Genomic DNA, 487,587 nt, shown 5'->3' on the forward strand with positions numbered 1-487,587 from the left:
GATGTAGACAGCTATTTGCGAAGGCCCTAGGCCGATATCCGCATAAGGCCGAAGGCCCGAAGCGTCCCGAAGAGGCGTGCCATTCCGACTCACGCTTGAAGCTAACTTCAAGCATGAGTCGGAATGACGACAAAAAATGCGACTATAGTTAGACCGTAAAAAGTCTGCAGCGATTTTGATAGCCCACGCAGTGCAAGTGTCATATTAAACGTCAAACTTCTATGAAATTATGACGTATTAATAACACTTAGGTACACTGCGTGGGCTATCATATCCGCTGCAGACTTTTATTGGTGTGACTATAGGCTGTATCTGGCACACAGCCGCATTGGTACAAGGTGTAGTACTGATTGATTAGGTTACTATTGTTACGTGTTTTAAAAAGCACTAAACAGGGTGGCCAAAAATTAACTAAGTGTATTCCCGTTGCCAACGTGCAACCCCGAAATTGCGAGGAAAAATTTGGCTGTTTCATACATTTTGGCTGGTCCGTTTTCTACGGGAGGATACATTTTTAGTGTTCCGTACAAAACTTTGTTTACGGAACACTTATGGGATCACTTCGGTCTTGCAAATCAGTAAAATACGTTTTTCTCAGAGACCGTTTGACATAGATACCTAAAATTTGGAACAGTTATAGCAATTACCACCACTCATATTGTAAATAAGTCAAAACTGCTTATTTCTTATTAAAGGGGGAAATTTAGGGGGTTGAGAGGGGTAGGCTGAAACTTTTTTCATTTGTAAGAATCGTGTGGGGTACCATTAGAAAGCTTGCAAAAAATTGAGTCGATGGACTGATTTTGACTTCATTTTAGACTGCAATAGTTTCGTCAAAAATGCATTTAAAGTTGCAAGTTTTCATACAAAAATTTTCACCTCTGTCTAGATTTTATTGAGAGTATCTGATTCGTCGAAACAATATACACAATATTCCTTTTCATTAAGTACCATTACATTTCTGTATTAATTGTATAATTATAATATCTATTAATTATATTCAGTACTTATGTATATTTTTGAACGGATCGGTGAGCAACAAGATTCAGGGCTATAACCGCGAAAATAGAAGTTCGCAAATTGCGAGCATTTTTCTCTGTCACTCTAATTACGCCTTCATTGGAGTAAAAGAGAAAGATCCCCGCAAATTGCGAATTTCGGTTTTCGCGGTAGCCCCTCAGTCCTGTTACGAGAAAATAATTTTGGAAGACATTAATAGTACATGACAGTTAAATATCACAGTTTTTAGAAACAAAGGTAAAATTGACGAAATATTTAAAGTAAGCCGATCTTGTTTTTTAGCAGTTCTAAATAATATTAAAGTCTATATATATGGCATAAAAAAATAATGAGTTCTAAATTCAAATTGAAGGAGTATACATTTAAGGTAATGAGTTCTAAATTCAAATTGAAGGAGTATACATGTAAGGTATTATTATATCGCAGAAAATTCACTGCGCGCACTGCGATGAAAAACTCGACGATTTGTTCATTCTCAACATGGATTTCGTACCAGTCGCTTGTCATGAAACGTGTCTTTAATATGCGATTGCTGTATGACTTTGAGCATTTATAACACAAAGGTGATCCCCGTCTATTTCCATAATTAAATGGTCAACATCTAGCGTCTCATTTTGAGACTCCATCGGAGATGCAGGTGCCGAGATGTTGGGGTTTGGAGAGCGAAATGCCGAATGAGGTCCGGCCGGGGTGCGATTTTATTATCATAGTGCGCGCGGGGCCATACAACTCCGCATGCTGCAATTCACTTTGCGACAATCGCGGAAAAATGTGACAAATCACAATTTTAAAATCGCATTGCCGCATATGCGCGCACTAACATATAAACACATACGTTGCATTTCTGCGACAAAATTATCGCAGGACAAAAAATCGTGGTGCGCGCTTGGCCTTACTCTAAATTATTATAATACATCAAGCATTCGCGAGATGCTCGACTTCGGTATTCAAACACAAAGCAATAGTACAAGAATCTAACTAAATGCAAAGGCCGAAGGAGCGATTCGAAGATCCGGAGCGTCCGACAGACGCGCGCCTCCCGTAACTTTTACAAGTATTTTTATGTACAAGTGTCTAAGTCGCAAGATCCAAAGGCTGAAGTCGCATTGGGTCGAAACCCCGAAGCATCCAGGAGGTCAGTTCTAAACACAGGTAATTAATACAAGTGTCTAAATGCGAAGGCCGGAGGCCCGAAGCCTGCAAGATGTCAGTGGTTAAACACAGAACTCACAGCTTGGACGCTTCGGCCTTCGCATTTAGATACTTATACTATTGTTCTGTGTTTAAGTACTAACATCCTGGACGCTTCGGGCCTTCGGCCCTACGCGGAGCTCGGCCTTCGGCTTTCGCATTTAGACACTTGAACTATTGCTCTGTGCTAAAGCGATGACATTTTGCTAAAGCTCGGCCTTCGGCCTTCGCACTTAGACACTTTGTACTATTATTCTTTGTGTGTAGTTGAATACGGTATCCTAAAAACAGGCAAACAACCTCTGTAAAATGTAACGATGCGAGCGGTACGGCTACCATCAGTTTGGCATTGACATAAACGCTACCGTGGGCGTGAACGTAATTTACTTTCTATGCATCTCGCTCGTACTGACATATTAGTGCGAAAGAGATATACCTATAGGAAGTAAATTACGTTCACGATATCGTTTATGTTAATGCCAAACTGATGGTAGCCGTACGGAACACTAAATGCCTCGAGCTATCTCGGGCTTGGCCAAATTATTTTTCGCGATTTCGGGGTTGGGGTCCCATAGTAAAAGTTGTAAAGCTCAGTATAATCCGAAAACCTCCCCGGCTACGGGAATGCACTTATTTTTTGGCCACCCTGTAGGTATTATCTCTCTTCGGCCTTTTAAAACACTTGCGGAAGTTGTAGGAAGCGTGACTCGTCGGACGCTCCGAGCTATCAGCCCTAGGCGGAGCTCGGTCTTCAGTCTTCGCATTTGGACACCTTGTACTACTGTTCGGCATTTAACCTTCCTATCTAAGCTACTTTGCATAGTTGCAGAGATAATATAAGCCACCACGCCAGAAAACTTCATGTTACATCTGGTTTTTGATTGACCCATTCGGGTTTTTCAAGACGTTTCACTCACGTCACGTTTGATGTACAAAAAAAAATTGTTGAAAATTGTGTGATGTACGGAACCCTTGAAACGCGAGTCCGAACTCGCACTTGACCAGTTTTTTTTAAGTAAAGTGTTTAGAAGTCTTGAGAGGAATCGCATTTTTTATTCGATTTGTTTTTGTTTTCTTTTTATTTCTACATAAATAAAAAGCAGTAAATATCTTTTTCACCTCAGCAGCTCGAACAAGGGTACTTTGCTTCTTAAAAACAGTGAGCAAAATGCGATTTTGCTCACTGAGTCATTTTGTCTCACTCAGTGAGCAAAATGCGATGTTGCTCACTGAGTGAGACAAAATGTCATTCAAGTGACCTTTATAGTCAAATGTCATTTCAACATGCGGGGTCTAATACAAGTTCGATATACTTGGGTTCCATTATCTCTGTCCCTCTAGGTATGTTCTCACTGCTTAGGGTGAAAAATTTTGTTTACTACACGAGATCAAAGTTATTTACACCTCGTGCGCTTTTGAATCCCTTACTACGCTCAAGATTCTAAATTATTATAGAATCTTTCGCTTGCACGGGACTCAAAATAAGCACTCGAAGAAATATCAAACTTTGATCTCTTGTTGTACAAATAACTATATTTTCACTCATTGATTTCTGTACCACAATTCAGTTCGCTTACGTATTATAGTAGCTGTACGTAACATAATAATGCAAAACAGACACTAAATAATAACAATCAGTAATATAATTACAGGAATAATATTATCATTCCTCCGTAAATATTTTAATATCATCGGTACAGACAAACTCCGTGATTGTTGAGCTATATAGGGTTATAGCTCCATTGGACAATCCGTTGTGTAAGTGTTGATTAACCAATTTAGCTAGGACCCTCAGCTCAACAATCGCGGAGCCTGATGGTATATTGGATGGTAATGTCCTCGTGTTATAGTGATGTCGTTCTTACAGGCAATTTTGAGTTACACGAACTGCCGTATTCGAACTTCAAGATATTCACAAGAGACGACACGTACTAGATCCATTCTAGATACGTTATAGTTTAGATATCAACTACCACCAATTTGGTATGAGCATTTGTTGCTGCATCACGGCTACCAATTGCGACTGCTGCTCAAGAAGTTTCTTATATTCTTCTGCTTCCATTTTTATTTACCACTTCTACACCATGTTTATAATAAAATATCTTATTTATAAGCAATGAGTTTTTATTGGGCAATGGCGCACAACAGACAATCGACATAAACATAGATAATACAAAATCAAGACGAACAGAGGGACTCGTTCGAATACGCAACATAAATAAATAATCACTTTCGGAAACATCTCCCTTTCTCAAAACAAGATACAACATAGTCTCTTAGATGACGTGGTTGTGTCTTAGCCCGCCCACTGCGACGCACGGCCTCTTCAGGTTCCATCGGTGGATGTTGCTCTCTGATTGGTAGCTGAACCACTAGAGGGTTAGTATTCTGGTTCTCTTCCACTAATTCAAAGCCAGTAAACTCTGGTTCTCTATCGTGCAGTGGTTGGTGATCTGGGACCTGTGTCTGACTAGGGTGACCACCATCTACAGTGTCCCCACTGTAAGGCTTTATGTGAACTCTACTTCTTCTGTATGCTTTATCATTTACCCGTACTATGTACGATCTTTTATTTAGTTTCATTGTGATGATACCAAAACTCCATCTCTTATCAACCTCTGGCTGAAGTTGAGTAAAAACATTCTGTCCTACCTGTAACTCTGGCAGCTCAGCACATCTTTTATCACATTCCCGTTTTATCTTCTCTTTTCTTTCTTTTATTTTAACTGGAATATCAGGAATTATGTTTGGCTTTAAATGTCTTAACAGGCAAGGAAGTCCAGAACGTGTTCTTCTAGAAAATAATTTCTGAGAGGGACTGGTATTGTCCATTTCTATAGGAACATTACGCTGATGAAGTAAACTGTACCATAAATCTTGTTTGGTTTCTAGGCTGTTAAGTACTAGCTTCTTTGCAATTTTCACAGTAGCTTCGGCTTTTCCATTTGACTCTGCATGATGCGGTGATGATGTTACATGCTCGAAATTCCACTTATCTGCAAACTTCTTAAATGACTCATTAGCAAAATTAGTTGCATTGTCTGTGCATACTCTCTGAGGAACACCATGTCGAGCAAAGTTTTTCTTACATATAGATATGATTTCGTTAGCTGATAAATTAGAAATTTTGTCTAATTCGAAAAAATCTGAGTAATGATCTATAGTGACCAAAAACTTTAGATCTCCCACACTAAATACATCCATGGATACATATTGGAAAGGGTAAGCCGGTATGTCATGACACATTAGAGGCAGTTTTTGTTGTGACGGAGCATGTGCCATACAAAATGTACATTTCTCAACATATTTTTTTATTTCACCCGACATTCCAGGCCAGAAAATGTTACCCTTTGCTAACCGAAGGGTACTAGCAACTCCGTTGTGACTGACATGAACTCTTTGCATCATCTCTGCTCTTAATACTTCTGGAATCAAAACCTGGTTATTTCTGAAGATGAGCCCATCTGATGTGGACAGTTCATGTTTAAATTTGTGAAAAATCTTGACCTCTGCTGGTATGTCTGATATGTATCTGGGGAATCCGTTAATAATATATTCACTTAACTGTAGGCAAAGTGTGTCTTTTATGGCCTCTTCTTTGATTTTTTCTAAGAGTTTATCTGTTATCTTTAAATATTTTAAACTTGAAATTTTGCTTATCAGTTTGTAAACTTTTTTTTCCTTAATTTTATTTTCCAGATCATAAGTGTCACATACCTCTGTTACTGGAGCTCTGGATAGGGCATCCGCTACAACATTTTCTTTTCCTTGAATGAATTGTAACTGTACATTATATTTTTGAAGTGTGAGTAGCATCATTTGTAGTCTTTTTGGAGCTTCAATCAGTGGTTTATTTGCAATATTAATTAATGGTCTGTGATCTGTCTTGACAATAATTCTACTATTGCCCGCTACATATTGATTAAATCGGATGCAAGCAAACACCACTGCTAACATTTCTTTCTCTATTTGAGCATATTTCTTTTCTGTCTTTGTCAAACATCTAGATGCAAAAGCTATTACCTGATTGTTCTGATACATTGCAGCACCCAAGCCATATTCACTCGCATCACATTCTAAAACCACTTCTTTATTTACATCAAAATACTGCAATGTAGGTAAATCACTAACTTTCTTTTTTAACATATTGAACTCTTTATCTTCTGCTTCAGACCAGACAAAATCCACATCTTTTCTCGTTAGCCTCCTAAGATGCGTAGCTTGTATACTGAGATTATTTATGAATCTGCTAAGGTATCCAACCATTCCCAGAAAACGTAATACATCCTTACTAGATGTTGGAGTAGGCATGTTGTTTATCGCCTCTACCTTAGATTTGTCTACCTTTAGACCTTCGTTTGTTAACACATGTCCATAAAATTTCACTGATGTTCTTAGCAGATTGACTTTGTCTTTATTCAACTTACAATTTATTTCTCTTAACCTTATTAGTAATTTTTCAAATTTAGTATTATGATCCAACACGGCTTCTTCAACTGTCTCTCCAACTCCATAAATTAAAATATCATCGGCTATAATCTCAATGCCTTTTAGATCCTTAAGGAGACTGGTGAGTTGTTGCTGGAAGATCTCAGGCGATGAACAGAGCCCGAACGGGAGACGGAGCCACCTGTAACGACCAAACGGAGTCCAAAATGTAGTCAGTTTACTACTGTTCTCAGTAAGACGGCACTGCCAGAATCCTTTTTTAGCATCTACAGTGCTGAAAACCTTCGCTTTACTGAGCTCAGGCAACATCTCATCTAGAGTAGTGAATTGGAAGTTTGGTCTCTTTAAAGCTTTGTTTAACGGAATAGGGTCTAAACATAATCTGAATTTTGAATCTCGACTAACAATCAATATGTTATTTACCCAATCTGTGTGCTGCGTCTCCTTTACTATGATGCCATCAGCTTCTAGTTGTTCCAGTTCCATTCTTAATTTTTCTTTTAGTGCAACTGGGACTCGACGTGCAGGCTGAATCCGGGCTGGGACTGATTCATCCAGCTCTAATGACACTTCACCTGGGAGGCTGCCATAACCCTCAAAGACATCTTCATATTGTTTCATTATATGCTCTGCACTAGAACGATCCAGCTCTGTTGATACTTCATCACAGTATTGGATAAAGCCCAGAGCTACACAAGCTTTCTCTGATAAAAGCGGTTCATGTTTTCCATTAACAATGTGAAAGTTTAATTTATAATCCTGATTCTTTCTGGTCACTAAGAAGGATGCGTTTCCATGATTAATGATGGGAGAGCCGTTAAAAGCTTTCAGCTTTTTTACTGGTGGAGTCAAAGCCAATAAATCCTTTTGACCCGTTAACTTTTTATAGTATTCTGCTCCCATCACAGAAACTGCAGCTCCTGTGTCCAAAGCACAGTATATTTTCTGTTTTTTCTCACCAATATGGAACAACAGTGGTGCCTCAACATGACCTGACTCTTCATTGTGCCTCACCTCCGCTATGATTACACTGTCATCAGAGTCTTCTTGTAATTCTTTTACCGTTCCACGCTTCTTACAAACCTTTTTAAAATGGTTTCGGCCACCACATTCCTCACAACGCTGTCCCCAGGCTGGGCATACTTTCTTTTGATATACATGAACGCCTCCACAGAATTTACACTTTTTAGGTGTGTCCTTATCCAGCCTTTTTTTATTAATCTTGTTGACCTCTTCAGATTTTTTTAGATCTGCAACTTGTGCAGCAGCACCCTCCGAAGCACGACAGATATTGATGGCTGTTTCTAAAGTTAGGTCTTGCTTTTTTAGCAACTCTTTTATCACTTCACCATCCTTTATTCCCACCACAATTCTGTCTCTTAAAATCTCTTCCTCAAACTCTTTATAATCGCATCTTTTAGCCAATTTCTTCAGAGCCAGTAAATACTCGTCAAAGCTTTCTTCATTCTGGTTTTTGATATTGAACAAGTACCTGGAGTATATTACATTTGTTTTTTGAAATATGACCTTTTCCATTTTTGCTAATATTTCATTATGACTCTTCTTCTCTATCTCAGACAAGCCAAAATCCATATATTTTTTCATGGCTTTTGTACCGATTGCGCTGAGGAGTAGCCCGGCTTTTGTTGCATCTTTTTCGGTACTCCAACTATTCATTCCGGTAGCAAGGCAATAATCTTCCCAGCGGCTCTTGAAAAAGGTAAGATTTTCGTAAGGATCGCCATCATCTACTTCTAAAGGTTGCGGCCAGGGCACGGATACGCGGCTTTTAACATCCGGCGTTGTGACATTTTTTACTTGCTCTTGTAGCATGAGCATTTGTTGCTGCATCACGGCTACCAATTGCGACTGCTGCTCAAGAAGTTTCTTATATTCTTCTGCTTCCATTTTTATTTACCACTTCTACACCATGTTTATAATAAAATATCTTATTTATAAGCAATGAGTTTTTATTGGGCAATGGCGCACAACAGACAATCGACATAAACATAGATAATACAAAATCAAGACGAACAGAGGGACTCGTTCGAATACGCAACATAAATAAATAATCACTTTCGGAAACATCTCCCTTTCTCAAAACAAGATACAACATAGTCTCTTAGATGACGTGGTTGTGTCTTAGCCCGCCCACTGCGACGCACGGCCTCTTCAGGTTCCATCGGTGGATGTTGCTCTCTGATTGGTAGCTGAACCACTAGAGGGTTAGTATTCTGGTTCTCTTCCACTAATTCAAAGCCAGTAAACTCTGGTTCTCTATCGTGCAGTGGTTGGTGATCTGGGACCTGTGTCTGACTAGGGTGACCACCATCTACAGTGTCCCCACTGTAAGGCTTTATGTGAACTCTACTTCTTCTGTATGCTTTATCATTTACCCGTACTATGTACGATCTTTTATTTAGTTTCATTGTGATGATACCAAAACTCCATCTCTTATCAACCTCTGGCTGAAGTTGAGTAAAAACATTCTGTCCTACCTGTAACTCTGGCAGCTCAGCACATCTTTTATCACATTCCCGTTTTATCTTCTCTTTTCTTTCTTTTATTTTAACTGGAATATCAGGAATTATGTTTGGCTTTAAATGTCTTAACAGGCAAGGAAGTCCAGAACGTGTTCTTCTAGAAAATAATTTCTGAGAGGGACTGGTATTGTCCATTTCTATAGGAACATTACGCTGATGAAGTAAACTGTACCATAAATCTTGTTTGGTTTCTAGGCTGTTAAGTACTAGCTTCTTTGCAATTTTCACAGTAGCTTCGGCTTTTCCATTTGACTCTGCATGATGCGGTGATGATGTTACATGCTCGAAATTCCACTTATCTGCAAACTTCTTAAATGACTCATTAGCAAAATTAGTTGCATTGTCTGTGCATACTCTCTGAGGAACACCATGTCGAGCAAAGTTTTTCTTACATATAGATATGATTTCGTTAGCTGATAAATTAGAAATTTTGTCTAATTCGAAAAAATCTGAGTAATGATCTATAGTGACCAAAAACTTTAGATCTCCCACACTAAATACATCCATGGATACATATTGGAAAGGGTAAGCCGGTATGTCATGACACATTAGAGGCAGTTTTTGTTGTGACGGAGCATGTGCCATACAAAATGTACATTTCTCAACATATTTTTTTATTTCACCCGACATTCCAGGCCAGAAAATGTTACCCTTTGCTAACCGAAGGGTACTAGCAACTCCGTTGTGACTGACATGAACTCTTTGCATCATCTCTGCTCTTAATACTTCTGGAATCAAAACCTGGTTATTTCTGAAGATGAGCCCATCTGATGTGGACAGTTCATGTTTAAATTTGTGAAAAATCTTGACCTCTGCTGGTATGTCTGATATGTATCTGGGGAATCCGTTAATAATATATTCACTTAACTGTAGGCAAAGTGTGTCTTTTATGGCCTCTTCTTTGATTTTTTCTAAGAGTTTATCTGTTATCTTTAAATATTTTAAACTTGAAATTTTGCTTATCAGTTTGTAAACTTTTTTTTCCTTAATTTTATTTTCCAGATCATAAGTGTCACATACCTCTGTTACTGGAGCTCTGGATAGGGCATCCGCTACAACATTTTCTTTTCCTTGAATGAATTGTAACTGTACATTATATTTTTGAAGTGTGAGTAGCATCATTTGTAGTCTTTTTGGAGCTTCAATCAGTGGTTTATTTGCAATATTAATTAATGGTCTGTGATCTGTCTTGACAATAATTCTACTATTGCCCGCTACATATTGATTAAATCGGATGCAAGCAAACACCACTGCTAACATTTCTTTCTCTATTTGAGCATATTTCTTTTCTGTCTTTGTCAAACATCTAGATGCAAAAGCTATTACCTGATTGTTCTGATACATTGCAGCACCCAAGCCATATTCACTCGCATCACATTCTAAAACCACTTCTTTATTTACATCAAAATACTGCAATGTAGGTAAATCACTAACTTTCTTTTTTAACATATTGAACTCTTTATCTTCTGCTTCAGACCAGACAAAATCCACATCTTTTCTCGTTAGCCTCCTAAGATGCGTAGCTTGTATACTGAGATTATTTATGAATCTGCTAAGGTATCCAACCATTCCCAGAAAACGTAATACATCCTTACTAGATGTTGGAGTAGGCATGTTGTTTATCGCCTCTACCTTAGATTTGTCTACCTTTAGACCTTCGTTTGTTAACACATGTCCATAAAATTTCACTGATGTTCTTAGCAGATTGACTTTGTCTTTATTCAACTTACAATTTATTTCTCTTAACCTTATTAGTAATTTTTCAAATTTAGTATTATGATCCAACACGGCTTCTTCAACTGTCTCTCCAACTCCATAAATTAAAATATCATCGGCTATAATCTCAATGCCTTTTAGATCCTTAAGGAGACTGGTGAGTTGTTGCTGGAAGATCTCAGGCGATGAACAGAGCCCGAACGGGAGACGGAGCCACCTGTAACGACCAAACGGAGTCCAAAATGTAGTCAGTTTACTACTGTTCTCAGTAAGACGGCACTGCCAGAATCCTTTTTTAGCATCTACAGTGCTGAAAACCTTCGCTTTACTGAGCTCAGGCAACATCTCATCTAGAGTAGTGAATTGGAAGTTTGGTCTCTTTAAAGCTTTGTTTAACGGAATAGGGTCTAAACATAATCTGAATTTTGAATCTCGACTAACAATCAATATGTTATTTACCCAATCTGTGTGCTGCGTCTCCTTTACTATGATGCCATCAGCTTCTAGTTGTTCCAGTTCCATTCTTAATTTTTCTTTTAGTGCAACTGGGACTCGACGTGCAGGCTGTATCCGGGCTGGGACTGATTCATCCAGCTCTAATGACACTTCACCTGGGAGGCTGCCATAACCCTCAAAGACATCTTCATATTGTTTCATTATATGCTCTGCACTAGAACGATCCAGCTCTGTTGATACTTCATCACAGTATTGGATAAAGCCCAGAGCTACACAAGCTTTCTCTGATAAAAGCGGTTCATGTTTTCCATTAACAATGTGAAAGTTTAATTTATAATCCTGATTCTTTCTGGTCACTAAGAAGGATGCGTTTCCATGATTAATGATGGGAGAGCCGTTAAAAGCTTTCAGCTTTTTTACTGGTGGAGTCAAAGCCAATAAATCCTTTTGACCCGTTAACTTTTTATAGTATTCTGCTCCCATCACAGAAACTGCAGCTCCTGTGTCCAAAGCACAGTATATTTTCTGTTTTTTCTCACCAATATGGAACAACAGTGGTGCCTCAACATGACCTGACTCTTCATTGTGCCTCACCTCCGCTATGATTACACTGTCATCAGAGTCTTCTTGTAATTCTTTTACCGTTCCACGCTTCTTACAAACCTTTTTAAAATGGTTTCGGCCACCACATTCCTCACAACGCTGTCCCCAGGCTGGGCATACTTTCTTTTGATATACATGAACGCCTCCACAGAATTTACACTTTTTAGGTGTGTCCTTATCCAGCCTTTTTTTATTAATCTTGTTGACCTCTTCAGATTTTTTTAGATCTGCAACTTGTGCAGCAGCACCCTCCGAAGCACGACAGATATTGATGGCTGTTTCTAAAGTTAGGTCTTGCTTTTTTAGCAACTCTTTTATCACTTCACCATCCTTTATTCCCACCACAATTCTGTCTCTTAAAATCTCTTCCTCAAACTCTTTATAATCGCATCTTTTAGCCAATTTCTTCAGAGCCAGTAAATACTCGTCAAAGCTTTCTTCATTCTGGTTTTTGATATTGAACAAGTACCTGGAGTATATTACATTTGTTTTTTGAAATATGACCTTTTCCATTTTTGCTAATATTTCATTATGACTCTTCTTCTCTATCTCAGACAAGCCAAAATCCATATATTTTTTCATGGCTTTTGTACCGATTGCGCTGAGGAGTAGCCCGGCTTTTGTTGCATCTTTTTCGGTACTCCAACTATTCATTCCGGTAGCAAGGCAATAATCTTCCCAGCGGCTCTTGAAAAAGGTAAGATTTTCGTAAGGATCGCCATCATCTACTTCTAAAGGTTGCGGCCAGGGCACGGATACGCGGCTTTTAACATCCGGCGTTGTGACATTTTTTACTTGCTCTTGTAGCATGAGCATTTGTTGCTGCATCACGGCTACCAATTGCGACTGCTGCTCAAGAAGTTTCTTATATTCTTCTGCTTCCATTTTTATTTACCACTTCTACACCATGTTTATAATAAAATATCTTATTTATAAGCAATGAGTTTTTATTGGGCAATGGCGCACAACAGACAATCGACATAAACATAGATAATACAAAATCAAGACGAACAGAGGGACTCGTTCGAATACGCAACATAAATAAATAATCACTTTCGGAAACATCTCCCTTTCTCAAAACAAGATACAACATAGTCTCTTAGATGACGTGGTTGTGTCTTAGCCCGCCCACTGCGACGCACGGCCTCTTCAGGTTCCATCGGTGGATGTTGCTCTCTGATTGGTAGCTGAACCACTAGAGGGTTAGTATTCTGGTTCTCTTCCACTAATTCAAAGCCAGTAAACTCTGGTTCTCTATCGTGCAGTGGTTGGTGATCTGGGACCTGTGTCTGACTAGGGTGACCACCATCTACAGTGTCCCCACTGTAAGGCTTTATGTGAACTCTACTTCTTCTGTATGCTTTATCATTTACCCGTACTATGTACGATCTTTTATTTAGTTTCATTGTGATGATACCAAAACTCCATCTCTTATCAACCTCTGGCTGAAGTTGAGTAAAAACATTCTGTCCTACCTGTAACTCTGGCAGCTCAGCACATCTTTTATCACATTCCCGTTTTATCTTCTCTTTTCTTTCTTTTATTTTAACTGGAATATCAGGAATTATGTTTGGCTTTAAATGTCTTAACAGGCAAGGAAGTCCAGAACGTGTTCTTCTAGAAAATAATTTCTGAGAGGGACTGGTATTGTCCATTTCTATAGGAACATTACGCTGATGAAGTAAACTGTACCATAAATCTTGTTTGGTTTCTAGGCTGTTAAGTACTAGCTTCTTTGCAATTTTCACAGTAGCTTCGGCTTTTCCATTTGACTCTGCATGATGCGGTGATGATGTTACATGCTCGAAATTCCACTTATCTGCAAACTTCTTAAATGACTCATTAGCAAAATTAGTTGCATTGTCTGTGCATACTCTCTGAGGAACACCATGTCGAGCAAAGTTTTTCTTACATATAGATATGATTTCGTTAGCTGATAAATTAGAAATTTTGTCTAATTCGAAAAAATCTGAGTAATGATCTATAGTGACCAAAAACTTTAGATCTCCCACACTAAATACATCCATGGATACATATTGGAAAGGGTAAGCCGGTATGTCATGACACATTAGAGGCAGTTTTTGTTGTGACGGAGCATGTGCCATACAAAATGTACATTTCTCAACATATTTTTTTATTTCACCCGACATTCCAGGCCAGAAAATGTTACCCTTTGCTAACCGAAGGGTACTAGCAACTCCGTTGTGACTGACATGAACTCTTTGCATCATCTCTGCTCTTAATACTTCTGGAATCAAAACCTGGTTATTTCTGAAGATGAGCCCATCTGATGTGGACAGTTCATGTTTAAATTTGTGAAAAATCTTGACCTCTGCTGGTATGTCTGATATGTATCTGGGGAATCCGTTAATAATATATTCACTTAACTGTAGGCAAAGTGTGTCTTTTATGGCCTCTTCTTTGATTTTTTCTAAGAGTTTATCTGTTATCTTTAAATATTTTAAACTTGAAATTTTGCTTATCAGTTTGTAAACTTTTTTTTCCTTAATTTTATTTTCCAGATCATAAGTGTCACATACCTCTGTTACTGGAGCTCTGGATAGGGCATCCGCTACAACATTTTCTTTTCCTTGAATGAATTGTAACTGTACATTATATTTTTGAAGTGTGAGTAGCATCATTTGTAGTCTTTTTGGAGCTTCAATCAGTGGTTTATTTGCAATATTAATTAATGGTCTGTGATCTGTCTTGACAATAATTCTACTATTGCCCGCTACATATTGATTAAATCGGATGCAAGCAAACACCACTGCTAACATTTTTTTCTCTATTTGAGCATATTTCTTTTCTGTCTTTGTCAAACATCTAGATGCAAAAGCTATTACCTGATTGTTCTGATACATTGCAGCACCCAAGCCATATTCACTCGCATCACATTCTAAAACCACTTCTTTATTTACATCAAAATACTGCAATGTAGGTAAATCACTAACTTTCTTTTTTAACATATTGAACTCTTTATCTTCTGCTTCAGACCAGACAAAATCCACATCTTTTCTCGTTAGCCTCCTAAGATGCGTAGCTTGTATACTGAGATTATTTATGAATCTGCTAAGGTATCCAACCATTCCCAGAAAACGTAATACATCCTTACTAGATGTTGGAGTAGGCATGTTGTTTATCGCCTCTACCTTAGATTTGTCTACCTTTAGACCTTCGTTTGTTAACACATGTCCATAAAATTTCACTGATGTTCTTAGCAGATTGACTTTGTCTTTATTCAACTTACAATTTATTTCTCTTAACCTTATTAGTAATTTTTCAAATTTAGTATTATGATCCAACACGGCTTCTTCAACTGTCTCTCCAACTCCATAAATTAAAATATCATCGGCTATAATCTCAATGCCTTTTAGATCCTTAAGGAGACTGGTGAGTTGTTGCTGGAAGATCTCAGGCGATGAACAGAGCCCGAACGGGAGACGGAGCCACCTGTAACGACCAAACGGAGTCCAAAATGTAGTCAGTTTACTACTGTTCTCAGTAAGACGGCACTGCCAGAATCCTTTTTTAGCATCTACAGTGCTGAAAACCTTCGCTTTACTGAGCTCAGGCAACATCTCATCTAGAGTAGTGAATTGGAAGTTTGGTCTCTTTAAAGCTTTGTTTAACGGAATAGGGTCTAAACATAATCTGAATTTTGAATCTCGACTAACAATCAATATGTTATTTACCCAATCTGTGTGCTGCGTCTCCTTTACTATGATGCCATCAGCTTCTAGTTGTTCCAGTTCCATTCTTAATTTTTCTTTTAGTGCAACTGGGACTCGACGTGCAGGCTGAATCCGGGCTGGGACTGATTCATCCAGCTCTAATGACACTTCACCTGGGAGGCTGCCATAACCCTCAAAGACATCTTCATATTGTTTCATTATATGCTCTGCACTAGAACGATCCAGCTCTGTTGATACTTCATCACAGTATTGGATAAAGCCCAGAGCTACACAAGCTTTCTCTGATAAAAGCGGTTCATGTTTTCCATTAACAATGTGAAAGTTTAATTTATAATCCTGATTCTTTCTGGTCACTAAGAAGGATGCGTTTCCATGATTAATGATGGGAGAGCCGTTAAAAGCTTTCAGCTTTTTTACTGGTGGAGTCAAAGCCAATAAATCCTTTTGACCCGTTAACTTTTTATAGTATTCTGCTCCCATCACAGAAACTGCAGCTCCTGTGTCCAAAGCACAGTATATTTTCTGTTTTTTCTCACCAATATGGAACAACAGTGGTGCCTCAACATGACCTGACTCTTCATTGTGCCTCACCTCCGCTATGATTACACTGTCATCAGAGTCTTCTTGTAATTCTTTTACCGTTCCACGCTTCTTACAAACCTTTTTAAAATGGTTTCGGCCACCACATTCCTCACAACGCTGTCCCCAGGCTGGGCATACTTTCTTTTGATATACATGAACGCCTCCACAGAATTTACACTTTTTAGGTGTGTCCTTATCCAGCCTTTTTTTATTAATCTTGTTGACCTCTTCAGATTTTTTTAGATCTGCAACTTGTGCAGCAGCACCCTCCGAAGCACGACAGATATTGATGGCTGTTTCTAAAGTTAGGTCTTGCTTTTTTAGCAACTTTTTTATCACTTCACCATCCTTTATTCCCACCACAATTCTGTCTCTTAAAATCTCTTCCTCAAACTCTTTATAATCGCATCTTTTAGCCAATTTCTTCAGAGCCAGTAAATACTCGTCAAAGCTTTCTTCATTCTGGTTTTTGATATTGAACAAGTACCTGGAGTATATTACATTTGTTTTTTGAAATATGACCTTTTCCATTTTTGCTAATATTTCATTATGACTCTTCTTCTCTATCTCAGACAAGCCAAAATCCATATATTTTTTCATGGCTTTTGTACCGATTGCGCTGAGGAGTAGCCCGGCTTTTGTTGCATCTTTTTCGGTACTCCAACTATTCATTCCGGTAGCAAGGCAATAATCTTCCCAGCGGCTCTTGAAAAAGGTAAGATTTTCGTAAGGATCGCCATCATCTACTTCTAAAGGTTGCGGCCAGGGCACGGATACGCGGCTTTTAACATCCGGCGTTGTGACATTTTTTACTTGCTCTTGTAGCATGAGCATTTGTTGCTGCATCACGGCTACCAATTGCGACTGCTGCTCAAGAAGTTTCTTATATTCTTCTGCTTCCATTTTTATTTACCACTTCTACACCATGTTTATAATAAAATATCTTATTTATAAGCAATGAGTTTTTATTGGGCAATGGCGCACAACAGACAATCGACATAAACATAGATAATACAAAATCAAGACGAACAGAGGGACTCGTTCGAATACGCAACATAAATAAATATAAAATAATCACTTTCGGAAACAGTGTGACTTTTTCCGTCCGCGTATAAGAGCTTATTATTTCTTCAACAACTCTTGGTAAAACTCTGAGCTCGACACGACACTTCCAAGCACTCGCCAAGTTCAAACGGACGTGACAGGTCCAACTTCTTATCCGATCAGATTTATCATTCAACAGCAAACTTCACGACACTTCAATACCAAACCCTCAATTATTCACTCGCTCAAAAACACCTCAAACTCCATTAGGATGTTGTTAGCGTCCAACAAATTACTCACTCGATTGACCTGATATTTAAAACATTCCTGCCACGGCAAAACTAACCTTAACACAAAACTTTAAAAATCAATTTTAGTTTGACTTTATCTGGAGCGTAAAACTTCAATCGAATAACAACGCTAACGCAATACAGATTGAATACATTGTTGATTGTACATAAAGTTTCAAAAAGGGAAGCAGAACAATTCTGCTCGCTATAACCAAAAAGAATAGATAGTATAGAGGTGTCCAGTCATTTTAAATTTTGTAGTCACAGTAAATTTACTGCCATCCATCGACACACGAGTAACACTCAAAATGAAAACGTATAAAATTATCCAAAAAATGTATATATATGGATAAATGATTTTATTATTTTTATATTGATTTACCCATGCTCATTCACTGATATCTATATGTTAAAGTTGTGAAATATGAAACGGTGTCGTCACGCCATCTAGCCGAGAATAGGCCAAAGGCGTGTGCGCCATCTATGCGAGAATGACTATTTCTTGATTTCCGAGGCACGTTTTTTCCTTAGACTTTATTCATCTTATACCAAGTTCCATATGTCTTTGCTATAACGAAGTATTTAGCACTAGTGTTGAGAGTAATATTCTGCGGGAACATAACTATTCTCAGAACATAGGTATTCCTGCCAATATTCCATAAACTCGAGAATAGTGAATTTCATAATGTCGTGGATAAAATCTTGATTTTGTGTTATATTTTGTTCTTTACTAGACGTTTAGTGATTTATATAAGTCTAACGTAAGATTTCATTATTTTTGACCTTATCCAAAGTTTCAGCTGGGTTGTACCAGCTCGGATGACTGACGTACTTACCTACTCAGCAAATTTTCAACGAAGATATGGGTAAATAACTCTAAACTACCCGATAATAGTTAAATTACTAAACATGTGTACAAAACGCGAGTTTTTTTAAGTTTTATTGAGTAGATATTTGTTACTAAATATTCCAAGAGGCTCTGTGAGCTGTGGACTTCGCAAACCCCCATGGCTCCGATATTTAAAAATTTTCAAAAATAACACTACTTAATTACCGAAACTACGAGACTATAAGAAATGAGGATTTGTGGAGTATGTGCCGACAACCTCCGATCGCCCAAGAAGTAGCGTTGCGGAAGCGGAGATGGATCGGTCATACCCTGCGAAGAGGAGATACGAACAACGCCAGTATCGCGTTCGAGTGGCGGCCTCAGGGCGGGAAGCGAGCCCGAAAACGCCCTGTGCACACCTAGAGGCGCAACGTAGAGAACGAACTGACAGCCGTAGGACTGAGCTGGAACGAGGCCAAGACGGTTGCTCAAGACAGGAAGGCATGGAAGGATCTTGTGGAGGCCCTATGCACCTCCGGGGTGCCCTAGGACAGACGACAACAACAACAACAACAATTACCGAAACTGGTCACAAAATTTCACGAGAATCGGTTTGTAAAATGTGACCAGGTAGAGAGGATTTTTTCCCAAGTTGAAACGGAGATCGACCGTCGACCGACGACACGGCGTCGTCAGTCAATAAACTTCATGAGTCCGAATGCTATTATTTTAATACTTTCTTTAATTATTATTATATTCTTATAGGTACCTACTTACATTCCTGCACTTATACAAGAACGCGGTCTTAACATTTAATCACTATTACGTGTAAAATTTAAATTCCCAAAATTTTTTTTATTCGAAAATTCCCAATTCGAACATCACTACACTATGCTCAGTATAACGAAGTACAGGCCACACAGCATGCCTACCTACTAATACCTCAACGAGCGACGGTCCAATTATTTACCCAAATTAGATCCGACCATTTCGTTCAAATTGCTCGATTTTAATTAATTGCTAAATTCGGATTTTGAGCACTTGTTTCAATGTAGGTAATCTTGCCGATTGTTACTGTCGCTGTCGGGTTATAGTTTTTCGAACTTTCCACTTATGTTTGAAAGTGTCACGGCAAAGGCCCGTGCACACCGTGCGTGTGACAAACAACTCGATTTTGTAGGAGATGTGTGCTTCTGTAAGTATACGCATGGTGACCTGGAATATGTTTGCGTACTGCGGGACATTCCACGAGACTGTCGCTTACATAACGCTTTTGCCTTGTATGGCAGCTACCTCAATAAAATACGTGAATCTCGAGAATATACTGCCAATTTGTTAGCCAAGTCATGAAATATTACCTGACCCAATATCGCTTACTCAGCATTTACAGAAGTATTAGAAGAATTGCGGTATGTAAGCGACAGTCTCGTGGAATGCCCCCTGCCCAAAATGATATACAGGGTGTGTCTGACCTTGGGGCTTTAAATCCAGGGCTCGATTCTACTCGCTAAACTGAGCTACTTTTATTATGGCACCAACCCCGAAATACCGAAAAAAAAATTTAGTTTTTCATACATTTTAGCTGATCAGATGTCGACGTTTTCTATGGAAAAGCCAAAATTTTTTCCCCGATTTTAGGGTTGGTCCCATAGTAAAAGTAGCTCAGTTTAGCGAGTAAAATCAAGCCCTGGATTTAAAGCCCAATGGTCAGACACGCCATGTATTATCATAATTGCACATCATACGATCAAACCTAGTATAATATCAATATGACACAAAATTTCATCAACAAATAGGTATTTCAAAGCTTAAAAGCGACTACAATGTTTACGAGTAATAACATCGAGGTAAAAGCCAAGATTGAAATATGAAATACCCGTCACGGTAGAAATTGCATTACTGGGAAAGGCGCGGAGAGCTCATAATGAATTAAATCTGGACTGCGTACACGTGTATGTAGAAATTATCCTACCTGACAGTGCCAGGATGATTCGAACGTACACTGATGACAGAATGACACCTAACTGATCTCATTTTCAGTTATAGTGCATTTCGCTCGCACTTGCCCGTCCGAGTATTGGCGCAGGCGAGACGCACGACACGATAGCTAAATAACATAATTCAAATACCGTTCCAATGTCAGTGTAGATACATCGGCCTGAGCGTGTCTAATTAGATATGGGTACTGTACAGCAATTAGGTTCACGTCATTCCCGCCTGACATACCGAAAATTAAGGGAAATTATAGTTAGTAAGCTTAATTTCTGATTGACATCCGTACGAAGGCAATTCCTAATTTTGAATGTCACTTGGAAATGTAACCTATGTGATGTGATCCACTCTACAAAAACGAATAGATTTATACGTGATAAAAATTAGATCAGTAGTTATTAGGCGCTAAAACACATGACACAAACAAACAAATATAACACAATCATATTTACATATATATTTTGGTTTTGCCGCTGTGGGGAAAAAATGACAGTATCGATGTACGATGAGCTCTGTTTTTCTAAATTGCACATTTGTCATTTCACTGAGCCTGGCATCGTAGGCGGCAGGAAATGATACATGGTATCATCTTTAGGTACCTATAGAGAGGCTGTACACGCCACGCTGAAGGCTGTAGCTTGATTGATCATCGTTTTGCGAATATTAGTTCTATATCGAATTATTGAAGAATGTCTACCGACCATTAAGTATAGCGTTGTGTGTGTGTCTATCGTAGGTACTGATATTTTGGGAGTGTTATCTGTTACTGTTTTTAATTACTCGTAGCGCGCTGGCTCGTAATAATCTACATATAAGAACCTACGAGCGAGACGCACAGGGTGCCTAGCCAAGATAGCAATCGCTTGCGCTACAATAAAGAAACGTAATGTAAGTAAGTAAGTAAATATTCTTTATTGCACCAATAATTACAAAATACATCTAGGGTTTCTGCTCGAGAATTCCCGAGGCGAGAAATCTCGAGAAATTTGTCCTAAGTCGAGACGGGAAAAAAATATTCAATGCCTCGAGAACTCGAGATATAAATCTCTTGTGATAAGTAAAAAGATAACACGCGTATGGTTAACACATGATGTGTCTATAATGTATTCTTTAGGTAGTTAAATAAATATGAACAATGTTTTTTTTACGTTTTCAGGTAGGAACCTACTTAAAACATTTATTGCCAACCAAATAAAAACGGTCTCTGAGAAAAACGCATTTAACTGATTTGCAAGACCGAAATGATCCCATAAGTTTTCCGTGAACAAAGTTTTGTACGGAACACTAAATAAAAAACTACCTTGATCCGTCCCCTATCGTTCTAGCTTTAACCGATTTTCATATTTTGAAACTTGTGAACTATCATGATTCATGACATTCATGTAGTGTCTTTTTATTGAAAAACGCTTTAAAATGTTTTGCAACGAATTATAGGACCATGTAATAAGTGTAATAACAAATATTACAGAACTAAATTACTATTGATAAATCAAATCATCCCGATATATTCCTATTAGCAAAATATTACAATTTTAGCAGCTTTATTGTGACGTTGAGTAAGTACGAGTAATTAATATTACGAAGTAAAACTTTTGTAAGTTTTGTCATATCGAGTTAAATTTATTGACTTGAATATTGCTGCCTAATAAAATACCATATTGTAGTTTGTTTACATTTTGTTGAATACCTAAAGAAATACACTATATTAGCACATCGCCGGTGCGTACGCCTGCACCTATAGTTTTTTTGCTGTTGTATTTTTGATTCTTAATTGCAATTTATGGTGACTAAAAATGTACCATATGTTTGATTATTGATCTCACCTACGATTCCCACGAAAAAGCAAAAAAAAATAATAACATGGTGTTTACCGGAGCTTTCAAAATTTCTCGAGATACTCGAGAAATCTTGGTCGAGAATTCCCGTGCCTCGAGAAATTAAAAAGGTCGAGAAACCAGAAACCCTAAATACATCTTACATACATGTAAAATTGCAAAGAAATTTTAGTGGAACAATAGAACCCGGTAACAACAGGCGGTCTTATCGACCATGATGATGTAGTGACAGTCAATTTTCGTATAACATATCACAAAACGTCCTAAAAGAAGAATACCTAATATGTGTTTAAAATACTCGTAGAAGCCACCATTACCTACTTACAATACTTAACAAAAATAAAACGAATTTAAACATCTCTATAGAAGAGTAATTTCAGTAGGTATCTAGGTACCTACTGAGTACTACAACTAAATACCTTCTCCGGCATACTAACACTTGTACTACAAACGACAGAAGTATTGGTACCCGAGATAACTTGAGATTTATACAATTCAATTTCCAGCCTTCCGGCTCTTTGGATTATGAAACTAGGTCGTTCTCGTTTTGCCATTTTTCATTTGCGTATACTTACTCGAGATGTAGATCGGTCGGAGATATAGGTACCTTAATGAAGAGTGGCTCCTCGTGCAATGTCAATGAATACTTCAAATTGCTTTACCCGTAAATTGAAGAAAAAGTGGCATGCAAAAAGGAGACATTAAAATTTATATAAAAGTACCTAATAGGTACCTACTTCATGAGTCTCATTTCATAAAAGAATTGTAATCTGTAATCGCTATAGTCCACTAAAAACTGATAATTCATAATAGGTACATAATCTTTTTTGAAAAATCATAAATTCTACACAGTCAACCACAAAGACATGGAGATATTTCAATCGTACAGTCATCAGCAATAGTATCTTACACAACTAGGGCCGCAAAAATATATGACACGTTCTTATTTGGAGCGCAATAAGAGTGCGTCATATATTTTTGCGGCCCTAGTTGTGTAAGATACTATTGCTGATGACTGTACCTCAAAAACAAATTGTCTTCAAAAAATCTTGCACAGTAATTGTTTTCTTGTCGTGCAATTACTTATAGTTTATTTATTTTTTGCTGATCGTTTAAATACCAGCCAAATAAATGTAATCTAATAAATATTTTGTTCTCCAGGCTGGCCGCACAGCATTGCACGTAGCATGCGAAGGCGGTCACTCGCAAACCTGTGCTCTCCTGGTGACCCGCGGGGCCGACCGGGAGTTCCGGGACCCGGCGGGGCGGACACCCCTGCATCTAGCGGCGGTACACCGACACACAGACTTAGTGAGGACGCTGTTAGATCAAGGGTGTAACGTGGACGCTACTGACCAGGTGATCTAACCTAACATAAGGATAATTCACGCTAGAACGGTCCGGGTCCGGGCCGAAGCGGCCGACATTTTTTCTACGGCGAGTTTTCGGTGATCACGTTATTAAACACAGATTCTGTTAGTTTATAAAGACACTTTCCAACACACGTCACGCTTTTTATAGAAAATTTTGTGTCGGACGTCTCGGCCCGGATCTGGATAGTTCTACTTAGCGTGAGTTACCCTTTAATTAGCAAGCATAGGCAAAAATATAGGTTAGTGTCTGATAAATAATTAAAATGTAAATTATGTATTTTATATATTATGTAGGTAAGTAAATTAAATGATGATGATGATGAAGTAAATTAAAATGTAACCTACTGTAAATATTTGCAAATTTTTAGAAATCAATGCATAAGAACATGGACAAGACGAAACTTATGTCAAATGCCAATGTTGTGCCCATCCCAGTCTCTGTTGGGAACTCGGTACTCGAAGTTGTTGACTCGTACATCTACCTAGGACAAGTAGTCCAATTAGGTAGGTCCAACTTCGAGAAGGAGGTCAACCGCCGAATCCAACTCGGTTGGGCAGCGTTCGGGAAACTACGTAATGTCTTTTCGTCCGACATACCTCAGTGCCTCAAGACGAAAGTCTTTAATCAATGTGTGTTACCAGCGATGACTTACGGCTCCGAAACGTGGTCTTTCACTATCGGCCTCATCTCAAAATTCAAAGTCGCTCAACGAGCTATGGAGAGGGCTATGCTCGGAGTTTCTCTGCGTGATCGAATCAGAAATGAGGAGATCCGTAGACGAACTAAAGTCACCGACATAGCTCACCGGATTAGCAAGCTGAAGTGGCAATGGGCAGGCCACATTGCGCGCAGAGAAGATGGCCGATGGGGTCGAAAAGTGCTCGAGTGGAGACCACGGACTAGCAAACGCAGCGTAGGACGTCCACCCACAAGATGGACGGACGACCTTGTTAAAGCCGCCGGAAGACGCTGGATGCGGGTGGCTTCCAACCGGTACGAATGGAGGTCCAAGGGGGAGGCCTATGTTCAGCAGTGGACGTCTTATAGCTGAGATGAATGCATAAGAAAATCCTGTTCCAGTTAAATAGGGAATGCAAACGATTATTGCACGGCAAAAATAAAATAATTAAATCGTAGAGATCGGCCCATTTATTACTTGTACTATTCATACATATCTTAAACGAAGTTTTAAGGAGCTTACAAACATTTTATTATCACGAATATCTTTCACCCGTCGTCCGACCCTTGAGGCCCGGCCATTCATCCTCGTAGTCTGACATGGCTTTGAATTTATTGTTACACTATCCCAATCAAGTGAAGTGCCGTACTTGTGCAAATTCTTGATGATACTAGACTATAATGCAAACTTGCTTCAGCGAATTCTTGAGGATACTGGAGTAGAAGGAAAATTTAGATTGTTATATCGAGAACGACATTGGCCATTAAGTCACTAGTGAATACTGTGCCGTCGGAAAGTTTCCACGATTGCGAAATTTCCACATCTAATAATTTCGGAAACATCTCTTATATATTTTTTTTTATGATAAACTGATCGGCGATGGGAATTATGTATGGGAATTAAATTTTCTATTGCCAGAGTGAGTGTCCCTTGTGTGATGTGGGACGTTGAATGAAACGACTTGCTTGGAGTATCGATCTATAATGTCTTAAATAACGTAATGTAAAAGCTTATATAGGGCTAACCTAAGGGAGAGTTTCCTGTTATCAAACTTTCCCAACTTTAAGACTTTCCGCGACTTGCACATCAGATCTGCAACGACTGACGACAGTGACGACCGATCTGGTCTAGTGGGTAGTGACAGTAGTGACCTTGCCTATAAAGCCGATGGTCCCGGGTTCGAATCCCGATAAGGGCATTTATTTGTGTGATGAACAGTCATAGGTGTTTTCTATTTACATAAGTATGTATTTATCTATATACGATTGTACCCATTTTAACTTACATTAAAGTGTCATTTTATCACTACACGCAAAACGAAAAAATCATTGTTAGTGATAAGGAGTGCCATCTTAGATAGTCTGTGATCTTACTTAAAATAACCTACCTCTCGCTTCGTTTCCCTTTGCTAATTATTTAAAATTGAACGCGAGTTTATTGGATGGAAGACGTTTGGTTACATTAAAACGATTTTAGTAAAATTGACTTCGTCCCTGCCATTTTAAAATAGACTCTATCATGTTACGTTAAAATAAGTTTTCTTTTGCAAAATGCGGTTATAGCGCTGTATACATATAATTCAAATGGCATATCATGCCATTTCAGAATGGACTTTCATGTAATGTGTTAAAGTATGTTTTATTTTGCAGAACGGAGTGACGGCACTTCAGATGGCTTGTGCGCAGGGCTGTCGCGGCATTGTGGAGCATTTGCTCGCCTTCAACGCCGACGTACATTTGCAAAATAATGTGAGTATTCAGGCATGTCGATTTTATGCTTACCTGCCTTTTCAATTCCACTTCTATGCTTGCTATTTTACATTGAACCCTATTACTACTCAACGGATGCGGTAGCTGCAAAGTAAGTGACATTGCCGATTTAGCTTTTGCATTGAACCCACACATACCATCCACACGTAAGAGCAAAATATAATATAATGTATCGAAATTATTTTGGATTAAACGCACGAATTTGTGGCGGAAATACGTGAGTGACGGAATTCTTGAAATTAATAGTATACATTATACGGTCAGGTCGAGGCCCGACCCGAACCGCTGCTCGTATTCGATATTTACCTTGCTCCTCAGCGTAGGAAAACATAGTGAGGAAACCTGCATAAATCTGCAAAAACCACATGTGTACAGAGCTAGGGAGTCCTTCGCTCAGGGGCTTGAATTGGAACTATAGTCCTAGCCTACTTGTAAAAGGCACTTCCCATGTCTTGGCCTGTGGCCAAATATGTAGGCCTATAATAATAGAAAAAAAAAGAATATTTATCCTATGCCACTATATTTACCCATGCCGCGCAATATTTAGTGTCACTACCTTAAACTGCTTGTAGGTATAACAACTCGCCAAAAGCATAAAATGTGCTTAGTAGGTTGATACGTCTATTCAGATACTACCTATTATGCCACACAGTAAAAAGGCACACGTCCATACGATTTAGCGTTTTATGTAATTCTTCTATACCTACGTTAGCTAACCTTCACTTGTTGGAAAACTAAAATGAAGAGAGAGAGAGGTTAGTTATAACAGTATGTTATCTGTGTCAGGTGGGATCGTCAGCACTCCACGCCGCATGTGCGGCCGACGCCACCGACATCGTTGAGCTCCTGTTGGCTCACGGCGCTGATCCGGCCCTCACTGACCAGGTAGGTATGACAGACTCTATTGGTATCGACTTCGAGGTAATTCCATACCGAGCCCGGTCCGTCTCCGGACCGCGTATTTATTTAAACTTTATTGCACAATATGTATAAACAATACCCAAGCAAGAGGTACACCTAACTTCGAGGTTAGATTAAGTTAAATGGGGCATTTATGCCGAAATTTGCAAGATTAAAAACTCTGTCAAGTTGACAAAAAGTCAAAACTCGATTGAGGCCCATGTATGTACGAGTACTAGGTGTAGGTCGCCAGGAGATTAATGCCTAGAGGCATTCTCTGCTCGTAAACCATCGGGCCAAACAGAAACACTAGTTGCAGTTAAGTATTAAACAATAAAACAGAATAGGTAACTATAACAAACAATAATGCCTAGTAGCGGATAAAACCATGCGCCGAAAGTAATTGCCACCCTGGCATTCCAAATACGTCTTTATGTAGAGATATCTCTACAGTTCGCGTTCAAAAGTATCTTCCAGTCTGATTGTTTTACACGCAGAGGTATACATATCTTTTCTTGTTAAGTTATTAGGGAATTGTAGATACCTTTGACGCGTAGTCTGATATTACATTTTACATTACTGAGAGGTTCTCGTATCAGTTGCAAAGTCTCGCCGCTTTTATGTATCACTTCCTGAGAGAAACTTTCATGATAAAATGTTGCGTCTCAACGGGGATTTGAAACTTGCTCGCTTCTCGAGCTCGAGTGGCGACACACTTCAAGCGAACAAATAATCCAGTGAAATTGTAGAATTTTGTAATGTGCCCCTTCTGCGTCAAATCGGGTAGTTCTGATTTATGATGTTGGTCCAATTAATAATCCAAGTTTGTGCACCGAACGCAACTTTGTTAAAAATCGAAAAACCTGCGAAAATTTCGGTTTTTGTTTAGTTTTGGGCGATTCTAACCCTAAAGGACTAGTATTTGATAGTACATTCCTCAGACGTTTTTAAAGAAGGCTAAATTTTCTACAATACGAGATCAGAACTGTCTATGTAGATTGAATAGTTTCCAAGATAAATGCTTTCAAAATTTAGATTTTTTTGAAATTGAGCTCGTAAGCTAAGTGAGTGCAGTGAGTATGCACTTTTGACTGAGGCGATGCCGCTTGGCACGATTGTTCCTAAGGTCAAACAAAGCTGATTTGGCCCAGTAGCTACGAGATCGTACCGTGCCCACCCCCCAAACAGGGAGGGGAAAAGTCGGATCTCCAGGTCCAATCTTTGCTATATTTCTTCCTACTCTTAGGAGCCAGGGCACGTTATATATCATTTTCATATTCAAATACATTACATTTGCGTCACGCATTACTATTAAGTAGGTATTATTATATTACATAGCCGAGGATGAACGTAATAATTTTGACATAGCTATTGAATATGAGGTACTTATAACATTTTGGGCCCTCGGAAGTTCCCATGTTCCTTACGTCGTGCATTGTGTTTGTTGTTAGTTCCACCAAATTACACTTGTTATTCAGCCAATAGCAAACATTTTGAAACCGATGTGACAAGTTATCAACAGGCCACGTGTTAACTACGTCCCTGAGAGCCGTCACCGATCCATCTCCCGTCGCCTGTCACTACTCGCTGTGATCTATGACACTGGATACACTATCCCGACGTCAGATGAGGTTGGTTATGCGTGAAATCAAGGGATAACATGACATAAATGTCTATTTATCATGAAGCGTCGACATGTGGCTTCCACGCCTATAGTCGTGAGTTCGTACCGAACGTATTAATGAGTTTCTGATATTTTATCACTTGATGCTTGCTTTCTATATGATAATTTGGGTCACCGAAAGTCACATATGTAACATGTAGATTTTGCTTTGTGTTTCCCCATTAGGTACCCACTTTACAAATATTTAGCCAATTAAAACTTAAACTGTTAACATAATCTCTCTAAAGCATAGTTTCTTCATAGCTAATTAGTTTGATAATGATAGGTAATTGTCTCTGCTCTTTGCCCTGTCCTGCCCTGTTGTCTTTGTATCAGCTCTCAAAGATAAGGACGTGTCTACTAATCCGATAATGGAAATTCTTGGCCGCATTCCCTATGTTACGCGAGTGTACGCGAAGCGAGTTTTGTTAACCTCGGTACAGTAAGAGTTAACAAACGGTTATAAATTTAAAAAAATATCAAATTCTACGGCTTCAAAAGGGCTATTTCTCAGTTATGATAAATACTTTTAGGATACATACTGACGCTTCTTATGTGAAGCAATATCATATCGGAAAATGGGTGATGTCACTTTCAATCCATGATAAAATGAGTGATTTCCAGAACGCTAGTTCTGGTAACGACAACAATGCGGTAACGACTGCAACGCAATTTTTAAAGGAAATTGACTGTAATCCCTGCAATGCTTCACCAGTATAAATAACGCTACAACGGCCACATTGTTGCAGTCGCCATTCGAGTGTAACCTTAAGCCTGATGTAACGATTTACACGGTCCTATTTTGCTGATAAAATTGTTTGATAGGAATGATGATTTTGTTTAGCGATATTTAAGATCTTGAGGAAAGTTTGACGGTGTGACACTGGCACTCGGTAAGTGATCTGAACCGCATTTGTTCCGGATCAACGGATATTCCAGTGGCAATCGCGGCTTTGTTCCACTCCAACAATGCTCCGGATCCGATACAATCTGGTTAACTCCGCCTATTAGCGGGCCATTACTTAATCTGTCTCCTAGCTACGGATACGGTACGCAGGTAAGTAAGCGATTGACCATACTATACTGACGTTTAATAACCGGTTTTACTCGCTGTTAGTCATGCAAAATTGTTAATGTGCTCACATTATTCCAATCGAATCAAGTATGCAAAGCTTCTCGCCAAAACGACACTGTAATTCTGGAATCGCCGCGTATGTAAATAGGTAAAAACTTTTTTTTTTTATAAGTTCTTTATTTAACATAATGTATTACAAGGTAATTACTAAATCTAGTGTACATTTGCATCCTAGACAGTAATATCAATAAATTAATATAGTTTAGTGAGCTATAGGCGCTCATTATAAAACTTTAATTAGATTGTAGATACCAAGGTGTTTTGTAGGTTCAAGTTTATTAATTAATTATCCTTGTAATAAATACATACTTGCTTAGGAAGAAAGAGGAAAAATGGGGGCAACGTTTGTATGGAAAAGCGTTAGCGGTCGTGCACTAGCGGGAAAGAACGATACTCTAAGGACTATGCTGACTGAGTCGCGGGCAGAGTACTTACACTCATAAGTACAATTTTAGGATAAAAGGCCACTTACTGCCAGCAGCATCCCTCGGGATACCGGTCCTTGTTCAATATTTACATTGCACGAAGTGCTTTCAAACTCGCTTAAGCCACGTGTAAGACATCCTTTACTTACGTCTCTTTTAAGGCCAGGTGCTAATTTTTTTGTAATTTATTCTATATCGAGAGAAATTAGTGTAACTGTAAATTGGCCAGTCGTAGTAAACTTGCCAAGACAAATGCAAGTAAGATTAAAATTCTACAAAATAAAGATTCAAAATAGAATAAAATGGGAAGCCTTTTAATAAGTCTCTGGGCAGCTAGAGGCAACAAAATCATTACTTCATCCCATCCATTAATATTAGCTTCGAGAAATAATTCCAACGTTGGCGCAATGCGGATTGGGAACGACAGTAAGAAGTTTTAAAAACCTCCATCAGAATTACAGTTATAACCAAAAATAATTCCAGGATAAAGCTCCTTTCCCTTGGGAGTTCTTTGTACAACATTAACACTGCGCTTAGCTAAGCTCTCAACGTCGCCTTACTTACTTCCCGAGTGAGTAAATACTTTCCTAACGGTTCCTTTTCAAAAAATCACTAAGCATAGAACAGACTGTATATTCTCTTTCGCCACACCATCCTAGAAAGGCTATTTATTCTTGAAAAACTATGCATTGTACCCACAGTGCAAATTGTGTGTGTGGGGTAATGCAAAAGTTGAGTTGTTTCCTCGTGTCGTCATGCAAAGCCTATGAAAAACGGTAATGGAATGGAAATTAAATACAAATCTTGGGACATTTTTTCCCATAATAAGATCGAAAGCAATCGTGATTCTGAATAGAATTAAAATAGAGTTCCAAATCTGAAAAAAAAGAGTACCTAGTGCACTATCTATCTATCTATCTATCTATCTATCTATCTATCTATCTATACATATAATAAAGCTGAAGACGGTCGAAAGTCTGTACATGGAAGATATTTGAAAAAAAGTTGTCTGGGGATACTTAGAATCGATAACAGAACACGTTTCCAAAGTTTTTAGAATTTTTGTCTGTTTATCTGTTTGTCTGTTTGTCTGTTTATTTGAACGCGCATCACGTGAAAACGGCTGAACGGATTTTGATGAAAACTTTACTAATCTGTCGAGAAAATCCCCGGCCAGGTTTTAGGCTATAAAAATTCAACCCCTAAAAGGGGGGGTAGCCACAACACTCGATTTACTTAAGTTTGCCCCTGAATCTTATGGCGCTACTTAGGAAGGAGGGGCAAACTTTTTTCAAATATGTGCTACCACTATAGAGTACCCTGGTAAACTAACAGATGGCGCTGAATTTAATACGTGTTGACATGAATAAGCCACCGAGGAAGGATTTTGCCAAATTAACTCTAAGTTTAGAAGAGAGGGTACGGATATCAACAAATTTTATTGAATAATTATGTTGATTTAAAAACACAACAAAATTAAACGACGGTAAATTAATTGCCCCTCATTCCACAGTGCCATCTTTTGGGCAACTGAGTAAACATTAAGTAATCAAGAAAATTAAAAATGAGTTTACATAGTTACGTAGTGGCAAGTAGTGGTAAAATAAACACACATATCAACACGCGTATAATATACCTAATCGTAATTATATCGCATCCATATCAAATCCATATTCATATATATACCTACAGCACTTAATAATGGCCACGAAGGTGGGTACTTTGAAAAAAAAAAACATTGACCTCTGTCATTTGCAGTGCCAATTTTCGTGATAAAATGATGTAACTGATTTCCATACTAAAAGTAAAAATCTACAACTGTCTATCAAATTGCGTTTTTTTATCGAAAAATTTTTCACTTTCTAAAATATGATAAAGGTGACATTCAGGTGGCGACTGCAGCAGCATTATTCTGTTGCAACGTTACTGCTGCACCACTGTCAATTTTCGTGATAGAATGATGTGTTTGATTTCCATACTAAAAGTAATAATGTAAAACTGTCTATCAAATTGCGTTTTTTATATCGATAAATTTTCGCGCTCGCTTCGCTCCTCGGAGTAATTAACAATGGAGCCGCCATTAACAGGCATTCCCCTCTGTCGAAAATAGGCGGCCAATGGTCAACCATATGTATGGACTGACGTTTATCTGACATGACGTACCTATACATTTGATGTGCCCCTCCCCCGCAAAAAACGGCAGACTATTTTGTACCGAAAATTTTAGACATGGCGTCTCCGTTGTTAATTACTCCGAGCTTCGCTCGCGTTTTCAATTACTTCCTGAGATATGACAAAGGTGACATTCGGGTGGCGACTGCAGCAGCATTACTCTGTTGCTACGTTACTGCTGCAGCACTGTCAATTTTAGTGATAAAATTATGTGACTGATTTCCATACTAAAAGTAAAAATGTACAACTGTCTATCAAATTGCGTTTTGATATCGAAAAATGTTCGCGCTCGCTTCGCTCGCGTTTTCAATTACATTCTAAGATATGGCGACTGCAGCAGCATTAGGTACTCTGTTGCAACGTTACTGCTGCGGCACTGTCAATTTTCGTGATAAAATGATGTGACTAATTTCCATTCTCAGCTGTAATGCGGCAATGAACGTCACTCAATTTACCAAAAAAATTCAATGTAATCTTGGTGACCCTAGGGAGAGGGGGCACCATGGTCTAGAAATGCTTAGGGCATCAAAATATCTTAATCCGGTACTACTCATTTGCGGAGTCAAACGATTTGGGACTCGCATTTTATACGCATTTCCGTGCCTTCCCGAAAAAGACCACGGTGAGTGGCGCTCTAGCCAGGCAGGCCGCTACGCTTTCGCTCGCGCGTGTACCTATACCTTACTCTATCGTCCGATATACACTCTGTCGTTAAAATTACGTGTAAAATTTTAATAAGGGCGAAAATAACTATTGATTTTGGAGTGTAGTTTTATTTAGTGGTACCTAACTGTAAAATATTTTATCTGGACTACAGTCCTCTAGCATATCCATCTGTCAACTTTACTTCAAGTTCCGCCTCCAGGGGAGAGGGAGAGAAATTAGGATTAGAAATTAGCCGCTTACTGACACAGACCGAATTCCACGCGGGCGGAGCCGCGGGCACAGCTAGTTTTAAATAAAAGGCCCATGTAATAGATAAGTAAGTAATGGAGACACGTAACCCAAGTCCATAAAACAACAATTTGCCGTCCGCTCTGCAGCAAAACCTACTTTGTAGCGACGAGTAAGTGTAGACTTACAACACCACGGGCTGTAATAAAGATAACCTCAGGGAAATCGTTTATTTTCAAACCGCGCGACTAAAAGCCCTCTCAGCCCGCTTCACCAGACTGACCTGTGTGTATCATTTACTGACTGCACGTTTGACAGTTTAGTAATTTAATAGGTAATCTTAAAGATTTAGGTACCTTTAAAATTACATAAGGTATCCTTTTCAGTGGGTTGCGCGCAGCGACCGGGAGCCCGATTCAGTTTTAACAACTTGTTACAGTTTTGATATAATTTTGATACGACCTTGAAATAAGCTCACGCTGATTGTTGCATGCGACATGAAGTTAGACTTGAGAGTCGTGCGTGACCCTCCGGTCGACTTTGGCCATGATGCACGCCAATCACATAGACATATACTTCGTTTTTTTAGCATTAGAAATTAGGTAAATAATCTTGATGTGTCTTTTAATTAAAAAACACGTTTTCAAAATAAGTTACGGCAAATATGTAACAATTATGAATCTAATACGATCATTTATATTCTTCTGCTTTCATCAGTAATAGTTATTGATTTTTAAAAAGCGTTTTTCAATTAAAAGACCTGCCAAGATCGCTTACCTTCTTTCAAGTTCTTTCTAATGATAAAAAAACGAACTATAGACAATCGTAAAAAACAAAATTATAATAACATGCTTAAATAACCTATACCTAATCAGCTTTATTACCTATTTACCTATCTAAGCGCCACTTGCACTATCCCACCAACCCGGGGTTAACCGGTTAAACTGTTAAATTGTACTGGTAACCAGGTAACTCTAGGTTTAACCGGTTAACCCCAGGTTTAGTGAATGGTGCAAACTGCTCTAAGTACCAGGTTAAAAATATCCAGCAGCATTTGAAAATTCCCTTCATCCTACTCGTTCGCTCGAACTAAAGTCCTCTCTATTTGTTATTATCGTTGGACGCGGTTTGTTTGCCTGCCTCCGGGCGCCGGCGCCGCGCCATGTTTACCCCGAAATGTTATTCTCTCATTACTGTAGTAAAATAGTAACGCGAATTCTTTGTTCTTCGTACAGGCTCTGGGTCTGCCTTCGGGCAGTACCTGCCCGAACAATTATATTGTAATACATAAATATTTTAATTCCAGCAAAGGGCTCAGGCAACGAGCCTCGGATTACAATACAGTATTAATTAAAGCTATGATTAATTTGTTTAAGTTAGAAAGGAAAGGATATATAAAGTTATAATAGATTTGCATGGTTAGGTATCCAACGACATTATAAACAAATCACTTCTAATTTGCCTTAAAACTTTTAAACAAATGTTTGAAGATATATTGCTACTAGAAAAGTCACAAGAGTTATAAGTAGCTCATGTATATAGGACGTAAGTGACATCAATGTATTTAAGTAAATACAAATTTTAGGTAAATACGAAAACAATATCTCCAGATATAAAAAACAAATAAGTATTGTAAAAAGCTTAAACTTTGAAACTACTTCATGTTCTTTATTCGTCCTGGAAAAATGGATGTTTGTTTCTGATATAAGTCACATGCCTAGTCGTCAGGGGACACCCGGGTTTGAACCGGGGACCATTCGATCTGCAGTCGAATGCTCTACCACTGAGCTATATCCCCTCCGCTGTTGCGAGCGAAATTGCAAGTCGTGTCACAAATCCAGTCAGACGACTGCGTGACGTCATCATGATGCACCCACGCACACACCCAAACATAGCCTTATTTTGACGGTTCAGGAAACTAAGTACCTACCTACATTGAATTCAGTCGATCGACCAAATTCTTGAACCATCTAAATGGATTCTTGTATAATTCGAATAAACCTTTCGTTATATTCTTTAATTTTCAAAAGCCACTATAGGCAGGGCACCATCTTAATAACTTAAAAGACTCTCGATATCTGGGGGCACGGCAGTGCCCCCGCCAAGTCGAGCATAACTTTGTCCCGAAAACATTACCAATGGTCATGATCACGATCACTAACTCAAATAAATTGATTGTTTCTGCTTCTTGTAATACCAGAACATTATACACATTAGCATATCGCTCTTTTACGAAGGTTTAGGGATGAATCAATTTTACGATGCCATGTTTACGGTCTCCTGGGTCACTCTTAAACCCTTGGTTTCTGGTAGTTATTTGAAATAAGAAAATAACTAAAAATATTTTTATAGCCGTGGCGCCATCTTAGCAAAATGTAGTGTAAAATCTAACAAACTATGCTACTATTTAATTTGTTGCCCGAGTGATTAAACAAAATAACAATAATAAAAGTTGATCCACTCTTATGCAGTCTTAATACAAACGATTCATAAAAATTCGGGTCATAAATACCTAATATACTCCGTATACTCGCACATATTCATCATTATCTCCATAAGAAAAATAACAAATAATGATCAAAGATTCAGTTGGCAATAAATTATTATACGCGCCATAAATATCTCGAGTGAAATATTCGAAATTAAATCATCCTACACGTGTCCTCCGTCCCATTTATTTGGCCAACAGACATTAATGTTACACGGGTTTCAATGATATCGATATTTTATTCTCGTTATTGTTAAACCAAAACAAATTTGTCTGTTTATATTTGTGACCGTGTACCTACGGGTCAGTGGCGTTTCGATCGAATAACATTATAACAAACAACACACACACACACATATACCGGGTGTGGCCTGTAATAAGTATGAGCAAAAAATTAAACTGTAGGCTGTACTCCTCATACCGACCAACTTTTGTTCAGCCACTTTTCAAAATATTCTTGTGGTTTGATTTATTCTAAGACGCAATGTATTGCGAATTTTGTTATGTTTAAAGGCGTGACAAGCAACATCAATCACAATGATATGGCGTGACGATGGCGTCCATTGAAGATAATATTTATTTTGTATGAAAAATAGGGAGTCTAAATACTTCATAACTTTTAAAAGTTGTTGAACAAAAGTGTCACCGTTTGAGGAGTACAATCTGTTTTAATTATTTGCTCGTGTTACAGGCCACACCCGGTATGTATAACAATAAATTATTATGAGACTTAAATAAGAATGAAAAACTTGATATAAATGTACCAGGGAGATTAACTATCATTCTATTGTCCACTGAAGGTAAATGTTTATGTTTTGAGGTGTGTACCTGTGTCTGGAATGTGTTTGTCACAAATATCCAAAATTAAAAACTGCATCTACGTGTTGGCTTCGGCTCCGCGCATGCCTCCCATTGTTCCGTGATGGGAAAAACGTTTATTTATTTAGAAATCGAGACCCACAGTTAGTATTATTAAATCTAGAAACTATGTCAATATTCGTAACTCACTAAAGACGTATTTTTAATTAAGTGTAAGGTGTTATTGAAATGAGCTACAGAAATGTAAAGTCGAGTTTACACGCCAACGTCGTTTCGCTTGTAAAAAATATGTACGTTGGATCGTAAAAATGTTTGAGAACTCGACTGTATTCCATGTTTACTAGTTCGGAAAGAAACTTTTAGTCCCTGGTGTTCACTTAATTATACGGCAAATGATGATGATGGAATTTCCTTAAAAAGTTCTAAGGGTTCTAAGGACTCACTATGCTAAAGGGTATCTCATCATAATCAAATGCCGTAATTCTCATAGCTGTAGCGAAAATATTTCGATATAAAAAACGCAATTTTACTTTTAGTCCCAACCAGGCGCGAATCCAGGATTTCATACAGAGAAGGGATGGGACAGTTTTCTATATCAGCCAAGCTTCGCATAGGGCTCGATATTTAAGGGTCTCAACGAGGTTGTTTTCATGCAGAAAAGATGCAAGAAAGCAGAGCTTGGAATTGACTAAGTGAATTGAATTGGCGAAGTGTGAGCAAGGCAGAAGGCCCAGCTGCGAAAGAGGAATTTGGATCCACGCCCAAGTGTAATGAAGGCAGAAGATCAACTTTGCCGTAAGGCAGAAGGCCTCGCATAAGACCTAACGCCGAACCGCAAAAGAGTGGCTTGAAATCTAATCTATGAACTTAGAGTTAATTTGACAAAATACTTCCTCAGCGGCTTATTCATATCACGACGTATCAAATTCAGCGCCATCGGTTAGTTTACCACGGTACTCTATAGTGGTAGCACATATTTGAAAAAAGTTTGCCCCTCTTTCCTAAGTAGCGCCATAAGATTCAGGGGCATACTTAAGTCAATCGACTGTTGTGGCTACCCTCCCTTTTAGGGGTTGAAATTTTATAGCCTATAACCTAACCGGGGGTTTCTAGACAGATAAGTAAAGATTTCATCAAAATCTGTTCAGCTGTTTTCACGTGAATAAACAGACAAACAGATAAACAGACAAACAGACAAAAAGTCTAAAAACTGTTGGAACGTGTTCTGTTATCGATTCTAAGTATCCCCAGCCAACATTTTTTCAAATATCTTCCATGTACAGACTTTCGACCCTCTTCAGCTTTATTATATGTACTAGCTGTGCCCGCGGCTCCGCCCGCGTGGAATTCGGTTTGTGTCAGTAAGCTGCTAAATATATAAAAAATAGTAAATTACATTACGCTGTATTCAAAAAATTATAACATTTATAATTTCCTGCATGATAATTTCTTAAAATAATTATATCTTATCGTTCCATACTTTTTAGAGCGCAATTTGTAGTACCTAGTCCGACTACGCCCGACTTTTTTAGTATGAGAAAGTCGAAGTCGCCTAGCTTTGGACCGCGTGCAGTGCGCCACATACGTCGGGCAATTCCCGACTCTTTTAGTATGAAGGCGCCGAAGGAGCCCGGCTTTGGAACGCATTCAGCGCGCCACGTGCGTCGGGCTTAACCCGACTCTTTGAGTATGAGGGTGCCTTCGGCTCCCAACTTAGGCAAGCGTACAGCGTGTCACGTACGTCGGGTTACGCCCGACGCTTTGAGTATGAGGGAGGCGCCCGGCTTTGGAACGCGTACAGCGTATCACGTACGTCGGTCTACGCCCGACACTTTTAGTATGAGGGCGCCGAAGGCGCCCGGCTTTGGAACGCGTCCAGCGTGCCACGTGCGTCGGGCGTAACCCGACGCTTTCAGTATGAGGGTGCCTTCGGCGCCCAATTTGGTAAGCGTACATCGTGTCACGTACGTCGGTCTACGCCCGACTTTTTGAGTATGAGGGCGCCGAAGGCGCCCGGCTTTGGAACGCGTCCAGCGTGCCACGTGCGTCGGGTTAAGTCCGAAGCAGTGCCAGATTAAGATATTTTGATGCCCTAAGCATTTCTAGACCATGGTGGCCCCTCTCCGTAGGGTCATTAATATTCCTTTTTTTTTTGGTAAATTGATTGAAGTTCATTGCCGCATTACAGCTGAGAATGGAAACCAGTCACATCATTTTATCACGAAAATTGAGAGTGCCGCAGCAGTAATGTTGCAACAAAGTACCTAATGCTGCTGCAGTCGCCACCCGAATGTCACCTTTATCATATGTTAGAAAGTGATTGAAAACGCGAGCGAAGCGAGCGCGAAATTTTTTCGATATAAAAACGCAATATGATAGACAGTTGTACATTTTTACTTTTAGTATGGAAATCAGTCACATCATTTTATGACGAAAATTGACAGTACCGCAGCAGTAACGTTGCAACAGAGTAATGCTGCTGCAGTCGCCACCCAAATTTCACCTTTATAATACCTTAGAAAGTTATTAAAAACGCGAGCGAAGCGAGCGCGAAAATTTTTCGATATAAAAAACGCAATTTTACTTTTAGTCCCAACCAGGCGCGAATCCAGGATTTCATACAAAGAAGGGATGGGACAGTTTTCTATCAGCCTAGCTTCGCATAGGGCTCGATATTTAAGGATCTCAGCGAGGTTGTTTTCATGCATAAAAGATGCAAGAAAGCAGAGCTTGGAATTGACCAAGTGAATTGAATTGGCGAAGTGTGAGCAAGGCAGTAGGCCCAGCTGCGAAAGAGGAAAGCTTGGATTTGGACCCACGCCCAAGTGTAATTAAAGCAGAAGATCAACTTTGCCGTAAGGCAGAAGGCCTCGCATAAGACCTAACGCCGAACCGCAAAAGAGTGGGTTGAAAACGAATCTATGCATGTAATCACGACTCTTCTATTGCTACCGATTGTTTCCCAAAGAATTACGTGCCATGATTTTTGCAAATTTCGCATTCAGAAGTTAAGGTGTAATAAAGAAACTCAGATAAATAAATATACACCTACATACAAACACGAACGCTGAAAACGCAATACACTCTCTCTCTCTCTTTTTTCTGGGTAGTCGTGAAAAAGATGGCACTGTGCAATGAGGGGTAATTAATTTACTGTCGTTTAATTTTGTTGTATATTATTAAATGGACATAATTATTCAGTTAAATTTGTTGACGTCCGTACCCCCTCATCTAAACTTAGAGTTAATTTGGCAAAAACCTTCGTCGGTGGCTATTCATATCACTACGTATTAAATTCAGCGCCATCTGTTAGTTTACCAGGGTACTCAATAGTGGTAGCAGATATTTGAAAAAAGTTTGCCCTCCTTCCTAAGTAGCGCCATAAGATTCAGGGGCAAACTTAAATCAAGCGAGTGTTGTGGCTACCCCCCCTTTTAAGGGTTAAATTTTTATAGCCTATAACCTGGCCGGAGGTTTTCTCGACAGATTAGTAAAGTTTGCATCAAAATCCGTTCAGCCGTTTTCACGTGATGCGCGTTCAAATAAACAGACAAACAGATAAACAGATAAACAGACAAACAGACAAAAATTCTAAAAACTGTTGGAACGTGTTCTGTTATCGATTCTAAGTATCCCCAACCAACTTTTTTTCAAATATCTTCCATGTACAGACTTTTGACCTTCTACAGCTTTATTATATGTATAAACGCCGCCAAACTGAAACGGGTCAAATACTCAAATCTGCAGCCAACCTTTGATTTCGTACCAGTAGCCTTAGAAACCAGCGGGCCTTGGTGTTCTGATGCTAAAAAGTTTATTAGAAAGTTAGGTCAACGCCTACGGGAGAAAAGCGGCGACCCCAGGTCCGGCGCATTTTTAATCCAGCGTATTTCGCTAGCCGTGCAGAGGGGAAACGCCAGCAGCGTGCTAGGTACATTTAGCCGGGTACCTATGGCCTAATAGCATATAATACCCTTAATTTTTATATTTACCTAGTTATAAGTTTGTAAATTTCTGTATCTATTTCCATTAATTAGTCGATATAGATATAGATATAGATATATAGATATAATAAATAAATAATAAATAATAAATAAATATTTTAGGACATTCTTACACAGATTGACTAAGTCCCACAGTAAGCTCAAGAAGGCTTGTGTTGTGGGTACTCAGACAACGATATATATAATATACAAATACATACTTAAATACATAGAAAACACCCATGACTCAGGAACAAATATCTGTATCATCATACAAATAAATGCCCTTACTGGGATTCGAACCCAGGACCATCGGCTTCGCAGGCAGGGTCACTACCCACTAGGCCAGACCGGTCGTCAATAGATATAGATATAGATATAGATATAGATAGATAGATAGAGTATAGAAGATAGATTACACACTATAGTCGTAAATATTGTTCTACGACGGCTACAATGCTACGACTGTACTCGTACTGTAGCTCAATAGTAAATAAATTAAGGTAAGGGAGCTGTATTCTGCTTTGATATTAATAAGCTATAAATAAATAAAAAATGTTATTTATTAAGGCATAAACCCATTATATATATTACATTTCATTACAATAATAAACTAAACTAAAAATTAAAGCTATAAACTACAACTAAAAAAACGTAAGTACTAATTATATATATATATATATATATTAGCGGAAATCTTCTTTGCTATAATCGTTCGCACTTATTGTTTTGCGCAAAATGTACTCTGATTTGTGTCATAACGTCATTAGGTATCTCGCCGGCATCAATCAGTGCCAAGATTGGACCGGTGTTTTTAAAAAATAAATGTAGTGCGAGGTGCGAGTTTCGTAAAGAAAAATGTTGTGACTGACAATTTTGATAACAAATCAAGTTAAATTTTTAAACAGAGAATCGGCCTCCTATGTATTACTCCGCCTGCAGAATGTACTTGACAGACTACTATATCAACTATATGTTCTTACTTTAATAATATATACTAGGTACTATGTGGTTTTATATATACCTATACGTTTCAATATGCTTGCGGTAGTTTCCAGGTAAATTATTACTATAATAAGCGGCGTGTGTACAACAATAACATTATTCACTCGTGAATTGCTCATTCCCTGCGGTGTCGCGTATTCGGGCGAGAGGGCGTAAATTATTTACGGTAAATACTCGTACATGATGAGATTGATGAGTCGTAGTTAGGTACCTACAATATGCCAGGAGCCGCGGAATCTACCAAATCGATATGGGATAAACTGTAATTTTGACCCTAGTTTAGTGGACCTATATCTGCATTTTGCACTCTGCTCATACTCGTAGTGACCAAAAGTAGCATTGTCCTAAATAGGGAGACTCACGCAGCTTAGCATGTCATATAGCGGGGACTACTAGTAAAGTTACAGAAAGATTTTAAAGGAAAATCTTTTACTGGACTCAAAATCATATCACCGGCAGCAAAAACAATTTTGCTTACTTAATTGTTTCACAATTGCACATACCTATAAAATTAACACACACTTACGACCTACGCGTCACTCGCGTCATATTCAGCATCGCCTATTGTTATGCAGTCCCGTTTTTGTCCATATGACGTACGTGTCACGGTGGCGCCAACATCCCGTCACAATATCATCCGACACATGGTGATTAAAATTTCACGCCTCGCGGGGCGGATCCACGGTGGATTGGGAGGCCTGCTCGAACTTTAAGAATTCGTCTTGAATTTGTTTTTGATATTTGTGCATAATTGTGAGCGGAGCGATACTGCTGTATTCGAACTTCAAGATATTCACAAGAGACGCGACATGTACTAGATCCATTCTAGATACGTTATAGTTAAGATATCAACTACTTCTCTTCTGCAGCGCAATTCGGGCAACCAATGTCACTTTTACGTTAGATAGAGTAAGATATCTATTAGATGTGAATTGGATCTCTAAGTCATATCCTGTGGAGATCGTTCAAGGGTATCTCCAGAATCGCGCAAATGTCAAATTTGACAGGTTAGATCTTAAACAATTAAACATGAGTCGCTTAACTTCAAACTCGGGTAAATCCATGTGTCAGATTAAGCGATTTTGGTATTAAGAAAACGTAATAGGGTAGATATTTGCTGAGAAGGTCCAATGGATTTACCCGAGTTTGAAGTTAAGCGACACACATATTGTTATCGTATCTTGGTGATGACTAAAAGATATCTAATAGATGTCTATTTCAAAATCCGAATCGGGCCCCTAAGCATTTCTATATTATCGTACCTACGACGAAATAAAACATTGAGTTTACTCTTACTAAGTCGATGTGTGCATGTTTATCCCATAATATTGATTGATTCGTTTATTGATTAGGTACCTTTTATTAGACTTTATAGGAATTAGTAATTGCGAACACAATTCTAATGAAATGAAATGATTTATGATTTAATTTCAACATAGTATGTAATTATTATTTAGTACTAGCTGTTGCCCGCGACTTCGTCCGCGTGGACTCTTATCTTGAACATTTTACATCTTGAGTACAATTACATATCATTTTCATCGATGCAAACTTTATAATACAAACTTTTAATATAATGTTAATACCCTTTTACCAAGTTTGAAGTTCCTAGTTTGAAAGCTTGAAAAAAAAGTTTGATTTTCATACAAACTTTCAATTCCTTTTTCATCACGTTAGGGGATGAATATTCAAAAACGCGGAAATTAGTTTTCTTGTAATTTAATTTAATACCTTTATGCAAAGTTTCAAGATCCTAACTTAAAATAAAATTTGCACCCCAAGACGAACTTTCCTCCCCTTTTTAACCCCCTTAGGGGTTGAATTTTCAAAAACGTTGCAATGACTTTTTTTGTAATCAGCTATTACGACTTTCTAAGAAGTTTCAAAGCATTTATAATGGATTCAAAATTTTAAACCCCTTTTTAACCTTGTTAGGAGATGAATTTAACAAAACGCTGAAATCACTTTTCCTGTTTTTCAATAATATTCCCAAACACAAAGATTCAAGTCCCGCCTTCGGGAAAAATTCTGATATCCATACAAACTTTCAACCCCTTTTTCACCACCTTAGGGGATGAATTTTCAAAAACGCTGAAATTAGTTTTCTTGTATTTTAATAATATATCTTTTTACGAAGTTTCAAATTCCTAGCTTAAAATAAAACTTGAACCCCATACAAACTCGAATTTCTCAGAACCGCTTCTTATCTCTTGTACACTTTATAAATGTATAATCTAGTGTGCAAATTTCAACTTTCTATCTTTTGTAGTTTTCGCTCTGCGTTGATGAATCAGTCAGTCAGTCAGTCAGGACACTTGCATTTATATATATGTATAAATATAGATAGATAAAGCCGATTTAATTCATTCGTGTACAGTCAACTATTTAATGGTACCTAATACATTATATTTTATTTATTTAGGTACTGACATAAATTGTTCTGGCTTAACCAACTACTAATAAAAAAACAAAAAGTGGTAGGAAACTATTCAGTTTAAGTAGGTATACAATATCAATTTAAATGCGATTGGCTATTGTGATATTTTGTAAATTTGAATTGGCCTCCGTTTGCCTCCAATGAGCGTGACATAATAACGAAATGTTTTCGAGCGGAAAATAACTTTGTGAATATCAAACATTATTTATATTAAAATACCTTCATTTATGGATTAATTTCTGTTACTAAATTTAATTATGTTTCACAAAGGGAAAATATATGTAGGCTGGTAATTCCGATACATCTTATCAAAATAATAATCACGTTTTTTAGAATTACTTAAGTAGTCAATTTAGTCATAGGCTCATATAGCCTGCTGTGTGGGTGCTATTAAGTTTTTTTTCTACTCGTCAACTATAATTCTTGAATTAAGATTTCTTATCCCAAACTTCAATTGGGTATTTTTAATGTAATATTATATAAGAGTAAAACAAAATAGTATTTTATACAATAGTGATATAATCAAGCTTTTCAATCTCGTACCTGACTTAGGCAACTCAGCAAGCTTCGTTGCCTAAACACGGTACTCGACTGAAAAGCTCTCTATTATTACTAGAAAAAAAACACCCTGCAGTTTTATCATACGGATCGAAAGGATTCATCATAAGGATTATTTTTTACTAAATAACATAGTGTCAGAAATAAAAGGAAGACCATGAATTTTAACATTTTTAATTCAAAAATAATAAATTTAATTTTAATTTATCAAATCCTCAAAATGAGTCCCATTCTGTTGAATACAAAGTCTCACTCTATTGATTATTTCGCTAAATTTCACATCAAATGTTAAAATTCATGGTCTTCCTTTTATTTCTGACACTATGTTATTTAGCAAAAAATTATCCTTATTCCTTTCGATCGGTATGATAAAACTACAGGTTGATTTTTAGGGTTCCGTACCTCAAAAGGAAAAAACGGAACCCTTATAGGATCACTCGTGCGTCTGTCTGTCCGTCTGTCCGTCTGTCACAGCCAATTTGCTCCGAAACTACCGGACCAATTAAGTTGAAATTTGGTACACATATGTAAGTCTGTGACCCAAAGACGGATATGTAACGTCAACAAATGAATTTTAAACATAGGGGCTACTTTTGGGGGGTAAACGATAAAATTAAAAAACAAAGTTTTGAAAACTATATCGTGTTACATATCAAACGAAAGAGCTCATTTTGGGAATCTCAAATATATTTTTGTAATAAATTTAGGATAAAAATTTTAGAAGTTATTCAAGAAAATAGACAAAAAATGACCATTCCCCCCCCTCTATCTCCGAAACTACTGGGTCTAAAATTCTGAAAAAAATACACAAAATAGTCCTTTACCTAAAGATGACAGGAAAACCTATTAGAAATCTATAGTCAAGCGTGAGTCGGATTTAAGAACATAAATGCGGTTAACGTTTTTTTAGGGACACAGCCGCAATGGTTTAAGTGAAACGTGATGTAGACAGCTATTGCGAAGGCCATAGGCCGATATCCGCATAAGGCCGAAGGCCCGAAGCGTCCCAAAGTGGCGTTCCACAGTGTTTCGTCTAGAACAAGCTAGGTGGACAAAATTATTTTTTTATGTTTTTGGGTAGTATTCTCGTTAATATTGTTCAATTAAATATAATTTATTAAAATTTTTAAAATACCATGAAAAACAGTAAAAAAATTAAAATAAAATGTGTATTTAAATTAATTATATATTTTTTGACAAATAATTTATTAACACATTAATAAACAAAATTTTACAATTCATTAGATACATTATTTTTTAAATTACTTACTTAAAAATATACAAAAAATAAAAAATATATAGAAAATTAATTAAAACTTAACTTATTATTAATAATAAATTAATTATTAATCTTTTAATTATTAATAACCCAATAATCTGTTCTAACTCATGTTTTATATCAGAATAATAATTGTTTTCCTTGTTTTGCGTAAGTTTTTTGAAGTTCTTCTGAAGGATATAACACGCATGTACCTATTGCATTGGGCAAATAGTGATATGATGGATATTTATGATGATCAGCCTTCATTGACCACTTTTTAGTCTGCTTGTAAGTTTGTATTTGTCGATTTTGACTCAATATAATATGATAATGCCTCATTAACACTTAGCTGCCTAGAATTCATTGAAGTTCCTACTGTTGTCGTAAGAACAAGACTACGTTGGCTTATGTGGATTTTCTCTAATATTTTTTAATATTTTTGCCGTGTTCTATTTGCTGCCGATCACGAATCAATCGGGATTTCAGCAGCAGTTAAAACACTACGTAATTGTACCAGATCTATAATTCAGCGTTTTTTCGTTTTGAAAGAGGAACTTTTGAAGTTTAATTTGGGTCTTCCTGCAGGATTAACATTTTCAGACGACGTTGATGCACTTGGTCTAGTTATACACACTCGTAATTCTATATTTTGGTCATCCAGACCACTTTTAAACTTTTCCACAAATTGCTTCTTTAATCTTGACGCACTATTCCACTTGGTATTCAGTTTTGACAAATAACTGCTTAAAATATTTTTCAACCGTCTCTCAGACTCTTCTTTGAAATCTCGTAACTCATATTTTACCAATATAAACTGATAAAGGTGGAAATTTTCGTCGTTGTTCCCCTTATTTGTCCATTCTTCAAAACCCCTTCCTTAAAATAGAGAAAACGTGTTCTGCAAAAAAAAAGAAAAAAAAATGTTCTGCAAATTTCTGCAAAATGAAATACAGCATCATAAACTAGAATTATGCAAGTAAATAATATCAAAAATCTAGACCGGTGTCAAGCGGTGTCAAGTATTTGCTAGTCTATCAAAGTTCTAAAATGAAGAAAAAAACACCACGTTTTTAAGTGCATATTTATTGCTCTATACGAGCATTATTACAATTGATATGAACATGTTTTTATGAAAAATATAAAGTGCTTACCTTCAGTTATAAGATCTATCACCAAAACTTTTCATAAAATAAAGTTTTACTTGTAAGAGATGTTGTTGAACGCATCACAAAATTGCAACTGATTTAATTGTGCAATTGCACTTACCTCATTAGCTGACTTCTGCACCATATGACTCATAAAATTAGAAAGTTAGACATAATCTATTAATGGGTTTGGGGGTTTCAACATGTTGTTTATCATATCTAATGACTCATTAGAGATAATTTGATAACGACTTTTGTCCACCTAGCTTGTTCTAGACGAAACACTGTGCGTTCCTTTAGCTTCAAGCGTGAGTCGGACTGAAGACAAAAAATGCGACTAGGCTGTAACTGGCACATAGCCGCAATGGTACTTGTAGTACAGTCAACAGCAGTTGCTAAGCGGGCGAGGTGTTCAAAATTACCTTGACATGCTCTTATTGTCTTAACTATAAAGTCGCGTCCAGATCATTTTAAACCGCTCACCAGCTTAGCAACTTCTGTTGCTGACTGTACTGATTGATTAGGTTACTGTTGTTACGTGTTTTAAAAAGCACTAGGTATACAGGGTGGCTAAAAAATAAACTAAGTGTATTCCCGTTGCCAACGTGCAACCCTGAAATAGCGAGGAAAAATTTGGCTGTTTCACACATTTAGGCTGGTCCGTTTTCTATGGGAGGATACTTCTTTTCTCGCGATTTCGGGGTTGGTCCCATACTAAAAGTCGCTCAGTATAATCCCAAAACCTCCCTGGCTACGGAAATACACTTTTATTTTTGGCCAACCTGTAGGTATTATCTCTCTTCGGCCTTCGCTTTTAAAACACTTTCGGAAGTTGTAGGAAGCGCGACCCGTCGGACGCTCGAGTTTTCACTGTTTTCAACTCTACGCATTTGGACACTTGTACTATTGTTCGGCATTTAATCTTCAGAGATGTAAAGATATAAGCCACCACGCCAGAAAACTTCATGTTACATCTGGTTTTTGATTGACCCATTCGGGTTTTTCAAGACGTTTCACGTACAAAAAAATGTTGAAAATGATGTGATGTACGGAACCCTTGAAAGGCGAGTCCGACTCGCACTTGACCAGTTTTTACTTTTAGTCCCAACCAGGCGCGAATCCAGGATTTCATACAGAGAAGGGATGTGACAGTTTTCTATCAGCCTAGCTTGGCATAGGGCTCGATATTTAAGGGTCTCAGCGACGTTGTTTTCATACAGAAAAGATGCAAGAAAGCAGAGCTTGGAATTGACCAAGTGAATTGTATTGGCGAAATGTGAGCAAGGCAGAAGGCCCAGCTGCGAAAGAGGAAAGCTTGGATTTGCATCCACGCCCAAGTGTAATTAAGGCAGAAGATCAACTTTGCCGTAAGGGAGAATGCCTTGCATAAGACCTCACGCCGAACTGCAAAAGAGTGGCTTGAAATCGAATCTATGCATGTAATCACGACTCTTCTACTGCTCGCTCTTTGGCTTCACTCGAAAGCGCTACTTGATAGGATGCTTTTAGTTTTCGGCTTTCACGGGGCCCCTGAGACCTAACTGCCAAAGTGTTATCACTTTGACAGGATCGCGGCTAAGTAGCAACTCACCTTGGCCGACAAATCTGCCGTGCAAGAGAGCATAATTCGCTATAAAATCGGTAACCTATGTCGAAAAAATCGGCTGGCCGCAAGCCCGCAAGCAAGATTCTTTCCATGACTTTAAGGGCGTCCGCGTAAGGTCAAATCGAATGCCTACGTTGGAAATTTTCATACGTGCCCTCACTCTCTTACTTTTAGTATGGAAATCAGTCACATCATTTTATGACGAAAATTGACAGTAACGTTGCAACAGAGTAATGCTGCTGCAGTTGCCAACCGAATATCACCTTTATCATATCATAGAATGGTGAAAACGCGAGCGTAGCGAGCGCGAAAATTTGCGATATAAAAAACACCATTTGATAGACAGTTGTACACTTTTAGGGTTTTCCGTACCCAAAAGGTAAAACGGGACCCTATTACTAATACTTCGCTGTCCGTCCGTCCGTCTGTCACCAGGCTGTATCTCACGAACCGTGATAGCTAGACAGTTGAAATTTTCACAGATGATATATGTCTGTTGCCGCTATAACAACAAATACTAAAAACTGAATAAAATAAAGATTTAAGTGGGGCTCCCATACAACAAACGTGATTTTAGACCGTAGTTAAGCAACGTCGGGCGGGGTCAAGTACTTGGATGGGGGACCGTTTTATTTTTGCCTGTTTTTGCATTATGGTACGGAGCCCTTCGTGCGCGAGTCCGACTCGCACTTGCCCGGTTTTTTTTTTCTCGTGTAGCGGGTTCGATTCCCGGTTCAACCGTGTGATTATTTAAAAATCTATGAATGCAGTTTAAATTGTTTTTTAAAATAAAATAATGTCTTCTTTCAGCAAAATATCCTATCTACGATATTTAAGGTACTTTCCCTTGATGTCACATAGTCTTGGGACGACCTGTATATACAGGGTGTCCAGTAATTAATGGACAACCTTCTAACCATCGACAGGGCACCTTAGGCTGGTCCAGAAAATGCACTTATAGGTCTAGTAAAAGTTCCGTGGTTTTCGAGATAATCGCACTTTTATGTCTTTGTTACTAGTTAGCACCATACTTCACTTTAATCACCATCTAGGCCATATCTTTGTTTGTAGAAATGTAAATAGCATGACCGCTCTGCAATAGCATGTGTGATACCATTTTAGAATCAGTATTAGATAAACTATTTTTAAGAAAGTTGGCCACTCTGTTCTCCATACATTTTTTTTTTCACCACAAGCGACCAGACTTCTTGAAAATGTTAGAGTACAAAAAACAATGTTTGCTATAAAAATATTCTCAAATAGACCTACTAACCGATAGGCAATACAGTTTTTCCATAGCCTGAAGGTGTATTTTTAGAAGACCTTAATCCAAAAAATTACATTGTACTCTGTCTATAAGTGCATTTTCTGGACCAGCCTAAGGTGCCCTGTCGATGGTTAGAAGGTTGTCCATTAATTACTGGACAACCTGTATATATATATATTAGTCAGTTTATTTAGGTATATAATATATTTTATCTGTCGGTGTTGGTTCGTGATATTTGTTCCAGCAAGCTGTCGGTTATAGTGTTGGTTATACTGGTTTGCGTTTTTGTTACGGTGGCGTCGGAATAGTTTAGAGTGATTGTTCGTTCTGTGAAGTAGCTATACGTATGAGATTTAATATATTATCAGAGGTCGGCGGGGGTGAGCTATTTGCTTTATAATATGACGTAATACATGTCAAATTATAAGGTAAATAGCTCACCCTGTCCGACCTTTGTATATTATTCACGCAGTTTATGTTACTAAGGCGGTTAACCAAGGCTGGCCACCATGCGTGGTCGAAAGCTTCTTGTATATCTAAGGATATTAAGTATTAACGTATCTGATTTACCTTTTAATGCTGCTTATTAGATTAGGTACCTACCCTATAAGTCTGAAATAGAAATTAACAGAAGTAAATATTAAAAGATTCGTACGACGTGAGAGGACTACCTTCGTCAAAACTTTTATCGATTTTCTTTATTTACCTACTTATATCGTTCCATCAAATAATATTTATAATTATAATAGAATTACATTTTATTACTATAGGCACTCTATCTCGCCATATTATTGTACAACGGCAACCAAATAAAAAAATATATAAAATTCCTGAGTATTGACTACATTTCCTTTAGAATAAAGAAAATCTTCTAATACCTTAACCCGCGTTTGACAAAATCACTCACGTTTTTTCGAGTGCAAATAGAAGTGGGAAACTTAGCCTTAAACACTTTGCATTTTTGTGTGTTTATATCGCATTCTATTTCGAATATTTCGAGACAAATCCTTTAAAATCCCTAGCAGTAACATCCCTCGTATCGCATGTACGAGTATCAAGAATCTCAACGTCTCGCCTGTATCAAGGATAAACCTAACGTGAAAAAGTTCCTTTGTGCCCGGAGCGATGAATGTTTCATCTGGCTGGATATTGAATCTCTAATCGATACTCATACACGCTATAAATAGCTAGCTGTCTGATGCACCTGCAGGGTAAATAACGTTCAAAAATTCAAATTCTCTATATTTAGTTCTTTGTGGATGATGTCCCTAAACACAAAGGGAATGTACCTATTATTCAATTAGATATAAAATCGTGTATTTATTGGGCGAGTTTTACGTAATATCGTGATTAGTTTAAAAATATTTATATTTAAATTAAGGTTGGCCTTATATGCCTACCTTATAATTATATCGATGTGTAGTGTAGGTACTGCATTAAATATTTAAATTAAATTCACGATAGCAACTATTCCTGTTAAATTTTCATGAAAAATATATTATAAGTGTACACTGGACCGGATAGTACTTCACGAGATAGGTACCTTTGAGAAATACGAATGGACTTTCAAAAGCTTTGTTGTTGCCCAAGCTGAATCGGCGGCCTTCGCTCTCGCTCGGTCAACACGTACTCTTATTTCTGCTCGATAATTCCTCGACATGTTTACCCACATAATAATTATGTGAGTAACCCGATGTAAAACCTATTTTTATTTATGTCTGTGTTTGACGGAAGTTCAGTTATTAAAATAAACTATCCAGCCTCATAATTAAGCTACACCATATTTCTCTAGTCAACATTATCTCAAAGGACTCATCGAGCAGTTTCGCGCCAAAGATTAAACTGCAGCCAAGCGAGAGCAATGTTCGCTTGAACTTCCGCGCGAGCAAAGCGCAGCGCAGCTCTAATGCAGGGCCAGCTTTTAATTGCTCGTCTGGTGCTGGGGCCATTTTATACATTTACATTACTACTTTTACATTCTGGCGATTTGTATGTTTTATTTTATTTTATTTGTTAGGAAAACTTATATCTAGAATAACAAGGTAGGTAATTAATAAGTAATAACATAGAAACAGTAAGCCAATTACAAGTTATCACAGGTGGAAACTGCGTAAAGCATATGGCGTGCGAACCTATAAAATCTAATAATGTTATAATATTTTTACTCAGAATCGCAACCTCTAATAGGAGAAAATTGTCGTAAGATTTATTTTCCATTCCGCAACTGTTAAAGTTTAATTTATTTTTAAATATCTACATACTTGTATTTCGTTATAAGTATATCAATAAATAAAAAAAAAACATATAAAAACATAGAATTTGGGACACGTTTTTCTAATTTCAGGATCTAAGAGCTTAAAATTATGATTAGAAGTATCATAAAATTTTAATTTAAAAAAACGGCATTGTTACAATCAAAATTCGAAATCTCTTTAATTACGTCTCCACCCAGCAGCAGATAACCAAATTTCGACTTTCGTGTTTCACGATAGGTTGTACGGCGTTGCAGGCTACTGTCACAGATTATATAATAGTTCTTACGAACAGATACTTATCTCTCAAACAAAACGCAAATACCTACCGTTTTGATACCTACACAAAAATACAATGGAGTGACCTTCAACGCGCCGCTCCCCGCACCGCGCGCACCGGCACAACGCTAGGGTTGCTGACGCTTAGAAATGATAAATAAATACCTACTTAAACAGCGGAGTAAAATAAAAGGAAAGCTAAATGTTAAATTATACCTAATATTCCGATTATGCTTTAGTGTTTGCGAAATAATCATTTTAAAAGGTCATATGTCCCTGCAGTAGCCGCAGTGTTTACGCCGTTTTATAAACCGCGCAATAATCCCAGCAAGAATTAGTTTTAAAACTTCGTGTAATTTAAAACCAGATAGAGATTAATGTTACACAATATAGAAAAATAATAGAAACCCCATGAATACAGGTAATTAATTATAAGTTAACCAGAGCAAAAATGAGTATAGGCACTTTCCGGTGTAAAGTTAACTTACTGTCGTTAAAATAAACATTAACCAAAATAAATTAAAAATTTGCTACCTATTTCAAATAGATAGATATCTAAAACTATACATTTGTCATACATCATAATAAACATTACATGTTTAATTAAAGAAATTCAATAGTAGGTAGGTACCTACTACGTAGCTTGTAACTATCGTAAAAATTGACAGTGCGGCGCGCGGAGACGTGCGTACGTGAGCCCGTGCGTGTGGCAACCAACTGGCTTGCTTTTCTACCGTGAACGGGAGCAGATTCGTAGGTATTAATCCGAGCTCGCGCGGAGAGTTCCATAGGCCTGCTACTGTAACCAGTAACCACTCACTATCAGGCAGGCCGTATGCTTGTTTGCCACCGATGGCAATAAACTCCACCCTAAGTTAACTTTTCAAATGTAAACAAGGCCTTTGGTCGTAAGCAAAGCGAACCACAACTGGGTCAGCAAAACTAACTTATAAAGTTATTCAAATTAAACTCGTCGAGAACTGAGTGCATTTTACTTCCGCCGTACACAAAACAATCATAAATGAGTTTTACTTCAATTGCCTGCGGATGGAGCTTTTAGCGAGGCTACTAGTTTTAAACAACCAAACAGGGAGGTCGATTGTAATTTAACAAGTTGTTATGGTTTTGATAAGACCTTAACGTGCGTGATGAGATGCGAGAACGTTCCACAAAATTAAGGTCAAAACAAGTTGCTAAATCTGAATTAAACTGAAAGCTGAAGGAAATGGTAGATTTTATTGTAGTTATTTAGTTACAGTGACCACACTGATATAAACCATTACTTATACGAGTATGATTAATTCTTCTAAAAATTGCCGGTTAACATCATTTGTAAGCTCAAAATGAATGCCCTGTGTATTTCTAAGTTGTACCTACTTAGATTTTATAAAACCCTTACTTTTTAAATTAGTAATAACTTGGATTGTTCGGATCATTAGCACAGAATAAGTAATAGTAATAATCATTAGCGTTCCATGGCAAGCGATTACATAATTATTAGCCAGCAAATTCCAATCAGACTTTAAGCCGTTTAATGCCAACCTTGTTAAATAATGAGCGTAATCATAACCCTCCTTTCACCTCGCCGTAGTCGGGTAATAAAGACGCACGTGTACGAGTTTCCACCTAATACCTACTTAGATAACTTTTGTACAAGCTTTTAAGTCTCTGAGCTTTATAAAAGTTTCACAAGTCTTAAAAGTTGGTACTTTGGCGGACTGCAGGACTTCGAGATGTTAAGATGCGTCTCTAGATACCCGAACTTTGGCTCCCCACCCGTTAAAATTAATAAATAACTATGTATTTTAAAATAGGTAGTCTTACGAAGACTGAAATAGCCCTAAATTAAGCAAAGCTTGAACTATGGATGGTTACGAGCCAACAAAGTTACAAGATACTTACATTATCAATATGTTTGTTTGTTTGTTAGCCTGTTGTGTCCCACTGCTGGGCAAAGGCCTCCCTCTCTTTCTTCCACGCGTCTCGTTCTATGGCAATATTGGGCCAATCTTTCCGAAAGACGTCAAGATCGTGCCGCCACCTCCTTCTAGGTCTGCCGTGACGCCGCACTATGTTTGGTGTCCACTCGGTAGTTTTCTTGGCCCACAAGTCGTTTGGCATACGGCAGATGTGTCCGGCCCAGTCCCATTTAAGCTTGGCGGCTGTCAGGGCTACGTCGGCTACTTTGGTTTTGGAGCGCAAGATGGAATTTCTAATTCTGTCAGTCAATTTGACACCAAGAATACTGCGCTCCATCGCAATATCAATATAGGTATATTAAATACATAAAGATCATTGAGTCAGGCAGGAAAATATTCTTAATAAACACACAAGTAAACGTTCTTATCGACATTCGGGACCCTCCTGCATCGAAAGCAGGTTTACTACTGACTATTTCAATCACAAAGAGTAACAGTTGCAACTAGAGTACAGGCGAGCATGGCCTTGCGCAAGTCTATTGAAAATTTAATGCACAACGCCGGAGCCTGCGAAAACGTTGAATTATTGAAACGACCTTGCACAGATTCATACAGCAGATATGACTTTTGCGAAAAAAGGCCAGATCGCCATAATGTTAGGATAAACTTTGTACTCCGTAAACTGAATAAAAATCGTGAGAAAACTGGCCTTAAACAGGTTTAGTTTCCTCTGGTCAAAAGGTCAGATTGCGGTCACGATAGCAGTTATTCACCGAAACCAGGCGTGGCTCACTCCGTGATTTCGTCGCTTTGCTACAGGTAGCTAAAAGTACATCCGTTCGGCCCCAATTTTGGGGTTTGCCATAAGCCGCGCGTGGCGCTGTCGCCACCTAGCGGCCATATCTGTGCTGATCGTAACAGACGCGTTTTGTTAGGGCATGAGTCTTCCGTACCTAGTACTATTATTTATTCTGTGCCGAAACTTAAAATTCTGTAGCCTTTAGCAGATTTAGTTGTTTCTGATTCGAGTCGATTTTGAAGCCAGTCAAAAATACCTAAGTAGGTACTGTTTGTTCAGTTTTTCAGTAACAGGTGCATTGAAGTACCGGAGAATGTGGATCGACTAAAAGTTTAATGGCTCCTCTACACGATGGACCAACGCCGGCCAGTCCAAGGGACGCATTTATGCGTTAGAGGGAGCAAGTGATATTGCTATCTCATTCTACCGCATGGCTACGTCCCTTCGAGTGGCCGGCGTTGGCCCATCGTGTAGAGGAGCCATAATACACAACGCGGGAACCGGCGAAAATGAATTCAGCGGCCTGGACTCCTGTTGAATTATTGAAACAACCTTGCATACACTCATACCACGTTCAATGCAGTAGGGGGTCGAAAGACCGTAGTTATACAAAGTATGGTTAATTACGAGTTATACTAATTGCCGCAGCGAAGGTGATACGGCAGATATTACAATTCGAAAAAAACTTACTAATTGAAATTTTAATTTTAGATGACAAATTTTCGAGGAGCACATGCCAACTGTTTGTAGAAAACTCCCAAGCAAACTTAAACGTAAACAGTGGTAAAGAACTCAAAAGACTCGCGAGATTTAATTAAAGTAATAAATTATTCAAGTTGTAAAGTTACTTTACTCAGAGAAAAAAAAATACATAGTGTGCTCACTCCATCCATACATCAGTTTATGTACCTACCAATAATGTTTATGAATAAAAAAAAAGTTAAGTACATTATCTCATCTTAATTTTAAGATTCATAAATTAATTGTTAAGTATTAAATATTATAATTTCTAATTAATGTTGTGCTTGGTAGTTATTGAAATGTAAATTTAGTACTACTTATAAGCAAACGTCGGACTATAGCGGGCAGTTTGAGGGCAAGGTAAGGTTTACAAAAAAATCTTAACTTACGAGTATTATAATGTACCTACACTACATACTAGACTACATCTACACTACATCTATATTATAATGTACCTAGTATTTGTAACATAGTTAATTAAATTAATTACCCGTTATCATTTATTCATCTTTAATGTGTAAATACTCTTTGAAGTGATAACTGATAGCCCACTGAAGTGGCCACTTAAAAAACAAATAAATAGCTGACATGCGTCATTATGACTGTTGTTCATGAATGTAAATTAAATTAAATATAACACAGACTATTCAATCTTATTTTTATTTAAAATTTAAAGGATATAAAAAAAATAAACACCTAACTAACGTACAGCCTTAGAGCCGTGTTCATAGAACTTGACATGCCCAGTTAACTCATTTGTTTTGTTCCTTTCTCACAGCTGCCATTGTCTGAGTGACGGATAAAGCCAAACGAACTTTTTCGCCATTTTGACTTATGTGTAGTCCAAGTACGTTTATAAATAACGCAGTTAGTTGCTATGATATTTGGAATTTCACATTATAAATACTAGGTACCAAATACTAAGTACAAATACTCGAAAGTGAATTGATGGATTTGCGAACCTTACCTATCATTCTGACATGCCACGAAAATGCCCGCTGGAGTCCGACGTATGCTTATAAGTTCAGCATAATATTAAGACACATGTATCCAATTTACATTTTGTTACCTTGCCTTACATCAGTTTTGGTACTAAAACGACTATTATTTTCGTAGTCGCTTGTTATGCTTTAACACTAACTACCTAACTGGCGTTATAGTGTGTTCGAGAAACTGAAAACGGTGAAAAATTGAAATACTAATCCTAAAAATACGTGTGATACCTCATTAGATTCGTCATGATACCTAGAAAAATGTATTCGAAGCGTGTAGCCCACAAAAAATATCAAAAGTTATAAACAAAAAAAGGGGGGAAAAGTAGATACTTTTTATTCAACGCTGAACACAGCCCTCCGCGCCTCATTTTCAGGATGCGCGCGGCGCGAAAAAGCGAGTACGTAACATTAAATATAATTTTAAATGTATTAAATATATACGGTTCTTCAAGTATGAAATGTTTTATTGGAAATATCCTCCTCTTTCATAATATTAATTTTGGTTTCTTAAATATAAATACTTTTTGAGATATTGGGAAAATAAAAAGTATCTACTTTTTGCCCCCTTTTTTGTTTATAACTTTTGATATTTTTTGTGTGCTAATACACGCTTCGAATACATTTTTCTAGGCATCATGACGAATCTAATGAAGTAACACACGTACTTTTAGGATTAGTATCTCTATTTTTCACCGTTTCCAGTTTCTCGAGCACACTATTAAGTGTTGGCTACGCGGCCTGATCTAGCTGTAATTGAATATGTGATCTACGCTTACACGCCCATTTCAATTTGCTCGGGGTACCTAGCGTAATCGTGCATAATATAAGCAGAGGTCAAACGAATAAACTCCGAGCGACACCATGTGGTGAAAGTTTCCGGGCTATATTTGAGATGAGGGTCGGGTTATTTTCTTATTCGCAAGGATGGCCCATTTAGGGATCAAACTCAATAAATAAGTATGGTTATTTTCTGGACGACATAGCGCGGTCGTGTTGTATGGTATCCTTTTTTTATGGGATAAAGGTAACCATTTTACCACAATCTCGCGGCAAGTGCCGTGTGTAAAATAATTTGTACCTATCAAACAAAAAGAAGGGTAATTTTAAGATATTGTTTTGATAGAATCGGATCTTATCTACTCTACCTATTTATGCTAAGGCTGCCTGTCCACTGAAGCGGAGATTAGAGGAGACTAGCGGGAATCAACCAATAATAGCTTTAGTTGTAATCCAGCGAAATGGAGAAGAACCAATGCTATTAGTTGATACCCGCACTTTTCCTCTCATCTCCGTCTCAGTGGAAAGGCAGCCTTAGAGTGACGATCCTTTTACAATAAAGCATCATAAAGCATAATTTACTCGTATTGTATATTTATTTATTTATTTATTTATTTAAACTTTATTGCACGATAACAAAATGTACAAATGGCGGACTTAATGCCTTAAGGCATATATTGATAATACATAAGTGAAACAGTCATAACAGGGACATAAAGGATAAGCTTTGATAGCGAGTATCCCTCAAAGATGAGCGAGCTGTAAACGTGAGGAGATAGTAGTGATGAGATACTTCTCATCATCACAAGCCTGTATTTCATCTGTGAAAATGGACAACAGGTCACAATAGCCAGTGCAATACAAAGTGCACGTGGATGAATAACGCAGCCTTCATTAGGTAGGTATACTATGTGTTGTGTACCTACAGCAGCGTGACTGATGTCGGCAACTATAATTCGGCAGAGCTTAGATCTTGAAAACAAAAAAAAAATACTGGTACTACTTACGACTAGGCTGTGTTTTATTAACTTAGGGTAATGAGAAATAGGGCCGGACTCTTCCGGCCGACTCAAAATTACATGTTATAAAAAAAAATGTGTTTTATTAACAGCATAAAGAATGAAAGAGAAGAAGACTCTGACTTTGGTAACATGGCTTTAATCCAGCATTCAATCGGTCTCATATACACATTGAACCCTCATAACAAACCTGATCGGCTGATACCGTTAACAAAAACTTGTCATCAATCCGATCCTATTTTACTACTCCGAGTTTTCAGAGTGCGGAAAATGCGCTGCGTCTCTTCCAGCAGTTTACTAGATAATCCATGTGAGTTCATCCCTCAGTGAACGGATCAGAACGGGAATCCATTTAGTATCGGTGCGACGTGCGGCAGGTGCCCTAGTACCCACATATAGTTCGTTTTTTTAGCATTAGAAATAAGGTAAACAATCTTGATGTGTCTTTTAATTGAAAAACACATTTTAAAAATATGTTACGGCAAATATGTAACAATTATGAATCTAATACTATGATTTATATTCTTCTGCTTTCATAAATGATAGTTACTGATTTTTAAAAAGCGTTTTTCAATTAAAAGACATGTCAAGATCGCTTACCTTCTTTCAAGTTCTTTCTACTCGTAATGCTAAAAAAAAACGAACTATAGTATCGGTGCGACCCTAGTACCCACATATAGTTCGTTTTTTTTTAGCATTAGAAATAAGGTAAACAATCTTGATGTGTCTTTTAAATGAAAAACACATTTTAAAAATAAGTTACGGCAAATATGTAACAATTATGAATCTAATACTATGATTTATATTCTTCTGCTTTCATAAATGATAGTTACTGATTTTTAAAAAGCGTTTTTCAATTAAAAGACATGTCAAGATCGCTTACCTTCTTTCAAGTTCTTTCTAATGCTAAAAAAACGAACTACAGATCCCCGCGCGCTGCATTATAATCAATTAAGAGCACCCGAACCTACTAGAAATTAGATGGTAGTAAAAAAACCGGCCAAGTGCGATTCGGTCTCGCGTTCCAAGGGTTCCGTACATTACACAATTTTGAACAATGTATTTTTTTATGTAAAACGTGAGTGAAATGTGGGTCGGATCAAGAACTAAGTAATTAAGTCCGACTCACGCTTGACTGCACATTTCTAATAGGTTTTCCTATCATCGATAGGTAAAGACCGGATAGTTTCGGAGATAGGGGTATGGTCATTTTTTACCTATTTTCTTAAATTACTTCTAAACTATTTACCTTAAAATTATAAAAAATATGTAGGTATATTTGAGATTCTCATAATGAGCTCTTTCATTTGAATATAGTTGCACCATATAGTTTGCAAACTTTATATTTGAATAGTCTCATTTCCCCCCCAAAAGTGCCCCCTCTGATTAAAACTCATTTATTGACGTTACATGTCCGTCTTTGGATCAAGACTTACATATATCATGTGTACCAAATTTCAACCTAATTGGTTGAGTAGTTTCGGAGAAAATAGGCTCTGACAGACGGACAGCCAGACACGAATGATCCCATAAGGGTTCCGTTTTTTCCTTTTGAGGTACGGAACCCTAAAAAGTACCTACACTACATAACCACTGTACCACTGTAGTGTGTAATAATGTAGTTCATCATCATCTCAGCCATAAGACGTCCACTGCTGAACATAGGCCTCCCCCTTGGACCTCCATATGTAGTTAGTTGATAAGTGTGTGTGTGTGTACCAACTAACAATAGTTGTAAGATTAAAATGTGTCACTAACGAAATTGATCCTGTATTGGTTTTAAATAAATTTAATTTAAACTTAATTTTATTTTAATATATAACTAAACTAAACTCGTAACGACACCCATAAAACAATGAAGCTAGTCATTTTAAATAACTAACCATCCGTGAGACTCAGACATTAAATAAATTAAAATGGGTCACTCACGTAAAGCAGTAGTGTTAGGCTGCAGCTCTACGCAACATGTCTAACAATCTAAAACTTAAATAATATACGTGAGTGGCCCGTTTAAATATATTTAATAAGCTTTGCCAAGTCAAAACAAAATAAATTAAAATTAAATACAAAAACTTTATGGATCGCTATGAAAATAACAAATAAGACAGGCCAGATGCTTAATAATTTTAGAAAATTACAGCGGACAAGCTTTATAATATAATCCAGTAATGTCGATATTAAAACTTGGAACAAGTTTCTTAAGTAAAAGTTCAGCCCGGGGCGAAGTATATTTTCGTGAGGCCTTTTACAAGACTAACCTAGCTTCTAACTTTAAGTTGCTAAACAAGTTAGTAAGTCTAGTGTAGGTTAAAGGTAGCTCTTTGTGAACTGTTTTGCTCATAGATAACCTTCTTGAGACTAATTAGACTGTTCTAAGTAGGTAACTAATAATAAATACTGACATGGTGACTATGCAGCGATAATTTAATATACCAACTTACTGAACGGTACCTTAGGGTGATTCATAATGTAACGGCAATCAGATACCTTTACCTACTGCCGTATTCGAACTTTATTCATTAACAAGATATTCACAAGAGACGACACGTACTAGATCCATTCTAGATACGTTATAGTTTAGATATCAACTAGTTCTCTTTTGCAGCGTAATTCGGGCAACCAATGTCACTTTTACGTTAGATAGAGTAAGATATCTATTAGATGTGAATCGGATCTCTAAGTCATATCCTGTGGAAATCGTTCAAGAATATCTCCATAATCGCGCAAATGTCAAATTTGACAGGTTAGATCTTAAACATATCGTTATCGTATCTTGGTGATGTCTATTTCAAAATCCGAATCGGTTATTTCAGTCAGGTACGAGTAAATATTCGAAACATTATGACAAATCATGTGATATGGTGGCAATGTCACAAGAACTGCGAAGTCATATAATATTCACATTGCAATTTGCATGGCGAATGTTGTATTAAAACTCGAATTCGCCTGTAGTTCTTACAGTTAGATTACAGTCGATAAGACCGCCTGTTGCTACCTTGATTTACATTGTACACCTGTTATTGTATTTTTCTTTGTGGTGCCATTAAGTGTATTTTGCACAGTCGCTGTAAATTTACAAAGGTTTTTTTACGAGTACCTAGGTAGGGTTTTTTCGAAGGATGTCTCTCAAATCCTTACCATTTAACAAATGTTGTGTTCTGTTGCAGTGGGCACGCTCTCCGGTAAGCGTCGCCGGCGGCGCCTCCGACGGGCCTCCGGAGGGCTTCCGCAGGGCGGCGCGGGGCTCCTTCTCCGCTATCTTAGGCCTGCTGACTGCCACAGCCAACCTGGATCACCAGGTTAGTCTATACCCGACGAGGGCTCCCTATCTTTTTTGGAAACTTAACGTACACGTTTCTACTTATATGCAATTGACACCTCACCTACCTTTCTCCCCTTAAACCTAGATTAAAATTGTACATCCCAAGAACCGTCTTCTGACTGTCTAAATGCCGGCGGGTGCCTAGATGAACTCAGTTAATGGAAGTTGAAAGCAACTGAACAGTTCATATCCGCCGTAATGTCCGCCTTTATCTGCTAGTAGGTCAGTAGTAGGTAGCCGTTTACGTAGTGATACTGGCTATCGACATACGTCAGAGGTGAAATAGTCAATTTGCTAGCAATGTGCTTCGTATACTTCATGCATAGAAATAAACATTTAGGTACTTATATACCTACACTGCTCTTAGAAAGGATGCGCTCGTTTTAATACTTTACAGTAGGCGGTACATATGTGGCTACTTTACCGCACTAGTGCGATAATTAGCACATTACCTACTTTAAACTAACTTCTAACTTTCAATTAATTTTTTTTTCGGACTATATGTACTGTAAAACGTTGTACGATACATGTGTGAATAGGTAATTCGCAACTCGTTACTCGCCCTTCGTTCGTGTTTTAATTTATCGCACTTGTATCGTTGTACAGTCAGTCAAGAAAGTGGTCTACCACTTTACGACTCTATCAATCAGATGATAGAGTCGAAAAGTGGTAGACCACTTTCTTGGCTGACCGTACTATTACAGCACATATGGTACCTTAGGGCCCCCCCACATCTGGCGTCTTTCGAGCGTCGGCGTCTACAATTCTATGGCCGACGTCGACGCAACGTCGACGCAGCGTCGACGCAACTGCGCAGCGACGTCATTTTCCATAGCGCTAGACCGACGCCGACAGACGCCGACGCTCGAAAGACGCCAGATGTGGGGGGGCCCTTAACTTATGTCGAAAATTTTTAGGACTATTATGTACTGTAAAACGTTGTACGATACATGTGCGAATAGGTAATTCGCAACTCGTGTCGTGTGTGTGTTAGGTCGTATTTTAATTTATCGCACCTCGTATCGTAATGTATACACACAATGTATCACTAAAACTAAATGAAATTTGAGGAGAGAGGAGGAGAGAGGAGGAGGAGGAGAGATGAAATCAATAATGACCTACCCTTAAGCCAATGTTCAAATTAAGTATTAATGGAAACACAACATTAAACACGTAAAGGAAAGGAATTACAAATGCTCTCAGAACATTAGCCTTGCCTTTCATGTTCGTTTTCCTTATTAGAGCAGTTGATGGACTTCGCAGTTTTAATCGTAAATACATATAATCGCGCGTCAAAGGTACGCAAGTAGGTAATTGAAAGAAAACCGGGCAAGTGCGAGTCGGACTCGCGCACGAAGGGTTCCGTACCATAAAGCAAAAAAAAGACGAAAAAAATTCAAAAAGAAAACGGTCACCCATCCAAGTACTGACCACGCCCGACGTTGCTTAACTTTGGTCAAAAATCACGTTTGCTGTATGGGAGCCCCACTTAAATCTTTATTTTATTCTGTTTTTAGTATTTGTTGTTATAGCGGCAACAGAAATACATCATCTGTGAGAATTTAAACTGTCCAGCTATCACGGTTCGTGAGATACAGCCTGGTGATAGACAGACGGACGGACAGCGAAGTCTTAGTAATAGGGTCCCGTTTTACCCTTTGGGTACGGAACCCTAAAAAAATAGCCTCGTGATATCTGTTTATGATCATAGTAAACTAGTTGACATGAACGTTCGACTTCGACAGCACATACGTATATTAAGTATCACACATCAGCAATAATTAGCCGGCCGGGTATTATTCAATTTGCCCGAAGCCCTGAGGGGCTACTACACCGCGAAAACCGAAATCCGCAAATTGCGAGGTTCTTTCTCTTTTACTCCAATGAAGGCGTAATAAGACTGACAGAGAAAAATGCCCGCAATTTGCAATCTTCGATTTTCGAGTTATAGCCCTGCATCCGATTTCCGACTTTAATCGTATTTCCGAGTCGCCAATTTTCTCCTCCCATTTAACGCAATTTTCATTCAAGTTCATTTTCGAAACAAGCTTATTTCTGCTATTTTCTTGTGTAGCGATGCTACATAATTTCCTATACTAAACATATACTTCCTCATACAACGTGACCTATACAACATTAGTGTCGCATTTCCAACAGAATAACATACACCACAGTGTGACACTTATGTAAAACTGTAATGTACCTTCTCAGCTGTAGGTTGAGTAACATATCCTGCCTCCTGGCTAACTGGTTTCGAAGAAACAAGTCCAAAGAGCATGCCACTCGAACGGAACTTGTCACCCAGATTGTGCAAAGGTCGTTGAACCAAACCTGGCTTCACGCATATCAAAATGATCGTCGTGTTCCACTCTAACTGCCCAAGTAGGTCACATCCTAATTTAATTTGTATTTTAGAATCATTTATGAAATTATATAAAAACATAAAAAAAGACTTTCGTTGGGTAGTCGTAAGTTTGACAGCCCGGTGACAGCTAAGAATATAGGCGTTTTGTTCAGGCATAAGCAAGGATATATTCCAAAGGAAACAAAGTAGAAACGTACGATAAAAATATAATTATTAGTAATTATTATTAACCACTTAAAATATTACAAGTATTAATGAGTATTGATATTTTTCGACAACCATTTGATTTAGAAAAGATTTAAGTTGGTTTGACGTTTAGTGTGTTGATGTGAATCGAAACGCAACGTGTCCGGTAGGATTTTATTTCGAACTGTCACGGACACTTGGACTTGGAATGGGAATACGCTAGGATGTAGATGGTTTCTAATTAAAGATTAAGAGGAATTGCCTCGTCTCCTTCCGCCGCCTGGTCCGGCTGGTGGGAGACCGATTTGTAATGTGCGTAGATCGCTGTGCGTGAATTGTGCGCGTGATTTATTTAGTGCGTCCCGTGTCGCCGATGGACATGAGCACGGTTGGTGATCGTGTTCCCTGGCGCGCTGTTGCGCGTCCCCGATTTTGCTGAGCGTCATGCTGACGCTGCTTCTACGCCGTAGGACGCGGCCTTGACTTGCAGGCCGTGTGTCGGATGGCTATGCTGCCGTCCGACGACTCCAAGGTGTCTTCGTGCGGGTCCTTCCCGTGAAAGTCCGAGCGCCGCGGGTTGTTCTCGCCTTAGCTTGTCACAGCTGGGGCTCGATGAACGCCCGCCGCTGATCTACGTCGATCTGTCTGCTACGCTAAGTTCCAGGATGAAAGCTACACCCGGTATCCGTGAGTGCACTAGACTTTCGTTTTAGGTTTTGGCCAAAACTCCGCGTTTCGCCCGTCTCGCGATCGTAGGTTAAGAGTTGCCATAGTGTCACCCCACAGCCGCCAACGGCTTATAAAAACAGATTGTATTTTGAGTAGCGCCCGCCTTGAAGCGGAGTGCCTTGTAAGTATTTAGCGGAGTATATTAAATTGCATGTCAGATATTTGGTTTTATCTTTTCAATATCCTACCAAGTTCCCATTAACCAGGTTAGAATAACAAGAGGACCCTTGTACTCCAATAGTCCAATGTTTTACTGCGGATCTTATCCGAGGCATTTTTTCCATTAAGTATTTAAACATTTAAAATATTATTATTTTTTATACACTACAATGTCACGCTACTTTAATTCTTATTATTTTTTATTCACGACAATGGCGCCCGAACAGGGACCAGGGTAAACTTACAAATTAATTAATTTTATATTTTTAATACAAATAATTTCACTAAATTTTTTAAAAATAAAGCCCATTAACTATACAAACATTTTAAAAACCTTATTATTTCTTATACACAACAACATTATTTTTTATACACGACAATGGCGCCCGAAGAAAGCTTAAATTAAATATATAGCCTGGTTACTGTGAGCTTGGGAAGCAATAACATCAATTTATAAAATTTTTGTCATTTAAAAAACTTTATTTTTAAAAAATTTAGTGAAATTATTTGTATTAAAAATATAAAATTAATTAATTTGTAAGTTTACTTGTGACAGGGTAGCAAATTCATCAATTATTACAATTATTATTAGGCTACACTATGAATAATTAGCATAGCGCTCAGCCACATATTATTTTTTCACCATGCTCCATTTGAGAGGTAGGTAATTTATTTTAACACTTCCTGTATAAGGTGAAGTGTTACCAATTTATTATACTTTATTACATACCCTGACACAAGCAAACCATTTTTTTCTACCGACATGCCGGACGGGGAAGGAGAGGAATTTCATGAAGTAGGAGGGGGGGGATACCTTATCTACTTACCCCTACCCATGCCTAATGCCTCATTGTTTAATACGCGACCATGGGGTGCCGCGTTAGACAATCACCCGCCCGACCCACCCATTTCAAAAGTATTAAAATATTTATTCATTTTTATTTCTCAAACCAACTCAAACTTTTCATTCCGGTGACTTAGTATGATAGACGAGACACTCTAAATTTTTTTGTTTTTGACTGATTCGGTTCTAAATAGAACTATTTTATAGAACTTAAATGTTCATATTATTTGTTTTTGTTTTTTTTTTGAAATTTGAGGAAATTGGTCTTAGAATCAACCTCAATTTCGGCTATCTTAGCATAGCATTTTTTAAAGTTCTGCTGAAACATGCACCATTTGTATTCGCTAAAGGTAGGGACATGTTGTTGAACGGCATGCTGCATTCCATTTGGAGTAGTATTCCTGATTCGTCACATAACCTCCGAATTTCCGACTGCTAGAGCAAACCGCTTTGTAGTTAAGGTAATCTGGAAAAAATCAGTTACCATTTAATTTTAAAGCATTGGTTCAGTGACATTATGCTCAATATTATATTTTACAAGGTGTATTTTCAAGTTAGTAACTTGTTTTTTATTTGGGTGAACTCAGGTAACAACCCATTTTTTTTGAGTACGCGTACCTCCTTGACTCATTTGGTCAAGATTTTTTTTCAAGCGTTTCCAGGGAAACCAAATTTTTTTGTGACTACACACCCTAAGGGTCCAGGGTGATGTAATTATATTGGATATAATTCACTGACTTAGACATGAAAAAGAAAACTAAGTTTTTTTTTTCACTTAGTGTAAGCCCACTGGCTACACATTGGGATTTGACTTGAGTGTGAGCTACAAGTTAGCCTCCACTATTATTAATATAATCTGTAGATATAAATTAGCAACTAGTTCCCACATTACACTAAGGTACTAGTAATTTAATTTTGTAGTCATAGGCATGCACATAGTAGGGCATGCCATATTAAAACTTAATAATTAGTATTGCATTATGTATATGACTACTTGTAATATACTAAATAGTAAGAATTTATAAATATAGTTGAAAATACTTAATATTTAAATTGGATTTAAATACTTTAGTGAACCTTAGAATAGGGAGTTAGCTTATTATTATTTATGTTACATAGTGGCTAGACCAGTCAATTTAGGATTACTTGAATTGAAAAAACATTTTTAGTTAGGTTGCAGAAACCACAGTGTAGTAGCCATGCACTGTGATTTCTAATAGAGTTAAAATTTAGAAATAAAATTTACAGTCCCAGAGATGGACATAGGTAAATTAAGTTTTAATGATGGTTAGCATGCTCAGTAAATACGGTTCTGAGCTTAATGTTAAACGAATATGTATAATTAACGTCCTAGTGGACTGGTTGATTAGGTATCTGGTTAATTTATTTTTCTCCGGTTACCCCGGCTGCCTCGGTTAACCGGTGCTTAACCTCTTTGCCGAGAGAGGGGATATTGTAGCGATGCTACATAATTTCCTATACTAAACATATACTTCCTCATACAACGTGACCTATACAACATTAGTGTCGCATTTCCAACAGAATAACATACACCACAGTGTGACACTTATGTAAAACTGTAATGTACCTTCTCAGCTGTAGGTTGAGTAACATATCCTGCCTCCTGGCTAACTGGTTTCGAAGAAACAAGTCCAAAGAGCATGCCACTCGAACGGAACTTGTCACCCAGATTGTGCAAAGGTCGTTGAACCAAACCTGGCTTCACGCATATCAAAATGATCGTCGTGTTCCACTCTAACTGCCCAAGTAGGTCACATCCTAATTTAATTTGTATTTTAGAATCATTTATGAAATTATATAAAAACATAAAAAAAGACTTTCGTTGGGTAGTCGTAAGTTTGACAGCCCGGTGACAGCTAAGAATATAGGCGTTTTGTTCAGGCATAAGCAAGGATATATTCCAAAGGAAACAAAGTAGAAACGTACGATAAAAATATAATTATTAGTAATTATTATTAACCACTTAAAATATTACAAGTATTAATGAGTATTGATATTTTTCGACAACCATTTGATTTAGAAAAGATTTAAGTTGGTTTGACGTTTAGTGTGTTGATGTGAATCGAAACGCAACGTGTCCGGTAGGATTTTATTTCGAACTGTCACGGACACTTGGACTTGGAATGGGAATACGCTAGGATGTAGATGGTTTCTAATTAAAGATTAAGAGGAATTGCCTCGTCTCCTTCCGCCGCCTGGTCCGGCTGGTGGGAGACCGATTTGTAATGTGCGTAGATCGCTGTGCGTGAATTGTGCGCGTGATTTATTTAGTGCGTCCCGTGTCGCCGATGGACATGAGCACGGTTGGTGATCGTGTTCCCTGGCGCGCTGTTGCGCGTCCCCGATTTTGCTGAGCGTCATGCTGACGCTGCTTCTACGCCGTAGGACGCGGCCTTGACTTGCAGGCCGTGTGTCGGATGGCTATGCTGCCGTCCGACGACTCCAAGGTGTCTTCGTGCGGGTCCTTCCCGTGAAAGTCCGAGCGCCGCGGGTTGTTCTCGCCTTAGCTTGTCACAGCTGGGGCTCGATGAACGCCCGCCGCTGATCTACGTCGATCTGTCTGCTACGCTAAGTTCCAGGATGAAAGCTACACCCGGTATCCGTGAGTGCACTAGACTTTCGTTTTAGGTTTTGGCCAAAACTCCGCGTTTCGCCCGTCTCGCGATCGTAGGTTAAGAGTTGCCATAGTGTCACCCCACAGCCGCCAACGGCTTATAAAAACAGATTGTATTTTGAGTAGCGCCCGCCTTGAAGCGGAGTGCCTTGTAAGTATTTAGCGGAGTATATTAAATTGCATGTCAGATATTTGGTTTTATCTTTTCAATATCCTACCAAGTTCCCATTAACCAGGTTAGAATAACAAGAGGACCCTTGTACTCCAATAGTCCAATGTTTTACTGCGGATCTTATCCGAGGCATTTTTTCCATTAAGTATTTAAACATTTAAAATATTATTATTTTTTATACACTACAATGTCACGCTACTTTAATTCTTATTATTTTTTATTCACGACACTTGCCATAATTATTTTCCCTATAATTAATGTGTGACGGGTTTATTTGTTTGTCTATACTCTATAGAATTATTAGTGGTACTAACGAGCTATAATTGATACATTGTAAACAGCAGAGCGTAAAGTTTGAGGCTCAAACTTGCCCCAAATTAATGCGGAAAGCCTGGACAAAATTGGCTTGTTAGAAACAAATAAACCTACCTACCTAAAATATTTTCCTCAATACTACTATACTTACCTGGTTAATGTACCTAAATAACAACATATTATATTATAGGTACCTACAGTGGCGTAACTAGGGGGGGGTTGGAGGGGGCACGTGCCCCGGGCGCCGTCCAAGGGGGGGCGCCAAAATGGGCAAAAGACTGCCTCTCCGCCTTGCCAAAAGGCAGCAGGGAAACTTTTGTCAGTCTTATTAACCACCACGGTGAAGATTCCTAATATATATCAACGATCTCCCTAAAATACTTGACCAAACTAGCATCCTATTTTCAGACGATATCTCCATAGTTTTTCCATACTCTACACATGAAAATAACCTAAATTCTCTTTTAAACGCCACCCTCACTAAAGTAGTTGATTGGCTAAATCTCCATAAACTTGAATTAAACATAGAAAAAACAAAAATCATGCAGTTTAAACCGCATCAGAAAAGTAGCTTATCCATAAATTATAAACACAATAATCAAACCATAGATTGCGTAAATTCCTCTAACTTACTAGGCATTGAAATAGATACAAACGTAAACTGGAAACTCCATATCCAAAAAATCATATCAAAACTCTCTTCATTTATATACGCTCTAGGAGAAGTAAAGAAACATACAGATGTAAAAACCGCCTTATGTACCTACTATGCTTTTGCTCACTCCTGGCTCCGATACGGTATAGTTATGTGGGGCAACAGCACCAACATACACGACCTGTTTATCTTACAAAAGAAATGCATAAGAATCCTAAGCAACATAAACCTAACAGATAGTTGTCGACCTCATTTCCGTAAACTCAACATATTAACACTAACATCTTTATACATACTCGAGATAACTAAATTCAAAAGAAAATACAACGACTTCTTTCCAGTACCAAAAGATCCGACTACCTCAAATTTACGCCCTAGAAATACAATTCCAGTTCCATTTTCAAATTTAAGTATCCATAGCTCTAGTCCATATATAATGTGCATAAAGATTTACAACAAGCTTCCAGTAGATATTAAAAACGAAAAAGTTGACAATATATTTAACAAAAAACTTACAAAATATTTACTAGACAACAGTTTTTATAATATGCAAGAGTTTTTTGAAAGTTAAATTTATGTTAGGTGTAGATACATAATATAAATATAAAGATCTCATTAATGTAATATTTCCATAATTATTTATATTGCGATTAAGTTTATATTACGTACCTAATATTATTGTTAGATTGTAAGCTACATACTTAAATTGTAGTGCCCTTACAGGGTTCATAGCTTGTTCACCATTCTAATGTAAGACCTAATTGTACCTATGAAAGCAATAAATTACTGAACTGAACTGAACTGAGTGAAATGCGGATGGTATTCTGGCCCACAGCGCAAAAGAGAAAGCCGATCTTTTAGGTACTCTTTTTGCCTCGAATTCGACCTTGAAAGATACGACGATAGCGCCCTACTGCCCACCATCCCGCAGTGCGAATACTCTATGCCAGAAACTTCTATCAAGCAGAGGGATATTCGGCGGGAGTTGCTATGCTTTCGTTTTATAAGGCGACCGGCCCGAGTGCTTCAGAGTTGTGTCCCGTGTTACCGCGTCTTTTCCGTTAGGGGTCACCTGTCGAAGTTACCATCTTATGGACTGTCCAAGAGACTACCTATGCAAATGGATCGCTAGCCCTTTGTCCGGCAGGCGCATATGAGCCGTAGTAGACGGAACCTGGCCGCGTAGCCAAGATGCCAATCGCTTACGCTCTGTAGCGGTCGAAACGCAACTGTCACTGTCACACTAATAAGGAAGAGTGATAGAGAGACATTATGCTTTTCGTTGTCGAAGCGATAGCGATTGTAACCTTGGCTAGGCCGGCTGCTCCAATAGCTGCTGCTGCTGCATATCTGTGACATATTGTATATCGACGACATTCATTGATATGCGGACGACAGTACCTACTATACAGGGATGGCTAAAAAATAACTACATTCCCGTTGCCAGGGAGGTTTTGGGATTATACTGAACAACTTTTACTAACGGGACCAACCCCGAAATCGCGAAAAAATAAAGTTTACCCTCCCCCCTCCCATAGAAAATGGACCAGCCAAAATGTAGGAAACAGCCAAATTTTTTTTCGCGACTTAGGGGTTGAACTCATAGTAAAAGTTGCTCAGTATAATCCCAAAACCTCCCCGGCAACGGAAATGTAGTTATTTTTAAGCCACCCTGTATACAGGCTGATGGTCCAAATCTAGACGCGCAAAAATTTTTTTAGAACCCTCGTCGTGGGTTATCAGAATATACCCCATGTAAGAGTATGTTAGCCAATTTTTCGTAGTTTTCGAGACTTTTAAGTTTTGTTAAGAAATTCCGGGGTGAAGCTTTGCTTTGCTTTTATGCCTTCTAATAATTGTTCGTGGTATTTGCACTGATAACATGAAATAACGATGGGGAAGTGACCCCATAAAATAATAGTAGAAATAACAAAAGAGGATTTTATAAAGAATTACTAATTTGGAAGCTTTCCACCTCAGTTCCTTTGACCGGCGTCTCTGACAAATTATGACTATTAAGTATCACTTTATTGACCTTTTAAAAACCTTAGGGTCTAGCAGCTTCAAAAATAACCAAAAGCCTTAAACCGCTTGTATTTTTTATTTATTTAGGTAAGGGCAACATTTAAGCTTGACATGCTTGAACGTAAAACTTTGTCTCTTTTTCCCAGCTCGGCCAAGTGAGGATGCTGATTTTTTTTAGCAACTGCGCCTTTTGTTAGGTTTATGTTACAAAAAGAAATATTTAAAAAATTCAATAGTTCTTTTACTAAATTAATTGCTTCACCCCGGAATTTCTTAACAAAATTTAAAAGTAATAAAAATCATAACTCGAAAACTACGAAAAGTCGGCTAACATACATACCTATTCTAATAGCCCACAGCGTGAGCAATGTAAAAAATTTTTTTTGAACGTCAAGGTTTGGACCACCTTGTTTAACACATGCCGTGCCAACATCACTCGGTCTGTGATACTATATATGTAGAATGTCGTGAAAAACTTGTGTCAGGTATCGAGAGCATTCTATCCAGAGTTTCGGTGAGGGATCGGGACAATTTAGTCCAATTCAATCCCACCAAGACTCAATTTTGCGCGTTTACCGCTAAGAAAACCTCATTTTTCAAGGCACAACCCTTCCTATGTGTTATGTTATTATTGTTAATTAAAACAATCACTGATATTAAAGACATTTGTATTCATTATTAAATGATTTATAAAGTACAATTAGTACAGCCATGATTAGCCGGAAATCATAGAGAGAGAGAGTTGTCAGTCCTGCCACAGATACTAAACTCACAGATAGCATATCTGACATCCCCCTTTCAATAGTAAATCAGGTTGAGTTATTAAGGTACATAATCACTCAGGTATCTAGGTTTCTTAATAGCTCTTCCTGATCGTGACCTTACATCATTATTATTTATACTAAAATTATTATCATTAGGCATATCAGCATTACCTATATTTTCATTATCATTAATCATTACAGGTTCAGTTTCATTATCATTTACTTTGTTCAACACATTCTCATTCTCCTCTGTTTTAAAAGTTACATGTTTACTAGTCAAACTATAATTTTCACTAGGTGACCCTCTGAACACATGATACCTATTTCTTTTGATTATAGAGTCTCCTGTGTCTATCATATAATTTCTATAATTATCTTCATCTGAAACTATCCTTCCCTTTAGTTTTTTATTATAATTTTTATCATGAAAATATACATTTTGTCCTCTACTAAAACTATTAATTTTGCCTCTATTTTTCCTGTCATGATAATATTTATACATTTCTCTCTTTTTCTCAACTTTTTGTTTAACATTATTATAATTAACCTTTTTATATCTGTCTTTGGTAGGTAAGAAAGATGTTACTTGTCTTCCAATCAGCAACTCATTAGCAGATTCTAACTCTTGATCAATAGGTGTATTTCTGTATTCTAGTAAGGCCAAGTAAATATCTTTCTTTTCCTCCATACATTTTTTAAACATCTTTTTTATCGATTGTATTTGTCTTTCAATAAATCCATTCGATCTAGCATAATAGGGAGAGGAAGCTATATGTTTAAATTCCCATTCTCTACAAAATTCTTTAAATTGCCAACTTCTATATTGAGATCCATCATCAGTATACAATATTTTAGGTATGCCCCAACGTGCAAATACACTCTTTAATGCCCTTATATGACACTCTGAACATTGATCCTTCAACTCGACAAGCTCAACATATTTAGTTAAATAATCTGCAATTAACATGTAAATTTTATTATTCATAAAAAACATATCAGCTCCAACTATGTCCCAAGGCTTATTACTCAATTCTCTTAACATTAGTGGTTCATGGGAGTGATTTCTTTGATATTTTAAACACAAGTCACAATTTTGAATTAAATCCTCTAATTCTTTTATCATAAATGGCCAAAATAGCAAACCTCTGATTCTACTTTTACATTTCTCAAGACCTAAGTGACTGTAATGAATCTTTCTAAGCATTTCCTTTCTTAACGACTTAGGTACAACAACTGCAGTATTTTTGAAAATTAATCCGTCTGAAATATATAGTTCATCTTTTATGGAATGATAATATTTTAATTGCAAAGGAATTTCCTTAGATGTTGGCCATGCACTTTGAATGTATTTTATTAGTAAACACAAATCCTGATCTTTTTGAGTTTCCATTTTCAATTTATCCCATGTTTCTTTACTTAAATTTATGCCTTGTTTCACTAAACATACATGCAATTCTACTTTTTCATCAAGTTCTTTGTTACATATGGTGTCACTTACATAAGCTCTAGATAAAGCATCCGCTACTAATAGTTCTTTACCAGGTCTGTATTTAATTTCTAAGTCATATCCTTGTAATTGAAGTCTTAGCCTTTGTAATCTTAATGGAGTCTCATTCATTGGTTTTTTAAAAATATGTTCTAACGGTTTATGGTCTGTCTCTACATGTACATGTCTACCATAAATATATTGGTGGAATTTATGGCATCCATATACTACGGCTAAAAGTTCCTTTTCGATTTGAGCCCATGACTTTTGAGTTTCTGTTAAAGCTTTAGATGCATATGCTATAGGAGCATTATTTTGAAGCAAGACAGCGCCTAATCCTGTGCTACTGCTGTCAACGGATAGAGTTATCGGAGTATTCATATCAAAGTATTTTAAAACTGGTTGGGAAGTTAACATTTGTTTAAGCCTTTCAAAATCATTTTTCTGTTTATCACCCCATACAAATTCAGAATCTTTTTTAAGTAGTTCCCTCAATGAATAAGTTACATCTGACAAATTAGGTACAAACTTCGCTACATATGTTACTATTCCTAATATTGTTTGCAATTGTTTTTTACTCTTGGGCTCTTCCATACTCACAATAGCTCTAACTTTCTCTAGATCAGGTCTAATACCGTCACCACTCAAAATATGTCCTACATATTTCACTTCTGTTACCCCAAACTGACATTTATCTTTATTAAATTTAACACCCATTTTCTCTGCCTTTTCTAATACCATATTTAATCGTTCATTGTGTTGTTCAAGCGTTTCCCCCCAAACTATGAGCTCGTCAACATATTGCTCTACTCCTGTAATTTCTTTGAAAATATCTGCAAAATATTTGCTAAACACTTCGGGAGCTGAATTTAAGCCAAATGGTAATCGTTTATAACAATATCTCCCAAAATTTCCTGCATTAAATGTTGTATATAACTGACTGTCCTCACTTAATTTAATCATGTAAAATCCCTTTGATGCATCTAAGACACTAAAGTATTTAGCAGAAGGCATTTTGGCTACTAATTCCTCAAAAGTGCTCATTTTATACCGTTCTCTAATTATGTATTTATTTAAATTCTGAGGATCTAAGCAAATTCTAATATTACCACAGGGTTTCTTTGTAACTACCATTGAATTTACCCATTCCGTTGGCTCACTAACTTTTCTTATGACACCTGCATGCTCCAGTTTGTCCAGCTCAGTTTTAACTTTTTCTTCTAATTGAAATGGTATTTTCCGGGGTCGCTCAGCAATTGGTACATTATTGTCTTGTAATTTTATTTTATATTCATATGGAAGTTCACCTAGACCTGAAAACAAATTATTATATTTTTGCACTATACTTTTTACATTTTCATTAACTATCTCTACAGGTATTACAATTCCCAATTTCACTCCACTGTAATAGCTTAAGACACCTGTTCTACAACAATTTACTACATAAAAGGTTGTGAAACATTCCTTATCCTTATATTTTATTGTGCCTTTACATGTTCCTTCTGTTTTTATTGGTGAACCATCAAAATTAGTTAGTCCCTCATCAGGCCTACACACCGTCAAATTCAATCTACGAGCAATATCAAAGTTTATTATATCAACTTGTGAGCCTGTATCAATTTTAAAAATAGTTTCTACATTATTTAATTTTAATTTCATATACCAGTCTTTTTTACTTACAGAGCCACACATTTTATTTAGGCACATAGCCGCAAAGTGATTGTATTTGCCGCACTTCACACACTTCTTGTTGAATGCTGGGCACTTCGCATATCCGTGTTGTCTGCCACACTTGCCACAAGATCGTCTGGTGTTTGTTTGATTCTGCTGTCTGCCACACGACTGGTCTCTGGTGTAGGCTTGACCCTGCTGTCTGCTATAGGACTGGTCTCTATTGTACGCTTGACCCTGCTGTCTGCTATACGACTGGTCTCTGGTTCTGCTCCTGGAGGGCTGCCTTTTATCACTGGAGTGCTCCTTTTTCATGGTTCTTCTTTGTCCCGCTCCCACTTCTATTCTTGCTACTTCATTTTTGTTCTTGATGGTTTCCATTTGAGCTTTTGTAGTTTCAGCTGCTCTGCTCATATTTATGCATTTCTCCAAGGTCAAATCCGTTACACTGAGTAGGTCTTCCTTTAGTTCGTTGTCAATTAACCCTATTATAATCTGATCCCTAATTAGTCCATCCTTTAGTTTTTCAAAATTACAATCCAAACTCAGTTTTTTAAGTGATGTTACATAGTCTTCTATGTTTTCCCCAGTTTTTTGCTTCCTATTAAAAAATATGTGTCTATTATAAGTCTCATTGCTTGGTGGACTACAGTGTTCTTCCAATCCCTTAAGTATTTCTTGATAGGTTAATTTCTCTTTATTTTCTAATGTGTTGTATACCCTGAGGCCTTCATCGCCCACGCTGTGCAGCAGGAGTGCACACTGCTGTTTTTCCGATAGTCTTTCTGCCGCACCACTCGCCTCAAAATACAGTTGAAATTTCTGTTTCCAATCATTGAAAGCTTGTTTAATGTTGTTTCCTGAGAGATTCAGGGGTGCTGGTGGTCGTAACATGTCCATTTTTATGATAGAAAATGGCGTCCCATACAAAAGTTTTCTCTAGTCCCAATAGTTTTATTATATTTGTCATACCGTTGTGATTCTTATGTCCGCAGCGCCATGTTATGTTATTATTGTTAATTAAAACAATCACTGATATTAAAGACATTTGTATTCATTATTAAATGATTTATAAAGTACAATTAGTACAGCCATGATTAGCCGGAAATCATAGAGAGAGAGAGTTGTCAGTCCTGCCACAGATACTAAACTCACAGATAGCATATCTGACACTATGTCAGGGAGTATTGGGAGCCTCTATCGATGTTGACATCTCCATCAGTGACGTCCAATAATTTCGTAGCCACCTTGCTGGGTAGGCTGCGCTCGTATCCAAAAAAACTCGGTCTGCTCAATAAAGGGAGGCGATACTTTACTCTGGGGTAGACTGATCCCATATATTGAGTACTGCTGTCACCTTTGGACAGGAGCACCTGGATGCTACCTTGGACCCTTCAAATCAGTCCAAAGGCGCGTTGTGAATGAATAGTCTACCATCCCAAACTCACAAGCGATATTGAACTTTTAAGTCTAAGGAGATCTCCAAAAAAGAAGTTTATAAGTTTTAAAATGGTCGGCAACGCGCATGTAACACCCCTGGAGAGTAGACGTCCATAGGATGCGGTGACCGCTTACCATCAGGTGGGTCGTAAGCCACCGATGTACTAAAAAAACGTAGGTACACTGTATTTGTCTCGTTAGTTCGTTTCGTTAGTTCATTTCGTTTGGTGGTGAGGGGGAGGGGGCGCAAATTTGGTGTCTGCCCCGGGCGCCATATCCTCTAGCTACGCCACTGCCACTGGGTACCTAGTCTAATGTGTCTAACTATAAGCTAGGTACAAATTAAACTACATAAATAGATGTTTTGTTGCTAGAATCAAACATAAACAAAATACAGGGGCGTGACATTAATCCCCTCGGTGCGCATGAAATGCCTATAACGACATCTATAAGATATTCTTATAACAGAATTCAAAATTACACGAAAACTAGGAGGCTGTCCAATTTATTGGGTAGGTAATGAATTTTGAATAGGTATTTTTCCTACCGTGCTGAGCTTGAACGTGAGATTGCTATTGTTACGTTGCAGGATCACTCGGACGGGTCGACCACACCGCGCGACAAGTCCGGCGGACACTCACCCGCTGCCAGCGAAGGTACTTAAACGACGATCTCCGCATTAGAAAGATTGAGCATCCGCACCCCGCTCTGGTGGGAAATCGCTACGTGCAGTAGTACTGCGGCGTTCTGTAACGGTTCGGGGAGCCCTATAGTGGTATAAAATAAAAGTAATAAAGAAATTTGTATTAACAAGTATATTTACCGTTCCGACAAGAAATTTAAGTGGTAATATTATAATAATATAGCTAGCTCAGTCGTAACTTAAATAAATAGGTATTAATTTTAGAGCACAGGGGGTGAGTCTGTGTTTCAATAGGCTGGAAGACCTTGGTAACTAGGGATAAAAATATTTAAATATTGGGCGCCTTTATAAAATTAAAAAAAAAGAACAGTCTGACCTCCAGTTAGATAAAGTATGAGAAACGATCCCTGCGATCTTCGTGGTGGTGAGCTCAACCACCCCGGTGCCGCAGCCGCCGCCTCCGAACGTCCATGCTAGTCAAGCCGCCAAGGAAGCACCAGCTTAGCTTGGCCTGGAGCACATTCTCGCTCCTGCACACCCTCGACTAACTAGGGTACTGAAGGGGTAAACGAAAACCTCATCTTGAAAGACCTCTTCTTAAATTACCTCAGCTTGAAATACCCATTCTTGAAAGCCCTGCCTGAAGGCCCTGCATTACTCCGATCGGATCGCTGAGTCTCAAACCACCCTAAATGCCTCTGGGCGCCGCGGCCGCTGCCGCGCGAAGTCATGGCCGGCCCGATAGTGTGCTAAACCGCGTAAAAGATTGCTACCACCATAAGTTTTGCGGGAGCAGGTCCCAAGAACATTCTATTAATCTGGAGGCACATTAAAGTGCTTAAGGTCTATTTCTGAATCCGCAGGTGTAGAAGGAGAGGGCGAGCGGTGATGGTCAGCAACGTTGCTGTTAGACCGCCTGGCGCAGCGCGGCTTCGCGGCCGACACGCGCCTCGCCCTGCCCCCCACAGGTGGAACACTATAATAGGACAGGCCTTACCTTACCTACAGAGCTGTCATAATAACCTTTACTTTAAAACATAAACACCCGACTTTCGGATCCCTAAGAGCGGTAGGGTTTTAAAAATAATAAACTTTGCGATTAAATTTTTATGCCAATGAGAAACATGACAATAAAAGTAGATATGATAGGCCTTAACCTATAAACTAAAATTTGAAATCTTAACATAATAACTTATTTATATTTTAATTTCGTCTTCATTTAAAATGTATTGTTCAATAAACTCGTCAAGCACTTCCAATATCACTTTTTTGTAATCTTTATCGTTTTTCATCATGTTCTTCATAAAAGTAGTTTTGTCATTCAACATGATCTCATCGAACAGCGCAGAATCCTTGGATATGTTCGTCATCATATCATCATCCAGCCAAAACGTTTGCATTAAGCACGCGTGCGTTACAAGACCCCAAAGATTATGTTCTTTTGCTGAACTCATAAAGTTATACTTAGTTAAAAATTCTTCAATATCTATGCTATGATTCTCAAGTACTAGTTTAAGTTCGTCGTAGTAATAGGACAGAAAGTAGTCGAGGTTTTGTTTTCGATAACGAGGCGTCAAGTTACAGTGAAGAAGTTGCATAACATCGCCCGCTGGCGGCATGCACCGCACAGCAGCAAAATCCACGAACACACAATTGTCAGGCACTACACTGCCGTCTTCTAGCCTCTTATAATGAAACAGCATATTATTATTCCACAAATCTCTATGGCACAACACGTTACGATGCTCCTTAGATGGCTCGGCTAAAATCAAAACGGAGTTAAACACGGTGTTCCACCGGTTTTCAATGATTTTCATGATATCCAAGTTCCTATATTTTGAGAAGGCTTTAACAGCTTCTAAAGCTCCGATTCTGCATTGAATAAACCACGAATCTGTTTCGATGAAGCCTCCTGTCCCCAATTGTTCATTATATTGTTCTTCAAGTGTGTAAGGTCGCTGTAATTCTTTAGTCCTTGTCTCCTCAAAGATGATGGAGCTCGCATGAAATCTAGCCAGAGCTTGGAGTGCTTGTTGGGTGTGCTGCTCGTCGAATTTGGTAAATCTACTCCTCATTTCATATTGTAGAGCTGACAAATCTTCGAACACCAGTGCGTTTTCGAGGCATGACACAAATTGTGCACTCCATGGCTGCATACCTAGAAGTAAATTGGAAAATTATTAAATACATGAATAAAGTACAGTCCATTACATCAAAATGAATTCAATTTATCACCTTTATCCATTGGAATATGGTAAAAATGTATCATATTTATACGCGACTGTTCAAAGTGCATATCTAAATACTCGTAATGTAACATTTAACGCCTAGTGCCAGTACGAGCTCCCTAAATATTTGTGCCATACCTATCTGTCAAAAGCAGCCAAGTGCGAGTCGGACTCGCCCATGAAGGCAGCAGCAGCAAGTCCGTAGCAGCAAGTAACATAATAAAATTGCGGTTTACATACATTACATACCCCACACGTATGGGTTTGATGAAAAAAAATTTTTTGAGTTTCAGTTCTAAGTATGGGGAACCCCCAAAATTTAACAGGTAGAACTATTTTTGTGTGAAAAGATGTATTCACAGAATACATCTACTTACCAAGTTTCAACAGTAGGCATAGTTCTTATAGTTTCGGAAAAAAGTGGCTGTGACATACGGACGGACAGACAGACAAACATGACGAATCCATAAAGGTTCCGTTTTTTGCCATTTGGCTACGGAACCCTAAAAATGGGGGTCTATAAAAATGAACAATCCTAATTAAAACTTTTGTTACCTATTCTTTTTAAATCTACATGCCCGTGAAGATCGGTTTTCCTTCGCCTTGCATCTAGCATTTGTAAGACGCTCTGCCACTGGTATCTAATACGTAGATTAAGAAATTATGGTTATTAAGTATAAGGTCAGTCGGGGCAACTTGCGCCGTTGTCAACTACGCCTATCTTAAAATATGTACACAATCGTAAATAAAGGGCTATAACCCTTTATTCCCTTCCACCATAGCCGTACTTCAGTAAGGACAGAAACAGTCGAAAGTTTGTTAACCCTAGCTGTCCTAGAAGCATTTTCCCGGGTAGGTGTATGTCCCGACCATCAGCGATGACAATGACAGTCCCGACAATATTTCTGCAGGTATTTACCGTATTTTTCAAAAAGCGTTATATGTATGAGTACTTATACAAATATTTAACAAGCTTCCCACAGACCTTAAAAAATTGGCATCATTACCTTTCAAAAAAAGCCTGTTTGACTGGCTAATCAAACAGTGCTTTTATAGCATAAATGACTTTTTACAGAGCTAGTTCACGTTATTCATTATTATTGAGTCTATCTAGCATAGTTTATTGTTAAAAGTGTTATTGAAGTTTAAAAATAGTATTTAGTTCTAAGACAACTTACTAATATTGTACGCTTTTGTAAGGCAGGATATGGAGAACATAAATATTTTGTACCACCTTTGTAAACCTCACCCATAACCATACAATAAATATTTTTTGATTTTGATTTTGATTTTTGATTTTGTAGGTAGGAAGGTAATATCTTACCTGGTACTGCAATATTCCTTTGGATAACATCATGAAATAATCGTTCATTGTCAAATGTCCCCATCTCCTTATCCATGTTCGCTTTAGCGGTATTAGTCAGAGATACTGCTTTGACGAAAAAGTAGTGTTGCTGTCTCTTATTGTTTGATGTTACGGGTACTTGCAACTTCAAGTAGTCTGCTCCAAACCCAACCATTTTGTCCCCGACATAATGCACTGAATAGTTTTCTACTACACAATCCCCAAATCCGTACTCGCTCAGAACAAATTTGATGTCTTTTTCAGTTATATATTGGACATTACGAGAATCCCCTTGAAAATTCATTATTACATTTGATTTCACACAGAACGTTATGGAATGAAATTTCGATGTGAACTGTTTTAGGCAGGAGATAATCTAAGTGCCGTTTGCCAGAAATAGACTGGACAATCAAGATCAACATTTTGTTTACCTCAATGACGTTCCTGTCTGACCTTCGATTCTGACCTTTAAGTGACTTATTTTTTTCCAACGAGGAATTGATATAGGTAGGTTCCTACCTACTTAATTAAAGATGCATTTTCATCGGCGGCAGCGAGACGAGAAGATATTAAGTTTAAATTGCTTATGCATTTTATCAAATAGCTAGCTTTGCAAAATTACATAGGTAAGTACCTACCTAATGCAATATAGAATTAGGTTCTGCCCGGGACTTTTGATCCGGAACTTCTTCGAAATCGTTAAAGCCGTTTCCGTGATCCCCGAAATATATAAATAAATAAATACATATAAATGTTTATACATATATATATATATATATATATATATATATATATTTAACGGCCTCCTAGCGTAGTCGGTAGTGACCCTGCCTATGAAGCAGGAGGTCCCGGGTTCGAATCCTGGTAAGAGTATTTATGTGTCCATCACAAATATTTGTTCCTGAGTTATGGGTGTTTTCTATGTATATAAACATTTATCTATCTATCTATATACATATAATAAAGCTGTAGAGGGTCGAAAGTCTGTACATGGAAGATATTTGAAAAAAAGTTGGCTGGGGATACTTAGAATCGATAACAGAACACGTTCCAACAGTTTTTAGATTTTTTGTCTGTTTGTCTGTTTATCTGTTTATCTGTTTGTCTGTTTATTTGAACGCGCATCACGTGAAAACGGCTGAACGGATTTTGATACAAACTTTACTAATCTGTCGAGAAAATCTCCGGCCAGGTTATAGGCTATAAAAATTTAACCCCTAACAGGGGGGGTAGCCACAACACTCGCTTGATTTAAGTTTGCCCCTGAATCTTATGGCGCTACTTAGGAATGAGGGGCAAACTTTATTCAAATATTTGCTACCACTATTGAGTAAGTACCCTGGTAAACTAACAGATGGCGCTGAATTTAATACGTCGTGACATGCATAGCCACCGAGGAAGGATTTTGCCAAATTAACTCTAAGCAGCTCTAAGTTTAGATGAGGGGGTACGGATATCAACAAATTTAATTGAATAATTATGTTGATTTAATAATACAACAAAATTAAACGACAGTAAATCAATTACCCCTCATTGCACAGTGCCATCTTTTTCACGACTGCCCAAAAAGAGAGAGAGAGAGAGAGTGTATTGTGTTTTCAGCGTTCGTGTTTGTATGTAGGTATATATTTATTCATTTGATATTTACCAGTCGCTTTTCGGTGAAGGAAAACATCGTGAGGAAACCTGCATACATCTGCGAAGAAATTCAAAGTTGTATGTGAAGTCCCCAATCCGCATTGGGCTAGCGTGGGGACTATAGCCCAAGCCCTCTCGCGCTCGAGAGGAGGCCTGTGCCCAGCAGTGGGACGTATATAGGCTGAGATGATGATGATGATGATATATTTATTTATGTGAGTTTCTTTATTCCACCTTAACTTCTGAATGCCTTAACCGATTTAGACGTACGATACATCATTAAAATCCTTACGTCATCCCGGGTGAGATGATGAGAGAACATGTGACGACATTATCAAACCAATATTGCGGACTTAATACGCCATATTACGCAACCTTTAGAAAAAATATCGTGCAAAGCATCGAGTAGGGTATCAAAATGAAGGGTTGTGAAAGCCGATTAATAATATATATCCAACATGTGGGTTCAAATTTGAGTTTAAGAAAGTACGAATTGACAAAAAATGTTAAGAGAAGCTAATCTCATTAAACCAAATATTATTATTGAGTGGGATACTTATTAAAATACAAAGAAGGCCTGATGTAACTACGTGGCGCGCTGCACGCGGTTCAAAGCCAGGCGCCCTCGACTTTCTCATATTAAAGTGTCGGGCGTAGCCCGATGTACGTGACGCACTGTTCGCGTTCCAAAGCCGGGTGAATTCGACTTTCTCATAAGTACTTGAAAGTGTTGGGCGTAGCCCGATGTACGTGACACGCTGTACGCAGGCGCCCTCATAGTCAAACCTTCGGACGTAACCCGACGTACGTGGCGCGCTGTACGCGTTCCAAAGCCGGGCGCCTTCGGCGCCCTCATACTCAAAACGTCGGGAGTAGCCCGACGCACGTGGCGCGCTGTACGCGTTCCAAAGCCGGGCGACTTAGACTTTCTCATACTAAAAGAGACGTACGTGACACGCTGTATGGTTACCAAAGCCACTACACGTTACGAAATTCTTATACTCAAGGAGTTGGGCGTATACCGACGTACGTGACACAATGAACGCGTTCCAAAGCCGGGCGCCTTCGGCGCCCTCATAGTCAAACCTTCGGACGTAACCCGATGTACGTGGCGCGTTTTATGCGTTCCAAAGCCGGGCGCCTTTGGCGCCCTCATACTAAAAGTGTCGGGCGTAGACCGACGTACGTGACATGCTGTACGCGTTCCAAAGCCAGGCGACTTCGACTTTCTCATACTAAAAGGGACGTACGTGACACGCTGTATGGTTACCAAAGCCGGGCGCCTTCGGCGCCCTCATACTCAAGGAGTGGGGCGTAGACCGACGTACGTGACGCACTGAACGCGTTCCAAAGCCGGTCGCTTTCGGCGCCCTCATCCTCAAAACGTCGGGAGTAGCCCGACGCACGTGGCGCGCTGTACGCGTTCCAAAGCCGGGCGCCTTCGGCGCCCTCATACTAAAAGAGTCGGACGTAGACCGATGTACGTGACACGCTGTACGCTTGCCAAAGTTGAGTGCCGAAGGCACCCTCATACTAAAAGAGTCGAGCGTCATAGTAAAAGAGTCGGGCACAGCCCGATGTATGTGGCGCGCTGCACGCGGTCCAAAGCTGGGCGACTTCGACTTTCTCATACTAAAAGAATCTGGCGTAGCCCGACGTACGTGGCGCGCTGCACGCGGTCCAAAGCCAGGCGACTTAGACATTCTCATACTAAAAGAGACGTACGTGACACGCTGTATTGTTACCAAAGCCTTAGGCGCCCTCATACTCAAGGAGTCGGGCGTAGACCAACGTACGTGACACACTGAACGCGTTCCAAAGCCGGGCGCCTTCGGCGCCCTCATACTCAAAACGTCGGGAGTAGCCCGACGCACGTGGCGCGCTGTAAGCGTTCCAAAGCCGGGCGCCTTCGGCGCCCTCATACTAAAAGAGTCGGACGTAGACCGATGTACGTGACACGCTGTACGCTTGCCAAAGTTGGGTGCCGAAGGCACCCTCATACTAAAAGAGTCGAGCGTAGCCCGACCTATGTGGTGCACTGCACGCGGTCCAAAGCTAGGCGACTTCGACTTTCTCATACTAAAAGAATCTGGCGTAGCCCGACTTACGTGGCGCGCTGCACGCGGTCCAAAGCCAGGCGACTTAGACTTTCTCATACTAAAAGAGACGTACGTGACACGCTGTATGGTTACCAAAGCCACTACACGTTACGAAATTCTTATACTCAAGGAGTCGGGCGTATACCGACGTACGTGACACAATGAACGCGTTCCAAAGCCGGGCGCCTTCGGCGCCCTCATAGTCAAACCTTCGGACGTAACCCGATGTACGTGGCGCGTTTTATGCGTTCCAAAGCCGGGCGCCTTCGGCGCCCTCATACTAAAAGTGTCGGGCGTAGACCGACGTACGTGACATGCTGTACGCGTTCCAAAGCCAGGCGACTTCGACTTTCTCATACTAAAAGGGACGTACGTGACACGCTGTATGGTTACCAAAGTCGGGCGCCTTCGGCGCCCTCATACTCAAGGAGTGGGGCGTAGACCGACGTACGTGACGCACTGAACGCGTTCCAAAGCCGGTCGCTTTCGGCGCCCTCATCCTCAAAACGTCGGGAGTAGCCCGACGCACGTGGCGCGCTGTACGCGTTCCAAAGCCGGGCGCCTTCGGCGCCCTCATACTAAAAGAGTCGGACGTAGACCGACGTACGTGACACGCTGTACGCTTGCCAAAGTTGGGCGCCGAAGGCACCCTCATACTAAAAGAGTCGAGCGTAGCCCGACCTATGTGGCGCACTGCACGCGGTCCAAAGCTAGGCGACTTCGACTTTCTCATACTAAAAGAGTCGGGCAATAAGATAGAATTCTTATCAGAAATTAGCATGCAGGAAATTATAATTGTTATAATTTTTTAAATTAATAAATACAGCGTAATGTACTTTACTATTTTTTATATATTTAGCAGCTTACTGACACAAACCGAATTCCAGGCGGACGAAGCCGCGGGCACAGCTAGTAAATATATATAAATATATGTACATACCCACAACACATCAAGCCTTATTGAGCTTACTGTGGGACTGGGTCGATCTGTGTGAAATTGCCCTATAATATTTATTTATCACATTCAACAACAAGAACCCGACTGTCGGGTACACTGTTCGTAGCGACTACGCGCTACATACGGCGAACCCGTGGCTACGCGCTACGAGCGTAACCCGTAGCACTTAGTGGTAATGAATGTGTTATTATTTATATCTCCATCCAAAAGCTTAAAAAATGTCATGCTTTGCGATATTGTTTCCTTCAGTGGGCACCTGCCTTAAGGATGACTTGTTTTTTGCTAACATAATAATATCACACCTCGGACACTGGCGATCAAATGTATTCATGAAACAAACGCGTTCCTACGCACACAGTCTAAGCTCGTGTAGGTGAACGCGTACCATGTTGTGTGAGTGAGATAAGACCTCAATGACTCAAAACTCATTGCGCGAATTAGGAAGAAATAAGAATCATACTTATTAGTTATTATGCTGTAAGGTGGGTAATCTAAGCTCGATTTATACAATAGTTTCCTATTTTGAATCAGTATTAAACGAAGTAACAAAATTTTTGTAAGGAAATTCAGGCCACCAAAATATTACGTAAGTTGAAAACATGTTCACATAGATATTGTGTTGTTTTCAGTGTGATCTGATAGGTTTTGTCAATATTTGTTTAATATTTGAATATTTTACGTGGCCTCCGCTCTGCGCACCGCGTGAACCGCGTCGTCGCGTCCTTGCCAGCCGGTAACTGTGAGGTAACCGAGAGCGGGTGGGCGGCACTTTCAACGGGAGGCAGGGAGTGTCCATACTGTACGATAGTACTCTTTATTATACTGTGATAATATCGTCTGTAGGTCAGCATAATCAAAGAGAATAGATAGTATATTAGAGGGGTCCTGTCATAGTAAATTTTGTAGTCACTTTAAATTTACTGCCATCTATCGACACACGACTAAAATGAATTTAGTTAAGACTATAAACGTGCCTTCGTATTTAACTACTTTCCAAGAATACATGCCCGATTCGAACTTTAAGATACGTCACTTAATAGATCTAGAAACGATACATGCGAGCGCATACCTAGTTATAGGTCAATATATGTATACAGTCCACATCGATATTCAAGTAGTAGTAGTATAGAATAAAATAAGCATTGAGAGAACACGTTTTTGAGTATAAATTTCCCGGCTCCTCAATAATCAACCTTACCGCCTGGACAATACCTTTGGCCTACTAATTTACTGTGGCTACATCATTTTCTTTGTCAATCCGCCTCTATTTAAAAATTCTCTTTGCCGGTACCTATCTCCTTCGAATTACTCGAAGACTTTCTATTGCTTACTATAGAGGTCTTGCTCCCATTTAAAAGCATTTTGAAAGTTTTTATTTCACCAACCGTCTGACTTAAGCGGCATCTATCCTACCAGCGAGCTACCAGCAGTGAACGGAAAACCAGTTATCCCAATAAAATCACCTCTAGATACTACTTTGGCTTAACAATGTTATATTGTGGCAGGTTGTGCGCGCTACCGCGAGCTGTGCTACCGGGCGTCGCACGCGCACCTACCGGACGAAGCCGCGCCGGCGCCGTGCGAGTGCATCAACTGCCGCCGTCGCCCATGAAACTTCAGCCGTGCTGCCCGTGCTGTCTGTCCTGTGGCGCGGATGTATTATGCGAGTGTATCGGAGACTCCACTCCCGAGGTCGGCAACCTCGTGATCTGACAACTCGTTTTTGACTCGAGTCTCTGACCTACACAGTCACGAAGTGACTTGTCCATGCCTGGGGCCCATTTCTCTAACGATATTATTTTATTAGTGTGTTGTCATGGAAACCGATTTGACAGTTCGTGGACTAATATTTTAGTCTAATACCGTTCGAGAAATGGGCCCCCGAACGATATTAGTCTAATATTTTTAGTGTGTTATATCATGACAACCCAATCAACCCTTACGATAAGACGCAGTTCGTGGAGTCTTAGTCTAATATCGTTCGAGAAATGGGCCTCTGATAGGCCTGAAGCATTAAAACCAAAGCAAGTTATACTTACTATAAAGTTTGCCACAACCAAATCATAACAATATATCAAAAACAACCCAGGTAGGTAGCTACGAAATACACTCAAGTTCATTGTTGTCCACTAAGCTTTGGTGATTGACAAGAGCGATTTCAGAGCTACTCTAAAAGTTCCATAAAACCCCATCTCGGTTCGGTCATCTCGATATCTCTCCTCCCTTGTTATAGTCTTGTTACTACAATCATATAGTATTTTTCCTACTTATTTTGTTTGTTACTTACGTGTTTAGTCGGCTAGATTTTCGTAACTAAATTTGCATTCTTACGCATATTTCACTATTTTGAAAGCAGTTTAACCTTAGGGGTCATCCATTAATTACATCACACGTTTAGGGGGGGGGGGGGGGAGGGGGTCAAGAAAATGTGACATATTGTGACATGGGGGAGGGGGGAGACACAAACTTTGTGACTCTGTGAATTTATTTAAATTATTTTATTCGCTGATCATTTAAATAACAAGTTTTTAAAACGATAATCGTTTTTATCCGTTTAATTTTCTTTCCTAAGCAGTTTTGAGTTATAAAATTACTAATATTTATATCGTCAAAAATATTTTGATAAAATATTAATAATACTTAGGTACTTACTTAATTCGATTTGGCGATTTCGTAGAAAAAATGAGGGGGAGGGGCCAAAAAACCTAGAAATTCGTGTGACGTAATTAATGGTTGACCCCTTATACCTCTTTTTTTCCTACTGATTGATGCATTTTTGGCGTCGAAAGGGTTGTACCATTTCGTGGCACTTTCTTCTTCCTTTGTTTTTATGTTTGTGGTTACGCAGTATTATACATACCGTCTTTATAAGGGCACACGGGGCCCGTGCCCAGGGCCTCCATCCTACGGGGGTCCCGAAGGGCAGACAGTAACAGTATACCTATTTGATTACCCATAATAAGTAGAAGATTATAGTATTTTTTATTTTATTTAATTAGCATTCTTTAGGTACTTTCCAAACGGGCCCCAAATTCTTATGTGCCCAAGGGCCACAGCATAGTTTAAGAAGACCCTGGTTACGTATCACCACAGGGCGGACACGCCATACATCGAAAATCATTTGCGTTTATATGTGTGCACGGCACGTCTGTACACGCGTCATTGTGTGAGTAAGTGGCTTAGGGCTGACTCGTGCGGCGCGCAGGGAAGGCGAAGCCGAGGTTTGCCGAGGCCGGCCGAAGGACACGACGAGCGGCTCGCTGCGTTGCATAATTCGACCGAAATACTTAAAAAAACAAAATATAGGTTTATGTTTAACAAAATATAGGTTTATGTTTTATTTCGCTCCAATTGTTGAATTGGTTTTGTCAGTTTATAGTCCTGCACGTACTTGGACTTTCAACACGCCATTATTAAACGTACCTTATTGTTGATGCCTATTGATTTTTTATATAACATTTTAAGAAATAATTATGTAAATTATTTCTTAAATTCTTAAAATTAAATTAAAAATCAAACGCGAATGTCCCGCGACCAACAAGTTCTTTTTTGTGAAAAGAGTGTTAAACTAAAAATAAAACATTTACGAGAAATATCTGTGTAGAAGGTCTAGTTACCTTAGGTACTTTAAAGTATCCGTACTACCCGTACATCGCACAATACACCGGCATTTTGAACGTTGCGTCATCGCGTCGCGGCGTCGCTAGCCGAACTGAGCGTACGTCAGGAGTCCGTCAGAACTCAGTCGCGGGGCGAGGTAATCCGAGTCGGGGCGGGGCGGTGCGTGTCCGTTCTGTATGATAATACTATTACTTATTCTGTGGTATCACCGTATTTTTATTGAATTCCATTAACGTCGGGGTATGGTTAGGTACCTACGTTTAAGAAAACTAAATGGCATAGTAATTTTTTTTCCCTATCGCTCTAATATGCAAGAACGAAAGAGACAGAGGCTCGTAGCTATTTTCGTTTTCTTGTTGTTGTTCCCAAAAAAACGTGACGGACTGGAGCTTTTAGTATGGGGTAATTTAATTTTTAAATTTTTAAAAAAGGTACCTACCTAGTATCTACTTAGGTTACCTATTTTACGAACATATTTTTAATATTAATTATAATTGAAAATAATAGTTTTTGTATAGGTAGTTAAGGTAGACGGACCGTCAAGTAGGTAGATATTATTTAAACTGAACAGATGGCACATTTTATAAATAATCTCACGTTTTGGAAAATTAATACTATCAAATCAAATTAATAAATTGTTATGTAGATTATGTTAAATATCTGCATATTTTGCACGTCCAAAATCGCTTCTATAGTTAAGGAAGTAGCGCGCAATATTGTGTGTGGAATAAATCTAATGCCTTAGCTTAAAACTAAATGTCAAATTCAATCTGTCTGTCCATTATTGTAATACTAATAATTGATATTCCTAGAGTAAGTTTACTGTAAACAAACAATGTGGGAATTCTCTTTACATAATTTATTCAGATTATACATAAGAATTTTCGTATTCTATTACTCTATTGCAACAACATGTTTTTACCATTATTAAATTCTAAGCAAAAATAGAATACTTAGAATTAAGAGTAAAATAGTGTAGGCGGCTAACTACTCCATCATGGTCCACAAGAGCTAATCTAACGTAACGTAATCCTGTGTGCTAACTGTTAAACCTCTTTATTATAATGCGTAATATTAAAATATATCTAGGGTAATTTCTATATTATAAATCTCAGCAATCTCTATGCCTGTTTACCTGTGTCCGAAGTCTATTAAATTAATTAAGAACTTTATGATAATGTACATTAAATCTATTTTATATTACATCGATATAAATATAAACATTAATTTTAATTACATGCTTACCGATGTTTTTAAAATTTATTCATACAGTATTTAAATATATTCACAAGGCCTACCTACGCGCGTTGTATAAAATGTAAGTAGTTTAAAATGATTAAAAAATAAAAGGATTATTATAAAATACCGTTTAGTTATTAATACCCGTCGTCGAGGAGTGCAGGCCCGAGAGCCCGCCAGTCTTCTGCCAGTGATTTTAAATAAAACTTATAATTACTTATTACTTTTATTGTAAATAAAAGAAATACACATGAGAACCCAGTGCTTCGTCAGAGGACACATCTGATTTGACCACAAATAATCGATCTGTGGTACCATTTGATTGTGGTCCGTCATAAGACATCGAAAAACGGAACATAGATATTCATTGAAAACTTGATGATGTGTCTTTTTTTATCAATAAATGCATTCCTAGCTTGACCAGTCTATTGGACATGATTTTTAGGCGATTAACTTACGTTAGAACATACATTTCAGACTGATGCAACAATTACAAATAATTTTTAAACCATGGATATGGTTACTTTTAAATCTACAAGTAATATTGATAGAAAAAATACCGATTCATTCAACATTTCTTGGCAACATTAAACGCCCAAAACATTTAAACGTGATGTCATAAAATTATGAACCCACAAAATCCTTATTGCTTCAAAAACATCGCAAAAATAGTGTCTGCTTACAGGAAATATCTTTATGTAACAATTCTAAATTATGCAAGATTCGGTATGTGCTTATACATTCACTAGTTAGAGTCATCCGATCCACGCTACACAAATGTATGTATGTCCAAAAGAAACTAAACTAACTTAAAAATACGAGACATGAAGTATATAAGATCAGGCTTCAATAGGGCGTATTCTAAACATTTGCACAATTTCTACACAATTTCATGAAATATTTATGGTTCAGCGCAGAATCAACACTGGGTAGGTACATTTTCATCAACAGACAAGACTCGTCAAAATAATTTAGTTTGCATTGAATGTTCTTATATACTCCCGCCCATTTAAACAACATTTACAAACACAATGATTGCCTTCATTGAAAGTAAGGTATAATAATATTATTTTACAAGTTTAGTAAATTGACAACTGCCTTTCATATAGGATACTAAAAGTACATGTGAATGAAACCAGATAAATTTGAAATAACCGTTAACATTTCTATGGACTAAACATGGGCAATATCGAATAAACAGTTAAACATAACGTAGACATCAATTTGTCCCGAAAAGCACAATTGATGCAAACTTTTACTTGATTTGTTCATACTTTAGTCTAAAGTGTAGTGTAGACGATCGTGGACTGTCGCGTCTCCATACAAACGCACCTAGTCCCCATTTTCCTCCCAGGATATTTGATATTGTGGATAATATTTTTACACAATTTATTGTATAGGTTGTATAAACCATAGCTAAAACTCGAAAAAGTCTAAAGGGCTATCGTGATTATGTAATATAAGTATTTTCTATAATTTTAATATCCAATTCATATCCAAAGAGGAAAGAAAATACTACGTTTGTTTGAAGAAGCGGTCAGGTCATGGCTTCGTCCCCTTTCGCCTTAATTATGGAACTAGTGATCTTAAGCTGGAGTCTCCAAACTAGTCTGCGAAAAAAAGTGGAGATCTGGCCAGGGCCTTTGCATAAAAAGTTAGGAGACCCCTAGTCTAAGAGCGTCCGCTAGCTGGCGTTGGTGCACGGAGCTGGCGCACGTGCGCGCGTGTTATTGTAGGTAAGATTTGTAGGTTAAATCCACCGCACGCTCCAGCGCTTATCTTTCGTAAACCCGCCCGCGTCGTGCACCCGCGGTAGATAGCGGACACCCTAATAAGAATGCTAAACGAAGTTTTGCAAGCAGTTGTCAGCTGATTGTATACATATGGGTACCCGCTGATGCTCGACGCCTCGGTGGGAAGGTCACTCATTAACGCCGATAGGGATGGTAAGACGCGGCAGTGGAGCCCGAGCTCGCGCCGTGGTAGCCGCGCTTCGAAGACCGCTGGTAGCCATCCCCGGAGCCCCCAGTATACTCGTAATCGTCACCTACACGTAACACCAGGTCAACGAAAGTCTAGGGCGTGAAAATATCAATTTCATAAAGCGATTGTAATGGGTTTGAAAACTACACTTGCTACAGAGGGCGCCACTGGTATTAGATATTAAAATTATAGTTCGTTTACCCACAGACTGCTTCCAACTGTCATGACCACAAAAAGTCTAGGCATGTTGCTGTTTGTATCAATTTGCTATATCCGCTGACATGTATTTTTCCTTAAACGATTGCTGCTTTTGTACTAACTTTTTCCTAGAATCATTGTTGGCCTGTTGGGCCATTTTTAATGTTGGGTCATTTCTCGAACGATATTAGACTAATATTATTAGTCCACGAACTGTCAAGTCGTATGGGTTACCATGGTAACACACTAATAATATTAGACTAATTCCGTTCGAGAAATTGGCCCGTGGACAATAAAACAATGTTTTAGTGGTTACAAAATCGGCCCGCATGACAAAACGCCAATTAAGATAAATTAGCAATAACGTTCACACAGGAGTTTAAAAAGGTTTTTTTCACATATGTAAAGTACCTTAATTATGTTTAGGTATTATAATCATTTTGTGGCTTCAGTAGCGCCCTCTGTAGCTGCTAGTTATTAACCCGATGAGTTGTAGCGAAATAAAAGAAAAACTTACCGCACCACGCACCAATCCGAGCATTCAGTTTAACCTTTTTTTTACTATTATTCTAAACATAGGTACCTACGGCTACAAACTACATGCCACCATATTTTACATACTTACAATGCTAATATTCAAATGTATTCAGCATTGATTTCACCTTAATCTCGTATTAGATAGATACCACTTTATAATTGTAAAATAGCGCTCAATAGAAGTGTGAGCATAATTATTATTCATAAACGCGCGTTTTTATCTGTATTTTTTTCTTATTATGTATTTGTAAGAAATAGATAAAATATAATTTAACATTTAACTAATCAAGCCCGTAAAGTTTCACGAATAAGGGGGAATAATATGTAGGTAGGTATTATACACATATTTTGACGTAAGTAATATGCTTGTTAGATCTTCAGTAAACATTTTTACATTTCCACCACTTCTGTTAAACGCTATTAGAGTTGTTGCAGTTTGTTTAAACTATCATGTAGGTACAGCCAGCGTCAAATAGATAGTGACGGTCACAGTGGCCAAATATACCGGAACACATCCTTATTTCTATGGTAACAAAGGTGTGTTACGATAAAGGATGTTGCGGATGCAGATTTTTTGACATCCGCGGATGCGGATATTTAAAGCCTGGAGTTTTAGCATTTTTTATTTAAAAAAACGAAACGTTTAGTATTTGAGCAAGAATATAGATGCGTTTTATTTAATACACAGTAGCTTGGCCGACTTTTCGGGATCTAGACGATTTCGTTATACCACGTGTCCCAAAATTCAACGATAAGCTGGCACCAGAACATGGACCTGCTCATGACTACTCGAGGAAAAAAAAATATCTTAATTTATTATAGAATTACAAGAAAAAACAAAAATCGACAGCCCTATAATTCCTTCCAATTCCGTCTACAATTTTTTTTTTATTATGTTTCCTCGAGTAGTCATGAGCAGGTCCATCTTCTGGTGCCAGCTTAGTTATCGTTGAATTTTGGGACACGTTGTATATGTATAATGACGAAATTACCTAGCACTTACGCCGCCGTTATTAGCGTTCCTGTTACCGACTTGGTCGACATCCGCATCATGCGGATGCTCCGCATCGATTTTATGCGGATGCGGATGTTGAAAATAATGCGGATGTTCCGCGGATGCGAATATCCGTAACATCCCTGGTTATATATTCGTCCACTTTGTCCGTCACTATCCATTTGAGGCAAACTGTACAGCCACCGGCAATAATATGTTACGCTTCGAAGGCCGCAAAAATATATGACACGCTCTTATGCCTCTACATCTACAACAAAAGGATATGATGTCACGATCCGCAGTATTGAGGGACCGACTGAAGAAGATGCCTCTACAAATAAGATCGTGTCAGATATCTTTCTGCGGCCTTCGTGTTGTGTAACATATTATTGCAAGTGACTGTACCTACTTAGTATAAATAGATACACTAGCTAATACCTACTACTACTACAGAGTTATCGCTTAACTCACGACCCGATTGTCAGTTATTTCCTAGGCAGATTGCGAGTGAAGGAGGTTACACTTGACGTTGACACGTCCAGCTAGGGATTCTAGGGCATCGACTGAGTTAAACGGTTGACTTGTAAAGTTAGATGGATAGGGGAATAAGGAAAGGGTAGGTAACCTGATGCGGACGCAGAGATGTCGGAGACGTTACAAAACGACTGTTGGGGGGACACCATGGCACCACAGTATATCATGGGCACCTGTTAACAGTAGCACAGTCAGCAGCAGAAGTGGCTATAAGCAGGCGAAGTGTACAAAACGATTTTAAACATAACTGGGTTAATAACCGTCATTTTGAAGACTTCTGCTTCGTTACTTTTGTTGCTGACCGTAGAGGACTTAAGGCAATTAAGTCCTCTACGGTCTTACTTAGAGCAATAGGGGGGGAAATACTAAATTTGTAACACGGGGGACCTAAATACTAGGTACTGAGGTCCAGCCGGCCTAACTCTTCTACAATCTACATAATCTTTCTGACTATCCCATTCCCAACCTATGGCCTATCTATCCCAACTATTCCCAAAGGAGAAGAAAATTAAGAGCTAGATGCAAGTTATATAAAAATCTTTGAATTCTACTTTTTATAATCAACCTAACCTTTGGATGGTGGTCTAAACTGCCCCTGCTAGGTTGTATGCTTGTTTTTTTTAGATATTCCCTAAGCCGGCACTGAGATTACCTACAAGCCCAAAGAATCCTAGACATTTGAGGATGTAATACAGTAAAATTATACATTTTGCGTTTGCGTCAAATCCGGTAGTTCTGATTTTTAACAGGCTTGTTTATGATGTTGGCCCAATGAATAATCCAAGTTTGTGACCTCGAGCGCCGAACGCAACTTTGTCAAAAATCGAATAAACCGCAATTTTTAGGGTTCCGTACCTCAAAAGGAAAAAACGGAACCCTTATAGGATCACTCGTGCGTCTGTCTGTCCGTCTGTCACAGCCAATTTGCTCCGAAACTACCGGACCAATTAAGTTGAAATTTGGTACACATATGTAAGTCTGTGACCCAAAGACGGATATGTAACGTCAACAAATGAATTTTAAACATAGGGGCTACTTTTGGGAGGTAAACGATAAAATTAAAAAACAAAGTTTTGAAAACTATATCGTGTTACATATCAAACGAAAGAGCTAATTTTGGGAATTTCAATTATATTTTTGTTATAAATTTAGGATAAAAATTTTAGAAGTTATTCAAGAAAATAGACAAAAAATTACCATTCCCCCCCCTCTATCTCCGAAACTACTGGGTCTAAAATTCTGAAAAAATACACAAAATAGTCCTTTACCTAAAGATGACAGGAAAACCTATTAGAAATCTAGAGTCAAGCGTGAGTCAGATTTAAGAACATGAATGCGGTTAACGGTTTTTTAGGGACACAGCCGCAATGGTTTAAGTGAAACGTGATGTAGACAGCTATTGCGAAGGCCATAGGCCGATATCCGCATAAGGCCAAAGGTCCGAAGCGTCCCAAAGTGGCGTTCCTTTAGCTTCAAGCGTGAGTCGGACTGAAGACAAAAAATGCGACTAGGCTGTAACTGGCACATAGCCGCAATGGTACTTTTAGTACAGTCAACAGCAGAAGTTGCTAAGCGGGCGAGGTGTTCAAAATTACCTTGACATGCTCTTATTGTCTTAACTATAAAGTCGCGTCCAGATCATTTTAAACCACTCACCAGCTTAGTTTAGCAACTTCTGTTGCTGACTGTACTGATTGATTAGGTTACTATTGTTACGTGTTTTAAAAAGCACTAGGTATACAGAATGGCTAAAAAATAAACTAAGTGTATTCCCGTTGCCAACGTGCAACCCTGAAATCGCGAGGAAAAATTTGGCTGTTTCATACATTTAGGCTGGTCCGTTTTCTATGGGAGGATACTTATTTTTTTGCGATTTCGGGGTTGGTCCCATACTAAAAGTCGCTCAGTATAATCCCAAAACCTCCCTGGCTACGGAAATACACTTTTATTTTTGGCCATCCTATAGGTATTATCTCTCTTCGGCCTTCGCTTTTAAAACACTTTCGCAAGTTGTAGGAAGCGCGACCCGTCGGACGCTCGAGTTTTCACTGTTTTCAGCTCTACGTTTGGACACTTGTACTATTGTTCGGCATTTAATCTTCAGAGATGTAAAGATATAAGCCACCACGCCAGAAAACTTCATGTTACATCTGGTTTTTGATTGACCCATTCGGGTTTTTCAAGACGTTTCACGTACAAAAAAATTTTGAAAATTATGTGATGTACGGAACCCTTGAAAGGCGAGTCCGACTCGCACTTGACCAGTTTTTTTTTAGATTTGGGCGATTATCACCCTAAAGTACTAGTTTTTAATAGTAACTTCCTAGGGCGTTTTTAAAGTGCTCCGGCGCTCGAGGTCACAAACTTGGATTATTCATTGGGCCAACATCATAAACAAGCCTGCAAAAAATCAGAACTACCGGATTTGACGCAAAAGAGCCAGGTTACAAAATTTGACAAAGTTACTGGATTAATGAAGTTATTTTTGAGCCCATGGTCGCATTATCATGAGATAAACACAGAATAAAGCACCCGTAAGTATCATACAATCAAATGTTGACAAGTTTACAAAATCCCAGTCGTTATGCTCTTGCTAGTTGGACGCGGGTCATAATTATTTTGTAATTTTATTTGATCCAAGAATGCTGTGCCCTTGCAGGGTCCATATTATGTACTATATACAGGGTGTCCCAGAATTCGACGTCAAGCCGTAAACGGATGATAGACCAAGTCATAACAGTTATCATAAAAATACAAAAAAAAAATCCAACTCATGTTTTTTAAAAATTATGGTGACTTTAAAAATTCACTAAAAAATCCACACCCTGTAATAGTTCTTTAACTCTTGTTACTACAAATTCCATAATTTATTCTAATGTTTTTATTATTGTGTAATCTTGAATAATTACATAGGCCAAGAAATAAGAAGTTATAGAGGGAAATGCTAGGAACACAATTTTTGACTCCGTAACTTTGTTTGGACTAGTTAGGAGGTGAACATATCAAAAGTCCCCGGCCGTAGCCTCGGTGCTGGGGGGGAGAGGGGGGAAAGAAGGTCTCATTTTTCGGTTTTTCACTAATATCTTGGAAACTATGCGTCTTAGCGACATGACTACTGAGACAAACCAAAAGCTGATAAAAATTGTTACAAGTTTTATTCAGTCAAGTTTTTCGATATCTTGAATAGTTTTTGAGATATCCGCTCTTGAAAGTTTATTTAGGGCTTTAAATTTTATCTTGATATCTACATTAGTGAAGCTGCTAGGCCGTGTTTGGTATCATTTTCGTATAAATCGGGGATGCTGAATTCATTTTTGGTATCACATTGACACCATTCCTAAGAAAAAACATATAAACTTTAAACAAATAACTTTTTTTTTTAATTCCTCTTCACGCTTAAACCGCTCCACCGATTTAATTGTAATTTGGTATACAGATATTTCGAGTCCCAAGACAGGACATAAGATACTTTTTATCTCAATAATCATCCTTTAAAGTTGTGAAATGGAGTATGGGGGAAATTCAACTTCATTGACGAAACTGAATTCCTGAGGTTCATACTGCTTAAGGTAAGGTTTGAAGTCATGTTAGGTATCATTTTCATCTAAATCACAGATGTATACCATCCTAAATTTCACCTAAACCGGTTCAGCGGTTACTGACTCCCCATACAAACTTCCACCCCACTTTTCACATCCTCAAAAGATGCTTTTGGTTATAAAAACTATCCTATGTCCTGTGTCGAGACTGAAACTATTTCTGTACCAAATTTAAACGAAATTGGTTCAGCGGTTTAAGCGTGAAGAGGGATTTTAAAAAAAATATATTTTTTTAATTTTGTTTTTACTTCGGAATAGTGTCAATGTGATACCATAAATGAATTCAGCACCCCCGATTTATACGAAAATGATGCCAAACATGGCCTAACAGCATCACTGATGTAGATATCAAGATAACATTAAAATCCCTAAATAAACTTTCAAGAGCGTCTATCTCAAAAACTATTCAAGATATCGAAAAACTTGACTAGATAAAACTTGTAACTAATTTTATGAGCTTTCGGTTTGTCTTAGTAGTAATGTCGCTAAGATGCAAAGTTTCCAAGATATCAATGAAAAACCGAAAAATTCGACCTTCTTACCCCCCTCTACCCCGCAGCACCGGGGCTACAGCCAGGGACTTTTGATATGTTCACCTCCTAACTAGTCTAAACAAAGTTACGGAGTCAAAAATTGTGTTCCTAGCATTTCCCTCTACAACGTTTTTTGAGCATTCATTTCCTGACCTAACAGGGTTTGGATTTTTTAGTGAATTTTTAAAGTGACCATAATTTTTAAAGAACATGAGTTGGATTTTTTTTTGTATTTTTATGATAACAGTTATGACTTGGTCTATCATCCGTTTACGGCTTGACGTCGAACTCTGGGACACCCTGTATGTACTATCATAGAGTAATGTAAAGAGTGGTAACTCCATTCATCAGTTTTCTTCCCAAAACGCGCGTTATTTCATAGTCGACATCTGTGATACCATAAATATGGTAGACTGTGGAAAAGGACTCATCACGGTTAACATCTTTTATATTTTTACCTGTGGTCTGACTATAAATAATTTCTATTCTATTTCAAAAGAGCTGTCAAAATGTATCCTGTGTTTATCCCTTGACAAACCAGGGGCCCGTCTTATTAATGCAAGTAACTTGTGATTCGAGGGCACAGTCCAAAATCTTTCGTAAAGACAGTAGCGAGACTTACCATTGACTACACCTACATCTTGATTAAGTAACAATTTGTAAAAGTACTGCAAAGCCTAAACGAATAAATCAAGAGCACTGATAATGTATCACGTTCCTTCGAAATTGAATTTCTCACGCTATCTACGCACACGCCGCCGGCGTGATCTGGCCTTTAAGCGAATAACAAAATGGATTAACCCTTTATAAGGCATAAGGGTGTCAGGAATTATGCAAAATTGAACTTTATCACTTTGAAATAAAGTTCAAAATCAGGTGGGAAATATATTCCCTCTGCCTTATAAAGGCTTAAAACAAGACCTACATTAGTGGCGCCATCTGGCAGTAGCCTTCATACTAATTACCTAATTAGGAAGAACGCGATTTTATAGACATGTCACCTCACTTGATTTATTCGTCGATAATGCAAAGACGTATGATCCATCATATTGATAATGAACATATTTATAGTATTTTGCTTGTATTTCAAGCTAAGCTTTATGAATCTACCATCGCTCACACGGTTAACTGACAATTCGCAACCCTTATTACAAGATAAGGAGGCCAATTCGAACTAACATTCTGATTTCAATTGTTCGTACGTATCTAAGGGCCACCCCACATCTAGCGTTCCTCGAGCGTCGGCGTCTGGTCAGCGCTATGGAAAATGACGTCGCTGCACAGTTGCGTCGAGCAGCGGCCATAGAGTTGTAGACGCCGACGCTCGAGGGACGCTAGATGTGGGGTGGCCTTAAGACGTACGGGCGAATGATAACAAAAAGTAGAAAAACTCACTGTATCGGACGAGACTCGAACTCGCGTCTCCGAGATACCAGCCTGCCGCTCTACTGACTGACATGCAACTCCGGTAGCCGTATAAGTGTAATACCTACTCTTACGGCAGATGTCGCTAGGCGCCTACTTAAGGTGAATATGAAGGATACGATGAAAATATTCGTTGTCAACAGGTAAGTCTCGGTAGCTCATTCAGTGGAGCGGCGGGCTGGTATCCCGGTATCGCGAGTTCGAGTCGAATCCGATCAGTTTTCCACTTTTCTATTTCTAAGCATTATGTTGTCTTTTGCGGACGTTTCTGCTTAATACATAATTAATTTAAAATGATATCATTTTGATATAGCAATGTAAGTTGAAATAGGCCTCAAGTTCCGATGGTCAGTCACGTGTGTTCGTGTGTAGTTAGTACTCGTACATTGATATACGAGTACGTGGCTATCCACCTGGGGCGGCGTGCCGTCGCTCATCTGCACGGCCATGAACTTGGGGCTGCCGGCCGCGACGCCCGAGCCCTCGCCCTCTGTGCACACAGCTGACAAGTTAATCATACTAGCTACTTTATTCAATGGTTTCACTCTTTTTTTTTCATAATATAGAATACTAGTAAAAGAAAAGATCGTTTGTGAAAATAGGAGTAGTCTTTCTAAGCTAACTTTGATCGACTTGAACAGAAAAAAGTGAGGGAGTGTTATAAAGTCATATTATCATAGAAATTTGACATTGATGAAATTACCACACTTTGTCCTTGCAAGTGACACGCAGAGTTAACTTGATCTGACTATGCCTGGCTTTTACATGGTGTTCGGAGGGTGGAAAGTGGAGCCTTCTCCAATGTCGCTTACGAACGCTTCTATAATGGCCCTTTTGAAAATGCTTACGAAGCAAAGTTTAGAACTGTTGATGGTGAAACCTAGTGGTTTAAAAAATTATCAATCTCAAACTAAAACTTTGCTTTCTAAGCATCTCAGAAAAATCAAAGTTTAGCGTTACTAAGCGACATTCTGTTAACCTTCTCAGAAGAGTAAGTACTTAAGCCCATAAAATCATCGAAACGTAGAATTATTGACAACACAAACTAGATAAAATACTATTTTCATCGTGGTTTAGTTCTTCACAGGGTGGACGCTTTTTGAAATTCTTAATAGTCTGCGAAAATGCTCTAAAAATTTTTAACGAAATACTCACTATATAATAATTAAATAAGTCTGGAAAAAGGTCCTATTGTCACCAATAGCTTGCTCTCGGTACGTTTTCTTATAAAAAGAAGCGAATTTTAACTCAACAGATCAGGCAGTACTTTTTTTAGCTTACACTTTCCACCCTTAAAGATTTAATCAAGTCTAATAGGAAAATAAGTTTCAACTAAACGATGAGGCTATTTTCTCTGGAAATACTAATTCTTAAGGGTCTCCCCTGATCAATCGACGCGCATTCGGCAAAAGCCGATAGGAAAAACCTTTACGTCTGCGCAATAAGAGCGAAAAAGCCGTCGACGCGTCGGCTGGCGCCGGCCGATGCGAGCCGAGCGACAACATTTTCGCTCTTATTGCGCAGACAAAGCTTTTTCCTATCGTCTTTTGCCGAATGCGCGCCGATATATCTGGGGAGACCCTAAGTGGTTGTTACGAGATTTTACATTTTATACGATTTAAAATTAGATAGCGATATGTATTGTTACACTATGATAAATGATACGACTCTACATATGAAGAAAGGGCGATAGTTGATGAGAATGGAATGTGTTAAGATATGACAAGCGAATTCACAGCAGGAAATGCTAAAAATATGTAAGTAAATAATTATGGAAATAAATATAATACAGTGTTGGAAGTGTTTCTGCTCAGTGGACACCACCTAGCGTTAAGTTATTGGTTTTAGTGGTGTAAGACTATTACGGGATCGCGGAACTCTATGCCCAAATATAAAAACAAAAATTATGATAACCTGCAGTGGCTCGGGGTCAACTAACTACTAAGGGAGGGACTCAAACATTAAAAATGCCAGTTTTATTTTGAATTTTTTGATTTCTTTTAATTATCTACGTTTTATAATGTCCTTAAAGTAGATATATATTTCATCATAAGATATCTCAAATATTTGCAGTGGTAGATAATATTAATATTTTAATTAATCAACCAGTAGTATTATTTAATTCATTAAGATAGAAGAAGCTTAATAATAGGAAACTACGACAAAACTGTTTTTTTTTTCATTACAATTACAAACTACGTACTTATATTTACCAGTTAAATCTAACACTAATATATACCCAAAATACCTAATATGAATAATGCATAATTTCTACTTCAAAAGACCAGTGTTATATTCTGTGATAGCACTTTAATTATTACATCAAATACTTAGTAGCTTACAAGCTTTTCGTCTTAATATTTTAGAGTTTCGGTTAAATTAATAATATTAATAATTAGAACCGTAATTAACTAATTATCATTAGGTAATGTAAAAAGAACAACAAGGGCGTTCTCTCGAGTGAGTCTATCATAATTTTCCTTTTTATATAACGAACATAAAGTAACTTATGTAGGCCGCGGCGCGGCTACTAGGCTGACGCAATGCACTCGTCGCTAGGGCTAGCTATAGTAAGTATGTAGTTACATTAACATTATAACACATCTAGATAATAGTCTTACCATCGTAACATGCTTACATGTGGAGAGGTTGCCGGTCGGCAGGCGACGCTCTCATACATTTTAGGAAATTAATACAAGTCTGTATAAATACAGCCCGCGCAGGGCGGCGTAAATAAACTTATATACTGCCGTAAGTAAATATTACTTTAAATATTGTACATCAGTCGATACTTCACCTAACAATTTTGTAATCTAATCAATCGAGAATTATGTACTTTAATTCACTATTAAGAAATCATAGTTTAAAAATAATCAACATCATTTTTTTAATTAAAACAGAAATAAATAACAACTTGCCCTAAGTTTTTTTATAATAATTAATGTTATAATTAACTGTAAAGCCCGTGCATATTATTTTACGATAAAATGGGTCTCATAATTACATTTATATTTAAATTCTAGTATAAATATGAGGTTGTATATTAATAATACCTGCATTTTAAAATAAGTTTCGAAAAGACTACAGTAAATCGACTTCGCGGGTACATTAAATGCAGAACTAAACAGTCGCGTAGAGGTCAACTTAGTCTCGGCTAACCTAAAGTTAACACTAGGGGTCTCTTGTATAATTAGTCAATTACGATCATAAATATAAGTAGTATAATGAGTCGCGTCGAGCGAGTCGACGGCGAGATATCAAATACCAAAATACACTTTTACACAAACATGTTTCCTTTAGGTATATGTATTATTATACTACAGAATAAACATACACATATAAAAACCGCGTACACTATAATATAAAGTAATACAAACAAGAGTCGAAAGGTTAACTACACAACAGTACTACAGTTAAGCCATGATTAAAATATTATTCCATAAACATTACAAGATACATGTATGTATGTATATGTATAGCAGCCGCTGCGGCGCTCGCGCCGGCGCCGACGCGTGCACGTTTGACAGACGAACCTCGAACGAGTCTTACCGTATTTGTATTTTGCTAACTATTTTTAATTAATAAATTCATCCAATATTTTATGCTCATCTCCTATATAATAATAATAATTAAAAACCCATATAAATAGTCTTCGATTGATTTCCACAATAATTTGCACTAAGTTTAATGTTGAGTAAATCTAAAATTTCTAATACATATTATACTTTATTTTAAATAAATTATACTCTTTATGTTAATTAGAAGATTGCCACGACGGTTCATTACAAACTAAGTTCTTAAATTGTTCCGAAGGTTTGTGAGTGTGGCCGAAGGCCGCTTACGCCTTAGTGCTAATCGTTATCACTGAAATCAACACAATATAAAACTTCTCTATAATCACTTAACTTTTTGTAAGGCATCGTTTCCTAATATTAAACAGATGTGAACAATTTTATCGTATTATATCGGTGGTTGTACATTAGCCTACAGTATCGGTATCGGTACAGAGTACAGTAGGGCGCCACGCCCGCGCGCCGCGCCGAGCGTCAACAAATGCGAGTAAAAGCTGGAGGTACGACCGAAACGAGAGACAGTCACAGGAATGGATAACACAAATTATAATCTAACTAACGTAGGAACAAGAGCAAACGAAACAATACCAAGCCGTACTATATACGTAACCTAGTGGGCAGTTTAGGCACCGACGTTTAGTTAACATTATTTCATTATTGTTATTAAGGTACGAGTCGATTGGCTACATACTGATCGCGTCAGTCGAGTATGTACTATATAGAGCTATAAGAATGTACCAATATGCGAGTTACCTATGAACATCACAATGTAAGGCGTTTTCACTATGTTTTACCGTTAATTTGGGACTACGCACCCCTCGTCGCGCCGCATTACTTATAATTTGCTTATACATCTCACAATACTTCTCATAGATAAATTATAATTTACTTACGGAGCGATCTTACATAACCCTATTCTAAACGATCAAATTATGCATTCATTGTAATCATCAACAATTCGTCTATTTAAAAGTTATAACAAATCCTATCGGGCTCCGCCGCCGAGTGGCGCGAGGACCGCCCGTGGTCGGGACGGCCGAGGCGTGGCTGGTGCGACAGGTGCGGGAGCCGGCGCCCCGCGGTCGCGCTCCGCTCCGTATTACTTAGCTTACCACTAAAATTTTAATCAGTCGATCGGTCAAATGATTGAGCGATATAATACAGTAAAGGACTAACATTAAATTTAATCTAACAATGTTATTTTAAATTATAACTCACTTTGTGTGGAGCGGGGCGACCGCGCGGCCGACCGCGGGTCGCGGAGCCTCGCGTTCTCGGTACGAGCCAGCCCTCGCCCGAGGACGGGACGAGCCGCGTGCAGCGAGCACCGTCGCGTCGGCCGGACGAGCGGCGACGGACCGTACCGCGAACGGGGCCACCGCGAACCACGCGGCCGGCGGGGCCTCTATATACTTTTAAAAATATTTGGCAATCACATAAATTAAAACTTTAAAACTATGTGACGAGAGACTTGATTAAAATTATGCTTTACACACAAGTAAGTATATATATGTATATGTACAGGCGCGGGGACGAGAGGCGGGCCGCTATATCCTAGTGCTTGAGCGTCATCACTTAACAAATACGTCATATTATCATTTACTTTTGCTCATTTTTAACAATTTGGCAGGTAAATTTAATTCATTAAATTATAAAATCCGTATTATCAACTTAAAGTGCGTTAAAAAACTAAAATGCGTACTAGAAAACGAATTAAAATTACGAATATTTATACAGAATTGATCCCTTTACAAAAAAACGGGAAAAATTAAATATTAAAATCACGTTCAGTCATACTATGTTTTGTTAAATATTAACACATAATTATTTCATTACATCCCTACCGTTTCCTAAGTCTAGTGGGTGGTAAATAACCAAAATTCTAATATTAAACATACATACCGATATATATATATACCATATTTATACACAGTTATTAGCTTAAGTTAAGTTGTTTTAGGTCACTTCCCTAAATTGGCCTTGTATAAGAGCGTCTGTCAAACGTCACGCTTGCGGTCGGCGCGGCGCGAGCGCGGCCGCGACCGATAGAGATCCTACCAAATCTACTCACAAATATTAAAAGAAATCATTTAAGAACTACGAAAAAATAAACGACAATCTGAAAAAGTGTAAAGGGGAGGTCCCCTTTACGAAATCCCGTATCCAAAAAAATAAAAGCAAAGTAAAAAAAGTGTATAGTTATACACTGTCGGGTCTGCGAGGGAGGTCGCTTGCGGCCTTCGCGTGTCGCGCGTCGCGCGGATACTTGCAACGTCAATACTCTTACGACATTAGTATACAAGCTTATGTTTAACACATAGTAGCCTGAGGTTTGTTAGACTATGTTAAATTTATTAAAATTAACGTTCTTACTTACGCGTGTGGGTTTGTGTTAATGCAGTCGATAGCGAACTATAACAATAATTAAGTCGCCGCGAGCGGCATTACGAGTTCCGATGCCTCGCATCCAACAGTCAACGAGTTCTGATATCGATTACGTTGCATATGTAAACTTACTCTTTTAAATTTATTGATAATTCGCTCGTAAAATATTATCACTTAATTTAGTATCGAAAAAAATTGACTTTTACAAAAAACTTTTGAGAGCTCGAGTATTGTATAAAAATTAACTCTACATATATCGAACCGTTAAACTACAATATTTCATTTTACATCTAACATGTCGCGGGCGTACTTGGTCGCATAGTTAACTTTAAGAGCAGTATCGGAGGTGTCAGAGGGACCGCGCGTTTTGTAACGTTGCCGAGATGTGGGGTGTGGAGGAGTGAGTGAGTGAGTGTGGTGTGGGGTGTGGTATAGTGAGGGGTGGAGCGGCCTACGCGGCCGGCCACTCCTTGTTAAACTCTTGGTTGAAGTGTTTGGGCGCGTGGTGCGGGTGGTGCACACCTGGCTGCTGCGCGGGCGGCGGCGCGGACGCGTGGTACTCGGAGCTGTAGGCGCGCGCCGAGCCGCCGTACGAGGAGCCCTGCGGGTGCGACCGCAGCGTCACCCCCGGGTGCAGGGGGCGGCTGTCCCCTCCCCCCACACCCGGGCATGGAGGATCGAAATGAGGCCATCGGTTTATCGACTTCCCAAATATTTTATTGTATAAAAATCGAGAGGCCGCATTCTGAGCGCCCCATGATGCTATTATGCTATTTTAATTTAACATGATCTCTTTACATACGATACGGTCGAGTCATCTCTGAACACTTAAAGTACAGCTCTTAAAATTATATTATATAGATTATATTAACTGTTAATGAACCTGTAACAATACGAGAAACATCCAAATTTTACTAATTTGTACTTTAAATGCCAATATACAGGTGTCGAGATGAAACGGAGCGGCGGGTCCGTCTCGCCCGGCTGGGCCGGCCGGTTCGGAACCGGACGCGGGGGTAACAATGTAACATAGTGCGATGCGATGCCTTTTTGATGAGCGTAATCGTCGCAAGAACCGACCCGTCCTCGGGGGAGACCCCTGAGTTTCGCGACTTTCCCTCATCCGAGCCCCGCCCTTATTAATTGTCTTTCGGGATGAGCCAATCTTGGGGGCCCTGATCGACCAACTGGAAAAGAAGAACACTCTGTAAAGTCCCAGTCGCCAATGTGTGAGGCGTTAGCATGTAAGTAGCGCAGCGTGATCATGGCCACAAGCGTGAACCCCGGGGAGGGAAGGGAGGGCGGTGATGAGAGACCTTCAGCGAAACGACTAGTACTCCTGCCGCGCTCCCGGCGGGCGGTGACGCCGCCGGATCAAAAAGACATCGCACGTTAACCTTCTGAAAACATGCAAAGGCGCGTCGTCTGCAAGCACTCACGCACACGGACACGGCACACGGATGCAGGGGTCAAACTAGTGGCTCTATCATGCGCATTCTGCCCGACTCGACTCCATTAACTCCCATGTTCGCTGAATTTCACTCGCTCACCGACATTCTTACACCGTTCATTCACAACACGGAAGTACAACCAAATGGAGCTACTCTCACACTCGCTCGTCATTCACTTTCGGAGGGATGATACGAATGAAAGGAAAATTCGTCACTCATGCACTTCATACATACTAAAAATCACGCCAAATAAATGAGGTAGATGCGGGATAAATCAATGAGTAAGCGAGGGAAAAGTGGATACTATGGGAAAGGATGCAAGCCCCGAGGTACTCGGCAAATAATATCGTAACAAGTAAAGCTGTTCCAACTTGGCTGTACTTTCGTAAGATGCATTTCACCATGGCCTTCGTAAACGCGTTACAATGGAATTTTATCTTGAATATCGAATTGGCTATGCAATTTAATTAATCTTTAATATATTTTTAAATTTAGCTTATAAATTTCACGAAGCGGTATTAAAAATCCATGTTTACATTACTCTAACGTAAGGAAATTTAATTATGTATTTGCCCTTCTGATATTCAAAATAAAAAATATACATAGCATTCCCTCGTATAAATAGGTACTCTAATTAAATGGAAATTCATATTGTAATACAAACGAAATAAAAGCAGAATTTCCAGTCATTTATTTCAAAACCAAAAGTGGAAAATCTTCATTTTACGCAAACAGGGAAAACACTACAGGAAGCAACTCAATCTAAATTCTCATTAAAATCTTCATTCCAAAAACTCAAGTGTTGTCCCTTGATGAATTGGCAAGTAATTTTATACGATGCAATGTCTCTTGAAACTTGAGATTCAGCAGTTTGCCCTATCTATGGAAACCAACACCGGTAACTAGCACTCGCCAAAGCACTGACCTGACTCAAGGAACTTGCTTTCTTTATGACGGTCCAAGCGGTCTTGTCTCTTGCGTTAGATCAGGCCCACACATGCTTGATGGCAAATCCACGCATTATGCCCTCTTTTGGACACATTTGAAAGAGTAGTACCCCAAGACTAGTCGCATGACGTAAAAGAAAAATGTTTGTTATATTGGTTTAATTTTGTTAGATTTACAATCAAATATATCCAAAAGATGAGAGCCGACGACGGCCAAAGCCAGTATTATGTTCTTTGTATACCCCCTAGTACTACGACGTAAAAAGCACAATTCTTGAATCCTTTTCTTATGACCAAGAATATCTGTTAGCCACAGATGTTCTGGGTCATATGGTGTCATGACAACATTAAAGTCTCTACTTCAAACTTTAATGTTGTCATGAATGTTAAAGTTCTTGTCTTGTTTGTTCTGAAAGATAATTATATTAGAAAAAAGCTTTCAAGTCTTTACCAAAAATATAAATTTATGTTTTGACAAAATCCAGGAAATAACGATTTATTGATTGCATCATAATGTACTTATTGTAAGAATTAGTAAAAACTTGAAGGAAGTTCATTAGTTAATATAATCTATTTTAAGTTTATTAGTGCTTCCGAATTTTCGTTTCGTTTGTCGTTGCGGATGAGCCCCAGGCTCCCATGAGTCGTGGCAAAAAACCGGACGAAGCCAGGAAGATACTTAATTTTTTCATTGCATTCAGGGTATAAGCAAACGATAATTCGAAGGTACGAGATATCAATGTTTAAGTGTTATTCGTTAACTTGCTGCGAGAAAATGCCGACAACGTGGTATATGATATTATAAAAATGTGTCATGAGGAGAGGTGACCTAATTTAATTCAAAAGTTTCTATTACTCTCTAGGGTCCTTGGTAGACGAAATGTATTTACTTGTTACTGAACTAGCAAGTTATATAAAGATGGCGGGTAGATATTTTGTGGCTAAAAGTTCTTTTTAAAGTTATAGATTTCTCGACACTTTTTCCCGCGTCTTCGATAATTATACATACAAAATACCCGGCGTATGTACTGTGTATTAGTCGTACCCATTGCTAACCCTGTCACCCACTCGCACGCAGATCACAGTATCAGTTTGTGGTGCCACCATTCCTCTGTTATTGTGTCGTTGTGGGCGTGTTCTCGCACGGTGTGTGTGTGTGTGTCGGGCGGGGTGGTGCGTCATCAACAGCGGTGGTGTACCTGGTCCTGCTGGTAGGCGGGCGGGTACTGCTGGTAGGAGGAGTAGTCGGCCGAGGAGGACTTGGAGAGCGCGGCGGCGGAGGAGAGCGCGCCGGTGAGCGCGGGCGCGCCGCCGCCGCCCGAGCGCCCGTACATCTCGCCGCCCTCCGACAGCGGCACGTACGAACCTGCGCCACACCACACCGTCGTTATCAGACAACATAGAGGGTGTTACATTTACAAAGACACCACCCGAATGCTATACTGATATCACAAAATAATAGAAATAATCCAGCTTAAATCAGTAGTGCCAGTGCCAATTTTCTCACCAAAAATATACTCCTTTACAGACACAGTACAGACGTAAGGTAGAGGTACTAGTGCTCAACATGATAATGGCCATAGATGACACCTTGCTATCACCTCTATTGACAATGAGTTTCAAGATGACATGTACTGAGACCGCGTGGATCACCGATACCACCACTTTACATGAGTATAATTATATATCTTACAGTGTGCAGACATTAGCGGAATTTGCATTCGGAGCACAGGTAAAATACTAGGAAAATTGCTAAACCATTAGGCAAGTAGTTTAAAATTAACATTCGGGTGGATGTACTTAGAAGTAAAAGTATAATTCAGGTAGCTCAAGAGAATGAAGTTGCCTTTTACCAAGGTAAGATAAGGATAAACAAAAGTAATTCATAATCATCACCAAATAAATCAAAACACAACTTAATCCTCCTATACCAAAACGACATTTAACAAAATAATTTCTATAGCTCGGACAGATAATAAAGTTGTGTTGTTTTTTTTTATTGTTTTTTAACACGTCGAACGTCTATCATACAAAAAATTGATGCAAAGCAATTTGACCCATATTGATCTGTAGTAACACATGTCTGATACTAAGTCGCTACGACCCAAATTGAGTTAACATCACACGTGTCTTGCTAGGGCGCTCCACGGGTTAAACTATACTCATTGCCGCAACCCACAATTGTCCAAAACTTTGCGCCTTCTATTAACGTATTTGTTATTGCGATAACCTATCCGAGCTCTGTTAATTTCAAACGTTAATTTACAATTTCTCTTTTATAATATTATCTATGTCATTTAAGCTACTAGGCCAAGTTTGGACTCGTTTTCGTATAAATCGGGGATGCCGAATTCATTTATGATATCATAATGACACCATTCCTAAGTAAAAACACATAACATATGAAAAATAGTACATTTCGATGCTAGTGCGGAAGGTATGTCATTACTTCACGAGTACCGAGATATCTTGCCACGAGCCGCAGGCGAGTGGCAAGACTCGGGACGAGTGAAGAATGACATTTCCGCACGTGTATCGAACGACGTTTTTTAATACAGTTGCGAAAAAATAAGAAAAACATTGTTAATCGTACACTAAACAAAAGTGGTAACAGTGACAGCTCGGTTAGACGTCGTCTTTAAGTATATTATATCTATGGGCGTTTGGCAGCTATTCCGTTCCATTCAGTCAACTTATTAAGAACGGAATTTTCAATATTGAATATTAAAAAATAAACGTGTTATAATGATGAAGAGGTAAGTAATTAAATATGAAATATGTAATATTTTTCGTATTCTTACATTAACGGTAGGTTTTTATGCTGATTACGACGTTTAAAGGAAACTAATATTAACACTCATCAATAAGTAGTCGTGAATTGGAACAAGTATAAATTTAAAAAAATTGGAAAAGTAAAAAGCACTAGTTCGAGATAACCAACTTTCCGCACGCTAAACAGCTATGTAAAGTAGCACTTTTTGAGCAACTGTATTAAAAAATACTTTTTCTTTAATTCCTCTTCACTTCACGCCTAAACCGCTAAACCAATTTAGTTAAAATTTGGTACAGAGATAGTTTGAGTCCCAGGAAATAACATAGCATACTTTTAATCTCAAAAATCATCCCCTAAGGGTGTGAAAAGGGAGGTGGAAATTTTTATGAAGATCCAATAACCGCTGAACTGATTTTGATAAAATTTGGTATAGAGATATTTTGAGTCCTGGGGAAGAACATAGGATAGTTTTTAATTTAAAAAAAAAATCTCTCAAAAGTTAAAAGGAAGGTGTAAGATTGTATAGGGAATCAATAACGGCTGAACCGATTTAGATGAAATCTATGTCTACATCTTTGATTTAGTTGAAAATGATACTTAACTTGACACAGAACCTATACTTAAAAAAATATTAACCTCAGACGTCACCGACCCTTAAAACCCCCCCACCGGGTTTGACCTACAGGTGGGGACCTGCATCAAAAATCTGGGTGGCTCCACTTCTTATAGTACATAATTGTCGAGGCTCGGAAGTAGCTACTTGCAGGCTGAGGATTCGTTTTAAACGGACGACCTTGGGAGTCCGTTTAATTGAATCCGAAGCCAGCAAGTAGCCTTCCAGCCGAGTCATATATAGTGCTTTTCTCAAAAATGGTGCAAGAAACATAAATATCATAGAAACATTTTACAAAAGCAACGTTCTTACGTATATATTTTCACAGAGAAAAGCCCTTGCCGCCTTTTTATTTTTTTAATAAAAAAATAGAAGTGTATTTTTCTGCCGAAAATACGCCAACCTATTTGAGACAACTAAATAGTCGCGGTACTAATCATCTGTTTGGCTGTTTAATGGGCCTGTGCCTTCATTTGATATGGCCATTTGAACTTTTAAAAAGTTTGGAACTCGACAAATAATGGAATTTGTATGCAACATTGCAGTCCCAAAATCGAGACTGCAATGTTTTTAACTTTTTAATTTTTGACTGACCATAAACTCCGCGCTTCGCGACCTATTTTTTAGACGGCAAAGTCGACTTTGCCGTCCATTTTTGAGAAAAATACATTTTAGGAACACAAAGATTTTGCTAAAGGAAATCTCTTGATCAGTGAGCGCCGTAGTTGACCTTTTTATGGCCTGAGCACACTCCACTAACTAGTCTGTTTACTTTACCCTGAAGTATTTGACTAAAGTCTATTTTTTTATTCGGTAGACTAAAATGACATTTCATAGTATGAACTGACATTTTATGTTCATATTATGAAATGTCATTTTAGTCTACCGAATAAAAAAATAGACTAGTAGAATCCTGACAATCCTGACCTGGCCTATGAATAACCTATGATATTAACATCTTCCCAAATATGTTATGGCCCAACACTCTTTAGTAGAGCGCAGAGTGTGATGAGCGTAAATGAGCTAAAGGCTCGTAATGAGGTACGTTTTAAACGCGACCGCTCGCTATCGACACTCACCGGAGGCGGTGGAGTTCGAGTTTTGCACATTCCAGGAGTTCCACGAGCCGCCGGCCGCCGCGCCCGGCCCCGAGTTGTAGCTGGCTGCACAAACACCGCCCGTTAGCCACCTCCACTACGCCTACCATCTTACCTATCTTGGCTAAGTCGCGCGAATTCATACGTCAAACGCGACTTGACATATGGAGTCGCTTCAGTCGCGGCAACACGTGCTACAGATGTAGTGCATAATTTTTTTCCGTCGTGTTTAATTTACTCGGAAAAGTTCGTATTTGTCATGCTAGTTCAGTCAATGTCAGTACTTTTTGTACCGAGACTGGCTGAAATAGCCAGACACGTTCGTAAGTTTCCGTGAAAATACGAAGGAACATAATTATGCACTACATCTGTAACCGTCGTCGTTTTACGCAAGAGCAGACTCACGTTGTAAGAAACGGGGATGCCTTTGTCTAGTTGAGGAGTTTACGTGAGATAACGTGATACAGTCACGGACTCAGGGTTTAATGATTGGACATTCCAGTGTACATATAGAGCCCTAAATGGCTCGACATTTTGACCGTACCAAACTTTGTTTTTATTTTCCATACCTACATTAAAATGACAAGTCGAATGACCCATTCACTACCCAGTCCTGGTCTTGTACTGAAATAACAGATCGGGTAGACATATTGGGGATCAAACTGTCATTTAAGTATTTGGGATATAAAATCAGGCCTTTATAAATTGACATCCCGTTAGATAAGCGTGACCACGGCCGTCCAAGGAACTCAAAATATTCCACAGTCCCACACACATTTTTCTCAAACGTGGGAACAGAAATTATGCACCTCGCGCATGGTTTGATTCCCATTCATTCTCGCTTGGCATTCACACGTGTAATATTCCATTGAAATAGTTCACTCATGAACACGAGGTATACGAGTATAATAGAAATAGCCTGCGGGTTCCACTCTTGCGTAAAACTCTGGCCTTAGCCTTCCAACTACGCGTATATTTACTGTCGCAAACCTTTTAGACTTTCAGTTCAGTGGAACTAAAAGCATATGCGGAGTTGCGTTGCTCTCCCACAAACATCTGAACGTACCGACGGCGAATTAGGCGCGGCACTGCCTGGATGTGGACTAATTATTGTTTAAGTGTCTAACTACGGATTATTGACAGTGACTGTGACTACTTTTAAATTAGAATTTCATGAGATCGAAACGTGCCAATAGCGAGAAAAAAATTAGACGTATTGTTATATAGTAAGCAGCCAGCGGGCGTGCGGTCAGCTCAGTCTAATCCTGGCTCTATCTCCCAATGTCGACCTCGGAGTGCCTTTGTCTAAGATGAATAAAATCCAGTATGGACTAACTACTGCAAACGTACCTTTAAAGTGATCCACTATGTCGTGACCACGAAAAAGCGGTCCGAAAGAATTCGATTGACGCTACGCTTCTATGGCGGCCGCAGGTTGCCGACCGCTGGATTAGAGCATTACGTATTTAAAATGTGTGGTATTCCGGTGTATTTTTTGACCCTCTGATAAGTTCCTAACGTGACTCTTGACTATTTGACGTGCTCTGGTAATCGTGCCCGTGTTAGTGTGAAATTACTACCATGCCGTTGTTTTCCATCGTAATTAGTATCAGCGTTGACGCTTCTGTTCGTGATGCGCTTAACGGATACGTTGGTGTCGCAATCCTGTCGCGGACGTCTAGATCTGTCGAATGCGCCGCTAGCACGCCACTCGTAAAACGCTCTCACTCTCACATCGCTCATAAAATTTACGTCGCGCATTTGAGCAGCAGTATTTTTCTCACCGTATTAATTTTAGAGAGCGCGAGATACCGTCCCGCCACTGCTGTGCTAGGCCTCCGTCATAGACAGACGCGTCCGTCAGATCGATGCGCCAACAACAGTTGTGCTCCGGCGCCGCATGCCTCGTGTAGAGGTTATCCGCGGTGGCGGTGGCGGCGGTGGTGGTGGGGGGTACTGACCGTAGCTGCCGTAGCCCTGCGCGGGCGGCTGCGTGTGCTGCGAGTAGTTGTTGTTGGCGGGCCAGGCGGGCGCGTGCGGCGGCGCCTGCTGCGGCGGCGCGCCCCAGCCCTGGTAGGAGCCCGGGCCCGCCGCGCCGCCCGCCGCGCCGTAGCCCGCGTACGACGTCTGCCCCGGCGACGTGCCCCAGCCTTGGTACCTGCGCCAGGACATGGAACATTACTCACCTCACATATGTACAAGATTGTGTAAACTAAAAGCACGGGGCCGCAACTGCGCGCGACGAATCGTCCGCGTTAAGTACCTACCTACTCGAGTTCTTTAACTCCTGACGACTGTGCTTGCTGAGTTTATGTGTTGCAAACCTTGTAGACTTTTGAGTTCAAAGGAACACAAAGTATATGCTAATTTGCATTAATGTCCCACAAACATCTGAACGTACCGACGGCAATATTGACCTTAGGCACTGCCTGGATGTGGATAAAATTTAAAAAAAATCCAATAACTAGAAGTGACAAAAACAAAAATAGCCGATTAAAAAAACTCAAAAGAATTAATTGAAATTTTGGAAACTTTCCCATTTCAATTTGCGTGAAATATCACATTAAGTTTTCCGTTAAAACTTGCCAATACATACATCCTATAGTCGCCCAAACGTCAAACCTTTTGTCAAAACAAAGATTCAAATTAGAATGGCACAGGAGACCTTTTTATGTGTCTGGGCGGCTAGAGGATATATTTCCCTTGGGCGCATAAGTAAGGTGATCGTTACCCCTGCATGATGTTGGGGCCGGCCATGGGCATGTTGATGGGCGGGCCGCCCATCTGGCCGTTGTGGCCCTGCATCATGTTGATGGGCGCGGCGGCGGGCGGGCCCCACTGGCCGGCGGCGGGCGCGTCGCCGGGCGCGCTCATGCCGCCGCCCATGCCGCCCGACCCCAGCTTGCCCGACCCGTCGCGCGGCTCCGCGCGCTTTATCTCCACCTGACACGATAACAAACCTTTATTTTTGCTCACGGAATGCTTATTCGATTCTCATACTCTGAAAGTATCATCATTCATCATTGTTTATCTACGCAGTGTGTCGAAAGTACGTCTTTTCACTTTTTTTATGATAAGCAATTAAAATTTGGTTTTAAGTCAATTTGTTGTACAGTCGAGGTCTAAGATATATTTAAATTTTTCGGCGTAAACACATCTTAGACGTCGACTGTACAATTCCCATTCTGATATTCAACTCCCCATTCCATAAATAACGATACCTTTACCTAAATTGTTAATTACCTAGTACGGCTTAGCATCCATTAATTACATTACACGTTTAGGGGGAGGGAGGGGGTCAAGAAAATGTGACATATTGTGACATGGGGGAGGGGGGAGACACAAACTTTGTGACGTCACTTTAACTTCATCAGTAACCGAAAATTTATTTAAATTATTTTATCTACACACATATCATAAACTGTCTATGATGCCTTCAAAATTCGTAAATAATGGCCCACATTACGATAAACTGTTTTGTTGCAGCAAATTTTTTATCTGTGAAAATGTGGTAATAGCTTCATTACTATATCAAAATCGATTTGGTAATGCATTTCAAATTTCGAACATCTCTGAAAAAAAAAAAGCAATTTGATTTGACCCCCATTCTAATATCAGTTGAGATGACGTTATAAGTAAAATATAATTTGTTTTGTTGTTTTTAAAGGAACTATAACAAAAGTTTCGTGTAAAATGTGCGATAAAGATATTTCGGAAACGCCATCTCATATCCGCGAGTTCCGCCAGAGAGCAAAGTCGGCTGTAATATGAAGTTAGTGAATATATCATAGAAAGTTTATAATATGTGTGTAGATAAAGCAGTGTATGTAACTGTACATAATTAGGCATTAAAACACTCGTGTGATACTATTATGAAACTCATTTCATTCGTTTCATAAACCCACACTCGTATTTTAATGCCTTTCATTATGTAGCAGTCACATAAACTACTATTATTCGCTGTACATTTAAATAACAAGTTTTTAAAACGATAATCGTTTTTATTCGTTTAATTTTCTTTCCTAAGCAGTTTTGGGTTATAAAATTACTAATATGTATTTATATTGTCAAAAATATTTTGATACGATATTAATAATACTTAGTAACTTACTTAATTCGATTTGGAGATTTCGAAGAAAAAATGTGACATCACACTAGGGAGGGGTTTGCCAAATGTGACCAAGTGTGACAAGGAGGGGGGGGAGGGGTCAAAAAACCTAGAAATTCGTGTGACATAATCATACCCCGGCCGGCGAGAGCAAAAATGCGTCTGCTCCTAGTGCTTAATTAAATATCGACTATTCTATCGACATATGGATGTCGATAGAATAGTCGACTTTTAATTAAGCACAATTTTTTTTTAAACTGAGCCATTAGTATTTGTTATTTATTTCAACTTGATACCTCCACGCGTTTCTAAGAATAACCCTAAAACAATTTTCTATCAACATAAAATTATTATTATTATAAAGTTATTCACAATAAGTATCAGAATGTGTTGAAGAAGAACGTTGGCATTTTAACTTTAAACAATTTAAATAAATTGATATCTGGCAGAGAAGTGGAACTACCTAATACAGAACAAATTCATAATCACTATGAATTATTTCGTTTTGCTCCGATTACTACAGTAGATTTAGAACGGTCCTTTAGTTGGATGAAATGGATTTTATCGGCAAGGCGAAGGAGTTTAAAATCAGAAAATTTAGAAAAAATGCTAATTGTATATTACGAAAATTACATAACCTCTAGCCACCCATACTTCAAACCTTGCCAAGCAAAATTAAATTTTATATTGTCAACACAAAGTTGAAATTAGAATGGAACAGGAGACCTTTTTATAGGTCTCTGGGCGGCTAGAGGTTAAAATACTGAATAAATACAAACACTTGGTTTTAATTTTGTTTACAACAATAATTAATACTTCGGCATATCATAACGGTGGTCCAGTACATCGTGTTGTTTTTATCGACATCGACCAAAGTGTGTGTCCTCGCACTATTAAGCTGTCAACGCATTTTTGCTCTCGCCGGCCGGGGTATGGACATAATTAATGGATGACCCCTTAGAAAAAATATAAGTTTATACTTAGTCAAGTTTTTTTTAATCCACAAATGTAGTTTACCTCCTTCGTATTCGAAATGAGTGTTTAACTCGGGTGAAAGGCACCATTTTAGCCTCGGACTTAATCATTTTTTGTGAACTCAACCGCACAAGAATTGCGGTCTAATTTTATTTAGTAATCGAGCCGTCGAAATGTTTTTAAATCTTTAAGAAATATGTAGCAAACCTTGTAGACTTTCGAGTTCAAAGGAACACAAAGTATATGCTAATTTGCATTAATGTCCCACAAACATCTGAACGTACCAACGGCAATATAGACCTTAGGCACTGCCTGGATGTGGATATGACGTGCCAGATTTCGGAATTAATCATTTCAATGATATGGCAATCATTTTATGAAATTGGTTCATGAAAAATTCAAACCTAACCTATGAGGTTAGGTTTGTGATCAATTTTAAAATGGCATTTCATGAAAAGATCAGATTCTATGATCTAGCCACAACAAATACATTATTATGATATGCAAAAGGGTGAATTTAACTTCTCTTCTGTAAAAAAAAACTTTCTTTGGTATGTACTTTGACAAAATTTGTCGAACACATTTAATGTGTTTTCAGTGAAGCTTGCCATATTTTCACAAATCTAGTATGAAAATTGACAACATTTAAACACTTATTCCTATTCAACAATTGAGATTATTTTTCAAATGATCAACATTTAATTACTACTTGCTTACTGCGCGTTTCTATATAATGATAGTTTCGGTATGTGATGTAAAAGCAATTAATAATAACAGGTACACTGTGATTAATAAGCGATTCCGATTGGGTACACATGTCCGCTTGCTTATTCGACAAAAACATAATAGCTATAGTTAATTCGCTATAGCTAATTAACTTTCAGTATTATATAAGGCACACAGTTAAAGAGGTAGGTATTCAGAGTAGAATGTAAGGAGCCTTATGTTGTGTTGTATGATTCAGAGGCATTTTGTTTTTTAATTATGTATGGGAAGGAGCAAAGCCATGAAAGTAAAAGATACTGAGTCATAAAAGTATTGAATCCTTGCAGTGATCTCATTACTTACACGCGTGCAAATGTCAAATTACTCTTTCTTAATTCTGAAAATCAATAGAAATCAAGCCCATTTTCAACCTAAAATGATTCCTTTTGTCCGAAAATATCACAAAAAACCGGGCAAGTGCGAGTCGGACTCGCGCACGACGGGTTCCGTACCATAATGCAAAAAAAAACAAAGAAAAAACGGTCACCCATCCAAGTACTGACCCCTCCCGACGTTGCTTAACTTTGGTCAAAAATCACGTTTGTTGTATGGGAGCCCCATTTAAATCTTTATTTTATTCTGTTTTTAGTATTTGTTGCTATAGCGGCAACAGAAATACATCATCTGTGAAAATTTCAACTGTCTAGCTATCACGGTTCGTGAGATACAGCCTGGTGACAGACGGACGGACGGACGGACGGACGGACGGACGGACGGACAGCGAAGTCTTAGTAATAGGGTCCCGTTTTACCCTTTGGGTACGGAACCCTAATAATGGTTAAGACGCAAACATACCAAATGGTATTATGTATTTTGACATGAACACGATGATTGTGCAAACACCATTAACAGAAGTAATTAAATTGTAATTTAATGTGAGAGAAAGCTAGCATAATATTAGCGTCTAGACAACAATTTGGAGTCAGGTAACGAATCGCACGATTACTGCAGTCATACAAACATTTCCTTATCACTTGTTTCTACAATGGAAAATAACTATGAATGTTTATATTGTTTATTTCTGGCGTATGCAAATAAACATTTGATACCAATTATTTTACTTGCAAATGAATTTAATGCGTTTTTTCTGTCAGGAAACGTTAAGCCAAAATCTTAGAAGGAGTTATACACAAATTAATATCAATAACAAGTATAATTCAATATTATTTAAGTTTGTACTTGTTACTTGAGGGCAGATAGATCAATCTTTAGTGTCCTTATTTTCTAATGTTTAGTGTTTTTATTTCAAAAACTTTAATAAAAATCATCATACAAAATGACCGGTTTTCATCACTCAATTACTAAGATTTAGTCAGCCTAACTGTAACATATCAATATGTGAAACTATTTTTAACAAGAGGTGCTCTTTTGATTCGCCTTTACCCATTTTAACTCAAACAAGCTCACACGTTTACAGTAATAACCGTTAGAAAGTTCAGGCTTGGAAAATTAAACGCACAGCAAGTCCTAAGCTAATAAAAGTTTTAAGAGCGCCGAGATTATCGTGCGGCTAGTTTTTCTTTGCAAAGTTTAACACAGATTTTTTATCGATATTATTATTTTCAATGCTTTTATTGCAGACTGTGTTCTTCTTATAGAAATCACTAAACTCCTATTCATACAGACCATAACAAGCTCAAATTGACAAGGTTTTCTTGTTTTAGTAGATTTACTTCATTTAGTCTTCATATTGTTTTTTGACTTGTTTTTGTACCATATATATGAATAAAGTTTATTCATGTCTCCATAACACCATAATAACATACCATCATTCGAAAATAAAATTACTAAGATATGTTGGAACTTACTAAAAACTGGTGCGAGAAATATTTCATCTTAATAAAATCTAACATTGTAAGTGAACTAAAAACATTTAGACTATGTACAACTAGGGAACAAATCAAAATATACATGTATATTTTTTTATTTGTGATATTATATTTGCTCGGTAGTCTAGTGGTCAGGTCAGGACTCAGGCAGGATGTTAGCCGTGTAAGCTGAAGACGCCGGTTCGATCCCGGCCTTTACCACCAGTGGACTAGTGGTTACATTTTCTTTACTGTACAACATGTATTTCAGTTTATAAAAACATGTTATTACCTGCTTCCCGTTGAGGTTGATGAAGTGCTCCTGGGTGACCCTCTCAACGGACATCTCCTCCTCGAACGACAGGAATCCGAAGCCTGTAATAATTCGAAATATTAAACTATTGTCTACTCTACTTTAACAACTATAGTTACACTATCAAATATTAAAACACCGTGAAAGCAAGAAAACATTGTGAGGCAACCGTGCTTAATCCCAATGAGACCTAGTTTCCCCTCTGTGTTGGAAAGTCAAGACTACAAATCCCTGAAATTAGGTTGCTAAGCGGACCTTACATTTCTTAAGGGGACCGGGGTAAAAATGTTTTTTTTTTCTGTTTAATGTCGCAAATATTTTAGACTTTAAAGCTCATAGGAACATAAAGCATATGCAACTTGCGTGACGCTGTCCCACAAACATCTGAACGTACCGACGGCGAATGTTACCGAGGGCACTGCCTGGATGTGGATTTTTAATACCTTTATTTATTATGATTTTATGATTTTTCACGAAGAACGATTTGAATTTGAAATACGACGAGAAGTTGGTAACAGGTTATTTCCAGTTTTGTTACCGGTAGCGGCCGAAGCATACGCGCAGGTCGGTCTGCGTGACGTTGAAGGGCAGGCGAGGAACACCTTGTAACCTCACTGGTGCACAAGCACATACCTCTGGACTTCTTCTTCTCCTGGTCGTACATGATGACGACCTCCATGACCTTGCCGTAGCGGCCGAAGAACACGCGCAAGTCGGTCTCCGTGATGTTGGAGGGCAGGCCGCCGAGGAACACCTTGGGGTAGCCGCCGCCGCGCTTCGGCTTCTGCAGGGTGCGAGGGTTGCACGGCTTCGGGTCGATGGTCCTAGTGGAAAAGTACATTTACGTGTAAGTATTTGGTTGAAGGACATATTATTCACAGAATCATCATTTTCCGCTAGCTTAATATTCCTTTTATTTGTTTAAATACTTTAATATATTTAATAAATTAAATGGCAAAAAACGGAACCCTTATGGATCCGTCTTGTCTGCCCGTCTGTCTGTCTGTCTGTCTGTCACTCCGTGTATGTCACAGACACTTTTTTCCGAAACTATAAGAACTATACTGTTGAAACTTGGTAAGTAGATGTATTTCACACAAAAATAGAAAAAAAAACAATAAATTTTGGGGGTTCCCCAAACTTAGAACTTAAACTCAATTTTTTTTCTCTAACCCGTACGTGAGGGGAATCTATGGATAGGTCTTCAAAAATGATATTGAGGTTTCTAATATCATTTTTTTCTAAACTGAATAGTTTGCGCGAGAGACACTTCCAAAGTGGTAAAATGTGTGTAATTTCTGACACTATGTTATTTAGTAAAAAATAATCCATATGATGAATCCTTTCGATCGGTATGATAAAACTACAGGGTGATTTTTTTTTCGTGTAGCGGGTTCGGTTCCCGGTCAACCACGAAATTATTTAAAAATCTATGAACGCAGTTTAAATTGTTTTTTAAATTAAAATAATGTCTTCTTTCAGCAAAATATCCTATTTACGATATTTATCCCTTGATGTCCCGTAGTCTTGGGACGCCCTGTATGATGTACATTACCATGCAAACTTACACCGAAAAATGGTTTGAACGAGATCTAATAAGTAGTTTTTTTAATACGTCATAAATCGTAAGCCGCAATTTTATTATGTTACTTACTGCTACGGAACCCTTCATGGGCGAGTCCGACTCGCACTTGGCCGCTTTTTTTTTAAGTAGATAATTATCAATGAAATTATTACTCAATTTTAAATGTGTTTTGCGAACCGCTACTTAGTTCTGTAGTTGTAATAACTAGTAACTCATACTTGCTACAATGTTCTTTTGAAAGTAGGTAAGAGCAGCCGCAGATTATGTAAGTTAAGCGATAATTTGCATTCGGCAGAGATAAATTAGATGAGTGCGAACTAAAAGCCGCCGAGTCTAAAAATGTCCTTCTGGTATGCAAGAGAACTAGGAGATTTGAGGAGAATAGCGTGGAAATGCCGCCGGGACAGCCGGCCTAGCCAAGGTCACAATCGCTATCGTTTCGACAACGAAAAGCATTATGTCTCTCTATCACTCTTCCATATTAGCGCGACAGTGACAGTTGCGTTTCGATCGCTACGGAGCTAAGGAATTGGGCTGAATGAAAGCAACAAGCGATCGACCGCCCTGTTGTGTTAGTGAGTGTGGTCTGGCGAACATCATAATCGTCAAAGCGTAACGCCATTAGATCTCATTGAAAATAGGTAACGCCAATACGGATAAGTGTGGCTGGCGTTGGGATAAGTTGGCAGCGAGTTCATATATTTGCTACTTGCGTTTAGTGGCAAATGTATGAACTCACATTAAACACTAATCAAGTGTAAACCTAAACATGCCGTGGTATGAAGGCCATTCACACTTAGGGGTCATCCATTAATTACGTCACACGAATTTCTAGGTTTTTTGACCCCTCCCCCCCTCCATGTCACATTTGGTCACATTTGGCAAACCCCTCCCCCCCTAGTGTGACGTCACATTTTTTCTACGAAATCGCCAAATCGAATTAAGTAAGTACTTAAGTATTATTAATATTTTATCAAAATATTTTTGACGATATAAATATTAGTAATTTTATAACCCAAAACTGCTTAGGAAAGAAAATTAAACGAATAAAAACGATTATCGTTTTAAAAACTTGTTATTTAAATGAACAGCAAATAAAATAATTTAAATACATTTTCGGTTACTGGTGAAGTTGAAGTGACGTCACAAAGTTTGTGTCTCCCCCCTACCCCATGTCACAATATGTCACATTTTCTTGACCCCCTCCCTCCCCCTAAACGTGTGATGTAATTAATGGATGACCCCTTATCCCGCAGTCACACTTACCCACTTTGACGTTAACTTGAAGGTTTCACGTTTTTTGATGAAGGGAATATTTTCGGAAACAATAGCTCCAAAGGCCCCAAAACATATTTATTGTATATTGATACAAACTCATTGATATTCCTATGACCTCCATCAAGCCAGCAACAATGCTTTCTTAATTGCATTGCATAAATGAATAGTTTAAGGCTATGCAGCGACGTTACAGGCTATGACTTGATTAACATTTCAGGAGTAAAATCAAAGGTTGTGTGTTTTGTTGCAAAGTGATGTCACCTGTGTATATATGACGTATGACGACGGAAAACGTATGATTTTATATTAAAATATTTGATTTCTAGTTATCTCATTCTTTAGATAAAATATTTGATGTAAAATTAGGTCAGGAAAATAACCAAGCATCTGTGTCACTTGAATGACAAAAACGAAAAAATCACTCAGGAATGTTTCCGCATCAGAAATCCGTCGAAGCGTGGCCAAATAAAGTAGACACGACTCGAATTATCACCGGAAAGATAAGAAGCGATAACACTCCCACCGTTAGGAATCGATTGTCAGGCCTAAGCATGAAACTATTACATTGTAGGTACTCCGCACAAGCTCTTCTAACAGTAAAGTTGTATTGAAATCAGTAAAACATTTCGTCAGCTCAGCAGTTTGTAATCAGTGCATTAAGTGCAAAGTACTTTAATGTAATATTTAAATCGATCCAACGAAACATCAAGGATCATAAAACCTTCGAAGTCGGTTAAAGTTATAACATGTCGGTTAAAAGTATGTTTCGGCGCGCGCCTTTATCAGATTGCCAATGCATTCCTCATTACACCTATACTTTGTTAACTGAAAAAAGCAACGCATAGACTTTCAACTTTCACCGTGATCTTTGAAAATAAAAGTAGGTCGCGTTCACGTAGTCTCTAAAGAGATATCAGAGCGGCTATTTCATAATTGTAACTAAATAACGAACTAACCTACTTCTAAAAGTAGTGGCGATAAATTTTGCAAATGCAATGCAGAAAACAATACAATAATTTGATTATGATGACCTAATCTGATGTCGGAGCCAGGAGATAGTGGAAATTATTTGATAGCTACTTTACTAGTCTCGAGTTTGAGCTCATATGATTCGTTTTAAGGAGTCCGTGCGTTGGGAATGTACATAGACTAGGAATCCTCTAGACGGAGTTTAGAGCAATTATTTCATGCAACCGATGCTGCCAAAAATGCGGGGGTGCGCGGGACGAGGTGAGCGAAGCCCCGTGCCGTGATTGGTCCGTTCCAACGACGGACGAGTTCACGGACGTCACACAAAGACACTTTCGACTCGAACATGGAGTAAAATTACCGTATGCGTGGCAGCGTGGGTAGCGCGACTATGCTCAGTCTAATAGAGGATGTTTTGTCTGTGGGAATGTACAATTGGAGAAGTGTTTTTTAATGATATTTTTGGCTGAATTTTTGACCATCTCAGCTTGATTAGTTGACAAGTGATATCAAGCTGAGCAAGTTAAAGTTCAAGACAGACTTGAAGATATCTTATAAAAAAGGTTTTTCCCGGAATTTGATAATTCGGGACACATATTCTAATATGCACTCACAGACAAAACATCCTCCAGACTTAGCATAGTCGCGCTACCCCCTCTGCCACGCACGAAAGTGTCTTTGTGTGACGTCCACGCGACAATCACGGCACGGGACTTCACTCACCTCGTCCCGCGCACCCCCGTATTTTTTGCATCATCGGTTTCATGAAATAATTGCTCTAGTGGATTCCTAGTCTACGTATGCACTGCACTGTCCCGAACTGGATTTCTCCAACTGCGCGACATGACCAAAATCCATAACTAAAAATCGGCAGTCTCAAATTAATGGAGAAATCTGGGCACTCTATACTTGAGGAATGAGACATGTTATCGTTACGAAACGGCCATATTCGACCCAAACTTACAGCATCCTTATTGATAACGGAACACTAAAAGTAGGTATTTAACGGCCGTTACGACATTAATGCCCGCGGACTGACAGGCGAAATTCATTGCGAGGAAGTGTAAAAAATGGCCAAGTAAAATCTGCAAAATGGCGAATTGCGTACCTTGAACATAACAACAACTAAAACCTTTCAAAGCCCCTCATCGACCCTGAGTATGAATGCCCCTATTTTTTTCAGAGAACCCCCTCCCTTTTTAAGTGTGACGGCCCATTGGGATTGCCGTAGTCATCATAAATATGTAACCAAGTTCAGAATCAGAGCATTCCCCGGTGAATTTACTGGTTTATTTAATAATTGAGACTACCAACAATGGAATCATTTTGAGAGTAACAAGCTAATTAACGTTGCACGACGTGAGTCTGAGTAGACAGTTTTTTGGTAATTCCCGTCCCAGTGGGCATACAATTCATACAAGTGTGGAATTCTCCCACGAAGTAACTGTACAAATGCATTATAAAACAATGCTTCGAATAACTATAAATCAAATAACCTAGACATTTTCAGTCGTAGAATAAGTATCACAGAAATGAACAAGAAATATATCAATAAATTAACTCATATGAGAAGATTGTAAGATCAACAACTGTTAATAAGAAAGTAAGAGCGTGTTCAGATCGTTTTGAGCACATCGCCCGTTTAGGTGCTTCTGTTGCCGACTGTACAGTTTTGGTTAACTAACATCTCTTCAAGCCAACGATCCAAAATATTTACACGCCTCTATGACAATATTATGGTCGGGTAAATATATTTTTGGAGCGTTAGCTTGTTAACCCTTATCTTGGCAAGACTCAAAATATCTTAAATTTAAAATTTTTTTTTGTTTTTCACCTATTGAACATACTAGATTATTAAAAAATAAGGAAAAAAATCAAGGATTTTCCAATTTCGGAAAATCATATGTATCATATTTGATACAGTGCCAATCCGTCGACAAAATAGTTACCTACTTTTTAGAAGAAAAATGCGGATTTTAATAAAAATAAAACGTGTAATGCAACTGAAATTATCATTTATTGCTAATTAAAAGCAATCCAAAGCATCAGATAACTATTACACCTGTAAAAATAAATTATATCTACGAATACCTGATCACATGGGCGGAAAATTTGATCCCGTAAAGTTTCAAAAAATGCGTCAGCAAAAAGTTGAATAAAATATGAAAAGTAAACAAATAATTTAAAAGTCAAAAAAAAAAATTTTTCACTTTGGGGCTTTTTTGCCATGCACAGATTTTTCCGTGCTACGGGCTACGGCGTAGCAATTATGCTACAGCGTACGAATATACAGTTAAATAACATCTAGTACTCAAAAAAAAAAACAAAGTTCAATGACTAAATAATACAACTAATATTAAATAGTTGAAACATGTTTTGTAACCCCACAAATATAGAAAATTTTTAAAAAACCTGTAAAACTATTTTGACGACAACTTGGCAATGTGTTAAATGTAATACAATCCTTTCGATATGTACATTTCTGAGTTCTTGGCAATGTATCAAATATAATACATAACAGTTTTATGTCGGGTTCTGTGTATTAAATGTTTTTAAATTCGAAAGCATTGTAAATATTTATGCACTAACAGATAGTAAATGCATCAAAATGTAGATTATGGAAAAATATATACTAATCTAAGAAATAAATGCAAAACATCCAGTGCGAACCGAAATCTGTTGTTTCCGTGGCGCCATGTTGATTATTACTAACTAATTTACAATGACACTTGTGTCCATTATTTTTTTCTATAAGTAAGGAGGGTACCTCGACTTATTGAGGGCAGAATTATTTTGTTAGGTACTCCAGTGAAACTGCTAGATTTTTTTAAGTTACATGTATCACGGGTGTTACGATGCCAAGATAAGGGTTAAGATGATTGTGAACTCGACTGTACATGATTGTGCAGTCGATATCAATACATTTGGTACGTATAATTTATAGTTCGTTTTTTTTAGCATTAGAAAAAAGGTAAACAATCTTGATGTGTCTTTTAATTGAAAAACACGTTTTAAAAATAAGTCATGGCAAATATGTAACAATTATGAATCTAATACGATCATTTATATTCTTCTGCTTTCATAAGTAATAGTTTTTGATTTTTTAAAAGCGGTTTTCAATTAAAAGACATGTCAAGATCGCTTACCTTCTTGCAAGTTCTTTCTAATGCTAAAAAAAACGAATTATAAGCCTATAGTTTATTTTTACTCAGCCAGTTCTCGAATTAGGTCACATTTTACGTTGACACTGGAGTTATTTAAATCCATAGATATAAACTATGGATGAGCGCATGCATATGAATTGCCCGTTGCGATCTTCATGTCAGCAAAAAAGCGCCATCTGTTACACACTGCGTACAACTACGTGAGCTCGACTCTCGCGATAACTTTGTACGGGCGTACAAGGCTTGTTAAGTTTATTCGCGGTTTATATCAGAAGAGCGTCGATTAAGTTTATGGTTAATCAAAATTATTTGTTGTATTTGTTGGCGTTGTTTGATATCCGTGTCGTCGACACTGACGCTCCTTCTTACCTCTCAAGACCCGTGACATCTGTACTAAAATCAGCTGAAGACGAAAAACAGAGAAAATATTCCACGGCCTGTGAAATGCGACATGCAACTTTCACACCACTTGTAACATCTGTTGACAGCGTCTATGCACCCCAAATGTCCTCCGTTATAAAACATATGGCAGAAACCATATCTCAACGTTGGAACCGATCTCTAAGTACTGTACTGGGCTGGCTGAGATGCAGGATCAGTAACGCCGTTATACGTGCCACCACCATGTGCATCCGAGGCACACGCCACCGGTTTAAGTCCCCCGCCTGGTGGCTTGGGTTCGACGACGGTGCCGCCCTTCCACACATCGACTGAAACCCCTTTTCTACCCTACCTACATATGTCTTAACCTAACCCTTTGCCTATGTATTACTTATGATTCTCGTAATAAATGCTTTAGTTAACATATTTATTGTATTAAAATGGGCGAACTTATCCTTATAAGTTTCCGTTCTTCTACGTTATTTCGTGATGTCATTATCGTCTCAGGTGGCAATGCAATATTTTAAACATTCGCGCAGTGCGGTGTGCCGCCCTGTGTAAGCCGGCTCTGTCAAGGTCGACAAGTTGGCCGAGCTACTAGCTACAGCAGTACAGTTCGATAAGTACCTCCCGAGCTTTCGCGAGTAAAATGCGGCGAACAACTATTTCTGTTAGTTTCTTGCTTGCAAAACAGGTAGAGTAAAAAAGAAGGAAACAGCAATACAAACTAACTATTTTGGCTCAGTGATCCAAAGAGAATCTTGGCCTCCGAAACGAGAGCGTGCCACCTGTCCACAAATATGATGCAAAAATATAAGTAGGTAATGGAAAGTATTAAATACAGCGATGTGAATTAATCGGTGTTTGAAAATGCGCGCTTTGTTTCTAGCGCTCACCTGTTAATTTTTTTTGAGTTTTACCTACAGTTAATTAAAAACTTTAACCTGACAAGAATTAATATACTAGGTACCTAAGTCAACGAATAAAACAATAACAAATACTTGATCTTGTTATTTCGAATGTTTTTAATAATTATGTAAAAGAAACGGGAACAAACTCTGTAAGACAGACAATAGGTACTTTAATTTCGGTAATTATATCCGGTAGGTAATCAACTAATCATATTTAAGTAAATTTACCTATACAAATCACGCAGTATGCATTTCTACTTCATAATAACTTCCAAAGAGAAATGACGTCCTTACAAGGTTAATGCATTAGCGCTATGACGTACGAGCGAACATTAGTTGCTCGTGAGAATGAAATAAAATTATCGTTTAAAATTGGTTTTAAGCAATAAATAAACCTAATTGGAAATTACTTACCGATGATATGAGATCCCATTTTTTTTCTTATACTTCCTATAATGGTTTTTGCACCCTTTTACAACGCAATAAGGCATTTTTGTGTTATGCTGCCTGACAACTTTCTACTGCGCAATTCGCCACACGACTGAGCGCCGGGGTGTGATAAATGCAAATATCACACCCATGTAGCGGCCCCCTTTTTAGTGCTCGTTAGCCGCGTCCTTACGAAGTAATATATATGTCCATGTTTAAATCACTGAAGGTAAAAATAACATGCTTCGGTTCTAAATGTATTAAAATATTTTAGTGATGAACGATTTTAGTACCATAAAAAGTAAAAGTATATGTATATTAAAAGAAAATAAAATGGAGCATATTTCGGTCATGTTAGGTTGACAATTTTGACGCTCGCTACAGTCATTGTAAAAAATAATTTTAACAATAAACAGGAAGTATTTTGCAGTCACAAAAACGTGCTTTATTCATTAATAATTTGAAGTCGCTCTAGTTCCGTTATAACAGCTGAGCTGAGTCAATAAACATTTGTAGGTTATCTCAACATCGCCATTTTGTTAAGTTTTTCAGTCGACCAATGGAATATTGCGAGTATGAGTCAGACACAGAATAAATTACCGCGGCATCAACTATTAAGTCTGACCTACCTGTGACATATACCAAATTTTGAAAGAAAGAGTGTTTCCTGGTTTAATGGTCCTAAAGGGATTCTTACCAAATGCACCGGGACAGAACTTATAAAAAAAAGCATAACATTACCGGCTTGATCAGCAAAAAAATTTTTCCAGTTGTTATTTTATTTATGGTATGAACTCTTTTAAACCTTTAACTTGGAAACCCAGGTAGCCTAGTAATAGAGAAAGAAGTGACCTCTCGTCTCTAGAGAATGACCGTGTAGATAGCTCTGTAATAGCTGTGCGCAGAACATTAGCAAGTGCTCAAGTGAGGACAGCCATTTTGGCGAGCTTCCGATCGATGGAGTCACTTTATTTGCCTGTCAAATTAGTTGTAAGATATCCGTACCTTCCATCCAGCTGGTAAGGCCCGTTCTGCAGCACCACGTTCACGAGCGTCGGCTCCGCGAAGGTCACGAAGCCGAAGCCCCTCGAGCGGCCCGACTCGCTGTTCTTCACCACACAGTCGCTATACCCCAATGTTGTTGAGTGTTAAGTTATCCGTACCTTCCATCCAGCTGGTGCGGCCCGTTCTGCAGCACCACGTTGACCAGCGACGGCTCCGCGAAGGTGACGAAGCCGAAGCCCCTGGAGCGGCCCGACTCGCTGTTCTTCATCACCACGCAGTCGATCACGTCGCCGTAGCGCGAGAAGTAGCGCTGCAGGTTCTCCTGCGACGTCTCCCATGATAGCCCGCCCACGAACAGTTTTCTGAGGAGATAACAGCTACGTCAGCAACAGCTTGTAAATTAATTCATAACTGAACCGCGGGATTTTGGGTGTGGGAATGAATTCGTGTATTTATAACATTGCTTATTGTAAAATAGTTAACGTAAGTAGTAAGCTCCAAATGTGCTTAGATATGTTAGAATGCCCTCATCTAACAAGGTAAGGTAAACTTACGAGTGCTCGACATGCTAATGCCTAATAGATGCAGCTACCTTAATCAAATGATTGAGGTAGCTTCTTGTGGATTGCCCCACTCAACACAACAACAACAAAATCAACAAAAATTATAACGAACTCTTTTATTATTCACGCGCCAAGAACTATTAGCAAGCCAGCGCCGTTTAAATTGCCCGAAATAATACAATGCTCGGCTATTATAATAGGCAGCTATCTTGTAAATCGGCATTTTTACCTTATTCTGTCATTTTGTTGATTAAATTTAGCTACCATAATGGGAATGAATATTTTACCTCGTCTCTTTACCTGCTAAGCGTTTACTTAGAGTGCATATTTGAAGCAGTAAATTGTTTATTAGAATTGTTATATATTAACGCTTTAATAATAGGTTTACAGGTATTTTATTTATTGGTTCGTGGCGTGTACAATCTGTTAGTAACAAATAGGTATATGCGCGGTCACGCTTTTTAAGTTTAGTAACTTCGAAAGAAAGTAAGATTTTTTAGTATAATATAGTACTAATAGAGTTATTGATTGAAGATTGTAGAAGAGGAGTGAAAAAATAGAGTGAGAGGAGAAGAAAAAATATATTTTTGCGCGCTACGTCGTACAAAATTAGCAGGTTATCAATATGCAGATCTGTACAGTCGCCATCAGATATATCAGAGCGGCCAAAGTATTCATAAAATCTGTACACGCACTCTTTAACGCCTTGACAATAGACGCGTGTTCCGATATTTGTGAGCACCTTGGCCGCTCTGATATATCTCATGGCGACTGTACAAAATAATTGACATGTCAAATATTGAAGATACGATAACATTTCAAGACCAGTACTTAATTGAGGTGGTAAATTGAACAGCTTCGTCTAGCCTTGACTTTTGTGAAGCAGGTTAAGGTTCTCACTGCCTTAACTGTAAAAACAAGTGCCCTATGGAAGCAAGCATTACAATAAATCGAGTTTTTATCTGCGTCAACGCATATGAAAATTTTAAGTGTTTTCAGTGTCATGGCAAATATTGTAATTGTAATTTTATTGTCTTGAGAAGTACAGTCGCCATCAGATATTTTGGAGTGGCCAAGCCAAGGTGCTCAAAAATATCTGCAGGCACTATAACATCTTGATAATAAGGCTTTGTTTAGATCAGCCATTTTCAAAGTGTGTTCCGCGGAACCCTAGGGTTCCGCAAAGCCTCTGTTGGGGTTCCGCGAAAATATACTTGTAAAAATAAGATAAAAACCAGCTCTTTTATAGGTATATCTGGTCCACAGTGATGAACGAAGATTTTTAATTTGGGGTTCCTTCAAATATTTCGCTTGCCGAAAGGGTTCCGTCACCAAAAAAGTTTGAGAACCGCTGGTTTAGATATTTATGAACAGTTGAACACCTTGGCTGTTCCAAAATATCTATAGTAAAAATATGGGTGTAGACAACTTACTCCAAAATATGTCCCATAGTTCTTAATTCACTGACATAAGAGTTATGGGACATATTTTTGAAATGATTTGTACACCCATATTTTTACCGTTGACTGTACAGCAAAGTGTAAAAATATGGGTGTAGACAACAACAACATACTCAAAAATACGTCACATTAAGGGGATTGTGGATCGCTTTGCCATAAAAACATAGTAGATTTTTTTTTTACAATTTAAATCAACCACAGCTTTGTTCGACTTTTTTCGATTATTTATTATTAAAAGAGGAGTATAAAACTAATTCAATACAATCTTTTTGAAGTTCCTCAACTCATAAATCATAATAATATCAAAACCTAAAAAAATCATACAAAGGGGCATGGCTGTGGCAAATATACATGATATTGTGTTAAAGTATTTTCTATGAATTACTATGCACTTTACCCAGAGAGGAAAATGGGGACTATATCTGTAATTCTGTACGGAAAAGCAACCACTTCATTTAAGAGGATGGTGGATGGTTGTCCACTTAAATTAAGCTCTTCCTCAAGTTTTGTAGAACTCTGAACAGATTGTTTTAATGGTCTATCTTACACAATATGTAAAAATGCCAAAAAATCATAAACCTCATTTTAATCTAAGAACTGGTATTAGTAACAAAGTTAATATTGTAATTAAATACCACAATCCCAAAGTAATTCATGAGTATCAATTACTAACGATTTATTACATAGTACATTAATGATGAAAGGAACCACATGGCAGTTGAGATGGCAATAACTCTTAGAGTGCTATTTTAAGAACAAAACGCCGGACATGTTGAAAAACAATGTGACATGTGTGCTGTTTTTTGTCACTTTAAATTTCTTTATTTATATGTAGGTAATACACATTCTGAAATGGTTGTCCAAATGTCCATTGTAACCTACCTTACAAGCAATATAAAAAATATAGTTAACATAATTCTTGAACATGTCACCGGAACAGGTTGGTTACAGTAAAATCTTGACAAATTCAAGTGTAATGAATGAAGAGGTCTGAAAATGGGAACAAGGTAACCTCTAACATTTTAAGGTGGTTAAAACTGACACCTATTTTTAAAACTTGGTGCACAATAACACAAGCATAAGGTTGTGTTTATAGGTACAATATGATTAGTTTGTCTAACTAAACTAACTGACTCACAGACTTGAATATAACTAAGTAAGGGAGTGTCATTAATAATATATTTTCATAGAAATTTGAAATTCATGATGTCATTACCACACTTTTGTCTTCACAAATGCTATCCAGTGTAAATAAAAAAATACAATGACGCATTTTTGCTTCACTAATATAGGTATGAAGGAGATTAGGGCCTTTTTAACATGGCATATTTATGTTTAAAGATATATAAAGTAATCTAACCTAAATAACTAATCATACAATTTGTTATCAAATAGTCAACACCACTAGTGAATTGATAACATTAAAATTTAATTTATTATTAAAATCCAAGTATTTTCTAAGCAAGCATGTAAAATGTTAGTTGTTTTGATCTGTGGTGACTCAGAAATATCCATGCCAACACTTGTTTTTATAGGCATTGGGAATTCTAAGAAATGAGCAGACAGGAGCAGGTCACTATTTGGTTATATCTTATCAATGTACCTAATTGTTCAATGGAAAACTAACCTGAGCAGAATAGATAGTCTGTGCTTTCTGTGGAACTAACTAGGTATGTAGTTAGTGAAAGTAACATTCACTTTAGTAACAGTTTGAAGTCATGACACAGGTACAAATCATGATATTTATCATGGTATTTTTTTGCAACCAGGTTAATAGTAGTAGATTTTGTAGTTATACGTGCATTATTGAAATACCTATCTAAGAGTAGAACATTTTACAATTTGGTACATTAATTAGCACATGAATTATTTCGGCGTCGGCAGTAAACAGCGGCGAACGTGCTAACAGCACGTTGGGAAGGAAGTTTTCGAACGCGCGACGTCGTATGTAACCATATGTAAATGAATCAGCACGTTTAACCGAGCGCTTGCTCCGACCGAGCAACGCGGCACTTTGAACGGCCGAGCTCTAATAACCTCGATAACGTTCACTATGATCCGAATAATTATTCGCAAAATACAACGCTCTGAATGCCCTGACGCGAAATAAGCGATAAGAGAAAGCTATCGATGCCCGCATAAAGGTTAATTTCGTAAATTGCGACGTCCCCAAACCGGCTAACTTTTACATCGGGATCTATTATATAAACATCCGCAAGCAATCTTTGCACCGTATCAAGGTTGTAACATCTGAAATTTTGATATTATGCTATGGGAAAGTAATAGCTGCCATGATCGCATACACGCAAGTCACACGGCGAGGCTTGGGGTCGGTGGCCGCGAGCCGGTAGAAGGCTAATTGACCAAACGTGAACTCTATCCAGATTTAAAAAAGCATCACAGCTATTTGTAAACTTCTTAGTATGGAATAAGTATCTCAAAAATCACAATACAGTGGGTAACGCTGCTTCACAAGCCTCGCTGGCTATTAGTGAAATGCGACATACGAACCAAGCCAACATGCAGTTTGACCTATTATTGTTTGCATACCTTAGATAGCCCTGATTATTAAGTAAAAACGTTCAATAGTAACTTACCCCTTCTCATCATCGTCCATGTCTGGATTCATACGCATAACTTACTACTAATTAAAAATAATGGTTGGCACCGGCAATACACCCCAACCACACAAGCACAGACCCACACGATTATGGCGGACCAACCATATCCGCTATCTCAAAAAAGTCATGGAAAGAGGAAAAAGTCGAACGACAAGCTGAATTTTATATTTAATCAATTTACTTCTTTATGCCTATTGATTTTTTTTACTTTCGAGTAATTAAATATTATATATTATTGTGTCACTTTTTATGTTAATATTTTATAGTAATTCAAATATTATATTTATAAAAGCAGCTAAAATGTTGCAAGTTTTCTTTATTTGGCAATAGATGGCAGTATGATGGCACTTTAGGGTTACCATATTAATAAATTAGGAGTGTAGCCAGTGGTAAACGTGAAACCCGAGAAAATCTAATCCTTTTTATAATGATTTATTATCTATTTATTCAATTCTTAATGGTAATATGATACATGCCTATAAAGTAAAGAATAACATTATTTTTATGGGATTTTCAATGACCAGAACAGTTTTATATGATAGATACTTAATTCATTGATTTGGATTGGAATAATAAATACGAGATAGCTCTAGCTACGAGTAGGTATTAGATAACAGTAAAAATAAATGTAGCTGTTGCATAATCGAATAAATTTAATGACTTTCAACTACTTAAATAGTTCTACATGTATAACTGGTACTGTAGAAATTTTCACAGGTATATCCTTATGTACGGAAAAATGATATGAAAAATCCAGTGTTACCTAAAACAAACAATTTATATTTTAATAGGATGTTAATTTTAAATACAATCACGTCCATGTACTCTAAGTTAACTTAAGTATGTGATAAATAAATTTACCGAGAGTTTATATTCTATTTTAATCATAGAATAATCGCTTGATGGATTTGTCGGCGGTATCTTCATGCTCAAGTTGAAAACTTCTTTTTCTTCGTTTTTAAATTTGTTGTATGTAACGTTCTCTACCTTTTTTTCTTCCTTTAAATAACCCGAAGATACATTATACTCTATTTCCTGTAACGTTACAAAAAAAAGTGATTAATTGCTTGTTTTACTTGTTAGCTTCGTTGTGGCTTAATTACAATACAGTTAAGGTATATAGGTACTTACTCGCACTAATGTGATAATAAGCTTCGACATTTTTACTCTGCTCTCATTACATATCATTACTTCAAATAATATTATTTGATTTGGTGCAAATCCAGTATGATTCTGCAATTGCATTGACAGTTTACTCGAGTCCCAAAATATTTTATGCATTTCCGTAAATGTGGGCACCTATAAAGTAAACTAGTATTGTTAGTTTATTAGGTACATAGTTAATACGAAAAGGTATTAAACCATTATACAAAACAAAGGAAAGGAAAAAAGATTAACACGAACCAAAAATTCTTCTAAGTGGTTGAGATCAACATTCCTCAAGACATTAAATGTTACAAAAGTTTTCTTTTTGAATTTGTAAGCCGCTTTGCATTGCACTTTGACGAAATAAAATACTTTCGCTATGGAACTTTTGAATGATGATGGTAGGTCCGGCGGCAATGAAAAATAAAATGGGTGTGTATATGTCCCAGAAGCAACAGTTTTTCCTGAAATCACAATACTTAATTAATTCAGCAGTTTATAAATAACATCTTTAGGTTATGAAGAATATCGTATGCTTACCTTGCAATTCAGGAAATATATCAGTTTTAATACTAAGGACGACGCTTGTTTCTGAATAAATTTTTATATACGGGATTGTTGGCATTGGTCTAGTCCATGACGCCTTACTAATTCCAGTAACATCGAGATCAAAATCTGAAATCAAAGTGATAATACGTACTTATAAACATTTACTACTCTTATTAACCATGTAATGTGCATGTAAGAGTCTTTACGTTCTATTTTCTGTTTCTGCTGAAATTTCACTACAACAGTCCCAGTTATAATGTCACCAGCATAAAAACAACCCGTTGAACCACTGTTCAAAATAATATCACAAGACTGCCAAGGCATTGTATTATTTGTTATCCCAAGGTAAGCTACGTAGGTAAATATTCAACACATCCAACAATACGAAAAAATTATAGATCTTTCTTTTTTTATCTTACGATTAAATTTATCAAGATAACCGTAGTACCTACATGAAGGCATTGAGGGTGATTCGTTATCATTAATTATTATATCAGACCTTGGTTGCTTTAATGATAATCATAGAAAAGTGTTGGATAAAGGAGGCAAGTACTGAAAACAGGCCAAAATTTAATTTGAATGTGTACTCAAAATATATGTGTAATAATATTTTTGCTGACTGTACCAGATATGTAGACAAACAGAATTGGTCCACTTACACTAATTGATTTTATGGAAAAATTTAACTTAAAATGCTAGACTAGAGCTCGATTAAAACCCATTAAAACCTGTGTTGAGCTTGCAACACTAGCGGTGAAAAAAAAAATTTGACATTGACAACTCGCGGCTGGCTATTTCGCATACCTAGTTCCATTTTATCATTACAAAGAATTTCGGAAGCTTATGTGGTGTTTACGATGAGTTAGATCTTAAAATTACTTCTGTAACTTTCTAGGTAATCTGATTGTTGCGTTTTTGCGTTAAGATTCGTCTGGGTGTTGTAGGTGTGATGTGTAAGAGACGTAGGCCAAGCTATAGGTTATGTTATGTCCTTTACCTTTTTGCGGTGAAAAGCAAATTTGTTTATGCGCATAATATGCTTCTTTACACAAATCTTTTAATTTTCCTTTCTATCGTACCTAATTTACTATTGAACGATTATTACTTGCCAGGCAGTTTTGTCTTATGCTTAGTATAAACATTGATTAACATAGTGTTAAATCCGCGTAAGTAATAATATGTATTGTGATGTTCGGCATTCGTATGACGTTACAGCAGTACAGCTGTAATGATGGTATTGTAGTGTTAATTAGCTTGCTTTGCGTCTCGCATTTAACCTTAGATGACCCTTAGACCAAGTACTTAATCAATAAGTTGTTATGACACACTGTTTTTACTGCTCCATTTAAGAGATTTAAAACTACACTCAAATTAAAAAGATTCATTATGGCTTATACAGAATACATTCTATGGAAAGGATTGTTTTTACCTATTTAACTGTAATTATTTGTATACAGGGTGGAAAGGCACGACGATCCTTCCCGGAAGTATTAGGTCGTTTAAGTGATACAGAGCAGATTGGTAATGGTAAGAATCGTTAATTGAGTTAAAAATAAAAATACAAAATTTTCTACTTTTTAACTGTGGTGATAACCCTATAACATGTGCACATGACGGCTAGATTAAGGATCTCCGTCGGGAAAGCTCGGGACTTTACGCTTTTTTCCGATCGTTGACAGAATCGCAATGATGTATGAATGACGCATAAATGACAAATAAATCAAATGAATGCAAAAATATTACAAACAATTTTATTACTTTCTTAGATAATTACTTTTTGCAAATATTTAACACTATCTTATCTTCACATACGGTGTTCAAATGTACGCCGCAGCCGGCTCCCGAGCCCGCGCACATTGCCCATGCGATAGTGTACTATGCTCTTCGTCATTTTTCCTCTGCAGATTGTCAAAAGCAGCAATTAGCCTTTAATGTTTCATTTCATCCGCAGTTTCACATTCCGTTTGGTACACCATATCTTTTACACAGCCCCACAAATTTAAATAACCACGAGCATCTACTTAACATTACACATAAGAAAATGACATTAGATAAGTAAAGTTCAATGACAATTTAATTTCAAATATCAGACGTCTTGTCTATTTCCTACCACGCAAGAAGGTTTGTTAGTTAGGTATTTAAGACGTATTTATTCTTGATTTATTCTTAGTATTTCATTTTTGCAACTTCATTTGGTGCGTCAAACACAATCTACTTGTAATTTTTATTATTTTAGATAGTTTCCAATTATTCGAAAATAATTTTGTGAAACGTGTTAAGAAACTAAAACCTTTTTTATCAGTCAAGGAAACCAGAGATATTTATAAGACGATTGCGTACTTTTGAGTGGTTGTCAATGTCACAATTTGAACAGTCGTTGTAAATAATGTTGTGGTTAGTATTATTAATATTAAGGAATAACATAACTACTTCATTCAAGTATTGAACAAGTGGAACCACTAAGAAAGCGAAAATCTTGCAACGATTCTTACCGTGTTGTAAGCAGACCTAAGAATGGTTAGATGGCAACAAATAAGCATAATTTCCTGTCGTATACTGATTGTTTACAAGTTAGTTCATTGACCCTGTCACCTGTTAGGGTTAGAACAAAGTAGTTTTTTGCATGGATGTTTAAAAGGCCATAATTTAGAAACGGTTGCCCATATTAACATAGTTTCTATGGAGAAAATATAGAGCTTAGGCTAAACAATCCCCCTTTTGCGGAAAGGATCGTCGTGCCTTTCCACCCTGTATATCATCAAATTTACAATGTATTTTTAATGTTCTACCATATGAGAATGAATTGTAATAGTGAAACAATTTGTTATTGCTATGTTTACAAATACTAGTAAAATAACCTTCCCTTTCCTCTGGCCAACTCCAAACTTTTAGTTAGTAGTTAGTTAGGTTTCAATACCTTAAAAGGAAAAAACCGAATCCTTATATGATCACTGGTGCGTCTGTCTGTCCGTCTGTCACGGCCCATTTTCTCCAAAAGTACTGGACCAATTAAGTTGAAATTTGGTACACATATGTTAATTCGTGACACAAAGACTGACATCATACAAATGAATTTTAAACATGAAGGCCACTAGGCAAAAATAATGTTTTTAAACTATATTATATGACATATCAAAAATACTTTATTCATATATATGGTACAGAAACAAGTCAAAAAACAATAAATAAAAATAACTTAAAATTAAACTAAATACAAACTATTCTAAAATAAAATAAAACTAATCTAAACTCGGAAGGGGGAGGCCTATGTTCAGCAGTGAACGTCTTATGGCTGAGATGATGATGATGATGATGAATCTAAACTAAATCTAAAAAAGGCCCCTGTGGCAAGGTCCCCAAGATGCTGAACTGCCAGACTGAAGTGTTGAGCGAGGTAATTGCCAGCTCTTGGGTCCCCAGTTGCATCCCTGAATCTCTTTTAAAGGTCTCCATAGAGACTCAGGGCGCCAGGACCCCACGGACCCAGGGTCTCGATGCCGAAAGGAACAAAACTGTATTCGGCGCCGAGACCGCGATACTTCCCAATCTTTGCGTTTTCGGTCGCCTCTGCAGCAGCTGCCGCATGTCAAATAAAAGAGCTCATTTTGAAAATGTCAAATAATTTTTTTTGTAATTTTAAAATAAATAATTTAGAAGTTATTTAAGAAAATAGCCAAAAAATAACCATTCCCCCTTTCCCCCTTTATCTCCGATACTACTGAGTCTAAAATTAAAGTAGGGAAAAAATAATAATATTTATGTTCATCACTTCTTAACTTAAAATGTTCTCTATAGCCCACCATGGATCCAAACATCTACGCGCTGGTGCTAGACACCCTGAACCGGGCGACTAGTCAGGATGCAGAGGTGCTGAAGCCAGCTGAAAAGAAGCTGCAAGAATGGGAGATAGAACCCGGCTTCTACTCTGTCCTTCTGGTAAATATGAAGCGGTTTTATGTCTCCTTTTACCAATGAAGACATTTGAAAGTGTTCTATGCCAACACACAATTTTTTTTCCTTGAGTCTAGCTCGTTTTGCTAGCTGCATGTCTTATGCATTTTTTTTTATTATATCACATCTATTATATCACTAGTGAATTAACAGTTTTTTCATCACACACTTGCTCAAAAAATACCTTATTTCATGCAGGTGTTATTATTTTTCGTCTTAAGTTAGGTTGTTTATAACATGAATATAAAAGTAAAATACAACAGCACATAAAAAACAATAAAAATTACATATAAACACATTATAAAAAACCTAACCTAGGGTGCCGCCGGCAGCGGGGCAGGGCCCAAGCTGCCAGTGGTCAGGGCCGCAGTGAGAGGAACCGACGAACTATACGCGCCGTGTCCAAAATTACCGCCTTCTGCATCTGACCCTTGATCCAACCACCCGGCGAAAGTCTCTCTAGGTGTTGGTCGAGACTCTTCGCTATGAGACCGTTCGCTGACACGACTATAGGGACAATGATTGTCGAGTCAACATCCCACATGGCGGTTATCTCGTGAGCTAAGTCTAGGTACTTGCTGGACTTGTCCTTCTCGGCCTTCACGAGATTCTCATCATGGGGGATGGTGACGTCGACGAGCACGGCCCGGCGCTGCGATCGATCTATCAGCACGATGTCAGGCTTATTGGCTACAATAGTCCTGTCAGTGATGATAGATCGATCCCAAATCCCAATAGAGCGTGGCACGACCATTTTCGAGAACTGGCGCAGGTGAGTACTTGTAGTACGGCACTTCGCGGTCCACAAGGCCGTATAGAAGGGCAAGCTGCTGGTGAATAATTCTGGCTACGAGGTTGTCTGTGCAAGTACTCGCCGTTAGCAAGATGAGAGCTCTGCGTATCTGTAGTTCTGTAGTAGACGTCATGATAACTTCGTCCGCAATTGCACAGGCAAAACCCTCGGTTTCTCCGAAGAGGTCCCCGAATCGTAATAGCCAGTTCACCGACGGACAGTTATTATTAATATTATTATCTTTGTTTCCCGTGTTTTCTCTTCTTTTCTTTTTTTTTCTTTTCGGTTATCTAATTACACGGTCCCTTTTTGGGTAAAAGCCTCCTCCATCTTTAGCCATCTACTTCTATCCATGGCGCCGCTCATCCATTCTCTTCCTGCCGCCTGTATTATATCGTCGGCCCATCTTTTTCTTCATGCAGGTGTACTGAAGGACAAAGGCCTATATTGTTCCCGCGGGAGCTATGGATTGTAAAAAAAAAAGCTGTAGGGAGTTATAGAAGTGCTATGGAGTAGGCACTTGACGTAGCAGTTGGCAGGAAAACTTAGTGTGGGCCAACTCTTACCTACTTATTATATATTTCTTGCAGGACGTCCTCTCCAACCACACCATAAACGTGAACGTCCGCTGGCTCGCCGTGATGTGCTTCAAGAACGGCGTCGACCGCTACTGGCGCCGCAATGCGCCGCACGCCGTCTCCGACCAGGAGAAGGAGAAACTGCGGCTCGGGCTGCTCACGCCCAACGTTCTTAGTGAACCCGTGGCGCAGATAGCGACACAGCAGGCCGTGCTCATCGCCAAGATAGCCAGGTAACTACAGCAGACAGCCAGGTATCTACACGAGCGGCGTCGACCGCTACTGGTGCCGCCAGGCGCCGCACGCCGTCTCCGACCAGTAGAAGGAGAAACTGCGGCTCGGGCTGCTCACGCCCAACGTTCTTAGTGAACCCGTGGCACAGATAGCGACGCAGCAGGCCGTGCTCATCGCCAAGATAGCCAGGTAACTACAGCAGACAGCCAGGTATCTACACGAGCGGCGTCGACCGCTACTAGGCGCCGCACGCCGTCTCCGACCAGGAGAAGGAGAAACTGCGGCTCGGGCTGCTCACGTCCAACGTTCTTAGTGAACCCGTGGCGCAGATAGCGACACAGCAGGCCGTGCTCATCGCCAAGATAGCCAGGTAACTACAGCAGACAGCCAGGTATCTACACGAGCGGCGTCGACCGCTACTGGCGCCGCCACGCGCCGCACGCCGTCTCCGACCAGGGGAAGGACAAACTGCGGCTCGGGCTGCTCACGCCCAACGTTCTTAGTGAACCCGTGGCGCAGATAGCGACGCAGCAGGTCGTGCTCATCGCCAAGATCGCTAGGTGATACACTTATTTGACTCCTCATCAAAGTATTATTATATTTGTCTCCTAAAAGAACATTTTTAGGGTGCTATACTCAAGGGGTAAAAACAGGACCCTGTTACTAAGACTCTATTGTATGTCCGTCTGTCAGTCACCAGGCATCTCATGAACCGTGATAGGCAGACAGTTGAAATTTTCACAGATTATGTATTTATGTTGCCGCTATAACAACAAATACTAAAAAGTACGGAACCGTCGGTGGGCGAGTCCGACTCGCACTTGTCCGGTTTTTAGCTACCTAATCCAACGAATTGGTGCAAAGTTTTTAGGAAAACAAATGCCAGCTAGCCATACAATACCTAAGCTGAATTTATTAGCGTATAGTAAAAAAAAATATATTGATCAAGCCACTTGTGATTACGCTCCGAAAAACCCGCAGGCAAATCCAGGCTAACTGGATACACTATTATTAATTTTTATAGTACAGATTTTCTCGCGCTCTTGGACACAGGGGCTGAGACGTCAGTCGTGAGCTTGTCATTAGTCAAGAAATTAGGGTTAAAATATAATAACATTAGTGATATGGTATTAGTCTTAGTAAATAACACCTTCCTAAAGCCACTAGGGACTATAAGAGCGAATATCGTATTTGGAGGCGCCGTTTTTACATATACTTTCCAGGTAGTAGAATTACCACATGACCAGTTCATTTTGGGCAGTGATTTTGGAGAAGATCATATCGCAGACATTAATTACGAAACGGGCCAAGCACAGGGTGGCCACTTTCTGGAAAACCGGGAAAACCGGGAAAAGTCAGGGAATTTCGCTAAACATGGAAAAGTCAGGGAATTGTCAGGGAAATTTAATGGAGGTCAGGGAATAAAAATTGTCTCTGTATGTACATAATATAAGTACATAATAAAAAAAATATTAATTTACCATCTGCAAACATTATATAATAATCTACACTTTTATGAAAATATGAACAGCACTGGCCAAACTTTTGGTATCATTTGTGCACATTGACCTGTCAATTTAGTTCGCGATTTTCTGGAGGCGACCTTACTATAATTAGTCTAACGCATTCACTGCCAGGGGGCGTGGCCTAGGAACAAACTTGTATGACGGTGGACGCACATTTGCGTCGGGGGCAGTGAATGCGCTAACCTGTTCACTTTAAAAAAACCGCAAACGATGTATGTAAAGGTTAGCCGTTTGGCACACGCATACTAGAGGTCAAAACAAAATGTTTGACCCGCTGTCCCTAAAAATATTTCCCTTGGGAGTTTTGTATGGGAAAGAAAATATTTTTTTTTCAGAAATCTATCGTGTGTGGTATCATATGAAAGAGATTTTTGATGCGATTCTAAAAATATACCACATCATTACATTTCAGCCATTTTTTTTTAATTAAAACAAAAATAATTTACAAAACATACCAAGTTTGGCCTTCTCCAGAACCCAGATACGATATGGCTGATTTTTTTTTGTACAATATACCACAAATGATAAGCGATATCCTCATATCTAACCCCAATAAAGCAATTTTGAAAATAATTTCATTTAGTATTTTTTATTTTATTTTTCAATAATACTAAGTGATACAGTCCTACTTCAGTATCTATTTTACGAGACTTAATGGAACTGTAGTGCAGATACGGTGCATATTTATATCCAACGGGGAATACCTCTTTAACCCTTATACTGCGCCTTTTCATCAGCTGGTATAGTTTTGTATGAAAAACTAAACGAAACTACACCAATTGATGAAAAGGCGCAGTAAAGAGGTATTTCCCGTTGGATATACATATATACATTATATATTGCATATAATTTTATGATTAATATTTACCGTATCTGCAGTACAGTTCCATAAGTCTCATAAAATAGGTACTGAAGTGTGACGATAGGTTTCAAAAAAAATTTTTTTTTCCATAAAAAAAAACAATGACTTGGCACTCCCCTCCTAAGGGATTTTTTTTTAGGAACCGCGGGTCATAAATTTTATTTTGACCTCTAGTATGCGTGTGCCAAACGGCTAACCTGTACAGGTACTCTTATGGTTCAGTATGTGCACTAGTGCTGCACACTGGCGGCAGAACATTGCAGTAATAAGTACTCCCTATTATTTTTTATCGGGTTATTTCGTTCAATCATGACTTTAAAAATGATGGTCACGGTCTTTAAAATATAATGAATTTTAACTTCTTTTTTATTTTGCTTTATTAAACAAATAGTTTTTCTTAATAAACTGCTTAAGTATTAACATAAATTTCAAGGATATTGGGTGTTGACAGCCCCTTAATTTGTGTATAAAAGCGGTTTTATGACATTTTTTCCACGATTTTAACAAGTCTACAAAATTTTCGGTTTCGACAAAAAACATGTTTCGGTCGGACACTAGTAGTTTTGTTTCAGTTATACCCAAGATTTTTAACCGACTTCAAAAAATTAGGTTACTCAATTCGTCGCTTTTGTACCATAACACGCAAAACGTTGAAGTCTAGTATTAATACGATTAAAGCCCGTATAAAGTGTTCCCTTTAGTATTTCTCGCTGGATTATATTATCCAATGAATTCAGTAGTCAGACAGAGGTACTCTTTCAATTGGTTTTTCCTGTACAGCTTTTAACAAAAATGGTCAAAAATGAAATGAATTATTGGGTAATTGTATGAACTGTGATAGCAAATTACAATTTATAAATACAATGAAAAATCAAACAATCAATCAATTCATCTACTCAAAGGTTAACTGGAAGAGATCCCTCAAAGGGATAAGTTCGCCTTTGTACTTTTTACTAATTGTATGTTATTTTTAATATGTCTTTTTGTACAATAAAGATTTTACTACTACTACTACTACAATGAAATAGTACAAAAACGTCACCTGACGTAGGATATGAACCCACGACTTCCGTCTAACTATGCTTTCGCTCTTACCAACTGAGCTATTCAGATACTACTTCTTATTATTTCCGTTTTTGCATTATTTCATTGTATTGATAAATTGTGATTTGCAATCAGATAATTCTGCAAAAACTCAAAAATGTATTCCAATTATATATTTTATATTTATTACATTTAAGATTATGGTCAGGGAAAAACTTGAAAAAACGCCTGGAAAACCGGGAAAAGTCAGGGAATTTTGGTTTTAGTAAAGAGTGGTCACCCTGCTGAAGCAATATTACTAAATAAATTTTCGTCGCCACTATTACGTCGACACGAAGTAGAAGAATTTTTCGCAAGAACGAAAAAAGAAATGCCAAGCATGACAAGGAGAATGTCAGAAAATAAATTTCCTGACAAGAAAACGGATGACATCAACATGTCAGAAATGTCAACAATTCAAGAAAACAAGGATGTACCCACAAGTGAGAATTTGGATTGTCAGATATTACAGCACGCTGAATTATTTAGCCTCGCAGAAGACATTAACTGCATAAAGATTAACGAAGATTTGACGCCAACACAGACACAGCAACTTAAGAGTGTGCTTAATAACTATGAAGATAGATTTGCATATTGTGCATCAAATCTAGGTGCGTACAATGGGTATTTAATTGACATTGAAACTACGGACGAAATCCCGGTACATAAACTTCAAAATTGTATATTGCAAAGGTAAGGAAAACGTGCATGCAGATTTCCTAAGTCGGAACCCTTTGTATGAAGACACACAGGAAGAGCCGTGCGAACAACAACCAGATGGCTTGTGCTTATATAGCTTTCAAAAGAGCGACCTGAAACAGAGTCAGCAAGAAGATACATTCTGTAAGGAAATCATAAGCAAATTGGACGATAAGAAAAGTCATTATAAATCATACCATATGAAGAACAAGGTATTATGCAAGAAAATATGGATAGACAATACACTACGAGATGTTATTGTGCTACCGGAAAGGTTATTCTCAAACTGCATGCAAGAATTACATGATAATGCATGGGGCGGTGCGCATTTTGGTTTATTCAAAACACTCAAAAAATTCAAACAACGCTACTACATTGAAAATGCAGAGAAGAAGATAGAAGACTACATAAAATCATGTATGAGGTGCCAAGAGAAGAACATGAGACACACAAAAGCACCTTTGGTAAGCGTAAAAGTTAATAATTTCGGTCAACAGGTGGCGCTAGATGTGTTAGGGCCATTCTGCAAGTCGAAGGATGGGAGGCAGCTACCTAGAATAGTTGTTGATCATTCATGTAAGGTCTTTAAAAACGTATTAAAAGAGCAATCTAAGAAAGTGTTTCCATTGCCCATGGTGTCGTCCTGCTAGGTCGCCCTCTTTACATAGAAATAGAAATAAGGAGTTTCTAGTTTCTAGCGTAGTATAATAAATTGGCGCCCTGAGATATAGGGTAAGGCCCCCCCCCCACATCTGGCATCTTTCGAGCGTCGGCGTCTGTCGGCGTCGGTCCAGCGCTATGGAAAATGACGTCGCTGCGCAGTTGCGTCGACGCTGCGTCGACGTTGCGTCGACGTCGGCCATAGAATTGTAAACGCCGACGCTCGAAAGACGCCAGATGTGGGGGGGCCCTAAAGAAAGAGCCCAGAAGAAAAATAATATATGTTTATAATTAATTGTTGAGATGGAAACTTATCTCAAGTTCATAATATATCTTCATCAGATTGGACTGCCCGATGCACTGGCCAAACCTAGTTCCTGACCTGCTTGGAGCGCTGAAAGCTCCCCAGCCGCTGGTTCAGCATCGTTCTCTGCTCATCTTCCACCACATCGTCAAGGCACTGGCTTCCAAGAGGCTAGCTGGGGATCGCAGGACATTCCAGGTATGTGCTATCACAGTTAAAAATCTTTATAAGTGAGAAATATCTGCCTAGGGCCCAGGGAATCCAGGATATGAGGAGAGCACTAAAACACGTACGTTCGGTATTGCATTTAATCGATCGACAGACATGGTGCGCAATCTACCCTCTATTGTGGAAAACATGAGTCTACCCACATACATTACACCTCCACCCTTAATTACTGATACATTTCCTTATAACTAACTTACTAGTGTACGATTAGCTTAATACTAGGAACTAGAATACATAATAATTTAATCAAACTCGAAGCCATATCTTAGCACGGGTTTACGAATGCGCCTAGGTCGGTCCGCAGGGGACTCATTCTCATTACATTCCGTGTGACTAGGCACTGTATCCCGGGACACGGTCTCTACAGATTCCTGACTCGCCTCAGTCTCATTAACCGCGGATTCCTCGCCTGGCGCCGCCTCCAACACATCCGACAGGGTCACTGCATAACTGCTACGTCTTCTTTTAATCTGATCTAAATGTCTTTTTCGTTGTGGACCACTTTCCCTAGATATAATAAAATTCCTGGAACCTACTTTCTCCTTCACCTGACCACTTAACCAGCTTCCCCCGGCGTGATCTCGCGCCCACACAGAATCGCCCACATTAAGTTCCCTAGGTTTCCCTCCCGCGTTAAACACTTGTTTATCTTGAGCTTGCTGTACCCTAGACTCGACCTGCCGAGTACCCCTTAATAAATCTAGCCTCGATCGTAGTCGTCTACGTTGTAACAACATAGCTGGGGCCGACCCTGTAGAACTATGTTCAACGTTCCTGTACATCATGAGATATGCTTGAAGAGCTTCATCAACATCACAACCATCTCGAAGTGCCTTTTTAATGGCTCGCTTGCATAACTTAACCGCATTTTCTGCAGCGCCATTGGAGGCTGGGTGGTAAGCTGGCGTAAACGTCATTTTGATACCGTTACTCTCCATAAAATGTGCGTATTCCTTAGACGTGAACGGTGGACCGTTGTCCGAAACTACTACCAAAGGCAGTCCAAAACGAGCAAACGTTTCCCGTAACGATTTAATAACTCCCCTAGCACTAGTTTTAGACATTTTGAATATTTCTAACCATTTCGTCGCTGAATCTATAATGACTAAAAAAGTTTCGCCCTGAAAAGGTCCCAGAAAGTCAGTATGTAATCGCGACCAGGGCTCCGGGTTATACGGCCACGGCTGTGGCGGCGCTCGCGGGGGCGCGGCGCTCTCTAGCGCACACGTCGTGCACTGCTTACCTAACTCTTCGATGTCCCTGTCTATTCCAGGCCACCACATCACGCTACGGGCGAGACTCTTCATTTTCACGATACCTAAATGACCAACATGTAACTCTTTGAGTAAGTGATTTCTCAAAGCCTCTGGTACTACTAGCCTATAACCCCAAATTATACAACCCCGGTCTATATATAATTCATTGCGCCGCAGGTAATACGGCTTAAGGGCGTCATCGTCACAACTGCTAGGCCAGCCGGATAGTAAAAACAGGAATATTTTCTTTACCACTTCATCCTTACTAACGTTATCTTGAACCATTTTCCTCGTAATCGGTAAGAAGTTTTGGATAAAATTTAAATATGTGACTTCCTTACGCTGGCTTTTCTCCTTACCCACCGGTAAGCGAGATAAAGCGTCGGCCGCGTTCCCCTCACTCCGCACATACTCGATAGTATAATCGTAACCAGCTAAAATGACCGCCCACCTCTGCATACGACTTGCAGCCATTACGGGTACCCCTACTTTATCGCCGAAAATTGTCACCAAAGGCTTATGGTCTGTTCTTAGAATAAACTTTCTAATACCATATAAGTATTGGTGAAACTTTCGGACCCCATAAATGATTGAAAGTGCCTCCCGTTCGATTTGCGAATACGACTTCTCTGCGGCGTTGAGCACCCGCGATGAGTACGCTATTGGCCGCTCGGTGGCGCTAGCGTCGCCGGCGCCGGGCACAAGGTGCGATATCACCGCGCCGACGCCTACACTGCTCGCATCAGTGGTCAGAATTAGTGGAAGATCTGGCGAATAATGCGCCAATATATCACCAGAAATCAACATTTGCTTTACCTCACTAAACGCGCGCATGCAAGCTTCAGTCCACTCATACTTCACATCTTTCCGCAAAAGTGCATACAGAGGCGCTAGTATAGTGCTTATATTGCGTACGAACTACGCGTAATACATCACTAACCCTAAGAATGATCGTAATTCTGCCACATTATTTGGAACCGGTACCTGTTTGATTGCTTCAATCTTTTCAGGGCATGTATGAACACCTTGCTTACTAATTACAAATCCGAGATATGTTACCGAGTCCGCAAAGAACGTACATTTATCTTTTTTAACTCTTAGACCATATTTTCTTAACCTTTCAAACACTTCGTGAAGCGTGTCTATATGTGATCGGTCATCGACCCCTGTTATAATCAAATCGTCTAGAAAGACACCTACACGTGGCATATCCGCAAACAATTGCTCAAGTTTTCTCTGGAAAATACCAGGACTAGACGCTAGCCCATATATCAGTCTATTGTACATAAATAAACCCTTATGGGTGTTAATCACCGTATATTTCTTAGACTCATCCAATTCAAACTGGGCGTAAGCTTGCGACAGGTCTAATTTAGTAAACTTATTTCCCCCGTGCAATTTAGTTAGCAAATCTTCTACTTTTGGTAAAGGATAGTGGTCCACTTCTAAACATTTATTTAGCGTTAACTTAAAATCAGCACATACCCTTATGGTGCCATCTTTTTTAACTACCGGCACTATAGGCGTGGCCCAGTCGGAGGTGGCGACAGGCGTGATGATGCCGTCGCGCACCATCTGCTCGAGCGCGCGCTCCACCGGCTCGCGCAGCACGTACGCCAGGGAGCGCGCGCGCTGGAACACGGGCCGCGCGTCCGGCCGCAGGTGGAACCCGACCGTGCCCCCGGTGAACCGGCCCAGGCCCTCCGCAAACACCTCACAGTATCTGGAACTGAATTCAGTCTCATCAAACAACATGTTTACATTAGCAACTTGTTTACATTCCAACTTTGACCTATCTATGATATTAAATGCCCTTATCCAGCGCCTACCTAATAGGCTAGTTTTGCCATTTTCAATAACATGTAAGTCTAATTCTTTACACATTCCATTATACTGTACTTTAGGTGTTATTTTACCTACAGGTTTTACCTTTATATCTGTATACAAATTCAACAATAAATGACTTCTTTGTATTTTGCAATGAGTAAACAACTTTTTATAGCATTCTAAATTTATGCACGAAATGGCACTACCTGTGTCTATTTCCATATTTAACCACTTTCCCGCGATATTAACATCTACGGTGTATGGTTCACATACAGACGACTCGCTGCTATCTAGTGAAAAATTGTTTACCTCGTCGCTGTCGCTGTTGTCCGAATGGTCCAAATACACAACCTTCTCTTCCATCACGTTGTATAAGGACGAACTTCCCCTCAGCTTAGGACACACCCTTTTTAAATGTCCTTCTTGGTTACATACTCGGCAGACATACTTCTTGAATTTACATCTGTCGGCTTCATGCTTTGCTCCGCACACCTTACACACTCCATTGAAATCCGTGTTATTGTTTTGACCGAAGCCTCGCATCTTTCCGCTACCCGCTCCGCTCATGGCGCTTGGACCGCCGCCGCTCGTTATCTTCCCGCGGGCCGTCGTTCCCGCCGCTGGTCGCCCGCCGTCCGCCGCCGCCCGGCCCCGGCCTGCCCGACCCAAATGATGCACCGACGTGGTCGCGTTCGCTGGTATACTGTCGCTGGTTCGATTCCGAGCACAGTCTTCTACTAGCGCCGCGTTGACCTCGGCCGCCTCCATGGACACGGCGAGCTTGTACGCCCGGTCGAACGTGATCGTGTCGTCCTCCGTGAACAGCTTCTGCCTGATGTCGTCGTTCAGCAGCCCGCACACGAACTGATCCCTCAAGTTCTCCTTCAAGCTATTGTCCCCGGTGAAACTGCAGTCCTTACTTAATTTTTTAAGATCCGTTACAAAGTTGGCAATATTTTCATCACGCTTTTGCACACGCTGACGGAATTTAAAACGTTCTGCGAGCAAACTCGGCTTTGGATTTAAATGGCCTTTCATCAGCGCGACTGGCTGGTCATAAGTTTTGGTCGCGGGTTTCGCGGGCGTGCACAAATTCACCATTAGTTCATACGCGTCCCCGCCCATTACTGTTATTAGCGTAGCCACTTTCACTTCATTTTTAACATCGTTTGCAACGAAATATTGTTCTAAACGGTCAACGTACAGTTCACAATTGTCATTGACAAGGTCAAACGGTCCCGATCGATCGACAGACATGGTGCGCAATCTACCCTCTATTGTGGAAAACATGAGTCTACCCACATACATTACAATAAGGTTTAAACTTCGTAAAACATTTTGATTGCTGGACATTATATAATCCTTTTCGGGGGCTGTGACAGTCCTCCAGACTGAGCATAGTCGCGCTACCCCTTCTGTCGTATACGGTAATTTTACTCCATGTTCGAGTCGAAAGTGCCTTTGTGTGACGTCCGTGTCTTTGAACGGACCAATCACGGTACGGGATTTCGCTCACCTCGTCCCGCGCACCCCCGCATTTTTGGCATCATCGGTTGCATGAAATAATTGCTCTAAACTCGGTCTAGAGGATTTCTAGTCTATGACTGCGACGAATAATTTATAGACTAGAGGACTTTTGAGGAGTTAGGAGTTTTGTGGACTAAACTCCTGCTTAAAGGGTTACTTTGTCAGATATACTATTATGACTGTATGTTCCTCAATTACTTAAAGACGGCTGGACCTATTGCAAAAGATACCCCCTACCCTACTTCTTAAACTCCTTATGAAATTTGATTTTAAATCTTTATTAAAATAATAACCCTGGTTATTAAAATAATAATATCTACAATATTCCCGCAGGACCTCACAAACACCGTATACTCCTTCATTCTGAGTCTCTGGCACGAGAACACCGAGCTCTTCCTCCGCCACATCCAAGAGGGCGCCACCACCGAGCTGATCACCGAGCACCTGGAGAAGGCCCTCCTCTGTCTCCGCATTCTAAGGAAGCTGACGGTCTTCGGCTTCAAGAAGGCCCATGAGAGCCAGGATGCCGTGGCTTTCCTCAATGTGGTGTTTGACCGGGCTAAGACCAGTTTAGAATGCAGTAAGTAGACCAAAGTACAGTCACGCGCCGTCATTGTTGAGCCATTGTTGTTGTTGACCCATTGAGCCAGGGTTCTAGCTAAATTGGACATTCTATGCTTGCCCGCAGATTCGCACGTTGTAATACGCAAGTTAAGCTGACGCTATTTAGAGCGTATTGTCAGACGTTTTATACGTGCGGTCTGTGGGCAAGTTTTACACAAAGGGCCTACAACACGTTGCGAGTCCAATATAATAATATCCTTAGGATGCTGTTAAGGCTGCCGAGGCACTGTAGTGCATCAGGCATGTTCGCCGAGGCGCGACCGGACGACTTTTATGCCATCAGACGAAAAAGAGTGGCCTCATTACTACGACGTGTGCGCGGCAGCACTAACAGCATGCTAAGGGCGTTAGACGAGCGCCTCGACTGCCCGCTCATTAAGTACTGGGCAGAACTAGTCATCGGTAGGTCTAAGTAGATATAGGTTACTAACATAGTGTTAAGTCTAAAATGTTACTAACAAAATATGGATCGCTTTTGGTCTGAAAAAAGATTTTTTTTTAATAGCGTAAGTACTAAACTACCAATTTAGTTAGGACCCTAAATGGCTCAACAATCGCGGAGCGTGATAGTACCTAGTCAATTAATAACCTTAGCACAACCTCCAAGAGATGTTTAGGACCTAGTCACCGAAGTCTTGCTAAAATTAGCGTCTTAGAGAAGCGTCGACGCGTATTTCGAATCCACACACCAAACTTTACACAAAGAATTTTTCACAACCCAAGTGTCTTATAAACCTCTTTTCTTTCAAGGAAAACTGCTCAAAGGCCGCGGCATATACCCCCTAGAACTCTGCGAGAAATTCATCATCCACCTAACAAAAGTTGCATTAGGGGTCCTAGGGGTCCACCCGTTCTCGTACGTGCCCCTAATCAGACCCTCGCTGGAGTTCGCCATATACTACTGCTTCACGGAGCAGGGCATGAGCTTCGTGTACGAGCGGTTCAACATACAGTGCCTGAACATTGTGAAGGGGATTTTGCAATGTGTGGAATTTAAGCCGCCGAAGGGGGATCAAGTTAAGGAACCATGTAAGTATTAAATTAATCGTTTCTTTAATTTTAAATGAAATCCGGTAGAAAAGATCACAATACAGACAGAGAAATATTGTCTTTGGTTACCGGGATAGTTACTCATGAAGTCATACATACATCACTGGCTCAGTGACCCAAAGAGGATCTTGGCCTCTGACACAAGAGAGCGCCATTCTGCCCTATTCTGCGCCACTTCACGCCAGTTGGGTATTCCGAGGGCGGACAGGTCTTTCACTCATGAAGTCATGGTCTCATGAAATAAAACTATTGAAACGGATCATATATTTTACGGCTCTAAAGGGTTCGAAACGTCGGGATATAGTATGAATTCAATATACGCGATATAATCCGTTTCAATAGTTTTATTTTACAGACAGAAAGTTAATGGGTGAATCAACTTTTTCATATCACTCGTTACCGTGGTTACGGTCGCCTGGGTCACTTTTAAAAACCTGTTTTTTTAAATATTTAACATAACAAGACATAACAGATCATCTACTTAGCATATACGTAAGTAGAACATGGTTAAAACATCCAACCAACTGTGCTACTAATTGTCTCCTGGCTGAGGGGACAGAATAGCAACGAAAAAAGTTAATTCACGCGTTAGTTTCTTTCATATTAAATATATTCTGATATATACTGACGACGTTGCGAACAAAATTCCAACAGAGTAATTGAGGTACTAGTATACTTCAGAACACGCGATATCCTATGTCCATCGCAAATTGATCCTGGCTTTACTGTCAATACGAAATTAACATCTGTTATCTTTCCAGTGACCCTGCAAGCCCACCAAATCAAGACGGAAGTCCTGGACACGGCCACGGTCTGCCACATGTGCCAGGTGCTGGTGTCCCGTTATTTCCTGCTGTCGGCCGATGACCTCGCGCTGTGGGACGCGGAGCCGGAGAGCTTTGCCACAGACGAGGCAGGGGAGAGTTGGAAATACAGCCTTAGGGTACGTTATGCTTTCTTGGTGCCATGCTCAAGTTGTCCTATAGCGTGACGCTACTTTTACGTATTTATATTCTTTTTTTTCTTAGCCTATTTGTGTGTCCTACTGCTGGGCGAAGGCCCCTCTCCTGGTTCTCCATGACTCCCGATTAGGCGCTTCATCCGGCGCGATTCATATTTTTAATCTAAAAATTCAATAGCTGAAAATGTTTGAGAATTAACTTTCCACTCCCAACTCGTCTACATTCCACTCTCAATTAATTTGAATGATTCTCCTAAACTAACTTTTTCTTTACAGCCATGCACAGAAGCGGTGTTCATGGAGCTATTCCACGAGTTCCGCGACACGCTAGCGCCCGAGCTTGTGCGTCTACTCGCCGGGCTCCAACATACGCCATCTGACGCCAGCGACCTTGACGCCATCCTGAAGAAGGACGCCATCTACAACGCCGTCGGACTCGCCGCCTTCGATTTGTACGACGAGGTATGATTGTAAACCTTATGTTACCGCAATAAGGTGTACATTAGCCGGGCTGCAACATACGCCATCTGACGCCAGCGACCTTGACGCCATCCTCAAGAAGGACGCCATCTACAACGCCTTTGGACTCCCGCCTTCGACTTGTATGACGAGGTACGATTATAAACCTTATGTTACCGCAAAAAGGTGTATATTAGCCGGGCTGCAACACACGCCGTCAGACGCCAACGACAAGGACGCCATCCTCAAGAAGGGCGCCATCTACAATGCCGTCGAACTCCCGCCTTCGATTTGTATGACAAGGTACGATTATAAACCTTATGTTACCGCAATAAGGTGTACATTAGCCGGGCTGCAACACACGCCGTCCGACGCCAACGACAAGGACGCCATCCTCAAGAAGGACGCCATCTACAATGCCGTCGAACTCCCGCCTTCGACTTGTATGACAAGGTACGATTATAAACCTTATATTTATTTATTTTATTTATTTGGAGAACCAACAGCTATGACAATACCATAGAAATTATAGTGGATACAGAAAGCCAATTATAGGAACTCACAGGTAGTATATTGCCGCAATAAGGTGTGCAATTTGTATAATGTAAATTAGCCGGGCTGTAACACACGCCATGCATAACGCCGTCGGTCTCGCCGCCTTTGAACTTCGACTTGTACGACGAGGTGAGTGGTTTGATTTCTCTGCCGCAATGGTCAAGCAAATTTGTTGATTGTAATTTCTATCACTAATATTTGAAAACGTAATTTAATGTAACAATAATATTAATATGTTTGTTGGCAGGTGGACTTCGACGAATGGTTCACGAATGTGTTGAGCCAAGAGCTGAAAATAAAAGATGACAACTACAGAATAATTAGGAGGAGAGTTTGTCAATTAATAGGTATGTATTTGTTAGTTTTATGTGGTGTTGTTTTCATCGATCTTGTTTTCTTGGTAAACCATGCTAATATACCTTTGTAACATGATTATTTCAAAAAGTATCAATGTAAGTTGAATAATAGACTACAGTCATATTAGCCAGACACCCTGTTTTTAACTATAATATAAGGGTATTTTTTAAACAATGGGCCTTATTATTCGCTGGGCATTGTTGTTGGGCCTATAGTAACTTATAATTTATGTTTGACTTTGATTGATTTATGTTCGATTCGACGGCAAGTCACTAAATCAATAGAAATGAAACAATTGTATTTTATAAAATTACACTTTTCATCGCTCGTTATTATAGGAATTGAGTTCTATACCATGTACCTTATCCATCGTAGGTCAATGGTGCGGCGTCCGCGCCTCCCCCTCCCTCCGCCCCGCCATATACGGAGCCCTCCTCCAGCCGCTCGCGCGACCGCAGGAAGACGCGGCAGTCAAGCTAGCGGCCGCCGAGTCTCTCCGGGCCACTATAGATGATTTCAACTTCGACGTGGACCAGTTCGCCCCGTTCGCCCCTCACATCCTCGCCGCACTCTACGAACTGCTGGTATGTGATGGATGACGCTGTATAATACATTATTTATTAATTTTCCTAGATGGGAAAATCTAGGATTGCTAAGGCTGCGTCCACTTTCGGTTGGTTAACGCATCGTGTCTGGGGATCGCATGATCTAAAGCTGCAGACGAAGTTGTCGGTGTACAAAGCCATGGTTCTTCCGATTCTTTTGTATGCTTCGGAAACATGGTGTTTGTACAGAGGCGACATTCGCTTGCTAGACACGTTCCACTTACGTTGTCTACGTTCCATTCTGCATATAAAATGGCAAGATCGCGTTCCCAACACTGAAGTACTTCATCGTTGCAAGATGCCTGGCATGGAGGCGCTCTTGATGAAGGGTCAGCTAAGGTGGTGTGGGCATGTTTGGCGTATGAGTGATTGCAGGCTACCGAAATCCGTTTTCTACTCCCAGCTATCAGCTGGTAAACGGAAGCAAGGTGGGCAGCACCTACGTTACAAGGATGTGCTTAAGCGCCACCTAACTACCTGTGGTATACCACCTGACAAATGGGAGGAGCTTGCTTCTCAGCGGCCAGAATGGCGTTCTCCCGTTAAGATGAGAGGTGAGCGAGTCCCGTGTTGTGATTGGTCCGTTCAAAGACACGGGCGTCACACAAAGACACTTTGACTCGAAAATGGAGTAAAACTACCGTATATTTGTGTCAGAGGGGGTAGAGCTACTATGCTCAGTCTGGAGTATGTCTTGTCTGTGATGTAAACTCACTAAACTGAGAATCGTAATTCAAGACCAAAAAAAGTAAGACAATATTGCCACTGCAATAATTTGTTTGTGAAATAGTAAATTTCTTTTGATAAATAATCACGCTAAGATCATTTATTTATTAGTAATTTTACTCCTACGATTTAAAAAAGTACTTTTATTTACTTATTTTTACATATAGTTGGTCAAGCAGATCTTGTCAGTAGAAAAAGGCGGCAAAGTTGAAAAATGTAGGCGCGAAGGGATATCGTCTCATAGAAAATTTTAATTCGCGCCTTTTTAACCGACTTCCATTTCATAGAAGGAGGAGGTTCTGTATTCGGTTGTGGCTATTTTTTTTTTTTTTTCTATGTACGTTCACCGATTACTCCGACATCCGTAGTCCGATTTGAGTAATTCTTTTTTTGTTTGAAAGGAGCTACTTCCGAGTTGGTCCCATTTTAATTTGGTTCTGTTCTGATGATGGGATCCATGAGGAATTGAGGGAACTCCTCAATTTTTAAAGGCACATGCATGGTGATTTGGGTGTGTTCTTAAGCAACTCGAGCATTTTCTCCCGAAAACCACCACTTTGATGAAGTAGACCTGATGATGATGATTGTTTTGATGATAATGATGATGATTTATTAAATGTAGTATGTTCAGCGATTACTCCGGCACCTGTGATCCGATTTGAGTAATTCTTTTTTTGTTTGGAAGGAGTTGCCTCCATGGTGTTTCCGTATTATTTTTGGTTCTGGTCTGATGATGGAACCCATGAGGAATTGAGGGAACTCCTCAGTTTTTAAAGGCACGTGTAAAGTGATTTCGGTGTTTTCTAAAGTAACTCGAGCATTTGCTTCCGAACACCGCCAATTTGATGTAGTGCAAGTGTAGCCTTACCACGAGTTTGACATTGACATATTCGCTAAGTTAGCGACGCTAACGTCTTCGTAACTTACTTTTTATGCATCTCGGTCGCACTAATATGCCAGTACGAGCGAGATGCAAAGAAAGTAAGTTACACACGCTAGCGAATAAATCAATGTCAAACTCTTGGTAAGCTGGTAAGGCTACTGTTCGGGGGTTAGGGTTAGGAGTTAAGGGGTCGGGGATTAAGGGGTCGGGTAATGGTGGTTGAAGGGGGGGGGGGTTGAGGGATTGGGTCAGTGGCGGGGCGGAGGATGGATTAAGTGTATTAGTGACAGGAATTATAATTTCCCAGATGGACTCGAGAAAATTCCAGATTACATATTTATTAAAGTAGATACACGAATTTAGTGTTAATCATGATGTTGTTTTTCATTCACGCGTCGCGCTATTAACAATGCATTAAAACTAAAAATGGAAAAATAAAAACTTTTTACAAAAAAAAGAAAACCGACTTCAAAAAGGATGAAATAAAATATTATCCTTTTTAAGTCTATGCGTTACCAACTGATATGTTTGAAGTCGGTGCCAAGCCAAGTAGTAAAGAATACCCGTCAAAAATAATTAGCTTTATGACTATAAATCCCATTAGAACTGTACCATTAGAACTATGTATTATAAATGTGTAAGTAATTCTGTCTGCCTCTTTGTCGCCTTTTCATGGCTAAACAACTGAACCGCTTTAGGTGAAATTTGGCAAGAACGTAAATTCCTTGAATTGTTTTATATTTTGAAATGTAGTCCTCTGAATAAGGGACTGTGCCAAGAAGGTTTGATCGTGTGTTCTGAGATGTGTTCTTAGGTACAGTCGACGTCAAAGATATGTATTATACACTTTTGCACCTTACTCCTTTGTAATAAGACGAAAAGTGTAAACATATTTTTAACGTCGACTGTACCTACAGAAAGTACGTTCATTGTAAGGCAATCCAACGCGATTCGATAAGGATGTACCTTATCGAATAGCACCAAAATCATGGTATGCTTCAAAAGTTGGCTTGGCACCGACTTCAAACATATCAGTTGGTAACGCATAGACTTAAAAAGGATAATATTTTATTTCATCCTTTTTGAAGTCGGTTTTCTTTTTTTTGTAAAAAGTTTTTATTCTACTGACAAGATTTGCTTGACTAACTTAAATACAAGACGCGCTAGTAAAAACTGGTAACATTGTCTTACTTTTTTGGGTCTTGAATTACGTTTTGCAGTATAACCTTTTTAGGATTCCGTACCCAAAGGGTAAAACGGGACCCTATAACTAAGACTTCGCTGTCCGTCCGTCCGTCCGTCCGTCCGTCCGTCTGTCCGTCTGTCTGTCACCAGGCTGTATCTCACGAACCGTGATAGCTAGACAGTTGAAATTTTCACAGATGATGTATTTCTGTTGCTGCTATCTATAACAACAAATACTAAAAACAGAATAAAATAAAGATTTAAATGGGGCTCCCATACAACAAACGTGATTTTTGACAAAAGTTAAGCAACGTCGGGCGTGATCAGTACTTGGATGGTAGACCGTTTTTTTTGCATTTTTTTTTTGTTTTTTTTTTGCATTATGGTACGGAACCCTTCGTGCGCGAGTCCGACTCGCACTTGCCCGGTTTTTATTTTTTCCAGGTGGAGTCGGAGGAGTGCGACACGAAGATGCACGTGCTGCACGTGGTGTCGTACGTGATGGAGCGGTGCGGCGCGGCGGTGGCGCGCGGCGGCGGCGCGGACGCGCTGGTGGCGAGCCTGCCGCAGCTGTGGGCGCACGCGCACAGCCACGACATGCTGCGCGCCGCCGCGCTGGCCGCCTCCGTCAATCTACTTAAAGTATACATATACCGATCGATACGTTTTTCTGAGAAGTTGCATTTATTAATTTATTATGATTTTTATCAATTGTCAATTTGATCTGGTTTTTTTTTCAATTTAAAATTTAAATTTTATATTTGAATAAATATTTAGTTTAAAGCCAGATTTTCGTTACATAGAAGTATTTTATCGATAAACTGAATTTATTGTACTCTGTAGCAATGTATCGAATGTTACATGCAAGTTCTTGAACCGCCTACATCCGTCTCTTGTCGACTCAGATCTATGAATTGCCTTTGTAATATAAACCATCGCCTCTATAAAATGGAACTTCATTCTTACGATTTTAAATAACAACTTTATCGTCTTAAAACTAACAGCTTTTCCCAGGCCATAGGAGAATGCCCTCCAAACATTCGTCCCTGGATCCTGAACGTAGTCAACGACTCCACCAAACTGTCGGAGCCAGCGCACGTCTATCTTCTAGAAGATGCTCTGGACCTCTGGCTCGCTGTGCTGGAGACCTCTCATGTGGCTGACGCAGCCACGCTTCAGCTGGCTGAAAACCTGTGTCCCATACTTGGTAAGAGAAAAGTACACAAAACTGTCAGTATCTTTTGAAAGATGCGCTGGACCAACGGAGCAACGGAGCGGCAGATGACACTCACGAGGTTTCATTTGATCGAAATGTCCGTCTCTGCGCGGCAAGACTAAGTGTCATTTTGGCATGAATAAGTATATCACAACGACAGAGTGGTAATGTGATTCGGTTTGATCAATTGGTACCTTTTCTCTTTCTCAATTTCTCATTATATTTGGATCTGTTTTATGTAAAGTGTCATTCTGTAGAACTTGCTAACTATGTACCGCCATTGTGAAACTGTCACTAAATGTTGATTTCAGTATGGCGGTTTGTTTACACAGTTAGCAAGTTCCATAGAATGACACTTTATATTATATAGCCTACACTGTTATTCCTGTTAATACGAACTTGAGAAGTAAATATTTTATTCTTTTTCAGAACAAACTTCAGAGCACCTCCGCATAATAGTGTACATAATGCAAGCCTACACCCTGCTCTGCCCCGAAGAGTTCCTCCTGGGTGCCGGCGGCAAGTGCATGATGTTGTTAGAAGACATGCTCGGCGACATGCGCACTGAAGGTGGGTCAGCTCACCCCGTCCTGAGTAGTCATACACTAACCACATAATAGTGTACATAATGCAAGCCTACACCCTGCTCTGCCCCGAAGAGTTCCTCCTGGGCGCCGGCGGCAAGTGCATGATGTTGTTAGAAGACATGCTCGGCGACATGCGCACTGAAGGTGGGTCAGCTCACCCCGTCCTGAGTAGTCATACACTAACCACATAATAGTGTACATAATGCAAGCCTACACCCTGCTCTGCCCCGAGGAGTTCCTCCTGGGCGCCGGCGGCAAGTGCATGATGTTGTTAGAAGACATGCTCGGCGACATGCGCACTGAAGGTGGGTCAGCTCACCCCGACCTGAGTAGTCATACACTAACCACATAATAGTGTACATAATCCAAGTTGTATGACATCGGAATCTGTGGCGACTTACTGAGATGGTTCTCTTCTTATATCGACAATAGGTCCCAGGCAGTTGTGCTGAATAATTACATCTCAGGGTGGGTGACTATTCCTAGTGGCGTCCCCCAGGGTTCACTGCTCGGACCACTGCTTTTTAACATTTTTATTAACGACATCAGTAAGTGCTTCATACATTCTAAACTACTCTGTTTTGCTGATGACATGAAGATCTTTGGGAAAGTGAATACGACCTATGACTCACTGCTGATTCAATCTGACCTCACGCGACTCGACGAATATTGTTTAAATAATAAATTAGATTTGAATCCATCGAAATGTTCCTTCCTGACATTTTCGCGTAAACATAACATAATTCCTACCACATATAAACTTAAAGGCCAATTATTGAATAAGGTCCAATCTATGAGAGATTTGGGAGTGGTACATGATTTAAAACTTCTATTTGATACTCATATTGACGGTATTGTAAGTAGTGCCCTGAAAACGCTAGGCTTTATAATGCGCAGTTCCATTTATTTTACTCAGGCTAAAACACTTAAAATCTTGTTTTGCTCTCTAGTTCGAAGTAAACTTGAATACGCATCCCAAATCTGGAACCCCTGCTATAATACGTACATAGATAGGATAGAACGTGTGCAGAAAAAGTTTCTAAAGTATTTGAGCCATAAACTTAAGTGCCCCTCTAATCGAACTGATTACTTAGTTACTTGTAGGAAACAGCATCTGGTACCATTATTCGAACGACGTGAAATTGCTGATGTTATATTCCTCCTTAAAATCATAACTGGTGAAATAGATTGCCCGGAATTGCTCCAGCAGATCTCATTCGTAACCCCTTCTCGGTTAAAAAGACACTTTCCTCCTATCTCATTAAAGCGAACATCATCCAACTACAGACGTAATAGTTTTCTTAACCGTGCGAGCCGTAATTTGAATAAGCTAACGAAAGAGCTTGACATTGATATATTTAATTGCGACATTCCCTCCGTGAGGCGTAAATTGACGGAAATGTGTTTCAATTAGGCACTTTTTATTTATCTCGTAAGTGAGTGCTTTGTATATGTAGTATCTAAGTTATAATATAACACTTTATTTTGTTCTTAGTTTTTCAGTTTTTTTTTTCTTTGTTTTTACACTATTTAATTGGTGTCCTGTCACCGGTAGTAGGCTTTGATTATGTAAGCGAATGTTGTTAGTTTTGGTTTGAGTCTTATCTCTTTCATGTGTGCGATGTGTGTGTGTGTGTGTGTGTGTGTGTGTGTGTTTGTGATGCGTGTTACTTAAGTATATGTTTTTACTACATATCTATTTGCGAGTTCCTGTAATTGGCTCTATATATCTATTTATGATTCCATTGTCATTTAGTTAGCTGTTGGATCTCCTTATGTAAATAAATAAATAAATAAATAATGCAAGCCTACACCCTGCTCTGCCCCGAGGAGTTCCTCCTGGGCGCCGGCGGCAAGTGCATGATGTTGTTAGAAGACATGCTCGGCGACATGCGCACTGAAGGTGGGTCAGCTCACCCCGTCCTGAGTAGTCATACACTAACCACATAATAGTGTACATAATGCAAGCCTACACCCTGCTCTGTCCCGAGGAGTTCCTCCTGGGCGCCGGCGGCAAGTGCATGATGTTGTTAGAAGACATGCTCGGCGACATGCGCACTGAAGGTGGGTCAGCTCACCCCGTCCTGAGTAGTCATACACTAACCACATAATAGTGTACATAATGCAAGCCTACACCCTGCTCTGCCACGAGGAGTTCCTCCTGGGCGCCGGCGGCAAGTGCATGATGTTGGTAGAAGACATGCTCGGCGACATGCGCACTGAAGGTGGGTCAGCTCACCCCGTGCTGAGTAGTCATACACTAACCACATAATAGTGTACATGATGCAAGCTTACACCCTGCTCTGCCACGAGGAGTTCCTCCTGGGCGCCGGCGGCAAGTGCATGATGTTGGTAGAAGACATGCTCGGCGACATGCGCACTGAAGGTGGGTCAGCTCACCCCGTGCTGAGTAGTCATACACTAACCACATAATAGTGTACATGATGCAAGCCTACACCCTGCTCTGCCCCGAGGAGTTCCTCCTGGGCGCCGGCGGCAAGTGCATGATGTTGTTAGAAGACATGCTCGGCGACATGCGCACTGAAGGTGGGTCAGCTCACCCCGTCCTGAGTAGTCATACACTAACCACATAATAGTGTACATAATGCAAGCCTACACCCTGCTCTGCCCCGAGGAGTTCCTCCTAGGCGCCGGCGGCAAGTGCATGATGTTGTTAGAAGACATGCTCGGCGACATGCGCACTGAAGGTGGGTCAGCTCACCCCGTCCTGAGTAGTCATACACTAACCACATAATAGTGTACATAATGCAAGCCTACACCCTGCTCTGCCACGAGGAGTTCCTCCTGGGCGCCGGCGGCAAGTGCCCGTTCACCGGTCAATTTTCAGTACTTTGAAGGCCATTTTCTCCTAACAGGTTGAGTTTGGGCAGCTAAGCCAGCTAAAAAAAATACGTGTCCGTTATTTTAGACTGCTCTATAACATACATATATTAAAATAAATCAAATCGGAGTCGGACAGTTGGGTACCCTTCCTTGTTAGTCACAACTTTGTTTGTTGTATTGTAAACGTAATAAATTAATATATTTATTTCCTAGGTATCTTGACGGTGTTAAAAATGGCGGAGGTGTGCATCAGCGTAGCATTCCCTGAAAGAAACACGTTTCTAGGTGTTAAGGTCATATGGCCCATCCTGCTCAGAGTTATACAGTAAGTATTCTAGTTTACGTAAATACGGGCTGTTTTTATCTACGTTTAGCAATACTTTGTGCATGTGGGGCATACTGAAAAACTTTTACTATGGGATCAAATTCAATACTGCGAAAAACTAATTCCCTCTGTCCCATTATACTTTGGTTTCTAAATTGTATGAGCCTTTATAGGAATTTCGGATTGTTTATTATATTATTAGCCTTTTGGACGCCAATTACCGATATATCCGCACCGCAGGTCCAACGCCAAAGACGGATCAATCGGTCACAGACCACAGAGCAACATAGACCTACGTGCATATGCATAAAGTTCAATTTCAGTTTTGACACTTCGGTGGCGTGGCGTCCGCGTGACAGCTTTTGTGTGACAGGTTAATAATTGAACTAAATATTTCAGCTGGCTAGACCTGGATGACCTGCCGCTCGTGTTGTCAGTGGAGTTGTGCCTGATGTCGCGAGTCATTCTGCTCTCCACCGATCTCTTTTACAAGGTAACACAGTCTAATTTACACCTTTGTTTGAAATGGACTTTTACTGTTTTAAGAATAGGCAGTATTACTGCAATGTTCTGCCGCCAGAGTGCAGCACTAATTTGTTTAGTAGACCATAGAGTAACTTATACATACTAGGCCTTAAACAGTTTTTTGAGTTCAAGTTCAAGTTTTCACATTGATGCACCAAGGGGGTTTGTTTACAGGTGGTTTACCGCGAAACGCGAAAATCGAAATTTCTTTATCTGCCTCTCTATAGATCGAATAAGCAAGAGTGATAGATAGACAGAAACCGAACTTTCGATTGTCGTGTTTCACGGTAGGCCAGGTGATTGACCTATTGACGCATGATGTGTCATTGATGATGTCAATGAGACTTGTTTACTGTATGTGCTAGTGGTGCCACCTACGCAAAGCTTTGCCTAATATTCCCTATTAAAATTTGATTAATATACAAGTATTGTTTTTTCCTCGAAAGTTTGTTGAAAAACGTCGAATGAAACACGCGTGCTTTGGTCATTACATTACACACATCGACTTTCTTATTGCCCGCTCGCTTTCAGCCCGCGCGCACAATTTCGCCACGAGCATAATGACCAACGTAGCACACTTGCATCATAATGTGCTGTTGTGAGTTTCCAGGCGGTGGAAGAAGCAGCGGCCACCATGCCGGAATACGAGTCGGACCCTACGAAGGTTCTGGATAAAATCCTCCACGTGTGGACTGAGAAGATGAACCTGGTCACGCAGGTGGAACGGTGGAAGGTTGCTGGTAGGTTCAGGCATTTAACAAATTTATGTTTTAGTGGATAGCATAGTTTTATCAATTAATTCGTGTACAATCATCATCTGAGGCATTACACCCGCGTGTGGGCATTACTGTGTACAGTCGCCATCAGATATATCGGAGCGGCCAAGGTGTTCACAATATCTGAGCACGCGCTCTAACGCCCTGACAATAGAGGCGTGTTCAGATATTTGTGAGCACCTTGGCCGCTCCGATATATCTGATGGCGACTGTACAGGTCCGAAGTTAATCTTAAAGCTCAAAGGGTTAGGGTTTGTAAATTTCGAATCTAAAATGCTTTTTTACCACACCAGCTTGTAAATGTTTTTTTTCATTCTTTAAAAATTGATGCATTGTATCCCTAAGGGTGGTAACGTTGCCACTGGCAACGTAATTTGACAACTTCAACCTCTTGTAAAACAAATAACTTTTTTCTCTATTACATAAAACATGATAAATTTAACAACTATAGTTTGGCCCAGGACTGTCTCATTTTGGAACTACTTTGAAAAAATCTTGTATACCAAACTGCTACTCACTGCTACTCAAAGTTGAAAGGCATTATTGCTGTATACATCGCACACATAGATACCACATTTTTCTTTTGATTAACATAATAAGATACGAGTTTTTTTTTTTCAAAATAGTGCCGATTTCAAACATAGACGGAGAGAATCATACTGTCTTTATCTTACGCAATTACTAGCACTCACAAAAAGGGATGAGTATATATATTTTTTTTCTTACTTATTGACAATTTATTTGTCGACTATATGTTTGACGTAACGGGAAAGGAATAGGAAGGCATACGTTTTTGACTACTAAGTGCATTTGTTTTTAAAGCATAATCTTGTTAACTAGAACAGCTCATGAAGAGCAAAATGATTTATTCAATTCTTAACTGACAGTGTTGGCATCAATCTGAACTAAGTCAATCCGGATTGATCAATCGAATTGACGCGTCAATCCGCGTTGATCGATTGATCAATTCGAATTGATTCAATTCTGATCGACGCGTCAATCCGATTGAATCAATTGGAATTAACGCATCAATCCTCAATTCGGATTAAATCAATTCTCAATCTAGATTAACCATAGTCCCTTTCCCTTCCCTAAGATTACTTTTCAAAGGTGTCCTTTTTTAGGACTTACTTACTGAACTTAAAGTCGATATCTGAGGTTCCCAGAGGTTCGAAAACATGTTCCTGATGTCAGTATTGACTGATGTCCCTTTTTGGGACATTTTTCGAAATTGGCCGATTACGTTCATATTCGTAATCGATGTCGACCATAGGTCCCGAAAACTGTTTCCGACGTCAGTATTGAAAGATGTCCCTTCCATTTCGGGACATTTTTTTAAATTGATCGTTGGCACTTTAAAACGATATCTGAGATTTCCAAAGGTTCCGTAACATGTTTCCAAGGGCAATACAGACGGAGTTTCCTTTTTTTTTGGACATTTATGGGACATTTCTTAAAATTAACCGATTGCGTTCAAAATCGATATCTGAGGTGCCCAAAGGTTTCGAAACATGTTTCTGACGGCAATACCGAGAAATGGCCTTTTTTGGGACATTTTAGGACGTTTCTAGAAATTAACCGATTGCGTTCAAAATTGATATCTGAGGTACCCTAAGGTTCCGAATCATGTTTCCGACGGTAATATTCCGAGATGCCCTGTTTTGGGACATATCTTGAAACCAACCGATTGCGTTCAAAATTTATATCTGAGGTGCCCAAAGGTTCTGAAACATGTTTTTGACGCAATATTTAGGGCCCTGTTTTGGGTTTGGGACATTTTAGTGACTTTTCTTGAAATCAACCGATTGAGTTCAAAATCAATATCTGAGGTGCCCAACAAGGGTTGAAGACCGAATATCTTATCTCTACTGGACTCCAACTGGACACCCCTAGAACAATAAAAGGATTAGAATCATGCTATCTCTTTCGCACTCGTACGTTCTTAGAACGCATCTTGTTATCAGCAGGGTGGCGTAATGCAGGTAGTAAAGTTAGTACGCGGCACCTCAGATATCGATTTTGAATGCAAGCAGTCACTTTCAAAGAATGTCACTAAAATGTCCCAAAACAGGACACCTTTCAATATTGCAGTTGAAAAGATGTTTAGAAACCTCTGGTTACCTCAGATATCGATTTTAAACGCAATCGGGTAATTTCTAGAAATGTCCCAAAAAAGGAAACAAGTTTCGAAACCTTAGGCACCTCAGATATCGATTTTGAACGCTATCGGTTAATTTCAAGGAAAGTCCCGAAAATGTTCCAAAAAGGACATCCTTCATATTGCCGTCAGAAACATGTTTCGGAACCTTTGGTAAACTCAGACACCGCTTTTGAACGCATTTGGTCAGTTTCGAAAAATGGCCTAAATAAAAAGGACATTATGACATACAAAGTAATCGTCAATCCGAATTGACGATTGAGGATTGAGGATTGACCGATCAATTCGAATTAACGATTAGTAATCGTCAATCTTCAATCAGTAGATTTAGAATTAGTTTCGTCAATCGTCAATCGTCAATTCGAATTGATCGGTCAATCCTCAATCGTCAATTCGAATTGATTTTTTGCCAACACTGTTAACTGACTTCAAAATTTCAAACGGAGGAGACTTTCAATTCGGTTATGTTTTTGTTAACGGTTGTTACTTCATAGCTCCGTCATTTCTTGACCGATTTTGATTTTTTTTTATTGAAAGTATATACATACCTATAGATTGGTTCCATTTTTGTCAATACCCAGTTCTGATGAAGGGATCCATGAGGAATCAAGGGAACTCCTCAAATCTTAAAGGTATATATATACTGATTTTTGTATTTACATTAATAAATCAAGCATTTACATTAAAAAAAGTGACATTTGATGAAGTGGAACTGCTGACGGTGACCAAACGGAATGGTTGGTTTTATTCTACTATTAAAGATTATTTTGTGCAGTATTGCTTTATTAAAGATTATATGGTGTTTATAGGTCTCGGTTTGGCGGCACTGTTGACAACACAAAACTCCGTGGTGCTGAGCCGCGCGCCGGCGCTCCTTCTCAACCTCGCCGAGGTGCTGAACGACGTTATGAAGACTGACGAGATGGGCGTGCATCAAGAGTGAGTGTCACTAAAGATTTATTAATCGAAAATACGTTTAAGTATACATAGTATTTTGAGTGAGATTATGTTTACAAATAAATATATATGATTTATGAGTTCGATAATCGATAAAGATGGTATCAAAATTTGATAATTATACTGTAGATAAAGCACAGCTGTACATAATTAGGCGTTAAAACATTCGTGTGGTACTATTATGAAACTCACTGCGTTCGTTTCATAAACCCACACTCGAATTTTAATGCCTTTCATTATGTAGCAGTCACATACACTAGTATTGAGCCCTATTAGTGAGTAGTATTCTTTATTCTTTATTCTTTATTTATTCATAACAATAAAATTATTGTGTTGAACATAAGCTTAAAATTAAAAATTAACACTACATTAAATTACATTACATTAAATTAAAGCTCAATTAAGTGATCCCAAGCTGGTGATATTAATGAAAGTATATATATTAAAATTCAAATTGTTTTAATTAAAATTGTGTCAGGTCAAGGAATAAAATGTAAATAAAAATAAATATATTTATAATTTAAAATTACTAACTAAGATATGAGCAAATTAAATAATATCATCACTTTGGTATCGTCTTAGAAAATAAGTCACATTAAAACATAAAATCAATGAAAAATATGTATATCAGTATAACAAACTACTATTAACAGCTATCGGCTATAAAGTCAGTTATACAATAGTACGACTTTTTTAATAGATAATTTTTGAGTCTTGCATTGAAAATTTTACTGTTGCTAATTGTTTTAAACTCAGTTGGTAATTTATTGTAGAGAAAAACGGCCTGATAACTTGTGGCGTGCTTCATAACGTTAAGCCTCGGGACTACAGAATTTTTAATGTCTTTTCGCCTAGTAGACAGCCTGGTTTCCCTCTCGGTCGTGCTCTCATACTTGTGTAGGTGTTTTACTAAGTCCGTTAAAAGTACAAGAATGTATGTAAAGACACGGTGCGGTAAGGATTCTGAGTTTGATGAAATGGTCTCTGCAAGAAGCCATTTGAGGTATGCGTACAATCGTTCTGATTGCCCTTTTTTGTAATATAAAGGCAGCATTTACATTATAGTTATAGCTGTTGCCCCATAATTTGATGCTATAACGAAGCTTTGCTTCTATAAGAGCGTGATATACCATTTTTAGTTGTGGGATATTTATAGAGTCTCGCAGACAGCGTAAGGCATAACAAGAGGAACTAATGGTATTGCTCAGTGCCTGTATTTCGTGCTTCCAGTTAAGTTGTGCGTCAATATAGACCCCCAACAATTTAACAACATCAACTTGCATAATTTTGTTACCGTTTAAACTTATTTCCAAACTATCCGATTTTTTTGCTGTCGCTGAAAATAGTATGACACTGGTTTTGTTGCTGTTTAGTCTTAGATTATTTATTGCGAACCACTCATTAAAAGCTAATACTGCAGCATTCCCCCTTTCATTTAACTGCGTCATATTTTCAGCAGTTATAATAGCATTGGTGTCATCTGCGAAAACAGCTAACTTGGTATGAGGTTGTGAATTTATTATGTATGGTATCAAATCGTTCATAAATAGTACAAAAAATAATGGGCCGAGTATTGAGCCTTGTGGAACTCCGCGTCTTATAGTAGCAGCCTTTGATTTGACCACTTTCTCAGTGTCTCCATCTATTGTTTTTAATTCAATGTACTGCTTCCTATTATTTAAATACGAATCTAATATATCAAGGACTTTTCCTCTAATACCATAGTGCTCAAGTTTTTTTAGCATTATTTCATGGTCTACAGTATCGAAGGCGGAACTGAGGTCAAGAAAGATGCCAGCTACTTTCATCCTGTCATTCAGACCTGTTACCACGTCCTGAACCAAGGCGCCTATGGCCTCTCCAGTACCTACTCCTTTCTGGTATCCAAACTGTCTATCGCTTAGGACATTATGAACAATCAAATGTCTTTGCAAGTATTACAGTATATTAATGTAGTGTTCGATCTTTGCAGTAGTCTAGTGTGCGCGGGGGGCTCGCGGCCCGCGTCCCCGCTGGAGGGCCGCGGGGGCGCGGCGCGCTGGGGCGCGGGCGCGGGCGCGGCCGGCCCCGACACGCCGCACGAGCAGCGGCGCCGGGCGCTCGCCGCCACGCATCCCGCGCATGCGCTGGATCTGCGCGCCGTCACACACCATCAGGTATGTAGTCTAGTGTGCGCGGGGGGCTCGCGGCCCGCGTCCCCGCTGGAGGGCCGCGGGGGCGCGGCGCGCTGGGGCGCGGGCGCGGGCGCGGCCGGCCCCGACACGCCGCACGAGCAGCGGCGCCGGGCGCTCGCCGCCACGCATCCCGCGCATGCGCTGGATCTGCGCGCCGTCACACACCATCAGGTATGTAGTCTAGTGTGCGCGGGGGGCTCGCGGCCCGCGTCCCCGCTGGAGGGCCGCGGGGGCGCGGCGCGCTGGGGCGCGGGCGCGGGCGCGGCCGGCCCCGACACGCCGCACGAGCAGCGGCGCCGGGCGCTCGCCGCCACGCATCCCGCGCATGCGCTGGATCTGCGCGCCGTCACACACCATCAGGTATGTAGTCTAGTGTGCGTGGGGGGCTCGCGGCCCGCGTCCCCGCTGGAGGGCCGCGGGGGCGCGGCGCGCTGGGGCGCGGGCGCGGGCGCGGCCGGCCCCGACACGCCGCACGAGCAGCGGCGCCGGGCGCTCGCCGCCACGCATCCCGCGCATGCGCTGGATCTGCGCGCCGTCACACACCATCAGGTATGTAGTCTAGTGTGCGTGGGGGGCTCGCGCCTGCGTCCCCGCTGGAGGGCGGTATGTTATGTACTTCTACCGAATACGTGAGGTGTATGTACAATACGACTACTCTAGTCTAGTAGTCTGCGCACCTTCTCCTTCCTTCTCTTACCCGCCCTCCCCTCTACAGTCTAAAGCTAGAGGATCGCGGGAGTGTTAAGAGATCCCCTTGCGATAAATCTTCCCGCGCATTATTAGCTGGCGGCGCCAGCGGCCCGACTTATATTCCTAGCTCCCGTCGGAGCCGCTACAGAAAATAGGAATATAAACTTTTCCAAACAAACTTATGATTATAACTTCTTAAATTACCATAGAAAACACGTGCCGTAAACTTCAATGTTAAACTACATAATATACCACGTGAACTTAACCTATCTCTACCTATTATTGCCAGTTGGAGACCCTCAAAGCCCAGGTGGGTCCGGAGACCTTCGACCGAATCCTGCAGTCCACCGACAAGGAGACCTTGCAACAGATCAGGGAATATATACCTATATGAATATATATCATCTAAGAAAACGTGAGGCCTTTCGATCACCGCTCGAGTTATAGTCAAAATTAACCATAACCAATAAAATTTCTGCTAGGTAGGTACTTGTATTTATTTATTACATAAGACAATGTTTGACCTCCTCCTCTCTTTAAAATGTCTTACGTAATAAATCGAAGGTACCTTGCCTAGCAGTGGAACAATCTAATATTCAAAAAAAGTTTTGGGTGAGAAATATTTGTGGACCGCGCTGGTTCCATATGCGTATGACTGACAAATAACATCGCGTTTTGCAATTTTTCTATCTTATGTAAGGGCATTTTCATTTAACTTGTATAAGTTAAGCGCGACTTAAGCCGTGTCTCAGTAACGTCTAACCGTTACATTCCTGACAAAATGTATGGGATTTGACATTGACCGTCAGTTTTGTAACGATTGCTAACCGGCCGTTAAAGGTGTTAAATTAAGTGAAAATGCCCGTAAAATTGTCTTCCTATAATATTCTTTCGTGTCTGAAATTTGCTATAAACTTATGTAGTTAGTGCATAAGTATCGCTTAAATTTAGGATTTTTTTATAATATATAAATGCAGAACGCGAACGGTGATTGAAAAGTTCCTACACAAGTCATTTAAGTACGTTGCTTCTCATATAGTTTCATTAAATTTAAAAGTTATTATAAATCTAGTAAATACATGTACCATCTGTACTTTTACAATCCCAATTGTATTTTAATAAGATGCGACGCAATAATATATCATTATATGAAACCGATTATCGTTTTTAAGATGTACATTTTGTATTACTATATTTGTTATTTGTTTCGTTATTTTTAAACAAACAAGTATTTCCTATACAGATACAGACTGACGATAAAACGTGGTTTTTGTTAAGCACTACATTTTTTGTTATTTTAAAAATTACGTTATAATAAATAATACTGAACATGTATAATATGATTGTGATATACTTACAATTTCCTATAATAGCTTTAAATATAGGAGGAATGGCATTCTGTACAAGTCATTTGTAAGGATCGATGATTTAATAGTTAATAAGTAAAAACACTTTAAGAGTTGTGTATTCAAATGGTGTACGGAATGCCAAGCTAGTTGTAGAAATATAAATAATGCGCATGACTAATGAAAGTGAAATGCAGATGTAATCGAAATAAAATTATGTTTAAAAGCGAATTCGTGTAATGGAAGGTTTTTAATAAGAGCAAAATAGGGGGGCCTCAAGGTCTGGTTGTATATTCGAGCATTTGAATTTGAAACGTAATTATCTTAACAAATTATACTTATCAAATATAATTAAGACCCTCTATTAAAAACACGTTAAAATGGGTCATTCAAGTAATTTATGTCGAATATCGCTTGACATGTTTCGATTCGTTTCGAGTAATGGTGCTCCCATACTGGCAGCTATATAACGTTATAATATATAACGTGTTCTCATATATTGTTTCCATGTATTGTATTTTATTTTGTAGTTTCACAGTGCCTTGGTTTTACTGTAATGTTGTGTTACTTATTTGACTAATAAAATAAATAATAAATAACTGCCAGTCTAGGAGCACCATTACTACACACGTTCAGCAGCAACACAAAATATCGTAACATGTAGAACAATATTCAACCAAAATGGCTTGAGTGATGCGAGTTTAAACGTGTTTGAGTCTCACAGGAGTCTTCTAGTTAAAATTGTCATTTTTAAGAATCTTATTTGATAGTTTTCGAATATTGTGGTTCTGGCTCTAACTAAACACTCGCAATAAACTGTCATTTTATCATTAGATATAGAAGACTATATTACTACTATCGTAGACTCGCATATATAACATTTTCATCATTGTTAAAGCATTTTACATAGTATTGTAATGTTGAAATTGGCAAATTCTAACGAATATCGACTTATAGAGATAATAATATGACATTTAACTGTAGTTCTGCTGTGCCTCTTTTACGCCGTGTATGTATTTTGTAAATATAAGTCATTCGAAATATTTTAGTACATAACAAAAAGGATACCTACATCAGTACTTTTTTATAATTACAACTTGTATTTCTTTAAACACCATAGCGCATACGTAGACAAATCGGGGCACTTTGTACGCTTATTTCAACATTATGTGAGCCGATTTTTTGCCTTTGAGTGTACCTACAAATGTGTAAAATTGAAGATCCCAGGTGAAAATAAAAACGGACTGTTGTGGATATATGTTTAAATCTTCCTTGAAGGCACGTAGTTTGCTTTAACTAAACAACTAGTGTCACCACATTTGGCGTAACCGGATCAGCCCTCAGACTGTCGTTTTTTTTTTCTGAGAGACATCTCTCAGAAAAAAAAACATGATTTTTGACGGATGACCTATATCACGAATAATACCTAGTTTTGAAATATATCCCGGCCCTTCAAGCTATTTACCTCAGCTCATAGTCGCGGGGTATGATCGGTTAAATTACTTGATTTCATTAATATAACTATTGCGGTAACAGACTATATTTTAAATTTTATGTTTATGTGCGACAAATACGTGATACGATTCGCTATGAATTATTTAAGTCATCGAACGGTAACATATGATTTTTAATGCGTGCATGAACTGTAGGGGGCAGCACAGGAGCCCCCTGTTTATTGGCGCGAAGTGTTGTCAATTTTAAGATTCTAATGTAGCCCACCCCACAAGATGTAGAAGGCAGCACTTGTTTCGTGATTCAGGCCACAGGATGGCAGACCCTCCAAGCCGGTTCAGCGTCTAGTGTTGTGACACCTTTAGACGTCAGCATGCTTACTACATGTAATGAGACTTTATAATTACTACGATTTCATTGTACTATAATATGTAAATTGAATAAATTGGTCGTAAATATTACTGAAGTGCCATTGATCTGTGTTTTAATTGAACCTTATGCCCCTTATGGAAAGTGCGATATCCATTTCTATATTAAATTGCAATCCGACAAGAGTAGAGTTAGACCAAGATACCTGCAACGATTTTGATAGCATAGACTGTGTTATAGAATTTGTTTGTTTTCCTCGCTGAGCGTACAGTGATTCTATCTATGGGTTCTTAAACATCCTCGCACATCTGGTCGAAACGCAGCCTAATATTAAACAACTTTTTACGGTTTTAATCTTATTTTGATACGATAGTAGATTTGAAGATTTTGAAGTTCGCTCATGCTGATAGGTGAATGTGAAATGAAGTGAAAGTCGTGCGTGAGATACGCGCCAATCACCAAGACGTCCAAGACGATATCGTCAAGGTCGGATCAACATCATAAGTAGTACATATGTGACGTTCTCAATCATAAGGTGCCACATTGTCGCATGTCATATGGACGCTCTGACAGGTTATTCGTATAAAGATACATACAAGCCAATTTTGTCTTTATGGTAAGCGACAAACTGTTACCTTTTGATTGAGAACGTCACATATAACAAATTACTAAATCTGAATCGGGCTCCTGGTAGCACTCGTTTAAGCTTAAAAACGGTTACGTTTTGAATTTACATGTAATTACTTATACAAAATAAATTAATTTACGGCGGAAATTTTTATTGTAACTTTGTGGATATTGTTGCTCAAAAATAGAAAAACTCTTTGCCTTCACGTTATTTACAGTACGTCAATAAAGAGTATAGAAAATTTTCCGTTGTTACCACTGGTAGTTACTAGATAACCCATATATTGTTGAATAACATCTCTCCGCCAGCAGACTGGACTTTATATAGTCATTAGTTGTTATCTTGCACCATAGTCACCTACATTGACTGTAGGTAACTAAAAATACCAACTTATTCCAATTCCATCTCGTGTAGTTGAGAAAACCACACGTTATTTAACAAAATTACTGTCCAGCCGGCTGCATTAGCTAATACGCTCACGTGTACAGGATGGTTTTCTTTTCTGGGGTTATTCATGTGTGGCTCTACTGTGCATTGAAAAAAGCGGTATTAGCAAGCAATGAATCTTCTGTTCACAGAGGACAGATTCCATCGAAGCGCAACAGGCGTCTAAGCGGATACGTTAGATGGTGCTTCCAGCGATTGGTTTATTCGATATTAAACTTTCGTGAGACATATTTTAAATTGTTTATACGACAACGGTTTCACTCACTTGAATTTTTAGTCGCTATTGGCGACATGTTTCGGTGCACGAGTTGCAGCCGCCGCGAGCACTCGAGCCTGAGGAAGGACCCCCGACGGGCCCGAAACATGTCGCCAATAGCGACTAAAAATTCAAGTGAGTGAAACCGTTGTCGTATAAACGATTGGTTTATTTCTGTGTACCTACGAGTGTGTAGGCTGATTGATTATGCCATGGATAAAAAAGTTTGTCGCTCCATAATCCGATTCGGACTTATATGAAATTAAAATTAATCATAAGTAAGTATGTTAAGTATGTTGCCATGTCAAGCTTAGAAATTTTGGCATAATTTAATTTAAAAAACTCTTTCAAAGTTAACGAAATCCGATATCACCCTGTGTAAACTAGGCTAGTTTATGCCTCCGCCCGCCTGGAGATTTCTCGGGAGGCCGCACCAAACCTAATGGGGATGCATTTTAAAGGTACCGACGTCAATATGTGCACATTTGAAATCTTATGCCAACGGAATAAGAAGCATAATTGTAAGGTGAAAGACCAGGTTGGCGACGGGCCAGAAGACGGGATCGATTTGGGTTTTGCGGAGTTAAAACGCCGCCGTATTAAAGATGGATACGGTGCCGTTAAGTATGCATGTTTGTTGGTTCTGGCAGGCGTGGCTCACTCCGCGATTTCGTCGCTTTGCTACAGGTAGATCCGTACCGTACATCCGGTCGAAGACCCCAATTTTGGGGTTTGCCATAAGCCGCGCGTGGCGCTGTCGCCACCTAGCGGCCATATCTGTGCTGATCGTGACAGACGCGTTTTGTTAGAGAGTGAGTCTTCTGTACCTAGTACTATTATTTATTCTGTGGTTCTGGATTAAGCGAGTGCGAAATAAGGGGTTGAGCGACGTTTTATTGCGTTTTTCTGATATTGTCACGTTTTTTGAGTGTTTCAGTGAGAATACTTTAAGAAATAACTATGTAAAGATAAGATAAAGATAAAAGATAAAAAATAGTTTATTCAAGTAGGCATATTACAATGCGCTTATGAACGTCAAATAAACCTTTACCGGCTCCAACCGTACACCTCTGCCCCGAGAAGATTTAAATCCCCCCTCAATTGGAGGAGGGTATCCCAATATGGGACCGGCAACAAACTCGGCGGGACACATCTTTTCAAAACATTATTACATCTTATAATTAACATGCATTACGAGTAATTAAGAAAAATACAATTTAAATTACTATAGAATTCATGCAATTATACTCAGTGAGTACATAACTTTATAGAATTTGATATAAATAATAAACATATATGTACATGAAATCACAAATACGTAGCTCTTTCAGAAAACATATCAAATCTTACAAAAGGAAAAGAAATTAAAATCAATAAAAGAAATGAGAATACATATTATATGAATCTGACTGATTGTTATGAGATGCTTTCATACAATTTGATGTGCTTTCTTACCTGAGCTGAGTCACCTTTAACTCTACACATAATACAATATTTTTAATTGCTACTTGTCGTTATTACAGTTTCTGGTTTGGACCATGCATGTTTGTCTGTCAAGTAGTCCTCGACTCTGTAATAAGCCTTCAACATCAATGACTTTTTTAAGTAATTCTTAAGAGCTGGAAAGGGTAATCTTAAAGCATCCTCAGGTAACTTGTTATAAAAATGAATGCATTGCCCAACGAATGACTTCTGTACTTTACGAACACGAAACTTTCTGATAGCAAGCTTATTTTTATTTCTAGTATTATAGTTATGGACATCATGTAAACGGGAAAGGACTCCTGAAAAGGCTTTTAGGTCCCCAAAGAGCCCGAGTCGGCCCTCGTCACATCACACGTACCTACTACTGGACATTGTTGCAAAGCAACTTGGTTTGGTAGAATTACAAATATGTAGTATTAAATTATAAAATAAATATAGTAGTATACCCTATAATGGACGTGGAACCAGTAATGGGATAAAAAAACATAATTCCTCTAAAATAAGTATCTAAAAGTAGTTTATAAACACTGGCTGTATATTATCATAAATAAGAGTCCTAGAGCTGTTTCAGTTTGAAGTTTCATTAAATTTGGTTGCTTTTTAAGAAATTGGCGTCAATCCAAAAGTTGTCGTGTCACTGAAAAAAAATACCACTACGAATTCTTAACAACTTCGCTAAGAGATGTGAGTTAATTTATTAAATTTCAATTAATTAATACTTGATGAAAACTAGAATGTGTTTTGTTAGTTGCATTTACCATGAGATAAGGTATACAACACACTATGTTATGACTCCATAGATGTAAAAAAATAGTGGTATTTGGCCCAATCCCATTATAGGAGCTGTAAAACTGCGTACCTCCTATGATGGGACTATTGACAGAATGATGCTTGCCATGCCATAATTTCATGTTTAAACAATACAGAAGTAAAATGTAGTTACGAAATATGTCAATCAGGAGGTATTCTCGGACTTCGGATAAATGAATATCGTTTTTCCAAACTTTTATTTAACTTGCCCTGTTAGTTAGTGTGGGTCAAATCTTGGTAGCTGAATTTGAGCCACTTTTCGATTTCCGATTCAGTTGAATTTTGTGTAAGTACGTAATTAAGTATGCAAATCAGATGATAATGCAATATTATGATAACATGGACCTAATCTGATGACGGAGACAGGAGGTGGCCATGGGAACTTTATTGCAATAAACCCTAACTAATTGTGTTTGGGTATATTAGAATTGTCTCGATGGATCTAATAGAATAATAATTGGCTGTGGAAAGAAAAATACATTCAGCGATAAAAGCTTATACCAGAAATTGTTTTTTTTTGCCGTAACTTATTCCCCATTTCAATATTTTATACTGATAGAGCAATGTCCATTATAGGGGGCCCATTACTGGATCCACGTCCATTACCGGGGGCCCATTACTGGAGATTTGGTGTCCATGACTGGAGAAAAAAAGCATAGTTTTAATTTGTTAAATATGTGGAAACTAATTGCTGTATCTTTGATACAACACGCCTAAAACATGAAAGACGGATAGGACTTTCATCTTTTAACACGCTAAGCGGTAGACCATTTACATGTATACGGGAAATATCATAAATACTCCAAATTTCCTCTTAAATGTCCCATGACTGGTGCTGTTACTATAATAATAAAATAAAATATATTTATTTTCACCTCACAAAGGATACATTTAACAATAGGTATTAACTTTTAGATAGAGGACCACTTAGATTTATATCCTTTGTTTGTGTGTGATTGGAGTCTGAACTAGGCGTACCTAAACCTGTAATACAGATCTCCAATAAGATCTGAATTACTTTAGACATATGGCAAAGCTTGCATATTTTCAGTAGTTCATCCCCAGTGACAGTCATCTGTTTCCCAGCGCCGAGATTCGATTAGTGTAAACTCCTTCAACTCCCATTTGATCCCCGCGGGGCCTAAGTCGGCCAGACCCTCGTCATGTCATACCTACCGGACATTGTTGCAATCAAATACTGCCACGGGATGTTACTTGTCATTATTGTGTAACTTGGTCATAAGTATATTTTTATTTTATTTTATTTTTTATATGATATGATATTTATTTATTTCATAATATTACATTGCATTATAAATTATTATGTTAATATATAAGAATTAATATTATTATCGTCAAGAGTACATTATCAAATACAGAATATTCTAACAAATAAGACACAGTTTAAGGTACAGGTATAAATATTATATACTTTAAATATATGGAAAAACGCTGCAGGCCTTCGAGCAACACGGAAGGGAGGCGGCATTCGCACTATTTCCCCTCTGCCGAGGTACAAGATTAGCGCGTCAATCTAATCTAGCGCGGGTAATAAAACTAGTTGCACTTGGATTTTTCACTAGACCGAGTCCAGACGCGCGCGTGAACACTGCTGCACAAAAATTCCTGTTTGCTCAGTTTTTTGCTATAAAAAGAGGTCGGGGACATCACATTTACAAAAAGAAAGTGTTACATTTCACATGTAATATTTTTTTTACATATCATACGTTTAATTACATTTAAATACAATTATTATATTTTAGTCTCGAGTAATTGTTGGATTTATCGATTTTGCTCGCTCAGTACAAATTGCGGATCGGTCGAGCGACAAATCCGACTTCTCATCTCTCAGAATAGTCAGAATACAATGACATACTTCAACAAAAATGTGTTAGTGTGCGTGTTGTGACACTAGTCACTCGTCCGTACACAAAAAGAGAACGAGGTTTGCAAGATTTGTCTTTGACGTTTATGAAATAATTAACACCGCAAATTTTAAGAAAAGTTCATATAGAAACATTTAAGAGGGCCCGTCAATGTATCGCACAAGCAACTTACTGTAAACAAAAATAGTACTTCCTTAAAAAATAAATGTCAGATTTATTATTTAATACAGTTTATTATCGCAAATAATGAATCTCAAGCAGTTTAATCTCTTACGACACCGACGTTCTTTGGGGGTGAGTCGTCGCCTACTAAATGTACGGGAGGGTTTGAAGATAATGTTTGGGATATTTCTGCTTCTATTTAAAAAAGTTATTAATGTAATTTTACTCATTGGGTAACGCACTTTCGCTATAAATTTGAAGTTTTCTGATATCTGTTATATTTACGGAATTATCGCCTAGCTACACTTAACGGTTACACCCTGTATAATCGAGCTTCTCGGCCCCTATATCTATCTCTATAGGTAACATAACAGCTCTAAACCACCATTTTCTACCAAAAACATCGAAAAACGTCACTGGTCTTTGTCAGATTTTGTGTCGTTTTGACTATCTAAACACTGTATTTTTGATAATTTTGGCCGTTTCGATAATTTAGGTACCTACAGGGTATAATCGCGATCAGATATATTATATCTGATCGCGATTATACCCTGTAGGTACCTAATCAAATTTCTTGAGCTTAAACTATAATATATCATGCGCGATAAATGTGACAGAAATACGCCTCTGTAGCATACAAACACTGCAGTTACAAGTCCAGCAAAGTAAATCGATGTTTTTACTTATAGGTAGTTGAGCGTTAACATCGTTAGCGCCCGCCGTGCATGCAGACTTGCAGTGCTGAGCTCACCAAAATTGCTCCCACTTCCCCTACTTTTAAATTCTATTTCACATCATTCCTTGGATATCTGGGGCATAGCCTGCAACGTCTTGCAACAGATGAAACTAACGGCTGCACCACGAAGTTTTAAAATAATTTTATAATTTACCCTAACCAATTTTTCGAAAAACTTTTATGATGCAAAATTGATAAGTATTTCGTGGCAAAATTTATGAGTATAACAGTGTATGTAGTATGTAGTAATTATTTATTATAAGATTGGCTTGTATTTATTGGATTTTTTGGACTGATATTATCAATGAGGCTAAAATTATAATTTTTAAACGCGTGAGCCATTTTGTACAGAATATTGAATTTTGGGCGAGACTTAAACTCGCGACTCCGCATCACACCCTATTATGAATTAGTAGACGTTAGTGGACAATACATTTTTCACCACACCAGCTCGTAAATGCTCTCTTTATTCCACAGAAACTGATGAGAAAATTGCATTATAACTACAAGAGTGGCACATTCATTTGATGCAAATTTTGAGTTGTTTCCTCATATCGGCTTGTAGGATTGACTTTTAAGTTATTATTTTGAATAATACATATTATTATTTAACGTTCATATCGATTTTTTTGTAATGTTTTCAGTTAGTATTTTCCTCGCGTTGGTGTACTGGTTTTTTCAATACTCAATATAAGTATTTATTGCACATAATGGTTACAGAGGTGGTATATACATATTATAATTACAGATCACGTTATGTACCCTGTTGAGCGCAGCAAAAAATAAGGAGAGAGGCACTTATATAATTATTACAATGATAAAATACATATAGATTTCACTTAATACTAATGTGTAATGTTTTGTGTGACACATCTATTTAGTGTGTCTGTGTATTGGCTTTCTCCCAACTCGTGATAAGGTTAGTTAAGTCCCGGCGTAAAATCTCGCGATATGGGAACGAGGTTCTGATTGCCGGCTCTGTGGTTCCAAGGTGCTCAAAAATATCTGGAGATCATGCACTTTGTCTTTGTCTTTACTAGTCTTTGTTTAGATATTTCTGAACTTGACCGCTATGCCGACTGGACCAACGTGAGAAAACTGGATTTTCGTCTTTTGTCTTAAATAACTTCAGAACAATTTTTCTCAAGATTATAAAAAAAAAAATCGAGGTTCTCAGAATGAGCCCCTTAATTTGATGTCACACAATACGGTTTAACAAATTTTAATTATCTTATTTACCCCCAACGACTGTTTTCAACTCATTTAGGTATTTACGTTACACGTATTCATCTTTGGGTCAACAAATTACATAGGTATACGTGTAGCAAATTTCAACTCAATCTGTCCAGTTGGTTCGGAGCAACATACGGATTGGTCCAATTTTTGTCCAACTCCACCAGTCTTTAGACCTTGCGATAAGTCAAAATACTTAATTCGTTGAGTAATTATAACAGTGAACTCACAATGGTCTTAAAGCTTCATAAATGCTATTGATGCTTCAGTCTTTTGTGCCAATTTCCGCATTGAAATATTCTGAGAATCGATTGAGAATTGCGACCTGTAGTCGAGAACATCCACATACGAAAGCAATTTGCCCGTGTTAAAACGGAGACCTTCGGTAACGCTTCGGTCAATGGTGGAATCCATGAGAAATCGAGGGAACCCGAAAAACGAAACCCTTTCTGGGCAAAATCAGCCTTCTGCGGTCTCAAGTTATCCAGTATAATAACGATCAGCATATTATCCGGCGACATTAATCTCCAAATGATATTTATTTCAAGCCTTCGTTAAGCCAGCTAATTGCCGCGTCACCGTGGCAGCGGTGGACCATAAATTACAGGTGGCGCGAGCGATGAGCGGAAAGCGGATAGACAAAAATCAATCTGTAGCATAAGAGTGACATTCCATTTCCAACTGCAGCTGCAATACTGTTCATTTTACTATGGAAACGCGTCGCTGTCATTGTCAATTGCCATAGAAAATTGACAGTATTGCAGCTGCAGTTGGAAATGGAATGTCACTTTAAAACAACATATTATTATTCCTTTAATTATTTAATGTCTTAGATTAGGTTATTTATTTCATATAGACAACAATTATTATTTATACTCTTTGGTATAAGATTATTCGGGTACTACGCTTAGTATACTTCTACCGGAGTATTATAGATGGTTGATAAAATAACTGTCACTTTTTAACACCGCGGGATAGAAAGTGACGGACACCGTTTTATCACGCTGCCACGTAGACAAGAATGACCATCATATCCGTAGATACTGGTCAAAAGTGTTTCGTGAATATTAGTTACTAACATGAAAAAATTGAAAGTTTGTACAGAACCCTCGGTGCGCGAGTTAAACCAACTCCCACTTGACCGACCGGTTATTTTAACTTGCTCAACCTGTCCACCCATTCATAATTTTACTAACATGACTACCAGCGTTTTTGGTTGAAGATTGAAGAAATGTCACTTTTAACAGGTCGTATAACTAAAATTCGAATACACCTGTAAGGCCCACTTGCACCATCCTACAAACCCGAGGTTAAGCGATTAAACCGTTAATCTAGTGTCAAATTGTAGGTTGTTGTACTCCAGGTTTCATCGGTTATCCCCGGGTTAGTGGAATGGTGCTAGTGGGCCTAAGAGAACCGAACTTTTCAACTTTTTTACCCTACAGAAATGGAGTAAACTCCTTTGACTCGGTCCACGCCCCCGTTCTCATGTAGCCGCCGCCATTAGTTTTGTTCCCGCCGGATAGCCGGGACTTTCTCAAGAATTAGTTAATGAACCGCGGGATATTAGTTTACTGGGCGCCGGCGCTGGTTATTCGACAATCAGCCGTATTCGAACAATGAGATACGTCAAATACTTGATATTGAAGCGATATGGATTAGAACAAGTGTCAAAATTGACATTTTTTCAAACAAAAAAGTCACTTTTGACACTTGTTTGACATTGACATATCTATTCCATATCGTTTCAATATCTAGTATTTGACGTATCTCATTGTTCGAATATGGCTGATAATCTGTGTCGCGCAGACTGGGAGGCCAATACAGTCTTTACATTTTGACCATAGGTAACTATATAATATACAAAGATTACGTCTAAGCGAGCTGTCACTGGGACCACTTTTGTTTAGTGTACGGTTAACAATGTGGAAACACCTTGCTGTAGCCATGTCGATAAACTATCGACATTTCTTGCAATTTTAATTTTACTTCAAAGGTTTAACGATACCTAAAATGAACAAAAACGCTTTTATTCTTTATTGTGGTTATCAGATCACAATTTTATCGTCACGGGGAGCAGGGAACCAAAGGAAAGTTCAGATATTTAATTAAAATACATAAATACCTATATTTTATTATAATACATTCATTATCCATTAGCATTTCAATTAAGTATGTTTATGTTTAACGATATTAAAGCTTCAATTAATCGCTATTGCGTTCCGCTGTGTAGCGTTTATCGATATATAACATGATTTAAATCGACTTTTCACATCCTTAAAAGAGCATACATATACCTACGTTTTTACGCACACATACACAACCTGGTTCTATCTCAAAGGGGACGCATTGATTTGAAGTTCATCTTGTCAACAGTATGGTTGTCCTTTTTTGACAAACGGCATTTTTAAAAGAGCAAGGAGAGAGAAATGGTACTAGTTGCTGCGCCGTCAAAGAGAACAGACAACGTTGGGGCCTTGATTTTGACATTAAAACTATGTCATTTAGTTATCACCCGTCTCGCTCGCGCCAATACATGTACACACCATTTTGATTTCAAAACGCACGCTCGTACTGGCCTCTAGGATTGTTAGCTATCTATATGTTACAGTTAAAAGAGAACCTAGCCAAGATGACAATCCAATGAAGTATTTGAACAAATTAAATTATTTTCCAGGAAATATTTTAATTTGTTTTTATCAAGTAGAAACACTACTATAAAAATTATAAACTGAAATAAATGTCATATACTAAGAAAAAGTGACCAAGGCCTCCAGTGCCCCAGGCTGGAATCGAACCAGCGTCCTCTGCTATCGCGGCAGGCTCTGCTATCTGCTATCTGCCTGAACCACTCGGCACATTTTCTTAGTATATGACATTTATTTCAGTTTAAGATGACAATCGTTGACAGAAAACGCTAATCGAAACTTAAATAAAGACTGCATTAAAATCATGAGCAAATCCCATTTATGTTTGAACATCGTATTTTCTGAGCACTAGACATCTACTCGCGTACTAGCAATACAAAATTCATTTAAAATTTCATAATTAGTTCATTAAAGCAAAAGAAAATGCCCAAAAGGACCCAGAGCGCGGAAAACTATCTTTTCACCGCAAAGTCGTTGCCGTTTTGGCTCCCTCTCGACGCCACGTTTAAAAAATAATGAGTCCCAAGATGGAGGTTGAGCTCTATTTAGATATCAACGGAACTGCTTTATCTTTAGTCATTACCAGTTTTCTTTGGTTAGAATAAAATGGGTATAATCTGCTTTTTCTCTGGTCTTTTGTTGCGTCTTAAATTGGGCATTGTTTTAAAGATATACTCGTACATTATCTACATATATGTCGCAGTAAGATAGATAAAGCCGTTATATAGTTATAACCCTAGGGATATAATTATATGTCGTAACATAGTTATACGAAAGCGATTCATTACTATCTTACTAGGAATATAACTATAATACGTCTTTAGTTTAGTGATTTATATTACTGGATTAAGTTTAGTGAAATAATTGTAGGTAGGAGTGCGGCGGTGCGGCGGAGGTCTAGTTATATCCCTAGGGATATAGTTATATGCCGTAGAATCTTGAGCGTAGTAAGGAACTCAAAAGCGCACGAGATGTAAATAACTTTGATCTCGTGTAGTACACAAAATTTTTCACCTGAGCAGTGAGAACATACCTAGACAACTTAAAAAATGTAATCCTTCTTCATCACTTAATACCAGCACTCATGTTTAATTAAGATATATAAACAATTAAGTTTAATTACCGCAATCGAACACAAAAACAAAACGTACTTAATAATAAATTTCAGTAAAATAAGCAGCTACATATTTGCGGCGTTTGGTGTCGAAACTTTGGGACCGTGGGGGCCAAGTGCGCGTCGACTGTACAAAGACTTGTCGGCGCGCTTAATAGAGGCTTCTGGTGACCAGAGGGCTGGCCACTATTTCGCCCAGCGTATTAGCATCGCTATAGCGTCGCACATTAAGCACTCCTTGTTACGTAAGGCGTACTACACTGTAAATGATTTTATAAACGATAGAGATGCTTTTAAGCCGGTAGCTTGATTTCATTAGTATAATAAGAATTAAATAAATATTGTTTTTTTTTTTTTACATTGTGAATTAAATATGCTAGTGTCCAGTAGAATTGACACATGAGACAATGATGTTCTCGCTTGATTATATTGTTTAATTTAATTTTAGTTTTGGACACTTGGAGACCTTATACATCTCTAAGTACATATTTATTTATTTGATTATTATTTTTGATTGTACATACTTACCTATATTTTTAATGTTTCTGACACTTAGAGACCTTTACATCTCTAAGTCAACTTAGGCTAGTAATTATGTGAAGCTATATTACTGTCTTTTTATGTAACATATGAGCACAAAATGCCGTGTCTTACAGCTACATGTTATTACTATTTTAATATTAATATAGGCCGGTAGCTTGAACATGTCATGCTCGCTTAAAAGTCTTTGCTTACGGTGGCGTTGTTGATCGGGTCGCCACTTTCCCGAATGAAGGTTGAGGGAGGCGATGGCTGAGATACGCGTCATACTCGTGAACGGGTGCTGTTTGTGGAGACTGGTCTGTTAAGCTAACACGAGCTATTATACTTAGTAACTTTTATTAATTAATTACAGTGAGACGCCTCATTCTGTTCTCGTATGTTTCTTTTCTTTTAATGAATGTATTAATTATACAGGATATTGACTCTTGGAGACCCTATACATCTCTAAGGATAACTTGATAAACTATATAATCTTATAGTTCTGACACCTAGAGACATTTACACCTCTAAATATTATAGATTTTTTTTGTGTGTGTTTTTTTATCTGTATTTTGTATGTAATTCGACATTAAGAGACCATATACATCTCTTAGTAATTGTAATACGTTAGATTGAATTGTTAGTTTTATTTTATAAAATTGTTGATGTTATTATTTTTGCTTTTATGTAAATTCAATGCTGACGTGTAAAAGTGCCCTTGTGGCCTATTTGCTGAATAAATGTTGATGTTGATGTTGATGTTGATATACAGCGGGGAAATACGGCCAGCCTTCTGGGCACCTTGCCCGTTGACGGCGATCTGGGGCAAATTTTTTACCTATAGTTTTTGTAAGTTTTATTATGTTTGTTAATTTATTTCTTTGTTTCTATCAATAAAGAATCTCCTCACATTACAGTAAAATAATATGGAAATAACGAAAAACAACAGACACTTCAACAACAACTTTTTTTTGTAAAAAAAAAACTTTGTAACATACGGTCCGAATTGCGGATACGTACTATTTGTCAACTATGGTAGAAATTCTTAAAAGTAAAATAATTAATTCTGCGTGAAAATCTGTGTATTTTTTGAGTTCATTATTTTAACTGTACAATAAAATACCTAAAATATAGTATTTTAACAGTTTTTATCAAATCTTAAACTTAATTTTTATTAATTTATTATTAAGAATTCATACTCATACGTGGTTTGGAACGATGCGGTCTGAAATTTCTATTATAAATCGGGGGTCTATTATAAACCGACAATATGCCGTTGAGTTTCGTTTTAACTTTTTTTGTGTTTCTCTTTGCTAACAGTGTGAAAGGGACAGAGATAATAGAACCGAAATATTTCGAACTTTTATTAGACCCCGCATGTTAAAATGACATTTGACTATAAAGGTCACTTGAATGTCATTTTGTCTCACTCAGTGAGCAAAATGCGATTTTGCTCACTGTTTTTACGAAGCAAAGTACCCTTGTTCGAGCTGCTGAGGTGAAAATATTTTTTACAAGCTTTCAAGCTAGGAACTTCAAACTTGGTAAAAGGGCATTAACATTATACTAAAAGTTTGTATTATAAAGTTTGCATCGATGAAAATTATAGGTACTCAAGATGTAAAATGTTTAAGATAAGAGTCCACGCGGACGAAGTCGCGGGCAACAGATTGCCTTTTTTCTTTAATTATTCATAATTTATTTATTACTTATTAGTCAAATAAGTAACACAGCATTACAGTAAAACCAAGGCAATGTGAAACTACAAAATAAAATACAATACATGAGAACAAAATACAAGTTAAACATTGGATTTGGGCGACGACGACGTGATAGCGTGGCTCCTTTGTGTCGTCTGACGGCCCGATTCCAACTTTAACGATACGTCAGTTAATAGATCTAGAAAAGATATGGATTATGTAGTGTATGCGATTATGCGAGTAGCTTAAATAGCATACATACGCCGTCTCGTGTGTCCTTGTGTTGGCTGCAATGCCATAAAAAAGTAACTGTCACTGTCTATGGTACGATGGCCGCGGGCTGTACGATTGCTGTTGTGGAAGTGAAGTTATATTGTGTTTGCGAGGGCATTGCCGAGCCGGTGTTTATGTTTAGGTGTTACATAGTTACATAACTACTAATTAAATTTAACAAACACTATAAGTGGCGACGAGAAAAAGGTAAGCTTTAATGCTAAAATCTCAAGGAAGGGGATCACCGGTCTCTGTACAAAATTAAAGTTATAATTGCATTCCAAAATTAAAATTATTTCGTTATTTTGCGTAGCTTCGTATACAAAACACTATTTTTACAATATATTCGATCGTTTGTAACATTAAATTCCATACATTATGATGTAATTGGGGTTTTTAATGCAAATGCGAGGTTTGTTTACCCGGCTCGTATATAAACAAAGTAAGGAACCTGGGCAGCGTAAATACCTAGTAACAGTGTTTCATTCTGGGATTTCTACAATCTTATTACATTTATACGTTAACATTGCATTTAACTTGTAGTTTTTCTTTCCTCCTGCTATTAAGTACTTAAAAAATAAGTTGTCCATATTGACTCATAATGACAAGACAAGTACTGCTAGTTACCTACAGATACAAAATGATTCCCGGGTTGTTATAAAAACATTTATTTTAATGGTAATTATATTATAAGAATACAGTATTTAAAACACTGGTCTAATTAAGGCAAATCATTTCATTAACTGTATATGGGTCATACCATATGGGTGTAAGAAACAATATTTTCTGTGAGTTCCATACATATCTATTATCTGATGAATTATAATTACACAGTGAGCCTCTAAATAATCACACCATAAGAAACATGTATTGCATATTTTATTAAATTTCAACTTAACTGACAGTGAACAGCGGACAGAATGGCGCAAACGTGTTGTGGAGGGTCGCTAGTTTTGTAATGAAACCGAAATGGTTCGCCACATTCGCTGATAAGAGGTAAAAAAAAGGACGACAAGGTGTCTCAGTACCGGTTTCCACAAACTTCTCTTGTCGAACCTGTAGTAGACCATGTTGGTCTCGCATCGGTCTATTCAGCCACCAAAAAACGGTGTTTCACCGGTGACACCATAAAGTGAAAAGGCCTATGATGATGATGATGATGATGGTGAAATAGAAATCAAGGTATAAATGTTCTATTTTGGTTGAAATGGGTTTGTCTCAAATAATAAGTAAACATTTATTTTACTTTTATTTAACTTGCAAGGTAAGATATACATATGTATCCATTTTACATTTTGTTACCTCGCCTTGAAATAAAGAAATAAATAAATATGATATAACTATGTATGTTGTAACTATGTATGTATGTTTGTAGGGGTCAAACTTGCCAGATAAATTGGACCCTTTTATCATTGTTCGAATAAGCTTGAACACCACATGCATGTGTATGTTGGGTGGCAATGTGGTATAGTGGTGCCATCGAGCTGGTCTGGTTATGAAGACGGGAAGTGGCATATAGACTTTGTTTTGAATTGTGATAAATAAAAAAAAAATAAAAAAATATGAATTATGATACAACATAACCTGATTATATTTGGGTTTGTCTGAATTCTGAATTGTCTCAACAAGTGTTACTTAGTTGCCTGTTGGAATGGGTTGACAGCCGCCATTAAATTGGAAAATGTCTGGTAGTTCAAATGAATGCCTCCATTAAATTGGAATGGGTTGACAGCCGCCATTAAATTGGAAAATGTCTGGTAGTTCAAATGAATGCCTCCATTAAATTGGAATGGGTTGACAGCCGCCATTAAATTGGAAAATGTCTGGTAGTTCAAATGAATGCCTCCATTAAATTGGAATGGGTTGACAGCCGCCATTAAATTGGAAAATGTCTGGTAGTTCAAATGAATGCCTCCATTAAATTGGAATGGGTTGACAGCCGCCATTAAATTGGAAAATGTCTGGTAGTTCAAATGAATGCCTCCATTAAATTGGAATGGGTTGACAGCCGCCATTAAATTGGAAAATGTCTGGTAGTTCAAATGAATGCCTCCATTAAATTGGAATGGGTTGACAGCCGCCATTAAATTGGAAAATGTCTGGTAGTTCAAATGAATGCCTCCATTAAATTGGAATGGGTTGACAGCCGCCATTAAATTGGAAAATGTCTGGTAGTTCAAATGAATGCCTCCATTAAATTGGAATGGGTTGACAGCCGCCATTAAATTGGAAAATGTCTGGTAGTTCAAATGAATGCCTCCATTAAATTGGAATGGGTTGACAGCCGCCATTAAATTGGAAAATGTCTGGTAGTTCAAATGAATGCCTCCATTAAATTGGAATGGGTTGACAGCCGCCATTAAATTGGAAAATGTCTGGTAGTTCAAATGAATGCCTCCATTAAATTGGAATGGGTTGACAGCCGCCATTAAATTGGAAAATGTCTGGTAGTTCAAATGAATGCCTCCATTAAATTGGAATGGGTTGACAGCCGCCATTAAATTGGAAAATGTCTGGTAGTTCAAATGAATGCCTCCATTAAATTGGAATGGGTTGACAGCCGCCATTAAATTGGAAAATGTCTGGTAGTTCAAATGAATGCCTCCATTAAATTGGAATTGGTTGACAGCCCCCATTAAATTGGAAAAGGTCTGGTAGTTCAGATGAATACCTCCATTAAATTGGAACGGGTTGACAACCTTCATTAAATTGAGAACAGTCTGATGGGTCACCTATTGGTTACCAACAAATTTGATATTTCAGGTTGCATTAAAGTGATTACATAGATATCATGATCAACAACCATCGCTGACCCTGGAAGGGTTAGATTTGGAAGGCGACCGAAGTTCCATCGGCAGCAAATGGGAGAGATGGAAGAGGTCATTGTTCATAATATCTGAACGCGGCGGACGTCACTGATAAATTAGAAATACATATACGAGGATAAAAACAAGGAAACCTAGATTAGAAACAAGAATACGAAGAAGTTAATGCTATTTACAATAGAGTCAATAGAAATAATAAAATATATGGTACTTACAGAACTAAAAGGGAAGGGACACACATCAATAATAATATAAACTCTTGTGGACGTTGTGGAAATAAAAATCATTAAATGCATTACAAAGATTGCCCTACACTAGGAAAAACTTGTTTTATATGTGGAAAAATGGGACATTTTCGCCAATTCTGTGGTATGAAAAGGCACTCAAATATGAACACAAGAGGAAACAAAAAAGCTAGAGAAGAAGTAGGTTACATTTTTTAATATGTATTGATTGACAAATATTGCTGGTTAATTCTGGTTGTAAACCGAACCTTATTACTGTAGAAAAATTGGAAACCTTGAATAGTTTAGAAGCTAGAGCAATTAACCAAATGTCCATCACAACCAAATTTCATAAAGTCAAAGTCAAAAATACTTTATTCATGTAGGCCTAGTAACAAGCACTTATGAACGTTTTAGAATATGTCACGTCACAACCATTTCCTAAGCTTACAACTGCTAGCTATGTTAATTTCCTACATTCGTTTGAATTGGTAGTTGCAGTTAGTTGTATTTTATAAAATTGTTGATGTATTGTTATTATTTTTGCTTGTATGTAAATTCATGTTCACGTGTAAAAGTGCCCTTGTGGCCTATTTGCTGAATAAATGTTGAAGTTTGAATTCAGACAGCTCTAGCAGGTTGTAAGGGAGGAGTTTTGATCGTTCTGTGTAGAGGGTAATATCATTGTTTAGTACTTATGTTGGCCCTATATGAATGAGTGAAATGTTTCAAATTTTGTCATTTAGGATGGAGACAAAGGACTTTCAAGAAAGTCTAATGGAGTACCTAATGTACCTATTAAGATATCAATTATATTATATTAGCGTATTAATGTATGTAGGTACAGCCTCATTCATCCACAGGAAAAAAAAACTGTTCATTAGATGGCAGAACAGGAACAAACTTCCATCGATTGATAGACTTAAAAGCACTGATGTTGATCTGGATGTGCGTGAGCGAAGATACAAAAAGAAAAGGGGTAAGAGTATGAGTCTAGCTGAAAGAGATAGAGTATATAAGTTAAGAATATGGATAAAGGAAATAAATTCAGATCGAACTACAACCCAACACCTCATACTGTACAGAGTTTTAATAGAGGTGATGTATCTGTGGAGAATTATGTAACAGGGCAGATACTCAGAAGGAATATGGTTCATCTGAAAAGTGGGAAGATGTTCAGAGGAGCGATCAGGAAGAAGGAACTAATAGAGAACACAATGATAGTAATAATGAGCGAATGTAGCTGTGATTTAATGTGCCATGATTTGGTTATTTGTTTCTGGGTTGTGGTTGTAATGCTGTTAATTAGTATGTACTTTCATACTTTATAAATATAATATGTACCTGATTTATCTGTTTCAAAAGTACATATAATATGTTTCGTTACTGTTTAATTTGGAAGACTGATTCTAGTATTGTACCTAGTAATATTAGTAATATATTTGTTGTGGTCATAAAGCTCTTGTTGTTAATTATCTAATTTAACTTCAAGGGAGGGATGTAGTGTATGCGATTATGCGAGTAGCTTAAATAGCATACATACGCCGTCTCGTGTGTCCTTGTGTTGGCTGCAATGCCATAAAAAAGTAACTGTCACTGTCTATGGTACGATGGCCGCGGGCTGTACGATTGCTGTTGTGGAAGTGAAGTTATATTGTGTTTGCGAGGGCATTGCCGAGCCGGTGTTTATGTTTAGGTGTTACATAGTTACATAACTACTAATTAAATTTAACAAACACTATAGATTAGATATGTCAGTTTCAAACAAGTGTCAAAATTGACGTTTCTTCAAACAAATACGTCACTTTTGACACTTGTTTGACACTGACATATCTATTCCATATCGTTTCAATATCTAGTAGTGTACGTATCTCATTGTTCGAATACGGCTGTGACTCGGCGTAGGATGCGACAGGGCAGGTTGCCCCGGAACCGAACAATATAATTTCTAGTCTGAGTAGGTATAGGATTTTTATTTACTAAAAGATGTAAGCCATAGTTTCACAATACACAGTTGCATAACAAGGGAATAGGTACCTATTCCCTTTTCATTCGTGAATTTTACGAATCGTTTCTATTCGCGCGGGTAGCATACCCTTTGTTTAGGGTTCCGTAGCTAAATAGCAAAAAACGGAACCCGTTATGGATTCGTCATGTCTGTCTGTCTGTCTGTCCGTCCGTATGTCACAGCCAGTTTTTTCCGAAACTATAAGAACTACACTGTTGAAACTTGGTAAGTAGATGTATTCTGTGAACCGCATTAAGATTTTCATACAAAAATAGAAAAAAAAAACAATAAATTTTGGGGGTTCCGCATACTTAAAACTGAAACTCAATTTTTTTTTCAATAAACCCATACGTGTGGGGTATCTATAGATAGGTCTTCAAAAATGATATTGAGGTTTCTAATATCATTTTTTTCTAAACTGAATAGTTTGCGCGACAGACACTTCCAAAGTGGTAAAATGTGTCCCCCCCCCCTGTAACTTCTAAAATAAGAGAATGATAAAACTAAAAAAAAAAAATACATGATGTCCATTACCATGCAAACTTCCACCGAAAATTGGTTTGAACGAGATCCAGTAAGTAGTTTTTAGGGTTCCGTACCTCAAAAGGAAAAAACGGAACCCTTATAGGATCACTCGTGCGTCTGTCTGTCCGTCCGTCTGTCACAGCCAATTTGCTCCGAAACTACTGGACCAATTAAGTTGAAATTTGGTACACATATGTAAGTCTGTGACCCAAAGACGAATATGTAACGTCAATAAATGAATTTTAAACATAAGGGCTACTTTTGGGGGGTAAAAGATAAAATTTAAAAACAAAGTTTTGCAAACTATGTCGTGTTACATATCAAACGAAAGAGCTCATTGTGAGAATCTCAAATATATTTTTTTTATAAATTTACAATAAAAAATTTAGAAGTTATTCAAGAAATAAGACAAAAAATGACCATTCCCCCCCCCTCTATCTCCGAAACTACAGGGTCTAAAATTCTGAAAAAATTACTCATAATAGTCCTTTACCTAACGATGACAGGAAAACCTGTTAGAAATCTACAGTCAAGCGTGAGTCGGATTTAAGAACAAAAATGCGGTTTAGGTTTTTTAGGGACACAGCCGCAATGGTTTAAGTGAAACGTGATGTAGACAGCTATTTGCGAAGGCCCTAGGCCGATATCCGCATAAGGCCGAAGGCCCGAAGCGTCCCGAAGAGGCGTGCCAGTCAGACTCACGCTTGAAGCTAACTTCAAGCATGAGTCGGAATGACGACAAAAAATGCGACTATAGTTAGACCGTAAAAAGTCTGCAGCGATTTTGATAGCCCACGCAGTGCAAGTGTCATATTAAACGTCAAACTTCTATGAAATTATGACGTATTAATAACACTTACACTGCGTGGGCTATCATATCCGCTGCAGACTTTTATTGGTGTGACTATAGGCTGTATCTGGCACACAGCCGCATTGGTACAAGTGTAGTACTGATTGATTAGGTTACTATTGTTACGTGTTTTAAAAAGCACTAAACAGGGTGGCCAAAAATTAACTAAGTGTATTCCCGTTGCCAACGTGCAACCCCGAAATTGCGAGGAAAAATTTGGCTGTTTCATACATTTTGGCTGGTCCGTTTTCTACGGGAGGATACATTTTTTTTCGCGATTTCGGGGTTGGGGTCCCATAGTAAAAGTTGTAAAGCTCAGTATAATCCGAAAACCTCCCCGGCTACGGGAATGCACTTATTTTTTGGCCACACTGTAGGTATTATCTCTCTTCGGCCTTTTAAAACACTTGCGGAAGTTGTAGGAAGCGTGACTCGTCGGACGCTCCGAGCTATCAGCCCTAGGCGGAGCTCGGTCTTCAGTCTTCGCATTTGGACACCTTGTACTACTGTTCGGCATTTAATCTTCCTATCTAAGCTACTTTGCATAGTTGCAGAGATAATATAAGCCACCACGCCAGAAAACTTCATGTTACATCTGGTTTATGATTGACCCATTCGGGTTTTTCAAGACGTTTCACTCACGTCACGTTTGATCTACAAAAAAAAATTGTTGAAAATTGTGTGATGTACGGAACCCTTGAAACGCGAGTCCGAACTCGCACTTGACCAGTTTTTTTTTTTAATACGTCATACGTAGGTTGCCCTGAAAGTTTCGGGAATTGCATACTTAGGAACGTATATTTGACATGTGTTATACCTCTTTGTTACAAGCATAGTCTCATTATTCGAAAACACTGGCCACTTAGAAAAAAAAAACAATGTTCTATTTTCAATTGTTTTTTAAAGTCGTTGAGTCGCTGGTGAAAATGGAGCTGTCCCGCGAAAGTTTTAGAGCAATGATTTATTATGACTTTAAAAGTGGATTAACACAACAACAATGTGGAGACCGATTGACTATTGCTTTTAGTAGTGAAGCACCTTCGAAGACGACAATATACAGGTGGTATTCGGAATTTCAACGTGGCCGTGTGTCTCTTGCGGATGACGTACGTGAGGGTCGACCGAAAACTGCCGTTACCGATCAAAACATCGATGTTGTTCGCCAACTGATAAAAGAAGATAGGCATGTTACATATCGGGAAATTCAGGAGACTTTAGGCATTGGAATGAGTCAGGTACAAGTTATTTTACAGCAAGAGTTGGGCGTGCGGAAGTTGTTTTCCCGGTGGATTCCTCACTTGTTATCTGACGACCAGAAAACGGTCCGTGTCAATTGGTGCCACAAAACCCTAAAAAGATTTAATGGAGGAAGCTCAACTGCCGTTTTTAGTATTGTGTCAGGTGACGAGTCATGGATTTACGCATATGAGCCTGAATCCAAAAACCAATCTCGAGTATGGGTTTACGAAGACGAGCCGAAGCCAACAAAAGTTGTTCGTTCTCGCAGCACGATCAAAAAAATGGTAGCCACGTTTGTCTCCAAATCGGGTCACGTGGCGACTATTGCTCTTGAAGATCGAAGAACTGTCAATGCCGATTGGTATATAGGCGTTTGTTTACCGATTGTTTTTGCTGAACTGCGAAAAAATAACCCTAACCGCCGTATTATACTACACCATGATAATGCCAGCCCTCATACTGCTCAGAAAACAAACGACTATCTGAAGGGCGAAAAAGTCGAATTACTGGACCATCCTCCGTACAGCCCCGACCTAAGTCCCAACGATTTTTTTACTTTCCCGAAAATAAAGAATCGGTTGCGTGGTCAGCGTTTTCAGACCGCGGAAGAAGCAGTCCACGCTTATAAAATGGCCATTTCGTCAACCCCCAGTTCAGAGTTCAATAACTGTTTTGAAAACTGGTTTCAGAGAATGAAAAAGTGCATTAAACACAAAGGAGAATACTTTGAAAAACAATAAAAGTACTTTTATTTCATTTAAACGCGTATTTTTTCCAATTCCCGAAACTTTCAGGGCAACCTACGTAAATCGTAAACCGCAATTTTATTATGTTACTTGCTACTACGGACACCTTCATGGGCGAGTCCGACACGCACTTGGCCGCTTTTTAATAATGCTCAATGTGCAAGACGGCCTGTGGTATGATATCTTACAAAGTAGAATTTATTGCATGTGATAACTATCGATTTCACCAGGAAAATGACACAGAAGAGGCCAGGAAAGTACATATGCAGCACTCTAAATGCAACCTCATGCACGCTCGTATGGCCAATAATAACCGACATTTGTCAACCGCCTCAGAAATTGCTTTCATAAATTCTTTATAACTCGAACTCACTTTTCGAGAATATTTTGGTATAGTTTCTAGTTAAATCCATTTTTTTTTGTGCGTTAAGGCAAAATATTCGTGGCAAAATGGTTTCAGAAACAAACGATAGGTACAAACAAAAATCAAGATTCATACTATTTCGTTATATTTAAAATAATTGTATATTTTTATTTTATGATTATTTTAAATACCTATACCTACTAGCTTTCTGTGGTTTTTGGCTAACACAATCTGCCGTAAAGGAGTTCCTCAAATATTTGCGCCCCCACAACTCAAACAAAATTAAAAAAACGCAAGATTAATGGAAAGCTTTCAAATTACGTAAGGCATTTAGATTGAAGTAAATTTATTGTATGTGTTTATTATGTATAATAGCACAAACTTTGGTTTATGCGTTTGGTTAACATGACACAAAAGAATATTGCTAAAAACATGCCAATGGGGAGTATTTCCAGGAACTAAAATATAAATTTCCACATGACATCACTACACGGCTACCTGCTCCGACAATCTTTGTCATCCTAGTGACAACGTCACGTAAAGGAGTTCCTCAAATATTTGCGCTCCTACAAACTTAAACACAAGATTTAATGGAAAGCGTGCATACAAATTCGGTAAGTTATGTAGATTAAAGTAAGCGCTTATTTCTTGTTTGTTTTATGAACATTAGATATCACCGTTAGCTTATTGCTGACTCGCCCGTTCTGAACATTTTTGCTAGTCAGTGAGAAGAAATTAACAGGTTGTGTATTAACTTTAACAATCTTAATAATTTTTAACAAGCAGAAACGTCTGCAAACGATGCTATTAAGCTTAGAATAAATTTAAAAGTGGAAAAATTACTGTCTGGGGTGAGACTTGAACTCACGGCCTCTGGATCCAGAGGCCGTGAGTTCTTAATAATGTAAGGTAGATTTAGTTATTTGTTTTACAAGGGGGCAAAGTTGTTGTTTAACCGCTCGTGCTAATATTGATACCCGAGCAAGCGAAAGATTCCAAAATTGAACCACGAGCGTAGCGAGTGGTTCGAAAAATGGAATCTTTAGCGTTGCGAGGGTGAAACACAAAAATTTTCACCACACCAACCCGAAGCAAATTTTAAATATAAAATATCAAACAAAATCAAATCAAATCAAATTCAAATGAATGTTTATCATCCAAAATCATCATTTAAAAGTCAACTCTACCAGCAAACAAAAGAAAACAACTCAAAATTTTCATTTGATTACTTTGCCTCTCATGTGAATAAAATGCAACTTTGCTATCAGTTTTTGAAGTGCAAAGTAAGCCTTTCTGAGCTGGTGTGGTGAAAATTATATTAAAACCATTTATCTTATTCTTCTTCCTCGTTCCCTCAATGCTGATGATCGGGACCACAAATATAATTTGTCTCCATTTTGTGCGGTCATACGTCATTTGGACTGCATCGTGCAGACTGCCGATGCCGGTAGCGGACTGCGTTAGCGTTCCGGACACGTATTAAAATTTCCGGTAATATGCTAATGGCAATAATTATCACCATCACAAACATCCATCCATCCAATCATCTGTCCTACATACAATAGTTTTGTAGTACTTACTCATGATTGCGTTTCCATAGTTTAGCTAACACGTACAAATAAGTTTAGCGACCCGGAAAATTCAGTTTGCTAGCATACTTGAAGCTCCGAAATTCGTAGTGAAATCACAACAATTGGAGTCGTATTGCGGAGTCCCGTGTCGCGGGCAAGGATCTAAGTCGACCTTCGCTAGATGTGCCAAGTGCATCGCAACTTCGAAAAGTGACTGTTTCATTTGACCGCTCGGATATTTTCTCTAAACTTTTGAAATAGACATCTTTTAGACGCTATTTATTGGGTTTGATTTGTGACCCCTCTATAAATTCAACGGTTTTTGACCAAATGATAATTTGACAAATGAAATTACGAACAAAAAAATCAAAAAATGATTCAAAGTTCCAATAGGTAACGCAACATCCAGCTGGGAAAGATCTAAAGAAGCTCTTGCTATTACAAAGTACGGCTTTTAAGTTTCAAATCTAAGGGAATACAAGCGAAATATAAATATTCTGCGAGTTGGGCTGAGCGCACTATCACAAAAAAAAAATACTAGCAGATTAGTGCGAGTAAAATACATACCAAAAATACTTAGTAAAAAAATTACAATACCTAATCGACAGGTTATTGGAGACTGATAGGTTTAAATTCATCCGATATTGGAAATTAAATCAGGCTGGTGAACAAGTGAACTTGTCCCAGCCATATCTAGTGGGTAAGTTTAAGCTCGGTGTTTGGTGCAACGGAGTCATGTAATTGTGGCATGCGGGCTGCTAGGCATTTGCCGATAGAAAGGCGTCTGACGTTAGGAATTAACGCATCTTGGATGCCTTACTTTTGTACGAGTAGAGTAGGTTTAGTCAGTAGTGGCTGAGACTAAACAATTATCTACTGAAGACGAGAGCAATGAAAGCGGGTGACTTTGTGTAAAAATGTCTATTAAAAAGCGACTAATTTTCAATGTTCTCAATAATATGTATTTTATGCTAAAAACGCGCATGAATATCTGACACCAATCATAATTTTAGAGCACTTCTTAAATTTGCACAAGCCACTGCAACTTGCAACTCCCGACAAAAAAAGGATGATGGTTTCTTTTTAACAGAAAATTTTACAGAAAAAATACAATATTTAGTACCTTAATCTAATGTTTCGCCAAACTGTGAGACAGTTTGTTGGCGGTATACAACCTACTGCTTACAAAGTTTTGTCTACCGTTCTTCATCAATTCTCATCTACTCAAAGATTAACTGGAAGAAATTCCTTAAAGGGATAAGTTCGCCTTTGTACTGCTAATCCTGTGCCATAAATTTGTGTTTTGTGCATTAAAGAGTTTATACATATATCTACAAGTAGGTATGTGCGTTGGCCGTTTTCCGGTCAGAATACCGAAGCAAGTTTCCAGCATTCAGTGCAATGAAAAGAAATAGTAATTCCTTTCACAATCAGCCCTGGGTCTGTGCCAACACCGTATGGAAATATCTAGGATATACTAGATATTTTAAATGTCTTGCCCGTTTGAATACTAAAAAATTAAAATGGCTTGTCCTGATTTCTTTGGAAATTTACAATGTTATACAGAGACTAGTAAGACCTTTATAGATCGTAACCCGTACTGACTTTCGTAGTTAACCTCCTCGTTTTCGAAAGAATGAGTAGGTAACGATAAAAAAAACATCAACATTAAAGAGCCACACAAACCTAGCCGCCGCCATACAATCGACATTACACTCGCATTTTAAAACGACAGTTTGTATTATAATAACATGTTTAACATGAACATTCAATCACGAACGGAAAACCACCACTAACTTTTGGGAATGGAAGAGGCTACTTTTGTTTTTTTACACGTGTAATTTCAACTAATTTGTATGATCCGGCTACAGATAGAGGTTTATATCCACATACATATATTCATCCTCTGCGGGACCACGCTTGCTTGGACGCTTGATTCTAATTTATCAATTTGTTGTACTTTTGAGTTGGTTTTGATACGACCTTAGCGACCTTCTTGATGATTGGCGCGTCTCTCACGCACTCTTCATTTGTCATGAACCAATCAGCGTGACCGATCTTCAAATTCTTATCAAAATGAGATCAAAACCGTAACAAAATGTTAAAACTGAATGGGGCTCAGCAGGGTCGCTTTATCTCCGCCATATTTCACTCGCGCAAAAAGCGTAATATGCCGCCGAAATATCGCGCGGCCGTTTGATTGATTGTAAAGTGCGACTGATGTTTATTGCCAGTTCAAATTGTATCGCGCGGGAAAGTTCCAAATTTAAAATAAAAGGATGATGGTTTCTTTTTAACAGAAAATTTTACAGAAAAAATACAATATTTAGTACCTTAATCTAATGTTTCGCCAAACTGTGAGACAGTTTGTTGGCGGTATACAACCTACTGCTTACAAAGTTTTGTCTACCGTTCTTCATCAATTCTCATCTACTCAAAGATTAACTGGAAGAAATTCCTTAAAGGGATAAGTTCGCCTTTGTACTGCTAATCCTGTGCCATAAATTTGTGTTTTGTGCATTAAAGAGTTTATACATATATCTACAAGTAGGTATGTGCGTTGGCCGTTTTCCGGTCAGAATACCGAAGCAAGTTTCCAGCATTCAGTGCAATGAAAAGAAATAGTAATTCCTTTCACAATCAGCCCTGGGTCTGTGCCAACACCGTATGGAAATATCTAGGATATACTAGATATTTTAAATGTCTTGCCCGTTTGAATACTAAAAAATTAAAATGGCTTGTCCTGATTTCTTTGGAAATTTACAATGTTATACAGAGACTAGTAAGACCTTTATAGATCGTAACCCGTACTGACTTTCGTAGTTAACCTCCTCGTTTTCGAAAGAATGAGTAGGTAACGATAAAAAAAACATCAACATTAAAGAGCCACACAAACCTAGCCGCCGCCATACAATCGACATTACACTCGCATTTTAAAACGACAGTTTGTATTATAATAACATGTTTAACATGAACATTCAATCACGAACGGAAAACCACCACTAACTTTTGGGAATGGAAGAGGCTACTTTTGTTTTTTTACACGTGTAATTTCAACTAATTTGTATGATCCGGCTACAGATAGAGGTTTATATCCACATACATATATTCATCCTCTGCGGGACCACGCTTGCTTGGACGCTTGATTCTAATTTATCAATTTGTTGTACTTTTGAGTTGGTTTTGATACGACCTTAGCGACCTTCTTGATGATTGGCGCGTCTCTCACGCACTCTTCATTTGTCATGAACCAATCAGCGTGACCGATCTTCAAATTCTTATCAAAATGAGATCAAAACCGTAACAAAATGTTAAAACTGAATGGGGCTCAGCAGGGTCGCTTTATCTCCGCCATATTTCACTCGCGCAAAAAGCGTAATATGCCGCCGAAATATCGCGCGGCCGTTTGATTGATTGTAAAGTGCGACTGATGTTTATTGCCAGTTCAAATTGTATCGCGCGGGAAAGTTCCAAATTTAAAATATTCGGAGTTAGGGAAACTGCCCTAATAGTACATCCAAGCGGCCGCTGTGAAGCTTAAAAGTGGTCACGTTTTTTCATTTGTAGTCTACTTCTTTCGCATTCATGAAATGTTCATAATATTGACAGTTCTCAAAAAGAAACTGATTTGACTAGTTTAACTACCCTATAATATTTATATTAAGCGTTAGCATCATTCTAGATCTGTGGCCCGCTGACTGTTTACCGTCACGTAATAGCTACTTGTTTTGCCACTATTGTGCTATAAAAAAACTTGTCACGATTGGGGTTTCGTTACGTATAATAGCTCTAAACCGCCGTGGATGTCGAGCGACCATAAGGATAACCTTTATCGAGAAGCTATGGAGGTTCGCGGCAGGTCGTGATCCTTTCGCGAAGTGCGATTATTCTCCGTAAGCGGGGTAATGTAATGTAAAGGGTCGATGGTGATCTTAGATTATAAAACTAGTTATAAGGAATTATTTTCGAAATAAATGAAAAAATACCGCCTCGGATTCGCACTCACCTCATGGCCACCGCAGGTTAGCCGGTAAAGCAAACCAAAAAAGATATGACGGGACGAACTCGACGTAATTTGCATAGACTTGTGGGAGTATGCACCAAACCATGTTGAGTGGCGGGAGAAAGGGGCGGCTTTTGCCCAGCAGTGGGACACAAAATAGGCTATTGAAAACAATACTAGTACTTGTTAAAAAACTTGTTAAGCAAGCACAAGTATCGCTTACGTACGGGGCACGCCGGGTCAGGGCATGGTCAGGGTGGCCGAGTCGAGCTAAATAATAAATGCCCTGCGACTTCACAAATCTAAGTTTCCGTCGTTAGGGGTCCGAGGGTCCTGCTCGTGACGCGTCCATAAGTAATGTGGTGCAAACATAAAATACGAAATGACTTTGGGAACTTAAACATTTAGGGGGCTTATTGGGACCCGGACAATAGGGTGTTTACTGGTTTTCTGTGTGATGGCCCTCACCCTGACCATGAGTTTTATGTGGCCTTAAACGCTAGCGACTGCCAGGCCTATTCGGATTTCGAGATAATCACAAGATCTAGAGACGATTTAGAGATCAACTAGATCTACATTAGATATCGACTGGATGTGACTTGGATATCTAAGTCATAACTTGTCGAAATCGTTCAAGAATCGCGGAAGCGCCAAATTTGACATATCTATCTTATAAATATCTTTAAATTATCCATATCGTAACTTGTTGAAGTCTAGTAGAAATTGAGTTCATTTTCCGAATCGTGCTGTGCGTCAACTGAAAATCAAAATAATGCAAAACACTGGTATGTAATACAATACTAGTAACACTACTACTTTAATACTACTACTACTACTTTAATACTATTAATAATTAAATAATTTAGTTTAATTATGAAAGCTAGAATAAATAAATAGAGAATTATTATTGTTTTACAGTTTGGCGAAAACTTTAATTACTTATAGGTACCTACAACATTGCGTTTTGTTAAATACGTAAAAAGTATAAAGTAAAAAAAAATATTCCGTACTTTCGCATAGGTACTTGAAAAAAATCAAATGTCAGATAAAATAGGTACACAATAACAATATTTTAATCATGTACGTTAGGCATGTTGCTGTATACGTCCATAATAAGGATAATTAGGACATTTATAGTAGTATACCCTATAATGGACGTGGAACCAGTAATGGGATAAAAAAACATAATTCCTCTAAAATAAGTATCTAAAAGTAGTTTATAAACACTGGCTGTATATTATCATAAATAAGAGTCCTAGAGCTGTTTCAGTTTGAAGTTTCATTAAATTTGGTTGCTTTTTAAGAAATTGGCGTCAACCCAAATGTTGTCGTGTCAGTGTCACTGAAAAAAAATACCACTACAAATTCTTAACAACTTCGCTAAGAGAGGTGAGTTAATTTATTAAATTTCAATTAATTAATACTTGATGAAAACTAGAATGTGTTTTGTTAATTGCATTTACCATGAGATAAGGTATACAACACACTGTGTTGTGACTCCACAGATGTAAAAAAATAGTGGTATTTGGCCCAATCCCATTATAGGAGCTGTAAAACTGCGTACCTCCTATGATGGGACAATTGACAGAATGATGCTTGCCATGCCATAATTTCATGTTTAAACAATACAGAAGTAATATGTAGTTACGAAATAAATCAATCAGGATTTCGGATAAATTAATATCGTTTTTCCAAACTTTTATTTAACTTGCCCTGTTAGTTAGTGTGGGTCAAATCTTGGTAGCTGAATTTGAGCCACTTTTCGATTTCCGATTCAGTTGAATTTCGTGTAAGAACGTAATTAAGTATGCAAATCAGATGATAATGCAATATTATGATAACATGGACCTAATCTGATGATGGAGACAGGAGGTGGCCATGGGAACTTTATTGCAATAAACCCTAACTAATTGTGTTTGGGTATATTAGAATTGTCTCGATGGATCTAATACAATAATAATTGGCTGTGGAAAGAAAAATACATTCAGCGATAAAAGCTTATACCAAAAATTGATTTTTTTGCCGTAACTTATTCCCCATTTCAATATTTTATACTGATAGAGCAATGTCCATTATAGGGGGCCCATTACTGGATCCACGTCCATTACCGGGGGCCCATTACTGGAGATTTGGTGTCCATGACTGGAGAAAAAAAGCATAGTTTTAATTTGTTAAATATGTGGAAACTAATTGCTGTATCTTTGATACAACACGCCTAAAACATGAAAGACGGATAGGACTTTCATCTTTTAACACGCTAAGCGGTAGACCATTTACATGTATACGGGAAATATCAAAAATACTCCAAATTTCCTCTTAAATGTCCCATGACTGGTGCTGTTACTATACCTTCATACTATTAATTGGCAATTCTCAACCTTATTATAACTGATTAAGATCCAATGATGTCAGTTAACGGCTTCTAAAAACATTGCAACAAATGGCATGCGATTTGATCATTGCCGGTTAAGTAGGTGCAACGAATTCAATCCGTCGACCAAACGCCGCAACGTATTGCTAACGCTTGCGATTATCGGTGGCGTTTTGAGAGGCTAAGTGTTGCTGTTAATATAAGGAAATTATCCCAAAATTTAAGTAGGCAAAATGATTATATTATTATCGAGTACACTCGGATATTTCAATACCACAGTCGTGTTACGACCTGATGGTAATTCACATTATATTAATAATACCTATATTTATCTTGAATATATCCAAACAAAGTTATCCGATCTAATTATTTGAGTGTATACAACGACATTAGAAATATTATTCTAGTACCTACTCGGTTTTTTGGATTTATTTCATTATGTCACGGTTTGTTTCCATGATTCGTATACCTCCTCGTATAATAGAGCCAATACCAAATTATAGAGCCTACGAGTATGATAGAGTAAATTATGTTCCAACTTTTAATGGCAATTCGGGCCCAACAACGGAATATGATTATCACGCTGGTGCTTGGACTTTGCTTATTATGGTAAGTGTGGCGCAATATATTGATTTAAAATAATACGATTTTCATTTATAATTTTAAAAGTAACACGGGACTTATACGTTTAAAATTATGGCCTGACGTTTCGAACGTGATGTTACGGACGTGGTCACATGTAGACTCACCATTTAACATTAACATTATTGAAAATATTTTGACACAATTTGTTGTATATAAACCACAGCTATGCCCCTACGTTTGATTTTTTCGATTGTTTAATTATTAAATATAAGAGTTAGGAGCGTTTTAAAAATTGGTGTGAAAACTGTTTTACGATCCTAATTTTTAAATTAACCAAAAAATCTAAATGAAATGAAACGTAGAGCATAGCTAGGGTTAATGTACATCAAATTATGTAAATTGCTAATAAAATTTGTAACTAAATGTATTTCGCGGTTCGTGGTAGGTGCCAGTGACTCTTCGTTAAATTTAATATTAGCCTATGTTGATTTTCAGGTGATCTTGGTCCCGGTCGCCATTATAACAGTATACATAATCCTTAAGATCAGCTACGCTGTGCAGTCCTGCAGCTGCTTAACGGTCCGCGACTGTAGGGCTACCGCCAATAACGAAAATCGTCAATTGCGGGGATTTTTCTCTGTCACTCTAATTACGCCTTCATTGGAGTAAAAGAGAAAGATCCCCGCAATTTACGAATTTCGGTTTTCGCGGTAGCCGCTCTGGTGTTCGAGGACGACTCAAGCCGTTCGTGCGCGCACGCGGCGGGGCAAGCCCGACCAGCAGTCGGCCCAGGTCGCTGCGGTGTAAAAGATACCTAATTTCACGCGTATTCGGGAAACGAGATAATCACAAGATCTAGAGACGATATAGAGATCAACTAGATTTACATTAAATATCGACTAGATGTGACTTGGATATCTAAGTCATAACTTGTCGAAATCGTTCAAGAGGACCTCCAGAATCGCGGAAACGTCAAATTTGACATATCTAACTTACAAATGACTATATCTTCTCGATATCGTATTGTAACGTAGTACATTTTTCTAAATTTGAAATAAATATTTTGGGTCGATTGATAATTAAAAGAAAAATACCTCTTCTTATTTCAACGTTTTTAACGGTGTCCAAAACAAACCTCATTGATTGCATTTCTATGCATAATCTGTTGCATTCAGATGCACCTCTCGATGCTTATCTGTTGTCGGGGTTGTCATATGACTAAAAATAATTAAAACTTGAGATATTTATGTTGTCACTCCAGGAAAACTTTGTATGAAGTAGGTAGGATTTATAAGATAAAAAACAATTTCGATTTAAAACAAAACATAGAAATTACAGACTTACAAAGTGGCTCTGGAATGAAACAATATTAGATTAAATGGTAAAAATATATTTCTTAGGCTCAGGAGTGATATTGTCTAAATAATTCAGACAGAATTTTCGTGGGATTTGTGTCTTCAAGGGACTGCCACCCTACCTTTTGTTAATAGGGCTCTCAGGGACTCCATATTGGAGATCATTCGAGAATGATAGGCACATTTGATTTGGGAACCCCTCTGGGGACACTCGCTCGCAAGAGCCCAATTTGTGGGAAGACCACACTTTCGGCATGGTGGTCTGAAAGATGGAAACGGCTTGAGTCCTTCGGAAGCTCCACTGAGTGAGTAGAAATTAAATTTCGTGGTGATCAACTCCACAATGGCGCGAGACGTTGTGGGTTTGTTCTTAACCAGATTTTGGTTCTTTGCAGAGAGACTCCTGCTCGAGGGAAGGGAGCGCTCCGCCAGAAGGCTTAGCAGCTACCAGTGCGGTGAGCCAAATTTCCAATGGTTTCATCTCTTTTCTAGCGGCCATAAAGGGCGTAGGCTAATATAACCTTTTCTCGGTTTTCAGGAGCCGGGATTTATCCATTTATTTATTCATTCATTTATTCATTCATTTATTATTTCCATCATTGAGAAATTTATCTCAAAAGCTTCAAGAATCTTACAAGTCAATTTAGTTTTGGAGACCTCCTGGAGCGAGGAATTTAAGCACGCCATCTGCCTCTGCCACGTCACTTTGGTACCACGTGCGCGGCCCCTGAGCTCTACGTCACAGCTCAGCATCTAACTTCACCGGGGAAAGCAGACTGTCACCCCGCTGCATCTGAGGAACGTTTAAATTCTGAGGTCGGTCCTTTCCATGATTTAATTTAGTAGGGCATCAGCGCCAGCTGCAAAGTTTAGAGTAAATTTAGAATTTTGAGCAACCACTAAAGTAAGATAAAGACATTTGAAAATCCTGGTACATAGTATTTAGTATAAAAATAAATTAGTTCTTAAAATAAGTAGAATTCTGTGTGAAGCTTTATTCTGGACCTGTTAAGCGGCCCAGCTGTCCACTGAGCTAAGTTCTAAAATTAGGTGTCGTCAAATCAAGTTAAAGGTTCACACAGGACTCGCAGGTTAGGATTAAATCACAAACTTACCACTGGCAAGATCTTAGGTTTAATAAAGTTTCTATAATATAATTTGTGTTCGCTTTTTCATCTCCCAAATTAGGTTCCTATAGCAAGCAATTTTAGACACCACATTTTTTCTAAGTATTTAATTTCATTTTTTTTTGTGCTAACGTGCTATAGCTTTCTTTGAACAAGCCGGAGCTTTGCAATTTATTTAACCCCTTTAAAATAGCACGTTTCAGTATCTTACTCTTCTCTAGATGATCTCTAGTGTTAAAGTTAGAATAGGGCCGTTTATAATTACCATTGCATTAAGAACTGAAATAAATAAATGTCTAAGAAAAAGTGACCAAGGCCTCTAGTGGCCCAGGCTGAAAGCCTTCACCTTGGTCACTTTTCCTTAGTATAATATATGACATTTATTTTAGTTTAGAATTTATATAATAGTGTTTCTACTTGTATAATAAAACAAATTAAAATTGTTTCAGAAGAAATAATAATTTGTTCTAATACTTCTAATGGTACTACTGCGTTGTTGTGGAATGTGTCAATTATGCCGTATCACTGCTGCCGTAAACGTCAATAATTTGAGCAGCAACATCGATTTTCACATTTTCCGCTGCAATTCAGTCAGCAGTAATGTCGCACTGCAATACTATAGCATTTTAGTTTAAACTGTACGTTATCTGTCAGCATCCTATGTAAAGGGACTATTTTATATAAATAGATGTTGTAAACTAAAATACCGACCTGAAGTGGCGAACGAGGCTGTTTTCCGGTGCATCCTTTACACTCTACTCCAAACCTATTGCCAACTTACACAAACTCCTGTCTCACTACCACAACCCACACAATTCTATACCCTATGGTGTACAGTATTTAGGTTCATATCTTAAAGAAGTTTTACAGTGACACGCGAGAAGTTAAAAGTAGTGGTACAGTTGAAATGTAATTACTAAAGCTCTTTCACTCGCTTGTAAAAATGTGCGGCTTTTTCCTCTTTTTATTTTTAACGAGCAAACTGTATAATGTCTTTAGTTCGTTGTCTGGAATGGAGGGTTTGGTTGTGCGCTGCCGGTACAGTCGGCATTGATAGTAAAATTATGGTTCGCTTACACCAAATCGTATGTCACCGTTAATGCCCGCGCTAAATTATATTGCATGGGAAGTTTCATAGTTATCTGCTGAGTGACGTTGATCAGTCCGCTAAGTGTCAGTTTTTTGCCGCACATCAAAAGACGCGAACTCCTACACATTTGTGCGACAGTTGAGTATGTAGATATGTTGCGCGAAGTTTGTGTTTGGGAATACTTATGGGTAAATGACAACTCTCATGGGACGACATCTTCATATACATATTATGTATACTGTTTGACAACTGTCAGATAACTAATATGTAGGTACTACAACCGCCAGCGATACCATAATCAAGCCCAGTGCGAATACAAAATTGTCAATAACAAAATGTCTTAAGATTTTGATGGTCAACTGAAATAAGGGTAGTAATAACTAAATCTGCTGCTGACTGTACCTCGTATGTGTCGCGTTTATCCATGTCAGAATTATTTTTATCTTATTTGTATAAAATTAATGTGGTAAAGGAGGATAATTCGGTTTTTAGGGTTCCGTACCTCAAAAGGAAAAACCGGAACCCTTATAGGATCACTCGTGCATCTGTTTGTCTGTCCGACCATTCCCCCCTTTATCTCTGAAACTACTGGGTATAAAAATGTTGAAAAAAATACATTAAATAGTACTTTACCTATAGATGATAGGAAAACCTATTAGAAATGAGCAGTCAAGCGTGAGTCGGACTTATGTAAAGAACCCTTGGAACGCGAGTCCGACTCGCACTTGACCGGTTTTTTTATAATGGAAGCTTGTGACAGCGATATGACCGTTTGGTTATATCCTTCAAGCTTATTTATAGCCCATCAGCTAAATCGAAAAGGAATTATATTTTATTCGCAATATTTTTAAAGGCTTACGAACGCCGATAATAAAAACAATATATACCAACGTTTAAATCCTCAAACCGTTCTCAAAGCGATGCAATTTCCATCAAATCATAAAAAGTTGGAAGGTGCAGTCGCCGCTGATCACTTATGTATCCACTAGATATGGCAAATACTCGTAGATACCTAAATATTATAATTATATTATTTATATCATCGGGTGACAAGCAAAAGTCACTAAGTACCACCACAAGTTCATAGCCATAGTGAACCATATTAGTACTAAAAGAAGGTCGATTTTGTTTAACTTTTGCTTTACTTTTTTTATACCATGTCTGTGGCAAACAAGCATATGTCGTGCCTTATGGTAAGCTTTCACCTTTAGCGTATAGACGCCGGCAAATCCAGGGGCGTTTCTTGCGCGTCGCCGACCCTTTAAACCCGCGTTTGAGGCTGGTCGAAGGCCGGGCCTTACATGTAACCGCTTCCCTCGACGCTTTGGTCCTTCGGCTCTATTGCGATTATTTACAACAATGTATTCAAAACGCTATTCTTCGCACATGGTGGTGGTGGTGGTGGTGGTAACGCAGCCTAAAGTGCTTCTAGTAAGATTTATGTTATAAATGTTATAATGCATTGTCTATCGGATGTAATCTGCGGGAGCAGTTGATCGCAATCCGCGTAATGCATCGGAGCCATATTGGAAATGTTTCGACAGTTCACTCGGAAACTTGCAGATACACTTTTCAATATTATCAACGCAATCATAAACAGACATTCAAAATAAAACATTCTACACAAATAAGTAGTGAGATTAATGTTTTGGTGATATTCATTAATTTACCACAGAACAAGTAATTGTAGGTCTACCAACTGTCTCAGCTGATTCGAGCGAGACTCAAACTCACGAATTGGAGATACCAGCCTAACGCGCTACCCACTCTAAGCTACCGAGACACCTGTTGACAGCGAATATTTCCACAATATCCCTCTGTAGTTGTAATATGTTGGTATAGTAGAAGCCGCCAAGTGATTTTCTAGCAGAAGGTAGCTGAGTTTTGGGACTATCATCATCATCACATCAGCCAGAGGACGTCCACTGCTGAACATAGATAGGAGAGAGTGCCGCAATGACCGGTCCTGCGCCATCCGCATCCAGCGGACTCCCGCGACATTTACCAGGTCGTCAGACCACCTTGTGGGGGGGGGGGGATTCTACCCACCACGCTGCGCCTTCCGGTACGTGGTCGCCACTCGAGAACCTTTCCGCCCCAACGGCCATCGGCTAAAACTAATAGTTCATATTTCAGCTTCGTTATATTCGCTAAGCAATTAACCGGTCCGCAGCTGACCAAAATATCTTATCAACTGCCTCAGTTAAATATTGGAATAATACAATACAATACTCTTTATTGATATATGTAATAATATTATAAATGCGAAAGTAACAATGTCTGTGTGTCTATCTGTTCCCTCTTCACCTTAAACCGCTGAACCGGTTTAGCTGAAAGGTATGGAGATAAGACTGAGGAGCAAGGAAGGACATAGGATAGTTTTATCAGTAATCATGCAGTTAGGCTAGTCAATAATATATTTCACGAGAAATGTCTAAACGGTTTATTTAGTAAAAATACAAAATATTTATCTTTATTCAAGGTTACATTGCTTTTTTTATTGCTGCCTAAATAAATGTACGTTCGAGAGATCGAGGTTTGACAAATTGACAGGCCGACAGACAGACATTTCATCTCGCTGTGTTACCAGGATTAAGTTGCAAATCAGACAGATTTGTACGGAAAATATAAAAATAGGCTAGAAAATCACCGAGCAACTTCTGCACGATCAAGGAATTTAATTTTGCAGTACCTTGTAACAGTGTGACAATAGTATGAGGTCCCTAGCAATTTTCATATTGATCAAAGAGTAAAGTAAGCATAATATATTGATTATCACTATGACAAGGTACGAAATGGTATGGAAATTAAATTCTTTGACTGTACGAAGTACCCATCCATTACGTACGTAGCGAATAGCGAATGCGAATGGGGATAGCGTAAAACGGTCGTAGCGCACCGTGACAATATCGGTGGTCATCAAATTGATTAAAAATATTCTCCATTACGTCCAAAGTAAACGGGGACTACGTTTGTCTTAAAAAGTGGTTGTCTAGTTTTCTCCTAAACTGCATCTGCGACACGGCGCGCCGCACTAACGCCGCATTACATCGGGAATCGATCGTTACGACGACGGCAACTCACGCCACATGTGCTGCTAATGCACAATATTACATTTTACACTTACAAACCCAAGATTTTCTATTAAATCTCGTTGTCGTACATGCATTCTTTGAAAGAACGTTCTAAAATAATCTTTAAAACAAAAGTACTGACTTCAAAAAACGCTGCGTACCATTTCACCAAATGTCGGTTTTCGTAAGCTTGGAATGTTTAATGTTTTTGGAAAGCTAATGAAATTTTTCGTATATTTTATAATAACATTAATTGCGGTAAAGTTATAATTTATTGAGTTAGACGCATGTTTTGTCAGTACTTATGCCATCCATGCACGGTAAAAAATCATATATTTTAAATATTTTGTAAATGACTACAGTTATGACTACGGTTATTATAAAACAATAATTGCACGTGTAATACTCTTTCAAACGACATCTCACACGAACCGATCGGTCCCATAGGACTAAAGACATAAACAAATATCAATGCTGGTCGGCCGCCCACTTTTTCCATCATTTTTTTCGACACGTCTCTCATCCCTCCATAAAATAAAAACCGGTCTATTCATATTCTGGAGACCACGAGGAACACATCCATACCAGTTTTAGGTATTTAGAAGAGGTGTCGACGAAAATCGTGAAGGAGACGACTTTTGTTTAATTTGCCTATAGACTATAGGAATATCAGAATATCACACCTTGAGGTTTGCACAAAATGGCTGGTGTTCGCTAGGCAGATCATGAAATGTCGGCGTTTCATTATATTCCTAGGAATATCTCGATGCGCCCGATTTTACGATGTCTATATGTATGGAATTCTTAGAGATTTTTGATTAAAATAACACATTTTTAGTTACTTTGTCAAATTCGATCTCGTCGAGATATTAATCTCGATCCCGAAAATCTGACTGTCGAGATCTCGAAACACCCAATCTCGATTCGGATTTTTCGTGCGAGATCTCGAATCGCCAATCTTGGTGCGAGATTGCATTCCCTAGCTAGGACCTTAAATTGCTCGACAATTACGGAGCATGACTGTACCTAAAAATTTTGTAAACCCATAACCATGCAATGAATAATTTTTGATTTTGATTTCTAATTTGAAATATTAGAATCAAAAAGTTCAAAATAGATTGTACCTATGTAACTACAAAAATGTGTTCCCTCTCAACGCAAAACCCCCGGTGTCTTAGGAGGATCTAGATATTTTCACACAAGACGGTTTATCGATAACTTCTTACATCACTAGATTATCGACATTAAATGTCGACTATTGCCCATCACTTTTCTGGCTGTGTACGTATTTAGAAACTTGACTCCGCCCCTAAAATTAGTGCGATAGGGACAACTGCAGCTGAGGCGAAAAATCCTGCATAAAAATGACAAAAATCGAGGTTTCGTACTCCTCTTTTTCCTCCTCCAAAACTTAACCAATCGTAACCAAATTTGGAAATCTAAATGATTATGAAATTATCTGTGTCGGACCGTTTTGCTTTTTTGGCTAATTGATATCAGTTTTGAATACCACGCCTCTCATTGCGGCATAGTCAATTAGGCCATTTTGGCCATTTTTGAAGGGCTCTAGCGCCTTAAAAAACAAAAATATCACAAAAAGCAAAACGGTCCGACACAGATACTGACAATATTAATCTGTGTTGAAAAAATCATTGCTCTAGCTTCAAAAACCACGGAGGAAAACGAGGAGTACGTTTGTATGGAGGAATGACCACTCCTGTTGGCTCTTAAGGTGTCAGTCCATTTCCAACGACAGCATCATTACTGCTCATTTTACTATAGAAATTGACAATAACACCGACGCGTTCAGTACCAGTAGTGCAGCTGCGGTCAGAAATTGAATGTTACGCTTATGCGTGAGTTGCTAAAAGAAAATCGCAATACTGGGTACTTACTTAATGATACTTAAGTATTTGAAGAGTGGGATCATCAGATCGTAACCGTGAAATATCCTTTAACCTTTTAACCGCCAGCAATTTTTGATCGAGCGTGCTCGTGTCGCCACCGACAGTAATTGTACCACGCAGAGTAAGGTTGGCATAGTTACGGGAGTTATAAATGTGCTGTAAAAACCAAATAAGATCTTTGTCTTATTTATCAGACTGTGGCGAAATGGGCTGGATATGTAATGTCTTATATATCAGACTCTGGCGGTTAAAGGGTTAAAACAAACGATGACTCTACTAAAGTACGATTCCCATTGAACGGGCGCAGCTCAGTCGGCGCGCATTTCACATTTGTATGGCCGCAAGACGGTCGGCTCCTCACGGATGCGACCCGGCTTCATTGCCGCTGCCATAATAAATTATGTAACGTATACAGGCACATTGAAAATGCGATCCGGTGCGGTCCGACTCCAGCCGCTGGGTAGGAATCGTACATAAAACGGTCCAGTCGTCTTCGAAGCGGCTCTCTTCTTATACTCCCATGTCTATGCCATTTTCAAAATTTTCCAATAACTCTTAACAAAAAATCCTTAATATATTAATATTATATTCCACTTTCTCATCAGATTTCATGAGAATTGGTTGAGAGATACGGCCTACAGAGGAGACAAACCGGACAGCCGGACATAAAGAATTTTTGTCCAACAAGAACCGCAAACGGAGACTTTCACTTTTCTTCGGTCAAAAAGCGAAATAAACCTGAGATCTTTTCCGAAGGTAGAAAGCCTCGCATAGCCACGGAGTATAAACTGAAGTAGCAATATCGGGCGGCGCGTGACCGGCGACATGCGTCGACCCTTGTCCCGCCGCTGTTCATTTCGCTTGTCTACCAAACAGTGTGGGTCGGGGCCCACTTCATTGGAGATGGCGGAATGTACTCGTATTTTAACACGTTAAGAGAGTCACCACAGGTACGCACTGGGATTAGTACAGTATCTTTTTGAATGCTGCTGTCTGTTTCAAGACTAGAATTAAAAGAGCCGATTAAATATATGAAAAATATATCTTTATTAGGTTTATTCAGGCGTGTTTGTTGTATTTTAGTGAACCATATGTGAGACACGTACTTGTGGAAATAGTTCCTTGTAACCCATTATACCTATAAAAGCGGCAGCTGCAGTGGTGTTGGCACGTGTCTCGGATGTCAGAAGACAGTGGCGAAGAGCATCTTCTTTTCAGAACTCCAGAATGCGACTGGGAGCGGAAGGCAGCGCAGCGGCCCGAATGGCGGCGCCTCATTAATGATCGAGTTAGCTAGTTTAAGCCTGAACGCCGCAGTGAGCTCGACAGAAAACGAGATGAGCTTAAAGCTCGGCCGCCAACCTCGATTCCCTATAATTATACAGGTGGTGCGCCGACGTGTCCAAAATGCGCACTAGAGAGTGGATCAGCTACACTCTAATAACACGAATAAAAAATTGCCTACTCCAGAGCACACAGTTGATCGCTGTGGCCAAAATCGGCCAGGAGAGCATCATCATCACCTATAAAATGCAACTTTCAAATGTCATCACTTTCTGAAGAATAAGGTGTGGTAAATAAATACACTTGAATACGCCTTCCGCCTATGCCCTGCGCCGAAGGAGTGAAACGCGAAAAATCCTGTTGCTTTTGTAGTGAATTTTCGCCATGAGCATTATTTTAAATTTCCCGCCCCGTCAGGCCCGTATTCCCCGAACAAGCCATGACCTATTTCCCTGTTCTCATTACTAATTTTCACAAAGTCTCACAACAAATATTAATTTACTCGTAATTTGGAGTTTTTGTTGACTGCCCCAGTCTCTTCGACGTTGGTTCAATTTAAAGGTGCCTAATACCGTTTTGAGGGTCTACCGCGAAACACGTTCGATGTGTTGCCTCCCTGTCACACTTACGTACGAAGTTACAAGTGCGTTAGAGAGGCAACACGTCGAACGTGGTTCGCGGTAGGTCCTCTGATTCAGGTTACACCAGCATCAGCATTACTTTTGCAGTAATGCGGTGTGACGTTGCTGCTTTTTTTGGTTTATATCATTATATTTTGGATACAACTTCCTATGAGAGTAACAAAACACAATATTTTAAGGTTTATCTGTAAGTGCTGGTATGTATGTAAAATAAACACATTTTTGGGGACACTTTTTTCTCGTGTTTAGGATCGGTAATAAAGCCTGTGATTGTGAAAAAATTCCAAAATCTAAATTGCAAGTTAGGAGTACAACTTTATACATATTATATTATACATGATGTGCATGCATCTATTTGATAAACGTAGATTAGGTACATAAAATACCGCATACCGCACACCCTAATATAAAAACCCCAAGCCAGCTTTTCGGTGCTAATATAATAATTCACAGATATAATAATTAGGAAAGGGCGGTCATGCGCTCCACATTACCCCCCAACCCCCCACTTATTACTATATCCACAATTGACTTTCACAACCTCACATCTTAACCCAGCTCTAAGTTGAAAATTCAACCTTAACTCAAACGGTTATGCTTGAAAGTTGAATGACGAGCTATTTTGTAATAGTCACTTGGGATGTTTTATCGATGTCCTTTTATGGACATTATCAATTATGATAATTGGCACAACTTTTTTCGTTTATTGCGACGGGAGCTGTAAAAGACGCAGGTGTTTTGGTGAATTATCTCATTGTTTCCATTTTTTGGCAATGTGCAGAGGCGGAAAGGAAAATTCCGAAAGTGACTGAAATGTAAAGGAAAAGTATTATATACGAAAATAACGAGGACAAATGGCATTTATGAATCGTTTGAGTAATTGTGCATGTATGTGTTTGCATTTCCAATGTGTCCATGCGGTGTTATCTAGAATAGATGATATGAATATCATTTCATTATTATTCGGGCGCAAGAGCGCCGAACTAACTAGGAGTCGAAGTGGTCGTCATAGCCGAAATCTGCCGAAAGGATCATCATTATGTATGTTTAATTTTTTTTGAAAAAAAAATTGACACATGTTACATACTTATCTATAACTTTCAAAATACACAGTAAAACCTCTTTAAATAAAACCGAAAGTGAACATTACAAGGATTTACAATTCAAACCCCTTAAATGATACAACCTCACCTTAATCACCTGCGGCCCTGACAAACACAAATTAAAGCAATAATAACTCGGCCGATTCAGAAACGATCCCGCGCTTTATGCGACTACGGGGAACTTCCTTAAATTATCGTCCAACTTTCCAAAACTTTGGAAAATGAATTAAGTTGAAGTTCAAAAATTCGGAGCCCTTGGTCTATGAAGTCTAAGAACCATCCCCGGAGTAAAACGATTTATAGAGCAACGAACCCTTAGATAGAGATCCATAATAACCACCCACACGGGCACCAGACAGCTGTTCATCGGTGGAGGTCAGAGTGCCAGGCGAAGAGAGGGTTGTAGAATATATGCCGGTCAGCAGAACAATATCAGCGCGTGATGGTATAACTAGACAGTAGTTAGCGCACGAGCTGATCCAGTTAAAATAAATGTAGATTAGGAATATGGTATTGTACACTGTATATAACACACTTATTAATACGGAATAAATTAGTCTAAGTCTACCAGCCAACGGTAACTTTACTCGCCAGCTGCTTCCCCTAAAGTGGTGACCCCGACGGGAGGCGATCTTCCACTTTCACATTCTGCTGACCAGTATAGAATCAGTTGCACGGATGCAATGTAATAGTTAGAGCTCAAGGGCCTACCACTTATCTCAGACCATTGGTAAACAAGTTAGCGCAGTGATAGTTTATTTGTTGTTCTCCCCCGTAGCGACACAAACGTCGTTATGATATCAAAATACTACCGGTACCGTTTTTCGGGGCCAGCTCTCCGTAGTGCTTGCATTCACTTATTTATTTACAGACAACATTTGGGGTTCGAGTTTGGGTCGTAAACCCACTTTCGTATTACTGTTTTATTCCCCAGATGCGATGTTTGGTGTTACTTTAAGGTGCCTTTGATCCTTCGGTATCCCTGGATAATGATGTACATTATGACATGTAAAACTTTCGCGTTTTGAACACATATCCAGGTATTAAAAATTTATTTACTGTCGGGGTTTTTGGATTGAGCTTCATAAACCTAAAATTGTCTTCACTGAACGCCATTATTATCCTCAAGTTGTGCGAGAAGCGACCTCAGAAATTTTAATAGGGAAGATGGTTTTAACTTGTCCCCAACTTGGGGTCCAGCGATCCAAAGTTTAAGCCAAGGGATCTATCTACGGATGTGTGCGCGGAAATTGTGAGTGTTGCGTGTCGGATGGACAATAATTAACGTGTGTGTTTTGAAATTGTGATGTATACCTAGCCCAAACTTTTTCATAGATGTTTTGTGGGGAGTTAAATCTCTGTTTTGACATTATACTGGGACATCAGTAAGCCGAGACCACGACCAGTGAAACCTGAGTCAAGACGGAAATAAAGGTAAACAAATGAAATTCGCGATATACCCGGTTACAAATAATACTGTTTTAATAATGATGTCCATTTTCTTCACCATTTCTTTCAAAACAAACTGATGTGACGATGGTGTAAAAACAATCTCACCCAACGATTCCTAATGACCGTCATTTGCCACAAGAACCCTTCAACTCTATCAACAACAAGGATACTCTTAATTATAAGAAACAAAACCAAAAACGAGTGCCAGAAAAGACTGTCAATCTTCGTACAAAGTATTGTTCGTCGTTATTTCTTCCTAGTGTTTTCCCGGCTTTTCACCACGGGTGATGGGAGTCTGCTCGACAACTAAACCCAATACTTAATTGGTGTAGACAATAAATAGTTTTTATGAAAGTGACTGCCATCTGACCTTTTAACCAATAGCCGTAAGTAGGCCTTATTGGGATTTAGTCCAGCTCCTTGCCATGTTTTTCTCGTTATTGCTGTAGTTTTTTTTTTTCACGTGGTGGCATGGAAGATCATGGGTGACATTACGTAAAGTAAATGATTTGGATACATTTTTTCAATAGGTACTTTTATCACACAAAATATGTAGAACGTTTTAACATGCCTACTGAAAATAACTAAATATTAAAATTATATGCACAGAAAAATAGCATTGCCTTAACTCATACCGAAAAGTTTTTGACCAGTAAAAGCGGCCAATATGAAATGCAGGCACGATTCCCCACGATGATTCGATTTCCCACACAAACATGAAATTGGGGCAAACAAGGTCATTAAAAATCACTTGACGAGGGTATTGCTTCAAGTAGTCTGAGTATTTATTTTCACCACACCAGCTCGGAAAGGCATACTTTGCACTTCAAAAACTGATAGCAAAGTTGCATTTTATTCACATGTGAGGAAAAGTAATCAAATGCAAATTTTGAGTTGTTTTCTCATGATTGTTGGTAGAAATGACTTTTAAATGATAATTTTCGATGATAAATATTTAATAAATATTCATTTGGATTTAATTTGATTTGATTTTGTTTGATATTTTACATTTAATATTTGCTTCAGGTTGGTGTGGTGAAAAATTTTGTGTTTCACTCGGGGGCAAATTTTGTTTAGCCCTCGTGCTTTGAAACCGTCGCAACGCTCAAGATTCCATTTTTCGAACCGCTCGCTACGCTCGTGGTTCAATTTTGGAATCTTTCGCTTGCTCGGGTATCAATTAATAGCACGAGCGGTTAAACAACAACTTTGCCCCCTTGTAAAACAAATAACTATTGTACTGGTCTCTGATCCTAGTCATACGTAACTAACATCCCCATTGATCACAAGCTCTCGCGGCTCCACCAATCAGGCCAGTACCGCGTTAAGGGCCACTTAAGTTGCTGACCAATCCTAGCCCTTTTTGCTACGGCAAAAGGTCTACGAATGATCAGTGTTTCTGTTGCTGTTAGTAGGTACAGCCATAATTTATATGTTTTACTCTAGTTAATTCTTAGTCTATTGGGATATTTGAGCCTGTTAGATGATCATCATTAACATTATCTTGGGTAACGGTTACATTTAGATGGCGATCGCAGCACCAGAGCAGTTTTAAGTTCTGCTGTTTTGACGAGGGCGATGTCCCTGTCAATTACCTTGGTAACGAGGGTGTCGAGTGAGCGTTCTGACTGTAGCAGCAACGCGACAACACGTCAACGTTGCAGCTGCAGTAGTAGTAACTGCGACAACGACGCGGCTGCAGACGTCATTATTACGAATTAAACTTTAAGGTAAAAGTAAAACTTGAAAATTCTATACTTAAGTAAGTACCTTACTCTTTTTAGGGTTCCGTAGGTTTAGCGTTTCAAAGGGTAAAAACGGGACTCTATTACTAAGAAGCCACTACTGTCCGTCTGTCCGCCTGTCCGTCCGTCTGTCTGTCACCAGGCTATATCTCATGAACCGTGATAGCCAGTTGAAATTTTGCCGCTATAACAACAATGAATACTAAAATCAAAATAAAATAAATATTTATCTGGGGCTCCCATACAACAAACGTAATTTTTTTAGCCGTTTTGTAGCGTAATGGTACGGAACCTTTCGTGCGCGAGTCTGACTCGCACTTGGCTGGCTTTTTGAACCCATTTTTATGTGTGTCAAACTGACTGTCTGTCTGGTGTAAAACTGAGCTCATTTTCATCAAAATTCCAATAATCTTTATAACCTCCTTTCTAACCTCCCTTCAATTTTTCACTGTTCGGAACACACCCGAAGAAATTACCTGCTATTAAGTACCGTTACGTTACAAAATACGGCGAAAGGTCAAAGTTATCCAGTTACAAATTAACGAGGCTGGATTATGACGTCACCTGTCGGCCCGTCCAATCGCAGCCGTGAAAAATGGCGGACTTCTGAGCTATGATGGATGGCGCAGAAAAGAAATGAATTAAATGAGAAACGGGATGGTAATTAGAATGCAAATAAAACATGGTTTCATTTAGATAACATGAAGAAGCTTTTGTTGAATTAATTTATGAAAGATTCAAGACCTTGGCATTGAAATTCTATTTAATTAGCGTTGCAAATGGGACTAACGAGCGTTAGTAGCGATGCTGTCGCGCGTTTCGTAAACGCATCGCTACAAAAAGTCGCCGTGGGCGCTGGGCGAGCGGCCTTATGCGTTGCCGACCCTTGGGAACCCTGAACACCCGCTTCTTGAAGAACCCTTTGTCGTAACGCAGAGGACCTCAGAGTTACATTAGAGGTGACATTGAATCGCAATATTGTCTGTTTTTGTAAACCGTCACTGTCCCTTTCAGGAACGTCCATCAAAAGGAAATGGCCGTAATCCAATAGTCTGCCCCAAGTCTATCGCGCGAAATAATCTTGTTTCTTTTCAGATAGGCCCTTTGTACGAAACCTTTACTTCTCTAAGTGCATTTTATACCGATTCGACCCTTTGACGAACAACCATTAAGTTTGACCTGTCCACGAGTGACTGCTCCTAAGATAAACTTGGGTTCTCTATCCTAGGTAGGGGTGTAGTAACGTTGGTCAGGCTGTATACAATTGAGCACGAGAATTGCTTGAAATTCGATTATTTGTCGCTATTATTCGAGTGCTGGAAACTTGGAGTTGGGTTTAAAAGCTTTTGGGACGCCTTGATTGTGTTCAGATAACTTTCATATCCATGTTCTGAGTGTAGTTCGGTGGTAGTTTGTGTGTAGCTATTTATTACAAACGTTATTTTATTGGGAAAAAAAGTAAAAGCGCTTGATGTGAAATGAGAGGTAGAGCGTCCACATAACTCAGAGAGCTCAAGAAAAAAATAAAACAATTCAAAATAATTAAATTAAACTTTAAAATTAGAAAATTTTATACTCAGACATAGGTACCTATTTCCCAATTACCCATTACCTTAATTAATTTCCCAATACCTTAGCCTAGGGACGTCTGACAAAAACATTTAAATATTGGGATTCGTGCACAAAAACCCTAATTAGGTAGGTACTACGGCTGATGCCATATTTACCATTATGGTAAATAGCCATTATGGTAGATAGCGTACCTATGTACGAGTAATACCTATGATAGGTATTACTCGTACATAGGTACGCTATCTCTGTCGAGTGCACTCACTACTCGGTTCCTTTGCGGGCGCCGGGCGGCGAATTTACAAAAGCTATACTATTTCAGTCACGACTCAGATTCTAATAGGTGAGCTTTTGTTTATGCATATTACTTGACAATATCTATACCGTTTAGGTAAAAAGTAGTCACTGAAATGGATTATATTTTTAATACAGTGAAACCTGGATAAGTGGGATCTCAAGGGACGAGCAAATTTGTCTCACTTAAAGAGGTTTTCCACTTAACCAGGCTCCCAGTTAGCCAGGTACAAATAAATTTCTGTCTCATTTACAGAGGGTTCCATTAATAGAGGTGAGAATAGAGTATATTTCAGTTATAGAGGTGTTTAATAAGGTATTTAGTAATTGTCTTTAAAAATAAATAAGGTAAAATAATCCTTGACCCTAAATATTTATTTTGAATGATCCTCCAAAGGAGAGATATTTCAAAATTAAATTAAATTTGATACGAACTTCATTGCGTATTAGAAATTTAATAAATAAAAAAATATTTTTTCGTGTTACTTATCAAAATTTCAGCTTTCGTTTCGATAGTTTTAACTACTTATATAAATTAACTAAATCAAACTTGGAGTTGTTTAGACACAATTAGGTAAATGCGGAATTTGTGGATAGACTAAGAGTAAGTAAGAATACGGAAATTGTTCAATGAAGTCCAAGTTAGAGAGGTCATAGATTGACGTTATCTCAGATACAGAAGTCAATTCCCTATAAAATTCTAAAAAAATATTAGATATTAAAATTCTAATAAATATAGTCTCAGTAAAAGAGGTAAAATACACTCTCTGTCTCAATTATAGAGGTAAATGTGACTATAAAATCACAACAACGAATCCCAGTTATAGAGGTTCGTTTTTTCTCAGTAACAGACGTAATTCAGTGCTAAAGTGTCGGGACCGCACCATGAGTCCCAGCTATAGAGGTTTCTCACTTATCCAGGTCCCACTTAACCAGGTTTCACTGTATTATATTTTCAAATATTATTCACGCCAAAACCTAGTCGAGTTTAGTAAGTTCAGTCACGTTTGAATGTGATATCAAAATTTTAATAATACTCATACTGAAATTGTTTAGATTTTGTCGCTATATATTTAAACATTAATGCTCTCACAATACCTAGTCGAGCGGAGTCTCGCCGTCATTATTCAATATTATTCATCGAGTATTATTTGTGCGACACTAAAGTTCACTGAATATTGATTTCAACAATTATTTTTTTACTAAATTACCTTTCACCTAGTATTCATGTAAATTGCCAAAAACGTAGTTTAGGTTAGCTTGATCTGCAACCTCGAAGAAAAGTGGGTTAGGTTAGGTTAGAACTACGAACCCCAAGAAAACAAACTGTTACCAAAAATATGGGTTAGGTTAAGTTAGAACTGCGACCCTCAAGAAAATGAACTGCTGCCAGAAAAGTGGCTTAGGTTAAGTTAGAACTGCAACCCCCAGGAAAATGAACTGTTGCCAGAAAAGTCGTTCTAAGTATGTAAAAAAAAGTCGGTTCGCTGTTTGGTCGTAGTTCACCTAACAGGCTCCTCCTTCGCTCGTCGTCGCACCTATCTTGACTCAGTGAACTCTGTCAAATTACTCGACGATATCGTATTAATAAATATCTAGCAAATTGAATGATTTGACCAAAGAAATGTACTCCAAACGTTGTACACATAATAATAATCTACTTAACAATAATTCTATAAAGTAAAACGTTGTCATGATGAAAATTTGGCGAATGTTGGTTGCCAAAGTAAATCATCTGCGAAAAGTTGTCTGGCAAGTGAAATTCGGATAATAAAACTTCGGAGAAAAGGCAGAACACCGTAGTAAATCTTGGTCCTTAAATAAATCATCTACTTCGTTATGTACCAATACACTCGACTCATAATTGTATTACGATTTCACACTAAACATGTCCTAATAAGAAAGCTCAACTGATATAGTTCTTAAATGTAAAAAAAAATTGGCATTTTTAAGTAATTAGCACGAACGGTAATTAATACTATACAATCGGAGTCATTACTAAAATATTCTTCAAGTTTTAGATCGCAACAGACTAGCATTTGTAGCAACAATATCCATATTAATTTAGCCAATAAAGTCTATACGATTTCAGTAAATTTCTGTACTGTAATGGATTAGGGTTTGGTCAAGTTTTGTCCAAACAAAAGCTAATCTAGTTCAGTTCGCATCCGGACCTTATCAGTATAGGCTTTGTAAATTCGCCGCCGGGCGACCCGCAGGTTTTGCTCTTTGTGGATGTGCAGCAAACGCAGTAAATCAACGGTGCAGTGTCGCCCGCAGGCGATGATGAAATTTAGATTGTTCTCTAATATAAGTGGTTCTTGAAAGTTTCAGCGTGTTTATCAATTTTAACCCGTTATTTCCTTAAGCCAAATACGCGCACTACTGCACATCAGGCTTCGGATTTGGATAATATTCTCTACATACTGCAGATTTGGGATATATTAAGATTTAAGACGCACAACAACTACAGGCAGAAATCCCGGGTAAACAAAGAGCAAGTACTTACCCAATAAAGCTAAAATAGTAGGTACTGTGACGTATTCTGCTCTAACTACTGTAAAGAGGTTCATTTAGGTTTATATTTTGAATATTATTTATTTCATTCTAGAACCTTGTCATTGTAAGAACTTGAATACGTTGCCATGTCAGTCTGAAAAACATCCTCATGCAACCAACACCTAAATTATTGTAAATTTTCTCTGTTAATAAATTGTGTTTCGTTAACTAATCGTTACAGTGATTCGCGTGACCATTACAGGTACATTTTGATCGTCAATATTACCTAGTCTTCTTTCAGTTTTAAACTTTTACCTACATGAAGTTTGCTGTTATTTTCACGTATTTCCTACAATGTGAGGAGCTACAAGGAAATAATACTGTCTGAAGGATATTTTCCATGTCAATAATCCGAAATCTCACTTCACTTTTATGTCAAGGATTTTACTAGCGAAGTTTGAAAGTTTGCGTAGATATCGCCGTCTCTTCCGTCGAACCATCGATCGCTAGTAAAATACACCAGAGTGCTTCTCATACTTTGTATGAGATTGAGTAGTAATTATGTGCTGCGTCTCCTCGTATCAACAATTCAACATGCTAAATAAGTTCACCCGGAGTACCTATACCTATTATTTATTAGTATTTTTCTAGCTTATTAGAGTGTCCTACTGCCTGCCAAAGGCCTCCCCTTTTTCTCGCCATTCTGGTCCTATCCAAAGCACACTACCGTATTTTTTATTTATTTATTATGATTGTCCCGCCATCTCTGTTTTATTTTCTATGTATGACTGCTGTACATTAGTTAATTATCCAAAGGACCAGGCGCGTAGAAACACCAGGAGGCAGCGAAAAGCAGCGATGTTAATGAAGCTCTCTGCTGCATTAGTGCTAATCAAACATTAATAATTATATCTGACAATGACCGATTCAGGTTTAATAATTAGTTACGGTCTTGATTTGACCTTGGTGATCATCTTTGGGCATATCACGCGCACCATAAGTGTACGCACCATTGTAATGTAAAATGTACTTAATGAAATTCTTGACTTTCCTCGTAAAACAGCACGCAATGTAAAATTTATTTTGTACTCACTTACCTATATAATTATGCCCCGACTTTGTTTTTTAATTATTTTAAATATGGCTTATACGAAAAGCGGAGAGACGAGTCGCGTGCGGCGACAATAGTACGGGTGGTGCGGTTTTGCTCCGCATCTTCGTTCGGGCGGAGCTGCGGTGCACGAATCGCGTTTATGAACAAAAATCCGTACGGCACCACATCTCCGTCCGAAAGCGCGAACCGTCGTGCGATTCCTACCTTCGCATGGAAAGGTGTGTTATACCATACGGTTTTTGAATACAAATCAAGATTCTGCAGGACGCGGCTGTGATAGGTAGGTAACCGCCATGTCCCAATTGTCAAAAGTGATGACTATCTATGAAATATCTTGCATTTCCAATTTTTCTTTAAAATTAAATACATTAAAACAGATTATCGTAAACAAGTAATTAGCGTCGGAAAGTCTCAACTGCAGCTGACTACAGTGACTACTGTGAGATCCTCGGCGCGTTGAGTCAAAACTTTCTGAGTCTTTTGTGTGAGTTGCGGCGCGAGTTGCTAGTTAGCGACGCTCGTGAACGTTTAAGTAACGGCTAAGTACCTACGTCGCAGACAGATCTTACATCCTACATAGCTTTAGGGATATTTTGTTGTTAAATCTGTATTATTATTAGTTTGATAAAAACACAAAGACTGATTGGAGAATCTAAGGCAGAAAATAAATACTCTGCAGTCACTGCACTGCCAGACATCCTTCTCCTCTCGTGTTTTCTGTGTATGTTAAGCATCAGTTAGCTAGTCCTAAGCAACCAAAGATCAGGCTGCAGTTGAAAAACGAATAAAGATAAAGTTAAGCTGATAATTTTCCCGCCGTCTCCATGCTTCTTTAAGAGCCCTTCAACGTGCACACTAGCGCCACTACTAAATTATCGTGATTATTTAAATTTCACGAAAGATATTTAAAAAAGGAGGCCGCTACGGACTGTGTTGTGTATTTAAGTACCTTTTGAATACTGTCTTTTTCCTATGAAATAAACATTTACTTTTGTAAGATTCATTAAAATTACTAATTATTAGAAACAGATTTAATGAAATAAAGAGTTGAATAATCATTGGTAATCTATAATTTAATAAATTTAAAAGTAACGTGATTGATAGTTGACCTTTGTAAATAGAAGGTAGTTGGAAGAAAGAATAAAAGACGACTGGCATGGCGGTTAACGGGCATTCGGTTACGGGCAGAGGTGAAGGGAGGACGATTGTGAAGTGAGAGGATTGGAGATTGAACTGTAACGGAATATTGTGATCAAGAAATATATTGCTGTTATGAAAGAAGGAATTTTTATTATACATCAGAAGTGGTAAGTACCTACAAGTCACTATGGTATTCCTGATATTAATATTAGAACTGATTGAGTTAAATCTTAATTACCCAATTAATTTGTTACAATAGTAACAGTGGTGTAAAATTATTATGATTATATACCTATACATATATTAGTAACACTTATATTGGTTGTTGTTTAGTTGAAATTAATTATCATTTCATATTTCCTATGTTAGGAAGTTTATGTTTAACGGGCGCTTAGAAACAAAGACACCGTTAATTTTATCAAGAACAAAATAATTGGGTAAACCCATTTCGGCATATTCGTTCACTCGAGAGCAATTATACTGCAAGTTTTCTCTTCAAGACCAACAGTTAGGTTTTTTTTTAGTGTTTGCTGTAATGCCTATCCATAATATAATTAAAGCATTCGTTACATCGCGGGTAGCGTGAAACCTTTGGAACACCGTTTTATTTTGAATAGTTCGGATACGTTTATGATTATTTACAGATGTAGATCGAATTCTTTTAGTCTATGTATGTACCGCTTATTTGGTTACAACTTTTACCATATTTTCAATATATCACTTATCAATACGTCAGTATTATATAACGGGGTTAAGTGTTTTCGAAATTATAAACTACTCAGACTGTAAATAAGTAGGAATGATACTTTTACTGGTAGTTACCGACCCGCCGACCTGGCCGGGGTTACAATCGCTGTCGCTTCGACAACGAAAAGCATTATGTCTCTATATCACTCTTCCATATTAGCGCGACAGTGACAGTTGCATTCCGTTCGCTACGGAGCGTAAGCGATTGGCATCTTGGCTACGCGGCCCGTTTCGTATTCCGGATCCCGTTTCTGGATTTGGGTCCGTGCCGGATACTGGAACCGTGCCGGATGCATACCCGATTTGTGCCGGATGAGTTCCGGATCCATGCTGGATTCGTACCGGATCCGTCCCGGACTGGTGCCGGATCCGTGCCGGATTGGTACCGGATCTGTGCCGGATTGGTATCGGATCAGTGCCGGATCCCGAATTTGTTCTAGATTCCTTTTCTGTACCAGTTCTAGAATTTTCTCGTTTCGAAAAGCCTGTGTTCCGGATCCGTACCGGGATAGGGATCTGTTTTAAACGTCCCGCATTTAGACCCCGGAAGCAGTAAATAAATAAATAAAACAGTTGAATTTAGCTTAATAAGAACAATTTATATTTGTCTACTATTAACAACCCAAAGATTTAGAACTCTTCCATTGCTGGTGTTGTTTTCGAGTTCCAGACTATGGACCATGAGGAAAAAAAAAAAACATCCAGGCGGCGCACGAAAACTCCTGAGCGTGACCGAAAATCGAAATCTGATGATGGACAAGAACGTCGAAGCCGAAGTCGCAGGGAACAACAGGCGGAGTCGCAACCGGCGAAGCCGCAGCAGCGGCAGACACGGCCGAGGCAATGAGAGATGGCTTCGAAGATCAACACGGAAGGACAACGGCCAGGATCGCTTTCACGTGGAAGCCGCACAGGACAGGAACGGATGGCTTGTATATCTTTGTCGTCTTCAGTTGTAGATTTTAATAGATGTCGTTTATTGCTTAAACTGCGAATATTTTGGTACAGTATCCTTGGTTTTAAGAAGTTCGTTGCAAAGCTCTGCTGATTGCTGTTGATCAATTCGTCAATTGTGGTTGGTGCAACTGACGCTTAAGTGGCAAGTAAATAACGATATGATGAAAATACCTACATATGATGATAAGTATAATATTATCGAATTATAAAATTTCTGGATTATTTTAATTAATGAGTTACGGATTAATGAGTTACGGATTAATGAGTTACGGATTAATGAGTTACGGATTAATGAGTTACGGATTAATGAGTTACGGAGTAATGAGTTACGGATTAATGAGTTACGGATTAGTGAGTTACGGATTAATGAGTTACGGATTAATGAGTTACGGACTAATGAGTTACGCATTAGTGAGTTACTGGATTGATCAGTTACTGGATTGATCAGTTACTGGATTGATCAGTTACTGGATTGATCAGTTACTGGATTGATCAGTTACTGGATTAATCAGGTACTGGATTACTGGATTAAGCAGTTAATGGATTATAGAGTTAATGGATTATAGAGTTAATGGATTATAGAGTTAATGGATTATAGAGTTAATGGATTATAGAGTTAATGGATTATAGAGTTATTGGATTATCGAGTTATTGGATTATTCAGTTGAGTTATTGGATTATTGAGTTGAGTTTTATTGAGTTGAGTTATTGGATTATTGAGTTGAGTTATTGGATTATTGAGTTGAGTTATTGGATTATTGAGTTGAGTTATTGGATTATTGAGTTGAGTTATTGGATTATTGAGTTGAGTTATTGGATTATGTAGTTGAGTTATTGGATTATCTAGTTGAGTTATTGGATTATTCAGTTGAGTTATTGGATTTATTCAGTTGAGTTATTGAATTATTCAGTTGAGTTATTGGATTATTTAGTTGAGTTATTGGATTATTTAGTTGAGTTATTTGATTATTGATTTGAGTATAGGATTATTTAGTTGAGCTATTGGATTATTTAGTTGAGTTATTAGAGTATTTAGTTGAGTTATTGGAGTATTTAGTTGAGTTATTGGATTATTGGATTATTGAGTTATTGGATTATTGAGTTATTGGGTTATTGGGTTATTGGATTATTGGATTATTGGATTATTGGTTCATTGGATCATTGGTTCATTGGATCATTGGATCATTGGATCATTGGATCATTGGATCATTGGATCATTGCATTATTGCATTATTGGATTATTGAATTATTGAATTATTGAATTATTGAATTATTGAATTATTGAATTATTGAATTATTGAATTATTGAATTATTGAATTATTGAATTATTGAATTATTGAATTATTGAATTATTGAATTATTGAATTATTGAATTATTGAATTATTGAATTATTGAATTATTGAATTAGTGATTATTGAGTTATTGGATTATTGAGTTATTGGACTATTGAGTTATTGGATTATTGAGTTATTGGATTATTGAGTTATTGGATTATTGAATTATTGGATTATTGAGTTATTGGATTATTGAGTTATTGGATTATTGAGTTATTGGGTTATTGGATTATTGGATTATTGGATTATTGGATTATTGGATTATTGGATTATTGGATTATTGGATTATTGGATTATTGGATTATTGGATTATTGGATTATTGGATTATTGGTTCATTGGATCATTGGTTCATTGGATTATTGGTTCATTGGATCATTGGATCATTGGTTCATTGGATCATTGGTTCATTGGATCATTGGATCATTGGATCATTGGATCATTGGATCATTGGATCATTGGATTATTGGATTATTGAATTCTTGGATTATTGAATTATTGGATTATTTAATTAATGGATTATTGAATTATTGAATTAGTGAATTATTGAATTATTGAATTATTGAATTATTGAATTATTGAATTATTGAATTATTGAATTATTGAATTATTGAATTATTGAATTATTGAATTATTGAATTATTGAATTATTGAATTATTGAATTATTGAATTATTGAATTATTGAATTATTGAATTATTGAATTATTGAATTATTGAATTATTGAATTATTGAATTATTGAATTATTGAATTATTGAATTATTGAATTATTGAATTATTGAATTAAAGAATTAAAGAATTAAAGAATTAAAGAATTAAAGAATTAAAGAATTAAAGAATTAAAGAATTAAAGAATTAAAGAATTAAAGAATTAAAGCATTAAAGCATTAAAGAATTAAAGAATTAAAGAATTAAAGAATTAAAGAATTAAAGAATTAAAGAATTAAAGAATTAAAGAATTAAAGAATTAAAGAATTAAAGAATTAAAGAATTAAAGAATTAAAGAATTAAAGAATTAAAGAATTAAAGAATTAAAGAATTAAAGAATTAAAGAATTAAAGAATTAAAGAATTAAAGAATTAAAGAATTAAAGAATTAAAGAATTAAAGAATTAAAGAATTAAAGAATTAAAGAATTAAAGAATTAAAGAATTAAAGAATTAAAGAATTAAAGAATTAAAGAATTAAAGAATTAAAGAATTAAAGAATTAAAGAATTAAAGAATTAAAGAATTAAAGAATTAAAGAATTAAAGAATTAAAGAATTAAAGAATTAAAGAATTAAAGAATTAAAGAATTAAAGAATTAAAGAATTAAAGAATTAAAGAATTAAAGAATTAAAGAATTAAAGAATTAAAGAATTAAAGAATTAAAGAATTAAAGAATTAAAGAATTAAAGAATTAAAGAATTAAAGAATTAAAGAATTATTGGATTATTGGATTATTGGATTAAAGAATTATTGGATTATTGAATTAAAGAATTAAAGAATTATTGGATTATTGAATTAAAGAATTATTTGATTATTTAATTAAAGAATTAAAGAATTATTGGATTATTGAATTAGAGAATTAAAGAATTAAAGAATTATTGGATTATTGAATTAAAGAATTATTGGATTATTGAATTAGAGAATTAAAGAATTAAAGAATTATTGGATTATTGAATTAAAGAATTATTGGATTATTGAATTAAAGAATTATTGGATTATTGAATTAAAGAATTATTGGATTATTGAATTAAGGAATTATTGGATTATTGAATTAAAGAGTTAAAGAATTATTGGATTATTGAATTAAAGAATTAAAGAATTATTGGATTATTGAATTAAAGAATTAAAGAATTATTGGATTATTGAATTAAAGAATTATTTGATTATTTAATTAAAGAATTATTTGATTATTTAATTAAAGAATTATTGGATTATTGAATTAAAGAATTATTGGATTATTGAATTAAAGAATTATTGGATTATTGAATTAAAGAGTTAAAGAATTATTGGATTATTGAATTAAAGAATTAAAGAATTATTGGATTATTGAATTAAAGAATTATTTGATTATTTAATTAAAGAATTATTGGATTATTGAATTAGAGAATTAAAGAATTAAAGAATTATTGGATTATTGAATTAAAGAATTAAAGAATTATTGGATTATTGGATTTTTGAATTAAAGAATTATTGGATTATTGAATTAAAGAATTATTGGATTATTGAATTAAAGAATTATTGGATTATTGGATTAAAGAATTATTGGATTATTGAATTAAAGAATTATTGGATTATTGAATTAAAGAATTATTGGATTATTGAATTAAAGAATTAATGTATTATTGAATTAAAGAATTATTGGATTATTGAATTAAAGAATTAAATAATTATTGGATTATTGAATTAAAGAATTAAAGAATTATTGGATTATTGAATTAAAGAATTAAATAATTATTGGATTATTGAATTAAAGAATTAAAGAATTATTTGATTATTGAATTAAAGAATTAAAGAATTATTTGATTATTTAATTAAAGAATTAAAGAATTATTGGATTATTGAATTAAAGAATTAAAGAATTATTGAATTATTGAATTAAAGAATTAAAGAATTATTGGATTATTGAATTAAAGAATTAAAGAATTATTGGATTATTGGATTTTTGAATTAAAGAATTAAAGAATTATTGGATTATTGAATTTTTGAATTAATAGATTATTGAATTAGTTATTTGCTATGGATGGAGGCACGGATATATGGTAATGATAAAAAAAAAAAAGACGGAAATAGAGGATGTTATGTTGTGATGAGACACGTTTGTGTCATGAGAGTGATTCAGTAAGTAGCACATTAAAAAAATAAAAATGGAATCAAAAAAAAAACAAGAGAAATAATGTGCTACACGTAAAATTTGATTAAAAAAATGGTATGTTGTGAGACACGTTTGTGTCATGAGAGTGGAAAAAAAAACGGAATAAAAAAAAAACACGAGAAATAATGAGTAAAAAAAAAAAACATAGCAGTCGAATATGTTAAGTAATGTACTTTATATGTATTGATGCATAAAAAAATATGATATATTGTTGTATAATTATTGAATAGAAACTTATATATTTAGATGGATTTATTGGATTTGAAATTATTATGCGAAGATATAGATTAATTCAATAAATAATAAGAAAAATGTATATAGACAGACAAAGAAATTGTATTAAATGGGTAATAAAGCATTAATAATTTTCTTACTGAATGCCCGATGATTTGACATGCCGAGTGTAAGATTAGATGACAGACGCGATTAGTATGACTGTGCATGAGGACATGCACAATGTCAGGATGGGCGAGTGTAAGATTCATTAAAATTACTAATTATTAGAAACAGATTTAATGAAATAAAGAGTTGAATAATCATTGGTAATCTATAATTTAATAAATTTAAAAGTAACGTGATTGATAGTTGACCTTTGTAAATAGAAGGTAGTTGGAAGAAAGAATAAAAGACGACTGGCATGGCGGTTAACGGGCATTCGGTTACGGGCAGAGGTGAAGGGAGGACGATTGTGAAGTGAGAGGATTGGAGATTGAACTGTAACGGAATATTGTGATCAAGAAATATATTGCTGTTATGAAAGAAGGAATTTTTATTATACTTTATTACCTTTTGAATACATCAAACTAGTTTTTATGTTGCTGGATTTGTCAATCTATGCGTCCAAAGTCCTAAGCAGTGGCGCTAGTGTGCACGTTGAAGGGCTCTTAAGTTGGGTATTGACTGGTCAGCTGCCTGTTAGTTATAGTTTTCGCGAAAATCGCCAGGACAGGTGTGAACATTTTTGTATGAAAACTTGCAACTTTAAATGCATTTTTTATCGAAACTATTGCACTCTAAAATGAAGTCTAAATCAGTCCATCGACTCAATTTTCCACACGATTCTTACAAATAAAAAAAAATTCAGCCTACCCCTCTCAACCCCCTAAATTTCCCCCTTAAATAAGAAATAAGCAGTTTTGACTTATTTACAATATGAGTGGTGGTAATTGCTATAACTGTTCCAAATTTCAGGTATCTACGTCAAACGGTCTCTGAGAAAAACGCATTTAACTGATTTGCAAGACCGAAGTGATCCCATAAGTGTTCCGTGAACAAAGTTTTGTACGGAACACTAACCCCCTTATTCATAAACGTTTACTAAAGTTAAGAAGCCGATAATAATCGTTTGTCCCTTTCCGACGTATTAGTATGATGGAAAGGGATAAACGATTATTATCGGTTTGTCAACTTTAGTAAACGTTTATGAATAATAGTCTAAGAATAACCAAAGACGTCCAAATCTCATCGAGTCACCAATCCGCTCCATTCTCATTCTATCCCGCTTATTTATCAAACACTCGACGAGCTAAAAGCAAAATAAAATCGCTGCACTTTTATATATCTGAAGGGTTGACAGACAAGATACTTACAACAACTTAACTAACTTTAACCAGACCTTAATACCCTAGCAATAGGGTTCACAGTAAGACAGTTAACTGTGTCGCCGATGGTACTTACGTGGCGATTCCATTACTGGGCATTGCGGGATATTTGTTGACAAGCCCCAATATTGCAATAACTTTAGCCGCTACGTTTTCCAATTTTTCATTTAAAACCTCTTATGAGCGTCTGGTAGATGGGCTGTCGTATTTGCTCTGGTTTGATATCCTGTCGATAGTGATAATGATAAGTGAAATCTTGACTATAAATATTTTTAGAGGTTTTAGAGCACGTCAAGTGTGTTTACGATCTTATGTAAAGGCATGTTGACTGACACGAGCAAAATCAATTTGCTTTTCCGGAAACTACGCTTTATAAGATGATAGAGAGCGAATATGACTTTGACAAAACAAATTAACTATGGAGGTGTCATTATAAACGTAATGTGTTCATAGCTTGAAGTGTATCATCAAATTATCATCATAGAAATGTGACGTGTATCTTATCATCATACATATAATATATGATCATCATATTTCTGCCCTGCGTCTTAGCAAATGCCATGCAAAGTTAATAGATCTGGCGCATTAATAAACCCAAATGGCATAACATGAATTTGATGAAGCATAACTGGCGTTGTAAAAGCAGTTTTGTCTTTAAGTAGATCTACGAACCACTTTTTTACCGCATAAGAGTCGTTAAAGAAGCAAATATATGTTAGCGGCTTTCCAAAAATAAGAGTAATAATACCGCATTTTTATTTACTTGTGTTCATTTATAAAAAGTAAGGTGATTGAACTTGGCAATTTTACTTTAGTTAAAATAATTAAACAATTGTGACGTCACTACCGGTCAGCCCACCCTCACCTGACGGACAGGTGGAAGTGGTCGAGATTGGAGGGGCGATGGTCTAATAAAAGGCCTTGCACCTCATTAAAGCGACGATTATTATCTGAGCAGCCTTAGGAGTAAGACCTTAACAGCCTATGCTGACAAAAAGTGCCCTAAAAGTGTATTTTTGTTATTTATTGTACGATGGTGCTATTAATATTACTATAAATAGTTAAAGTGCTGATAGTTTTAAAAATGTGCTGTGTAAAATTATAAATAAACGATAAATATGAGTATTCTACAACGAAGTTTCTTTTCTACAACGAAGACCTCAGCCCTCCGACTACGAGTTACCACGATTAGCGCTCAAAAGGAAGCCGAGCCCTAACATCAGAAGTGCGCAAGAGAACCTGAAACGCCATGTGGATTGGATGAGCAACAAGTTATATTTGCTGCATACATTAAAACACAATTCAACAACCGAAGAAGAATCAACGTGTTGCCAATTATCGGTGGCCAATTTTCGACACTAGCAGTTACTCATCATTTGGTGAACGTTTTAGTAAACGTTGTCGTACACAATATTATCTGGTGAGACGCTTTCATTTTGACAAAATTTAAGTTTGAATTGATTTATTTTAGAAGAAAATAATGCATGTGCAATGAGCGTTTTGATTAAATATACTTAAAGTAACCACAAAAATGGTCCTAGGACATCTTAATACTTATCTACACAAAGAAAACTTACTAAAATCCGCCTGTTGCTACCATTATTTACACTGTAAATCTGTTATTGTATTTTTCTTTGTGGTGCAATAAAGAGTATTTACTTACTTACTTAAAATCATAGCCAGTGGTTATTATTCTTGTAATGCATTCTAAATTCCGTATAAACACAAAAAGTCACACAGTAATCGAGTAATAAAAGCAATCAAAATCTTTCAAACAGTTATTTAATGATAAAAAGAGATAACTTTATATCACTACATCGCCAGCCACTCACATTTAAGTAAACATTTAAAATGGAATTATGAAGGCGCATAGCGCAAACAAGTTATCTACCCACATGATCCTAGAATTGCTAACTTGAATGATAATAGTAAAGTAATACCTAATCAATCTTAATTGTAACCGTGATTACAAGCTCTTTGATTTTTTTTTATGAATGACATTAAGATAATTTAACGGACAACTTTTAAATATTTATTTCGAAACCAGTTTTTATGATGAGGGTGATGAAGAAATTAAACATATTTTCTTGTTAATAAATATCATTTATTCTATACAACGCTAACAAAATATTTATTCTACGTGAATTAATATTATATTACGTTTATTAGTAATTCGCCATACTTTACGAACGAAATCATTGCATAATTATGAAATTTTTTCGCATATTTTCGAATCAATTTATTAAGTATGAATTTTGAAAATGAATCCGCAAAAAGTAACATAATATCAAATTACATAACTGATACACATTTATTATACCGTGTAAATCAATATCTCCCAGTAAAATCCATCAGAATACAGCTTGAAAGTCAAACGTTTAAATAAAACGGTACAACCAAAACGCACGTAGAAATGTCAAAATTCTGCTTATTTCAATTTGCTGAACTACGATTCATTTCACGCTGTAAGTAGCTGTACTGTTGTTGAAAGTTATCACGTCCAAATACTTTTACTTTGATATATGGCAATGTTATGAATATCATTATGCATTTCATTCATATAAAAATATATAAGAAAACAAAATTTCTAAAATTTATATACATGTAATCAGTATTAATCATACTTTATTTGTATGTACGGTAATAACATTAGTTGTACCTTAAGTAAATAATTAATATTTTATTAACAGAAATAACATGTGTGATAAATAGTAGCCTCAGCTTTCTGTGTTTTGTTGTAGAAGTACGTGTTGTTGTGGCGCCGCCCTGCTTTTGGATTCTAATACTCAGGATTTACAAAAAAAGGAAGCCGATTTATATTTAAATACAAAGATGCAAAAGAGACATTAATTTACGACTGTTTAAAATTAACGTTATGTGAGTACGTATTTAAGTAGCAATGATTCAAGTAATCAGAGGAGACATAATGATATGTTGTACTTGTGATTTGTGAAAGTACACTAGGTACTAAGTTACAATAGTAGTACTTATCAAGTTACAAATTGTCATGAAGCCAATCGAAATCTGACAGACGTCCTTTACGTGGTAACACAAAATGACAAATCAAAAATCGATTCATTAAGGACAAAGTACAAAACCACAATATTGTCATCTCTTTACAACACGCAATCTTTTGCTATATTGATACTTATTATAAAAAAAATTTAGAGACCATTTAATGAAGAACACCGTTTATTACCAGTCCAACAGTCCAACCTCATAATGATTTTTTTTTTGGAAAAACCCTTTAGCATGCCTTACACGCGTATTCGGGAAACGAGATAATGCCAAGATTAGAGACGATTTAGAGATCAACTAGATCTCCATTAAATATCGACTAGATGTGACTTGGATATCTAAGTCATAATTTGTCAAAATCGTTCAAAAGGACCTCCAGAATAACGGAAACGTCAAATGTGACATATTTATCTTACAAATATCTTTAAATTATCCATATCGTAACTTGTTGAATAAATTATCCGTATCGTAACTTGTTGAAGTACTTGAAGTCTAGTAGATATCTAATTCATTTTCCGAATCGAGCCGTTAGGTAATATTAATTCATTATTATCATTGGTTATTTAGGTTGCCATGAATGAAAATATGAAAATTCCACCCAAAATAAAAATCCGAACAGAGTGATTGAGTGAATACCACTTTTCGAACGTTTACTACCTATTGCATAATTTTTGCATATTCAATTTAAGAGCCTGCGCTAACAACTACATATCTATAAAAACAACCACGTTAAGTAATGTGTGTGCCACTTACTTAGATTCATCAGAAGGATCTAGTCTAGTAACTGGGCTATTGAAAGATTTGAAAGTATAAACAGTTGCCACTTGTTTGGATGGTTCAGAGGGACTACTCCAACAACTGGGCCATTAAAAGGATAAAAGTTGCCACTTATATGGATGGTTCAGAGGAATTAATCCAATAACTGGGCCGTTCAATAAATGGGAACCATAGTCTGCCGGCCACTTGCTGTAATGAATCTGAAGGGCTTCAGTGACTGGGCCGTCCAACTAACTGGTTCCCTAAGCTCAGACTTTATTTTATCTGCCACTTGTTTAGATCGGTCATACAGATTTAGTACAACAACTGCATTCCTTATTTTTAAACCGATTACTCGAGCACGAGTTTCGGGTCATCAATTGATCCTCCTCATCCTAAATTCAAATTAATCTATGTTTAACAACGTTCAAGACAGGTTCAACTTCGTGTTTGGTTTTCATGTGTTTAATACGAGTTAAGAAATAAAGTCCAGAAATTTAAATAGCATAAACAATAATACGAACAATCTACCATTTCAAACATCAAAGAAATACACAATATAGCTTTCATTTGAACTTAAACAAATTAATAACAGCATCTATTAGAAATTATTAAAAATAGCTTTTATGATAATATAATATTAAATTAAAAGCATGTAAACTACCACTATTTTTTTTTTTTGAATTCTCATCTTATGTTAAGCTTATGATGCTTACTTAATCTTTGTTTAGAAGCGTTAAACTTCATGGTTGGTTCTCATATATATTAAAGAGTTATATTGAATCAATAATGTCCATAAATAAAATTCCATAAACAAATTATGATCATTTAATCACTTCAGATAACAAAGAACTAATTTTAATAGAATTTCACTTACCTTTCGTAAATAAAAAGTATGCTGCGTAATGTCACTAAATATAAGTAAACCCAAGATTTACAATTCAGCAAATTTAATCAATCACAATAATCGGTATTAACCAACAAAATATGTCAAAACATAATTAACTACACTTTCATAAAAATTTAACTAAATGCATTATAAAAGAAGGCAGCCTGGAGGCTTTTCTTGGCGCTTTTTTTTCACCAGAGCCTTTCCGAAGCGTCGGTAAACTCATTTTTCCTTTGGCAAAAAAAAACATAAAAAAAATAAATTATTAAACATAAAAAAACAACATTAATTTAACAGACATGGATAGACGACCTTGTTAAGGTCGCCGGACGACGCTGGATGCGGATTGCTTCCAACCGGCACATATGGAGGTCCAAGGGGGAGGCCTATGTTTAGCAGTGGACGTGTTATGGCTGAGATGATAATGATGATGAACATCAATTTAAAGGTTCAAGCAAGTAAATTTATTTTTTAAAGTACTTGTGAATTAAAATGGATTAAACATAATTAAAACATTCAAACCCCCAGGATCAATTCTATTATTAAATTATCACTTGATGTCAGAATGACCGAAGCAAAACAGTCATAAATAGCCGTGTTAGCGGGAACTAATCAATAATTTTATTAGACTGTTTAAAATACATTTAATTTTTATTTCAAAGTATAATTCATTTACAGTTAAATGTAGCATTAATCTAAAATCATAAGAACAAATCATGATCGTACATAAGACAGAAACATTAATTATGTTGAATCTTTGTTAACATAAGTTAAAATTATCGATAATTCATTAGAAAAAAAATCACAATATACCTGCTGTATCTGACATAAAAATCAAGCAGTAAACTCATTGATCTGTTGTAATTGTTTTAAATCAATCTGTACTTTTATTAATTAAAACTTAATTAATACGAACACTTTAAGTGTCTCTGAGCACGAGCCACTGGTCAGTATGGCCGTGTTAGCGGCTTTCCAAAAATAAGAGTAATAATACCGCATTTTTATTTACTTGTGTTCATTTATAAAAAGTAAGGTGATTGAACTTGGCAATTTTACTTTAGTTAAAATAATTAAACAATTGTGACGTCACTACCGGTCAGCCCAGCCTCACCTGACGGACAGGTGGAAGTGGTCGAGATTGGAGGGGCGATGGTCTAATAAAAGGCCTTGCACCTCATTAAAGCGACGATTATTATCTGAGCAGCCTTAGGAGTAAGACCTTAACAGCCTATGCTGACAAAAAGTGCCCTAAAAGTGTATTTTTGTTATTTATTGTACGATGGTGCTATTAATATTACTATAAATAGTTAAAGTGCTGATAGTTTTAAAAATGTGCTGTGTAAAATTATAAATAAACGATAAATATGAGTATTCTACAACGAAGTTTCTTTTCTACAACGAAGACCTCAGCCCTCCGACTACGAGTTACCACGATTAGCGCTCAAAAGGAAGCCGAGCCCTAACATATATTTCCAAACTCGCACGTTGTCGCGGCAGCACTGCCCGGAGCGGCCCCCAGGGAATTATTTCTCAATCGCGGCCCTGCATGAATATCTAAAGCCAGTGGGGCTCATCAAAAATGGATCTCGTATTTTTCGGGTGCCGCCTCGTCCGATATATCGATTTAACGACTGCCTTTTTTGACTGCGGAATGAGATTCCGCGGGGAATTATAAAGCATTTTTAATATAACACGTTAACAAGTTTTAATAACAATACTACCTATAGGTATATTTAATAATACGTAAGTATATATCTAAGTACAACATTATTACCTTAAACTTCACTCTCCTCAGAGACAATTATGTTAAGCATATTTTAATGCGATTATAAATTTAAGGACCTATATATTAAAAAAAAGTAAATGTGTTAATTTTATGAAAATTGTAACAATTTTTATTTTATAATAAAATAAATTCAATTTTCCGAATAATTAGATATTCTCATTTTTTCGATTTTTGTTAAGTCAGTTGATACTCGTATAAAAAATCAAATCTATAAGACAATCAGTCATTACGTTTTCGGTTGAAATCTTCATTTAATCAACTATTTAATAACTCGCATTAAATCTTAGCGAACGTGTCAAGTTAAAATATACTCACCGCCAGACAGCAAATCATTACTACATTACTAGCAGCCTCTGAACTCGGTTTTAAAATACAGCAACTAAACGTTATTTCGGTTGCAACGCGGTTACAGCCAAAAGCGAGTTCGTAGAGACAATATCGCCTTTCTGTTACAGGCGTGTATGAAAACAAACAGGGGCTACGTGCGCTGCTTACTACCAGGATTACGAAGGAAACTCTTGGAGCGGATATGCAACTCTATACTTGATCTCATTGTGGTATCTGGCGCATACTATCTACTATCTGGCGCATCAAACTACGAGCTAAATGCACTTTAATGCATTGTGAGTGATGTCAAAATAATAAAGATACAGATAGTTTAATGATTTAAAATCGCATCTAAGTCATTTTATTTATTTAAATCATATATACTAGGTTCTTGACAACAGCCTCGATTAAAAGGTAGACCGACCATATTGTAAAAAAAAGATAATTTATACCAATGTTCCGTTATCGGTGACGCTGCAAGTGCAAGAAGTATCGGTGATATTTTTGAATAAAACTGTTGAACAAAGTTATTTCCGAACAACACACGTCAACATTCTAATTTTGATAATGTACTGTAATACATATAATAATATACCAATAAAAACAGTTGCAAAAGTAAAAACATACATTCTAAAATTTTTCGGCGCATTAGCAAAGAGGCTGGTGGATGTAACTGGGGACCGTAGGGCTGGCAGCTTCCTCGCACAACGCATAAATAAGCATTGCAATTCAGCGAGGTAATGCTGCCAGCGTCTACGGTACCTTGCCGAGGAGCGATTTTTTATTGTAGTTTAGGTTTTATTTTTATTAATTTAGTATAATTTTAGTTTACAAGTTTTTATACAACATTTATATTCATTAAAACATACTGTTGAATGCCGTATCCACACGTTCTTGCATCCTCCTAGCGAGACAATCCGCGAGTTGATCTGAAGTTAGTTTAGCGGAGCTATTGCACCAGCTCCAGTCTGAGGACGGCTTAGTATTCCGCCAAGGGTCTCTCAACGACAACTGGAGACGGAGCCAGACAGACGATAGAAGCTCATCAACTTAGGTAAGTATACATATATAGGTGCTTGTACTACTAATGTAAATTAATTTTCTGGCCGCAGGGTAATACTCGTACGTGCGACTTGCATTGATACCAATTGCTCTTCGTTTAAGGAAATCTCTGTGAGATGTCATTGAATTTAATTTCCGTACAATTTCGTGCCAGTCACAGCGACAATCAATATGAAAGTCGCTAGGGACCTTATACTATTGTCACTGTGACAAGGTACGAAATGGTACTGAAATTAAATTCGTAATTGTACCTACATCTTCAAATAAATTCTAAGGTATGTACCTACAGTCCAATATATATTGGGTTGGCGGGGTAACTGTTATTTTTTTATTTAAATTTAATTTGTTTAAAAAAAATAAGGACGACTCACGTTAGACCGGGCCAGAGCTTCCGACTTTCTATGGAAAGCACCATGTGAGCCGTCATAGAAACGTCGGACGCCTCGACCCGGGCACGGCCCGGTCTAGGGTTAGTCATCCTTTAGCCTTATCTTTGATTTCAGTTGAAGTCCAATACAATGGAAAGATTAAACCATATTGAATACTCCACAATTAAAATTTGGAACCCGATTAAAATTTCGCTTTGAACTTCCAAAGGCTTGTTAAAACAAAGCTACACACACATATATAGGTATAATTTATATAAACTTACCTTACAGGCTTAAATAGGTACCTACTTATAGTTAATTTTAATGATAAAGGCATAAAGGCTTACGAGAACGTTTCTGAAGCCAAAGTAATTAGGTATCAAAATTGCAGCCCAATTTCAATCCCGGGTGGAAGACCTCTAATTAGTTTCCAAGCTACAAACAGCCATGGAAGGCATTGAAGGCTTGTTCTTTGGTTTAATTTAAAAAAAGTTATTCTGAACATCTGGAGTCATTGTTACTTCTCCATTGTGAATCTATCAATTGAACCGCTAATTCGTTTTTGATCGGTTTGGTGAAGCAAAATTTTATTGATGACAAAAACCTTTGGTTTGGTTAAGCTCCCACTTTTTTGGCAATCGGTACGTATATTGAAATACTCGAAACAGTATTAAACGTGACGTGAGGCTCCTGTTTTAATTTTTTGAATACTTAAATTGTTTTAATACTATGAGTCAAATATTTAGGTAATTATAGAAAACTTCATTTTCAATGAGCGTGAAATATAAAAAACAAGGCTAGACGCGATGATATATTTTTGAAATAGACAGCAAAAATATGACTAACGCTCTAATATGAAAGAGCGCTCTCAGACACTACTTACCGAAGGCTCTCCAATTAGTCGGCCGTCAATCTTGTTCATTCCGCAGGATTCTTTTTACAAATGTAACAGTTTGAGGTTTTACATCCAGTGCTGAAATACCAATGTATAATAAAGAGCAGTAAAAGTGGTCGCGTAAACAAAAACGTCACGCATCAATCATTTCGATTTAATTAAAGAAGTTATGAGACTTTATGAGAGAAGTTTTAAGGCAGGGACAGACTTATCCCACGTACCCAACGTATGCAATGCATTATAACAATCTGAACCCTGAAAGTTGTATGCTTAGAAACATATTTGTCATGCGTTGCGTTGCGTATGACAAGTATGTTTCTAAGCATACAGAGTAGTTACACATTTCAGGGTTCAGATATCATAATGCATTGCATACGTTGCGTACGTGGGATAAGTGTGTCCCGAGCTAAACTTATATCTATAATACATTCTTTAGAATAATAATAATTCTAAACAATGGAATTTCGATCAAAACAAAAAGGATACAAAATGTGTAGTCAACAAACACGGTCCAATAACCCAGCAAACTTCGTTAAAGCAAGTCAGCTTCGGGATGAAGCGAAATTCTTAACGGCGGCCATTTTGTGTGCCTAATTACTGAACTGTCATGGCGGCGACACGGGATCGCATTCCGCACGCGCAGATTTACGCGCCACAGATTATGTAATTTAATAGACTATCATGAAGGCGACTGTCAAAATGACATTTCTAACGATGGTTGAATTTAGACTACACAATGGCAATGGCTAATGGCTATGGTTACATTCCATTTCTGACCGCAGCTGCACTACTGGTCCGAAAGCGTCGGTGATATTGTCAATTTCCATAGTAAAATGAATGGTAGTGCAGCTGTCGGTGGAAATGGACTGTCACCTTGTATCGGCGCAACTGCTGCAGTATTGCGGCAAGGTAAAAATATCCAGATACCTGTCATTAATGTTGACATTTAATTTTCTTGAACAATGCTTCAGCAACGATACGCAGAACTGATGAAAGTTGCAACTAACCTTTGGAATCACACTGCACCAGAAAGCCAGAAATACTACTCAGCACTGTATTTGGGCAAGAGACTTTAAAAAGGTAATTTTTGGAGATGTTAATACATTCAGAAAAAGTTGTATTAAAAAAACAAATCAAATGTATAAATACGAACAACTGTTTTTCTTTACTTAGGTATTTAATCTGTGGCGCCATACCACCCGTGTCTTAACTTTGAACGCACTAGCGGGAAGCGTAGTCTTATAAAATAACTAAGCTAAGCTGTTGCTGGGATGGAACTGCGAGACTGAGATTGCAATGTAGCTTGGTTTTGGCCTCTTCACTTTATTATTCTGTGTTTTTAGCTTGATTTTGCTACACATGAAAGCACAATTTCGTGGCGTGTTTCCTACATAACAAAGAATTGCCTTATTTGAAGTATACTTTGTACATCTTGCTTTCATAAAGTGCATCATTCATTGAAAGTTATGTCCAATAATCAAATTAACATCATGTTAAGCCATTATATTAGCGGTTTTTCGTTATCAGTCGTAGCAAAAAGCAGATTATGTAAATTGATTAATGCAGAGTCCAACGGCAGATTTCCGGTTTCAGAAATTTGATCGAAAACTTTATTTTTATGAAAAGAAGATGAATAAGGATCCCATTTTTAGTGTTCCGTACAAAACTTTGTTTACGGAACACTTATGGGATCACTTCGGTCTTGCAAATCAGTTAAATACGTTTTTATCAGAGACCGTTTGACATAGATACCTAAAATTTGGAACAGTTATAGCAATTACCACCACTCATATTGTAAATAAGTCAAAACTGCTTATTTCTTATTAAAGGGGGTTGAGAGGGGTTAGGCTGAAACTTTTTTCATTTGTAAGAATCGTGTGGGGTACCATTAAAAAGCTTGCAAAAAATTGAGTCGATGGACTGATTTTGACTTCATTTTAGACTGCAATAGTTTCGTCAAAAAATGCATTTTAAGTTGCAAGTTTTCATACAAAAATTTTCACCTCTGTCCTGGCGATTTTCGCGAAAACTATAGCTAACAGGCAGCTGACCAGTCAATACCCAACTTAAAGAAGCATGGAGACGGCGGGAAAATTATCAGCTTAACTTTATCTTTATTAGTTTTTCAACTGCAGCTTGACCTTTGGTTGCTTAGGGCTAGCTAACTGATGCTTACACTGGTCAATTCATATTAGGCGAGAAACATCCTTAGTTAAAACTTTGGCATTGAAATTTATGACTTATGTCTTTGACACAAAGTTTAATTCTGCTTGCTTATTTTTGTGGGATATTTAATTTTATCTCAATAGCCTACTATAAGTATGAGAGAGATCTACAAAATACGACCTTATTATATTGCAAATAAGTTTCAATTTCGAACGGGCTTTCCAACCAATGGACTAAGCATCTCAAAAATCTGAAAAATTCAAATTAAGAATTCCGTTCTAGACTGTCGTTGTGTTTTTTTTTTTTTCACAATAGGACACATAGAGTTAGTAAGGCGTATAGAGATAATATAGTACATTATTGTCGAGGCTCGGAAGTAGCTACTTGCAGGCTGAGGATTCGTTTTAAACGGACGACCTTGGGAGTCCGTTTAATTGAATCCGAAGCCAGCAAGTAGCCTTCCAGCCGAGTCATATATAGTGCTTTTCTCAAAAATGGTGCAAGGAACATAAATATCATAGAAACATTTTACAAAAGCAACGTTCTTACGTATATATTTTCACAGAGAAAAGCCCTTGCCGCCTTTTTATTTTTTTAATAAAAAAATAGAAGTGTATTTTTCTGCCGAAAATACGCCAACCTATTTGAGACAACTAAATAGTCGCGGTACTAATCATCTGTTTGGCTGTTTAATGGGCCTGTGCCTTCATTTGATATGGCCATTTGAACTTTTAAAAAGTTTGGAACTCGACAAATAATGGAATTTGTATGCAACATTGCAGTCCCAAAATCGAGACTGCAATGTTTTTAACTTTTTAATTTTTGACTGACCATAAACTCCGCGCTTCGCGACCTATTTTTTAGACGGCAAAGTCGACTTTGCCGTCCATTTTTGAGAAAAAGTCATTTAATATTTATGAACAGCTTTAGCCTCATGTATAGATTTTATTGAGAGTATCTGATTCGTCGAAACAATATACACAGTATTCCTTTTCATTAAGTACCATTACATTTCTGTATTAATTGTATAATTATAATATCTATTAATTATATTCAGTACTTATGTATATTTTTGAACGGATCGGTGAGCAACAAGATTCAGGGCTATAACCGCGAAAATAGAAGTTCGCAAATTGCGAGCATTTTTCTCTGTCACTCTAATTACGCCTTCATTGGATTAAAAGAGAAAGATCCCCGCAAATTGCGAATTTCGGTTTTCGCGGTAGCCCCTCAGTCCTGTTACGAGAAAATAATTCTGGAAGACATTAATACTCGTAGTATATGCCAGTTAAATATCACAGTTTTTAGAAACAAAGGTAAAATTGACGAAATATTTAAAGTAAGCCGATCTTGTTCTTTAGCAGTTCTAAATAATATTAAAGTCTATATATATGGCATAGAACTAGAAACAAAATCAAATAAAAAATAATAATGAGTTCTAAATTCAAAATGAAGGAGTATACATTTAAGGTATTATAGGCCAAGCGCGCACCACGATATTAATTTTTGCGACACGATTTTAGAATCGCGCTGTAATATATCGCCATTATATCGCAGAAAATTCACTGCGCGCACTGCGATGAAAAAGTCGACGATTTGTTCATTCTCAACATGGATTTCGTACCAGTCGCTTGTCATGAAACGTGTCTTTAATATGCAATTGCTGTATTTTAACATTTATAACACAAAGGTGATCCCCGTCTATTTCCATAATTAAATGGTCAACATCTAGCGTCTCATTTTGAGACTCCATTGGAGATGCAGGTGCCGAGATGTTGGGGTTTGGAGAGCGAAATGCCGACTGAGGTCCGGCCGGGGTGCGATTTTATTATCATAGTGCGCGCGGGGCCATACAACTCCGCATTCTGCAATCACTTTGCGACAATCGCGTCGCGAACAATCGCGGAAAAATGTGACAAATCACAATTTTAAAATCGCTGCGATTTTTTTGTCGCATATGCGCGCACTAACATATAAACACATACGTTGCATCTCTGCGACAAAATTATCGCAGGACAAAAAATCGTGGTGCGCGCTTGGCCTTACTCTAAATTATTATAATACATCAAGCATTCGCGAGATGCTCGACTTCGGTATTCAAACACAAAGCAATAGTACAAGAATCTAACTAAATGCAAAGGCCGAAGGAGCGATTCGAAGATCCGAAGCGTCCGACAGACGCGCGCCTCCCGTAACTTTTCCAAGTATTTTTAAGTACAAGTGTCTAAGTCGCAAGATCCAAAGGCTGAAGTCGCATTGGGCCGAAAGCCCGAAGCATCCAGGAGGTCAGTTCTAAACACAGGTATTTAATACAAGTGTCTAAATGCGAAGGCCGGAGGCCGAGCTCCGCGTAGGGCCGAAGGCCCGAAGCCTGCAAGATGTCAGTGGTTAAACACAGAACTGACAGCTTGGACGCTTCGGGCCTTCGGTCCTACGCGGAGCTCGGCCTTCGGCCTTCGCATTTAGATACTTATACTATTGTTCTGTGTTTAAGTACTAACATCCTGGACGCTTCGGGCCTTCGGCCCTACGCGGAGCTCGGCCTTCGGCTTTCGCATTTAGACACTTGTACTATTGTTCTGTGTTAAAGCACTGACATCCTGGACGCTTCGGGCCTTCGCGCTACGCGGAGGTCGGCCTTTGGCCTTCATATTTAGACACTTGTACTATTGCTCTGTGCTAAAGCGATGACATTTTGCTAAAGCTCGGCCTTCGGCCTTCGCACTTAGACACTTTGTACTATTGTTCTGTGTGTGTAGTTGAATACGGTATCCTAAAAACAGGCAAACAACCCCTGTAAAATGTAACGATGCGAGCGGCACGGCTACCATCAGTTTGGCATTGACATAAACGCTACCGTGGGCGTGAACGTAATTTACTTTCTATGCATCTCGCTCGTACTGATATATTAGTGCGAAAGAGATATACCTATAGGAAGTAAATTACGTTCACGATATCGTTTATGTCAATGCCAAACTGATGGTAGCCGTACGGAACACTAAATGCCTCGAGCTATCTCGGACTTGGCCAAATTATTTAATCACGTTTTCTAAATGTCGACCTTCGCTGTGTATGCATTCATCCAACCTCTTTCTCGTATTCGTACGCCACCACTTACGCCTTGCTGTGGTGAAATCTTTGGTACGATATGCCTCACTAAGTGAAATCTTTGGTACGATATGCCTCAATAGCACATGCACGATACTGTGCTGTACGGATATTATGGTCGTTTTTGTCTACGTGACAGCGTGATAAAACGGTGTCCGTCACTTTCTACCCCGCGGAGTTAAAAAGTGACAGATATTTTATCACGTGGATAAATGTGGATAAAGCGATCCATAATACGCCTGCAGGACAGCAATTATCATTTGTCACTTTGTCAATAATTAATCTGCAATACTCACGAAACTAAAACACCCCCTACGTCTCCCTCGCACTTCGCGTTCGAAAATTATTTGAATTTGAAATCGGATATTTATCTCTGGTCAGAAACATTATGTATCATTGATGTAATACTCGTAGCCGCAAAGTATTAGCAAACAAATCGAGGTGGGCATTTACCGTATTGAATAAGGGGGCCGATTCTGTTTTAACTATTTGACCATCATCTTCCTGGCGTTGTCCCGCGCGGCTTTTCGCCATGGCTCATGAGAGCCAGGGGTCCGCTTGGCAACTAATTCCAAGAATTGGGGTAGGCACTAGATTTACTAAAGCAGTTGCCATTTGACCGGTTTCCTACTCATATTTTCCTTCACCGAAAAGCGACTGGTAAATTATACATTATTCATTGGTAACAGCCGGGGTTTGAACTCGCAACCTTCGGATTGAAAGTCGCACGCTTTTGTAGCTAAAATCATATTAAAAGGTTTCAAAGGCTCGGCTCATGTCAAAGGAAATGGCAGTTACAGGCATGCTCGTGTTCATATAGCTGAGTATGTTATTTGACAAGGTGAAAGCAGCCAAAGTAGTCGATTTCCCTTTCTGAAAACCAAACTGATCAGTACGGATATGATGGTCATATTTGTCTACGTGACAGCGTGATAAAACGGTGTCCGTCTCTTTCTATCCCGCTGAGTTAAAAAGTGACAGTTGTTTTATCACGTGGATAAATGTGGATAAAGCTATCCATAATAGGCTTGCTGTTTTAATAATATTAAATCTATTTAGAAAAGATGTTAATGAAATGCCTTTTCAAAAATCTTAGATATTACTGGAAGCAGTGAAATTGGCCTGTAGTTTTCAACACTTTCCTTGTTACCTTGGTTTACCAATGGTTTAATGAGAGATAATTTCAAAGTTTCCGGGAAAATGCCATCCGAAAAAGATATATTTACTAAATAACTTATAACTTCAGCAATTTTTTTTTTACAGTCCTTGATTATTTTGGTTTGTATTTCATGTCTTTCATGTCAAGAGTCTTGTCAACATAAGATCAAAACCCTACTTTATTTAATTTTTTAGGGTTCCGTACCCAAAGGGTAAAACGGGACCCTATTACTAAGACTTCGCTGTCCGTCCGTCCGTCCGTCCGTCCGGCCGTCTGTCTGTCACCAGGCTGTATCTCACGAACCGTGATAGCTAGACAGTTGAAATTTTCACAGATGATGTATTTCTGTTGCCGCTATAACAACAAATACTAAAAACAGAATAAAATAAAGATTTAAATGGGGCTCCCATACAACAAACGTGATTTTTGACTAAAGTTAAGCAACGTCGGGAGTGGTGAGTACTTGGATGGGTGACCGTTTTTTTTTTGCTTTTTTTTGTTTTTTTTTTTTGCATCATGGTACGGAACCCTTCGTGCGCGAAGCCGACTCGCACTTGCCCGGTTTTTTATTTTATTTTATTTATTAAGTTCTACCACATCGTATGTATTACATATGTTGCATTACAATTTATAGAGCCAAAGTACTTCACCTGATACAATACGACAACTACTACTTATAAAATAAAAATAAAAAAGCCCTTTATTCATTGTAACGTGTTTACATAAAAAAATTGAAAATAAAACTATGACTTATAATATGTGTTATTACTAATGAATCCCTAGTGGGTAAAGGCCTCCTCCATTGCTGCCCATTTGTCCCTGTCTTGTGCTGTCGCCATCCAGTCTGTGCCGGCCGTTCTTTTTAAGTCTTCCTCCCAACGCATTTGTGGTCTGCCCCGGCCTCTTTTGCCAAGTGGACCTCTCCATTTGGTGACTATTAATGTCCATCTCTTATCTGTAAGCCTTGCTGTATGGCCTGCCCACTTCCATTTTAGTCTTTTTGCATAGCTCAAGGCATCTGTTGCTCCTGTTTTTTCTCTTATTTTTGAGTGTCTTATTTTATCTATTTTTCTTTTTTTTTTTTTTTTGAGAAAAAAAAAAAAAACTACTACTTACTTACTATCAAATTGTTGAAACAGAATTGGTCTCTAGACCTTTGTAAGAATATATGGCACTTTTTGGGCTCTTATCTGGCCCAGTGACACTAATGGTTGCCCGCGGCTTTTAATGGGACTAGTAAATAACGGTTATGTTCCTATCTCTGATATGGGTAGGATAAACTGACTTATTCATGAATCTTGAAAAATTATAGGTAAGTTAAATGAGTTGTGCTTTCCTAACAAAACAAAGTGAAAAATAATACAAAGAAGTTAATATAATAAAATAATTGTTTTTCAAGATTAAATTAATTCTTAAACATTGAGTGTTTATCAATAAAGCAATTTTTATATCTAAAAATACTAAGAATTTTTCAAATCGGTTCAGCCATCTTGAAGAAAACGAGAGACATACAAAAAAATTCCGACGAAATGAAAACCTCCACATTCATGTCGATAGAAAACACAATGTGTGCAAAATCAATTTTGATTAAAGCAGTAACCTCTGCAAACAGTACCACAATTAATGTAGTAAATAAAGGTAGTGGACCCCGCAGTAATTTCTCAGCCAGAAAAAACGTTACAGTATGATAAAGTATCAATAAATAAAAAGTATTGTATAAATATCCAAAGAATAATAGTAATAGTATTTAAGTAAATACCTAAATACCTTACATCGTTAATATCTTTTTACGGAAAAATGCTCCGTTCAAACTTTCGTCTCCACCGGAAATATTCATGTAACGTATTGCAACAATATATGACATAACAATAAAAAAAATCCCAGCAGAAATACCAATAACTTATTTGGTAAAAAAATTTCGGACGGAGGAATTACTCGGTTAAATAAATAAACAGCTTTGTATGTTTACGTATACATACCTAACTTAGGAGTGTTTTTAGGGTTCCGTACCTCAAAACGAAAAAAAGAACCCTTTTAGGATCACTCGTGGGTCTGTCTGTCTGTTTGTCACAGCCTATTTTCTCGGAAACTACTGGACCAATTAACTTGAAATTTGGTACACATATGTAAATTAGTAACCCAAAGATGGACATATTTTTTGTATAATTTAAAAATACATAGGTTCGAAGTTATTTAAGAAAATACAAATAGCCAAAAAATTACTATTCCCCCTGTATCTCCGAAACTACTGGGTCTAAAATTTTGAAAAAAATACACAAAATAGTTCTTTACCTATAGATGACAGGAAAACCTATTAGAAATGTGCAGTCAAGCGTGAGTCGGAATTATGTACGGAACCCTAGAAACGCGAGTCAGACTCGCACTTGGCCGGTTTTTTTTTTGGATATTTATAATGTTAGTTTCGGCTCATACTATACAATAACCAAGCAAAATTTCATCGACTGAGGAATTAATGCATGGGTCTCCATACAACAACTTGCTTCGTTTACTACACTAAATGCTTAGAAATAAAGGGAAAGTAGAAAAATAATAAAAATAAGTGTAACTATGCAATTAAGTTTCAGTTTCTTCTTCTTCCTTGTCGTATCCTCATGGCAAATATCCACGTGACGAACGTGAACACCTTTCACCAGTGCTCTCCAAGTCGCTCTGTCTTGCTAGCCTGCAATGTGGCGTTTGTCTCTGACGTTATTCTGTCCGCCCACCGCGTGGCCATACGTCCACCCCTATGCTTTCCTTGCCATGCGGCCAGTAATAATGAGCATTTCCAGACTATCTGGCCCTGTCCTGCTCAGATGGCCAAAAAAAACAAGTATTATTCGTTGGATTTTGATAAAACTTATATAATTTGGTGGATAGATAGAGCACCGAATCTATCCACCATTTTTTACAATGAGAAGTGCCGCAACTCGATGGTCCGACCAGGTTGCCTTAGAAGCCTTAGAAGTCGCAAGGGATCGGATAGGCTTGAAATCTGCGATCCGGAATTGTGTGCTCCACTAGGAGGTCACGACCCTCGGCACTGAGGAGAACGAAGCAAGGAGGAGGATTTTTTACAATATAAGCGCAAGTTCACCGTATGTCTTAAAGAGTATGGTATTTTCAACGGAAAATTAAATACATACTCACATTATTTTTCGGGGCAAGTTGTGATTTCATGATTATTCCGCCCAGGATGAGGATCTCTTCAAACCGGCCATTTATCCAAATCTAACGACAACAAATAAACGACAACAAAATAAAAATTAAAGACATACAATACTCACATTATTTTTCGGGGCAAGTTGTGATTTCATGATTATTCCGCCCAGGATGAGGAGCTCTTCAAACCGGCCATGTATCCAAATCTAACGACAACAAAATAAAAATTGGCCCGTTTGTAATCATAATGTAATTAATGTACGCAATACGAGTAGGTCGTAACTACAATTTTAGAGTACGCATGCATGGCGGGTGGCCGGGCCCACAAATATTTGCATGCGAACACTGCCTGTAAACAGATTAGTAGGTTATATGATATTGTTAGTGTTTTCAATACAATAGATCCGGTGTAGGGTGTCCAAGTCCATCCTGTCCATAGTTTGTGGTGTAAAATCCTACTTAAGTATTATAAATTAAAATATATAATTTTTGTATGTATTTACATATCCTTTATATTTCTGATAGGTACCTACTTTGTTGTACATTTTGCTGCGCTTGTCACCCTCTTTTCACTCTCTCCTCTCATCTACTCAAAGGTTAACTGGAAGAGATCCCTCAAAAGTTCGCCTTTGTACTTCTTACTAATTTTATGTTATTTTTAATGTCTTAGTAGTAGTAGTAGTAGTAAACACTTTATTGCACAAAACAAGTACATAACACAGAGAGAATACAATAAATGTGTCTTTTTGTGCCATAAAGAGTTTAATTACTACTACTAGGTACTACTAAAGTATTCTAATTTTAATGGTTATCCTGCATCGATTTTCAACGTAAGGCTCTATATTCTGCCCTTTTCCACCTTCCTTGCGCGTGGCGCTTGTGTAGATCCCTGGCAGGCCTTCTTTACAATGCCCACCAGTGGGTCGGTGTATGTCCACTACCCAGTCCTCCATCCACCATGCCAACTACAATAACTATTATAAAGGTACAAGTTATAAACGCCATCAAAAACCTGCTTCATTTAAACAAAAGCTAACGAATAATTTAAAACTTCCCCCAGCGTGGCCACACTGCCCGCCGATTTGCATGAAACTCGCTCGCTCCTGCGACTGTCCGGAATTACACCAAATTTATGGACACTGCACGCACTTTTGCAAACTTTATATGTTGAAACAACGGCGGTTGGCGTGCTTGTTTAAAGTGAAATCGTGTCTAAAACCTATTGAAGTGATAACGATATGGTTAAGATCTGTATTAGAATTGAAGATTTTGTTCAAATGTTAACGCACCTTAATAAGCTAGAGCTGCTACATAATAATAGGACATTTCAGATTACAGGTTTTCGTGACTTTTAATTGTATAGGTATACTTATATGTTACTGTAAAAGCCCGAAGTACGGCAATTTACCATATCGGTGTTGGTAAAAGCCCGAAGTAAACTAGTAAGATTTAACGTTTCGGGATTTTACCGATCGGTAAAACCCTAGGTTTTACCGTACTTCGGGCTTTTACAGTAACATATATACTGATTTTTGCCGTGAAGTGTACCGCTGGCTAAAAGCGTGAAGTGTACCGTGGCTAAAGTTATCGCGTAAAACACAGGAGCTGGTTCTAGTATGTCCTTAGCACTGCTATATCATGGATTACCTCCAAAAGATCCCGCACTTTGAAGCACTAACTGCCTGCAACTTTTTCCACGTGAAACAAGGTGAAGTAAGGATATAACTACAACTGCATTACTGTTAATTGCGGCGTCGTTGTGGCCGCTTCTGTATCTGTAAATTTCCTTGATGAAATGGGTGACGATCGCCACCGCATTACTGCCGCGATTATGACATTCATTCCGTCACTAAGCTAAACTAAACTATACATAGTACTCGTATATATACCTACCTACAAGATTTCACTTAAGCGGTGAGAACATAATATCTAGTGAAAAAAATTCAACATGAAAGAAATTAAGTACATAGTCGTGTGTACAATTCAGTCGGCAGTAGAGTTGTGTGGTGTGTGTTGTATGGTGACTTCATAAATTTGCATATAACTACACTACTCAAAATACAGTTTCCCTATGATGTACCTTGGCCTGTAGAATGCAGCTTCAATGAAGGCTACTATGGCCTGTGGAATACGCATGATGGCGATCGCAATTCTTACATGCTCTATCCAGTGAGAAGCTATCAATGGGTAGGTAATGTTGCTTTTATGATGGCCTAATTAGTGTGAAAATATGAGGGTAGCTGTAGAATAGCGTGTAACTACGCTTGTCTTAGTGTCAAGCTGACTACAATGTTATAACTAAATACAAAATTAAAAAAAAATCATTCAAACGTTAAGTTCAGAACAGAGGGGGTACTTTAATACATACAGATGTAGAGCGTAATTATTTGCCATCGTATATTCACGGAAACGTAGGAATGTGTCTTGATATTTCACTCTTATAACAAATTCACAACCTGTTATAAATATCAGAACAAGCTTCCTGTTACGATAATACACGAACAGTTTTGAGAAGGGTAGCGTTGACAGCACGTTGTTGTTAATTCAGCGCGTGAACGCTACAAGAAATAACCGGTTTACAATTTTACAGCTATTTGAAACGTTATTTCAATATTTAATATATATATATATAGCAATTGATGAGCATTATTACTAATGATAGATGTTAACTTTTTTTTTCTAATATAAGAGAGTAGAGACTGCACGATCCCACAGTCAAACCGTGTAAACTGTTTTGTGGGATCGTGTGTCACTGTAATTGTATAAGATGTATATTTTTATGTTAATAAATAAAATAAATAATAATAAATTGTCAATGAGTGTAAAATAATTAACTGCTTTAAATTAATAAATACTTTTTTGATAGCTATTCGGATTCGGATTATGACTACTTATACTGCTGCCGTATATCAATACGATGAACTATGTTGCTGCCAGGATTTTGACATTTTCATTAACATAACAAATATTTATGCTAAATACAAATAAATGTTTTTTACTTACTTAATATGATGTGCGGTGTCACAGCAGATCTCGAAGGAGATGGCGTGGCGGCATGATCTTGATGTCTTCCGGAAAAATTGGCCTAATATTGCCATAGAACGAGACGCGTGGAAGAAAGAGAGGGAGGCCTTTGCCCAGCAGTGGGACACAACAGGCTAAAATAAAAATAAAAATATGATGCAAATCAGCATTATGCATAAGCGAAGCTTTCAAGCTTAATTGACTTCTTAAAACTCAGTTAAACGAACCTATACTAGGGTGGTTCACGTTTGTATGGGAAAAATTCAAACTCTAGCTAGAAGAAGCGGCACCCTCCCATTTTGTTACACTTGTTTTATTGACTAAATATGCCAAGTTTTGTAATCTTATCTCAACTACAAGGGGGTGCTCAAACACTTTGAAATTTTTCAAAGTTGTATGAAATCCAAAAAAATTAAGTTATTATTTTTTTGAGTTTTATGTAAGTAGTAGTTTTCACATTATTTGAAAGTGTGATTTAAAAGTTATTTGGTGAAAAACCATTTTTATTTCAATTTTTTATGATTTTTTTAGGTGAAATTCAAAAAATCTTACTTTTGAAAAATTATAAAAAATTGAAATAAAAATGTTTTTCTACTTAAAAACTTATAAATCACATGTGCAAATAATGTGAAAACAGATACTTAAATAAAATTTTGAATAATAAATACTTGTTTTTTTTTGGTTTTCATACAACATACAAAATTTTCAAAGTGGTTGAGCACCCCCTTGTAGTTGAGATAAAATTACGAAACTTGGTGTATTTTATCAGCATAATAAGTGTAACAAAATAAGGGGGTGGCCCGTCGGAAAATAAAAAAAAATGTTTTTTGAACCACCCTAACCTATACATATAGTAAATTAAACTTTTAAAATAAATGCATTTGGCCACACACAACCTAAAAATTTGAACTGTCAGACGCAGCTTAATCTAGTCCTTCCACACCATTAGGGATGGATCGGGAAGTGTGGTTAACACCGACCACTTATCAAGACCCCTCCCACTTAACAAACAGTCTAGTAAGAGGGCTCAGGTAACGGTGGTCGCGTAGGCCCCACACGTAATAAGTCGATGGTATCAGGATGATTCATGATTTTCTTATCTTAAAGCTATTATTTTCTTAACTAAGTCTAGGAAGTAGGAAGTGTATTAGGATAATCTAATTTATAGTAATAATGAAACAGTAGCAATCTTAAGGTACAAGGAAAAATGTTGTTTTCATAGTGATACGTATCTCACACTGCTCTTTTCTGTATGTGTGTATTTTCGTGTGTGCAGCAATAATAGTTATTTGTTTTACATGGGGGCAAAGTTATTGTTTAACCGTTCGTGTTAATATTGATACCCGAGCAAGCGAAAGAGTCCAAATTTGAACTACGAGCGTAGCGAGTGGTTCAAAAAATGGAATCTTGAGCGTTGCGAGGGTTTCAAAGCACGAGGGTTAAACAAAATTTGCCCCTGAGTGAAACACAAATTTTTTCACCACACCAACCCAAAGCAAATATTAAATGTAAAATGACAAACAAAATCAAATCAAAATGAATGTGATTAAATATTTATCATCCAAAATCATCATTTAAACGTCAATTCTGCCAGCAAAATAAGAAAACAACTCAAAATTTGCATATAATTACTTTGCCTCACATGTGAATAAAATGCAACTTTGCTATCAGTTTTCGAAGTGCAAAGTAAGCCTTTCCGAGCTGGTGTGGTGATAAGAATATTTACTTACGTCCTGGTTTGAATTTTAAGATACGTCAAATATGACGTCTAGATACAATATAGATTATACTTTTGTAATCATTTATTTTTAAGTTTAGTTTTATTTATTTTTAGATATAGTTTAAGTTTTGTAGGTTAGTTATTTAATTATGTTTTTATAAGTATGTATATTAAGTTCGAATGCACTAATAAATAATATAGATTACCTACATATGTCAGTGTCAAAAGTGACGTTTCTGTTTGAAGAAACATCACTTTTGAAAGATCTGAAATAATATTTGACGTATCTTAAAGTTCGAATCGGACCGTTACTTACTGTGTATTTTTAGGGTTCCGTACCCAAAGGGTAAAACGGGACCCTATTACTAAGACTTCGCTGTCCGTCCGTCCGTCCGTCCGTCCGTCCGTCCGTCCGTCTGTCACCAGGCTGTATCTCACGAACCGTGATAGCTAGACAGTTGAAATTTTCACAGATGATGTATTTCTGTTGCCGCTATAACAACAAATACTAAAAACAGAATAAAATAAAGATTTAAATGGGGCTCCCATACAACAAACGTGATTTTTGACCAAAGTTAAGCAACGTCGGGAGGGGTCAGTACTTGGATGGGTGACCGTTTTTTTTTTGCTTTTTGTTTTTTTTTTGCATTGTGGTACGGAACCCTTCGTGCGCGAGTCCGACTCACACTTGCCCGGTTTTTATTATTTCGTAACGTTGCACATAGGTTGGAAATCACGATTTAGGCCGCCAAAAGTCAACTTTCTAAAAGTCGGCTCATCGCAAAACTAATTACTTTTCGAAATACACCACACTATCACGGAATTAATCCCACCCCACCACCACCCTTATCAGTTACGTAGGTAATCTACCAGGTTCTCAAAACTCAGTCATCACATACGTTGCGCACGCGGTTCTTAGCACTCTTATCCGAAGCAAACATTTCTAAGCCAAGATTTATTTTTGTGGAGTTTATTAGTCAGTGAAAGTGATGGATATCGAAAATTCAGATAAGTTTCTATTATTTTTAATTATTTCAAATTAGAAATATTGATTTTATGATATATAAATAACCCACCAAACATGACCCTCCTCTTGATGAAAATTTTATTATTTTTTCATATTCAATTGTGAAAATAGTATACTTCCGGGCCCGTCCCAGTGATATTTTTTATGTCATTCTATAAATCAACTATATATTTACATTTTATGAAAAAATTGGAGGGCACTTTTGGGCACTTTGTAAAATATCGAATTTCAAATTTTTTTTTCGGAAATAGCAAATTATTAGGTTTTTTTTTCATTAGCGTTAAAATGTCTTTTCTGTTATTCTAGGTTTAGCAAATGCCTCTGGTTTAAATGCTGTGACTCAGAAATACCTGTCTGATAAGTTAAATGAACAAAATTTTCAGTCAATAACTGAAAAATTGGATTTTTTGGAAAATTATCTCCTTATGCACTCAGGTGACGGAGATAAGGAAAAAAATGACATGAAGCATAAATTTTCACATTCTAAATCAGAATTTAGAAAGAGATGGATTAGATCACGTCGCGTTGTGGAAAATTTTCTGATATCTAATGAATCTTGGTTGGAAGGAAACTCCGCCGCTCCGCTCATACGCTCTGGAAACGTCAAAGCTTTATATAAATTTGTTTGAGTGGCATCCGATGACACCGACAATGCACAAAATACTGATCCATGGCAGAAATGAATAGCAATTATACTTAGTTCCCTTTAGACGATTTTCGGAGGAAGCTACAGAAGCCCGAAACAAACGGTCATATCGTTTAAACTGTGCCCGAAAGTTTTCTAGAGAATACTTCAATCTGGACATTTACCATATGTTGCTTCTGACCTCCGATCCGCCTATCAGCAGTACGAGAAAGATAACGAAACCTCGAGTTAAATTATTTCTGCCAGAAACTATGCAGCTATTGCTTTCTGCTGAGCCACATAAGGTGAGAGCGGAGAATGATCAATGCTACCCAAGCGATGAGGAGGATTTTTCTTTAAGATATGATGATGATTAAATGTGGCGTGTGTTTTATTTATTTATGTTAATCTTTTTGAGTAAATGTTTCAGTCGTAATAATATTAGATAACAACCTTTGTATATTTGTATTAGTTTCTGTAATACGTATGTTACTCTTATACCTAAATATAATACATATATATTTATAAATATATGTGTATTTTATTATTTATATATTCAATGGAATAAATATACATATTTATTTACTATAATATATATCATTAATATATAAAATAATCAAGCGAGGAAGAGCAAAATCAACATTTTTTTGGAAAAAAGGGCCATAAATTTATAAATAATAATTGTAATTATCTAAAAATATGTTTTCTTAGTTCGAAATCGTATATAAAGCGCAAAAATGCAATAAAATATTTTTGGCGGCCTAAATCGTAATTTCCGACCTATGTGCGTTGTGTCGAAAAAATTGTGCTTAATGTCCTCTTTTTCACCCAAAACGTCTCACCCAGAACAGAACCACAAAAAATGAAGACAATTATTTCCCCATCCCTTAAATAGCTAGTCAAGTGGCACTTCCGGTTGTCCTGGACGTGACGGAAATGGCCTAATGACTTCCGGTCGTCTTGTGCGTACACTGTTTATGTTAAATGTTTTTCCTTTAGAATGGTGGTAGTTTTATAAGAACAGGAAGGTGTAGAAATGGTATATACCTATATAGCTGGTCAAGCAAATCTTGTCAGTAAAAAAGGCGCGAAATTCAAATTTTCTATGGGACGATATCCCTTCGCGCCTACATTTTTCAAATTTGCCGCCTTTTTCTACTGACAAGATCTGCTTGATCAGCTATAATTAGGTACTTACCTAATTCGTTTTATAGGTAAAATCTCAACGTGCACACTAGCGCCACTGCTAATTAATCATCGTGATTTTATGTCGTTAAATTTACACGATTATTTAGCAGTGGCGCTAGTGTGCACGTTGATAGGCTCCTAAGAGTCGCTCGAAACTATCCGCCGCCATACAATCTTTTCATTAATCTTTATATTCTATTTATTAACGTCTATTCGCTCTAGTTTCTTTGTTTAACCATTTTAGCAACAAAAACTAGTACCAGCAAAGCAATAAAGCATCCCTATGAAGGGAGCGGAATTTTCTATGGAAGTAATAATTCCACGCAGACGGAGTCACAGGCAAAAACCAGTAACTGCTAGGTAGTACAATACTTTACTGAATGAGGTGATATTTCGCGAGCGCAAATGGAAACCATAAAAGAACGTGTAAGAATGTAATATCGCTTTAACCTACGTGTCAAAAGGTGGGTTATGATTTACGGCCCCCGATTAGATCGTTCCGGATTCGGGGTCAAAGTTCAAATGAAGTTGGGGAAGCGATCAAAGACGAAAAATATCACGATTTATATAATATTTCGCAATTTTTTTTCCGGGACTGACTGAGATTAATTTATTCAAAGCTTATATACCTAATGAGAAATACGTTGGTATGGAAAAGCGGTCGTCCCGTCTCGTCGTCGTATTCTCTTCATCATCATCATAAACTTGAGAGTTATTCTTTTGTCGGTGGAGTATCTTCCAGCTTTCACTATCTTGCGCCAGCTGTTTGACTTTTTGATACGACATACGACCCCTTTTTTTCACTTGCTCCAAAAAGCTGCGTCTCCAGGATAGTTTTAAAGAAGTGGTATTGTAGGTATGTCTTATATTCTCTTACCTAACTGAGCATCAACTGAGCATATAGGTATATCGACCATCTTTGCTATAAGGTCAGTTAACCCTGATGGTATACACTTACCAGTTTGTTTATCATAACTGTCGTCCCGCGAGACCCCCTCTGTCACGTAGGCCTCGGCCTTCATCCATCACTCTCCTCGTTTCACTTGTTGCGGCGTCTATTCGCCAATCTGGGGCGCCTTGATACGTTGAGGTGCGAAATGTATCAAGAAATATGAAACTAGTATGTTGGGTAGTGTACGTAGTTTCAATATAAGGCTCGCTACTTTCTAGCCATGATTAAACCAAAACGGAGAATTATTTAATTAGAGTCGCTAAGGGTGGTATCCCACCTGTCCAATTTCTTGGTCCAATTTTATTACGTCTCACGGCGCGATTCGGAAAGTGAATTAGAGATTAACTAGATACGATATAGTAAAGATATGTGACGTCCCACGGATAAAGGTACCTTATGGCGGTTGGCGCTTACGATTATTAACGTCGCTCCAATATTATTGCGGCGCTATGCGACGTAAGCGCCAGCCGCCATAAGGTACCTTTTGTCGTGGAACGTCTCATAGCTTTACTATTTCATATCTAGTGAATCTCTAATTAATTTCCCGAATCGCGGCGCCAGCCGCCTTAAGGTACCTTTTGCCGTGGAACGTCACATATCTTTACTATTTCATATCTAGTGCATCTCTTATTCATTTCCCGAATCGAGCCGTCACTCTCTCATTAAGAAAAATCTGAGACAAAATACTCGTACACATGTATTGTATCAGTACCACCACCTTATCTGTATACCAGCTTTGTGATTGTGTTTTTGGTTGCATGACATGTTTATATACAAATGACGTCACCTTTTACCAGTATCCCGACTCGAATCGGGCCCTAGTCATTAAGCAGGAAATTTTGAAGGTAAACAAGAAGGAAAACATCCCGAATTACATAAACAACCCGGGTAACTTTGAACTTTCCAACTTTGGCGACCTTTGAAATAATATTATACAATCAAATACTTGTAATTGGACGAGAGGTCAAAGAATATAACGGATTAATTAACTTAGGGATCTTATACTACAAGATCATAATGTTTTGATGAAACATTTAATGAGGCAAACATTTAGCTGGGCTTAATCAATTTAGGGTTATTTGTATTGATTTAAACTTTGACGATTTTGCCATACAATTTTAACGAAACAGTACAGTATCGCGTAGAGTAAGCACAAGGGAGACTCGTCATAGTATGGAAATCGTTTTAGTGGGCTATATATTAAACCATAATTAATGCCGTAACCATAATTAATAACCGTAATTATACCATATATTTTTGCACCGGCTACAACTTATCTGCTTTGCCTAAAGGTTGACTGGTAGAGAATGCCTTATGGCATTAAGTTCGCCTTTTGTACAGTGTGTTTTCTTATGTGCAATAAAGATTAAATAAATAAAAATATATTATGGGCGTTGAAAAAGACCATCACAGACCTCCAACAAGATGGGAGGATGATATTAAAAAGATTGCAGGCCCACTCTGGAGGAGAGAAGCAGCAAATCGGGTTCCTTGGAGGAGATTTGGAGAGGCGTATGCCCAACAGTGGGCGCATACTCGCTGAGGAAGAAAGAAAGAAGAAGATATATTATGGGCATCAATGAGTGAATAAATTATTTAGGAAAGTACGGCTACCATCAGTTTGTCATTGACATAAACGCTATCGTGAACGTAATTTACTTTCTATATATCTCTTTCGCACTAATATGTCAGTACGAGCGAGATGCATAGAAAGTAAATTACATTGAATATTGAATACAAAATAAATATTATATTGATGGGGTATTAAATTACGTTCACGATAGCGTTTATGTCAATGCCAAACTGATGGTAGCCGTACTGGGGGCCGATTTTTGGATTTCGATCGCTCGATTTCGTCACTCGGAAATCGGTGGATAACGGCGAAATTGAATTTTTTTAAATACGTGCGATCGAAATTTGGAATCTAGTTGTATTGACCACTCGATTTCAATTCTATTAGTAGAATTTAAACGCCTAGTAGTGGAGATATCATTTAACGAAATACATGAAATCGAGTGGTCGAATTTCAAAAATCGGTCTCCTGGGCTGTTATAGTAAAGTTGTGTAGAATACGACTCAGCTTGCGCTGCTTGAAGCATTGTTACAAGCATTTTACATGTAAAATTGCACCTACGAGTGGTGACCTCGTACGGCTCGTACTCTTTGTAATCGCTTCATAATGCGGTGTGTAGATATGACATGTGTAGTCTGCGGTAGCCTATGGCCAGCAGCACACTCCGACTTTTAGCCGATCTTGAATCATCCCGCCATGACTCGGGAAGTGGTTGGAACAATTTTGTTTTTCTCGTAAAAGTTTACGAGCTGCGAAAACAAACTTTTAAAACCTCGTATGTCGGCTCTGTTTTGATACCGACTGTAACCTTATGTATAAGACTTAAATGTCGAAATTGGAATAACGTAGTCGGGTGATAAAAATGTGTGATGGATTATTCATGTACATACATCGGTCTCTTAGTTAATTATTCGGTTTAGATATAATTAATTAGTATTCGTTTCGGAAAATACATGTTTGTTTTATATACATTAGCACATTTATAGGTACTTCTTTCAGCAGTAGTTTCAATTTCAATTGGTACCTTATACCAATATGATGGTAAACAAATATACAACCTGTCTTATGAGAAATGAATCCATTGGAAGGTACGATATGTGTTCACGACCTTATGGTCATATTTAATGTTGTGTACTTACAGTAAGCTGCTGAGATAAGTATATGCATAGAAACTTATTTGCAGGGGCGGTCAGTTATCTACTCCTATATCTCTATCCCTAGAGTTATATCAAAATTTAGCTAGCGACAGAGTATGGATGGACCACTAGGGCCGTTAAATGACTACCTACATATAATATGCTATGCTATGCTATATACTTCTCCAAACTTTATTTCTGCAAAGTCTACAGAGTTGAATCACACGGACTCTAATAAATACATCGTTAAGAAACGATCGTAAAAATAGGAAAAAAATATCATAATTCTCTTGAATACAGGTTGATTTCTGAATTATGATTTTAATTTCTTGTACTGAAACGATTATATGGATTTGCTCTGTCAGCTCACGACAGTTTCTGGTCACTTTTGTTGGCTGACTGCTGTCAGTGTCAGATTTGATCTGTATCAAATCTATAAAAAAACGGAAATCTATAAATCGGAATAAGAAACGAAGATCTGAATCTGGCTCCATGTCTTGCTCTCGATTTTTTTTTTGTTTATACCAAACCAGTGACAAACAAGCATACGGCCCTCCTGATATTAAGTGACCTTAGCCTATGGACGCCTGCAACCTGCAACTCCAGACGTGCTACACGCGCGTTGCCGACCGTTTAAAAACCACTACACTCCTTTGAAGAACCCTATTCTGTAGATTCTCGGGAATACCTTGGTAGAGAGCTTTCACAGCCAGAATTATATCAGAAGTGAAATATGCATGTAACCTCGGTTCTCGACGTCCGATTTAAATCACGAAGTCCCACTCGACACAATGCATGTCAAACAACAAAAGAGATTAAAACGATCCAAAGATTGTATGGCGCAGCCTACAGCTACATAATAAACCCGAGTTTGGGTCAGACTTTAAAAAAGGACTTCTTTTCAATAAAAAGCTAAGTGTGGCTGGAACTTGTAGACTTTGGTGTAATCCGAGTCAGAATGGCCAGAAAACGATCGTGCTACTTATCTATCTGAACCAAAGATGATAAATTTATATATGGGCATTGGCGCTGCGGTTTTCCCTTTATTTGAACTTAGGAAATAAAGGAAAACCACAGCCCACAATAGTACAACTAAATAATTAATTTAGACAATTCTCAGCCATAAATAGTTTCCACTTATAACTAATGTTAGGTTGCTCTACGGAATGGTCTTGTCTACGTGACAGCGTGATAAAACGGTGTCCGTCACTTTCTATCCCACGGTGTTAAAAAGTGACAGTTATTTTATCACGTGGATAAAGATGGATAAAACTATCCATAATACGCCGGACGCCGGACAAGACATTTTATCGCCTATCGTGCCTTCGTTATTCACACAAACGTGACGTGACGTGACAAACCCGGTTTGATAAATCATAAAAACGCGAATGGGAACGGTGCCATCTTTGTCAGATATTGTAGTTATAATAATAGCAGATTAAAAATATATGAACATTATTTCCAGGCAAATATGTTTTTATTTTATTTTGTATACATCAAAAATAATGTCTTTTAAATTGTAGAATTTTTGCGTCCAAATTTTCTCCAATATTTCCTGCCGGCTACAAAACGACGAGGTCACCGCACTCAGTAAAAATCGTACAAAATGATACGTTTATTCTGTTAAAATAAAGGCGCAATAAAGTAGGGGACACGTCCGTGACCACGCTCTTCCATTTGGACGGGGCCGGGCGCTTACGTGACGGTCACTTGCCGCGTGCTGTGAGCGCTTCCCGTAGCTTATCGCATCGCGTTGACTAACCAGTACTAATTGTGATCTTTGATCCACTCTTCTCTTCAACCCTGTTTTACCAACTATCACTGGGATGGTCTCTTCTTCCTGGATGGGGATGTGGGCCGACGTGACGGTCGCTTGCCGCGTGCTGTGAGCATTTCCCGTAGCTTATCGCGTCGCGTTGATCATCCAGTACTAACTGTGATCTTTGATCCTCTCTTCTCTTCTTCAACCCCGTTTTATCAACCATCCCCAACGGGCTAGGTCTCTTCTTCGCCTTCCAGAACGCTTTTCCAGTTGCTTTCAAGCGCATGGTGATCAATCAGTACAAATTGTGATAATTTGTTCCATTAATAGTCACATCAACCTAGCCGCCGCCATACATATACAATTGAAGTTATACTCTCATTATGACGTTCTGAAATAACATGTTTTTTGACATGGGCATTCAAGTTGCATATATGTATCTGTCTGGTATAACTGGTTTAGTACTAGAAACCTCGCTCCTTGTATTACAATTTTGTTGCTAGAAATTGTAATACACGGAGCGAGTTTAAGTTTTACTGGTTTAGATTAAACAGTTACTTACACTGGCTGGTTTACTGAATTTAGTTTCGAGAGCAGTGGGAACAATAGTTTCTTGGGGTTAGCTACAATGTGTTGGGGTGAACTGTGGTTTTGCGGTAAATTCACAGGTATTTTTGTGAGCGTGTAAGCGAGACGTGAGCGTTAAATTGAGAAAATATGCTAGTAAATGAATCTTATACAGGTATTTCAGTCTTTGATAAAGTAATGAAGCACAAAAATACATTTCTGGCGGTAAGAGACTTCAAATTTAATATGAAATATTTAATCGTCCCTCAAAAATTGTAACGTCCCTCCTTCAAAAAAATCTGATTTGCACAGAAATGCTGTTTTGCCATGCAATTACTTTTGAGGCTATAAATCTTTACAATCGATCCACGAATACAACTTACATAATCAAACCATGTCTCATATATTACAATAAACACATGAATATTCTCCGATCGCCCCTGATACGTCAATCCCAAACATTCTCGTCCCGCGGGCACCTGTTGCGAGCCTTTGACGAAGCCCCTCCGGGTCTGATAACCCCGCAGACTCCAACTTGGATGTTCGCGATATCATCGATATCATAACTTTATCGTTTTCGTTTCACATTAACAACACTTGCTATTGAACTCTGCCCAGACAATAAGGGAGCCCTGGCTATTATAACTATAGCTACAAGTAAGGCAATGATAGATTTCTTTGTTTCCGAAACTGTGACAACTCATTGTGCAAATTGCACTTACCTACATTTTCATCGGAAACTGTAAATACTATTGAAGGGTCGTAGATGCTTTTGGTACGTTTAGTTACTTTTGATGCTGATTTCAATTATTAAATTATAAATTTATAAGTTCCTCTGTAATCCATAGTGTTATTTTACCTTATGGTGTATTTTAAAGATAATCATTATTGGCTACTACTCAGAGCACGGCGACGTGTCACACCGAAACCATTGAAAACAATACAAATGCTTATTATTCAAAAAACAGGCATTCGTTTTTACAAAAATGCCAGCCATTTAGACCGCCTACCCCAGAGAAAACAACAGAAATTCGGTTTCCACACGACGTTTTCATGTTCGAAAAGTTTACATTTCATATGAAACTAGATAGCTGGGTTAAAAATGGCTTTCCCCACCCTAGTGAAGTGACGTACAAATTTAGACCTCTAACTCTATTATATTCATTTAATTTGTGAGTTTATATACCTACCTCTCCAAATACTTATGTTTGTTTTACATGTGACTATTAAGCAACGGAAATTCAAAAAAGAACGGAACGGAAATTCTTTGGTTCAAAAAAGAGCGCCAGAATATTCCGGGTGCAATTGGCCATTTCCAACTTCTGTTTGAAAATGTAGTAAAGTCCTAATTTTGGTAATCGGTGTGACAGGCTTACGTAGGCCCCCGCAGACGTGCTCGTGCATACATTAGACGCACCTCGGATCAACCCCGCTTAACTTTAATAAGGGCTACGTAGGTATTAGGGAATGCATATTGTTTGCTCATTTCCCGCTAGTTTATTTTGTCATGAAGATTGCGGATAGGGCCGGATGGAATCCCATTCCTTAACTAACTTTCAACCCTCGGTCCGTGGGTTTCGGCGGCATAAGGCCTGTTCGGTAATTTGGTCAAACAGTTGATTGATGTCGTTGGTGACCAAATCTATTTTAATTAATTAACCTACGCAATACGCAATGGGTCGTTCAAATTAATACTTTCGACCGTATTATTAAGGATAGGAAGGCGTGTCGCGAGCTGATGAAACCGGTAGGTCTGTAACGTCTGTATCGCTCTTGCATACTTAAGCAATAGAGGCAGATAACAAAATTCTATTTTCGATGTCCGCGATCAGCCCTCTATAGCCTTGATCGTGTTTTGATTAGAAACAGGTGCAAGTCTCGGCCAAATTACAAGCCATGTTGCAAAATAGAGGGTTCTGTTTTTGAATATTTATGAGATATTAAAGGTTTATTGACTTGGACCGTATTCAACGCATTTTAATCATAGTTTGGGTAGGACTTTAACTGCGGGTTCAGGCAAATGAAATATTGGACAAAATGTTTTCGAAAGTCTGATAAGTTATCCTATCTCGTGACATTATTAGGCCTCTTCAGCCTAGCCAAAGTAGTAATAGTTTTCATACAGAATGACCATTAATGGTGCTACAATTATTTTAGCTTTTTTAATCCTGTCACGGTCGCCATTTAGTAAATGAAACACGTGTATTTCCACTAGAGTCTATATTGTAACTGTTCTCATGAAGCAAGCATAAAACCTTATATCTAAACGTAATAATAATGCTATGCACACCTCATCAGTAACTATTGCGGGGTAGAAAATTAAAATCCTCTGGGTTTCTTAAAAACCCTATTAGGACGTTCTGTATGTCTTATTTCCTCTAAGAAACTTCAACATCTTTACGTAAAAGCCATTAGGAAATCTTTTGCTATTTGCTCCACGCAGGTTGGACAGTGTTCCTGACAGCTCAGGCCCACGGCAGCTTGCACACGGAGCTTGAGTTCCAGATCGTTCCATTTGCGGGTACTAAGGCGATTACAGCGACAACTCGAATGTCTGCTCCTATGGACTGAGGCGTACAAACAGCAACACTCTTAACTGTCCCTCGGTGGACCTTATGCCTTTTGTAATAAGGTTTACGAACTGTCAGTTGACAGTGTGGGCGATGGTACAGACGGTGCTTTTAGCATTGACAATATCGACAATATATTATAGCCGGTAACGCGGCCTAATGGTTGATGTCATACTTTGGTGCAGCGATGGAATATACGACTAGGTAGGTATATTCGACTCGGGCTTTAGGTTTTTTTAACTGCGCTCAACGCACTTTTGCTTTTACTAAACTGATATTATAATTATAAATATTAAAATAGCCTTCGGGTGAGCTACCGACAAACTAAATTAACAAATACCTACTTCCCTCATTTCCAGATAGCTTGAGAAGTTCGAGTGTGACTGTGAGCGAAGTTTTAGATGCCCTACTTACAGTTAAGCCCTGGGTTCGATTTCCGGTCCAGACAACTTCGGAACTTTCTTAATTTGGCTCGGTCGGCCATATTGTTCGTGATCTACTATTTTTACGGGATTAGGATTTAATCGCTGTTTGCCATAGTCACAGTATTCCATAATATAATTATGCTTTGCAATTGAATGGCTTAGGTACAATGTGGAGAAATTGATGTCGATCAAATGTTAATGTACATAAGTACATAATTCTTATACATAACAGTTAAACATAATAGTAGTCCTTGAAATTTGCTACATATCCGCCAAACAATTGATATACCTACTTACGTACAGCATTTAGCAGTTCAGCATTCTTTGTAATAGTTTTAGTTTCCTTTAAAATGGCATGGTGAATATATATGTAGGTAGTTACAAAAAATGAAAATGTAAATTCGTCACCTATAGTGTGAGAACACAAATTAATGTTAAATTCACACCAATTTACTGAAAACAAAGAACATTTAAACATTTTCTCAGTATTGCTATTTGCGAAGTACAAATACTGTAGATAGGATGGTTTTAATAAAGCCTTGCAAAGTACAAGTATCGGATACGGTCGTAAATCAAATATTAATTTCAGCTGCAGGCAGCAACTATGTAAGGCGAGCGGTTACGGCGGTGCAATGCACAGGAGACAGCGTTTTATTATTAAGCTTTTTGTTTATTTTTTCTTAAGTTGGATTATTTCATAATATGCATACAAAAAAAAACTACTAAATACCTATAAACATATTATAAATGACAAATTGGTCAGAAACTATAAAAATTATTTTAAACGGGTCACTCACGTATTATCAAGTTACACACGGCGCGCCCTCGTCCTCGACCCTTGAAGGTGAGTCGTTGCTCCGTGAAAGGGATCCTCGAAAATTGGAGCAGTCGCCCATGGACACCTGCAACATCAGAGGGGTTACGAGTGAGTTGTAGGAATTCAAGATAAGAGTACGCTCTTTTTTTGAATGTTTAAAGGTCCCATTCATTCGGCCCAGAAATGTTGCGGGCAACTGTTAATTCTACAGTTTAACTGTGCGAGATTAGAAGTTTCTGAAGAAACACACAATAGAGGACTGCCAAAAATCTAACTGGTGAAGAGGGAAATGTTGTTGCGTAGAACGATGGCGGAAAGAAGAGGCTGGGATTAATGCGAACAATTCCTCAGAGCATTCCTCAAGAAAATGCAGAGTGTGGAGTCTCCTCTAGCTGTCACTGCCAACGTCGTGCGATAATAATCTAACAGATGGCGTTAGGGAGCTAGAGAACGCACAAACTGCTAAGAAGATACTATGTCTAGAATGCAATTAGTATGTGAGACCTACATCGCGCTTACGGAGTTATAATGTCAGTTTCTATATATATAACTTCCGACCAACTCTCAACGGACTTCGGTCCCCAGGCATAACACCCGCCTGGAGAGAGTACTCTCTATTGCCTCTCTACTTTCTACATTGGTGATCTTCCGACATTGGACAGCCATTGAAGACCGCAAGATCCTGATGACGCCGCCTCGCAGCAAGCCATTTCTCTCTCGCTCTCCGCTCGCCTCTCTAGCTCTGAGCAACTGCGCTCGCCTCTCTGGCTCTGAGCAACTACGCTCGTCACACTGGCTCTGAGCCGCTCCGCTCGCCTGTGACTCTGAGCATCTTCACTCGCCACACTTGGTTTCGCTACACATTTCATACGTCGTCACCCCTCCGCTCAAAGAGGGGCTGATGTGGCGTCTCCTCTAGTTGTCACTGCCAACGTCGTGCCATAATAATCTAACAGATGGCGTTAGGGAGCTAGAGAACGCACAAACTGCTAAGAAGATACTAGAAGAGTCTAGAACGCAATTAGTATGTGAGACCTACATCGCGCTTACGGAGTTATAATGTCAGTTTCTATATATATAACTTCCGACGAACTCTCAACGGACTTCGGTCCCCAGGCATAACACCCCCCTGGAGAGAGTACTCTCTATTGCCTCTCTACTTTCTACACAGAGCCAGGCTACTTCTCTCTTCTCTAAGCCGCAATCAAATCTAAAATATACTAGCAGCCGACAATTTTCGAGTCCTGCATTTATTTTCGGCAAAAACGCTTCCGCCTCTGCCTCGTCCACGCCAACACAAATAAAATGTAGCCTGCCTTTACGTCACTACAATAAAACGCCTTTCTGTTATTGGCGGGAACAGTGCGTTTTGACGTTGACAGGTAACCAATGACTAACCACAGGCATAGGAATGAAAAATAACTATTTTTGTATGACAGAGAATACAATAGGACAGAGTCCTTACACAGTGTTAATTTATTTAAAGGAAGTAGTCTATCTTTGATAAGAAAATACCTGCCGCGGGCCCGAAATAAAAAGTGTTCCATACTTTCATATAAAATGTCATTTTATGGAATTTGCTAACTACTATGTAATCAAAAGTCACTAGTAAATTCATCATTTTTGACAATTTCAATATGGCGGTTTGTTTACATAGTTAGCAAGTTCCATAGAATGACAGTTTAATACTGATTCCCTACTTTACTACTTTATTTTTATTATTTGCTACTAGCTTCTGCCCACGACTTCGCCTGCGTAGAATGATGATGATGATTTATAAAAACTCTTTTAGTAGTAGTAGTAGTAAACTCTTTATTGTACAAAAAGACATATTAAAAATAACATACAATTAGCAAGAAGTACAAAGGCGAACTTATCCCTTTGAGGGATCTCTTCCAGTTAACCTGTAAATCCGCCTGGAGCGGGTTCTACCTACTTGTGTGCCCGGTGAACAGCGTTGACTGGTGATCGGCGGGTGCTGCCTTGGCCTGTACCGAGAGGTTGACGACGTGGCGGTGTTGTTGGTACCCTAAACTCTGCGGACCAGGTCAGCTCCTTCCAAACTTTAATTTACTTCTACGGCGCCCAACAGTATTCTAGTTAAATTGCAAATATTTGAGTAAAAGTGTTCAACCATAATATTTTAGCCGCTAACCCACATTCGCTCTCTCGTCCCTAGTGTAGTCTCAAGTTAGAAAAATTAAGAGCTAGTCTAAGATAACTGCAGTGTTTGCAAGGCCCTTAAGGCCCTAGTAATAACTTTCCTTGTCTTGTTTTTATAAGAGAATAAACGTTGTAATTACAGTGGTTGTATTTTCTTTTCTCGCCTTAAAATCTTTAGTATAGCCACCCTAAAATTATTTTGGTAACAGTGGCAGGTGGCAGGTCTTTTATGTTCTTCCCTGGGCGTTTAACTTTCTCCATTCCAATTTTCCTCAAATTAGGTTCAGCGGTTTACGAGGTGAAGAGGTTGCAGACAGTCAGACAGAGTTACTAACGGATTTATAATATTAGTAGGAATTAGAGCGAATTCAGAAATAATTATATATTTTCAACGATATACTTATTACCACGTGCATAATGAGTACTAGTCATTACGTATCACCAGAGCACACAAATTTCATCATCGAAGATAGATTACCGTCTTGTTGTAACTGTGATGAATTTTTTGGTACCTATCCACAGTTAAATTTCCTTTTTGTTCCGAGTTTTAAAGTGTAAAACGCCTTGTTGTTATTGGATGTTCTTTGACACTGACAGCCAATCAATGGGCGGGACATTCCACAACAAACATGGCGGATTGCATGCGAGTATTTTTGAAAATTTAACGAGATTGTTTGATCGCGGTTGTGGGTTGATGGATTTTTTGTCTTTGAAGCATTCACTTTGTCTACAATAATGCTTGTTCTATACTTTTGCATTCCTTAACAAATTGATCACTTGATCAGACACGAATCAACATGATGGTATCGTCTTGGGTCGTCCCATTCGTTTTTCGTCAAGTTCTTAAATTAGTCCTATTCTGCTTTCGTCACTCATTCTACATTGAAAGCCACCGACGATTGAGACGAATATAGAATGAGTGACGAAAGCAGAATAGGACTAATTTCAGAACTTGACGAAAAACGAATGGGACGACCCAAGACGATACCAACATGATTATGTTTTTGAGCACCCTTAACCCTTTCTTTTATCCAAAGAGGCGAAGCTTTTGAAATAAATCCCGTCCGTTAATTTCAACCTACCTATTTCAATTTGGCAATGTACAAATAATTTTAGCGAAACCTGACACCTAGGATCTGAAAGTTGGCCAAAGTACGAACCACAGATTACTTACAGTCGTACCTACTTGTTCGAGCTTTATATAAATTAAACAGTCCCATCACATGAAACCCGCCGCTAAAAAGCCGCTCCCATACAATCAAAGTAACGCTCGCATTTTAAAACGACATGCGTAAATTAAGTATTCAAACTTGGCATGAACATAAATCTATCTATTTTGTTGGTAAATATTATTATACAAAGAAATTAGGGCGAGCAAAAGTTTCTTACCTATGTAAAACTTCTACTCGCTTTAAAGGTATCAAAATGATATGATATGATATGATATGATATGATATGATATTTATGAAATGTAATAATAGTTATTTACGATACAAGTGCGGAAAAGAGGAACCTTACCTATTCGCACGTGTATCGTACTACGTTTTACAGTACATATTATGGCCCTTTAAACTTTTGACATACGCACGAAAAGTGCTATATTACGCACTACTTGTGCGGGAAAATAGGTCCATATGTACTGTAAAAAATAATCCCTATAAAACCCTATATAATCCGTTGAAATAATATTGTTCCATAATCTGTATATGCTTTAAAAAGTGAAGTCTATATGAGGTGGTCTATGGTATGAGCGTTATGAATTTATATTAACTACACGTAGGTTGTTATTTTTCAGAGTTATATTTTCGGAGAAAATGAATTTGTACTCTGACATGAAGTAGAAGGTAGAAATCATTGTTTATGTCTGAAAAGTTTTAGTGTATCCACCCTGTGTTTATAAACTATTTAAATTCAGGTAGAAAATAAGGTAAACGTACTAGTGCTCGACATGCTAATGCCCAATAGATGACACCTTGCTATCACCTCTATTGACAATGACTTAAGTTTCAAGATGACATGTACTGGGACCGTGTCGAACACCAGTACGTTTACCATACTAGTACCTTTTTTATATAAAAAAATAAGGTTAATACGGTTACCTCTGGCTGCGGGATAAATGTGCCTGGCCTTCACTTTGGGCCCTGTTTACATTGTACTTTTGTGCATATGACAGCGGCCAGGCAAGGAGCGGACAGGAGCGGAATTTTCTTTTTTTAGGGTTCCGTACCCAAAGGGTAAAACGGGACCCTATTACTAAGACTTCGCTGTCCGTCCGTCTGTCACCAGGCTGTATCTCACGAACCGTGATAGCTAGACAGTTGAAATTTTCACAGATGATGTATTTCTGTTGCCGCTATAATAACAAATACTAAAAACAGAATAAAAGAAAGATTTAAATGGGGCTCCCATACAACAAACGTGATTTTTGACCAAAGTTAAGCAACGTCGGGAGTGGTCAGTACTTGGATGGGTGACCGTTCTTTTTTTGCTTTTTTTTGTTTTTTTTTTTCATTGTGGTACGGAACCCTTCGGGCGCGAGTCCGACTCGCACTTGTCCGGTTTTTTTTCTAAACGGAAAATAGTAAAATCGCACACGAGGAACTCGTATTGTATGGAGGTACGTCTTGAATATTTACTAGTCTCTTGACTCTAGGTACCACTATATCACACCTAAAAACAAATGTAAACTTACAATTATTAGACATCACTCACATAAAGGTTTCAAGTGGTTTTTAAAGGAACCGCAGTTTATGATTTGATGTCTTGGTTAAATTGCTGAGGACAATGGAAGTTTGTTGAATTTTCAATCAATAGTGGAGAATTAAGTGCTTTTCTGATTTATTTTGAGAATATTTTACTATCTTGTGGTACTCCTTACTTAATTTAGGTTTAGGTGTCCCTACTTATTTCAATGATTATAAGGGCCTTATAGACTCTTATCTTAGTCTCAAGCTATCATGGGACCTCGATTGATGAGTCGCCCGAAATAGAGACGCCGTGAAAAAGTAATTTTTCTTTCGGTTTCAGATATCTATTACCGTTTATAATTTAAAAGATACATATTACCTGTACGGATATGATGGTCGTTCTTGTCTACATGACAGCGTGATAAAAACGGTGTCCGTCACTTTCTATCCCAAGGTGTTAAAAAGTGACGACTATTTTATGACGTGGATAAAGATGGATAAAGCTATCCATAATAAGCAGACTGATCTCAAGGCCATGTTACACTGTTGCCACCTTGGTTCACTCACGCTCGCTAACCAAACGCAACACACACAGCAGGTAATAACGCCGTGAACTTCTCAACTCTACGAGTATGATTAATTCACCGACGAACAATAAGAAAACTTTGCACTTTTTTAATAATTTATTAGAGTCTGTGCGGAAAGAGAAGAGTCGTGGCAGAAACGGGAACTAACATTTTAAATTTTATATGGCAATCAAACCTTTGACACCTCTCTTGTAAAAAGTAAACAAACTTCTGTCATTGTATATTTTTATTAACAAAAACCGCAAGTTATATGTATATAATATTTTCAAAACACGATAAAACCGTACATAAAACCACAAGGAACATTATATTTAACATTGTTCGGTTTTGTCAGCGGGAAGAAAACGGCTAAAAGCCGACTATCGACTTACAAAAAGTCGCGGAACGTGTTTCCGCTATTCGCGGGTATTGATGTTGTATTTAATATTAAATAATTACCTATTTAATAAGCCCCCTAAGTAACTTGTCTCCGGTACATAATCGGTAAGTATATTCATTCAAAATATATTAATTTTCATAAATATGCAGGTCATTCATGATCTTTAAAATAACTGACAAATAGTCTTGATACTTGCTATTTTATGCATATTTATATGTAATTTCTTTTTCAGGATTGTGTAAAAGTACCTACGGTATCTCGAATAAAAGACCGCTAAGTAGGTGATATGCAAGAATTCGTAATCTACGTGCCGGATTCAAGCACATCCAGTTCAGATAAGTGACATTGAATATTTTAATTCAGACTTCGATTACAAAGAATAAAACTTTTTCTAATAAAATATTTCTTTATTTGTAAGTTCGTTTACTAGGTTCTGCATAAAACTTTTTCTAATAAAATATTTCTTTATTTGTAGGTTCTGTTAGTTACGAAATTATATTTCATATTTAGCAGTGACTTTTCGGCGAAGTAAAATATCGTGAGATGAGAGAACCGGACATATCCCAATAAGGCCTACCTACTTATGCACTATTTTTATTCATATTCATATTTATTATTAATAATGTACACATACATTACAAGTCAAGTTTACAATGGGTGAAATATATCCCAGATAAAATTACAGTTCTATTGCCCAATTTCTACCCGATCTACCCGGTTTTAATAACTGTTGGACTGCGCAGATTAGGCAGTGCATAAAATGAGACTCTATCTTGTTTGGTACTAAAATTACAGTTGTATTGGGCAGATTCTTAACTAGTTTTAGCAGTTTTGTCAATCGCACTGTCACTTTTTAGTACCTGAGACATAAAAACAAGTGTGTTTTAAAAAGAAAACTAGTGCCTGCGCTAAATCAGAGGATTGAGTTGACGAGCCGACACCACCACCAGGCTCCGTTTAGTAAGCCGTGGTAAAAAACCGGAACAAAAGGGATTCAAGTATCATGAACTTTAGTGTCGTACTATAATCACGTGACCAGTGTTGTCAGCATAGCAAAAACCATAAAATAGTACTGGCGCGCCCTCAAATCCCACGACTCTTCTCTTTCCGCACAGACTCTACTCGCTTGACAGGCTCAGAGAAGTTTAGTGTATGGAATATATTAAAAAGTATTAATATTTCATAATGTTTGTAGGTATTATGTCTTATTAAAATACAAACACAAAAAACACAGTTAAGAGCCAACAGGAGTGGTCATTTCTCCATACACAGGTACTCGACTGTTTCTTTCGTGGCTTAGAGGATATAACCAACGGAGACGCCATGTCTAAAATTTTCGGTACAAAATAGTCTGCCGTTTTTTGCGAGGGAGGGGCACATCAAATGTATAGGTACGTCATATCAGATAAACGTCAGTCCATACATATGGTTGACATGTGGTTGACCATTGGCCGCCTATTTTCGACAGAGGGGAACGCCTGTTAATGGCGGCTCCATTGTTAATTACTCCGAGTTTCGTGGTTTTTAATGCTAGAGCAATGATTTTTTCAGCACAGATTAATATTGTGAATATCTGTGTCGGACCGTTTTGCTTTTTTTGATATTTTAGTTTTTTAAGGCGCTAGAGCCCTTCAATATTGGCCAGAATGGTCTAATTAACTAAACAGGAGCTGAGCCCAATTGAAATTGAACACAACAACGGCGTAGCAAAGAAATTTAGATTTAGAGCGAGTAGAGTATGTGCTCGCTTTATTTTCTTTGTTTAACAATTTTAAGCAACGAAATGTATGTATCTGTATGCTGAGTTTCATGTAATTTCTCTCTTCTAAGTCGGTCCCTCACTGCTGAGGATCGTGACTCCGCTTACTAACTTTTCCAATGGCAGCTCTCCACTTCTCCCTGTCGGTTGCTTTGTGGAAAGCGTTGCTTAGTGTGATGTCCATCTGGGCGGATATTTGGTCACACCATCTCGTTGGACTTGGTCCTCTAGGCCGTCTGCCGTCCATCTTTCCCATCACCACAAGTCTCTCCAAGTTGTCAAGGTCTCTGCGAGCTATGTGACCGAAGTATCTTAGTACTCGTTGAAGACATGTAATTTAAGCATGTCGTTTTAAAATGAGAGCGTAACTCTGATTGAATCGGAGCGGCATAAACGGGTGGGAGATAATTTGCATTGCTCATCGTTTTATCCCTTTCTATGAATGCTGACTGTACGTTTATCGATTGTAACAATAAGGAAGACATGTTTACGTTTTATAAACATGTTTTCATCCCAACCAAAGGAACGATATAAACAATTCAGACGTAAAATATGGGCTTGAGGAACTTGGCCATAAACAGCGACAGTAAAGTTTCATGATCGTCTTTGATAATCTTATACATTTAAACGAGCAATTTTTGTATATTTATTTATTTATATATTTTATTTCGGGAATCTCGGAAACGGTTCTAACGATTTCGTTGAAATTTGCTTGTAGGTATTCAGGGGCGATAAATCGATCTAGCTATGTCTTATCTCTGGGAAAACCCGCATTTGTAAAAAAAAATTAAACTGTTTATTCCACTCATTAAAATAAAGTTGACAAACAAAACTCTTAATCTATTATTATTTAGATTTTAATTGAGTTGAGTCCAAGTAGATCTCATGCATTCATTATATTTACATTTATATTTATGCTTAAATCTATTAATTAAATATGTCAATTGCAAGACTTAGATAAATTATTCAGGGCCACTTGCACCATTCACTAACCCGGGGTTAACCGGTTAAATCATGGAGTTACCATGGTTACCAGAACTATTTGACACTGGGTTAACGGTTTAACCGATTAACTCCAGGTTAGTGGAACGGTGCAAGTGGGCCTCAGTAACATTCTTTTGTATGACTTTACTATTTGCTTATCCGATCTATTTTCTATTATTGATGCATAATGGAAATCTATTCAAGGTGCGTGGTAGTGCACTTGTCCCAACTCTTTTGCCATATTCGTTAGTACAAGTCGGAAGTACAAAAGTTGGGAGATTAAAGGCCTGTGCACACCGGCTGCGTGTGCGTGACGTGCACGTGCGCGTGCGGCGTTGTAGTATACAGACCCTTATGAGAGATGGCACACCGCTTGCGTGACGTGTGCGTGTGCGGCTCCAACATTTTAGCGCACGCACACGCCCACGTCACGCACACGCAAGCCGGTGTGGCTCGGTCTTAAATAGTTAAGTTACGTAAATTCTCGTGTCTACTTCTTTTTCATAATTTTCTTTGTGAGTTTTTATATGTTTTCCGAGCAAAGTTCGGTCTCTCAGATTATTTATAGTAATACCAATTCCGCGTACGTACTGCGTCCCACTTCTGGGCACAGGCCGCCTATAGTCCCCACGCTATATGCCTACCAATGAGGATTTTCGGTTTTCCTGCCATATGGATATTTAAATTAAATGATACGATAAATGCACTGCGAGTCGTATTGTAGCTGTAACGTAATCTTGCTTGCACTTATTAGTAGTATGAGTATGCGTGAGTTTCAGTAACATTCGTGTCAAGGTCGTATCGTAACAATAACAAAACAAGCGGCTCGATTTGGAAAATTAATTAGATACTCACTAGATATGAAATTGCTACTACTTGCTAGATGGTGTGCTCAAATGACGGCACCTATGCAATTAAAACTGCACGTGGCCATGCGCATGGCGGGGAATAGAACCCTATGGAGGAACCTGATCTTCAACAGAAGGATATGATGTTACGATCCTCAGTATTGAGGGACCGACTGAAGAAGAAGATATGAAATAGTAAAGATATGTGACGTTCCACTGCAACAGGTACCTTATGGCGGCGGGCGCTTACGTCGCATAGCGCTGCAATAATATTGGCGTTAATAATAGCGTAAGCGCCAACCGCCATAAGGTACCTTTAACCGTGGGACGTCACATATCTTTACTATATCGTATCTACTTAATTAATCTCTAAGTTGATTTTAAGCGTAGATTCGGCACTCCCTATGACATGACATAACTCCCAGCGTGCCTCATTTATTCTTTTTTTATGATGCATACATTTCGGCAATACTGTAACCGGACTGCGTTGAACTAAATCTGCATAATATTTACATATTTAGAACGTTTTTATAGCGACGTTTAAAAGCAGAGGTTTTTTTGCGCGGTTTGTATGAAGTGCTTTTTATTTTGGCTTAATTACTATCGTGTTCACTATTTCAACGTTTCTCGTTTGTGTGAGAAATAATTTGATTGCTTTTTTTGGTTTAAGGAATTGTGTACAAAGAATATATTATAATTAAGAAGGCTCTTATTCCCAATGATATATATTTTTTTATGGTTTTCTAAAAATATGAAATTATGCGATTGTATTAATTTCAAAAACATTTTTATACTGAGAATTATTTTTTAGTGTAGTAATATGTTGTTAAAGCCAGTATTCGTGAAAAAGTAGCAATAGGCGATCTCAGCGGATCAGGCAGAGCGCGCTATCCGTCTGCTAGACAAATCGCTGCCTCAAATGGAAGATTACTGTAAACCTGGCACGCAGTCATACCGAAACCTGATATAATTTTCTGTAATCGAAGGGTTTCTAACTGAAGCGACGAACTCATCGCACAACGGGGGTGCGATTTCACGCCGTTTTTTGTTTGCATTTGACAATATCCTTCCTTCCTCTTATTCTTGTTTTCCTTTATCTTTCTGGTACCTTGTTGTACATTTTGCTGCATTTGTCACCCTCTTTTCACTCTCTCCTCTCATCTACTCAAAGGTTAACTGGAAGAGATCCCTCAAAGGGATAAGTTCGCCTTTGTACTTCTTGCTAATTGTATGTTATTTTTAATATGTCTTTTTGTACAATAAAGAGTTTACTACTACTACTACAATAAAATTGGATCCATACACCGCACCGGTTTAACTGAAACAGTCGGTAAGAAGTTATTGGGATCATCTACGCACTGTTTGAAGCTATTTTGTGCTAATGTGCTATGTTAAGCATGTGAAAATTTAATATAAATATTAACGAGTTTTAGTCGCAAAACCCGACTAACTTATGCGAGACTAACTTATAAGAAAATCTTCGCGCAACCTTTTGGCCCGCCTGGGATAAATGGTGATCAGTACCTAACTCTTGAAACAGTTTAATTTGTTTATAGGAAAAATCTTATTTTCAGTCGGACAACAATAAGGGCTGATTTAGACGATGCGAGAACACGCATGCGAGTTTCATACCAATTGCGGGTTTCGATTGGTCGGTTGAATTTGACGTAGCGAACAGTCCGCAACGGTACGAATGGAGGCCTATGTTCAGCAGTGGACCTCTTATGGCTGAGATGATGATGATGAACAGTCCGCAATGTAACTAAAATCGTATGCGACTTCGCGCGCCGTCTAAATCAACCCTTAACGTGCGCGTTGGCCCAATGAGATGTACTAAATATTTCAATTTCAAAAATGAAATATTATGCCTACGTGTGATTTTGTATTTTTTTCATCCTTACCCTTCATGTGTAGTCGGTGTAAGCGGCGGCCATTCGCGTCCTCAGTTATCCTCCGAGAAGATAGTTTTATTGCCGGTTTTTATTTCGTAAACAATTCACTTTGTTCTGTACTTAGAGTTAAACCTGCACATTTTGCTTCCCTGGTTAAACAAACATAGTTTAGTTCTTAAAGGATAAACAATGTACAGTCTACCGCAGTTAACTTGTACTAATGATAAGTAAATGAAATAATGCGCATTGTTGTAAGTTCGAAGTTTTGAATGACAGCAGGGAAATTTTGGCCATTAAGTTAATATTACTATAGAGAAGCCATAACAAACAATGAAAATGTCGCAATCGCAAATTCATGGCACTTACGCGTTTAGGTCGCGAGATTCACGTTCCGCTTCTATGGTTTGTTGTCAAAACAACAACAACTCATGACGCAAAATATTGGTTCTCTGTGCCGGTTCTATATATATAGTGATAATAGTTCAATGATTTTTTCAAATATCGACTGAACTAAGCGGAAGAAATTTCTACTGTGGTAACAGTGTATATGTAATCCTGATGCCTTGGTAAAGATTGCAGTAGTTTACCGAAATGTCCCTAAAGTATGAAGTGCTTCTAGCTTCATAAATATTTGTCATTTTCAATACTATCCCGCTAAATTGTGGTGCAAAAGTGCACGTGTCTCTCTCATCTCTCGGCTCAGGAGAAAGGCAGCCTCAGCAAGTCAGCAGTCTTTATTACTGACTGGTCGCCCCTCATACTAAGTGTTCCAACGTGAAGTTTGCTCCTACTTTTAACGAGACACTTCTCAACTGTCATTGTCTGGATGGTTAGATCGTTTTTCATAGTGGCAGTTCAACTAATGTCCTCCTTTGTACGCTAATTCTATGGGTTACCTATTCTATGAATTCTATTACCTATCTTTTCTATGAAGTAATCCAAAAAGAAGAGAAGCCCTAAGGCTTAGGTCGGAGTCTAAAAACTACGGCCCGAGCCTTTAAGTTTGGTCAGCGAAAAGGAAACAAGAGAGCAAAGGCTGTAATTATAATTTTAACATAATAATATTGATTGGTCTTTTGCTCTATCGAATATTGGCTATTCAAAGTTGGTGGTTAGGGAAATACAAGCTTTTGTGCGACAGCATCTTCATACTATTTGGAAGGTGCAAATTGTCAGAAAATAAACAATAGGTCCTACTCTCACTATTAAGGCGCCACATTCATGCACGGAGCGAATAAACTGGTAAAGCCGAAGGCCTGGTCTTGGCCCTCTGGCCAAAAAGTTAGGGGTTATCTGTTGGTATATCGATAGGTATGGTATTCTGTGTTATAGGGATCAAAAGATAGTATGGGACGGCCGAATCATAAAATTATGAAGGTCACGTTACACAATTTAACAATTCAGCCGCTATGTGATCAGCTATGTCACCTTCAGTACATTTCACTATTCAAATAGGTCCCCAGCTTAAATAATCGCCCAGGTTCAACCGCCCAGCATCAGTCAGGGCACATATTAAGCAGGAGTGATTAATGTGGGGCCGCTCGTTCTCGCCGTACCTGCCCGTGACTGATCTACCCTGTGATTCTTGTTCAATATGGACAGGTTAATAGGGATGAAGCTAGTTAAGGGCCACATGCACCATCCCACTAACCCGTGGTTATGCGGTTAAGCCGTTAACCAAGTGTCAAATTGTACTGGTAACCATGGTAACTCTAGGTTTAATCGGTTAACCCCGGGTTAGTGGAATGGTGCAAGTGGCGCTAAAAGGTTTTATGTTATGATAAATTAAAGTTTTGACAAAAAACTTTTAGGATAAATCCTAAACGTCAAACACAAATTGCCCAAGCGTCTAAAAGTTGTTTTTTTCCGAAGCAATCGCTCGAGCGTTTCAAAGTGGAGCGATTTCCGCGATTCCATTTAGTCGGATCTAAAGCGGATTTGCCCTAATCTGCCTTCAGTGCCCTGATCCGTCTGCGTGATGTGGCATTCTAGCCACTTACAGAGCGCGTTGTGTACTGATATTTATATAGTATATAGACTATTCTAGACAGGCGGCAGCGTGTCCAGTCAAGTTCAAAGAAATAAGAACTAGCGACGCAGCAACCGTGTGTACCTAATATTATACGAACCATTTCGAGCTACTTTTGACCCCTTCACAACTTGCAATTTATACACCCTGTAGATTAAATAGATCTGTGAGGGCCACTGAGCGATTTTAAAACTACCCTTTAGCTAATTACTCAAGTATTTTAGTCACCCGCGCGATATGTTTCGCAGTGCATGAGCAGCGGTTAGGACAGTCCATACGTCGCGATAGTAGTAGGCTGCTATAGAAATATAGCGCCATATACATGATACCTACACCCGGAGACCAAGAAGGCACAACTGGTTCGCCCTTGCTTGCTCGCCGTTGAGAAGGTATGTAGGCTATAGTGTGTTACACTTATAGGGGCCCGAGCTGGCCTCGCTCTCAACTCTCCCGCAAATCGCCAGTGTGATAAGACTAGCTCTTACTTTATTCAAAACAGCCGCATACGAACGAACGGAACAAACAAAGCCAGGCACTTCATAAACCGTCATAAAAATGTCCGCCGTACAAATGTCCTCTGTGTGGGACAAATGGCGCAGCTTACATGCAAACTAGGGTTATTACTGCCAGGACGATTTGAGCAGTGAGGCTGGCGGTCGGTCATCGGGCTGTGGAAGACACCGCGACGACACATACATATAGGTATATCGACGAAGCACTTTCAATCAATCACTTTTTTTTGCCTTCGAAAAGCGGTCATATGACTGACATTTATTAGACACATTACGTATATCATTAAATAGAAAGATATCACCTTTCCATAAATATTCCCCGCCCGCAGTTTTGATAATATTTTTTATACCTATATAAACAGAGACAAAAACAATCTGATTACGTATTCATAAACCACGTGATTTTCGCAAATCAATTATAATAATTTAATTTCAATATTTATATGATACTCGTAAATCGTGTTAAAGGCAATACAGACAAAACAAATGAAACACAAATGCACTTTTTGCAGTATTTTATTTCCACACAATCCCTTCAATCCAGTCAATGTACTGTGACACCCTGGCATAAATGCCGGGCTTATTGGAGCGGGCGCAGCCGATCCCGAACGAAGTCACACCTATCACGTAGTGCAGCGTGCCTTGTCCGGGGACGTCTAGATCGGGGATTCGTACTTGGAGAGGGCCTCCGGAGTCACCCTGGGGAATGAATGAAAGAAATTACTGTTAATTTATCTATACCTTCGTGGCGGCACCATACAACATCTGCCGTACCCCCTGTATCATAAAAGAAAAGTATATTACCTGACACGCATCGACTCCACCAGCAAGCTTTCCTGCGCAGATTTGTCCTTCCTGCAGACCGCACCATAATCTGCTGCAGAACGGCCTCAGAAGCTGGTCACAGACGCCAGGGTCGATGATGTCCACTTCTGCTGCCTGCAGCTCCGGAGAGGATTGGAGACCCGCTGCAAAACACCAAGTAACTTTAAAGGAAGGTATAGTGAGTTTTTATCTCTAATGAGACAGTCCAACTGGGAAATCACCTCATTTCTTAGATCACAATATTCTCAACCAGCTCATTCTCTGTATAAGTTCCTATTGGTGAGTTTGTTCCTGGTAGCGAGTAACATCATAAAAGGTTAGAAGCAGTAATGACGCATCCTTAGGTTACATTTGATTTTCACAAATTCAAGACCAAAGTACATTCAAAGACCTTTACATTTTACTAACTTGTCTCAACCACCCCCCACCCAGTGAGGTTAGCTTTATGACCAAGACTGCTAGTGTCGAAGCTGGCCCAAAGACAAGCAGGCTGAATCAGCTCAGTAAAGTCCGTGACACCGTCCACCAGCTCGATGATCGCTATGTCGTGGTACTTCTTCGGAGCGGCGTATTCTGGGTGCTTCGTTATTCTTAGGATGGTCTTGTCAGTAGGGAGTTGTTGGTTGGAGAACTGAAAGTTGGAAAAAGGCCTATCATAATATCAAATACATACAAAGTATTTCATATGGATCCTAGGGCCCGTATTTATTTAAACGGAGCTTTACAGCTGCATTGTTGACGATTTGTATAACATTGATCAATATTAATTTTATAAGAAGAAAATTTTAACATTATCAAACTGCACAACGGGACTTAATCGCGTATTTAAGTTTTAAGATTGCAGATGATTGCGTTGTGCAGTTTGATAATGTTTAATAATCGTGAAAGTTTAAATCAGAAAATTTTAAGTTTGAAAATGAATAAAGAAAGTAAATATACAGGATGATTCATGAGACGTGAGCAGGACTAATCCTGCACACTCAGTAACTGATAATTGATCGATCACCATCGTGTTTAGGTGAAACAATTACACTTTTTCCTATTATTTAACTTTTTGGTAAGAGCAAATTTAATTCTCTATAATCATGATCACCCTACAAGACCTAGGTAATTAATAAACATAAAACCGCATTAACCGTAATGACAGCATTTTGTTACGAAGAAAATAAACTGTCAAACTTGAGTGAGATACGAGTTTCCAAAAGTAACCAGTCCGTGATGACAGTGATGACATTCAATTTGACACAGAATATCGGTAGTTTAGTATTCTAATTGTAGGGTGACCATGCATGTCGTAAATAAATTAATACCTTTTTTTTCAACATGACTAGAAAATTAACGTTAACCTCACTAATACTGATACGAGACAGTTGCTTATAATTTACGAAATGCGCAGTGCGCAGGACTACCTGCTCACGTCTCCTGAATCACCCTGTATAGAGAATTTAGGACTCACCACGTCAGCTATGTTTTTGTCGCCAAGACGAACTATTTTAGGTACTGGGTCTTCGACGGAGGGATCCCTTCCTGAGGTGCGGGAGCAGTGCGCTGCAGTCAGTAGGAACTAAAAAAATACGAAAATGTCAATAACGTCAGGGAAATAATTTTAGACCTCCGAGTCGCTTGAAAGCCCCGTTGAACAGACTTAAGACTCTTTAGGAGACCAAAGTCTCACTCAATGCGTCTAATTTGATTATCCAACGAGGATTGCCTGTCGGTATCATTCGAATCGTGCAGGGAGCATTTTAAGATTTATTTTAGTTTAGTTAGGTTTTAAATAAATAAACATTATAGGACATTCTTACACAGACTGACCAAGATTGGTTTTATTTTTTGATTTATAATAGTACCTCTATATACCTTGTGACTGATGAGAGAGCTGCCACATTTGAATATCCATGTTCCACCACCAGCCGCTTTCCAACCCACTGCCCCCTGAAATATAATAATTTGCTTAGCGCCACTTGCACCATCCCACTATCCCGAGGTTAACCGGTTAAACCGTTAACCCAATGTCAAATTGTACTGGTATCCATAGTAACTCCAGGTTTAACAGGTTAACCCCGGGTTAGTGAATGGTGCAAGTGGCCCTTAGGTGTTTAAATAAATGGTCGCAACTCGCAAGTCGTGTTCGGATGAATTCCATATTTGAAATTAATAATATTCATATAATAATAGTTTGCAGTTTGAATTATATGTATTCCTTCCACCTTAAATTTAAAATAGTCATGAAGTCAATGCAAAGTACTTAATTTATTAGCTAACCTAACCTAAAATAGACGGAAGTGTGAGACTTAAATGAGTGTCATAGGCTGCCTTCCCAATGATGCGGAAATGCACGGAGATGAGACTTGCTGGAATCAACCAATAGCATTGGTTGTAATCCAGCGGAGCGGAGAAATGCTATTGGAGTTAGACCAAGAAAAGTCTGCAGCAAATTTGATAGCCCACGTAGTGCAAGTGTTGTTTATACGTCATCATTTTATAGAAGTTTGGCGTTTAAAATAACACTTGCACTGCGTGGGCTATCCTAATCTCTGCAGTCTTTTCTTGGTCTAACTCTAGTTGATTCCCGCACGTCTGAGTAGTCGTAGATGAGAGTTCATCTCCGCTCATCTCCGTCCAGTAGAAATGCAGCCTATATTTATTTATTTAAACTTTATTGCACAGTAATAACTGTAAAAAAGGCAAACATAATGCCAGAAGGCATTATCCACCAGTTAACCCTCCTATAGTCAAATTAGGCAAAGTCGGAGGTTTGTAAACTCACCATGTGCGGATATTCGCCTGGTAAGGTAATATGGCCACCGATTGCCGCGAGAATGGGCGTTTTATTTGGTCGGCTCAGCAGATATTGTGTGCCTAATGAAATATCAAAAAACTTAATTTATAAACATAAAAAGTATGAAATAAGTAAGTAGACAAATTATGGTATAATTAATGCACAAACTTATTAAAATGTGGAATAAAACTAAATACAATGAGACAAATATGTAATACTAAAACTAATATAACCTTTACATTGAAGGCATAGGAAATATTGCCTTAATTTATAATTTAATAATCATACCTCGCAATCGAGTTAGCAAAACCGTAGCAAATGACAGTTGAATGTAAAGGTTAGCGTTCATATGTCATGAATCATCATCATGACTCATGATAACAAAGCCACTATTTTTTAAATTTTAAAGTTAAATTTGTGTTTCAGGAAAGTAAATTATTAAATTACTTCTTTAATTTTTTGTTTATTTGATCACAATTTGTTTACTCTTAATTTGAAATACAAAATAAATTCTACCTACTTATAACGTAATGATATGTGTATAGCACAAGGATGTAAATACCTTATTTAGCGTAATCACACGCAAACAGATCTTAAATAATTAATTTAAAACATAGTTTTTGTATTTGACTTAGTAAATACGAATATAAGTATGCGTCAACCTTAATGTGCAACTGCTACGGTTTTGCTACCTCGATTGCGAGGTATGTTAATAATTCATTCGTTCCGTTGCCTCTTAATGGAAAATAAAAGATTATTTATTTAGGTAAATATTTTGTTTTGATAATTACAGTTAACGGAGTCTCCTAGTAAGTATAGTATATAGTAATATACCTGTAACCCCCGCTCTTCCCAGATAACATTTTTCGTTTAAGCAATTTATTTTTTACAATTATTCTAGTATAAGTACTTACACAGGTTATTCCTTTTCTGTCTCTCATCTCTAATTTTCATGTGCCAAATATACTCCTCGCATTCTGAAATGGAATAATTTAACTTGTGTACTCGTAACTAATAGTGATGTGTACTTTGTCCTTCTGTTATAGAAGTTATAATTTTATTACTAGCGACCCGCCCCGGCTACGCACGGGTAAACCTTAACAAATTTTACACTAAAACCTTTTTCAAGAATCCTTATTCCGTCCGTAAAATCCGTTTTGTACTTTTTAGGGTTCCGTACCCAAAGGGTTAAACGGGACCCTATTACTAATTTAGGTTATTTCGAATACTCAAACAGACAAAAGCGGCGGGGGATTTTGTTTTATAAGGTTTAGTTATATTAGCCAATAGGAAATACTGCCTGTCTTAGTCGGTTCCATTTAAGAAACTAATGAATATTCGAATTCACAATACAATTAACTTTCTTATCTCGGTTTTAGGCTAAGTAGGAGTTTTTTTTTAAATTATGAATGGGCTTACTCATGGCCACAGGCTAGTCGAGGCGTAGACGTGGCCTACGATGGAGCGAGCTCGCCCAGAATGTGCCTGTTCACTCTTGATTTGAAGTTCACTCACTCACTCCACACACTCACTCACTCACTCTTCACTCTTTCTCTCTCTCTTCTCTTCTCTTCTCTTCTTCTCTTTCATTTCTTCTCTTTCTTTTCTTTTTCTTTCTTTCTTTTTCTCTTTCTTTACTTCCGTTTATTTCTTATTCTGAGTCTGTATTTTTAACATTTACTAATGTATTCTCTTTGTGTCTTGTTTGTGGCTGAATATTCTACTCTGTACAATATTGCCAGCAACGTTGCTAGGGTAATATTTCTTAAATTTGCACATCACTAAATAGTTGCAAATGGCTGAAAAGCAGATGCAACGACAGCTTGCATTGGCTTTATCAAAAACTTTGCAATTTAAATTACATTTTATTTGCTGGATTAAAAATTGAGTCTATGTTATGTAGCTGCAGAGTTTATAAATATGCATTTTTTTCCATATTTGAAATAACTGCTACTCATTTACCATTTTATTCACAAGTTAATTACAACTGTTTGCCGTATCAACTACTTACCTGTAGGTCTTCGAACATAATTCGTTGGGCAACCCTGAGTTGGACTTAAGTATTTAATCTTGTGTTTAAGAAAAGTTGGTAAACTTATCTATGTAAATAGAGATAAATATCTACAGTTTGCGTTCAAACGTATCTGTTACAGCCTAATTATTCTACATATTCATATATATCGCTTTTTTAAAAATAATTACTTTTGATTCTAACTATACATACTTAAATATTGTGTAGTAGGAGTGTTATTTTGGTTGTGGCTTTGCTGATTGTTTTGTATTTTCTCATGTACCTACAAAACCTACCTCGTACCATTTGAACGAAATCCTTTGATACAATAAAAATAAAACATATTTGAACTTTAAGCTTCAACAAAAGCTTCGAGTATGTAACTTTGTTAGATGCGGGTGGAATCGTTATCACAACATGTTCATAAGGTCGAATGTGCGCACGTTTCAGAAGCAGGCTCGACATTTTGGTGATAAGACTGTCCTCCCACGATGCTGGTGTAATAAACCTCAGTTTAAAAAGGGGTTATCTTTGAGGACACGGGTTAGAACTTGGTAATAGTTACATTTTTATGAGGAAGGTAATGCTTTATGGAAGTATCATTCAACCGTCGTCGTCGGTTCAATTTGGGTCGCTTTTTCAATTTTAGTTACATGTATGTATTTTTATATTAACCTGTATAAATAAAATATATAAAATTACAATACCTATGTTCTCAATTTCTTAAAATATACCTTATAGTTTTAGAGATACTGGTTGTGACAAACGAACGGACGGACATACGGACATGACGAAACTATAAGGGTTCCGTTTTTGCCATTTTGGCTACAGGACCCTAAAGATGCCATAACATGTGAATCACCTCACCTGTTTTTGCAATTTTCGGAAGTTTATTATATTTTTTTCTAATTCACAATCGAATCTGAAAAAGCGATTACTTACACAAACTTCAGCGCCCAGAATGATTACGTCTGTCCCAAACTCCCGCCAAACTCACAACTCACCTTTTTTAATCAAAAGCCATTACGCAGCAGCCATAATTTCAATTCCAATTCCTGGACTGCTGGATATTATTACGATGTTAAAAGTTACGGAGCAACAGGTAGAGGTGAGATTTAAATGAATGGGGTCGGGTTATTCCATCTCTAAAGTTTCACGAAATCTGATAGTTTATCTGGAATGCTCGCAGAGTTTAAAGTTTCTTAGTCCCTATTTAAGTGGGTCATTCGGGTCTTGTCGTCAGAAGAGACCCTTATATAGTTCGTTCGCGTTAAGAATGCAGTAAAATCATCATTATCACTGTGAATTTCACTTTCTAATAAGAAAAGATTTCATTGGTTACGGTCGTGGCTAGGCCGGCGGACGATAATGATCTTACTGCATTCTTAACGCGAGCGAACAGAACTACTCGTATAGTTTTATCTGTGTAGTTAGCTAGACGGTAAATACAAATTATATCATCATCATCGTGTGATTTTAGGCAAAGCGGCCGATAAATGTTATACCTAATTATGGCAATTAAAATTCAGTAAGTCATTTTCTACGCTTCTGTTTTTTTATGCTTTATTTGACGTGTTCTTAATCAATAATTTTATTCGTCACACTTACTCGCTTGGCTGACCCTTTTCCCAGGCGCACTGAAGTCTGGAGTGGGTGGATTGTATGGTTGACAAACTTCTGGGTCTGTGGGTTCTGGGTCTGTGGGTTCTGGGTCTGGTTCTGGACTGGGGCTTACCAATGGCTCGTGGCTTCTCTGTAAAAATATATTCGTAAAAATAAAGATACGAATCAACGAATAAACATCAATACAATTCTAACCAATCCAAACATAATTAGGTATGTTGAGTTACTTGATAACAGAGTTCTTATATTGCCACCTCTTGTGTCCATAATCAGATCAGCTCGATGGTACTAGCATATTGCATTGTCAACCATTTTACATTATGTGATCATCATCATCATCATCTCAGCCATAAGACGTCCACTGCTGAACATAGGCCTCCCCCTTTTTTGGGGGGTGAATGCCATAATCGCCACGCTTGGCAGGCGGGTTGGTGATCGCAGTCGAGTACACCGAATTTGAGGGACGCTGCTGCCCGTCCACCGGTGGTCTTGGTGGCCCAACACGGGTTACGACATAGGGACATTATGTACCTATGTAGAATGTATTGTGAAAGTTTCAGCTCAGTTTAGTAATGGGATGTGGGTCTAATTTAGCTTACAAGATACAAATATATGTGTACCTATTGCAAGTTAAATAAAAAATAGTAAAAACCAAAAATTACGTCATGGGTTGTTTTGAATCCTTAATTCGAAACAAAAAGTGTACTTAAGGTTATGTATATTTTTTTGAATACTGTGGAAATAACTTGTCTTATAATATACATACTTACCTAAGTGTAGGTACACACCTACCTACCAGTGGCGGCGCGTCAAATATATTAGTAGGCAAGCCGGGGCTAATTTGGCTTACATATTTCCTTTACAACTCTGCTCAATCTTCCAAAACTAGGCAAGCCGGTGGGAATCGGCTTTTATGGACGCGCCGCCACTGCTACCTACTTGGTTACTTATATTAAAGAAACGAATCGTAAAAATCGCATTTGGTTCTAGGGATACATCGCCTTACACAACACTCACTACATTGCAAAAAGTAGGAAATTCGCAACGAGTGGTGATAAATTGAAATACGACCGAAATGTTTTAAATCGACACGAGTTGCGAATTACCTTTTCGCACGTGTATTGTACAACGTTTTACAGTAGGTACATATGGCCCTTTAAATTTTCGACATAGGCACGTATTGTGCTAATTACCGCACTAGGGCCGTATGTACTGTAAAAATACTCACTGCTTTTGTTGTCGTTTCATAATCGTCAACGAATCCCCACGACCATCTGTAGTCGACATCTTGCTGAAAAGGATTATTTATCATTTTTAACATCCACATTATAATAATTATATTGTAAACAATAATATTTTCGTTTTTATTCGTTTAATTTTTGATCCAGACTTTTAGTGAGTGGGCAGGTAGGCTAGACCGCCTTTTTCAGTGGCACATGGATGTAGTTCCATGTTAAATATCCAGTCTAGCATGCATGCAGTTTCATGTTGTGTATTTTTTGTTCTATATCCTTTTGTAATAACAATAACGAACCATAATTTAAATATTGACCTTAAATAAAATAACAAAGTTAATCATTTATTTTTTATTAAACATTATTATCGCTAAATGTCAAGGTCATGCGGAGAACAATGAGTTCCACTTCCAACCTACTTATAAATAATTTGCGTGGTTATGACACTGTGGCTGCAACCGAAAATCGTGATAAACCACCTAAGGCAATTTAATAAATTAATTAGAGGAGGGATTAGATTATACTTAACTTACCCTTTTATTTCTAATTATTCTGTCAGAATCCTTATTTGATCTCACCGTTTGCACGTAACACAACACTGCCGAAACACAAAATCATTACAAATAAGTAAACAGTAAAAACAAATGAACACTAAACTCTGAGCATCTTATTACCTGAGCAAATTAAAATAAAATTGAGCATTTTCCTCATGATAATAAATTAAGACAATAATACAAGATAATGACTTTGTTTATGTAAATGTAAGACGTCTTCCCTCAGTTTGTTTTCGCGGTCATCTGGTCAAAGACGCGTACAAATCTAGATATTGACACATTTAACTGTTTTATTATCAACCTTATTTGACTAGCTTTAAGGTACATCAATGATCAGTTATTTTGTGTTGCTATTAATACGAGGCTTTCTGGCTTGGATAATATTTGCTGCTTAATGATAGGTCTTATTGTAAAGAGATATGGTTTATGAACGATCAGTCTTGTTTTTAATGAATGGTATAAAGGTAATGCCCCTAGAATAGATCGCGTGCTGACTAGATGGCGCATACCACGAACATTCACGACTGTTTATTTCAGTTGCGTCACAAGAACTGTACGGTTACCATCAGTTTGTCACTGACATAAACGCCGTCGAGAACGTAATTTACTTTCTATACATCCCGTTTGCACTAATATGCGAGTGCGAGCGAGATGTATAGAAAGTAAATTACGTTCTCGACGGCGTTTATGTCAGTGAGAAACTGATGGTAACCGTACTGGTGCACCCTAGTATTTAAAATTACGTCTGCCATCTATTTATCTAGCCTGTCAATCTGGAACGTAAACTAAGCTATATTCGAATGTTGGTAAAATACGTTACCATGTACCGAAAAGCGGTAAATGGTAACGTAATTTACACAATAAATACACATGTCTCTACCTAAATAATAAGTAATAACATAAGTTGAGTTTTAAGGATAAAACATTCTAGTATAAAATTGTTAAGGATGTATGTTATAACCTTTACAATTTTATACATCGGGGTTTTCGGTGCGGGAATGTTTTACACTAGCCAAACATCAGGTAAAAACTGTAAAAAACGATACTAATTTAACATTTCTAAGCACATTTGGACCTTACTACCTACGTTTAATTCATAGTTTGGTAATTATTTTACAATAAACAAAGTTATGATTACACGAAATCATTCCCGCACCGAAAACCCCGATGTATGGATATAACTGAGTAGAGCGGCTTGCTGCGGAATAAGTTGCCATCAGATAAATCGATGATTTATGAGCACCGTGGCCGCTCCGCAAAATCAGCATCAATTGCAGCGAATAAAACGACGCGCCAAAAGCATCTGCCATCTACAAACTTAATATGCGTCATGACGCATTGTCTGTTGGAGGCAGTCTGTCAAGCGGCAACTAGTTTAAGTATAGTTGGTTGTGTTTTTACGACGATGACGTTAAAACACGTCTTGAAAGGATTTTTAACGGCCAAGTGGAAAAAACTAGTAGGTCCTAAAGGTCATGATTGTCATCGTAACGTGAACATTTGTACGTTGGCACAGTACTTACTTGAAAGACCGTACCGTAACGGATATGATATGATGGTCGCACTTCCCTATGAGATAGGGTTATAAAGTATCTCCTCTGTTCCCTAAAATTATGGCTTTGGGTATTCAATAATAATAGTAATGTCTGAAAGAACGATTGAAGGGTTGACTTGAAATAAAACACATATTTTTCCTGTTTTCGAATGATTTTATTTGTAACATTTAAGTAACCACATATATATGGATATGAATATGACGATGAGATCAGATGAGATAGACGGCACACTGGATGCGATTCGCATGTCGGTCCGATGTTTGAGCGAGAGAACACTGCGGGCGTATTATAGCGACATCCCGCTCGCACATCGGAGCGACGTGCGAATAGCATCTAGTGTGATAACCGTTAACCGCCATAGACTACCCGTCTTGTCCTAACTGGGGATTAACTTTCAACTCCATTGACACTGCTGGGATCCCAGATTTTCTTTTATCCAGCACTGCCTAACCCTACTGCTAGGGTTGGCAAACCCTATCCCCAAACGTGGCGTTCGATCCAATCGCTATACGCGGCAACCTTAGTATAAACGCCTGGAGCGCCGGCGCGCGCGCAGCCGAAGCCGAATGACGTCACGCCGATAACCGAGGTCAATGACCCGACCCGCACTTGCAGCGGACCGCCGGAATCCCCCTGGAAAATGGAAATAAAGGTTAGATAAGGATAGTGGATGCTCTGTTTCTCCACACGAATATTGTCCAGTAAAGGTTAGATAAGGATAGTGGATGCTCCCCCAGCAAACATTTTAAGTATTTTTTCCTAGTCTCGAAGAAGATTTTACCAATTTAAGTAAAAATTACGTCCTAAGTCACCAATTATTTTACGTATTGTACACTTTTACTTCCAAGTCAAAATATAGGGACAATAAACGTAAATTTCACTTCATAAATACACCATGAAGTCAGGGACCTAGGGGTTGAAAATAAGGCGAAATATTAGGTAAAATTAACCTTAAACCCTGACCAATAGGTCAAATCTACTAATAAGGTATTTTAGGTGTATTTGCGACGTAATTATTACTTATACGGGGACTATAAAGTCACGGACTTAATAGTTGAAAATAAGTCGAATTACTAGGTAAAATTAACTTCGTACCCTGACCAATAGGTCAAATGTACTAATAAGGCATTTTAGGTGTATATGCGACTTAATTTTTTCTTATACGGGGACCATGAAGTCGGGGACTTAATGGTTGAAAATAAGTCGAAATATGAGGTAAAATTAACTGCAAAGTTGTGCCGCCATTTTCTTTCATTATAACGAGATGCTAAATATGAAATTGCATAATTTAAGTTGTTATATCTTGAATGGTGCCATATCGCACGGTACTTCATTGTGCTAATATTCAAAATAAAACAATATTTTTGATCGAGTCAATACACTCACACACACAAATATTCAATTACAACACTCAATTACGAGCAAATATATGCATTTTGATTTTATAAAATGTTGAAAACTTAAATACTTCAAAAGCCCATCGATAGTTTTGTATGTAAACCTAACATACTGCACGAAAAAAAATTCTGTGCACTAGATTTCATCGTTCTTCATCTGCGTAATCGGCCTACATTATTTTACATGACTTAGTGACCGCCATTATCATTGCACAACTTAAAGTTGTTTTCTTGTTAGACATTTTGTTTCTGAGTGAAAAGAATATATAAGCCTAATGTTTGTGTCTCTTTTTCTCTTCATCGCGTCTCATCTAAATATTGCCTCGCAGAGTAATTATATGGATAAAAGTATGTCACCAGCACGTCTAAAGGTGGTAAAGATTACCAAATTAGTACATTTCAACTACGCGGCACGTCGTGGCGACGTCGAATCCACGTCGGAAACATGACCTAGTGTTAACCTAATGGTTGTAATCACTAATTTACCGTCAATAAATACGTCGCCCGGCACGTGCGTTTTTTCCCCATTTATGTCGACTCGACGTACCGACGACGTTGATTCGACTTGCCTCATTTTGGTCCACTAAATTGTGCGACCTAAAATAGGTGCCTTTTTCGGAATATTGACCAAAAGAGCAAACTCCGTTTCTCCACACGAATATTGATCTCATTTTCCTCTTTGGATATTGATATTATACAAACATATTTTTACACAATAATTTATAAATCAATTAGGTATTGTATTGTACATTAACATTGAAAAAAAGGCTTGAATTTTTTAAGAGTTAGGAGCAAATAAGTTTTTGGCAAAAATTTCATTTTTGGTACAAGCTTTTATCGCTGACTGTACTTTTCTTACGACAGACAACTAATACTCATCGAGACAATTCTAAAAACCCCTAACACAATTAGGTTGCGCTAGTGTCATCACAGAGTTCCTATGGCCACCTCCTGTCTCCATCATCAGATCAGCTCGATGGTACCATAATATTGCATTGTCATCCGATTTATACATGCATGCAAAATTTGAGCCCTATCGGAAACCGGGAAGTGGATCAAATTTAACTTGCAAGATTTGATTAGGTACAGACAGGCAACGGTCAGGTGAAAGTAAATAAAAGCTTGTAATAATATGCAATTTGTTTGCATATAAATATTTAAACGCTATACAGGGTGTCCAGTAACTAATGGACAACCTTCTAACCATCGACAGAGCACCTTAGGCTGGTCCAGAAAATGCACTTATAGGTCTAGTAAGAGTTTCGTGGTTTTCGAGATAATCGCACTTTTATGTCTTTTTTACTAGTTAGCACCATACTTCACTTTAATCACCATCTAGGCCATATCTTTGTTTGTAGAAATGTAAATAGCATGTGTGATACCATTTTAGAATCAGTATACCATAATCGAATTGGGCCGATTGTTATATGTTGTTTACCTACTTAGGCCCCCTGAACCGCTTTTTGCTGTCTCGCAAATAACATGCGCCGAACATTCTGAACACTTCGCCCGCTTGATTATTTCTGCTATCTCTATACCTACCAACTTATTCTGTTGTAAAATACAACTTTACTATCGGTTCGATTCGGGAAATGAATTACAGACTCACTTGATATGAAATAGGTAGTTGTCGTATATAAAAAATAATATTGTCGTATATAAAAAATAATGTTGTTGTTGTATGAGAAATAATAAGGTTTTCAAGATGTCTAAATGATTAATGGAAGTGATGCCTCGGATAGGATCCGCAGTAAAACATTTCACCTTTGGAGTGCAAGGGTCCTCTTATTACTCTAACCTGGTTAATGGGAACTTGATAGGATATTGAAAAGATAAGACCAAATATATGACATGCAATTTAATACAATTCGCTAACTACTACAATGCACTCCGCTTTAGGGCGGGCGCTGCTCAGAATACAATCGGTTTCTCTAAACTGTCGGCGGTTATGGGGTGACACTATAGTAAACCTTAATCTACGATCGCGAGATGAACGAGACGCGGGGTCTTGGCCAAAACCTGGGATAAAAGTCTAGTGCACTCACGGGTACCGAACGTAGCTATCATCCACAGGCCCGCTGGTATTTAACGCAGCAGGCGGATCGCTGACGGTGGGCGACGGGCGTTCCTCAAGCTCCGGCTTTGGCAAGCCCGGGCGAGAACAACCCGCGGCGCTCAGGAGTTCCCCAAGAAGGACCCGCGCGATGAGACCTTGGGGTCGTCGGACCGCGGCAAGGCTGTCCGACACACGGCTCGCGGGTCAAGGCCGTGCCCTACGGCTTGATGGTGGCGCCAACGTGTCGCGCCTCGGAGTCGATAGGCCACGCAAGTGAAGGGGAGGCCTGTGTGAAGCACCTCGGGATCGCCAGGCGGCACGCAGTCCACAGGCCTTGGAAACTGCGCCCTGCGGTGAAAACCAGCGTCCCCACGACGCTCAGCACATCAGGGAGCGCGCAACGGCGCTCGGAGCAACACGACCGTCGGCCATGCTTGCGCTCGCCGGCGGCACGGAAAGCACTCGGTGGGCTACGCCCTTTTCGCGCACAACACACACACACACGGCGCACTTTACATATATCCCAATCTTCCACCGGCCAGGGCAGGCGGCGGAAGGGGGCGAGGCGGTTTATTTCGATATTCAATTAGGAGCTGTATAAATGCTAGCGTGCCCCAGTACCAACTCCCCCATCCATTGTCGATTCTAGCAAAATCCCCAGCCCTCCGTTTCGATCCATATCGACGCATCAAACGTCAAACCAACTTAAACCTTTTCCAAATCATATGACTCTCGAAAAAATATCAATGCTCATTAATACTTGTAATATTTTAAGTGGTTAATAATAATTACTAATAATTATATTTCTATCGTACGTTTCCTACCTTGTTTCATTCAGAATACCTTCTTTCCGATGCGGTAACTAAACGCATAGTCTACTCTCTGACAGTTCTCCTGTCAAAATTTCAACCTTTTCACACCTTCATATTCACTATTTATGTTTCATAAAAATTCCGAAAATGATTCTAAAATACTAATTAAATTAGGAAGTGACCTATTTGAGCAGTTGGGGTAGACCAGGGGGATCATTTTGGTATGCATGAAGCCAGGTTTGGTTCACCAATCTCCGCGCAATCTGGGTGACAAGTTCCGTTCAAGTGGCATACTCTTTAGCCTTGTTTCTTCGAAACCAGTTAACCAGGAGGCAGGATACGCCAACCAACCTACAGCTGAGGAGGTACATTATAGTTTTACATAAGTGTCATACTCTGGTGTATGTTATTTTGTTGGAAATGCGACAGTCATGTTGTACCGGTTATCTTGTATGGAAAAACATGTATTTATCCTAAGCAAATACGTAGCATCGCTACAATATCCCCTCTCTCGGCAAAGAGGTTAAGCGCCGCTTAACCGAGGCAGCCGGGGTAACCGGAGAAAAAAAAAAAAAAAAAAAATCTTTTCCCAAAAAATCATCTGGTCCAGTAGGACGTTAACTATACATGCGGACATATACATGCGCTCCATATTTATTATCGTTTGACACTAAACCTATATTTATTTATTTAGTATGCTACTTAATATTTATCTTTAATTTACCTATATTATGTTCTAGAACTATAACGTAGACGTACACCTCCTAACACTATGCTGTGGTCAGATCATGACTATCACATGTTTCACATTAGAAATCACAGCGTGTGGCCACCACACTGTGGTTTCTGCTACTCAACTAAAAAATATAACCTAGATTTCCTTTGAAATAGTCTTAAGTTGTATAATGTAGTCGCTATAGTTAATAATGAGCTAACTCTCATTTTGAGGCTAATTGATATCTTTTAATGCTAACAAAAATATTAGTTATCTTTGATTAGGCTAATTTATTCTAATTAATTAGTATATTACATGTATTTCTATTCCTAATTTAATGCTACCTATTGATATACTAATAGTTATGTTTTACTATAGCATGCTCTGCTATGCCTATATTCCTACAAATACAAAGCCACTAGTACCCTAATATAATGTGGTTACTAGTTGGTAGTTTTTATTTATTACTTATACTAGCAATAGTGGAAGTTACTTGTAACCCGCACTTAAATCAAACTCCAATATGCAGCCAATGGGCTTGCATTAATTGAAAAAGAAAAACTTGGTTTTCTTTTCCATGTCCTACTTAGTGTATTATATCCACCATAATTGAGTCACCCTGGGCCCTTAGGGTATGTAGTTACTTATAAAATTTGATTTCCTAGGAAATGCTTGGAACAAATGTTGACCAGTTGGGTCAAAGAAGCATGTATGCTTGAAAAAAAAGAATGGGCTAAATCTTAATATGCCCTAATAATATAAAATAAATTGTTACGTGTGACATACACCTTGTGGGACTTTAATTATGTCCTTGACATGATATTTTCCAATTTTACCCGTGTCTATCTCCTGAAGATCATATACGACATCCGAATGCTTCTTAATGACTTTGCATTTCAGGAAGCGCGGTGCCAATTTTGCGGAGAAGAAGTGTGCTGCATTTGACTGTACAAAGTTACGCCTCCATACGATATCGCCTACGCTTAGCCGTAGTTCCTTACGGCGCAGGTTATATCGTACCGCGTTTTGTTTGTACGCTTTGGTCAAAGCATCAGTGACGCGCTGGAAGATATCTGCCATCTCGTTGAGAGCAGTTGCTCTGTCGGACCGGTTGGAAATTTGGAGGTCGTCTAACGAATTTGGAATACCGCCCCTAATGGAATGCAGCATGCCATCCGTCATCATCTCTCGCCCCTTTGCCAACAAGAATGGTGTATGCCCCGTTACAATATTAATAGTGCTATTCAAAGATAGCTGGATTTGCGGTAGGTACTTGGACCAGTTCCTTTGGTCTTGTCCTACTAAAATAGCTAGGCAGGTCTCAATAGTTTGATTAAAGCGTTCTACTGTATTAGATTGAGGTGCGTAATATGCGTTATAAAATATCCTTGGTATTGAGTGTGTGGCACAGAAATCTTTAAATTGTTTACTTTGGAATATTGTTGCGTTGTCGCAGATTAAAACACATGGGATTCCCTCTTTATTTAAAATTTCTGATTCTATAAATGTAGTTACTGTTTTAGTTGTTGCAGTTCTAAGTGGGTGAATCCAACAATATTTTGTAAATACATCAACTATAGATAGTATGTAGACGTGACCAGAATATGATTGTACTAAAGGACCTATTAGGTCGATAGATAGAGTGTGTATAGGTTTATTAACCTTTTTCTGGTTTGTCATGTGCCCATGTGGAGGCTGATTTGAGTGTTTGTATGCTTTACACTTCTCACACGTGGCCACATAATTTTTCACGTCTGCATACATGCCTTTCCAAAAATAGTTTTCTTTAATTTTTGATAAAGTTTTAAATGTGCCAGGATGTACTGTTAGTTTTTCATGATTTTCTTTAATGCATTCTGGTATTAATTCTCTAGGCAAAACTATTTTCCAATTATTTTCGGTTTGTAAATTTGATATTGGTTTTGAATATCTAAATAGTACTTTATTTTTTATTTGATAGTTTTTATGAAATACTGGGTTTGTTTCTACATTTTTAAATAATTTATTATACCAATTATCTTTAGAATTGCAACCTCCTTCGAATATTACTGCCTCAATACGTGACAAAACGTCTGGTACTACGTGCATGGAGCCTTTTTTATGTCTAATTTCAAAGTCAAAACAAGATAACTGCATTGCCCATCGCGCCAAACGACCTGAAGGGTTGTTTAGCGTTTTGAGCCATTTTAGCGACATATGGTCGGTGACCACCACAAAGCGGCTACCTTCTATGTACGGTCTAAAATGATTTATTGAGTCCACTAATGCTAGGAGTTCACGTTCGGTTGTGCTGTAATTTCGTTCGGTTTTCGTAAGCAACCTAGAATAAAAAGCTACAGGGTGTTCTATACCGCTCAATTCCTGAATAAGTACGCTCCCGATGCCGACGCTTGATGCATCTGAATGGATCTGGAATGGTTTGGAAAAATCAGGGCAGGCGAGCACCGGAGCCTGGGTGAGGGCTTCTTTAAGCGCTAGGAATGACCTCTCTGCTTCCACTGTCCAGTCTACGGTGTCTCTACCCTTCTTCTTGCCAATTAAAGCTGTCATCGGGGCTATGATAGTTGAAAAATTTGCCACGAATCGTCGGTAATAAGAACAGAGCCCTATAAATGCGCGTAGTTGCTTAGCGGTTGTTGGGCGCGGGAAGTTTTTAATGCTATCTAGCTTTTGTGGATCTGTTAGTAGACCTTGTGAACCGACTATGTATCCAAGGTACCTAAGCTCTGATTTACAAAATTCGCACTTACTAAAATTTATAGTTAGACCTGCCTTGCTTAAAGCTTGAAAAACGTCATTTAAAATAACGATATGCTCTTCAAACGAATTGGTGGCTATGAGAAGGTCGTCACAATATGCAAATATCTTCTCGCCGTATTTATGGTGAAAAAGAGAGTCTACCAAACGTTGTAATTCACAGCCCGCGTTCGAGATACCGAACGGGACGCGTTTAAATTCAAATAGTCCGCGGTTTGGTACCACAAATGCACATTTTTGACATGACGTGCCGGAGCCGTCGACGTTGTCGGAGTCACATAAAGAAATTTGCCAGTAAGCCGCCGACAAGTCGATTGAGCTTAAATAACGTGTGCCACGTAAATTATCTAAAATTGAATTAATGTATGGTACAGGATATGAGTCCTTGACTGTGACATCGTTAAGTTTTCTGGCGTCTAAACAAAATCTCCAGGAACCGTCTTTTTTTGGGGTCATAACAACGGGGTTAGACCATGGTGATTTAGATGGTGCTATCACGCCCAGCTGAAGCATCCGGTCTACTTCGTCATTTAAAGCCTTCAGTTTAACCGGTGAAAGCGGATAATATCGTTGTTTTATTGGTGGCCCCGTTGTTGTGATCTTGTGCTCTACTAGAGATGTTTTACCCAGACCTCGCTCCTCTGTACTGATTGACTTAAATTCATTTATTACTTTGTCCAATTGAATTGATTCGAGAGGAGAGAGATCATGTTTTGGCACTATGGCACATAATGTTTTTAGTGACTCCGGCCTAAGTGATGTTTTCCTTTTTAGAAGGTGAATATCTTTTAATTTAAAAAGATCTATTAATTCTAGTGTTAATATAGAATCCATGCCAAAAATGAAGTCATCAGATACTTCTGGGATTACCATAAACATGATATTATAAAGCATCCCTCTGAAATTGATTGGTAATAGGATTTTACCTATGACCTCAACGACAGAACGGTTTGCACAAGTCGCAGTTGTAGTGTAATCTATTAAATTAAATCCTAAGTTTAAGAAATGTTTATGGTAATTGTTCCCTATTATACTTAAATTTGCTCCTGAGTCCATTAGACCTGTATATATTCGTTCTCGTACCTCAAAATCAATGTAAATTCGGTTATCTCCTTCAACCGCCTTTACACCAGGAGTCACCGCGCCTAAATATAGTGTGTTTGATATTGTTTTGATGGCTCCTGGTCTATCTAGTTTTTTTGGACATTGTCTGCTTCCGGCGCTGGTCTGCCCTTGGCAGGATTACATTTGTGGCAAGTGCTTGTAAGCACATTTTTCTGACCGCACTGAAAGCAAACAATGCCTGGAATAGTGCGGCATTGTTGGTATGAATGTCCCGATTTTTTACATTTTTTACAAGTGAGTTGGTTGTTTTTATTATTTACCTGTCTTTGTGTATTATTGCTCTTGAAATTTCTCTGATTATAAGTTTTAATTTCGTTAATTTGTTTTATTTGTTTTGTTGTTTTGGAATTATTTGTAGACCCCGGTAAGCCTGAATAAGCTTCAAAACGTTTGCCTATAGCAATAAGATTTTGGATGCTATTCGAGTCGTCGACAGCCAACAGGTGCCCATATGATGGCAAAATGTTATGTTTAATTATCTGCAGTAAGGTTGTTTCTGATAATTTTGTTGTCAGCCGCGCATTCATAGTTTGCATCTCCAATATGTAAAAATGTAATGACTGGCCTGGTGATTGTCGGTGTTCTCGAATAGTTTTTTCTAAAGTATAATCATTGTCTATCGATGTAAAAAACGATCTGAAAAGATCTTGCAATTCCGACAACGAGGAGACTCCGTCGCGTATGTGCCTATAGTAATCTAAGGCTTTACCGCTTAGTAAATCTGCAAAACATTTAAGCACTTTGCGCTCCGGAGTGTCTCGGCTACGTCTGTAGTCATCAATCCTAAGGAAGAAGTCGGTGACATCTGAGTCACCTGAAAATTTCAAATTCCACGACCGCAAATGGTCCTCGCGCAATACATGCACGATGCGTTCTGTACTGCCTGTAGTCCCCGTCGTAGGGGTTGTAGTGACTGCCCCTGTTAAGGTTGAGTTGGTTTGACGGACAAGGCCCGGAGCCCCCAAATATGGTAAAATAGACTCTAGTGGTTTTGGCGTGGATGGGCCGGGTGGGTGGGCGTCTGCAGCAGCACCCCGCGGTCGTGTATTGACATACGAAGGATTGAATCCTGTTAATTCACGAGTAGTGGTGGGGGGTTTGACTTCCCTCGCACCTGTGTCATGGAATTCGTCCCCTTCCTCCTCCGACATGTCGGTAAGATTGCTGCTTTACTTGTGTCAGGGTGTGCACCTAAGTATTATAAGCTAATAACACTTCGGTAGATATATGAAGTATTGAAGTAAACTACCACTATGCTCTCGACTGGAGCGTGGTAGAAAAAATAATTTGTGGCTAAGCACTATGCTAACTATTCATAGTGTAGCCTAATAATAATTACAATAAATAATAAATTTGCTACTCAGTCACAAGTAAAGTTACAAATTAAATGGTATTGTATTTTTTTAAGACCAATAATGGCATTTAATTCTTTTTTTAGCTGATACTAATTTTATACATTTATCTTATCGCTCTCCCAAGCTCACAGCAACCAGGTTGATATTTAAAACTTTTTTTCGGGCGCCATTGTCGTATATAAAAAATAATATTGTCGTATATAAAAAATAATGTTGTTGTTGTATGAGAAATAATAAGGTTTTCAAGATGTCTAAATGATTAATGGAAGTGATGCCTCGGATAGGATCCGCAGTAAAACATTTCACCTTTGGAGTGCAAGGGTCCTCTTATTACTCTAACCTGGTTAATGGGAACTTGATAGGATATTGAAAAGATAAGACCAAATATATGACATGCAATTTAATACAATTCGCTAACTACTACAATGCACTCCGCTTTAGGGCGGGCGCTGCTCAGAATACAATCGGTTTCTCTAAACTGTCGGCGGTTATGGGGTGACACTATAGTAAACCTTAATCTACGATCGCGAGATGAACGAGACGCGGGGTCTTGGCCAAAACCTGGGATAAAAGTCTAGTGCACTCACGGGTACCGAACGTAGCTATCATCCACAGGCCCGCTGGTATTTAACGCAGCAGGCGGATCGCTGACGGTGGGCGACGGGCGTTCCTCAAGCTCCGGCTTTGGCAAGCCCGGGCGAGAACAACCCGCGGCGCTCAGGAGTTCCCCAAGAAGGACCCGCGCGATGAGACCTTGGGGTCGTCGGACCGCGGCAAGGCTGTCCGACACACGGCTCGCGGGTCAAGGCCGTGCCCTACGGCTTGATGGTGGCGCCAACGTGTCGCGCCTCGGAGTCGATAGGCCACGCAAGTGAAGGGGAGGCCTGTGTGAAGCACCTCGGGATCGCCAGGCGGCACGCAGTCCACAGGCCTTGGAAACTGCGCCCTGCGGTGAAAACCAGCGTCCCCACGACGCTCAGCACATCAGGGAGCGCGCAACGGCGCTCGGAGCAACACGACCGTCGGCCATGCTTGCGCTCGCCGGCGGCACGGAAAGCACTCGGTGGGCTACGCCCTTTTCGCGCACAACACACACACACACGGCGCACTTTACATATATCCCAATCTTCCACCGGCCAGGGCAGGCGGCGGAAGGGGGCGAGGCGGTTTATTTCGATATTCAATTAGGAGCTGTATAAATGCTAGCGTGCCCCAGTACCAACTCCCCCATCCATTGTCGATTCTAGCAAAATCCCCAGCCCTCCGTTTCGATCCATATCGACGCATCAAACGTCAAACCAACTTAAACCTTTTCCAAATCATATGACTCTCGAAAAAATATCAATGCTCATTAATACTTGTAATATTTTAAGTGGTTAATAATAATTACTAATAATTATATTTCTATCGTACGTTTCCTACCTTGTTTCATTCAGAATACCTTCTTTCCGATGCGGTAACTAAACGCACAGTCTACTCTCTGACAGTTCTCCTGTCAAAATTTCAACCTTTTCACACCTTCATATTCACTATTTATGTTTCATAAAAATTCCGAAAATGATTCTAAAATACTAATTAAATTAGGAAGTGACCTATTTGAGCAGTTGGGGTAGACCCGGGGGATCATTTTGGTATGCATGAAGCCAGGTTTGGTTCACCAATCTCCGCGCAATCTGGGTGACAAGTTCCGTTCAAGTGGCATACTCTTTAGCCTTGTTTCTTCGAAACCAGTTAACCAGGAGGCAGGATACGCCAACCAACCTACAGCTGAGGAGGTACATTATAGTTTTACATAAGTGTCATACTCTGGTGTATGTTATTTTGTTGGAAATGCGACAGTCATGTTGTACCGGTTATCTTGTATGGAAAAACATGTATTTATCCTAAGCAAATACGTAGCATCGCTACATAGTAAAGATGTGTGACGTTCCACGGTACCTTTTGCCGTGGAACGTCACATCGCGCCGTATAATCATGGTCGTTTGACATAAATTAGATAGCATAAGATTATATTAAAGGTCAACGCAATTGGGATAATTATCGTGCGTATAATAATAGTTTATGCAACTACTCCATTAAGGACACGATTAGCTGACCAACGTAACCCAAAACCTTAATGCAAATGAATAAGTATATTTCTATATACATAATTAATTTGCCTATAATTAATGCCTTAGATAATTGGACCCATTAATGATTGATAATTAATTCCTGATGTGGTTTGATGGCGATTATCTATCAAATGTTGCTAATCGCAGTGAATTTGAGACCTAAATTATTCAAACTGTACATTATGGTCGTTCCGACGGTTTCTTAATGCATTACATTACCTATAATTATTTTCATTGTATGGAAAAAGGACGTAGAATAATCAGTAGACGTCAGTCAAGTCAAATTTGTACAGTCATCTGCAATAGTATGTTACTCTTCGAAGGCCGCAAAAATATGTGACACGCTCTTATGGCTCTATAAATAATATCGTGTCAGATATTTTTGCGGCCTTCGTTGTGTAACATATTATTGCAGATGACTGTACCTACCACTATGTAGGTAGAAGGTGTACAGCTGGTATACAGATAAAAACAGGATCTTGAATCAATAATACAGTAATTTTATACATTTCGCGTTTGCGTCTAATCCGGTAGTTCTGATTTTTTGCAGACGTGTTTATGATGTTGGCTCAATAATACTACAAGTTTGTGACTTCGAGCGTCGAACGCAACTTTGTCAAATATCGAAAAACCCGCGAAAATTTCGGTTTTCTTTTAGATTTGGGCGATTATAACCCTAAAAAACTAGTTTTTGATAGTGCTTTTTCAGGACGTTTTTAAAGTGGACTGAATTGCTAACTACAATGAATACGAGACTAGAATTGAATTGTGTGTTCTATATTTTTATTGCCTATATTTTCCATTTTAGTGTCTCACTTAAATTATAAACTCCACAATCCGCGCTTTGCATGATCGCCAGGATTTAACGTTATATTTTTATCGCAAAAATTTACATCAAAAACAAACGGAAGGCATTAAATAAAATGAAATCCAGGTGGAGAGATAAACGTTTAATACCGTTCTTAAAAAACGACTTAAGTGCAATATATTTTTACAAGCTTTAAATACCTTTTAGTACGTTAAATCGCTCACATATTCCGAAATGGCGAGACTTTCAATGCTTTTTAATCGGTTTTCGGCCGTGTTGAAACTTTTAAGCTAATTAAATGGTTTTCATTCGTATCCTCATTTAAACATACTCCGAAGTTTGGGGTTTGTGTAAGCCAGCATTGGTTTTTATAGAGTGTGATGTGGAACAGGTAAATAAACATTGTTTGTGACATAATATAACATTAAGAGCCAACAGGAGTGATCATTTCTCCATACAAACGTACTCAACTGTTTCCTCCGTGAGTTTTGATGCTAGAGCAATGATTTTTTCAACACAGATTAATATTGTCAATATCTGTGTCGAACCGTTTTGATTTTTATGATATTTATGTATTTTAAGGCGCTAGAGCCCTTCAAAAATGGCCAAATTGGCCTCATTGACTATGCCGCAATGAGAAGTCAATTCAATCGCCTCTCTCACGATCCGCGGATAATAGTGTCGCTCGTTGGAGAGAGAGAGGCGATTGAAATCAAAAAACACCCTAAAAATTTCAATCGAGAGGACGGGTACAAATTATCGTCTACTTGGGGACCAGTGATTCAAATGTTGAAACCAGCAGATATATCTTCGGACCAGTGTACGGATACTGTGAGTGTTGCGTGTCGTGTCGTGGACAATAAACATTAAACTTTAACGGGTAGCTGCAATTTCTTTGTCTACCCCGAACATTTTTATAAACTAATTTCGGGTAGTTTAGTGTTGTTTTATTAATATCTCCGTTGACATTTGTTGGGACGTCAGTCTTTCCGTGACCACAGCTGGTGCAACTCAGCTGAAACGTCGGAATTAAAGGTAAAAACAATGAAATTATATCGCGGTAGACCCTCGGAGCGGTAGACCCATTTGTGTAATTGAATATGATATGATATCAATCAAGAGGTACAACACTTCGCCATCTGTGCGAAAAATACAGACATGCCAAAAAGAACCTGCATATGGTGTTTGTTGACCTCGAAAAAGCATACGACCGAGTACCCCGAGAGGTTTTGTGGTGGGCTCTGAAAGAGAAATGCGTACCTGGGAAGTATGTAGAGCTAATCCGGTCAATGTACAACCGATGTTGTACACGCGTCCGGTCAGCTGCTGGCACCACCGACAAGTTCAGTGTCACGGTAGGCTTGCACCAGGGATCGGCTGTAAGCCCTTACCTCTTCCTGCTTGTTATGAACGCTCTGTCGTCAGACATACAGGAGGAGGCACCCTGGTGTATGCTGTTTGCCGATGACATTGTGCTTGTTGGTGAAAACGAACTTGAGGTGCAGAGCAGACTTGAGAAATGGCGGCAAAAATTGGAGAATGTTGGCCTAAAGATCAGCAGATCTAAAACGGAACACATGTTCTGCGATTTTGGCGGTCTCTCCAGTTTTGCTGCCATAGAACTCGACGGCGTTACACTGCCGGTCTGCTCCGACTTTAAGTACCTCGGTTGGCTCGTACAGTGCGATGGCGATATTGACCGTGACGTGAAAAACCGGATTAGCACAGGATGGATGAAATGGCGACAGGTCACGGGAACCATTTGCGACGCCCGAATGCCTCTTCGGTTGAAGGGTAAAATTTATAAATCAGTCATAAGACCTGTCGTCATGTATGGATCAGAGTGTTGGGCCCTAAAGGTGACGGATGAAAAGATATTGCATGTAGCGAAGATGAGAATGTTGAGATGGATGTGTGGCGTGACGAGAATGGATAGGATAAGGAATGAGTATATAAGAGGAAGCCTGAAAGTTGCACCCATAACAGAAAAAGTAAGGGCAAATCGCCTAGCGTGGTACGGGCATGTGATGCGGAGGGATGAAAGTCATGTGACGAGAAAGGTATTACGAATGAATGTGGAGGGAAGTACGAGGAAAGGAAAACCGAGGAAAAGGTGGATGGACTGTGTGAGAGATGATATGAAACGAATGCAAGTGAATGATGAAATGACGGGCGACAGAGAGGTGTGGAAGAGAAAGACATGCTGCGCCGACCCCAAGTGAATGGGACAAGGGCAAGAGAATGATGATGAATATGATATCAATTAGCCAAAAAATCAAAACGGTCCGACACAGATAATTTCATAATCATTTAGATTTTCAAATTCGGTTACGATTGGTTAAGTTTTGGAGGAGGAAATAGTCGAGTACGAAACCTCGATTTTTGAGATTTTTACGCAGGATTTTTAGCCTTGTTCTTATCGCACATTTTAGGAGCTGCTTCCGTTGGCGAGACGGGTATATTTACCTAAAATATTTAAAACTCAGCTCCTGCTTCGTCTTAAGGTGGGATTCCACCAGTGTGCGGCACTGTGCGGCACTAGCATATTCAGAACAAAAATGCTTGTGCCGCACAGTGCCGCACACTGGTGGAATCCAGCTTTAACATACAGTAAGTTCACGTTAAATAATTATTACGGACGTCAATGTCAACGCTAAAGGTAGGTAATAAGTACTGTTCGAATTCAGACTACATCAGCATTAATGCTACAGTGGTGCGACCTTGCTGCCGACTGTTATGCTCATCGAAATGTCACTTTAAGCTGTTACGTCGTTCCATAAAAAAAAATTCTTAAAAACTGCGTCCGATACCTGGCAAGTGTCGACTCCTCCCCCGAGTTTCCCAGCGCAGACCTGTGTCTGGTCTAGCCCGCACCAATTTCGGTTGCAGTAGCGGCGGAGCAGCCCGCCGCAGGTGGTGGACTCTATGATGTCCTCAGCCGTTTATAGATTGTATCTATAACAGTGCGGTACCTGGCAAGTGTCGACTCCTCCCCCGACTTTCCCAGCGCAGACCTGTGTCTGGTCTAGCCCGCACCAATTTCGGTTGCAGTAGCGGTGGAGGAGTCCATCGCAAGTGGTGGACTCTATGATGTCCTCAGCCGTTTGTAGATTGTATCTATAACAGTGCAGTACCTGGCAAGTGTCGACTCCTCCCGCGAGTTTCCCAGCGCAGACCTGTGTCTGGTCTAAGCCGCACCAATTTCGGTTGCAGTAGCGGCGGAGCAGCCCGCCGCAGGTGGTGGACTCTATGATATCCACCTCAGCCGTTTGTAGATTCGGGGATGAATCGCGACCACCTGTAATTGTAAAATATAATATATCAGGATGGGAGAATTCTACTTCTTTGGACAACCATAATAGGGCCATATCATTGTACTTGCGAGTATGTGGATGTGACAGGATAATAGAATGACTGTCTGTAACTGAAAATACCTGACACCACTACCCCCCATCCGGTAACAGTTGCACTTAAAATGGCGCTTGTATTGGCCGAGGTCCACAAGCAAGCTGGCTGGATATATCTCGAGAATTCGACGTCTCTGGACAACTGCAGGAGAGCTATGTCGTTGTACTTGCGAGGGGCCGAGTAGGAGAAGTGGACGATGATTCTAGTGATTAGCGCGTCGTAGGGTTCAGGCTGAAAGCAAAATTAGTTTATACCTGGTTTATATGTCTAGAAGAACATAAATAAACATAGTTCTATCTTAAACATAGGTACTATTTTTAAAAGATTATTTTAATTGAGTTAAGATCTGTTTATTCATAAACATTGATTATTAGTGTTTAGTGCCAGTTCCTACATTTTCTACTTATAAACTGAAATAGAAAGAAAAATTGACCAAGGCTGTAATCGAAGAACCAAATGCAGAGGGCATTTGGGGCAGATGCCTTGACCTTTCTCCCTCTCAGTCCCACGTCAAACAGAGTCTGCCACAGTGATAAAGCATGAAAACATGGCTCAACGTGTAGCCAACTTACTCACAGCATCGAGAATATTCCGGGCTCCCAGCCTCACGATCTTCGGAGCAGCCTCAGCCACGGTAGGATCGCGCGATGACTTGGTGCAATGAGCAGCCGTCAGCACAAATCGCGGGCTGATTAGAGCCCCTCCGCATTTGAAGATCCAAGTACCCTCGACGGCTCGCCAGCCTAGCGCTCCCTGAAATATAAGGCGGGTAATCGATGTAAATATGTAATAGCATTAATTCTCCATTGGCTATTGGAAACATGACAAACATATTCTTCTCAAAATGAAGGAGGGTACGTTACATGCATAATTAGATTAACGAACTAATAAACTTTAAATATCATGGCGGCAGGCGTCATACTGTAGAGAACTGTCATACTTTTCATACAAACAAATTTTAAGGAGCTGTTATGTGTTCTTTATTCTTTATTCAGGCAAACACTAAGTATACAGCTGCAGGATGCCAAGACACTACTGTTAATACATAGTCAGAATCATGAATTTCATAAACATGTATACACTTTTCGAACTATCTCTAGAATCTTAAATTTTTAAACATACATGCATATTATTATTATGTATTGAGTTATGACGTTTACAGACTATAAGAAGATATATATACGGTCAGGAAAATAACGAAATAACCAAGATGACAATCGTTAACTCCAATCAAAACTTGAATAATGTGTAGATGGGTCAATTTTCAAATAGGCATTTTTTGCTGGCCCACGGCTAAAACTCGAAGTCCATAGGACTAAAAGACTGGGTATGTGTATATTTTCATTCAGTGTATTATAAGCTTTAAAAATCATGCACAACTGTACCTAAAATATTATTAGTTCCTGACAAAATCGCATTTGAAGTTCCAAAAACGGCGAAATTTGCCGTTTTTCGCGTGTCCCAGTGGCGGCATCGCGCAATAAAAAAAATCATAACTTTGGATGTAGGCAACGAACTATAAACAACTTTGTATTTCTATAAAGAGCATTTTCTAGAGAATTGATTTAATCATATTAATAAATTAATGCGTTATTTAATAAAACAAGGGAAGCCTTTTTATCGCTGTCCCGCGCGGCACCTATTTTGTTATGACTTAAATATACCTCCAATAATCTTCTTTGTCTATTGAATAACGGTTAGATTAAATTTACAACGCAATAGTGCGGTTAGTTGGGCATCGATTGACATCAAATGTAGACCCGGAAACAGTTTAATTTATTTAAAAACAGATAAAAATCTCTTTCGATATATTTTGGTACGACTACAATGACATTTGTATGGACGCTTAATACGTTGGTACATAGTTGGAATAAAAATGTTTATTTTATAATAATAGTTGCAAATATAGTGTTAAAATATATAGTAAAATAAATAAGTGAATCGGTTGTATTGTGTAGGAAATATCGCAAAAAAATATTATTGGCGACATGTCGCGACATTCGTATGGCGACATTTATACGGCTATTTTGACCGTATAAATGTCGATTGTGGCATACAAATGTCGACATAGTGCCATACAGATGTCGAGAAGGTGTTATACAAATGTCGTCAGGGTCTTATAAATGCAACAAAAATAATAAATAGTGGCATATACATGTTGATACTGCCATATAATGTCGAAAAAATGCCTTATACATGTCAAAAGCGCCTTACAAATGGCTAAATAGTGTCATACAAATGTCGATCTTTAAACGTACATATCTAGCTAACTATAAAAAGTACAGAGGTGCCTCCTACAGTATATTTTTTGTTGTTAAGAACCCTTCCTAAAACGATGATTATAAATAAGATTTTTCAAAAATAAAAAATTGCCATACAAATGTCGAAAAAACACCCTCTTCAAAAATTGACCCAGATATAGTCACGTGACTTTTCGTAGCATCTGTCGCCCCGATACATTTTTTCTATTCGTATGGCGTTTATCGATGATGGCAATAGTTAGCGGGGTATGTTGTTCCGATTGATATAACTTTGCGAGAAAAAGAAATACGAATATCGAGTAAACACGTCGTGAAACGAAATTCCACAGCGCATGTGTGTCGCGCTGTGTGTGTATTTGATATTTTTGGTTATCTTGGTCCCCAATACAGAAAGGAGATTAGAACGGACCATGTGAGGGTATTCGCCTTGAAGAGCTCGCCGGCCACCGACGACGAGGTTCCGAAACGAGTGTAAACCAGCCTTTCTTCTCCTGTAGGCCAAACCTGAAACCATTATTTATAAACTTTTTATAACAAAACCTATTTTGTGAAAGATTTGAGTTATTGAAGTATATAAGTTGCTAAACGTAAAAATCTTTGGGTTTGCCACAGAGCCGAGTGACAAGCAAAAACACTTACATGCCTTTTCCCTTTGATCTCTCTCATCTAGGTCTTGCATTTGCCAAGCATATTCGTAGCATTCTGAAAATAATTATAACAAACTAACCATTATTGACCTGAATATAGTTTTTTCACAGTTTAATATTAGCTATAGAAATTTCTTAGAGATAAAGCAAATCGTGAAGAAATTGTCGTCAAAGACTCTTGGAAAATCTCAGTGCTACAAAAATAGCTTCTCAAAAGTTACTAACGGTATTCAGTTAGAGATGTCCATTCCGTCTTTGCACCTTTTTAAATAGACAACGCTTAAAAAACGTTACCTATTGAAACTGTTATTTTCCTAGTGAAATCTACTTTTTAACACGTCTTAACACTTTCCTAGTAACGAAATACTTATTGTTAGTCATAAGGAATTAATTTAATGAAATTATTCAAATTGATTCATTCATAATTTTCATCATTTCAGCCTATTTTAAGCGAATATTTTAGGAAATAATAGCATCGAAAGAAACAAAATGTACGTGAGGATTTTTTTTTCGAGGCAACCCTATGATGTGGGATGTTGTTGGAAAGGTCTTTTAAAATGAATAGGGGTTCTAGAAGAACATTTTTTGATAAAGTGGATATTTTCGGAAATAATCGCTTTGAAAGAAACAAAATGTGAGTGACAATTTTTTTATCGATTCAACCGTATAGTGTGGGGTGTTGTTGAATATGCCTTTCAAAATAAATAGGGGTCTTTAAACAACATTTCTTGATAAAGTGAATCATTTCGGAAATAATAGTTTAGAAAAAAAAAAGGTGTTTCCTTCTAACTTTTGAACTATCTGTCCAAAAAATATGAAAAAAATCATGAAAATATTGCTTAAAAAACTCAATCAAATGAAATTAAAACAAATTTGATCAGTTAAGCAGTTTATGAGTTATCGCTAAAAGTCTTCCCTTCTTATTTTAATTAAAAGCTTGGCAACCCTTGTTTGTGACCAGATTTTCGCAGGCAACCCTATACCATTGTATTTGCAATAAAATTACCATCATTTTGATGTATAATTCAAGCGTCAGACAGATGAGTGCAATTATCGATATAAAATCACCTCTTTAAACACGGCAACCACATAATAGTGACCAGAAAAAGATAGGCAACCTAGTTGATTTATGTTGTACAAGTTGTATACTTTCCATTGAAACTTATTTTGTTCGTCAGACAAATCGGTGAAATTTGCCGAAAAAAATTTTTTTTCAAAAAAATTTAAAAAATAGCCTTGACCATATTTCTTTAGGCAACCCTATTTGTTTATGTTCTGGAACATATTTTCTTTCATATTTTCATAGTTTCATCCGTCAGACAGATTGGTGAAGGTCGACCATAGAATCGGGATCGTGGGATCTTAGACCATAAATCTACATAGAGAGAGATCTCTATGTAGATTTATAGCTCTTTGTAGGCTATTTGTGAATGGTATATACCCACTTTTGAAGCGCAGTCTGATTCGCTCCTTTTGATGCTAACTGTATAGTATGTTAATAATCTAATGGCAAGACAATAATTTAGTACCGGTCGAGTTGATACCATAAGAGCCAGTAGTCTGTTCGAGATCCTGAAAACGGTGAATAATAAAGAATCTAATGAGGTATCACACGTATTTTTAGGAGTACTATCTTTATTATTCACCGTTTTCAGGATCTCGAAACTAGAGAAGGTGGATAGTGAAATTCTTCTTCGGCTTTTAGTGAACGTCTTAATAAGTTCGATGTCAATAAGTAGATTGATTTTGATGAGTTAAATACTTTGGGGACTTAGTTAAATTAAATGACCTACAGTTAAAACATGCTTCTATAAACTAATTTACGTAACTTACGTAAATGTAAAATTTTAAGATATTTGACAAAATAAAAAAAAATATTGCTCTAGGAACTACTTAAATATGTACTCACTAGTTTCGCTGATGCGCCGACCTGGCTGGTAGAAATCAGGCATAGCCGAGGTGTACGGTAGACATGCAGCCGCTTCATCGTCGGCTGGCGTGGTGGACGGCATCAGCACCTGGCTCTGAAATATACCGTAAAATGGGGTGAGTAGGGACATTCAAGCCGCGATAAAACTTTATTTTTTTACATGGAAAACTGATTTTTATACATAATAAATGTTCCAGTCGTTTGAATTTTAGTTTTTTATGTTTTTGTGTAAGTAAGTAGTTCCATTTCGAATCTTTAGAGATAAACACGACGTTTTGTCACGAATAAAAACATTCTATTCTATTCTATTCTATTCTAAATAGTAGGGAATCCCAGCTCACCCCGTAGTTGGGGTTTCCAACTAAGATGAGCTTAGAAAATTGTTGGATCGACACTTTGGGATTATGAACATTATTATATCTTGATTTGTTATTAGAATATGTAATTTACGTAGCAGTAGCCTGTAAAAACCAACTCACCCCTCTGTCATCCCTCCTCACCCCATTCATAACCCAACTGCCCTCGTAAATCTTACTCACCCCATTTTACGGCACCTAGATTTAGGGCATCCGCTAGATGGTGCGGGTGAGCGGGTTAACGAAAAATAGTAAATGTGAGCAACGCCCGCTACCAGCCGATAAAGACGAATTCAATTATGCGAAAAATATACGAGATTGGAAATGAACAACAGCATTATGTCTGAGTTTTTTCGTCCATTTATGAAAATTGCCTTAGAGCTGTGTCATTCAAATAATTCAAACAGTTATCACGCCAGAGGATTCCGCGGCGGTAGGCGCCGGCATGCCGCGGCATCCCGCGGCATGCGCCGAGGCCTCCCGAGTGAGCCGGAGTAGCGCCGGGACGACGGGGGAGAACTCGTGCATACTAGTCACTAATCCCTTGTGATAGAGTACACGCGGCGGCATGCCGCGGCATCCCCCGGCCTGCGCCGAAGTGCTCCGTGGTGCGCCGACCGCGAGCGCTGGACTGTGCGGGCGCTCGCGGTATGTCGGGGGATTTTACCTCGCCGGTGTGCGCTGCGCGGCGTAAATGCTCCTCGGTGATCTGCGCTACGCTCCGCCGGTTTGCGCTGGCCTTAGTGGAGTGGTTTTGCGGTACTTAAAAATAGATGAGAAACTTACATTTTTTGGCTCATTATCCTCGACCAGTCCCCAACTCCAGTAATCCTGCCGCAACACACACAAACACACGAGATCATACCGTTTAAATATCAATACAAATTCCAAACATTATTAAAACGATTTAAATACAATTAAATCATAATTTACCCGTTTATCCCTGTTTCCAAATGATATATTCGCCGCATTCGATATCGCTGCAATAATTACTATTTCCATTAATTATACGTTCCGATAGAAACAAATGCATTGCGATTGCAAACAGTAGGTGCAGTCGGTGTCGAAAGTACCTTCCTGTCCTAACCAGTGAAATAAAAGTGGCATTATTTGAATGGCAATTTCTGTTGCAACGTTAAGGCCCCTGTACACAATGGGCTGGCGTGGGCCAGGGGGGACGCATTTATGCGTTAGAGGGAGCAAGTGATATTGCTATCTCATTCTACCGCAAGGCTGCGTCCCTTGGACTGGCCGGCGCTGGCCCATTGTGTACAGGGGCCTTTATAGATACCGTTCGGATTCAGACTAGACCAGCATTGCTGCTATAGTTATATGGCGCGATTTTGCTGCCAACTGCATTGCTGTCGTTGTTGTTATCAAATGTTAAATGTTAAAAAATGTTTAAAAAAATCCGGGCATAACTGCAGCAAGGCATTACTGCCAATTGCAATAGTAGCGCATGTCAAAATCGATGTTACTGCCCGGGTGTTTGACATTTGCGGCTGCAATGCAGTCAGTAATGTCGAGCCGCAATACTGCTGCAGTAATGCGGTGTAGTCGGAATCCAATCAATATTAAATGCGCCCAGGCACGTACAATAATATAATTATCTTAAACTATCCTGCAATTTTATACTCGATTGTACATACCTGGCAGCATAAACAAAACACAAACGTTCCACATTTCAAGTCAATTATTTAAAAATGGAACTAGTAACTGCTTTTAAATAAAATAATACATTGAACCGGTTTGAATGCGAAATAGTTAATGATGTTGATTGGAATTTAATGTTGTTATTCTTCGCTTTATACCTATTGTTATATACTGGGAATTGATAAAGGGCTCGCGGCACAGATTATATTATTTATCATAGTAGACACGCCACTCTCGAATATAGAATAAACTAAACTTGTTTGTTTCGAAAGATAATTATTGTTTATACCTATACAAACAGAGTCTTTTTTGTAAAAAAATAAACGGCAAATCTTTGAGAAATACTCATTGCAGGTCTTAGTTTAGGTTTTTTGGTATCGTCTTGGGTCGTCCTATTCGTTTTTTGTCAAGTTCTTAAATTAGTCCTATTTTGTTTTCGTCACTCATTCTACATTGAAAGCCACCGACGATTGGAACGAAAGCAGAATAGGACTAATTTAAGAACTTGACGAAAAACGAATGGGACGACCCAAGACGATACCGTTTTTTTCAAGATCTTAAAAACGACTAAAACCATGAAGAGCATTGGAATAGGTAATAGAAAAGTTGCATTGAGATTTGAAGGAATAATTTAGAAGTTTAAAATTATTGAGAGTGGTGTGTCTGTTATAGGTTTAGTTACTTATTTAATCTGTACATTTGAGGTCGACAACTGAATACTGTCACAAACATAATAGTTTATTGTTTATTTCTTGCTAATATTTTAACTGTATGAAGTCATATTAACGCTAAACTCATAAGGAAAAGATTCATTTAATAATGTCTTAAATATTGGGCTTTGGGCTTATGTTTTTATGTCTCTTTAGATGCTATTTCTTGTGAGAATCGAATATTTGTTATATAAGAAAAATGATCAGAAATGAGAATCAAAGCCAGAGTGGATCTTTTAATAAATGGCTTCGTACTGTGACGGACATATCGTGACTATAGTTTGTCGATCGTACAATATGTATATTGCTTTAAAGTTTACTTATCAATTAGTGAAGGTAACCTTCCATACCATATCTTAGAAAACTTAATAATATCAGCTAAACGACAACGAGTAGGTATACTAGGTTTTTCATATTGTTAGCGCTCTTGGGCAACCCTGCCAGCTTCGACCCAACCAATGATGTGTGGAGATACAGCCCAAGATGCCAACATGTACGGAGAGATCAGCGGCCAATCAGAAAGCGCGATGCTAGCGCCAATGTTTCGCCTATAAGACGCATCCCCAGGCAGCGGACCACTCTCATCTCTCTCTTGCAATCTAATCACCGATCTGAACGCGCGTGTCCTAGACAATTAAGAACCTATTGTAACACATTTCACCATTAAGAGAATGGTATATTTTCTATTAGATAGTTTTATTTAAATAGCCCAAAAGGCTCAAACACATATGTTATATTGATGTGTGTTATATTCCAGCGGGATTGGCGGGATCTTGCTCAGGACAGGGAGGATTAGAAAGGGAGAGGGGAGGCTTTTGCCCAGCAGTGGGACACACACATAGGCTAATAAAAAATATGTTATATTGACGGCCTCCTAACCTATTTAGTCGATAGTGACCTTGATTGCGAAGTAGGAGTCGGAGTTCGAATCCCGGTAAGAGCATTTATTTGAGTTTATCACGAATATCTTTATTCTGTTTAGAGGCTATTTATGTATCTAAGTTTGTGTTATTATTTACGCGAAGTGGGAATCACCCTGAGATTATCGACGATTTGTCTACGCAGAATCTTTGACTCCTTCGGTCACATAGCCAGAAGACACGACACTCTGGAGAAAATGCTGGTGACAGGAAAAAAGAGGGATATCGAAGAGGAAGAAGTCCTATGCGATGGACTGATCAAATCAGTGACAACTCCGGCAAGAAAGTTCACGAGGCCATTCATACTGCCGAAGACCGAAACACGTGGAAAGCAATCGTTCGAAAAGTAATTTATAGAGGTCACGACCCTCAGCTATGAGGAATACGATTCAAGGAGGAGGTTATTATTTATTTCATCATCATCATCATTTCAGCCTATATACGTCCCACTGCAGTGCTGAGCACAGGCCTCCTCTTATGCGAGAGAGGGCTTGGGCTATAGTCCCCACGCTAGCCCAATGCGGATTGGGGACTTCACATACACCTTTGAATTTCTTCGCAGATGTATGCAGGTTTCCTCACGATGTTTTACTTCACCGAAAAGCTAGTGGTAAATATCAAATGATATTTCGTACATAAGTTCCGAAATTTATATCATACTCATTGGTACGAGCCAGGATTTGAGCCCGCGACCTCCGGATTGAAAGTCAGACGTCATATCCACTCGGCCGCCACTGCTATTACTTATTTATAACCATAAATCTTTAAAAAAGGAAAACGGAACTCATGAAAACAATAAAATAACCAGGACAGCATACAACGGCGGAGACACCGGCAGGTGTGTTCAATTATGAAAAGCACTTGTTGCGCGCCATGAATAAGGGAGTGGACCCGGTTAAGTGTGGAACTTGGCTTGTAAAGGCTCCATAATGCAGGCAATATACGAGTTAGCTCCTTGAGAATATTCCAAGCCTGATTCTGTATTAACAAATTATTACGGTTTTGATACGACCTTGAAGATCGCTCACTGTGATTGGTACTTACGAAATGAAGTGGAAGTCGTGCGCCAATAACCAAGACATCGTCAAGGTGGCATCAAAACCAGTTCAAAACCATAACACATTGTTAAAATAGAATCAAGATCAATTATTGTATTAACAACTTGATATGATTTTCAACTGCTGATATTGATAGGACCTGGAGTTATGCTGTCAATAGTGCCAATTGTGCGTTTCTCTAGGAACTTACTGCGTCGCACAGCCAATCTGTGGATTGAACTGGTGGCGTTTCTTCATTAGGCGATTCGTCTACTCGTTTACCCACTGTATCACAAAACACACGCACGTAATCTTATTAGACTACTCTTGAGGGCCTAGCCAAAATGACAATCGCACATGGACAAATGCCAAACTAAAAAAAAAAATGAATCGTAATGACATACAGATGAAAGTCAAATGACTATTTCTAAATATTATTTAAGTTTCCATTGGCGTTTTCTATCAATGATTGTCATCTTGGCTAGGTCCCCTTAAATCGTGCTGTCAGGCATATCACGCATCAATGAAATGCGAATGAAATGTCTTATGATATGAAACGACATCTGATTGATTTTCATCAGCACCAATCAATGTGTGTCGCTAGCGCTGATTAGTAACTACTCACGGTCAAGGTCGTATCAAAATAAAATGAAAACCGGTTTATTCAGAATAGGCCTCCAGGTACCTGAAAGATTAAATGAGAGCCTTTCTTCAACTCGCTAACTATTGGAGCTTGAAGCTGGGGAATTTAAGTTCGAGCACGGCGTTGAGCTAGAAGTTATAGTGCCTAGTTAATTATAAGATGGTTTGGAAATTAGTTGTTTCAATAACCGGATATCTTAAAATCTTAAGACGAAAGTGGACAACCGCTCGAAATCGCCTAATACAAACGTTCACCCCATTTTCTTTCTCGGGATATTATTACCTAGTATAAAAATATTTTAGCACAATTTGATGACTTTATTTAGATTTTTTAGTTATTATAAGAAGAGCTTTTTATAATTTATATGGAATTTGTTTTCCGCTCCTATTAAAGCAGTTGCTATGTTATAATCCAGCGGTCGGCAACCTTTTAGCAGCCAAGGGCCACATAGCATCAGTTAAATGGACGCGGATACGGACGCGCATAGCGAAGTGGACGCGGGCCGCACTTTGTTAATACAAATTACATACAAAGTAGCCAGGAAGGCTCGCGGGCCGCAAGTTAGAGGTTCGCGGGCCGCGGGTTGCCGACCGCTGTTATAATCAAATGAAATGATTTTGTCCAATCAATCCTGCAGGTTTATTAAGTAATTTCTTGTTACTTGATGACATATAATTTCTAACTTGTAATGGAAAAATATTTAGATAACAAAATACTTCTATGAAGCCGGACGGGCGATTAAATCTGTGTCTCGAATAGTGTCGATGGACTGTCAAGTTGGCAGCGATTCCGTGTTGCCAGGGAGATAGGTCTGAATCCCTTCGACACCAGTTCGGTCGACAACTAGTTCTTACCAAAATAATTATTATCATTCTCGATGAACGGGTAGGAATGTATAGATTGTCGAGTCTTCCTTTCCCTTTCTTAAAAAATATCATACCGTGCTTGTCCAGCAGCGTTTACCACGCTCTGGTCTAATTTCCGTATTTAGAATTTCACGTCAGTTTTGTTAAATGCCTTGGGATTGTAACCCTGGCAACATGGCAACATCGAAGAGGAGGCCCCGAGGGACAGTGATTCCGCCATTTTGGACTTGGATTTTCTTCCCCGACCTAGCCGGGGTCGGCTTTATATTAAATAATTGGGACAACGTTCTCATCTTTGGTAAGTAATCTTACATTCGTTTGTGAAGACCGTGAAATTCGGAATCTGTTGTTGGATTATGCGATTATTGACGTGAACCGTTTATTTCAGCCTGCCCTCAGGTGTGCCTTGAGGTTAACCGTTTCGCGAAAGGGCGAACCAGGAGCGTCCTGGGCACTTCGGAGTTGATATTCGATCACTCATAAACCCCGGCAAGACGATTTTCCTCCGACAGGTAAGGCGTCGTTCATATACTTTCGTCAGAAATTGTATGGCGTGCCATGCGGCCACATAAAAGTATCCCGCGTAGCGCTGAATTCTATACTGTAATATAACCCCAAAGGGTTACGCATGGAAACCCTTGTTCCTATGTGAAACGGACTCTCACGTGGCGCGGACCACAGATTCTTGGCGTGACCTGAGCCAGTGGAACTAATCCCGTACCCGGAATTTTCCAGGAGGTGTCTACTAGGGGCGCGGCCTTTGGTAGGCCAGATTCTGTGCGAGTCGACCTGTGCAGCTGGCCCCGCCAGAGTCGGAGCTATTGGAACCTCCGGCCATCTGGTCGAGAGAGAGCCGTCGACTGTCGCTACAGTGCAGCTAAGCCTTTCACTACTTTTTCCTAAACTGCGATTTTGGACTATTCACCTTTTAGTATTAACTATCCAATAGCGCAATCGACCAAGTATCACCAACAATAATTAAAACCCGGTTAGATAAATATAAATTTAGTTTACTACCAATAAGTCGTTAAGTAGTGTTTAAGCTCAAAAGTGTAAACTTAACCAGGCCGGCAATTAAATTGTACCTGTCCACTATCGGGTTGTTTGTTTTATCCCCTTCAGGACCCTTAGTTTAAAATTAAAGTATTACAAACTATATGTAATTAAGTGAGTTGATGATAGATATGTCCTGTTTAAAGTAACTCTCAACCAGCTTGTAATGTATCAACAGCTAGGTATACTACATATATGTTGTCTTTTTAGGGTTCCGTACCCAAAGGGTAAAACGGGACCCTATTACTAAGACTTCGCTGTCCGTCCGTCCGTCCGTCCGTCTGTCACCAGGCTGTATCTCACGAACCCTGATAGCTAGACAGTTGAAATTTTCACAGATGATGTATTTCTGTTGCCGCTATAACAACAAATACTAAAAACATAATAAAATAAAGATTTAAATGGGGCTCCCATACAACAAACGTGATTTTTGACCAAAGTTAAGCAACGTCGGGCGTGGTCAGTACTTGGATGGGTGACCGTTTTTTTTTTGCATTTTTTCCGTTTTTTTTTTTCATTATGGTACGGAACCCTTCGTGCGCGAGTCCGACTCGCACTTGCCCAGTTTTTTTTCTTTTTATGAAGGCTTTGCGAGCTCCCGCAACCCCCAGGGCTCGCGATTCATAGGTAGAAAACGCAAATATAAAAGAACGGTAAGATGTACCTATATAATATCAATGGTATTTCGCAGAATGCAAGCTGGGCATTTATTTTGTTTTCTTTTCATTACGCTGAGGGGAATTAATTTGGTTGAAAAAAAGTATCTCGTATCTTATTAATACATTGGTGATGAATAACGTAAGTAGGTAAGTATGTCTTATGCAAAATTTAATAGGTAGGAGTGTCTGTTGAAATTCTTCAATTATCTAAATTAAAATAGTATAAAAGTCAAGATAGATTGACTTTAATACAAAGTAAAGTAAACATACATACATGGTTTGACATGCACTGCGAGTAATATCAAATCAAACTAAGATCTTAAAAGTTTGAGCTTGGTCCTAGAACTAACGTATTTAGTTAGCGAGTAACACTCCGTCATTAGCGCGCTCATTAATTAACAGCCGACTGTACCGGCAGACTGAGGAACTTCCTAATGCTTGCATTAGCTAGCTTACTGTTACCATCCATTAGGAATAACATTGCAAGTACCAAGTTTTGTTAATAAAAGAGATAAAACTTATTTAGCTTCATTATTAAGTACAAGTAGAGGTCTAGAAATGAAATTGTTCAAAAAACTTATTCACGATTCGAATCTATTTTAAGATAAAAAACAAAGATTTATTTTTCTCTAACAGAATTTATTCTCGCTTTATTTTCTTTTTAGGTACATAAATAAAAGTATTTAGCAACAAAAAGTAAGTACTAGACAGATATTTAATACATATGTTACGTGAACTACGCTAAGTTTCATATAATTTAAGCATGTTTTAAAATGTATAAATTATATGGGAGCGGCTTTCTGAAGGCGGGTTCGTGTGACTTTTAAGGAATGAAATTCAACACACAGGATTGTTATGCTCTTCCACTGATTCGGTGCAAAATATACCCACGATAATTATGTAATACCAATCGAACATGGTAACTGCATAATGAGGACACTTAACTAATATCACAGAGCTCCCAACACACGAACAACAATTACCTACCGATTTGTACAGTGACGTCACAATTCCGCCATATTGTGAACAGAGCAACTTGTAATCGACGTGTTCCCTTCAAATATCCGAAACTTAACGTTCTAGCGATGCGATGTGAGAATTATTTGGAGGTGGTATTACTTTAAATATAACAGAGACGTATACATACCCCCTTTTTCATAAACGTTTAGATGGAAAGAGATAAACGATTATTATCGGTGGACCCGGGTATGTCCTTAAACTACGTCCAAGACCACCGGTGGACGGGCAGCAGCGTTCTTCAAATTCGGTGTACTCGACTGCGATCGCCAACCCGCCTGCCAAGCGTGGCGATTATGGCATTCACCCCCCATAAGGGGGAGGCCTATGTTCAGCAGTGGACGTCTTATGGCTGAGATGATGATGATGATGAACTTTAGTAAACGTTTATGAATAAGGGGGATAGTAGTTAAGCTCATCATGGTCTGACTCTAAAAGACACACTGGAAGTTGATGCAGCGTATACGCATGCTGGTTATAACCAGTGACGTGTCACGGGTGTACCTACCGTAAATGCCAAAAAACTCGGCAGCAACTCTTTATTCGCGGCAGCAAAGCAGTCGGCAGCAATGTCGCGCCGCATTACTACAGCAGCAATGCTGATGCAGTCTGAATCCAAACGGTACCTTTATGCGTTGTGTATTTTTCATAAATTAAGCTGTAGGTAAACGATGCGTTAACATATTTTGAGCAGTGATGTGGCCAGTTCTTAATCCTAGGTTTGTGAGTGTGATTATATGTTATTCTGTCATACGATATTTGAAGCTATAAGTAGTCTGTCAAACAACTTTTTCAGTAGAAAAAGGCACGAAATTAAAATTTTCTATGTAGCGATAACCCTTCGCGCCTAAATTTTTTTAAAAGTACCATACCAGTTAGAAAGAGTCTTCTTCTTCGACCTAGCGTTTTCCCGGCCTAGCGCCAGGGTCCGCTTTCCTGCTCAGTCTTCTCCACTTTGCCCGGTCTTCGGCATCCTCGGGTGCCGTACCACCCCGGTGCCGGTGGGTGCCGGGTGGAAGGGTGCTCGGGTATCAGTTAGAAAGAGTAATTAATAATTATTTTATTATGCTCTACTGAATCAGCGATTTCATTCATTCATTCATTCACAAATAGGAAAAGCTTCTATCAGCACAAACTGAAGTCCAAAAACGCATGTTAAAAATACATGCCCCCAAATCTTAAGAACATCGAAAATAATTCAGTCCCACCCCATTTTCTCAACCCGTATACTTTGAAATGATCACTAACGACCGACTGAAAATATGGCAAAGCCATTTGAATACATTCGGCGTGAGCCTGAAAAAGGAAGGGTCGTGAATTCGATTTCCGTTCCGGCAACAACTTTGTATGTAATAAACAAGTGTGGTTGGGGACTTAGTTTTTCGTGTGAACTGAAGGTCAAAATGTTGTTTTTACGGCGGTTTTTATAGAGGTCACTTATGTGTAGGTATGTTATGAATGTTTGCAAACATTTATTTCAGGCAACCAGTGGCCCAATAGAACTAGTATACATAATTATTATAATAAAATATATCTTAAAACTAAAAACACACAATTTTATTATGGCAGAGATGCAGTTCGCAACCTCGCAGTGTCAGGGAGCCGACATTCTTCTTGTCATGTTGGGGTCATTGTCATTGTTATGGTGGGGTTACAAGGTGAATGTAAACAATTATAAAGTAGGAACTCATTTATAAAGACGGTATGCACAATTGCAGCTGTATGTACACTTGGAACCACACGAATGATAACTAAATGACCTCATTTTGATATCCGAATGTAAGCTCGAATTGGCCACTTTCCTTACATTTACGGAGGATTCTGAGCCCCATCTTACTCTTACGGTCTATTTTACCGTAATATATTTGCGAAAAGAATTAATTTACACTAAAATAGTCCAGGTTAATAAACATTAATTTGCCTGAAGCTCATTAAGTCGGGAAGCCAGAGGAGCAGTCAAAAATATGTACACGAATTTGCACCTTATTTCAATGGATTAAGAGCTACGAGTATAAGCTTGAGAACACAACTTACAGTTACGTAGTTACCTACATCTAAGTAATTGTTTTCCACATAACAATAAAATTCAACAAACATACTGAGTGACCTTAATATCTGGAGGGTGAAAGGTGATTCGGAAAATGAATTAGAGATTCACTAGATCTTCTTAGTCGGATACTCCTGTCAGAGCAGTCGTGGTCATTGAGGTCGTTGTACGGCCTTTTTTGTTGTTTCCCGCCATGCTTCTCTATTTATTGCATTCCGCACGTACAGATTTAAAGGTGACCCGGTGAGAGCTTTAACTTGGTCGGTCCATCGCATTGAAGGCCGCAATCTGGGTCTTGTGCCATCCACTCTGCCCTGTACAACAAGCCTCTCCATGGCGTCATCCCTGCGCGTTACGTTCACTAGATTCACTAGATACGAAATAGTAAAGATATGTGACGTTCCACGGCGAAAGGTATCTTATGGCGGCTGACGAGTATTCGGCTTAATCAGACTTCCATGACAGATCGTAAAATTGGGTTGTTTTTTCGGTATCGTCTTGGGTCGTCCCATTCGTTTTTCGTCAAGTTCTTAAATTAGTCCTATTCTGCTCTCGTCACTCATTCTACATTGAAAGCCACCGACGATTGTGACGAATGTAGCATGAGTGACGAAAGCAGAATAGGACTAATTTAAGAACTTGACGAAAAACGAATGGGACGACCCAAGACGATACCGTTTTTTCGTTGGGCAATAGTAAATTGTCGTATCCACTTCATTATCCATCCGTCTCTAAAGACGCCCGGGCCCGCAATAGTTTACATGTTATCGCACCGCATTGTGACACTAGTTTCAGTTTAGTTGGCTTTATTAGAACACTGCGAAGCTCTCAGGAACGAGGAATTCATAGCAAGAGTTCGCGTCAATAGAGTTTTCGGAGAGTTCAAAGTGCGCTTAAGTTGGAGGAGATGCGGGGATTTAGAAGCGCAACAATGTATGTTTGATAAATCCTACTAAGAATGTTATAAATACCAAAGTTACGTAGATAGATACAGTCACCATCAGATATATCGGAGCGGTCAAGGCTCTCACAAATATCTAAACACGCCTATTGTCAAGGCCTTAGTGCGTTTTCAGGATATTGTGAACACCTTGGCCGCTCCCATAGGTATATCTGATGACGACTGTAACATCTAGATGTATGGATGGATGTATGGTTGTTTTTCTTTAATGTTAAAATGAGAGGATGTGGATGAAATCAGTTTGACATTATTTGACTATAATATTGTGATCACCAACACGGAATTAGGAAATTCCTAAAGGGGCCCACTGATTACCAGTCCGCCGGACGATATCAGCCTGTCAGTTGACCGCAAAAGGCCACACACTAACAGTTTTCTGTCAGTTTTCGGCCTGACGACTTACACGAACTGATCGTGTGTGGTCGCCTGACGATTCCAGTCAGCGCCGACAGATATCCGCCGGACAGTCCGTGGCCTCGAGTCCAGTCAAACACACATCATGAGGTAGCCGGCCGGCGATCGACACACGTTACAGAATTAGTAAATTCTATTTTATTCCTAATACTTAAGAGTTCATAGTCCCTAATAAGCAATATAAGCATACGACTTTTTGTCTTCGAACATCACGGATCCAATACTTAATTCTTTGAGGCTGATATTTGCTTGTAATTTCATACACAATTTACGGCCAGTAGACCTTATTAATCTTAAATACGGTAGGGCTTCTGTCAAATTGAAATAAAATTATTCCGAATGTGCAAACTACGTCACCAGATGTCAGTATAAAATTTATACAATTTTAAGGCCCGAATACAACAATGCGAAGGTTGCATGTATCTAGTTTGTCAAGACTTTTCTTTATTTATCATGTTGTTACCTCGCAACTGTTGTTTACTGTCAGTCAAAAATAAATGTCGTAAAGAGAATTATAACATAAACCTTATTTTTTCTCTATTAATTTTAAATGTGACATATTGTATTTGCGTGGCTTATATATTCGAAAATACAGCCCGTGGACCCGGGTATGTCCTGGACCCGGGTATGTCCTTAAACTACGTCCAAACCAGCGGTGGTAGGTCCCGTAGGGGCCGCCTGGTTTGCTACCACCCTCCCGCCGGAGTCAGGCGCCAAGCAGCCTTGCTGCGTTTCGTCTATGAGCGGGAGTACCAGTGCCTTTGGGGGATGATTTGCTGTCAGTTGTGTTGCATAATGCCGGTTTTTGGATCCTTGAGTGACGTCGGGCCGAGCAGCTCTCGCTGGAGGGTAGCGGGATCCGAGGCACGGTCTTGCCGGTGGCCGACCGCAGGAAGTTGGGGGCCCAATTGTACGACAGCCACGTGCGAGAGGCTGCCCCGCCACCTAGCGAAAAATCCTGGAATAGCTCCACCGTGCCAGTTGGCGACTGGACGGGAGGACCCGGTGGGTTATTTCAGGGGGGCTCGGGCGTCCCCGCAGTCTCCAAGTGAGCTCCTCATTGTCCGGATTAGCTCAAGTGATCCAATCGGTAAACGCAACACCTCGACAGGCATTTTTTCACCCATCCCACACTCCACAAATATGAAAACAAAAAGAAAAAAGAATAGGGTTAAACACCGGCTGCACTTCCTCCCATTGAAAGTGCACCTCACCAACATCAGGGGGTTGCACTCAAATATCGATCCGGTCCACCACCATCTTGAAACCGAAAAACCGCACCTATTCTTTTTGACGGAGACGCAAATCAAAACCCCAGCGGACGCGTCGTACCTCAACTACCCAGGCTACTCACTGGAACATAAGTTCAGAGCACGTGCTGGGGTCTGTGTGTACGTCCGCGACGACATTTGCTGCAAGCGTCTCCGTTGCTTTGAGGCTGCCGGGTTTTCCACTTTGTGGATTATGGTCGACTCGGGCTCGCTCTACTACTACTGCTACTGACACGCCTGTACCGCCTCTCTCTCCAAACAAGAACGGTGCCGAAATCCTGGAAGCTTGCAAACGTGCAGCCAGTACCCAAGAAGGGTAGTCGTGCTGATCCCTGCAATTACCGACCAATCGCCATTACCTCCATGCTCTGTAAAGTCATGGAAAGGGTACTTAACGGCAAACTGCTGGCATACCTCGAAGCAAATGATCTGCTCAGTGACCGTCAATATGGCTTTCGCCGAGGTCGGTCTACTGGGGATCTTTTAGCGTATGTCACGCACTGCTGCGGCGAGGCCATCGAGAGGAACGGTGAAGCGCTTGCTGTTTCACTGGACATCTCGAAGGCCTTTGACAGGGTTTGGCACGCAAGTCTCCTTAGCAAGCTTCCTGCTTACGGCATCCCTGCTGATTTTTGTAGCTGGCTATCTGATTTCTTGAGTGAACGGTCGATCAGAGTAGTTATTGATGGCTGCTCTTCGGACCTCATGGCCATTGACGCCGGTGTTCCTCAGGGGTCTGTTCTCTCCGCAACCCTTTTCCTGCTCCACATTAACGACATGCTGCAACCCAGCATTGTAGGTTATGCAGATGACAGTACGGTTGTTGAGAGATATTTGGCTAGTGCAAGGGACAGCAGGGAGGATATACGTTCACAGAGAGAGGCCATGGTTGAGCGAATGAACTTGACCCTTAGTCTCGTTTCCCAGTGGGGTGATGACAATCTGGTCACGTTCAATGCCTCCAAAACGCAGGCGTGTCTATTTTCCGCTAAACGGAGTCCATTCGACCTGACTCCTTCTTTCCGGGGTGCATCTGTACCTATTACCGACAGCCTGGAACTCCTCGGCATGGAGCTGAGTTCAGTCCTCGGCTTCGGCAGCTTCATTGAGTCTAAAGCACAAACTGCGGCCAGAAAGCTGGGCGTCCTAAATAAGGTGAGGCGATACTTCACACCTGGACAGCTTCTAACACTTTACAAAGCTCAAGTCCGGTCGTGTATGGAGTATTGCAGCCACCTGTGGGATGGCTCAGCTAAATACCAACTCGCCGCTTTGGACTCAGTGGAACGCAGAGCCAGGAGGATGATTGGCGACAAGAAGCTAACGGCTAAGCTTCAAACTTTGGCCCATCGGCGGAAAGTCGCCAGCCTGTCGGTATTCTACAGGTTGCACTTCGGGGAGTGTGCTCAAGAGCTACACGAGCTCATTCCACCGTCCCCATTCTACCATCGGACTTTTAGACGCACGGCCGGTTTCCATCCTTACTTGGTAGATATTCCGCCAATTCGCACTAAGCGCTTTGCTTCTACTTTCCTTATGCGCACTGCCAAGGAATGGAATTCCTTGCCGGCGTCTATATTTCCGTGCTCTTATAACCCGGCAACCTTCAAATCAAGAGTGAACAGGCACCTTCTGGGCGAGCTCGCTCCATCGTAGGCCACGTCTACGCCTCGGCTAGTCTGTGGCCATGAGTAAACCCATGCATAATAAAAAAAAAAAAAAAACAGACATGATTATTGATTGCTGAAAGTGTAACCGAGTAAAAAAGGAGCATGCATTCAAAGATTCAAATAAGTAAATTACTTAGCCTCCCAATATTACCTACAACACTGGTTAAAATTTTAATAGTTCTCAAGACAACAGCGGGAGGTACACCATCGTTGGCGTTCACGGCAGCTAGCAATGAAAAGACTAGCTATGAAAAATACCTTTATAAGTAAATCGAAAATATAATATCACAATTTTAATTATTTTTCACGACTGACATTCTGCAAAAATTGTGCGATTTGATTCCGCTATAAAGACACGAGGTAGGAACATTAGCGCAAGTATGGAGGTACGTGCTTAGACAAGAGATAAGATCTATGCCTGAAATTCTTCAGCTACAAGTTGGATCCGAATTATGACAACATTAATTCATTCCGTTTTTACTTAAGAGAATATCTGGAGCAAACTGTATTCGGAGTTACAGAGCGTGGCGAGGCGATATTACCTACCCGAAATTCTCCTACTATGTGACAATTATTACAAAAAAAGGATGTGAAGTCAAAAGCTGCAAGCGGTGGATTCAACCTACTTTTAATTACACCGGCTCTTATTTAGGTGCTATCTTTGTAAATCAAATTGAAAGAAATAAAAATACTTTTACTGTTATGTATTTGTTTTATTCATTCTACTCTTTATAAACTTTTCTACATACTATTAGGTCTACTTGGGCGGTTTACGGGTGATTTTTTTGTTTGATACCTTGTAATAAAAGATTTTTATAATTTACAAGAAATCAAACAAAAAATTACGTAAATCACCAGATATAGTAATCCACTTCGTCACCTTTTTCTGGTAGTATTTCGTTTCTGTAACGGTCTGGCGCCTCCTACGCAGAGTTTCGCGTAATATTCCCTATTGATAACCTCCGTCCGGCCTTTTCAGATTTGAAAGTCAGTTAGGTAATAAAAGCTTGTAAAATAGTTTCTGGTTGGGCCAGTAGTTGACTGGTAAAGAGTTATAACTTAAAACATTAAGTCCACCTTTTGTACCTTTAACTTGTTTTGTGCAATAAAGTTTAAAATAATAAAATAAATAAATATACAAAGTATATCCTATCTTACTAGTAGAAATAATAAATAGGACCAAACAGTGGAACTATTTGAAACTGTTACAATTATAGAGGAGGTATCTACTTTATGCAATCTGTTTAATTACGGAGGCAAACATAAAAAACCGGGCAAGTGCGAGTCGGACTCGCGCACGAAGGGTTCCATACCATAATGCAAAAAAAAACGGAAAAAAAGCAAAAAGAAAACGGTCACCCATCCAAGTACTGACCACGCCCGACGTTGCTTAACTTTGATCAAAATTTACGTTTGCTGTATGGGAGCCCCACTTAAATCTTTATTTTATTCTGTTTTTAGTATTTGTTGTTATAGCGGCAACAGAAATACATCATCTGTGTAAATTTCAACTGTCTAGCTATCACGGTTCGTGAGATACAGCCTGGTGACAGACGGACGGACGGACGGACGGACGGAATAGGGTCCCGTTTTACCCTTTGGGTACGGAACCCTAAAAAAACATCAAAATCAAATTTCATGTAACTAATATAATGACTAAAAAAGTTTCATTATTTCAATTATAGAGGACCTTTGGTTCCAAAGGACCAGAACCAGAGCTTTGGTTGTAACTATTAAGGTTTTCCATTTATCCAAGTAACCAATTAACCAGATCTCACTGTAGTAGTCAAAAATGTTTACATATTTTGCCTTATTACAACGGAATAAGGTCCACAAGTGTAAACATTATCTTTGACGTCGACTGTCCATTTTGCTGAAAAAATTAAACTAGTTGAAAAACGTGAAACTGAAGGCCGTCGACTGACAGCAGATGACGGCCGACAGGCCACCGGCCGGCTATCTGATAATGTGTGTGTAAATTGGCCTGCAGGCCACGGACTGTCCGGCAGATATCTGTCGACGCTGACCGGAATCGACGAGCCGTATTTTGAATAGCCGTCAGTCCAAAATCTGAAATAGAACTGTTAATGTGTGGCCTTTTACGGCCAACTGACAGGCTGATATCGTCCGGCGAACTGTCAATTTGTAGGGACCTGTCAAAATTATATCAGACTATTGCCGGCGGGCGGCCGTACGGTGGGAAAGTGACGACTCGTCTGTAGTCGCAGAGGTGGCAGCAGACCATTGCCGGCCGGCAATAATCGCTTATGTTTGTGGACGTTATTGGTCTAGGACGGCAGGCCGCCCGATAAGGCCAGAGACTGCAGGCGGACTGGTAATCAGTGGGCCCCTTAAAGGGTAGGTCTAGGTATGTCCCACACTGACTGTTAAATAACGTTATAGGTATATAAAATTTTGTGACAGGAACAACATAATAAAACAGTACCTGCCACACCATGTTCGTAATATAACGTTATGTTACAACAGCCTGTGTGGGAGCACCATTCCACATAGTTTATAACAAGAGATTAAACTTTTAGAGCACAATATTAGAGACAATTAGGTCTCTAATATTGTGTTTAATTTGAAGGATGCTTTTAGCGTATACTATTTTACCTGTGTAGTACAACTAAACGACCTTGGCTTTGACTTTCCTACCGTTCACATACATACGGTGCGATTCGGGAAATGAAATAGATCTCTACTAGACCTCAACAAGTTACGATATGGATAATTTAAAGATATTTGTGAGATAGATATGTCAAATTTGACGTTTCCGCGATTCCGGAGGTCCTCTTGAACGATTTCGACAAGTTATGACTTAGATATCCAAGTCACATCTAGTCGATATCTAATGTAAATCTAGTTGATCTCTATATCGTTTCTAGATCTTGTGATTATCTCGTTTCCCGAATACGCGTGTGAGTAACAGCACGAAAAACATTTTCAATATCGTGCAACACAAAATCCACATGCGTTAATGACGCCACAAACCACGCGAATATGCTCATGGAAAAATCCCGGTAATCACCATAATCGCATGCATATGCGCAAAACATGCGTTCGGCATCGACATACTGTTATTGCCAGTAATGGGAACTCACTGATTTTGCCATTGTAGTTCGCCGTCAATTCGATAATTGCTGAACGGAATTTCGATATTGATTTGAAATTCGAACTGAGCTGAAATTGAATGATACTGGTTTTTAGTGTTTTTTGGTGAATTAATATGAGAGCTACACTGTTGTTTCCTTCCGGACTTTTTGATAAGATACTTACCTTTTTAGGGTTCCGTACCTCAAAAGGAAAAAACGGAACCCTTATAGGATCACTCGTGCGTCTGTCTGTCCGTCTGTCACAGCCTATTTTCTCGGAAACTACTGGACCAATTAAGTTGAAATTTGGTACACATATGTAAATTAGTGACTCAAAGATGGACATGTTTTTTTTTTATAATTTTAAAATACATAGGTTCGAAGCCCTTATCTCCGAAACCACTGGGTTTAAAATTTTGAAAAAAAATACTCAAAATAATTCTTTACCTATACATGGCAGGAAAACCTATTAGAAATGTGCAGTCAAACGTGAGTCGGACTTATGTACGGAACCCTAGAAACGCGAGTCCGACTCGCACTTGGCCGGTTTTTACAAAATATCCCATTCTACTACCCTGAAGAGCAATCACATATGATCAATTTATATAAGAAATTAACATAGCGTGTTAGCTGCATGTACGAGTATAAAGATATTTTCTCAAACATGCAATGAAATATTGATGTTATGTTCCTTATAATAGGCTGCGAAGTATGACGTTTCAGGTTCGGCTAGGACAAGAGGTATTTAATGGAATTTCATACAAATCTTGCAGGCCTAGGCCGGCAAAGTCCTCTTTTTTAATTTCCATTTCACAGATATTTGTGACACAGCATCGTGGCATTCAGCCATTAAAAAAAACTAGAGGCAGTATTTGCTTTATGGTTCGTAATGACACTCTGCCACTAAGCCTATAAAAAAAAAACAAAAAACAATGTTTGCTACAATTTGCAGTTTTATTTGTATAAAATCAACATGAACTTAATAAATAATACATTATTAACCAAATTCTGTAATTTTAAATTATAAATTTAACTACACAAATAAATACATTTAAAATATTTCATCTAAACGTTAGCGGTAAAAAGGTCTACTCAAACACGCGTAGTTATTTTTTTAAATTGTTATGGAGGCAAAGTTGAAAAATTTTCATTCTGTATTTCTGTTTTATTGGATTTATGGTGCGTTGTTGATTTTTTTACTTTAATATGAGTCCCGACAAAATAATGAAATTAATTTTAATTGTAATCGTAGGAGTTGGAATTGGCAGCGTAACCAGAATTGATTTTAAATAACTTGCTGCCTCTGCCGCCAAGTCAAAGACGAAGTATCTATATGGTTGCTTATGGCAATTTTATTATTTTAGAATCTAAGAAAAATGGCTTACAGTTTATTAGAAACAGTTTTGTGGCATATGTTAAAGAAATGAAAGTAACTACAAAATCGTGAACACTGTGGAAATTATACTTATTTTCTCCATGCATAAAGCAACGATGTATGTGAAACATGATATCAACATGAAAGACTATGTAAACTTATGTGACGAAAACGACAGTCAGACGGATACAAGGCGAAAAAATCAAAGATACATGAAAATATACGGGTAGTAAAAATACACGACTCGTGTAAAACATACGCGTGATAAAGATATAGGTACGTGTTTAGTTATATTTTGGGTGTAGTTTACTTTTAGTTTTTTCTATAAATAAAACTTGGGTTTCGTGGATTTTTTATTTTATTTATTTCATTGCATGTTTGAGAAAAGCACTATACATACCTCAGCGGGAAATGGGGTTGCCCGCGCTCAGACCTATCCGGCCTCGCTTCGCTCGGCCGTCTATATGTCTTCGGCCGGCAACCCCTTTTGTCCCGGCCTCTGTAGTAATGTACTATTCATCCTACACGCTCGGATGCAACTGGCCATAACGCGGCCATAATAAGCCTTCCAAATCAACCTCAGCCCTTCATCCCCACAAAGCACTTCTCTCGTAAGAAATATCATTAAAAAGGCGAAACGATTCCATTGTACGCCACAAAGGGACCTGCGCGAGACAATCCGGGGGATAAGAGAGTTTTTTAGGGATCCAAGGTTTAAACTTGGATAAGGGCCGTTAAACTGTTGTTTTGCGTAATTAAAGAATTTTATTGTGCAGATTAAATATGGTTTGGATGGAATTAAATGTGTTGGGGGTTTGTACCGTTGATAAGTAAATAAAAGTTAGATTACCGAGTCCTTGGGAAGTAATTAAGAAATTTCCAAGAAAAAAAAAACACTTATAGTATAGTAAGACAAGTTAGCTTGGAGCTAGGGAATGCAAATCGGTTATTTTTTGTATGGAAATAACCGCGGTTTCGGTTAATAACCGATTATTTCCATACAAAAAATAACCGAAAATAACCGATTTGCATTCCCTACTTGGAGCAAACATACATCTTTTGAAAATGTATGCGTCATAAACTATTTTTTTTTTATATATTTAAACCAGGTTCAAGAATGTTACCTTTTATTAATGGAGCATTTTAAGAAAAAAATTTAGGCATGCATGTATTTTTTTTTATTATTAAAAATGTTTTTTCGAAATACTTAAAACCCTCCAAGACTGCAATCTTTCCCTATGCTAGTGACAACTACCTAAACGTAATATTGTACTATATATTGTAACAATACAAATATAATAAATTTTTGTATTGTATAATCTATTATAAGATTTATAAGATCCGTCTACATTTTATTTTGACTATTGGCAGGTTTAGCAAGCCGTCACAAATTAATTATTTCCCATGACCTTACATAAATAATTCTCAAGTAAATAAACACCAATATATTTCAATAACAAAATCAAATAACAATTTCCACACGAACAAATCTTTTCAGCGTCCAAAAACTTAAGACTGGAAACTTCGACCCAAGCCAAGTAAAATACAATACAAGTTGAACAAGTTCCGGGTTAATAAAGCATTGATTTATAACCGAAACAACCCAAGTCATTAGGCCAGTTGGCAAGTGAAATCTGTTTACATTAAGGTCCGTTTATATTGTCAAGATGTCTGATAACCGGAATCCGACATTTAATAATACAAATCGAAATTAAACTAATTTTATGGTTTATGTCACGCAATTTCGATTTCTTTTTGACAAAGATGTGGCTGTATCTTACTGATAGTGATAACACGTTGGATTTCGGTTTTGAGCTCAGAGGGCCTACCGCGAACCACGTTTGACGTGTTGCCTCCCTGTCACACTTACGTACGAATTTACAAGTGTGATCTTGGTGACCAGTTAACATCTGAATTTACTGAGATGATTCGGTCTGGAAATCGTGGATGCATATTTTTGTAATGAATTTTCACAGTAATAACACGTTCTTATTATGTGTATCGCTCAATTTTTATTTACCGGAACAACCAATAACCCCGCCGTTTTGTCGACTAAATAGTATTTAGTTTTAATATTACAAATGTAAATGTATTTGTAATATGGGCCTTGTTGCCTAAATTTAATTTCCAAAAAAATAATTAGAGTTACCACATACACGAGAAAAAAAAAACACGGAATTTAAATGGTGCAGTTGAGTCTTATTGACACTCATATAGACACCCTTAACTAAGCTGGTTCAAAGAAACTGAAGCTTTAATTATTCATAATTTTCTTATGCACTTTTTCTTTTATATCCGTTTCCCTTTTTCTATTGCCCTATCTCATCTTTTATTTTACAGTCCGTTCGATATCTCGGACAGTGTAAAGCGCCTCTAACACTATTCAAATTCACTTGATGGCTTGTCACCGTCTAATATGAGCAAGTTAACGCCGCAAATACGCTTTTGTACCAAGTTCTAGAAGTAATTAACATTGTTGGTATTAAATCGGTTCCGGGGGTGCGGCGCTACGGAAGTAACTCAACTTGTGCGGGGTATAATGACAGGAATTGCTGTGGGTTCGGTGAGTTCGATTTGACATTAGTATTCGACCGTAATACCAGTACAAATGTCAATTATTAGCCCTCGTAAATGATATTTGGAATCGAATCGGCCCCAATTGTGTTCTCATAATCGTAACTAAGTAATACGTACATCGAATCTGCCATGAGACTGAATTTCAATGCTTCAACGTCATCGGGCAGTGTACCTTAGTATACTGCTAGGCACAAGCTTAGGTATTAGTCAAATTAGTCATGTTTCGTCATGTGGCGTACCTTACTTAACAAACAACAAATTTGATAGCAAAACAAAACGCTCAAATAGGTAGTAAATACAATAAATATATATATATATATATATATATATATTATGCTAAAGAAGCTTTTGCTTACAGAACAACTTACTCAAATGCGGACAAGACAAGTGCTAACAAAATAATGGCGCATAAAGTTATACAGCCGACAAACAGCAACGCATTTAACTCAGCCGATATCAGTCAATAACTCAATATGATAGCAACCGTAAAACGGGTTTTACTGTCCCGGTCCCGGCGTAGTCTATTTACAATAGGTCTTGTAAATTTGTACGTCGACGAGTATGTAGAGCAATTAGACTGTATCAAGTACTGAATGTACAAATATATAGGTATCACTATTTCGCGCTAAAAAAGAGGAGGCCTTTGCCCAGCAGTGGAACACAAAATAGGCTACTAAACAAAGGTCTAGTAGTGCTTAGTAACTAGAGTCTAAAGACTGAGTCGAGTAAAAAAGATAAAAATTCAAAAAACACGGAAAAGACACGAACAACTCGAGTCTTCATATCACTACGGTTAAATCGTCGCGTCAGCTCACTGATTACACTGTTCATATTAAACTGTTCGGTCATATCTTTGGATATTTTCGCGTTTGTGACGGTATTAAAGCAATTATGGTTTTCGTATGAAATATTTCTTGAGAATATTTCGTGGTTAAATGGTGGTATTGGTTTGGATAAAAGAGGTTTCAATAGTTTCAATTTAATAGCTTTAAGTAGGTAGAAAAAAATTGGCTTAGGTACTGTTCCTTACCTCCTTAGTAACTCTGTTTGTCTATTAATTCTTCAAGCTTAAACCTCTGAACCGATTTAGATGGAAATTGGTATCGAGATGGTATAAGGTAAAGGGCTGCTATTTAACTGATCACCAGATTTAGTAAAATTTAATACCAAAAAAATATATTTTACCACCCTAAAATAATGAATGATCACCAAAATTATAACACCATTTTAATGTGAAATGATTACCAATTTTATTACATTTTACTATCCTTTTAAAGGAAATGACACCAAACTAATCATTATTAACCCAAAAATAGTAAATGATTACCAAATATCAAACCCCATTTTAATGTGAAATGATAACCAATTTTTTACATCTTGCTATCATATTAAAGAAAATGACACAAAAATAATCATTGTAAACCCAAAAATAGTAAATGACCACCAAAATTAGAACTCCATTTTAATGTAAAATTATAACCAAATTTTTAGCACTTCGTTTCTGTATGGGTCGCAGTTCAAACCTAATCTAACCCACTTTTCTAGTAGCATTTCATTTCTGTATGGGTCGCAGTTCAAACCTAACCTAACCCACTTTTCTAGTAGCACTTCGTTTCTGTATGGGTCGCAGTTCAAACCTAACCTAACCCACTTTTCTAGTAGTATTTCGGTTCTGTGAGGATCGCAGTTTTAACCTAACCTAACCCACTTTTATAGTAGCATTTCGTTTCTGTAAAGGTCGAAGTGCTAACCTAACCTAACCCACTTAACTGATAGCAGTTTAACTTACTTTTCTAGTAACATAACGAAATGCTACCTATGCGGTAGGTACCTATGCGGTGCGGGGTACGGGGGGTTGAGCGGGAGGGGCTAGTAATTTTGGCATCAGTTTACTTTATTTGGTAATATGTATATATTTTTTGGTAATCATAGTGGTTTATTTAGGTGAAAATATCGCATTAATTTGGTCTTCAAGATTTGGTGATCATTAATGATTTTTGGTGGTCATTCAATATATTTGGTATTTGAATACAATTTGAAGGGCAGTCGTAATTAAAACGGTGGTACTTTTGTATTTTTAGGCTGGCTACAAATATAATGACCACCAAAAAATACTTTGGTACCCTAAATAAAAAAATCAAGCTTACCATAAAAAATGATTGAACACCAAAAAAATAAGCCCTAAAATTACAAATGTACCACCGTTTTAATTACTACTGCACTTCAAATTGTATTCGAATACCAAATATATTGAATGATTACCAAAAATCATTAATGATCACCAAATCTTGAAGACCAAATTAATGAGATTTTTGCACCTAAATAAACCACATGATTACCAAAAAATGTATACATATTACCAAATAAAGTAAAATGATGCCAAAATTACTAGCCCCTCTCGCTCAACCCCCCGTACCCCACACCGCATACCTACCTAACCTCACCTACTTTTCTAATAGCATACTGATATGCTACTAGAAAAGTAGGTTAGGTTAGGTTTGAATTGCAACCCATACAGAAACGAAATGCTACTAGAAAAGTGGGTTAGGTTAGGTTTGAACTGCGAACCTTACAGAAACGCAATGCTACTAGAAAAGTGGGTTAGGTTAGGTTTGAACTGTGACCCTTACAGAAATGAAATGCTACTAGAAAAGTGGGTTAGGTTAGGTTTGATTTGCGACCCATACAGAAACGAAATTCTACTAGAAAAGTTTAGGTTTGAACTGTGATCCATACAGAAACAATTTTTACAATTTTGGTGGTCATTTACTATTTTCGGGTTTACAATGATTATTTTGGAGTCATTTGCTTTAATAGGATAGCAATATTTAAAAATTTGGTTATAATTTTACATTAAAATGGAGTTCTAATTTTGGTGGTCATTTACTATTTTTGGGTGTACAATAATTATTTTGGTGTCATTTTATTTAATAGAATAGCAAGATGTAAAAATTTGGTTATCAATTGACATTAAAATGGGGTTTGAAATTTGGTAATCATTTACAATTTTTGGGTTAATAATGATTAGTTTGGTGTCATTTCCTTTAATAGGATAGTAAAATGTAATAAAATTGGTAATCATTTCACATTAAAATGGTGTTATAATTTTGGTGATCATTTATGATTTTAGGCTGGTAAAGTAGATTTTTTTGGTATTAAATTTTATTAAATCTGGTTATCAGTTAAATAGCAGCCCTTATTTTTTTGGTGTTCAGTAAGTTTTTTTGGTAAGCATGATTTTTAGGGTGCCGTACCTCAAAAGGAAAAAACGGAACCCTTATAGGATCACTCGTGCGTCTGTCTGTCCGTCCGTCTGTCACAGCCAATTTGCTCCGAAACTACTGGACCAATTTAGTTGAAATTTGGTACACATATGTAAGTCCGTGACCCAAAGACGGATATGTAACGTCAACAAATGAATTTTAAACATAGGGGCTACTTTTGGGGGGTAAACCATAAAATTAAAAATCAAAGTTTTGCAAACTATGTTGTGTTACATATCAAACGAAAGAGCTCATTGTGAGAATCTCAAATATATTTTTTTTATAAAGGGTCTAGCCGTGTTTGTATGGGGCATCGGCCCCAGAAGCCAAATTGATTGCCGTTTTGCCAATTTATTAGGCCAGATGTAAGATGCTATTTCACCAAAGAAATAACCCTAAAATGCTGCAGGTTTTTGAGAAAATTAAAAAAAAAGAAATTTTGTTTTCATTTTTTTTTATCTAAACTACCAAACCGATTTTTTTGTAACTTATACACATTATGTAAGTAATCTAGATGAATTATTTAAAAAAAAATGGAGTTTCAAATATCCTTATAACTAGTAATACTTTCACTTTTAATTTTTCAAAATTTTTTTTTTTATATTTCCGAAATAGGGACACCCACCAATTTTGGGTATTTTATGTATAAATTAATGTTCTATAACATATATTTTTTTCAAAAATATTCATTTGGCTCAACAGGGTAAAAATACCGTATGTATGTATGTAATGTATGAACAGACACAACCGGGAGAACTCCCGGTCCCATATCGACCACCGCGCCGCTCTGTACGAACTTGAATTACGAACGTAACAAATTGCTAAAATGGACTATATTATTATTGGCTGTATGCGGCTTGCTTGTCGTCGCGTCACGAAATTAAAAAATAAAAAGGCGGGAAACGCGGCTCACTAAAAAGTTCCGTTTTAATATGAGCTGCGTTGATATTGATCTTGCAATGGAAAAAAACCGGGCAAGTGCGAGTCGGACTCGCGCACGAAGGGTTCCGTACCATAATGCAAAAAAAAAAACAAAAAAAAAGCAAAAAAAAAACGGTCACCCATCCAAGTACTGACCACTCCCGACGTTGCTTAACTTTGGTCAAAAATCACGTTTGTTGTATGGGAGCCCCATTTAAATCTTTATTTTATTCTGTTTTTAGTATTTGTTGTTATAGCGGCAACAGAAATACATCATCTGTGAAAATTTCAACTGTCTAGTTATCACGGTTCGTGAGATACAGCCTGGTGACAGACAGACGGACAGACGGACGGACGGACAGCGAAGTCTTAGTAATAGGGTCCCGTTTTACCCTTTGGGTACGGAACCCTAAAAAGGAGATTATACACAAAATATTTTCAAAATCTCCAAGATCGCTACATTACTAAAGTCGCACCAAACAAAGTCTGCAGCGGATTTGATAGCCCACGCAGTGGAAGTGTTAAGTATACGTCATAATTTCATAGAGGTTTGACGTTTAAAATGACACTTGCACTGCGTGGGCTATCAACATCGCTGCAGACTTTTTAAGGTCTAACTATACGTTCTTAGCAATATCTGCAATAAGCTTCGAGAATATGCGATTGATTATATAGAAAAAAGCCCGCTGTCCTTAGAGGAAAACGTAAGCTCTTATAGGATCACTCGTGCGTCTGTCTGTCTGTCCGTCTGTCACAGCCTATTTTCTCGGAAACTACTGGACCAATTAAGTCGAAATTTGGTACACATATGTAAATTCGTGACCCAAAGATGGACATATTTTTATATAATTTTTAAATACATAGGTTCGAAGTTATTTAAGAAAATAGCCAAAAAATGACCATTCCCCCCGCTTTAATTCCGAAACTACTCGGTCTAAAATATTGAAAAAAATACTCAAAATAGTTCTTTACCTATAGATGACAGGAAAACCTATTACAAATGTGCAGTCAAGCGTGAGTCGGACTTATGTACGGAACCCTAGAAACGCGAGTCCTAATCGCACTTGGCCGGTTTTTTAATTTCGTGACGCGACGACAACCGGGATTATAGACTATATTATAGTCCATTTTAGCAATTTGTTACGTTCGAAATTCAAATTCGTACAGAGCGGCGCGGTGGTCGATATGGGACCGGGAGTTCTCCCGGTTGTGTCTGTTCATACATTACATACATACATACGGTATTTTTACCCTGTTGAGCCAAATGAATATTTTTGAAAAAAGTATATGTTATAGAACATTAATTTATACATAAAATACCCAAAATTGGTGGGTGTCCCTATTTCGGAAATATAAAAAAATTTTTTTTGAAAAATTAAAAGCGAAAATATTACTAGTTATAAGGATATTTGAAACTCCATTTTTTTTTAAATAATTCATCTAGATTACTTACATAATGTGTATAAGTTACAAAAAAATCGGTTCGGTAGTTTAGATAAAAAAAAAATGAAAACCAAATTTCTTTTTTTTTAATTTTCTCAAAAACCTGCAGCATTTTAGGGTTATTTTTTTGGTGAAATAGCATCTTACATCTGGCCTAATAAATTGGCAAAACGGCAATCAATTTGGCTTCTGGGGCCGATGCCCCATACAAACACGGCTAGACCCTTTACGATACAAATTCTAGAAGTTATTCAAGAAAATAGACAAAAAATGACCATTCCCCCCCCTCTATCTCCGAAACTACTAAGTCTAAAACTCTGAAAAAAATACACAAAATAGTCCTTTTCCTAAAGATGACAGGAAAACCTATTAGAAATCTAGAGTCAAGCGTGAGTCGGATTTAAGAACAAAAATGCGGTTTAGGTTTTTTAGGGACACAGCCGCAATGGTTTAAGTGAAACGTGATGTATTAGAGTTCTAGACAGCTATTGCGAAGGCCCTAGGCCGAAATCCGCATAAGGCCGAAGCCCCGAAGCGTCCCGAAGAGACGTGCCTTTAGCTTCAAGCGTGAGTCGGACTTAAGATAAAAAATGCGACTAAGCTGTATCTGGCACACAGCCGCAATGTTACTTGTAGTACTGATTGATTAGGTTACTAGGTATTGTCACGTGTTTTAAAAAGCACTATACATGGTGGCCAAAAAATAAACTAAGTGTATTTCCGTTGCCGACGTGCAACCCCGAAATCGCAAAGAAAAATTTGGCTGTTTCATACGTTTTGACTGGTCCGTTTTCTATGGGAGGATACATTTCTTTTCGCGATTTCGGGTCCCATAGTAAATGTTGCTCAATAGGTATAATCCCAATACCTCCCTGGTTACGGGAATGTACTTATTTTTTGGCCACCCTGTAGGTATTATCTCTCTTCGGCCTTCCCTTTTAAAACACTTGCGGAAGTTGTAGGAAGCGCGACCCATTGGACGCTCCGAGTTTCAGCCCTACGCGGAGCTCGGTCTTCAGTCTTCGCATTTAGACACTTGTACTATTGTTCGGCATTTAATTTCCTATCTAGAAGCTACTTTGCATATTTGCAGAGATATAAGCCACCACGCCAGAAAACTTCATGTTACATGTGTTGAAAACTTGATTGACTCATTCGGGTTTTTCAAGGCGTTTCACTCACGTCACGTTACACGTACAAACATTTTTTTTGGAAATTGTGTGATGTACGGAACCTTTGAAACGCGAATCCGACTCGCACTTGACCAGTTTTTTTTATTTAGGGCACCAAAGTATTTTTTGGTGGTCATTATATTTGTAGCCAAGGTAAAGCTCCCAACGCCACCTACGCCACGCCACGTGTACCTACCTACCTAAATTTGTCCGAAGTATTCGTATAAGTAATAAAGATGAAACCACAAATTCACAAGACACATTTCGTTTTACCGAAGCTGAAAAATCGCACACCGTCAATGAAGGTATCCCCTCAAGGTACGATACTTTATCAAAGAGCTAATGAAGTCAGCATTAGAGGAAAACACGCATCAGCGGGCGTAGAACCACCTACTCGCATTGATCTGAAGCCCGGAGCTCTACTAGATCACTGACTCGATCAGTCAATCGACAGAAAAATGTGTCGTCTCTTTTATCGGTGCGTATTTGAAATTATCGGTTGTTGGTCGTGTTGTTAACCTACTACCTGCCATTATTAAATTGTACAACGGGACTTAATAGCTTATTTAAGTTTTAAGATTTACCTCCAACGTTTCGAGGACGGCGTTATCCCCGTGGTCTAGGAGGTCTTCTCTGTGTACAATTGAAAAAGTGTAATAGTGAAAGTTTAAATCAGTGTGCTACTTGGTACCTGTCCTCGTAACTAAGTAACCTACCGTTACTTATTCTTGTCAATCGATGAATTAGGAGCATTTATTATGCTTTATTCTTATAAACTCTGCTTCATTCAAGTATTTAATATTATAATCTTTTAAGTCAAAACATGCTACAGTTAGAAAAAACACCAACGTTTAAATTTTCTTGTTTTCTAATATTGTGTCTTTATCACAAATTTTCAAGAAATTTAATCCATCCTTCACACCCTTAGGGAATAGATTTGAACAATAACGCTGAAATTCTATATCTTGTATTTAAAAAAATGCCTTTTCTAACAAAGTTTCAAGTTGGTAGCTTAAAATAAAACTTATCTCCCCTCAGTATGATAAAAATCATCTATATACTTAAATAAAAGTAGTTCAGGGGTTGCTTTCCAATACAGGATAAAATAGAGTCTAATCACACACATTTATAACAGCACTAACCTCACCTAAGTACGGTGTCCTGTCATCAGAAACCTCTCCAAATAGTGGTGATCACGTATTTTTCGCAGAGACGAGGGAATAGCCGTTATCCAAATCTAATGGAAGGCCCCTGATTTGGGATGCAAGTCGCGTTGGGCCGCAGTAAACTGTGTTTAGGGTATTATTTTGGGGTGACATTCTGTTTGCCAGCGTGCGAAAATAGCGGCGGAATATAGTAATTTGTATTTTTTATTTATTTAAATAACTGTCTGCCAGACCGACTCTTATCCTCTTATCTGACACATACTGACAGTTATCCTTTCTCCATAAATACACCACGCCCGGAATATTACTCGATATTTTCTGCTATTTAAAAAGTTGTGATTGGTCACTAAAAGGTTTGGTTGACTAAAATACTCGTAGAATTCTATACACGTATGTCTAGACATCTTTCGCGGCATTACTATATATTACATATTTGATGTTGCCAAATTGCGTGCAGTTGAGGTTTGAGGGAATTGGGGCACAATACACGTGGGGTAATTTTTCCGCCGATTCAGCCGAAACCAAAAAGTTACAATATAATAAAACAAGAAAAGTAATTTCAGAATTTTCGAAAATTTATCCCCCAGAGGGTTGAAAATTTGTTTCTGTATTTTATGAATGCTGTCTTTTGATACTGTCTGACGCTTCACGGAGCGTAGGGCGTCAACCATAAAGCAAGGCTTCTAGAACTTGACCCGCACTCGTGGATCAAGGAGAATATCCAACCGGATCATATTCGCCCGCAAACAAGCCCTATCTGGGCAATTTGGGGGATCACTCGAGACATTTGTTTTTGACGGCCGCGATTTTTCAATGTCCACAATTGATGGCTTTGTTACTTTTAATAACAGTGTTTACGATTCTTGTTTGTGTAGTTAATTGGCCCTGAAATTTTGGTTTGGTTTAATTATAAGTTATTAACTGGATGGAATACAAAAATCTGGCGTTTTCTGGTTTTTGTAGTATTAAATCATTAGTAGTCATTATATAAAGATGATTCCGTTACTCAATAAATAACATAATATACCTACAGGGTGTTTGGTACATCGTTTGCCAAATTAAAACGGCAGATAGGTTGAGTCATTTGCTATCTTCTCAGGCCTAGAAATTTTTAATTTAGCGTAATTTTTTTTTTCACTCCTATGCCAGTTTTTAGTAAATTTCAAATTTTTATTTGCATAGTAGTAAAAAACACCATGGCCAATTTTGTTTTTCTAGGCATGAGTAGATAGCAAATGACTCAACCTATCTGCCGTTTTAATTTGGCAAACGATGTACCAAACACCCTGTATAGCAACAACGGTAGCCAGGGAGCAGACTTGTATTAGATTCTCTACATGAGGCGCAGGTATTCGGGTTTTGAACATATGAGAACTATTTGTAAGGAATCGGGTCACTCGCTTAGATATTGATTTAAAGTTGATTTTCAACTGTTCTCTCGTTCTCTTCAGAGCCTTCAAGAAAAGATCGTAAATAATCCCATTTTAAAGGCTGGCAGCCTCGGAGTAATTAACAATGGAGCCGCCATTAACAGGCATTCCCCTCTGTCGAAAATAGGCGGCCAATGGTCAACCATATGTATGGACTGACGTTTATCTGACATGACGTACCTATACATTTGATGTGCCCCTCCCCCGCAAAAAACGGCAGACTATTTTGTACCGAAAATTTTAGACATGGCGTCTCCGTTGTTAATTACTCCGAGCTGGCAGCGCATTTCACTCCCTCAGGTATTGTGGTGACGGTAATCGCTTGTCATCAGACGATTCGCTTGCCTCTTTTATCTTAAAACATATTGAAACGGACGCTAGATCTCAAGCTTTAAGTTGAAATTTGATTTAATATAAGTATTTTTTTTCTAACCTATTTTTGTCCAATGGTTAGTTTTATTCACGTACTTAAATTAAACCTAGATCAGTGAATCAAGCTATAAACCTTGTCAACCAATCTCTGGGCATTCCAGTAGGTACCTCGAGTGACACGCCAGGGTTCTCCCGTGAGTTACCGCGATTCTCGCGAGAATTTTTGCGAGAATCACCGCGCGTGCAGACGCGATAAATTACTTAAAGCGGTAGTTAGCTGGATGTTTTCTTGGAGATTGTCAACACAGCTTTAACCGTTCGCAGTCTTGTTCTTTTTAGGGTGAAATCTGGTAACAAAAGCTCCTCAAGTAGGTACACATTGTAACGGGGTTTAAGTTTTGTCGTTGAAGAGAGTCGGTAGGAATTAAAGGATTGTGTGTGTAGGAAAGTTAGAGCTTGTCGGCGGTGGCGGCATAACTTGGACTCCTTTTTAAGGGACTGGCCAGATATAGCAGTAAACAGAGACGAGTGGAAAAAGAGGGGGGACCATTGCCCAGAAGTGGGATACAGTGGGCTCTGAATAATAATAATAACACGTTTAATTTGTTTGCAAGAGATTGCTGTATATAAGTACTTTCCTTTATTGAAGTGTAAAATAAAAAGTATAAGGTAAGATAAGATAAGATAAGATAATGATTTATTTGCTTAAACATGGTACATAAGTTGACATAATACATATAAGTATAAGTAGGCAGTATCACAGGTTTAGCCAAGGGCAGCATGCAAATATTGATCTTAAAATTAAACTGTTTACATAATGTACATTAACAATCAATTATTGTATTGTAATTTAATGCACACACTCATATCTACTCATTAACTATTCTGTAGCACATAACAAGCCACAAACAAACCGAAGAAACTAAAATTACAACGAAAAACATTGTTTCGTAAATAAACAACCGAGCGCCCTGAATTTTGAGGCGTTACAAACTTTTTGTATAATTCTCTCGGTGTCAAGTCGCGTTAGTTAACTTTTCCCATCTATGCTGATAGATATACCTTTTACTTTTAGCTAGATATTGTTGGGGTAATTTAACCTTTATAGTGTGGTAATAAGGATCTAAAACATTTTTGATGAGGATGACTGAGCGATCTTAAGAAAGTTAGAAAAAATCTTTTGGTAGTGTGTATGTGGGGAGGTACGTTGTTGTTATGCGGTAATGAGCCAGTTTTGCTGAGAGATTTTCGAAGATTTCTTCAGTAGTTTCGAAATAGGTACATTACATTTACTTTGTTAATTTTCATAATTTTCTTACTTTATCGTTATAGGAATGTTATCCATCTACCTCTTACAAGTTGTGTGATAATTTTTTGAAGAAAATGTATCCTAATCGCTATTTTTTGTCATGCCCGCAGAAATGACATCGGCTTTCCCGAACGTTTTGACCCATTTAAGAATCGAGAGTAACATTTTCAAAGACCGGCAGCTGAGTCAGAATGTATTTGATCAACTAAATTACAAAACCTTTGTCTAATTGAGTCGGCCTCGTTTCCGAAAGCAATCAAAAGCACTTCTGATCCAACAGCGCCCGCGACACCTCCTGTTTACAAGAGGCTAGGAAAGCCCCAGCCTAATAAATATTCCAATGATTGCCATCCAATTCGGCCAGCGCCAAATCTTTCCGATGGGAGTTGTGCATTAGCATACAGCTCGATAACTTTATTTTGCTGCCCGTTTCGTACATACAATTGAATTTCAACCTTATCTTTAATGTGTTAAGGAAATGTTTTGAAGTTTTGATGGTAATGGTGAGTTGGTTTAGGTTATTTCTAACGCTCAGTGAGAACAATCCTTCAAAAGAGCGCACCTCTTTGAATAGAGCTTGAGACCCAAAGTTTGAGCGCCTTAATTTATGCGTTTCTCTTTAATTTTGTTCAGAGATTTCAATGCGATAGATTTGATTTAAAAGAGAAGACAATGCAACCTTGAGGAGATGAACTAAAACAAATGAATGAAACTTAATTTAAAGCAGTTTGGAAAGCGCGGACGTAATTGGTACATTTTAAATGATGTTTATTTTGTTTCTTCCGTATGGTAATTAAATGTCGGTAGTTAGCAGCAGTTTTCGCAGGTTTCTACGGTTTCCTGTTCATTTTCATTGGGTTTGCAGCTACTTTAACTAGTTACAAGTACTTAGTAACGTTGCAGCTTAAACATTTAATTATAGGGCTTAAAGTAATTTTGCATGTCCGTACTGTGTTCTACCACCGTCCTTAAATAATTAGAAGGATTTGTGTTAATTTGTTACATAAACATAAAACGTACATGATCAGGTAAGTACCTATTTATAAACTATCTAAATACCTACAAGTATTAAGTAATGATAATAACATTTAGCACAGTACATCAGCTTATGTGCTGGAAGTTTAAAGATCGAGTAAATACTTCTTAATTTTACTTTTAAAAGTTGCTGTTGACGTAGAATTTCTAATTGGTGGTGGTACATTATTCCAACACTTCGTGGCGGCGTAACGGAAGCTGTTGATGTTCAAAGAATGTTAATGTTCAGGGAGGAAAATGGGAAACTATGTTTGTATGGAGAAGCCGTCGTCCCCTTTCCTCTTAATGCCTTCAAGTCATCTGAAGCACATGTGTAGGGAGCTGGTAAGCGAGTTAGTGAGTTGTGGCGCATTCATAAATTTCAAGTAATGTCAGAGCTTGTCCAATATGTGTCGACCCATGCACTACTTAGAAGGTACGTAGAGTTAGACCGAGAAAAGTCTGCAGCGCTTTTGATAGCACACGCAGTACAAGTGTTATTTTAAACGTCAAACTTCTATGGAATGATGACATATAAATAACACTTGCACTGCGTATGCTATCAAAATCGCTGCAAACTTTTCTTGGTCTGACTACATATACAGGGTGAAAAGATAAGTCGGGCCCTGGAAGGAAACTACCTTAAATCCTTAAGCTGGCTCATTTTACTTAAATGAGACATTCCTTTATTTTTAAAAAGCAACAAAACTGCATTCAAAGTATTCTTCTTTTTTTTTCTTCAATTTGGCTTGTCTAAAAAATCTTAAGTACTAAATATTTTAGATTTTATGGATATTTTGTACGACAGACGAGTGTAAGACCTAATGTTTCTTGGAGAAATGTTATCAGCTTTGTTTTTTTTTTTAATTATGAATGGGCTTACTCATGGCCACAGACTAGCCGAGGCGTAGACGTGGCCTACGATGTAGCGAGCTCGCCCAGAAGGTGCCTGTTCACTCTTGATTTGAAGGTTGTCTTTTTAAAAATAAAGGAATGTCTCCTTTAAGTAAAATGAGCCAGCTTAAGGATTTAAGGTAGTTTCCCTCCAGGGCCCGACTTATCTTTCCACCCTGTATACTGCATTATCAACAAACCCCGTGAGAAAAGAGGAAGAACTTTGCCTTTTTATACTAAAACAGAGTTTTAGGTTTGATGTTATACTGGTCCAAGAGTTAGAATATAGGTATAGGTTGGAGAATGTTACCCTGCTGCAGCTATCCGCAAGTTAAGACTAGAACAATTGCCTTTACTGAAATAGCAACAACATGTTTTAGGCTTGATTGAACGGGCGAAAGCGAAGGTCTTTGTTGCAGATTAGGAAAAAAATCTTTTGTATGTATTCTCGTCTACAAGTAGGTAGCATTTTTCAACCACTCTCGTGAAATAAGTAAGTAGGTTAGATAATTGTATAGTATTTTTTGTCGGTTCAGTTTTTGGATATTTTTAAAATTGCGGAGCCATAAGGGTTCGCGAGGTCTATTACTCACAGTAAACTAGTGTTGTGCCGTGTGGTGGCCGGCTTTAGAATAGCGCCAACCTTCACATAGGATAGGGTGTCGTACGAGGCGACTAAGTCCACAAACGAAGTAAGAAGCTATTTTGTCACAGGGGAGATGGTCCTCTTAGCATTGTTTTGCAATCCATCTAGGAGAAGGATACTCCAAAATAAAACCCGGAATGGAGTTTCCGTAAGGCGCGAGTAGGGTCCAACCTGAAATATGCAGCAGATTCCTGCAGATGACCTGTCTCCACACGTATTGGCTCGCCTTTTCTGTGGCATAAGACAATGAAGCCGAGAGGGTAATGCAGGTGCTGGGCATCCCTGCGTTTCCTTAATTCCGTCCCAGGCGGTGTAATGTATGTTACACCATAAATCGTCTGCACTAGACGTAAAGGCCAATGATGAACTAGTGTTATACTGGTCCAAGAGTTAGAAGTGGTTGGTGAACATCAACCTGCTGCGGCTATCCGCGAGTTAAGACTTGAACAACTTTGCCTTGGAGAATAATCTACTAATACAGTTTGCACCTGGAATATTCAGGTTAGAGTATTGGCTTACCTAATAGAAGAGTATGTTATTTAAAATGCATTATCATTTGGATTTTTTTACAAATCTTTTGTCATTTCAAAATTGATGTTGCTCTCCGTATTCTTGACATTTGATAATGTCGCCCTGCAATACTGCTGCTGTTATGCTGATGCTGCTATTGTCTGTATCCGAACGGTACCTTTAAGCCACGTATTCACTTTAAACAATTTTCTTTTTATGTGTTCAACACTGTTTATGTGTTCGCAAACAAAGTTTATCAGAAAATGAATAGGTATATAGTACTCAATTACGAAACATTGTTCATTAATCTGGTTTAAAAACAAAAATGTTTATTAATGATAAAGCTTTCTCCGTGACTTTTTCAGAAAAAAAAAATATCTTTAGCACTGTGGAGAGTACAAAATCTATGTAATATATTTATGATCTGTTATTGTATTTTTCTTTGTGGTGCAAAAAAGTGCATTTACTTACTTATGACACTGGCATCAGGAGGTTAAGTGTTAAATTCGTTGCACATTTTAGAGTTTGTCTTAGAGTTTACACATCTAACCCTATCAGCGAAACCTTGCTACAAACTTTCACTAAACATTAAGTATTGCATCCAGACAAGATCGACTGCAAATGACACAACCACAAGCACTAAATCCCAGAAATTTATGCATAAATAAATCTGCCGTTAGTTAGTTTATGGGCCGTTAATAACAGCTGGCAAATATTCTGGCGCGACCTAGAAGCAATTTAACTTGGAACCAATTGAATTGTAGATTCGCAGACTAACCAAACTGCTTAATCAGTTTTGGGAGTGCTGCCACTACTGGAACTAGATTGCTAAGCTTAACACGTAGGCGTTAGAAAATTGTTACTTTGTAATCTACACACAGAAAGATGTGACGCAGGAAAAGACATTACTTATACTATGGATTGATGAAAGGATATAAAAAATATTTTCCGATTTTGTACACCCAAGTAACTTGGCCATGAATAATATGAGGCGATTTTATATATTTTTTTCAATAAAATCGCCCCCATTTTCTAAATAATAGCTATGTTTTGGTTTTAATTCTTTTATATTTAAATCAATGAATTTGCTATAGTTACCCGAGAACAGTTAGTAGAACTGAGAAGAGGATTAAAATCATTTGTTACCTAATTGTAATCGTCCTAGTTCATTTTGGTTATGTTTTTATAAGTGATTTCATCTTGGGGATTAGAAATAATAATTTCATTTACTAATTCCCTTTAAAGAAGAAAGTTCTAAAATTCAGGTTTATTTTTTTATTGAAATTATGATTATTGCCATAAAAGGCTGGCAAGCATAAAGTATGTGTAATAATTGACTCGGCTCCGAGCTCCAGTCGGTAATTGCGATGAGAATGTAATATGGTACGATGTTAACGTATAATCAAAGCCTTGTTTTTAGCCTTGCCGTTCCGAGCGAGCTGCCTCATACAAACGATAAAAATGAATTAATTCTCACCGTCATATCAGCCTTTTAGCGCCCACTGCAGAGGACAGGGATAAGTGGCCTACTAGAAGAGAGGCCTATTCTCTTCTAGTACGCCACTTATCCCGGTCCTGAGCTAATCTCATTCAGAAGTGACACCAAAAATGTATTTATTTATTATGTTGTGAGCAAGCGAGAGACTCCAAAATTGAACCACGAGCGTTGCAAGTGGTTCAAAAAGTGGAATCTTTAGCGTTGCAAAGGTTTCAAGGCAGGAGATTAAACAAATTATTCCGCCCAGTGAAACACAAAATTTTTCACCACACCTATGCGAGGAAAATATTAAATGTACATAGAACATCAAACAAAATCAAATCCAAATTAACGTTATTCAAATCCAAATCATCAACTAAATGTCAATACTACCAGCCAACATAAGGTAAAATCTCAAAATTTGCATAAATTACTTTTGACTCTTAGGGATAAAATGCAACTTTTAGGAAGCTTTCACAGGGTGGTGTGGTGAAAAAACATTTGTACGACAGCCTGCACGGATGAGAATTATCTTATACACGGCGGCGTGTTCATGCCTCTCGTTACGCGCCGCCCCGGGCCCGCGTGCTAAATGAAACGAGAATCAGACATGTCGAAATTAAATTCATGGAGAAAATATATTACGTGCCGATACCTTGTTATTTTATACAATGTGGAAAGATAAGTCGGGCCCTGGAGGGAAACTACCTTAAATCCTTAAGCTGGCTCATTTTACTTAAAGGAGACATTCCTTTAATTTTAAAAAGAAACAAAACTGCATTCAAAGATTTTTTCTTTTTTTCTTCAATTTGGCTTGTCTAAAAAAATCTTGAGTACTAAATATTAGATTTTATGGATATTTTGTACGACAGACGAGTGTAAGACCTAATGTTTCTTGGAGAAATGTTATCATTAACATGAACTGTATCGACTAGTAAATAAAATTGCGAGTTTTTATTTTTTGGAATTTTTAGTGGGTTGAGTCCCGGGCGAGGCAAGTGAGTTTTAGAAAATCTTTGAATGCAGTTTTGTATCTTTTTAAAAATAAACGAATGTCTCCTTTAAGTAAAATGAGCCAGCTTAAAGACTTAAGGTAGTTTCCCTCCAGGGCCCGACTTATCTTTCCACCCTGTATAAAGAGAATATTATACATAGGTATATTTATTAGGTCCATCTATGCCTATGTGGCCTGAAATAGGAGGGAAAATATAAACATTAGGTAGGTACTTCCAATGTTTTAAAATTCGTTTTATAAAAATACATGCTTAATATAATTCTCGCAATATCAATAATTAAATAAAAACAGCAAAAACATAATATACACAAACGCAATGCTTTGTTAAAATTACCAACAATATCCTTCTAATAAACATGGCAAAGTATTTTTGGGTCGGGCCGCCCTACCCTATCAATACGGGAGCAATATAATATTAGGTACTTTGTTATTTTTGTACCTTACAGCGCAGCGTGCAGTACTCATAAGGAGCCTTCTTCTATCTTATCTATCTTTACACCTAGATTTAACTGCTTAGTAAAACAGGCTATTTACAATCACGTTAGTTGGTTTATATTCATATATGGATTGATTGGCGTTTATTATTGAAATCATATTAAGAGTCAGAAACTAATATTTTCCTTAAGTAAAATTTTAAAGTTTACAAATATCTAAATTTCGCTAGAAAATTAACCCAATTGGCACCTAGCAGACCTGGTTCCTTGCAGCGTTGATTACACCAGCTCATAGCTAACTCTATATTCATTAGGGGAGCGTGAGGCTTGTAGTAATAAATTCAAACTTTTGCACATATCTTTTTAAGTTAAGAATATAGACATGACGGAAATGCATTCATCTTTCATGTAAATATAAAATGCCAATTGAATTGCTCCGTTTCGCAGAAAGAAGCACTTAAAAAAAGTCAGCGGTTAATATAAGTATTAACCGTATTGAAAAAAATAGAGAAATTTAAATATCTTGGATGTATCGTCACAGACAGCAATCGGAGGGAAGAGGAGATCCAAATCCGAATTCAGAACGCTCTCCGGTGCACAGCTGCTCTTCACAAAGTGTTGGTGTCCAGGCTTATGGCCAGAAAGACGAAACTCCGTATATACAAGACTAATAATCAGACGGATCTTAATGTACGGATGCGAAGCCTGGACCCTAACACAAAGAGAGGAATACGCACTGCTGATGGCTGAATGGAGGATCTACCGGAAGATACTGGGACCTTGCGGAGATGATGGCTCGTGGAGAATACGCAGGAACCAGGAAATCGAAGATCTGGTGGCCGAGCTCAATATAGTAGGAGAAACGAAAGCCTCAAGACTCCGATGGCTCAGGCACGTGGTCCGTATGGGTGAAGATCGAACGGTTTCGAGAGCGTACTCGGGCCGTCCGGATGGTCGACGACCGGTTGGGCGTCCTAGGTATCGCTGGAGCGATGAGGTCGTGAAAGATCTGAACGAGTTCGGTGCCGTCGATTGGACAGAAACGGCGCTACACACAGAAACATGGCGTTCCTTAGTGTCAGAGACCAAGATCCACTTCGGGTCGCTGCGCCACGGCAGTAAGTAAGTAAGTATTAACGGTATTGGGGGTAAATATTAACAATGAAGGGGTAAGAATTAACATTTAGTTTGCTGTTTAATCATTTTAAGTAAGACACAAGAGAGCGCCAGTCTGCACTATTTTGCGCCACTTCACGCCGGTTGGATATTCCGAGGGCGGACAGGTTTTTCACCCATATTTTACCCATACTCACATGTATTTTCCATCCATTTGCCACATCTACACAACACGGCGGCCGGCGGACAACCGATGTGCGCCGGCTTATTCTTTAGCATAACCAGATATTATAGCCTTGAAATTGGTACCTTGACATGTATGGTTTACTAGCTAGAGGCTTTTACCTACCCCCGTTAAAACAAGCCCCACGCTCCCCTACTTGTTATTAAATTTGTCAGTCCGAGCGCGAATTAGCAGGCAGACATCTTGACGCTAATAGACAGAGGAGACGAACCAGAAATCCCTGACCTGTGAACTTACCACTGTGTAATCTCTTGATTGAACCATTTAAAAGGGGGTGGTAGGTCTGGACGGTATTGCTGGTCACGTTTGCTAGTTCCAAGATCGCTGCGATGATCTTGAAAGTTTTATTTCCGCAATACGAAGTTGTTGGAGACGCTAAGTTGGACAATTGACTTGAAATAAATTTAACTGGGAGTTTAAACATTTTACAATGGTTTAAAACCATCTAGAGAGATTATGTTGACTGTAGGTACTTGTTGTAAGACTTGTAAGTACTTACTGTTACCGTTCTTATTAGTTTTTGTTTCGGTATTAAAAACAATGTTTCTGATACAATTTACATAAATTACTTCTGACTTATAATTTCTGTTATAAGACAATATTGTTATACATACTCACATGCTTTTGGTAACTGTAGCTACCAGCTGTCACCCTTATTTTATTATAATAATAGAGGTCACTGAAAAATATCAAGCATGTGAGTGGCCTAAATTAGAATTATGTTGTCACAGAAGTTGGAGTAAAATTCTCTTTCTGTCCCGATGCCGAAACAGTAGGTATAAAATCGTCGGTTTTTTTATCATTTGTCATCATGCCTGTCATGTTCTGACAAGTATGTAAGTGCGAAAGTGACGCATGACATGACAAATGATAAAAATGCGACCATGATATCGCCGCTGGTCGTGGAAAAGAATTAGGCATAAATATATACAGAGAAATACACTCGAAAAATATTGCCCTGCTAACACAAGCCTTATTAAGCTTACTGTGGGGCTACTATGGGCCCGATTCACACACATTTAGACATTTTCCGTTCAAATAAGTGGCATAAGGCGGTCCTCAAGGAGCCGCGAGAGCAAATAGTGGTCCATTAATAGTGGTTTAATATTGGTCGTTCGTGTGCTGAATCAGAAAACGGGATCAGATCGAAGTGCAGCGAGTGCAAGGATTGATGCGATAGAAAAGCGTTCCGGAGGAAACTTTCTATGAGATTTGAAGGTATGAACAATTCATTGGGGATAACATAAATCACTTAAATCAGTCTATATATTCGGGGTTATAATTTTATTATGCCATACAAACTACTGATGCTGCTGCTGGCGTTAGCATATTGAATGAATACGGTAAAATAACTAGAAATATTTGGTATTTTTGTATATCCTCGCAAACGAAGAGAAGAGCAGAGTTTATAGGTAAAATCTAATTACTATTTATTTTAGCGATAGTGGTACAAATATTTTTTAAAAGCTGTTGTAGCCCCTAGTGAGTGGCTACATCTCATTGCCGTAAATGTTATTGCTGTCAACAATATATCATGAAGCGTCACATATCTTACTGCTCGTTTGCTATTACATAAAAAAAAATTGCTCAGTTGATTTCCAACATCTCATCTAACATTTGAGAGACAAGTTTGATGTCTTCAATAATAATTTTAGACTATAAAATGAAAGTTTCTGTAAGACGGAATAGGATAAGAAAAATAAAATTCTTCTTCATAAAATTATTGCTTAAAGTTGGGTTTGAACAGTAAAACTGTTTGTGAAGCGCAAAAATATAGAAACTATCAACCTTGTCTGATGACAGCAAACTGACCCCACCTAAAAAACCTAGGCTCTTAAACAGATGACAATTTCATTCGGTTGTAATTTTATTTCTAAGCATAATGACGACGACTTTCTTATCGCATTTAAAAATATTATAGGGCAGCAGCTCCCTCAAATTCGGTGTACTCGACTGCGATCGCCAACCCGCCTGCCAAGCATGGCGATTATGGCATTCACCCCCCAAAAAAGGGGGAGGCCTATGTTCAGCAGTGAACATCTTATGGCTGAGATGATGATGATGATTCTGAAAGCGAAATATTTTTCTTTACACCAGTAGAGTTTGCACAACATGGGCATGCCTTGTCATTCGATGGTATATGTGGTGTAATTTAATAACTAAAGAAATTATTTTATTTAGGCTGTCTTTCCGCTACGATCTTTACGTCACCTGTATATTTTAGTGCAAATAATTCTGGTTTTACGCCATGCGACGTTACACCGCTCAATAGAAGAGATCACTGAAATTTGATCTCTTCCAAATGGCAAGAAATTTTTCAACATACTCCATGCTTGCTTTCGATACACTTACAATAACCTCGAAGATTCGTGCATTTCATAATAACCAACAAACTAATTTAGTAATTTGTCTCTTGAACAGAGGTCTCGAAGCGGCAGACCTCTAGGAACAAGTGACCCATCAGAAATATTGTTAATAGAATTTGCGCCTGCCCCCGCATGCCCGTCATATTTATCGTGAAAAATTGGAGTAAATATTCGACTAAAGTGAAACGAACTATAAACAAAATACATAGTATTTAGATTCGTTCAAAAGTTAGGATAGCTAAAGTAACCGAAAATTGGGGTTATTAATTTCTAGGCCAAGTCAAAAAGCATACAATTTCCTTCGTACAAAAAATCACATTTTTTAATAGACGGTGCGGAAAGTAAGACCACCATACGTCCTGCAGTGCCGTTCTCTCGACTATTAATGGATTCAAATCAAGAGTGTATTAAAAGAGAAGGATAAAACAGCCAAAAAACTTTGACATATCCAGCATGTGTTGGGATATGAATGAATGAATGAAAACATTTATTTTCAGGCAACTATATGTATATTAGCGGAAGCAGTTATAAAGTTGACCCAAAAATTTTTTATTAAGCTATGAGCTTCATCACATATGTTCCTTGAGTAATTCTAAGCATTTCAAGCCTGGGAGGCAATAAGAAATGTGTGTCTACTCGGATTTGTAATGGATTCAAACTTTCAATCCCTTTTTAACCCTGTTAGGGGATGAATTTTACAAAACGCTGAAATTACTTTTCCTGTCTTTTAATAATATCCCCAAATACAAAGATTCAAGTCCCGCGTTCGAAAAATTTTTTGATATCCATACAAACTTTCAACCCCTTTTTCACCACCTTAGGGGATGAATTGTCAAAAACGCTGAAATTAGTTTTCTTTTATTTTAATAATATATCGTTTTACGAAGTTTCAAATTCCTAGCTTAAAATAAAACTTGAACCCCATACAAACTTTCATCCCCTTTTTAACCCTCTTAGGGGTTGAATTTCTCAAAATTGCTTCTCATCTCTTGTACACTTTATAAATGTAGTCTAGTGTGCAAATTTCAACTTTCTATCTTTTGTAGTTTCGGCTCCGGGTAGCAAAAATCTCCAACCAAATTTTTCACCTTTTTACGTTTTTCTTGTAAAATTACTATGAAACTGAAAAAAACAAATATCAGCAATGAATTCTACGTCTTTGGTTTATACGAAAATGATACCAAACTTGCCCTAGTATCCACCAAGATCAGAATAGATTTTTTTTAAAGATGACGGGTGGCGGCCCTCTTTGTACCCCACCCTCCCCCCACTCTAGGCTAGAAATGCTTAGAATTACTCAAATATCAGATGTGATGAAGCTCATAGCTTAATAAAAAATTTTTGGGTCATGTATGGCAGCGTTACATAACTGACTCCAGTATATGATGCAGGCAAATATGAAAAACGGGTCCGTAAATAGCTGTCACTGAATGCGCTAAGAAAAAGCTGCCTATCACTCCTACAGAAAATAGAATAATAATAAAAACTGATAATTATTTAAATTAAAAGTAGCTTTATATTCTAGTAATCCTAAAATCCAAAAATCCTTCAATTAATTGCATACATTTTTCGTTTGTAATTTACATTTTTTTTTCGTTACACCCTTTATATACCCACTCTACGTCTATTCACACGTCCCACAGGTCGAAATAGAATCCATCTTCCCCAAACTGTCGCTGGCAGCCTGTGATTACCCTGCGCCGTACCATCCACACAATTAACTAGCTATATTTCAACCTTAACACCAAGAGATAGGGTTCAATAACAGTTAGTAAGATTGTCGGTGTTAGTACACGGCACTGGCGTCAGTCCAAATCGTTTGTCCGCAACTGTTCGCGTTTTTACTGCCCTATGCCCATTTTTAATTCGGGAATAGTCGCATTGCGTTTTTTGTGGCGACTGCGACTGCGATTGTGGAAAATGTGGAAGTGTGTTATTGAACGGAGTCTAGCGCTATTCGATTTTGTTTACTTTAGTCACAGAATAAATAATAGTACTAGGTACAGAAGACTCACTCTCTAACAAAACGCGTCTGTTACTATCAGCACAGATATGGCCGCTAGGTGGCGACAGCGCCACTCGCGGCTTATGGCTTTCCCCAAAATTGGGGTGGAACGGATGTACTTTTAGCTACCTGTAGCAAAGCGACGAAATCGCGGAGTGAGCCACGCCTGATTTAGTGAGGGTTACGTTGGCACTGGTCGTTGGTAACTGTCTTAGAGGAACATTTATACGGTGATAAATTTATGTGGATCAACCGCAATCAAATTTGAATATAGAAAAGGGAAATTACATTATTAGGTATTACCTTCATCGTTTGTCCGTAACTGGTCGCATTTTTACTGCCCTATGCCCGTTTTTAAATCGGGAATAGCCGCATTATTTCGTTTTTTTGTGGCGACAGCGATTGTGGAAGTGTCAGTGTGTATTTTCCAGCATTTTTGGTGCAGCAGAGTGGTGTTAACGGGATTGGTATAGATAATTTCAACTGAAATGGTAAATTAAGGTTAATGTTAACGTGATTAACGCTAATTAATCATTAGGGTTGAAATTATTTATACCAATTCCCTTAACACCACTCCGCTGCACCAATAATCTATATATATAAATACAAGTGTCCTGATTGACTGATTCATCAACGCAGAGCAACAGCGCAGCGATTTTGAGAAATTCAATCCCTAAGAGGGTTAAAAAGGGGATGAAAGTTTGTATGGGTTTTAGTTTTATTTTAAGCTAGGAATTTGAAACTTCGTAAAAAGATATACTTTTAAAATACAAGAAAACTAATTTCAGCGTTTTTGAAAATTCATCCTCTAAGGTGGTGAAAGAGGGGTTGAAAGTTTGTATGGATATCAAAATTTGTTTCGAACGCGGGACTTGAATCTTTGTATTTGGGGATATTATTAAAAGACATGAAAAGTGCTTTCAGCGTTTTGTAAAATTCATCCCCTAACAGGGTTAAAAAGGGGTTGAAAGATTGAATCCATTACAAATGCTTTGAAACTTCTTAGTAAGGCGTAATAGCTGATTACAAAAAAAAGTAATTGCAACGTTTTTGGAAATTAAACCCCTAAGGGGGTTAAAAAGGGGATGAAATTCCGTCTTGACGTGCAAATTTTATTTTAAGCTAGGAACTTGAAACTTTACAAAAAGGTATTAAATTAAAATACAAGAATACTAATTTCAGCGTTTTTGAAAATTCATCCCCTAAGGTGGTTAAAAAGAGGTAGAAAGTTTGTATGGATATCAAACATTTTTTCAAGCTTTCAAGCTAGGAACTTCAAACTTGGTAAAAGGGCATTAACATTATACATATTAAAAGTTTGTATTATAAAGTTGGCATCGATGAAAATTATAGGTACTCAAGATGTAAAATGTTCAAGATAAGAGTCCACGCGGGCGAAGTCGCGGGCAACAGCTAGTGCTGGATAATGTACGATGTTTGGTCATCCCTTAACTTTACCTATGGGACCAAATTGAAAGTAGCTACGTAGTAACTAAGTAGTTGTTAAAGTCAAATTTAAATTTGCTTAGACGCCGCTTTTATAGTGTCTATAATTTCTATAAATACCTAAATCATGAAAGAGAAATCCCGCAACTTATATTAAACGTCTAAAGTCATCTTATTGCTTTTCGAAATTGAAAAGTCTCCAATAAACAACAAAATATAAATGCCCACTGGTCTGATATTTAATAGTGGAAGCAGAAATATATTTTATCACGATTCAAGTGGAAATTCATTTCTCATTCAGCGTCTGTAATTCGAGCTCGCATTGTTGTATTAATATTTATAGGTATTACAATTTGACTGCTCAATTAAGTGAAGTGTTGCTAGAGTATAAATTATTTTTTATTTTGTGTGGTAAATGTTTAAATTTATTTTAATTAATATTTAACAGAACCTGTTGGTTACACGGATACTCGTTTAATTTATAAATTGCCTTACCAATGTTTTACGAAATACAGGTTATTTTTGTTTGTATTTTTTATACCAAATTCGAAAACAAATACGTCATATCCTGTGAGACTGTAAGCATTTTATATTGTACCTAATGCACATCTCCAGCGATAACTAGTTTCTTTATAAGAATTACAAGTCCAAAGTCATAAATATGTGTTTATAAGCAGAGTCTATGAGTTTCTGCATAATTTGTGCACCTGTGAACAGGAAGATTTTAAATAATTTTAGTAATGATTGCTTTTCACACTGCTGTGTCTTACATATTTGTTTAAATATTCAGCAGGTATACTTTTCCCTCACCGTAATGTTCACCTAACCTTTCATGACCAAGTGGTCATGAAAGACAGTCAAGAAAACGGTAAGTTATGTTAACGGTAAGTACCGTTAACATAACTTACCGTTTTCTTTGTTCAAGCGTCCAGATCAGGAAAGTTTCCATCCTAAGCCGAACTAATTTTGAAGTCAATACCGCGAATTAAACGGCCATCGGTCGCCAATGAATAATTCACAGAATCACTTTGATGATATGTTTGTGTTGTGTTTTAGTTTCCCAATGACAGTATAATATTATGAAGCCATTAAATGTGCAATAATTTTAACTTTTAGGTGGGTTTTACTGTATTTGTTATAATCTACGAGCATGAAATTGAGTATACCTAAAAGTAAATTCAACCTGCAATAAAATATCTTTCCCTACTTACTTTTATAAACATAATATTGAATCAGAAATACTCGCGTATTCATTATAAATTAGAAATTATTATAAATGAAAAAAAAAAGCATAATTTCAAGAGGTATTTGCCACTATGTCTGATATGACATGTTTTATTTTCTGGCTTTATTAGGTCTAAATAACCTTTATGGAGACAAATTTATGAAAGAGCAAGATATAACAGTTCACCAAATCATTGACAAAACTTGAAAATTCAACAAGCCACAGATTTTTGCGTTGACTTTCCCTAAGCATAAGACTTTATGAAATGGCCTAAGATATTGTCAAAGGTAGAAAACAAGGGCAATCTCAAGCACTTATTTAATAATTGTATAAATCTATTAAATAACAAAGCTGCTTTGGTACCGACTAACGATATGTTGATGGCAAATTTTTAATTAGTTGCAAGCGTCCCTCAAGGGTGCAATCTATGACCGCTCAAGTTTAATGTAAATATTTTTATTTATTTATTTTTCTTCTTAGGCTAGGTCATTTATAACATGAATATAAAAGTAAAATACAAAAACACATAAAAAACAACAAAAAATAAATATAAACACATTATAAAAAACCTAACCTAGGGTGCCGCCAGCAGCAGCGCAGGGCCCAAGCTGCCGGTGGTCAGGGCCGCAGAGAGAGGAACCGGCGGACTATCCGCGCCGTGTCCAAGATCACCGCCTTCTGCATCTGACCCTAGATCCAACCACCTAGCGAGAGTCTCTCAAGATGTAAATATTATTATTATGTAAAATTATAACTAACATTCGGAGCGAGATTATTGTAAGCAGCAGATATTGGACCAATCAATTGATTTATGTAGTTGTAGATTATAGGTACTATATATTTCGCATTATTATTGGTAATATGAAAATAAAATGTAGTACCGATGGTAAGGTAATGAAAGAAAGTTTAGTTAGGCAATAATAACAAACTCATGAATTTTTATAATTATTTTTATTTGCAGCATTATAACGTTAAAATACTACATTTACCTGTTATAACTAGGTATTCGGTTAAATAACCATCGATTATAAAACGATCACTTACAAATATGTACTTATTACAACCAATATGTAAGGTTGTGAATAACTTGTAATAAAGTCTTAGAGGAATTTATTTGTGCCAGGTTGATATAACATTGAATCCAGGCTTTTTCTGTTTATTTTTTCTGTTTATTTTGTAAAAACAAAATAGATAAAGAAATCAATTTTATTAAATAATAAAGTACAACTTGAACTACTGCATGAACTGCCTACTCCTAAAAATTTGTCAAATGGTCTGTCAAAAATAACCGGAAAATAATAATGGTATACTCGTATTATAACGCCTCCTCTGAACAAAATTCATGATTATTTTACTGCGCAGTACACTCGTACAATTGTTGTGTCACAAGAATTTTATGTATCGAGAGTAAATGCATTTTTGCTTTAAAATTTATAACAAGCAGATACACAAGGTATAGGCATAAAATTCTCTAGAAGTGAAATATGAAACACTTTATCGAGTACCAGAAAAAGGAATAGTTAATCCGTAATAGACCCTTATTCTACTAAATTCAGTAACATTATAAGCGATCCTACGAACATTAAATCTAACACAGCCATATTATGGAATACATACGCTTATTTTATAACCGATTTAACGAAAACATATGAAAAAAGATACTATAATAATATTACTTAACACAATTTAGCCACTCCACTGTCTGAATTTCAAGTTAAAAAAACAATCAAAGTAAATCATTCGATTTCGAACTTCCCAAATAGGTAAAGTTATAGACAAGTAAGACATTAACCTTAATACATCTATAATATTTAATAACAGAATCAGTGAGAAGACAGTCAGAAAGAGTAATCTATCTTATCTTATTTGTTAATAAAAGTCTACTTAGTCAGCTGTTGTTCTGCCTACTTAGGAAAATTGTTGTTCTGCCTACTTAGGAAAATAGGCAGTGCTTATTTATTTTGTGTTTACAGCACAGATTTCAGAAAATTTGATCAAAATTGCCCTTAATATATCTCAATAACGATTGAAATCCAACTTAAAATACATTGATAAATGCTTGTTATACCTACGTACTAAAACCTATCTTCCTAAGTCTAGCCGTCTATGCGTTGAGCTACAACTTTTCCAACCTCCACGATTTCAAACGGAGTTTATTATACTAACATTTTGCTTCTGTCATTTCTTTATCAACATGACTTGTATTTAGCAACATCTTCTTCTTCTTCCTCTTCTTTGTGTTAGGTTAGGTTAGGTTAGGTTATATAAGGCTCCAAAGCTTATGTCACTGCGACCATCCCTGATTTATTGTGATCGTCGCCTACTACATCTCTTTTGGCAACATACTCCATCGAAAGAACCATTTCAAAACGCTTAAAAGTCTTAAAACTTATATTGACTTGAACATGTTAGTTTCATTTTAAATAACAAGTCACAGCCTGGAGAACTTTGGCTTTAATTAACACTAACACTACACGTGCACAATATCCTAACATTATTTGTCGAATATTTGAATACGTAAGTAATTAATTTTTGACACAAAGTTATCCTTTGAGCTAATACTTAAACATCACGAGCCTCATCAAAATCATTATTTATTAATGAAAATTAGCTTTACACCTCCTCACATGTTGTTTTAATACAGTGTTCATACTAAATAGATACTTTGCTACTGTAATTTGCGAGCAAAATGTCCTGTTCTATTACTTTTTAATTTTTATTTGATGCGTGCAATCTGTTTTGTTTGGTTTCTAAACAATGGAAGCTACTGTTTGCTCGTATAGGTGTTCAATTACTCACGGTACGCGTACAGAAATGTACCTAATAAAAAATGGAAAATAAATAACATTTTTATCGTCAATAAATTAGAAAATTACTTGGCCAGAGCGTAGATTTGAAACCATAGCATCAGCATTTATATTGGGGCCAGTCTCTCTCATTATCTGAGATGTTTGATTATTGCAAATCAATGAATCATTAAACAAGAAAAATAATTATATTCTCACTATAACCAATTTATGGTTTCAGGGTTTGGTACTCAAGTAATTTTATCGCTATGTATGATATGTTTCGAAAAGCTTAGGTCTTGATTTTCAAACGCTTAATGTGCTGAGGCTAATACGCATGAAAACAAGACTAGGTACAGCATTGACCATTGACAATAGAGACCTAGGCTCTCCGAAAGTCTGTAACATAAATACGTCAGTAAAATTGTGTTATAAGATTGAGTCACGGAAGGTGTCATCTGAAATATCGTGTTTAAGAATCACCACTATCCACCGGCAGGAACTGCTGCTGGGCGACCGACGAAAGAATCATGTCGATGGGTTTGGTGTCGTCGTAGAGCGACGGGGCCTCGCAGAGGATGGCGAAGGTGCCGACGATGGAGGCGATGGTGAAGATCCAGAGGAACAGACGGTCGAGGACCATGGCCACGAAGCCCCAGTCCTGGTCTTCCTGTAGGAGAAGGATTACATGAACAATGTTGAACCAAGATATTTATAGAATACTTGGATACTATTTTAGAAATTCACTATTAAATTCCTTCCTTGATTTTCGTGTTGTCTAGACTTGATACACATTTGGATCAAGCATGAAAATATAAGCAGTATAATACATTTTCTACCAATCAACAAAAATGTCAGATTATACTACCTATAAAGAGAATAGAGACAGAAAATATTGCAGATATACCATAACTAAACGAAATTATGCTAAAGAACCTCAGCAGCTTGAATGTTCTCAGAAATTATTGGTAGTCAAATATCACAGTGAAAAATGTTTAAGTTTAGATTATTAAAAAAAACTCATTATGTGAAGGTCTTTTCTTAGTAAAAGAAGTCGAGGCCTGGCATAACGGAGAGTAGGGCGTTGAACACTGAGTAGGGGTTTGGTAAACCACAATAAACTAACCGCATTGAACTCATCCTGTCGCTGCATGTGGTGCTGAATAAACATGACGTTGTGTATGGCCTTCTCGAGTTCGAACGGGTACTTCTTGCGCGGGGCCACGTCGCTCAGCGAGTCGTCGAGACCGGACATCACTGAGGGGAGGCCGTTGTAGCCGGCGCCGAGGCTGCCGAGAGCACCGACGAGGCCGCTGAATCTAAAGAAGTAGTAATGTTTAGTGGGCTGGTTTGGTTAACTTTGGGGCTAAACTACACTTTGGTCGCTGAACCTAATCTTAGTGAAGCTGATCTAATCTTAGTGAATAACTCAGGGGTAGGCTGTATCGACATTTTGCCATAGACTGACTAGGTAAACCTGGAGTAATAAACAATGGTCACATGCTAAAATTCTAAGTTTTAGTATTTTTTAGTGATTTTCTTGGAATAAAATTAGAAGATTCGTTGTTCTTATTTGTTGAGATGACAACAATGACAACGGGCTATGAATAAAACTGATAGCACGTTTGCTATCATCATCATCTTAATATTTCATTTAGTTGTGATTTTTTGTGTTGTTGTAATTCTGACTTGTTCTACCAATTATCACAATCACAATTTAGTTACCTACCTATTACATTAGTTACCTGTTAGTAGCAGTAGTCGAGTGCAGTCCATTACATCCTCCTGGCAAATGATGTCTCAACGAATCCGGGCTCGAAGCATTCGAATTCGTCTGCTCCGCCGCCGCTAACGCATCCTTAAACTTATTCTTCTTCAAGCTCCTTCCCGCTATCTTCTGCGCTGCCAAATCCCTCAACAAATCCTTCGGCACACGCATTAAAAGTAATCTTGGTAACTTCGTTATGAAGAATTTCCTCACCCATGGAGCCATTTTGTGAGTACTGGGCTTCCGATAATGCACATTCAGTATTACTATAGTTATAACAACTGACAATCCTACCAGCAACATGGTAAACAGCAAGTATTTCCCAAGTAACGGCAAAGCTAAGGATGTTGACGGGATGATTTCAGAGATCAGTAAAAAGAACATGGTTTGCGAGAGCAGGATGGAGATGCTGAGAGCTATCTTCTCTCCGGAGTCGGCGGGGAGGTAGAAGACAAGGACGGAGAGATACGAAATGCCGACGCAGGGGACGATGAGGTTGACGGTGTAGAATAAGGTCTTGCGGCGAAGCGTGATGTTGAAGAAGATGTCTGGAACAAAATAAGACTTAAATTAATATTCATGAGTCACATGATAAGATATACTTAACGTGTCGAGTACACAACACTTGATCTGTTTCTTTTATTACTAAATGGGGATGGTCTTTCTGTTCAAAGATTTATATATGCGGATGAATTCGCGGGCAGAGCCAGATAGGTTAGGTGGGTCATTCTCGGTTTTAGCATTCTCAAACTTATTGCCACAATCCTTTTAATTTCTTGGTTATTTTTTAACAATCTGACCGAAAACGAAATAAATAAATAATTTGACACCTATATATTTTTATCACTTTAAAAGACAAGCATACTAACAGTCCACCTGTATGTGGTCACCGTAGCTTAAGGATACATGCGACCGACCCTGTAAAACATGACTGTATAGGTACCTACTGCTTGAAGATCCTCATACTGTAGCCCCTTGAGATAAATGATCGCCGTCCAAGTTTCGTTGATCGTGATTAAAGACATGCCTTTGCGGACAAATTGTCCTTCGCCGAGGTATTTACGTGTGTACACATGTGTAGTGCCATAGATTACATCATGTAGATTCCACATTATGAAGAACTGACTATTTATTGCTCGCTACTTAATTTGACTGCCGAATTTGAATGTTAGGATTCCGTTGAGTTACAAAAAAAGCTTACATCTGTGGATAACTTAAAGATAGTAAAGTAGGTAATAAGTCATATTTGAGTCATTATGGTAGAGGTATATATTAAACATTGTATGATTTACAACGCAAACAGAAATCAGTCGCACATCAGTTCTGTTGAAACATGGAAATTAACAGGGGTTCCCACAGTAGGCCAGGCTTGTATTGCGGGAGACCAGTAATGTATTTTATAAACCATCTCTGTGTTTTACAACCTTATACACAACATTATTGGGTTGTGCTTCTGTCGGCGGTGAATGAGGTTGCCAGAGCTCGACGAGGGTGCGTGTGTTAGGGTCAGCAACGCGCATGTAACACCTCTGGAGTTGCAGGCGTCCATAGGCTACGGTGACTATTTACCACCAGGCGGGCCATATCGTCGGTGCGAATAAAAAAATCGCTATGTGTTTTTTTACGATTTTTTTATTTTGGCATACCTATTTGAATTCCTTTTTAAATTTCCCGTCGACCCACATAAATATTTTTGTTATATCTTTATTAGTTTTGAAAATAAAAATTCCGCTATGTGAACACAGAACAACATTTGTCCAAAAAAATAATAGAACAGAAACAAAAAATAGCTATGTGATTTTTTAGCACATAACGATATTAAATGCCTTGTTTTCCGTCGAGGGTGATGGCGATAATGTTGCACATGGCGATTTATTGTAGAATGGATTACCCGACCCTAAAATCCGCTATGTATCATCTATTGTAAAATGGATTACCCGACATAGACCCTAAAATCCGCTATGTATCATCTCTCGTACTATGTTACTTTGGCAACAAATCGCTATGTGTACAAACTTCACACATGACGTTTTTAATGAACCAAATTTAAGTCGCTATGTAGCAAAATTTGGTTAAAATAATAATATTGTAAAAAATTACATATAAATCTGCTTATTTTCTTCGTGAGTATCATGTAAAAATCATTGATCTTTCAGAAAAAAAATACAGGCGCAACAAATATATAACAAACAGGAGGATAAACAGTTATTTTTGTCTCCTGAAAAGTAGCTTAAAAATACATGACGATTTTTTTATTCGCACCGACGATATGCTTGTTTGCCACTGATGTAGTATAAAATATAGAAAATTATTTTTCATAACCTGTAGTTTAACAAAGGTTTAGCAATTTTATATAGCTTGGTCAAATGGTGAAAATAATTGCGTCATCTGGCATGAGGCGATCTGGTGGTAGCCGCTATTAGGGCCGCTATCACACGGCGCCGAACGCGCGCGTGTAATTTATGGCGTTCCGTAATCTCACTTTATATGTTTTGTATTACACGTTTAAATGTCGGAGGTTACAATTTACGTTAATGTCATTTGAAATTACGTGGCTTGCTTACATTTGTGTTTTTGTAAGTATAGTCAGACCGTAAAAAGTCTGCAGCGATTTTGATAGCCCACGCAGTGCAAGTGTCATTTTAAACGTCAAACTTCTATGAAATTATGACGTATACATAACACTTATACTGCGTGGGCAATCAAATCCGCTGCAGACTTTGTTTGGTGCGACTATAGATATTTATTTAAGTAGTATTTAATTTAAAATTTCAAGTGTAATACTTTTTTTGTGCTATATCGATTTCACCACTTCAAGCTAGCTACATGTAAAGTACTACTTAAAGGTACCGTTCAAATTGAAACTGCATCAGCGTTTCTGCTGCAGTATTACTGCATGACATTGCATTGCTGCCATATCGTGTACAATGCGCGCAGCGATATATCTATAGACGCATGTGTAATTAAATTATAATTTAATTGCGAAATTAGCGCGGCTCGGCCGCCGCTGGTAGATCGACGCGATGAGTGGCTCCGAACAGAATCAACCCATCGTGAATGAGTTCCTCGCCTTTCTGCAGCTAAAAAATAAGCTCGTGCAGGAAGGAGCGATGGATGCGGTGACTGCTGTCCAGATGAATTCACGTGCGTCGAGTTTCACCGTGGAAGACATCTGTGAAGCGAAGAAAGTGCTGTGCCAGTCCCTCGGCATCGTCGGCACCTATGTACCTCACCGGAGAGGAGATAAAGCCGGGAAGAAGTCCCTTGAGGATATAATGAAAATCCTAACGGAAAACGAGGATCGAATTCCGGAGTTTGTGGCGACGGATGCCCCAATCCTGCCGTCGTGTGCCCCGGACAATATCGACGTTCGTCTCTTGTTTAAGGAAATCGCGGCCCTTAATACAAGATTAGGCGAAGTTATTATGAAGTTTGAAGCTAGCCTAGTCACTATCGCCGAGTTACGCGACGAAATCACATGTTTGCGGAATGCTCCAACTCGGTCGGCGGTTTCAAATTTCAAGAGCGACTATCGACCTGACACTGGAGTCGAGTCGGTTAGTTTACGTGTTGCTGACACTGTAAAATGTGCCGCACGCGCCGCTGCATCGCCCGCGCACCCCCCGCCTGTCCCTGTCCCCTCGAAGTCACGTCAGCGTCCATATGCTGACGTCGCCGGTCAGCCTGTCGCAGCTAACCGGGTCAATGCGCCTTCTAAGGCGTGTGAATCACGGGCTCCCCTTTTGGAAAAGTCCTCCCGCACCAATGTGGATAAGGAGGGATTCACACTGGTGGAAAGGAAGAGCAAGGCGCGCAGGGCGCCCCGTAAGACTCTGTGTGGCAGTGCGGAACCGGTTAATTCTGGTTTACGAATTGCGACCCCGAGTAAGGCGCTCTACGTGTCTCGCCTGCATTACTCCGCCGTTGCCGACGAGGTGGTGGAGTACGTCCGCCGGAAGACTGGCTACACGCTGAGGGTGCACCAGCTACAGTCGCGTCACTATGTGCACTTCAGTCCATTTGTGGTGCGCGTACCGCGGCCGCTGCAGGACACCATCGCAAGCGCAGACTTCTGGCCGAAGGGTGTGGTGTTTCGGCGGTACCGGGGCAACCTGCCGAATCCTACACCAAGTCAGACGACGCAACGGAGCCACGCTGTTACGTCGTCACCCAAATCTAATGTTTAATTTGTCTTTGGTTTTTATTTGTAGTTTCTTTGTACTTATTGTATTTTATTTTGTAGTTTCACAGTGCCTTGGTTTTACTGTAATGCTGTGTTACTTATTTGACTAATAAATAAATAAATAAATAAATTATATCAAGATCAATATTGATGCCCGGACTTTTAACATTTGCGATGGCAATGCAGTCGGAAGTAATATTAAGGATCAGATATCAGAGTTTTTGAAAAGCAACAATCATAAGCATGCATTAAAAAAGTGTAAAAATTTTTGCACAATTTTTATTGATCGAACTTATTTTTTTTAACTTACAAAAAAATTTAAATTCAAAAACATGTAACCGCAATCCCGGGCACGCACAGTACTCGTACGTACCTACTTGCACGCAGAAAACACGCACGCAGACATTATTATTAATTGGCCTGTATATCGCTGCAAAAGTCGTAGCGTGTAAAGTGCCTTACAGTGTGACACGTCCCTTAAGATTACATAACACCGTGTGACACGCGGCCTCGAGATCACATATAAATCGTGGCTCGAGCTGCCGCTCTCGACTCGAGCGCAATTTGACTTGAAGGCCGATTCTGTACAATTTGCGTTGCGTCTATCTGGGCATGCCATAAAAAATAATTATGTAAAATGTCGCTTAATCGACGGTGCGACGACGCCTGCGACGAAACACCGCGAAAAAACGCGACGCAACGTAACGCACTAGTGGGGCTGCGCCCTTACCGTGAGACAATAAGCGTTAGCGACTTACGCTGATTGATACTAACCAGGGATGTAGCGGATGCGGATGCAGGTGCGGATATTTAAAGGCTCACATCCGCGCATGCGGAGGCGGATGTCAAGATTAGGTACTTAAAAAACGTCAAATATTACATTAACGTACCTAATTTTAAAAAAAACGACACATTTAGTTAGTATTTGAGCAAGCATATAGGTACGTTATATTCAATAAACAGTAACTTATTTTCGGCGACTTTTCTGGGTCTAGACGATTTCGTTATAAATATGATGAAATTACCTATCACTTACGCCGCCGCTAAGTCGTTCCTGTACCGACTTATTCGACATCCGCATCTGCATTAAGCTCCGCACCGATTTTATGCGAATGCGGATTTTGAAAATAATGCGGAAGTTCCGCGGTTGCAGATGCGGATATTCGCTACATCCCTGGTACTAGCGGAAAAAAGTAGGAGTCGTCTCATAAGGCATTTCACTCGGCCTTATTGGTGCACGTGATGATAGCACGACTCAATATCATATCGAAATGCGGTTAAAAAACATACCAAATTCGTAAAAGAGAATCAGCCTCTCGAGCCTCGCCTAATGCGACGATATGCGTAATTGATACTTAAATGCGAATTACGTTTATCTGCGTATACGTGGCGAGACGCGGTATGTTCTAAAACGAATTTGGAAACGATGAAATTGTAATTGTGGTTGATTATGTTTGTCGAAGGAAGATTTATGTTGTACGCTAGATGTGGTTCAATCAATAGGTAATTTATTGAGTTTCATTTTATTTAATTGATGTTGACATTATTTAAAATTGTTATTACTTGTTTTTCTATTATTGTTTTTGAAGTGAAAACTTCTTTAGTGGCGCTGAGCACTTATTTGAGGTGGGGAAAAAATGATAAACTCGAGACAGCGTAACACGTAATGCGATGACGTCATAACGTATCATAATCAGGTCAATTATTTAAAACTGGACTTTTATATTAAGCAACAAAGCTTAATGTTCTACAAGCTGAAATACGAGGATCTCACAGTTACATTCTAACTTTATATCACTCAAATATAATTCAATAAAGCTACATTTTGATGAAATCGCTAATAAAAGTGAACTCTAGTACTGGTGAATAAAACTCAAAATATCATGACCAAATATATTTTCATCTCTCCTGTTCGGAAAGTTCACCTTTCATAGGCTGATAGGCGGGTGGAATATTTCATTTCCCACCCTAGGGTGGAAAGTAATTTTTCATCTCTCCTGTTCGGAAAGTTTACCTTTCATAAGCTGATAACCGGGTGGAAAATTGCATTTCCCACCCTACGGTGGAAAACTTTTTTTTTTTACTTCGAGCAACGGCTAACAGCAATATATGCCATATTATAAGCTCTCATATCAGCTTCCATATGACTGAAATTGACGCCGTTTACATTTTCAAGTGATTCGAGTGACTTATAGTTATGTGGTTTACCTATATATCTGTTAATAATTTGTTCTAAAGAATTATACTTACCAATAATAAACCTACATTTCTCGTGTTTAACTTTCCTCATAGTCGAAATGAAAAGTAGAGTGTTTAACTCGGGTAAAAGTAACCATCTCACCCTCGAACTATTGGCGCCCTCTCTTCGTTCGAGCGCCAAAATATCTCGGGTTAAATGGTTCACTTTCCACCCTTGGTTAACAATCTACTAATAGATGCGAGGTCTGCAAGGTAACTTTACAATTTCTATTCGAATTTTAAACAATTAACTCTACAAATTTAAGCTCACTGACCAGCAATTTCGGAACTAAAGTTTTTCAATAGAAAGGAGGATGGGTCAATTATACATAGTGCTTCAGACATTTTGGACTTGTCATTGAGTTTTCAACTTTTCACTTCTGTCGGCAATCCCGGAGTGCAACCCGTTTTTTTAGGTATATATTGTTTCGTTCCAGTTATTTATTTAGTCGTATGGGATTAATACAATTCATTTCGTTTCGTTCCAGTAGGTACTTATTTCATCAGTGTGTGCAATAGAGTAAAGGATGTCGAGTCACGCTAGTACGTTCCGAGTCCGAGCCGTCGGCCGCTTCAGTTTACTAAAAAAATACGTGCGCAACGATCACTCATCATAGAAAACAATGTTGAACGCCTTGACCCGGACCCAGACCTTTCTAGCGCTATTCATCCTTAATATAGTGTATTGTCCAGGCACTAAACACGTTTGCGTACTGACTCCAGCGCCAATAAGGAACCTCCTTTTATCATGTGAAGCACGGAATAGCTAATGGCTACCTATATGTCTAAAGCAAATGGATGTTTGATCAGCGTCTGGGATCGTTTGTATGTTAGAGTGTTTTAGTTACCGCGAACCACGGTCGACGTGTTGCTTCTCTGTCGCACTTGTAAATTTGTACGTAAGTGCGACATAGGCAACACGTCGAACGTGGTTCAAGGTAGGCCCTCAGAATAAATACACTTTGAGCATTCGAGCGACATATCTCCATTGTAATTAACCTAACTTATACCGAACCGAACAGTCGAGTTCACAAACATCTTTACAAGCCATCGTTCCAAAAGTATATTAAGACGCCTCTAAGACACTGATAATAAGGTCGTGTTTACGATACGCATTTCATTACGATATTACTTTAAAACTGACAAACGCTTCCGTCAAATGTGTTTGTCTTGGTCGGGGATGCATGTTCGTGTGTAATTAAACTTATTTTAATTAAGATTTGCTTTTGGTTTGTTGGAAAATGAGGTGAGAATTATGAAATTAAGTTGCTGGAATTGCCTCTATGGTTTTTCAGGTTGTCGTTTTGTTGATTCAAATAGCAATTAAATGCTATATTTCGATTTCCATTTGTTTCATCCCTTGGTAGTTCTATTCTCTATCTGTCTGTCTTAGAGAAAACAAAATGCAAATTCTATTCGATTCGGAAACCATATTGGAAACTGTCACCCCAAACCATAGGGAAATAAGCTAGCTTAAGCCGGATTCACATTTTTCTGATGTGTCGTGTGGTGTTGTGTTGTGTCGTGATGCATCAGAACGGTAATCGGATTCATACATTTAATAATGGTTTCGTTCACATTTCTTTGTCGCAGCGTGGATCACAGAAATGTGAACGTTAAGTCACTTTTTGTCTAACTGTAACTTTGCCGACTAAACGTATGGGATTTGCCATTGACCGTCAGTTTTGTGACGATTGCTAACCGGCCGTTAATGGTACACAGTTAAGTCAAAACGCCCGTTGATAAGTTTAACTTCCAAACTACGCCTTACCTTAGCGTTCGAGTATTCTGAAAGCGACACGAACCTGCCTAATCTTGCCCTAAACCGTTTGTAATTACCCGTGTAACACGATTGAACCTTATTCTCTGACTGAGAGAGATCAAATTGCCTAGTAATTTACCGCTGTTTGGGACGGCAAGCGGAATTAGAATTGTCATTGTCCTTCGGCGGGAAATGGCGATGTTATTGGGATATGGATCGGTGTTAGTGAAGTTCAGGAATTCGTATTGCGGGTAAATGTACTTCAGGAAGGGCAAGGGAGAAGTCACTGTGTAAAGATAAAAGGGTTACAATAGAATTCGTTATGTAATCAAATGGTTTTTCCCCTGTTCAATGTATTAACGTAGTTTTATTGAGTTGGGACCTGGGCTTGATACCTAACGGCTCCATTCGAAAAATGAATTAGATCTCTACTAGACCTCAACAAGTTACGATATGGATAATTTAAAGATATTTGTAAGATAGATATGTCAAATTTGACGTATCCGCGATTCTGGATTCGAGGTCCTCTTTAACGATTTCGACAAGTTATGACTTAGATATCCAAGTCCCATCTAGTCGATATCTAATGTAAATCTAGTTGATCTCTATATCGTCTCTAGATCTTGTGATTATCTCGTTTCCCGAATACGCGTGTAAGTATGTAAAATTTTCAATTATTTTTTTTACGATAATATATAGGAGTCAAACCAGAGAGTAAGTAATTACCGGGGGGCACACACACACACACACACACACACATGCAACACCCTGTAAGTGCTTTGCCGGTTTTAAAGATGGGAGTACGGTCTTTTCTTGAAGGTTTGAAGATCGTATCAATCCGGAAATACCGCGGGCGACAGTTCATTTCACAGTTTTGCTGTGCCAAGCAGGAAGTTTCTACCTTATTGTGTAACACATACAACACAACATAAAAGCTATATAATATTAAAATAAACATTTCGGGACTAAAACTAATTTCACATAGGTAATTAAATGTATTTCTATGAATATTTGTTACGATTTTTTTTTTCTAGATAAACTGAAGCTACTACTTGGCTATTAATATAATTCCAATGGCATCTAGAAACTCAACGGGGTATATCAAATAGTAATTAATAACGAGCTACAAAAAAGTGTAAGAAATTTTTAAAATAAATATATAACTTTAAGCTGCCTGCCGCCCGGCAACTGCCGTTCTTCCGAAACCCTAATTTAATAAACAACATAATTTACGCGCACGTTAACACATTTTGCGATCCTAATGACTGTTTTTATTCAGCGCCCATTCACTGTTACAGCCCTCGTGGGCGTTCAACTTTTCGGCTCACCTGGCCGTATTACCATCGCGAGCCAACAGCAGTACTACAACGGACCAATTAAATAAACGGATATTTAAAAAAAATCTGCGATATATGACCTCGAAAATTCTTGATGCTAGACCTCAACTAACAGATCTAATACATATATTTTCTAAAGATATGAAATAGGTACGCGTGCGCCCGTGAGGAACAGAACATACGCAATGCGACAAAATTATAAACAACATGTTGTAACGTTGTACGTACATGTTTTAATTATAAGCTTAGATTTAATTATTTTTACATATTAAATTAATCAAAATTTAAATTTAAATAACTTATTTATAATAGATTTTAATTTATTAACGCATGAATTATTATTTTATTTTTATTTTAATCAATTATTATTTATGGAAATGAATTAATTATTTATTTATACAATTTTATTAATCAATTTTATATTTACAGTAATCGTCCTATTCTACTTTACTATTGTAAAGTAAGACGAAATAATCATAATTAATATATAGATAGTTTATAGACAATGCATGACATTTTATTCTTACGGACTGTACTCGCGACCGGTCCATTGGTTGACGTCATGGAAGGATCGAGAAGCGGCTGCGCGCGCGCTTGTCCCCTCCCGTTGACCACTGGCCATCCAGTCCGCGCCACCTCGCCGTCGTATACGGTTGTGCCGTTGCGCACACGGGGAACCCGTGTCGTCTAGCGCGCGGTACAAATATTTAATTATGGTGAGCGCGGACACCTTTCCGTATAAAACCCTATTTGCGACGTCACGCGCTATAAGTGTTATTCCCGCACCCACGTATTGGTAAGTGCAAAGTGTTGAACGTTATATTATTAGGATAAGTAGTTTAAGTTTGTGTTAAAGTAGCTCCTTTGTTATTCGCTCTTTAATTAGCGTAATACATTTTTAAATCATACATTTCACTTGTTGCTAAATGCCTTTATTATAATGATACTGCAATTTCCTTTGTTCTCGTAGTGGCGGGTACGAGTAAGTATGTGTGCGTACCCTCCTACTCATTTAAATTCACTTCTTTGCTCTTCTTTCCTTCTTTACTCTGTGCTTTTCCTTCGCCTTTGTAACTCCGCTCTGCTTGTGAACACAAACACGCTTTCTGCTTAGTGCACCGGCTTTCCCATGGTCGTCATCATCATCATCATCACAGGGTGTTCACAAAAGCAGAGCGAGCAGGAACACATTACTAAGACGTCTGAAAATCCACAGGGTGCGTCGTCATCTTTTGCGTCGTCATCTTTTGCGTCGTCATCATTTGCGTCGTTATATTTCAAAAATCGCCGTCGGCCGACGTAGCAACAACGCACCATCACCACCACCTCGACGGCAGGGTTGGAGCCATAGCCGTTCGCCCGCCGTCGCCCCTGCTCCTCTTCAGTGCTGGCGAGAGTCACCCACCTGCTGCGGACCCTCGACCTGGCCAGGGCAGTACCGGTTCCCAGGTGCAAATCTAGACGGGCCTTGACCACCCACGACCTTATTCAAAATCTAGTTTTTTTTAAATAAATAGTTATTTTGTTAACGAGTTGGTAGTACTTATTTACTTTCCCTACCAACATAGACGTACTCTCCTCATAACGTTACAATGTGTTAAGATTCCTGACAACATACCTACTAATTTCGTCGGGATATTTATTAGTTTTATTACGGTATTAAAAAAATTAAAACTGTGACAAAGACAAACAATAATGTTAATATATTTATTCCTTTTTTATACTAGATTCATGCCTCAAGTAGTTCAACTATACTTGATCAAGTAGATCTTGTCAGTAGAAAACGGCGGCAAATTTGAAAAATGTAGGCGCGAAGGGATATCGTCTCATAGAAAATTTGAATTTCGCGCCTTTTTCTTCTGACAAGATTTGCTTGACCGTCTATATTTAATGTCTCTCTCATACACGCCCAATAGGCAATGAGGTTGGCAACTGTTAAAAGGTTTTATAGATGGCGCTAGCTATAAAATTCCAAAGATTTTGACACTTCGTAGGTTTTTCAGGTGAAACCTGTGGCGCCAGCCAGCAGTAAAACACTGCGACGAGCCAACCCCATTGGAATGTTACCTTTAACAGCAACACTTCTAACTGTACATCGGTGGACCTTATTACAAAAGTACAGTTAACAGTGCGGGCGATGGTACAGAAATTAAAGCGATGTAACTGCACATTTTCCACTCAAACACCCTTTAATTCAACAGAGCAGAGTTCTGTTGACATTGTCGATACTGGTGAGTGACAATTCGTCGATCTTATTGCGGTCACATAAGGCCTACTATTGGTTAGTGTGTTGCTGATGATATGTGTTGGGTGTCTGTTGATCAACATTTAATAAAAACTTCAAAAAAAATATTCAATATAATGTGTTTGGATGAAATTTTGATGATGCAAAAGGAGCTATAATCCTTATAACTAAAGCTCAAATTGTTTTTATAGCGGATAAAATACTTGTTGCAACATTGTAGCTCTAGCTAAAAAAAGAGCTCGCGAGCCACATGCGGCTTTTGGAGGTACAATTGCGGATTTTTACGTCACCTATTAAATTAACCCTTCTAAAAGAGTTCTAATACCACTGAAAGCAATATTTGCGGCTGTTTAATTTAAAAGTTTCCTTAAATTGGTAACTTCTACGGAATTGGCTCTTTTTATCGAAAGTTTAACCTTCTATCCGAATGAACTCAGGTGAATCCGGGATAGCTAGAAAGATGGCGCTGCCAACAATATTATCAGAAAACAAATGAAACTATTTTAACTGTATTATTTCAAGTAGAAAAACTACTAATAAACCACTACGCTACGGGTATCCCTGTAGATACTCGTAGATACCTAGGTAGGTATTGTAAAATGCGGTAAGTACTCGGTCTTGCCGGCGGGCTTATCCGACAGTAAATTTCTAGGCGTCGTCGGTTATCTATGCTAAGCTGCCTGTCGCCTGTAAGCGGCGTTTTACTTGTACATAACAGCGGCAAGTAAAATGTACCTACATTGATTGTTGTTAGTTTTCGCATTTATGAACTGAAGTTTGGAGACTGATTTGAAAATAAAACATTTAGGTATAAAGCTATTTTGTTCTAAAATGACACCTATAACTCTAAGAAAATCTTGAAGTTAATCTATAATTCAATGGTCGTCGCATTACTTTGCATTGCTTTGCAGCTTTGCATTTTTACTGGCACTTGATTTAAACCCGAGAATGCACGATACTGCTTTTATGGCGTTCATCGCTACAGACAATTTACTACTAGATGAAGCACGCGGTCACTACTCATTTTGATTATTACTCCATAACTACATATTTAATAGAACATCATATTTTTTTGTTTTGTGTGTAGTTTGTGATAAATTTCTTTTATTGGATTTGATACTAACATTGTGTAAGTTTATCAATTTCCGCTACCGTAAGATTGTCTGGATGATATCGCTTTTTAGCGATAAGCCCGCATGTTATTTACCACTACTTCTGTTGCTGTTCCTGTCTGTTTTGTTTTTACAATTGAGATGTGCAATAAAGAGTATTTGTATTGTATTTGTATGTATAACAGCGCAATCGGTATTTCAGTACGCTCACATTTACGTCGTGTACGGTCAAGGAATTAACCACCTCCTTCTCATTCGTTGCCACTTCATACCCTGTCTTAATGACAAAAATAGGAGATCTTAAAAATAGAGACAAGGTACCTACGAAGTGTCACAAAAACTAATTTTATAGACTATTTTTAAAACAAATTGGTAAATGCAAAAAAGAGCTACTACATTCGTTTTGTTAAAAAAGATCTATCAGTTTCGCATCTAACCTGATATAATTTCTCAAGCTATTATTATAGAATGTATAAAATATTGCCAAAATATCAAATAATAATACAGTGTTATAATAAAAAAAATGCTGTTAGAATGCAACAGAGTGATATGGCTCATAAAGTATCTACTGGGTTTGGAGTGGAATTCTACCAGGATTGAATAGTGTAAAACATTATTTGTGTAGACAGAAAAACGATATATATATTCATTTGTTCAAGTACACTGACAAAATAGAAAACCACAGACAAAACAAAATAGTCGCCATCCAGTTCATGGCATAAGGTTTACAACCTGTTAGGTTTATATGTTCTAACAGTATCGATACTTCAATTGTGTTTTATGTTTGGTGACGAGGAGTATACGTACACTCTTTAAAATGCGTAGTCTATTAAAGTAATCTATAGTTACTGCAGACACTTAATGTCGATCGTAAAAATTGCATTTGGAAACCATTTCTGTTAATCTCTTGAATAGATTGAGTGCATTATAAACATGCACCGAAATCCCTGCAGAGTGCAACGAAATAATTAAACTAGGATTGTGCGCGAACATTTTGATTGCGATTATTCGTTATAGTTACTGCAAACCATGCGGAATAAATTGTGTAGAGACCTTTTGGAACGTAATACCTTGTATTATTAATGAATACAAGGTTAAGGTAAGGTCATGTGGGGTAAGATACACATTAGTTTATTTTGCTCGGGTAAGATATACAGTAGGAGGATTCCCGACAAGTGTTACTCTTGCCTCAAAGTTTCTCTTAACCCATCTATTTAACCTTAGTAATTTTCATTATTCCGACTGCACGTCTAGCGACACCAAAGAGAAGTTTAGCCCGAAGGGTGCCCCGGCTCTGTGACACTGCCGGGTTGCAAAATGCGTCTAGCCAATTGTCTGAGGTTGATTTTCACCTCTTTAGTGTCGTCTGTGTGTCTTTTTAGATTGGTGTGTTTCTAATTTATGTTTTTTTTTTTCAGATAGGGGTAGGTGAATAAAGACAATAAGTACTCACCTGGATAAGGTTCCTGCCAGCACGGGACTACCCGTCCTCCTCTTAGCTCTCAGCTGGCAGGATACTACTCTCTGAGGTCAATTCCCACCTCTATAGTGTCACCTGCCTGTCTTTTTTGATTGACGTGTTTCAAATGTATGATCTTCACTTTTCTCCCAGATAAATAAACGAACTAACGAAAACAAGACTCACCCGGATAAGGTTCCTGGCAGCACGGGTAGTACCTCTCATGCCTCTCAGCAGGCACCCCCAGAATGTCCCACTCCACGGAGGGATAGTACTCTCTTAGGTCGATGCCCACTTCTATAGTGTCGCCGGTCTGTCTCTTTTGGTTGATGTGCTTCAGATCAATCTGTGTTACAAAAAAGTGATGGGTGTTTTAATACAAATAATGCATATTTTTATGATTGTATTTTAAATTTGAGCGCCGTGCGGCGCACAGTCACGAGGCGGCAAGTAAAATATGAAATGCTGGCCATTTTGAGGCATCTTGCCGCATGAGGGGATATGAGGCAAAAGAGTAAACGAATCGCCTAATGGCAGCAATTATCGTATTAATTATATTACGTATTTTACCTGATCTCCATCATAGCTCCAGCTCCCAAACTTAAGGAAGCAGGTCTGCTGGTCGAAGGGGAAGTAGCGGACGTCGATCTCACAGGAGGATTTAAAGATGGCCGGCGGCGTCCACAGCACCTTGCCCGTGTAGCTGAGGACCGCCTTCGTCATCGTTGTCACCACGTACTCGCCGTCGGCGCTGAGGAATGGTTCAGATTATTAAATAAGTCAGATGATTAGGATAGATTCTATACTTCCTGAAGAAGCAAATTTTTAACTAACAGAAACATCTGCGAGAGATACTACATTTTTGAATATTAAACAAAAAATGGAAATTTCATTCTTCTTAGGCGTGTATGCATTAAGAAAAGAAATGGAAAGATTTGTTGTCTTCTGCTAAGCCTCTGTAACTCAGTAGATAGCAGCAATTGTGTGTGTTCCAGGAGATCGCGAGTTCGACTTTGGTGGTCACTATCATTTTATACTGACTAAAATTAAGCTAGGTTGATAATATCGAATAACTTATACACAAATTTTAAAATATCTATTACGTTGGAAAAAGGCACTCCTCTTTTAACAATAATTGTTCATTACTTTCATACAAAAAACAAAGTGTCGCTTCTCGCAAACTCATTGTTAGGGGGTGTTGAATACAATTACATTTGTACTAATTTTACCACACATTGCTTTAAGTCTCCGCATGTTCTGATATGTGTAAATAATTAAAGTTAAAAACATGATGAGCTCTCTTGAGCGTACTGGTGGTAACTATGTATTATGTACTTAAGTTCTAAAACGTATATTATACAGCTCACATCGTTAACACGTCTGCTAATTGATAGCATCGACAAGAAACGGAATGATACATCAGGCCGTCAAAACAGGCGCGTGGCCATTAATCATCTGAGAGCAACGCACGTGCGCTAATCTTACGGGTGACTGGCCAAGGGATGGGGGGCAGCGGTATTCATAAACACATGTACTAGAGGACAAATCACATACTATTAAAAGCATGTAATAGTAGATTATTAACATATTGAGTGCCGGTAACCCGTGCGGTTAGGCTCTCTGTTAATAGTTGCTTTCCTCTTAGAGTAAACGAGAAAACGGTAAGATCAGCTACGAGCGTAAAGGGCTACGAAAACGTTGCCAGTGAATCGCATTCATCAGTCTTCGTGGTAGCCATTTTCTAGATTTTCAGTGGTGTTTATGTTTAATCCTAAATAACAATGTTTTGTTTATTTATTTATGTTAAACTTAATTGCACAAAAGCAAAGAAACATGGTGACTTTTAATTTATCGGTTTTGACAACCGCTGGGCCCAACATAAATTTATACCCCTACTTAGACAGTCTAGCAGGTGCTTTTAGAGCATTCGTTTGAAAGTAAGCTCGCTTGGGGCTTATTTATTCCCCATATCTCCGCTCCGTTCCGCCTCAATGGCCAGGCAGCTTTATTAGACCTGTCAGAAAAAAAAAAATAATAATGCAAAAGTGGTTTTGCTGAAAACTGTCATGATGGTAATCGTTTTTAAGGTTCACGGAAATCACAAATACCTATGGAGATATCAATAATTATGTCAATATATGGTTACAAATTGGGGATCACGTGGTGTATGGCGCCATACTACTACAGTTTCCTATGATTTAAGCCACTCAACCGTCCATATGTCCGACCTATACAAGTGAGTTAGCCCCTGACGGGTTTATGGGACCTGTCACAAACGACGGAAGACCGCCGCGGCCAGCGAAATGATTCATTTTTCATGAAATATTAACTTGATTCATCTCCGGACCTGAGCTGAAGTGAATTAAGCTGTTATTGGGTCATACACATTTTCTTGTATGGTTAACTCATTTGCGTTTTTCCTGTAGACATAACAAAGTTAAGAGATTTTTTTGCGCTGCACCCTTACAAACGGGAGACATCTTTTCGTTAGTTGAAACTAATAAGAAAAACGTAGGTAATATAGGTAGGTATATAATTATGGACCCGAAATGCGTTCAAGAAAGCGAATGAGGTGATTTTTGAACTTTGAATGATGTGCTTTGCAATACTTGCAATATTATGGAATGAAAATTATTTAAATAGGTAAGTATAATATATATAATGCAAATTTTATCTCTCTCTAACATAGATAGTAGCGCTTTTAAAAAGCCTCAAATACTTTAACTAAGTATATCTACACAGTAAGAAATGGTGCTATAAACAGTTACATGTCCAAGGAGGATACTTCACGTACACTTCTAGCAATAAAATCCTTACAAAGTCATTCTCCTTACGACATGAAAGACAGTACGTTACCATCGCCATTACATATTCCACCAGCACTCTCCACTTTACGATATCAATTCGTACAGATCAACTTTTCATCCTAGGGGAAAAGGCAAAGTGCAACTCTGCAAATTGTAGTAAATAAATTCGTTGACCATTCAATTTCCGTTCTGAGCATGGATTGTTTACTGCCAGAAGATTTATTCGCCGTTCGCCTCATGCGTAAGAAATTCCATATGTCATGGGCCCGTGACAGCCGGTAAAACTAGCGGAAACCTTCTTATTCCCATAGAATTAGAGTACATTCTTGTTTAACGGTCTGTAGACTGAGAAGTACCCGGTCTGATTGATGATTTCAGCAAGGTCCTATTACAGTCGAACTTGTAGTTTGAATTTTAACTTTAATCAGATGGAGTAAGGCTCAGTTTTTATTGCCACAATCATGAGCTTGTGGTATTCGGCTACATAATTTACTATGCGGATGTTATGTGTCCTTTCCAGGGATACTGTCTTAGCCGGAACGTACGTACTTTTATTTCTGTAATAAACTTCCTGATGAGTTTCTTACGCAACTTTGTCACGACACTAATCATGTTCCGAGCCTAATCTAGACTAGTCCCTAATAAGAATCGTGTGTTGAGTTGATGGAATAATTTGGGTTTGTTGAAGGCCGTTACTAAGAAAATGAAATTAATAAAAGGAAAATCTTTCGTACAGCTTTAGAATCGTGTATTATGAAGATCATTCAATACATAAAAAATTCTCTTGTTTGTTTGGTTACTATAGTTCGTTTTTTTTAGCATTAGAAAGAACTTGGAAGAAGGTAAGCGATTTTGACATGTCTTTTAATTGAAAAACGCTTATTAAAAATCAGTAACTATCATTTATGAAAGCAGAAGAATATAAATGATCGTATTAGATTCATAATTGTTACATATTCGCCGTAACTTATTTTTAAAATGTGTTTTTCAATTAAAAGACACATCAAGATTGTTTACCTTATTTCTAATGCTAAAAAAAACGAACTATAGTGCCTATTCTTAGGATTCGGTGGCCAAGCGGTTCAGGCTCTTAAGTGAGTCGTGGCTAAATCTGGGAACTAGGAAAATTATGATGATCAGTACGATTGCGTCCAGAACTGTTGAAATCGAAATGTTAAGTATAATACAATTAATACATCATTCTCATAAGTAAGTCTTCCCAGAGTGACACAAGCCTACGTCACAATAACATGGCCGCTATATATAGCGCTATCGCATATTATCATATAGCGCTGTCGCATGATGACGAAGGCTTGTGTCAGTCAGGTGACCTAGAAAAGACGGGAAGAGAGTACCAGGCGGAGTATATTATTATACCATGATCATTCTAGTATTCATCACCTGCCTAGAAATATAAAATATAACTTACTTCCATTATAATTAGAATACTTTTTGAAACTTCCATATAATTTTTGTGCATACATTTGTTTTGTTAAACGTGATATAATTCTCCGGCCCCCGGTCCCCCCGTCACGGTACACATCATACCGAGTGTTCCGTTGTTGGGTCCATAATGCCCGGCATATAAAATATTACGCCGCTTTGACTCTTTGTCTCGTAATATGGTTGTCGTTTTTTGGTTATTTTATTGCGATTTAAAGGGTCGGGATTTAAATGGGCGGCAATAATATTTGAGTGTGTTTTTGCTAGAGAAAGGAACAAAGGGTTTTGGATAGGCAGTTGACCTTGCATTTGACCTCGATTAAGTTTCACGTTATTTGAAACGTTTTTATCAGGTAAGTGTGAATTGCTTACGTACATAATTCACTAACACTAACTTAACATAGAGCATGTCACTGTTCATAGACCAAATATTATTGTTAGGGTGGAAATTTTGACATACCTTGTAGAAGCCACATGAGTGAAGTTATAGTCAAAGTATTATAATTGTTCTGTACGGATTTTTAAATCTTGATGACCCTAGTACCTATTCAATAAGCAATTAATTATTAAGCGACCAGTTTGTAGCCATACGATTAAATAAATCAAATCTTGATGAAAGGATTTTATAAGGCGATGACCAGGGCCGGGCCGGGGCGTCCGACACTTCGTTCTATGACAGGTGATCGGTGATCACGTAGAGGTTTTTTTGCCCTGACCCGGCCTCGGGCTGGTCTAACGTGAGTCATAATTAGTAAGTCAGAGACCCAGAGGGAGAAGGAGAGAAAGAGAGAGAGAGGAGTTACGTGCGTTGCCGATGGGAGTATTAGTTACACCGAGGGCGACAGGTCATTCCACGGTTTAGCTGTTTAGTTTCTGGAGAAATTTACAGTTGAGGATTGCCAAGTGGTGGAAATGGAAATGTTGTCGCGAAGAGCGATGGTTGAAAGAATAATATTAGAACAATTCCTTGGAACACTCCCCGTCACTATAAGTACGAATTCATACGAATTTGTCCATTATGGTGGCACTTTCACAATGTCACTAGCCATGTCGATGAAGAGTCACCTTCGACTGACACTAGATGTACCTAGTACTTGCACCGATGTGCTAAGTAAGTGATTTGTTAGTAAGCTTACTTGTTGTAAAGCACTATATCGGGTAGCCAGATGTGTTCAGAGGGCACGTACAGTTCCTTCTGTCCGCCGTACTCATTCGGGTCCCATTTGAACTTGTGGTCCTCCCACTCCTGCAACCAAACACAGTGTTAGTTACAGATACAATATAGTGTTTTCATTTTGCTATCTAGCATAATTCGACCCTTACCTCATATGAGGTGTCACCGTAAAATTGTAAATACCTAGTTACTAGGTAACAATCTCGCTAGTTAATTTATAAACTGATGACGGCATGAAGATATAAACTAACATACCTAACCTAACTTACGTTAGATTATAAACTAACGGATGCACTATCGTACGGTGTCATAGGCATCATAAAATCACGCATTTGATTAAGTGGAAAGCCGACTAGCGGATGCGACGGTGCAGTACAGACCATCCTAAATCCTTTAACACCTGCAAGGCGACTATAAGAGTGACATTCCATTTCCAACTGCAGCTGCAATACTGTTCATTTTCTATGGCAATTGACAATGACAGCGACGCGTTGCCATAGTAAAATGAACAGTATTGCAGCTGCAGTTGGAAATGGAATGTCACTCTTATAGTCGCCTTGCAGGTCGGATAGAGAATTAATATAATATTCCAAAGGCTTTACAAAGGTAATTGCGAAAATAGTTATGTGCAGAATGTGGTTTATGGTATGGAGGTTGAAAAGTAAGTGATTTGTAAGACTGGATATAGTCAATACATGCACTGAGAGAAAAATCATCACCAGGAATTAAAAAACAGTTCTGTACTGGGGGAAAAAAATGAAGTTTTAGTAATAATTATGGACGCCTCACTATTTCTGTAAAGTTTATTTATTTCTACAAACAGCTCAGTAATCCCAAATATAATTTCAACAAACAGATAATATAAATTGCAAGAACTAATAGAAATTGCAAAAGTCAATTTGTTCCTATTAGTTAAAGATAAAGATAAAAAATAGTTTATTCAAGTAGGCAATTACAATGCGCTAACTCTCCTTGTCCCCGGATTAAGTTTATTTTTGTAATTCTAAGTGTGTTTTTGTTGTACTTTTCTCTCAGTGTGGATTTACAAAAACTTCACTAGATACCATGGCCACTAATGTTTGTCTTTATCTATATCCCTACACCAAACATACCAAAATTCATTAAATAACACAGGAAACAGAATTTATACCCACGCTGTACGAGCAGAAAACAATTTGAGCTGAAATTGCTCGGTTGCATGTCGCAAGGCAATATTTAGCTGCATTCGGGGCGCTACATTCTGGGTCTGAGTTCCTTAAATTTTCGTGAAATATAAGTGTTGCTACAGCAATTTATAATTCTACAAAGGAATGTTGTGTTTTAATAACGATATGAACAACACTAAAATACACGATTTAGAATCAAATAGATTGTAAAGCGATTACTTCCAATTGTATTTTCCCTTCTTAATACGACGCCAGCACGGATACGGTCGTTCTTGTCTACGTGACAGCGTGATAAAAAGGTGTCCGTCACTTTCAGTCCCGCGATGGTAAAAAGTGACGGTTATTTATCACGTGGATAAAACCGCCCATAATACGCAGTCTGATTTAAATGGTCACGATTTTCACATCTTATTTTTTAGTTTAACTGGACTTGCTCGTTTTCAGGGACAACGCCGGCTGAAGTAAATATCAACATCTTCTATCTGCAACCCGCACTAAATGACTTGGTCTCGTTTACAAACTTTAACGTTTCCTTAATTATACTCACATGTTCGAGCCATACGTTGGTGGTCAAGATTTGATCTTTCAAGTTCTGAAACAAAAGAATTTTTTTTTTTATTATTGATCATAAGTGGGTTGCACAGATGTGACGGTTAATATAATGAAAGGCATTGGGTTTGGGTTTATGAAACGAGAACAATGCGAGTTTTAATAACTATTTATGTACAGTAACATACACTGCTTTATCTACACATATTATAAGCTATCTATATTTGATCACACTGAAAATTTAATTTCGATTAAAACATCTAGACTGATACATGAAATGAGGTCAAATCAAATTCCTTTGTTATCTATATATATAAATGCAAGTGTCCTGACTGACTGACGGACTGACTGATTCATCAACGCAGAGCCGAAACTACAAAAGCCAGAAAGTTGAAATTTGCACACCAGATTGCATTTATAAAGTGTACAAGAGATAAGAAGCGATTTTGAGAAATTCAACCCCTAAGGGGGTTAAAAAGGGGATGAAAGTTTGTATGGGGTTAGAGTTTTCTTTTAAGCTAGGAATTTGAAACTTCTTAAAAAGATATATTATTAAAATACGAGAAAACTAATTTCAGCGTTTTTGAAAATTCATTCCCTAAGGTGTATAAATGAGATGATTTGATTTGATTTGATTTGAAGGTGGTGAAAAAGGGGTTGAAAGTTTGTATGGAAATCAAAAAATTTTTCGAACGCGGGACTTGAATCTTTGTATTTGGAGATATTATTAAAAGGCAAGAAAAGTAATTTCAGCGTTTTGTAAAATTCATCCCCTATCAGGGTTAAAAAGGGGTTGAAAATTTTAATCCATTATAAATGGTTTTGAAACTTCTTAGAAAGGCATAATAGCCGATTATAAAAAAAGTAATTGCAACGTTTTTGGAATTTCAACCCCTAACGGGGTTAAAAAGAGGATGAAAATTCGTCTTTGGGTGTAAATTTAATTTTAAGCTAGGAACTTGAACTTTTTGCAAAAAAAGGTATTAAATTAAAAAAAAACATGAAAACTAATTCAAGCATTTTTGAAAATCATCCCCCAAGGTGGTGAGAAAGGGGTTGAAAGTTTGTATGGAGATCAGATATGTTGTGAGTGCGGAACTTGAATCTTTGTATAAGGGCATAGGTATTAGGTACTTAATTAAGAGAATACAAGAAAAGTGATTTCAGCAACCAACATCACAATCCAATTGTCTTAAAACTTCATAAAACTTGCTAAAATAGAAAAGTACTTAATTTCAACATTGCTTGGATATGAAAATTATATGTACTAAAGATGTAAAATGTTGAAGATAAGATTCCACGCGGACGAAGTCGCGGGCAATTATTATTCTAACAACTCAGTAAGTATAACATATCTTACTGCTGACCGTAAATTGCGATTATTGAACGCATCATAGATGATTTATGATTTTTGTGTAGATATCGCAACCAGCCGCACTGAACGTTCAAAACCTACGGCCCATTTCGAATAATGCTTATAGATGTCACAGCGTTATCAACACACAGACAACAAGTTGACAAGTAGTATCGTATCGCTGTGACAGCTTATCCCTATCTGAAGTATTTGATAATTAAAACAACGAAAGTACGTTAACACAGCTGATGCTTTATTCCGACTAACGGTATGCATACAATATTATAAGTACCCACATATCTATACATAACACCCCCACACTTATTCTAATATTACATAGTAATATACTATTTTAAGTAAAACTTACAATAACAAAATTATGGTCTAAGCGGCGCTAGTTTAATACTAATGAAAATAAAACTTATACTAAGTATACATACATTTGTTGCAGACAAGTACCTAAAACCAATATATAGAATTGCATAGTAATGCTTTACACAATATAACTCATGTTAGCTTGCATAAGAAATAAAAGATAACTATCGCCCACATATCTAAGTAAGTATTCTTGGCTGACATTATCTCTCCTCTCTCCCTTACGCTTGCGTGAATACACTTGTGTGGTTACGCTTGTGTGGTTTTATATAGGTAGCTGTAACTAGTCAAAACTTAACAATACGTATTTAGGTACCTGTAGGTATTAATGAAATATATAAAGGATAACACAACGAGACAGGTATGCCATGTGAAAGGCTAGGTATAACTAGATAACATTACTATTTTTTTTATACATATTACATTTAACGTTAACAGATGTAGTCAATTTCAAATCCGTAGCGTTTTACTACTTTAGGTACTCTTTTTTCTAATGCCGGTAACGGTGGGTCGACACGTTTCGCTCGTTTAGGGTCCCCTCCCTCAACTACCTTTCAAATCTACCAATCAAATCCCTAACAACGTTTGTCCTAAAGTCACTTGCCCTAACTGGTTTGTCCTAATGGGCACATGCCCTAACGATCAATTATCATAACGATTATTTTCCATAATGTAAGGTTCTGAAAAATGGTTAGGTTTTAGAACTTGCTGCCACAAAAGTAGGTTAGGTTAGGGTTAGAACTTCGACCCTTGCAAAAAAGAAAATATGCTTAATAACATTAGGATAAGTAATCAATAATTAGGGAAATCAAAATTAGGGTTTTTAGTGTTAGGACAACTGATCGTTATGACAAACAATATTAGGGAATGCAAAGATAGGAGAAAAGACTTTAGGGATTCAGATATAGATCCGTCATACGTATATCTGAACATTCAATAACTTAATTAAGCGGGTCCTGAGGAAAACCCTTACGTTGAATGGAATGTACATTAGCAGGGACTCTATTAGAAAATTAATGATATAATATAAGGGCTAAAAGATATACCTACCACATTTCGTACCTTGTCACAGTGACTATCAATATGAAAGTCGATAGATACCTCCTACCATTGTCACTATGACAAAGTACAAGATGGGTAGGAAAACTAGGAAATTAAATCCTTTGACATGTGCTGTGTACAATAAAGTGATTGCTACTACTGTATTTGTAGCTGTGGAAGATATTTATTTAAGTTTGATGTATGGTTACATTTTATTCATAATTTTTTCTCAACCTAACAGAAGGGTACGTTTGGATCAAAAACGTTCAGGAAATACGACGTCTTACTGCGCTTGCTAGGCCACCAGCGCTTATTTCCCTAGCTTAATAATAAAATATCCCTTATTGTTAATAACTGTAAAGATACTCTAGAAAATTCCTTGCCGAAAACAAACGACTCCACCAATACATCACTGCTAGATAAACGCTTACTAATTAAACAGGATAAACTGCACTTTTACAACACCCATAAATTATGCAGGCCCCTTGCATTGCGTGTTCGCATTGGTTACGCGAGTGCGAGCGAGATATATTTATTTTATTTAGATATCATTTTAAATAAGGCAACAAGGCCCATATTACAAATACCTTACATACTAACATATAATTATTATAAACTTAAAAAACTAAACACTATTTAGGCGACAAAACGGCGTGACTCCGTTGAATAGTCTGGTCTTGGTTATAAAGCGGATCAGTTTTAATTTAAGAGTCCGCAGCAAGCTATCATAATAGCTGCCAGCTTAGCTTAGTCTAACTCTACACATATACGCTCATATAGCTGACAAAAAGGCTTAGGTCTAGGAAATACATTAGGTATTTCATAAACATAAATTATGAGTCATAATGTACAATAAAGCAGGCCACTGACGAGTAGGTATCCAAATGGATGCCGTTACAATGGATTCATCCAAATGGACGGCATCCTAATATTAAACATTATACGTTTTGGACATTCACGGTCGATTTTGGATTGCAGCCACGCTATTTGGACTGTTGGAAGGCTCGTCAGTGACCTTAAGGTGACGTGGGCCCGACATGTCTGACATTGTCCGAAAGGCTAATAGAATATCGGAATCCGCCTTTATGGGAATTGACAATCAAAATTTATTAATTTAAAAAATACAGAAAAACACACAGTTTTGTTCATTTTACTTGCTTCCGATATCAGATGAAACCGCTCATACTGGTAATATAAACACGCTCGTACTTCTCAAGCGATTGCAATAAGTAGCTGAGCGCCATGGGGTCGCGACTATTTGTTTACATTGTGCCGTCCTTCTCCTGCTACATTTGAAAGAGTGGGACGAAAATTAGCTTTGATATAGGTAGGTAGTTATCAACCCCACTTTAATAAAAGGAAAAATAAAAACGTCTGTAGTTAATGTTTTATGAAACAAAGTGTAAACTTTCCATTTATTTTTCATCAAGGGAAAGTTTTCTAGGTAGGTAGGTAATGAATAAATCTTAAAATTGTTCTACATAAAAAAGGCTACAAATATAATGACCACCAAAAAATACTTTGGTACCCTAAATAGAAAAATCATGCTTACCAAAAAAAATTACTGAACACCAAAAAAATAAGGCCTAAAATTACAAATGTACCACCATTTTAATTACGACTGCACTTCAAATTGTATTCGAATACCAAATATAAAGTAAAAAGTACCAAATATATTGAATGATTACCAAAAATCATTAATGATCACCAAATCTTGAAGACCAAATAATAGCGATATTTTCACCTAAATAAACCACTATGATACCAAAAAATGTATACATATTACCAAATAAAGTAAAATGATGCCAAAATTACTAGCCCCTCCCGCTCAACCCCCGTACCCCGCACCGCATAACTTAGGTAGGCATACTGAAATGCTACTAGAAAAGTATGTTAGGTTAGGTTTGTACTGCTATCAGTTAAGTGGGCTAGGTTAACACTGCGACCCTTACAGAAACGAATTGCTACTAGAAAAGTGGGTTAGGTTAGGTTTGAACTGCGACCCTTACAGAAAAGAAATGCTACTAGAAAAGTGGGTTAGGTAAGGTTTGAACTGCGACCCTTACAGAAACGAAATGCTACTAGAAAAGTGGGTTAGGTTAGGTTTGAATTGTGACCCTTACAGAAACGAAATGCTACTAGAAAAGTGGGTTAGGTTAGGTTTGAACTCCGACCCACACAGAAACGAAATTCTACTAGAAAAGTGGGTTAGGTTAGGTTTGAACTGCGACCCTTCCAGATAAGAAATGCTACTAGAAAAGTGGGTTAGGTTAGGTTTGAACTGCGAACCTTACAGAAACGAAATGTTACTAGAAAAGTGGGTTAGGTTAGGTTTGAACTGCGAACCTTACAGAAACGAAATGTTACTAGAAAAGTGGGTTAGGTTAGGTTTGAACTGCAACCCATACAGAAACGAAATGCTACTAGAAAATTTTGCTTTGCTTTAATAGGATAGCAAGATTTAAAAATTTGGTTATAATTTAACATTAAAATGGAGTTCTAATTTTGGTGGTCATTTACTATTTTTGGGTTTACAATTATTATTTTGGTGTCATTTTATTTAATAGGATAGCACGATGTAAAAATTTGGTTATCAATTGACATTAAATTGGGGTTTGAAATTTGGTAATTATTTACAATTTTTGGGTTAATAATGATTAATTTGGTGTCATTTCCTTTAATAGGATAGTAAAATGTAATAAAATTGGTAATCATTTCACATTAAAATAGTGTTATAATTTTGGTGATCATTCATTATTTTAGGGTGGTAAAGTAGATTTTTTTGGTATTAAATTTTATTAAATCTGGTGATCAGTTAAATAGCAGCCCATAAAAAAAACGAACTATATAAAACTTTTACTCGCTCTAATTTCATTGTATGACAGTTTCTCGCAAATAAAAGAACTTGTATCAGACATAAATAAATACACTCATGGACAAATTTAGAGGAACGTATAAAGAGGTTTAATTACTGGCACATAAAGGTATTTTCACCACACCAGCTCGGAAAGGCTTACTTTGCACCTCAAAAACTGATAGCAAAGTTGCATTTTATTCACATGTGAGACAAATTAATCAAATGCAAATTTCGAGTTGTTTTCTTATTAAATAATTTTACGGTTTAGACTCACTTGTTTTTAGTCAGTCGCGCGACATGTTTCAGAGAGCCTAGGTCTCCTTTCTCACAAGTGAGTCTAAACCGTAAAAATATTCAATGTTAGTATGTCTCACAACAGTTTAAATTCGATTGTTTTCTTATGTTTGATGGTAGAATTGACTTTTAAATGAAGATTTTGGATGATAAATATTTAATAATATTCATTTGGATTTGGGTTTGTTTGATATTTTACTCGGGGGCAAATTTTGTTTAACCCTCGTACTTTGAAACCCTCGTAACGCTCAAGATCCAATTTTTCAATTTTGGAATCTTTCGCTTACTCGGGTATCAATATTAGCACGAGCGGTTAAACAACAAATTTGCCCCCTTGTAAAACAAATAACGATTTAATATTAGTAATTAAACTTTTTTGCGTTCCTCTTGTCTTTGAGTAGACATATAAACCTCAATACCAACACCAAAAGATACGCAACCGTGTTTGATGATATCCACGGTCCGATTCGAATTTTAAGATACGTCAATTAATAGATCTAGAAACGACATTGATTAGACATGTCAGCGTCAAATGTGACGTTTCTTCAAACAAAAACGGCACTTTTTATATTAGATATCTTTTCTAGATTTATTAATAGACGTATCTTAAAGTACGAATTGGACCGTGAATATCATCAAACACGGTTGCGTATCTTTTGGTGTTGGTATTGAGGTTTATAAATATTGTATACTCACATACATACATACTTAAAGTTCGAATAGGGCAGTATGTTAGTTGAATGTTCATGGTATTTCAGAATATTGTTTTAAAATGAAAGCGTAACTTCTATTCGGCGGGGTTCGCGAGGTTCTAAGCCAATTTTAAATTAGCTTCCAGTAAGAGGTAGCCCCCAGATACTTATACAGGATAGTCGAGCCCAGTTAGGTTCTCGGGTCGATAGTTGGCTGGTTGCCAACTGTCGTCAAATCACCATGCGTAATGTTCGTCTATTTTGGTCGCCTTTGGACAAGATATCTACTACCTCACTATGTATACCAACGTGGTACCTACGTGCCGTTATTAATGGTACATGCTAAGTTAAGTACATAAGTACAGATTATGGTCGTCAGTAACCTTACCATGAGTTTTACGCGATCTTAAACGCTAGGGACTGCTTGAACACAAACGCATTAAATTACGCTTGCACCAGTGTCAGTAGAGGGAAATGCATTGTAAGTTAGTTTGCGCAGTCGCTAGTAAATATGTCAGTGTCAAACTCGTGGTAAGGTTACGGATTTCTGGCAGACACGTCAGGGGGACAAGTAAGGCACATGCAGATGTATCTGTGGACAGATTTCTAGTAGGCATAATCTGTGCCTAATTCTGCCAGAAATGTGACGTTCGGATGGCATTTGCGGCTGCATGTTGCGGCGTCATTGTTGCCGCTGCTGTATTAGTCAATCTCCTAATGAGTAGACATTTGCCGCCGCATTACTGCCACAATTATGACGCTCATACACTGAGAGAAAAGGACAACAAAAATACTCTTAGAATTACAAAAATAAACTTAATCCGGGGACAAGGAGAGTTAACTAATAGGAACAAATTGACTTTTGCAATTTCTATTAGTTCTTGCAATTTCTATTATCTGTTTGTTGAAATTATATTTGGGATTACTAAGCTGTTTGTAGAAATAAATAAACTTTACAGAAATAGTGAAACGTCCATAATTATTACTGAAACTTAATTTTTTCCCCCAGTACAGAACTGTTTTTTAATTTCTGGTGATGATTTTTCTCTCAGTGTACCGTCACCGTTTAGTTGACTGTCCACCGGATGCACTGACTGCACATCTGGCCCCAATTTCACCACGGCTAGAATTGTCAGTGACATATGTCGAGCGACAATTGTCAAGCGACAGGTGACATATTACAATTTTATAAAATATTTTCTATAGAAATACTTACAAACATGACAGGCATTTTGCTACAATTGTATGTATTACAATTACTTTTTCTAGTCGACATATAGTCGTTATATGTCGGAATTTCGTGACAATTGTCGTGTTTCTTGTGACAATTGTCATAAACTTAGCAAGAGAAATATCTCTTTTTTTTCAGATATAATAAAGTTTTTTTAATAATACAACGATGGTGGCAAACAGGAATACGGCCCGCCCGATGGTAAGCGGTAACCGTAGCCCATGGATGCCTGTGATGACGTCAGCAACAGCACTGATGTTTTACAATTGTCGCACCTGTCACCGTGGTGAAATTGGGGCCTGCTATAGAAATTTGACTGACATATCTGTACGTACGGACTTGATTTTATTTGCTAATACATATTATACCTGTGATACTTATTTACTATAGGCCTAAAACTGCTCTGAATCAGAACGCAATAATCTTCTGCTCAACTTAACTAAATGTTAATTATACCTAGTGTGAAGCTTTTGTGCTTACCACAAGCGCTCGCTGGGATTCTTTGGCTGACCGTGTGCCCGGGCGGCCAATTCGAACGTACATTTGAAATTAAAATCATGTCATTTAGTTATTATTCACGCGTTATCACGGGCGTATGATAACCAAAAGACATCATTTAGAGAGCATTTTGATGAAAAAATGTAAAATTGAATTGGCCTAGGTACGTATGCTTGTCGAACGCAGGGCTTAACGCGAAAATTGATATGTAGATAATAAATGAGCAAGAGGGACAGAGAATGGAGATAATGAAAGCACGATTTTCGATATTTAAAACCTTTGAAAGCCTACATTAACTATGAAATTGTGCTTATTGGTGGTTCCAAAGTCTGATTTCCTAGCGAGAGATGATCGTGTAAAAATCCACTATTAATTTATTCCTAAACTTAATAGCATTTGTTTTCACACGTTTCTGCTTAATATTTTAAAAAATAATTGAGAGATGAAATGTCAAAATAATGCCAAATTAACTAGAGATTCAAATTTCGCATCGGCCTCTAGGTAACAAACCGTAGCATTAGTCGTTGAATTTGGGAGCATTTCGCGTGTATCCGACCTGATTTGTGCTCGAGGCTTTGTGGACTAGCGATGTGAACTCACCAATTATCGGCACATTCTGCATACAAGATATTCCCCAATACTGGTATCGAAAACTATGAGCTAATACTAAACTTGATAGCAAAAGAGCAAGCTTCTCTATATAGTAGCTCTAGTTTCAGTCACACTTACTTACTTAGTCTACTATTCTTTTAGTATGAGCATAAAGCGCTTGGTATTCCGGCGCTCACCAATCCGGCATCCGGCATGCCCAATCCGTGTAATTTATTTTCTATTTGCAGCTTTTATATATTATGTCATATGAATCAAATCAAAATAAAAGTTATAAAATGTTACTAGCTTATTCCTGTTGCTACTAGCAATCATTAGTAGGTTGTTCTATAAAATAACTGATTTAAAGTAAATAATTTACCTTGTTGTCACTAAATAAATAATAAATCATTTTTTCCAAGTAACTGTTTAAATATGCGGTGTAAAAGCGCGGTGCTTAGCGCTAGGGCGCCTAAATGACGAGTGATTTGCCACGATGGCGCTCTTGACGATATGTACGAACAAGCCTTAACGCTTGCTTGTGAATAAACGAGTTTTATAACACCTGTCACACTGGCCAGAAGACACAGTAGTAGTGCAGTCAAGTCAGAGGGAAATGTCAATACAGCATGCAATAACAGCTAACTTAGATGAGTATACGGTGCGCATAAAGGCTGACCGACGTTAGAACGGTCTGGGTCCAATCCGAGGCTTCCGACACTTCGTTTTCTATGACTGGTGATCGGTTATAACGGTGATCACATGACGCTTTCGATAGAAAACTGAAATTTCGGCTGTCTCGGCCCGGATTTGGGCTGTTCTAACGTGAATTTAACTGCAGAAGAAATGGTTAAGATTTAGTAGACTTTTCCTTTTAGTATTTAATGGAATAATAAATAATTAAGTCATAGATTAGTGTTTAAGAAAAACAATTCAGTATTTAGATCTAGATTTTAATATTAATAGGGATAAAGGCGCAGATCATCGCTTTACTACTGTTCCGAAACGTCCCCTGTGTCACAGTCCCACCGAGCTGTTACGTTTTTACTGTCGTCATTTCTTTAAAACGTGGTCTGTGTACAGTCGGCAGCCAAATTGGATCGCAGCGTGCGTTCGCTTACACAAACACGTCGCCCGAGGTGCACAAACACCGTTGCAATACATATCACTCATATATATACATAAACCATCGTATGTGTGGGTAGATGAATAAAGATTGACGTCCGGTCTCACCTAGTGGGTAGTGACCCTGCCTATAATTTTTTTTTTATTCAGTCTAACAATCAGCCGATGCGTGTTATTTATTTCTTCGTCTCTTTATATATTATTTCACATTTCAATAAAAGCATTATATTTTATTCATTAATTCATTCAACATGGCGCAGTCAGTAGGTTTTAACAAGATGACAAATCAAATTATTTTATTAAGTATTACATATTCGCGAAATTTCAACTGGAAAGGTGGAAATCCGGTGGCCGAGTGGTTATGCCGTTTGCCGCAAATATATATGAGGCGCTGATGGTTTGATCCAGCCTTAGACAAAGAGCACTGAAGCCTTATAGGGATATGTAAACCTGTGGTGCGTACAATAAAGTGATAACTACTACTACTACTGAAGGCCTTAATCACCTTTTTCGTATATGACATCAACGAGTGTGGGCCCGATTCGGATTTTGAAATAGACATCTATTAGATATGTTTTAGAGATCACCAAGATACGATAACGATATGTTTAAGATCTAACCTGTCAAATTTGACATTTGCGCGATTCTGGAGATACTCTTGAACGATTTCCACAGGATATGACTTAGAGATCCAATTCACATCTTACTCTATCTAACGTAAAAGTGACATTGGTTGCCCGAATTGCGCTGCAAAAGAGAACTAGTTGATATCTAAACTATGACGTATCTAGAATGGATCTTGTACGTGTCGTCTCTTGTGAATATCTTGAAGTTCGAATACGGCAGTGTTTCTGTTTATGATTTACAGATATCAACTCAACAGATAGATGTCTCCCTAGCTTTAATTTAGAAATATTTTTTACATCAAAAATCGTTCAGTTTTAGAGCCGTAGGTATATCAAATATTATTGATTGTAAATAAAAATGATTGTAAAGACAGCTGTAACTATGTACCGAATTAATTAAAAAATAATATTTTAAACGTGAAATTAATAATTGTTAAAAAATAAACTGGTTAACCATTTAAACCTCCCATCTCAGTATCTTAACGAGCCACATCATATTAATACCAATCAGTATTTTAACTAGAGACATAAAATGAACACCAATAACAATTCAAGTCCTATAATCGTTTCTTACTGCCGAGCTGTCATAAAATGCCTCAATTTTTCCGCTCTCGAGTTCGCATAACCGCTATGTAACGAGCTAGTAAAAGATCTTAATTGAAATGGAAGAGACGTTTACAGACCTCGGGGTAATTGCTATGCATTTTGCTACGTTGAGGTTTTTGTGCTTTTTGTGTTTCATTGCATCTTGATTTCGTTTTACCCATTTACCAGTATCCCCTGGGCAGGACATGTATGCATCCTGAAAGATGGGCCAAAATGGTTACCGAGTGGGACTCACGGAACACCATAGATGGCGCTGGCCGGGGTGCAGGCAGACCAAAACGAAGATGTCGGGACGACTTGGATGCTTTTAATCTGGATTGGCGGGAACGTACACACGATAGGGTTGAGTGGAAGAAAAGCCTTTGTCCGGTAGTGGGTCACTAAAACTAGGCTTAAAAAAGCGGGCAAGTGCGAGTCGGACTCGCGCACGAAGGGTTCCGTACCATAATGCAAAAAAAAAAAAACAAAAAGAAAGCAAAAAAAAATACGGTCACCCATCCAAGTACTGACCACTCCCGACGTTGCTTAACTTTGGTCAAAAATCACGTTTGTTGTATGGGAGCCCCATTTAAATCTTTATTTTATTCTGTTTTTAGTATTTGTTGTTATAGCGGCAACAGAAATACATCATCTGTGAAAATTTCAACTGTCTAGCTATCACGGTTCGTGGGATACAGCCTGGTGACAGACGGACGGACGGACGGACGGACGGACGGACGGACGGACAGCGAAGTCTTAGTAATAGGGTCCCGTTTTACCCTTTGGGTACGGAACCCTAAAAACCCCCAAGTGTAAATTTCATTCGATAGCGTGACGTGACGTACATTATTTGTATGGGATTTTGAGGTTACAAAATGTCCCGCTTAGCGCGCTATTCAGGTACGGAATTCATAGATCTCAGAACGGAAAAGAGTTATTCCTGAATCTTGGAATGCCTATTTTTTACATTACATTAGGTAAACATATTTTTTTAAATTGGGGTATTTTGAGACTTGGATGATATTCATTATGACATTCGACCATTTGAAGGAAACTATTTAGCATTTGAGCATCTTGGGACAAAGTTGTTTTGAAATTTAGGACTTATAAAGAAAATAGCATTATATTAGTATGAATTTAGGTGCAATTAAACCAATGCGCTTCTGTAAGGCTGGATATTACAAAGTGACATACTGCCGTATTCGAACAATGAGATACGTCAAATACTAGATATTGAAACGATATGGATTAGATATGTCAGTGTCAAACAAGTGTCAAAATTGACATTTCTTCAAACAAAAACGTCACTTTTGACACTTGTTTGACACTGACATACCTATTCCCAGTCCCACAGCAAATGGTGTAAAGTGGAGTTTAATAGAAATGGTATATAAACCAATGTACCGGCGCTACCACCCACGACATAACGTAATAACTATTATATTATAAATAAATAAAAAAACCGATGCTAATCATAAGATTTTAAACAATTTTAAAAATGCCATGTACAGTCACCAGCAATAATATGTTACACAATGAAGGCCGCAAAAATATCTGACACGGTCTTATTTGTAGAGCCATAAGAGCTAGTCACATATTTTTCCGGCCTTCAAAGCATAACATATTTTTGCAGGTCACAAATAAAATTACCTAAATACTCATCAAAGTCCTGGATCGATTTTACCAAATATAGTACCGTAAAAATACCGCATCAAACTCGGTCCATCGGCTTGAGGCCTACGATTCCACAGATATACATTAGCGTCGACGTATAACTGTCTTCTTTTTGCACCGGGGATTAAAATCCGTTACATAAGCTGTACTAAATATAAACCAGATTGGAGATAATGTCGTTAGAATATAAAATGGCAATTTTCCTCCGCCCGAGGTATTGTTTATTTTCAATTATAAACTTCATTATAGTGGCGAATGGAGCCCTCTTCATTATGAATAAAAAATACCCATGCATTATGAGCGTAAGATAGTCCGAGAGCCATTGAAACCTTGCTAAGGTTGCGGGAGTTTTTTATTTTCTAGGCATTTTTCTTGGAAATTGTCTTGAGTAGTTTGAAACACGAAAAAAAGAAGTGTTAGGTACTTTTAGTAGAATAGTTATAGGGAAGTGTAGATCTCTGGATTAACCCAATTACCATTTCTTTCTGAGTGAGATATTTTTGTGTAATATCGAAATATTCTTGGAATTGGCGATCTTATGCAAACATGAATTATTTTCATTATGAAAAAATCGGTGTAAGTTAAATGTTTTATTCCTTCATTTAGGTACCCATAGATATACTGAAATAGATGTCATATGCGAAGGAAAAAGGACCAAATCTATCTATCTATTTCGGTTTATAGTTTAAATAGTCAAGTCTAGTGTCTGCCTACTTGAAGCACACAAATTAAAATATTTTCATAGAAAGTAATTTGATTTGTTTGTTCTTAGAGTAGGTATAGATATTTTTATAAATCTGGCCTGATGAATATTTTATCTTCCGCAGAAAATGCTTCTGATCGCGTCCGGTCTGAGAGCAGCTTACCAGGCAGCTTTGTCGACTTATCAGGTTCTAAATTAAATATAATTTCTATTTCGTTACAGTATTAAACGAGAAAACTTAAAGAGGAATATTATGCCCGACATTGGTGCTTATTAGTAGGTATATTACACGCTTATAATGTTTAGTATATACCTATTCCCAACATTGCAAGTTTTAAATTGTATAATAAAATTATATAATTCTACATAGAAAAAATGGTTTTGTTATCTTTAGTCAGCAAACGAGCAGAGGAGCCTCCCGATGGGAATCTGTAACGATCGCCCATGGACATAAGCAACACCGGAGCAGCCACTTATGCGTATATATAACCCTGTAAAACCGTTTGTTTCTTGAAGAATTTCTGTCTTAGCGCAAATACCTTATTCCACATTTTGCACTTTCTGAGAAGAATGGCGACATGCCCGCTTATTCATCTTGTACCATGTATCTATGAAGTGGGTGACCTTTGGCAGACAAATGTTAGCTGACTTTGCCCCATAAATTGAGACTGTTCCATAAATAAACCATTATGATAGCGTAATGGCGTAACCCTGTTAAAAAACGCTTACCTGCAAAATAAAGGCTCATTTAAATTAACTAAAACTTGTGGGGCAGATGCCTCGCGCGCCTCCGCGGGCGCGCCGGGAATCCCAACTATGTCACAAAGAGCTAGTGTGTTAGACTTTGCTACGAACAGAATTTCACATGGAAACTGCCGTGTATTTACTGTAGCTTCTTGGGCTTTATGTCTGGTGAATTGGAAACCGCTTTGTCGTTGTACGTATATATAAGAGTGGAATTACATTTTTCAGCTGGTAACAATGGCGATTGATCTCAGTTTAATCTCATTTTGGCATTAATCGAATGCACCCCCATACCAAAAGCGGTATCTCAAAAGCGGTATTCGAGACATTACTCTGCATCGCTCCACGGGAGATCTGTTACGAAGTTGGTTATAACTAACTTTTGAGAGAAAAAATATTTATGAATAGGTATGCTGGGAAGAGACGAAATGTCATAAAAGTTTGATAAACTGTGGATAAATTTAATTGACCGTAAAACTGTCATCTTAAAAGCTACTTGTGTAATACGATTTAACCAATTTCATTTTAATCATCATAAAAAAGTGCTCGAGTGGAGACCACGGACTAGCAAACGCAGCGTAGGACGTCCACCCACAAGATGGACGGACGACCTTGTTAAAGCCGCCGGAAGACGCTGGATGCGGGTGGCTTCCAACCGGTACGAATGGAGGTCCAAGGGGGAGGCCTATGTTCAGCAGTGGACGTCTTATGGCTGAGATGATGATGATGATGATGATGATTTTACGCAATTTGATACTAATACGTTTGTATACGGGGAAGCAGTCGTCCACTATCGTTTTTAACGACTCGCGTTAATAAATAATAAAATGCGAGTGCAATGTCTTATACATATCATAACAGTAACAGATTTTGAAATCTAAATACCGCTCCAAAGCGGGATAATTTCAGGGCCTCGCCTGCCAATACCGTTCGAGTGTGTGCCAATTTAGTGAAACTAATCAGAAGACGCAACTTTAGCGGGATTACGGACTATGTTGTAACTTGCTTCAATTAAATGGGTTTAATGGAATTTGAGGTAGATTTCGCATGTAAGTGGGACGTTAGGTTTTAGTATTTGTGTTTTAGGTATAGGTTAGGTTTAGGTATAGCTTTACTCATTAGTAAAGCTGCGTGGTGCTCAAGTCACTTAAAAGTCATTACTTTTAAGTGACTTGAGCACCTGAGTGCTGGTGGCCTAGCGGTAAGAGCGTGCGACTGGCAATCCGGAGGTCGCGGGTTCAAACCCCGGCTCGTACCAATGAGTTTTTCAGAACTTATTGTACCTTAACCCAATATTAGCTAATCTACTTTAATAAAACTCATCCAGAATTAATTATAAATAAATAAAAATAAATAAATTTGGCCATGTGATCGTCTAGTGAAATTAATACGTTGTGAACCTTAGTACCCTTCGTCTTTTATGTGCAGACTGATTAGATTTGGATTTAAAATACTACCCCTAAAATACCCTATGTAATTGTAAATATTTCTACTGTATTTCTATATTATAACAATATCATATGAAAAAAATTAAATAATAAATTATATTTTTTTAGAATTTATCTTCTACCGAGCCCTACCGTGACCAGTTACCATGAACAGTAGTGTAAGCCCTTGTTGTTTGTAATTATATTTTCCTTTTATATCCATTCGCTAATCTAGCTAGCTAAAGGAAAATATGCATATGTAAATGTTGCAAAAATTAATACGTACAAACATACTTTATCTACTATCACGCCTCGGATGAAGTCGGGTCTCTAAACTAAATAATACCTATTTTATTTTGTTTTGTTTTTAATAGGTATTCCTAAACACTATGTAATATTTACTTTTATCTGCGTTTCGGAACCTATTTTCAGACAAGAAGAAACGCCAAGAAACTTATCTGAATATACTATAAATGTATGAAATACTGAAGCGATCGTCTAATAAACATGACTTTTTAACCCTTAGATACCCAATATAGAAAAGCTCAAATTGTCACTAGTGAACTGCTTCGCCTGTCACTAGCTCCCTATAACAAAATTATTTAGTATGTCCTCAAATAACTTTGTTCCCCTATCTCACCAAATATAAAAATGTATTACCTTTAAATCATATTTAATATACGAGCCTCAGTAACCCATCCATATGCTACTAAAACTAGACTTTAATTTATTCTGTATTTTAAAACAACTAACTCTCTAATGATTTTAACACTGTATGTAACCAAAATACATGTGAAAGAATAAATAATAATAAAGAAAGAAATAATAATTAACCCTAACACCCAAATAATGACTCTACCCTAACTCTACCCCAATTTCACCTATTCTAATGTGTAAGACTAGAAGCGAACCTCTAGTATTACAGGGGGGGGGGGGGGGAAGTGTGTGAGAGGGATCCTAATTTAAGCTGTAAACGTTCGGCCGACAAAACCGAGGTATTGCAAACCCTAGTGTCTGTGTAATTTGCCTCCCTCCGCAGTATAGGCCGTAGCCAAGGGTACTGACGAATAAGGCGCCCTATTCCAAATATAAAATGTAAATATATAAATATATATAACAAGACCACGCTTCTTCAATTACCAACAGATTTCAGTGAGTAAAGATTACTCTTAATGATCCACACGTGAGATCCTCACATCCCTCTGTCAGACCTTGAAGATAACGTAAGAGGTATAATCGTCACCTGTGTAGGTAAAAAGGTTGACGCCAGGCCCCTCTCGCGACCTGGACCTAACACTCTACTGGATTCCCGGAAAAGCCTGCTTATCACCGCTAGGTTAGGCGTTTTCGGTTGATTGACCGTGCAATCAGACACTAATCTGGCTCTAAAACACAAAAACACCAAAACACACGTAAGTATTTACACTGAACTAGCAATTGAACAGTCTGACAAAAAGCAGCATAGTAGCTACGTAATGTCAAACATTCAACCGTAAAAATAACACCTTTGTTTTAACGTCTACGGGCGAGCCAGAGATCGTGACAATCCGACGGACAAAAATAGAATAAAAAGTTCCAAGCTTGGCGTGGGGGTATTTATAACCATAAAAGACATTAACGAAACGCGTTTGACGCATTTGACGCGTTAGGCGCACTTCAAAATAAAAACTTTGTTATTTATTTCCTTTAAACTCGAGTTCCAATCTTGAGTAGTTTTAGCAAAGAGATGTGAATCCCATAAGACAAGCAAAGTCAAAAGAAACCCCTTGCCTCGGAAATCAAGACAAAGCCACTCTCTAACAGATGGCGCCACTCTCTTGATATTCAACAATTCTAATGCACATCAATGTAAAAAACATGGATCAAAACACATGGCGTTCCAAAATTAATAAAAATCATTTATGTCTATATGTAAATATATATGTTTTATTGATATTTTTATACATTTTCATCTTTAGTTTCAATACTGCGTCAACAGATGGCAGCATAATCTTCGTGACTACAAAATTCACCGACAGTAATTCTCTATACACATTCCATTCTCTTTGGATTCAGCGAATCAGTTTTTCTGATTAATGGCCCACTACAAACTTGACTCAGTTAAGTTTTTGTTTGTTGTTTCGAATTTCTCGTGAGAATGTTTTGCTGTTATTTATAATTAATTTACTGAATGCATATATTATAGTTACTTACATGTATTTATTTTAATTAACATTTGTATATAATCATTGAGGTTTTAAAGTTTATGAAAATAATATAGATCGATTGATCAGCTGTGTCAATCATTATTTATGTTAACTAGATCAGCTAGTGCGTCTAGTTACATTATGTACGAAATATCATTTGATATTTACCAGTCGCTTTTCGGTGAAGGAAAACATCGTGAGGAAACCTGCATACATCTGCGAAGAAATTCAAAGGTGTATGTGAAGTCCCCAATCCGCATTGGGCTAGCGTGGGGACTATAGCCCAAGCCCTCTCGCGCTCGAGAGGAGGCCTGTGCCCAGCAGTGGGACGTATATAGGCTGAGATGATGATGATGATGATGACTTGAGCTCCTCTTGAAGTGTATAGGCATAGTGATGAGACTGAAATTTTAACAGGTGATTTGAGAGTCAAGAGACATTGACCCCTATTCGACAAGCGACGTTTGACGTATCGTGTTGATATCCCGTTGATGTGGGAAAAATCATAAGTTCTCGAATACGTACAATGTCAAAATTTGACATTAACAATCCACAGTTAGGGTGACAAGTAAACCAAACCGAACCACCCTTAGTTTAGAGTTGAGTTTTGGTTGTACCAAATGATATTATCCACCGTTGATGGAATCAACACTCAGTATGCAATAAAATCAACTGTTGATTTGACGTGGATGCGAAATCTGACAGTTGTACATGTCGAATTTGGCCCATTGTCACTTATTGCAAAAGTAGTCATAGTGCTTTGGTTCCATTGCGTGATTATTTGTATCTTTCAAAATACTTCCCAGTTCCAAACTGCCTACATAGGTATCAAAGGATTTCTTCTTAAAGTTGTCAAATGTTATCATAATGACTCTCGTACAGGAGTCTCAAAACACCCAAAAGTTAAAAAGTAAGTTTCGTGAAATTTGGCATTCCCGATGGGATTTCTTTTTGAATACGTCTTACTTTATTGTGGATTAACATTTATTATAAAACGGTATGCTGATGCTGGCATTATAACCAACAGTTGTGATCAGATTATTTTGAACACGTTTGAAAGTTGTTGATACTATAGGTAGTTCGTTTTTTTTAGCATTAGAAAGAACTTCGCAGAAGTAAGCTTGTGGTTCCAAATCCGGCACTTTTAGTGGTAATAATTTGAAGTAAATTATATCTATTGACCGTGCTACATTAGATAATTCAATAATTATTAACAATTAAAGAGCCTGATAAAAACTGCACGCTTACTTCTGTGGAGTTCTTTCTAATGCTAAAAAAAACGAACTATAGGGGCCCGATTCGAATTTTGAAATAGACATCTATTAGATATCTTTTAGACATCACCAAGATACGATAACGATATGTTTAAGATCTAACCTGTCAAATTTGACATTTGGGCGATTAAATATATTAAAAACGGGTCACTCACGTATTTTAAGTCGAAAAACGCTCGACATGTTTAATATATTTAATATGTCTGTGTCTCACGGAATTTTGTTATTAGAATTTGGGCGATTCTGGAGATACTCTTGAACGATTTCCACAGGATATGACTTAGAGATCCAACTCACATCTAATAATAGATATTTTATTCTATCTAACGTAAAAGTTGCCCGAATTGCGCTGCAAAAGAGAACTAGTTTGATATCTAAACTATAACGTATCTAGAATGGATCTAGTACGTGTCTTCTCTTGTGAATATCTTGAAGTTCGAATACGGCAGTAGTTCAACGGCCTCCTAGCCTAGTCAGTAGTGACCCTGCATACGAAGCAGGAGGTCCCGGGTTCGAATCCCGAATCCTGGTCATTTCTTACCATCCCATTTAATTAAATGTTTTTTTTTATTTTTTTTTTTTATGTGTGCTTATCACAAATATTTGTTCCTGAGTTATGGATGTTTTCTATGTTGTTGTTATTGTATTTAAATAATTATTTATGTATTATATATATCATCGTCTAGTACCGATAACACAAGCCTTATTGAGCTTACCGTGGGATTATATTGATCTGAGTATAAATTGTTCTATAAAAAAAATTGTCACATGCACCTCACTACATCCTGTCGCTCGAAGTGCCACAGAATAAATAATAGTACTAGGTACAGAAGACTCACTCTCTAACTAAACGCGTCTGTTACGATCAGGACAGTTATGCTAGGTGGCGACAGCGCCACGCGCGGCTTATGGCTAGCCACCAAAATTGGTGTGGAACGGATACATCTTTTTAGCAACCTGTAGCAAAGCGACGAAATCGCGGATTGAGCCACGCCTGGAAGTGCGCCAATCGGGCACTACGTTAACAATCCTCGAGGCCTATTTGTCATGTTCACCGTTAACCTGCATGTCGGTGACGCGGCTGTGTTTGAAGCGCAATTAATTTCGGTTATTAATGAAATGTGAGCAAACACGGTGGTGGCGTGTCTTTTGTTGTGTTGAGGTTTACACAGTTTATACACTCATGGACAAATTTAGAACAACGCGAAAGATTTAATTACTAATTTTTAAATTACTTTAGGTGCTGTAATCCAGTAATTAGAGATCCCTTACAGGGATAAGTTCGCCTTTGTACCTTTATTTCTGTAAATATTATGTAAACCTGTGTTGTGTGCAATAAAGTGATTACTACTACTACTATTAAACCCTTTTTTTGCGTTCCTCTGAATTTGTCTATGAGTATAGTTGCCTAATTTCATGGTATACCTATGGCGCTGTTTTTCTATCATTTGTATATCATCATTTTCTTGTCCTTTCCTTGTCCCATTCACTTGGGGTCGGTGCAGCATGTCTTTCTCTTCCACACTTTTTCTATACAACCTTTTATATACTAACCTAACCTAACCTAACCTAACCCTGTATAAGGTTAAATATAATTCGCGGTAGATACCGCAACCACTCGGCCACCTGAGTCACGGCGCTATGGCGCTTTCTTAAGTATATGCAAACTCTTAAAGGCTTACGACGCCCTTTGCCCTTCTACAATTGTTTTTAAAATATTAGCATTTTAACCACCCCTATCTCTGTCCGATCTACGATCCTCTACGACCATTTAAACTTGAAAACCCGCGAAATTGTGTCAAACCCTTAGGTAAGCCCTTCTAAAATATTATAAGGAGCTCTCTAGTGGCTCATTTAAGTCCAGGGGCTCAAGCCAAGAGTCCTGCTTAAACCCGATATTATACGTATCTGGTGGTGGTAAATCCTGATATGTATACAACTATACAGGGTGATTCATGAGACGTGAGCAGGACTAATTCTGCACACTCAGTAACTGATATTTGATCGATCACCGTCGTATTCAGGCGAAACAACTACACTTTTTCCTATTTTTTAACTTTTTGGTGAGGGTAAATTTAATTCTCTACAATCATGGTCACCCTACAAGACCTAATTAATAAACATAAAACATCTTTAACCGTAATGACAGAATTTTGATTACGAAGAAAATAAACTGTCAAACTTGAGTTAGATACGAGTTTTCAAAAGTAACTAGACCGTAATATGACAGTGCATGATGACATTCAATTTGACATAGACTATAGGCAAAGACATTATATAACTTCGTATCAGATGAAGTCTAAGAAGAAGATAAAGTCTAAGAAAAAAACGTGCCTCGGAAATCAAGAAAAATTCATTCTCGGATAGATGGCGCACACACCTTTGGCCTATCCTCGGCTAGATGGCGTGACGACACTGTTTCATATTTAACAATTTTAACACATAGATATCAGGGAATGAACATGGGTAAAAATGATATAAAAATAATAAAATCATTTATCCATATTACACATACACATTTTTTTGATAATTGTATACTTACGTGTTTATTTTGAGTTTTAGTCGTGTGTCGACAGATGGCAGTAATTTTACGGTGACTACAAAATTTACTATGACAGGACTCCTCTATACTCTATCTATTCTCTTTGATATCGGTAAGCTTAGTATTCTAATTTCAAGGTGACCATGCATGCCGTAAATAAATGAATAACTTTTTTTTTCAAAACGATATTCGATACACGATTTCAACTAGATAATTAACGTTAACCTCACTAATACTCAAAGCAGTTGCTTATAATTTACGAAATGCGGAGTGTTAGTCCTGCTCACGTCTCCTGAATCGCCAGACTCATTGAGAATACGCTTTGGAGGCAAAAATCGAAGAGCAGTGAAGTATTAGTTTCAAGAGGGGGTTCTAATGTAAAATTGTAGTTTTTATTGAAAATTTAAATTTATTATGGAAATCAAGGGAAAAGTCATGCAAAAAAAAAACAACGGGTTGCACTCCGGGAGTGCCGACAGAAGTGAAAACTCAATGACTAGTCCAAAATGTCTGCAGCACTAATGTATAATTTGACCCATCCTCCTGAAACTGAAAAACTTTAGTTTCGAAATTGCTGGCCAGTGAGCTTAAATTTGTAGCGTTAATTGTTTAAAATTCGAATAGAAATTGTAAAGTTACCTTGCAGACCTCGCATCTAAATATCACCATGATATTTTGAGTTTTATTCACCAGTACTAGAGTTCGCTTTTATTAGCGATTTCATCAAGATGTAGCTTTATTGAATTATATATGAGTGATATAAAGTTAGAATGTAACTGTGAGATCCTCGTATTTCAGCCCGTACAAGATTAGAACATTGAGCTTTATTGCTTTATATAAAAGTCCAGTTTTAATTAATTTACCTGATTATGATACGTTATGACTAAAGTTCTTTGGTGAATAGCATTGTCCGTCATACATGACATGACGTCAGCGCGATACGCGTTATGCGTTACGCGTTACCCGTTACGCTGTCTCGAGTTTATCATTTATTCCCCACCTCGAAAAGTGCTCAGCGCCGCTAAAGAAGACTTCAAAAAATTCACATGGATACTAGATATTCGCAATGGCCCAAATTCATATGGAAACTAGATAGGTATTCAACGAAAACTTAAAAAAATTAAATGTGAAAAAAAGAACAAATTTTGTGTCTATCAAAGGCAGTGCACGCGTCCAAACCGTTTGAATTACACGGGTTAGCGAAGCGAGTGTAACACGATAAAAAGCTATTTTGATATTGAGTGTTTTGGAGTATAAAAGTGCGGACGGAATCCTCTATCGTGCATAGTCCGATGTGCTTTGAGCCTGTTTTATACTAAAAATATAACTGTTTAACATAAAACAAAAGATCCAGATTTAAGGAGATTTGGTTTTGCTGGTGGTTTGTTATACTTATTTGCGCAAGTATTTATGTACGCACACGGTGGGCACATTAATCAAATAAATACGCAAATAAATGTAACGTGTTAGCACTGATTATTTAGCACGTTATTATTTCGCGAATTAGCAAAGTAAATGTATTTTGTTCTTATTTTGACGTGCTTTAGGTGTGTTTATTACTAAAATTAATACAACGAAACTTACCAAGTCAATCAGTTGAGACAGCCGCAGGCCGAGTTTCACCAAAACAGTATTATTGTTCTTATCAACAGGTCGGATCAGCCTGTTATAATTACTAAGCAAATCATCGTAAAGTCTCTTAGCGTCCGGATTGGCCCACACAACAAAAACAAAAGAAAACAATATGAAAACTATACTGAATCGCGTTGAAAACATTTTCACTCACTTTGAGGTTATGTTTCAAAATCGATAACACTGACAAAACGCAGTACCTTTTTCAAAATCATACGCGTAAAAGCGTATTATAAAGTATCTTTTAAAATCTGAGAATTGTTTAAAAAGCGATTTTATAGTATATTTGACAGCTAGACCCGAGAGCGCTCAGTCTGTGGCGCCATTGCGGCCGAAACGTCAAATCACTACTGCGCAGACTCGCTTTCTGTTTATTACCATGACCAATGACAAACTCCAGTTGTAGCTACATTCGACAACTGACGAATAAAACCTGGTTAATGTTTACTTACTGTATTAAACTTAGATTATCATTCAAATAAACTGTCTTATTTTGATTTTTTTGCCTAGTTTTTTTTAAGCTGTGGGGTATGGTTATCTTCAGCCGAAATATGCGTGTTTTTTCGGCTTCGAATACATTATTTACGTGTAAGTAACCGATCGATGCGCAGTACGCACGCGCGTTACCCATTCATGGTTGTCGCCGCATCGCAATAATAGATGGCGTTGGCTGTAGGCAATTAATTTCAGTTGTTATATTTACGAAGGGATCTCACGCCGCCGGGAATGCACGGCTTATCTCCCGGTACTTAACGGCTTGAAACTTATCTTGTACGCTATACTTCATGCTATTAAAGGAGCAGTATTTGTACATGTCATGCCTACGATTATGATTTGTATAGTTGTTACAGCGAGTTGGAGACGAGCTGTTATGACATACACGAACCGAGCCGCCGCCACACTGAAATAATGAGATACTTATTTTTTATGAACATTCAAATAACAATAGTCTATGTCTGGTATGTACCAAGTTTCATGTCATTATAAGCATATCGTTTTAAAATGAGAGCTTGACTTCGATTGTATGGGAGCGATTATTTCGCGACAGGTTCGTTAGACTCAGATTAAGCAATAATTGAAATGTAGTTTGATAACAAAAGTAACAAACACGTAAACTTTCACATTTATAATATTACGGACAACCAAGAACTTCATAAGATTTAGGTGTTCCCAGATTTCAGAAAATTTATAGTAACAGTATAATCCTAAAGTATAAAACTTGAGACGTTCGCGTCGTGCAACTAAATCGAAGGACCAAAAAGGTTGAGCAGTAATGCGTTCATAAAAGCGGGCCCGAGAAACAGTGAAAAACTTTTCGCATCTTTCAAATTTGGAAATGTCGAGTTCTTTTGTTTCAAGCGTTCGGAGTTAACGGACAACCGTTTAATGGGACGGCATCCGGTAGTTTCATAAAGTGTTTTTTGTCCAAAATCGAACTTTATCTGTATGGAGTTAGGGTGGGTGATATTTAGTTTGTAACGCCCCTTGTCTCTTGGTGCTCTTGTAGACATAATACACTAATTTTGGTCTCTCTAATGATAAATAAGCGTAAGTAGGTATACAATATAATAGAAATAAATATTTATTATGGGACAATCTTAATGAAATCGACCTACACACAGTTAAGCTTATTAAGGTTTATGTTGTAGATATTAGACGATTATTTACCCCGCAGCCACACTTATCCTTATTGACTTATTATTCAAATAATATATGTATGTATTGTTGCCAGATATTTAATTGAGTAATAGAGTGCTATAATTAGAGTTGATAGTAATTTTATAGGTAGAACTGGTTAAGTATTTAGTATTAAGTTTTATTATGTTGGTTTTTGTTTATTTAATTTTATACATAAATGTATTATACTACGTTAAGACATTTTATAAAATATTAACTTGGAACAACTTTAAGACTTTACAATTTCAAAGTTTTCACAAAAGGTTAATGTATAATTCAGTGCTTTGTGCTGCCAGAGACACGTTCAGTTTTATTATTATAAGTGTTGTTGTTCCCTTTACTGTTCAGGTGGCCGTTGCAAACTACCACTACACTTTGAATTGTAAGTATTACAGTCTTTTGTTAAAAGTCACATGAACCTACCGTCGAAAAGCCGCTCCCATACAAAGTTACGCTCTCATTATAAAACGACATGCTTCAATAATGTGAAACTTGATATAACATAATATCAATATATATCTGTGTCTGGTATCAAGTATTATTTACTAATAATTGTTATAAAGAGATGTATGTATTATGTAAGAAGATAAATTTGAAAAAAAAAAACAAACTTCTTACTTTCAAACTTTTACTGTCATAAGATCTTGGGATAGTTATTTTCTCATTAGGATCGATAGAGCTCGTGATTCTAATTAGAAATAACATAAAAATGTCCTAATTTTAAATAATGTAAAAATTTAAAGAAAATATCTAGACCTAAGTTAAATATCCATCGACCAATTTCCGAAAAGAATAATATAGTCATACCTACCTATGTATCTCTAGCCACAAGGCTCGAGAAAGTTTGTGCTAAAGTTTCCACCTAAAGTGTGAATTGGGGACGTCACACACATGATTCCCTACGCAGATGTATTATGCAAATATGCAGGTTTCCTGCGATGTGATCCTTTCCGGAAAGCAGCTGGTAAATATTTCTTACACGAGTCCCGTGAAACTTTAAACGAAAACTTTATAGTTATTCCTACAACTCGCACACCTTAAGAGGAGGCTATAGCAAAATGTGTTACACTTTTTTACATATATTTTTAATATTTAATTTACACATTTTACTCAAGGAAAAAAGGAAACTAGACAAAATTTTCAAGAAAACCTAAAAAAGTTAGAGCAAAAGTTAGGTAGGTAGTAGCAAGTAACTTTATTTTATACTACACAAAAATGGGTAGAAATAAAATGTAGGCACAGAAATTATAGGATTTAAAGTTAGCTCGATTAAAAAAAAGTTGATTTATTTTCAGTTTTACATTGTGACCCTACGTGCAGTGCTATAGTAGTAAAATTGTTATATAAAGTAACTAATACGTCATATAGCCGAGGTAATATGTGACGAGTAATATAATTATGTATATTCATTTATTATTCATTACATACAACCATGTTGTATTCAATTCCCGAATACCTTGAAGAAAAGCCTTTCCTTTAATGTAATACATGTATAGAGAGGATGACTGCCGAGTACCCACCCAAAATATCGACTCGTAACACCTATATGAAATTACATAGGTGATTCATCTCAATTTGATCGCCTTCTCCAATTATTACCGAGCGCCCCCTGGCGGGTTGGGGAACCAATTATTTAAGTACTCTAAGGCTCTATATTGAGCAATAAGAATAGATAGTATGGAGGGGTCCTGGCATTGTTAATTTTGTAGTTACAGTAAATTTACTGCCATCTATCGACACACGACTAAAACTCAAAATGAAAACGTATAAAATTATTAAAAAAATGTATATATAGGTATGGATAAATGATTTTATTATTTTTATATTATTTTGATCCACGATCATTCACTGATATCTATGTGTTAAAATTGTTAAATATGAAACGGTGTCGTCACGCCATCTACAGTAGGCTAAAGGTGTGTGCGGCATCTATCCGAGAATGACTTTTTCTTGATTTCCGAGGCACGTTTTCTCCTTAGAATTTATTCATCTTATACGAAGTTATATATGTCTTTGATATTGAGTCAACAGCGATATTCAAATTCAATTTATCTATGCTTATTTCATAAGCAAATATTAAATAGTCTAGCAAAGTCAAATAGGGAATATTAGGCAAAGCTCTGCGTAGGTGGCACAACTAGCACATATTAGAATAGAATAGAATACAAATACAAATACAAATAAACAAATAATTTATTGAAAAAAGTATAGTACAATGGTTGTTCTTAAAGACTAAGAATTTACATAGAGACACGTGTTTTACAGATGCCTGAACTAGGATTCCCTGTGTTTCAGGCAGCGAAGGACAATATTAAATTTATTTATTTTTAATTATTCACTTAATTATGAACTATATTTATTACACAAAATAACTGTAATCACCTTAACAAAGAAATAGGTTCTTAAGTATTAAAAATCACAGAACAGTATTAGGTAATAATTTTACGACTATTAGTAGGTTCTCTGTATCATCGTACGTCATTTTTTGAAGGGCGCGTCGTAGAGTATTCTTACAACAAGCATAGCTTAGTGGGTATAAGTCTAGTATTGCATTTAGCCTGTTGTACAAAAGTGGACCTAAAAAGACAAAAAATCTAGATGAAAAAATGTGTTTTCTTTGTACTGTTTGGATACATATAATATCCTTGCGCCTTTTATTTCTATATTCAGAGTTGAAAGGAGTTCTGGCGTGCTGCTTTAGTGTTAATAGAATAGATTTATTCGTAAGCACATACAATCGGTACAATACATAGTATAAAAGAAAACACAAAATAAGATTAAAGTGTATACATACAGTTAACAAACATCAATGACACATCATGCGTCACTACCGGCCCGATTCTAACTTTAAGATACGTCAATTAATAGATCTAGAAACGATATGGATTAGATATTATGTCAGTGTCAAACAAGTGTCAAAATTGACGTTTCTTCAAACAAAAACGTCACTTTTGACACTTGTTTGACACTGACATATCCAATTCATATCGTTTCAATATCTAGTATTTGACGCATCTCATTGTTCGAATACGGCTGTACGTCACATGGCCTACCGTGAAACACGACAATCGAAAGTTCGGTTTCTGCCGCTCTATCACTCTTGCATATTCGAGCGATAAAGAGGCAGATAACTAAATTTCGATTTTCGCGTTTACCGGTAGGTCCTTGTTAACAAAACGCCTTGATGCATTGAAGTATGATGCGGACGGGTAGAAAGTATAGAAAGTAATACCACTATGGTCGGGTAAATAATGAACGCTTTATTGGTAAATTGTTGGCCTTATATACTAGTTACATCCTTTGTTTGAGTTCAATGATGTGGAAAATCGCAATGAATCATATTAATATTAATTGTATTTTATTGTGTCGTCTTGAGTTACATTGGAATGCCAATTATTATTGAAGCGTGAAAAAGAAGTTTAATTTATCTATTTGTCAGCTGATCAGCTGTGATCAGCTGTGTGGCCTCACTACAGCATCAATATCATATTTTATTGTCTGTGAAAACTTGTCAAAAACAGTTTAAGGCACAGTATGTATAAGTTAGTCTATGAATTTACTAGAGTCGGTAGTGCTGCACTCTGGCGGCAGAACATTGCAGTAATATCCCCTGTTCCACGTACACTTATTGTGTGTGCACGCACACTCACACACAACACACACAGTACTACTGACATTTTAAAACCTGTTTTTGTTACATAAATCATTTTCGTATTTTGTTTTTTCTAAGTAGGTGTAGAGTAAAAAAAAATAGTTATTTGACTTACAAGGGCCAACATGTTGTTTAATTTTTCGTGCTAATAAAAGGATGATAAATGGAACCACGACCACGAGCGTAGCTATTAGTGGTTTTATAAGTGAACTCTTGAGCGTTCCGAGGGTTTCAAAGTCGGTAAAACTTTGCTACCGAGTTAAACACAACATTTTCAGCACAACAACGAGAGGAATATACTAAATAAATAGAATTATAAAACATCAAACGAAGTAGCTAAGTTGCTGCTCTAATTTTTCTACCAATATCTAATCTTATTTCAATGAAATTATATAGAAGTATATTACTGTCAGTAAGTACACCTCAATTAACGAGGTAATTAATAGATTTAATTAGTATAGAATTCAGCGCACCGTAATAGAAAGCCGTGTCGGATATAATTATTTCCACTTATTGGGTGAGATCGGATGCGCATTAATTATAATGTTAACACGTATTCTTTGATCGATCTAATATCACGTTGATATCCGGTCGATTCTAATACATCAATTTGTTATGGTTTTGATCAGGTTTCGGTACGGCATTAACGATCGTCTTTTTAGCATATAACCAAATGGAGTAGCCATTAACAGGCATTCCCCTCTGTCGAAATTAGGCGGCCAATGGTCAAACACATTATGTGAACTGACGTATACCTGATATGGCTATTTTTAAGTTACGTATACATTTGACGTACCTCTCCCCCGCAAAAATCGGCAGAAAATTACGGACAAGGCATCTCCGTTTGATTATTTCCTCTAAGATCGTCTTGGTGATCGGCGCGCATCTCACGCACGACTCTCCCATCATTTCGCATGCACCAATAAGCTAGAGGGATATTTGGTATAAATAAGATCAGAACCGTAACAAGTTGTTAAGTCGAATCGGACTCAGAATTGCGATACGTAGAAGTGTTGAAGCGGTATAAGTAACGCGTGCGCAAAGCGGTATAAGTAACATGTGCGCGAAGCGGTATAAGTAACGTGTGCGCGAAGCGGTATAAGTAAAGTAAAGGTCGCGGGTTCGAACCCCAGCTGCTACCAAATGTGTTTCATGAAACTTATTATTATTGTCATGATCAGTAATTAGTTATTGTCATGTAAATAGGTACTTTGTTTGAAATGTAAAGTATGTTTTTATAAAGGACCCCGCAGCAAACATAAGGAAAAAGTGGTTTCAGGTAAATCTCACGAAATTTTTGTATGATTTTAATTTGGCTTTACTATTTTTTTATATGGGCACAACTCTCTCAGAGTATACTTTCAGAAATAATCAAGAATATAATTTTCTATTTACACGACATGTTTTCTAAAATCGATATATTGTTATGACACGCACTGACAGTTATTGACGTTATAAGGTGCAGTCAACAACTGTCAGGAGGAGGAATTACGTACAAATGGTTACATTGATTATTTCTGAAAGTAAACTTCTGAGAGAGTTGTGCCCATACCTACAAAAAAATTATCAGGAGAGCCAAATTAACATCACATTAAAATTTCGTGAGAAATCTCACGAAAAGTAGTTTCAGTTAAATAACTGAAACTACTTTTTCCCTATGTTTGCTGCGGGGTCCTTTGCATTGTTCTAAATTTTATTCACATAATAATATATCATATAAGTTATAATTTTTGAGATAAAGGGCTGACACACAGACAAAAAGGCGGATGGATAGACAAACGGACACAACGAAACTATAATTGTTCCGTTTTAGTTATTTTAGCTATGTAACCCTAAAACCCAAATAAAAGGGAAATTGCAAAAACAAAAACGAAATACATACTTATTGTGTACCTATACACCGTGTTTTTTTTGATTTCCGTTAATTGCAAGGGTGCATTCCTGAGCTTAAATCAAGTAACTTTCTCAAAGACACCGATATTCTAATTAACTCCATTTCGGAGATAATCAATAATTTATTTTTTTCTTATAAGGCCTCTACAAGCGTGTACACTTGCCTTAGGCCCGGTTTACATATTGATTAGTGTTTAGAATGAGTTCATACATTTGCTATTAAACTTAAGTACAATCTCGGTCGATCGATGTTCGAAATATGACATTGATATGTCACAGATTTCAATTGTTTGGTTGAATTAAATGTAATGTCCGTGTTACAACAACGCTATATGCTACATTTAATTACTTTTTATACCTGTTTTTTGTAAAAAAATGAATTTTTTTTTTACTTAACTATGGCATTTAGTTTTCTTAACCGTACTAAACCATACCCCGAAGTTAACGGAATTCAATAAAAACACGGTGTATATCTGCTGTTCCAGTTTAATGAAATCTTTACAGGTAATTTCTTTTGAATTTAAAACATCCAAAGAATCTAGGCACAAAATTGAATTATTTTCAAGTAAGCCACAAAAATAAACATAAGTATTAACATCTTGAATTTCTGGAAAGCAATCAAACTTGTTGCTCAAGATTTGAAGAATTATCCGAGTATTTAGAAATGTTATTTGAGCGGCGAAATTACCTGCCGGTTCAGAACAAAGGAAACTTTCCAGATTGTCTTCATTAAATTCGGAGATAAAGTGTGCTGAGAATTATCAACTAAGTAATTAGTTTTGGTCATAATAATACACCTTGAAGCTGTAATTTGGATAATGACAAGCATCAAAAAGTGACGTTCGGATGCCAAATACTATTAACCAAGTCGGTTATTTTAGTCAGTGTGAGGGGGTGTTAAAACTGTAGAGTTAGACCGAGATAAGTCTGCAACGATTTTAATAGCCCACGCAGTGCAAATGTTATTTTAGACATCAAACTTCTATGAAATTATAACGTACGATTATTCGGACGTTATAATTTCATAGAAGTTTGATGTCTAAAATAACATTTGTACACAAGTATTATTACTTGCACTGCGTATGCTATCACAATCGTTGCAGACTTTTCTTGGTCTAACTGTATCAATATTAGATATAGATGGTCAAGCAAATCTTGTCAGTAGAAAAAGGCGCGAAATTCAAATTTTCTATGAGACGCTATCCCTTCGCGCCTACATTTTTCAAATTTGCCGCCTTTTTCTACTGACAAGATCTGCTTGACCAAGTATATCTTTATTTTTTTATAGGTACGTATAATAACTTCAACCCAATTTTCACTGAACCCTTCAAAAGAAAAGGTGTTCAATCCCAAAACATGTCGATAAACCACATTTGTTACTACAGCCATTCATGCATAAAACAAGGGAACAGAAACTAATAAGAGTAACCTGACAGCTTCCCAGATACCAAAACTAATTCTTATTTAATCCTATCAAATAATATTTACAACCTAATTCAAACCTAAACCTAATGCACTAAAGTCTTTTATAAGTTGGTGTGGTGATGAGATAAGAGCTTGCGTGGATGAGGTGTCGATATTATGATAAATAAGCTACCCTCGTCAGAATGCCACGGTGTGGGTAAATGGAAAACTTGACCGGCATTTGTTTGTGTTGCGACTTAAAACAAATACCTATAGGGTTGGACGGTGCGTAAACAAATCAAATGATAATTTTACAGCTGGTAAACTGTACCTATGTAAATACAAAAATTAAAAATCTCCCACATCATTAAAGCACTGGGGTATATATAAATCAGCCTAATATGATCTCAGCGCGAATCAAATCAAGAAGAAAAATCTGTTGGTGTGTGGAATATTGCATTATTATCAGAAGTTTGAGCTCATCCTTAAGCAGTGGTGGCCGAGTGGATATGACGCCCGACTTTCAATCCGGAGGTCGCGGGTTCAAATTCCGGCTCGTACCAATGAGTTTTTCGGAACTTATGTACGAAATATCATTTGATATTTACCACTAGCTTTTCGGTGAAGGAAAACATCGTGAGGAAACCTGCATACATCTGCGAAGAAATTCAAAGGTGTATGTGAAGTCCCCAATCCGCATTGGGCTAGCGTGGGGACTATAGCCCAAGCCCTCTCGCGCATGAGAGGAGGCCTGTGCTCAGCAGTGGGACGTATATAGGCTGATATGATGATGATGATGATGATGAGCTCATCCTTTGCGTTTTTTTCAAAAACTTCCTGCCATCTGACCTGCCAATCCATAGGGGAAACTAGTTGTAACTTGAGGTAAAAATATTTATATAGATATGTATAGTTTTTTTTTTTAGCATTAGAAATAAGGTAAACAATCTTGATGTGTCTTTTAATGGAAAAACACATTTTAAAAATAAGTTACGGCAAATATGTAACAATTATGAATCTAATAGGTACAATCATTTATATCCTTCTGCTTTCATAAGTAATAGTTACTGATTTTTAAAAAGTGTTTTTCAATTAAAAGATATCCAAGATCGCTTACCTTCTTTCAAGTTCTTTCTAATGCTAAAAAAACAACTATAACAACTCAAAACTTGTGCATTTTGTTTTGAACATATTATAACAAACGCAAGTGTCGTCACCAAGATGCTGCTTAAAATATCGAACACACAGGAAAAGGCCTATTATTATTCAACTTAAACACAACTTTATAACTGCGGGAGCTGCACACTGTAACCCACCTGACTCGCCTTTTTTGACCTTATTATACAACGGTTGCATAAAACACTATTAATTCACATCAGAAAAAGCATCAAAGTCTCAAACGCAAGTCGCGGAACAAATCCATCGTGTGATAAACCGTTATGAATTGGGCCAATTCACAAAACTCTTCGTTACGTTAAATTTTGTGGAGCCTGCGTGGGCATTAAACTTTGGTTATTATTAAAGTGATTCTGACAAAAGCCGTTATTGCTGAAAATGATACGGAGTTGGCACCGGGGAGATCGTTTGGCAATAATGATCAAAAACTTGAAGTATATCTACTGACATTGGGGAATCGGGGAAGAGTAATCGGGACGTCATACCGTTCAACTTTGACCTGGCCCCAATTTCACCAGGGTGACAGGTGCGACAATTGTAAAACATCACTGTTGCTGACGTCACAGGCATCCATGGGATACGGTTACTGCTTACCATCGGGCGGGCCGTATTCCTGTTTGCCACCATCATTGAATTATTTAAAAAAAATATTATATCGGAAAAAAAAACAGATATTTCTCTTGCTAAGTTTATGACAATTGTCACAAGAAACACTAAAATTGTAACGAAATTCCGACATATAACTCATTTCCTGACAAGATTCACCGACAATTCTACAAATATGTCGACCAGAAAAAATAATTCTTGTTTCACAAAATAATTGTAATATACAATTGTAGCAAAATGCCTGTCATGTTTGTAAGTATTTCTATAGAAAATATTGTATACAATTGTAATATGTCACCTGTCGTTTGACAATTGTCGCTCGACATAATTATGTCACTGACAATTGTAGCCGTGGTGAAATTGGAGCCTGGTAGCCTTACCATGAGTTTGACACTGACATATTCGTTAGCGTCTGCGTAACTTACTTCCTATGCATCTCGCTCGTACTGGCATAGGTATTAGTGCGTGCGAGATGTACCAATAGAAAATGTCGCCGTAGGTATATCATACATCTATCAAAATGACGTGATCAGATACACGTTTATTTTTATATTTATTGATTTAATAAAGTGCAAGCTTACAGTACTACACCAATTCGCTTACACACCAGAAAAATATATACATGTCAGAAAAATTGCAAAAAAACATGCAAACAGAGAAAATGTCAAGAGGGATAAAATTTACAAATTACGTTAGATCGAATATTAATCGAATCACTAATCGATATCTCATAACTGCCCGATTCCGACACTCCGTTTTATATGACAGGTGATTGGTGATCACGTGATGCTTTCTATAGAAAACTGAAGTGTTGGACGCCTTGGCCCGGACCCGGACTGTTCTAGCGTGAATTATCCTTGTCTGTGTGTTATGCCAGTATTTTCATACAATTAGATAGATCGTCTCAACTTATACCTAATTGGACCCAAATATCAATAACCGCAACTCGGAACACAAATTGCAGCAGCAAACGTATTTATTTACCCTTAACGTATCGCAACATTCGTAACTTTACATTACCACAGACAAGTAAATAACAAAGAGTGGTGTTGTCCATTAGAATAGTGTTCTACTTCACATTTATTGGGGTCTCAGAGGCGTATAATTCTACTTATAAATCAGGGGTCTCCTAACTTTTTTACCCGAGGGCCATATTGCGCCTCAGAATTTTCGCGCGGGCCACCGTCGGGCGGGGGTGTGGTTGCTGCTGAACTGATACTGATAGAGCTGAACACCTGGAGCCTGGCTCCCGCGGGTCGGATTGGGCCGCTGTCGGCGGCCCGGATTGGAACGTTTCGCGGGCCGGGGTTTGGAGAGCCCTGTTGTAAATAATGACATGTTATGAACTTGATCTGGATATGTTATGGATAATTGGATTTGATCTGCCAATGTCATAAAGTGATATTTCTAGTTAAAGAAATGTTACTTTTGACACTGACAGATCATAGTCTCATTAACCGACTTCCAAATCCCAAAGGAGGAGGTTATCAATTCGGTTGTATGTTTTTTTTTATTTTGATTTTTTTATTTTTTTTATTTTTTATGTTTGTTACTCCATATCTCCGTCATTACTAGACCGATTTTGAAAATTATTTTTTTGATTGTATGTATATGCATACAGATTGGTCCCGTTTTTGTCAAAATCCAGTTCTGATGATGGGATCCATGAGGAATCGACGGAACTCCTCAAATCTTAAAGGCATACATATGATGATTTTTGTGTTTTTATCAACAAATCAAGCATATACATTCAAAAACGTGACATTTGATGAACTGCTGATGATGATCAGAACGGAACTCTTCAACGACGCATAGTTCACCTTTGGCGATTTGTCCTCTTCGTTATGTTTGTTAAGCAAGTTAAGTTTTTAAGCCACTATTTTGTCAAGCTTGAGTTCTGATGATGGGATCCATGAGAAATCGAGGGAACTCCTCAAATTTTAAAGGCATGCGTATAGAGATTTTTGTATTTTCATCATAAAATCAAGCATTTTCATTAAAAACTGTCGCATTTGATGAAGTGGAACTGCTGATGATGATCAGAACGGAACTCTTCAACGACGCATAGTTCACGTTTGGCGATTTGTCCTCTTCGTTATGTTTGTTAAGCAAGTTTAGTTTTTAAGCCACATTTCTGTCAAGCTCGAGTTCTCATGATGGGATCCATAAGGAATCGAGGGAACTCCTCAAATCTTAAAGGCATAGGTATATAATTTTTTGTATTTTCATCATAAAATCAAGCATTTACATTAAAAACTGTCGCATTTGATGAAGTGGAACTGCTGATGATGATCAGAACAGAACTCTTCAACGACGCATAGTACATGTTTGGTGATTTCGAATTTCGATTTTGACTTGGACTGGGACCCGGACTCATACCCGGATCCGGTTCGGACCCGGACTCGGGCTCGGACTCGGACCCGGACTCGGACCCGGACTCGGATCCGGACTCGGATCCGGACTCGGACCCGGACTCGGACCCGGACTTGGACCCGGACCCGGACCCGGACTCGGACCGGGACTCGGACCCGGACTCTGACTCAGAGACCCGGACCTTGACCCGGAAAACCACTATGATACCTAAACTAAATAAACCACTATAATTACCTATCATAAAATGTGGGTATGATGGTGCCAAACCCCTCCCGCTCAAACTCCCGTACACCGCACCGCATGCGCCGTTAAGTGGGTTAGGTTAGGTTTGAACTGCGATCCTCACAGAACCGAACAAAAGTGGGTTAGGTTTGGTTAGAACTGCGAGTCTTACAGAAACGAAATGCTACTAGAAAAGTGGGTTTGATTAGGTTCGAACTGCGATCCTCACAGAACCGAACTGCTATCAGAGAAGTGGGTTAGGTTAGGCTAGAACTACGACCCTTACGGAAACGAAATGCTACTAGAAAGTACTGGTTTTACCTCCTTTTCTACATAGTGCACCATCTACCATAATCTTTCACCGGGCCCCATAGAAGTCGGTTTTTTTTTCTTAAAAATTATTTTATTTTAATTGCCAGTGGGAATTCTCTACCAGTCAACCCGAATATTAGTGAATATATCAAATATTACTTTTAGGGTAAATCAAGTGATTAGAGATGCACCGGATATCCGGTTACTGTCCGGTATCCGGCCATTATTTTACTATTCGGCCGGATACTGGATAGTAACATTGCTTGATTTCGGATTAAACAAATTGATTTGAAGAAACAGACACGGTCATAATCGTACTTGTTTATTATTTTAAAACAATTTAATCATTCCACTTAGCAATGCACGCACGAGAACTTTCCAAAGTTGCGAAACTTTCCACATGAGAAATTCTCGGTAACTTCTGAGAATGTTCTCGAGAACGAGAATTTATTTATTTATCGTAGTTTATACCATGAATATTCACGATAGTTTAGGTGTAGTCCTTACCCCCAGAAAATTCCGACTTTTGGTCGTCCGCTTCCGGTCAGAAAAATGTATGACGGCCCGGCCAAACGGTCAGACTTAGGTGGGGGGTGCTCGACCAAATGTCATAGACGGACCCTGGCAGTTTTTGACGCCGCCATTTTTTTTCAATATGGCCGACTTTTTTTTTTACTTTTTTAATTTTATCCTAGCGCGCTGAAATTTTGGTCATGGAATCTCGGGGTCCCCTAGATACCTATGAAAAAATTTTTTTTGGATAATTGCTACAATTGCGGGAAAACTGGCCACTTTTATTTTGTATGGCAACTTTTAAACGGTGCGTGATAGGTGGGGGGTGCTCGACCAAATGTCATAGAGGGCCCCGAGACAAAATAAATTGCATTAAAAAAATCAAAACGGCCGACTTTTTTTTAATTTTTTCAAGTTGGTCCGAGCGCGCTGAGATTTGGCATGGCGGGAGACAGAGGCCTCTAGATTCGAATGAAACAAAAAAAAAATTTTGGAAAAAATTGTCGAAAGTCGAAATGTTCTCTGATATACAGTGAGAATTTAAGCAACTTATTGGTAAATTTATCACATCAACAAAATAGCTAACTGTAATAGACAATAATAATATATGCATAATAACATTTAGTTTTAAGTTATGCCTATTTAAACTTTATTTCAAGTATATTCTCTTGTTTAAACAATAATTTCCATGTTGCAGGAATGTTCTGAGAACATTCTCGAGAACGTTTCCGCTTTTTGGGAATGTTCTGCAATTTGTACATTGCTAATTCCACTGACTTGCACGCGCACTTATTTCGAACCTAGAAAAGAGTCCGCGCGAACGTTTACGGATACCGGATATTCGGCCGATGGTCAGGCCGAATATCCGGTATCCGGTATCCAAACAAAAGCCTCCAGTGACGGAGGCCTGATAGTCTATATTGTTGACTGGTCTCTGGTGTTACCTTTTTCAATTACTACGAAGCTAGCTGTGTTGGCGTTACATGGTAACTGGCTTGTTGACTCTGGATTGAGTTTCTCTTTGGACGTTTCTGTAAACTTTGCGTTTGAAGGGTTAACTCGACTATGTAACAGCAAATGGCGATTTTAGGCCGTGTGGTCAGCGGCGTTGAAGCTACAGAAATGGTTTTGATTTGATGTTGGGTATTAGAATATTAGCAAGCGAGTGCGAGGAAAAGCACCCACGAGACGGTAAGTATGATGTTGTGAAGAGGGTGGCAGGCTGCAACATGCAGTGCGTGACCCACATGGCCTATGATCGCACACTGTGGAGACGAAGCATACATGGACGCGATCTTCAGCAATGAGGGACCGTGGAAGAAGAAGATTAGAATATTATAGTGTTGTTGTGTTCGTAGTCAGTAAGGTGTTCAGTGTTCCTCGGGATTATTTATTTATTTATTTTTATTTATTTATTTAAATATGAAACAAACGGTCATACAAAAAATATTGTTACAGTTTCTTCTCTTAACCCTTAAATTGGCAACGTGACTCACGTGATACGTTGACTTTGAAAAAATACTGAACTTGATTTAAAAGTTTGTCTGTAGAGTTTTTACTGGCAACTCGTCAATTGTATTATATTTTATAGTAGAAAAAATAAATAACACTTGCAACACTGAGTTATAACTGTCAGTGTCAAAATGAGTTCGCGAAGGAAACACTTGCCGGCAACTTCGGAAAGTTATACTAACTTTTTGAAGTTTTTGGTGTGCTGATTTTACTTGACATGTGTGGAATTCAATTTAGAAATATTAATCTATACGAATAATTACACGATCACTTGTTTCCTTCTTAATTCAAAAGTCAGGCAAACGAAACATTTGTATGTACCACAGGATTACCGTTGCCAATTACATAGAAAATCGCGAACGGGTACTACGAGTTCCATCGCCAACTTGTCCGAAATATACTTTTGTTTATTAATTGCATGGTTTTGTGAATTTTTGTTTATTTTTGGGCATGAATACAGTATTGTTGTGTTTCTTTGTCGACAGTGCTTAAAACTAACACGACCGCACAAAATCTTGGCTTTGGTTCCTACACCTTAATATGCATGTTCGGATGATGGGTCGGATTCTGAAGATGAATCAAACTTACTAAAATCTCATGAACTGTCAGATCAAGGCATAAGCTCTGATCCACCATCCATCAATTCTTCACTAGAGAGGTTAAACATACTAGGAAGCAGCTCAGACGAAGTAGATTCTGATAACGAAAATGCACTAACTACTGCACCGCTTTCCCACCTATGCACCGAAGTTTTGCCATCTCCTGTTTCGATATATAATGCTTTATCACCATCAGTACAATCAATACAAAAACAACACGCCTTTTTCACCAAAAATAGAGTTTTAATACACTTCTTTTATAAAGATTTCATAGTAATAAAGTGCATTTTTCTTTAATTTGTTGTTTTACTAAGCTCTTGGTAACGGTACACACAAGGCACATTCACCAGACAGGGCATTTCACTGGTTAGTTGGCACTGTGACACGTGTGGTACATAGGTTTTCAGGAAATCTGAAAAACCTGGATTTTTTTTACTATTTTTCCAGGGCAGCTTGGACTATGTCTAGTCACTTTTATCAGTTAAAACTACATTATTTGTAACTTTTATGTCTTGCCAATTTAAGGGTTCTAGACTTATAGTTTCCATTTTTATTAAACATATAATGTATTTATATAGAAGCACGAAAAAGTACCTAAGTATCTTGGCTTAAGTTCAGTTTAGCTCAATCGGAAACCGGGAAGTGGATCAAATTTAACTTGCAAGATTTGATTACACACAGACAGACAGACAGACAACGGTCAGGTGAAACTAAATAAAAGCTTGTAATGAATGGTATAGTGCTGCTGTCGTTGGAAATGGACTGTCGCCTTTAGTTACATTACTGTTGCGGCGTCGTTGTTGCCACCGTTGTATCTGTCAATTTACTTGATAAAATAAGTTACGAAATCAACGTTATCACGGCTGTTATGCGGTGGCTAACGTCTCTCATTTTATCAAGAAAATTGACAGATACAGCAGCGACAACGGCGATGTTGCAACTATAGGTAATGCTGCAGTTCATATTCGAACGCCACCTTAAAAGTAAAGATGAGGGTGTCTAATTAACTGTCTACGTCAGTCGCTTAAGCCTATTATGGATCGCATTATCCACATTTATCCACGTGATAAAACAACTGTCACTTTTTAAATCTGCGGGATACAAAGGGACGAACACCGTTTTATCACGCTGTCACGTAGACAAATACGACCATCATATCCGTACAAAGGTCGATATAACCACGGACGGTGTCGCAAATTATTTTATAATATACTTAATATTAGTAATTGTATAAATATGCGGGTAATTCAGGTAGAATGTCTGAAATAGAATTAAAAAGGCGGCGGTGAGTTATTTCCAAATGCTATTTAAACTACACCGTGTGACATACGGTACAGCAAAATGTGGTTGCTTTTTTTTTGTTTTGTATACAGCTAGCTACAAAATTGCATGGACACATAGGCCAATTCAAATGTGGTACAGTCGCCATCAGATATATCACTCTACCACGCACGCACTCTAACGCCCTGACAATAGAGGCGTGTTCAGATATTTGTGAGCACCTTGGCCGCTCCGATATATCTGATGGCGACTGTACACATCAATACAATGAGCCCGATTAGGATTTTGAAATAGACATCTATTAGATATCTTTTAGATATCACCAAGATACGATAACGATAGGTTTAAGATCTAACCTGTCAAATTTGACATATTTGCTCGATTCTGGAGATACTCTTGAACGATTTCCACAGAATATGACTTAGAGATCCAATTCACATCTAATAGATATCTTACTCTATCTAACGTAAAAGTGACATTGGTTGCCCAAAAGAGAGAAAAGAGAAGATACGTTATATCTAGAATGGATCTAGTACGTGTCGTCTCTTGTGAATATCTTGAAGTTCGAATACGGCAGAATGCCTAAATGATGTCAGTTATCATTCGCGCGCAATGTGAATTACTGTATTCATAAAGTGAACATGTAATTATTTATGTTTTATAGCATTAAGTCCTCCATTTGTACAATGGTTTTTCTCATTTGTGCAATAAACATTAAAGTGTGACTAAAATAAACGACTTAAACAATTAAACGGCCAGACAAGACTGTATATTAATTATTATACATATTAAATATTAAATTTAACTACTTATAATAAAAAATATTAGGTATACGTTGTCATACCTAGCCGTGTGTCTCAGAACTAAGTTGCATTCTCTTGATGATAATATATCGCGTACTCTTACCCAGTGCGTCGCATTTAAACCCCCGCAATGCGGCGCGCACACTTAGAACCACAAAACAAATTATACTGATTCATTGCTGACGGGTTACGGAATAGACTTGTAGCTCAGTGAGTTGTAGACCACGCGAACCGCCATTTTGGAAAATTTCCAATAACTACGATAAATACTTCCTTATAATTATCAAACCTGCGTCAGCATCGTGGTCGCATTGTTATCACTTGTCATGCGTCACTTTCGCACTTACATACTTGTTAAAACGTGACAGGCATTATGACAGATGATAAAAAACCAACCATCTTAGCCCTAGGTACTCTTTAAACATTTCACGGAAATCGGATGAGAAATGTGACCTAAAATTAAGCCGGATTCAAATTAAACAGCAAGTTACAGTTTTGATATTATTACAAGCTTTTATTTGTTTCATCTGACTGTTGTCTGTCTGTCTGTAATCAAATCTTGCAAGTTAATTTGATCCACTTTCCGGTTTGCGATTGAGCTGTAATTTTGCATGCGTGTATAAATCGGATGACAATTTAACCCTTTACCTACGGGCTATTAAATCGCTCCGTCACCGCCCAATACGGGCATGTTTTGGCGAGAGTCAGCGGTTAGGAATTATTTCACTTATTTGTAACTTTTGAAGTATTACAGCTACACACTTGAAACTTCACACACACAATAAGTATAATGTGTTTAATCAATAAATAATCACTTGGAGTAATTATATTCACTATTTTTTCTGCTATCAAGCAATATAGCAGTCACTAAGAAATTGAAGATTTTTAAGTTATTAATCGCGGATCTCACAAGTTTACGTTTAAGAACATTAGTTTATAATATACTTAACACAAATAAACACTTAAATAACGATAATTATGAAATTAATGCATAAAAATCAATCACAAAAAACGTTGCACAAAAACAATTTGCCACTTATGGAAAATGGTGATGTGCGTCTATCGACACATTTGTCGATATATCGATAACCTAGTAAATGTAAAACTGAAATTTAACAAGTTAGGATGATGGTGAAATTATTATTAGGTACAATAGTACCTAATAATGATTTCATAACATGTTAAATTCCAATATTTGAACCAAAAACGGTAAAAAACACTAATAATAACACTCCAAACACTACCACGCCGTACTCTCATATCGACAACAAGTTGATGAAATTTGAAAACAACACTATTGTCCGCCATATTGAATTCAATTATTAGCACCTCTGTAGTACGGGTGTCAACTCCAGTTGCCAGCAAAAAAGCGGTAATTTTAAAATTATGTTTATGTCAGAGCCATCTACCGAAATATTGTGATATTTTTTTCTTTGTATCTATACTAATCACAGTGCATAATGTGACCGCTATTACCAAGCCACAAGGTCTCGTTTTGTTTAAAAAAAATGTTGAACACGACCATTACTTCGATCAACTATAGTTGACACCCGTATTGCAGCGGTGTTGCCTTACTGGCAACTCTGGTTGACACCCGTAGGTAAAGGGTTTATTATGGTGCCATCGAGCTGATCTGATGATGGAGACAGGAGGTGGCCATAGGAACTCTGTTATGAAACAACGCAACCTAATTGTGTTAGGGGTTTTTAGAATTGTCTCGATGAGTATTAGTTGTCTGTCGTAAGAAAAGTACAGTCAGCGATAAAAGCTTGTACCAAAAATGAAATTATTGTCAAAAACTTATTTTATTATGATTTGAAGATCGCTCACACTGTTTGCTACATTTGCGGGCGCAGCATGGTTCCATTTTTATTGCATGTCACTATGCCCGTCACTTTAATACTTGTTAGAACGTGACAGGCATGGTGACAAGCGATAAAAATGCTTAGGTACAGTCACGAGCTTTAATTTGGGACCCATTTCCATTAAATGTCGTTAGAACATTCATAATGCAATAAGGTTGAAACTTCAGTTCGATGGTATTGAAATGCCAAATTAAGACATTTACAAGTCATAGTGAATCGACCCTTCAAATAATAACCTCTTTGCAAAAAGTTATCACTCCGGTTTTATAATCTGTTTAAAGTGACATTTTCAAACATATTATTTCTCTTGCTATCGAATCACGCCAAAAAACACAAATCGATTGTCATGAATGACATCGATTTTCTGACAGACGAATGATAAAGACAGACGAATGATAAAAACAGACGAATGATCTTCTTCCCAACTTTTCCCTTCAATGAAACTGGTATTTTCAAAATCTATGACTGGATCATGTGGAAAACAAAAATAATGAAAGATTTTTAACGCAATAGAAATTTATAACCCTACTAAACGTATAGGCAGACATATAATCTGCCGTGTCACGCCAAACTCCGTTAACTCGAGTTACATGAGTTACGGATAACCAGTCTTAATCGTCTTAAAAACCATTAAATATATATCTTCTAAAAGAAAATTTTGAAAATCTTCATTATTTACTGAGAAAAGCATATGACTAACTCATGTAACTTCATTTTTTTGCCGATGGCGTCAGGCACAACTCAGTTAACTTGAGTTGTATGACTGACACAACCAAAATATCAACATCGTTTCTTAAGTTACCGGAGTTAGGCATGACTGGCCGAGCGCTCGATTCATACGAAAACAATATTGGTATATTAATACGTGTCACGTTTGATCACGCGTATGTCATGTAACTTGACTTACATGACTTCGCGTGACCACTATAGTATGGAAGAGTTGATCATGCGAAATCATTTAATTCGAATAAAATGAAAACTATTCAATTATGTGCAAAAAAAATTAAAGGGCCCACTCTGTGACCATATTTCCTACATGTAGATTAGAAAAAAATAATAAATTACGACGAACCGTCAACGATAACAGCATTTGAATCTTTAAAACTTTAAACGTAATTATCTCGAAACTCAACTTTTAAAGTTACATGAGATACGCGTGACACGGCAGTAATCGTATGTGGTTAAATTACCCTTCTTTTTAAAGGTGTCGTGTAAAATTAGGTTAGGACATGATTTTTTTATCAATATAGTTTTTTTTATAGTTAATATCATTCATCTGTCTGAACCATGCTACCGCCGCTGCAATGAAGTGAAAATCGTGCGTGAGATGCGCACCATGCGCGCCAATCACCAAGACAATCGTCACGCTCGTGTCAAAACCAGTTTAAAACCGTAACAAGTGGTTAAATCTGAATCGCTACCTGATTCGAACATTTAGATTCCGCCCTTTTGGACGCCCTCTCGCGCATGAGAGGAGGCCTGTGCTCAGCAGTGGGACGTATATAGGCTGAAATGATGATGATGATGATGATCTGTCGATTAAAATCGATTATTAGAAGCGATCGGTAGAACGAACAACACTAGTCGCTAAACTTGACAGACGAATGATAAACGGCCTGTACCACGAAGTCGAAGCGATGCGCGACAGTATCGCTAGTTCCGATATTCATCGTCTCTTAACTCACAACGTCAGATCAAATGCTCAAAGCAAACGCGCAATGTAATGCAAATATAGTTTTGTGACGTTAATCTATAGTTACTTAGGTATATTATTGGAATCACAACTTGGAATACTAAAAAAATGTTATAAAATGAATTTACGCATAATATCATTTTAAAATTACTTACCTGTGATAGGAAATATGTCCTTGCCCTTAGCTGCTTGCAATTTTTGGGCTGTTGCAGTTAATTATCACGCAAAGGGGCATTTTTTAGGGTTCCGTACCCAAAGGGTAAAACGGGACCCTATTACTAAGACTTCGCTGTCCGTCCGTCCGTCCGTCCGTCCGTCCGTCCGTCCGTCCGTCCGTCCGTCCGTCCGTCCGTCCGTCTGTCACCAGGCTGTATCTCACGAACCGTGATAGCTAGACAGTTGAAATTTTCACAGATTATGTATTTCTGTTGCCGCTATAACAACAAATACTAAAAACAGAATAAAATAAAGATTTAAATGGGGCTCCCATACAACAAACGTGATTTTTGACCAAAGTTATTTTTTTTTAAATTAAAGTTACAAGACTATATGGTTGGATTTGGGGTTGAACAATAGTATTTTATGCAACAGTTTTATAAGAGGGGTCAAAAAATGTGAGTGGCGTGGGTAACAATGTGAGCCGAAGGCGAACATTGTTAATAAATACGCCATGAGCATTTTTTGACTACTTATACAACGTTGCATACAATGCTTTTTCTATGAGTAGGCAATATTAAATAAAATACAAAAAAATATAAACAAAATTTTATTTATGAAAATGTCAATGTAAATTTTGGATAGTAGGTATTACTATATGTATGTAGCTCTTGTCTGCGACAAGCACCCATAATACCAAATATTACTGCAACCTGTAACAAGAAAAAGGAGAATTAAATAATATTCAGTTTCAATGCAAAAATATAAAATGTACATAAATATAGCTCGTTGTACTGTGTACCCTAAAAATGTGTATCAAAAATTTTTATAACATATACCAACCTTGCTTAAAAGATAGATCTGATCCGGTGCTTCCAATTAGTCTTTGAAAATACACCAAAGACGTTTTCAGAGAATGACGAAGTTTTGTGCTCCAATCTCCACGCCATGCACTTCTCATAAGATTTGTCGTATAGGTGCTGAGATTTAGTACTTAGGCAACAAATTTTCGGTCGTTGCTTGTGCTGCAGCGGATATTTCTTCAGGTGTAGAAACAATGTAGTCCTCTTTGTCCATTTTCAACACTTTTTATGAACGCAAAACAAATAGTAACGCAAAGTACTCAAAGAACAAGAAATTACCAGGAAAGGCGGGAAACGAGAAACAAACGAGTAATGTCTATGGTTATGTTTTTTTTTAAAGCCGTTACACACTACCGCACCGCACAAGGGTCGTGGTGCTGTAGGGTATAAAAGTATTTTTTATTATGTTGGTAGCAATGAACTCAGTACAAATTTGTTTCTTTTTTAATAAAAACCGTATGCATTCAATCGTTTGTCACGTTGGTAGCAATGTACCGGTATGTGCCACCTGCTACCCTGCACTAGCTTACCGTATCGTAATGTCTCTAAAACGATACAAGTGCTTTTTTGGGCAATAGACTATAGACTTTTAAGGAGTATTAATAATGTACGCCCTTATATGTTCGTTCGTGACTATGTAAATGACAGATAAAAGTACCCGAGTAGAAAAAAGATATTAAAATTTTACAGAAACGGTTTTTTTTTCATCTCTCTAGCTCTAAAAATAAAGATTTTAGACCCGGGTCAAATTTTTATTTTTTATTTTTTGATTTTTTTTTTGTCCAAATCGGTCCCAAAAAAGGTCTATGTATACGGAAATGCATTAGTTGTTTAGTACTTTGTACTAACGACAGCTCAAAACTGAAGTCCATTTTGCTTTATCTCTTACCGTTTTCGAGATATATCGTTCTGAAGGTACGAATTTACGAAAAAACTTTGCTATTAACTCCATCAGGCGCTGATGACTTTTTTGTATGGATATATTGAAATCCGACTCGCACTTGACCGTTTTACATAGATTAATTTTTTTTTTGTAATTTCGGGTTAGTAAGTTCGGGTCATGATTTATATGGTAATCATCATCATCATCATCATCATCATCATCATCATCATCATCATCATCATCATCATCATCATTTTCGCTTTCAGTCGCCCACTGCTGAGTATAGGCCTCTCTTCGTGTACGCCACTTATATACATGCATTTATGTGTATGGTAATATTTAGTAAGTGACATGGCATAATGTATATTGACATAATCTGTCAAACTGTCAAATTTGTTTTTTTTTGTCAAATTTAGTGTAAAGTATTATATTTTGTCATAGTTTAGTACTAAATGTCAATGTTGGGTAATTTTTTGTAGACTGCATTTCTCATCTTAAGGGCCGGCAACGCACTTGCAGCCCCAGTGATCGCTGTGCTTATGTATTTTTGGGCGAGTTTTTCGGTTTCGTATGGGAATATTTGGTACAAAGGGACATGTTACAGTGTCCCAGTGTATATTGACATGATCTGTCAAACTGTCAAATTTGACAGTTTTTGTCAAATTTAGTGTAAGATCATATTTTGTCATGATTAAGTACAAAATAAAATTACTTAAATATTATTATTGAATAGAATAGAATAGAATAGAATAGGTAATTATATGGTAATCATCATCATCATCATTTTCGCTTTCAGTCGCCCACTGCTGACCTATAGGCCTCTCTTCGTGTACGCCACTTATATACATGCATTTATGTGTATGGTAATATTTAGTACAAAGTGACATGGCATAATGTATGTTGACATAATCTGTCAAACTGTCAAATTTGTTTTTTTTTGTCAAATTTAGTGTAGAGTATTATATTTTGTCATAGTTTAGTACTAAATGTCAATGTTGGGTAATTTTTTGTAGACTGCATTTCTCATCTTAAGGGCCGGCAACGCACTTGCAGCCCCAGTGATCGCTGTGCGTATGTATTTTTGGGCGAGTTTTTGGGTTTCGTATGGGAATATTTGGTACAAAGGGACATGTTACAGTGTCCCAGTGTATATTGACATGATCTGTCAAACTGTCAAATTTGACAGTTTTTGTCAAATTTAGTGTAAGATCATATTTTGTCATGGTTAAGTACAAAATAAAATTAATTAAATATTATAATTGAATAAAATATAATAGAATAGGTAATTATATGGTAATCATCATCATCATCATTTTCGCTTTCAGTCGCCCACTGCTGACCTATAGGCCTCTCTTCGTGTACGCTACTTATATACATGCATTTATGTGTATGGTAATATTTAGTACAAAATGACATGGCATAATGTATATTGACATAATCTGTCAAACTGTCAAATTTGTTCGTTTTTGTCAAATTTAGTGTAAAGTATTATATTTTGTCATAGTTTAGTACTAAATGTCAATGTTGGGTAATTTTTTGTAGACTGCATTTCTCATCTTAAGGGCCGGCAACGCACTTGCAGCCCCAGTGATCGCTGTGCTTATATATTTTTGGGCGAGTTTTTGGGTTTCGTATGGGAATATTTGGTACAAAGTGACATGTTATAGTGTCCCAGTGTATATTGACATGATCTGTCAAACTGTCAAATTTGACAGTTTTTTTGTCAAATTTAGTGTAAGATCATATTTTGTCATGGTTAAGTACAAAATAAAATTACTTAAGTATTATTGTTGACAGATACTGTCAAATGGGATGTTGTTTGACAGAATCTGTAAGAATCTTGAAAGTTGAAAGTTTTTTAATAAATATGGATCTTGCTGACGCAGCGTCTTATGTAGGCGAACATCGCGCGATCCCGAAGCGAAACGGCGGGACGCGGCGCGAGGCGGCTCAATCAATCCTTTGATGCCCATAGAAGTGTCCTATGTAAGCGATCTCGTTGTGACCGCGGTGCGGCGCGATTTGATGAATGCTGATGGTCCTCGTTATTATGCTCAAGGCATTAGTCTTAAATAGTAGGTACTTAAGATAAGGTGTTGTATAGTAATCAAAGTGAATGAGGTTCAGTCGGCACGCGTTGATGTCTTTTTAAATTTTGTTTGTTTCATAGGAGTTTCTTTAGGAAATTTTGTTTTTAGGGTTCCGTACCCAAAGGGTAAAACGGGATCCTATTACTAAGACTCCGCTGTCCGTCCGTCCGTCCGTCCGTCCGTCACCAGGCTGTATCTCACGAACCGTGATAGCTAGACAGCTGATATTTTCACAGTTGACGTATTTCTGTTGCCGCTATAACAACAAATACTAAAAACATAATAAAATAAAGATTTAAGTGGGGCTCCCATACAACAAACGTCATTTTTGACCGAAGTTAAGCAACGTCGGGTGGGGTCAGTACTTGGATGGGTGACCGTTTTTTTAGATAATGGTACGGAACCCTTCGTGTGCGAGTCCGACTCGCACTTGGCCGGTTTTTTATTTTTTACGGACTACCGGCTGAAACAACTGGCGCGCGTGAAATGTCAATAGCGACGGCCAACCTCGACGCTTGGTCGAGGTTCGGACACGCGAAGTAGATGCATTTGCGTCATCTATGGTATATTTAAGTCTGTGTAACAGAGCGACTAGTCAAAAAGTGACATGAATCGTAACATTAAAAAAGTCAAAACACACCCTTCCAACGCTTCTCTAAGTGATTACAGTGATTTCAAATCTCTTCCAAACACTTCTCGCTTTGCGCTATTTATAAAAAGCTGTTTTGAACCTTAACGTAACGCGTTAGAGCGGAATTTCGATTAAATTTATACTGTAGTCTTTGATGTTCTCTAAAAGGCGCGAATTGAAGTAACGGGAAGAAAATTGTTCAGAGCCGATGCAATTTGGCTGTTTGACTGTTTCAAGCATTTGTATAATGAAAATTGCCTAATCCATTTCCTACAATTATTTTAAACGCGAAAGTAACTGCTGGTTTTTCTGCTACTTTTTCACGCTTAAAACGCTGAACCATTTTAGATAAAATTTAGCCTACTAACCGGACCTTAGTGAAAAAGTTCAGTAAAAGATGATTTTAAAATTAAAAGTTCTGGGATAAGTTGATTGGTAAATAAAATAAAATTGTGACGGCTTAAACGTTCCAATGTATAATTTTGATTCTGAAAAATAATTTGTGATGCAATATGAAAGAAATTGTCTCAGGTAACACGATTTGTTTGTAAACATGTTTCTTGATGAATTAAAGTTATTTTTGACAAATTTTGGAAAACGCAACGTCAACTAAAATAACATTAACAACATGACGTTTTAGGAGGGATTACAATTACGTACTAGTTTCGACCGCCATTCTATAGTATAAAATAAATAAATAAATAACTAAGCATAGCTTGTATTATGGGTACTAGGTGACGATATAAACATACTTATATAGATAAACACATACTTATATACATAGAAAACACCCATGACTCGGGAACTCATGTATTCATCACACAAATAAATACCCTTACCAGGATTCGAACCCAGGACCATCGGCTACGCAGGCAGGGTCACTACCCAATAGGCCAGACCGGTCGTCTAATCCCCTTATAATCCCCTTATTCATAAAAATCATAAAACTTTACGGGCCTGATTTAGTTAAATTATGTTTTATCCCTTTCTTACAAATACATAAGTCAAAATGACAAATAAAGACAAACGATTCATAGGTATCATTCCAGGCCAGTAACGCGTTTATAAATAACGCTATATATATATTTATTTATTTAGTCAAATAAGTAACACAGCGTTACAGTAAAACCAAGACACTGTGAAACTACAAAAAAAACAATACAAAGAAACTACAAACAAAAACCAAAGACAAATTAAACATTAGATTTGGGCGACGACGCACGTAACAGTATATACATATGTACCTACTAAATGCAGTGAAATATTTTCCTAAATTAAATAGGTAGCTGGTAGCTAGGCTCTGCCCCGGCCAGGGTTGTCAAAACATTTTCACAAGCAGCTGCACCGGAACTCTTATTAGGCGAGCCAGCGCACTGCTGATTTAGCTGGGCGTCTCAATTTTTACCAGCTTTTATATAGCTTCGTGCATTTTTGAAGTGAAAACTTCTTTAGCGGCGCTGAGCACTTTTTGAGGTGGGGAAAAAATGATAAACTCGATTCAGCGTAACGCGTAACGTAACGCTGACGTCATGTGTCACGGACAATCTTATTCACCAAAGAACTTTAGTCATAACGTATCATAATCAGGTCAATTATTTAAAACTGGACTTTTATATTAAGCAATAAAGCTCAATGTTCTAATCTTTCACGGGCTGAAATACGAGGATCTCACAGTTACATTCTAACTTATCTTATCACTCAAATATAATTCAATAAAGCTACATCTTGATGAAATCGCTTATAAAAGTGAACTCTAGTAGTACTGGTGAATAAAACTCAAAATATCATGACCAAATATATTTAGATGCGAGGTCTGCAAGGTAACATTACAATTTATATTCGAATTTTAAACAATTAACGCTACAAATTTAAGCTCACGGGCCAGCAATTTCGGAACTAAAGTTTTTCAATAGAAAGGAGGATGGGTCAATTATACATAGTGCTGCAGACATTTTGGATTAGTCATTGAGTTTTCACTTCTGTCGGCACTCCCGGAGTGCAACCCGTTGTTTTTTTTTAGTATTTTGTTTAGTTGCACTTTATTTACATGATGTAAGAGACTTTATCTACGCACATATCATTACTGCTCTAAAATGCATTCAGAAACCGTAGGAAATGACCAGCATTATCACAACCAATTTTACTATGAGAACTTTCTTATCTGTGGTAGTAGGTAAAATTTGTACTTTAAAGTTATAACTTTACAGATTTTTGTAAGGTTATGAGTTTTAAATTTGGAACAGCTGTCAAAACTCAAGTGGGTGTCTATTCTAGTATCCATAGATATTAAAACAATTATCGATACGAAACGTCAATTCGGTATATTTTTTAATATAAACCGTACGACATTTGATCTCGAGTGCAAGAGAATAGGGACTTCATTCTTTTGTCTATAAATTAAAAAAAACTACGGATGCGTGACATTTGTGAAAAAAAGTTTTCATTTACCGCCATTTGACTTACAGTTTCATCTTTTAATTAGTTTTAGGTTATAAAATTGATTTGATAGTTGTTTTTAAACAAACTTTAAGCAAAAGTATCGTGTAAAACGAGTGATAAAAAGATATTTAGGAGCCGCCACCTCTCAAATCTGCGAGTTAAGTCAGACAGCAACGATGGATGTCGGTTGAAATATGAGGTTAGTGAATATATAATAGAAGGTAATAATATGTGTGTAGATAAAGTAGTGTATGTAACTGTACATAATTAGGCATTAAAACACTCGTGTGATCCTTTTAAGAAACTCACTTCGTTCGTTTCTTAAACCCACACTCGTATTTTAATGCCTTTCATTATGTAGCAGTCACATAAACTACTATTAGACTAGTGTTCGTCAACATTACGCATAATTAGTCGTAAGAGCCATTAAAATTGAGTTAGGATTTGGAAGTTGTTGAGTAAAATTTCCCAATGGCAATAGCACGGGCTTACCAGAATTATAATATTATAATTACATTTTATTCTGAGCTACGAGTACATACAAAGATAAAAAGTTATCGATTGCACAAGTCAATTATGAAGTGTAATGCAATTATTTTACTCGCGAGAGCATTTTTATTTTTCAATAAAGAGACAAAATAAAAAATAAATTTACCCAGTGGTGTTAGTGACGTGACAGTAAAATTAAAATTATAGAATATTGGTTTTACTAATGGAATTATTCATAAACGTCTCGTCCCTATATTTGAAAGAGTTAGAAAAAGACTAAATTTTATTGAGGTTTGTAAGAGGTTGCAAAATTGTATTAACAAGGGGGTTACAATAATCATTTACCTAAAACAAAATATATTATCTTCAAAATATTCTCCTTCAGCTATGATTAGATACACAAACGCAAAGGTTTGTTAAAATTATCAAAAATATGCCGCCGCAAGACATGCAAGTTAAACGAAGTAACATAAATCAAGAGGGTGAATCAACTTTTTCTTGTCACCAGTTGCCATGGTTACGGTCTCCTGGGTCACTCCTAAAATACTAGTTTTTTCGTATTTAAATGAACCAAACATGAGTTTTTTTGGAGTTATAAGGCTTTTCCATAATGGGACATCTACCAAACACGTTTGTAGAACATGGTACAGCAGTTCTTCTAACAAACTATGCTACTATTGTCTCCTGGCTGATGGTACAGAATAACAACAAGAAATAGCTGTTGATCGACCCAAGAAACAAAAAATACAAATACCGCCCATAAACGTCGTAAACTAACTTAACAGAGTGCAGGGACGAGAGTCGTATAGTTTCATGTGTCATGAAATATTGTCGGCCATGCAAAACCGAGTCCGTCCACGTAAGCACTAAATCGGGGATTCAATAATCCAGCCGGCCATCGCAGTGTGCTGTCTTCTACGCTTCATATTGCTTTATTATTGCACGACAGTGTACTTGTTTGATGAAAGCGTATAGTTATTGTAGATTTTTATGTTATAGATGTTATAGATTTTTTTTTGTGTTTTTGTGTCTGTATTTATGTAATTCGATATAACTTAAATCATTTATTTATATACAATATATATACTTACAGTGGTACAAATAAACGAAATTAATAACTAACTTAAATCTAAAATAGGCCCCTGAGACATTGTACCAAGGATGCTGGCGGCATTTCGATATTAAGAGACCATATACATCTCTAAGAAATTGTTATACATTAGTTTGAATTGATAGTTTTATTTTGTAAAAATGGGGTTACCGCTTACCATCGGACGGGCCGTATTCCTTTTTGTCACCATCGTTGTATTATTTAAAAAAACCTTGATTATATCGGCAAAAAACATTTCTCTTGCGATGTTTATGATGATGATGATGACAATTGTCACAAGATTTAAAAGAAACTTTTGGTAATTCTTGACATCAAATGAGTTCTGTGTCGGAATTTCGTGACAATTGTCGTATTTCTTGTGATAATTGTCATTAGTTTCGCAAAATAAGTACTGATTTATTGGCGATATAATGGATTTCTTTTCATTAAAATAATGTTGGTGGCAAACAAGCACACCACCCGTTCGATGGTAAGCGGTTACCGTGCATATGGAGGCCTATGACGTCAGTAACAGTGATGTCGACAGTTAACTGTTGCACCTGTCACCGTGGTGAAATAGGGGCCTGCCGGCTTAGCCAAGGTTACAATCGGTATCGCTTCGACAACGAAAAGCATTATGTCTCTCTATCACTCTTTCATATTAGTGCGACAGTGACAGTTGCGTTTCGATCGCTACGGAGCGTAAGCGATTGGCATCTTGGCTACGCGGGCGCAGCCTGGTTGACAGGTTAGGTTCACATTTCTTCCGTAGGCACCCCTACCCAAAACTATAATTCTCTAATTCATCCAAATTGAAAGCCATATACGTATTATCCACAGAAGTAACAACTTTTGTTTTAAAATAATTATGCGTAAAATCCAAACATTTTAACCTAAAATCCTTATCATCAAAATAACATAATATATTATACGACGATAAAAGGTCAAAATAATATCCACTTAGCGTCAGAAAGCTAAAGTAGCTGAGATTTAATTTTAATAATTTTAATGTGGATTATTAGTCCCCGGTATAATTCTGCACATTACGACTATTTAGTCCTTAATTCCCAGAATTATTATGAAACAGGTGCCGAATTTTACGAAGTAACTTTAAGACGATACAGTGAGAACTTAAGGCTGTGCGCCGAAAATACACTTTTAAACTGTTTTTGCGTTTATCACGAAAACGATTGCTTGCAGTTACTGCAGTTTATGGCTCCTCTACACGATGGGCCAACGCCGGCCACTCCGAGGGACGCATTTATGCGTTAGAGGGAGCAAGTTATATTGCTATCTCATTCTACCGCATGGCTCCCTTGGAGTGGCCGGCATTGGCCCATCGTGTAGAGGAGCCATTAGGGATTGCACGGCCGAGTAGTCACAAAAACTACTATCGGCGCGATTCGGGAAATGAATTAGAGATACCTTATAGCGGCTGGCGTTTACGCTATTATTAATGCCGCTCCAATTCAACCGGGGCAATGGTACCTTTTGCCGTGGAACGTCACATATCCTTACTATTTGATATCTAGTGAATCTCTAATTAATTTCCTGAATCGCGCCGTATAGTAGTAGTAGTAGTAGAGTAAACTCTTTATTGTACAAAAAGACATTAAAAATAACATACAATTCTGCCGCCTTAAGAAAAAAAACCATAAGTGACAATTTTTGCGAAATTGAGTTATTGACACCCTCGAAATCAGGAAGAAAAATGTGATTTTTCTATCTAGCAGTTATTTCTTTATCTCTAACAGGTCACGATTTAGACAAGCATAACTACACACCATTTTGGTAAAGTTACTGCCTTTTTGAGAAAGAAAAAGCATAGGTATATATTCATAGACAGAAAAGTACTAAATTGACGACTTGTGTTTTTTTCCTTTGTCTTGAATTTGAGCCCAACAATTATTTCACAAGAAGAAAAACCATAATATTGGTTTTCTATAAAATTTCTATGTAAACAAGCCATAAGTTGACAGAAGTGTTCATTCTTGTTAGTATAAAATAATTATTAGTCATAACTCTGGGAATCTGAAAAAACATAAGTTGCACGTTATGTTTTTTCTATCTCGTATTTATGCTTTTTCTGCTTAGTGTCGGTTGCAAAAAAAGTAAACTTGTGCTTTATTTATTAAATGTTGTGGTCAGTTATGCTTTATCAGGCTAGTAGGTAGTCCCCCTCCGGTCCCCTATAAGGACAGATTTTGGCCGGTTCACTCCTGGTTACTTTCCTTCGGAAGAGGTTGCGCGTACGACGCACGTATTAATTACTCCTGTGCCTACCTCAAAAAATATTAGAAGTGTTAATGTGTATACGTGATTGTAATAAGTGTCAAAAATTATTTGTAAGTATACTTATATCCATGTTACGTTTCTCATCTCGTCGCGTATTCCAGATTTTGCCTAAATTTTTGAATAACTTTAGGTATATTTGTCACGGTCATTCTAGTAGGTACTTTTTTTTAAAGAGGGGAAATGCTTTACGCATACCACCCGCCGCGGGGACGGGCCGGGATGGTTATGTGGGACTCTCTGTTGTGGGCTAATGAGACCCCAGGTTTACCCACTAAAACCCCTCTGTTGCCGCCTCGCTGCTATATGGCGAGGTCCCAGGAACGCCGAAGTACTCTTCCGCAACCTCGCCAGATTCTAGTAGGTACCTACGTTAAGGCTTGGCGCGCGTATTCAAATGTTTACCTATGCGTATCTGGAATTAACATTATCACTTTATTTATATTGGTGTTAAGTAACTTGTCTATTGAGACAAAACATATTATAACCTGACCACGAATATAAGGTACAATGGCTTAAAATAATGTGGCTTAAAGTTTCGATCCTATGTGTGATCACTCCGGCACCACCGAGCTTTATGTATGTTGCAAAATAACACTTACAGTTTTGCATTGGCACATGGCTTAATTTTATTTTAGTATGGGATACACCGCCCAATGTCATGCTTGTTCATAAAACAGGCATTTCCCAACTATTTATTTTTCATTATATTTGTTTCGTGAGTATCGCTTTGTTGTTATTTTTATGATTGCAAGTTTTGTTATAATGAAATAAAATTGAGAATTTTCTGAGTGTTTGAGCTTATCTAACATTCTAATTCTAAACATATATTATTCTAGAACGCAAAGGCTGTTTGTGCTTGCTTCTTAGCTGTGGGTGCGTTTTTTTTTGTTTTGGTTATCAGATTACTAATGGTAACATTCCATTTCTAACCGCAGCTGTACTACCGGTACTGAACGCGTCGCTGTCATTGTCAATTTCCATAGTAAAATGAACAGTATTGCAGCTGTCGTTGGAAATGGACTGTCACCTTAACGATGCGGCAGTCGTCCAGGAGCAGACGGTTGCTTCTTATGGCCAGATGTGACATTCAAGAAAATAATGTCTAGCCACAAACATCAGCAGCATCTCAATAAATTAAGGACTAGTACTTAGTACAATCTACTTGTACCTCATTTCAATTTGTATTACATTATGACATTTTAAAGGTCCCTAATAGCATTTTTACTTAGGTAGTGCAATCTAATTGTGCATTTTTTAAGTTTTATATTGCATTATTAATCAAATATCTCTAAAAATATCTCCTTTTTTTTCTTTAAATAAATAATTATGAATCTTTATCGTATTTTTAAGAACTCCTTTAACGAGATAAATTATAATTTGATAACGTTAACGAAGCAAAAAAAACATAAAGTACCCAATTGTGCTTTTTCAGCTTCGAGATCGGTCAGTAACATAAGCACAACTGTGTACTTGTGTTTTTATTTCTTAGACATCGTAGTGCAAAACTAACACAAAAACCATAAGTACACACTTATGTCATTTAATGTTAGTAAAGGTATTTTTATTTTATTTATATCACGAGGCTTAACTATTTTTTCTAAATAACTTATTTAAATAAATAGATATCGAATAATTTACAACGCATAAAAATTCTACATAATTACTTTGTTCATTAACAAAAGTTTCAACTTTGTACTTTGAATTTAACCTATTTGAACAGGAGTGCAAAGTTTTTTGGCTTTTTCTCGAAACTTACTTTTTGTCAGTTATGGTTTTTTTTCTTAAGGCGGCAGAATTAGCAAGAAGTACAAAGGCGAACTTATCCCGTATATGTAGAGTTGTAGACGTTATGTCCTGGAAATAAGGATTACTTTCTGGTAACTGCGTGAACACAACGTGTAAAGGCTCCTCTTCACGTTGGGCCAACGCCAACGCCAAAGAGTGACGCATTTATGCGTTAGAGGGAGCAAGTGATATTGCTATCTCATTCTACCGCATGGCTGAGTCCCTTGTTGGCGTTGGCGTTGGCCCAACGTGAAGAGGAGCCTTAACACGTCTCAGCTGCAATGCAGCACGCACCGTGAATTATATATCCAAGTGTGACCCGGTTGTGCGGACTCCTCAGCTTACAACTTGAATTATAAGCTTATGTTTAGCTCAAACTGGGGCTAAGACTAATTAAAAGGCCTTTGGGACTGTTGAATTTCATAAAGGTACTTATATACTACTATATTTGGGACCCGGGTATGTCCTTAAACTACGTCCAGGACCCGGGGTATGTCCATAAACCACGTCCAAGACCACCGGTGGACGGGCAGCAGCGTCCCTCAAATTCGGTGTACTCGACTGCGATCGCCAACCCGCCTGCCAAGCCTACTAAGCAATTTTCCTATAAAAAATATCATAAAATCGCACAGTTTCAAATATAAAAATGACGCAGCACTCCAAAGCGACCAATTTCTCTGCAAGTTCAAGAAAATCAACGTGTCATATACAAACGAAACAATTCCGTAGAGCGTTCCTGTCTTACTACCATAATAAATTTCGATTTATTGCAGGCCCTCAAAGGCGTACTAAAATAACTTTGCAATACTATTATCACGTATTTTCTGTCTCTTCAAATTTCGACTTTAAAAGACACCTGCTAAGGATGCTTATCAAATACTCTGATGTGTTTAAATAAGAGTGTGCGGAAGTTATAACGACGAAGTCAAATGCGAAAACATTTTCTATTTGCTCTTCATCGAAAGGTAAATAGAGATGGAAGAAATATGACGGGATAGTAATGCTCATGGGTTAATGTTCATCTAGAGATGAGTTTTTAAGGATGAAGAGCGGGCCGGGCCCGGGCTGAGGCGTCCGAAATGTCATTTTCTATGGCGGCTGATCGGTGATCACGTGGTGCTTTCCGTAGAAAACGAAGTGCCGGAAGCTCCGGCCTGGCTCCGGCTCGGCTCCGGCCCGGTTTAGCATGAGTCATCCTTTAAGCTGCAACGCAAAAGACGTCTAGTGCAGTTTCTTAGTGGCCAGTTAAGAAAATAAGAATTTTAAAAGCGATGTTGGAGTTTGATATTAGTTTTAAAAGGAGGCAGCCTTTTACTTAGTAACTAAGCGCCCGAAAAGATGTTGAAAAACAGATTAACGTATGATTTTTATACCCTGATTGTGTTATTTGTCTTATAGATACTATATTACCTATATTATGTTTCTTTTCGTATTCATTCAACCGTTTTCGTATAAATGAACAAAACACCTTCAAATATCTAAACTAGAAAAATTTACATTTGAGTAGAATGAAATGAGAAGAACAAAACTAATTAAAAATAATAAATATTACGGAATAATTCAATTTCCTTCAGTACCTACTGTAAACTGGGGTTGTTAACAAATTACACATTTAAAAGGTTCAAAAACAAATTCCGTATAATTCAAAAATCAAATTTTCCCCGCTATTTAAGGTAACTCCAGTTTACCGGTACTGTTTTGTAAATCCAAATCAATCTTTTTAAGTTCAGACTGGAGACTGGATGAACCTAAAAGTAAAAATTCCTCGATAATGTTTCGTACATCTTTCAATCGAATTCGGTGAAGGAAAACATGGTGAGGAAACCGGACTAGGTAATCCCAATAAGGCCTAGTTTCTCCTCTGGGTTGGAAGGTCAAATTGCCATCTGACCTTCCGCCCTTCTTCTTCCAACTTCGCTTACGTAAAAACCAGTGCCACCGTCAATTCTTAGGACCAACTTAGTCTTAATCTTAGTTGTCAAGCGGACCTCAGGTTCCCATGAGCCTCGGCAAAATGCCGGGATAATGCAAGGAAGAAGACATTTTCCAATCAGGATTACGCTAGTTTAAGAGAGATACATACATAAATATTGTAGTTTGAGAGAGCCTAGGTGCGACGAGAGATGGAGGCAATTCGAGCGGTGTTAGAGTTCGCTGGTTGATCCCATTAAACGCGGGCATCGGCCGTGAGCTGTAAGGGGAAATATTCCTGGGGTGACCACACAGGGAGCGCCACAAATGTATGAACTAATATTTGTTCTTAAAAGTTCGTAGAAATCGTTCTCCTAGCTTGTTTTCATTGCGCTGGTATAAAATATAGATAATGATGTACGAAAGAAGAAATTACCAAGGCATTCTTTGGCTGAGCTTAGCTACCGTATTCTGTATCCGCGGCAGAAGACATAACCACTAGGCCTGCGGGGTCGACAGTCTGGGAATCCTTGAGTAAAAGAATGCCAACCTCAATTCTTAAGTTTAGGTACCTAATTGAACGTTTTCTGAGCTGGCGCAAACAGAAGTGTAAATATGAAAGAACGAACGCTTAAAAAACCAAAGATCCTTAGCAAATAGCCGCGAGAAAAAGTCCCAAGAAAGAAAAAATCATGGCCGCCCCACTTATCGCCTCCGCATGTGCGTTCCGAATCTTCATACATAAAACATGCGGGCCTCCGAACCCAATAATATCGTGTATTGTTTGACAGAAGCGGTGTATTGTCTGAAATTATGATAAAAGGACCAAACGGACCCGTATAAAATATTATCGGTCCGCGACGATACTACAGATTACAAGCAAAATGCTGAAAATGTAATTTTTTTCGCGATATTCAGATTTTACAGATTATGAAACGACCTTGACACGACTTGCAGTGTGTTCCTTAAGGTGACGTTCGGATTCAGACTACACCAGCATTACTGCTACAGTATTTCAGCGTAAAATGACTACCGACTGCATTTCTGCCACCAATATCAAAAATGCCGGGCAGCAACATCGATTTTGATATTTACGGCATTACGCCAGGAAAAATTTTACGGTTCCTGTAATAATGACGCGCGTCAATACTGTTGCAGTGATGTTTATTTTGAAAGAACTGCAATCAATGTTGCAATATATCAATATAACGGGATTTGCTCATTATTTTGTTCGAGTCAGGATTTGAATTCACCAGCTCACCTTATATCTGTAAATAGTCGTGTTCGTATACAGGAGATAAACAGAGACTCCGAAGCGTTGCCAACTGCCAATTCAGTTCATAACCATTTTATTTTCGCGTGCAGAGGCACAACCGATTCAGTATTAACAATTTAATATGGTTTTGATCTTATTATGACACTACCTCGATGATCGCTCACGCTGATTGGTGAGAAGGCAATGCAATAATTATATGAATAGCGACGACAAAATAATTATTTTGTTAATATTTACCTACTGGCGACGACCGGTCTGGCCTAGTGGGTAGTGACCCTGCCTATGAAGCCGATGGTCCCGGGTTCGAATCCTGGTAAGGGCATTTATTTGTATGATGATACAGATATTTGTTCCTGAGTCATGGTTCTTTTCTATGTATTTAAGTATTTATATATTGTATATATCGTTGTCTGAGTACCCACAACACAAGCTTTCTTGAGCTTACCGTGGGCCTTAGTCAATTTGTGTAAAAAATGTCCTATAATATTTTTACTCAAAAACTGGGACTCCTGAACTAAATCGGTCTACTAAAGCCCTATCCAACAATTAGTTACGGTTTTGACCTCGTTTTGTTACGAACTTGAAGGTCGTTTGCTTGATGCAAGTGAAATAAAGTAAAAGTTGTGCGCGAGAATCGCACTAATCGCCAAGAAGATCGCCATGCTCGTATCAAAACCATAACAAATTGTTGAATTAGAATCGACGTCCTAGTCTCAGACCACGTTGCATTTTATTGCAGTTTTCGAAAGGTCATTTTGGCGGAAATGGAGTTTGGCGTCGTCAAAGAAAAGTCAGTTATAAAGAGTTCTAACCACATTACAATACAAATCTGTTTCGTAAAACCTTTTACCATATTTTCCACTCATCTAGTCGAAGGTTAGCTGGAAGAAATTCTTTATAGTTCGCACTGTTCGCCTTTGTACCTCAATTTATGTAAATTTTATGTACACCTGTGTTGTAGTGTACAATAAAATGATATTATTACTACTACTTATACCTACGTAACATAAAATTGACTGTCTGTCTGTGAGGTAAGTATCAAAGAAACATCAAACCTCAATGTAAACATAATCTACGTACTAGCAAACATATGACAGAGCTTCAAGAATCTCCACACACCTAAGATGCAATGTAAAAGTCGAACGTGTAAGAAAAGCTAATGATTATACTATATCTGATTACCTACGTAAAGCTTGAACACGCCAAAACGTGGGCACACATTTTTGCTTATAAATTTTGTAAAGGGTGGTTAAATTTTATTTCTTTACTTAAATTAAAATCGCTATAGTATGAGGAACATATGATACCACAATAGTTGTCAATTGTATGATTCGTTTTCATGATAACGAGCTTTAAACAATAACGGAGCGAAATCACTTTGCACCAATAGCATTGGAAAAGTCGATTAGGCTAAGGAAACTTGTGAAAATGTTAATATATCGAGGATCGATTAGTTTTTGTGTTTTTGAAATGTTGCGGAGACGTCAATGAATGGAAAGACAACCAGAAAGCAGAAAAACACGAGATACAAATGAGAAAAAAAAAGAAACTAGGAACATACAGCGTTCTTACATAAAGACCGAAACCTAATTTTTCTTATGTTACAAAAAACGGACAAATATCTCAAATTTATGTACAAAAAGAGAAGTCAAGTTAGATTAAGAGCTAGCAAGAGCTTATCTGCTCCCAAAATAGTGGTGCTAAATGAAATTTGTATGCAAAATGTAGGATATTAAAACGTTTGATCATTTTTAACGTATTTGAGCGTGTTAGGTGTTAGACGATGGTTCTATAGAAATACATACTTCAAGCAATACACAAAATAAAAAGTTTGACTTCTATGAGTTGCTAATACATTCCCGAAGATTGCAAGATAAAAATAATGCTAAGTATCCCCATTATTTATGGTTGAGCCAGCTACTTGTGATTGCATCAAGCGATGCCGTTAATTGATTCGCATAAGGGACATTGACTATAGAAATATATGCAAGAAACATTTGCGAAAATGACCTAAACCTATTTTAAAGAAGCCACAGCTCACAGTTACTATTTTGGTAGCATTCATCGTGTTATCATTACACTATAACAGTGACGAAAGGGTATTAACATGATGGACATGCTGACAATGCCAAAAGGGTACTTTTGGGGGGATGGTAATAAATGAAGGCGGATGGCAATGGACTGGGCCCATATCAATGAATATTTGAAAAAGACACCTGTTAAAGTTATATTATCAACTTATCCGCAAATAACTCTGGCTTGGACTACTTAAACATACAGTAATCATGTCGTGCAAAGTGCCTGTGTCCTGGTCATCACGAAGTCTGTGACATGTCAAATCCTGAGGCTGAAATGATAGTCTAGTATATTAGCATGATAAACTATAATATTTTCAATTATATTCAATATATATTTCGCTCCATTAGACCTTTATTTTCTATTTATTTGTAATTTTATGTGCCCACGTTTTGGCGTGTTCAAGCTTTAATCACCACTATATCTGATATAGTAATTAAGTTGTTTTGCATGCACCTACATGACACTCCTCGGTACGGAGTGAAACATGTCGAGAGTCTGAGATCTGTATTACCTCTCTACTAATGTAACAGCAGCTTGAATAAAAAATACTTTCCAATTAACCGACACAATAATATAATCGTGCAATCCTCGAGCATTCGGTTATGCAGCCGTTACAATAACCAAACAAGGGACACCGTTGCAGTTTTATTGGCAAGAGATGGTTATCGGGATTGTATTCCAATCCCTTGCCGGACACGGGTCGAAGGTAAAGGATGCGTGTTCTGATTTTAATAACAGGATAATAATTGGATCTGGATTAGTAAGATATGGATCTGATCTCTCAAGATCAAAAGCGACGTTTTTTCTTGAAACAATGTCATTTTTGACACTCCCAGCGACTTTTACATTGAGTTTTGGGTAGTAGTTTGTCGCCGCAGGAATACTACTGCAGTGATGTCGTAGCGAACATTACTGCTCAAAATTGTTATACAAGTACGAAGAAAATACAGCAAGTTGTATGTACAATCTTTACTCGCTTTCATTTTTTTCTATGATGGTAAAGAATGCCTAGAATGACATCAAGTTTTACCTGTGTGAAAAATAAAATAAAATAAAATATAACATTATAAAAGTCGCGGGAGTCCGCTGGATGCGGGTGGCGGAAGACCGTCATTGTGGCACTCTTTGGGCGAGGCCTAGCTATGTCCAGGAGTGGACGTACTCTGGCTGATATGATGTTGATAATGATGATAATGATGTTGATGATGATATAATATTATACCGGTTCGCTCCGACTCGCTCACACAAGCTTAACCAATCACAGCAGCGCGCGGTACCAATTACTCGGGCGGGGCCGGCTCACCTCGACTTTTAAATTGAATCCTAGGCAGTGTGGAGATTTTTGAAGCTCTGTCATATGTTATATGCAGGTTTGCTAGAATGTAGATTGTTCAAGATTGCTTGTCGAATATCAAAAGTGCGACCAAAATCGGAATGATATCAAATGCCATTGAAATTCAATATATGTAATTCAGAAACAAATTGATAATTTATTTATTCATACCTGTTAGTATATGCGATTATGCGAGTGGCTTAAATAACATACTTACGCTGTCTCGTGTGTCGTTGTATTGGCGGCAAAACCGTGAAGAAGTAACTGTCACTGTCTCTGTCTATGGTACGATGGCCACAAGCTACACGATAACTGTTGTGGAAGTGAAGTTAAGGTGTGTTTGTGAGGGCATTGCCGAACCGGTGTTTATGATAGGTGTTTTATAATTACCGATTTAACAAACACTATAAAACCCGGTATATGGCCTTGATTACGTTCATGGTATTGAAGTACATGCAAAACAAATGAAATATATTGAAAACGGATCACTCACGTATTTTAAGTCGAAAACTCTCGACATGATTCACTCTGTAGGTACCGAGGAGTGTTATCAGGTGCATGCAAAACAACTTAATTACTATATCAGATATAGTGGTGATTAGAAGCACTGGTGGCCTAGTGGTGAGAGCGCGCGACTTGCAATCTGGAGGTCGCGGGTTCAAACCCCGGCTCGTACCAATGAGTTTTTCGGAACTTACGTACGAAATATCATTTGATATTTACCAGTCGCTTTTCGGTGAAGGAAAACATCGTGAGGAAACCGGACTAATCCCAATAAGGCCTAGTTTGCCCTCTGGGTTGGAAGGTCAGATGGCAGTCGCTTTCGTAAAAGCTAGTGCCTACGTCAAATCATGGGATTAGTTGTCAAGCGGACCCCAGGCTCTCATGAGCCGTGGCGAAATGCCGGGATAACGCGAGGAAGAAGATATAGTGGTGATTACGTAGGTAATCAGATATAGTCAGGATATAGTATAATCATTAGCTTTTCTTACACGTTCGACTTTTACATTACATCTTAATAGGTGTGTGGAGATTCTTGAAGCTCTGTCATATGTTTACTAGTACAGTCACCTGCAATAATATGTTACACAACGAAGGCCGCAAAAATATCTGACACGATCTTATTTGTAGAGCCATAAGAGCGTGTCACATATTTTTGCGGCCTTCGAAGAGTAACATATTATTGCAGGTGACTGTACATAGATTATGTTTACATTGAGGTTTGATCTTTGTTTGATGCTGCTGAGCAATCTATTCTGCCGTATTCGAACTTCAAGATATTCACAAGAGACGACACGTACTAGATCCATTCTAGATACGTTATAGTTTAGATATCAACGTTTTAGTTCTCTTTTGCAGCGCAATTCGGGCAACCACTTTTACGTTAGATAGAGTAAGATATCTATTAGATGTGAATTGGATCTCTAAGTCATATCCTGTGGAAATCGTTCAAGAGTATCTCCAGAATCGCGCAAATGTCAAATTTGACAGGTTAGATCTTAAACATATCGTTATCGTATCTTGGTGATGTCTAAACGATGTCTAATAGATGTCTATTTCATAATCCAAATCAGGCCCATTGTCACTAATCAAACACCAACACGAACCTAAAACACCTTTACGCGTCTCCCTCTCACTTCGCGTTCGAAAAATATTTAAATTTGCAATCAAAAATCTGTCGCTGGACAAAGTGTACTATGGATTCAGTAGTCACAATTTATTAGGCTGTGACAATTGTTGCACATTTTGATTGTCCTAAAATATTGCTGGAAAATATGGACTAGGCTTTGGTAGGTGTTAACACTGATATGATTTATTATTTAAATCGCCGATTTTTACCAGCAGCGTATTGAAATCAGTGTGATCTAGATGTCAAAATCAACACGAATATTTTAAATAGAAATTGAATTTGGTTCGTGTAGTTAGTGGTGTGCTATTAGAAATTATCTAAACGTAACTTTATTGTAATATGTAGTATTTGATAGCGTGTATAGATTATTTTGAACATACCATCCGCTTAACTCCTTCTAAAGTCAAATGCGTAGTGATTTTATCAGTGAAACGAATGATTACATAGATAGAATAGATATTTGCCTATTTCTCTAGCGTTTCCTTGGATTGTATTGTGTATTTACCTACCTAAAATATCCTACATGTTAGTATTAGACTCAAAGAAACGGTGCTTACTTAAGAGTTAAGGGGCACTATTACTCCACTACATGAAATAAAAGCTATTTTAAACTTCATTCGATTATTTATCGTATCTTTGACATCTTCGTACAATAAATGTCTAATTTTAGTTTTCCATTAGGTAGCTTTTGCGGATGATAACTATGCGTGGTACGTGTATTACTGTAACCGTTCTTGTGATATTAATAATAATAATATGACATTAAAGCTCTCCAAGGGGCCTCTACGTGTTGGATCTGTGTCCCCACGCAAGCCTATCAAAAAACCGGGATTATAGGCCCGTGATATCCAAGGAGATACAAATAATAATAATAAATAAATAAATAAGTCCTGTGAATAATTTGTTGAGTATTTGTTTCCGAATACCGCTCGATGCTTCAAGCCTCCAACATGGACGTCTCACTAACCTCATTAGCAAGGCGCCGAGCTTCACATAATTCAAGTCGGCCGTAGTTTGCCGTAACTTTGTTTACAAGCATGTGCACCGTAAACACGATTAGGTACCTTCGATGAACAAACGGCTTGTAACGGCTCTTTGGCAGTTTGCGCCTTCGCCTTTAAATTAAGTGTAGGTTTAAAATTCGGTTAAAGGAAAGTCTAAACGCTATTTATTTTGAATTTCATGTTCAGCATCTGATTGATATGGAGATAATTTGAGGCCCGAGAAAGGACGTAGGATAGGTTTTATCAAGAATTATCATCCCACTTAGACAAAAACGCGGGCAGTAGCTTGTACCAAAGACATAGGTATGTAACTTCATATAAGACGAATAAAGTCTAAGAAAAAAACGTGCATCGGAAATTAAGAAAAAATCATTCTGTTGGCGACTGGCTGGCGCGCGACCTCTTTGGAACACATATTAGGTATTTTGTAAAACCTTTAGATTTATGATTCAATATTATTGTCAGTCTGCCTGTCACCGTTGTAATAACAACATCTTTATTATGCCTTATTTATCAATTAAAACCATTAATTATAAAACGTGTTTCCATCATCTCATAAGTAATACAGTCCATTCCACATTAGCTATCACTCGGATAGATGGCGCACACACCTTTGGCCTATGCTCGGCTAGATGGCGTGACGACACCGTTTCATATTTAACAATTTTAACACATTGATATTAGTGAATGAACGTGGGTCAAAATTATATAAAAATAATAAAATAGATGGCAGTAAATTTACAGTGACTACAACATTTACTCTGACAGGACCCCTCTATACTATCTATTATTTTTGCTTGTACTAAGTAAATTGTGTAAATTTTACCAAAATAATTTAACCACAAAATGTTTGCCATCGCCTGACAACAAAGTAACATAACACTTATTTTCCGTCGTCAGGGGACGCCAACTGAGGGGCCCTATAGCGCGGTGTTAATTCGATTTTAATTATTAATTGTTCTCCGTGCCGACCTTTGCTAAGAGACAAATCTTGTTAGGCAACGGTTCTTTTTTCAAATTGTGACACTTTTCAGATAAAACGATTTCCTTCGGGAGTTAGAGTTCGTTCGTTCGTTGGAAAACACTGAATTCCATCCGTTTAAATATAAGAAATTGTACCAAAACCTGTGTTAAAGGATGACTCACGTTAGACCGGCCTAGGCCTGGACCGGACCTTCCTGCGCTTCGTTTTCTATAGAAAGCATCACGTGATGACCGGTTATCTGTCACAGAAAAGTAAGCGCCAGAAGCTCCGACCGGACCCGGCCCGGTCTAACGTTAGTCATCTTTTAATGTTACAATGTCATTAGACAAAATTCAAACTCAAATTCAAAAACTCAGCCTCGCTGTGCAGAGGGGAAACGCGGCGAGCGTCCTGGGAACAATGCCTCAGGCTAATTTAGGGCTAGATTTATGATTTATTTATTTTGTTATTTAATATCTGTTGTAATAAATATTTCCTGCATGATAATTTCTAAATTCAAACACAAATCTATATCTCTTGTATTTTAACGAAATAACACAAGTCAATTAATCAACAACTTTAATCCCATAATTTTTAATCGCCGTTAGCGACGAATTACGAACGAATTAACGAATTTCATATATTCGCGAACGACAACCGTTTAGCAGTTCGGTGAATAAGCGAGTCTCACAAAATCGCTTCTAAGATCCTCAATGCATACAATATTAACGTATGCTAGTCTGGTACAGTTGGCGTTGACAGAATACAACGCTCCCACTTACTTAGAAAAACACTCACATCGCGAAAACCAACTGTATCTCTTGGAAAATAGAGTTCATTTTAAGGTGCAGGGTTTAGAAATTTCTTAAAGGCGTTCGAATTACAGCGTCTGCCCCTTATGTAGGCCAATAAAACATTGAAATACATGATTTGATTCGCAAGAGCTGCCGGTATCGGATTTCGTATGTAATTTGAGCTATTACCGAATTTTGTCGCTAACAGGAGTATTCTTATTTAAAAAAATACCATCTTAAATTGATATTGAGTCAAACAAAATATATCAATCCAAGCCACGTTCCAAGCCGCTGCAAAGTTAACTCAAACGGACTTTAGTAAATTTAATCTTTAAATAAAAGTAATTAGATTGAAAAAAGTGAGGGAGTGTCATTATAAACGTGATATTTTCATAGAAATTTGACATTAACATTAACAAATAAGATTACTTCTCGATTAGGTATTCAACCATCGCTTAAAAGTTTCACGTTCAAATATATCAATGCTCTGAATTTATAGACGAAAAATCGTCCGTCGCAAGTTTCGCATGGGGATATCGTTGTTGTTGTCGTTGATCCCTTCTAATTTCTTTTAAGAAAGTATGAAAACTATTTCAAATCAAAATCACATTTCAAATTTGAATAATTTCTTCGATCCTCGAATGCCTGTCATCGCGTCGTTCCTTATTTTGTTTTCATTAAGGTCCTGTTTCTCCGAACGTTTTTACAAGGGAATCGTGGGTTTGAACTTCAAGTTGAATATTCCGAGTAAACTGCCGCCCTCTATCTCTTGAGTGTACTGTTTTGTTTGCTTACCCTACTTGTCTTGCCGAAACCCTATGGGTTGTCAATCAAATGTTTATATAGGTATAATATAAACGTTAATCTACATATTATGTAACATTGACTTCCCACACTTTGTTTGGTCAGTCGGACTCCCCCGCGCTTACCAAACTTTAAAAAGTGTTATTTTATTTTACAAATTCATGAGTGGAGCTAAAACGTGCCTATATCATATCATTATGGCTTTCACGTTCTAATAGGAATGTCAGTTCCAGACTGCTGTATGGCCTGTCGTAGGTAATAAAAATGCGACCATACTCTTGCCGAGCTAACAAACATAGATAATTATTTCACCACTTGTCTCAAGAATAATTTTTATAGCACTCCCCATGCCACGCTAACACAAAACTCCCCAATTCAACTACAAATGGACTCCCTAATTCCACAAAATACGAAGAAATAGTAGAATTGGCTCATTTTAGATAGCCATTATATTTATTGGGCGGAAACTTGCCGGCGGCGGGAGATTAAGAAATTTAGTTACAGTTCCGTGGCTTGGAATTGCACGGGTTTAGTGGCTTTTTAAGTGAATGTTAGGTACGTTTGAGGTTGTATGACAGGGAGGGTTAGCTGGAAAGGGATTATTTCTAGTCACTTGTGCAAAATGGCATTTATTTATATGATGTTGCTGTATAGTTCAGACACAATAAGATCAATAAATGAAAATGAAACAAAATCAATTCAACTAAGGCCCTCTTTGATAAAATCAGGTCAAACTTCGTGGATAAACCAATTTAATAATATTATTTTATGCATAATTATTCCGTGTACTAATCAAATGTAAAAACAAAGGCCTTGTGTTTATAAAGACAATTTGCCGGCAGCGGTCTAAAAGTTCACCTAAAATGTGTGATGAAGTTTGACTTAAAAATATGAAATGCAATATTCTCGAAGTGCATTGGTAAGGCGAGGGCAGCTAAGTAAAGGTTTTACTCGCCAAGTTATTATATTCCATAACTTACTTCGAGACTCGATGTAGGCAGGTGGCCATACAAATTATTTACAGAATTATTTTATAAACTACGGAATGTAATAAAATTACGTAGTTTATAAAATAATTCTGCAGTCAAATAATTTAATTTCCGACCCATTTTGTACTTTGTCACAGTGACAAGCAATATTGTTACAAGACAAGGCATGAAATGCGTAGGAAATTATTTTTTTTGACTGTACTTATTGATTCGGTAGTTTGATAACTGATGCGTTAACCTTCCGTATGCCTTAAATTGTTTCGTATACGTACCTACTACACAATTTACAGTTTCAAAGGTTATTCATTCAGTAGCAAATCAAACAAGAGTTTAAAGGTTCGAAATCTACCTTGCTACTACTACTTAGCTCCATTTTCTCCTCTAACTTGGAATGGTCAAGTTGCAAAGGCTATTTATAAAGTGTTATACCTGTGTCGATTTTTGTGTTTAAGTAGAGGTCAAAAGCGGGCACCAGTCTTCTTTAGGATCATCATCATCATCATTTCAGCCTATATACGTCCCACTGCTGAGCACAGGCCTCCTCTCATGCGCGAGAGGGTTTGGGCTATAGTCCCCACGCTAGCCCAATGCGGATTGGGGACTTCACATACACCTTTGAATTTCTTCGCAAATGTATGCAGGTTTCCTCACGATGTTTTTCCTTCAAGCTAGTGGTAAATATCAAATAATATTACGTACATAAGTTCCGAAAAACTCATTGGTACGAGCCAGGATTTGAACCCGCGACCTCCGGATTGAAAGTCAGGCGTCATATCCACTCGGCCACCACGGCTCTTTAGGATGCAACCGGGAAATTGCAAAGATGAGAAAAGGGACCGTAGGCTAATCGTAAAACTGATGTCAACTGGGGTAGAACATTTTGGGTGGACGCTGCGCGGTAAAAGAAGTATCAAGTAAGTCGGCGACTTCTTTCATATATAATTTATCAACTTCAACGCGAATGAAGCCGCCAGCAGAGGTTAGTAGGTACTTACAACCTTTCATAAAACTGCTTTGCTCATATAACTTTGCCTATGCACGTCTGTTAAATTTTGTCTATTTATGCAAGTTATGCAACACATATCAGTGATTAACAAAGGTATGATAATATAGTACATTTCGATGCTAGTGCGGAAGGTATGTCATTACTTCACGAGTACCGAGATATCTTGCCACGAGCCGCAGGCGAGTGGCAAGACTCGGGACGAGTGAAGAATGACATTTCCGCACGTGTATCGAACGACGTTTTTTAATACAGTTGCGAAAAAATAAGAAAAACATTGTTAATCGTACACTAAACAAAAGTGGTAACAGTGACAGCTCGCTTAGGCGTCATCTTTAAGTATATTATATCTATGGACGTTTGGCAGCTATTCCGTTCCATTCAGTCAACTTATTAAGAACGGAATTTTCAATATTGAATATTAAAAAATAAACGTGTTATAATGATGAAGAGGTAAGTAATTAAATATGAAATATGCAATATTTTTCGTATTCTTACATTAACGGTAGGTTTTTATGCTGATTACGACGTTTAAAGGAAACTAATATTAACACTCATCAATAAGTAGTCGTGAATTGGAACAAGTCTAAATTTAAAAAAATTGGAAAAGTAAAAAGCACTAGTTCGAGATAACCAACTTTCCGCACGCTAAACAGCTACGTAAAGTAGCACTTTTTGAGCAACTGTATTAAAAATTATATTTACAGTACATATGGTCCTATTTTTCTGCACTAGTGCGTAAAATAGCACTTTTCGTGCGATGTCAAAAGTTTAAAGGGCCATATGTACTGTAAAACGTTGTACGATACACGTGCGAATAGATAATTCGCAACTCGTGTCGATTTAAAACACTTCCTTCGGTCGTGAATGATTTAATTTATCGCCACTCGTTTCGAATTTCCTCTTTTCTGCACTTGTATCGTAAATAACTATTCTTGACAAACGTCTATGAATAACGCCCTAATAATAATTTAATTTATAGAATAAGAAACGATTTATTGACACACAAAAAATGCGGAGCAAGCTACAAAACATATAAAACTAACATTAACAATAAGCATGTGTGACAAAAAGGAGCGGGCGCAGCAAACGCGGCGTCAGCCATTTCATTACAATATGACCGCGTAGCGCTGATTTGCAGCCCGTCCCGCCTTCACTGAACCACATAGGATAGATATGCGAATTAAAATAATTTTAATCAGAAATAGGTTGTATAATAAATAAAAAAATAATAGGCTATCATCCGAGGTGAATAAGGATGCTGGGGGAATAGGGACAGTACTTAGAATGTGGTTTACCTGATAATTAAAAAAAAATACTCAAAAAGTATCATTTGATTGAAAATAAGAGTAGATTTTGTATGATACAATTTGTGTGGGTAATTATTCAGAGATTGTCAAGTAAATCATATTTTAAGTTTTTTCCTTAGTCACCCCAGCCATCCCTATTTACCCTAGTTGACGGAATATAAATTTAATAGTATGGCAGCCGGTATAGACCGACACAGAGCTCGGCCGTCGCGGCCGGCGCTGTCATATAAACCAGCACGAATATACTTGACTAAAACAGCCTTAATTCTTTCTGAGAGGCTATTTCGGCAGTAACCTGAATTCTGAAATTAATGTTTTAGATTGTAAGAGATTTAATTGAAAATAAGAGTAGATTTTGTATGATACAACTTTGTTGATTGAAAATAAGAGTAGATTTTGTATGATACAATTTTGTGTGGGTAATTATTCAGAGATTGTCAAGTAAATCATATTTTAAGTTTTTTCCTTAGTCACCCCAGCCAGCCCTATTTACCCTAGTTGACGGAATATAAATTTAATAGTATGGCAGCCGGTATAGACCGACACAGAGCTCGGCCGTCGCGGCCGGCGCTGTCATATAAACCAGCACGAATATACTTGACTAAAACAGCCTTAATTCTTTCTGAGAGGCTATTTCGGCAGTAACCTGAATTCTGAAATTAATGTTTTAGATTGTAAGAGTTTTATTTGACAAATTGACGTGTTCTGGCATTTTTGACGACCGATCTGGCCTAGTGGGTAGTGACCCTGCCTGCGAAGTCGATGGTCCTGGGTTCGGGGCATTTATTTGTGGGAAGAACACAGATATTTGTTCCTGAGTTATGGTTGTTTTCTATGAATATAAGTATGTATTTTTTTCTTCATATTAGTGTTTGGGTCAATCGGTCCTCGCTAGGAGTACCCTACGGGCGGCGGATTGCCTTTAAGTTTATACCTATTATTTATTGAACCGCCGAAACTTGACACCCTTCGGCCAAAATTCCTCCTTGGCGAAGGTCGCTAGATGTTCAGTCGGAACGCTCAGCACAAACGAATTAAAGTTCGCATTGTATCGAGGTTCCAACTTCACGACCCTCAGAATATTTATCTATACATTTTCGTTAACATGCGCAACGAAACTCTTAACTGGCTGTTACCAAGTTTTTTTTTCCACAAATCCGCGCTCGAGTCACTCCAACTCATCAATTTAGCCTACAACAGATTGAAATATCTAAGCTGACAGCAGATCACTCTTTCAGAGCAACAACAAGATTGATGTCAAGTTGCAAACATCAAAAAATGTTTCACAGTACCTACTTTTTAATGCGGCGATACAACTTTGGAGTTTGAGATAATCTTTCAAGGGAAGTTTGGGGGCTAATTCATCTCTTTCATGTTCCGAGAAAAGAGGTTGAGAAAAATCGTTCTGTCGGCTTATTTTTCGCGTTAACATTTCTTGCGATCGCTTTAAGAGTAACGAGTAAGAAACTCGTTAAAAATGATAATCTGAACACATCTAACAGATTAGTTGCTACCGTCTTATTGAAGCAATGGAAGTGATAAACACGAGCTGAACTACTATTACTACTACTATTGGAACTAACTATTGGCAGTCAAACACTAAAACGTTAACATAAGAGAATAGTGGACGACCGCTTCTCCGCACAGACGAAGTCCCCATTTTCCTCTGTAAATATTATTATAGACATAATAGAAAACAATTCATTAACATGCTGTGCCCCTTCGGTTCAATTATTCAGATGTTTTGATAGTTAGGTATAAAAGCTTGTACTGAAAGGCGTTCAGGCGCAATCGTCCACATTCGTCTTATCAAATGTTTTTTTTATCACAAGCTTTATTCAGCTTCCTGTAGGACTAGATCGATCTGTGTAAAGGTTACCTAATATTTTTCCTCGCGTTTATTCAATAAATCGGTGTAACATGCTCTGCAAAAGCCTCCAAGGCTTATACCTACATAACTATCTCATCGATCGTATTCTTGGCAATGTGATCACTTTCGGCATTTTTTGGCCAAACCTCACCTCGTCGGTCTATCTTCACGTCGGCGCTGTAACCGGTACTACACTGGCTCAGTGCCAAGAAGGCCAATTCGAACGTTTCTGATGGTAAAATGATATGTTTCTGTTATCATTCGCCCGTGCGTCTCGCTCGCGCCAATATATGTAAAGACAAGTACGAGCGAAATGTATGCGCTAATGATAACAAAATTGCATTCTGATTCGAAAATGTAAGTTCAAAATTGGCCTCAGCCACTGTTTAATTTACATAGGCCCTGGTTCGATCAAAACTGAATACTGATATCCAGAATTAGTAACACACTGACAACAGACATTTATTTTTGTTTCAGGTATTATATTTTATAAAAAAATATCATAATGCGGGTGTAGTCTGAATCTGAACGGCACCTTTAAACTCCCAAAAGCGGTTAAGATAAGCTATAATAAAATTATATTGGAAAAGTTTAGTTCTTTCGTCAATTTTGATGTTTACGATAAACTTTGATCGATAAGTACTTCATCTATATAAAGCATTCAACCTAAAATAATCTCACATTGATTTGATATTAACTGTATTGTAGTGCATCAGATCTGGCTCAAATCTACCTACGCCTAGATACATTAGTTTGCGCGTCGTGCACTCTGAGTAGGTTATAGGTTCTCGCGGGCTAGGTTTCCGCAACTCGACGTAATATTAATGCGCCTATTTTGCGTGGTGGGTTGGCGGCCCTATTCTTGCCAACCCAACTCTACCAAGAAGCCTAGCAGACCCTTGACGTTGCCGCCGACTTCTGGGAGAGACCCCGGTGAGCCGAGGTGTTGTGCCCGGTATTCTGCCACCCCTGGACATTCGAGAATGACGTGGGCGGCTGTCTCCTCTGCCTTCATGCATGCTCTGCAGAGGGGGCTATCTGTAACACGTAGGGTTAATAGGTGTTTGTTAAATGAGGCGTGGCCAGTCATGGCCCCAGCTATAAGCCGGAGCTGTGGTCGCTTCAGCTGTCGCAGCCTCCGCGACAGTTTGGGGTTGAGTGACGGGAGGGCTTCCTTCGCCTGCCTGCAAGTGCCTAGGTTAGCCCAATATTGCTGGTGTTTTACCTTAGTGTTGTGTCGCAGCATGTTCCGGAGCCAGGCATATGGCAGAGGTAGGATTGGCTCAGGTCCTGCCATCTTCAGTGCACTCTGAGTAATATTCCATAGATAGTTGGCAGTCCCCAACTGTGCGTTCCACCCTCCCTCGCACAGCCAAACTGTGGAATGAATTGTCGCCCGTGGTCATAGACTAGGAATCCTCTAGACCGAGTTTAGAGCAATTATTTCATGCAACCGATGATGCCAAAAATGCGGGGGTGCGTGGGACGAGGTGAGCGAAGTCCCGTGCCGATTGGTCCATTCAAAGACACGGACGTCACACAAAGACACTTTCGACTCGAACATCGAGTAAAATTACCGTATGCGTGGCAGAGGGGGTAGCGCGACTATGCTAAGTCTGGAGGATGTTTTGTCGGTGGCCGTGGTATTTCCAGACGTATACGACCTCTTATGAAAAGAGTCTACTCCTATCTTAAAGGCCGGAAACGAACTTGAAATCCCTCTGGTGTTGCAGGTGTCAATGGGCAACTTTAATAAGCTACTTTCCTACTAGTCAAATCAGCTTCTGTTTTAGAACTGTCAAAACTTTGCTTGGGATCCTATCTCGTCGCATAATAATTGATTGTCATAATGTAATGTTACGCATAAAACTCTTTTCGCATATTTTTTCTCCAGCTGAAACAGAAAGTATTTTCTAAAATATTTTGCATAGGTTGTATAGAATAGGGTAGGTTAGGTTAGGTTTGTGTTATAATTTTTCAGAAATGTTAATATTTCCAGCACAATAACAATTATGCGAAATGAGTTTTATGCGTAATATTACATTAGGACAATCAATGATTATGCAACCCAATATGAACCCGATTTGCTTATTTGGATTTTATTACAAAGCGAGTATATTGCCGTCACGGTCAACTCACCAACTTTTTATATTTCTATCTGATTTATTAAATAAAAAATTGTGTTTAGAAATGCTCTATTTCGTGCACGATGAGAAATAATTTATTATAAGTAGAGGAATTTTCCCTATTGATTACCATCAGACGATTACTGATAACTACTGCTCGTTTGCTTCCACAATATCACATCAAAAACAGATTTTTACAATTTGAATACCACGTCTGAGAACAAGGCATGTCTTGGCGCCAACAACTACACGAGTTTTACTTAAAACTTTAATAAGTTTTCATTCTGGAACGTCACAATTTACTTGGCAACCTAGTTCTTGTATTATAATTGCAATCTGTTCTTTGCTTTGCTATATTAAAATAGTAATTTCAGCATTAAGATTCCATTACGTGAACATTAAGCTTGGTTTTAAGTCACATATATTAAAACTCGCGCGACATGTTTTGGAGAGCCTACTTGTAGGGGAGAACGAGGTGAGTTTTGACAGAGGAGAGTAAAGTTGTGACATGGTCGATCTTTTGGAATCTATTAACTAAAAACTAGGTCGCAATAGCGCGCGTTTGTTAGGTTAGTTCAAGTTACGAGCTAACAAACGCACACTGTTGCGAGCTCGCTAACAGTTATTATATTCCAAAAAATCGATAATGTCACAACTCTCCTCTGTCACAACTCACCTCGGTCTCCCCTACATAGGTCTCCATTTCCAAGCTCTAACAGTGCATGAGCAGCACCGGTCGCCGTAAGATTAGAACCGTAAAACCGTTAAATTACCTTAAGGTATAAAGTAGGTATAAGGTAGGTTAAGGAGGTAAGGTAGTAAGTAGGTATATGAAAAACAGACTGTGACAAACACTTTTAGCACGTTGTTTCACCCGCTATTTTGGTGCTAGCCGTACATGCCTTTAAAAATATATATATATTCTTCTTTCGTTACATAATTTTAAACAAAATCAACCCTTAAAATTCGCCTGACAGTATGCTGTTTCATATTTTTTCCTATAAACTGTCGAAAACACAACACACTACAACCTAAACCCGTCAACTTACAAACTAAATCCGTCGTCACCTGTTTTCGCAGAAAACTTGTTGAATAAGCGTTCGTTAAATCTGACAATTAAGTTGTAACTTCGGCGAACTTATAATAAGGCCCTGGTACGGTGTGCAGTTATTATTGCGGAGCGAGTCATTAATCGTTAAACCAGTTTACATGACCTGTAGTAGATGAACTGATACTTTTAGGATGTTATCTACAGTGACCTTCGATATTGCTTGGAAAAATTATTATAATTGAATTTATTCATAAAGTCGCCATGCACTTTTGCGGCTCTTGGTACATTAGGATGCTGCCTGCAGCGTTACTATTATTTTTTTTTTTTTATTTTTTTTTTTTTTTAGTACATGGAAAACCAACAGCGCTATATATATACAGAAATTACAATAGAATCACAGAGCCAATTATAGGTTCTCACTTATAGAAATATAATAAATTATAGAAAGTTTTTGCCCAACTTAGTTACACATACAAGTTCACAAAGCACAAGAACAGATGTATCTATGTTTACAAAAATAAATAAAGAGATGAAAACCTTTTACGGATAGTACACATTTAATAATGTACCGAGCCCTGACCTGCGCCAGAATTATTGTCACCCATGAAGTATCTAATTAATTTATTTTTTATTACTGGTATGCTATCACTATATATGTCAATATCACAATTTGTAAGAACTTTATTTAAACTCATGCCTGCCCTGCATATGAAGCTGTTTTTCCTATACCTAGTAGCAGCAGCTTGGTTATTACTAATGGGACGAAAATGCCTAAGCCTCCTTGACGGAACATTAAAATAGATCTTATTAAGCAAATTTGGACAATCTACATTACCTTTTATAATATTTACTAAGTAAACTATATCTGCAATTTCACGGCGCTTAACAAGTGGGATCAAATGATGTTTCTTACACAGCTTGAGGTAGTTGGTAGAACTATAATTAACTCGCATTTTGTAACAGAGAAATTTGACGAATTTTAACTGCAATCTCTCAACCCTTATAAATACTATGTAGACAGGTGGCAATAACGATGCCGCAACAGTATTGCAGCCGCAGTTGATATCCGAACGTCGCTTTACGCTTGCCTTGACGCTAGAAGCGTTCTCTGCGAGCATTTTTAATACAAGTTCTGTTCCAAGCAGGCGGACTTGAGCATGAGCAGAGATCAACCAATAGCATCCAGCGGAGTGGAGAAGACAACCAATAGCATTGGTTTCCCACACGTCTCCTCTCATCTCCGCTCACGTCCGCCTCAGTGGATATGCAGCCTAATCGGTAAGCAATCGGAATTAGAAATTGTCCTTATTCGTACTCAACTCGAAGTCACCGGTGTGAGCCCATGCGTTACATTCAAATTTTATGCTAAACAGCCAAATAACGAGCATTAGAAGCCGATACATATTCATAGACGGATTAAGGAGTTTTGGTGAGTTAGGAGTAAAAATAGGTTGAGATTTACGTGGCTTTAGAATATGAGACCAGTTGTGCACAAAATTTACAATTCGAATTTTATTAATGAAGCATATAATATAATACACTGTTTCATATAACGACTTGTGGAATACTTGTGTAAAATGAACACTTTGCCGACGGCGAGCGTTGCGGTTATAGAAAGCGGCCTTTGGCATCATATTATCAAACAATTCTTCAGAGCATAGCCCATTGTACAAGCGGTGACACACATAGGGAGGTATACTAAAGCACTATACTTACTCAATTTGTAGTTCAGTCTTGTCTTTGTTGTTAGTCTCAATCGATCGTGTTTTTTGTAAGTGAAAAATGTCTACATGGGACATAAAAGGATGATTCACGTTAGACTGGACCACGTCTGGGCTGGAGTTTCCGGGGCACCGTTTTCTACGAAAAGCGTCATATGATCGCCTGTCGTGTCATAGAAAAGTAAGCTCCGGAAGCCCCGGCACGGACACGGCCCGATCTAACGTGAATCCTTAAAGCAACACACGAATCAGAAATTAGGGTCAACCTTCGGAAGCTTTTTCAAGACACCTAAAATGCCTCATACAATTTTTCCATCTCAATCCTGACATTTCTTTAGTTCAAATACCGAACCGGAACCCTAAAATAACGTAAATACATACAGGGAATCCCGTTTCAATAAAAATCTGTGAAGCCAGCGTGAAAAAGGGGCGCATTTATCAAGATCACAGATAGCGGCAGACGTACAGATGGTTTTAGAACGAACGGCGGCTGGGGATAAATTATCCACAGGATGTTTAAACTGGGCCACTTTTTACACAATGGTGGCAAATGAGTGTAAGGCGGGGTCAACAGCATGGGCTTGTAACTTTACCGGTTACCGGTGTTGGCAGTAATCCATGGTCTTACATGGGGGCCTACACTTTCAGAAGAGGGTTTGTGTTTACAGATTAGAAACTTCATAATTTATATTTGCCTTTGAAATTATGCATAAAGATAAGGATTGTATGTTAAGTCGTCATTCACCTTATTAAGAATATAAGGCAAGAACGACACCGCAACATTGCAGGTGCAGATGTCATTTTTAGGGTTCCGTACCTCAAAAGGAAAAAACGGAACCCTTATAGGATCACTCGTGCGTCTGTCTGTCCGTCCGTCTGTCACAGCCAATTTGCTCCGAAACTACTGGACCAATTAAGTTGAAATTCGGTACACATATGTAAGTCTGTGACCCAAAGACGAATATGTAACGTCATCTAATGAATTGTAAACGTAAGGGCTACTTTTGGGGGGTAAAAGATAAAATTTAAAAACAAAGTTTTGCAAACTATATCGTGTTACATATCAAACGAAAGAGCTCATTGTGAGAATCTCAAATATATATTTTTTATAGATTTTCGATAAATAGTTTAGAAGTTATTCAAGAAAATAGAAAAAAAATGACCATTCCCCCCCCTCTATCTCCGAAACTACAGGGTCTAAAATTCTGAAAAAAATACACAAAATAGTCCTTTACCTAAAGATGACAGGAAAACCTATTAGAAATCTACAGTCAAGCGTGAGTCGGATTTAAGAACAAAAATGCGGTTTAGGTTTTTTAGGGACACAGCTGCAATGGTTTAAGTGAAACGTGATGTAGACAGCTATTGCGAAGGCCCTAGGCCGATATCCGCATAAGGCCGAAGGCCCGAAGCATCCCGAAGAGGCCTGCCTTTAGCTTCAAGCATGAGTCGGAATGACGACAAAAAATGCGACTATAGTTAAACCGTAACAAGTCTGCAGCGATTTTGATAGCCCACGCAGTGCAAGTGTCATATTAAACGTCAAACTTCTATGAAATTATGACGTATTAACAACACTTACACTGCGTGGGCTATCAAATCCGCTGCAGACTTTTATTGGTGTGACTATAGGCTGTATCTGGCACACAGCCGCATTGGTACAAGTGTAGTACTGATTGATTAGGTTACTATTGTTACGTGTTTTAAAAAGCACTATACAGGGTGGCCAAAAAAATAACTAAGTGTATTCCCGTTGCCAACGTGCAACCCCGAAATTGCGAGGAAAAATTTGGCTGTTTCATACATTTTGGGTGGTTCGTTTTCTATGGAAGGATACATTTTTTTTTCGCGATTTTGGGGTTGGTCCCATAGTAAAAGTTGTAAAGCTCAGTATAATCTGAAAACCTCCCCGGCTACGGGAATGCACTTATTTTTTGGCCATCCTGTAGGTAATATCTCTCTTCGGCCTTCGCTTTTAAAACACTTGCGGAAGTTGTGGGAAGCGCGACCCGTCGGACGCTCCGAGCTTAATAGAGAGGCGGAGCTCGGTCTTCAGTCTTCGTATTTGGACACTTGTACTACTGTTCGGCATTTAATCTTCCTATGTAAGCTACTTTGCATAGTTGCAGAGATACCTATAAGCCACCACGCCAGAAAACTTCATGTTACATCTGGTTTGTAATTGACCCAATCGGGTTTTTCAAGACGTTTCACTCACGTAACGTTACATGTACAAAAAAAATTGTTGAAAATTGTGTGATGTACGGAACCCTTGAAACGCGAGTCCGAACTCGCACTTGACCAGTTTTTTTTTATATAACAGGGCAGATAGCGCAGATAGGTATTCAGTAATAATGACATAGTACATTTTCTTGAGACGATACGGAACTGTGGACATAGTGGATAGTGGTTAGGTACTAAAAATTTAGTTTCACTAAAAAGATGACACGAGTTGAGTGTTCGTTGAATATTTATAAGAAAAAAGGATGTATTACGATTGTTAGCTTTTCATCCATTCGAAAGAGCTTGTTGGCCTAGGTATTGGATTAAAACTATAGTTGACCGAGCGTTAGCGGGGGTCTTCGTTTCAGCTTGGGTTTTTGCCCAAGCTTTCGTATTTCCAGATGTTCTTCTCTGCAGGTCGCATTTGTCAACCGATTTTCGTGAAATTTTGTGAGCATGTTCTGTAGATAGATATATTTTTTCTGTTATTTTGTTTTTTGGTAAAGTTCAAAATGGCGGAAATTGGAATAAAGGACTTAAGCGTCAGTAAGGTCTATGTCACTTAAACACATTGTGAATTTGCTACGATAATGATTAATGATAATGACTCTAATGTTTAATGAAATGTCACTTTTGACAATTAATTATCTAATCCATATATCGTATCTAGACGTAATATTTGACATATCTTAAAATTCGAATCTGGCCATAGGACGCGTGTGAGCCATATAATACTGCTAATAATGCCCTGTGGTGTTACTGACCATCGGGCTTTAAATCCAGGGCTCGATTCTACTCGCTAAACTGAGGTACTTTTATTATAGCATCAACCCCGAAATCCCGAAATTTTTTTTTACTTTTTCATACATTTTGGGATGTCGACGTTTTCTATGGAAAAGCCAAAAAAAATTCCCTGATTTTAGGGTTGGTCCCATAGTAAAAGTAGCTCAGTTTAGCGAGTAAAATCAAGCCCTGGAATTAAAGCCCCTTGGTCAGACACATACATAATAATTATTATCTATAAACTTCAGTCGCGTGAAAACTAGCTGAAGGACAACAAAACTTTTCAAAGACACTCGTCCACTGCCGTTTCTAAGTATAACACAGACAGACAAGTATCTCCACCTATAGGATTTCCATTAACTGGGTCTTCAAAACTTGTCCCAAGTGAACGTAAAATAGCTAAAGATGTCTGTAGTGGTTTGTAGCGGAGCGAAACACGGGGTAGTGAAGATGAAGGAATGGGTAAGATCGTTGTTTTATTGTGATGTCAGAGAATACGTTTCTAAACTGTGGTCTGTAGTAGGTACGAAGTACCTAAGTATATAAGTATCAAACAAGTCTTTTTTGTGTGGTTCAAGTGCGTAATTTTACAGTTTTGAGGATTTTGTTTAGTCTAAACTAGTTTTTAGGGTTCCGCACCCAAAGGGTAAAACGGGACCCTATTACTAAGACTTCGCTGTCCGTCCGTCCGTCCGTCCGTCCGTCTGTCACCAGGCTGTATCTCACGAACCGTGATAGTTGAAATTTTCACAGATGATGAATTTCTATTGCCGCTATAACAACAAATACTAAAAACAGAATAAAATAAAGATTTAAATGGGGCTCCCATACAACAAACGTGATTTTTGACCAAAGTTAAGCAACGTCGGGAGTGGTCAGTACTTGGATGGGTGACCGTTTTTTTTTTTGCTTTTTTTTGTTTTTTTTTTTGCATTGTGGTACGGAACCCTTCGTGCGCGAGTCCGACTCGCACTTGCCCAGTTTTTTTGTACAGTGCCTTGGTAAAAACTAGTTTTAACTAATGGTTCAAAACTTTATTTCTAACGCTTCTGTCGTTAAGTCGATTCTGACGCTCGCTTCGTCCGTCGTCACACATATCTTTTGACTTTTACGGTACGAGGAGAAGCGGCAAAATAACTACCGTGAAAACTAGTTTTAACTAAAAAAATGCGAATGAAAAATACTATTCAAAACTAAAATTTTGACTTCACTAAAGATTATATCCAATAATTAGTGAAAACTAGTATTCACCAAGGCACTTTGCGAAATCAATGTATGGGAGCGGCTTTTTTGGGAGGGTTCGTGTGACAAATCATCTCCGCAAGGTCTAATGCCCCTTGGCTCGCAATAGAGGCAAGTCCGCAAGGGACCGCCAGCGGAGTGGCTCGATCTCTTATTTGATTTACGACATCGCCTCGTCTGCCTTTTGCTCTTAACCCAATATACTCTTATACTCATTACTGATCCGAACGTATTATACTTGTGTCACTATTTCTTTGGCATTGTCTTTTTGTTTGATTGGATTATGGCGCTAGAAAAACAAATATAATATTTGTTGTGATGCAACTAGGTTAGATAATACGAGATATCCTCTTTGTACATATTTTTATTTGTATTTTTTGTATATCTTTTCGGTGAAGGAAAATATAGTGAGGAAACCCGCATACATCTGCGAAGAAATTCAAAAGTAGGTGAATTTTTCAACCCTCATTTGGGCTAGGGTGGGGACTCCAAATCTTTCGCGTATGAAAGAAGGCCTGTGCCCGGCAGTGGGACGTATATGGGCTGGATTATTTTTTATTATTACCATTTTTATTCAAATTATGGTAATTAAAGTGGCTTTTTCCTTATTATTTTTAGACATAAAAGACCATAAACTTTAGTATGAAACCCCGCGTCGTCTAACCTGTATCTAAATAAGTATACCTAATAACATAACATTTTCGTATTCGCGCTAACAACGCCAAGTGATGGCTCCGGCGCAAAGTAGAAAGTCTGCGACTTGTATATTTAAGTTTGGTGCAAGGAACAAGAGTTAAAGTCGCATATATTTGACTCGTTAAAAAGTTTAAAGTAGTTGAGATTTTTAGATACCAGTAAAAAAATGTTCTTTAACTCAAGAAAACATTTTTACAAGCTTTTTTTTATTTATCTTGCAATATGTAACGTTATGCGTTACACGAACTATTATTATTAAAATAAAATACAAATATAGATAAAAATACCACTTAAAACTAATTTTACGAGCTAATATTTACAATTAAAACTATATTAAAACATAAAAAATGCAACAAGTATTCGTCAGCGCCGTCTTAGCGCTCCGATAGATTTGTGAATGCAACATTTTAGAGCTCACGGAAACAAGTTCTTTTGTTTGTCGTATGGTCAGTTGCATTAGCGGATCGCCCGTCCACCATTCCCGATCCTCATTCGAAATAGAACGCACGTCACACTAATCATCGGTCTCTGATACGTACATCAATTTATAAAAATGTAACCGATATAACTTAATATGTTGTCGTCCCTTACGTTCCTCGAAATGTTTTTCCTTAACGTCGTAATACGTTAACTTGTACTATCGCGAGTGAAAGTAAACCCCAAATTGGGTAAGTGGTAAATTTATTAACGCAAATGTAGATTTTCCATGCTAATTAGATATTAAGATAATTTTAGTGCTTTTACTTTACTTCATCAAACCATTTCACAATTAAATACTAAGTGTATAATGATTTTGCTCGATCATGCTGCTGTAACGATATTGCATCAGAAATTATTTCCACCCTCATTTTGAAATAGTAAATTATTGCATCATCTTTACAAATTGTAATCTCCGACTCTGATTGTGAACATCCACGGCATCACTGCTACATTTTAGGTGCTTTCTTTTCCTGCCGCTCGCCGGGGATGCTCACAAATTACGTAGCCGGACTGTAATCTCATGCGTTTGGATGACGCGTTCCAGGGTCCAAAGTTCGGGCTGAATTTTGTGGTGGAGGATCCACCGCAGCCTACTACTATGTTGGGTAGTACACTCGCCGCAGCCACACCTACACTACGCTACACTTCTCTCGTCAGTCGGAAGACCACCCCGTCTCAAGCACCGGGCGGCCCTGAGTACAGTCGGCCACAGTTCAGCGCCCGCGCACACCCAGGCGAGAGTACCTAACCGCAGAGTAAAGGGATATTGTGTGGATTTATAAAACCAAACTTACGACCCACTTGGCCATTTAGTTTTTTTTAGTTAAATTAAATATTCTTTTGCACGAATCGAGATTACTCATTTCTCTCTTCTAAAAGGTAATTAAGATCCTAAACGTGACAAATAAATAAAAAAAGCATATATGCAGGTCAAATCTTGAAAGTTATATTTGACCCACTTCCTTTTCCGATGATGCTGAAATTTTGCATACGTAAAGTACCTACATACATTATGTACAATGTCTCTGTAAATGTTTTAGTGAGGTTGTGCAATAAAGAGGCTTTGTATTGTATTGTACACATGTAAATTAGATGACAATGCAATATTATTCTGACATGGAGCTAATCTGACGATGGGGCTGGAAGGTAGTCCATAGGAACTCTGTGATAAAACAACGCAACGTATTGTGTATGGGTTTATTAGAAAGGTCTCGATGAGCTTTGAGAATTTGCCTGTTGAAGGAAAAATACAATCAGTGATAAAAGTTGGTATATCAAAATTGAAGTGTTTGACAAAAAATGCATTATTTCGCATAAGACCACCAATACCACCATGTGTTTGCCTACCTTTCATACTTCCAATAACATTCTTATATCGGATTTATGTCAGTGCACTTTCGAATTGGCCTGAATGTTTCTGCAGTTCTATCCGCTACCTCCCATGCCTGGCCCACAGCCACAAACTTTCGCGGTGTATTCATCCCAGTTTACTACCAACTTTTAACTGGCCAGATGCGGCTCAGCCTCTCGGGTATGAATCTGATTTGCTTTTAAATTAATACGACGTTTTTTATTTTTATTTTTGCTCGAGTGTGCTTTCTGCATTGCTGCGCTGTGTGTTGGACATGGGGAATTTCGATGTTTTAAATCGTAGCTGAATTTGTTATTTATATGACATTTATCGATCTAACTCAACAATAGTTACCTAGTTGAAAATCCAATAAGACTTGCATACGAGCGCCATATTGGTAATGACGCCTCGTGTATTTGTTATTTGCTCATTATTATTGTTTGTAGGCACTAGTTTTTAAGAAAGCGACTTATATGATTTGTTTCTACTTGAAGTTTAAAATGAAATTTAATTAGTGTTTATCTTGGGTGCGCGCGAGATGCACTGCGACGTGTTAAGATCATAATAATATCAATAAAAATATAAACTAAGATTTCAAACTCCGAATAGACCTCCTTTCTATTGGATTCTGGTAATAATATTGCATTTTACGCTCGGAAACTAATGGAAAACTGTCTCAGAGCTGTGATAAAGATTGTTGCTACAGAGGAAGTTATTACATAAAACGTGTCGATGTAAGATGCAAAGCTGAAGTGTTTAGATGCACTTTTTTGGAGTTAATGATCGTATGGAAGAGATAGATTTTTGATAAAACTGCTTGTCTTGTAGAGGTACTGTTGTACTGCGTAGTTTTTACTTCAACTTTTGCAGTGTATCCATAATTGTGTATCCAATACCTTTATTTTTTGGCACCTGATGAATTCCTTTTGCTTATAGTTATCTATACAAGATTTTGAAAAAATTGTGGAGACTCGTTTAAGGGAATATTCAGTATCGTATGGAGGGTTGGTCGACTTTGACGACCTGCCCCATAGAATATTTTTTTCAGAAATCAGAACACACCGAGAACACCGAATATGCCCTTAAACGAATACCTACTATTTTTCCTACACCTTGTAGGTACTTACGGCACATAAAGGCACACGCTAGAACTTATTTAATTTGCTGTATCCTAAAAAAAGTTCATTATTTTTTAATTAATTGAGGTGTTCAATAAAAAGAACTTGTGTTTATATTCTAGTGAGAAGGCACCAAAAACTCCGCAACCCAATTATTTGCGTAAATACACCTAAATTGGGTCAGCGATGCCTCCAACTCTAGGGAGTAAAGCTCCCTAAAGAAGTTTCAGCTAATCCCTTAATGACGTAGACGGCATAATATTATAAACACCGCACTTCCCTACTTGCCACAGACCATGGATTGAATAGATGTATTAAGCAATGTGCAAGATGCAGAATATTCTCAATATTTCCGAAAATTCTGGAAACAATAATGAGAAATTATTTTTTTACTTAAAGAACCAATACTCATTAATTAATTCACTACCGCATTCATGTATTCCTTCCATGTTGTGTAGTTTATTTGATAGTGCAGGCATGCATTGGCCTCTGGCCCTGTGATCGCTTACCGTCCCACCCTTCCTTATATACCATTACCTTTATTTTAGCCACCGACGTGATATATAAAAAACCGGGCAAGTGCGAGTCGGACTCGCGCACGAAGGGTTCCGTACCATAATGCAAAAAAAAAACAAAAAAAAAGCAAAAAAAAAACGGTCACCCATCCAAGTACTGACCACTCCTGACGTTGCTTAACTTTGGTCAAAAATCACGTTTGTTGTATGGGAGCCCCATTTAAATCTTTCTTTTATTCTGTTTTTAGTATTTGTTGTTATAGCGGCAACAGAAATACATCATCTGTGAAAATTTCAACTGTCTAGCTATCACGGTTCGTGAGATACAGCCTGGTGACAGACGGACGGACGGACGGACGGACGGACGGACAGCGAAGTCTTAGTAATAGGGTCCCGTTTTACCCTTTGGGTACGGAACCCTAAAAATTGTCCGATACAGTATGTATCCGATGCTCGCTAGGGTGACGATATAGTTCATGCCCAAAATCGTTTGAATTTGTATAATTTATTATACATATAGTGCAATGAGACTTTTTAACTGTAGGTAGTAACAATAACATTTATTAGCTAAAACACTTGGGATGACAGCTGCGTATAAGCATTTTCAAAGTCTATTTCAATGTATGGTCTGTGTTACCGACGTCGATTTGAGGGATCTTGTTAACGTCAAAAATGAGAGCCAAACCTAATTTTGATATTATAGGGAAGTTAGAAGATGAAGCTAGTTAATATCGTTATTGTTACATGTTTATGCCTTTTACTAGAGGCGTGTGATTGAGTTACTGCCTGACTCGAATTTCAAACAAAAACGTCACTTTTGACACTGACACATCTAATCCATATCGTTTCTAGATCTATTAATTGACGTCTTAAAGTTCGATCCAGCCGTAAGTTAATTAATTATTGTGGTATTTTCGTTTACATTTGTTACGATTTTGACCTTATTTTAATATGACCTTGAAGGTCACTCACACTGATCGTTGCATACAGAATGAAGGGTTCCGTACCACTATAAAAAAATCACGTTTGTTGTATGGGAGCCCCATTTGAATATTTATTTTATTCCGTTTTTAGTATTTGTTGTTATAGCGGCAGCATACATCATTTGTGAAAATTTCAACTGTCTAGCTATCACGGTTTATGAGATATAGTCTGGTGACTGACAGACTGAATCGGGCAAGTTTTTGATATAAACTTATTTGATATTCGATTTAAATTGTCTGTTTTTATTTGGATATTTCTCATTGGATTCGATTCCCCCCACTCTGTTTAATCCAGTCAAAACCTGTCTATGCAATTGCACCGATTAAATCCGCGATTGAAAAGGATGGAAAATGGAAACCCAATGAAATGTGTATACCGTGAAACGGGGTGAGTAGGTTTCGCGGGGAGAGTTGGGTTATGAATGGGGAGAGAAGGTTTGAGAGGGGGGTGAGAAGGGATTTTAAGGCTACTGCTACAAAAATAATGTATTCCAATTTAAAATGGGGCTAAAGTAATACTCATAATAAAAAAAAATCGATCCAACAATCTTCCAAAATCACCTTTGTATGAAAAACCCTCTTACTCCAAATACGAGGCACTACGGGGTGAGATGGGTTTTCCTCTTTATCGTCAAAGTTATGAAATGGAACTACCCAAAATAAAATACAAACGTCCGAACCACTTATTATATACACCATTCAGTTTTCACGTGTAAAAATAAAATTTTATCGAGGTTTGAAAGTCAAATTTCATCCAACTCACCCCATTTTACGGTACTGACAATCAAAGCTGACAATAAAATTGAAATTTTATACCGGGTGGCTCCTGTAACATTAGCGAATAATTGAAACATAAATGTTAAAACGTAGCTTCAAAAACTTTGAAAATTATGAAGTAAAGATTTTCTATTTTTCATACAAATTTTGGTTAGTTTGTGGAGTATGTATGTACGTATAAACTCTTTATTGTACAAAACACAAATACACTACACAGAACAAGTACACTACAGTTTAATTATTTGCTCCGGTTACAGGCTACACCCGGTACATGGAGGCGTCTATAGGCTACAGTAACCGCTTACCACCCGACGGGCCTTATGCCGGCATGCCACTGGCATAATATTGATTTTATAGGCAAATTCTGTGGAGGTTGACAACATTTATTTTATTATTGGAACTCTGTATCGCCGCCTTGATTATCATTATCACTCACAACTGCACAAGTGATTACCATAATCATCATGTAACGCTGCCGCTCTGTTGAGGTTACAGTGTTAATTAGTTGTATTAATAAAAGCAAAAAGAATAGATAGTATAGAGGGGTCCTGACATAGTAAATTTTGTAGTCACAGTTTTACTGCCATCTATCGACACACGACTAAAACTCAAAATGAAAACGTATTAAATTATCAAGAAAATGTATATATATGGATAAATGATTTTATTATTTTTATATCATTTTGACCCATGTTAATTCACTGATATCAATGTGTTAAAATTGTTAAATATGAAACGGTGTCGTCAGGCCATCGGTGTGGGTATTTATTTATTTGTGTGTTTATCACGAATATTTTTTCCTGCGTATAGATAACTCAGGAAAAAATATTCGTAGCCTAGAGTGATAGAAAGGCTGATACCGAACTTTCTATTTTCTTGTTTCGCGGTAGGCCCTGTGATTGCGCTAGTGACGCCCTCTACGCAGAGTTTGGCGTAGATTATTCGCCCTATTCGCTCTTGAGTATTGCTTGCGTCTATAATTGTAACAAGTATCATTTTGAAGTCAAAGGGCCCGATTCGGATTGTGAAATAGACATCTATTAGACATCTTTAAGACATCACCAAGATACGATAACGATATATTTAAAATCTAACCTGTCAAATTTGACATTTGCGCGATTCTGGAGATACTCTTGAACGATTTCTACAGGATATGACTTAGAGATCTAATTAACATCACGTAAGTTAGTTTATAGGTACCTATTTATTGTAATGTGACTGGGGATGTATTGATGTGTTTTGGTATGAATAAATAATTCACATCTAATAGATATCTTACTCTATCTAACGTAAAAGTGACATTGGTTGCCCGAATTGCGCTGCAAAAGAGAACTAGTTGATATCTAAACTATAACGTATCTAGACTGGATCTAGAACGTGTCGTCTCTTGTGAATATCTTGAAGTTCGAATACGGCAGAAAGTATACGTTTGAATTGGCCTGAATATTCCAAAATCTAAAGTCGATTACCGTTTGACATTTCAATTTAAAAATCCTTCCCCTAATCTCTGTTTAATTGGGAACCAGTGTCGAGGATACTCAAAGATAAATTATTATATCTGAGAACAAGAAGATTGCTTTCGAAACTCTCCTTGTTTTCGATTAAATTACGTCGAGTTTGTACGTGGAAGTTTTTCTGCAGGAAATCATACCGAATGTTCCTCCCTATTAGTTTTATTGAAATTGTTAGTGAGAGAAATGTGCTGGAATGTAGGAGGGATTTGTGGATTGAAATGATTTTGCTTTCTCTGATTTTAATGATATTGTATTGATTATGATATTGTACTGCATGTTAGATTTTAAAATTCTTAGATTTAAGGACCTAGATTTAAGCAACTTAGTATGTAGTTATATTCAAATACAATTGTCACATTGATCATGAATAATAAAAAAAAAATTTATAATACTTTATTAATACTATATTAAGGGGCTACCCGAGGTTTTTATCGATTTTTGACAAGTTTTGAATCGTATCTTCTTTTTTTGTACTACAGATAGAATTATAAGACAAACGGTTATCGGTTCTTCAATCTTTTATCTCCGGTTTTGTCCAAAGAATTAAAAAAAAAAATGAATACTTATTTTTTTATGAATTATTTAAACATTGTCTAAAAAAACACTTATTTCGTATCTAGTTTGCAGTGAAGGATCTTACACGTACGAAGTCTACATATTTGGGTTCGTCTTTGAAGTCTCAAAAATCGTGTCCAAGGTTTTAATTTTAAACTAATTAACACAAAAGTTATGGCCAGAAAACCAGTTTTTTAGCCTAAAATTGTTCAACTTTGATGCCAAATATCTCTAAGACAATGAACTTTAAAGTAAATATGGGGTACTATATTGCTTAAAGCCATTGCTGTTAATATGATAAGCTACAAAAAACATTAGAAAACTAAAGGATTCAGATCGAAGGTCATTGGCGTGGGGGAGCCCCTTAATTGTTACGGTTTATTGGCGGCGCTGTTTCTCGAGTGACAAAACATGACGTCACGTAGAAGTTCTTTGAACAACTAATTATACAAAAATAATTATTGCAAAGTAGAAGAAGAACTGAAAAAAACAATCGATTAAATACCATGGAATTTTTCATTAATTACTTAAGATAACATTCTTCATGATATTTGAGATATAATTTTATTGAAAATGAAAATATGAATGTTAACAATTTGTTTACATATAGTTCAAGTTAGAAATACTAGCATTATGTGTAAATTGTTTAAATTAGCGTTAGCAATGAACACATACGCGTAATATTAAATAATGCTTTGCTAAGTGTTAAATTTTATTCCATAATAGATGTAAGTAGGTATTAGACCAGTAAGTTCAAAGATAACCTAAATAAATATAATCCTGTTTTTGTAAAACTGAGCAAGTTACTCGAAAGAATTTTTTATCTTCCAAGATAAAATGTAGGTACACAAAATGCTAGCTAAGGTAAAAAGAAAAACCGGCCCAGTGCGAGTCGTGCTCGCGTTTTGAAGGTTCCGTACATTACACAATTTTTAACAATGTATTTTTTAAGTGAAACGCGAGTGAAATGTCTTTCAAAACCACGTAGGGCTTTGATCAAAAACTAAGTAATTAAGTCCGACTCACGCTTGACTGCAAATGTCTTACGGCTCGACTACGACATCGAGCGACTTGCGACGGCGGGAGCGATAACCATAGGTTGGAGCGTGACACAGCGATCGGACCTTTCGCTCCAACCTATGGTTATCGCTCCCGCCGTCGCAAGTCGCGCGATGTCGTGGCCGAGCCGTTATAGGTTTTCCTGTTATTTATAGGTAAAGAACTATTTAGTGATTTTTTTTCAATTTCTTCTAATATTTGGGAATTTTCTTAAATTTCTTCTAAAATATGTATTAAAATTATAAAATAAATGTATTTGAAATTCTCAAAATTCTTTCATTTGATATATAACACGATATAGTTTGAAAAACCTTTTTTTTATTTTCTTATTTGCCCCCCAAAAGTGCGCATATTTCATTTGTTTACATTACATATTAAGTCCGTCTTTGGGTCACAAACTTACATATGCGTACGAAATGTCAACTTAATTGGCCCAGTAGTTACAACCAGAAGAAAATAGGCTGTGACAGACGGACAAACAGACGCACGAGTGATCCTATAGGCCTCGTGCATGAACTATAGGGGGCAGCATAGGAGTCGTCAGACTTTTGGCGCGAGGAGTAAATGTGTCGATTATGCTTCCGATGTAGCCCACAAGATGGCAGAACCTACTATGAACAAGGAAGCGTACCGACGAGAACGGTAGATAGTAGCACTTGCTTTGGCAATGTACATGTGCACATATGTTTCCGATTCAGGCCACAAAATGGCAGACCCTCCAACGCTCACGGTCCCTATAAGGGTTCAGTTTTTTCCTTTTGATGTACGGAACCCTAAAAACCTTACTTGTCAACGAGAACCTTTAATCCATAACACCCACGCATTAGTCAACGATTCGGAATGATCAAAGTGTCCCGAGGCCGCAAATAGTTGCAATAAATGAGGTACAACTTGCCGGCAAAAACTCCCTTCAAAAGAGTTCTTTGATCGCGGCCGAATTCAGATTACGTTCAGTGAAAGTTTCGCTGTTGGGAAATTTATTTTATATATTGTCGACTAAGGTGTGGGCGATGTTATTTAAAATTGTAACCTAAATGTATTCCATATTGAATTGTTGTATGTATTTATTTTATTTGATAGTTTTTATCTTATTTATAGGACGTGTACTGTCTATTGCCTCATACACACATAGTGTGAATTTTAATTCTTTTGTGCTGAGCGTTCCGACTGAACATATTCTAGCGACCTTCACCAAGGAGGAGTTTTGGTCGAAGGGTGTCAAGTTCCGGCGGTTCCGCGGCCGGCTCCCTGACACTGCGGGGTTGCGAACTGTTTTAGTGTTACGATATATTTTGTAATAATATGTATGCTAGTTTTAAGGTATTTATTTATGGGCCAATAGTTGCCTCAAAATAAATGTTCAATTTTTTTTCATATATTCACAAATTAGTGCATTTAAATGTAAATATGCCATTTTATTTCAATTTGTACACAATTTTATTTTTAATTTGATATACGTATTTATTACATTTCCACTCAGAATCACGAGCTCTATCGATTTAATAGAAAAAAGAAAAGTGTCCCTAAATTTTCATACGTTACCGTCACGCGTCCTACTAGGCCTATTCGGATTTCGACATAATCACAAGATCTAGAGACGATTTAGAGATCAACTAGATCTACATTAGATATCGACTAGATGTGACTTGGATATCTAAGTCATAACTTGTCGAAATCGTTCAAGAGGACCTCCAGAATCGCGGAAACGTCAAATTTGACATATCTATCTTACAAATATGTTTAAATTATCCATATCGTAACTTGTTGAAGTCTAGTAGAAATCTAATTCATTTTCCGAATCGAGCCGTACAAATTGTGTAAAAAATTGCAACGTAATGGAAATAAAAATCTTGGGACACTTTTTTCCCCAACTACGATCGAAAGAGCTTGTAGTTCTATGTAATAAAATATCCAATAAAACCGGGCAAGTGCGAGTCGGACTCGCGCACGAAGGGTTCCGTACCATAATGTAAAAAAAAACAAAAAGAAAACGGTCACCCATCCAAGTACTGACCCCTCCCGACGTTGCTTAACTTTGGGCAAAAATCACGTTTGTTGTATGGGAGCCCCATTTAAATCTTTATTTTATTCTGTTTTTAGTATTTGTTGTTATAGCGGCAACAGAAATACATCATCTGTGAAAATTTCAACTGTCTAGCTATCACGGTTCGTGAGATACAGCCTGGTGACAGACGGACGGACGGACGGACGGACGGACGGACGGACGGACGGACGGACGGACGGTCGGACGGACGGACGGACGGACGGACAGCGAAGTCTTAGTAATAGGGTCCCGTTTTACCCTTTGGGTACGGAACCCTAAAAAAGTGAAGTGAAGCTGCTTTATGTACCTACGACATATACCATTCGCCTTTCGAAGGAAGCCCAGGCAGGTTTGAAGCCGGGACGAGATGATACTAAAAAGATACTAACCGTATCAACAGTGTATTTTCTCTTTATAATACTTTATAAACCTATATATTATGTTAACTTGTAGTATACAAGTTTAGTCACTCGTAAAAAGAAGCCAGTGGATCGTAAATAACTACCGTGAGTCGTAGTACGGCTACGAGCGTAGCGCTTGCTACGAGCGACGTAGCAGGGCGGCAGCGGCGTAGCAGTACAACATTAACAATTAATAGAACTTGTATTTTATTTTACATTTGGTGGTTTTAATCTTAATTTAAAAACTA

General features: G+C 37.9%; 12 protein-coding genes, 3 long non-coding RNA genes and 1 other non-coding gene across 18 annotated transcripts; 1 reads left to right on the forward strand and 15 right to left on the reverse strand.

The window, feature by feature from the left end:
• Window positions 1-6,738: 6,738 nt before the first annotated feature.
• On the reverse strand, window positions 6,739-8,632 carry LOC134669636 (uncharacterized). Its single transcript, XM_063527302.1, has 2 exons — window positions 7,084-8,632; window positions 6,739-6,841 (listed from the first exon to the last, which is right to left on the reverse strand). The coding sequence occupies exons 1-2, from the start codon at window positions 8,566-8,568 to the stop codon at window positions 6,803-6,805; spliced, it is 1,524 nt and encodes a 507-aa protein (XP_063383372.1). The 5' UTR covers window positions 8,569-8,632; the 3' UTR covers window positions 6,739-6,802.
• A 2,401-nt stretch (window positions 8,633-11,033) lies between these two features.
• LOC134669635 (uncharacterized) lies at window positions 11,034-12,927 on the reverse strand. Its single transcript, XM_063527301.1, has 2 exons — window positions 11,379-12,927; window positions 11,034-11,136 (listed from the first exon to the last, which is right to left on the reverse strand). Exons 1-2 carry the CDS (start codon window positions 12,861-12,863, stop codon window positions 11,098-11,100), a joined length of 1,524 nt encoding a protein of 507 aa, XP_063383371.1. The 5' UTR covers window positions 12,864-12,927; the 3' UTR covers window positions 11,034-11,097.
• A 2,169-nt stretch (window positions 12,928-15,096) lies between these two features.
• Window positions 15,097-17,158, reverse strand: LOC134669354 (uncharacterized). Its single transcript, XM_063526869.1, has 2 exons — window positions 15,674-17,158; window positions 15,097-15,431 (listed from the first exon to the last, which is right to left on the reverse strand). Exons 1-2 carry the CDS (start codon window positions 17,156-17,158, stop codon window positions 15,393-15,395), a joined length of 1,524 nt encoding a protein of 507 aa, XP_063382939.1. The 3' UTR covers window positions 15,097-15,392.
• A 17,824-nt stretch (window positions 17,159-34,982) lies between these two features.
• Trnac-gca (transfer RNA cysteine (anticodon GCA)) lies at window positions 34,983-35,054 on the reverse strand. The gene has a single exon. It is a non-coding gene; the product is annotated as a tRNA-Cys (tRNA).
• Window positions 35,055-75,459: 40,405 nt separating this feature from the next.
• Window positions 75,460-77,031, reverse strand: LOC134669654 (uncharacterized). Its single transcript, XM_063527330.1, has 2 exons — window positions 75,944-77,031; window positions 75,460-75,576 (listed from the first exon to the last, which is right to left on the reverse strand). Exons 1-2 carry the CDS (start codon window positions 76,832-76,834, stop codon window positions 75,571-75,573), a joined length of 897 nt encoding a protein of 298 aa, XP_063383400.1. The 5' UTR covers window positions 76,835-77,031; the 3' UTR covers window positions 75,460-75,570.
• Window positions 77,032-79,213: 2,182 nt separating this feature from the next.
• LOC134669355 (uncharacterized) lies at window positions 79,214-82,067 on the reverse strand. The gene is made up of 2 exons (XM_063526870.1): window positions 81,570-82,067; window positions 79,214-80,175 (listed from the first exon to the last, which is right to left on the reverse strand). Exons 1-2 carry the CDS (start codon window positions 81,892-81,894, stop codon window positions 79,214-79,216), a joined length of 1,287 nt encoding a protein of 428 aa, XP_063382940.1. The 5' UTR covers window positions 81,895-82,067.
• A 10,993-nt stretch (window positions 82,068-93,060) lies between these two features.
• On the reverse strand, window positions 93,061-102,245 carry LOC134669659 (uncharacterized). Its single transcript, XM_063527336.1, has 3 exons — window positions 101,362-102,245; window positions 95,483-95,564; window positions 93,061-93,192 (listed from the first exon to the last, which is right to left on the reverse strand). The coding sequence occupies exons 1-3, from the start codon at window positions 101,464-101,466 to the stop codon at window positions 93,074-93,076; spliced, it is 306 nt and encodes a 101-aa protein (XP_063383406.1). The 5' UTR covers window positions 101,467-102,245; the 3' UTR covers window positions 93,061-93,073.
• Window positions 102,246-102,922: 677 nt separating this feature from the next.
• On the reverse strand, window positions 102,923-136,250 carry LOC134669641 (heterogeneous nuclear ribonucleoprotein 27C). 3 transcript variants are annotated; one of them, XM_063527309.1, is made up of 8 exons: window positions 136,098-136,250; window positions 131,636-131,839; window positions 122,389-122,579; window positions 121,735-121,817; window positions 116,518-116,729; window positions 115,748-115,944; window positions 110,503-110,669; window positions 102,923-107,506 (listed from the first exon to the last, which is right to left on the reverse strand). In XM_063527309.1, the coding sequence occupies exons 1-8, from the start codon at window positions 136,133-136,135 to the stop codon at window positions 107,357-107,359; spliced, it is 1,242 nt and encodes a 413-aa protein (XP_063383379.1). In that variant the 5' UTR covers window positions 136,136-136,250; the 3' UTR covers window positions 102,923-107,356. The 3 variants fall into 3 exon arrangements, with proteins under 3 accessions (XP_063383379.1, XP_063383381.1, XP_063383380.1); XM_063527311.1 differs by lacking the exon at window positions 102,923-107,506 and adding an exon at window positions 107,601-107,788; XM_063527310.1 differs by lacking the exon at window positions 102,923-107,506 and adding an exon at window positions 107,601-108,092.
• A 510-nt stretch (window positions 136,251-136,760) lies between these two features.
• LOC134669245 (arrestin domain-containing protein 5-like) lies at window positions 136,761-138,190 on the reverse strand. Its single transcript, XM_063526754.1, has 6 exons — window positions 138,023-138,190; window positions 137,808-137,942; window positions 137,526-137,731; window positions 137,253-137,420; window positions 136,983-137,156; window positions 136,761-136,884 (listed from the first exon to the last, which is right to left on the reverse strand). The coding sequence occupies exons 1-6, from the start codon at window positions 138,138-138,140 to the stop codon at window positions 136,789-136,791; spliced, it is 897 nt and encodes a 298-aa protein (XP_063382824.1). The 5' UTR covers window positions 138,141-138,190; the 3' UTR covers window positions 136,761-136,788.
• Window positions 138,191-138,576: 386 nt separating this feature from the next.
• LOC134669662 (importin-11) lies at window positions 138,577-176,271 on the forward strand. Its single transcript, XM_063527340.1, has 19 exons — window positions 138,577-138,711; window positions 141,612-141,752; window positions 143,151-143,371; window positions 148,545-148,704; window positions 153,678-153,924; window positions 154,719-154,997; window positions 155,780-155,961; window positions 156,256-156,441; window positions 157,241-157,340; window positions 157,726-157,934; window positions 161,194-161,391; window positions 161,764-161,956; window positions 162,395-162,535; window positions 165,610-165,721; window positions 166,121-166,214; window positions 166,857-166,986; window positions 169,990-170,119; window positions 172,110-172,293; window positions 173,291-176,271. Exons 2-19 carry the CDS (start codon window positions 141,618-141,620, stop codon window positions 173,393-173,395), a joined length of 3,006 nt encoding a protein of 1,001 aa, XP_063383410.1. The 5' UTR covers window positions 138,577-138,711; window positions 141,612-141,617; the 3' UTR covers window positions 173,396-176,271.
• Window positions 148,801-484,182, reverse strand: LOC134669672 (uncharacterized). Its single transcript, XR_010098932.1, has 2 exons — window positions 484,081-484,182; window positions 148,801-148,888 (listed from the first exon to the last, which is right to left on the reverse strand). It is a non-coding gene; the product is annotated as an uncharacterized LOC134669672 (long non-coding RNA).
• Window positions 286,693-294,747, reverse strand: LOC134669595 (serine protease snake-like). Its single transcript, XM_063527247.1, has 9 exons — window positions 294,664-294,747; window positions 293,421-293,565; window positions 290,716-290,778; window positions 289,790-289,881; window positions 288,880-288,954; window positions 288,476-288,583; window positions 287,428-287,650; window positions 286,999-287,162; window positions 286,693-286,893 (listed from the first exon to the last, which is right to left on the reverse strand). The coding sequence occupies exons 1-9, from the start codon at window positions 294,745-294,747 to the stop codon at window positions 286,711-286,713; spliced, it is 1,137 nt and encodes a 378-aa protein (XP_063383317.1). The 3' UTR covers window positions 286,693-286,710.
• On the reverse strand, window positions 296,982-320,343 carry LOC134669290 (serine protease snake-like). The gene is made up of 10 exons (XM_063526793.1): window positions 320,168-320,343; window positions 319,305-319,498; window positions 318,142-318,250; window positions 316,225-316,287; window positions 315,995-316,089; window positions 313,901-314,077; window positions 313,351-313,555; window positions 312,889-313,214; window positions 312,727-312,849; window positions 296,982-297,413 (listed from the first exon to the last, which is right to left on the reverse strand). Exons 3-10 carry the CDS (start codon window positions 318,242-318,244, stop codon window positions 297,255-297,257), a joined length of 1,251 nt encoding a protein of 416 aa, XP_063382863.1. The 5' UTR covers window positions 318,245-318,250; window positions 319,305-319,498; window positions 320,168-320,343; the 3' UTR covers window positions 296,982-297,254.
• Window positions 300,021-302,700, reverse strand: LOC134669596 (uncharacterized). Its single transcript, XR_010098921.1, has 2 exons — window positions 300,533-302,700; window positions 300,021-300,456 (listed from the first exon to the last, which is right to left on the reverse strand). It is a non-coding gene; the product is annotated as an uncharacterized LOC134669596 (long non-coding RNA).
• Window positions 307,383-308,248, reverse strand: LOC134669597 (uncharacterized). The gene is made up of 2 exons (XR_010098922.1): window positions 307,895-308,248; window positions 307,383-307,818 (listed from the first exon to the last, which is right to left on the reverse strand). It is a non-coding gene; the product is annotated as an uncharacterized LOC134669597 (long non-coding RNA).
• Window positions 368,825-415,791, reverse strand: LOC134669633 (acetylcholine receptor subunit alpha-like 2). The gene is made up of 8 exons (XM_063527298.1): window positions 415,384-415,791; window positions 391,982-392,026; window positions 390,231-390,340; window positions 385,415-385,595; window positions 385,031-385,190; window positions 370,486-371,056; window positions 369,867-370,059; window positions 368,825-369,410 (listed from the first exon to the last, which is right to left on the reverse strand). Exons 1-8 carry the CDS (start codon window positions 415,573-415,575, stop codon window positions 369,213-369,215), a joined length of 1,650 nt encoding a protein of 549 aa, XP_063383368.1. The 5' UTR covers window positions 415,576-415,791; the 3' UTR covers window positions 368,825-369,212.
• Window positions 484,183-487,587: the final 3,405 nt, after the last annotated feature.

This window comes from Cydia fagiglandana, chromosome 12 (assembly GCF_963556715.1).
Source record: "Cydia fagiglandana chromosome 12, ilCydFagi1.1, whole genome shotgun sequence".
NCBI classification, from domain to species: Eukaryota; Metazoa; Arthropoda; class Insecta; order Lepidoptera; family Tortricidae; genus Cydia; species Cydia fagiglandana.

What these genes read in the sequence shown, in the direction of transcription:
- LOC134669636 (XM_063527302.1), bottom strand. Translation starts at nt 8,568, where the DNA reads ATGGAAGCAGAAGAATATAAGAAACTTCTTGAGCAGCAGTCGCAATTG. An exon ending in AGACGCAGCACACAGATTGG is followed by an intron (nt 6,842 to 7,083) that starts GTAAATAACATA and finishes TGGTCGTTACAG; the next exon opens with GTGGCTCCGTCTCCCGTTCG.
- LOC134669635 (XM_063527301.1), bottom strand. Translation starts at nt 12,863, where the DNA reads ATGGAAGCAGAAGAATATAAGAAACTTCTTGAGCAGCAGTCGCAATTG. An exon ending in AGACGCAGCACACAGATTGG is followed by an intron (nt 11,137 to 11,378) that starts GTAAATAACATA and finishes TGGTCGTTACAG; the next exon opens with GTGGCTCCGTCTCCCGTTCG.
- LOC134669354 (XM_063526869.1), bottom strand. Translation starts at nt 17,158, where the DNA reads ATGGAAGCAGAAGAATATAAGAAACTTCTTGAGCAGCAGTCGCAATTG. An exon ending in AGACGCAGCACACAGATTGG is followed by an intron (nt 15,432 to 15,673) that starts GTAAATAACATA and finishes TGGTCGTTACAG; the next exon opens with GTGGCTCCGTCTCCCGTTCG.
- LOC134669654 (XM_063527330.1), bottom strand. Translation starts at nt 76,834, where the DNA reads ATGGACATGTTACGACCACCAGCACCCCTGAATCTCTCAGGAAACAAC.
- LOC134669355 (XM_063526870.1), bottom strand. Translation starts at nt 81,894, where the DNA reads ATGAATTTTCAAGGGGATTCTCGTAATGTCCAATATATAACTGAAAAA. An exon ending in AAGGAATATTGCAGTACCAG is followed by an intron (nt 80,176 to 81,569) that starts GTAAGATATTAC and finishes ATTTACTTCTAG; the next exon opens with GTATGCAGCCATGGAGTGCA.
- LOC134669659 (XM_063527336.1), bottom strand. Translation starts at nt 101,466, where the DNA reads ATGATTAACTTGTCAGCTGTGTGCACAGAGGGCGAGGGCTCGGGCGTC. An exon ending in GCGACGGCACGCCGCCCCAG is followed by an intron (nt 95,565 to 101,361) that starts GTGGATAGCCAC and finishes TACTGTTAACAG; the next exon opens with GTGCCCATGATATACTGTGG. An exon ending in CATCTCTGCGTCCGCATCAG is followed by an intron (nt 93,193 to 95,482) that starts GTTACCTACCCT and finishes TGTTACGTGTAG; the next exon opens with GTGACGATTACGAGTATACT.
- LOC134669641 (XM_063527309.1), bottom strand. Translation starts at nt 136,135, where the DNA reads ATGCGTATGAATCCAGACATGGACGATGATGAGAAGGG. An exon ending in CCGCACCAGCTGGATGGAAG is followed by an intron (nt 122,580 to 131,635) that starts GTACGGATAACT and finishes CTTTTCCACTAG; the next exon opens with GACCATCGACCCGAAGCCGT. An exon ending in GCAGGGCTACGGCAGCTACG is followed by an intron (nt 110,670 to 115,747) that starts GTCAGTACCCCC and finishes GGTGTGGCGCAG; the next exon opens with GTTCGTACGTGCCGCTGTCG.
- LOC134669245 (XM_063526754.1), bottom strand. Translation starts at nt 138,140, where the DNA reads ATGCCTTGGCAGTCTTGTGATATTATTTTGAACAGTGGTTCAACGGGT. An exon ending in ACCACTTAGAAGAATTTTTG is followed by an intron (nt 137,421 to 137,525) that starts GTTCGTGTTAAT and finishes TTTACTTTATAG; the next exon opens with GTGCCCACATTTACGGAAAT. An exon ending in TTATTATCACATTAGTGCGA is followed by an intron (nt 137,157 to 137,252) that starts GTAAGTACCTAT and finishes GTAACGTTACAG; the next exon opens with GAAATAGAGTATAATGTATC.
- LOC134669662 (XM_063527340.1), top strand. Translation starts at nt 141,618, where the DNA reads ATGGATCCAAACATCTACGCGCTGGTGCTAGACACCCTGAACCGGGCG. An exon ending in TAAGACCAGTTTAGAATGCA is followed by an intron (nt 153,925 to 154,718) that starts GTAAGTAGACCA and finishes TTTTCTTTCAAG; the next exon opens with GAAAACTGCTCAAAGGCCGC. An exon ending in GCGCCGTCACACACCATCAG is followed by an intron (nt 172,294 to 173,290) that starts GTATGTAGTCTA and finishes TATTATTGCCAG; the next exon opens with TTGGAGACCCTCAAAGCCCA.
- LOC134669595 (XM_063527247.1), bottom strand. Translation starts at nt 294,747, where the DNA reads ATGATAAATAATCCTTTTCAGCAAGATGTCGACTACAGATGGTCGTGG. An exon ending in ACAGAAAAGGAATAACCTGT is followed by an intron (nt 289,882 to 290,715) that starts GTAAGTACTTAT and finishes ATATTTCATTAG; the next exon opens with GCACACAATATCTGCTGAGC. An exon ending in GCTCTCTCATCAGTCACAAG is followed by an intron (nt 288,584 to 288,879) that starts GTATATAGAGGT and finishes GTATTTTTTTAG; the next exon opens with TTCCTACTGACTGCAGCGCA.
- LOC134669290 (XM_063526793.1), bottom strand. Translation starts at nt 318,244, where the DNA reads ATGCCGTCCACCACGCCAGCCGACGATGAAGCGGCTGCATGTCTACCG. An exon ending in AGATCAAAGGGAAAAGGCAT is followed by an intron (nt 316,090 to 316,224) that starts GTAAGTGTTTTT and finishes TAATGGTTTCAG; the next exon opens with GTTTGGCCTACAGGAGAAGA. An exon ending in AAGGCGAATACCCTCACATG is followed by an intron (nt 314,078 to 315,994) that starts GTCCGTTCTAAT and finishes CTTATATTTCAG; the next exon opens with GGAGCGCTAGGCTGGCGAGC.
- LOC134669633 (XM_063527298.1), bottom strand. Translation starts at nt 415,575, where the DNA reads ATGTTTTCAACGCGATTCAGTATAGTTTTCATATTGTTTTCTTTTGTT. An exon ending in TCGACTACTGCTACTAACAG is followed by an intron (nt 370,060 to 370,485) that starts GTAACTAATGTA and finishes CTACTTCTTTAG; the next exon opens with ATTCAGCGGCCTCGTCGGTG. An exon ending in GACAGGATGAGTTCAATGCG is followed by an intron (nt 369,411 to 369,866) that starts GTTAGTTTATTG and finishes CTTCTCCTACAG; the next exon opens with GAAGACCAGGACTGGGGCTT.